General features: G+C 40.2%; 2 protein-coding genes across 9 annotated transcripts; both read left to right on the top strand.

The window, feature by feature from the left end:
- Positions 1-94,850: 94,850 nt before the first annotated feature.
- On the top strand, positions 94,851-522,675 carry LOC121459135 (voltage-dependent calcium channel subunit alpha-2/delta-1). 8 transcript variants are annotated; one of them, XM_041668663.1, is made up of 40 exons: positions 94,851-94,981; positions 169,551-169,632; positions 178,306-178,422; positions 315,485-315,544; positions 347,761-347,802; positions 365,526-365,655; positions 397,469-397,600; positions 414,694-414,763; positions 417,127-417,177; positions 418,600-418,699; positions 442,472-442,630; positions 444,264-444,368; positions 457,718-457,796; positions 458,971-459,020; positions 460,242-460,331; positions 463,043-463,120; positions 464,591-464,665; positions 464,926-465,000; positions 466,637-466,693; positions 469,955-470,026; positions 471,676-471,747; positions 474,720-474,781; positions 481,734-481,810; positions 483,021-483,041; positions 483,696-483,756; positions 493,206-493,303; positions 495,756-495,843; positions 496,930-496,992; positions 497,644-497,747; positions 498,597-498,683; positions 499,683-499,750; positions 500,359-500,397; positions 501,633-501,704; positions 502,439-502,591; positions 502,696-502,748; positions 503,451-503,506; positions 504,138-504,267; positions 506,530-506,639; positions 506,974-507,056; positions 518,746-522,675. In XM_041668663.1, exons 1-40 carry the CDS (start codon positions 94,887-94,889, stop codon positions 518,860-518,862), a joined length of 3,333 nt encoding a protein of 1,110 aa, XP_041524597.1. In that variant the 5' UTR covers positions 94,851-94,886; the 3' UTR covers positions 518,863-522,675. The 8 variants fall into 8 exon arrangements, with proteins under 8 accessions (XP_041524597.1, XP_041524600.1, XP_041524599.1 ...); XM_041668666.1 differs by lacking the exon at positions 466,637-466,693 and having other exon boundaries at positions 469,970-470,026; XM_041668665.1 differs by lacking the exon at positions 466,637-466,693.
- LOC121459137 (translation machinery-associated protein 7) lies at positions 119,602-120,076 on the top strand. The gene has a single exon (XM_041668672.1). It carries the CDS (start codon positions 119,636-119,638, stop codon positions 119,828-119,830), a length of 195 nt encoding a protein of 64 aa, XP_041524606.1. The 5' UTR covers positions 119,602-119,635; the 3' UTR covers positions 119,831-120,076.
- Positions 522,676-576,716: the final 54,041 nt, after the last annotated feature.

Here is a 576,716-nt window from a genome sequence, read left to right as displayed (position 1 = left end):
CATGGGGGCAGTTGGGGAGGGGAAGGGCAGGTACAATTAGCAGCCTAAATTCAGAAAAAGAAACAAAATTAAATTTCTTGAAAGAAATCTGACCCAGTTACTCAGGGGTCTCTGAGAAGGTGGCTTTCCAAACCCTCTTCATTCTCTGAATGGAGGGCTGATGTGCAGCAGCCCCAGGTCCACACTCTGGTTCATTGTAAATAGGACAGCGGGGTAACACCCGACAAGAGAAGCAGGCGTGGGATCCTGTCCTGATAGCTGAGGGGAAAGCAAAGTCTTCCCTCCTCTGGTGCTGACCAGATTCCCAGAATGAACGTGTCCAAGTCCTAGAGGTACAGAGTAGTTTTGGCAACTTCTGGCAAGTGTTTGAGTCAGAACTGGCTCGTTTTTAAATGTGAAAGAAATGAGTCCATAACCACAGTATTTAATCCAGATAATGTCAAACAATCAAATACTTCTTCGACTTGAGGGATTGTTTTGGCACCCACAGTCTGTCCCATCTATAACCCCGCAAAGAATTGATTTTGATTCAGAGGCACTTTAGGCAAATTGTGAGGCTGCGAGACACACTTAATGCTGACGGATGCCAGGATGTGATGCACTAAGAAGGGACAGGGACAGGCTTGGCAGCAAGTAGACCAGGCAGTTGGCCCAGAGTGCTCCGTGCCCAGGACACTGCCCTGTCTCTCTGTCTTTTCTACTCCCTCAATAAAAATAGCAGCCCCCCCCACAAAAGTCATATCAGCCAATTGCATCTTAATCTCAATTTAGACAAAAGTACTTTCCAGACCAGAACTTTTTCTATTTTAAAACTAGGAACAACTACTGTGCCTTCCCTTAAAAAGGACTTTAGAGAGCTGGGAATGAATGAGGCTCATGGTTGTAACGTAAGCAGGAGGTGGAGGTGCGGGGCTCAGGAATCCAAGGCCAGCTTAAGCTGTGGAGTGAGACTCTGTCAAAAAGAAATGATAACAAAAATAAAAAGCATCAACAAAGCTGAATCTGAAAGAGGCATAATACTGATTACTCTCTAATGAGAACGGCATCCACTGTTAGCCTTTCGAATTTCTGTTCCCTCCTCCTTCTGCCCATGATAATGAATCCCTCCCTCTTTTTGCAGTTCATGTAGCCTTTATCCAGCTCTACCTCCCTGGATGAGCATATGAATTTGATCTAATTAGTTTGAGCATCAAATTCTCTTGAACTCTGTGGTGAATTTATTGTTGGACAAACATGGAGGCTGTGACAGCGTGTGTGTATGCATGTGCACGTTTGTACAGGTGTGCTGTCACGTGTATGGAGGTCGGAGAAAGTTTCCGTGAGTCTATTCTCTCTTTCCATCGGGGGACCTGGGGATCAAACCCAGCTCATCAGTCTTATGTGCAAACACTTTATTCTTTCGCACCGAGTCATCTTTGAGGTCCAGACTTAGGAATTTACATAGCCCACACGGGAACTAAGATACTGCTTTCCTTTTACTTCCCAGTGGACTGTATGCCAGGTGGACCACATACAATGAGGAGGCGGGCCCTGGCTGAAGATAAAATCAGGATAGAAAGCGAAAAACAGCGAAGCTCTTTTCCATACTGACAACGCAAACCGCTGGCGTTTACAGTTATCTGCGTCTGAAGTTTGTCTCAGGTTTGAGTCATTTCCAACTAGACAAATAATCAGATGCTGCAATAATATCTATACGATCAATTAGACTTCTTAATCAAACACTCACTAAACCATGAGGATGCTCTATCTGCAGTGAGGTGAGGATGCTCTATCTGCAGTGAGGGGAGGATGCTCTATCTGCAGTGAGGTGAGGATGCTCTATCTGCAGTGTGGTGAGGATGCTCTATCGGCAGTGAGGTGAGGATGCTCCACCTGCAGTGAGACCTCACCTCAGTTAGCTACACAGGCTCTTTTACTGTCAGAGAACTTCTCCTCCCTGTCATGAAGTCTGACTTACTCTTCACAGTTGCTAAATAGACATTTACATGGTTATTTAGCTAACTTAGCAAACCCAGGAAGGGGTACTCTCTCTATCCTTCTGTTGTAGGCCCTAGAACCCTGACCCCTCCCCAGGAAAGATCAAGTCCACTCCAACAGGCTATTTAAACTGCTCCCCCAAAAATAAACATACAGTTTTCCCTCTTTCTCTCCGGTGGTCACGTTGGGGCTTCCGATTTCCCCTTGGAGCTGCCAGGGTGCACAGGTGTCTAATTAAATCTGCATATCTTTTAATTTGGTCTGATTTGGTTTGGGGATTATTTTGCATCAGCGGAGAGGCTCAGTTAGGAAAATATTTCTAACAATGTGTATCTTGTGTTTTGAAGAGCAAGAGCTTTTCTCTAAATAAATAAATAAATGTGTGTAAAATTCTGCTAAGTTCAGCATGACCTAAAAGACACTCAGCCCACCCCATACATTCCCAGGCTTTCTATAAATAATTTGTCTCTTATATATATTCACTTCCATGCATAAAACACCGAGTTATTAAAGCGCTGACCACAGGGAACAGACAGCTTCTCAGCTCCATCGTTTTAAGTTAGAACGAAGATTTTCAGAAACTGACTATCCCTTAATTAAAGAAAGATAATCAGAGAAGGTAAAGCAGCATCCCCCCCCCCATTTAATTGGCGATATGTGAACACAGAATTGATACTTGAGGATTATATCCCTCAGAAAAACGAGAAGGAGCTGCCTTGGTACCCTGGATCTGAGACGAGCAAGCGCTGCAGGTGTTTCTGACCGGTGAAAACAAAGATTTGTCCATTGCGCCTTTGAGTGGATGGAAGACAAAACCTTGCTTACTGGGGGATACTGCAGCATCGCAAGGGACAGGAGCAGCCCACACAGTTCCAGACTCTGAATGACTCCTTTGATGGGTTGTTGAAATGTTTTCTGTGGCTGTGCGATGTGGGAGATGTGAGGAGCTGACTCCTGGTTTCCAGAGATTTCCTGATTCTCACCACTGGGGACCGATCCAACAATTGGATGCCCTCTCTGAGCTAGTTAGCGTCCCTCTTCCTCCACAGCTTCTTGTAGACACTTTCTCTGAGGAAGTAAAGGTACCTAATTCTCCTTTCTCTTTTTGTCCGGAAATTCCTAGCATTTCCACCGGAAGCTCCCCAGAACATCTAGTTCTTCCTGGAACCCTGTTCTCCAGACTTGACACCATCTCTGGCTCATAGACTAGTGCCATATATGTGATTATAAATGCCAAGAATATTGATAATTTGGAAAACATACCAATGCAGTGAGAAATAAATCTGCCTAGGATTTACTTCCTGAGTCAGCCAATCTCAGACTGTTGAACAACAGATGAGAACTGTCATAATTCCACCGGAAGCTGACCTCTTCAGCAGACTCCGGTGAAGTCTTACTGTACACTAAGCTCAGAGTGGCTGGAGTGTGTAGAGACAGATGGTTCGCTTTTTATCATAGTCTGTTCCTCTGTAAGGTTAAAAGTTCTCCTCCAAATAGGATCTCTAACTATGGTGATGCCTGTCTGCCCCAGTCTGCCCCCATTCACTCTGGTTCTGCTGTGGCCACACTCTCTGTTCTATTCTAAAAAAAAAAAAATCGAACTTCATCTATATGTCTATTTCTCTTTTGTCCTTAATGATATCAACCATCATCACAAAGAACAAATAAAAGAGCTGAGCTGGAACGTCAAGGCGTAAGACAACTTACAAAATGCTGTTTAACTAACTTAAGGTTTTACATATTTAAAAGGAAAACAATAAATATCTTCTATCCAAAAATTAAGAGAAAGATAGTATGAAATGCATAATACAATATAGGAACGTATATTTTATTTGAACATAAATTTGAAAAAGAATATGCTTTGCTTCTTAGAAAGCTGTGGTCAGGAGGATGAATCTGATATTTCTGTGTAGGAGACACCTCATAGTCACATACGCTCCGGTTTCACAAACCCAGGGACAGTGGGGCCGTGTCGTCACAGGCCGGTCCATGCAGATTCTTCTGTGGGGTGGCATCAGCCTGCCCCTGTCCTTCAGTGTGCATAGGATGGCAGCCAGGAGCACCAGAACAAAACAAAAAAAACAAAAAAAAAAAAAACAAAAACCGCCACATGCAGATCAACTCGGAAATACCAGAACCTCTTGAGAATATAAATATTGCATTTTCAGATAATGTTAAAGCACGTCTTCTGTTTTGTCAAAAGGAATATAGTAAATAGTCTAATGATTTCGGTTAGCTAACTTTATACCGAAAACCAAGCTAAAGTTGGGATCGTATGTTCATGGCGTGGGATCATTGGATCATCATAAAATAGTAGGGGGTTCCAGGTCATCACAACTTAATCACGCAAATTCCTGTTAGTATGAAGATTCCGTTTCCAGGCCTATATTTTATTTTATTTTTAATTCGTTTTGATAAGCCAGATGGCTCAAGTTTTGAGTTGTATCAAATGTGAGCATGATCCTGCAGGCATTGTATAAAAAATTCGCATCAGAAACTGACGCAGCTACCAGTTGCTGGTAGTAACAGCTATTACATTACACATACATTATCGTATAATATGTTAAACATTTTCTCTTTAGCTTCTATTTGCCACACAGCTTTAAATTTGCATACTAAATTAATCGTAGAACTTTATATTTATAAGTGATTTAAATTCCTTGAAGCCTGGTAACTTGCTTGCTCTAGTAACATTTATCATAGATGTTTATTGAAAGAATTAAATGAAGTGATATATACAGAAGCACCCCCACTTTTTCTTTATGAATTATATATTCATTTCTCTTTTCCTGTTGTGAGGTATAGAAACAATATTTTTGTCTTTTTCTTTCCCAAGCGATTTTGCTAAATGCAACTCCACATGCACCCTAACAGGCTAAAATATTCCAGACCTTCGCTGCTCAAGCTGCCCCCTCCCCGTTTATTAGAAAGCTCCATGAGTTATTATTCACAAATCATTATTTCTAACGCCATTCTCTAAGGTGTGAGCATCTGCTAGCTGCTAACCGAGGGTGCAGCTGTTGTTCTGAGACTATGCTGTGTTGCCAAGCAACCACTGCAAACCCCATCCAGGGGCAGGTTGCTTGCCCAGAACGCACCTGCCTGCCGACCCAGATATTTATTTAATTAAAAATCTGTTCCTGCAGCACAGCTCGGCCGGAAAGGCAACAGCAGCGATCGATCACAACTATATTAAACGACCTACTCACATTGTTTCATTGACTATTCATCGGAAAGCCAAGGTGTCTCCGGCCACTGCCACTCACTCTGAACGACTTTGCAGGAAGTATGTGAGAGAAAACCGTGGATGGGTTCGATTTGCATTCAGAGATGCAGGAAAGCAAACTGTCAACAGCATCACTGCCTATAAAATAATGTGCCCCAAATAAGATATCTCCCCTACAAGACAACTATCTACCAAGATAGCGCTACAATTAATGGGAAGGGGGATATAAGATACATACGTACTGCACTGAGAGTTATATTTCCAATGTCGGAGTTGTTTTGTTTTTCCTGTCAGTTAGGAAATGACTGATCACTTTGGGTGCCTTAGAGTCCACTCTTAGATCACTCTGCTTTCATCCCGCTCCTCCTGTTTTACAAGTTGACAGAGTTGCCTTTAGGTTGACTATATTGTATTATGAATAAAACTGTCACAAATTGATCCCCACCATTGAAAGTTCCTTTTCAAATCAGGCGTTGACAATCCTTACATATCTGTCAATAGCACCCCGTCTTAAATGCCTCCCAAGGCACCCCACCCACCCACCCAGCACACACACATTTGGAGGAGCTACTGCATCCAGTAAAGTTTTAGGGAGTGAAAACAGAATCTTGTTTGCAACTGCATGACAGGTTTATTTTTAACGTTCGAGATACGGACTTTAAGCCTGGACTCCAGAGCTAAAATATCCTTCCCTAGTTTTTATGGCAAATGTTGAAGTCAAGAAGGATGTTTATTAATAATTCAGTGTTTGTAATACCATTAAGAACAGCATAAATTATTACTTAAAAATACTAGAATGAATTATTTTTGCATGTAAGAAAAACTACCTTGCACAGGTCGCTTGGTTTCAGAAAAAAGTATTCAATGAAATATAAATGTTGATAATTTTATGTTAAGGAAGGCTCACATTTAAAGAATAAAACCAATTTTTTATAACAATAGTCATATTTATACCTCTTTATGTCTATTAATCTCAAGTGTTTTGAATCCATCAGTGATAAAATTGGAATTAAGCTAAAAATAATATTAGCATATCAGTATTCTTCCTGGCTTTATGAATTTCCTATCTTTATCCAGGTACAAAACTCAGAAACTTTAGTTTCCTATATTGTTTATACTGTATTTATATCTACATTTTCCTTGTTTCTGAGCTTGATGCTACTCCTATTGCTTCTTTGTGATTTATTTTTTGTTTTTTTATACTACTTTGTATGTAATCAATCGTTTTCTACAAGTGAGAGTCAGACACATAACATATATACATGCAAACACATTATATATATATATATATATATATATATATATATATATATATGCACACACATACGTTCCCCCTTCCCAGATAATTAGCTTAGCAGCTAATGGCAATCCAACTGTTTGTGTCTTAACAATGCTAGATTCCGAGAAGTAATCCATTCACTATTCCATGAACCCATGCCCATGATAGCGAATGGCCTAATTTTTAGGTAAATGCTGTTTTAAGTAGATAAACAACCTCATTTTTGAACTTTAATTTTCTTTCCTAGAAAAATAAAGAAGAGCCTGGAGGTGGTGGCACATGCCTTTATTTTATTTTAATTCCTTTTTTAAAATTGTTTTTATTGAGCTATATATTTTTCTATGTTTCCTTCACTTTCTCTCCCGGCTCCTTCTACCCTCTCCCATGAACCCTGTGCCCCTTCAATTTACTCAGGAGATCTTGTCTTTTTCTACTTCTCATGTAGATTAGATACAAGAATGTCACTCTTAGGATCCTCTTTGTTTTCTAGAATCTCTGGGATTGTGATTTTTTTCCTCTGGACAGGGTTTCTCTGTAGCTTTGGGGTCTATCCTGGAACTAGCTCTTGTAGACCAGGCTGGCCTCAAACTCACAGAGATCTGCCTGTCTCTGCCTCCCAAGTGATTTGTAGGCTGGTCTAAACGCCAGTTATGAGTAAGTACACATTACATTTGTCTTTCTGGGTCTGGGCCACCTCACTCAATATGATGCTTTCTAGATCCATCCATTTGCCAACAAATTTCAAGATGTCATTATTTTTTTCTGTTGTGAAGTACTCCATTGTGTAAATGTACCACATTTTCCTTATCCATTCTTTGGTTGAGGGGCATTTATGTTGTTTCCACGTACTGTTTATGACAATAATGCTGCTATGAACATAGTCGCACATGTCCTTGTGGTATGATTGAGCATCCTTTGTTGCGGGAGGTCCTCCCACTCCTCCAGCCTATCACCGCTGAGGTACCAGCCCACTGGGGCGTGGTTTCTCTCCCTTTAAAAAAGCGGCCACTTCCCTCTCCGCTCTCTCTTCACTTCCTGCTCCGCCTGCGACTAGACTCCTTTCCTGGTTGCGAAGAGGGCTGTTGCCTGGGACAGTGATCTGTAAGTTTTTTCCCCTTTAAATAAATACCACCCTAATAATCATAACCCCGAATTGGTGTGGCATTGTTTGTGACTTACGCCTTCATTTTGGCGCCCAACATTTGGTTTTAGAACCTCTCCTTTCCCCACTCGCAGCCGCGAGTTCGGCTTGGCGGCCCCAAGTTCGGCTTGGCGGCTGCGGGCTTGGCGGGTGCAAGTTCAGCTTGGCGGCCGCGGGCTTGGCGGGCTCTAGTTCGGCTTGGCGGGAGCCCTCCCCTTCCACAGCCGCCAGCGGCCTTGGACTCCCCACGTGGATTTAAACTCCACAGGCCCCCGTAGTCTCTGGCCGCGTGGTTTGCTCTTTTCTGAGTCATTTTTAAATCTCCCTTGCAAGTACAGCTCTTAAGTGGCACGAACCAGAGCACGTGGTTGCTGAAAGCTGCAACCCCTCAGGGTGACTTGTTCCGTCTCAGGAATTGATTTAATTAGATTTATTTTGTTGAGAAACTTGCATTTTCCAGTTTTTAACATCTACTAAGGCACTGAAACAGGACCATGTTTTCACCGCGACTCTGCAACAGCGCCACCTGCTGGATAATAGGTAATATTGCAGTTTTTGTTTCTAACGCAAATTTTACTGCTTTGTTTTCACTAATACAATGGATTAGTAAATTTATATTTACTAATACAATGAATTACATCATACAAGGTTTATATGATTATGGGGATACCTTAATTTGCTTGTTACTAGCCTTCAGTTTTCTTTTCCATATTCTATCATTAAGGAAGAATATGGCACTCCTAAGAATGATAGAATCTTTACGAACTAATAATGAACAACTAATTGACAGGATTAAAATTATTGAAAATCAGAGGTTATCTGAACAAGTGGATACTATGACAGACAAAATTGATTCCATATCCAAGGGTATTAGAAAGTTACCTGAAAGGGTTCAGGCTGTTGAATTTGACGTTCAGACTTTATCACAAAGTTTTGATAAGGTAACAGACAGAATGTACCTCCAAGATGGGAATCTACATGATATACAAGAAAAGTTTAAGGAGGACATGTTATCTTTGAAGGAAAAAATTAAAGCTTTGGAATCACAGGTGCAGAATGGGGACCAAAAAATTGATACCTCAGTGAAATCACTGGAAATATATACAGGTCAGGAGATTCAGGATTTAAGAGAGACAATGATAAAAAGATTTGAAAAGATTGGGGAAATTATTGCAGCTGGTGAACAGAGTAAGGAGGCACAAGGACAGGATACAAGGCCTCCACCAGCTATTAGAACTGGCTTACCCAGGGTTCTAGCGACATACCCTATACTTAATTCTGAAAAAGCATCAACTTCTAAAGGCTCAAAGGGAGTCAGAGAAGCTAGATGGACGCCAATAGCAATGAATGATCTGAAAGAAATTAAGCAAGCTGTTGTTAATTTTGGCTTGCACAATGCATATGTAAAGGAAATGATAAGGACTTGGGCTTCTAATGCTAGAGCTACTCCCCATGATTTCCATCAGTTAGTGTCTGCAGTTTTAGATAATGGACCTTCCTTGATGTTCGGAATTTATTTCAGAGAAGAATCCAAACATATGGAACAGCAAGGAAGAGCAAAAGGTATTGAGGTTTCCCAAGATCAAATTCTTGGTGCAGGAGAATATGCTGATCCACAGGTCCAAGCTCTTTATGACGATGAAGTACTGTGTCTATGTCACCAAGCAGCTTTAAATGCTTGGAATAGGATACAAGATCCAGCAAAAAGGGTTGAATCATATACCAGAATTAGGCAGGGACAGAGAGAACCCTTTATTGACTTTTTGCAAAGATTAATTAAGGCTCTGGACATAGGGGTAACAGACCCAGAAGCTAGACGAATACTTCTTGAATCTCTAGCTTTTGAGAATGCAAACATAGAATGCAAAAAGATAATTGGGCCTTTAAAGTCTAGATCAGCACCTATGGATGAATGGATTCAGCATACGATGAATGTTGAGACGTTTAGCTATAATGATGAATCTTGGGTAGGAGAAGCGATTTCCAAAGCAATGAGGAGACATCAAACTGCCAGGTGTTTTAATTGTGGTAAATTAGGACATTTGCAAAGGAATTGCAGGCAAAGAATTTCTAGGAATAATATCTCTTCTGGGAATGACAAAAATAGGAGACCTCGGCCTTCAGGTATATGTAGGAGATGCGGTAAAGGCAGGCATTGGTCCAACGAATGTAGGTCAACAACAGACAGACGGGGCAATCCGATATCATCGGGAAACTCCTTGGGGGGCCTCTCGCAGGCCCCCAAGCCAACAGTGGCCCAGTCATTCCCAGTCACAGTGGAGAACGTGCCTCACCAAGAAAATTAAAAGCTCCAATTTCTGCTGTAAAAAGTAATACTGGTCTAAATGAAGAATTACGTGTGGAGGATGAGTCAAAAAACCCAATAGGACAGAGTAAACGTATATTTTGGCAGACTTCTATTAATGATCAAAGACCAAAGCTAAGAGTCTGTATAAATGGCACTTTTATTGAAGGCTTATTAGACACAGGTGCGGATGTAAGTATCATTACCCCAGAATCTTGGCATCCGAATTGGCCTCTTCAAGAGGTAGATGTTCAGTTCCTAGGAATTGGAACCCTATCTCGTGTAAAACAAAGCACAAGATGGGTTGAATGCATAGGGCCCGAAGGGCAAATAGGAAGACTAAGGCCATATATAGCCAATATTGCCATAAATTTATGGGGCCGTGACCTGCTACAGCAATGGAATACCCAGATTAACATTCCTGTATTTCCAGGAACTCATAATTCTGGGAAGGATATGATGAGGTATTATGGAAAAAGGTCACCAGCCATTCAGGCTGTACAAGAACATACAGCAAATACCAAACCTTTAGAGGTACCAACAGCCCTACCTTTAAAATGGCTAACTGAGAAGCCAATATGGACCAAACAATGGCCTCTAGCTGAAGATAAACTACAGGCATTGGAACAGCTGGTGCAAGAGCAACTAGATGCTCACCATATTGAAGAATCAACCAGCCCTTGGAATTCTCCTGTGTTTGTTGTAAAAAAGAAATCTGGTAAATGGAGAATGGTGACAGATCTAAGAGCTGTCAACAAAGTAATTCAACCTATGGGCCCACTACAATCTGGAATTCCTTTGCCTTCTCTGTTACCAAAAGGATGGCCTCTTATAGTTATTGATTTGAAAGATTGTTTTTTCACTATACCATTACAAGAAAAGGATAGAGAAAAATTTGCCTTCACAGTGCCTACTTACAATAATTCTCAGCCTAATAGGAGATATCAATGGACTGTCCTCCCACAGGGTATGCTCAATAGTCCTACACTGTGCCAATATTTTGTAAGTAAGCCATTGGAAATAATTCGTAAACAATTCCCCAAGTCCATCATTTATCATTACATGGATGACATCTTATTATCTGATTCAAATAAAGATACTTTAGAAAGGATGTTTGAAGAAGTAAAGAAAGTCTTGCCTAGGTGGGGATTACAAATTGCCCCTGAAAAGATTCAAAGAGGAAATTCTATTAATTACCTAGGTTACAGAATAGGGTTAGAGAAAATTAAAACGCAAAAGGCACAAATTAGGAGAGACCGGTTAAAGACTCTTAATGACTTCCAAAGATTGTTAGGAGACATTTCCAGTCTACGACCAGCTGTTGGGATAACACCTGATCTAATAGTTCATTTAAACAAAACCTTAGATGGTGATAAAGATTTGAATAGTCCAAGAGAACTGACAGCTGAAGCAGAAAAGGAACTGACAATGATTGAGGAAAAATTACAGGAGGCACACGTGGATAGGGTGAACCCAAATCTTAGCTGCATCCTAGTCATATTGCCTTCCAGAATTTCTCCTACAGGGATTCTAATGCAGAGGGAAGATATTATTTTAGAGTGGATATTTATACCTAATAAACCAAGTAAAAAATTAAAAACTTATGTGGAAAAGGTCTCTGAATTAATTATAAAAGGTAAGCTGAGACTTCGTCAACTAGCAGGTATAGACCCAGCAGAAATTATAGTGCCTTTTACTACTGAAGAAATAAAAAAGTTATGGGAAGACAATGAACCGTGGCAAAGAGCTTGTGCTAACTTTTTGGGAGAAATTAATAGCAACTATCCCAAAAGTGATAGACTTAATCTCATAAAAAGAACTTCTTGGATTCTTCCTAGAATAGTACGTGATGCTCCAATAACTGGAGCCCGTACGTTCTATACTGATGCAAATAAATCAGGGAAAGCAGGTTACAAGTCAGATGAATTGAGTAAGGTGGAACAAAGCCCTTATAATTCTGTCCAGAAGGCAGAATTATATGCCATTCTTATGGTGCTAAGGGATTTTAAAGAACCTCTTAATATAGTTACAGATTCACAATATGCAGAAAGAGTTATCTTGCATATTGAAACCGCTGAATTTATACCAGATGACACAGAGTTGACTTCATTGTTTATCCAGGTACAAGACATAATCAGGAACAGGCTTTGTCCGATGTACATAACACACATCCGGTCCCATACAGGTCTGCCTGGTCCTCTAGCCCAAGGCAATGCTGAGATTGATCAATTATTGATTGGAAGTGTGTTGCAGGCCTCGGAATTTCATAAGAAGCATCATGTCAATAGTAAAGGCCTAAAGAAAGAATTTTCCATTACTTGGCAACAAGCTAAGGACATTATAAAGAGATGCCCTACTTGTTCTTTCTATAATCAAACACCGTTGCCTGCAGGGAGTAACCCAAAGGGTACTAAGAGAAATGAAATCTGGCAGATGGATGTGTTCCACTTTATGGAATTTGGTAAATTAAAATATGTACACCACACCATAGACACGTATTCAGGTTTTCAATGGGCTACAGCCCTGAGCTCAGAAAAGGCTGATTCAGTAATCACACATTTATTGGAAGTTATGGCCATCATGGGTATACCTGCGCAAATAAAGACAGATAATGGTCCAGCATATGTATCTAAGAAAATGAAACGCTTTTTTGATTATTATAATATAAAACACATTACAGGTATACCAAATAATCCTACAGGTCAGGCAGTTATAGAAAGATCAAATCGTACTATAAAGGATATGCTGAACAAACAGAAAGGGACTGAAAATACCCCCAGAAATAGATTACATAATGCTTTATTAACCTTGAATTTTCTTAACGCTAATGAGAAAGGAACGACAGCAGCAGAAAGACATTGGATAATGGAAAAGTCTGCTGAACTAAATCAACCGATTTATTTCAAAGATGTGCTGACCTCTCAGTGGAAGCCAGGAGATGTGCTACGTTGGGGAAGGGGTTTTGCTCTTGTTTCCACAGGAGAAGAAAAATTGTGGATACCATCAAAATTAATAAAGTTTCGATTTGAAGAGGAGAAACCTCTTGGAAAGGAGAAATGACAACTCATCCACAATGATGATATTCATACAGGTGGTAAGAAAAACATAGAATGGGGGCAGGGTTCTGTTCTTATCTCCACAGGAAAACACTCATCTTTGAGAAATTCAAGGGACCCTGGATGTTTGGATACTGACAGATGGAAAAATACCTGCCCAATAGGAAATATCAAGACAACTGAATGGATTGTGTAAGTAATATTAAACCATATTTCTAAATTTATAAAGCTGGTTTTGAAGTTGGACTCTGGCTCAGTCCCTCTCCAATTCCAAGCCTGTTAGTAAGAGAAAAACCCAGAGTTTCTGGAGTTTCTGTCTCATGTCAAGAGCCATGATATGGGACAGAAGGGACAGAAAGAAATATGAGTTTAGAAAACATCTTTGCTTTTCTTCATATCTATCATACTTTTCATTGAATATATCTATCATGTCTTTCATTGAATATATATATATATATGTCTATATATGTCTATATGATTAATGTTTAAGTTTTTCATAATGAACAATGAGTTTTTCCTGAAGTGACATTTGAAGTTTCCAGGAAGAAGATGGGGCCCCATAACAACAACTCCACCTGGTTGATATGACGTCATGATACTGATAGCGCTACTACAAGACCTGCTTTTGGTACCAGCTGCACAAGACAGTTCCAACTTGGTTAGCTGAAATGGTGCACATCTTATACAACATTTTGGCCAGACCTGCACAAAATACTCAGAGACTATTGGCAATTTTAAAAGACATTGATCTTGAAATTTAACCATCATTTCACTTTCACAGGATCCCCCAGAAAGAACGTCACCCCCATGACAGCTGGAAGTAATTCTAGAGGACGACGTCCCCTTTCCCAGTAAAACTTGCCCTTGGGTTTAGGGACATCATTTAGGGGTTGATTATAATTAGTATACGATTGAGGGTTGGGGGAGGAATTTTATACGCTCAGGGATCATTTTGAAAAAAAAAAAAAGAGGGATGATGGGATAATAGATTTGTAATTGTGAGTTACTGTTTTTAGACAAATACATTGCTATAGATTCTTGTATATTGATACAAAGTTAAATTATATTGACTATTGTACGCATGCATGTTTCTACCTCTGTTTAAAACATTTTTTTATGTATTGACATATATTGTATTGATATATATATATTGTATATATTTACCATATTGCAGTGTACATTTCTACCTCTGATTAAGATACTTATATAATGATTGTGTATTGATATATATTTGCCTACTGCAATGTATATTTGTACATTGTTTATATTTGGAGGTCATTGTCCTCATTTGTTTCACAGTCGTTTATTGTCTTAGTCTTTAAGTTAGATAGATATTGAGAATTATATAGACTAATAGTCATCTAAGTTTGTCATTTATAATAGACTAATCAGGTTCTTTAGATATATAGAGATTATACTCAGTATAGATAGATAATCTTCAACTTCTTCAAAGAGCTGTAGAAAATGGCCTTTAATCTAACTCAGAGTTTTGTGGTAGTGAGACACAATTGCTCCTGGCAACACCACTCTATTCCCGAGAGAATGTTGAGCACCAAAGACACTCCACCTGGAGCCTTTCTTTTTGGCAGAACTGGCGTTTGGGCAAAGAAATGCCCATACCTCAACAACTGACAAAGATACAGAGCATGCATCAATGGATAAAACAGGACTGTCATATCCTGCCAAGACAGGGTAAGATAGTTTTGAAAAGTTGCTTGCCTTAGAAAATGGTATGTCAGTTATGTTAGGCCTTAGCCAAAGTTGGTTGCTTCAACGCTGCTAATGTGACTTTGGGTGATTGCCCAGGTAGCTAGTTGTCTCTGTAATTTGTTGCATGTTTTGGAAGTTGTTTTACTGAACTTCCTAATTACCCAGGTAACATTTTTTCCCTTCTCAGATCTTCGATGGGGTTGAAGACTATATAAATGTAGTTACTTTCTCTCATGACTTGGCCAAGTTATTTATTATACAAGACCTAAGCTAGTTAGAATAGGATATTTGTACTTATTGTATATAATTTCATAGTAGGTTTAGAACTCTCTTATTTAAACAAAAGGGGGAGGTGTTGCGGGAGGTCCTCCCACTCCTCCAGCCTATCACCGCTGAGGTACCAGCCCACTGGGGCATGGTTTCTCTCCCTTTAAAAAAGCGGCCACTTCCCTCTCCGCTCTCTCTTCACTTCCTGCTCCGCCTGCGACTAGACTCCTTTCCTGGTTGCGAAGAGGGCTGTTGCCTGGGACAGTGATCTGTAAGTTTTTTCCCCTTTAAATAAATACCACCCTAATAATCATAACCCCGAATTGGTGTGGCATTGTTTGTGACTTACGCCTTCAATCCTTTGGGTATATACCCAAAAGTGGTATTGCTGCGTCTTGAGGAAGGTTATTTCCTAATTTTCTGAGAAATTGCCATACTGATATCTAAAGCAGCTTTACCAGTTTGCAGTCCCACCAGCAATGGAGGAGTGTTCTCCTTACCCCATATCCTCTCCAGTGTAAGTTGTCATCAGTATTTCAGATCTTGGCCATTCTTACAAGTATAAGATGGCATCTCAGAGATGTTTTGATTTGCATTTCTCTGGTGCCTAAGAATGTTGAACATTTCCTTAAGTGTCTATCTTCTTTGGAGGAAACAGAGAGCTGCTACTAGGAGCCAACCTGTCTCTTATTGTTATAAAAGGTCTTTTAATAGTTAGATATTTAAATGCCATATTTGAAGATCTCTGAGCAGTTGAGGGCTGTTCACTAGGTATAGATAAGTTATAGAATCTGCCTGGAGAGCTGGGTCCAAGCTTGACTGTCCTGGCTCTCACATTAACAAGCAAGATTTATACTTGTAAAAGACAGAAATAAGAAGGAAACTGTTTCCAATAGAAGGTTAACGGTAGAACTGACAATAGTAGAGAACAACTTAATATAGTTTAAAGCAGGTTGGATTACATATACATTATTTTTTGTAGGAGACTTAAAAGTACATACCAATTTAAAACAAAATACTTATTGTTTTTGTAGTCTGGAATAAAATACAATTATAACATTTAACAGTAAATATATGTGCAATTAAGTTACATGTATGTACATACACACAGCGAACAGGAATCGGGCAAAGTGGATGTATTTGGTGAGCCCTACCAAAGGCATGCCACTGCACAAAACACACATGTAACAGAATCAGCACCAGGGACCAGGCAGGGAATACCTCAGTAAAGATGGCAGGACTTGGTCACTTGACCTGGCCCTCAGTTAAGATGGTGGTGAGGTTACCTGACCTCAATCAAAGTGGTGGTGGTCACGTGTTGTATGAAGAAGCCATGTTTTTTTTGAGATGCAGGTGTTTTAAATATAATAACAAGAGAGACCTAGAGGCATGATCCTCCCTGTCACCAAGCCACCATGCCGCCAGCTAGGGCGTGGAGCAAAGGCTGAAGTTGAAAACAGCCGCCTCACAGATGTGACTAATCTCGTTGGTTTCTGTGGGACCAGCGGTAGTGGTGGCAGGGATAGAATAGAAGGAATGGCAGCAAGAGAAAAAACATTTCCCAGTGGGTGGGAAAGGGGCTGCCTGGCAAAAGATAAAGCAGAGCCAGGATAAGAGCAATCCTTAAAAAAGAAAGATTTAATTGGGGCTGGCTTACAGCTTCTGAGGTTTAGTGTATTATCATCATGGCAAGAAACATGTCGTCAGCATGTAGGCGGACATGACGCTAGAGAAAGGCCTGAGAGTCTGCATCTAGGTTGGCAGACAGCAGGAAGTGAGACTCACACTGGACCTGGCTTGAGCATCTGGAACCTCAAATCACACCTTCAGTGACATACTTTACATCTGGATTCTCAAATCACACCCTCAGTGACTTCCTTTCAGCTGCATTTTTTTTTTTTTTGGTTTGCCAGTCCCCAAATAATGATATTAATTATGGAAACTCAGTCATATATTAGGCTTGTCTCACTAGCTCTTGTAACTTAATTCAACCCATATTTTTATTAATCTACATTCTACTATGTGACTCTTACCTCTCTCCCTTTTTGTGTGTTGGGCTCATTCCACATCTCCGTGGTGTCTTTTGCATGCCTAGATTCATCTCCTACTTCCTCCTCACTCTCCAGAAGTCCCGCCTATGCCTCCTACCTAGCTATTGGTCATTCAGTTCTTTATTAAACCAACCACAGCAACTATGTCCAGTCCATTAGTATGAACAAATTCAAAGAAGATACTCCGTTATCTATCCTTTCTTGGTGAGTCTAGAATTTTGTACCCAATTTACTTTCTATCCTAATTTGTATTACCAACCAAAACTAGGTTTTTAGACCTCAAATCCTTTTCCTAGAAAAACAACTTAAGCTTTTATGTATATCAACCTTACATACTTTATACCTCTTTGTGAATTTCTGTTTTGAATTTGTTAACAGGGAAAACTGTAACTATAATTACCTAGTCTTTAATCCCATCAAAGTCTCAAGAACTGACTGCCCCTGACCAGCCAAGGTCTTTCATAGAGGCCTTGGGTGGTGAGACCCAACCGCCCCTCATGGCCCGTGGCTGCCCCTTGGGGAACTGCAGTGTTTTATCTAAACCATCATATTGGTGTCCTGACTTTGTATTTCTGTTTGTTTGTTTGTTTTTCTTTCAGATTGCTCGTAAATGTCTCCCCCCCCCAACCCATGAGAGACCATTGACCCACAGGGCAGCCTCTAGCCTCTGGTTTCTGAGTCGCCTGGACCAGAGACTGTAAGGCTTCATTAACACCCCACCTGTAGAGAGAAGACATTCTTCTACAGGCCTTGCAGTGTTGCTGTTTTCATGGGTTTCACATTTTCAGCTATGGAAAATAAACCCTCAAACTATGGCACTGGTGTCTCTTCACAGCTGTAGAAGCCTAAGACAGTAGATTTTGCTGGCTCAGAATTCACCTCAAGTTGATAACTGTTATTACGTCTTTTAATCCTTATGAGTAGTCCTTAATAGAATAAAAAGCCGTATTTGGAAATATTATTTTCTTTTAGATTATAGCAGAACACTTAAAGTATATGTAAAAAAATTTTTTTTTATCAAATTCCCCACTTTTGTCTATTTCTGTGTGTCCGTTCAGATTATCTAATTTTTCAAAGTCTGACCAAATCCCCATTCCTTGTCAGCATCATTCTATTGTTGAGTACTACTTCCCTATCGATATGCATTGGTTCCTTGACCTATTGGTTGAAGATTACATTGTACATCCAGCCTTTTAAAAAAGTATAAGTCAGACATTGTACTGAGCACAAATGGCAGATTTCTTCATAATAGCAAAGAGTTTAAAAGCTACAACAGCAATTATTTAATTATAGGAAGGGAATAAAAAGAGAAAAAATTATAAAAAAGTTACGTTCTATGTCTGAAAGTAGTAATATATCACATTAACTACTCTTCCAAAATCTGTATTTACCAAAGAAAAGTAGTCTTGGTAATCTATGAGTACTTTATATTTGTTTCCCAAATCTGAGCTCTACATCTCTACCAAGCACAAACCTGAGCTCTGCGTCTCTATCCAAGCATTTTCCTCTGTGCTTAATTTCAATTTTATCACCTTACTTCCAGATACTTTCTCTAGAATATATGGAATTCATTTTCATATATTTTATAGCATGGACTGACTTTATGAAAAATTAAATGGCCCACAATTATCATTTGCTGTGTATCATTATTATCAGATAATTACAGTTTTTCCTAACAGTCTCTTTCCTATTCTTACAGTTTTTTCACTGAATCTGTATCAACACTAGGATGGACCTTCTTGTCTCATTGCTTGCTCTCTCTCTTTCTCTTCATATATATAGATATAGATATATGTATTGTCCCTGTCTGTCTGTCTGTCTGTCTCTCTCTTTCTCTCCATATATATATGTCTCTCTGTCTCTACCTCTCTATGTGTGTGCGTGTGTTTGCACACACACACACACACACACACACACACATACACACACACGTTGGGGAGTGGTGCAGATACTCACGTTGAGTATCTTCCTCGATTACTCTCTACCTTCATGTTTGAGACAAAGTCTCTTACTGGACCTGGGGCACAATGACTCAATTGTCTAGACTGGTCAGCAGCAAATCCCATCTTTGCCCTTCAAGCAAATTTTTTTAAGTACACACTGTGTGTATCCAGCTTTTTCCTGGGTACTGAGCATCTAACTTGTGTCTTCATGATTACCCAACCAACACTTAAGCTGTCTCCCAAGTCCCAAGACAAAAGAACTCTTTCTTTCTTTTAATTTTTATGCATCATTCATTCATTCATTCATTCATTCATTTACTGGGAGTGAGGTGAGTGCCGTGTTTTAAGTGTACAAGTCAGAGAACAATTGCAGAAATTGACTCTCTCCTTCCACCATTGTAGACTCTGAGGGTGAAAATCAGGTCATCAGGTTTGGCATCAAGCATTTTCCCTACTGAACCATCTCGCCTGCCAAGACACACAGGTAAAGTTACTTGCCTGCCAAAATTTCCTATGGCTTCTGATTGTTTATGAAGTCTAAGCCTTACTACTGAGTGCATGAATTTCAAAGAAAAGTATTCAGGAAAATGCTAATTCAACATTGTTGGGCCAAATTTATCTCAGGGCCTATACCTCGAGGCCTGTAGGACAGAGAAAATGCCTGGAATCGAGTTTGAAGGTGAGTCAAAGCTACCCAATGAGGATGAGACAGCAAAGTCTAGGTAGATGTCCTCCAGCCAAAGGGGGGGCTTGGCTGTCTCTCATTGGCTGGAGGTACCCCCACATCACACCATGTCACTTAACATGTATGAGCTGATGCTCAAAGTAATAAACTGAGTTCCTGCTTTGACTCGACTCCCTATAGTGTCTGATTGCCCTGTGTCATGGGGCTGAGGAGTGGGGGGATAGCGCGCTCAGCTTTCCCTGGGGAATGAGGCTAAGGAGGTCTGGCAAACACTACTTCCCTCTTGAAATTTTGTCAGTTTAACGCCTCACCCTTTTTGTACGCTTCTTGCCTTGCTCTTTCCTCTGACATATCACTGACCGTGTTTTCTTGGTTGTACGAATGCTTCAGAATACTTGTTAACTGACCAAACCATCTTCACCAATCTAAGACTGTGACCAACTTCACCCTCTTGAATCCATTCTTCCCAGCCACCTAGCCTCACGTTGTATCCCAGTTACAAGGAGTTTCCAAGGTGTGAAGTCTTACGATAGAAGATGAAATAGACACATTTCTGTAGAGAACAAGTAAAAAATGGTCCTCACTGCTTAGAATGACTTCATTATCTTCAGAGTATATTGTCTAAACCTATACAATCACCAGAATATTAGAAAGTTATTTTTTAAAAATAAAATAGCATAAGATGGAAATGTTCCCAGTGGTCCTGAAGATGTCTAGCAATCTCTGAGGAGACACACCTGAGAGGAAAAGGATTAATATGTTGTAAAAGTGGAAGGATTATGGTCTTTTCATAAGCTCCTATCCCACATAGTCTAGATCCTGACATGAAATAGTACAAAGGCACCTTGTGGAAATCCTCGGCTATGCATGGATGCTCTTTTCACATAATACATAAAATATGTTTGCAGGAGATTATTTTCCAGTGTGAATGGCAGAATTTTGTTTTAGACGGATGCTGAAGAGCTAGCAATTCAGGAAGTTCCTGTTCCCTCAGACTCCATCGTCAGGAAATAAGTCCCCAGACACCACTTCTTAATCATTTTTCCCAAAGAACAGGATCAAGCAGTGATTTACTGCCAGCGCATGAGGAAGACAGAGTGTTAGGAGATTTATAGGGTAAAAAAGTTTCAGAAGACAAAAGACAGTGAAACCAGCAGAGCATGGAGCTCTCTGCCCTTTACTTCCCTTCTTCCCAACAGGAATCAAGTTGAGATCTTAAAATAATCCACTCTCCAAACTCTAACACACTGTGGAGTTCAGAAGGGTGAATTAAAATCTTTTTGAACTTAAAATTTGAAAACCAAAAGCACAAAAGAAAAGCAAAAAAAAAAACAAAATAAAACAAAACAAAAGCCACCCAAACCCTCTTTTGTTTACATTACTTGGTATTTTACCAGGTGCTTGTGGAGCTAACAATAAGATGTTTGTTTTAGAATACGCCAGCTGTTCCTGTCTGCAAGGGTCAGTGTTTGAGATATAAGCAATGAGGAGTGTATTTGCAAGTATATATGATAATCTCTTTATGCCTTTCACAAAGATACGGAGATGTTAGGCAATGTGGTTCTCGGGAAAACTTGTGATCACGTGGGGATGGAACCCCTTGTTTTTGTCAAGTTAGGTGGTCTTGCAACATGGATAGGCCTATGTTCTAAGCTTATATTACTTCTGCAGAAAAAAAATGTTGCATGAACATTTTTCTGTTATGAAGTTTTTAAGTTTCTCATCTTATGTCCTTAAAATGCTCACAGAGTATTTGGAGTTTACACCAAAATACCACTAAGCAAATGATAGCGGTACTAGCTCAGTTTGATTAAAACTCAGGATATACAGAAATTACTGATGAAACGTGAGTCTATATTTGTACATGACTGTATCAGATGTGGACTTACTCTGTGCTAAAGTAAGCTATTCAATTTTCAAACCATTCTAAACTGTATTTTGCTCTTTCATGTATCTCTGTGGATAAAAATTGATTTGAGTATTTTTCCCTCTACTTCAAAAAAGAAAGAAAGAAAGAAAGAAAGAAAAGAAAAGAAAAGAAAGAATCTCAAAGAAACAGTCTCAAAGAGAAACCTGTTTTTCTTCAAGCTGGTGTAAAGTATATTTATACAAATGACTCAAAGAAAGGTACTTGCAGCAAACGTCTGTACTGTAGAGACCTCAGGGTAGATAAACAAGAATATGCTTTTTGGAACTGCCCTCACCATATGTTACTGTGTATCTAACATAAAACTAGTAAGAAAAGAACCCTTGTAGCTTGAAGACCTTGCCATGACAGACTAGTGATGGAGGTTTTAAAACCAGGGTCACACAGATGTTGATTTCTGATGAGCCATCGTGACACTCTCTCATGTGACATATACTTTACTGTGTGGTTTCGAACTCTGGAACTTCTATTTATCTGAGGACATCCAAAGCATCTGTCTTTTGTTGCTTCTATTTTTGTATTTTGTCTGTTTCTGCCACCCCCACCTCTTAATGAATATCATTACTAACTAATTTAAACAAATTTAGCAAAGTGAATCCTTCCCACCCCCGGAAGTAAGCGTGTGACTTATCACCTATTCAGAGGTTCTGGAAGGGCCCCACTGTATGAAATGAACTTTATTCCCATTATGCCCCATTAGAGGATGCCGAGTCTCAATTTCTTATCTGTACTTGTAAACCGTGAAAGCAGATTTATTGGTAGCTGTAATATCTGATACATCCTAGAACTAGGTGTTTGAATTGCTGGGATTTTATTTTTGACAACCCAGATATGTCCTAACAAAACATGGAGTATAAGTCAACACTATTAAAAAACCAGCAAATGAATCATGTTTGTTTAAAAGGTCTTATTGGTGATAAGTTGTTGAGATTGCTAGAAATGTTGGAATAATCAAAACACTAGACTGGAACCTCTTTGGGCAGCACCACTTGGTAGGTTTATTTTTTTCATTCTGCAATGACACTTACAGAGAAAGCGAACTCTTGCTTAGAAAAAGGCTCTTGATCTTAACAATTCAGTCCAAGCGGAGAGCTCAGAATGTCGCAGTGTAATGGAGGGGACATTCAAGGGTTTTGGCCATTCCCTCCGTGTTCCCCTTCCCTGCTGACTGTGGCCTGGTTTTCCCCTGGGAAAACCCTCCACACTCTTTCCAAGTGTCTCAGAGGAGTAGGTTCTCCTCCCTTTCCTGAACACACCAATTCATTATTTAAGAAGGGAATGGGCCTGAACAGCCTCATCAGAGGAAACCTGGGGTTTACTGAAACAATGGGGAAATAACATCCTTATCCAGAGGACCCAGAACTTTAAAACAGAATGGAAGCACCCAGGACCACCTTGTATCTAAGAACAGAGTTCACTCCAGGAAAGTGGCTCCCAGGGAGGATTCCAGCTATGAACCTGGGCCAAGCAAACATTGCACCATTTCTCCACTGTATAGCCCTTCAAGGGACTGGAGACCACACGCAGGGATGAGCTCTCTGGATGAGCTCAACTCCAAACACAGACATTGCAGGCATTTAAGACAGTCGTGTCCTTGTCTCAAGTCAGTTTGACTTTCTGCCACTTTCAAGGAAACAATATAAAAGCAAAACAAAGGGAAAATTTTTGTCAATATCTCAGTGTTTGTACTTTCACTGTGACAAACTGGAGAATTTCTACAGCTATCTGATTTGTTAGAAATGCTCTTGTCATCTGTGCATTTGCACAAAATAATTTGGGAACTTCTTTATCCATTTTGGAAAAATACACAGTCACCTAAAGAAGTAATTTATTTTTAATTCATTTCACTCCCTTACAAAGTGGCTACAAAAATGGAATAATTACTTTTTTCAAAACCTTCCTCAAATCTGTAAGTAGAGATGAAAAGGCACACACATTACATACAATTGTATGTCTTTATTCATATATTTATTTTATAATTTTAAATACATTCAAAGAAATTTATATTGAAATAAATTAAATAAAAGATGCTGTAGTTTAGACCAGCACCATCTGACACAGAGGTACATATGGTAATGTAAGTTTAAATTAGTTTAAATTGATTAAAATTAAATCAAATATAAAAATATAAAATTAAAAATTGACTTTTCCAGTGTCGCCACATTTCAGAGTATCAAAAGCATATGACGAGGACCAACCATATGGACAGATCATATATAGAACATTTTCATCAAGAAAAGATCTGTGGTCTAGCACTGTCCAAGACAACAGAACTCAGTGAAAACTGAGACAAAATGAGGCACACTCAGTGGGAGATGTGGGAATGGAGTAGACATTAATCATAAGAGGCCATTGTGATGATATTTTTGAAATTAAGCGAAGTTCACAGAGCTGGGGCATATAACCCAATCTGTCAGAGGAAATGATACATCAGATGAGAGACCAGAAAGGACTTTCCAAAAGAAAAATGCACATTGGCTGAGCGCTTATATTTTAGGAATATAAATAAATAAGAATAAAGAGGAAAAGGTAGAAGCAAAATACATTGGTTTGTTGCTTTTCTTTTTTTTTAATTTTGTAAAGGAATATTTGAAAACTAAAAAAAAAATTACATGTGCTATAAACATATCTTGTAGCACAGCTAAAGGACTCAATATTTTCAAGATGCATGATTTCCTATTTTGTTTGTTTGTTTTTAAATCAATTGTTTTACTTGTACAGATTTATGGAGTACAATATGGTAATTTGATGGACGTATAAAATAAGTAATGATTAATTTGGATAGTTAAACTTAATGTTTCTTAAAATATTTCTTAAAATTTGGATTAATGCTTAATAAGTATTCAATGACATGCAGTTGGCATTTCAATATATATATTTCAATATATATATAGGCTAAAAAATAAGGGTAATCTCCATATCATTGTGTTGTGTTTGGAGGTGATATCCATATCACTGTCTTGGGTCTGAGTTCTTCTTTTTCAGTTAATCATGAATTATAAATGAGGTTATTGCAATCTGTAGTCACCTCACTCTTCTGTAGGTTGCTGGAGTAGATCACTTCCAGCAGACTGATTTGGGGTGTCTGCCCTCTAACCCTCCCTATTCTTCATTCCCCCCTCACCTCCCTGCCTCTTGGAGTCACTACTCCCATTTATATAACCATATGACATTTATTTATTACTTTTTCTTAAACATTCACATATGGGGATGTGAACTGTTGTTGATATTTTTGAAAAGGACAGCCTAATTCTAAGCCCTAGTTTCTCCCCTAAAAGATCCTAAGCATTTGAGTTAAAAAATAATAATAATAATAATACATTGATTCAACTAGATGCAACACACTCCTGGAACTGGATGTTTTTTTGATGACAAAAGATATATAGTTGGGCATTGTCTGCTATGTTATTTAGTGACATATATATATATATATATATATATATATATATATATATATATTAGAAACTTCCACAGTAGTTAGTTTCCATATGATGTCACGAATGGTCTCTATGTTAGCTCACTGCTATTGCCTAGTGTTCATGGTACTGGGAGGCACTCTGCATAATACTACAGGAGAAAGGTAACCCCACACCAAGCCACAAACCCTGTAGGCTACAATGGCAACTTAGCGGCACATTATGCTGGTGCAATAGTGGCACACACTGGGGAAGTAACCAACTGCTCTCTGGTGTATTTAAGACCCTATCCACAAGATGGAACCCATGCCTGACCACTCAGAGAGCCAAGAACCTGAGAGTAGATAGGCCATGGGCCTAGGGGAAATCAGAATACTATTGTTCTTCTAAAGGAACATAGCAGTAAAATGGCCCCTAAGAACATCTTGCCATACCCGTATGTCAGTGAGGAAGTACTCAGTCTTCATCAGAGAAGCTTCCTGTTGCAGTAGATAGAAACAAACACAGATACCCAAGACTGGAGAAAGTACAGAGAGTGAGGGACTTTGGAACAGTCAACCCTAAATGGAATGTCTCCCTCAGGAGTTTTAAGAAGAAGGAAAGATTTTGTATTTTTATGCAGTGCATATGTGTGTGGGTGTGTGGGTGTGTGCGCACGCGCGCATGGGCGCGTGCGTGCGTTACTTTCTCTTTGTTTGTCTTTGTTGGCTTGTCCATTCTGACTTGTTTATTTTCTAAAGAGAGAAAGACAGAATAGAGTTTGGTGAGTTGGGAGGTGGGAGGATCTGGGAAGAGTTGAGGAAGGAGAAACTGAGAGTAGAATATATTGCATACAATTTTGATTTTATATTTTAAAAATCCAAGAAATACTTTGTAAATAATTAAAACAAAACAAAGCTAAACAAGACAAAAATGGCTTTGCTTTACATTACAGATATTCTAAATATGGATGAATGTAAAAATGTCTTTATAAAACCTATTCATAACCTATAATTTATTAATTGAAATATGCAAAGACTCATTTATGTTGCCATGTGTATACTTCATTTTTTGTCATCTGTTGAAATAGGAGTGGCGGGCTGCTTCCTGCCACCCGGCTAGCTTTACCCGAAATAACAACACACAAACTGTATTCTTTTAAACACTGCTTGGCCCATTAGCTCTAGCCTCTTACTGGCTAACTCTCACATCTTGATTAACCCATTTCTAATGAGTGTAGCACCACGAGCTGGTGTCTTACCAGGAATATTCTTAACCTGCATCCATCTCAGAGAGGAGAACTATGGTGACTGCCTGACTCAACTTCTTTCTCCCAGCATTCTGTTCTGTCTACTCTGCCTATCTAAGCTGCTGTCCTATCAAAGGCCAAGCAGTTTCTTTATTAATTAACCAATGAAAGCAACAGATAGACAGATGACCCACCTACATCAATCATCACTATGGAAACATTCAACTCCCTTTTCTTCAACATACCTTTGTGTTGTTTTCATGTTTTTGTTATGAACCGTGCTTCTATGACATTCTTATACTCTGTCAATGGTACGCATTTAGGAGAGAAGCTCTTCAGGTATTAGCATTTTCTACAAAAGGAATAAACAATTTGCAGAGTTACTTTACCAGTTTGCCATCCTAGTGATTGATACATGTCCAGGAGTGCTCATCCGTCTAAGAGGCTTCTGAATAGTAAGTTTGTCCCCATTGGCTGGAGCACTCATTAGACACATTTCTGACAGTTTTTGTTTTCTGGCTCAGGGAATGCCTGTTAGTTTCACTGACCCATTTTTAAAAACTAGGTTATTTTTGTTTGTTTCTCATTGTCTGCATACTTATATTTTTATAAGTTTGTATATAGAAAACATATCCCAGATTATGGCATCTCATTCTATTCTGTTTTATATTTACATGTAGGACAATTTTATTAGTAAACAGTTCAGAAGCAATAATTTACACTCATTTTTGAAGTTCCTGTTGTCATTACCACAGCCAAGACACAAACTATTTCATCATCTCCAAAACCTCTCCTGCAGATTTAAAGTCAATCCCATCAGAATTAGCATCAATCAGATAGGGTAGTCAATTCTGGGCCATAGATCATCTTTTTGTTCTTTCTAGGTCATGATATAAGCAATAGTTTGTGTCTGGATTATTTCTGCTAGCACAATGGTGTTCAGGCTATAATGCCCAACAATAACTCGTGTGTTGATACTGCTGAGTCTTGTTGCTGACATGGATGTACCACACTCCATGCACTCGTCTTGAGTGTTTCCTTTCTTCCCAGTGTATGGCATTTGTAGCTAAAGGGGTTAAGAATAGTCATGCACTTATCAACACTTTATTTTCATTTCTTTGAATAACTATGCAGTGTCATTGCTAGGTTGTGAGTACCTTGTAAGAGGAATTACTAGGGGCAACTGTATTGCGAATGAGTGATTTTGCATTCCCACTAAACGGTGTATCAAAGGTGCGTTCCCATCAACCGTGTCTGCATGTTTTGTTTTGTTTTTCATTTTTTAAATACCCTGACCATACCATCACTTGGTATTTCCAGTTTTAAACCTTAGCCAGTTCTGAAAGTTCTGGTTTAGAGTTGTGATTCATTTTCTCTGAGGCCTACTGACCTTTGAACCTTTGAGTTAATTGCCTTCTCAGTGTTGAAATGTATGAGTTCTTCGTATTTCTACTGACCACTTCTTCACTGGGGAGCTAAAACATGAATATTTCCTCCTGGCATGTGCCTTTAAGTTTTTAACAGTAATTTTTAAAGAGGAAACTTTTAGCTGGGGTACCAGTGGTTCACCTGTGGTATTGCTCCTTAGATGGTTGAAGCAGAAGTATATTTTGAGCCAAGATTTCGACACTAGCTTGAAAAATGTCTAGCAAAATCCTTTCTCAAAAATAACGACAAGAAGAAAAGAAAATAGACAGAGAGAGAGAAAGGAAGGAAGGAAGGAAGGGAAGGAAAAACAAGAAATAAAAATAAGTTGATACGGTATCACATTCTTTGATTTTTATCACTTTGGATGATGAGATAAGAGGATTACAATCTCAAGTCCTGCTTGGGTTACATGAGACCCTGTTATAATAAAAGTAAATAAATACTCTTCAAAATTGACACATGGTCTCACGGTCTGACTGGCCGTGAACTCACAGAGAACTCATGTCTCTGCCTTATGTGTACTGGGATTAAAGGTGTTCACCACTATTCCCAGCAGTACCAAAATGTTTAATTCTGGGAAAATCCTATTCATAACACAGTATTACAATTTTGTCACATTTGATTTATCAACATGCTTCTCAAGAATATTCTCATTTTCTTCTCTGGATCCTTCTCTGAGTATCAATCTTTTGAGTCAAAAGCAATCATTTTCTTAATCCAAATAAATATTTATAATATTTTATAGTCCTTTAAAGAAAAAGGACTATAAAAGCATAAAAATTATGTTACACACTGAACATAAATACAAGTTTCTCTTATCTATGCAAATAGATAATAAATAGACATGATGTTTTATACAATTATGAAGCTTAATGACATTATTTCATATCCTCTTAGCCACCTTGTGATGATTTGGTATTACTTCCTGCATTAAAAGTTAAGGAATTCCTCATACCTACACACTGGCGTACAGTAGATGAAGAAGATTACAAAGATAATAAAGGTCAAAAGGCAGAGAATAAATGACCATGGGATGCCCAGCCCCCATCAATGTGTCTACAGTGCAAACCCCCTTTGCTTCAGGTTCAGGCGAATTTGCAGAAAAGATGAGAAGAAATATTGCAAGAACCAGGGACCAGGATATCTGCCCTAGATAGTGTTTTCTGGGCATCACAGGGAAGCTGCACCATCCATTACCTAGCAACAATATGGGTGCCTAAACCAGACCTGAATAATGGCACCTCTAGTTGACATGCCAGTGTGAATGAGGGGTGTTTCACCAGGTCATACCTCCAGCTGAAGAGCTACAGGCAGTCAATACTACTGAGAGAGGGAGAGTTCATTCCTTCACGTGTTATTCAGTTCTAACTGGCTGCCCATAAGCTCATGTACATGAACACATACATATGGTGCACAGTACATGCGCCTGTGCCTGCGTGTGTGTGCACATGGGTGTGTTTAACAATGATAATTAAAAAAAGAGGTCATGAAATTGAGATGGAATCATGAGGAACATAGGAAAAGTTGAAAGGGGAAGGAAAGAGCTTAAATTATGTAAATACAATCAGTATTCATGGATGAAATTCTCAAGAGAATAAATTTTAAAATAAAATGGAAAACATCAAGTTTACAGAAAAATTTGCCAGGACATGTGATAAACTTCATAGCTAAAACCCAGTTTAAAGAGCGTGACTGAGCGCATTGATGCACAGTTTTGAGCCTAGCACTTCAGAAGCAGGGGCAGAAGCATCTCTTTGAGTCTCAGGGCAGCCTGGTCTATGCAAGTTCCTGGGCATCCAGAGCTCCATAGTGAGATCCAGGCTCAAAAAAAGGAACAAGAATTAAACAGTGAAGCCTGGGACTGTAGATTGGATAGAGGACTTCTTGACATATGTAAGACCTTGGGTTCAGTCTCTGACACTACAAAAATGGGTACGGAGTAAAAATAAGCTCGCTCCTCCATATCAAATATATAATACAAGGGTAAATTCTCTTTATTGCTAGGAAGCTTAGACCACAGTCATTATCTAACAGACTTCGCAAAAGTGGTAAATCAATATTAAAAACCCAGTTTTGGTTGGACTGGTCTTTTCTTGATGACAATACTGTTTCTTTAAGATGTTTTTACAAAGACATATCTCAAAGTATTTTTATTAAATTTTTTACTCAATAAGAATTTTTAGTGAGCTAATGATTTAATTTAGTTAGAAAATGTTTTACTTACAAATGAGCAGTGAGAGTCACTATACCCTAATGTATATAATAGAAGTATTAGAATGTAACTAATTATTTTAATATAAAAATATCTTGTCCAACAAGACCTATCTAGCCCTGGTGGTTATTATTCTAATTCACTTTTAATTAATTCCTTAGGGCTCAAGAATATTTTTAATCTGCTGTTTCAAGTGCATAAACATTCTTTAAATATGACAGTATGAAATTCTATTTCCAGAGTCTCTTCGCTATTTTAATTAGCTAGCTTTTGAAGAGAGAAATCTGAGGTCTGTCTGCCCAGAGCAAAATAAAATAAAATGAACAGATTTAAAAAGAGAGAGAGAGAGAGAGAGAGAGAGAGAGAGAGCTTTTTCTCTGAGCAGTTAACCATCTGATTAAAACTTTACATATGAAGTAAATTTATGTTTGGACTTAATGAATATTTATTGCAAAAGTTCAGATAGCATTCAGTAGAAGCAAGAAAAGTCTTGGACCTAGGTTCATCCTGCATTCTAGAAATATAAAATAGCATTGGGTAAAGAATTCATCTAGGTGCGTCTCCTGACCAGAGCAAAGTGTCAGGTTTTTGCTTAATGATATGGAAGCTGCCGGATTCTCTGGAGTCTGTATGTCCTGGTTAGTGGTTATCACCATGAGACACACTACAGTCACCTGAGAACTGGAAATCCCCGTTGAGGAACTGCTCCCTTCAGAATGGGCTATGGGCTTGTCGGTGGGACATTTTCTTCAGTGTTAATTGATGTGTGCTCTGCCCACTGCGGACGGTGCCATTCCTGTGCAGGTGGGTATGGGCTTTATAAGAAAGTAGTTCAGCCAATAGGAGCAAGTCCATGAGCAGCTTTCTTCATGGCTCCCACTACTGCCCCTATACCTGTTAGAGTTCCTGTCCTGACCCCCACAGGATGGACCGTGGTTCACTCAGTAAACCAAACAACCCTTTTTCTTCCCAATCCGCTTTTGCTCATGGTGGCTTCGTACAGCAACAGAAGCCAAAGTAAGACAGTTCCATTTCAGTGAAGTTCATGATGGGAAAAAAACGAGATTGCAGTGTGCTAAAATGTGAATGGACACGAAGAACGGATTTGTGATACACAGAGAGAATGTCTTCAAATTGTGTGCCACGATCAGTTTGAAAGAGATAAAGTTGAAGGAGTAGTGAATGGGAGAATGTTCAAAAGCTAATGTGTTAGTCTGGTTGCTGTTGCTAGAACAAAATACTTTATAAAGAACAGGGTTTTGGCTGGACAAGATGGCAAACGACTCTCACTCCAGATGCATTGTCCCTTAGGCAGGAGGACTCTGAATTTAAAGCTAGACTGAGCTATATATAGTGAAGCCCTGTTCCCAAGGAGCAATGCTAATAACAGTAAAAAGGAAGGGACCACAGTCTTTTAGGAAAACAGAAAATATTGACCATTAAATATATCAGCATCCTGTTAATTTTGCAGCTATGGTAGATGAAATATTATAAGTAGAGCAATTGCTAAGGGTTTCTTTTGAGATATCCCTGGAAAAAGAAATGAGATGCGAGAGCAGAAAAATGTCTTTTGTGTTGATGAGTAGGGAGAGAAGTAATCGTAGTCATTGTCATAGTCATGACATGACTTAGTCATGTAGCCCAAAGAAAACAGAAGTTTTGCTGGGAAAACAGGAGTAGACGAGAGGCAGTGGATGAGTGTGAGGGACAGACAGGGTCGTTCATCTCAAATGATTCTGAAGCTAGAACAAGAGAACAATGATATACATAACCTAGCAAGAGGAAGAAACTGATGGCGTAGGGGAGATCACGCCTACTGGATCCCAGCTTCAGTGGTGACACTGGTTAGCCACAGCGCCAAGGAAGGCTGGTGTCTGGGGAATAGTCAGAGTTACTCAATGACTGATTCTCTTTTGATGAATCAAATACACGACAAGGTGAGAAGATGTAGGCGGTAAAAGGTCACATAGTGACCGAGGAAACTGTCGCTGAAACCCAGAAAATGCTACTCAACATTGTTAGTCTAACCAGCACCAGCCAACACAGTTGCTGTCACAGAAGCAAGGATACTTTGTGGCCTCGGAAGGGAGGAGATCCATACCACGAGGGTAATTTTCCTATTCAGATTTGAATTCCTACTCCCATTTTAGTCTAGCCTGACTCCACAGAATCTGGCCTTTAGACATTTTCAGCGGTAGAGCTTGATTGGTTTTCTTGCAGGAGATGGGATGAAGGAGGGCATTTAGGCTGCCTTTGTAGCTCTGTTTGACGTCTTCAAAACCCTATCAGTTGTGAGACGTCATGACTTCTCTTGCGTGGCGAATACGGCTGGAGATTCCATCTCTCTTTTCTTAAAGGGGCTGTGTGGACGGCACAGTGTCGCTTCGCTAGCAGATCTGAGGCGAGGCGCTGTTCACCGTGGGCTGCACAGAACGGATCATGTGAAATAATGATAGCTTAGCACACCGTCCTGGTGGAAGTGGGAGTTGGAAGGCCAATTAGACAGAACAATTTTTTTTTTTGTAATCTGTCAAAATAATGCAAGTGGTTGTGCTAAATAAACCCCTGCTGGAGCAGTGCTGGGAAAATGGAATGATTAATAGCCTTCAGAATTATTCCTGCCTTGTTTGAGACCCAGTGGACTAATATAGCTCGCCAAAAATACGCATTTCAGTATGCATATTACAAGTCTCCTTTATTTAACTACTTTCTTTGCGTGAGGTAGACCCCCGGGTGACTTTACCTTTTTCTATTTTCAAATTTATCACGAAAGCCCAGGTCCTAAAAGCAGGCTTAGAGTTCAGTATGAAAACCTACAATACTTTCCTCATGTTGAAATGGCAATCCAACGAGCTTGACGTCAGTGATATGCTCACCAACATCCAGACCAACGTCATGCAGACGGAAACACCCGTTTTGCTTTTAACTGCAATGTTTAAGCCATAATCGCTCTCAAATAAAAAGTAACATTAAGAAGGATGGAGTATGAACAAGAGAGATGGCCCAGCAGCTAAAGCACTTGTCACGCAGCCTCCTGGTGAATCCAGCCGTAGGAAGCGGGAATAGAGGATCTCTGGGGAAGCTCAGAGTGAATGGCAAACCCCGTCTCAAAAGAGACCGAATCAGCCTTGCACATCTATACAAATGGGCATACAGGTACACATACATCCCTGTGCCCTGTGAGACCACACACATATACACGTGTGGACGCCACAGACTTGTACACCCGAAAAGAGGAAAAATGACTTTACAAAGGAAGGAAAAGTAAAATTAAAAATTCATTATCAGTATTAAAAAGCATAACACTAAACGGATTGCACGGTTGTGTTTAGGTGTGTGTCTGCACCTGTGTGTGCCTGTGGTCTCATGTGCTGATCCCTTTCTCCCACCACTGAGGGTTCCCTTGATACGGAATTGTGGTAGTTATCTTTCCATCACTGTGACAAAATGCCCGGAAAAAAATGTTTTAAAGGAAGGAAGACTTATTTTCATCATAGTTTTCAGTGTTTTCAGTCTAAGATCAGCTGCATCCATTGCTTCACGCCTGAGGCAGTGGAAACCCGTGACCGATGACTCTGCTCTCCACGACAGCAGAATGTACCAGAGAAAGGAGTGGGCGGCACAGTGCGCTGTTCAAAGGCATTCTTACTGACCCGTCTCCTACAATGAGGCTCCACCTTCTAATAATAACTCAGATATGAAAACATCAGACTAGTAATCCACGCATGAGGTTAACCCCAGTGACTTCTCAATAGCACCCCCGAAATTTAGGGGTGAACACATCAGATCCAAACCATAACAAGAACAGAGTGCCGTCGTGCTATTTTGTGGCTTTGTTTGAATTTGTGATAATTTCTGCAATGTAGTTCAGAGTGGTTTTAAACATACACGATCCTTCTAATTTAGCCTTCAAAGTCATAACATTACAGGTATGGAGCCACACACCCACTTTGATTTTCCCTTATAGTTTGTTAATTTAATAAGCCTAAAGCTTTACAAAATGCTAGATGAAGTGTTTGCTTTAAACTTATGTATTAGTCGGTTACTTTCAGTATCCTGTGAAAACAGGATACCAGCAAACTCAGATTTTGATTTTTGTGAATCTTCATGCTAAGGCTTTAGTGTTCCCTTGAAGCATGTGTGTTGAAATTTCAGTCCTTAGTAGAGCAGTGTTAGAAGATAGATCTTTAGGAAAATAATCAGGCTGAGAGATCTAGCCATTGTGGACGTATTAATGCTTTTGTGGCCGTTCCTTATCTCACGTGTGATTTCTTCACAAAAGACCCACCAGTCTCTCTTCGTCCTTCTGCGTTTCTCTGTACCTCTGTCTCTTTGTTTCTTCTCTTTCTCTCTCACCCTTCCAGCTTCTGCCATGTAACAACTCAACATGACAGCATGTCCTACATGATATTTTCAGGCTCTCAGTTTTCTTTACTTCTCAAAACATAACCCAATTGATTTCTGTTTTTAATACAATTAATTTTTAGTATTTTCCTCCTAAGAAAATCTGCATATAGAATAAGTCAGCATACAGATTAATAGTCTCATTTCAAAGTCATTCCATGGGGAGCTGGACTTTTGACATCCCAAATAAGTATTAAAAGGTAAACTGAGGATAACAAATTGCATTTTGTCTAGCATTTTTTAATGACATAATATAATGGAAATGCTATAATCACTTAGAAATTGGCATTAGTAGCTTTGCATAGTCCCTAAAACCAAGGCATGTTCATACAGAACACTGGTAGGTAGGAGTGCTCTCAGTAGGATACTGACCAAAGATGTGCATCTTCATGGCGCAGTATGTTGAAAAAAAAAATTCTAAACTCTATACCAAAAAAGATGTCCATGAAGAAAAGCAAGCATTTCATGATCTTGTCTCTCTGTCTTTTAAAAATTTTCACATAGACTGAGGAGTTCCATCTGGACGGAACCTTCATCTGGTGATGGATGGAGATAGAGACAGAGACCCACACTGGAGCACTGGACTGAGCTCCCAAGGTCCCAATGAGGAGCGGATGGAGGGAGAAGATGAGCAAGGAAGTCAGGACCACGAGGGGTGCACCCACCCACTGAGACAGTGGGGCTGATCTATTGGGGGCTCACCAAGGCCAGCTGGACTATGACTGAAAAAGCATGGGATAAAACCGGACTCTCTGAACATGGCAAACAATGAGGGCTGATGAGAGGCCAAGGACAATGGCATGGGGTTTTGATCTTACTTCATGTTCTGGCTTTGTGGGAGCCTAGCCAGTTTGGATGCTCACCTTCCTAGACATGGACGGAGGGGGGAAGACCTTGGACTTTTCACAGGGCAGGGAGCCCTGACTGCTCTTTGGACTGGAGAGGGAGGGGGAGAGGAGTGGGGGGAGGAGGAGAAGGGTGGGAGGAGGGTGAGGGAAATGGGAGGCTGGGAGGAGGGGGAAACTTTTTTTTTCCTTTTCTCAATAAAAAATAAAATAAAATAAAATTTCACATAATCTGGATTGTTGCCAAAAGTAAGCATTTTATTCTTGTGAAAATACATTGCAAATAGGGACAAGTTTTGAAATTTTTAAAAGTTTTGGTAGTAAACAAACTGCTGGGTCTATTTACCTTGGTTGAGGTTAGCCCCATTTCCCTTGTGATCTGACAGTGTATTATTGTATCACATGTTGGATCTCACTGTAGCCATTGCAAGGTCAGTGACACAGAATAACAAGATGGTGGCACAGACACCCTTATTAGTGATGCGCTCATTTGGCAGTCAGTCCTTGTAACAACGAATACAAACTTACATTCTTGATTAACATTATTAACTGGCACTGGTAAAAAAATAAACTTATTCTGTTTTTATTATATATTTATTATGTTTTAAATATTTATGCTTTTTCTTATGTTAGCATTAATCTAACTACTCTCAATATTTTTTATGGGAAGCAAAAATAGAGCATTTTTTGAGTAATGACTTTAGAACGTCTTGTTCTCATTGTTACATAATTTATGATCAAATCATTTCTCCCGGTATCTTAAAAGGCACTGTAGGTTTAGAGGTGGAATTAGCTTTCTTGAATAGGGAAGAGTTCACTTCCAAACGATGAAAAGTATCTAAAAGGTAATATTTCTTGAACGGTGGTATACTCAAATTGGGGACAATATTAAGGCCTGATTTCGGTGTTTATTTGCATTTTGGGATGCAGAAGAAGATACTGAATATGTAGTAACCATAGTATAGTAAAGTGAATGTACCATGCGCACTGACTGTAGTAGGTCATGATCTGAAGAGCCAGCTATTATATAAAAGGCTCAGAGCTTGTAGATGTTACGGCAGTGGTAGATACAGTGCAGGACCCATCTAACTCTTGATCTATTAAAGCAACAGTAAAACCACCAAATAACGGATGTTCTAAGGAAATATTAGAGAGCTGCTTGTTTCCATCCCATCAGACCTGAGTTACCAAAGCAACGGCCTGAGCTGCAGAGGCTCTCACAGAGGATGTGGCACCCACAGACACCTCCTCTTCCATGACTAATTATAGATTTTAACATCTATACGAAAGAATTTCTATCTACGTTTTTATTACACAAAACATGATGTGCAAAATTCAGGAGAATTTTCTCAGTGTAGTAAGAACCAGCGGAGATATACACAGGGTTTGGTTTCATTGTCTTCCAACCTTGTTATCAGATGAGCAGATTCACTTATAAGATGAAAGTAGGATCGGTTTATTTTCCTTACGCTTTAATTCTGCTACACTAAGACTGCCAGATTTCTCTTGTTACATAATAAATTATCATAAAATAACAGGTTTAAACGCTTAAAGGGTTCTGGGGGGGGCAATATATGACGGAACTGGGGTCCCTGGGGTGTCTCAGTAGCCAGTGACTTAGCTAGGCCGTACAGGGAGGCTCGACAAAGGAAAAACTATGCTCCTGGCTCACTAGGTTTTGGCAAGGTTTATCTCCATATGACTATCAGGTTGGCTGGTTGACTGATAACACTGTCCTCAGGAGACTCAGGCCTCCATTATTTCCTTACAGCTGCTTGCTTCCCTAGCGTCTACCGGAAGTATCATGTCATGTGATCTCCAGCCTCACAACCTCACAACTTCCTCTAGGATGCAATTTGTCAGTTTAGGGACTTCCCAGTCTTCTTTTTTCCCCTTTGTTTTTAAAGTATTCTCCGGATTAAGGTAGGGCGATTCAATTACGTCCTATTAGGTTAACTTGTAAAGCATGTGCTTTAGAACCCTAACTAATGATGCAAGATTTCTCTACTGTCTACAGCAGTGTCTCTAACCTGTGGGGCACAACCCCCACAGGGGTCTCATATCAGATATCCTGCATATCCCATATTTACATGATGATTCATAAGAGTAGCAAAATTACAGTTATGAAGTAGCAACAAATATTTTTTTTTTGTTCGAGAAGTTCACCGCATAATGAGAAGCTGTGTTAGGAGGTCCCAGTATTAGGAAGGCTGAGAACCATTTCTCTTCAATGTGTCCAAGTTCAGGACCATCCACACTCACGGGTAATGGATATTGGTTGAGACACAAGAAGAAACAATCAGGTGGGTGATGCCAGTGTATACCAAATCATTTCATTTCTTGAAAAATTATAATTTTGAAAGTATGCTTTCCAGTTGTTAGAAAAATACCAAGCTTGCTTACAATGTTAATGAGCAGCTTGGAAAGAAGAGAAGGAGGTTAGCTTAAAACAGAAAGAAAAATACTTCCTAAGAATGCTTTCCCCAGCACTTATGTAAGAAGATTTTCCGTGGATGCTTAGACCCCTCAGCAATAGGATCCTGAAGAATTAAAATCAGAAAATGTCAGGTAAACTTTAGGAACTAGGAATCAGAAGGTATAATGACATGTCTTCAGTGTAAAACTCTATCGGACATTCTTTTCAAGGAATTACCAAACTTATCAAGATCAGAACCGATGAAAGATACACGATCGCGTGCCTTCTGCCTTCTCATGTGTGCCTTGCTAAAGGTGGTCAACTTATTTATAGAGTGAAGTCCCATAAAATGTTGTTTTCGTGGGTGAAAAGTGACCAAATGGCTGATCCTTTTAGATGATCCACCATGATTTGTTATGTGCAGGGGACTGACTTTCTCACACCTGCCCTAAATTCTTAACAAACATTAATTAGAGTAAGGTGGCATAAAGTAACAACTATTTGATATGTAATATTTTTAATTGGATTTTGGAATTTTTAAAATCCTGTTTATGAAAGTTTGAAAATATAGTATGCAATAAGAAACAGCATACCCATGTCAAAGTTGGATTGTAATTGCATAGTGTCTGTGTAAACACTTGTGTGAATGTATAAGCATATATGTGTGTTTGATTGTATGAAGGTATCTGCATCAAACTGCAAATGTGATGCCAATGTTGGGACTGGGTGGCAGTCAGAAACAAGATAATTCCTGGAAAGGTGGTAAGGTTTTGAAAAGGATGTATTACAGGAGATGAAAGGGCCATTCTTGTCATGGGGAGCTCAGTCCTGCACCCCCAGCATGGAAATAGAAATGGGACCTAAAGAGTTTGCCAACCCAAAGGATTTTAAATGGAAGTTGCCTATTTGCTTGATTTGCCTGAATTGTGTCCCTTAAGGTATGTGTGTGCACTGAAGTCCTAACTAAAGGCACAAATGAACCAGACTTCATTCAACAATATAATTAAGATGAACCCTCTGAGGTAGACAGTCATCTGCTGTAACTGGTGTCATAATACAGGGACACTGGACCTTAGAACAGAAGGATATGCCTTGTTTGACTGGTGGCAGAGATTGGAGCGGTCTTCTCAGTTCCGTTCACACATGACGCCCACCACTGACTGCAGTCACGAGCCACACAGTTGGTCTGTACAGAAGACCCCAAGCAGAACCCTCCCAAACTGATCGAGTCGGCCACAGGAGCATGCAAGATCATAGCCGTACCTTGCGCCATCCCATCTTAGATGTACAAATCCCAGCACTAATTACGAGTCCGTGTGTGAATATTTACGTGTGTGCAGGCACACACATGGAAGTGGAAAGACAGCAAATGTGGAGAAATAAGGACAGTTTGTTAATCTGAAAAGAGTGGGCGTCGGTATTATTTTCAGCAGTCTTTCAACACGTCTGTAGGTTTTAATTATTTCAAATTGAAAATGTTTAAGGAGAAAACTCTCCACAAATACAAAAAAAAGAGGAATCGCATCTAATAGAAATGTTTTTAATTAATTTATTTTTAATTTTCCAAGACACAATGTGCCTGTGTTTTTCTGGCTTTCCTGGAATTTACCTTGTAATTCGGCTGGCCTCAGACTCAGGGATCTGCCTACCTCTGCCTCCCAAATGCTGGGATTAAAAGCAAGAGCCATGTCTGGCTGGATTCACTGTTTCATGCAAACCAGAGGCCAGAGCTGTTAGAACAATGGTAGGAAAAGTAGCATCCTGGTGGATGAAGCCTCAGTAACTAGAGGCCTTTTCCTCTAAACTGTAAGAAGAGAGAGGACAGTCTGTAAATAAAAGAATGTAGAAACAGTACCAGAGCTGAATATGGCCAAGCTACTCCTGTATCTGGAAATTATTGTTATTTTCTCCCAGAAAGACTTTCATAATAAAAGGTCTTCTTACAATTTTGTAATTGCAAACTAGAAGTGCCTGTGGCTTTCAAGAAAGTGCAAAGCACTGTACTGACTCATAACCAGGAAGTCTAGGTGGGTACAGCTTCGTGTACACGTGGCCACATTTTTAAAATCTATCAAGTACAAATTTTATAGTTGTTTTCTCAGTCCCAACTTTATCCTAACTTTGATTCCAAGAAGCAGCCGCTGGATATCATAACTACTACATCCTCACTTCTTCATAAAAACCCAAATGTCTTTACGAAGAATCTGAGGTCCATTAAGACCGAATGTCCCACTACATAGGACCCAGGCCATATCTAGGAGCAGAAAAAGGAACATGAGGGCTGTCTTTGCCTTCATGAAGCAGCTTCTCCCACTGGTGGGTGACTGGCGGGTGTGTATCAATGTCTGTGACACCACAAGGAAATCCCTGGCCCACGGGGTTTTTGAGAAGGAAAAACAGAAACGAGACCATGGCAATGCATGTTGTTTTGCCAGGTTTTCCTCTTTCTTTGCAGGAATTGCTTCTTTTTGACTCATGCTCCATATGGACCCATGGAAAACCCTTTGGGATTTTAATATACACTTTTCAGAGAATAACCAGGTTTGTAATACAAATTCCCGGTTCTAGTTTATAGGTACATTTGTAGGAAAGGGATGCTCTTTCTCTGAGTCACATAACCAAAAAACATGGCCATGACATTTAGCCATGTTCTACAAGTGCCACATAGATTCACCAGGTTTGTGGTAAGTAGATCTACCTAAAAATGATGGCTTTTACAGGCGGGTATGTAATCTGCCAAAAGTTGAGTATGCCAAGTTTCACCACAGACTAATAATGTTGTAGCTTCTGCCTTGCTTTGAATTATATATACCAGAAAAGACGGACTTTGTCCATGAGGTCACATAAAACAAGCCCAAAGCAAGGCTCAGACAGAATAGAACTCAGGCCTCCTTCAGCAACTGTTTTTGTTTTGCTAGTCATGATGTTGAACAGCACAGGAAGGAGAAGCATGAGTCTAGAACTTGCCATATAGACCAGGCTGGCCTTGAATTCCGTTGACCTCTGCCCCCAGAATGCAGAGATTAAAGGAAGTGCCCACCATGCCCAGCAATGCTTTAATTTTTTAAGTGTCCTTTTAAGATCAAAATAGACTACCTTTACATTTTTTTTTCTGAGCGGGAATTACTGGTATATCTCTTATATTTAATACTTGGTTAATACTTGCATGAGTGTGTTTCATTGCTTCAGCAAACTCTTTGAAGTGAGTTATTCAAGAAGCTGAAGGCTACAGAAATTGAAGAATTAATCCAAATGCATGCAGCTCTGAAGTGACAGCCCACTAACTCAAGCACTCATGTGTAATTTTATTTCACTGCCCTTGTTTTTAATCATTGGATTTTAAATATATCTATTTCTGCTGATAATTTTAAATGTTCATGATTTACTACATACTTGACTATGGTGATATTTTATCTGATATTATTCCCAGAAATGATTGTTCCCTATGTCATATATACTAAGTTTTGGCATTTGGGTGTCAGAGTGATGATAGCTTCATAAACCAAATTGAAATGTTAGTTCTCTTTGTCTAGATTCTGCACTAGTTTAGAAGGTGAACACCATATATTCTCGTAAGATGAAAGTATAGAATCTTCTTTCAGAATCATTTTGAGGATGTATTTGGGGTATGTATATATGTTTGTATATACACATATGTCACAATATATACATATATGATAAATTAACAGAAGACAAATATTTTCATAAGGGATATAAAACCTAGTTTTTTCAAATAACATCACTTTCAAATACTTAATTGTACAATTTTGTTAAGCAAGAAATTTCTTGTCCCAAAGGGACTCTTATGTTGCTCAGGCTCTCAGTCCCTACACACAATCACTGCTAGAGCCCCTTGGTTTCCCCCTCACTTTGGGTCATGGAGTTGGATTTTCCTGTACACTCCTTCTGGGAAAAGTGAAGACTGTGGTTAAAAAGACAAAAGGAAAGGTGATAATATCTGTTTCAATTCCCTCAATGAATACTTTGTCTAGAATTTATTTAGGAAGCTTATTTAATTTATATTTAGCTCCAGACATCCTAAGTTATACCTAGGTGGTTCCATGACACACATGGTAGACACTGAGTGGGAATAACTATTTATAGGGCTTTGGGTTAGTCTTGTCAGGACTGTCGTCTCGTTTTAGCCAAACTCACAGTCCTCGTCGCTGGTTTTCCCTTTGTAAATAATTGTCTTCAAGGAACATGGGCAAAATGCTTGTAACATGGTACCAAGACACCCTTGGTAAGAATGACAGAACAGAAAAATAGAAAGTCTTGGTCTTTAATGACATAGTTGTTCCATTATTAGGTCAACTAGTTCATGGCTTTTAAATACTCAGTATCAACCGCTGGATGTGGTAGCAAACATCTTTAATCCTAACACTGGGAAGTCGAGGCAGGGGGAATCTCTGTTTCAGTTTCAGGTCAGCCTGGTCTATGTGATGAAGTCTAGCTTAGCTTTATAGTGAGATACTGTCCCCGTAAATAATAATAAAATAACTAGTAGTCTTAGTAGTGTTAATGGTATTCGGATTCTGTGCCAATTGAGCCCAGCGTATAAGTACCGCTGTTGGTAATATGCCCCGTTTGTGAGCTAGCTGAATAGCCTACGACAGTGTCACGGATGTTGCCATAGAGCATCAGGAAATAAAGTATCTTCCTTTCCTATGATGGTTCCTCAAACCCCACTTTGCACACAGGCATAGACTGAGTAGTCCACAGCACAGTACACTGTGCTATAAGTGATGGAAGAGCTATCTTTTAATACATTACAAGCATATGTGCTAAGCCCATCGTAGAGAAGATAATCTAGACAACAAAAACGTTCAATCGCAAGACCCAGTTACAGCCTCCAGTACCTGTTTCATAGCACGCTTGACCTACCATGCCCCCTCTCTGGTGTTTCTTCTTCCCCCTCCCTTTCATGGTCTTTCTATCTCCCTAGCTTCTTTTGATACTTCAGGTTATAGAATCAATCCAAAGATGTGATCGCTAAGATCCGCACATAAGAGAGAACACGTGGTATTTTCTTTCTGAATCTGGATTGCCCCACTTGGCTTAGTCCATCCACCTGAGAATTTCATGATTTCAATTTTCTTCAGCATTTCATTATGAATAGGTGCTTTCAATTTCCATTCATCAGCTGAAGGACATTTCGTTTGCTTCGTTTTCCAGCTATTGTGAACAAAGCAGCATAAACATGTCTCATAAATTATCTCTGGAGTAAAATCGCAAATCCTTTGAGTGTATACAGGGAGTATTAAAACCTGGCCATATATAGACCGACTTTTCCCTTCTGAGACGTCTCCACACTGATATCCTAGTGAAGCCGTCCCACCACCAGTGAGCGAGGGTTTCCTTTCCCCAAGTCCCCAGCAGCGTCTGTTGTCAGATAGTCTCCTGACCTTAGCCACTCTCTGGGGCTAAGAGGAAATCTCAGAGAGGTTTCAATTTGCCTTTCTCTAATTGCGAAGGATGTTGGAACAGATGGAGGCAATTAGAAAGATTAACACCTGGTCAAATGTAGCGACTAGCTAACATTGGGTGCCCAACCCCAGCTGATGCATCTGTAATGTAACCATGACACCAAAGTCTAAGAGAAAAGAGCCAGATGGGGCCAGAAAGATAATAAGAGCCATGAGCCCATGATGTCTGCTCTAGACAGTATCTCCTAAACAGGGCAGAGCAAATGCACCCATGAAATTGCAATAGTTTGGGTGCCTGAACTAGATGGGCATAATATCACCAATAGATAAAACAATATTGATAGGGAAATTCCTTGTGGCCTGACCCCTATATAAAAAGCTATCTGTGGACACTTAGTACAGAGAGAGGGGAATCCGTTTCCTTTGGGGATGAACTGCCACGTACGTTCTTCAATCCCACGTGGTCTGTCCTGGACACAGGTCTATACAAACAATGCTAAGTGGACTCTGTGGTTGTATATATGTATATTTGTGTATGCATATGTATATACACATATATAAAACAATCATAATTAAAGGAAAAAGTCATGCGTTTGGCGAGCAAGGTGGCTGTTGAAGAAAGGAATGAAAGAAGGGAGACTCAGGCGTGATTTAGATACTATGCTCAGGTATGAAGCTCTGGAAAAATAAAATTGGTTTTTAAAAGGCGTATAAAATAATATCTTTTGTTTACAGTTTCTGATACTTAATAACAGTTCATTATTATATAAATGATGAATAAAAACTAGATAAATGAATGAATGCTCAAGTTATTAGCACAGTTTGATTAGTTTTATATGAAGAGCAAGCAAATTCAAACTGTTTAGCTGTTTGCTGGTTTTCGTGTGGTTAGTGGGACTCTTTCATCTGCCGGTCTTTCTTGGGAGGGGCAGGAATCCTAGCAAGCACGCCCTTGCGCAAACAGATCTCCAGAGACAACGGGAGTATTAAGACACAGGATTGTCTTTCCAGTTGGAAAGATGTAAAACAAACAAAAAAACATTTTCTTCTTTCATCCAGAAATCTGAGAATTGGAGGTGAATAATAACCTCGTGATTTGCATTATCTGTTCGGTCAGGCCATATCAAGCTCCTACAACCAGGACTGCTGGTGGCTAGGAATCTGAATGACCCTAGAGCCAGGGGCTCCCCAAGCTTCTAAAACCAGGATGAGAAGTGACTAGTAGCCTAAATGACTTCAATGCTGTCTACAGGACCAAGCCCAGGCCATACCTTTAGGCCCCTAAGCAAGTAAAGGTATCATATCTCCAGAACACATCTTCTTGGAAAAAGCAGCATGTATCATAAGTCTCAACGTAATTACAGTTCCTTATGAACCAGTTGGCGCACTGAGACTTCCTTCTTTTTTTCTCTGGACTCAAATTTAAGTCTTCTCTAGAGCTAATGCTTTAGTAATTCTAGCAAATCCTTCATTCTGCTAGAGCATATCTTCAGTTCTGTCTCTCTAATTACCACAACCTGCTGAACACGTTTTTGCCGTTTGTGTGCATATGATTTCAGACTTGACCACTTTGCCCTTTGTATTGGGTAGCTCGTCAGCGAGCCCATCTCTCTCTCTTATGCAGTCCTGAGTTGTCTGCAGTTCTTCGCCTTGGCTCGACACTCCATGAGATCCTTTCCTTTCCACATTAGCATGCCTCACATCTGTAGGCAGATGTTATTTCAGAAGAGGGCAAGGAAAGACTGTAGGGCGAGAATACCAACATGTTTGCTGTGAAGCGGTCTTTTCCAGAAGTAGAAGCATAAACAAGCTGTAACCAGTGGCTATATCAATGGGTCTTTCTTGAATGATCTACATAAGCCTTCCATTGACATTTGTTTACCCCCCCCCATAAGGCCTTTTTGTTTTGCTTTGATAATCCTCTCTCCCAGTGGACTTTGTATACTTCTATAGCTTGAACTCTATAGTTATTCAAATATCAGGGCTCTTAATTGCTTGTCCCTTAGGGTTTCTGTTGCCTTTTCCTTGCTCAAACATGGACTGTGATTTTATTTACTGTCTTTTCCAAACTTCATATTATATTTGTGTTTTGAAGCTGTACATTTTCTTTCCTAATTAAAAAAAATTTAATTTTTTCCTAATTCCTGTTTTTTTTTCCTAACATAGTGATGTGAGATTTCCCTGTGTATGTTGTAAATGTGTTTTATTACCATTAGTTAATAAAGAAGCTGCTTTGATTTATGGCAGGGTAGCATAGAGCTATGTAGAAAAACCAAACTGAATGCAGGGAGAAAGTAGGCAGAGCCAGGCAGATGCCATGTAATTGCCAAAGGAGAAAGACGCAGACCTTTCTGGTAAGGCAACGCCGCATGGCAATACATAGATTAATAGAATGGGTTAATTTAAGATACAAGAGCTAGGTAGAAATCCACCTAAGCCATCGGTCAAGCAGTGCTGTAATTAATATATTTTTGTGTGATTATTAGGGTTTGAATGGCTGGGATATGTATGAGCAGTCTCCGTTTACAAACTTCAATTATTTTTAAGGCAGAAATATCTTAATGAATATCTAAAGGGAGTATATAATTTACTTTAATGTTATTTTGTTTTCTAGAAATGACCTGGTTTTCCAGGTGGAACAAACTTTTAATTTTTAGAATGACTTCTTATTTTCAACTAGTTTGACTATCAATTAATAAAAACAAGGTGAATAAAACTGTGGCTATTGGTTCATAAGTAAGAGTAAAGAGTTCTTTCTTTCTATGAATAGAAAATTTGACTGACTCTAAGAGTAATGAGTCAGGCACGCAGCTTTTAATTGGAATACATTTTAAATTCCAGAATTAGAAAAGATTTACATTGACGTGCCAGCATCTGAATTATCTGCTTTGTATTTTTCCAAAGACTTCCATTAAGTTATACAGAGCACTCTGCTCAGTTGGAGGTTTCCGTGGGTGCCCTCTCATGGTAGCTGTTCTGTAGGGAGGGGTGGGAGCAGGGGTGTGGAGTGCCTCTCTCTCCATGATACGTGACATTTCCATGTTCAAATATGAACTCTTTCCTGTTCGTTTCTTCTGTCAGCATTGCACCAAGAATACCCTCAGTCTGTCTTACCTGTTGGTACCCTTGGCTCATGTTGCCTACCACATTTGGGAAGCCTTTGTTCTGCCGTTACTCTGCTTATAAACGCAGCAGCTTTAATTTCTAGCAATTCTATTGCTTTTATTTACAGAATCGGGGGAGACGAGCTCATGGCTTTCATCTAGGCTGTTGATCTAGAATGGCTAATGTGTTGCCGCTACATTTTGAAAATGTAACCAAATATTTAACCGAAATATTTTACCCACATTAATAACAAATACACATTGTTAGAAGATCTCAGTATTTCTCTTCTTTCTGATCCTTATGGTAGGTTGTAATCCATGCAGTTCTATGGGCTTCAAGTTTATTGCATTTAAAATAAAGATTTTTGCCTCTAAAATCATGGTTTCAAAAGCATTACAAGTGTTATCAAGGATTGCTTTCTGATTATTTGTTCCGAAAAGAGAAAACAAACACTAGAAAACTTAGCTTATTAAGCAACAGCAAAAACATACAAACTCACCCTATTCAAAAGAAAAGAATATGTGTTTATAGTTGCAGGGACTAACCAGCTGGGATTAACAGTAAGGTTTCTTTACAGGAGAATGACAGCCCAGTTTAAAGAGAAGCCACACCAGACCTTCAGGAGAGAAAATTTTCTCATTTGCGAATGCCCATATTGTTCTCCAAATCTTTTCCCAATTATGGAATGCAGAGAACACACAGTGATCTTTGCTTTGCTCACAGCGCGTTCACAACAGAGACGTAGATCCATGGTCAGAAGATTGAGAGAATGAGATCTTACACCAGAGAGCTTGAAAGGCTGCTTCCTTTTAGCCCTCCCTGGTTTCTTTCTGCCTTCTTTTCTTCCTTCATTTTCAACACTAGGGAAATAAAGGAAAACAAAGGGGTGGCTGCCATATTTTTAAGGACAAAATTAAACCGTTAGTTGAACATTCTCTCTGGCATTAATTCTTACCTTGCAGTGTCTGTGAATTTGACATTATTTGAAAAGCTAACTAAATACATATTAGTTCCCATTTCCCCGTTGGACATGAAGTGCTATTGATGGATGGAGCAATATTTGGAATCCATATTAGCAAACTCTGACACACACATGAAGAATTTTATTCCGTGGGCTTGCAGGAGAATTGTAAAGAGGCGTGAGCGCCTCACAGAACGTAATTGGCTCTGTTATAATTGGGCCCTGGAGAAAAAGCAGCCGGCTGCAGCTTGCAGCTTTTCTTCCAAGTATTTTCCAAGCAAAATTTGGCTCCTTTCTTACTGGTTTTATTCCTGCATGGTTTTAGCATCAACTTAAGTTATATAGTTTATAGTACTAAAATATTTATGGGGGAAAAGTTAAGTACACTTCATGGAAAATAAAAATATCTTTGTAAATTTGATCCTATTTCATGAAGTTGTGTAATTTTCGGTGAGACTTATTGACCAATTACGATTTTTTTTTTTGCAGTAGTTTAAAACCAGCTTTAATTGTTTAGGAATAGAAGTCACATAATTATTTATTCTAAAATCTCAATTACGATTATCTTCAAGAGAGGGTTTTTTGAGCTGCACCTTTTCTGTCTTGAAGTGATGTAGGTTTTCTGTGCAGGGCGAGATGCTTGCTGTGTGACACCTGATGGCCCTACTTTTATGTTTTTACCAATGTCAGGTGTTCAGAAATTGTCTTACATATCTGTTCCCTGAGTTCTAGAGGTCAGATGCTGAAAGATCAGAGAGAGAAAGGAGCACGTCACAGCCAACAATTACGTTGCTAATTCCTCAGCCAAAAAAGGGCTGAGCTCTCTGAGTGGTGGTGGCCATACCTTTAATTCCAACACTAGGGGTGCTGGGGGCAGAGGCAGGCAGATCACTGTGTGTTCAAGGCCAGGTCACCAGCATAGTTTACAAGAAGCTAGATCCAGGAAAAGCTCCAGAGCTACAGCAAAACCCTATTTTAAAAAACAAAAACAAAATAAAATAAAATAAGGCTGAGCTCCTGTCTCCTCCTGCCTTATATTCTTCTCTCCACCCAGCCAGCCATATTACTTCCTGTCTGTCTGTACAGACCACCAGACCTGTATGGTTAGCTAGTGGCTAGCTCTACCTCTGATCATGAAGTAAGCTTTATTTGTTAGAATACACACAAAATATCACCACATATGTCAGTTCTTGTATTCATTATAAGAAGAGTAAATGAGCTTACATGGTTTTCATTGTATTTTTTGATTAATTAGATTTTTTTCTTTAGTTGCCCCTCTTTTCAAAGTCCCAAGTCTCCTTGTTCCTCAACCTAATATGAGATCCATCTTACTAGTCTTCATAATTCTTTCTTCTTATTAAAATTAAATTGTTTTGTAGAATTTCTTGTGTTATTTTTCTTACTTGGTAAGAATTCTAATAATACAACTCATGTTGTATAATTTTTGTATGCATATTGTAGCGTGTGTGTGTGTGTGTGTGTGTGTGTTGTGTGACTGGATGCGTGCAGGCATGCAGAGGAGCAGAGGAAAACCTTGGTGTTGGCTATTCACTTTCTTTGTTCCTTTGAGGCAGCATCTGTTGCTGAACCTGGAGCTTAGAAATATTTTGCTTGTTTAATGTTGTTTGCTTGTTTCTCTGTTTTCTTTCGTTTTATCTAACAAATCTCTTATCTCTGCCATGCTTGGTGGTAAGTTACAGGAAACCACACCAAGCTTTTGTGTGGGTTCTGGGTCCAAGCTCTTGTCTCTTGTTTGTACATCACGTGATCTTCACCACTGAGCCATCCCTCCAGCCCTGTGTTCTGATTCTCCTTGTTCTCCACCTTGTAGACTGGGACTTGTCGAGACTAACACAGCACACAGTTGGATTTATGTTATAGTTATCTAGATGTGAATATTTTAGAACATGATTGCTTTTAAGAGAGGTGGTGAAAAGTAGGAAACAAAATGCATGATGAACTTGCCACAAATAAATAAAATTAGATTTTTACAAATCTAAGCACTAAGAGGAACTAATAATTATAGAAATATATTTTGTGTTTCAGGAGATGATTGAAAAAAAAATGCACTGCTTAGCTCTTTAAACACAAAAACAGTTAAACAGTCTAGGTAAATGTAATAATGTTTGCAAGCTGGATGATTAGGTAGTCCAATAACTGACGATGCCTGAAGTCAGAAAATGGCACCATGTCCTCTTGAAACCTCTTAAATTTTTATTACTTTCATAACACAAATTTATTCTAACTTTCTTAAGATTTGGTTGGGGATACTGTTATACAGAAAGCAATTTCAGAGCCCAAATCAGTTGAAATGAATAATTATGAGATCATGTCTAAAGATTTAGCCATCCCCTCTTCTGAGAGCGGTGAACAATGGCCTGTTCACACTTCTCCCACCCAGCCCCACCTTCCTCTCTCAGTTCATCATCTTTGCTTTCTGTTTGGAGTCTATTCTTGTGCTGCCTGAGCCTCTTCTTTCACCCACTTACATCCTGCTGCTTTGCAGGTAACCATGACAATATTTTACAGCACTAAGGTTATGTGACACCCAAAATGTTGCCATGCTGTCTGAAATGTATTAGCTAGCATACCTTTCTCAAAATATACACAAACACCATATTAAAATCATATGACATTTAGAAAATCTTCAAAGGTCATAATCAGTTGGTGAAATGAGTAGGAAGAGATCATGATTCTTTTGCTAAGAATTAGTTAAAGCATACAAATTCATTATGACACAAAACTGGAACCTTGATCTTGTCTAAATTTATTTTAAATTTTCTTCAGTATCTATCTCCTTAAGATTTATATTAGTGAAAATGTTTGGCAAGTAAGGACAGCAACAAGCATGGAGGCAGATAAGAGTTTCTCATTTGCAACCTAAAAGCAAAATGGTAATAATTATAAATTGCTCAATATTTTAATCAGAAATCCCTGGTACAACATGAAGACGCTAGTTAAAGACTGAGAAATTCAAGATTATGATTTAGTGTGATATTTAAATTAGATTGCATGCAAAAAAGGTCTACATGTTTGTGTGTTTGGGTGACTACCATAAACTCAAGAACATAAAACAATTGTAACAATTGTGTAAGATGATACAACACCATCCAATAACATTTTATTACTAAAGTTAATCTTAGCATTTGAATGAGATTCATTCACTCCTTTGTAAAAGTATTGAGAGATACTAAAAATCCCCGTGAACCAATAGCCTCAGTGATAGCTATTACTCGGTCCTTCTCTTGGATCTTTACAGGATAGACATTATGAGGATGCTGGCTCCTATTTACAGACTCACTCTTCATCTCTTTCTCTACTAGTCTGGCACACCTATGGAGTGCCTCTTCACCGAGTTGTGATAAAACTATCAAACCTATAAAATAAATGTCTCATCCTGTTACCATTAATGGAAGCATTTATACAAACAGAATAAACAAACCAGATCAGAAGCTATCCAAGAACTTCAGGAATGTATAGTCAAATTGATATTACTTATGTCTTACTGAGACTTTTCTTTAAAGGCTTTCTTTTATTCCTAAAGTGGTAAACATTTGGGGGATAAATATAGCTGCACACTCTTCTAGGTGTACCCAATAGATGAATATGGCCCAGGCCTAATTTTCCAGTGTTCATGTAGTGTCCCGCCCATTCTTTTTCCTTCTTCTATATTTTCTTATTTCATGCTTGGTCTTAGTATGGGAGTCAGTACCTTAGTCTCTGATTTTGTTCTCATCACTTTTTGAACTCATGGAAATAATTGTTTCAGCATATCACTGGCCTCTCTACAAAATTTACATATTCCTGATGATGACACACAAAGCAAGAACAGCATAGAGTGAGTAAAATTCCTCAGTTTCTGCTCTGAGCACTTTTTTAAAGCTTTAGAAGATAGAAGCTCAAAAGGAGCAGACGAACTGACTAGAGAAGGCAGTGTAGACTCAACTGAGACCCAGACAGACTAGAGAGGGCACTGTAGATTCAACTGAGAAGAAGTAGCTATGGGCACTGACCAAGGTCTGCAGATGCTGTGCACAAACTGTTTACAACTTCCTTAAATTTAAAAAAAAAATAAATGGGAGCTGAGGGTGTAGCTTTAATTGTAAAACTTTCTGTATCATGCCCAAATCCTTAGGTTTGATCTCAGGACTGTAAATAAACAAGCCCAAGATTTAAATTAGAGAAGAAAAACATCTATGCAAATAACAACTAAAAATGCTAAAGGTAGCAAGGCTCTATATATGTACAGAGCAAAACATTGTCACCAGTTAAGAGTGACATTTCACAATTAAAGCATCAAGTCAGTAAGATGAGATAACAATTCTAGATTTTTATAAACCTGCTAAAATTGTACCAAAATCCATAAAACAAAAGTATTGGAGACTAACACACATATCTCTAACAGAAGAGAGAAAAAATTGTTAAGGGTGGAGAAGATTTGAACACTAATGACAAAATAGATCTGATTGACATATTAATAAACATTGCAACTATACTAGAGAACTCATGCATTCTCAAGCTCACACGAATCATGTAACAAAATTGACCACATGCTCAGGGTGAGCAAGTGTAGACATTCTTTAAAGGAACCTAATACTATTACTCTGATCACAGAGCTGTGGATCTATAAATCAAGGGAAAAAAAAATCTCCGTAGATCTGTGGATTAAGCAATCATTTAAAAAACAAAACGAAGCTATGTATCAAATCAAGAATCATAATTAAAATTTGGAAACAAGTTTAAACTGTGACAGTGAGACACTTCATATCAAATCGTGTGGAGTGTGACTGGTGCCACATTTAATGAGAAATTTATGAAGGGGAAATAAAGGTTGAGCAAGCAATAACCTGGCATTAGCTGAAGAAGCAGGGAACGCGCTTAGCACCCGGAGCTGAGATTCCAGATGTGATTTCTCATTAGAAGAAATCGGAAATCTCTCCCTTTGGGGAGGGCCCAGTTCCTGACTTAGGGCAGGAAAGGTGCAAGGAAAACTTGAGCTCCCCTGCTGAGCCTGACTATAATGTGACTAACGGGGGACCTGGGGTTCCAAAGCACAGCGTTGAAGAGGGTTGTGCCTGATAAACAGTGGATGACAGATTCCCTATGCCACCTTATTGATGAGTCAGAGACAGAAAGGATGGAAGAGATACGTGGGAAATGAAAAAGCTTATATGGCAAGATGAGATGTTGTTTCATAAATGCAGGAAGAAAAATAATCCAGTTTGGAACTCACAACTTAATAACGAATGCAGGAAAGTGTCATTAACAGGTGCCAAGACATATGAAAATTTGTTAGGGAACTAAGTACCTACTAGTCTGTAGATTTTGGTCCGTAGATAACCTGTCGGTTTCAAAGTTATAGCTTTTTATGGTGAAATAATCAGGCTGTCACTATTTTAAACAAGTGGTCAAATTTAGTTTGACCAAAAGCTGGGCAATGTGACATTGTATACCTAAATGTTGTTGGCTATTTTTACTCTTTGCTCTTTGGGGGGCCTGCCACCCAGCTCACAAATAAATCACACAGCAATTTATTCTTCCATATAAATTCCTGGCCTTAATTTAGATTATTTCTAGCCAGCTTTTCTTAAATTATCCTGTCTACCTTTTGCCTCTGGATTTTTATTTTTCTCTATATTTATGTATCTTTTCTTTCCTTCTTATTCTGGTTGTGTGGCTGGGTGACTGGCCCCCGCCATCCTCTTCTCCTCCTGTTCTTGTTCCTCCCTTCTATTTATTCTTTCTGCCTGCAGACTCACCTATCCCTTTCTCCTGACTGACAACTGGCCATTCAGCTCTTTATTAGACCAATCAGGTGTTTTAGACAGGCAAAATAAGACAGCTTCACAGAGCTAAACAAATGCAACATAAAAGAATGCAAGCCAAATTGCAATAGTGACACCAGCACGCGCGCGCGCACACACACACACACACACACACACACACACCGTTTTTCTTGAAAGGAAATGTAAACCATTCTACAGAGTCAAAATATGAAAATTTCCTAACTCTCTAAGCACCTTTGCAGCACATTTATTTTCCCTGACCAAGTCGGAGCTGGCGCACTACTCTTGGCTGTCTGGACTTATTTGTTTTACTTAATCTAGATTGCCTTTGCCTTTTATGATATTGATCGTTTTATTGAAGAGTCCAGGCTAACTGTCCTAACAGAATTTCCCACATTTTGGATTTCTCTATGTGCTTTCCACATGATTAGATTCAAGTTAGATGATTTTATAGCAAGTTCATTTCTCAGGCTGTGTTGTAGACTTCTTTTTCCAAGATTTAGTTGTTGTGGAATATTAGGTTAATATGTATTACATGCGTTTATGCTCTGGAATATTTGTTTAATGATGCAAAGATGTGTTCCTTTCTACTGTGGGACAATGGTCTTGTACCCTATAAAGATTTGTCACTTGTATTGGTTTAATAAAATGCTAACTGGCCAGTATACAGGCAGAAGTATAACCGGGGACGATATTCAACTCATTGCCCCGACAGTCATTGGCACAGGTACTCCGGGGGTGACTTTTGAGGGAAATAAGCCAGGTAGCTCAATAAAGCCGACCTACAGAGAGACCTGGTTCAAATGGGAATTGTTGCCCCACTTGGCTTCTTTTGTTTTTCTGTTTTTGATGGTTTAGTAGCATGTGTCAGTTATACATCATCAGAGGCTTCAAAGTGGCATTTTCATCCATGTGCGTGACATGATCTGATTTGATCCTATTCGCCAAGTGACCACATTGTCCTCTCACTCATGATGGTCCTTTCCTCTTCCCTCCCAGCTGAGTTTCCACTTTCATGTCTTAGTCTTTCTTCTCATGACCCAGAGTTGCATGGAGGAGTTCTGACAGACACCTACATGAGAGATTGCAGACAGGAGCGCAGAGATCTTATCAGTCACTGCACCACCCAAGACAATCTCTCTCCCTCCTTCGCCAGCTGCTGCCTGCTGAAAAATCCTCAGGGAGAGGTGGGGGTCTGGGAACCACGCCCCATGCATGGAGTTGTACAGATTTTTATTTTAAAAGAGGGCAGCCACCTAAATTACTGGAGAATGGAAGCATCCCATAGTGCGATGGAGGCACAGTGACCTTGTTTGCGTCTTTTTAGATAAAATTCTGACATGACCTTGTTTTGTCTTAGTCTGTTAGGGTCTCAGACAGAACTTGTCTGATGCTGTTGGAGGATGCTTCTGTTTATCAGGACGGCCACACAGCCTGGCTGGGAGCTCCAGGCTAGCTCTGGCTACATTGAACTCTCTCTGTAGCTAGAAGGCTAGTCTTCGATGTTGAAGGCTGCCTTTTCCTCTCTTGGTTTTCATTTTAAATCAAGGCTCAAAACGTAATAAGGAGTGAGCTTATTTTACCCTGAGTTACAAATATTACAGCAGAGTGTCATCTTTTTAAAATGGGAGCTGAGACCGGGGTGAACATTTAAATGAAAGTGAATGTTATTCTTCAATGTATTTATTTGACAAATAAATGTATTTTCTAGGAGGCAGTGGGTACTCTGAGTAGCCTGAGTGGAATATAAATGAGAGAGAGAGAAGGCAGCTATCCCAAAGTTTGTACTTTGATCAAGTACTAGATAGATATTTCAAACTTGGACCATTGGGAATAAATACAGAAAGACTCCCAGGGTGCTTATTAGCTAAGTTTTTGTTTAAAGCTGGATTCCAAAGGATCAGATGTGGTAACTTTGAAAGCATTTTCAGAAGAGCTTTGTAGAATTATTTAGCTTGGAGTATATGGATTATGAAATTCAAATATTTATCCCCCACAGACTCTTATTAAGGCTGCTACACACCGAGCTGTCAGGAGAAATAAATACATGGCAGAGTTTAATTAAAGAATTCAGTATTAAATAATATATTAGTGCTGGTTCCCGTACCAATCCCCAGCCATGCAGGCCTTAGCAGGGGTGTGCACTTGAACTGTCGGTGAGCATGAGAAGACAAGAATAGCTCTTGGTAAACTTGGAAGTTGGTGTGCAAGCCATACATTTCCTGGTGGTTTTTGTTATGCAGTGCGTTAGGTCAGAACGAGATCTGCGATCACTGCTGTGGTATACTGTCAGTGATTTTTATGATGATGTTTAATAACCTCTGAAACAAAATCATTCCCAGGGGAAAGCATAGCATGGAAACACACCGTATCAGAAACAAGTGATGTGCGGACAGTCATTAGCATTATGGGCAATGTCTCTTTATTAGTTGCCCCAGAGAGGCATACTTGAGAAACCGTCTCAAGGCTCCCAGCCTCCTGTTTCCTCAGCAGGTGCGATGGTGCTTCCTTGGTCCACAACGACTCTGACTTGGGACAGTGCCGGGCACTTCTGAAGGTTTGCCTTCACTTAGTCCTCATGCCTTCTGTCATTTCCAAATTAGACTTTCTTTTTAATTTTGCTGCTGCTGCTACGCCTTGTTTCCGAGTTGAACGGTAAAAGTTCCTTATGATTTTAGTGACTGATTGTTAGTCATGGAGTTCCGAGTCCTCTCACAGTCTTGTCCCCTCCCCCTACTCTTCTTTGACAGAAATGACTTGCGTGTGAGGACTTTCTTCTCAGGCCTCAGGGTCTGTTAATTTTAAAATCTCTTCCTCCGTGTTGTCTGGAGCTGTAACTCCTGCCCTCGACTGTGCTGTTGAATCTGTCAGGTTTTCGTTTGTTTGGGTTGGGTGTTCTGTTGAATTAAGCAGTCTTCTCAGGTGCCAGTTCTAAAATTTCCACTTAGTCCTTTTTCTTCTGTCTTCTGTTTCCTTGTCTATGTTTTTTTTTTCAACTCTTTACTTCAGTTCATTTTAAGTAATTTTTATAATGTATATTGAGCATTTAAAAAATTTCTACATTGAGATCTTTGTCAACTGTTTGTTTGTTACCTCAGTAAGCCTGGCTTGCTGTCTTGAATTCAAAATTGATGTGATATGTGATCATCTTAAAAGCAAAACTTGGTTCTTTGGGGTGTTGTGTTAAGTTGAACTGGATTTCACAGCACTCGTTTTCAGATACTGCTGGGGTGGGAAAGGAGATAGCCATCTTGTTTCCACCAGATAGGAGAGAACACCAGTCCTCACTCAGCCTCCCCTGGAAGGGAAAGGGGACAGTCCCCTGTTGGACTCCCCGTGGTTGTATTTGCCTTAGCACAGCTTCCCAGTTCCTCCCCGGGGCCATTCGAGAGTGCAGAACTCCCATTAAACCTGGATATCTCTTAATTTGGCTTGTTTTGATTTGGCTTGATTGGGAATTTTGTGTCGGCGGAGAGCTCGCATTAGGAAAATATTCCTAACAAGCCTAGTATATAATTCTAATATAATTTATATATAGGTACATATACATAGTTTTTCACACTTAAGTAGAAAATGCCTCTAAAAAATTCAAACCATCATATAGCCTTCATTTTAATGTTTTCTTTTATTCATAACAAAATTTAAACCTCATATATTACTATGAACATGTTCACCGACCAGGGGAGTGTGTGAATGACTGAAGTAGATCTGTATACTTACATGCTGTTGGTAACTATATTATGCCATGACAGTAATAATCATAGCCATTGTCATTTTTTCTTCATGATTTATTCTTTTTTTTTAAGTGTTGCTGATTTTTTTTTCATTATTTATTCTTAACAAGTATGTTTCAATGTTACCAAACGCTTTGATGAGAGAACAGGGAAAGTCGCGGTATGATTTTCACAGCAGACCCTGGACAGGTTCTGTGTGCTGTGGAAGGGACGGGCCTAGTTTTACTCGGAGACCATTTCCACTTACTGTTAGAAGAAAGAGCTCCTTCGGCCTTTAGCGCTGTGAACACTAACAGGATTTTGGAAAGGAGTGGACCAAGAAAAGAATGAGCTGCTCCTCTGCTCAAAAGAGCAACAAGAATTGTTTAATTGTACCTCAAGGGACTGAGGGGAAGGCTTTGAAACGGAAGGCAACGGGGCTGCCAGCAGAAAGGAGAACAAGCCTCAGGCGCACACCGGGAAAGGCCGCGTGTACAGACACCCCAACCTCGAAGACAAACCACTGTGGGCCTTGGCTAATTATAAATCCAGAAACAACAAAATCTAGCCTTCAAAGTTGACGTGTTCTGTGTGCTCACCCCAATACTAGTTCTAATTGCCAATTACGATCAACAAAATTGAGCGAGTTTATCAGCATCAACAATACTTTAAGCTGTGCTTTGGGAAAACAAAGGTCAGCAGTGATATTCAGCCTGGGGCAAGGGAGACAGAGAAGAAAGGGAGACCCAAGAGGGTGAGGGTCGAGTGTGGGGAAGACCAAGGCTGAGCTATAGTGATAATTCAGTCCCATCCCTCTCAACTCAAATCAGTCTCCTTCTACTGTTCTGGGAATATTTATATTGATACTGTCGAATGAAGGCAGAAAGACTCGGGATTTTGCTGGGTCAGAAGGAAGCAAGATCGCCCCAGGCTAGATGAGAATTCTCCTTACATGGTCATCAGCACTAAAATCAACAATGTCTCAAGAGCAGAGAAAGATGCTAGGTGTGCACTTGTTAGAAGCACACAAACTGTCAGGAGAGCTAGCACGGCACAGGCCCTGGGCGAGGGTACTGCCACAGCGGGCTTGATGCCAACTGCAGCTTCAATCAGAAGGGATTTTTCATGAGCCGAAGTCTACAGTACCCGGATGGTTGTCTGTCTGTCTGTTCTTTAATCATTCAAAGCTGTAACGTTCTTATTATTTTACACTTTTTCAGCAATTTATGTACAGAGATAGGTTGTTCTATCATTGTAATCTACTATTGTCCCAACTGGTTCGATATGGTTTATCTTCACCTACGGCGTCACTGTGTGTAGGCGAAGACATACTATGCTTCAAGCCATAGTGATGGAGTTAGAACCTACCAGGAAGAGGTCGGTGAGTGAGTATAGGTAGGCAATGACTTGCATTGCATGGGAAGACCAATTTCTCTTACGTTAATAAGTGGCGTGGTTAAACACATATATCACATGCAACTTTACAGAATGTGCTATCAGAAATCTTTGCGCATTGGTGTGATGAGGGCACAATAGCTTTGATTTCACTGTCCTACCCACTAGTTTCAATGACTTATATATCATTGTTTTTGAGGTGGATTGTCATCCTCAGAATTTCTTTGTTCAAGTCCCAACCCCTTCGTACCTCTCCATGTAACTAGATTTGCACTTTTAGACAGACAAATAAAAGTAAAAGTCCTTTGGGGTAATTAAGGTGACGTTAGTTCGCCGTGTTCAGGTGCTAATCCAATATCACTGATACCCTTGTTCAGAAAGGATGAGGACACATACAGGAACAGCCTGAGAAACAAAGGCTTAGAGAAGATGCCGCATGAAGCCACAGAGAAGGTAGCCGTGAACAAGTTCACGAGGAAAGGCCCAGGGGTAGCAAACCTGGTAACAGCTTGGTGTTTGTGAGAAAAATGAGTGTTTGCTGTGTAACATGCTCCCCTGTGGTATTTTGTTTTAGCAGCCCTAGCAGCTAATACAGCTTGCAAAAATCAGATCCGTTAGGAGAAAGCATCTGGTTTGAACTAGTAGCATGTGGCATTGACTGCTTGCTTACATGAGGGTACTCCTCTAGCTAACTTTTCTTCCCCAGAGATGTGCAGAGAGAATCGGCAGGAAGGAAAGCAAATGTCTCTTGGACATTGCTGGGCAGGACAGTAAGTATGAAGTTGTGTTTGGAGAGTCTTGTTTAGTTTTGATATTGTGGAGTCTTTTCTATAATGCAAGACATTATATTTCAATGGTTTTGATAACAAATTAAAAGAAATACAATTATATGTAACACTTCTGTGTGGTTGAGAAGACCCTACAATATATCAGTATTTAGAGTTATTAAGTACGGGTAGTGCGATGTGATCCTGGCCATTCGTGTAGGCGTTAGGGCGTCTTAGACTTGCAAAGTCTCCCCCACTTGCTTTTATAGGAGATTACATGAGCACTATGCTTTTCAATAGCTATGTTGTCACTTCCAGAGGCTGCACATTTCCCTGACCTGACAATGCCACAGCTTTGAACAGTTTCATGTGTATATGCCACATCACAAAAAACCAACACTTATATGAAGTGACAGGCTGGACTAGATGTCCAAATAAGCATATACAACCTCAAAGAATCAATAGATGTTAACTATAGATGGGGAATTGTAAGCTTTAAACCTTCAACTGCAAAACTTTTGAAGGCATGGAAACAACATGGATGAACAAACACAAGCAGATAGTGGCAAACAATTATGAAATTTTCAATGTCGTTTCAAAGTCTTCGCTGTGAAAGGTTAGAGTTAGCTAAAAAGAGATCTGACTTAACTTACACAGGCACACACAAATGAAACCAGCTTAAGTGATCTCGCATTGTAAACATGACAAGTAGCAAGCCTTTTATGACATAGGACAACTCCATTACAAGTGGCAGTTACAGTAATTATCAAATATTTTGCCGTATTTTAGTAAAACATATGAAACATAAGGATATTGTGACAATAATTATATCGATGAATTTTGAGCAGAAATGGATCTTTAATAAAGGAATTATATGTTGCTTTTGGATTGTTTCCAAATTCTTTCAAAGATTTACATTAAAATGAGCCAAATGCTTGATAATTGTCAACTCTATATTATGGGAAAATCAGGAGCTTATCCAGAGTTTATTTAATATGAAAGAAGCAAAGGAATGTGTTCTTCCTCAGTACGTTCAGCAGGCATTGAAATCAATGGCATATTTCAAATGCATGCCTTTCAAAATTCGTCATTTTTAAAGTTACTATCACTCTGATTTTCAGGTCCTCGGGGGATACTGAATGACATCAGCGAGAGCCAGACAGCGGTGCACTCAGGCTGAATCTCTGAGCAAATCTGAGCTAACTGACATGACTCAGAAGGTTTGCAGATGGGTCAAACACCCTTACAAAAGATGGGGGAAGTTACTCTGAAATGTCTTTTCAGTGGCAGAAAGCATAGCATCATTTAGGTTTATCCGAACACACTTCTTCTTGCTGCTTCTCACCTGTCCTGGTATTCCATCAGCCAAGGTCAAGGGATACCGCTTTGGCGATGGAAATAGGAGAAATAATTTCTGCCTATTGAGAAACGTTAACATGTTGTGGAAGTAAGTATAAAGCAAATCCATATGAGTTGGGAAGAAACCATAAAAGAAGACATGTCCACCTTTGACCTATGATAGCGAGAAAAGGTGTTTGTCCGCAGCGTGGGTGGAGGTGGCCCTTGAATGACGTGGCAGAGTTGAATGTGACAAGAGGAAAGTTTTGACAAAGACAAACGATCACAGAAGTTCTATGCAAGCTCCTATTTTATGGCTAGATATATTTCTTGGGAATATTTGAATATGTGCGACAGAGTTATCGAAAAGGAGATTGAATTTGCTTGTGGATGATATTAAATACCAGACTGTGACACGTGAGTCTCAAGAATTGCTTCAGGCTTTCGTGTGAGTCGGTGCATCTCCACATCAGATCATAAACTACGATCTGGAACAATTAAAACATGGGGAGTGTGTTTACCCAAGGGCAACGATGTTTCCTACCTGTTTCTTATACCTTGAAGGAGACTTTGCAGAGCATGCTGACATGAGATTGTTAACGGTTTGAAATGATGATAGAAACATCGTCATGAGTCTAAGAAAGGAAACCAAGTCCCAGAAGGACCTTTGCTCCCTGTCCTGAGTTAATGTCTGCTGAAATCTCCTCTGAGATGATGCCTCAGTGTTACCTAACAGTAAGGACACGGTGAGCATCTCGATTTCCCAGACAGGCACCGTTCCCTTCTCATCCAGCTTTGTTTTCCATAATGAATATAAATGGATAGAACTGTCAGCTAAAGCGCCCTGGCCTTTCCTGTCCTTGAGAGAACGTGTGACCCAGGGTCAATCAGATACCCCGTACCTCGGAAGAGTGGCACAATGAAAGAGGAAGTAAAATATCCAAATTGGCTTCTATGGTCCCTGCTCCCCTTGTCTAGTGAGCTGCCTTGTGTATATTCAAAAAATTCAGTTTTTGGCTATATATTTCCAAGCAAAGAATGTTATCTAGTAATGTCAACCCACTATAGTACCTAGGTGATTTTAATATGACATACAACTAGTAATAGATCATACTGAAGAACTAGAAATACCTCCTAGTAAAAATGACAGCATATATTCTTATCTTAAACTAGGGCATTCCCATGGCAAAGTCTGTCTTTGAGAATTAGGTTGTGACAACCAACATAAAATAAAACCAAGTTTTGTTTGGCATTCCTTTTAAGAACTATGAGGAAATGGGCTGGTAACCGAGCAATCCTCTCCCTCTGTGAAGTGGAACCTCACACATCTAGAAGTCCAAGACAGTGATTTGCCGTCTGGGAAATTTATAAGACCTTATCATTAATGTCTTACAGAAATATTGCAAAATTGTGGCTGAAATTATTATTTTAGCCAGACAGTGGCAAACATTTCTTTATACTTGAGCTTATTTGTTCATGTGTTTTACATAATTAATAAAGACAAAAAGAAACACAAACAGAAGTGCTAGTTAATGAATTCTGAAGAGCAGAATCCCCTTAAAATATGTTCTATATAAATGCATCGTTATATCTAATATTATGTTATTTTCTTAAAGAATAGAAAATTTAATGAACTCCTTATGAGCATAAAGTTAACCATGCACCTATATTGTGATGGACTGAGTAAGAATAGTTCCCATAGACTCATCGGTTTGAATGCTTGGTCCCCAGTTGGTGGAACCCTTTGGGAAGGATTAGGAGGTCTTGCCGGAGAAGGGGTGTCACTGAGGGTGACTTTGAGGTTTCAAAAGTCCACAATAGGCCCAGTCTCTTTTCCCCACTCTGCCTCATGGCTGCTCTTTCAACATGTAAGCTCTCAACATGGCTGCAGTGGCAAGCATTGATTCCGGTTGCCATGGCTTCCTCCACAGTGGTCAGGGACTCACCCTTTGGGCGTGTTCGGAAGTCCCTAATTAAACGTTCTCTTGTATAAACTGCTTTTGTCATGGTGTCTCTTCATAGCAATAAAAATTAAGTGAAACGTATATGTATATATGCATATATAGACATATACTAATCAAAACGTTCATATACTAAGAACCCAAATGACACAAATATCATTATGAATAAATCGTGTGATGCTATAGGTTTGCATCTATCAATGACTGCCAAAAATGTAAGAATAGTCTTGTATATAAAGAATGGTTGTCAATGCTCCTTGCTAACTCTTTTCTCATTTCACCTGAGGACTTCCAAGCACACTGCTCTGTGGGCTTGAAGCTTCTTCTCTTCATACAAGCTATCTAGCTCAACGTTGTCTCTTGGATTTTAGCTTAAACTCCCAAAAGGTAATTCAGAGTTTTCTGATGATTTCCTTAACAAGGTCTTGACTATGCACAAAGGTCTAAACCACACACGGCCATTCTGGTCTTCAATTTCCCTTTGCTTGGGTATTTATGATTATAATATAAAATAAACTTTAAGTTTCTTTAAAGCAAAAGTCTTATCTGTTTTTACTCTTATTAGATATTCCTGTAAATTAACAAAATATCCGATGGATTTTCCAAAGCTGCTTCTCTGTTGGATTTATGTCAATGGTACATATGTAAAGATGAAGCAGGTGGAGCTATATGGTTAAAATTGCTTTGAAATGTATGCAGCTTCTAACTGTTAGAATTGTAAGTATCTGTCTAACGTGTAACCAATATTTTGCTTTTCTTCACTTAAAGTAGCAAATAAATGGTATGGAAAAACCAGCTGTAAACAAGCAAAACCTCTGCATAATCATCTGCTAACTAAATTCACGGTAAAGGTTAGCATTATTGGACCAACCAAAAGCTTGCTCTTCAAACCTTATGTGGCCTAAAAGTGTGGCTACCAGGGATGCTACAAGCAAAAATAGGTTTAAATTCTGAATTTGCAAAACTTTATCGATGAAAAGTTATGTTTTTTGTAAAACAAAAAATTTCTATAGGGTCCATGCAATTCTGGTGAGACCATTTTCTATTTTATTGTTTTACACTTTGACAAAAAATGTCATACTATATCAACATAGAGGATTAAGTGTAAGAATAAAAATTTAAGACACAATAATAGTAAACCTTATTCTATTTCTTGGAAGAAAATAAAAGTATATTCAAGTTTTTAGAATATATTAAAACATGTAAGTTGATTCTTCTTTTGTAGAGTATATGGTCTTTTATTGTTGTTTTAATTTTGAAAATTGATTTAGAGATGAGAAGCAAGCAGAGCCTTACGTAAGGTTGTTAGTTCACATTTGGGAGTGTATTCAATCTGATAGTCAGTTGACTACTTTAATAAAAAAGAGTCCAAGGTGGAACATGTGACCACACAGCTTAACTCCGCTCAACGTTTTAAGCAGGACACAGTACCAAGGGAGCAAAGTCGGGAAAGGAAGCTCAGTCTAGACCGCGGGAGGTTCTCATCCCTGTCTAACAATGGTAGTTCTTCTGAGGAAACTGGGATCACAGGAAGATTCACGGTACACCATACAAAATGGGAGGCTTTAGAAAATGAATTGTGTAACTGTGTACAACAGACAGGCGAGAATTGAGAAAAAAATCAATCGCTGCATGATAAGCAATAGATATCAAATGCCTACATGCAGAAAGTTTGAATCAGCTTTGCTTGATCTGCTTCAGTCTTCAGAGGCGATTGAAGCCTCAGGTAGATTTTAATAAAATCATTTTGTTTGTATTTTAGCTTATTGCAAATAATTTAAGCTAAGCTTATAAAGCACGGTGTCTAGTGACAGAGCAACTAAGTGGTGAATTAAACCCTGCGAAAATGTAAACAGGAATGCTGAGACGGCTTCTGCATGCCCTTTCCTGTGAATTAATTTGATCGTTTAATTTTGAAAGAGTACTTACATAAATGTCCATTAGTGGGAAACAATGTTTTCATGAAGTGCTATATACTTACCCACTTAGCAACATTTTAGGAATCTGATTAACAATAATTTAACAGCACAATATGATTAATCCTTATTGACTTAACTTCATTGTAACAATGACTGATAATATCGACCCTATTAAAACAGACACACAAATATAACTAATTAATGGCAATGCTATGGATTTTTTTATTGTTACTATTATGACATAAAATAAGCACGGGCAAATCATAGCAGCTGAGATAGGAGTGGGGTTATAAAAGCTAGAGGAGTGCGTTGAGATTTACTTTAAAGAATAAGATCAACACTAAGGTCATCGCTTGTATTCAGTAGCAGGGGAATGGTACTCAGGGAAAGGGACACCAAGTACAAACTAAGAAAGCTGGAGGTATAGCAAGCCCAAGAAGACAACACGAGCAGCCCTGGACTCCTACTCACAGTGCCCACAGGTGTCAAAAGGGGGCTCGTTCTGTCCCAGCTTTTGAGATAAGAAGATAATGTAGAGCAACTTCATGGAAATTCACTTGAAGCTTGTGACTTCAATAGAAATCGGTTTTGACTTATTTGTCTCTTCGTGAGTAATGCAACTGCATCTAAATTTAGCCGTTCCGTGAAACCGAATCCCACATATTTAATAATAACAGGCATCTATTGACATGCTGGGGAAATCTGGGGGAATACACCCAATCTCTGTTAGAAGCGATATGACAATTTATTCCGCATGTTTGAAGAAGATCAGCTGCTTATGCAAATCAGGATTTCACATACATATTGGTTTCCATAATGAAAAGTTTCTGTTTACCTGCATTGTCTTAACTGCACAAATTCAAGTAGATTTAAAGGGCTTATGATCCTAGCACACACAAGTGGCCGTAGCCAGCGTCAGTTCATTGTAAGGATGCTAATTTAAAGAGAAGCATCTCTGTCTTAGCGGCTGCGGTCTGCTGTGTGCAGACTCTACTTGAAGGGTGTTTTTCATTTGAACATGGGAATGACTGATGTCTGCAAAAATAGTTCTGGTGTTTGGATGGCAGAGGATAAAGATCCCAGCCAAATATGAGGAGCTTGCAATCTACTATTTCTGCTGCTCAACATAGAGGGTAGATTTACATCCTTAAATGAGAGACGGTTTCTTTCCTAACCCGAACCTCACTGGCGTTGACTTACAACAAAGTTCTCAAGTTTGGTGGGAGGCAGGCACAACCGTTGAGGCTAGCTCAGTGGGCTTGTATATAATAGTGTGTGCACAAAGAAAAGCTGATTTGGATTTTTTTTATTGTTTTTAGTAGAGTCAGAAGAGGAAATAAAATGAACTTCAGAACACTAAAGAAAAAAATTATGGATCAGTTTCAAAAGTGGATTTTGCTCTGTGCCTAAATTTTAATTTGCATCTTGCTTGCCATAGGCAAACTACTCTAGTCAAAATGGTTTAATAATTGGTTTTGAAACTTTTTATTCAATTATCTATGGGTTTCAGTGTTTTGTTTACAAGTGTGTGTGTGTGCACCTCATGTGCTCCTGGTGGATCCACACCATAGAAGAGGGCATCAGAGCTCCCGGAACTGGGGTGACAGAGAGTTCTGAGTTATCAAGTAGGTGCTGGGAATGGAAGCTGGAGCTTCTGCAGGAGCGACAAGTGCTTTTAACTGCTGAGGTTTCTCTCTAGCTCTGAGCCAGCATGTGTTTAAAAGCTAGTTTGCTTTTTAGTTGCAGGAAGTTTTTGTTCTGTATCTAAATAATGTCTAATAATATGTTGAAGAAGAAAATAAACAATGTATACAACTTAGGTACATGTAATTTATTTTAAGCACACACGCATATATACTCACACACATATGTGTATATATATATACCCACACACATATACATACACACACACATATATATATATATAAATAAATGAAGCGTCTGTGTTGTCATCTCACATAAGGACAAATAACTCATTTGATGTATTCTCTCAACTGATATCTTAATGAAAATAATTAAAGAGATAAGTGGGCACTGCAGTGTGGTAGCAGTGCCCAGCATCCCTTATCTGTTGGTGACTTGCCTAATGTGTCTGGATTCCTTGTTAATAGGATTATACTTAGAGAATGGCATTAAGAATTTATTGACAATAGCAAAATGTGGTTGACTTGGTGCCTAGGATCTAAACTTGGACATTTCTCCTCTGTGCCTGACACATTATTTCGCTTTCTCACGTACATGATACTCGTCCTTCTCAGTGCTAGAAGATTAGCAGAGAGCAGAGGTAGCAAGTCTATAAAGCACTGGGGAAGGAACCTTGCTTGCTAACCAGAAATCTAAATTCAGTCTTGGTAATAAGACTCTCACCATTTGAATAGGAAATGTCCCTAAAGGCTTCCATGGTAAAAGCTTGGCTGCCACCTCACAGACTTTTGAGAAGTCATTGAATCATTAAGGCTCTGACAGAATCGATGACTTGACTACTGATGGATTTGTCATCTGAGGACATTATTGAGAGACTGAGGGAGCTGGGAAGTAGAGATTGGTTAGAGGAAATAAGTCATTGGCTTTCTGCCTTTGAAGGACATATCCTGTTCCCAGCCCCTTCCTCTGATTATCCCGCATCTCTCCTCACCAGGCCTTTGCCTTTCTCACCTCTCCTCCTCATTTCTCTCTCCTTCCATCCTTCTCTCCCTCTCTCCACCTACATCCCACCTAGATGCCATTAGTTGAGCTACTCTGCTCTACGACATTCTTCATACTAAGATGTCTCTGTCTCGCTATTGGGCAGAAAACCAAGTTGCCATAGATGGAAATCTCTGAAACCATGAACTGACAGGAACCTTTCCTCCCTTAAACTATCATCAGGTGTTGGAGTGAAAAGAAGTCTAACTAACACGAAAATTAACCCAAAGAAGCTACTCTGCATATCTTCCTTTTCCTTCCCACTTACAAAAGTGGGAGTTATATATTACATTATTTCAGGTCTTCTAGTTTTATAACTTATTATTCTAAGTTGTGAGAAACAATTGAGCAAATCGCAGCATTCGTTACAACAAAGAAATACAATTGCTTATTCCTTTAAGACAAATGGCAATAGGGTACCAATGACTGATGTAGGCGTTGCTGACCACACAATCCTGAGGAAATTAGTTTTCACCAGTGGTGGGAAGCATTTCACTTTCTCCCTTCCTGTATTCCCCAGGATACTATTATGTGAAAATGATGCCCAAGAATCCTTTAGTAGTCGGAGCTTATCCAGGCCAACTGGACTGGACAAGATGTTGAGAATGGCAAAAGGAAGAAGGAGGAGGAGGAAGGGGAGAAGGGGGGAGAGGGAAGGGAAAGGAAAATGGGAAAGGGAGAAATATCTGTAAGTAATGAGGTAAACAGGCACTCTCAGCCCCAAAACTTTTCTAGATTTTAACTTCATGTTGTTTGGAATAACAGAGGCTCTTGCGGAACAAAATTCTAGGTTTCTTTTTTTCCCCCTATAGCTTAAGACAGGAAGCCCTTTCTCTCCCATCTTTGGTATGCTATTGTCTTATCTTTCCTCAATGAAGCAAATGATGTCCAGAATGACGTTGGCACTGTTCAAACAGCAGCAAACCAAACTATGACTTGGGCCCCGTGGATACTCACTAGACACTTCCTATTAAATAAGTGAGACAAAATAAATACTCAATGAGCTGATAGTATATTAAAGGACATTATTAAATTTTCACATACATAGAAGCTATCACAGTCCTTTGAAATATGTTAATATGCTTCTCTCTTTCATCTTTTTATTCTCTCATATTCTCTTACAATCAGCTGTCTTCTTTTAAAAAACTTGAGTTCTCATAAAGAAAACAATTAGCAGTCGAGCTTCAAGAACTTCTAAGTTGCACCTTTCACATATTTTTTTTTCAAGACAATTGTCTAAAGTCTCGGTGAATTTTTCAATGAAACAAAAGGCAAATTTCTAAATTCTTCAAACTTGCACTAGTACTGTGATATCTTGGTTCTCTCCTCTTCCTATGCCTGAGTTAAAATACGGAAGCACTGGGCCGGGCGCTGGTGGCGCAGCCTTTAATCCCAGCACTCGGGAGGCAGAGGCAGGTGGATCTCTGTGAGTTTGAGGCCACACTGGTCTATAAGAGCTAGTTCCAGGACAGCTAGGGCTGTTACACAGGACAAACCTTGTATTGGAAACCAAACCAAAACAAACCAAAACAAACAAACGAAACAAAACAATGAACAAATAACAACAACAAGAACAACAAACAGAAGCACTAAGTTTCTTCTCTTGCCTGCAGAGGAACGTGAGATGGGGAGGGGAGGACCCTAGAGTGAAGATAGCAGTAGGGAGTCCTGAGAGACGCGGAGAGGAAAAGCCTCCTGTGTGACTTTCTGGAGGATGAAAGGAAGGCCATGTCTAGATAGGGAGCTTCAGAGCGATAGAAGAGCACCCAGAACTGCTGTGAGATAATCTTTTGGTATATTATGAAGATGTGTGTTTGCCAAGGCAACTTCTGTTCTTTGATGAAGAGTTGAATGGCCAATAGCTAGGCAGGAAGAGGTTAGGAGAGATTTCAAGGCAGAAAGAGAGAGAGAGAGAGAGAGAGAGAGAGAGAGAGAGAGTTAAGGCAATGGGAGAGACATCAGAGGACATGAAGAAGAAACACGAAGTGTAAGATGGACGAGAAGTAAAAAGCATGAGACAAAACATAGATTAATATAAATCGGTTAATTAAGTTATAAGAGCTAGTAGGACAAGCCTTAGCTATACGCCGAACTTTCATAATTACTAAGAAGTCTCCATGTTATTATTTGGGAGCTGGTGGTACAGAGAAGGACTTACTACTCGGAAGATTATATATTTATGAGTCATGAATATAGAATACCTGGAATGAAGAATTGAGAGTGACAGTTGGCTGTCACAAAGGGCCATCTCTCTTCTAAGTAGAAGATTTAAGAGAGGAACTAAAATCCAATGAAATCTGCAAGAATCCAGATAATAGACTCTAAACCTTTTTCAAAAATATCTCCAGCCTAATCTTCAGTTTTGAACTTGAGGAAGCATACACAATGACCTGCTCAATATTTCTACTTGGATGACAAATTTGAAAGTTAAAATGAACATATTTCACAAATAATCATACCAATATAAGACATGTTGATCTCTTGCTTACTTCAAGCCTATTCCTGCTACTTCAGTGCACCCCCACATATATATACATATGTATACACACATACACACATCATATATATGCATATATGTATGTATCAATTTTGAGCTTATAATATAATTGCATCATTTCCCCACTCCAGTGCTGTGGATTCAACCATGGTATCCCTGATGCATGCGAATTAAGTGTTAACTTTGTTCAGTTGTTCATCTCAAAGTCTTTGCTATGAGACTCAACTCTCTCTTAGATTACTACTTAGCTTCAGCATCTTCCCATGTCTTTAAATTCAAGATAAACTCAAAGTCTGGTTGTTATTCATCCATTGCTATCACTACTGCATAAAGTACTCTTATCCTTGCTTCGTTGATTGTACAACCTCATATCTGTCTCCACAATTCTCCACTAAGTACACTTGGCACGTACGTTTGTATTAATAGATTTTGCAGTAAGAATGATATTGTCTTCTTTAGCAGTTTGAAGCCCACGGTGACCTCACAAATGCATTCACAACATTGTCTGAGATGCTTGGTCTCATTTCTAAGTGCCTCTGAGGCATTCACCACTGTACTTTGTTTTGCTCATTCTTTTAAAGTCAAACTAATTATTCCTCTGCCCAGACGAGCATGAGCTGCAAGGCCCACGAACTCCCCCCATGGGTCCCTTTGCATTCTAGGTCTGTCTCCTTAACTTCATCATGGTCTTTAATCCAATAGCTGTCCATCATCAAGCCTTTGTATGACACCTATCTGTATTTATCTTTACTACCCTGCTGCCCAAACTTAGTTGCTTTTTAAAGCAACTTAGCCCCTAAATTCAGGCTACTGTGTGTCAAGTATAGATAGAAAATCCTGGTACAGAAACTGGGGTAAACTTAAAGCAATAAGGCTTATTTGTTTAAATATGTTAATGAACCAAACAGGTTTCAAAGAAATGAAAGGCCATATCTAATGAACAAAATTTAGAAAAGACTTTGTTGGGGAAGTAGCATAAGGCAGACCTTGATGAACGTGTATAGTTTAATTGGAACCTGAAAACCAATCGCATGGAACAATGGATGACAGAAGTGTTGAGAGGGTACTCTGTGTTCCTCCCAAGGCTCTTCTTCATCCAGGACTCCACAGGACGTGGACAATGAGACAAGGCAACGTGACAGTGTTATATAGGAGCACTAGGACAGGTGAGTCAGCAAGTACCACAGCAGCCTCAGATGGATCAAAGAACAAGAATTGTCTTTGTTCTCCTAAGACTCTGATGCCTAAAATTTGACAACTTGGTAAATAAGTTTTAAAACAGAACACTTTAGGTCATGCGTATATGGTGACAAAATAGAAATCAAATATGATTTTCTCTACATCACTGTTACATGGGAACAGGATTGTTTCCCAATCTATAGCTGTCAAGACATCAAGATAGAAGTTGAACATCTTAGTTTGCTTTGTCTGCACTCTGGACTCTATTGTGCTCCTTCCTGGCTAGTGTGTTGAGATCACGTCACTCATAAATGTTACTATATTGTAGATAAGGTTGTGTTCTTTTTAAAAAATATTTATTTATTTATTATGTATACTATATCCTGTAGTCTGCAGGCCAGAAGAGGGCACCAGACCTCATTCCAGATGGTTGTGAGCCACCATGTGGTTGCTGGGAATTGAACTCAGGATCTTTGGAAGAACAGGCAATGCTTTTAACCATTGAGCCATCTCTCCAGCCCAAGGTTGTGTTCTTAAGAGTAGATCCAATAGATAAATCCTCAGGAAAAAACATGGAGAAGACCTGGGACTGTTCATCTTGAAGGACTCAGTGAGAAGATAGTGACCACAGCACAAGAGGAGGATTTGCTTGACCGTAGCTACTAGGATCTATGAAATGAAATCCAGAATGACTCTGGTCTTTGCTCAAAAGGTGGGAAGTTATTGATAAGATAATTTGGGATGGGAAATTATTGGATGGGAAGAATTGATAAAATATGTTCCTCTCAAACATAGCTTCTCACAACAGACCCAGTGATGTTCTCTTGCTTCATTTCCTAGCACTGCCACCGACAACCTAAAAGATGCTCTCTGTCCCACTCCTATAGAGCCTTTCCACAATGTTCTATTCACCCTCTAAACCGTGGGTGATCACTAGAAAAATAGACACATCTCTTAATGGGCACAAGCGATTAGATATGTGCAGGTCATATGGCATTAATCCATCAAAGCGAATTCGAATTCATCACAAATAGTCTCTTTTCAGTGCTCATAAAGTGAAGGAAATCAGAAAAGTTGGGAGATAAGAACCATCCTTTAAATCTTATGATGATAGAGTTCTGGTTTCAACTATATACATGCACATATATGTATATACACATATATATTCTGATTGTTCTTTAATACATTTTTTAATTTTTCATTTAAATCTGTCTTTGGGGGCAAGTCTGAATATGCCTGTCATAGGCAGATGCTTCTGTTCTCTAAGACTAGAGACATAGGAATCAGTAGGTGGTGGTGCAGATGGCAAAGAGAGGGTGGGGTGACATTTCAAACTGTGGGCGGGACTAATGCAAATTTGGCAGTCCAAATGGAATTTCTGTGGGCCTAGCCATTTTTGCAAGGCTTCTTGCTTCTCAAACAGTCTTCACCCACCCACTCCCCTCTTAGATGCATGTATATATGTATATGTACAGTTCTACCCAGAGTGTCTAGATCATATGTAGAAATGTAGATGAACTAGCATGTATATGGGAGGAGAGACAGGGCTGACTTACACCCTCTCCAATGAAATTTTTTATATTGTCTAATGTATACATTGCAATTAAAGACCAAAAGAATCTCAAAATATTGTTCATAGGATCAAACATACATTAAAAAAACAGAAACCGCATTTTTTCCTTTAAAAATGATCTTAGGTCCATTGAAATGTATTTGTATTTCATCATGCATCTAATTATTAGAAAAATATATACATGTAGGGATAATTTTAAAATTTTAAGAGAAAGTACAAACATTTTATTTGTTTGTTTATTTATTTATTTTGAGACAGGGTTTCTCTGTGTAGCCCTGGCTGTCGAAGAAACAAATTTTCAACATGTCATTTTAGCTATAATCTTTAGAATTTCATATTTGGGTGTGGAGAGATGGTTTAGTGGTTAGGAGCATTGGTTGCTTTTGCAAGAGACCTGGTTTCAACTCCTAGCACCCACACGGCTGTGGCCCAGGACCAGCTATGATGTCAGTTCTAGGGTCTGATGTCTACTTCTGGCCTCTGTAGGCACCATGCACAATATGGTATACAGACATGCATCGTTTGCAGGGAGGAGGCCTGCTTGTTTGTCCAGGCCACCCTGCTATCTTAGACCCAAAATAATCACACAGAAACTGTATTAATTAAATCACGGCTTGCCCCATTATCTCTAGCCTCTTCGTGGCTAACTCTCACATATTGATTTAACCCGTTTCTATTAATCTGTATATCACCACGTGGCAGTGGCTTACTGGGATAGATTTGGCATGTCTGTCTCTGGCGACTCCATGTTGTCTCTTTCCTACTCTGCCTTTCTTCCTCCCAGCATTCAGTTCTGTCTTCCCCGCCTTCCCCGCCTACCTAAGTTCTGCCCTATCAACCAGGCCAAGGCAGTTTCTTTGTTCATTAACCAACGAAAGCAACACACAAACAGAAGGACCTCCTACACCAACGCATGTAGGCAAACCACTCAATACATAAAATAAAATGATTTTAAAATTTTCAGAATCGTGTAGCTGTTGCCAGCATGGTGTCACACATCTGTGACCCCAGCACACAGGTGTCGGCAGCAAGACAACTGTGAGTTTGGGTATAGCCTGTACTATAAAGAAAGGCCCTGTCTCGAAAATAAAATTAAAAATAAATAAGAACTTCTATAACCACTGAATGATACTGAAATAAGTCAACTTCCATAGCATGTTCTGTTAGTAAGACTTTATCATATCCAATATATCAAAATATAGGAGTTTAGTTTTTATACCACCGATCCCTAAACTTTCTAGAGAGAATATTCATTATAACCGATTCAATAACAATGACATGTCATCAACTGTACAGCTATCCTAGAGTACTGCACTCTGTGCTATATCCCCCACCTTCCAATCTTTCATGGGTTTGATCAGGGAGGATCAATTACATTACTGAAAGCAAACTATTGCTGAACTTTCAGTACTACCTACCAACGTTTTAACGGTATTGGAAGTTTCAAAATTGAAATTATTGATTTACGTGATCAAACATGTCTTCAGACTCCTTCCTAATACCATAAATTCCAGGACACAAGAAATGCTGATATATTCTGTTTCCTAACAATGGTGATGAGTATAGAAATGTTTGGTTTATAATGTTGTTACAGTTCAGAATATATTATAAATATTATTGGCAAACAAAATTAAAGTTAAAATAATTGAACATAGAATTGTAAAGAAGCCAGAAAGGGAAGAAGGAAGGAAGGGACAAAAGAAGGAGGAGAGAAGGGAGGATGTGTGTCTGCAGAAAATGATGGTCTCTAGGGCAGAAGAAAGGGCTCAGCAGGTAAAAGAGTTGACTGATCTTGCAGAAAATCTTCTTGTGCTGGTCACAATAGCCTGTAATTTCAGCCTGCTATGTAGATCAGGATGCTCTAGAACTCACAAAGAGATCTGCTTGCCTCTGCCTCTTTAGTATTAAAGACATGAGCCACCACACCTGAATCTTTCCAGTTTTCACAGTCCAAACTGAAGCACGTTAAATCCCTGTGAGCATGAAGGGTCACATATTTATTAAATGGTACAGTAGGGATCTGAACCCCATTCCAGACACAAAACATCTGAACAGCATGTTATCTGCTCTGTGCAGGAATCACAGTTTAAAGATACCGAGTGGTAGTTCCAAACACAGCTGGCTGAGCCTTCTGGAGCCTTCTTTAGTTTTGCTGGACTGCAACCGACTCTTAACTGAAAGATCTAAGCAGTGTGAAGCTTAGATGTTTGAACACAGACACAATGACAAGAAAGGAAACTTGAGATGGGTCTCTTCAGTTTTCTAAGGTGTCCCTCTACATCATAGCTCTACTTTTGTTTCTTATATCATCGTGGTGACCTTATTCTGAAGAATCATATGTGCTTATTAATATTTAACCATTCTGGTTAATAGACGTAAGTCGTCACCAAACAAGACTACAGATGACTCACCGAGCTGCAAAAGATGATTGGAATTATCATTGACATTTAGTCACCTTTCTTGTGATGTTCTGCCCTTGGTCCCACGACTTGCTGCTTTTGCGGAGATCCTAGGTGGGGTTCCTAGAACCCTAAAATCATGTCATGAATATATGTAAGTATACACATACACACAAGCTTAGAGACCCAGTTCCAAACCTTAGCAGGAAGGGTTATTAATATGTGGGATTTTCCTACCCTCATGTAGGTAAGGCTGTTTATTTGGAAAGATAAGAGAAAGCAGAGCTTCCCTCTGGCATTGCTGCAAGGGAACCAAGGGCATCTCTGGACTCCTGAGCTGCTGCTCCTATCCCATTCCTATCTCCTGTTTTCATCATTACACCTCTGGAGGGGTAACCATAACTACTCTTGGGGAATTGGTAAGGTGAGTGATGGAACTTCTTAGAGTTGAATCTGGGGTGTTAGATGATATACACCCCCATACACCCTATCTAAAAGATCCCAAAAAATGCTTGAGCAGTTTTAGTTGTAAGGAATAAAGAAAGTATTTGATTAGTGCCTAGAAGCGATGTGAGAGAGAAATAAAGTCAAGAGTTATCAGCATCGCAAACCCTTGATAGAGAACTAAGAAAAGCCAGGGAAGAAGATATTTTTTAAATGTTGAAAACAAAAGCAATTATAATATTTTGATGGGACTCACAAACTATTCATCCACTGGTATCCTACATATTTGGTTTTCATGATTGGATTAAAAACTGATAAGCTTGGAATTTAATTTCAGGTACCACAATAGCAACTGGACCACCTAGAATCAGTATTTTTCCTGGATACTTCTCGAGAGGAAGAAAGAGAAGACACTTAATACTCATTTACTTTTTAGGCTAAAACAGTAATGAGTCCATCTCTCTTAGATGCAGGTAGGAACTGCAGTGTTGAAATAAGGCAAGGTCATGTCATCTGGGCAGCAGTCTCCTCATGAAGAAGAAAACTGTTAAAGAGAAATATTATTCAAACAATGTCTCATATAAATTTAAGTCTAATATCTGGGGAATGTAATTCTTTGACCTCTTTAAGAAACAACAGACATTTCAATTGGGGATCATACTTTCCTATTAGGTGTTTAAGATCATACAAGTAGACAAAATTAACCATTTTTTTCCATTGTCAAGGCTAAAGAACATGCCCTCAGGTCCAAAGTGTCCCCAGGAGATACATGTACTTGGCAGGAGCCTCTGGATTTCTTAACCTTCCTTTCTCCAGTTGTTCAATGTTTCGAGAATCACGTGACTTTCATTGGAAGCATGGAGGACACTTTTCCTTTGTGTTGACCATCTTCTTTGGAGAATAGACACCGCTGAGATACTTGATGCTACTCCGCCAGAGTGTGCATGGCCCACCTATACCACATTTTCTGCATACGTGTCTGTTCGGCCTTCATTTCCTTGCTGCCTTAGACAGGGTTCCAGGATCAAGCCATGCGGTTCATGGCCCCTTAGATTAGTCCAGGTGAGTTTCAGCACCAACTAGATTTTGCACTAGGCATGGGAGTTGACAAAATACAGAAAATATTGCTACCTTAGAATGCTTTCAGACGTAGGATATTGTGGTGATGGTTCACTGTTTCTCTAAACTTTACATAATCATAGGTGTGAGACATTTGGAATCATTGTCAAGAAAAATCAATATGACAGAAATATCCTGTTCTGTTAATATAGTTTTGTTACTTATTAATTTGCTTTGTTGCTTGGTTTTCTCTTACCTGACAAATATTTCCACCTTTTGGCTCACAACCATCTGTAATACAATCTGGTTCCCTCTTCTGGCATGCAGACAGAATACTGTATACATAATAAATAAAAAAAAAGAAACAGTATCTATTTGTAAGCTCATTTATTAAAAATATATTTCCACCTTTTCATCTTCTTTCTCTATATTGCTCTTATTATTATATTATATATGTATATATTATATTTCTCTTATCTATGTTGTTTTGCTCTTATTATTGATGATGATTATTGTATTGTTTTTGCTGCTATCTCCATGTGCTGTTGAGAGGCCTTGCTGGTGGGAAGTTGCACCACGGCCTGACAGCTCTCCCCAAGGCATCATGGAGGACTCCTTCCCAGAGACTGCCTTCTCTCTACCTGCCCTTATTCAGAGAAAGTCTCTAGGCACGGTAGTCTGACCTTATCTCTAAGTTGTCCCTAAGCCTCCACGCCTGATTTATCTCCCAGGGGACCCTGCTGGAGCCCTCCCTCTGTTGCCCGTATGGTAACTAGACATTTCACTAGGAGATTTACCACAGAACTGGGCTTTCACAGATAACAACTGGTACTTGTGTTAGGAAGTTTATGATAGGAGCGTGCTACTGAATGTCAGTTAGGTGAGCTCCCAGTTGCCGTACTGTATATTCCCTATCCTCTGGAACAGAGCCAAGCTGAGCTGCTTCACTGATGCTGTCTCCAAGAGAGATTTCTCCGTAGACTCCCAAGCCATCAGACCCCCGCTCCTGAGCTTCTGCTCCCTCCCGCCTCACAGACCAACAGCAGTTGATCTGGAGGAAGAACTACAATATGGGCCGCTATAAGTCGATTTATTTTAAAACATGCATCGAAGTGTTTCTAACTTCATTTTGTACCTTGGCATATTTATACAATATGAATAAATGGTAGACATTGAGTCCAAAATAAAAGCACACAGAGAATGTAAGTTTCCAAGCTCTAGGGAGATATAATGAGACTGATCTCTTTATAGCATATAGCAACTTTTGGTATGAAGTTTTGGTAATATTTTATCTACTTCTTGATCTCTCCTTTGCTTTGTACTTCTAGGTATATAACTTGATAATGCTTTATGCACAGTGTATGGGAAGTAGATACAGGGAGATAAGGTTATCTTCATTTATACAGTAAGGGGCAACATGGGCTATATGTAAGGATGCCTGTCTTATTAGGATTTCTATTGCCATGATGAAAGACCATGACTAAAAAGGAAGTTGGGAAGGGAAGGGTTGATTCACTTTATGTGACTGCATCACAGTTCATCACTGAAAGAGTCAGGGCAAGAACTCAAGTAGGACAGGAACCTGGAGGAAGGAACCTTATGTGAGGCCATAGAGGAGTGCTGCTTATAGGCTTGCTCACCAAGGCTTGCTCAGCCTGCTTTCTTATAGCTCCTGGGACCACCAGCTCAGCGTTGGTACAATGCACCTTGGGATGGATGCCCCAGTTAATCACTAATTAAAACAATACCATACAGGCTTATGTACAGCCTCATCTTATGGTGGCATTTGCTTAATTGAAGTTCCTTCCTTTCAGATGACTCCAGCTTGGGTCAGGTCAATACAAAACTAACCAACACACTGTCTGTTGCATGAATAGACAGAAAGGGAAAGAGGCAGGCAGAAAGAAAGAAAGAAAGAAACAAAGAAAAAATATAAAAATATAAGTCATTCTATGGAAGGTCCAGCTTTTCAATACTTATTGATTCAACACGATGGAACTATTAAAAATTGTGCATTTCAGACTCAGCACATCACATATAATTCTCTAACGTCTTTTATTAACAAGATCTCCCTCCCTTCCTTCCTCCTTCCTTCCCTTCCTCCCTCCCTCCCTCGCTCCCTCACTCCCTTCCTCCCTCCCTTACTTCTCCCATCCCTCCCTCCTCTGCCTACCTTTCTTTCCCCTTGTATTACACAGTATGTGTTTTTATTTTCCCTATTATAGATTTTGGCCAATGAAATATATGTGTACCTGACATTTAATCTTAGTCACCCATCCCTTTTTGTAACTGACCTAAGTTGTGTTTGTGTGTGTGCGCATGTGTGTGTATGATATCTTTATAGCCTCTTGTACCAAAATTTTGTGCTCACTACTTCACTTCCCAGGGTGTACTCTCTTTAAGGCAGAGACTTCTTATCCTGGCTTACAGCGTAGATCTGAAGATTGAAGGCTTTAGAAGAAAGATTTAAAAGTCCTCTGTGGCCTGTGTGATAAATACGTATTAGTAGCAAAGACAGCTACGTGTCCTACAACATACGTCACCCTTCTTCTACAGAATGTCACCGACTGCGAGAAGTCCATGCACTTAGATAGGACCACAAGGCTTGCTCTCCCAGCAAAATGCAACTAGTAACTTTGTTAGCTGCTTTTGCATGAAATTATTTTGCAAGATGGCATGCCCTCTCTCCATCCCCCTCTGAAGATTATTTTGGAGTTTAGGGAGCTGGAAGACACGAGATGGATGGAATTTGTTTTCCTGAGAACATCTGGATGAGTCCCGAGATAGTTACCGTTGAGAAAGTGAGGAATAAATTCTCACTTTGATGAGCCACTGGAGACATGCAGGAGTAATTATTACAATAATTAACATTGCCAACTAATACAGAACTTGATTCTTTGCTACAAGGACAAAAATCTAAAGTATGTTAGTTCAACAGCCACTACAGCAAAAACAAAAAGAGGATATATTAAACTAAAAAGATAGGAACTTGTGTTAGGTAATATGGCGATGATTAGGTAATATGGCAATTAGTCAAACTGTGGCCAAATGAACTTCATAATCAAATTATATGATGGCCAAACCTATAGGTACCTAAAGAAAGATGAAGGAAAAGATGCCCATGTCATGAAGACGTGCAGTGGGGAGGAGCACTGCCTTCAGAACAGAGCATCCCTGCTGCACATTTGTTCCCACAGAACTTCAGAGTATCAGCATTGTAACTGTGTAAGATGGGTTCTGTTACCATCCTGCAAGGGTTCTGCCCCAGAGCTATAAAGCAGATAACAGTCCCTGGAGAGGAAGGGCTCTCAGGGCCCTACTTCTCCATGATCATTGAAAGGCTCTGGGAAAGGGGAAAATGTTGTCCTCCTCAGTGATGTCGCCCTGATGAGGCGCCTGTTGCCCTGGACACTGAACCACCTAATGAGACCCACTTGGTCAGAAAGAAAGAGAGAGAGGACAAGAAGGAGGGAAGGAGGAGAGAGGAAGGGATGACGGAAGGAAAGGCTCCGCAAGAAGTAGGTGGAAAAAGAATTAACAGGAGGTGAACAGAAGAGATGAGGGTAAATATGAGAAAACCACAATCACATATTGGTGTGCGCACACATGTGCACACGTATGAAAATGTCATAATTAAATTCACCATGGTGTATACACATGCAATATCAGTGACAGTTTTAAAAATATTTAATGAAGACAGTTTGCATTGGTCGTTTATTGAATTAATGCTGTTTTAGCAGAGGAGGGCTTGCAGGAGAACACCATGAAATGTTCAGCTTCATGGCAAATACTGCTTTAAGAATTTCATTTCCAAGAAACCATGATTTCTCAGTGGCCCAAGGTAGAGGGCATTGAGAAGGAAAAGGCTAAAGCCAGTCTGAGTGTATGTCTAGGAAAGAATTTGACTGTGGTGGCTGTAACTTGGTGGAAGCAATTCAACTGGAAGCCACTAAATGTTAGGGGAATTCTGTTACTATGAATCAAACGAACAGAAGCCTGGACTAAAAAGGCAATCGCAGGTGCTGATATCCAAAGTCTCTGCAGTTTCCAGAGACAATGTTTTAGTTCTTTAGTGATACTGTTACTAATTGCCAAAAAAATGTTGTAGGGAAAAAAAAAACCACAGTTGTCAGAATATAATGTTGGTGATCAGACATCCAAAACAGGTCCCAGCACTCGGAAGTCAGATTGTCATCCAGGCCACCCGCCTCCGGAGACTCTGGGAGACAGCGTTTCCTTTCCTTTGCCAGCATCTAGAGAAGACTTTGTCCTTTGCCTGTGACCTCTTTGTGGCTCTTTTTATCTTAGAAGTCGTGAAGGACAGCCCAGTCTTTTTCCCACTGTGTCGTCCCCAAAATGACTTTCTACTTCTTTGGTCACACCCAAGGCTGCTTCTGATTACCTGGGATCTGATCAAGGGAAGGCCAGATATCAACCTCCATTCCATCCTCAATCCCAATTTCACCGTGAAGTGGCTTAGGACATGCGGAGAGGCAGTCTGATCAGGACGCAAACTTTAGGCATGGGGTGCTGTTCCATTGCCCACTGCTCACTGTAGAAGCAATCTTTAAGGGTGACACACAGAGGCACAGCAAAAGCCGTCCAAACATACCAGCCAAGGAAGCTGGCTTCAGAGAGAAACCAGAGACTTTCAGAACAGATCCAGAGTCAGTATTCTTCATTCTGTCTGCTCAGGAAGGCTCTGTGTTTCTTGAGGAAGAATAATGTCTGTGCTCACAGGGCTGTTCTTTTTGCAAGAAAGGACTTTTGCTGGAATCCTCCCATTGTTCAATCTTTATTAAAATGTACTTATTTTATTTTCTGAGATTACAGTTTAACTACATTATTAACCCTTTGCATGGCTCATTTCTTTTTTCTTTTTTTTTAAATTTATTTATTTATTATGTATACAGTGTTCTGTCTGTCTGTTTGCTTGCTGGATATGAAGAGGGCCCCAGACCTCATTACAGATGGTTGTGAGCCACCATGTGGTTTCTGGGAATTGAACTCAGGACCTTTGGAAGAACAGTTAGTGCTCTTAACCTCTGAACCATTTCTCCAGTCCTGGCTCATTTCTTATAGTGGTTTATGGTTGGGAAGGGGAGACCCAGGAAATAAAAAAAATACTCAGGATGCAGATCCCAGACAGGAAATTGGCTAAGGGAAGGGGTGAGAGCTTAGCTGGGAAGGACAACATTCTCAGTGTGAAACAATGAAGCACAGGCACCTAACTGGGGGAAGAGTAGGCAGTCTGTAGCAGAGTCACTAGACTTGCCTTTAAACTGTTTGCGTTAGCTTTTATGGCAATTGTGCAAAGTTACTGGCAAGCCAAGGACCTCACTGGTCAAATGAGAACAATTACATACTCCAATTGAATACATAATTGAGGGTGAATGAGGGTAGATAGGATGTTTCAGGTCTTTAAGAAGTGCAGGCAGAAGTGGTAGCTCACAGTTGTAATACTAGTAATAAAGAGAATTTTAGGGATTGGAGGGCAAGCTGGTCTCCTTGGGGTAATTGGAGGCCATCATGGGCAACATATTAGCCATGCCTCAAAAACAAGAATTGGGGGACAATGACACTTTCCTGCTTCCCTATCTTCTTCTTTCTTTGTCTTTGAAAGCAACAGACTCTGGAACCCAAAGAAATATAGGAGCCAAAAGGAAGAACAAGTGGGTTCCTTGAATGTGTCTGTAGGCAACTAATCAGTAAGCTAAATCTGTTTTCTTGTTTGGTGAGCTAAATATGGAAGGGTTTTCTTCCTGTCACGAAAATCAAAATCAGTGCAAACCTAATATAAATTTATCTATATCTTCAAAAGAAATTTAAAGTCTTATAAAAATTTTGTATGTCTGCGTGCTTTTATGTGTGGGATGTACACATATGTACAGGTGTGTATATGTGTGTGTGTGTGTGTGTGTGTGTGTCTATGTCTGTGTATGTGTTTGTAGGCTTGAGGTCAAGCTCCAGTCTAATTTGTCAGGCCTCGTCTACCTTGTTTTTGAGACAAAGCCTCAGTTGCTAGGCTGGCAGGATCCTTCTGTCTCTGCCTCCCCAGAGATCCATGAAGAGCTTGGATCACGATGCCTGACTTTTTTCTTGGTTTCCAGGGATAAAACTTGGGTTCTCATATTTACAGGGCAAGCACCTTACTGATCAAATGTCTCCCCAGCCCAGTCTTAGAACGTATTTAAAAACCTTTTGGAGTATTTTATGCTTCCCACACTAAAATACTTAAGGCAGGAAAGCCATAGTATGGGCACAAAGAAGTACTTCTGAGATCAAGATCTGTAGGTATTTAGGGACATAAATGACTCTTTTGTTGGTTGTTGAATATTCCTTTAAAAGTAAAATCTACAAAAATCGTGTTGTTTTAGAAATTTAGCCTGCTCTCCCATCAGTAATGATATTCTAGAAAGTTGGTTCTATTGTGGTTCATATGTATATAATCAGGTCAAGTGAGCGAGAAGGCTGGACTTCATTCTGAAAAGAAAAGTGCATATGTAAACCACTCATTGCAAGGATTATTTTATGTAAAATTGAAATGAATAGAAGCAAAATCTGTGTATGGTTGAGATCTCATGACCAGACTAATGTGTTTAGTTTCCTAAATTATGCTAGAACAGATATATAGTTTCAAGGACTCAATTTCCTTAATAATAAGATAGTTTAATAATGTCTCATATGTTTCAAACCCAGTGATTGGTTTCCAGCTCAATACAATCTGAATTATCTCTTGTTTTTTGTGAGAGTATACTGCTGTCTGCCCTCCTTGTGTGTTTAAGTGTGTGTGTGCGTGTTTGTTTATATGTATGTATGTGTATGAGAGAGTGTATGTGACTGTGTTTGTGTGTGTATGTGTGCGTGTGTGTTTCTGACTTCGGAATGATTTGCAAAAGCCACTGTGTTTGCAGGTTATTGTACCAGGACCCCATCGCTGCATTTGGCCCAGCGTGAGTCTCAGTGTCCCCCTGGTGCCCCGTCATGGATGTTCCCATTGGCTGGTACAATAGACACAACGTAGGTGCCTCTACCTAGAGATGCTGAGATTTCCTGAGAAAATCTGAGAAATGTGCCTAACAAGAAGGCTGAACTACAATTCTTTACGAAATTTCTTTCCTTCCATGGCCACATTTTCTCCGGTGTGCTTACATTACCTTCTGCTGAGGCACTAAGACTGATTCCTACTTTCAACCAGAAGAAAGAATTTTTGTTTATTTTTTTGTTCTCCCCTTTGGAGAAGGTTTTATTGCCAGTGTGAATCGAGGTCCTACCAGGGACCAGGAGAATGAATAAAATTTGTGTTTCATGTCACAGACAGTGACTTGGGAGTCGTCTTAGGCTTGCTAGAGGTAGGCTCATGAACATTGCTTACTAGTGGCTGTTCCTCTTGGTTTCTGGTGGATTCAGGAACAAGTCTGAGTTTTTCCATTTCATACAGAACCATTCGCAGTGAGTCAAATTCATGTTGATTTTCCCACGAACGCCACAACAGCTCTTCAGAGGGCCTGGAGCTCTCTCCTTCTGTAGTGTCTGCAAGCTCACCTGATAACTCACTGTTTGGAAGCAGAAAACTGATATTTGCTGTGGGAGAGCTGCCTCGGTATAGAGCCCTTTGCTTAGAATGGACTTTACCTTAGAGGAACAACATTGATAGTAGAATTTGAAGGCAAAAGGAGAAGGACGGCCTGGAGGGACAGGGAGCTGACGTTATAGGAAGCACTCTGTCTTCCTCCACATCCCCAACACGGAGGAAAAGACTTCCAACTTGGATTCATGTTTCTGGAGCTATTTTGACCTTGACACTTGACAGGGAACAGTAAATTTACCAGGCTAAAATTGCAGCAGAGAACAAGACCCGTTCACGGTAGCCCCCATTTTCTCCACGTACCACAATATTCTTCTTTGTTTTAAATTACTTTCTGCCTGGTAAACGAATATTCAGTATGTATTTACATTTTATATTTTCCCCTTTCCAGTCTCCTTCTCTATGAATATCATACAGACACAAGTTGTCATTAAAATCATTCTCACCTATAAGTATATTGGGCATGCACATTCTTGGTCCTTCCGAACCTACTGAATCAGAGACTCAAGGCTTGGAGGCCAGGGGCTGCACCTTGGCAGGCCTTCTGGGTGCATATGGTACAGGTCAAAGTTGAGAGTCCCTAACTCACATGGATGGCGCTGCTGCTCACAGAGACAACAGTCGCCTTCCACCAACTACAGCCAGTCCTGGATCTCACTTCTTAGTGGTGACTACATCCTGGTAAACTTCGTAGAAGAAGGCAAGCCCTCAGGTCCAGATTGCCCCTCTTGGGAATCCATCTTGGCACTTGGGAGAAGAAGTACAACACTTGGTAAATGGTAAACTGATCCAAGACCAAGCTCTCCTTATCCTGTCTTTCATGTACTGCTCGTAAAATATTTATAGATATTTACCTATCTATGCTTGTTCCTTCATAGTAAACTTACTGAAGCTTTAATATAACCCACACACTTGACTAAAGGTAACGTTTTGTAAGGATCTTGGTTTAATATTTGCAACAGGTATTTGAAGTGAGGAGTAAAATGGTCCTTAGTAGATTTGCAGTTGTGTGCAACTATAACAGTAATCTCTTTTAGAGCACATCCCGGCCCTCACCAGTTAGTTCTGACAGCTCATTGCTCTAACACTTGACGCTAACCCCTATAACAACAGCTTAGGCAAGCACTAAGTTTGCTTCCATCCCCATGGATTTGCCTGCATGGGCACTGCAGGTAAACAGAATTATATAGCATTCTGATGAGTAGTTTCTTGCATTTGGCATGTTTTCTGAGGTTCACCAATTGAAATATGCATTATTTCATCCATTCATTTTTTAAACTTTTATTTTATTTATTCTTTCGCATCACGCATCTCCACCTTGTTCATTGCACTTGCACCCCCCCCCACAAAATAAAACAAAATAAAATTTAAGAGAAAAAAAAGAAAAAGAAAGGTAAAATCAGTCTTGTCATGGAAGGTGCATGTTCCATAGTAAGTCCCACAGTAAACCCTTTTGTCCATGTATTTTTACTTGTGAGTGTTCATTGCAAAGAATCACTGGCCTGGATCGAGGCCTCTGGTTTCTGCTATACTGCCGATGCTGGGCCCTCACGGGGACTCCTCTTGGGCATCCTGTTTCGTCATCGTGGAGATCCTGCACAAAGGGGCTGCAGGACCAGACTCTTCACGTGTTCCATCCACATGGGTGGATGTTGGGGGGAGCAATTAATAACTCTGGTTCTGAACCTGGTAGTTGAAGGGTCGGTCAACGCACCAGCAATCCGCTGTCCTTACCCTCAGCATCGTCCTGGCTAGTTCATCCGTTACAGTGATGGGCAATGGACAGGGCCAATTTGTGGGCGTGTGTGGGGGGGGCATCTCAGAACTCTTGTTCTGAACCTGGGTAGTTGAAGGGTTGGTCAGTGCATCAGCAATCCCTTATCCTTAATGAGCAATGCGCAGGGCCAATTCTGCTTTCATGCCCTTAGGGTTGGCTCTTTCCATCAGGGCCACCTCTATTGTGTTGCCCAGGTGAGGTGCAGGGGCCACTCTCTAGAGTGCTGCAGCTGATGAGGGGCAGGGACATCTATCCCAGGCTTGCCTATGATCTCACGGCCAGCTCTCCCACCTGCCATAGGCGGTTGGGAGTGGGGATGGGGCGGGGGCGGGGCGAGAGCATCTTTCCCCAGCCCATACCACCATGCAGCAGAGGCATGGCCAGATTCTCGGGGCCAGTTTACCAGCACCACGGTCAGTAGGGTCAGCTCTGCTATGCTGCCCAGGTGAGGTGCAGGACCTCCACGTGGTCAGAGCCAGCAGGACAGGGCATCTTTCCCTTGCCCTCGCCACCACATGCTTGACTCATTTTTGCTGCCAAATAATATTGTATTGAACAGACAGACCACATCGTGTTTATACATTCTTCGGTTGTTAGATAATTTGCCTTGTTTCTGTTATTATGAATATTGTTTCTATGAACATTTCATGGACTCTTTTTGTTGTTTGTTTGACAAAGTTTCTCTAAGTAGACCAGAAAGTTTCAAAGTTTCCATTTTTTTCTTTTTTTCTTTATTCTCTCAGAAACTGGGACTGAGTTTGGCATAATCTTGCCAGATAATATTTTAAATTTAAACTCTCTTAAGAGAAAACAGTAAAGTCAGCTAGTTGTATTAATACTTCATTGAGAAGTGGAGTAACATGTCCTTTACATATTTGTTCATTTGGGGGTCTGCTAAAAAAACAGACATAAAATGAATTTACAGATTTTACTTGTCTGATTTTTTTCAGTACTCATATTCAGTTTTTAAAAATTTCCCTTAAAAAAGGAGAGATTGGTTCATTTCTATAAAGTGAACTCTCACTCTCTCATCTTCACTGAAAGGGGAAGAGAGCACCATGAGAGCATCCTACTGAGGTATAGCTCTTTATGGAAGACTAGTCCATGGAGTAATGAATATTCAATTCCTAGTCAATGACGAACTGGAAGAGCAGAGCTGATGTATCAAATGAACACAGATGCCATTTGCAGCCGCACCTACTCCTGAATCATAAATCCCACCCTCGACACACGAGTAAGAAGACAGTAGAGAGGAAACCCCTCACACACACACACACATAGGGGAAACAGATAAATCCCAACCTGAGCTATAATCTTATTGTTCTCATAGAAGTCTATAATAGAGAAACCAAATGATTGTTACTTCTTTTGCAAACTTTAAGTAGAAGTTTTTTTTTTTAAACAATGATTAATTGCTTAAAGTGGACCATGTGGTAGAGAAGGAACAAGGTTCTATATATGGAAATATCCTTGTCATTAGGAATTAGCATGACTTAAATGTCAAAGTCATTAAATACTCATCAAATATCAAATACTATTCTAGCTTAAATATGTTACGGTTGCCTTTGAAAGATCTAGGCTTACACTGTGTCAATTGCACTGGCTTTGAACTTCTAATTTTCCTGATGTACCTACCACTGTAGCTGGTGATGTTGTGATACAAGAATATTTCAAATAATTTTTGTATTTTCTAAAACTATTTGGAAGACATATTTTAAATGGGTAGATCATATTTTCATATAACATACATTAATAAAACCAAATAATGAGGAAAACTACCATCTTCCCAATATTTTTTTTCACCTCAAATTTCCTACATAAATTTAACGAGAAAATACTTTATTAATTCCTAGATAACATTTTCTTTATGATATAACATTTTATACAGTAATCATTTCCACCACTGTTGATAAATGGTCTTTTATTATATTTGTATTTCAAGATGTATACAAAGTAAACATTTAAAATGATTGAGAAAAATCATGGTGCCTTTCTAGAAACTATACGAACCTTAAGATTACTCACATACATATATACATATACATATAGAGCAAGTTCATGTAACAGTAAGGGGCAGCCTTACTCTCAACACAGAGAAACCCTGTCCAGTACTTATGTCCCAACTCCAGCTCTGTTCTTTGATAAATGCCAGAGCTAATGAGTGTAGACACCAATGCACTCTTTCTGATCTCAGTACTTGGGAAGTAGAGGCAGGGGATCACATCTGAATATCAAGGCCAGCGTGGACTCTGTAGTGAATTTCATGTCAAGTCACCCTGGACTTCAGAGACAAATCTTGTCTTAAAAAAAAGTCCCTTTGGGCAGGATTACTCTTTGTAGCACTGGTTATCCTGAAACTCAATCTGTAGGCAGGACTGGCCTCCAACTCAGAGATCTGCCTGCCTCTGCCTCCCAAGTTCTGGGATTTAAGGTGTGCCTTAAAACCACTACATGGCTACCATATTGTATGTAATTGGACAGATCTGCGCCATTTCTAATGTACTTGTTGGTGAGCCTGCTTTTCTGTAGCTAGGGAGGTGCTTCCAATGATTGCATGGATCAACTATTTGAATACTCCAGAAAAGAGAAGTTTGAACGAACTCAAGTTCTCTCTTGACAAACAAATTAGTGTAAGCCATGGGAGGGTCCATGAGACAGAGGACATGCTACGTGAGAGTTGGGCACACTCTTCCAGGTGGGAAGAGCTGTGGAAGCTGCTCAACTCCTGCTGGCCTCTCCTCCTAACCCCATGTACACCTTCCCATCGTTCTGAGTGTTCCTGGATCACGCTTTCCTATGTAAAGTGTGATTCAGGAGACTGCAGATCAAAAGAAGGTAGGTTAATGAAGGTTCATGAGTGACACAGTATAAAAATCCTTGTGCACAACATCCTATTTAAAATAGCTTATGTTTTACCTATGTCATGTGTTGAAAGAATAGATTTGTGGGTAATCAAATGCATAGAGAATTTATACCTATATTAGAGTACTTGCATTTAAAGATTTGGATGTGATTTATTTTTGGTTTAAAAACAACTTAAAAGTTAACATCACATATTTTTAAAATCCTTAGAAAGTCTTTATATTTTCTCTTATTGTATAATAACATTAATTATGTATTTGTTCAGAAATAAAAAAAATTATTTGATTAAATACTTACTTAGAAAAATTAAGTTGTTCTGCTTTTCTTCATCCATTTCTGGTTCATTTAAAATGCAGTACACCAATTTTCATAGTGACTTTACATTACAAACTTAAAAACTAGATATGCCCCACCTGTTCCTTAGCTGGGAAATAATCAGCTTGCACATTTGTATCATGAATTATCACTTAGCTACAAAAAAGTGCCAAGCTATTGAGACAATGAACAGGGTGAAAGGATCTCAGAAGCGTTTGACAAGAGAAGAAAACAGTGTCCCTGGTTCCATACCATTTAAGAACCTGTTTGAACAGCATTCTAAAACACCAAATCATAGTGGCAAACAACACTCCCACCTCATGCTCCGAGTGTATCTAGACAGTTGTGGCCTCCACATTTGTGGCTGTCTCTTTGACCCCGTCTTCTTGGCATTATGTTTTCTTCATTGTGTGAACAAGCTTTCTTTTATGTTGTTCCTCCTTAGTGTTTTCAGTTTTCTCTTCTCTAGAAAATGTATCCTTGCCTTCCCTCCTAATGTGTGTGTGTGTGTGTGTGTGTGTGTGTGTGTGTGTGTGTATTGCTAATGTGTTAAATTCAAGATTGACTGTTGGGAATAAAACCTATCAAAAGAGGGGGTGGAGAAGGGGCGGGGTGGACTGCCTGGTTAACTTGGGGGATGAAAAGGCGAATTGACAGCAGTGGTCTCTCTTCCTGAACAATGATGAGCCGTGTGTATTGTTATAGCTGAACCGAGAGGAACAGTGTTGTAGCTAGGTTTCTGGTGGCCCTTCAACAAGCACTTCGCGGCAATTGTTAGAAGGGAAATATTTGATATATTTTGATGAATAAAAATCAAATGAGAAGCTTAACAGAAACATATATTCAACAAAGACTACAAGAAACACCAAAGTACACCGATGTTCTTTTCAGAAGAATCAGGCCTGAAAGAAAAGCAGTTTTCAGATACCAACAGAGAAAGACAAACCAGTGATTAAATATATACACAGCTCTTCCAACCAAAATATCTTTGCTCTTTTTGAAAACAGGGACTGCGAATCCTATGTGGATTGATACAGTTACAATTGCTACCAGTTACAGCTAAATTAGGAAATGCTATTAGAGTTTGATAATAAACACAAAAATCTTCTTTCGGAGTTATTTATTAAATTCTCCGTTAGGTATCTGCATGTTTTTAACTAAAAATTAATTTGCAAGTATCCTAACATCATAAAGCATTGTCTGTAAAACAAATAATGTCTTGCCAGAAGGTATGCTAATCTCTATAGCAGGAAGGGTCACGCAACTTCCAAGTGGTGAATAGACTCCCTCGAAACCGTCACTGCTCTATTGTGGACCAGCTTCACCCTGGTGGACACATTCATGGAATCAACTCTTTTACTTAGCTTCAGACACTCTAAGAGTTACATCCTTCAAGAATAGCCCACCCAAGTGGAAAACTCAACACTTGTGTACAGAGAAAATCAATGTCTGTAAATTCCAACTGTGTACCACAAAGCTACTTACAACAGAATTTTTCAAATCCCTATCTAGTTTTAAACATATGTGATATTTAAAGTAACAGTAATTTGGTCCAGGAAAAAGAAAACATCAGATAGCATAAAACAATATCCTTTACTTGCTCAGACATCACGGTATTTTATTGCCAAATTACCCGTAATCTTGGGGGTTACTCTTGATCACTGTGTATCTTCAGTAAGATACTGTGGTTGGACAATAATTAGTCCATTGGCTTTCATTCGTATCCATGTATAACTACAAAAGCTTACTTCTCCTGTGATAAACCATAGTAACACAACTTTTCTTTGTCAGCTATCAATGGAATACACAACTTTAAAAGTAGAGCTCTTTAAATATATTCAGAGAGTTGTGTGTATGTGCTAACAATCTTAGGTGTTTAAACGTCTAAAACGAGCACACATGGGAACAACAGTAAAATGGGCTCACACGCTGTCTCTCCAATGCTCATTACTGCAGTGCAAACTCCTGACCACCTTAATTGACCACGCCTCTGCAAATCCCGATCCAGCAGATCAACTATAATAAGGAACAGTTGATTTTGTCCCCTTACACAACCTTTGTTGTGCATAGACATGCTGGACTGTAGTGGTCTCTGTTGACAGACTACGGAAACAAAGCCTTAGAAGATGAAGACCCATAGATGGTATCTCTGGAAACAAAGCCTTAGAAGATGAAGACCCATATAGATGGTACCTGCTCTCTTCGTCTTTGCCCGAAAGCTGCATCAGTATGATCTAGGAAACTGGAAACATTGCTTGCAGTCAGTATCGTTGGCCATTTCAACATCCACATCTGTCTCCTCTTGACTACTTCCCATGCATTGCTGTTGCAGGTGAATGTCTGGATAAATAATTGAACCACTTCCCTTGGCCTAGGCAGGCCTGAGGATATGCGTTCTATGTACTGTGCTCTAATGTACAGTCCAATAGAACCAAACAAAATAGAGTTCCTGCTCTGTGGATAAACTTTTGACTCTTTCTATAATTGTAGATTTTAGAGAAACGTAGGGTTTCTTTTACTTTTTAAGTAGAGAGTCACTGCTGTGGGCCATTATTTCCTGCAGGTTCTGAAATGTGATTATGATGAACAGAAATGAAGGTCAAGGAATAGGGAGAACAGGAATAAAAATGTGAATGTGAAATTCTATGACTAGCAGGGTTTTGAAGCCAAATAGCATAAGTGCTATTGCTATACTGGGGTGCAGTGATGCATGACTTTAATCCCAGGACTCAAGAGGCAGGCAAGTGGATCTCTGAGTTCAAGGTCAGCCTGGACTTGCCTGCTCTTTATATGTAGTGAGTTACAGGACAGCAGAACTATGTAGAGAGACCCTGGGGAGAAATCAATCCGTCAAGAAAGAAAGAAAGAAAGAAAGAAAGAAAGAGGAAAGAAAATGCTATTGCTTTCTTACAGATATGGTGATGTATTCTAGAAGTCAGCATAAATTTACCAATGAAAGTGGGTAAACTAATAAGACATAGCACTAAATGTGTTTAACACTACTTGTTGTCTTCTTAAGAAAGTATTCCTTTTATTAAAAGTAGAATGCCCTATCTATCTATCTATCTATCTATCTATCTATCTATCTATCTATCTATCTTCTCTATCATCTATCTATCATCTATCTATCTATCTATCTATCTTCTCTATCATCTATCTATCATCTATCTATCTATCTATCTTATTTATCTACCAACCATTTATCTTACTTGGGCCAAAGAAAGTTTATTCTAAGTGGTTTGTTTATAGGAAACATTTGACCACATTTCTTAATTTAGAATAGTTTCTTTTTCCAGTTTTTAAAATAAAGGCTCTTTGGTGCCATTTTATTTTTAAAACACAGAAAAAGAGGTCTGTCTCCAGCTTGAAGCTCACTGCCCAGCCCTCCCTCCTCCAGCTTGAAGCTCACTGCCCAGCCCTCCCTCCTCCAGCTTGAAGCTCACTGCCCAGCCCTCCCTCCTCCAGCTTGAAGCTCACTGCCCAGCTCTCCTTCCTCCAGGTACTTGCTTTCTTTCCCACTGCTCTCCTGCAATGATTCTCCATGGAGGTAAAGCAGTCAAACCTTTCAACTCTTTTGTCTTTCGTTGACATGGAGTAACTACTTAGAGTTATCAAGAAATTATGCATCTTGTATTTGTTGTAAGTATACATTAATATTTTCCATGCATCAAATCCCCTTCAAATTCTCTTGAAGAACTGATGAGATACAAAATATTCACCAATGTTTCGCTAATTTACTTTCCATTTAAAATGGCTTTACTTACATGAATAGTAGACATTGAGTTTTGGCTTCTTGCTTAGATTTTAGGCCATAACGCAGCCATTTTTATCATCAGTCTTTTTGATTTGTAAACATTTTATACTGGATGATAGATTCTGATGATTTAAAGAAGTTTTATTAAAATTAATGGATTATAATATGGGCTTTATGGAACTTCCCCAAAACAATGATGTTGAGATGAGAAAACACTATGAAAGGATATGGTTAATCCGGTAGAAGCATAACGCATGTTGTGCAGGTGGCTTTAAGATATTTTATATACATACATATATATAGTCATTTTGAATATTTTCACTTAAAAGTTTTGTGTTGATGAAAACAACAGCTAAACTCCACTGCGGAGAATCAAACGGTTTGTAGTTTGTAGTTGAAAACCACCTACCCTTCAAAATAAGAGTTGCAGAAGCAACATCTTTCTCCCATAGCTTCAGATACTGAAGAGCATGGTGCTTTATCAGAGAGAGCCAAAGACCAACCAGGTTACTAATAAAACCTGACTTACCTTCTCAAGAACTTTATTACATTCTTTCGCTCTATAAGCCTTATGTCATATATATATATATATATATATATATATATATATATATATTTGGAAATTATGTACCAAGGTAGGAAGTCTGGAGTATTAATGAAATAACTGACAGAATATATCATAACGATATTTTAATATAGCGAGCCCATTATTATACCAACACATTCGGTAAACAATAACGAGCATCTAATTCTCTTGTTCTAATCCTCGTGCCGGAGAAGAAGATCAGTCTATGAGTCATTAAAAATTGAAAAGAATGATGGAGTTGACTATCTGGGTGTCTCATTTTGGAAAGCTGCAATTGTAAAATACCCGTCCGAGCTGTAGCTCTCAATCCCATTACATCCCACTTCACTCCTTTTTCCTGCAAGCCTGGTGCCAAGCTCTGTCATTGCCTAGCACAAAACAAACTAAGTTAAGTCGCTCTGGGGCGCCTTTGTGAGGCCACTCAGAGTAGGAAAGAGGAAACAAAGGGCCAGATAGAGAGGCAGAGGACCTGAAGAAAACAAATAAGGCTGGAAAAGGAAGAGGAGGGGGAAAGGGAAAGCTAAACCACTGGGCCAAACACGGGAAAATCACGGACACACTTGTGCTCTGGCCAGCAATCACTCTTACCCACCATCATTTCTTTGTTTGGGGAGGTTGCCTTTAGAAAATCAATTCCAAATGAGTAGCGCGGTCTATCCTTCCACAAACCCCTGGGCCCTGAGGGAGGAGGGAGGGCTGACTAACAATCTTACAGCCACGCAGATCATCAGAGTCTTCGCCTTAGAGGGAGTGTCTTTATTTTTTTTTTTTCCTCATCACGAACTGTATTCTCTGACTTCATGTCAAAAGTGTTTTCATATCCTTCGGGAAGCAGCTGAGGAATTTGTGCTGCTCCAAGAAGAAAGCTAGCAGCAGTCCATCAAATCTTATCTTTGAAGGTGGTCGGAACCGCGGGGGAGGGGTATAAGTGAAGACCTGTTTGTTTTATTCTGTTTCTAGAAGAACCCACGCACGCCCGGCCACCGCGTCTCCCCAGGATGGAGGGGAAAGCAGCCCTTCATCCATGTTTCAGATGTATTTTGAAGAATGCCACCTGTTTCTGTTGTTCACACCAACAAAGTGAATTCACCCAGCAACAACCTTGTCCAGCAAAGCCGAGCAGTGGTCAGGGCGGGGAGTTTTTTCAAACCGGTTGGAAGGTTGCTGGCTAAGACGTTACCAAAGCCCCTTGGCACAGTAGCCGCCCTCGAAGGTGTATCCCTCCCTCCACCTTTCATTCCTACCGCACAGTAGGAAAGAGATCTTACAGTTTCAGCTTCTTCTTCCATCTATTCCCGGCCCTCCCGCGAGGCGCCGTCCCTGCCAGGTAAAGCGAGTCTAGTTGTATCTGGGCATAGGGCCGCTGGCACCATTAGCACCCAACCCTGTCGAAGGCTCTAACCTCTGGCACACCATGAAAAAACAGTGCCACCTGGCAGAGTCGACAGTGGCGCTTTCAAACGCACCACACAAACCCCTCCTACATTTGTTGTCAAATCACTTCACGGTTTCGAGCCAGGCAGGAGGTGCTACGCCTGGGAGAAGGGCTTGGGGGCCCGTGCCAGATTGTGCAAAAAATAAAATAAAATAAAATAATAAAATAACCCCGGAGGAGGCGAGCCAAGTGCTCGGTAGGAGCCTGCGCGCCCGTGGATGCCCGCGGGCGGCGGGTGGTCCCCTGGGGAGCCTCTTCGGGCCGGCTGGGCTCGGCCTCCGCTCGCCCCGCGGCGGGAGCAGGCGACGCCGACTTTGGGAGTTCCTCCCTGCCTTGTATGGAGGGCTGCGCCCGGCCCGTCCCCGCCCGGCTCTGACGCCCGGCCCTCGCGCTGCTGCCCACCCACAGCCGCCTCCCCGCGACCCGCCCGCCCGGGGAAAGCAGCCCGGGCCCGGCTCCGGCCACCCCCATCCCCGCAGCCGCCGCGTCCCCGCGCCGCCCCCTCCGCCCCCGCCCCGCCCCCGCCCTCGCCTCAGAGACCGCGGATAAATCAGGGAGGCGAGCGCGGGGAGGCAGAGAGCGCGCGGGCGCCGGCAGCAGGCTGGCCGAGCTCCGTTTCCACGGTCGCGCTTGATGGCGGCGCAGGCGAGGCAGCCTAGGCACGGAGCGGCCACCACGCGCTAGAGAGTCCGCCCGCCCGCCGGGCCCCGCCCGTGCCCTGCCCGCCTCTCCCCGCGCGCCCTCCCGCAGACGTCGGCGCCCCGGCTCGGTCCCCGGCCGCCGCGTGCAGCCCCGCCGCCGCCTCCTCCAGGCCGGCCAGGAGGGCGCTGATCTTCGATAGCGAAGATGGCTGCAAGCTGCCTGCTGGCCTTGACTCTGACACTTTTCCTGTCTTGCCTGATCGGCCCCTCCAGCCAGGAGCCCTTCCCTTCGGCCGTCACGTAAGTCGGCAGCGGGTCCGGGCAGGGGCTGGAGGCCAGGGTCCCGACTCGGCGCCAGGCTGCCGTGGGGGGCGGGGAGCGCGGCTGGGAGCCGCCGAGGCCGGCAGGGTGGGCGGGCGAGCCTTGCGCTGCTGGCCGCTGGAATGAGCTCGGAACCGGCGTGCGAGCCTCGGCCCGCCGCGCCCGCCTTCCCGGGGAACGTCCGCCAGCCGTCGGCGGCGTCTCAGCCAGGTCTCCGAGGATGCTGCACGCTGAAGACTGTAGTCGGACTTGGGGAAAAACTTTGCCGGCATACCCAGCTCCCACCAAGCCAGGCCAGATGAAAAGTTGTGTTTCCGTTAGGTATTTCACAGAGTTAATTTCAGGCTGGCCCGGGTAGCTCGCACTTCTCCTGTACTTGGCCCCTAGGATGCTAATTGCTGTGCTGTCCAAACTCATTTAGAGCCCAAATTACTAGGAGCGCCTGACAGCTTCCTTGGTTTCCAGCCAGTTCACTCCCGGCAGCTGAGCGTGCTGTCCACCCCAGAGCTCACAGGTACCAGGGCCACCAAAGCCAACCTATCCAACCCTTTATTTGAAACATCTAAGAGCCGACAAACACGGCGTTCCTGTTCTTAGAATGAATAGAACCCCTATTCTTTGAGGGAGGAACTATTTCCACAGTCTCCTGCAATTTTCTCTTATTTTTAACATTTCTAAAATAACTTTCAAAAAAAAAAGCCGTTGCTATTCTGGAAATAGAGTGTTGAAAGGTAGCTATAGTCACAGGGCGGAAGGGAAGGCAATGCAACCGTTCTCCGCTCTCTCAGGCTGCAAGAAGCAATCAGAGTCAGTGGCACATATAAATATATACATATTTTTTAAAAGCGCTGAATAGCTTATCTGGCATCCTGGGAAAGCATTTATTTTGGTTCTTGAAGGTACTTTAAAGCTTCTCGGAGTAGGTAGTCTTAAGTGGGTGAGTCACTTAAATGCATTTTACATAACAAAAACAAAGCCCAAGGTAGCCTTCCTGGCTTTTATGCTGCGGGGAATCACTTGCTGTCCTTTGTTGGCAGAAAGCTGGATCCTGGAGTTTTGGGGGATACACTAGAAGTGCACCCTTACTCGCTGGAACCCGACAGCTATTATTTTAGATTTGGCCTAGAATATTTATCACCTTAGGCGTCAGTGCAAGCATCTAGAGATGCATATTCCAGCCCTGAGAAAGGGGGTGTCTAATATTTCTGTCATTGATTTACAGTAACGTTCTCTTTAGGTAATATTCCATAAAAATGATTGCACATCATTTTTGTTATGAAGCAGAAGGGTGAATGCCATCTGTAGAGCTTCGTTTAATTGGCAGAATGTTCCAAATGTTTAATTTTAAGCATGAAAAGTCTAAGAATTTCCAAGATGCTACAAAACCATTCAGTCTTATTAAGAAATCACACTTTTGCTTATTTATATTTTTAGTACTTCTGAAGCTTGGCCTATTACATAAGAACTCGGGTGACGCTCTTGCATTTTGTGTCAAAGAAGTTGCAGCTCTTAGGAAGGCGTATTCTTAACGTGCTCGGATCACACCTTTTTAGTGTTGTTTTATAATCATTTGCCAATATTGCTATCATTTAGGGAGGGTGCTTCCTCATATTAAGGAAAACAAAATGCAAAAAAAAACCCCCATTCATTCTGAGCATCTCATAGTAAAATATTGTTGTAAAGATTCTTGTTAGAAGAACATCTGTAATAAAATGCTTTCCCCAATTTAAGTAACTTCATTTCCTGCTCAGGTATGTGCTAAAGATTTGAACATTATCAAATAGGCACTTAAGATAGGGATTGCGATTCCTTTTCTTTGAAAGGATTTGAGTTGTTTTCCAACAATGGGAGTATGACAATGTTTTCTGACTATGTGAAACATTATCAGGGACTCAGAGCAGGCTTTGTGGCTCCAAGTCAGTGGACTGAGGGTAGTACTCACAATGCTTTTGGAAGCCTTCCCGCTTCTGCAGTTCTTTATCTGTGAAGGTAGTGATTCTATCTTCAGAGGAAGGATAGTTGACATCCCTACTTGGTGTTAGATTTTTGAATAAAATCTGTGAGAACACATGTGGCATCAATCTCATCAAGAAACAGTGCCATTTGCTTTGCTTGCATGACAAAGAAATTAAATGCAGTGGTCAAGCTCAGATCCTCTGGGGGGGAAAAAATCAGGATTATAAGAAGGGAATCCAAAGATTGTTACTAACGGCAAATTAGGATGCTTCTGTTTATAAGTTTTCTTATGTTGGCAGTTTTATTTTTCAGCAAAAATATAAAATGAGAATTTTTCATTTTCAGAGGAGGAAGACCATGCCATTAACACGCTGTAACATTAATTAGGCACTAATTGGAGTTGGTGCTGAATTATAATCATAATGAACATATTTTTTAGCAATGCTTGTAGGAAAGACTTTAGTTTTATTATAATAAGCATATTACTCTACATACTGAATTTTCTGCCCTGTTTTAACATTTTAACATAGTATATCCTTCTGTAATAAATAGTAAACATATCCTAACAATTAGCATTCAAACAATGAATTTATTTTCAGGAAAAGGAATTTTGATACAGTTTTTATTTTTATTTTTTCTGGGCTAGATGTTTCTTTCCAAAGCAAGGTGTGAAACAAAAAGCCTGATGTGCTACCGAGCATGCAGGCTTCTTAGCTTCTGCTGTGCTGGAAGACACATTAGCTTCATGTCATTCTGTGCACAGGTTACATTGGGGTTTCAGAGTGTTTTCTCAAAAAGGACAGCCTTCTTTCTGGAAAGAATTTCTTGGCACTTATGCTAAAACATATCTATTTTAAAATTCAGGAACACATGCACCCTGATCAGTATAGTAATGTTAATTTAAAATCTGTTCTTAATTTAAGACCCTGTTTATATATATAATGCTTTTAATGGATTATAATTAAAATTAAGCTTTTATCTCAGTCATATCAAAGTGCAACCAAGTGAACAACAGTTGAATGAAAGCCAATTACTATTTTGAGTTTGATTATAGCTTTATAAAGATCTAAATATTTAACCAAGAATTTAGTTACTTTAAGAAATAAACATAAAATATCATAAAATTAGTAGTTTGAGTACTGAATTATTTTGATACATATAATCATATTCTGTATTATGCAGACATATTGCTGTATGTCATGATGTTGGGATGATGGGTATCAGCTAGTCTACGCTTTAGGACTGGGGGAGCTGGTTATGCTCACTTGACTTTTCTGTTTGTGTTCTGCATGACATGAGGACGTCCATCTTATTAAAGAATATAAAATAAAATAGGATATATATGGAATCTAAAATGAATGAGTGTTAAAGACCCCTTTCTCAATTTCCAATTGGTTCTCATGAGCCTAAAAACAAAAGAGCATTTATTACTCCACAGGTGTTTGGGTGGAATATGAAACAGCAGGTGTATTTCTCTGTGTAAATATTAGCATAATGTTTAATTTGTTATTGTTATATGTATGTATTTAAGTGGCTATTTGGATTGACATTTTAGTGAGCATTAGGCCAACTGAAATAAAATCTAAAACATTATTTTAGAAAAATGTATACAGTAATATAAGCTTAGGGGTTATAAAAAGAATCTAAATGAGGATGTATCTTTCCTTTTTCCAGTGAGTTTTATTAATTATAATAACACCTGGATACCTTTCTATTGTTTCTCTGATATGAAAATAACAATACAGTATGCTTCTGTGCTTTTCCGTGAAGATGCATGCAAGTATTGTCTTTAAGTTTATTATTTGCTTTTAGAGTGTAAATTCATAGCAAGGTATGTAGAATTTTGAAAATGATTCAATATTTGTGCTCACAACTGTTATTTAATCCATATGTTCTCTGTAACATCGTTATATAAAATACCTATGCATTCTTTTTCCTATTTTCAATCCATATATGAATTTCCAAGACAGTATTATTTTCTTCTTAATCTTGAATGAAGTTTTAGCTTAAAGCTGGGGATTTAAGTGGGTGAGATGAACTATTTTTTTGTGCAATTATGCAATTTTAAATCTCCTTCCATAGTGACCCAGAAAGTTGTGACATAAGCAGGTAGGATGCTATGAAGAAATCAGAATTGGCTTTAATGTTTCTAAAATGTAACATTTTATGGTTGAAAAGTAACAGCCTTCCATCAGCTGTGTTAAAAGAGAGGTCTGAGGTAGGGTGTCAAAGAGTGTGGAAGCTGCTTCCGTGGGGAAGGCTGTTTTGCCGTTTCGAGGGCCTGCTGCGCACACTGTGTGCTGTGTCTCGAGGTGTGGCAGACTACCCTTCTTCTCCTGGATAGCCTATAAGTGGCACTATAACTTTTCCAGCCTTTCATGCAGTTGCTTTCCTGTCCACTTGAGCTGAGCGGTGATCGCCGGCCGTGGAGCCTGCACATGATTTACCTCGGCTTTTATGTGCAATAAGACATGAAAATGGGGGCATGGTTTTCTTTGTCGTGTTGGAAGACAATGTCAGTTGAACGCAGGATAACAACTTGTACTGAAATGCTGGGAAGCCTCACACATTTGTCTCTTAGTACAAGGATCTAAAGATTTAGTCTATAATTAGATAAGTTGTCAAGTGTGTACGGTTATAGTATTCTTTAATTCCTAGATAATATTTTGTGTGTTAAAATATACATGCATGAGTATATATTTGTATACATACATACATACATACACACAAACACACATACTGGATGGTTTGCTAGATTGAAAAACCTTTGCCGTGTGAGGTCATTCCCAGGGTCCATGCTGTAAGATGTCTGTTAATCACTTCCTGTCTTCAAGGTTAAATCTCATTTCACGTATTAGCGTTGCTTGTTAAGAGGAGTGAGTGTGACGTCATAGATAAGAGTAACTTACAAATGAAACCACTGCACTTTAAACCTTGGCCACCCCTGAGGAAGTCCACCTGTAACAGGCAGTTTTACCTTGCATTTATATAGAGTATGCACCAATGTTTGTAAGAGTTAAATGTACTTGGTAGTATATTTTAGAAATGAAGGCATCATGTGAAGGTTTGAGATTATATAAAATATGAACTTTCATGCATTTTTTGTTTAAAGGCTTCCTTTTGTAGTGATTTAGCACATAGAAACCAATACTATTAGCATTTAAAACAATGAATCAAGTCAGTGGCCATTTCTTTCTTTACTTTTGAAATTTGTTTGCACAGATTCTAATAATGTTACAAACAAGAAAGCCATTGGCCTGTGGCCCAAGCAAACAGGTGCACATTTGTTTTTAATATATGTTTATTTTAATTTCATATATATATAATCTCATCCTGATTCTGAATTATCAAAATTAATATATATGATATATGACATATATCCCATATAAATTACATCAGTATTGAAGTTCTCTTTGAATATGAATGCGGAACATTTCAGGCTAAATGTTATTTTAACATATGCTTCTGATTTTTTTTTTAAAAACCATATGCTCAGTGAATTAAAAAATTAGGATACATTTAAAATTCAGTATCATGAATGCAAGAACAAGTTAAAGTAGAAATGATGGCATAGAAAATGATGGTCTTGTCCGCTTTGAACAGGTCACTTGGAGGCTAAGCTCCCTGTCCGCGTTCTTTTCCACGGGCAATGAGATTTTACTATGGTTCTCTCCTGGTGCTCAAGGGAAAATAATGCTTACAGTCTTATTTTCAGTGCTGTGTGCCATTTCTTTTTCTTTCTGCCCAGGAGTGTACAATGAATACTAATCATAATTAACTGTGATTGAGCATGGGCAGCAAACCAAAGAGGGGCATTTTTATCTCCCCCTCCCTGGGTGTCCATAGCCAGCTCTTAAGTTCAGGTCTTTCTTGCTTGACTCTCTGCTCAGGGTTTGCTGACACTTCTTCCTCCCCTCCGAGGGAAATTTGTGAGGATGGTGGCACACAGATGAATCTGTCCACATAACTGACACACTTCCGTCAGAGCCATCAGACAGTCTAGACTATTGTTTCCTTTGACATTTGCCCACACACTGTGGGTAATGAGAGGGACAAATGGGGAAGAGCTGGGGAAAGTATCCCTCTCTAAGGTGCCCTGGCTGGCCATAGAAAGGGCTGGCCAGACGAGCGAGCCTTATCCGCAGAGTTGAAAGAGGAATAGCTCAATAATATAAATGAGGTCAGACACACTGGGAAAATTGCTTGTTTGTAAATGGTGATCAACACGCCTTGTGATAACACTGCCGAGGAGTGATGCCAAAAGGTGGGGTAGAGAAAGGAGCCCTCAGATTTACGAGTTACAGACCTGCAGAGGCTGGAGGTAGCGGGCTGCGATTTTCACAGTATTGCCACCCCTGGTGCTTTTCTAGGGTGTAGCTATTTTCACTGTGTTGTGATCATCCCTGGCTCTTTTCTAGCGTGATCTTTCTTGGACTTGAAATACTGCTCACTAAGCGTGACATTCATTTTAGAGACCTAAATATTCAGTTTAAGGACTACAGACATTAAACTAGTCTAGACCTCAAAAACATAAAAGTCCTTACAAATTCATATGTTTTTATGAACCCCTAGGGAAGTGGTTCATTATATAAGAAATATTAGCATAATATTTTATTAAAGGCTTTAAGTGTTAATTATCAAGCATGAGGCTCCGTAACAAAATTTCTTCCATGAGATTATAAGAAACAAAATAACCCATAGATGAGCAGGCTTCTAGGAGAGCGCTCAAAACAATTAGGACCAATAGTGTATTTGATTTTTTGGAAATAGTTTTAACTTATACTTTATCTTTAAATATTTTCTGCTCCAAATATTTCAATGTAAAATATACTTGAATCCAACAATTAATGCAATCATTATTCAGCGCAAATCATGTGCTTCACCCAGGTCCATCCTAGGAATACAAATTGAGGAAGGGCGCCCCCGTGAATGGCAATCACAGTTCCAAGTTAGGTGTCAAACAGTAGTGTGCAAGGCCAAGCAAAAGGCAGGAGACCTTTGGAAAAGCAGGGTCTACTGAAACATGACTTGTTGTGTGGGAGGCATGGCTAGGCGGGAAGACTTGCTGGAGGGATGGCTGCTGTTTAGTCTGGCTAGAGTTCATTACGTTGTAACCCGATGGAGAATCATAGTGAACACAGCCCAGGAACAGTTACAGTAACTCTGCTATGTAAACTGTGTGTCTTCATCCTTTGTTGTTCGGAATTGTAAAGGGAAGAAAAAGTGGCAGCAGATTTTGAGCCACAGGATGTACCAAATGACTAAAAAGGGGCCATGTTGGTGACAGAGGTGAGGAGAGAAGGTATTAGGCTAACTCAACATCGTTTGAGGATCAAGTGTCCTTTGAGATCCTCAAAATAGGGGCTACGAGAAAGTGAAGGAGGTGGAGGACGTACTGTGGAGAAGACATTTCGGGTCTTGATGATGAGAGGATTTGGGAAATCAGAAAGGGGGAAAGCTGGAGATGAAGCTCAGTCCTCCAGCAGGTAGATTGTGTGTTCCTTAAACTTCATTCCCTGAGGAGGAATGCAGGCAAGGGTTGAAGGTGGAGAGAGATAGGTACCTTTGCTGTAGTTTGTACTGTTCTGCACGCCTTTAGAACTCTATCTGTGGGTGTTTGGTGGTCATTTCAGAATAGCTGTTTGAAGCCAGGAAGAAGAGTTCAGGAAGAATATTTGGTATCCATAATGGAGACTTTCCAAAGAGGTTGGAGGCACTTTTCCTTTGCAGAGAGGCCCGGCAGGACGGTCACATTGAGGATGTCATCGGGCTGGTGGCACAGAAGAGAAGTTTCCATAGTGTTGGTGACAGAAGTGGCTCCTGCTCTCGGAGGGCATGCAGGAAGCTGGGGATGTGGAGACAGCAAGCGCAGACTGCTCTTTCCAGGAATTTGGCAATGGGAGGAAAGCGAGAAATCTAGAACGAATTCAGAATGAGAAGGGTGAAAGGATTTGGAATTCTTCAGTCTTGAGAACAGGAGTTATATTAGGGCATTTGACTTGGTTATTTCCCATACTCCTTTCTTGGAGAGAGATTATCTTCTCGACTGTAGCTTTCAGTGACTGAATCTAACGTGTTTGTGTTTGTCTGGTTGTTTGAATAAGAATGGTCACCATAGGCTCATGTATTTGAATTCTTGGTCATCAGGAAGTGCCATTATTTAAAAGGATTAGAAGAGTCAGGAGTGTGGCCTTGCTGGAGGAAGGGTGTCAATGGGGATGGCTTTGAGGTTTTAGAAGCCCAAGTCAGGGCCAGTCTGTCTTCTTCCTGCTGCCGATGGACCAGGGTGTAACTCTGAGCTTCTGCTCCAGAAACTAAGCAAGCCTTTATTAAATACTTTCTCTTGCAAGGGTTGCTATGGTCATGGTTTCTCTTCACAGCAATAGGGCAGTGGAAGACATGCTTGTGATTTAAAGTTGTAATATCATGGATCAGATTCCAAAGGTATTTCTTGGCAATTCTACATTTTTATTGATTTTCAGTTAACTGTTAGTGGTTTACTCCCTTGTATTCTTTATAACCGTCCTCCCGTGTCAATATCGAATCAAGAAAACAAGATGATAAATTAGATAAAATGACAAATCACCGCAGATCAAATATTCTGGCCAGGTGTGTCCTGGGTCAACCCTCTTGGAGACATCTCAGGTGTCCCAGAGGTCTTAAAATTACTGGCAGCTGCCTTACAGGTTGCATGAATGGATGAATGGTTAGGATTACGGCTGCCAACAGTTCCAAGCATTAATCTTGATCACATTGGTCCCATTACAGTTTGGAAAAGCCACCCTTGTGGTTTGTGGGAAGAGATGGAAAGAATGAAGGGCTATTATCGCCCTTCTGTGACTTCACTTTTTTTCTTTTCAAAATTCCCTTCCCATGGGTATTCATGGTTTGAGCTATTCACTTTTTCCTTTTTCTCCTTGCCTTTCTTACTTCCTTCTGTATCTATCTATCTATCTATCTATCTATCTATCTATCTATCTATCTATCTATCTATCTATCATCTATCGGCAAGGTGTTACCACAAAGCTCATGTTGGTCTTGAAATCATCATTGTCTTGTTTAAGCCCCCAGAACTCTGGGATTATAACTGTGTGCCATCATCCCAGCCTTATCTGAGCTAGTTTGGATTCTCCACCAGCAGTGAGCACTACTGATGCCTGTACTATATTACTTTCACTCCGGGTAGCTTTCCTATCACTTTGGTATCTGAGCACCTTCTCAAGTGCCAGGCACTGTGAAGTCATTAACAATATCCATGTTTTCAAATCCATCTCACCTTCAAAATAGTCCTTTAAGGTAAGTCTTACCATCGCGTCTGTCTCATGGATGAGAAATTGTAATTATTCAGCCAAAAATAAGGCTGCACTTCCGGGTTCTAGAGCCATGCATATGCAGATAGGCCCTTAGGCAATTGCCTGAATGTTAAAAGGGCCCCTGCGTGACCCACGTGCGCGCATGCGTGGTTTTATCCACGTATGATTCAGCTAAACCCTGTGCACATGCATGATCCCGTCATCTGTGCAATCTGCACGTGAAGTAGTCACACCAACCCGCTGTGCGCATGCGCTAGGCAGCTTTTAAAAAACTGGATGCGCCATCTTCCTCTCTCTCTGTACGATTCCCCGGGCCTGTACACACCCCCTCTAATAAACTCCTAAGCGGGTTTGTTGGGTGTTCCGTGTTTCCTTCTCGCTCACACCAGGTAATTTCAGAAATGCCTTTGGATTTTGTTCTGAGTGAAAATTAAATACTGAACGGATAGATTCTAGGCTCTCCCAGTCCCCTGTTCTGTGGCTGCGCATGGGCAGGTTGAGGGGTGAGCATTAATTATCTGATTGACTCACAGGGATGAGACAGAGATAAACAGAGCCCACAGAGAGGAGAACAGAACTAAGCATCAGCTTCTGTCTGTAGAACAACTATAGTATAGTTCCTGCATCACAGCGCCATAGTAGGGATCAGTTGAGGGAGTTGGGGAACCTCAGAGAACTTTTTAATGACCAGAGTTTACTATTCACACTTTGCCTGGCTTCTCTGTCTTTAAAAGACCTATGGTTCAACGAGCTGGATTGTTGTGCACTTGGGCCATGAGAAAAAACAAACAAACAAACAAACAAAAAAACCAAATGAATGGAAAAACAAAAACAAGTGCATGCTTCAAAAAGCCTTAAAGGTGTGTCTGGATAAAACCATACAAAGGAGATGAAGGCTAAGATGCAGTGGAATGAGAGAGAGGGGAGAGTAGGAGAAGTGATGTGTCCCTAGGTTAAGGACGAAAGTGGGGTAAGAACGGAAGTGGGGTGCTCGAAGGGACCAGGAAGAAAGCAGAGCCACGGAGCTGTGGCGTCCTGACATTGCGGCTATCACCTGGTATATGATCAGAGAGCTCCAGGAGATTGCGTCTATCTTTAAAGTCACAATTTCGCCATTGCTAACCTCTCTTTGTCGAAGATGAGAGCTTTTAGCTGCGGAGCTGCACATTTGAGATTTAAGCTAGCAGTCCATTCATGATGTTTATTGAATTGATCTTAGACAGCCCTGCACACAGAATGAGGCTTCAGTCACCATCAGCGGAGTCAGCAAGGACCTGCCTACGAGACACCAAAAGGCCTCTGTTCATCAGCTTACCTAGCCAAAGATTCTTTCCACTCAGAAACCCCACCCCGTCACGCATGGCCTTTCACAAATACTATACTAGCTGGAAAAGAAACACTTAGAATTTCTGTTGTAAATTTTGATTGGCTCAATTACCAAGAGATGTTTTAATTAAGCCATGCATTCATGCGTGACCCATGAGCACTCCTCCATGATAACATAGAAGCAGCAAGTTTTCAAATGCCACGGAACCTGCCTTTAGTGTGGCAATCACTTTGACATTTGCCACAGCGTGTCAGATTCTTAGGGCGCTTGTCACTTTAAGAATACCAACCCTCCTTTGCCGTGACATCATATTAGAACTGACTTAAATTTGCATCTGTAAAAATGTTAGGAGACTTGAACAAATGGGCCATGTGTAGCCTCTGGGGGATGGGTCCTAATGAAGGGTGGCCAGGCTGCTGTCAATCCAACATCGTGCACGCTTGGCTCTTTCGCCAAACACCTGATTTTCCTGTTAGAATAAATGTAGGAACTGGAATTAATTTTCATGAGGCAAAATTGCATTGTGTGAGTATGTAGCTTGCTTCCCAAGAGGTTAATACATGGGTATGAAGGTCTACCGGTGAGTAATTGTTTAAAATTTATAGTAATTCTCAATGGTAATAAATAAACATGGGGGAATGGTAACTCATCACAGAGTAAACCACGCGTGATAATTAGATGAGGTCACTCATTCTTTAAATGATCAAGTGAGACACAACCTGTCTGTGTGATGTCTCAAAGCCGGCTGAGTCCATGGTTGTAAATGTCTGTGACAGAGGGGGGCATCTTAGGGTTCAAAGCCTAGAATGATACCCTATTTTTCGTACTTTTCCACAAGTGAAGTAGATTGTTCCCTGTACTCTGATTTTATACTGCACAGAGCGATTGAACCCTGGCTTAAACAGGCTGTGTAGGGGCCATGTTATCTTCTCCCAGTGTTTACTTTGTATCCCTAGATGAAGCCACAGATATAGATCTGTCAACATATATGTGTGTGTTGCCTATATAAACTTTATGTGTACACTTTTATGTAACTGAAATTTATGGCAAATTATGAACGTGGATTCTGATAATGAATAAATATTTAGAAGATAGTATAAAAATCTAAAAATGCTTTCTGCCAGACAGATTAAGGATCCAGAAATTTCACTAGAAGTATAGAAAGTATCCAAGTGTGTATATGTGTCACGTGCAGTTGCTGGTTGTCGTTTCTGTTTGTACCTGCTCTCAGCCCTGTGCCAATGAGTCTTCTCTTTGACGGTGCTCAAAAAACATAGTGATTCCCTATTGAAACACTTGCTGGAGTGATAGGTTGGTTGGTATCCATATTCATAACCACCGAGCCATGCTGGTCTATCTCAGTGCGAAGCTGCAGGTAGACAGTCTGAGCTGTGCTGATCTATCTCAGTGTGAAGACATAGTTAGACAGTCTGACCTGTGCTGGTCTATCTCAGTGTGAAGACATAGTTAGACAGTCTGACCTGTGCTGGTCTATCTCAGTGTGAAGATGCAGGTAGATAGTCTGAGCCATGCTGGTATATATATAATTTTGAGACAGGGTTTCGCTGTATAACAGCCTTGACTCTCCTGAAACTAGCTCTGTAGACCAGGCTTATTTATTATCACAGAGATCCGCCTGCCTCTCTCTCCCCAGTGCTGGAATTAAAGGTGTGCGCCACCATGTCCCACCCTCCTTACTGTTTCTAATCTTCCTGTCCTGGCTTTTGTATGAAGCTGGACCCTACATCTTAGGAGGCCTTGTGAGCCACCTGCAATAGCTGTGTGGTCTCCACAACCTCTCCCTGTGCTCATCAATCAAGTCAGAGGAGATGCCTGAGAAGGCTGCAGGTCTCCCGGGCTGTGGGCCGCCCTGAGTAACTGCAGAGTCGGCTCCTTGCATCTGTGTTGCCTTCCCAAGTGCTCACTTCCGGTCCTGAGAGTGAGCACATGGGGTGTGGTCCTGCACCCTCTCTAGTCCAAGTGCTCACTTCCGGTCCTGGGTCCTGAGAGCGAGCACATGGGGTGTGGTCCTGCACCCTCTCTAGTCCAAGTGCTCACTTCCGGTCCTGAGAGCGAGCGCATGGGGTGTGGTCCTGCGCCCTCTCTAGTTAGGTTTTCTTGTCAGAACCATGGAGCACGTAGGATTTACATCACTATTGGTTGATTTTTTTTGTTCTTTTTTTTATCTTTTCTCCTTCAGAGTGTGCCATGTAGAGGTATTGAGAAACTGATTCCTTCAGAAAGCATCTTCTGGAAAAGAAGGGCTTTGGAAAACTGATTATCTGCATGTAGAAAACAAAACAAGACCCTTACCTCACACCATATATAAAATTTAATTCAAGATGCATTGAAGTTTTAAATGTAAGATCTCAAATGTTAAAATTTTGAAAACTTTTTACTGCCTGTAAGGTTAATGACACGAATATATTTAGTAAATGAAATGTTGTGTATATATCACTGCCAATTCTATAAATATATTGAAGCCTGGAAACAGAAGCGTTTGAACATCTGGAATTAATCTTGTCATAGAATTTGTCTAATTTGGTAACCTGCATAGGTTCAAAATTCAGCTCTCCAATTTGTTACCTGGGTAATGTTGAGTTTATTCTCCCACCGTTGAGTCTCCCTCTGGTTCCCCAGCACAGACATGTTGACTTATGTGCTTTGAGAGCACTGAAGAGGTATAATCTGGTTAGATGCCGAGGGTTTCCTAGAGTCAGGGACTTGGGGTCCTCTTGAAAGGAAGGATGCCCGGCTTTAGTTCCTCTTGACTCCAGATCACTCACGCCTGTGGTGTACCATTTCCACTCTTTGTTTGCTGTCAGCTGCAGGTCTCGGTGTCTGAACAGCCCAAAGCCTCTGAGAATGCTCAGTGGAGAAGTGACATCGCTCTGTCCTCCCTTTTTATAATCTCCTGAAAGTTCAGTTTTTTTTTTATTTTTTTTTATCTTTTTTTTTATTGCGAAAAGAAGAAAAAAAAACATAAACAAAAAACAAGTTTCCACCTCCTCCCAGCCTCCCATTTCCCTTCCCCTCTTCCCACAATTCTCCCCCTCCTCCCACCCTTCTCCCCCTCCTCCCACCCTTCTCCCCCTCCCCCCACTCCTCTCCTCCTCCCTCTCCAGTCCACAGAGCAGTCCTGGTTCCCTGCCCTGTGGTAAGTCCTAGGTCCTCCCCCCTCCGTCCATATCTAGGAAGGTGAACATCCAAACTGGCTAGGCTCCCACAAAGCCAGCACATTAAGTAGGATCAAAACCCCCTGCCATTGTCCTTGGTGTCTCATCAGCCCTCATTGTTCGCCATGTTCAGAGAGTCCGGTTTTATCCCATGTTTTTTCGGTCACAGTCCAGCTGGCCTTGGTGAGCTCCCCGTAGATCAGCTCAGTTTTTAAGGACTAAGAAAACCCTTTGCTTTAGAAAAAAGGTCTGCTCCTTCTTTTAGGGACTATCAGCGGACCACGAGGGCCTTCCTTTAGATGAACCCATAACCAGGTGGATTGACAGCTTAATTGCATTTACAGAATCCCCTCCTCACTGCTGTCTCCCTGATGTTGGGAGGGACATACACCCCTTTATAGTCACATTTCTAACTTTATAACCCTTATTTCATATAGGTTACCGAACTCTGTCAACGGTCAAAGCCAGCTTGGGATTCTAGTACCACAGCTATTATGATTAGATATTTATCAGAGATCCACCAAAAAGAGAGCAGGTAGAAAATGGGGGAATCTGTTCATTTCTCACCAGAGGTGTTCGCAAGCTTGGGGCATCCTCTGAAGGATCAGACGGCCTGTCGCTCTTCTGCCTTATCATGATGGACCACATCTTCCTATAGGAGAGTGAGTTCTAGCAGCTCATTAGCTCCTCATTACGGTTGCTGTCATAATTACTTTGCTGAGCATCCCCGCTTCTCCCAAGCAGAATTGTCTATGCATTGACTTGAGCCCCTTTACAAAATCACTGTCAGTAAACCTGAAAGGCTAGGGCCACGTGGAAGGTTCCTGAGCGGGACTTCCACAAACGCTGTGCAGTATAATGCCCCTGTGAGTGAGGCGCAGTCTAAAAGAGTAATTAGCCTTCCTTCTTTATGGATTCTTATGGAATCTTCTCTAACACCCTGCTTATAAAGTATTAATGAGTCTCCTCAACGAATGGAAATAGATGAGTAACAATGGTAGGAATTCTAAAGAAAAAAAGGGTAAAATGGCTTTTATGCAAAAAAACAGGCTTCTGTAGGCTTCGAATGGGGGGGGGGGGCTCCCTTCCTCTGTTCGGTGCAGACTTGTCACTGTGTTCTGGTAGGATCCCTGCCTGACAGATTTGTTCAGGACTGTCTTTTTATACCTTCAGCACTAATTCATTTTCCAGCTCCCGGGACTCAGGCCAGAGTGATGAGTTTCATTAACTCATGTTAACTGTGCTAAAGAACAGGTTTATTTATTTACTAGCTCAATTTACTAACCACTGCACGTGTGTATTTTCTGTGACTTACAATGAAAAAGCAATTAGTGGATAAAAAGGAAGTTATTATCATCATCATTATGTTGTTTTTAAGGAAGAGTCTCTAGGTAGTCCTGGGCTATCCTTGAGCTTTTCCTGTTGGCTAGGATGGCCTTGAACCCACAGCAGAGATCCTTCTGCCTCTGCCTCTTTAGTACTGGGATTACAGTTGTAAGCTGCCATGCACTGCCTACATAGACATCTAAAACAGATATATAAAATAGTGTGTCTTTTTGAAAATGGCATTCAATAGGCATAAGTTTACTTTTGAAACTATTGTCCAAGTATCCAAAATCTCTCTGTCCTTATGAACTTTGGTATAAGCAGTGCAGGGTCTTCAGCATCAAGTCAAGAGTAGATCTGATCTACTGATCGCTGTTTTCAGTTTGATTTTGCCTTGATACTTGAGGTCTTGTTTAGCTGTTGGCTAGCATGCTTTCTCTTGTTTCCTTTCCTCTCTCCCTCACTTCATCCACTCCAGGGTCACCTGTGTCTTTTAGGCGAATGTTCCGCCTGTACCCCAGCCCATTTATTTATTTAATGTATGGGTGCTTTGTCTGCGTGTATCCTGTGCTCTGTCGGCCCCCGGTAGAAGGAGGACAGAGGAAAATGTCAGATCCCCTGGAACTGGAGCTTTAGAGAGATTTTAGCTGCCATGTGGACGCCGGGAACTGAACCAACTGAGTCTTACTTAAGAGCAATTAACTGCAGAACCACCTGTCCCACATTGCCCTTTTTATTCTTTGTTTTGAGAAATAGGCTGAGTAAGTTGCGTAGGTTAGCCTCGAACTCTCCACGTGCCTGCTCCAGCATTCTGACTGCTGGGATCACAAGCATATACCACTGTGCCAGTGGCTCTTTTCCTAGAGGTAATTATAGTCATTTGGTTTGAAGCCTCCTATTCAGTTTTTACATGTAATTCTTAAGCAGAATTTGATGTTACTTACAAACAAAATCTAGCTTTAAATATATTCTCCTTAGAATATTGTAATGCTCTGAATACAAATATTGCTGTCAGCAGAACAATTATTTAGATACTGTAATAAGGTGACTGCTTCAGTAAGTAAGCTGATATGAAAGTCTATACTAGACTGTACTATATACTAGAATATACTATACTCGCATATAAAATATACTAGTCTATATTATAACAGCTATATTCAAAAACTTATCCTAAATCAATTTATGTCTATGAATCAAGATGAGACTGTGTTAGAACATATCCAGGGCAAGTTGAATTTCCTCTATATCTGGCTTATGGGTGCAGGTAACACCCATAAGTCTCTCCATTGATGCCACACATCCCAGAATGTTTCCCAGAATAGGAACAAAAACATTAGTTGTATTGAAGCATGGCAGAATCAAATACTTTGTTGTCAAAGCTGGCTGGCTTGATGGATGCCTTTCTTGTAGCACTAGGAGGCCGACACAGGCAAATCTCTTTACTTCCAGGCCAACTTGCACTACTCAGTGAGTTCCAGGCTAGCCAGGGCCACATATGAGACCCTGCCTAAAATCAAAACCAAAACAAAACAGAGGTCCTATGAATGGAATACATTGTTATCCTGGTTCAGATATTCACTTAGCAACTTCGGACAATTGTTGTAATTTCCAGTTTGTGGGCTTCTCTCTTCCCAGGCATCTGTGCACGTCAGAACTGAAATATCTTCAAAGACTTTTTTTTTTTGACAAAACTATATTCTGTTTAAATTCTATTTCTTCCACTAACAATTTTTCTGACAGCCTGTTCCTGAAGACATTTTTATATTGTAATGTAGGATTTTTACATAAGGACATGTTATATAGTTGTACATGATTATCCTATTTTTGAAGAATATCTTTTTGTGATATCTTTTCTAAGTTATATCTGCCAGGATATGCTTACTTCTGAACAACTCTGTCAAGGACTTTTGCTTAGTTTTCAGACTGTTGAGAGAAACTAGTTTCATAGAACATCAGAGTCAGATGTTTTGAGACTCTCTTGAAGGACCCTTGTTCTGTTCTTTAGCGGATCCCTTAAACCTAATTGAATTTAATTACATCTTTTCAAAGAGGTGTTGCACCTCCCAGAAGATAGGATGTCAAGTCAAGATGTCCACAAATATTACCAGTGCTGGCTGGACTTGCACTAAACTGCTCAGAGTGGCTGTTCTGGTCTGCATGATTTCAGGAAAGGCCCTCAGAAAAGTTTTATTATTGATAAATTCCCTTTAATTCATAGCTATTTCAATGAGGCGTGAAAACCTCCAAGAAAGAGAATATGTATTTTAGAATATTGTAGAGACCAGGAGTCAAAGAGAGATCTGAAGTGTCACAGCAGAAATCGTACACCTCAGTAAACATTATAATTTGTATTCTAGTTTTTGTTATAGTAAAATATGATGAGTATTACATTATGTAGCCCTCACTAAAACATTTTGCCAAAATTACCTTTGCATATGAGAATTTGGTGATACTTAGTACAACATGTACCATCTTATAGACCTCAAGTATAAACATTGAGCATTATCTTGTGACCAGCTTTGGTTAGGACATGATGAGATCTTTCTTTTACATGGAGCACCAGGAAGGGAGCTTGTGATTAAAGAATATTTATGGGCCAGCACACCAAACCCTTTATTCGCTGAGGAAGGTTTATGAGGGCAGGGTTGTTCTTTCTTTGTTATGCATATGATCATCATATAGTCTGTATGTGGTCTTCAAGATCAGTTCTTAATGTTATTTTTTTGGACCTAACTCCGTAACTACTTGAATTAACACACACACACACACACACACACACACACACACACACGAACTGATCCCAGTTCCGAGTTAGTTCTGAGCTATCCTTATACTGAGGTGACACCCTTGGTAATATATGGATGAGCTATCCTTAAACTGAGATGACACCCTTGGTGATATATGGATGAGCTATCCTTATACTGAGGTGAGCACCCTTGGTGATATAAGGACATTATCTTCTCTTACGGCAAAACATAGTCTTCCACTGTGCTAAGTGGCTTTGTGTCCGTCTGCTCTTCCTTGCTCTTCTACGATATTTACTCCTTTTCCAGGGCATCAGGTGTCTACAGAGCTTTTGTATTTGATCAAGTCCCTATTTCTATGTTCTCCTTATAATCTGAGCCCCAATCCAGAGTACCTTTTCTTTTAGAAACCACTGCAAAGCAAACTTCATAGAAATACTTTTTCAAAGGGCGTTCAGGTTTCTGAAGTGTAGCCCATTTGTACACTAGCCGTGTTCGAAGACTTTTTCTGTAGGTCGGTTCTGACATGTGAGTATAGCTGCCAGGCCCCATCTCTAGCAGAACTTCTGGGATGGAAGTGTTGGAAAGCAGGCCCACTAGTCCCTTGGCATCTGCTCATGGACCAGGCTTTCAAAGAGTGGTGGCTTAGGGTTTCCTCCTTTTAACATTAGACACTGTCTCTGTAAAACACTGGACTCTTCTTAGGAGACAGTTTTAGGTGGATATCTGTGACACGTAATAAAGTGATATAAAAACCTGAGCCTGGCTGGAAAAGGACTACTCTGCTTGTGTGTGTTTTTATCATAATGAAGCAGAAAGGGGGGGGGGATTCTCATAAAATCGCAGATAGTAGAATGCCACCTTGCCGGATTTAGAGGGACTGGCTGTTGAAGGAAGGACCTGCACATGAAGAGAGCCAGAAGTGTGGTTGATGATGTGATTTAGCAAGAGTAATAACAGCCGATAGCAGAGGAAAACTGCCCCCTGTTTTTACTTGCTATGAGTTTTCCATTTTGTACCGTTTTGAATTGAAGATCAAAAATTTACTTCACATAAGATACTACAATTCATCAAAAGCAAGCAGTCCGCGAAAGGATCGCTGCTCTTTATAAATGAGATAAAGAACCTCCGAGCACTGACAGAAATTATTTCTGCAGACGCATCACAGGAGCTGCGGTACTGGGTCATCCTCAAGGGATGGACTTGGCTTCCCATCGAACACCCAGCTGGGTGCCATCTGAGCACTTCAGTCTGATAGTGAGGGCAACTCCCTGACCTCTGCTACATGCTGGGTTGAAAGTGAAGGGAGGTATAAATATAAAGGAATTATATTTCTGTGTCACATAAGCGATGAAATATAAACATTGTCAGTCGGGAAAAGACTGCAAATCAAGAGCGTTTGGAATCCTCCATTTCATAGCTAGCCACGGCAGACCATAGGAGGGACTGGCATTCATGCTCTGACCAGTTGGCGCCCTTCAGTTTCTAGCGTATTGATTGCTGGACTGTTGTAAGCCTTATGCATTTAATTATAACTCCATAGCAATCCTATAGTACTGGGTTACAGTTGGCGGTTGTAACTCCAGCAAGCTTGAAAGTCATACCAGAGGAATTGGACTAGAATCAAGTAAGGTCTACTAGCATGCACCTGTGAGAGAGGATTACCACATGGGATTTACACAAAGAATCTCATCTTTACACAGTGTAGGCAGACCTGTGTTGATGCTGTGGTTCAGACAGTCTTTTAGAAGAAGAGTCTCTCTTCATTCATAGCAAAAAGATTTTTTTTTTAATTTTTTTTTTTTTTTGGCTTTTTGAGACAGGGTTTCTCTGTAGCTTTGGAGCCTGTCCTGGAACTGGCTCTGTAGACCATGCTGGCCTTGAACTCACAGAGATCCACCTGCCTCTGGTTCCCAAGTGCTGGGATTAAAGGTGTGCACCACTACTACCCAGCTAATAGTAAAAATATTAGGTGTTAATTGCGGCCTCTACTCAGTCAGTGCCTATGGTCTCTTTGCTCAAGTCAGGACCATCAAACACGTCTCTAGAACTTGTCAGTTCCCCAGCTGACAAAATTATCCCAGTTGAAACTCCCTGTAGGATTTTCTTGACTATACATGTCTGCTTGACTTTTCACACTTACTGGGATTGTTAGATGCATCCCTGTAGCCAGTGGTGTCTGTTTCTGGCCCACAATCCTGATACTGTGTTTCTATTCTGTCCTGGAGAATTTTATGTCAACTGGTCACAAGAGCTATCTGAAAGGGGGAAATCTCAGTTGAGACAATTCCCCAGTAAGATGCAGCTGTGCGGCATTTTCTTAATTAGTGATTAATGGGAGGAGGGTCCAGCCCACTGTCGGTGGCACCATCCCTGGGCTGGTCCTGGGTTCTATAAGAAAGCAGGCTGAGACAACCATGTGGAGCAAGCCAGTAAGGGGCACCCTTCCGTGGCTCGTGTCTCTGAGATCCTGCCATGTTTGAGTCCTGTCCTGATTTGCTTCAATGATATGGTATAATGTGGACGTGGAAGCCAAATGAACCCTTTTCTCTTTAACTTTCTTTTTGGTTGTGGTGTTTGCTTCTTCACAGCAATGGAAATCCTACCTAAGACAGGTTCCTTGGCAGGTCATTGAGTTTGTTATTAATTCCTTTTAATAAATATGCTGTTATAACAGGTAGCAGCCTACCTGTTAGCTCAACATGTTTTCCACATTACACAGTTAATTTTGGTGCTTGGTGATGCAGGAAAAGCTGTCTGTCACACAATGTCCAGGGTACAAAGGTCAAAGTCGCCTGTTCCTGGAGATTGCGGATTTCCTGGAGGGGAGTTTTGCAGCGAAACATGGCATTAGCAGAAGGGTGCTGGTGTCTGTTCTTCCCCCTTGGGTTTGAAACAAATGATACCATCCATCTACTTTGTCCTGTGCGCCGTGCATCAAACGCTTTGTAGATTCCAGGAGGTTGGACAGTGGCCAGGGTGGCCTGTGGGCAAATTGTAATTAACATGGACACACACTCTGGTTAAGGGTGTTTGTTTCCCTGGGGAAAATGGCAGAACAGACCAATGAAGACTTCCTCGGCTGAAATGGCCCCATTGTTTCTGAAGGGAACGATTACGAGATACTCGCAATGTAAGAGTTCTATAGGGGCAGACTAGGCTTCTCATGGAGGTTGGTGTGTCGCGGTACGATGTTGTCATATATGTGGCCTTTGACACTGTGCAAGGCTGGCCTGAATGGATGAACCAAAACACTTGGTGAGGACAGGAGTGCCAGGTGCTTCTGCTCGTATGTATTTTCTATAAAAGGAGAACCCGCGTTCTCTTTGCAGACAGCGAGACACAAACAGCTGCAGCACAGAGAGGCAAGAGTGGTAGTGGAGGTCCTCAGCGCACACTGCCCGTGTTGGCGAGCAGAGAATGCGGCGGCTGCCTGAGGGGCGGTGGGAACCCAGAGTCTCCTTTACACTGCTTTATTGAGATCCGGTCTATTAAGATTGATCCATAGCAAGGCTAGGAAGAGCCTCCCTTTAGTGTGTTCCTTTCTTTTGTAATTCTCAACATTCACATCTGAACAGAGTGATCGCTGCATCTTCGTTCCCTACTACGCCTAGACACGATAAAGTCTGTTTGCACCGACTCCATTTATTTCTGTTCACTCTCGCCCTGGTTTGCCCCATATTAGGCATGACTAATAGACTCTTGGCTTCTGGCCCGTTGTTGAACCTAATTGCTAGTAATGCCAGTTCCCCTGCAGAAGTGTGCAGGATAGCGCAAGTTAAAGACGTCAATGCGGGAACCATCTCCTCAGCGTGGGTGGTTTTCTGGTTTATCACATTACCGTATACCATGTGCTGACACACCGTGTCAGTCCACCGTATAGACCATCAGTGTGTGCGCGGCACGGTTGTGAAGCACTCTTCAGTATGTCTGCAGTGCTGATAGGTTAACGCTAACAAACCACACCGATGGAGAATCACTTCTTTTTATTTCTGATAGGCTTTCTTTTACATATGGTAAGAAAGGAAATGTAGAAGTTAACTCAATTTGGGAGATAACCAGGCTATCTAAAAGATAAAATGATTATATTTTTATTTATTGTAAGAGGAAAACTCATGAAACAGGAACGAGAAGTCCAAGCTCAGCTGTGCTGCGAGGGAACCACAGAGAGAGAGTGCACACCTTGGTCGCATGCCATTTTTCCCTGGGTCCCAGAAAACCACACCCTAACGTGGTCCCACCTCTTTTAAGATAACTGGTTAACAAGGCTTCCCCATCAAGGAAATAATTAGTATATTTCATATTATTCCACTAGGAGTTTAAGAACTTTAAACAGCCATAAATTTCACAAACAAGACATCAGGCTAACGTCAAGAACGACCCTAATGTGGTATTCCTTCTGGGACCAAGAGCTAGTCCATTCTGATGACCTGACTAGTTGACCTGGTTCCTCTAAGATTTTTGTGATACCATCATTCCTCTTGTGTGAACAGGGTTTGTAGCTAGTTTACACCCGATATAATTACATGGAAACTGTATACATTTAAATACTCCCTGGCCCATTATATCTCACCTCTTCTTGGCTAACTCTTACATGTTTGTTTAACCCATCCCCATTAATGTGTATCACCACTTGACTGTGGCTAACCAGCATCTGTCTTGGAGAGGAGAGCCATGGCGTCTGCCACACTGCCTTCATCCTCTCAGAATTCTGTTCTGTCTACCACGCCCATCTGAGGGCTGCCCTATCAAAAGGCCTAGGCAGTTTCTTCATTCAACCAATGAAAGCAACACATAGAAAGAAGACCCTCCTACACCAATGGTTTTATTTGGGAAAGGAGTTTTCTTTGGAAATGTAATTAGTCAGGATCATGCCATACTACAGTACAGTGGTTCCTATTCCCAGGAGACGCGTGGTGTTCTAGGAGGGGCTATTTTGGGGTACGCACACAGAGATAGCGCATGGGAACACTGAGTCACAACACCGCAGGCCAAGTCGTGAGTAGAAGTTAAGGGACCAGGAGTTGCACGAGGAAGCATGGCGTGCTGACAATTCAGACTTCAAGCTCCCGGGCCTCAGAGACAAAGCGGTGCTATTGCTTCAAGCCTCCCATTTCCAGCAAACTTCAGGCCGGGCCGACTACCCCAGATGCTACCCTTCTCTCAGCTTCTCTCTGGCCGCAGTCATGGCTTCGTTCTCAGAATCCTGCTGGGTCCTATCTTCATATAATACAATTTTATAACAATGTAGTTTAAATGATATATTAAAAATAATGTCTCACAGTATTTAGTCTTAAATGCTTATGCTGAAGTTCTTAGATGTAATTCTAATATGTATTGTAATACATATGTACACATGAATTACTATTCATGTGTATATTGACATACATGAAAACAGTGTTGCTTTTTCCCCCCTCAGAGTTAAAAATCTATGTTTAACTAATGAGCAGTATTTTTTAATGATAAGTTATAGTAAATTTGTTAGAAATGTAATTCAAAATCTTAGGTAACTTAGTGCCAAGCAACAAATGAGCTGAACAAGTAGTTTTCCTGCTTAGGATTTTGATACACACACTGTTACTTTGTCTTATAGCGTAAATTCCCAGTAGTAGGCTGTGTGCAGACTCTGTGTCTAGGTAGTTTCTCCAGTGTTTGTATACTAAGCTAAGCCAGTCGCTTGTGTTTCTTCTTGTACTCCTTTCTGGCATAATCCCCGCGGGTCTCTTCCAGGCCTGGAAAACCTGTGATGGATGAATGGCACGATTTTTGCCAGGTACACTTACCAGTTAATAGAGGACCTATGAGGCTTTTAAAGATTAGTGAAAAAGGAGACTACTTTAAGAACTATTTCCTCTATTCTTTTAAAAGAAAATGATAGAATTATAAAGAATGAAAATATGAATATCTGTGCATTTTTGAGATGATGACGCCGTTGACTGTAGATTGACGTAGGTCACTATGAGTGTGTGAAAGCCCCGGTTTCACAGAGACTCACACCACCCTGGTCATGTAGAATCAGGTCAGGAACGCCGGGGCTGTTAGCATTATTAGCGCTTAATGGGCAACTGCTCGGGGAAGGCGTTTTTACTGTAAACATTCGGGACACATATGTCTCCCAGGGTGACTCAGAGGCTCTAATAGGTGGAATCAATGTGTCTCTCCTTTCAGTACTCGACACTGTGTTCACTCTGGCTCCAGGAGAGAATGCCTGGCGCGTGCTTTTAACACTGATTGCTGCTTTTGCTTCCCACAAATTAATACTTGATATTTTGCTGTCCACAGTTATAGGTTGGAGATGTTTCCCCCCATTTATTCGTTTGATACTGGTTTCTTCCAGTATCAGCTCTTTTATATGTGTGTCGGGTCAGATGCGACTTAGCCTTTGTGGTGGTCATGGATCCTTGAGCATGCCAGTAAATGAGTCTCTATTTCCTCATTAATAAAATGTATTCAGATTCACTCTCTTACCTAACTCCAAGAGTTTTCCTAACAATCAGTGGAAGCAGTGTATGTGGGGGCAAGTGGCGGACTGGAGGGGACACTGAGTGTAACGCATGTGGCCTTAGGCTGCTCATCTTCAGTAAGCCAGATATTGTGTGTGTGTGTGTGTGTGTGTGTGTGTGTGTATGTGTAGCACACGAGCGACTTTAAGACTGGCAGATGGTTTCTGTGTTAGGACTTTGCTTTACGGAAACTCATTTGGTGGAAGTAGTGCAGTTTGCGTACCGTTTACTTTAAATACAAGTCTGGTTTAGGATCAGGGTCTGGAGAAGGGGGTGTCTGGAGGAGCCATGTCGGGCCGGGAAGGTGGCAAAAAGAAGCCCCTGAAACAGCCCAAGAAGCAGGCCAAGGAAATGGACGAGGAAGATAAGGCTTTCAAGCAGAAACAAAAAGAGGAGCAGAAGAAACTCGAGGAGCTAAAAGCCAAGGCCGCGGGGAAGGGACCCCTGGCCACAGGTGGAATTAAGAAATCTGGCAAAAAGTAAGCTGTTCCTCATATCTGAGATGATGGTGACCCTCTTCCATTCCTATTTAAACATCTGGATTCCCTGCCATAACATCTTTGCCATCTACAGCTAGAATGAAGTGTTATCCTGGAACCTGTTAAACATCTGGATCCCCTACTATAACATCATTGCCACCTATAGTTAAAATGAAGTGTTATCCTGGAGCCTGTTGTACATTGTAGTAAACTTTTGTAAAAAAAATAATAATAATAATAATAAAATAAATAATAAAAAAAAAAAAAAAAAAAAAATACAAGTCTGTCACAGGCTGTGATTTTGCTTCGTTAATTGCTCCTTGGGTCAATTTTTGTCATTCCATCCATTATTGTTTTTAATGGTATCATTAATACATTTCAGTTCATTGTTCTATGAGTTCATTGATTATGGTTTTGGCAGATATAAAATTATTTTATAATGTTCATGGTGTTGTACCTTCCTTAAAAAAATGATGCATATACCTTCATTTTATATATACACAATACTGTATATATAAACTATATATTTTATACATAAAATTATATATAATTATTATATTAATATATAATTATATACATATAATTACAAATATATTTTATATATAAAATATATAAAAAACATACTGTGGGGAGTGCTACCTTTGGGCAGGTATACCACACACACGCATGCATGTATATACATACATACATATGCACATACATACATACGTACGTACATACATACATACATAAAGAGCATCAATGTTAAAAGCATGCATTAGGCATTTTGCCCAGGAGCCAGGTTGAAAACAGTCAGGTGTTGAAGATAAAAACGCCATATATGTGTGGCTTGTATAAAACTTATAGCCGTGTGCATGTTAGAGAAGTTAAATAAGTAGGTAACTTTGAACAAACCCACAGTTTCACAGGTCAGGAACGCTGGAGCTGTTAGTGTGATTAGCTTAATATCCCACACATTAAGCTATAAGCCAACACTGCATTTATTCTCACTAGGAAATAGTGAATGGATACATATATACTTTTCATTAATAAATTTAATTAGCATTAATTAGCATTTCTAATTTTGATCCTAGCAGTATATTATTCCTTGAACAAATAAAGCCAGCACAACAAGGTGGTGCCTAATTGAATTACAGGATAGCTTTAACAATGATTTATAATTTCTGAGTATTTTATCCTCAATCTTAATTGAGTTAATACATATATTTATACATATTTTGGGTTATAAATTATATATAATTAAGTTTGTATTTTACAAACTGTCCCTCTTAGAAACGGTGGTAACACTTTCCTATGAGTTTTCAGAAAACAAGAAGCGTCATGGAAGCAGCTGTATTCAATTCAGAAGGAATTCAAGGCTTGAGAGCGAACTGTTGTGCCAGCAACAGTCCTAGGAAAGTGGGGTTGGAGCTGGGCAGGAGGGGAACCTCAGCCCATCCTTGAAAATGTAGAGGAATCAGGGCAGGGATACAAATAAATTTTCTGGTGACCTATTTCCTCTCTGGCAAATGTTAGAGAAACGAACAAAGTAACATCCAGTTCCTTAAGTGCAGGGAGAGAAATGGGTCCTCCTCAGTCAGAATGTGAGGGGGGAAGCGATTGGCTAATAATGTCCTGTTAAGAAGGGGCTCTAAATTAAGATAAAGCAAATGCAGTCTGCCAAACACATATGAGAGAGAAATAGAGAGAGAGAGAGGGAGGGAGAGGGAGAGAACAGATAATGGAAGGTATTTGGCTACTTTAAATGCTATTATTTTAGCAGTTTTCCAGTTATAGCTCAGCAAGCCGGCCCCCTCACTTTGTGGCAGACTGATATCTAATGCTATTTCAATGGTGTGTAAGCATTTTAATTAAAGCTTTTTCCCCTCATCATTTCCTGTCTTTGAGACAGTTTGGGAAATGTGTCTGGTAATTCTGAATTTTCCACAGTTTTCTGACAACCTCAACTGAGATGTATGTTGTTAAGTCTAAATAGACTTTAATAGTTCCAAGGATATTTAACACAAATTTCTTCATTTAGCCCAAGAATCGATGATATCTGTTATAAAAAGAAAGGTGAGAAGCAATTCAGTAGATATATGTATATATATATACATATTTGAAATATACCTATATATGTGTATATTTGTATATATTAAATTCAACCAACAAATTTTATGATCCTTGAGAACCAAATCAGAGAAAATGGTTAAGCCATGCCAAACTGTGACCTGTTGGCTCTATGCAGGTAAGGAGAGTTATCAACGTCGCCCAACACAAAACCATAAGCATATTTAAAACATTGTGTACTGGACAGTCTTTCGTCAGCTTGAGATGAGCTAGAGTCATCTTGGAAGACGGTCCCTCCGTTGAAGAAATGCCTTCATTAGTTTGGCCAGTAGGCAAGTCTGGAGGGGGTATTTTCTCAATGATTTCTGCTGGAGGGCCCAACATACTGTGGGGAGCGCCCCCTTGGGCAGGTGGTATTGGGTGGTATAGGGAGCTGAAAATGAACCTGGCAGTTGGCAGTATGTAGCCTTCCTGTGTGGCCTGTGCTTCAGTTCTTGCCTCTGAGTTTTCCTGCCTTGACTTCCTATTTTGGATTGCTTCAGTGATGGACTATGAATACTGAAGTGCATATAAAACAAACCCTCTTCTTTCTGCCTGGCTTTTGGGTCATAGAACGCAAATTAGAACATGCTATGAGACTTCTGCGTTGTGATTTTTGTAACAGAATTGCACCATTCTCTAGTGTGAAATTTGTTGATCGGTGATTTTGTGTGGCAGTATCAAAAGGCTGGATACGTCTGGTAGACACCTAGAGCTGCAAACACAAATACGGACCGGAAAGTGAAATTGTGAACAGACAGACTCTGGTACCACTCGCGAGCTGGTGTTTTAGATCGACGTCTTAGCTGTGACCTCTCGGAAGCTGGTGTCTCCTTTCCCTTGTTGTCTCCTGTTGAGTGACTCCTACCCTTGCTGTCTCCTGTTGAGTGAGTCCCTTCCCTTGCTGTCTCCTGTTGAGTGAGTCCCTTCCCTTGTTGTCTCCTGTTGAGTGACTCCTACCCTTGTTGTCTCCTGATGAGTGACTCCTTCCCTTGTTGTCTCCTGTTGAGTGACTCCTACCCTTGTCTCCTGTTGAGTGACCCCTTCCCCTGTTGTCTCCTGTTGAGTGACCCCTTCCCCTGTTGTCTCCTGTTGAGTGACTCCTACCCTTGCTGTCTCCTGTTGAGTGAGCCCCTTCCCTTGTTGTCTCCTGTTGAGTGAGTCCCTTCCCTTGTTGTCTCCTGTTGAGTGAGTCCCTTCCCTTGTTGTCTCCTGTTGAGTGACTCCTACCCTTGCTGTCTCCTGTTGAGTGAGTCCCTTCCCTTGTTGTCTCCTGTTGAGTGAGTCCCTTCCCTTGTTGTCTCCTGTTGAGTGACTCCTACCCTTGCTGTCTCCTGTTGAGTGAGTCCCTTCCCTTGTTGTCTCCTGTTGAGTGAGTCCCTTCCCTTGTTGTCTCCTGTTGAGTGAGTCCCTTCCCTTGTTGTCTCCTGTTGAGTGACTCCTACCCTTGCTGTCTCCTGTTGAGTGAGTCCCTTCCCTTGTTGTCTCCTGTTGAGTGAGTCCCTTCCCTTGTTGTCTCCTGTTGAGTGACCCCTTCCCTTGTTGTCTCCTGTTGAGTGAGTCCCTTCCCTTGTTGTCTCCTGTTGAGTGAGTCCCTTCCCTTGTTGTCTCCTGTTGAGTGACCCCTTCCCTTGTTGTCTCCTGTTGAGTGACTCCTTCCCTTGTTGTCTCCTGTTGAGTGACCCCTTCCCTTGTTGTCTCCTGTTGAGTGACCCCTTCCCTTGTTGTCTCCTGTTGAGTGCCTCCTTCCCTTGTTGTCTCCTGTTGAGTGACTCCTTCCCTTGTTGTCTCCTGTTGAGTGCCTCCTTCCCTTGTTGTCTCCTGTTGAGTGACTCCTTCCCTTGTCTCCTGTTGAGTGACTCCTTCCCTTGTTGTCTCCTGTTGAGTGACCCATTCCCCTGTTGTCTCCTGTTGAGTGACCCCTTCCCCTGTTGTCTCCTGTTGAGTGACTCCTTCCCTTGTTGTCTCCTGTTGAGTGACCCCTTCCCCTGTTGTCTCCTGTTGAGTGACTCCTTCCCTTGTTGTCTTCTGTTGAGTGACTCCTTCCCTTGTTGTCTCCTGTTGAGTGCCTCCTTCCCTTGTTGTCTCCTGTTGAGTGACTCTTACCCTTGTCTCCTGTTGAGTGACCCCTTCCCCTGTTGTCTCCTGTTGAGTGACTCCTTCCCTTGTCTCCTGTTGAGTGACCCCTTCCCTTGTTGTCTCCTGTTGAGTGACTCCTTCCCTTGTTGTCTCCTGTTGAGTGACGCCTTCCCTTGTTGTCTCCTGTTGAGTGCCTCCTTCCCTTGTCTCCTGTTGAGTAACTCCTTCCCTTGTTATCTCCTGTTGAGTGACTCCTTCCCTTGTCTCCTGTTGAGTGACTCCTTCCCTTGTTGTCTCCTGCTGAGTGACCCCTTCCCTTGTTGTCTCCTGTTGAGTGCCTCCTTCCCTTGTCTCCTGTTGAGTAACTCCTTCCCTTGTTATCTCCTGTTGAGTGACTCCTTCCCTTGTCTCCTGTTGAGTGACTCCTTCCCTTGTTGTCTCCTGCTGAGTGACCCCTTCCCTTGTTGTCTCCTGTTGAGTGCCTGCTTCCCTTGTCTCCTGTTGAGTGACTCCTTCCCTTGTTGTCTCCTGTTGAGTGACTCCCTTCCCTTGTTGAGATTTAGCCAACTGGTCACCAATGAACGTGAAGCAGCTGCTGTAGAGTCCACTGTCCAGGCAGTGGATGGGCTGCTGTGTTCCTATGTGAGAGGCAGTGCAAGATTGAGAGATTCATTTTTATTTCAGTTTGGCCTTTGGGAAAGAGGCTAAAATGTCCAGGCTAAATGTCTCTTTTTCCAATGAGATTACTTTTTCTATTCCAAGTTAGACTTGTCTGTGTCTGCCCGATATGAGAATCGCACAAAAATGTTGAAGTTCCTTCAATCAGGCCTAATGAACAAATCGGCCCCAAAATATTTTCTACTGAAAAAAAATCATGCCCCAATTTTTTCTACTACTCTTGTTGTATTGTTACATACACCCGGAAAGGGAGGAGACCCCAAGTGCCCCCGTGAACCTACGATTAAAAGTTCCTGAGGTTTTGTACTTGTGGAATCACTGTATATTCACGTAAAATATCATATTTTAAATACTGTTTCTTGACTCTTTGAATCATGCTGTGCTTACTTGAAGAATAACCTGTTGGCGTGTGTTGAGTTCTAGGTATCACACAGTATGCTGTGTTTTATATAGCCTTTTATTTAATGCTGATCTTAGCTCCATGACACAGGGGAAGTTATTCTTGTTTTACAAATGTAGAAACTGAGGTGTTGAATAGGGCACGGACAGCAGAGATGTGTTATGGTTTGGTGACCAGGTTGTGACTGTCACCTTTTGCCACCAGATTCGCTCTTCCTTACATTCCCAGCTCTCATGGAGCTGTTTTGGTATTAGAGGATTGGAATTAGCATTAAAACTGCCATGACCTTGCTTGGGAGAAAATTAAAGTTGGCAATAATAATAATAAGCCTTTGCTTAGACCTGTGATTTAGGGGTTAGAGATTTAGGCCACCTTCACTTAACTGAGGGAATGGTTGTACACTCTTCCAAAGGAGAGCGGATTTCATCTCCAGGTACATAAGTGTTAATGGAATATTTTTTTTCTCCAGAATAATAAGTTTGAAAAAAATTTTCAAAGTAAAACAGGAAAGTGAGTATTGAGCAGCTTCTTTTAGAACACCGTCCTGTAGGGGACAGAGCGGCCTTTAAGAAGAAAACTGGTGTTCTCTGTAGTTATGAATTAGGGACACCTGGAATGGATTCAGCCATGAGGAGCTGCGAGGGAGGGATATAAAAAGTTGAAAGGCTCATTGCTCGGTACTGAGGTCACCTGCCTCATCCTGGACTAAAATAGCGCAGCGCAAGTGTTGAGAATTCGTCCTGCCCTCCCTGGCTTTGTGCTTTTATTTTTAGTGCCTCTACCAGCAGCTGGGAGTAGCTTGTCCTATGTTCCTGCTTGGTTCTGTTTGTCTTTTCTCTGCTAGGCTCTTCCTCCCCTGACAGGTGGGACGACCTTCCTACCACACAAGCCTGCTTCTGGACGTCAGCTGGGTCCGCAGTGGCTTGCATTCCAGCCGCCAGAGATCAGCAGCTTTCCCTAAAGCCAAGCTAATAAGAGAGAGAGTGTCACATAGCAGCTGATGGAGGGATGATCACAGTGTTTAATAAAGAATGGATTAAATAACTGCTCTCCTAGATTTGTTCATAAGTGAACAATGAAAGGGTGTTGATTTCAGGGACTCCATGAAACAACTTAAACTGTGGTGTCACAGAAAGTCCCAACCTGGAAAATCCAGAACACTTTCTTTGTGATAAAAACAATCACAATCAAATTTTTTTTCATATTAAAATTGTCCTATTTGCATATTTTTTTAAGGAAATTGGGGGAGTACTGCTTTGAGATTTAGGTGTACAGTATTCAGTTTCTTCAAAGTGTAAGTACAGTCATTCAAAAGGTGAAGAATCTGTTGACTGTGCTGGTAGATTTACACCCCAGGTACCTGGAGCACGCTGGAGACCTTAGAGCATGCTTTTCCCAGGGACTGTCAGCAGTCTGCTTCTCTAGGTGAGGGGATGGGCTGTGCTAATATCCTGCACTGCACGCTTGTGTTCCCAGGTGTGTTTTCAAAATCAGCAGTGCCTGGGCTTTGTCGTACTTAGTGACGATGCTGGTTAGCGTGACAATCCTATAAAATCCTCCTGGGTTACAGTGCTCGGTAGCCGTGGTTTGAGAGCCTCTAAGGTAGACACAGCAAAAGTAACTGTTACCTTCTAGTACCTGTAGCCTCTCTCAGTTTTCATTTCCTCTACTAAGAGACCCGTAGAAGAAACAGCTTTGCTCGGAACTCAGGACCACGAGGGGTGCACCCACACACTAAGACAATGGGGATGTGCTATTGGGATCTCACCAAGGCCAGCTGGCCTAGGTCTGAAAAAGCATGGGATAAATCCGGACTAGCTGAACATAGCGGACAATGAGGAATACTGAGAATTCAAGAACAATTGCAGTGGGTTTTTGATCCTACTGCACGTACTGGCTTTGTGGGAGCCTAGGCAGTTTGAATGCTCACCTTACGAGACCTGGATATTGGTGGGCAGTCCTTGGGCTTCCCACAGGTCAGGGAACCCTGATTGCTCTTCGAGCAGATGAGGGGGGGGGACTTGATCGGGGGAGGGGGAGGGAAATGGGAAGCGGTTGTGGGGACGAGGCAGAAATCCTTAATAAATAAATAAATTTAAAAAAAAAAAGAAGAAACAGCTTTTTTAGAAAATATTTACATGTGTATAGGGTTATCTACCTCCAATTAGATTTGACTTCCAAAACCTTTAGAAAGTAACACTTAAAATGCTCTAGCATTTAAAAAAAACAAGCAACAAGGTTTTTATTAGCTAATAATCTAGTGTTTTTGAGTCTTGTTTGTACCTATCCATTCTTCTCTCTGAAAGTAAATGTTTTTCACTGAATCGCATTGTCTTGGGACTGCTTTTAATCAGCGAATCACCTTGTGTTTGTAACTGTTTGGTATTTCAGTATGATGTGTAGCTCAAACAAGGTAGTTTTGGATGTGGCTTTGATGTAATTCAGTAATGAATTTTAGGCAAACAGACTTTGGAAATTTCTAGTTTGAGCTCAGAAGTAGGAGAACATTAAGCAAGTAGAGACTGCACAGTGTGATTGAGAGCTGGAAGTTATCACATGAAGAGGGTTCAGACCTCATCTAGTATGCGCTGTACCTGCTGAGTAAAGTTTTTCTCCTCCTGATGCTCACCACTTCCCTTAGGTATTAATTACCTTTATTTCATGGAAGGCAAGGTTCAAAGAGCTTCCCAGATTGTGCTGTACCAAGTGATGAAGCCAGGAGTTAATTACAGCACAGCAGTCCCTGAGAAGCAGGGCTCGTTTGCTTCTCCTGCGCTGTCCTGTGTGAAAGAACAGAGATGAAAAAAGGGAAAAACACGAAGAGGCCTGGATGGTTGTGTGTTGGCATTAACCACGAACTTCCCGGTAGGATCAGGAGCCAAGGAAAGTTTCCAGGTGGCGGCGGGCACGAAGGGTGGGAGTGGGGTTGTACTTTTCCGAAGGTAGACTGCCTCAGGTGTTGGGGAATATTCTTCTGGCAGGCCTGTAGAGACAATAACTCGATAAAAATGCCCATTCATTTGGAAAGTATGGGCCATGTCCTGTGCTCTACCCAGGGTCCAGTCCCCAGAATTTGAGTACACATCACTGAAGACTTAACCATAATAGAACACTATCCTCGTGTCATGTACTACAGTGGCAAACATTGGGGATAGAGATAAATATGATACAACATTTTCTCTTTGCCTATCTTCTCGTGGGTCACTGCTGGTTGACTGGGTTCTGCTTTAACTGTTTGCATAGCCAATGGCGGTGGTGGATTCCACAGGTAGAGAAATCTCTGATGGGTCATCGGGCCTTTCAGAGTGCTCTAGGTGTCAGGGCAGGCTCCTGAAGGAGTAGAAGTCTGTAGAAAGAAACAATATTGAAGTTATATGGTTGATATAAGACATGTAGAAGCGGTCAGAGGTGGTGCCAAAGGTACTGGTCTGGGTGAATGTTCTGTTTGCCATTTATTCATATAACACTGCCTACGCGGAGAGGGAACGATTGTTCAGAATGCTTCCTGGTTATCTAATTTTGTTTTAGTTCCTTTACCTTTATATTTTGCTTCATACACATGGCTTAGAATGTGTCTGGTTACCCTGTGCTAGGAGGCACACTTCCCTGGTCTACTGTTTCAATCCCTGTAACTTACTTGGTGTGAAGACAAGTTTACCCCTTAGTTACCACATCTGTAAAATTTGGTGTGTAGTCTTATGAGAGATGCCGTCTTTGACGTGTTTCTGTATGTCTAGTGAAGTTGCTGACATTTTGAGACATTGAAAGAGGAATTATATAAACAAGAAAGCAATCTGTTATGTATGAGACTATATGATACTACTCTTTTTTTTTTTTTTGTGGTAGGAACATTCCACTAGATTTGATGTCTTTCTTGGTGACTGTCTCCTTGAAATAGAATGGCCAATTGTTATTGGCATAGTGATCCAAAGAGAACAGAGCACAGGCATCGAGCCCTCTTCCTTGTTTCATCATGATGATTCAATTGTTAGCATACTCTGATGCTTTGAATGAGCAGGAGAGGAGACTGGGAAGTTGTTTTCAAGGAATTCCTAAATCAGTGTGGGTAGCAAATCCCGTCTATGCACTAGAGACGTAGTGGGCTTTGTAGACTAATTATGTCTGTCTGTCTTTCCTCTGCACCTCACTGCTTTTATTACTAGTAAGTGCATTTCAAAATTATGAATTTAAAATAAAATTTGCGTTCATGTAAGCCACTTCATTTAAAAATTGTAAAGATCAAGTGTTGTGTCTTTAAAGGTCACTGTTGTTTTAGACAAAGAAAAACTTATCTCTGAAAGGCAATTTTCATGAAGATTAGCAAGTATTACTCTTATTATTCCTTCTTGTAGTCAGTGTACACGTTTTCAAGGAATTCAGCTCATGGGTGGTGAGTAGCAGTGTTCCTCCAGTGTTTGGCAGATGCAGGAAGTTAAATTTCACAGAGACCTGATGCATCTAGTGCATTCATATCTGGCTTGTCTAGAGGCCTGATGCATCTAGTGCATTCATATCTGGCTTGTCTAGAGGCCTGATGCATCTAGTGCATTCATATTTAGCTTATGTAAATATGAGACAGCCTCATGGATCCAAGGCAGCTGTGGTGGCCAGGTCTGCGCCCCGTTGTTTCTTTGAATTTCAAATGCATTTTATGGCTTTGGCCAAGTGAGCTCATGCTTACTACTAGTGTGCTCTCTTGTGGGATAACTGTGAGGGTAGCAAACAGGTCTCACTCAGTGAACACAGCTGCCAGGAGGTCATTAATTTAGGCTGTGCCGGGGCTTTGTGGCTACGCAAGTCAGAGTCTCTAGTTGGCAGAACATTTTCTGTCACATCCACCTTGTCAGCCCCATAATTATATAGAACAGTCAATTGTTGTGATAAACTCAGACATAGTTTTCTATAGGTTTTGTTATACTATTCCATTGATGTAATTTTAGCTTAATTCAGTTATCGTTTTTATATTCTTAGCACTATATTTTTTTTAGATAATTCTGCCAGATCGTTAATAATGCTTTTTTCTTGCCTAGACACATCTTTTCTCTTTTGCCTAGAAAACATTTTTGTCCTTCAATAAGAAGAGTAACTTCTGTATGACCAGACAAATAATTCAGAATTATGAAAGACAATATATATCACTGTTTCTTGCTATCTTCAACAAAAATTTACCTCAACAAAGTTCACTTAAATACCAATAGAATTTTATTTGTTCCATTTAGAAAGCTCTTGCTAGTGGAATGGCAGAGACTCACAATCAGCTAAGTTAGGAAAGGGCCCTGCATGCCCTGGATGCCTCTCTGTAAGCCTCCGCTTGCTGCCTCTGGTAAATATAGTTCAGCAGCTGAGTGACAGCAACAGCTACTGAAACCGAATCCCAAATCTCAGTGGGCAGATATCACTGATGTCTCTGGCCTCAGTGACCCCTGCTGACCGCAGTGACAGGGGGTGGACTGGCCGCAGTGGCAGCGTTTTCTTCTCTTCAGTTGAAAACTTGCAATACTGACTTATCCAGTTACTCTCAAAGCCAGTCCAAGTGTTGAATTCTTTTTTAGATAAAAAAAAAACCCTTTTATATATACAAAAGCAAGCAAGTAAGCAGCAAAATGAAATGGAATACTAATTGAGTGCTGTTAAGTCTTGAGCTCTCACGGAGAGTGAGAAAAGATCAGAGGCGGCAGGAATTGCCTGACCGCTGCAAGAATTCTTCTGCAGCCGCATTTGCACTCCGTCTGAGCTTGTGTCGAGCCCTGGATGAGTGCTAGCATTTCTAGGCTATGAAAAGAAAGGTCTAGTTAGCAGTCTGAAGTGAAACGAATCTGTTCCGATATCTTTTCCTACTGCTGATCCGCAGTTATCCAAGTTCCTATCATACCTCTTGGCCGCACATGCTACTCTGTGTCCTTCTCACGGCAACCCCGAGGTTCCTTCAGGTCACTAGCCTCCGATGTCCACTTGTGTGTCTCTCCTTGGCTCCAGCTGCAAGCATATGTTTAGACTCCATAGTAGAACTTCCCTGAGTTGCAAACACTGTATGTGAAGTTTCCAGCAAACCCCTCTACGCTCCAGTTACTAATGATAAATAGAGACAGTTGTTACATCTACGAACATCGTTTTTCTTTTAATTACATTTGCTGTCTTACGAGATCAGTTCAGTTGTTAGGAAGCTTCCGAAAACCCACAGTAGAGATGAAAAGGATGGGGCAGAAACCAGAACACCAGGCAGTACCATTTGTGATTTTGAAGAGGCTCAAGACCGCCCCCACAGTCCAACTGGGGTAACACTGTAAGATGTTTCCCAGAGGCTCCTGACCCCAGAGAGGTAGCAGCTTACCTCTGCTAGCGTTACAATACCTTCCCCTCATCAGTACAACAGAAACAAGAGGAAAGATCCAGAAAACGGCAGGGAGGGTGTCAGGGAAAGGACAGAACAGTGTGCTACTTAGTGTTATTAACTTGACAGAAACAGAGTTGTTTGGAAAGAGGGAGCATCAATGAAGCCAATGAAGATGGCTTCATCAGACTGTCTTGGGAGCAGTGTTGTGGGGGGAATTTTAGTGATAAATGGTTGATGTGGTAGGGCCCAGTGCCCGTGGTCTGGGCTGAATAAAAGGGAACGCTGCGGGAGCCATGGAGAATCTCCTTGGCATTTTCTCTTGGCGTCTTCTCCAGTTCCAGACTCTGGTTTTCTGGCTTGAGTTCCTGCCTGACTTCTTTCCCGGATAGGCTGTGATCTGTAAGCGGGTATCAACCCGTTCTTCCCAGGTTGCTTTGGCCATGGAATGGCTCACAGCAGCAGAAAGCAAACCAGGACACTAGGATAAAAGTGGGGAGAGGAAAGGAAGGAGATGGCGGGGCTGGGGTAAGAGCTCCGTCAGAATTCACATAAAAATCCCACATATCTGGGGCCCAAGCACCGGGGCTTACTGGCCAGACAGCTTTGTCTCCTCACGAAGATCTAGCCCAGTAAGAGACTCCGTGTAAAAAAGAAAGATGGCCTCTACCTGCGGAAACACACTAGCCACCGTCCTTTTGCCTTCGCACATGAGTGTGTGCCGCCATGTGTTCACGTGTGTGCACCTTCTCTCTCCCTCCTCTTTCCCTCTCTCCCAGGAAAGTGGAAAAGTCAAAAGAAGAGCTCCAGAGATCGACGGTATCCAGAAAGAAATGCATCCGCGACATGTTTATATTTGTGCACCTCCTCTATATCCCTATCACTTTATTTCTTTGAATTGTTTTAGATCCTCTATTTACACACACACACACACACACACACACACACACACACACATTTATTTAGCCTATCATGAGAATTAAGAAACATAAATTCATGCTTTGTCTTACTGAAAACCCTCTCGTTCAGATCGGCTTTGTGAATGGACTGATGTTTGTCCTCTCTGTGGCAAAGGCAGAGAAATTATAGGAGTGGTAAATTGGCTAATTTGCTGAAATAAAAAGCATGAAAAGCGAACACCCCTCCTTGCCCAGCTGTGTTTCCTCCCTCCCTTGATTTTTACAGTTTCCCTCTGCCGAAGATTGTGCTCTGAGCTGGGGAACTCGTTCCTGCCCACCAACAGTCAAGGCCTGTATGGCCTAAGTGTTTAAGGAATGGCTTCATCCCTGGGACTTTAGGTGAAGCTTAACTGGACACGGCCTCCCTGCTGGCTTTGTCGTTGGCCACTTTCTACCCTGGCTCCTCTCTCCTGTGTGTCTCTCACCAGGCCCTTAATATTCTCAATGCTTTTGCTGTTGATCCTTTGCAGCTCTGCTGTCTGAGCAGTCTGTCTCCTTTCTATCACGTAATACAGTTATTTTCTTTCATGACACAGGTTTAAAGCCTTCTTTTTCTAACGACTGTAAGTTTAGGTTCTTTACAATGTTATCTTGTTAGTTTTGTTTAAGTCTCCAAGTCTCACTTTTAAGCGCCCGATATTAAGCTTGCTTTTGATTAGATGAGGTCACATGTCCTTACTGCATTCACTGACATGGAATATGTACTCTACACACCTTCTGTACGCCTCATGACCTTGCCAGTGCCTCATCATAACTTCCATTGCTTGTACTGAAACCACTATCTCACTTTGTGTTCTTCTGCCTGTCTGTTCTCATCTTTTCCAAATACTGTACTTAAGGGCCCACATTGTAAAATACAAATATTTACATACACACACATATAAAGTGATTAAATAAAATAAGGAAGCAATATACAAGAATAACAAATAGAATTATGTTAGAGTATATTTGCTCAGATTACTGTAGGATTGCAGTCAGTTGGCGGAATAATCTTACCTGGTTTTACCCTGGGACCCATGACCTAACCATAGACCTTTTGTTCCAGTTAACAGTATCAAATATGAGTTCCATCTCATGGACCAGGGTTTAAACCCAGTCACAAAGTGGACCCCATATTTGTGCCGCTGTTGCCCCAGTGGGCATATCTTGCCAGGCCAGTTAGTGTTGTAGCCTGCAGGGCTCACACCTGTGGGAGACTGGCATAGGCTTTTCTCTTCAGGTGGCATGCATACAACCTCCCAGCACTGTAAAAGCTAGCCGTTAGGAATATATATTCCAGGTTGATACCTGCTTGACTTCTCCATGTCCTACGATCGAGGTATGTGGTGTCCCTATCAATAAGGTCTTACCGTCCAGATGGAGAGTGACCACGAGCAATGTCTGTAGTCTGTAATGTTTGAGGGTGTCTGTGGCACCCCACTGACCAACAACTTAAAAAGAGGTTACCCATACCTGGTGCTGGGCTTCTTATTTGATAGTTCTATCTGGGGATGGTGCGTCTCTGTTATTGTACTGTTACCCTGTAACTCAGCAATAAATAAAAACTGCCCATTAAGTTCTCATCTTTATACCCACAGACTAGCACAGCTCTCAGGCCTCCTCAGAGAAGCTTCTTTTTTTCCCCCCCGGTAGATGGTGAATAACACAGAGACTGACACCCAGCCAACATTCATACAATATGATACGTAGAGTGCTCAGCTAGAAATGGGACATCTAGATCATATGCCCTTCCTCCATGGCTCAGGGATCATCACAGAAGAGAGGGTGCAAAGATTGCCAGAGCCCAAGGGAGTTGATGGCTCTAACGACAAAGTATCTACCAGCCATGACAACAGAGCTGTAGATGGGAAGTCAGATTGGCATGCACCAGACTTACACAAGATCAAGTCAACCATAGTTCCAGCATGGGTGTGGGAGTGGTTTCTGAAGTTCCACCTTCTCTGTAGCTATTGGCAGCTGATGGTTACTAGGTTAGGGAGATCAAGTTTCAGGAATGTAGTCATTATACTTGCCTTGAATCTATATATTTTTACAGTTCTTTTTTTCTCTTCTATGTCATATAGATGGATGCAAGTCTTTCAGTATGAATATAACAATTCTCTTGTAGCTATATTCAAGAGAGCACAGTCATTGCCAGAGAAAAGTATTCTGGAAATATTTTAAAATATTAATGTTTCATTATATTAAGATAATTGTAAGAATATACTAAACCTTTTATATGTCTACTATTACCCTAAAATAAATAGTGGCAAACTTGTTTTGTTTTGAACCCCTATTTTAGGAGGCCGCTTGTTCGTTTCCCAGTCGCCCAGATGTCTGATATAACCACACAGAAACTGTATTAATTAAATCACTGCTTGGCCAATTACTTAAGTGTATTGCTAGCTAGCTCTTACATCTAGAATTAACTCATCTCCATTATTTTATATTTTACCACAAGGCTCTTGGCCTACCAGCAAGGTTTCAACATGTCTATCTCTGGCTGCTCCATGGCTTCTCCTCTGATTCAACCTCCTTTCTCCCAGCATTCAGTTTAGTTTCCCCATCTACCTAAGTTCTGCCCTATCAACAGGCCAAGGCAGTTTCTTTAATCACCAATGGTATTCACAGCATACAGAGGAGAATTCTACATTAAACCCCCTTTCTAGTTGGGTATATATTGTATTAGCTTGAATTTTGATCTATTTGTATTTTTCAACCATGGACACAGTACTGATATTGGAGTAACTAGATAACTTGCACACATTTCTGCCATGTTCAGCATGACTTGCATGCTTATTTTATTCAGAAAGTAGTGCTGTTCTTTCTATGGGAGGTCAGCACTTTCCTAAAACAAGATGGTCTTCATTCCTATCAGTTCATTAAAACCCTAAGGGTCTGTTTATAAGGAACAGTTCTGCATGCAAAACCTCTTGTTTCAGGGTCATTCACATATCCTCGTCTCCATTCTTTCCCCTCCCCCTCTCCTAGGAATAGCCTAAATTATTATACCTATACTTTTATGTTTGCAAGCTTGACAGAAACTATTGATAATTCAATTGGTACAACTTTTAAAATGTTAACTAAGTAGAAATAATTTTATTTTTCATGGTTGGTGGCAAAGGGACAGTTTCAAGCGGTTCTGTTTCCTTATGGCGTAACACAGGGCACCGGAACACTTCAACACAATAGGAAACATTTCTAATTTTGCTCAGCCTACTGATACAAAAAAAGAGCTGATATTTTCTTTTCTCAATGATATCTAATGGTCAGTTACTTTTGTTGTTTTCTCTCAATCACACTAAATCATTTCCTTCTAAGTTCCTAGTGATCCAACATGTCTCCCACACAGGCATGCTTCCAAAACAAAGGATATTTAATGAAGAAGTGGACTTCATGGAAAACTACAAATGACTAATTAAAGATGGGAAGGCTATTAGTCTATCAAGTTTCATCGACCTTCTTTAAATCCGATTGTGTGGGGCCCCCAGTTCACCCATGGAAACATGGCTTTCCTCTGTGTAAAGAATACTTAACAGAAGCCAGAAAAAGACTTATTACTTTATGTTTACCTCTTGGGTTTAAGATATTTAAAAGCCATATATAATAGTTTTATGCTATGTCCTGTCTTGGCCCGTGCCTTTAATAGCATAAAAGATTAAGTCATTGTTTGGAGCGTGAGTTGCAGTCCTTGGGTCCTCTGAAGCTGTAAAATGAGTGTGTCTGAGAGAGAGAGAGAGAGAGAGAGAGAGAGAGAGAGAGAGAGAGAGAGGCTCAGGCTCTCTGCGTCATTTGGTGGTCTGTGTTTTTAAGATCTTATATGGTCATCCAGACTGCTAGTGTTGTTCTTTATTCATGAATACAGGAGAAAGCAGATGTTAGGACATTGATGGAGACATTTGTTAGTAGGATTGCTGCCTTACTTAGATGGTCAGCTTCTTAGAGAATGCCTCTCTCCCCCCATTTATTGGCTTGTCCATTCTGTGCTCCAAAGGAGGAAAGAAATCAGTGCCCTTTCCTTCATATTTCTTCATGGGAAGTAATGGAATAGACAGGATAGAGTTAACTCTGTGGACCATTTTTGTAATGAGGGAATAACAGAAGCAATCAGTTCCTTTAAGATAATATAATTCCTAAGATGCTTAATTCAAAGGCATTTCATTAGGTAACTCTGTCAATTGTCTCAGTAATCAGCATTTCAACATTTTCTATAGTGGATTTATTATAGCTTTGTACATATTTATATGTATGTGAGCTTAAGAATTTGATTTCTCAAGGAAGAAAGATGGCCTGTAAGCCCCTTTACGTAGGATAGATATGGCTGCTGGGTTTTCTTGAACCAGTGGAACCATGAGCAATCACAGTATTTACTAATAAACTGCTTTTTAAAAAAATAGAAATAGCGCTTTGCATCTTTGCTGTTCGCTTCATCTTAGGTTCCTTGCTAATGCGATTTCTTGTCAACGCTCTAGTCTTTATTCTTTACTTTTCAAGGGACTCTCTGGAGAATCTATCCCATTTCAACCCTGTGTCATCTGAGTGTGGTTAGTTAGCTGAGAGCAGGCAGAGTATTCAAGGTTCCCAAGAGGCCGTCTTTTACTCCAAGAGACCACAAAGCTTTACATGCCGCTGTTGGTATTCCTCTTTGTGTTAGAGAAAGATTAGACCTCCGAGGGGCGTTGCTTTGTTCTGTCCTGTTCTTGCAGGTACTCTTGCGCACTTGAGGTGGTTCAGAGCGTTTTGCAGTGTGTGATTCTAATATCCATGTGGGCTTTGCCCTTTCTATGAACCTTCTCAGATTTCTGCAGTGCTGTCTCATCTTCTACTGCTTGCTCTGTCTTATTCCCTGAAGACCCCAGAGCAAGTCACACTCACTCCAATTGTCTTTTCTCCTGAGCATTCTTGTACATTTTAAAAAGCCAGTAGAGCAACTCAGAGCAGCACGTGAAGGATCCATTGTATTATCAACAAGTTATCACATGTAGAAGATTTGCAAAGAAATACATGAAAATTTAAACTTCAAAATTATTTCCGTTGTTTATGTGTATCATGCATAAGGTCATCTATTAATCATTTTTGCATATACGAGTTTACACAAAACCCTCATAACCTAGTAACCTAGGTATGACTACTTGTGGTGTGGAACAATTGTCTATTTCTTTCAATTATGCTTTAAATAAACGCTGATTGGCCAGTAGCCAGGCAGGAAGTATAGGCAGGACAGCCAGACAGGAAGTAGAGGAGAATCAATGGGAACAGGAGAACTCTGGGAAGGAGGAAGCCCATTCCTCTGCAGTCCTGCCCAGATACAGAAGAAGGAAGTTGTGACCTCCCCACTGGAAAAGGTACTGAGCCATGTGGCTAACATATACTAGAATAATGGGCTAATATAAGTTATAAGAGTTAATAAGAAGCCTGAGCTAATGGGCCAATCAGTTTATAACTAATGTACACTCTCTGTGTCATTTTCTTTGGGGCTAAATGGCTGTGGGACCTGGTGGGAGGACAGCAACCAAGCAGAACAGAAACCCAACAACATACTTATGCTTAGAAGATGGGAAGATGGAGAAACTAGGATGTCTGTGGGCGCCAGTAAAGCAAGAATGGAGCATCCAACACTTGTCTTTGGAAAGTGGTCCAGCACCATATTTAGGAAGCTACTGGGACAGGCTGCCTGTGAGATGAGCGTGGTAGAGATGGTGTTTTAGATACCATTTTTTTTGGCTGTTGTACACTAAATTTTGCTTTTTTCTTTGAACAGGATGTATCTAACAGAAGAGATTTAGTAGAAACAACCCAAAAGGTTCTTTGAAAAGGCTAATCATGTATAATATATAATGAGCAATAAAACTAAGCTGTTGCTAGGTGGTGTTGGCTCATGCCTTTAATCCTACCCTGGTCTACTGACTGAGTTCTGGTACAGTCAGGTCTACACAGAGTAACTATGTCTTGAAAAACCAAACAAACAAACAAACAAACAAAACCAAAACCAACCAAACAAACAAAAACCAAGGAAACGACAACCCCTAAGCTGTCAACAATGGCCAAGTTTCAAATCCAGTGTCTGTTGGTTTCTCGTGTGCATTAATGCATGTGTGATGGAAGAAAGTAATGACAATTCTGATTTTTTGTAATGAAAAATTGTTTCTTCAGGAATTCTAAGAAATAAGAGACTTAGGAAATCCTGTCTTTCCTCTTTTATGCTGTGTTACCTTAAGTTTTTAAATTGTAGTTTCTTTTGTTTGTTCGGAGAGAGGGTAGAGCTTAAAGGCCAAGTCTTGTAGTGTGTGGATATTTTCACTCAAGACCTTTTAATTTATTTTCTTGATTGACATGTCTGAGCATTTGCAGGAGGTAAAGCGTGTGCTTTGGTTCTTGTGCTTGTTAGAGAAGGCTCAAACCAGCGTTAGCCGCACATCTGAAACATTATCATTTCTTGATGGTGAGTGCGTTGAGAATCCTCTTTCTGCTTGGAGAGACACAGAGCAAATATTTGGAATTGTCCTACTGGGCACAGAGCAGCAGTACTTTATTTGCGAGTTAAGTTTTGAGGGAATGTAAACATAGTACTTGAGGAGAAAATTCACATGTTCTCAGCTCAGTATGCAAAAAAAAAAAAATCAAACAGGGCCTCATAGGGATGTGAACTGAGCCCACCTCGTTGTCACATGCCCCATACCCTGCACTGAAAACTGCCCTGGAAAAGGGTTGCCGCAGTTAGGAGGTGTTTGCTTGCTGCTGACTCCCTTCTCTCACTCCCTAGAATGACTGAGCAGAGATACCTTGACTCTCATGAATCTTAGGGAGAATGGCAAATGCCATGGGAAACCAGTCACCGATGGAATTTATGTTAGTTGTATCGATTTCCTCTCTTCAAAGAAGACTAGTGGCTAAAGCATCTGGGGTTCATTTCCTAACTGATGCACTTTTTAGTTTGAAACATTTACATGAAGCCACCAATTAAAAAAAAAATCCAAACACAAATAAACCAGAGCCACCTTTCATAGTGATGCACAATGAGATTTCTATAGAATATTTCTAGAGAAAAGCGGAGTTGTTAGTAGAAACCCTAAACTTATTTCTATTTTCATATGAAGGAGCACTCTGCCTGTGGAGAGATGCAGAGACAGAGAGATGAGCTCAGGTTTACGTTTGAATTGGGGAAACTGTCTCAGGAAACTCCATCTGTGCATTTTAGGCATCTTCATTTCGGTGACTGTTTTGAAAAAATGGAAGAAAGGGTCGCTGCCATTATCTGGGGTATTTTGAAATGGAGATTAATTGAAATAATATCAAAGCTAACTCTGGCCGATGCTATTCAGTTTGATCACCCAAGCGTCTCAGATTAAACCTTCCTTTGGAGTTCTGAAATCCAGCATCTCCCTTGCCCCTTTCATTTCTGTGTTGTCCGTCTTTCCAGGACTTCATGAGCTCCTAAGTGGAGGGGGCCAGCCTTGCTGCTGTCCAGCATGATGAAACATTTGGGATTTAAGGAAACCTTACCAGACTTGACAGTGAAGTCTGAGCTGATCGTGTTGTTTAAACAGCATGTTAAAATGATCATATATACCTGCCTATTGTGCATATTGTTTCCTGCTAACAGGGTATTGATCGTTAAGAAAATGCTTGACCACACCTATTTCCAAGAGATGGAGTGCAAATACAGATGACCTTTCAGTTTCACTTACCAAGGGTTTCTATTTTATATTTTTTTATTAATTCCTAAGGAAGGACTAATGCCATAAATGACTTCACTAGCCACTCAGGAAAGGCATGTATGGCCACTGGAAGTTGGTAAGATGTTTTTTACCCTCAAAGAACTATCTTAAGTGCAATAATTAATAATTAAGACGTCACCTTTATTCTTAACCACATCATGCACAGTGTCTTAAATTTGCTGTCACTTTCTGCTGTGTACATTAAAAGAGTGTGTTTAATTCAGATGTTGCTATAATTCTTAGATATGATTGTTTTTCCTTGGTTGTTAAAAATCCTCGTAGCATACTTACGCGAGTGAAGAGAAATGACCTTGGCACATGTACGTGTCCAGCCTTTAGACGGCATACAACTGTCTTGTGTCTGCTCCAGGCTCGTCTGGTATGCTGCTGTCAAGCTGGTTTTTCTCTAACATCCCTTGGCTTCGGAAGGTTATTATTAATGTGTTCCAATGGAATCTGATACAAGAGTTAATTTCTTCGCTCCATGGCATGTGTAAATGCACCTCACAAATGTGTGTTTTTCGCTTGCTGATGACAGGCGACACAAAGTCCCCCCCAGGAGAGTGGAACAGGCAATAAGGACCGAGAATCCCCCAGAAGGGAAGAGGGGCTGGCAGTGCCATGTCATATTTTGTCTCCCTTAGCCTTCTGTTGTCTGCTCTGATGCAGTGTTTGCCGCGCTCCAAACAGGCCAAGGCCCTGCTTGCATAGCGCAAGGCTGCAGAAGGCCGAAGTGTTCATAGCCATTTCTTTCACCGTGAACATTTCTTAGTTGCTGGAAAAGCTTTGCTTTCTGCTATTCTGAGTGTGTTTCTAACGTCTAAGCCTAAATATTGATTGCAAGACTTAGGTACTATTCATAGATAAACAACAGCCTTACATGCAGGATTGAAAAATATTCTTTAGGTTTATAGGTATTTTCTTGTATATTTGTAAAGGAATTCTTTTGGAAATAAACAATACGGCTTGCATGGAAAACGGGAGTTCCCAGGATGGAGGGTAGAGCCTACTGTCCCCGCACCGTAACAGAGGGACAGGCACAGCAGAGCTCTCTCCTCTGTCACGCATGTATTCATCCTGAGCATCAGGAAGAAACCCTTGTTGGAAGGACAGGGTCAGGGTGGAGTGTGGAAGTGGTGGCTAGCTTTTCTTTTGGAAGGGACCAGCGGCCGCACCTTCTCGGTTAGAATGGCAGCCGACCTGGCTTTCCACTTGTCTGTTGAAGAAAAGCACTCGGCGTGAATGGATGATGAGGCATTTGTCTGACCCAGGCTGTGGCGTGAGTGGCAGAAATCTAAATATTGCTGGAAGCTCATTTACAACCTTGGCTGACTTTTAGACTCCTGGGTGAAAGGTCACTGTGAGCTTTTTTAGCGAACTGAAGATACTGGAGAAATTACGTTGTCATTTTGACAGAAGTAATAGAATGGCCAAATCTCGAATGTCAGGCACTAAGAGAATTAGTCCGTTTCCAGGTCCCGTGCTACCATGCAAGATTTTTGTGTTGGAATGTCTTTAGGGACACTTGTCCTCCCTTTTATTTTTTGCAGCAGCATAAGTATGTAAGGGCATCAAGCCTATCATGGACTTTACACCCTTTCTGGATAGGCAAACATGTCACTTAGTTAGTTTTAGCCCCCACTAATTCATCTAATCTTTTCAGAACCCCATTGCAGGCGTGTTAACATTTATGGCCCCACAAAGAGTATTATGGAGGAGGTGGGCCCCTCACACTTACTTAGACAAGGGATGACAAACACAAGGTCATTTTCTGATTTAAGGGGTCACTTTCCTTTCTTGTCTGGAGGGCCACCAGCCCGCCCACTGCCCCTCCCCTAGCAACGCTCTGAATGGTGTCTGTGAATGGTGCCACCATGCCTCGGTGTAGGCTCAGCCCTGCCGGCACATGCCTGAATAGAGCAGGTGCAGGGCAGAAGTGAATGGGACAGCCCAGGATTGCTGCTGGGAAGCACACTCAAGTAGGGCATAAACTCCTCCGGGGGTGACCTCGGAGGGAGAGGGACAAAAGGGGCACTTCAGAGTCCCAGCGCCATCAGACAGAGGGTGCGTGCGTGAGAGGCCAGGGGGCTCGGTGGAGTCTGGCTGTCTGCACTTTAGTTCTAGAGAATTTCACAAGCGCAGGGCAAGCGTCAGCAGCGCAGGGGACTCGGCTAAACTTCACTGAGAGTCATATGCTGTAACCCATGCACCGGCCTTCGCCCCAGCTCCGTTTTGATGAGTCCCGGCTTCAACCTGAACTTTACTTCTGCTATTTTCTGTTCACTGTATCCTTTCTGAAGATGGCTTTTTCAAGTTAGGAAATTTGATTTTTCTCATTTTGGTGGGATTTTCTCATTATAGGATACAGGTAATATAAGTCCATTTGGATGTAGGATGTTTTGGGGGATCCTTATATGAAAATAAAAATAGTAAAGAAAATATTCAGGTTTAAAGAGATGGGAAAAGCAGGTGTAAACAAGAGGCAGGGTAGTTGGCTTGCAAATACAGTTATGTCACTATGAACTACAGTGTGGAAAGTCAGATGTAACTGTGTTAATCATATGGTTACTATAAATTGACCTGCAAATTTAGTTTACTAGAAGCAAAACAGGAAGGGAAATGAATTAAGATCGTAACTTCTGTCTGGATGTAATGTAATGATTGCCTGGCTGGATGTGATGCCTTCCTGGTGGCTAGACTTGAACGAAGGTCTTCCTCCGAGTTTTCAGCTCAGGGCTTCTTGAAAGGATACCAGCTGCCAGACTGGAGTTTGTAAGCCTTCTCTGACAGCTAGCAATAAAATAACTTCAGATGCAGTAAAAGTATTTCTTCTGGGTGTAAAGCTGTTTCAGTCAAGAATATGACTTTGAGACATGCAACAGTCGAGACTCGGAAGGACTGTCTTCCGCACAATCCGGCTTCTCTTCTCCAGACTGAGGCTGAAGGCAGGCGTAGTTACCGTGAGAATAAAACTGCACAGGCCCAAGCACCCAGGTGTTTCTCGTGAGCATCTACAGAAGATGGGTCTTTAGAACTCTCTGGAAGCATGAGCTGGGGTCATGGCAGGCGCTTCTGAGTGTTCCCTTTCTCATCAGTTGGTGGACTCATTTACTATTCTATTTTATTCTCTTTTGGAGTTGAGAGAGTTACGGCTTTGAAACGTACCATGCTTTAATGCCAAATAGCACCATTCTGCTCTATTTTTATGTGATGAGAGCTGATTGGCTGGGGAACGGAATCCAAAAGCAGTAGGCAGTGATGCTTCAATGGCGATGTCTCAGTGGGAGAAGCTTCATCAGGGGTGAAGCCATGTGGCAAGGGATTAACCTTTTCTCCCTTTTCATAGTCGACGAAGCAATGTCTAACACCTAAGGCCTAAGGTGCCAATGGATTCTTTAGATTTTTAATTTTTAAAATTTATTTTCATTACTTTTAATTTTTTGTGTGTGTGTTCATGTGGGTGTGTGCATGTATGTATGTGTTTGTAGGCTGTGCACATGAGTGCAGGTCCTCCGAATCCAGGTACATTGGATTGTGGTTTAGCTGAGTTACAGGCCTTAGTGAGGAGCTTGGCATAGTGCTAGGAACTGATTTCAGGTCTTTTGCAGAAGCCAAGTGCATTCACAACAACTGAGCCTCACTCAGGCCCCAAGATTGTACTTGTTAATATAAAATAAAGAGAAGGCACAAATGAAACATTGTTACTAGCAAGACTTCAAGAAGGAGAAAAGAGGAATGGATACATTGTGGAAAGATAAAATAGAACATGCCACTTAATCCTAGATATTTGACAGATTGAGTAAGTACTCTTTGGGGGTAGCCCAAAGAGCCAGTAACAGCATGGATGGATAGCCTACATAAAATTCATAAGAGAAGCTGGTAAAGACCATCATACCATGGAGCAGAAGCAGGCATTGAATTAGAGAAAACTTATTGTTTTGTTTATTTTTGTTTGAGTAGTTTATGTAGTTTGTTTATGTAGTTCATGGAGATGTCAGATCCATGGTCCTTCTAAGTCCCTCCTGAGCGTTGGCATTCTCTACCTCTCACCACACCCAGCTTGTTTCTGATTGTCAGAACTTTACATGCCTTGCGTTCCATTAATTTTGCAAAATTAGTAAGTAGTTCAGCCAGTATATTAAATTTTAAAATTCAGACAATTATCTGAGTAGTTAGCAATATTTGAACCCGTTCTATAACTGTAAAAGTGCATACCAATTTTTTAAAGAATGTGATTTTCTGAAAAAGTTTAAATAAATGTTAACAAATTTGATAAGCATGATGGATTTTATGAAATCAACTTATAAAATTATTTAAGACTAATAATGAAGATTTTGTTGAAAAGGTGTTTTCTAGATGTTTAAAGAAATGAAATATTCTTTGTGTCTTTATTACTTATCAGTACGGTTGCAGAAGAGCTGTTCTAAGGAGGAAGTAAAGTTTAATAACCTATGGACACAGATCTATTAGGAATTGTGTCCAGAGATCCTCATGCTCTTCCTGTGAAATTTATTAGTCAAAGACAAGGTGATACACTGTCCAAACTGTAACGGCACGCATACACACACACACACACACACACATTTGTATACTGAAACAGGATCTCAGATTGTAACATGCACAACCACACCCACACATTTGTATGTTGAAACAGGGTCTCACTGTGCAGCTCAGACTGGTTTCGAAATCAACATCTTCCTCCCTTCTCTTCCTTCAGCTGATTGCTGTTGGTGTTTGCCACTATATCCAACTGTTTATTATTTATTGTGATGCTAGGCATGACTCTCAGGAACTTACACACTTTTCCGCAAATACTCCTCTATATCTAACGCATAAGAAACTGTGGCTCAAAACCGTGAATCTGCATGCATTCCTCTGTTTCCCTGAGACTTTCCCTCGCTTCTTTCTTCTCAGACACCACTGCTGATTAAAGTGAGCTGACCCGAGCAACCCTGCTTTGTTTGTTTAGGAAAATGTCTTCGGCGATGGAGGAGAGGAGAGGGAAACTGATGTGATTTTAGCCCAAATGTTGAGCAGCGAATGGAGGGTGGTCAATCCTCAGCCACTCACAAACTGTTTCCACCCTCCAGCAGGCTGCATTAATGGCAGACACACAACCCTATTTTATATATGCTGCTTGCCTACTTCAAACCTATGCTCCGATGCGAATATTGATTGAGCCTCCTTGTGCGCCATGTTGAAAGTCACACACACACACACACACACACACACACAAAACAAACCCTAATTTCCACTGAAGCTAATCCATCACTCAAATTTTGCCAAACAAATTCTAGATAGGTTTAAAAAAAATTCCAAGGTGCTTTCCTAATAAAAATTTACTCTTTCCCTTTGAGGGCATAAACATTTAGTCAGGTGTTAAAATCTAACGTGTATTCTTTTGCAAAATATAAAAAAGTAACATTGTAGTCATGAATCCTTCAGAGTTGCCTTTTTATTTATACAAAAATAGTTCAATTGAGTCAATATATTTGCAACATCTTATTAGCTTGTGCTAGAACCTATTTTATCTTTGGAGACTGTATGTCATTGTGGTTTAGAAGTTGTCACTAAGATGAGCATAAATATTCAATGGATCTTAAAAGAGAAGTATTATTTTTTTCTTTTTCTCCATAACTTAAATGTTTCTTTTCAGAGCCAAAGCTGACTCCTCCACCAGACACTACCTATGGAGGAAGTGATGGTCCGTTTCGTTCACACTTGAAATATTGATGGACCCCAGAACTAGTAATCAGAGTCACCAGGGCTGAAAGAGAAGGACCCTGTACTTTCTGCCTTTGCCCCATGATGGCAATGGGTCTCCGGATCATGCACCCATGTTCTTCTCTTTCCAGTCCTGAGGGTTTAGAAGGAAAAGACGACAGAGGCTTTGGTTTGGTTTGGTTTAGTTTGGTTTAGTTTGGAGGCAACCTTAACTTCTGTGTCTTGCCTTTGTTCTCAGCTTCACAAACACTTACGTATTCTAGACTCCCAATTTTGATTCCGTGAGAGGCCTTTCAGGAAGTCTGCCATGGGGCATCGTCTTGGGCTCTTTGTTACTTGTGGACTCTGAAACGAAAGCTTTGTTCCCTGCTCTGTGTTCCCGCAAAGATAATACTTCTAAACCCCCCAAAGAAGAACAGGGATTTGGGGTTTGTTTGTTGGTTTTTGTGACCCTTCTGAATTAATAAGATGGTGGCTATTTTGGATTCTTTACTTACTGTGAAAAAAGATTACAGTTCATATACAGAGGTTGTATTTGTTGCTTTGGTTGAACACAACATTCCTTTGTTCTTGGGAAGTAAAGCAAGGAGAGAATGCATGGAAAATGGCAGGGGCTCCAGGGTCCCTGTCAGAATCCAGGTTGTTCTGTGTTTATGATAGCAGTGCATAAGAGTGGTGCTGTGTGCATCAGAGCCTGCTGCGTGGCCACTGTGAGTGGCAGGCAGTGATTGAGCTGTTTCAGACCTATAGAAAGGTAGAAACAGGGCCATGAAAAGGCTGCAATACTTTAGATATATATTTGATGGGGTTTAAAACTATACTTGGTAGTATGGGATCTAACGACATTTCCTACCAACTTCTAAACCCAATAGACCATGAAAAGTCAGTCTGTTTTTGGAAGAAACATGGATTTTTCATGTCTCTCATGAGGTAGCGTGGCAGAGGCCCCGAGAGCGCCGTTGTGACATTTATTTTCTATACTCCTAGCTCTCACCGACAGAGAACACAGTGATGGGCGCCTCATTCCCTCCATGGGCAGCCAGTGTGTTGTCAGCCATTAAGATTCTTAATGGAGCCAGGCAAGCCTGAGGCAATCACCAGAAAACTGATTTTTACCCCTGAGACCTCACGGACATGCTGTGTAGAGCTGTAGGCAATTAAGACAACTTACCACGACATAAATAATGTTCAGGGGGCACAGAGTGTGAGGGTAAGTACAGAAAGACATAGCACAGGCTATGCCCACAGAAATTATTTGCATCTTATAGAGAACAAACCAAAAGCTCACTAACTGTGATGCCAACGCTTTAAAAATACAAAATTTGCAGAGCAGCGAAAGCAGTGGATGGGTAGGTGGTCCAGTCCGTGCTGTGCAGTGGACGGGTAGGTGGTCCAGTCTGTGATGTACAGTGGACGGGTAGGTGGTCCAGTCCATGATGTGCAGTGGACAGGTAGGTAGTCCAGTCCGTGATGTGCAGTGGACGGGTAGGTGGTCCAGTCTATGATGTGCAGTGGACGGGTAGGTGGTCCAGTCCGTGCTGTGCAGTGGATGGGTAGGTGGTCCAGTCCATGCTGTGGCTGCTGCGTTATGGAGAGGGGGCACTGCACAGGGTAGGCAACCTATTAGTTCATCTTACCCTGGAGAGTTGGGGAGGCACGTGGCCTCCCACTTCCCTTCTCTGCGCAGATGTGGTTGGGCACCTGCAGCTCTAATACAGATGTGTCGATAGGGCTTGAGACATTCTTGAGGAACAATCCCAGACATTACTCTCCTAAGAACCTGACAGGTAGGCAGCCACCGTTGCATCAAAGATCTTCAGGGGTCTGAAATAGGACTTGTGGCCATGCCCTGCATTTCTCTAGCCCAGTTCTCTTGTATGGCGGAGTAGATGAGGCATGGACTCAATTCTCTCTCTCTCTCTCTCTCTCTCTCTCTCTCTCTCTCTCTCTCAGTTTTAATGGTGAATTTCTGTATGTGTTCTGATCCGTGTTTTTCTCTATCTTTGATTCCAGTTGAGAATGACAGTTTTTCACCTACATTAGCTACAGATATCAAAACCCAACTTAATATCCTTTAGAATAAATCTCATATTCATTACTTTAATTCTTATTCAATTTCTATCCATCCGTCCATCTGTGTTATGTGGTGAGGGATACCTGTGTATCCTGGTGTGAATGTGAGATTCGTGCACAACTTGTAAGTTGGTTTTCCACTTCCACCCTATGGGCCTTGGGGATTGAGCCCCACCTCCAGGCTTTAACTGCCAAGTGCCATAACTCGCTGAGCCCCTGAGCCCTGCATGCTGAATTCTAAATCTAGTAGCTACCTACTTAACCTTTTGCAAACATCTTGCATTTCCTGCTTGTCCAGTGACTTTGTGGAGGCGTCCATGAGAGTTACTCCAAGTCATTGCCTTCAGCAGATGCTGTATTCAGGGCTAAGGTGGGTTCTGATCAGAGGGACAGTTAGATATGAAACTCGTTCGGCTTTTCAAGAGGAGAGTTGGTTGGGCCTTTTCAGGATTCTGAGCTTCCTCGAATCATGCAAGGCTCATCTACTTGACAAGAGTGCAGTGCACTGCAGTGATTATGAATCTGAGCGAATTGCCAGAAGTTATCAATCCCGACTGTGTAGTAGGAGCTGCGGGTTGCATCCCTGACGCCCTGCTCCTAGCTGCCTGGCTAGCTTATACCCCGAAACATACAACACACAAACTGTATTCATTTAAACACTGCTTGGCCCATTAGCTCTAGCCCTTACTGGCTAATTCTTATATCCCGATCAACCCATCTCTAATAATCTGTGTAGCACCAGTCTTACCGGGAAAGATTCAGCATGTCTGACCTGGCGGCTTGCTCCATCGCATCTGCCCCAGAGAGCAGAGCTAAGGCGTTTGAGCTCACTTCCTTTTCCTCCCAGCATTCTGTTCTGTTTACTCCACCCACCTAAAAGTTGGCCTATCAAATGGGCCAAGGCAGTTTCTTTATTAGCCAATGACCTTCCTCCATCACTACTGCTTTCTTTTTATATGGCTTTTTTAAAAAGAGAATTTTTGTTTATTGTATTATATTTTTTAATTAATCTAAATAACTATATTATGGAATGCACTTCCATGTAGAAACATTTTATTGAGGCGTTCCTGGGTGTGAATCCTACTTTTGTATACCTATTTATATTTAGTTTTCGTCTAATCATTTGATCTTGTAGAAGTTATAGGTGACCCCTGTAAGCTTTCATTTAGAAAGATGGATGCACCAACGGTGAAAGCGTGGAGCCCAGGAGAGGAGGGCTGCCAGTCTATGGGTGTGTGTGCAAATGTGAACTGCCTTGGTCCATTTGTATATTTCTCCAGGGAAGTCCCAGGCAATTAAGTCAACCTATTACAAACAGAGCCCTGTCTGTATACTCTGATTCCGTAGGAGAATGGGTAATTCCTGCTAATGGCTAGTACATCTGTTCAATTACATTGTTTCGTATTGATGATTAATTGGGTGTCAAGTTGGAGGAGGGGAGGCTGTGGAAGCAGGGTTCCCTGTTAAATGTCAAAGACTTCCCCTAAATTACCTGTCTTTTTAACCTCCACAAGACACTTGGACAGGTATTGTGCTCTTCTGCCCTGAAAACATTTGCAGTGTCTTGGAGAAGTGTAATGTCCTCCTGGGAAGTGAACTATATTGGAGCTGGTTTGCTTGAATGTCACTTGTGTCTGCTTTCCTGTGGGATGACCCTTGTCAACCTTTAGATCCAACAAAAGGGGAGACTCCCATGGGTAATACCCCTGCCCATTTGATGCTGTTAAATTGTTTTCTTTCCTGTGGGAGGCTTTCCACTAGAAAATGGTGCCCTGACTCAAGTTAAGACTATTTAAAAACAAAACAAAACATACCGTGTAACTTACTTTTCCTGCATGTGTGCACACTGAAGCCTAATGGAGCAGCAAACACATTTTGAAACAATACTGATACTGAACGTAACTGTAGGCCATGTGTATCTACCTCTGTGTGTGTGCGCTCTCTCTCTCTCTCTCTCTCTCTCTCTCTCTCTCTCTCATGGACTAGCAGTGTTCATCATTCCATCCTGTGAAAAGAGAACCGGAAAGATTTGTAACAGGGCACTCTCTCCATTTTAAGGAGATGTGCTCTTTACAGTAGGGAGTCACACAGTTCAAAAGCCTGTAGGCATTATTTTGTTAATCGATGTCAATGGTGGGGTGAGGTCACAGATTATTGCATCTTACTTGACGGCTCATGTACATGGCTATAGCATGTGCTTTAATAAATTTATGCATAATGTATGAGATCCTGTAACAATTAAAAAAGGAGTTGATAGCTTAGAAAATGAAGTTTGTAAAAATGAATCATATGGCCAGGACTTGCACAATCATCTGATCTATAAGTATATGGTATTTGGGGGAGCATGTATCTTTTGCTATCAAAGGCTCTGAAGGATATTAATACAATACAGAACAGTGATTTGTTGATTGTAGCAACTTCAATGAGAACCTTCTTTCTTACAAAACAAAGAAGCTGAAAGGTGGGTTTGTAAAATATCTAGTGATTCTAGAATGTACTCAGATCCCAATTTTACATTTCACTTGTTTTTAGTGTCATAAAAACCTTACACTTAAAGATAGCAAAATGTATGCAGTTTCAAAAAATAGTACAAACCATTCTAAAATAGACATGTTAATTCTTAACCACTTGCTGGTCGACAATTGTTTACAATTTATGGGAAAAGGTTGTTATTAGATATGTAAAACTTTATAAATAATAACCAAGATTCATCTTTATAAATCATGTTTTAAATTTGAGTAAAATCATTCTATTTTAGGTATTATAAAATAAAAAACTCCTTAGTTTTACTCAGATTTTTATTGCATTGAATTTATTTATATTTTCTTTAAATTAACCAGTATTGTAAATTATTTTTTTACAGCATGGATTTGGAGATAATTTGAATTCAGTGAGGAAGATCACAATATTTTCAGACGTCGGGCAGGTTTTTAGAGGAATAATTATACTAGATTTATTACAATAAAGTTGTACGTGTTGTATGTGTTCGAGTTTGTTTTAAATTAATATTTGTTTGCTAATTATTTCTCTTGGAGAATTTGGATGTAGGAAAGAAATTGTTTGCAGCTTATTTACTACTGTAGCAGCGTAAATATTTTTATTATATAAATGTATCCTGAAGATCACACAAGTAACGTTTGCCTTTGGAGATTCCTGTGAATTTACTTCGTACAGGAAATGGGAGACTAGATGGCTCCCTTTGCTTTAAGAAGGAGAATGATTATTCAGGGTGGGGAAAATACTGTTTGAAATGTAATGAACGTAAAAAACTGATAATTCTTTAACATTCCTGGCCTCCAATCTTAGAATAAAATTATACATAGTTGAGTGAGGAATGCGTTAAGGTCAGGGAGCAAGGTCAAGCAGCCCAATTATCATTGGCTGACGTGTCTTTCTTACTAGGCCTGGTTGACGACCAGAGGTGATGATTAATTTCTTGTACCTATTTCTGCCCTCAGTGCCCTGATATAAGAAAATATTGACGAGTGGGTATGTACCCTAAAGATTTAAAGTAGAGCTGACTGTTTTTCATGCATAAAAATCTAGGTTTGTGGTTCCTTTAAGATTCCTTATAAGTTTACCTTTCAAGATAGGAGATGAAGTGATAGGCCATTTCTTTGTAATTGCAAAATCCAGCCCACCAGAAAAAGAAAGAATTCCTTCCTTCCTTCCTTCCTTCCTTCCTTCCTTCCACTCAGTTAATCTATAACAAGTTGCTTGGGTATGAATGTATGTGGGTTCTTGAGATAATTTTTTTCACCTGTAATATGTAAAATATTTATTCATGTTAAGGGTTATGGAAGATAGGCTTTTTTTTTTACTTGTATTCATTGTAATCATTCACTTGAAAGACAGAATGTCTTTGTAATTTGTAATTTTTATATTGCCTGAAAGATTTTGCTGGACTGTATAAACTGTAGGACAAAGAATAAAGATATAAAGAATAAAGATAGAGTTAAAATGGCCTAGAAGACTCAAGAACATATCAAGAATGAGAACGTTAGATGGAATTAGAAAATATCAAGAATAAAGACAAAGTTAGAAAGAAAACATCAAAAATGAGAGAGAAAGAAATCACCAAGAAAATAAAGAATACAGAATGCAAAAAAAAAGAAAGAAAATGTCTAAAAGAAAAAAAAATGACATTCCCTTAGCTTCTACTAAAAATTCAAGGCCAGGTTAGAGCGTATGTAAATTATGACAAGTAACACAATCTTGGTCTGAAGTCAATAAAATAGTTTTGTTTCAAGCCTAATGGAATGATACTGTTTGATCCTTTCTAAATTTAAAGTTCTGCTTATAGTTTTGATAAGAAATCAGCCCTGCATCATAGAACTCTATGGATTTTAAAATTACTTTTGTTAACATAATGCTGAGTAGCATCCTCAGTGTATACACCCATGGCTGTGTTTTTCTGAGGGATCTTCACATTTGTCTTCCTCTGCTAACTTTTCAGAAAAATAAATGTACAGTATCATGGGTTCAAGTTTCTGTAAGTGTCAAGAAGCATTCTCAAAGCCAAAGTGGATGCTGGCAGTTAAGGCTGTAGGCAGCCAAGCCGACTGGAAGTGATTTGGCAGCTTCAGCTAGCATGTGGCTGGATCAAAGCTGGCCAGAGGCGAGCAGAGCCCAGCGATCTTCACACTTGGGTTACACCGCAGTTACTAGTGCACCTTCCTCTCTGCCGGGTTTGCTAGGTGTCCTCGTCTGGAAACTGGCCTCCCTGGGTCGCTTTCATAGACCTGAAATAATTTATGACTGTTCTGTATGAAAATTCAGACTTTTGAAGTAGGAATATCTTTCTCCATGTAACTCTGAGAGAAGCTGACAGTCTCTGTATCATAGGCTGTTTTTACACATCTACCCTCATTCCTCTTGTCAAGAAAATTAATTAAATTCCTAGAATTGAGACCGTGCTCCTCCGGGTGAAACTCTGCTCACATCTCTTGCTCACACGTCACTGTGAGCACTCTCTTTGCTGCCCTCACAGAACCACGTATTTATGTATTTGGTGAATATTTTTGGTGCAGTTACTTCAGCCTTGTGTGAAACCTGAGTGTGTTTCATTTAGGGGAAATTCTTTTCTTCACCATGCTTACATGCTTCTGAAGGAAAGAGACTGAAAACAAATAAACAAACTATCTCAGCAATGTTGAGGTTTTGGAGAAATGGTTTGAGTCTGATGTGGGGACTACAAAGGCTAAGTCAAATTGCTTGCTTTTGTGGTCACGGTCATTTCCCTGAGGTGTTGACAGCTGAGTTAAGGAAAAAGGGAAGGGATGATACATAGCATCCTGAAGGAAGGCATGACTGACGGAAGAAAGCGGACGCGATCAAGAAGATAATTTCCCAATGATTGTGCCAAAATTTACACACATCCAAGACCTGTATCTCCGCTCCAGAGCGTGGTCTACGCAGGCAGTCCTCAGTCCTGTGATGCTCAGCCAAATCCCACCAGGAGGACTATGAGCTCTGGAGTTACATGTCCCTTGGTTCCCCCCTCCCACCCCGAGAATCTCAGTGCGTAGTTCCCCTAATTCAGTGGCTGGGAGGCTAGCAAGTAAAGGAACCCTATATAGTGTCATTCCATCTGCTTTCTGGCAGCCAAAGCCCCTTCCCGATGGCAGCTTGAGTACTGGATTCTGGACAGCCATTCTGTTAGAGAGAAAAGTAACTGGTCTGGTTATGCAGATACCCACGTAGACTCTCAGTACTATCTAAGCCTCCCCTTGTTAGGTCCACAAGAAAGGTAGCCAGCCTGTGGGTTGGGACTAGCCATGCTGCCTGCTTCGGTGAGTGAGGACATTAATCCAGTCATCAAAATATATTTTGTGGACCTGCTCAAATATAGTCAAAGCTAAGATGAGGAGATATACAAACAATAACATCCGTGGCTCTGCAGAGACCAACCTGCAGACAAACAGCCACCATCACAGATCTTTCTTTGTTCAGTGAAAGCCAATGTTGTTCGAATCTCTTCTCCACACTGAACTATGTGTTCGTGGGTAAAATGATCCAGTGACATTTTTTTCCCTACCAATAAGTGGATCATGAACAAAAGTACTTTTGTTATAAATAAAAAAGGTCTTCTAGAAGAATTTCCTTCGCAAGTTCAAATAGATAAACCAAAATACCAGGGAGCTTGTTTTAATGGTAGCACTCTGGCCTAGCACCCCTTGGGATGCAACAAAGACAAATACAGAGCACCCTTCTGTAGCTATGTGTTCAGTCATGTTTTAATCTCTCATATGGTTACCCGCAGACCTTTGAGGTAGAAATCAGTAGTTAAATGAAGTAGTGATACATTCATTACAATTTCTTTTTTTGTAATTTTTTTTTTTTAATGTTCAAGAGGAAATTGAAATACTTAGTTTGCCATTCGCCTGCCTCAGTGTCTCATTGTTTGGATCCAGGCCTGAGCCACCACCTTTGGTAATATTTCCATTTTTACCACAAATGCTGTATTCACTTTTCAAACTCTCCGCTCAGTTTGTATCTGTTTTTTCTTTTCTCCTCTTTCCTCCTTGCTCCTCCTGACCTCTGCACCTGCCTTCCTCGTACCCTCGCTTGGTTCCTTACCTTCCTTTGGACCCTCTGAATCTCTCTCAATTCTCTGTTCCATTCTGTTTTTTCCCCATAGTCTGCCAGGCCCTGTGTTACAAGTCAGGCAGAGCTGGTTAATCCAGAGCTCGTTATTTCCCTGGGTTCCTAGCTCTGTGCTGTTTCCTCAGAATTAAGTGTCTGGGATGGGAGCCGTGAAGTGTCCTGCATGTCAAGCTGTTGTCTGCCCATTCATTCCGCACACTCAGGTACGTGTGTCATTTCAGTGGAGGGAACTCACAGATCATGGCCAGTTGAGACGGCAGGGCGAGGTCCTCAACTAAGACCAGAGAGGGCAAATGCACTCTGCTTTAGAAATTTCCAAAATTAAATTTGTAAAAAAAAAAAAAATTAGGAAGAATGAAACAGAGAGAGTAAGACAAAGGCTCTAATGTGAGTAATTATGAGAGCACAATGGGAGGGGTAGTATTTATTTAAATTATTTTAAAGATGGACACAGTACCACATGTCTGCAATACCAGCAAATGAGAAGCAGCACCAAGAACATTGAGAGTCTGAGACCTTTTCTTAAATACATTGCAAGATTGTGGTCGGTCTGAACCAGATAGCCTTTCCCCCTGGGGGAAAAAAAGAAATAAAAAAACCAATATGCAAGCAAAACAAACAAACAAACAAACAAAGATCTCTTATGTTAAAGAAAAAAGAAGATCAATTAATTTTTCACCCATGGCTTACAGTCAGCACATTGAATCACAGGCAAAGAAATGAAGTAGGAGGAGGTTTTAATACAGAAGATTTAATTCAAGGTCTCAGGATAGCTCAGGAGGTGATGGTGCTGTCAGTGTGGACGGCTTGGGTCCCTAAAACCTATGCGGTGGGAAAAATGGATTTCTGTAAGTCCTCCTATTGCTTTGATATATGTGTATCCATCACACACACACACACACACACACACACACCCTCCACACACACACACCCACCCACCCACACACACCCTCCACACACCCTTCACACACACGCTCACACACCCTTCACGAGACAGAGAGACAGAGAGAATATATTAATGTAATAAAGAAATCCCACCCCAACAACTTTTGAAATCTTTATCCCAGTGAAAGGTTTGACGGCTTCCCATGTAACCAGAGGAAGAGTCCAGTTTGGTGATTGCTTTAAAGGTCTTTAATGGGGCTGGTGAGATGCTTGGGGACTAAGGTTCTTGCTTTGCCGGTCTAATGGTCTGAGTTTCAAACCCAAAAGGCATGAAGGGGGCAGGAGAGAACTAACAATAAAATACCCCACCCAGACCCTTACACATCACACCCAATACACATGCGTAACCACAGATGCGTGTGCACACTCCCGCTCCCCCCCCATATATCTCAAAGACCTGAAGTCTGTCTATACACACAAACTCACATATGTAAGATACACACATGAACATATACCTCTCTACACTCCTGATGCAATACAAGCATGCACACCACATTCACATACCTTACACACATACACTAAAAAAATTAAAATCCCTAATCATTTTGAATTTGGTCTGGTTTTTGATCACGAGTTTGAATTTGTTTACTCTGTTTACAGTGCTTGCTACATTCTTGCCTTCATCTCTGCCTCCACCGTGATTCCATTCCATACTATGTGTCCTTCCTGTGCAGTCTCTCTGAGCTGGGGACTCATTGTTTCCTGGGAACTACATGTTTAGTTTCTGACTTCTGCTTGGCTCTAGGACACTAGCCATTGGTCCTCAGATTCATATTCTGGAGACTCTGGCAAGCATGTTATCCTCGGGGCATTCGAAAGCCAAGGGCAGCCTTGGGATAGCACAGGCATATTAGTACCTTGCTGGATCTGCTCAGACACACCTCCAGAGCACTCTGAGCAGTTCCTGGTCAAAGCTTTTGCCATTGGCTGTTGATTGTTTTTCAATAACAGGATGAAAATGTAAAGTTTCTCTTTGCCCTATATACAGCTCTAATTCGTTCAATTTATTCTGGCTAATTGAAGGAAAAAGTCAAAAATTGTAGTAGCAGCTGCGTACATTATAAGATATGTAACATATTATGTGTGCTTTTTGGTGCCATGACTAGCTTTAATTTTTAACTAGAATCACCTGGGAAGAGTCTTAAGGAGGGACTGTCTACATTGTATTGGTCCATAGGCATTTGCATGAATGCATGCGTGTGTGTGTGTGTGTGTGTGTGTGTGTGTGTGTGTGTGTGTGTGATTATCCTAAGTTAATTGATGCAGGGAGACCCAGCCCACTATGAGTGATGCCTTGCGCAGGTAGTGAGTTTTGAATTTTAAACAAGTAGAGAGATGAAGCTGAGCGCAGGTAAACAAGCAGGTGAGCACGCACACGCATGCGTTACGTTCTCTTGATCTTGCCTGTGACTGTGATATGACTAGGGCTTTGAGGTTTCTGCATTGATGTCTCCATAGTGATGATTGCTACCTGAAATTGTAATCTGAAACAAATCATTGCTCCCTTAAGTTGCTTTTTCTGTTGAGGTATTTTTTATCTCGGCAATGAAACTAGGACAGTGGGCATTAGCAATTGGGTATGTGAGCACACTTTTGATTATTTTTCTTGATTTTTGTAATTTTGCTTGAAAATTTCAATGTGATATAACAATAAAATGAGGATACCTATATATCTATATATAATCACATGCATATGTGTATAGCTTTTGATAACACACCAGTTCATATGATAAATATGCCATTATTTCTTTTGCACCAGCAGATTGTTTTCAGAATTTTGTCTCCAAAATGAAACATTAGCAAATAAATGAATGCCTGAGGAGAATTAATGTGGCAACATTCACACATAGTATATAAGAGAGGACTACATTAAATAGCAACATTCATATATAGTGTATAAGAGAGGACCACATTAAATAGTAACATTCCTATATAGTCTATAAGAGAGGACTACATTAAATAGCAACATTCATATATAGTGTATAAGAGAGGACCACATTAAATAGCAACATTCATATATAGTATATAAGAGAGGACCACATTAAGTAGCAACATTCATATATAGTATATAAGAGAAGACCATATTAAGTAGCAACATTCATATATAGTATATAAGAGAGGACCACATTAAGTAGCAACATTCATATATAGTATATAAGAGAAGACCACATTAAGTAGCAACATTCATATATAGTATATAAGAGAGGACCACATTAAGTAGCAACATTCATATATAGTATATAAGAGAGGACCACATTAAGTAGCAACATTCATATATAGTATATAAGAGAAGACTACATTAAGTAGCAACATTCATATATAGTATATAAGAGAGGACCACATTAAGTAGCAACATTCATATATAGTATATAAGAGAGGACCACATTAAGTAGCAACATTCATATATAGTATATAAGAGAGGACCACATTAAGTAGCAACATTCATATATAGTATATGAGAGGACCACATTAAGTAGCAACATTCATATATAGTATATAAGAGAGGACCACATTAAATAGCAACATTCATACATAGTATATGAGAGGACTACATTAAATAGCAACTAGAGTAGAAAGCAGTAACAAAATAGTGTTTACTTTTGGCATTGACTGCAGAAGTAACTTTGGGCAAAGAACCCTTTCTGACCTGTTAGATGTTGAGTAAAGAACACGAAGCTAAGCTACCATCTTCCTGCTGTGATCTAGAATCGTGAGAGAAAAACAGAACCTTGCTCAATGGCCATGGCTAGGAGAAAAGAATTCTTCAGGCTGTGGGAGCTTGGGTGGAGTGGTTTCTTTCCTCCTCTGGTGTAACTTCAGGCTCTAGGGCACCCTCAGCCAATTCTATTCACAGGTGCCTTGGCGGTTTGCAGGTGGGGCTGAGGAGTCCTTTGGGTCTCTCGACAGAGGAATAGTTGGAGAGAGGATATGGGGACTGCAGGGCTTGTGGGAGGCTGCTGAGTCACGTGTGATTCACAGACGTGGCTTTGGACATCTCTAGCTCTAAGATTACACAGCTTGATGGCCTGTTGAAGTCTGTCCTGGACTGTGCTCAGAGTGGAACATTAGGAACAATCACAGAATGACTAAAAGTGAGAAAGAGGTCAGGAGACTGCCAGCCTGCATGTGGACCGCTGGTGTGCTGGCTGCTCCAGGACTCCCTACAGGAAGAAGAGCTAAGGGACCTTACAGCAGGGTCTCATACCAAACTCCACGCTGTCTTCTTATCGCAGGGACCTGTGCCCTGTGTCCTGTCTTTAGGAATCCAATGTGATCCGTGAACTGAGTCTTCTCAAATGGGAAGATAAACAGTGATAAATGAGGCCTTTGCTGAAAAGGCCAGGGTTTTAGTAAATCTTGTCATTTCCTTCTGATGAGGAGACTATGTCTGGGGGTGGATTCTCTGTATTGTGAGACAGTTATCAAATATTGAAGGCTTAAATTAAACATTTCGGTTTGGATTGGCATGGCCTGCCCAGCAACTGCACATACGTGAATTGTGCCTCATAGCGTATTTTAAATTAGCCTAGCATGTGACATAGAAAAATCCATTTAGATACAGTTACGTAAGATGCTTTTTCTCCCAGGTATACATTGAAAGGCTTACGCTTTGACCTACTTTTTAGTGTTATAAAAGGTCAACATTATGTAATATTGACATTTAAACATTTGCAAAGGTTATATAATTTGAGAAATTAATAAACTATAAACATTAAAATTATTTTCCTGTCCTAATATTTATAAATTATTTCCCATCCTTAATACTCATGTATTATTTCCCTACCATTAATGTTTATTATAGGAATCTTTCAGAAAGATTCACTTTGAAAAATCTGGTTTATCAGCATTAAAATGTTTCGCTTTTTTGCCACTTCACAAGGAGAAAGGGATCTTTAAGATCAGCCTTGTTCCATAGTTTGTGTGTTATGTGATGCTGTAAGGTACCGATAGCAACCAGCATCCTGGTTCCCACAGTTAGAGAGATGTCCATTTCTCAGAATTAGGTTTTGTGTGTGACAAGAGCTACTGCATAGAACAAAGTCTTGAACGATGACATCTTTCGATCTTATCCACAGGTTGCACATGATATCTCTAAGTATGTGCACCAGTTTCCCGCCATAGCAGCCAGTGTTCGGTCCCAACCTTTGCTCACTTGAACTTAAACATTTAATTAATTCGGAGAAAAAAAATATTTTTTTTAAAACGTTTTGGTGTGAGTGCATAAATATAGCTTGATATGAAAGCAAGTTCTAGGTGCCGTTTTCGCCGGGCAGATCAGGAAGGAGGTACTCTCTCCATGGGGCCGTCCATCTGCTGTGCAGGCAGAGAGGGTCAGGGAGCCACGTTCGGGGGAGGGGCGGGTACAAAGGTCGGAAGCAATACATTTCAGTTATTGTTTTTCCGAGCTGGCCGTGTATTTGCCGTTTCACGTTTGAGGGTTCCTTCCTAGTTCTCTAGAACACCGTCTTCCAGGATCAAAGACTGTGAATCCTGGCGCCGCACTAAACCTGCAATATTCTTTGTTTTTCGCCCTCAAGAACTGAGCCACTGTCTTCCTTATTTGCAAGTTAATATATTTGCTTTGACAGCTTTTGATTGTTGAGGAAGCGCTGCCCTGCAACAGCTGTGATCTAATTATCCTGCGGGCTGTACTTTAGGAGAAGCTCCAGCAGTCAGGGTGGACCCTGGGTTCGCTATTCACGCATTTGTTTGTGTCTGTGAAACTGCATCCTGAAGACATTGGAAGGCTGGATGGGGTCGTGTTGGTCCATTCCTATCGAAACCCCTACTGTTGCTCTTAGAGTGTCTCCTGCCCAGACATACATCAGAACTGATTCCACATTGAAACTGCTACCCCATGTCAACTGTGTGTGTCTTCTGTGAATAATGTAAGAGCCTCTTCCTGTGGGCCAACAGTGTTGTGTTATGCCAATGAAAGCAGCAAAATTTGTTTGTAAATAACATAAATGGTGCTTGTTTAATTTTTTGTTAATTCAGAAGAAGTCTTACAAATTTAATATGAGGAACATTATCACATGTAAGTAAGCACATGCATGTTTATACAGTCTGTGAAGGAAGACTACATTGGGTTTTGTAGTTGTTGTTAAGAATGAAAACACACTTTTCTCTTTCCATGTAAAGATAAAGACTTCTGTAAGTTTCATTTTGCCTTTCTCTGCATAGGAAACAGACTTTGAGCTCATGGCTATCATGATTAATAAAACAGAAGATATGGCAAGAGACTTGATTAGTAGAGAGACGTTTCAGATCATAGAACTTGAAAGAAGTAAGAACTGTATCCCATTGCTTTCTAAGGACAAACCATTCTGCTTCCTTCAGTTATTTTAGGCAACCGAAGGTGATCAACTCATTTTCTTATCCGTAAACTCAGCATTAGAGCCTGTCTCAGTAGGTTTTTATAATAATTGAAGACTTTAGGCATGGAGGCTTTTCAGAATAGTTCCTGGAATAAACATGATCTAGAGACCCATTAGCTGCGAACTGAGTCTGCACTACACTTTCATAACTGTGCCGCTCAATGTCACCATACAGAACCACACACCCATCTGTTTAAGGAAACTAAATGTTGTGTTGGACACAGTGCTGACCCAGGACACCATACCACTGTATGCTATTTTGTAGGGCAGGCCGGGTATAGAATCGAGGAAGAAAGATTTGTGAGATTCTGAGGATCTGGCTTGAATGGGAGCGGAACCTGAAGCAGCCTGGAGAGGTGGTTGGGAATGGGAGCTGGAGCTGACAAACTTAAGAAAGATGATTTCAAAGAAAGCATGATTATGGAAAGGGACAAAAGTGACATGTTATCACGTGAAGCTTGTAAGTCCGCTGGCTGCAGACAGAACGCGTACTGGGGGAGAGGAATTTTCTTTTTCTTTTCTTTTTTTTTTTTTTTTGGTTTTTCGAGACAGGGTTTCTCTGTGGCTTTGGAGCCTATCCTGGAACTAGCTCTGTAGACCAGGCTGGTCTCGAACTCACAGAGATCCGCCTGCCTCTGCCTCCCGAGTGCTGGGATTAAAGGCGTGCGCCACCACCGCCCGGTTTAGGAATTTTCATTTAGATTGGTGTCCCTGTATTAATAAGCGTTTGAGGATTTTGCAGTACTAGAAATATTTGATGGCTCACATAATCACTGAGAGAACGGGACATGGGGAAACTTTTGTCCTGACATTAAGTAATGCTTGCATGCTTGAACTAGGCTAAACTAAGTTTTGTGAGCTCATTTTCAACGGCCCGTGGAAACTATAAATGAAAAACCCAAAGGCGAGGTCTCCAATAAAATGAATGGAGAGTTTGTAATGAGCAGTTAGGAATTCAGCTCATTCGGTTCATGGAAACACCAGCAACAGATTGTGTGGCCATGTGGGACATCCCAGTTGGCGCCAGGCTGTGCAGGGATGGCGCTGGAGGTTGTCACAGCCTGCGATGCTGAAAGATAAAAGGCATAGAGGGCTCAGTGCTTGGGGAGCAAACCCCACGTGTGCCTCCGCCCCGCCCCCTGGCTAGCTGATGGCCATGCGAGCTTAACGTCAACCCTGAAAGCATTTGGGTTATTTTCTGGAACCCTGAAACGAATTGCAGCAGTTTAGGCAGAAACTGTTAGCTAACTAATTTAGAACGTGCAGATAAAACAAAAAAATGAATCCAAGATGGCAAAGTCAGTGTCAGGGAGACTCTTTGCCCTTTGGAAGCTGAGAATATGCTTAGCTGCAAAGTGGATACCAAGGCCAATGGAACAGAGACACATGGACAGCGGAGGATGAGCTTGCTTTCTTGATACAGCGTTGTCTCCCGTCTCCAGCCCTTTGCCTTTCTACTCCGATTAGTGTGATCACATCATTATCTGGTTTCCCAGGATTCCGCTGGATAAAAATGAAATTGAATCCACAAGCATCTCACAAGTTGCAACAGCCTCTTTCTGAGAGAGCAGCAGAGTTACTGGAAACGCTTGAATCGCCAGTAATTTCAGGACTGAGCGAGCTCTCCCGGAGCATCTCACCCATCTCACGATGGTCCTGTGGTACAAACTGGATGCCAAGTGACTTGATTCCACTCAGACACACGCATCTGTGTACTGACACCATGTTTTCAGAAACGCATATTTAGTTTGTTGGTATGCCTTGGTTATCTAGATCCTTAGCTTGCTTACTGCTATTTTTATCCAATTAGAGAGGCACTGTGGGTGGTTTATTATGTAACAAAAACAGGAGCAGTTCAGCATTGGTAAAGTATTTATAGCCAGTAGAACACTTTACTTTTGAAATACCTTATTGCTTAGATTTATGAACATGTTATTTGTATATTAGCACAGTCGAAATGGTCATTTTGCTATGTATGTAGACATTTTAATTATTTCCCACCTCCTTAAGACATCATTGTGTCTTTCATTCACTTTGGTTAAGTAAAAAAAATATTGCTTAAAAAGAGTGGCAAAGGCCTGAAGTGGTGCCTGGATCTTTCAGGCTCGCTCCCCTCCTACGGCTCCTCACTGTGGTATGCTCTCTTCCCTTTCCTCTGCGCTGTATGCCACCTTCTTTTTCTGTCTCCATGGTAATTGCTAGTGGAGTGAATGGAGAAAGGTGTAGGAGAAACGCGTCTGTGTTTTCGACACTTCGCCTATTTTTCCACAGGGTTTACCCACGTCAGCAGAGACAGCAGGGCAAGCATTGTTGGGGTCTTGTTATTACGACAGTTCTTAGCTCTCACCGGGAGTCCACGGTTTCAACCAAGCCAATTCTCTCCTCGGCTTAGCTTTTAGAACATTTCAATCGATAGATCGACACTGTCTACTCAACTTTGCACTTTACAATAGATTAAATGGGGTGTAATCTGGCTTTTCTGCATTTGGTGTTCCTCAAGTACGTACAAAATGATACGGATTAGCTTTTTTCTTGCTTTTTGAGAACAGGATTATGTGAAGGTTGCTGTGCCAGCCACGAATTCAGCCTCAAACGGAGCATTAATGGTAGCCTTGTCTTTCAAACTCAAGGAAAATGTAAACATTTTATATGCTGTCCCTTTCAAATTTTGGCCATTTGTGTGCCATAAAATGAAATAGACATAAATGATGTTTTGCTTATTCAAGAAGATATTCGCCTCATCTTTGCAGGTATCTTGGTGGATGCTTCCTGTGACATGGACTCTGTAGAAAACAGTAGACACTTGGAACTTTGCTAGTAACTGTGAACTGTGTTCTAGCGACCCAGTAAAAGTCAGCACCCAATTTCTCACCATGACACTCAATAAACATTCTAATTTTTGTTAGACAGGTGAAAGTCCTAGTTGAAGCGTGAGACTGGAATCTTAAGCAATAAGACAAGATTCTATTTAACTTTGTTCGTAAAGGATTCTATTTAACTTTGGGAGGATGAAGAGGAATCACAAGACATTAACATAGAAGAAGAGACCCAGGAATGGGGTTAGGGGAGCTGTAGGCAGAGCATGTCCAGGGTCGCTGGAGCAGTGTGGGCCCTGAGGTTGGGGAGGGGTAAGAATCCATGGCATTGTGTACATTCCTGGGCCGTACCTCAGGCTTGGAGTTGATTTTGCCAGCGTGCTCATTTCGCTCAGTCTGCCACCCTGTGTATTCTTAGTGTGACAGTGTCACCTCCTGTCACCTGAGGAATGAAGCCAGCCTTCGTTCTTGAAGAACGAGGTATTTTCTCATACGAATTGGTACATGGGTGTGATAGGTGTATGTGCACATACATACGGAGGCTTCCTCGGTCACTCTCCATGTTTCTTTGGCTCGTCTGGCTGGTTAGTGGGCTCAGAAGTCTCCCTGCCTCACCAGTACTCACTGGGGTCACAGGCATGCACCACTGCCCCAGGTGTGTGCATGAGTGCTGGGGCCACAGGCATGCATCATTCCCCCCGTCCCAGGTGTTTGCATGAGTTTGGCAGCACCACAGGCATGCCACTGCTCCCAGGTGTTTACACCTGGGGATCTGGTTTTGTTTTGTTTCTCTTTTTGAGACAGGGTCTCACTATGTAGTTCTGGCCGTCCTGGAAGTCACTATGTAGACCAGGCTGGCCTTGAATTCACAGAGGCCTGTCTCCCTCTGCCTCCCGACTGGTGGGATTAAAGACATGCCTGTGCCGTCAAGCACGCGTATCTGAACTTATATGGCAAGCACTTTAGTAACTGAGCTGTCCCACAATCTGAGAAGATTCTCTCCCTGAGCTCTAGTTCCAGCTCAGGTCTTTGCTCTTGGACAGCATGTATTTATTGTCTAAAGTGACTAAAAATGAAATATGTGTCTTCAGTCCTCTTACAACATTTACTGTGAACAGCAAGATCTTTTTATAAAGCTGCTAGGATGAAAAACTAAAAAGCATGAAGAAAAGTCTGGAATTTGCTAATCTACAGTATTTCACTGCAATATTATTACAGGGTGTTTGATTCTGTAGGAAAAAGATTTAGTGAATAAGTACTTTCTGGATATAGTATTAACGTTTTATTGGTTATTTTAGCCGTCTTTGCTGTTTGGACTCAGCTGAGCTCTGAGTTGTTAGAACCTTCCCTTCCCTTTCCTTGCCTTCTTTTGCGCCTGCTGGTGTCTGACCCACACTCAGGGAGTGACTTTTCCAGCGATCCTGGAACCTGCAGCCCATGCTGGTGTGATGCTTACATAGCCATGCTGCTTAGCACCTGTGAACATGGGATCTTCCAGTGTCTTTTGAAGCCTTCAGTCCTCTTCAGCCATCTTTCCAACCTCCAGGGTCCTTTCTGGCCCACTGTTGATAAACAGATAATGCCTGCTTCGTTACACAGGAAATCGGGAGAATTAAGTGGAGCTAGTGATCTCAACCTTTTCCTCCAGTTCTTCCAATAGTTTCCGCTGGCCTCACAACTCCTAACGTTTTCCTTCCCGTTTGCATGGAAGAAGTAGCTTCTCTTCGCGCCATGCATCATGCTCCCCCATTCCCCATTTTTGTGTTTTTATTTTTTGCTATTTCTGAATTTTTATTCCACATTTTTATCTTCTCTTGTTTATGATACAACCTATATGTTGGATGCTAGAATTTTTTTCTTAAGTATTGTGACAGTCATGTCTAAGATTCTGTGGTTGTTTCTCTTAGTGGCCATCTTGAAAGAATAGAGAGGTACCTAGGAGATGGGCCTCTGGCTATGCCCGTGGGGTATTTTCTTGATTACTTTAATTGAAACCAGAAGACCTGCTCACTGTGGGTGGGATCATTCCCTAGGCAGGGGATCCTAGATGGTGTAGTCAAGATCAAAGAGCTGAGAAGCAGCATGCATTCATCTCTTTGTTTCCTGACTGTGGATGTTGCAGGACCAGCTGCTTCAAGCTCCTGCCTCCTCCACATCCTCACCATGATAGACTGGACCTTGAGCTCAGCTTTTTACAATGAGTCTTTCTTGGTTGAGTTTCCTTTATCAGGGTGTTTTATCAAGCAACTGGAAAATGAACCTTAAACAAGCCTATTTAAAACACATGCATTGTCAGGCAGTGGTGGCACACACCCTTAATCTCAGCACTGGGGGGCTGAGACAGGCAGATCAATGTGAGTTCGAGGCCGGCCAGGGCTACACAGAGAAACCCTGTGTCGAAATACAGCAACAACAACAACAACAACAAAAATCTCAAAACAAAACAAAAATAAACTAGTAAAAGAACAACACACAAATGAATTGAAAATAAACATAAGAATCATGTTGATTGGAGCTTTGTGCTGGGCCTTTCTTTCTCCTGCAGTTCTTCCGGCCTCTGCACCTTAGTGTTTAGGCATTGAATGCCTCTCTCCAGGCACCAAAAACACACCAACATATCCCACACACCATATTCTTCTTATTCTTTTTCTCCTTTCCCCAGACCTAGTTTTAATTTCAACTTGAATCTCTCTGTGTCTTTTAGTATTCTTTTTAGCATGTACTGGTGCCTATTGGATAGAATATATCTAAAGAAATAGAAAAATATGAAATTGTTTTTAGTGGTATGTGTTATAACTTATTTCATATAAATGCTATATTCTCCGATTTTCTTCCAGCTTCTATAATATTTTAAGAAAAACCAGGTGCTAGTTAAAAAAACAGTATCTATCAAAAAGGAAGCTCGCCCTTCTAAAGCATTTCTGACAGCTTGTCAGTTGGGGCAGAGAAGACTGGATGGGATCTGAATAACTTCTCAGCCTAAATATGCATGGTTCACCTCTGCGGACATCCCTGTGACAGTGCGCTCAGGTGGCCGGCTGCACACAGATGGATCAGTTTGCCATAGATCAGTGTTCAGGAGCTGACTATATTCACGTACACGCACACGTGTGTTCACCTTCTCTTTCTCCTTTTTTATCCCCTGTCCCCCCCAGCTAAGGTATGCCTAACCTTTATTACAACTTGTCAGTGTGAGGAATCCTATTTGAAAGATGATTCATCCTGTCTGGAGTCTAGGACTGACTTAGTAACTGGGTATAGCACCGAAAGTCTGATATGAATTACAAATCACTGTCTGGATGAAGGTTCTATGGCTCCCTCAATCAAAATATCCCTTTCCCTTCTCTCATCTCTGTTCTTCATCTCGAGTATCCTGTTTCCTCAAGTTCTCTTCCCTCCTCCTCCCCTCTGCCCTCCCTTCCCCTCACCCCCATGCTCCCCCCCCCTTTTTTTTTCAGGAGAACTTGTCTATTTCCCATTCGGAGGTGGGTGTATATATGTTTCTCTTAGGGTTCGTCTTGTTACTTAGCTTCTCGAGGGTCGTGGACTGTAGGCTTGTTATTCTTTGTTTTACAGCTAGCACTGTAAAACATAGTTCTTATGAGTGAGTACATGCCAGGTTCATCTTTCAGGGTATGGGTTACCTCACTCAGGATGGTATTTTCTAATTTCATTCATTTGCATGCAAATTTCAAGATGTCCTTGTTTATTTTTTTTTTTCCTCTGAGTAGTACCCTGATGTGTAAATGTGCCACACTTTCTTTATCCATTCTTCAATTGAGGGCCATCTAGGTTTTTTTTTTTTTTTTTTAGGTTCTGGCTATTACAAATAATGCTACTGTGAACATAGTTGAATAAATGTCTTTGTAGTATGATTGAGAGTCCTTTGGGTATATGCCCAACAGTGGTATTGCTGGGTACTGAGATAGACTGACTCCTAATTTTCTGAGAAATCACCATAGTGATTTGCAGAGCGGTTGTACAAGTTTGCATTCCCATCTGCATTGGAGCACTGGGCGAAGCTCCCAAATTCCAGTTGAAGAGTGGGAGGAGCAAGAGGTCAAGACCATGATGGGGACACCCACTGGAACAGATTACCTGAGTTGGGAGCTCACCAACTCAGATCAGACAGGGAAGGAACTAGCATAGGACCAAGCTAGACCCTCTGAATACAGGTGACAGTTGTATGGTTGGGGCATACTGAGGGGCCACTGGCAGTGACACCAGGATTTGTCCCTGCTGCTTGTATTGGCTTTTTTAAACCCATTCTCTTGAATGGATACCTTTCTCAGTCTGGATATAGTGGGGAGGGCCATGGTCCTTCCTCAGAACAATGTGCCTTGCCCTTTCTGGGGAGTAGATGGAGGGGGTGAGGGGGGTAAGTGGAAGGAATGGGAGGAGGGAAGGGAGTCGGAACTGGAATTGTTATGTAAAATGAAAAAAGATAGTTTGTTTTCTTTTTTAAAGAAATAAAATTAAAAAGTGAGGGAAAAAATCACTGTGTATAGTCTTTGCTCCTGCCTATAGACGAATGTATGTTTTCCTTCTAGTTATAAAAGCAGGCACAGTTGTGTTTATGTAATAACAATAGAATAATATAGATTGAGTTGGTGTTTATACTGCTTTCAGATATGTATACCCACTCATAAATAGGATGCATTGTAATGTTAGGATGACATTACTTACAACATTTATTTTGATGGTCCTGTCAATTTTATTTCATGCTCTTTTTGATAACTTACCTTTTTCTCTCCAATTCATACAGAATAGCTGAACAAATATTTATATTGATTTTATCTGTGTGAAGCTGTTCTTGGTTTTGCTGTGTTTTCTTTACTAAGCAGTTCGTTGTCCCTGTGAATCAGGATGTAATCATCCTTTGATCGGCTTTTTTTTCCTTCTTTCAACTCCTTTTCTGTGTTCCCCTAGACAGTATTTCAATCTCTTTTTTCACGTGGTGCTTTATTTTCTTTATCTGTTTCTGAAATGAAGATGAGGATTTGATGAACTGTCGGAATTCATGTCAAAGAAAGAGAAGACACACATACTTCACTCTCCCTGATTCAGATTCAAACATAAATCATCTCCGAAGCCTTCCTACTGGGGTATCCATAGTTCCGATGTGTTCCCGGAGAAGCAGGCTACATGGGGGCAACCTGCAGCCTGCTATGCATCCTCACAGGGATGAAGTGGACATTCAGCTGTGGTCATTAGAATGCTGGCGAGTGGGTGCTTCCAGGATTTACATAGTTCTAAAGTGTAGTGATGTTAATAGTTCATGTTTCAAGATATTGACTGCATTACTTACAAGAATGTGTCTGAAAATACTTGTGCTTGCATTCCGAAGAAACAGTTTTCATGTAAAACATTGCTTTGAAAACTACGGTAGCTGCTGAGTCTGTCAGAACCTCAGTGCCACTGGGGAAATAAAGGCCCTTAGCCTTTGTATACTGAGATATTTGTAACCTTGTGATTTCCCATGGTTAAAACCGATGGCATTATTCTACATCCTCACGTTATGATTAGAAAATGAAGTTTATGTGTATTTTTGAATACTGTTCTTAGTAACTATTTCCATGAAATTTTAATGGGTGAGCAAATATTTCCCCTCTGGATTCCCAAGGTGCCCCTGTCGTTCTTCTCATTTTGATTCGGAGGCCTTTGAGCATTCAGAAAGGGGATGCTTGTATGCAAATGAAAGAAGCAAATGGGAACACACAAATCCAACAAACATAAACTTTGAAAATAAAATCCCCATTGTAATAAAGGTTCGACATGCTTGCTTTGGTTGACTGTTGTGCTCCGTTTGAAGGTGGAATGGGAAGACGATCTCCATGGGAACCGGGAGGGCGAATAAATGTTTAACTATGTGAAGTATGTTTGTAAAACATGACCGAGTTAGCATGATGGCTAGAATTCTGACAGAGCCTTCTTTCTTCTGGTTCCACAGCATCAAGTCATGGGTGGATAAGATGCAAGAAGACCTGGTCACACTGGCAAAGACAGCGAGCGGCGTGACTCAGCTGGCTGATGTGAGTGTCCCCGCTTTGTTTATGTTCTGCTTAGTGAGAGTGCACTTGTGCCTTCGAGGAAACCATAGCTCTGGGTTACAGAGAGCATGATTCCCGTGCACTTACCACAGTGCGGTTTGCGGTAGCCGCGGCATGGCGCTGGTTAGTGGACGCCAGAGTGGTATGGCTAGCAGTGAAATGGTGAAGTACCCCTTCTCCACCCAGCTTCAGATTTAGATGTCACACTTTTCAGGACTCTGTTTCTAGGGGCTGCAGAGATGGCTTAGTGGTTAAGAGCATTGACTGCTCTTCCAGAGGTTCTGAGTTCAATTCCCAGTGCCGCAGGGTGGCTCACAACCATCTATGATGAGATCTTATGCCCTCTTCTGGAGTGGAGGCATAAGTAATAAATAGATAAATAATAAGAAATAAATCAAAACAAAACAAGTGAAAACTCCACTTCCAGTCTTCAGAATGTATTTTAGAATTCCCACTAGTGGTGACTAAGTATAGTTTGAATGTCTTAAGTGTGAACACTTCTTCAATCTTTGAGGATAGATTTTACTTCAAAAATATTTGAAGAGTGTTTATAGCCATATCGCTGTACTATTGCGATTTGCATAAATGTTTTGATGCACAAAATCAGGACACCTATTCTGTAAGATTACTACAAATTAATGCCATTTTAAAGCTCTCACTGCTTATTGAGAAAGTAATATAAAAATTTGGAAATATTTCCATCCTGTGTTCTCAGTTAAACCTACATGCCTTTATATTCTTACTTTTTGATTTCTTACTTAGATGAAATTGCATAAAAAAGTTTCATGGATGGGGATATGAATTGAAACTAGGAGTTTGATTTAGTTTTCATGTACATGAAAATGAAGTTAGAACCCACTTGTAAACATTTTTTAATGACTCACACAGAAATATACATGAACATAATTTATATATCATTTTTACTTCACCCGTGTTTTACCTGTAATCGATCATATGAGGTCAGATAGGGAATTTTACTTTGACAATCATGACAAACGGTCAAAAAGAGTTGTTTTTTTTTTTTTTTTTTATATTGTGAATTGTGTTTCCCAGTTAAGGAATGTTCCACGTGCATAGTAATGTTCTTACTGGGGAGAAACTGGAATATATAGTTAATTTATGTATTAGAAACCCCCAAAGAAAACCTATAAATGCTTCAAAAATAGTCTTAGAATGTCTTTATAATACAGTTGCATATTAAACCAAAAGTGTGCTGAATATCCCTTCTTTACATTGTATAGCTCTAATTTGAAAATCTAAACTCTAAATACTCTCAAATCTAAAACTTCTGCAGTGTGGGGATGATGCCCAAGCAGGATGGATTGCAGTTCTAAAGTATATGCTCACCACTCTTGTTTGCTATCTCTTTATGGGTGGGAGATACTCATCATTGTAAGTGGATTTCTGTTTACCCTTCTGTCCCATGCCCCAGATATCTCACTACACACACACACACACACACACACACACACACACACACACACGGGAATCTGAGGAGAGGGAAAAATCTGAAGCACTATTGGTCCCATGTTTCTGAGGAGGCATACTCACCCGGTATCTACAAGATACTAGGGGATGAAATGTGTCTCTTGTGCATACTGATGGTTGCCAGTGCTTGGACACACAGATACAGGGAGGGTGCATGCTCCACTCTGATCAGAAATGATGAACTTTAGAAATACGTGAGCATGTGCCATTGTGTTGGATATGTGTGAATCTGAATTTAAGGAATAGAATTTATAGGGCCAAATGTTATAAGCTAATTTTTATTTTTATAGATTTAAGTTGACTATGGGGAAAGCTTTCATTCAACCAGAGTTACAATTGACAGATTCTCCTGTTAAGTTTTCTGACTTTTGTTGGAAAGTTGGGATTAAAAGTCAGCAGTTGCTGGGGGCCCCCCTTCCTCTACTCCTTACAGTGTCTCACGTGCTGATGCCCTTGTTAATCCTGCTGTTCAAGTTCTTGATGAACTTGCTTTCTCTTTTCCCTCCAGAAAGTCTCATGCAAGAACGTCTCATATGCTTTCTGCTATGCTTTTCTGTATGGTAGAGATTAATTACTTGGAACATTAGAAACACTTAGGATGGGGTGAATGACTTTCAGTGAGTAGAACAACGTAGAATGAAGAAGATAAAGTCCAGATAATTTGTTTATGAGACACATGCTACAATATAGTGACAGAAGAATTGTGTGGTATTATATGGTGAATAATATGATGAGTGGATGGGAAAGAGGGAGGAGGGAAGAAGGAGGAGGAGGAGGGACCCCAGAAGTTGAGCACATGATGATGGAACTGATTGGGTCCCTCGATCGAAAGTCACCATTGTAGAAATAGGCTTCTTCCTGAGTTAATATAATTATTTTAACTCGCTTCCTAGCTACAGCTGTTATCCAAAGTGAAGGCAAGAACCTCTGTCATTAGCAATATTATTAATGTAACGATCTTTGGAATTTTATGAAAAATGCTTTATGGGATCATAAGATATGAGCCAAGGGAAAATAGTAAATACTGTTGATGAGTTCTATACTTTCAATTTTCCTACATGAGTGAATTACGTGTGTTAAAGGACAAGGTTAGGTGCTGGGTATGTGGCTCGTGGGTACCATGCTTGCCTCACAAACGTGGTCACCATAGTGCAGATCCCCTACACTCACAGAAATGCCAGGCGACCATGGTAGCCTGCCTGTAATTCAATCTCAGGAACAAAGATGGCATTCCTGCAGCAAACTGAGGAGCCGGACTAGACAAATTCTCCCACATGTTACCATCGCCCAGCCTTCGTTAATGTAGGGATTCTCAGCTGTGGGTCACAACCCTTGGGAGGGTCACATATCAGATATCTTGCATATCAGTTATTTGCGTTACGATTCATCACAGTAGCAAATCACTGTTATGAAGTCGCAAGGATAATAAGTTTATGGTTGGGGTCACTATGACATGAGGTTGCATTGTTAGGAAGGGATATCGAAGGGTTGCAGTGTTAGGAAGTCTGAGAACCACTGGTTTAATGGGAGGATGGGAGGAAGCTGACCATCATTTAGTCATAGCACATTTGGCACACTGCAATAGGCAAAGATAGTTGTATTGTTCCACGCAATTAGGAAAGTCAGGAGTGGGATCTTTATCCAGAATTCTCACCCAAAATGTCACCAGTGGAAGAGGTCAGAGCAAATAGCATGTAATAAATAGCTCCACCTAAAAGATGTATTTACGACTTGATAACACACAACTGAAGCTGTGATGATAATAACATTTACAAATTCTTGTCTATGAAACGAGATAAAAATCCTAAGATTTACAAACAGCCAGCAATTTCTTTCCTGGAGATTGAGGCCAGGGTCTTGTGCGTGCTAGGCAAGCACTCAGCTCCACTGCGGGAAACATGTGCCCTTTTATTCAATCTAAATTCCAGATCATGGCAAACATTCTGCCATGTCTGAATATGCGCACACACACATTCCGCCAAGGAGGAGAGAGTGACTGAGATGATGAACGGAGAGTGTGATGTTTCATCACGAACAGATAATGTTTTCAAGTACAAGTGTTCGTGATATTCTTGAAATCAACATCTATGAGTTCACAGCACAGTCACAAGCAACCGCTTCTTTCCTCAATCTACTGAAAAGTATTTTATCTTGATAATATTCTGAACGTTTGGCCCATATCCAAATTAGGAGACACCTTGAATGAATGGGCTCTGTAGTAATGGGGATTTGCTTCATGCAAATGTTTTCTAAAAATAAGCTGACGAGTGAACGCTATTGTTTGTCTCTCCTATGCAGTTCATTTCTGAATCTGCAAGTGTGGTATGAGCAGGGGCCAGAATCCCTCCAGTCCATCAGGATACCTCCTCCTTATGTTTGATTTCTTCCTTCTTCGCCCCAGGGAAAGCAAGCCATGGAAGGAGACACAGCCACCTGGGAGGTCGGCTGTGTCTCTTGTGAACACATGCCTTTACATCTCGTTTTTTCTCTTCGGGGCTTTCTACTAACCCCCTCTTTACCGGGAAAGGGTTGCTATTTACGTTGGCTCAGAATTTAGGGGAACCTCTCAAGGCCTTGGTTTCAGCAGGAACTGGGGGCTTTTGCAAGGGAAGTCCTGAGCAGGAAGGCAGCTCTGCAGGTTCATTGTGTTTGGCACTCAGTTGGTAGCTGACAGCTCTCACTGCATGAAAGTTTTATTGCAAGGGCTTGAAAATAACTCACTTAGGGAAGAGCCTGCTGTGCATGCATGGAGACCTGAGTTCAGGTGCCCTGCACCCACATGGCAAGCCAGGCACAGCAGCAGGTGATCGTCCAGCTGGGGTACTTCAAGCCCTGCTTTGTCATTCCCTGGAGGCAGACTGAAGTTGTCTCCTGGCCAATGTGCTGATACTTAGCTCTTGGGTTCTTGTCACTTACCTCCAGGGACTTTCCTATTCCTTCCATGGCCAACGGTACTGTGTGGCATAGAGCTGCTTTGGGACTGATGCACTTTGCCTAATCATGTCTGGTTACCTCTTTTCTTCTTCTGCTCTGGGAGCAAGGCTTGTTCTCTGTAATGAAATGAAGCTCAAATTCCCTCCACTCTGACATCCCAGAACCTTAACAAATCGACAGTTATGGCAGGTTCAATGTAATTTTACCTTTTTCTAAAGTGGAAAATTAATGTTATATGTGAAACATCCAAATATATCATACATTGCTTACGAAACTAACTGCTGAGAATACTCTTCTGGGGGATAGCCATAGGATTTCATGGCATACTGTTAAGTATTGCAATTTCCAAAATGTTTAAGTGGTGCACTTTGTATAAAGTATATTTGCGATATTTTAAGAAGTGTTATTTTCAAGATTATGTTGGAAATAGAGTCAGCTTAAGAAGTTTTTAATGAAAAAGAGTTTAAAACTATAACCTATATTATTATCACCACAAAGCTTGGTTTTAAAGGTAACGATGGCTTCTCAGCCTTTTGGCTAAGATCAAGTGTAAGGCTATCAGTGAAAGCCATTCAATGCAGTTAAGATTCTGAGCAAGGAAGAATGCTCAGGTGATCAGTCGGCTTCCTGCCAAGGCCATGTCACGTGTGGCTTCGGAGGATTTGCTCTATGAAATACCGAGGCATTTTAGCGTGTCATGATAGAGATGCATCTCTTGCCTTGAGTTCTCTTTATGCTCTACATGCATTGTGGTAGAAAAACAGAAGCCAATGTCACATAACACGTGAGGTGTTGGCGCGACTCTCCTTCAGCTCCGCCTAGCTCCAAAAACCTGAACTGCTCACAATTCATGCTCTCCTCCTTCCAAAGAGAAAGCTGGATCAACAACATGGAAGACAGTCATGTAAAGTTTCAGGCAAGGGAACAAATTAAGAGGCAAAGATCCTTAGACCATGTCTTAAATAGTGGCAAGTTAACATGTTAAGATGATAGAAATCTAGATTATGTTAGTGATAGGAGACTAAAGATGCTTACATTGTGAGAAGATATCCTGCCATAGTAAAACTCAGTTTGAAATCGAATCTGAAAACTGTTCCTTCATCTATATTGGGAAACTTTCGTAAGATTGCCCAATAGCGCCGGCAGTGGTAGCCGTTAATTGGAACACTGAGGAAGCAGAGGCAGGCAGATCTCTTTGAGTTCGAGGTCATTGTGGTCTACAGAATGAGTTCTAGGACAACTAGGACTGTTACACAGAGAAACCCTATCTTGTAAAACAAAACCAAAAAAAAAAGAGGAAAAAAGGATTCCCTGGTATTTGTGATGATTACTATCATGTTTTTTAAAACTGTAAAGCTGAAGATGGATCTTTTAGTGGTTTTTTTTTTATATATAAAATCAATTCACTCTTATTGACTACCACAGTATTTCAATTTTCATTTTCTCTATGAAATAGTATACTCAGGTATTTACACTGGCTTTATATACTTAAGCTTCCTTAACTTGTTATATTTGTTTTGGAGATTTTAGTTTCATTTATTGTGTTAGCCAGCTTTCAATACTATATGAAATATTTGAAGCAATTAACTGGAAAGGTATGTTCTGACTCAGTGGAGGCAAGTGGCCTGGTGCCGTGGCTCTGGTCCCTGAGCAAGTGGCCTGATGCCATAGCTCTGGTCCATGACAGGCAAGCGCATCACGGTTGCAGAGTGCCGCAGAGCAAAAGCGCTAACTCTACAGTTCGAACGCAAAAGAAAAAAGTAGAGAGGATGCTGTGGCTCCCACTTCCCTTCAAGAGCATTTTCCCCCAAATCTAAAAAGCTTCCAATAGGTCCCACCCCCTAAAAGTTCCAATACCTCCAAATTGTATCACTTTAAACACATGAGCAAATGGGGGACAGCCAATATTCAAACTATAGTATTTCTTAAGTCTTTAATAATAATGCCAGAATGAAAATTTACTGATATATATATTTGTCATAACATATACATATTTGAAAGAAATTAATTTGCAATCCATTCGTTTTTCAGGACACCTAGTGACGTGTCTGGCACATGCTGTGACTTAGTAAATGTACACCCGAGTCCATCACAGCAATTGTGGGACATAATTTACACTCCCTACACCACAGGAAGGATATGCTTTGTAGGGAAACGCACATGACATTAACGATACAAGCGTCAGTACACTTCCCATCAATTAGCCCTATTGTCCTTCCTGCGGAACGAACTGTCCTGGATCAATTAAAATGATGTCGGGGTTTATCTATCTGTAACTTGAATCAATTAATCAATGCAAGTACTGATTTTCTAAAACCTCATTTTAGTCCAAAATAAAAGAGGTTCATGTTGGGTGGAAATCTTCAAGGAGAGCTGGGGTGTGTAAGACAGGATGTGATAATCCCTGCAATGAAAGGGTAAGCCATCTGGTGATAGCCAGGAGACTTGGGGGGAACCAATCAGGAGCTGTTTCTTTTAAATCACAAAACTAAAGCTCCTATAATAGTTTGAATGAAAATCTGCAAGGTCAGTATTCAAAAGTCTTCAGAGTCCACAGAAATTGGTTATTTAAAGAGCACACGGTGATTTAAATCCTTAAAAACAGCAGTTAGCCAGTAATGTCCTAAAATATGTAGACATAGGGACATAGGGATGTGTTTTAATGGCTGAGGGCTCTCTTAACATGGTATTTCCCTGAGATGGAACGTTAGCACTTTTCATGCCCCAAAGTGTATATATGTGTGATGGATGTGTGTGTGTGTGTGTGTGTGTGTGTGTGTGTGCGGGCGCGCGCATGTATGGATATCCTCCTAAGATAGAACTTTAGCACTTTTTATGCTCCAAAGTGTATAATAATAAATGTATGTGTGTGCGTGTGTGCGGACATGAGTATTCCCTAAGATCAATCTTTAGCACTTTCCACACCCCAGTGTATATATAATAAATGTATGTATATATATATATGTATATATATGTGTGTGTGTGTGTGTGTGTATAGGTGTATGTGTGTCCCCTCATTGAGAACTAACATCGTCTTTGATAGATGCACGTCTGAATTTGTATCCAGTTGAAGCGACCATTAGTCACTTGGCTTCTGTGCTCAGCTGGGGCCAGGCTTTAGAACCTGTAAAGCCGTACCGATGCCAGAACAAAAAGCAAGTGGGACTGGTTCTGGTATATGCCTGGATTCACTTTTACAAGGCAATAAAAAGCTGCCAGGCCCCGGCTTTAAAGATAGTTTAGTCATGCATGTGAGCCCCATCTGCTCAGTGCCTAGGGGATTTCCTTCTCAGAGCAGACCTCCAGCCAAACACAGCCACTGCCCACCGCTCCCCCGCACCCCAGCCCCTCCCAGTTTCTCCTCTCCTGCTGGGAGTGGACAGGTTTTGTGAGCCAGATGCTTGCTGCCTTTGCCACTGGAGGGAAATCCTTCTGCACACACCAGGATGACCTAGAAATGAGCTTGGGTCTCAATTCTATGTACTACATCAACTTTGGCGTGGATTATTCTGTGATTTGAATAACAAAATACTCAAATAGAAAAATGCCCGTATTTAATATGATAAGCAGAAAACCACCGCAAAGCTATCCTCAACTTTAACATAGACTCCAATGCTTTCAACTTCTCAACCTTCTCCTGATGTGAACTGTCTCGGGGGCCTCTGTTCACTTCCATGAACCGCTACTGCCTTCTCTTATTACTGCTCTCCTATCTCCGTAAGCATAAGAAGTAAACGTATCCTCCCTAGCCACAGAAGGGGAGAACGTCAGGAAGACCCCATAATCAATCCATCTGGTCTTGTTCATACACATTTGCCATGTTTAACCCTTGGTGTATGGCTTTCTCTTTATTTCCCACGGCGCCTCCCTTTCTTAACGTAAGGGTGACAATTAATATCCAGTTTTGAAGTTGGGCTGTCAGCAAAGCTACAACCCCTGCCCCCCCCAGTATACATGTGGACTGTTGTGACTCATGTTTTATAATTAGTTGCCTGACCTATTATTATTGCAAGCTAGTACTCTTACAGAAAATTTACATTTATTTCCATATATTTCCATATTTTTTTTCTGGGATATGTACGAACTCTAAATGAGTCATGATGAAAAAACGGGGAAGGTCTTTCTAATTATTTTTTATTTTGATTTTAAACATATTATAATGGGAATTTGCAAACCAAAAATAAAAAAAAAACCAACCAGCCCTTGCTCCTGTCTTCTTTTCATTTGACACAGATTTATGAAAAATACCAGGAGATGTATACTGTGGAGCCAAATAATGCACGCCAGCTGGTGGAAATCGCGGCCAGAGACATTGAGAAACTCCTGAGCAACCGATCGAAAGCCCTGGTGGTGAGTTCAGCTTGTGCTTTCTCTCTCAGTCATTCCCGTTGACTGTGTGTTATTTAAGGTTCTTGCTGGGTTGGAGCATTTTATTTGGTTTCTTTTTTTCTCCTCATAGCCATCTTCAACTGATGAGTTCATGGAATCAATGCGAATCCCAAGCAAACAGATAATTTTCTTCTACACGATACTTCATTTTTATTAGATTACCATTTTCTTTCATCAGAGATGTATATTTCACTGATGCATGCAAATTTATACCTATGTGAGTCATGCATTATAATCTATTGAACATGTTTTAATCTATACTAAAACATAACCAACCTCATTATTATTGCCAGTACCTAAACTATAGTGCTCTCCAAGTCCGTAATCCCACATTCCTACCAAAGCGTCCCCTCTGCCAGATAAATGTTTAACCATTTCTGACTTCATAAAAAGTTCTTCCTCTTCCCCCTGCGTTGCTATGCAATTTTTAAGATTTTGCTGATTTTCAATTGTAGCCTTCAGAGGCTTGCTTTTCTTCACCCACACTGTGTTTGCATGGTTCACTGACTTGCACTTAGCTTTAATTTATAAATAATTCCAGTTCCGCATCTCCAAATACCACTTAGTGGTCTATGTTGAACCATAGACCAGTGTCTATGCGTGTCCATGGGAGATTAGGTTGAATCTGCCTGAGTAGGCAGAGTCACAGTTCTCTGTGTGTAAAGTGATAGAATATTGCCATGTAACCTACATGCATCTTTCTAAATTCTTGAAATCATCTCTGAGTTAATAACAGCACCCTAAGACAATGCAAACGATGCCCGTGTGTTCTCCACACTCTGCTGTTTCCCAAACAATGACAGGGAAAAGATACTGTCCATGATCTGTACCAATCCATCGATAACAGTTACGTTCTATCTCTGATAGGTCAATGCAGACTTCATTGATCTCATTATACTGTATTTTCCCCAGTGATCAAGTCTTAGTCATAAACTGGCATATAAGATTAAGAACAATTATGACTAATAAAATTATAGCAAACTAATAAAAGTTGGCTCCAAACATCTCGCTTTACTGTGTTCACCTGTCTTGTGATGAGTTAAAATGATGCACGGCTTGGTGGTAAGATGAGGTGAATGCGCCGTTGCAGCCTGTAAGCACGGCGAGACCGTGTGATCACGCAATAACTGCAGTGGCTATTATACTAAATGCCTACGTGAAAGATTGCTTATATAGTGTGGAAATCTCCACCTCCACAGGCTGACTCCTGTTCTGGGCAGTGTGGAGTGAGGTTTCGGCGTGGAGTTCAGGATGGCACGAACGTTAAAATGTGTGGATCGCTCATTTGTGGAGTTTTACTGTTACTGTTTTCAGGCTGTGTGTGAACATAGGTCATGGACACCATGGAGAATAAAACCAAGATAAGAAAGGATGTTATATTCACAGTTTGATACTATCTAGGCGCATCATGAATTGCCAGACAAAGGTGAATTCACAAAAGCACTTCATATAACTATGATAGCTGTTTCCCCCAAACATTTTGTCTGCTCAGTTCTCTACTTGGGACATCTAAGGTCTTATTAGTTCATTCTCTGAACAGGCGCAACAGTGTCAGAGTTCCTAATTATCTGGAAATAAATGGCTGTAAGATGAGATGTACCGCTGCTAATTTCTAGAGGGAAATCCTTTCAGTCTGGAGAGATGTGTGCTCGGTCACTATCCTGTGGTCTCCTGTGAGAAGTCTGGAGAGGTGTGTGCTCGGTCACTATCCTCTGATCTCCTGGGAGAAGTCTGGAGAGGTGTGTGCTCCGTCACTATCCTGTGGTCTCCTGTGAGAAATCTGGAGAGGTGTGTGCTCGGTCACTATCCTCTGATCTCCTGGGAGAAGTCTGGAGAGGTGTGTGCTCGGTCACTATCCTGTGGTCTCCTGTGAGAAGTCTGGAGAGGTGTGCGCTCGGTCACTATCCTCTGGTCTCCTGTGAGAAGTCTGGAGAGGTGTGTGCTCCGTCACTATCCTCTGGTCTCCTGTGAGAAGTCTCTAAACAGCCATTGCACATTTGTCTTCTTTTCATTGACTTATAAGCATTCAGTTCTTGCTGTTATGTAAACTTGGTGTTCCATTAAGTTTCGTTTATAGCTTTTTAATTGTCTTTGTTGACTATTTTGATAAATTCTTCACTTTAATGTTATCAAAGTCAACTTCCTATCACTGGTTTTCCTGAGTGTTCTGTTTTGAGAAGACTTCCATTACTATTAAATCATATACACAAGCATAAAATATGATTAATCCTAAAGGTTCCTAAGTTGTTGTCCATATCCAACTGTTTAATTCATCTGCAGCAGATTTGGTATATGATTTCAGGCTTCAACTGAAATTAACTTTTTTCCAGCCAATTTTCCCATGACCATTTATTGTGCAATTTCCCTTTCTCTGTTAACCTCTGCCCACTGTGCTAAGTAGCCTCTGTCTTCACCATATGTATTTTTAAAGAAGTACATTCAGGCTACTGTAAAACTTATTTGTTTTAATTTAAATAATATAGGTTCAGTATATAATTAATCTGTGAAATCTACACTGGGATTTTGTTTTTGTTATTATTATTGATTTAGAAAACTTGGGGAAATACTTTATATCTCCAAACTGTTATCTTGGCCTTCAATTTTTTTTTTCCTTTTTTTTTTTTTTTTTTTTTTTTTGGTTTTTTCGAGACAGGGTTTCTCTGTAGCTTTGGAGCCTGTCCTGGAACTAGATCTTGTAGACCAGGCTGGCCTCGAACTCACAGAGATCCGCCTGCCTCTGCCTCCCGAGTGCTGGGATTAAAGGCGTGCGCCACCACCGCCAGGCGGCCTTCAAATTTTTATGTGCACATTCTTAGATACTGATAAGTCTTTTGATTATGGCTCTTAAGGCATCTACAGTCTGATCTTGATGTAATGTAGTAGGAATATCTACTGTTGTATCTGGTTTATCAAATTATTAGTTCAATATTTATTATAATTTAAAATATATAGCAAGTCTATCCATGGTAAGATAAACTTGTTAAAAGTCTTGTTATCTTCAAATTCTTGAGATTAACATTATCTAGAAACGCTGAGAGATGTAAATGTTTGTGACCTAAACTGTAATAGCATTGAGGCACTTCCTACTTAAGTGTTTAGGATCCTGATATCTGTAGGCTACTGTTGAATGGAGTCGGATGCATCATGTCTTAATCAGACTGACCTCTGGGGATTTTGAGAATTTTTCTTATTTCTCATTTCTGGCTGAAGTTAAAGCCACCTGTTGTGTGGTTTGAATAATAAGTGATATTACCTGCATGATAACAGAGTCCCTGAGTCACGGCGACTAATTAGATAGAATTAGTTACGTCTGGGAGACAGGCTCGTGTGTTTTCATGCTAATTCTTCATTTAACTTATTTGACTCAATAAAAATAGGAAAGAAGCCGGGTGGTGGTGGCGCACGCCTTTAATCCCAGCACTCGGGAGGCAGAGGCAGGCGGATCTCCGTGAGTTCGAGACCAGCCTGGTCTACAAGAGCTAGTTCCGGGACAGGCTCCAAAACCACAGAGAAACCCTGTCTCGAAAAAAACCAAAAAAAAAAAAATAGGAAAGATAATGTCATAGGGAAATATTTTGAAGTTTGCGGAAACACAGGTGCTGTGCTACGTTGTGAATGAATGCATGATGGCCATCTTTAATTTCCTTCTGTTTTTGCCGTAGGCTATGCGGAAGGAGGCGTCTAGATTCAGGCAGCTTTATTTACCCCCATGTTGTACTTACAGACTTTGATACAAAACATAGTAGAACATCATGCACGAGCAAGTAAGAGGTAGATGATAGAATGTACTATCAGTTTGGCTTGATCGAATGCTGTTGACTAACTAGAGTGGGCAGTGGCTCCTCAGAGTAGCGCTGTGGTGTGGATGCTGTTACTAGACTCACTTTTTAACGTAGAAGCTGGATCTTTCAGAGCTCTGGACACTGGCCCAGGGAGGTACATCCAACAAGTACTGTATGCAGTGCTTTTGGACTTTAATATGCACACACCTCACGGATGAGTAGACTGAGCTGGGGATACAGGTCTAAGAAGCTTCCAGGTGGTGCTGCTATGCCCTTTACGAAGCCAATTGAGCTGTCAGAAGAGGAGAGAAGGCAAATCCAGGTGTTTCTGACATCAGACACGGCTTTACGCACTGAACAACTCTATCCTTCATCTGAGGAAGTGCAGAACAGAGAAGGGGAGGAAAACTAAGTACAATTTTTGAACTTGTAGTTGCGTTATTTACTTGGAAGAAGGGATTTGAGAGCTCTATAGCTGCTGTTCATTTATATTAGATCCTATGTATGTCCTGTCCCTACAGGTGCCCTCTTTTAACCTTCTATGCCCTCACTGAAAGATTCAGTCATCTTATTTCTAAGATTTATATGTGTTATGGCTATTTTTTTTTTGTAAAAATTTCTTCAGAAATGTCTTGGAAGCTGCATCAGTAGGATTGTCCTGATAATTGGATTACTTCTAACACAACCTTGGATCTAATGATGTTCAGGGGTAAAAGTGAACTAATCATTTAGTGTTGCTGTTAGCATGAACTCGCTTAAATCTCTGCAGGTGGTAATGAGAATTCAACGGAGAAAGCTTTTGGACAGAACAGTTCACCCCTGAGAGGTGGATGTACATGAAATCATTGGTCTCTTTGTCCTACAGCTGGCCGAGTCAAGGGATCTGCTTGAAAAAGAAAGGTCTCTAGGTATTTTGTTAAGAGAAGATAGGACCAAAGTTATAATAAACAAATTTTTTCACATTTGACACTTAAAACAATTATATCTCATACTTTCTCCCTCTTCCTGTTCCAGTAACTGTAATTTAAATGATTCCAGTTTATTATGATGCTTTAAATACTGTAATTTGCTCTACTTCTAAATTTAACCGTGATATTCAGCTTAAGAGTTGAAGATGAAAATGATAAATATTTTTAACTCACTATGAGATTGTCTTGTTGGCCTGCTTCTGCAAGGCCTAGATTATCATCTAACTGAATAGTTTGGCTATGTTTTTTTAAGCTAATACTTTTACATTTCTTACATGTTGTTGTATTGCTTATGCAGTGGAGAGGCAAATGAACGATATTCCACTCCATCTAGGGCATCAGCAACAGTCTGTTTCAGGTCTTTCTTTGGACCACCAGCTCCCAAATACTAACAGAGAGACTTATTATTAATTTTGAAAGCTTGACCTTAGCTTAAGCTTGTTTCCAACTAGCTCTTAGAACTTAAATTAACCTGTTTATATTAATCTATATTCTGCCATATGGCTTGTTACTTAACTCAGTATAGTATGTTGAACTTCCTCCAAATCTGGCTGGTGAATGCCCTACCAATCAGATTCTTCCTGTGACTTGATCTTGTTCCTTGGATGTCCTACAAATCCTCTCCTGCTTAGCTGTTGGCCATTCAGCTCTTTATTAAACCAATCAGAAGGTGCCTTAGGCAGGTGAGGTGAAACAGAAACATCTTCACTCAGTGTAATACTAGAGCAAGGGTCAGATGAAAGGATTCCATCCAAGTCTAGCCTGCTGCATGGACATTTTGTGTTACTCAGCGAGCCTGGGTGACTCAGCATACTGCGTCACTGAACAGCTCTTCCCAAAATGGGTGATGAGTCATGACAGGTTCATCAGTAGAATTCTCTTGCTTGTTCTTCATTAAAGAAGTTCCACTGAAGAGTATTATTTGCCCCAGCAATTGTTCATTGCTTATATAATCTCATAGAGGGACCCGATGTACCTTTTAACATTCGTGTGGATTCTTATAACTTTAACTTCATTTCTCGGCCTCCCCCCCCCCCCCCCCCCCCCGCTTCATGATGGGATGTTACAATCTGGAAGAAAATAGTGACACCAGGCTCCACCCCTTCATCTGACTCTTCCGTTGTCTTTCCTTTGCTCTCCACCGTGTTATGTACAATATGGATGCGTAATTATTCTCTCCCATATATGGCTGGATACTTTCCTACAATGTCACAGTAACAGTTACTTATTCTCAGGAGTTTGACTAACAAGACGGTAGTGCTTCTCTACAGTAAGCACTGTCTACTGCCAAAACAATTTCCTTTAGGACCAGTGATGATGGCAGTATTAATCTGTGGTTGGAAACAGAAATATTTAAAAAACACTGATAGGCACTTCACATTCTTTTTTTGTAAGAAGACAATGAAAGTTCTCTCCACATTGTACCAAATTTAGCATCCTAGGTCCTAAATCCAATCAGAAAGCAGTTGTTTACACATAAGTGGTGTGCCACTATTGTACAAGTCGGTATCTCTTGCCTAACTGAGCAAACCTTGTGGTAACAGTTCTCTCCCAGCCCCCTGCATAGCAGCCGTGATGCTTCCAATCCAGCAAGCGGGCAGTGAGCTTTCATCTGTGTTACAGCATAAGTTTTACATATTCTGCAGACAAAGTTTGCAGTGTATTCAGAAGTAGGGTCTCACTGTCTGGATTTGGCATGAAAGCAACAGTATTATGTGGGGTACCTGAAATGCATTTCTGGTCAACAAGCCAGCTTTGTTAAAAAAACCGTCCTAACAAGTTCAAATACAGCAGGACATATTTTATAACTTGAGTCAGTTCCGTGAAGTGTTGTGGATGAGAGCTATTGCCATATATAGCTCTGCGTGAGTGTGTATGTAGTTATATGTATATGTATGTATAACATATTTTCGTAGGTTGTTGTCCACCCCATGAAAGGCGTCATCTTTTTCACCTACACTACTGTGCCATTTTTTACTTCTTTTACTCATTTTATAAACAGTTCTCAGGCTTTATTTAATGACTTTCTTATGCTCAAAAGCAATCAAGGTGACTGTTAGCATTTTCTTTAAAAACTGTCTCACAGAAATTGCCACACTTTATTTGAGTGACTTTCTTTCAAGCCCTGCTGATTTGATAAATTCACATGCTACTCTGTCATTTAGCATGGCCAGGACCTTGCTTACCTCGTGAGGACTTCATTTTGTTGTGGGGTTTGTCAAAGGCAATAAAGCCCCATACCACTACCAAGGGCTCCTGTGGTTTAATTTCTTTATAAGATCGAATGTGACCCAGTTTTAACCATCCTAGCCTACTGGACATCAAACACTATTTTTATCACACCACATTTTCTCAGTAATACATGTTCTTCATATTCTCTTCCAGCCACTGATATTCATGGGGACCCTTACCTGGCAATAGCGTAGTGCTCCCAATGGCTCCCAATATGAGCATGTCCATCAGGGGCTTATTTTCCTGGGGTGGCTTCGCTTTACAATGTCTTTGTTTCAAGGGAGGTTAAATAGTAATACAGCTGAATTGTTCTACCATCCATCTCTATTGCACAGCTTCATGAGCGAAGCTGTGAAGACTTTAGCTTCTTGGTGAATGTCTTCCAGAGCTGGTGAGATGGCTCAGTAGAGAAAGAACTGTAACATGAAGGGGCCTGCTTGTTGGGGTCTTTGTCCCACCCAATACTCCACAGCCGACAAGCCCCAAAGAAAATCGCACAGAGATCTCCATAAGTTATAAAACTAATTGGCCCATTAGCTCTTGTAGCTTATATTAACCCATTATTCTTATTTATGTTAGCCACATGGCTCGGTACCTTTCTCAGCGGGGTAGCTCACATCTTGCTTCTTCGGTGGTCTGGGCAGAATTGCCAAGGGAGCTTCCTGCTTCCCAGAATACACCTGTTCTCATCACCCGCCTCTACTTCCTGTCTAGTTGACCCACCTATACTTCCTGCCTTGCCGATCAGCTTTTATTTAAAACATGATTGATAGAATACAGGCAATTCTCCTGTACCAAAGAACTTTTCATGCATCTGACCCCAAGAACTCCTATGAAGGTAAAGGTTAGAATCAGCTTCACAAAGTTGTCCTCTGTCTTTATATGCCTGCAACGTCACATGAGCCCTTCCCCCAATAATAATAGTACTATCACTAGTAATCATTAACTTAGTCTTTCCCAATCTAGATATAAAGTATTATTTCAATATGTTTTTCTCTACTGAGCCATTATTAAAGCCCGTATCTATGAGCTGAATCATCCATTTTCTTATTCTACATTAGTGGTCAGGTTTGAGGGGTCTTTTCTGTCACTTGTAGAACTTTCTTCCTGCTCATTTCCCAAGTCCTGGGAGACTCAAGTTGTTGAATACCAGTAAGGACTTGTTAGGAAAAAAAAAATCTAATTCTCCCTCTTTTTACTAAGTGCTCTGTCAGCTCTAAGAAAATGGCAAGAAAACCCCTCCCTCCTGTAGTATAGTTAAAGGAAGTCCATGAGAGGGTGTAATAAAGGATAATCAGTGTTTTTTGGTGAATACTTACAATAAGAAAGCCTCTGTGTGCCTCTGCTCTGTGGGTGCTGGGAGCTGCAAACCAATCTCCTACTACCAACCAAGTGAAAGGAAAAAAATGGCTGATCACACTTCCTGTTTGTGTCAAGTACTTCAGACCACACCCTAGTGTTTTTGTATCTGAAAGGTTATTGGCGGAATGAATTCCTACAACACCATCTCATCTCTGTTGTTTCCTACTTTTCCTGGTAGATCAGAAGATTCCGAGTACAGCATCCGTATGTCTTTTTCCCATTGTCATTACCTCCTTACAAGGGGAGAAAATTTCTGAGCGGATTGTTTGACATCAGTTCCTGTACAGATTGAGTAGGCCATGCAACTATTATTATAATCAGCTCATAAAGCATTCCATGCTTCTTTCAGAGGCTGCAGTCTATACTCTACCTGCCATTTGGGGATGTCTCTAGACTTCCTTGGTAGGTCTCAATCAACAAATTAGCATTATACCCCAGATTGCATAGAGGAAAATGACCACCCTTGGATTCTCCCCACAGATAATGCGGCTTCACATGTTTCTACATGCCTTATCACGTGTAGTAGGGACAACTAAGCAGGCACACTGTCCCATACTACCTGCACAGAAGCAGCCATATGTACATCGCCATTGTTGATGTCCCACCCACAGGAGGTCACCCTCAGGTCCATGTTGTATCACCTTGTAGCTGGGGCCATGCAACTCTTCCTTTAAACTCATCTTAGGTTCTTTAGATCCCTCCTCAGGTGCTAACCGTGGTAAGACCTTTCCCCTGAGAGCCTTGAACACACGTCTTTTCACTCAGAAAAGAGCAGTCCAGAGATGCGATTGCGCCTCAGTCTGTGCTTCTTACAAGAACGTGGGTGAAGAGTTATTACTGGGAATATGGGCGGTTCAGGTAGCTGGAGCATAGAAAAGTAGATTTACAGATGCTGAGGACTGGGATAAAAGATTCAGAGTATAAAGTCAAAATGAAGGTGCAAGGCGTCTGCCAGTTGTAATTTAAATGACTAATAAAAATACTGCTGTATTTTACTAACATTGTAAAAGAGCAAAGAGAAACATAAGTGTTTCAGAGGAGCCCCAAAATTCTATTTGTACATATATACATATATGTATTATGTATGTACACACACACACACATATGCATGCATGTGTATTTTAGATCTTGGTTCAAAATCTTTCCTTAGTGTTTAAATCTATCCACGTTCAAGAGAACAAGAGAAAGATTCCTCTGGGAAAAAATGTGAAATATGGCTTTATTTCTTTATTCTGGGGGTGGAGGAAAATGCATTTCTTTTTTTTAAAATCATATCTTGAATGTCTTTGAGAAAATTACTCAGAAAGCTAGTATGTCCCAAGTTCGTCTGACGATGGATGGAGATAGAGACAGAGACCCACATTGGAACACCGGACTGAGCTCCCAAGGTCCAAATGAGGAGCAGAAGGAGGGAGAACATGAGCAAGGAAGTCAGGACCATGAGGGGTGCACCCACCCACTGAGACAGTGGGGCTGATCTATTGGGAGCTCCCCAAGGCCAGCTGGACTGGGACTGAAAAAGCATGGGATAAAACCAGACTCTGAACATGGCGGACAATGAGGGCTGATGAGAAGCCAAGGACAATGGCACTAGGTTTTGATCCTACTTCATGTTCTGGCTTTGTGGGAGCCTAGTCTGTTTGGATGCTCACCTTTTTAGACCTGGATGGAGGGGGGAGGACTTTGGACTTCCCACAGGGCAGGGAACCCTGACTGCTCTTGGGACTGGAGAAGGAGGGGGAGAGGAGTGGGGGGAGGGTGAGGGAAATGGGAGGCGGGGAGGAGGCGGAAATTTTTAATAAAAAAAAATAAACGAAAAAACAAAGCAAGCAAACTACTTTTACATATTTTGATTCAATGCACATGCCTATCAAAGCTAAAAGTGAAGCTCCAGGTTAGGATTCCTGCTAATTGACAGATAGCTGAGGGTAGACTCCACTAAGTAATGCTTCCTCACAGCTGAGGGTCCAGTTCACGGAGTGCATGCTTCCTCACAGCTCAGAAGAGAGTCCACTGAAGGCCCCCTCACAGCTGAGGGGAGGGGGGGTCCACTCGGTTCCTCCCCACAGCTGAGGGAGAGGGGTCCACCCGGTGCAGGCCTTCCCACAGCTGAGGGAGAGGGGTCCACCCGGTGCGAGCTTCCCCACAGTTGAGGGAGAGGGGTCCACCCTGTGCAGGCTTCCCCACAGCTGAGGGAGAGGGGTCCACCCGGTTCAGGCTTCCCCACAGCTGAGGGAGAGGGGTCCACCCGGTGCAGGCTTCCCCACAGCCAAGGGAGAGGGGTCCACCCGGTGCGGGCTTCCCCACAGTTGAGGGGAGAGTCGTCCACCAGGTGCGGGCTTCCCCATAGCTGAGGGGAGTGGGGTGCACCCAGTACGGGCTTCCCTTCAACTGAGGGGAGTGGGGTGCACCCAGTGCGGGCTTCCCTCACAGCTGAGGGAAGGCCCATGGAGTGCAGGCTTCCTCACAATGAGGGGAGGGTCCAGGATGTGCAGGCTTCCTCACAATGAGTGGAGATCCATGGAGTTCCAGGCTTTCTCACAATGTGGGGAGAGTCCCCTGAGTGCAGACTTCCATGCACACCTGTGCAGAAGTGATGCTCATGACTAGATATGTTCTGGAACTCCATCTAACAATGTTTCGATGCCAGGACAAAACAGGTTCAGCTAAGTGAAGGTGAAAGTCTCATGTCAGCTAGGAACTGAGGAACGAGGGTGTGAAGCCATGTTGTCCAGGTGATGTCTGAACTCCTAGGCTTGAGTCATCTTTCAGCGTCAATTTCCGTAGTAGCTGGGACTTCAAGCCTACACCCCTCTGCCCCACTCCAGTGAATTTTACATCAGCGTAGGCTTCTGAGTCTCAACCAGGATTGCGCATTGTAATTGAGTGAATGCGACGTTTTAGGAACGAAACATTTGTATATAATGGTGAATGTACGCGGTGAAACCTCTGTTCAAATGTTAATCAAAAGGCTGAGTGTAGAATGGAGCTGTGGGCAGGCCTGCTTTTCATCCCGCCCGGCTCCTGCATGGCTAGCTTTACACCTGAAATAACAACACACAAATCGTATTCTTTTAAACACTGCTTGGCCCATTAGCTCTATCCTCTTACTGGCTAACTCTCACATCTTGATTAACCCATTTCTAATAATCCGTGTAGCACCACGAGGTGGTGGCTTACTGGGAAAGATTCAACATGTCTGACCTGGCGGCTGACTCCATGGTGGCTGACAAACTATGCTTTCTTTCTCCCAGCATTCTGTTCTGTCTACTCCACCTATCTAAATCCTGCCCTATCAAAAAGCCAAGGCAGTTTCTTCATTAACCAATGAGAGTAACACATAGATAGATGACCCTCCTCCATCAGCTGAGTGAAAGGTAATTTAGACAGATTGTAGATCTATTTCCCTCATGCAAGAAGAGATGTCCAGAAGTTACTCTTCCTCCCGTGTTCTGTTACTTGTATCTGACTCGCTAGGAGCTCTCTCTCTCTCTCTCTCTCTCTCTCTCTCTCTCTCTCTCTTCTGTATGTATGTGTGGTTTTTATGTGTTTTATGCAGGTATTGTAATGTTTATTGGGACCAGTGCCTCTTTGGAGTACTCTTAATGAAATATACAGCTTGGGGCTATGTTAATTAAGATTTTCTGCAGGTTCAATGTGAATTTCAGGGAAGAAATTCTAGAGGAAATAAATTTTAGCGAATTGAAGGGGAACTAATATTTAGCACTTGCTGAGCCGCACTGTGGTCCACAGCCATCCCTAGGCTCCTTTGTAGTGCTAACATGGTTTCTCTTCTGTACCCAGTTCCCTTTCCCCACCTTATAGACAAGACAGGGCAATTTCAAAGAAACCTATAATTCTCCTGTCATTATTGAGTTATAAAACATTTCAAAACCATCTGTGTATCTTCATTGAGGTCTTGGTGTTTCTTTATGTGCCCCTTTAGGAGTTTGAGGACTTGTGAGATCAACTCATTTGATTTTCACAGTGCATTGTGTAACCAAGCCAGATTGCATGACGTCATGAAACCATTTATACACTGAGAAGTCAAGCTATGGCTTCTTAGATGTGGTTTGCCTCGCTATTAGCCATGTGCGCTACCTCAATTCTGCTAGACTAAACTTAGGTGTCCTGTCAAATCAAAGTGTTCTGTCCAGGTGGTGTGTAACTATGGTGACCAAGAAAGCCTCCTTTGGGCCCCATGGGACCGTTGTGTTTATGTTCTGTGAAGTCAGCTTTTCCATCTATTCTGTTGCCCCAAGTACAGCACTGCCCAGAACAGAGTCTAGCCGGTTTCTTTGACAAATCAGATATAGACTTACTCTACAAATATTTTCAGGTAATAGTTTTTGAGGAAAAAAAAATGCTTCCTTATTTTTAAATTTGAGACAATACATTTATTTTATAGATGATAAAGAGTGATGTATTTTGTTTCTCTTGTTAATGCTAGTGATGAATATTATCCCCTGCAGGTTCGGGTGCATGGTATTTGAGCAGCATTGCTTATATTCTAAATATAGTTATTGTTGTGATTAGAGTTCAAGACTATCTCCTGAAGACGTCAGTCTTGAAGACTTGAATGCCAGCTGCCTGACTTTTGAGCCTAGTTTAGGTGCCAAGGGCTTGCTCTGTTTAGTAAGGAGTGAACCCAGGCCAAATACAGTAGTAAGGGCCTGGGGTTGTAACAAGTGTATTATTGGGGCAAGGGTGGGGATGATTTTGAAAGACATATCTTATCTCAGGATACTTCCTCTCACTCTGTACCTCCAGGCCTTCCTGAGTTGAGGTGAGCCTCCAGGCCTTCCTGAGTTGAGGTGAGCCTCCAGGCCTTCCTGAGTTGAGGTGAGCCTCCAGGCCTTCCTGAGTTGAGGTGAGCCTCCAGGCCTTCCTGAGTTGAGGTGAGCCTCCAGGCCTTCCTGAGTTGAGGTGAGCCTCCAGGCCTTCCTGAGTTGAGGTGAGCCTCCAGGCTTTCCTGAGGTGAACAGTTTCACTAAACCACGCGTTACCTTCTGTGTTGTTTTCCTTCACCACGGTTTAGAAGCAATAGGTTCAGTCCACGTGACTGAAACCTTGAAATATGAACGAAAATAAGTCTTCCATTAAGCTGTTATCACTAACATTTGTTTTAATAGTGTTTATTAAGAAGTTCTTGGAATAACCAAAGAGATGGCCATGTGTCCTTCAGTCACTGGAAGACTAAGTAGGTCTTAGAGAGCTGCTTGCTCACGGTCATATTCACTGTTTGAGGGTAGAGTGATGTTCATTACCCTTTATACCCTATTTTTATTTGTATTACTTCTTCAGGTTTATTATACTTCCTTATTATATTTTGGTTTAGTAAAGTGTATATTTTTACTTTTTAGCTTACATTTTAATAACTAGTTGACAGTTTGGATGGATACAAATTCAACAGGCAATGTTTTTGGCCATTGAAAATGAAAAAAAAAAATTCTATCAGAATTTTTATGCCAAGCATTGGATTTTTCTGAAGCAGATTCTGGTTTAAATTGGAAACACTTGTGGTGTTGGCTACCATTTTTTATTATGTTAAATAGAAAACTCCAGGCACAAACCCCATTTCCTCTCTGAAGTTAAAACTTTGGTTGTATCTTCATGGATTTTTTTTTTTTATTTAAAGTAAATATAATGGCAGGAATTTGGGATCAAAGAGAGGGCTGTTGAAATGTTAGGTGCCGAGCATGGCCCTCCCTTCCAATTACAGTGAGAGAGACATAGATTCCTATACCGGTTAGTGTGCACAGGGATATCTCTGTTAGAGTTTCAATTCTCACTACACTTTCTCCTGATTAACGTATTGTTTAAAGGTTAGTGCTGAAGGATTTTAAAGAACACTTTCACTTGTAAATTGCTCGGTGGTGGAGGGGGCGTCTCCTTCCACCATCCTCAGAAGTGGTGTCAGCCCTAAGTGGCCATTGAACCAAGGCACCATTGAAGAGAGTAACTGTCTAAATCTTCCTTCAAGAGGGAAAATACATGAGAGAGTGCATCCAGGTCTTTTAACAGAAGGCTCAGACAAGGAAAGACGGCTAGTCTAAGTCTCTTTTGGAAGTAGCCTCATGGTTTGGAGTTGGCTTTATGATCAGAAAGCAATACTTAAAATATCAAGACAATTTATTGACACTTTGACAGAGATAATACAGGGTCTGGCAGCACAGCGTTGCCAAAAGTTACAAGAAGGGGCTGGCTGATTACACCGAGGAGAATGGGAAGGGGGTGAAGGTCTTGGCCGTAGTCCACTAGTAAGGTACTGTCAGAACCTTTATTAAAGTACTATTAGCATCTGTAGTCAGGTGTGTTGGAACATTGCAAGCATGAGGACCCGAGTTTGACCTTATGAAACCCATAATAAAGAGCTGGTGTGATGGAGCATGCTTGCAATCCCAGGAATGGGGACACAGAGACAGGTAGATCCCTACGGTTTGTGCAGCCACCCTGCCTGAGCAGAGAGTTTCAGATAAGTACAGAACCAGTCTCAAAAATCAACCAGCCAACCAACCAAACAAACAAAGGCAGAAGGTGTTTGGGGAATACACCCAACGTTGTCTTCCAGACTTCGCATGCACATGTGTAACTCTGAACATGTGAACATGAAGACACAGCTACACATTTGTATAAATATATACATACACGATAGGAGTGAGAATTGGGCTCATACCGTGAAGAGCTGTGTGTGGCCATTCAGGAGGCCTTGAATTATGCTAAGGAAAACAAAATAATAATGGCAGGGAATTGAAACAAACTCAGGAAGCAAGGCTCGAGATGTGGAGTCACCCGCCCGGCCCTCGTCAGTGGTTAGCAGAACTGGGGCTGGGGTTTGGAGCTGGTAAGCACTGAGGCAGGCAGTTCTGAGAAGGCAAGATGGCGTGCGAGATGTTTGCTGATGCTTAAAGGTAATACCGAATAGAGGTGAAAAAAACAAAACAAAACAAAACAAGGTAGCAAGAGACAAACCCTGTGTCAATCTATTCGCAACATTACAGAGTAGCAGCCTCTCTCCAAGGAGAAGGCCCACTCCAAACCGGTTTGTCAGTACTGCTTTTTTTTTTTTTTTTTTTTTGGTTTTTCGAGACAGGGTTTCTCTGTGGCTTTGGAGCCTGTCCTGGAACTAGCTCTCTAGACCAGGCTGGTCTCGAACTCACAGAGATCCGCCTACCTCTGCCTCCCGAGTGCTGGGATTAAAGGCGTGCACCACCATCGCCCGGCAGTACTGCTTTGTTTCAGGGGTGGCTGGGAATATGTACAGAAACAGAGCTAAACCAACGCTGCTCCCTGAGATTCTCACAATGAAAAACTTAAGTAGAGTTCCACAGCATCCCCCAGCACCATGAAAGCTACGGAGCTCCAGCTAAGTGATATCGCTAGCATTAAACATCTTTCATTCCCTGGAACTAGTGCTCTGATTCTTAAATGCTGACTTTTTCTCTTTACATGGCAATGTTCTTGTTTGGTCCCTTCCCCGTTCACCTCTACTCTCTTCCTGCAACATCCCACAAAGTGACCCGCCCCTCATTTTCGGAGAAAAGTACTGATAGAAACCCTTCATGGGGAGCTTGATGCTGCCTTGACACTTTCTCCATAGAAGTTAGAAAAAAAGGTGTTTCATCTGTTTCCCTAAAATCCCCGGACACGAGTTTCCCGTTAGCATGATGGAAAGCTTTGATAATTTAATTAAGGGGTGTTAGAATCATAAATCTTGCACGGAGGTGGGAGTTCTGGGCCTTCTCCTCTTAAGTAAAACCAAGGTGAGGCTTGCTGTTCCCTTGCGAAGCAGTATTGGTGGCTAAGCCCTCACGGGTTGCTCCTCACGTCTTTTACGCCCATTTTGTTCTCTGTCCCCTGTATGCTGACCCTGGTAGCCCACTGCTGGATGACAATGACACTTTGTCATGTGTGAGGGCTGTTGAACATGGCAGGAGGTGTCATTGGCTTGTCAGGGCTTAGTGTTTTAGCCATGCAGTGTGGGCTCTGAGCTGCTGAGCGATCATTATTGACAGACCTGTGTTAAACACTTTGTACACATTATTACATTTATGCCCAGACAGAACCTTATGGAAGAGATGTGTGTGTTTCCTGAAGATCAATCCCGATCTTCTTACCATCGGTGTAGTCTCTGGCCACACAGCACAGTGCCGAGCAGTGGATGTGCTTCCCTGTGCGCAGTGTGAGGGAATTCTGGAAACTTCCTTTGGTGCTGTCTTCTGAAAGTCTTCATGTATTTAGTCTTCAGTTTCCTGAAGCCCAGACGCCTATTGTTCTACTTTTCAGCATTGTGACGACACAAAGAATATTTTCAAATTATCCACCTTCATTTGCTGAGGATCTCGTCACAGAGAACCAACTCAGTCTTTAAACGTTGTGTGTTAGAGGAGTCTGGTGTCCTTAGTGCTTGTGTATGTAGCTAGGTAAGTATATTCTTATGGCAAATTCTTTTTCCTAACACAATATAGCAGGAGGGGCTGGAGAGGTAGGCTGGTGGGAGAAAGGTTTTCTAGCATTCAATGCAGAAAAGGAGTGTAGGAAAGGTTTGATAAGAATGAGAAGCTACCATTGCAGAGAAACATGATTTCATGTTTACTGAGTTCCCTTTAGAATCGTGTGTGGGTGTCTGTGTGTGTGCTGTTTGTGTGTGTTTTGCGTGAGCTGCTTACCACTGCAATTTTTACATAACCATATTTGGATCTTTTAATAAACAATTTTTTTATTACTTATGAGGTTTATTTATTACAATTTTTATTTATTACAATTTATTTTTATTTATTACAATTTTTATTTATTATAATTTTTTATTACTTATTATGAGGTTTCCTACTGCGATTTAGAATGCTTATTTTTAAATTGATTCTACTCAATTTTAAATTGTTCATTGTCCATTGTTTTTATGTATGAATGTATGTATGTGTTTCTATATGTAGACATATATACATACATACACATAGATACATATCTATGTGTGTGTGTGTTATACACATATATCTGTTGGTATTTTGTGAAAATTACATATCCTAAGTCAAATCGTTGAATCAGAAGGTAGACAAAGTATTCTGTAGAAGGAAATGAAACTTTTTAATCCTATTTATTTTTCTTTTTCCTCGTTTGCTTTAACACAGGAATTTTGGTTGGTTTGGGTAGGAATGGCCTAGTTACATTTGTCCCAGGACAATAAGTAAAAATGGGTTCTATAACGAAAACCTAACTTTAAATGATAGATACATTCGTAGTTGTCATAATAATGCCAACAAGCCATCCTCATTTCTGAAGATTAATGCTGGTGTTGTTGAAAAGATGAGCAGTTCAAAACGAACAGAGCAGCTATGCCAAACATCTGTCCCCAAATGTGTTTACCCATCATTTGTCCTCAGAGTCACAGACTGATGACAGATGCAGCCCCTGTGATTTCTTCTGCACGTGCTATCTCAGGACAGGCAGAATGCAGTCCTGGGCCCTGCAGCTGTGTAACCCTCCCGTCCTCAGTGCTAGGTGCAGCAGCTGTGATTTCTTCTGCACGTGCTATCTCAGGACAGGCAGCAATGCAGTCCTGGGCCCTGCAGCTCTCCTCAGTGCTAGGTGCAGCAGCTGTGATTTCTTCTGCACATGCTATCTCAGGACAGGCAGCAATGCAGTCCAGGGTCCTGCAGCCATGTGACCCTCGGTCCTCAGGGCTTGTATTCTGGAGCAGGTGACATCATCAACACCCAACTGAGAGCAGAAGTCTAGTTCTGTCTTGAAAGCTGAGGCATTAGTCAGAGAAGACTCGACTCTTTCCCTGCTTAATTTTCGCACTGAGTCCTTGGAGTCCTCATTCCCCAATTACAGCTCTTCCTGTAAATGCTGGCCTGTTAGGAGAGTCACCCCTGACTGTGGATGCTGAGAAATTCTAAGTCTGCTGATGTCAAGAACCAGTAATAAATAGTAATGACTCATTTGCTAACAAGAACATTTAGAGAGAATTTATTGCCCTATATATTCTGGCCTAGGCCATTTTTATCCCAAGTGCAGTGACATAATGTGGCCTCTTGAGCGGGAAAATAAATAAATAATCGGTTCTGATATGCATGCACTGGAACATTTCTTTAGGATGTGGACATTCAAGTGGCGCTTTTGCTGGTCGTTCACCCTACAAGTTTTTCTCGAAGAAGAAATTGTTCATTATCATTAAATTCCATTGCCCGTAATATGTGCCACATCTCAAATGGGCATTTCCCCCAACAGATCAAAACAGCTCACTTAAATGTATTATTGGGGATGTCTTTGCTGGTTACTATATTTTGACTCACCAATCACATCAATTGAAATGAATCCTCACAGTTTCTCACAGAGCGACAACATTTTCGGTTTAAATGGTAAAATGTCTAAACACATCTTGTACAAGACCTCACGGTGAAAGGATAATTAAAATAAGAGTAATTCAGTGAGTGTTACCGTGTACCAGACACCGTGCAAAGGATTGTGTTTCTGTTTGGTTCTTTGATGCTTTAACCCACTTCCAGACCTGACGCTTAACCTGTCTCTCTTTGATGGTGATCTGGAACTTGGGAGTATTATCTTAGCTCTCCTTAGGATAGGGACTGACCTCTCAGGCCCCCCGACAAGTGCTTTGTGTACGTGATTCTATTTGACCCCTTATTTCTAGTCTTGCTCCTTTTCCCTCTTCTGCTTACCGCACTTCTTCTTTGACGTCCTTTCCTTCGTACAAGGTTCTCATGGAAAGATGGGGCAGTAGGAATAGAACTGGAACTTTAAATCCTGTCACCAAAGCTTATTCAATTCTATGTTTTTCCTCGTTTTAGAATAAAATGATAATTTTGCTTGATATATATGGTATGCAGTAAATATAGCTTGTTCTAGGTTAAATGCAATCTATGTAAAGGAAGGAAAACATCAGAAGAGAACGAGGAATAAGGACCAATGCAAAGTCGGCGGAGACCTTTTTCCCAGTGGTAAACATTCACTGTGAAATACATGTTGGGATGTTTCTGATAATGGACACAAGCACCACAGTTTTCACTAAGCTAGGTGCAATAATTTCAACCTATATATAAATATGAAAAGCTTAAGGGTACCTACAAGACCCAGCTATTCCGAAGCTGGTACCGTTGACGGATATTTTGAGAAACTCTGCTGTAGATAGTTAAGCTTGTGCGATCAGCAGAAAGCTTTGATCTTGAACTTGAGCCACACAGATGGTATTTGCTCTTTAAAAAGCATTGTGTGTGTGTGTGTGTGTGTGTGTGTGTGTGTGTGTCTGTGTGTGTGTCTGGTCAAGGCATGCCTCTGGAGACAAGAGTGCTACCTGTTGAGACACTGTGATGGCCCAGCTGTTCATTCTTACAGTGGCTGAGATCAGTAACTCTTTTGGTAGATGCTCTTAATTAGACAATTTAAAATTATAAACAAGGAGGACTCAGAACAGAATGTTGTGTGTGTGTGTGTGTGTATATATATATATATATATATATATATATAGAGAGAGAGAGAGAGAGAGAGAGAGAGAGAGAGAGAGAGGAGTGACTTGTGGGTACCAGACACGTGGAGCCTAGAGGCAACTGGAATGATTCATCCACAGAGGAGGAAGAGTGAGGGAAAAACTCTAGGATTTTCAATTTTTGTTAAATTGATAGATATTTAGTATATTATGGATATTATGGTCTTTGGCCTCAGATACTTGTTCTCCAGAGCGTCATAACTCCGTGCCTGTTGGGAATTGCTCTTTTAAAAATGTCTATGATGCCGAGTATCTGTCAGCCCCAAGGGCCAGGAAAACCAGGGCTGCTGCTGTTGCTTGGCCTCTACCATCAACTCTCTCTTCTAATTGGCTGGTCCTCTAGCCCTTAGCCGACACTGCACAGCCCTTGCCCCATCGCTGTTGGAAGCTAACACAGCGTGCTCAGAAGACACAGCGAGTTGCCTCATGCCTGCCCAGAGCAAGGCTCCCTCATGCTGTTGGGAGCACACTCTCAGCTGCTCCCCTTAGGATGTTGGATGTGCCCACTGACTTGAACCAACGTTTCTCAGCTGCGCAGAAAGCACACCGAGTAAATATTGGAAGGAGGACAGTTTAAAGACTTAAAAGCAGTTCCTGTCAAGGCAGACCATACTTTTCCTCTCAGCTGAGGACTCTCAGGGGGATTTATCCCAATAATCTGCCTGGTTTTACGACCACATAAGTAGGCGTCTGTTACAGAGTCAGCCAGAAGTGTACATTTGTGCTTGTTTGTGTGACGACAGTAATTTCCCCCCTTCTCTGTCTAGTGACAGCAAGTACAAAGGAAAAGAATGCTCTCACATTAGGAAGCAGTGAGTCTCAGTGACTTCTGGGTGATCCTGTAGCTTATGTAAACACAGAATGGCAGCGACCGTGCCAGCCAGGCTTCAGAAGCTGGGTAAGATTCAGCTAGCATTAACCAATAAAAGCCTGGGGTTAGCAGGTGTGTTCATAATGATACCCGTATGTGTTATTTTCTGGCTTACTTTGTATGGGTAAGCATTCACAAGTTTTAAGATCAAATATTTTAATTTCTATATCAGTAGACATAATTGCTTTAATTTTTCTTCTCTATGAAAATACTGTCTTTCTATTACATTTGGTTTTTATTATCAGAAAGGGAAAAAAAAACCCTGACAAATATGTTTCTTCCTGAGAACCTGACTGTTCTCTTTGTAAGAAGTTGGGACTGACAGAGAGGGAACTGAAGTAAGATCAGAATATGGGATAGCATTTTCCAGTTCTAATCAGAGAAAAAGTTTTATTAATGTTTATGATGTAATTAGTAATTAATCGAACTATTTGGGCTATTGGACAGATACGTAGAATTGAGTCAAATGTGTTGCTGAAGAATTAGCCAGCTTCCTGAGTGAAAAGAGTGTTACACACTCATGTGTTATAATAATGCACTCATTTTCAGTTCTTAAATTGAGCAACTTTTATATAACATAATTTAAGGCAATTTAAATATTACGTATTTCCTTTAGTAATTCGTTGATTCTATTTAAAATTTTAAGTAACAGATTTAAAAACATGCATCTCCATCATTTCTTAGGTGTAGTATATAGTTGAGTTTTTGTTTTGTGTTAGGTTTTTATTTACCTTTTTATACCTGGCTTCACCATGTAACAAAAACGAATCTGTAAAATAACACTGTACAGCTAGTTTTATGTTATCCTGACAAAAGCTAGAGTCGTTTGGGAAGAGAGACCCTCATTGAGAAAATGCCTGGAGGCAAGCATGTGGTGCATTTTCTGTATTGATTATTGATGCCGATGCCGGAAGGTCCAGCTTGCTGTGGGTGTTGCCCCAGCTTGGATGGTAGTCTTGGGTGCTTTACAAAACCAGGCTGAGCAATACAGTAAGTTGCATTCCTCCATGGCCTCTGCGTCAGTTCCGGCCTCATGATTGCCATCTGGAGTTCCTTTCCTGGATGCTAGGTCACAAGCGGTGAGACGAAATCAATCCTTTCCCACCCAGGATGCCTCTGGTCCAGAGTAAATGATAAAGAGATTTATTTGGGTCTTGATTTTGTTAGCTAAACCTTCTCAACTGCATGGTAGTGGCATGCCGGCAAGGGCCTTCTGCCTATAAAGAACATGGCAAAGTAACATAAAACCTATATTTTATAATGGACTGCTCCCTTTAAGCCTAATGTAGTCACCGGGACCTGAACCACTCAGTAAGAGCCTTCATTTATTCATGAGGGTGAAGCCACACGATGTAATTACCTTCTCTACTTGATACCACTTCTCCAAGGTGTCACTGCACCCCTGCAGCCAGGGTCACAGGCTTCCAGTGCACAGTCCTCTGAGGGAGGAGCCAGACCTCAACCTTAGTGCTTGCTCTTCCTGAGATGTCCACTCTCCTTTGCCTGCTGGATTTCTACAGCGCTTCCAGGAAATTCTGTGTTCTTTGGGGGAAATGGCTCCCAGCAAGCTCTCTGCCCTTGGATCTTGTTACAAGCTGATTGTGTCTCTAAGTTTACAGCATTGGGTTTCTCTCAAGATGTAATGATGTTTGGGAGAGCGTCTTTAAAGAGGCCATTAAATTCTAATAGGGCTTTAGAGTAAGTCTTCTTCAATAAGACTGTTTTCCTTAGCACAAGGCTATGGACACAATGGGGAAGTGTGTGTCATACGGGGCCAAATCTAAAACAGAGCTCTTAAGAAAAAACGAACTCTGATGATACTCGGTTCTAAGTTCCAGAATATTGAGAAAATAGAATCTGTATTATTTGAACCACCTTTCTCCAGCGGTCAGTGAAATCAGGTGGCCATGGTTTTAGTAGACAATTGGTTTAATGGAAGCAAGTGACTTGACCGACTCTTTGATTGACAGTTTGATAGGAGGAGGCAAAGAGGTATAAGAAGAACCCAAAGAAGGCGCAGTGTTCTCAGAACCCTCTCCCAACAAATGAAATTACTCATAAAAGAGTAGAGATGGATGTGTGTTGTTATTCATCCGAACCTTGTAAAGTAGTTGGCATAGAAATAGGTTCTCAGAGAAAACTAGAAATCTCTCTTGTTTTTCAATTAAAAAAGCACATGCACATTATAGTTTTAAGTTATCAAACATCCAGCCACGTCATCGACAAATATAGGGAAAATGAGCCTATCTTTATTAGTTTTAATTTCTATGACAAAATTTTCTGTATGAAGACGTAACGAGAATCATGTTTATTTGTATAATTGTCTCAGAACTGGTTACCACTACTGTGTACACTGCAGAAGTGCTGTGCTTCAAACATGAGGCAGAAGAGACAGGCAGGGGTTTCCCATCACGATGGAAAATGATCGAAGATGACCAAGCCCAGGTGCTGAGCTCTTCTGAGCAGGAGTTTCATGGGCTGTGTGGGAAGATATCCTTGCTGTTTAATGAGGGATGGTGTTCTCCTATTCATTTCCACACCACATTCAGATGTGTTTACAACCCATAAGAGTACCAGTAAGAGCCAAGATATAAGAGATGTTGCTTAAATTTAAATTAAGATTGCAGCATAGTTACTTTATTATCAAAATAGGAAGATGATTGAAGTTCAAATAAATATCGTGTCTTTTTTTTTCCCTCCTGAGACGTGGTTTCTCAGTGGTTTCTTGGCTGCCCTGGAACTTGTTCTGTAGACCAGGCTAACCTCAAACTCATAGACATCCCTCTGCTTCTGCCTCCTGGGATTAAAGCTGTATTCTTCCATATGCCCGGTGAAGTTCAAATATTTCTAAAAGAAAAACTTTTACACAAAGTTTAGGCAAAATATTACTCTGAGAGTTGTGAGGTTGTTTGTGCGGAGTTGCACACCCAAATTGGTTTTGCTATTGAATATTGTTCATGTTCACCATGTTTTTTTGATGCACCGACTACAGCAGTAACTGAGAAAATGTTTTTGCCTGACGTCTTGCTATCTCAGTGTTCAGAAGAATTGCATAAGAACAGACTCTTCCTTGGCATTTTCAGATTCTGTAGTGACCACCACACCCAGCTAGCTGGAAGAATAAATGCTGTTAGCGTTTAGAACACAAGAATAGTTCTTTTAGTGTCTGTAAAATATTAATGAAGACAAATATAACTTTTTTCCTTCAATTTTCAACTGAGCAAGTGTAGGAAGTACAGTAAAAATTGCTTGATGCCAGGCATCCCTAATCCTTTGAGATCCAGATACAAAAGCAAGTAAGCATCATTAAGATGGAAAAAGTAAATGAATTAAACATTGCTTATTCATTTTGATATTTTAGAATGGTATATTTTCTAGAGAATCAATGGCTATAAACAAAAGTACATAAAATAATGAATATGTCTGGTTATATATATGTGTGTGTATATACAACAGTAGAAATCATTGCTAAAACCCACCGTATTTTATCTTTTTTTAATTGAGCTAAGTTTGAAGTCATATTTTGAAGTTAGAACATAAACTTGAAATGTGGAAATAAAAATTTTACACTATACTACCCTGACATAAGTATGATTTAGGTTTTCAATGTAGATCATACCACTATTTATGAACAAATATTTGCCCTACAATTAAGATTATGACAAGATTTTGCTTGTGTATACATGCGTGTCCCATACAAAAATATATTTTAAATCTCATAGTTCTTTTTTTTAATTTTTTAATTTATTTATTTATTAAAGATTTCTGTCTCTTCCCCGCCACCGCCTCCCATTTCCCTCCCCCTCCCCCAATTAAGTCCCCCCCCCCAGCCCGAAAAGCAATCAGGGTTCCCTGTCCTGTGGGAAGTCCAAGGAACCCCCACCTCCATCCAGGTCTAGTAAGTTGAGCATCCAATCTGCCTAGGCTCCCACAAAGCCTTTTAAAGAGCATTCCCTGAGACTTAGGCAGAGAAAATTCCAAAGACTGCTAAAACCTGACTATGGGCAGTCGGAATGATTCTAACCAGGTGATCGTGTCTGTGGCTATGAAAACCACGTGATGACTTCTCCTGGCTGATGTGCCTCGTCCAGTTCCCCACATCTTAATTATTCCTTTATGTCATGCTGTGGCTCACGGGTGGATAATAGTTCAATATAAATCCTGCGCTCTCGTGTGTGTGTGTGTGTGTGTGTGTGTGTGTGTAGGTCAGGGGACACATTTAGGGCTCTATTCTCAGGGACTCTCCACTTTGTGCTTTGAGTTATTGGACTGAAGCTCCCCAGCAGGGCATGTTTGCTGACCAGTGTTCCCTGAGCTGCGCCTGTCTGGATGAGACTTTTTATATGAATTTTTCAGTGCTCATGACCACTTTATTCCTTATTTGTTACATGTGTATGTGCATATATATATATACATATATATGTATATATATATGAAATTTCAGTATAGTGTTGAATGGGGTAATTCTTGAATGAGATTTCTGTGTGTGTGTGTGGGGGGGTGTTCATGCATTTGTGTGTGCCTGTGTGCGTGCATATGCGCATATGTGCACGCGAAAGCCAGCAGACAACTCGAGAAATCTTCCTTAGGAGGAGATTCATCATCATCATTTTTTTTTTTGTTTGGATAAAATCTCTCACTGGATGAGGACGTGCTGAGGTAGGCTGAAAGGCCAGCCAGCCCTGGGGGTATCTTCACCCCTCAAGCCCCGAGATTGTAAGCCACACACTGCCCCCCCCCCCACTCACTTCTAAAGTCGGTTCTAAGGATCAAACTGAGGTCCTCATGCATGCAAGGCAGGCCCTACAAGGACTGAGCCATGTGCTCGCCTTCCTACATGTGCTTAAAAAAAAAAAATGAACAATTTTTCTTGTTTGAACTATATTTTTTTTAAAAAAAATCTTTGAAACTTTGTATATACTTTTCAACCACATGCATAAACCATTTTTAAAATCAAGTTTCACATATTGGAATATTAGATACTAGATGTTGAATACAAGCCAGATAGATACATGTTAGAGAAAGAAGAATTCATATTCATATGTATGTTTATGTTCTTTAGTAGGATGCTAGCGAATGAGGAACTATAAAACCTTAGATGGTACAGTGGTAATACACTGCAGGCAGTGACTAGCTGCTGACTTGGATGGTAGACAGGCAGGCTTGAACATTGCTGTAGCCATGTTGGCTACGCATTGAACTCAACAGTAGCTTGACAAAGATTCACGGTTATAGACATACAATGTGCAAGGAAGTTTCTTAACTCTTAATTTCTAATTCTCACTCAAACCCTCCTCACTTCAAGAAGCTTTCTAACTGTGTGTCTGCCTGCTATTTAATGGTGGTCCTTTGCAGCCTGCCTTATTTGAAACAGTTGTTGCTGTGTCAGGCCGCGGGAGTTTGACTTGACACATCGCTCTAACGGGTTCCAGTGTCGGAAATGCTCCGAGCCGTTAACCCCATTAGATAGGGTCACTTATCCTGACAGCCGTTCCTGCTCGGTATCTGCATGTTCATCTTGGATGCTGTAGTTTTTCCTAGCCTTTCTGCCACTTGCTGTCATGACGCGGTCCTGTGCTATACCACAACAGTGACTCACTGGTGTTTGCGCATGGGGAATCACTGGGCCATCTGTCCTGCTACATTCTGAAACTCTCTCTCCCACAGTAAAAGGTCTGAGTCACTGTACAGTTAGGGCTTGTTCGCTTTTCCTGGGCATGATTAATGACAGGTGGCCTGGGTGTTCTTTTGGAAATTTTTGCTATATATTTTTTTATTATTATTATTACAAATTTTCACCTCCTCACCTCCTCCCATTTCCCTCCTCTTCTCTCTTCCCCCTCCCTCTCCAGTCCAAAGAGCAGTCATGGTTCCCTGCCCTGTGGGAAGTCCAAGGGCCTCCCCCCTCCATCCAGGTTTAGGAAGGTGAGCATCCAAACAGACTGGGTTCCCACAAAGCCAGTACATGGAATAGAACCAAAAGCCAGGGCCATTGTCCTTGGCTTCTCAGTCAGCTCTTGTTGGCCACCAGGTTCATTTATTTTCCAATTGTGGGTTTTTATTTGATAAAGTTGTATATATTTATGGTATATAACATGATTCTGTGAATATGGATGTATTCGGAAATGGCCAATCCATGATAGTTAAAATGCATATTACCCCTTGTATCTACCATGTGTTTATAGTAAGTAAATTAAAACCTATACTCAACATTCCTCAGAAGTATAATACATTGTTATTAGGTGTAACACCATGCTTTAAATACGGTGTTTTTGACCAGCTTCCCACGTTCAACAGCTCATTCTTTAATCCTCTGGTATTTGTTATTGTATGACAACAATATAATGTTACATTAAATTTGGCTCCTAAGACTCTTTTACCTGGGGCCAGAAAGATGGCTTAGTTGTTAAGAGTACTTCATACTCATTTAGAAGATCTGAGTTTGGTACCCAGGACCCTCACTGGGCAGCTCACAGCCACTTGTCACTTCCGCTCCCTTGGTTCTATTTGCCCTCTTCTGACCTCTTAGGACCCTAGCACTGATATTTACACAACCCCCATACAAATGCAAAATTACAATATAAGTCTTTAAGGTTCTCTTTCTGGTAGAGTGACTTATGATATAGACAAAAAGAGTCTATAAACATGTTTTTTTTCTAAAACAATGTATCACCTTTCATTATTTTCCTCATTTTGTCCAATTCATAGTTGACTTGGAGGGCTTCTCATTCCATGTAAAAATATTAACAAATAATGCCTATACATCCTAGTCATCTGTTGTTTAAATCATTAAAATTTTTATTTTTCAAAATTAAAATATAAATACACAATCATCTCTATTTCTTATTATTTTATGTGTGCAGGTGTTTTGCTTACATATGTGTATGTATACTGCACGCATGCCTGGTGCCCTCGGGGCTGAGGTCATTAGATTCCCTGAACTGGAGTTACAGATGATTGTTGCTACTATGTTGGTGCTGGGAATCGAGCCTAGAAAAGCAGCCAGTGCTCTATTCTAGGATGCAGGGAGCCATCCTTTCAGCCACGCTTTTGCATCTTATAGAACGAATGTCTCGTCTTGTGAGGACAAATCTGAACTGGTTTAGTCACAGGAAGTGCAGGTCTAAAATGTTAAGAACATCAACCTCAGCTCACAAGTGGGCTTAAAACCATCGTGCAATTTTCTCTACTGTTTTAAGTTTATTCCTCTCTCATACAGTACATCCCAGCCACAGCCTCCCCTCCCCCACTCCTCCTGTCCCCCCACATCTCCCCTCTCCTCCACTGCTCCTCCCTTTCCCTTCAGGAAGGAGCAGGCCTTCCAGGGACATCTGCCTAACAGGGCATAACAAGATAGAGTAAGACTGTAAGAAGGAGGATATCTCCTCCTCCTGTCAAGGCTGGGCAGGGCAACCCAGTAGGAGGAAAAGGGTCTAAAAGCAGGCAAAACAGTTAGAGACACCCCACTCCCACTATTAGAAATCCCCCCAAGCCACAAGCTACTCAGCCATAACATATACACAGAGGCCCTAGCGCAGACCCTAGCAGGCCAGGTCCTTGCTCTTCAGTCTCTGTGAGCCCCTTTGACCTCTGCTTTATTGATGTCCTTGGGTTCTGTTCTCTTCTGTTTTCTACCTCTCTGCTCCCATAATCCTTCCTCTCTTCACCAGGATTCTCCAAGCTCTGCCTAATGTTTCACAGTGGGGGGAGGGTCTCTGCATGTATTTCCATCAGTTGTTGGAGAAGGAATAGATCATTTCATTTAGTCTTCCTTCCTTCCCTCCTTCCTTTCTTCCTTCCTTCCTTCCTTCCTTCCTTCCTTCCTTCCTTCCTTTCTCTTTCTTTATTTGTTCATTCATTCATTTATTCAGTCAGCCAGTCAGACTTCTGTTTGGTTCCTGGCCATCCAGGCCATGTTGGACTTGAACTCCCTTTCATGTTGTGGACTTCAAGTTTAACCAGTCATTGGTTGGCCACGCCCATAAGCCCTTAGCCACCATTGCCCCAGCACATCTTACAGTCAAGACATGTATTGCTGTGTGACAATGAACTTGTACCCTGCCACTTGTATTGTTTTAATAAAATGATGATTGGCCACAGTAGCCAGGCAGGAAGTATAGGCAGGGAGACTAAAACAGGAGAATTCTGGAAAGAGAAAGGACTCAGTTTACAGTCATTACCCAGACGCAGAGGAAGCAAGATGAGAATGCTTGGCTGATAACACGTACCAAGTCATGTGGCTAACACAGACAAGAGTTATGGGTTAGTGTCGGATGTAAGAGTTAATAAGAAGCCTGAGCTAATAGGCCAACCAGTTTATGATTAATGTAGACCTCTGTGTGTTTCTTTCAAACTGAACAGCTGCAGAACTGGACAGAAACCTCTGTCAGCAATGTATGGATTAAAGGTTTTGTGGTTAGGTTGGTGTCCCAGTGCCCCTCCTGGGAACCTTGCCAGCTTACTGAAGGTGACGTTCATGGTTCATATTCTCCATCGCTAGGAGTCCTCACGAGGGTCACCCACATAGGTTCCAGGAAGTTTTCACTGCACTAGGTTTCCACATTGCCCCCTAAGAGCCCTCTTATTCCAGTCGTCTCTCCCTCCACCACCTGATCTCTCCTTCCCATTCTCATCTGCTTCCAGCCAACCTGCAATAGAGACAGATCTATTCTGTCTCTCTGGGAAGGAGGCATCACCATGCACTTTCAAAGTGAGAAGATTGTTCTGTCGTTTGCAGACATTTATTTAAACCTTCATTCTACATGGCTGGTCTTCACCCCAGGTCCTGATAATTGTCTGTGCTGTTAGAGAGTCTGTGGCAGGTAATTCATCAACCTAGGTTCTCTGACTCATGAAAGTATGGTTTTAGAACTCGGAGGTTTGAAATGTTATGGTTTATTAGTCATTCTGCTTCTAACATTTAAATATATTTCTCTCTCAAGCATAAAATATCTCATCCTAGAGTACAAAAACTCATATTTATGTTGCATTAGAAAATCTATTTATCATAAAAATAAATGATGAGTCATGTTACTGTATGGAAATTTCAAGTACTAATATCTGAATTCCTAGATTAAAAAGATGTGTGAGCTCCTAGCACAGGGAGGCAGAGACAGGTGAATCTCTGTGAACTTGAGGGCAGCTTGGTCTACAGAGGGAGTTCCATGCTGCATAGTGGGAACTGTAGGGTGGGAGTGGCAGAGAGAAGGGGTACGGAGGGTAAAGTGGGGGAGAAGACTAAAATGATGATATATGAAAATGGATTCCTATGTCACATTTTTCTCCTTTTACAGCTGACTTTTATACTAAAAATGCTTTTGATTTTAGTCAGTAAAACTGCTTTCGCTGTCAGCATTTATGTACTTTCCAGTGTTAAGTTATGAATTTACAAGGTGTTTAGCCATATCACAACATAATTCTCTAATCTGTGTTACTATTAACTAACTTAGCGAGAGTTTGAACATTTCTTTCTGCTATCTCTTCAGTCCCCCTGTACAATAACACAGGCAGATTTTGAAATCTGCAGACAAAAGTTCCTAGTGTAAAAGACAAAGTCCGATAAGAGACACTTATAAAACATGTGTATAGCTGAAACTCTGTCAGTGACATGTAAGGGCATGGATGGTGTCAGAGTCATGCTTGTGTTGGGATGATTAAAACAGAGAAAACTCTGCCATTGAAACCGTCTCTTATCCCCACAGTGAGGAGTTTCAGAATAGTTGAACCACAAGGTATCTTTCAAGATCAGTTGCAGAGTAAAACCAAGGAATTAAAGATTAGTTGGGAATATTCAAAATAAGTTCTATTCTCAAGCTCTTCACCGAGCTCAGCGTGAGTTGAACCCAAGGGCCTCTGGACCTGCAGATCCAGGAGGATCGGGGCAAGTGAGTCAGCTTTCTCAAAGAAGAAGTTTTAAATGAATAGTCTGCTTTTAGCTGTGAGATTTCCACTTCTTTTTCTCTTCAGTCACAGAACTACAGAGACATTTGGAGATATAATTTCTGAAGCAATTAGCACAGAGCCTGAAACTCTGGAATCCTATAGCCAGACTGCTGGGTGTTGTCCACAGCTCTCTGTGTGTGGTGCAGTTCCGAAATAATTTGACCTCTCTGCACCCAGAATATCTTGTTAGGATAGTGTCTTATTCTGAAACTTGAATAGATTGAGATCGAAGCGATTGCAGAATGATTTCAACCTAATGAAACATTGACAAATCCAAGCCACAGTCAGGAGGAGACAGAAGAACTCTTCAAAACAAACAAACAAAACCCAAAAAGCACTATCAAAAGAAAGTATACACATGAAACAAACCAACCAACCAAAGGAGTAAAGGACAGAAAGAAGTCTGTTTTTGTGGTACTGCCTTGTCATACCCATGGCTGGAGAAGCTGAGATAGGAGGGCTGTAAACTCAAAGTCTGCTTATGCTACATGAGTTCGAAGCCAAAGGGGTCAACTTAGCAATCCACGGTCTCAGAATAATAAAAATAATTAAAAATAGAAGGAATTAAAGATAAAAATAAGTGAAAACAAGCTAAGTAAGTTGGGTGCTGGAGAGCTGGGTCAGGCGTCAAGAGCACAGCTACTGCCCTTCCTAAGAACCGTGATTCAATTCTCAGCATCTATATGGCAGTTCACAGCGGTCTGGAATTCTAGTCTCAGGGGATCTGACAGCTTCTTCTGACCTCCTCTGTCACCAGATACACCATTTGTGCACAGAAAGACTTGTAGGAAAAATATCCCTAAAATTTTTAAGAACAAGTAAATTATAAAAATTAAAACAATGGTTGTGTTCAATGATAGACTACTTGATTTGTCTAGTATGCGTTGGGCTCAATCCTGGACATGGGGACAAAAGCAAGACCAGAGCAATTGTTAAGTTTTAGCAGAGTATCAGACGAGGGTTACATCACCCTGAATAGGGCAAGATGATTGAGATATCCAGAAGTGATGTCTCCAAGGAAAACATGAAACAGATGGATTTTCCAATGTGCTAGACCCAACTGAAGTGATCGACTTCTCCTTAGCAGGCCCGAGACTCTGTTCCTCAAGGGAATTCAGAAATTATCAAGGAAAGAACATGTGATTACAGTACATCGCCTTGCTTAGCTATGAATAACATGCCTGTTATCATAATTATGTCAGCACTGAATACTGAAACCCCTAAAAGTCGTGGTTACTTATCATGGAAAGACTAATGTAGAAAGAAAAGCAATGCATGAGGGTGTGTGTGTGTGTGTGTGTGTGGTAGCAAAAATGAGTTAATTTAAGAATGTTAAGTCTGCTCCCAGGGACAGATTTTATGGCTGTTTATCTACACTTTAAAAATAACTTATTTTTTTCCTTCCTAATTTTTTAAATGAAGGTTTATAGCAAAATCAAGTTGATACTATTTCAAAGGTTTTGTTGGGAGTAAGGCGGCAGCAGTGTGGGTGGTGTGACTGAGCTGTCAATGTCATCATTATACTTTTCCCTCTGAGACTAGACGTATCAGGCTGGCCTGGATCTCACAGAGATCTGCCTGTCTCTGCCTCATGCTACCCACTGACTTTTTAGAAACATCTACATTTATGGGAAAAAAAAATAAAATTTAATTGAAATCGAAGCAAGTCTATTGTGTACAGTTTGTAACTGGAAATGCTTATTCTAGATTTTTTTTATTTAAATTTATTTATTTATTAAGGATTTCTGCCTCGTCCCCACAACCGCTTCCCATTTCCCTCCCCCTCCCCCGATCAAGTCCCCCTCCCTCATCTGCTCGAAGAGCAATCAGGGTTCCCTGACCTGTGGGAAGCCCAAGGACTGCCCACCTCTATCCAGGTCTCGTAAGGTGAGCATCCAAACTGCCTAGGCTCCCACAAAGCCAGTACGTGCAGTAGGATCAAAAACCCACTGCAATTGTTCTTGAATTCTCAGTATTCCTCGTTGTCCGCTATGTTCAGCTTATTCTAGATTTCTATTACTTTTATAAAACAAATAATTTACCACCACCCCCATATTAGGTTAAATTCTTGCATTTCCTCTCAGTTTGTGTTGATTCTAATGTAGGATAATGCTGCTGAGAGTTGTCTCTGTTTTCTGCTCAAGTTGTCTATCTCTTCAGCTCCCTAAACTTGAGCAACAATGGCCACACCCTCCTCTATTGCGCACCATGTCAAGCTGTGAGCCCCTTGTACACACTTCCTGCTTGAAGCTTCCCTCTGCTTCCCTTCCTTGCCATAGAGCTTCAGTAACTCTAACAGACAATACAGCCATGCCTTCTCAAATGGTATTCCAACTTCTTTCTCTGTTTTGTCATTTTTCCAATTTAAACTTTAGAAATCACAATAGATATAGATTTCCAAAGCCAAGTTTCCTTCCTTTAGAACCCATTAGTTAAGAGGCTCCATGTATTAGAGCGTTCACAGTGTGGACACAGTTGGATACAGCTGACCATGAATTTGTTGCTAAAGGGTCACAATAAGTGAGGTCTGTATCAACTGTATTTGACTGAATGCTTTTCTTTTTGCTTTTTGCATTGACTCAGGGAGACTAATTTCCACCCAGAGACATTTCATAAATGTTTGAAATTGTGTATTTAGTTACATTCTTTGTATTATATGTCCTTTTATTTCTGTGTCCATTTCTAGACCTGTTTTTACCTACCTTTTTATTCTGAGCCCTTGCAAACTTCTGTCAACAAACAAAACCAACTTCAAAATGAATAATTCATCTAGTTCATTGTATCCTGAATTGGCACATCTGAGAAAAAATAGAAATCCTATGTGTTCTTGCGGGAAGCCTTTTGTTCTCTTGAAAAAGAAGAAAAAGAACTATGAGGTGTCAAAGATGTTTGTACTAAATTATGTATATGTTGGCTCTCGATTCCCAGTCAACTAGGGGATATATTTAGATGTGGGTTATAACTAGGTTTCAGTGTACATTTTTCTTTTGCATGTGATAAATTCAGATAGCACTATTTGGACTTTCAAGTCATCCTAAACAAATAGCGTTCGTCCTCTCTGTTAGGAAGGATGACTAGCTAACTACTTCAGCTGGCTCCCACAGAGACAGACAACGGTGTGGAACCAAGTATTTGCACTGTGTGGTCATGGTGACTTTCTGATCGGTAGTGGCTGTTGCAGGCAGGCTACATGCCTGTGATCTATTATTTAACTATGGGCTCTGCTCATTACAGCAGGGAAGCTCTCCTGCCGCAGCTCCTTTGAGATCTACAACTGTCATAATACTTCGCACAGTGGTTTGGACATCATTCCCAGTTGCAGGTTTGCTCTGAACTCCTCCAAAAGGGTTCATTTTCATAACCTCCGCGGAGCACGCCGAGAATCCATGCCTACGCGTATTGACTCTGTGATTCCTAGTGTGTTCAGTGCGGGGAACTGCAGGCGGCTGTTCTGGGCCTCGGGTGTCAGGTGGGAAATTACAGAGAGCTTCCCGAAGCTCTAAATAATTAAAATTAATACTGGAAGAAAATTTATGCAATTAGCATCCGATTCCTTGCAGATACGGAATATTAAACTGGTATCTTTGAGAGACAAGTGTGTATTTGTGAGACACAAATATTTAAGTAGGGATAATGCTTAATCTGCCTAGACTGCTCAATAAAATATATCAATTCAATAACTTAATAAAGAAGCTAAACATTTAGCTGTTTGTATGTGTGTGTGCGCACACACACACCTGTGTGCTTATTTGTGCGAGTTTATGTGTGTTGGTACTTGTGTATATTTGTGAATATGTGTGTATATATATATATATAGTCAGCTTGTAATGTGCACGTTCTTTATATCTCCCCCCCCCCCCCCTCAGGCCCCTTGGCTTCCCACACAGTGCCTGCATCTTGAAATAGTTTCAGATAATGACTTCAGGAGGATAAGGATAACTTCATCTTTTTAGTAAAGATGGGGATACCATGGTCAAGCTTTAGTGCTGAAGATAAAGAACCTTGAGAGTGTTGACTATATCGCTTGCAGGCTTATTATGAAGTACTTGGGGAAATGGGCCACGTACATTCTTGACCTTCTATACTGTAGTCAGCTGAGCACGTGATGCCCACTGTTACTCCTTTTTCTCAGGATGCTGAGGAAGTCCGCGACGAACAACTGTTGTCAGTCTTTTGAAGCTTTCTCCTTTTAGATGTCTCTTTAGATAGCCAGGGGTTTGCTTTTCACGTTATTTTAGTAGCGTGTATGATTTTTAAAAGGCCCGTCAAAGGTGGCTGGCCAATGTTTATGACAGTTGAGTCATTAAGGAATCACGTGACGATTTCATAGCTCTGAGAGTAGAATGCATTTTAATACCATCGTTTGAGAATTTGGGTCAGCTCTCCTGGGAGCTTGGAATTTGATATTCATTTTCTTTTGGCTACATTTTCCTTCTTGAGAAGACAGGGCAGTGAAGCATATAGAACAGATGTTGTAAGAAGGAGAAGCAAAAACAGTATACAGTGGGGTAATTAGGAGAAAAGGGAATGGAATTCAAATGGTTAGTTTTTAGAATACGTTAGTCAAGGAGACCAGCGACCTTGCCACTATACTTACCTGGCGAAATAGAATGGAAGATAGGCTCAAATCAGGTTTTGTAAATAAACAAGGGACTTTGTCGTGTGCAACAAGAGGAGCAGAGAACCCAGGCAAGATTTACTGCATACAGACTGATCTGTATGTCAGGGGCTAGGCCATCAATCTCAAAGAGATTTTCTAGAAAACTATGAAAAAGAAAAATAAACTGTGTTGGTACTAATTGTCACCACCCAGGTTGCAGGCAGATGTTATTATAAAATGTGTGCAGAAGTCAGTACTGATAAATAGAAAATGAGCTGTAAATTAGATCGGCTGATAATTAAGAAGTTAGTGTTTAATCTGTGTGTGCTCGCTGACAGGTGCGGTGTGCCCAGAGTTCATGCTTGTCTTTTATGTGCTTACAACCTACTGTGCTTTGACATGGTGAGATATCCCTCCTATGAAGGGCCAGTGCACCCCTCCAACACCTTTTGATAAGCAAGAGAGGAAACTAATCTGATGAAATAAAAATATTGTTTTTTGGGATAAAGCATTTTCTGTTTTGTTTCCTTATCTTTCTTCTTCTTGTTCTTCTTGTTGCTGTTGTTGTTCTCCTCCTCCTCTTCCTCCTCCTCCTCCTCCTCCTCTTCCTCCTCCTCCTCCTCCTCTTTCTCCTTCGTCTTTTTTTTTTTTGATGTATTGTCAGACGAACTAAAGCAGTGGTTCTCAGCCTTCCTAATGCTGCCACCTTTAACACAGTTCCTCGTGTTGTGGTGACCCCAACCATCAAATTACTCCATTGCTACTTCATAACTATCATTTTGCGACCATTATGAATCGTAATGTAAACATATGATATTCAGAATATCTGGCATGTGACTCGCAAAGGGGTGACTCACAGTTTGAGAACCAGAGGACTAAAGGATTTTCAGGGCAGATGAGATCTAGACATGATCTAATCTGCTGTCTCCAACAGGACAAACTCATCAGTACTGAAAGTCTCTGGCTCAAGTGACTCAGGGTATGAACGTGGAGAAAATGAGAAAACTGAGGATTTTCATAATAGCCCTTGGAAGGTTTCTGAAATGTTCATTCTTTATAAAAAGAAAATAATATGCATGGGATTTTTTTTTAAAAAAAAACCTCTATTCAACTTTATGTGCACACTGGCAAATTAATTGTTAAATATACTAAGATACCTTGTGAGTACTTACAAAACAACTTCCCTTCAAAAGTCTGAGAAAAAGACAAAAATGATGAAGCTAAAGCAAGAGAGGACCACCCCAAACAGGCAAAGAGAAAACAAGAATAATCCTGGTTTCCAAACATGCCGGTTACCCTGCTGTCCACAGGGATATTTCTCAGTCTCAAGACTCTTTATTCCCCAGATACCATGTGTTTCTCTGTGGGATAATGGGAGCTGCTGAGAAGCCCTTGACAGACATAGAAATCCTAGGTCCATAGATGTGGCACAGGGGTGGTAACGGGGAGAAAGTTGGGGTGATATGAAGGGCATGGAGAAAGAGTCACAACCTGAGACTATGCCAACATCCAGGAAAGGGAGCCCCCTCCCTGGCAGCACAAAGCCCAGACAGGGGTCTCATACATCCTGTTTGCATTCAACTGTTCTGAGAGAGAGAGAGATCTGTGTGTTAGCAAGGGCCCTGTCTTTGCCAGCTCAGGGAATGAGTATTCCCTATCGCCCATGGGGTAGGCTGGGACTGGCACGTGGCGTTTTAAGAGACCCATGAAGACCCACCAGGCCCTGGGTGGGTAAATACTTTAAAAGGGTGAGTGTATATATATTTTTTAAATAAGTAGATGTGTACTTATTTAGGTTTGCTTCATTTAAAACTTGAAACCTTCTGGCTGTATGTATGTTGCCAAGAAAACGCAAGTTGCCCTTGTTGTAGTTCAGACATCCCTGTTTCTCTACAATTTCCTTGTTGAATTTAGCTTTCAGCAAAAAGGTAAGGCCTCTGCGAGGTCATGATGTCATGTACGCCCTGCACTGTCCTGAACAGAGCAGCACAAAACGTGGGGGTACATACATCTCTCTGGCAGGTGTGGGGGTTCCCTGGGTATATGCTGAGGTGTGAGATGGCTGGATCATATGGTAGGTCTATTTTTTTTTTTTGCACAGTCTCCAAACTGATTTATAGAATGGTTGATTAATTTGACCCCCCCTCCCCCAGCAGCAGTAAATAAGGATTCCTTTCTTTGCATGCCTTCTCCAAAGTATGTTTCTCTTCTTTCTAAGAGACATTCTGATTGGGATGAGGTGGTCCCTCAAAGGAGTTGTAACCTGTGTTTCCTTGGTGTTTAGGGACACTGAAACTTTACAAATTAGTTATTGGCCATTGTTTCTCTGTTTTTTTAAATTGTCTATTCAGTCCATTTGCTCATTTGTTTTTTTGGCACTTTAATTCCCTTGATATTTAATTTCTGTAATTCTTTGTGAATTCTGGCTACTAGCTTCTTGTTTGAAGTGTAACTGGAGAAGTTTCTTCCAGTTCTCTGCTTGGCTCTAAAGAAAATTTTTATTTTCATATAGTCCCATCTGTTGTTACTTGGGCTGACTCCTATGCTATTTTCAAAGTTCTTGCCTACCTCAGTATCCTGAAGAGTATTCCCCATGGGTACTTCTAAAACTTACAGTGCTTCAGCTTTTAAAGTTAACTCTCTTTGAACCATTTGTTTGTTTGGTTTTTGGTACAAGGTGAAAGATAAGAATCTTATTTCTTTCTTCTACTGGTAAGAAATTCAATTTTATGAACACCATTTGTTGAATAGACTATCTTTTTTCTAATGTATGTTTTGGCTTCCTTTGGTCAAACATTAAGTGGGCATAAGGCTGGGTGACTAACTCAAGGCTTTCTGCTTTGCCAGGGCTGGTGCCAAAGCAACCCCATTGAGGCAAAGTCGGCACCTCCTCTTGGGAGTCAGTACTTGAGGGTTAAGGAAGTAGCACCTTCCTGGTTGGCAAGTCCATGGTCCATGTGTCCTTGATTCTTTGAGACGGTGCTGAGACAGTCAGACGAGGCTGGCTGTTGCCTTTCTACTGTTTCATAATCGACTGAATTCCTCACGGGTTAGATTGGCTTGACTTGAACTCTTAGTTATTTGAAATGGAAAGAAACGTAGCTGATATAACTGCACCCATGGAAATACACAAAACCGGACTTGGAATTTGCCCAAGTTCCTGTTTTAGCTTTTGACTTGAAGCAAACTATTAATAAAAGGGTGGGATGAGATGATATAAAATCTAGTTCTAAAACCATTCTAACATCCTATGATCACATACCAACTTACGAATTTAAGATTGGGAAAAACCCAGAGTATCTGAATTTCCGATAACAAAGGAGGTCATTAGCCTCTTCCCTCAGAGCTGGACTGGTCTTCTCCCTGCTTTCCAGGAAGTTTTGAAGCAACAGAACAGACCTGACTTTGGGGCAAGTGGGTATTTGATGCAGTCTTTGGATGTGCTAACATTGCGCATATCAAAGGCCCATTTGGAAGATATTAACCGGAGCAACAGTAAGGCCACAAACTCCTGTATTTGTTTCTTGAGCTGTGGTTCATTTTTCAAAGCTGTTTTGTTCCTGGGATTGGAGACTTGTAACTTTCTCCTCTTTTGTCACTTTCCCTTATCAATCATGTAAGTGCATATGTGCCCAAGCATGCGTGGCCACGCCCCCTTTACACATTTGATTGGTGGCTTGAAGTTGAAGCTCTCACCCTGGAAACAGCTTATTCGGGCAGTGCTTTCCAAATACACACAAAGCCCAGCATTGTATGGAGCAGTTTGGTTCTGTAGACTCAGAATCATTGCTCTTGGGAAGTGGAGGCAGAAGCAAGAGTTCGAGGCTATGTAGCCAGAGTTATTCCACCTGGACACACGTGAGACCCTGTCTCAAAAACGAAGAAGGAAGGAAGGTAAAAGGAAATTAAAGCTGACCTGCACACAACAGTTGTTAATGGAAGAAGTATTTTTTTCACTTGTGAATGATAATAAAATATTGCTAATGTTTTAATTGCTATCTTTTTTAAAAATAAGGTTTGTTTTCATTTAAGTAAGTGAAAAAATCAGGTTTTGTTATGTTTTCTGTTAAGCCACTAATGGCTTTTTTTTCATGTTGTTTAAAAGTGAACACATGGAAAATGGCATGACTATTATAAGATTTTGTGTTTTTACAGATAGCCAATTCCAATTTAATTTGATCATTTATTCAGTGGCCAGAGACCAGATCACATGAAAATTATGAGGGCTCATTTCTCTTGTCATGAAATACAATCTAATTTCTCTTTGCTCAGATCCGAGCTGGCAGCCGTCCAGAAGTGGGCTCTTGCGCTGGCAGCGTGTGGTTGCTAATCTTGTGTGCACTGCAGTCCTGAGTGACAGAAGTGCAGATGGCGTTCGTTTGTTTTCTCAGAGCATGTTTAGTGTAGCTGCGCGTCCTTCTTTGCAAATGCAGGTACTTCTCAGAGTTGGTAGACTTCAAGATCAGAAGCGAAATAAATTCTTTAATACTAATAGCTGTTGGCCCTCTAAATACTGATCATACACTTAGCCTTCAAATCACAATAAAGTTTTCATACAGAAGGGAAGAAAATCTTGAGCCCAATTCTCCTCTTTAGCTTCCCTAGAAGAACAGGGGCTGGGGAAAGGCAGGAGGGCTTGGGCTGCAGACTTTCAAGATGAGTCAAGTTGTTTTGCTTAGGTTCTCCGATCCTCTGAAGCAGTGGAGAACCTGTTGATGGGGTGTGAAGACCGGAATGGGTGTGCTGAGCAAAGGACCTTTAGCCTTCTCTAAGCTCTCAGATTTCATCCCCTGGACCTGCTGGTAGCAAGATCAAATTTAATTTTAGTGTGCATGCTCAGTGCAAGTAATAAATCTCTTAATTTTAGGAGTTAATTACTATCTTCAAGGTTAACGTTAATATTTTTGTGAATTGTTACACTGATGGAGGAAGGTCATTGGCTAATAAAGGAACTGCCCTGGCCCATTTTATTGGTTAGAAGATAGGTGGGAGGAGTAATCAGAACAGAACGCTGGGAGGAACAGGAAGTGAGGTCAGAGACTCCACAGCTCTGCTCTCCGGAGCAGATGCCTCAGCAGAGACGCCATGCCCCGCTCCCGGCATGAAGCTCCGACCCAGGATGGACTAGGCTAGAATCTTCCCGGTAAGACCGGTTCTCACAGATTATTAGAGATGGGTTGATCGGGATGTGAGAATTGGCCTGTAAGTGCTAGAGCTAAAGGGCCAAGCAGTGCTTAAAAGAATACAGTGTCCGTGTAATTATTTCGGGGCATAAGCTAGCCATGTGGGCAGCCGAGCAGGCGGCTGGGGTGCTGGGAACGCAGCCCCGCCACCCCCATTACTACATTACACCACTTGTTCTAAAGAAATAAGGAGAAATAGTGATTCTGTGAGCAATTTGATAACAACATTTTGAACTTACTTAGTGTCTTAGTTATATTTCAACTATGCCGAAACATCTGACCCAAACAAGTAATGAAAGAAAGCGTTTAATTTGGGTTCATGGTTCCAGAGGGTCAGAGTCTCTGAGTGAGGAGAACAGTAGCAGCGAGCAGGCTTGGTGCTACAGCCATGGGTGAACGTTTACTGCCGATCCACAATCGTGACTAAGAGAGAAACCCGGCAGAGCTACCTGGGAATGGTGTGTGCTTCTGCAATCTCAAGGTCCACCCCCAGGGACACACCTTCCACAGCAGGACCATGCCTCCTAATCCTTCCCCAAAAGTTCTCACAACTGGGCACCATTTTTTAAAAAAATATCTGAGCGTATGTGGGCATTTCATTCAAACCACCCTACTTGGTCTCAGCTCAAAGATGGGACTTCCTTTCTGTCTAAAAGATATCCAAGTTCGAGTGTCGCTTCGATCTATTAGGTAATCAGTAACGTTGTAAGACATTTATATATTGCTCTGCCATCTGTTGTACAAGAGGTATTAATATGATTAAGATTTTGACATGTAGAGTAATCTCCTGTTTTTATATTACATTATTAAAGTTGAGTGTGTGAAAGTTACCATAAATATTAATAAGAGCTACACATTTTTTCAGTTTTGAGTTTTTATGATATATTTTGATTGTACGGCCTCAAATTTTTCACCGTCACAATTCTAGTAATGTAATCACCTTTAATGCTTAAGAGTGAAGCTAGGGAGAGAGACATCCCGTCCACCTCCCTCAAGAGAACAATTTGGTGAATGCAGCTACTCTCAGCTTTGCATACCTGGCCTTGCAGCTGCTGACCCTAAAGCCAGATGTTACTGCTGAGGCCAGATGCACTTGCCCATTGCCTCTCCTTTGATGGGCTGTTAAAACTCAAGGACAAAGGAAAGACAGAAAAGGAAAGATAATTAGTTTTGAGACCAGCCTGGGCTATATGGGAAGACTCAGCCTCAAAACAAACAAACAAACAAATTAATTAATTAAAAATCAGTAAGTGAGCAAGTGAATCTCCTAGCCAAGTCCAATCGATAGGCTGGACCAAGGTGACAGTTCATTTCTTAGTGAGAAGGAGCCAGCTAAAAGAAGTTTTTAATTTCTAGACTTGGGTATGAGTAGGATCTCTTAGTATCACACCAGCCTTGGAAACATTTAAGGTAGCTCACAGAAACTCAGGGACTTCTTGATGACGTGCTTTCTATTGAAGTACTCTTCTTACAAAACCTAACTAACCAACTGAAGTAAATAGATTCAATTTAGTTAAAGATAATGAGAAGCAAAACAGTGCTTTGATTGATTTCTCTGTCAAGAAATAATTAGACAATTATGTAATTGGTGTTAATGCAAAGAAGAAAATTGGAGTAGAGACTACTGCATGATATATCCTTTTATGAGGAATATTTTGAATTAACGGCCAAATATAGTTATATATTCTCAGTTTTATGTTTTTTAAAAATATTTTTATGGTCTCTTTAACTTTATTTTATGTGCGTTGGTGTGAAGGTGTCAGATCCCCTGCAACTGGATCCTCAGACAGTTGTGAGCTGCCATGTGGGTGCTGGGAATTGAACCGAGGTCCTCTGGAAGAGCAGTCAGTGATCTTAACCACTGAGCCATCTCTCCAGCCCTGCCTATTATGTTTTGTAGTAAAATCATCCAATATATTATCAGTTATTGCAAATATAATACCTAAAAACAAGTATTTAGTGCTGACTGTATACACATCACTGCCGGTTGATCACAAAATAAATAAATTTTTGCTCTCTGAGAACGGCGGCTTTGTACTTTCTAGTGTGTATTGCCTCGAATCAGTGCAGCAGCCTGAAGTGTTGCTTGTGGAAAATAATTATAGGTTTTCCGGGGAAATGATAGTGTAGTGGCAGCTCGATGATATTTGTCCCACTGGAGAGAGTGTGAGCAGCAAGTATACACACACCCTGGGTCTTCTGCAGAGGACCCCTTCCAGAGATAATGAATGATCCACTGCTTTCTAGGACTCACAGAGACAGAGACAGCCTGCTAGCGGCTCCACCTCCTCTCGGGTGGGCTGCTGTGCTGTCTGTTCAAGAGCAGAGGAGTTAAAAGTCAGTGTTAAGAGATGCTAAACATGCTGCCTCCTGCTCAGAGATGGCTTGAGTCTAGAGAAGTACTTAGAAGGAAAGAAAGGACTCTGGAATTTGGGTTCCTCAGGCGAAACTTTCATTATGGCCTTGCTTCCAGCTTTTTTCAGAAGTAAGAGGATGGGCCAAGGATATTGCTGTAGCTTCTCAGTAAATTTTGATGTTTAATTGAAGCAATAAATTTATGCTGTGCCTTAATTGGCAGCACTGCAGATCTGTCTGCTTGCTGGGAAGGCTGTGCTGTGTGCATCTGGGGATATATTTCATATAAAATTTGCTTAATGCTTGCTGGCGAGATTGGTTCATGAGCAAGTGATTTTTATTCCGTGTGCTTTTATTGCTGAATACTTTAGGTCACAGTGTGTGTCCTTGTACAGAAATCCATCAGGTTGGTGTTTTCCTCCTTCATGACAGCTTCATGAGTGCAAAGAACAAAGTGTATTGACTTGATCATTCATAAATGCATGTATTCAACAATTAGTTGTGCACCGATTGTCTAATTTATGTCAGTGACTGATCTGGAGTCTAGGATCAACAGAGAACAGATAATTGTCTGCCTTTTGATGTCTGCATTCTAGAACTCTGTATGAGGGAGTTTATTGCGTTAGTACGAACCCCTCCTCACTGTTCAATTGTATATGGTGTTCCATATACAATCTATATAAAGTGTATAAAGTGTTCCCCCTTTGCCCGATTCCTTGTTATACTCACGTTGACAGTGGCATGCACTAGCAAACGAGGGAAGCTACTGAGCAGATGAGAGAAGAATACAAACTATTTTACCTGTAAAGAGGGGAGAAGGTGTAAAAAAGACGAAATGATGCGCACCGGCCTGGATTCTACCATCCACTGGCGCGTCCATTCTTTCCTGAACAGTTCCTGAGGTCTTGCAGATGGAGCAGCATGTTTGTGGGGACTAGCAGCACAGCAGTTATGGTAGGTGTGTTTTGCAGTACAGTTTTGTATTTTATTAATTAAATGAGATACCTGGTAAATTAACAATAAATGGAATACAGCTGTTTTCCCAGCACAAAGTACCCCGAAGTTTAGAAATGTGAGCGTCGTCTCTCTCTCTCTTTTTTATTGCTGATGCAGACTTGAATGGCGTTGTTTACAGAAGTCCTCTCAGCTCTCCTGAGGGGAGATGCTATAAAGGTAGCATCTACAGATGCTAAGATTCCATCCGTGGTAGAGGGGGTGGACATCTACAGATGCTAAAATGTCACCGCTTGGTTGACAGAGTGGGTAGTGCAAAGCTTAGGCCTGGGGAGCATTTTGTAGTCTAGGTCGGGGGAGCCACTATGGCTGGAGTTAAGAAGCTAGAGTGTGAGAGAATCTTTAGCAGCACTCTAAGGCCTCACTGGGACTCATACAGTCTTGCAGAAGAGCATGCAAAATGTCCACTAACCATGTGATTATTTCTTTACTGGAAATATTGACTTTTTTGGTATTAAATTGATACTGTAGCTAAGCAGAAAGGGCATAAAACACTCTTACTCATCACAGAGATAAGATATCATAACATTGTGGTTCTTTTAATTACTTTCCTCTTTTTTTTTTTGCTTTTTAAAAATCTGTGTGCTCATGCATGCGGAGGCAAATACATGTGTACACGTTCTGCACAGATGGGGAACTTTTTAATTCGTTTGGGATTCTGCTTTCCACATGTTTCAAGCCAGTTTAGCTGGTTTTACTGTGTTGAAAAATGCATGAGAGAATCTCTGGTAGCTTGCCAAGCGCTTGTCAGGGGTCAGATGGCATTTCATCTCACAGAAGGCCAGGCACAATGCTGATTAATAATTTGATTCCTGTCATTAAATATAAAAGTGAGCTGGGCGGTGGTGGCGCACGCCTTTAATCCCAGCACTTGGGAGGCAGAGGCAGGCTGATCTCTGTGAGTTCAAGACCAGCCTGGTCCACAAGAGCTAGTTCCAGGACAGGCTCCAAAGCTACAGAGAAACCCTGTCCTGAAAAAAAAAACCAAAATAAATAAATAAATATAAAAGTGAAATAAATATAAGTATTATATACTAAATATAATATACAGTAAATAAAATTATGGAGTAAAGTTTTAATGGTTCATAATACCATAGAAATATTCATTTATAAAGGTGAATTAAGAAAAGTTTCAAGATTTTTCTTTAAATATAATTATTTATTTAATTTTTGCAATTCTGTTTTTTCCTCTCCTTCATCTTCCCACAGTACCTTCCTCATCTTCCCTTTGCATGCCCCCTCCATCCAATCCTCCCCTATTTCTATTCAGAGGAGGTCAGGCTTCCCATGAATACCAAAAAAACATGGCATATCAAGTTGAAGATTGGACAAGGCAACCAGTATGAGGAGAAGGGTCCCAGAAGCTGGCAGAAGAATCAGACACAGCCTCTACTCCCACTGTTAAGAGTCCCGCAAGAAGACCAAGCTCCACAGCTATAAAGTCTATGCAGAAGGTCTAAGACAGTCCCATGCAGCTTCTCTGGTTGTCAGTCCCTATGAGGTTTCCTTGTGGTGTCCTTGACCCCTCTGGCTCCTACAGTCATTCAGTTCTGCAGAATTCCCTGAGCTGGGCCTGATGTTTGGCTGTGGGTCTCTGCATCTGTTTCCATCAGCTTCTCGAGGAAGCCTCTCTGATCACAACTTGGCTAGGCATCTCTATGAGCATCGCAAAATATCATTAGGAATCATTTTGTTTATTTGTTTATGTCATGTATGTTTGGTTCTGTCCTAAGGTCTCTGGGGTGTCCAGCTTCTGGGTCCTGGTGCTCCATGCAGTGTCAGGGATGGGCTACATCTCATGGCATGCGTCTCAAGCTGGACCCGTCATGGGTTGGCCACTCCCACAATTTCTGTGCCCCAGAAATATTTTTATACCTCAGCACATCTTGCAGGCAAGGCAGGTTGTAGGTCGAAGATTATGTAGCTGGGTTGGTGTCCCAGTTCCTGTACTGGAAGTCTTGCCAGTTCAGGCTCCATTACTCCCATTGCTATATGTCTTAACTAGGGCCAGCTTGCTGGGAGTTTCCATTGACCTGGGTTTTTAGCTAATTCGTGAGATGCCCCCAAATTCCAGTTGTCTTTCTCAGTACTATCTCCCTCCATTCTCTTCCCACCTGATCCCTTATATTTTCATCCACCCCACAAACCCTCCTCTACCCACGATGTTTATTCTATTTCGCCCTTTCCAGGCGGATTCCTGCACCCCATCCCACTTGACACCTCCTTGTTTCTTAGTTTCTCTAAGTCTGTGGATTGTAGTATGATTATTCTTTACTTTCCGGGTTTCAAGATTTTAGAATGCCAAATATCAATCCCATAAGCATTTTCTTATGTGACTATAATTAAAGAGCTCTTACTTGCTTAGCATAAACTCCCAGAGTGAGCTGTCTCCCAAGGTGTGTTGCTATTATTATAAAACTATGGCACAGCTTGGTAGATTGGCCAGCAGTCATCTCTTATTGTTAAAATGCTTCTTTTCTAATGGTTCTTGTTAATGCAACAAGGTGTTAATGTTTTACAGATTATCTGTCTTTGAGAAATTACGTTCTGGAAAAAATGTAATCAACTCTATCTGTATTAATTATTGAAGATTTTTTTTAAGACAAGTTTTTGGTTCTACAAGATTACTTCTAGTTTTTAGTTCTACAAATTTATTTCCAGATGCATATCATTTGGGTCAGCAATTCATCATGATTGTATATAGTTTCAATGTCCTCCTTTGTAGAAGTTAAAAAAGAATAAGGGAAGAATAAGCATTCTCTAGAGCTTTTCACTATAAGCAACTATTTTCTTCACTTTGATCTCCAATAACTTTTTAAATTCTGGGCTCTAATCAATAGTTGTCTGTCTGGAACTCTTGTTCTTCCATCTTCCAAACAGCGATAATAAATGAACATGCGATTTCTCATGTTTCAGACAGAGACTGTGTATGCTCATGGCCCTGCTTGTGAGTGGGAGAAAGTGGCCATAGCCTGAGGACCAGAACAAACACACTGGGAACAGGCAATGAGAGAGATGATCAATTAGAGCAGGTGAATTTGGGGATGGTGGCAAAATGTATAATTATAATTACAAAATCTTATTTTTAAAAGATTTGCTTTTCAAAATTTCTTTTGGATAGGGTCTCATGTAGCTCAGGCTGGCCTTGAATACCTGGTCCTCCTGCATCCACTCCCAAATGTTTGGATCAGAGTTGTGAGCCAGCACGCAAGGCTGAACTGATAAATTTCAATCTGCTGTAATAAGCGCATTTGATGAGCTAAGGGTTTTAAAGCTTTATACATAATCAGGAGAATTGTATTTTTACCACAGATATGAGGACTAAGCATGCTAACGAATGATCAGCACAGGCACTGCCTGAGCCGTGTTAGAGGTGTCCTGGGCTTACTTGCTGTATGCACCAGCTTGTGACATCGGAGGATCAATGCTTCTGAGATAGGATGCTGGTAACTGCGTAGCTTCATTGAGGTGACAGCTTACATGAAAAGCGATGGTGGCAAACAGGATCTGTGGATAAACACTGTATTTATAGGACTGGAGGGAAAAGTAGAAACAGATTCAAGGAACCTGTGTGCACAGGCCCTGTGGAAACTGAACCGGTTGTCAGCTGCTGGGAGGGAACCAAGGCTTAAGAGGGTTTCAACTCCTGCAAAATAAGAAGTTCAGATACATGGAGAGAATGGAGAGACAGGAGAATGGAGAGGTCTAAAGCGGTTAGTAGAGAAAGTCTCAGGGAGCACATACCTGAGATGCCTCTCTGCTTCAGTGGGGACATCTGGGCTTCAAGTCTACGTCTGTCTATCAGCTGTGGTCAGGATGAGCTATTTTTCAGTGATATGAACACAAAAGACAAACGCTAGTTGCTCTTGTTGTCTCGATGGGAAAGCTATTAAAAGGATGAAAGAAATGGGAGAAGACACCTATGAACTGGGGATGCAGAAGTTCAGAGAAAGCAAGCAGCCTCTTATTAGTTACACATAGGCGGAAAGGAGAGAGGCAGATGAGGTCAGAGTCTTTGGGAGTTCTGAGGGAGCCTATACTGTGTCTGTTAGGTGTGGATAACTGAGGGTCTACCCTTTCATGACAAGAAAGAGTCTAGATGGAGACATCTGATTGAAGCTGTTCACATGTCCTGGCAGTTGTTCATGCCCCTGTGTCTGACACTCCATCCCTGTCAGCTACTATAAGTGGAGATTGCGCATTCCTTTCCTGGCTGCCCAGACCCAAATAATCACACAGAAACTATATTAATTACAACACAGTTTGGTCTACTAGCTCAGGCTTCTTTTTTTTTTTTTTTTTTTTTTTTGGTTTTTCGAGACAGGGTTTCTCTGTGGCTTTGGAGCCTGTCCTGGCACTAGCTCTGTAGACCAGGCTGGTCTTGAACTCACAGAGATCCACCTGCCTCTGCCTCCTGAGTGCTGGGATTAAAGGCGTGCACCACCATCACCCGGCTTTAGCTCAGGCTTCTTATGAACTAACTTTTATATCTTAAATTAACCCATTTCTATTCATCTGTGTATCACCATGAGGTTGTGGCCTATAGGTTATGTTCCGTTGTGTCCTTCCACAGCTACATGGCTTCTCCTTGACTCTCTCTCTCTCTCTCTCTCTCTCTCTCTCTCTCTCTCTCTGTTCTGATTTCCCGCCCAGCTTTACTCTGCCGAGCCATTGGCTGAAATAGCTTTAATCATCAAACACTAGAAGCAACACATACAAAGCAGGACATCCCACATCAAGGAACTGTTTTCTGTTTCCATTCGCTGGCCTCGCTCAGGACTTATGCTCTGGGCAAAGCTCCGTGGTCCGCATTTCTTCATCTTCTCTGTGTTTTGAGAGCAGTGGCAGGATCTTGAGATTTCCTGTCTTGGGATGGCCCCCAGCAGAAGTTCCTTTGTCACTGTGCCCTCTTTCCCCTTACTGCTGTCCATGGTATTTTCTACGTTCCTTTCTCACTTCTATTTTATGTAAAGGACATTATTTTCCTGTCTTTAATCCTGCAAAATATCAGCCTCCTGTGGCAAATTAAGGTATTTTGTTTGTTCCCAACCCCTTTTATTTATCCATTTTGTCCAATCATGGTCCATAACACCCCTCTAATTAACTGTTATTTGGCGTTGTTTCAGTGTGGGTTGAGTGAAAGGAAACTGAGATGGAGAAAAAGTGAATAACTTAATTATGCTAATAAAGTATTTTAAATAAATATACTGTAGGAGCCAGCCATGACAAGCTAAATATGAACAGATCACCCAAAGGAAGTTCTTTACTTCTAACCGTTATCATCTGCTAGTGTAGGGCTCAGCCACAATAAGTTTTAATGGAGGCCTGAGTCTCAGTAGTTTACCCTGAAGCAATACCTGGTTGCAGGAAGGGCCACAAACTGAGATTACCAGAGCATCACCCAAGAACAGACCATCCAAAGGAAATGCCTAATGTTCCAACTGCTGTAGATAGGATCACCTGCCAGCACACACTCACCAGGACACCCCTAGATAAAGGTCAGCCAATCAGGGGTCCTGAACCTCAGAAACCCCTCACCCCCACCTTTACTACTATAAAAACTCAACTCAAACTGATTTCGGGGATCTCCAATTATTCCAATACGTTGGACATGTGGAGAGACCGAGTTCGCAAACTTGCATAAAATAAAGACTCTTTACTTTTACATACGGTACTCAGTCTCCTTGTTGGCTTTTGGGGAACTTTGCGGATTTAGGCATAACATATACAATAGCATATCTCTGGCTCACTCAATATTGTTAACTGTTTTATCAATTAATGTAAAATAACCCCTAGAAATTCCAATCATACATATGCTGTTTTATGAGCTTTTAGTTAAAGTACTTACTGCATATTTATAAAGATGATAACTAAAATATTAAATCCGTGGAAAAATTATGATACTTCCTTGTGTCCATTTTATTTTTTGCAAACTAAATTTATGATCATTAAAACTGTTACACACACTATATATATGTAAATAATCTTTCAAAACTTCTGTCAAAATACATTTAAATGTCTTAATTAACCAGAAGTCTGTCTTATTAATGTGTTGAGTTTATTTTACTCTACAAAGGCAGCTCGCAGTATTCCTAGCTTTAAAGGGCGGCTCTAAGAGTCTTCGTGTCTTCACTTGGCAGGACAAAGACTGATGTGCGGGCTACACAGCAGCATCACTCTTTAAGATGCCCGCAATCCAAGAAGTTATTGCATGACAAGAGGACCATAAATGTTCCCCATCACACCACAGAATAATGTTATTTGGGTGTTCAGTTGGTCTCACTGAACATCTGAAGACCAATTCTTAAGCCACAAGTTATTTCAAGGTGGTGTTCCTGATATGTCTTTAATTCTATCTGCTGCAAGAATGCCACTGTGTTACTGAAATTAAAAGAGTCCAGAGAGCAGAGAGAAGGCCAAGCGGAATTATTTTACACGGAAGTGTACACAAAACACGCCTGTGCGTCTACACAGGTGCTTAGACTAGCATTGGAGACCGCCGGAGTGAGCGCCGAGACACGGGGACAGAGCACACCGGAAAGAGTTTATGTTTGCTCATGTTTTATTTACACTTCAAGGACTCACTTCACAGCAGTGCAGAAGCAAGAGTGCAAAACATGGCAGAAGAAAGAGAGGGAGAAGTGGAAAGGAAAATGGCGAGGAACAGAAAAGATAGGCAAAGAAAAGAGAGAAGTGGAGAAGTGCGAAGGAGAAGGGGAGAGAAGAGGAAGGAGAGGAAAAGGAGAAATGGGAAGATGGGAGGAGAGGAGGGATGCCGAGGTAGGGGGTGGGTCTCTGTGTATTCCCTAAGGACTCCCCTTCAGTAGGTCTCACCTGAGTTTCCATCACCTCTCATTAGCCCAGTATATTATGAACCACCTTGGATTAATCCACGCCATAAAGTCATGATCTCAATTAATTAGTCACTGTCCCAAAGCCTTAGCATCGCTGTCGACTGAGCCCAGTTTTCAGCATGACTCTTCCTAGAGCTTTCCAGACCCAAATGAACAGCCAAGCCAGCTTTCCATCTTAGGAGACACTAATGGGAACATGGTAGGCCCCACAACTTTCTTTCTTCACTGAAAAATAAATGCTGTTCTTTTGGCTTTTTTGTTTGTTTGTTTTCGAGACAAGGTTTCTCTGTGTTGCTTTGGAGCCTGTCCTGGAACTAGCGCTTGTAGACCAGGCTGGCCTCGAACTCACAAGAGATCTGCCTGCTTCTGCCTCCCAAGTGCTGGGATTAAAGGCCACCACCGCCCGGCTAAATGCTGTGTTTTAATTAGAGAATTTAGGGAGATTTTGATATTTGTCTTAAATCCATCAAGGCTAAAGTCTGTTTGCTTCTGTTGGAATACATTAGCTGATGATCATGAAGAACGTGTCGCACACACAGCTTCTCCTGTGACTGATACATACATGCAGCAGATCAAATCCTTTCTCTTATTCTGTTTTCTTTAGAGCAAAAGAGAGCTTTTAGCACAAATGTGCATGAAAATGCTCAGGCACACACTTGCTAAAAATTAGTTGAGGGTTCTTTCTGCATATTAGATGTATGATATGAAGCTGAAAATTAGAACTGGAATATGTAGCTTCTCATGAAATATTTTATATGGGCTAGCAACTGTCCATGATGTATCCAAAAATGACAATAAATTCCAATCATTCTTAAAGTGTTATAAATTACAGAATATATGGAAAAACATTTTTGTTTAAATTGGTAGGTACACAGGTGTATTTTTATAAAGTGGCAACCTATACAGTTGTCTGTGCACTGAGAATCAGTGGTGTTCTGCATTTGTAACCTTCAAATTAAAACCTAGGTTTTTCAATGGACAAAAGAGATGGACCTTATTATTATCTAAGAGGCAGGCGCTTTCTCCTTGATTAGCTAGATTGGTTTACTTTACTGAGAAATCCTTTTGAAGCTTTTTTCAGAGAAACTGGGTGGTTCCTGTAAGACCGTCTCAAGATCATTTTGTAAGAAATGGTGTGTTAGATACACACACAGAGGTTAAATATGCTGGCCTATAGATTAAATAGATAATTTAGTGAGAATGGATATGTTTTTATCTATGTTATCATCATTTACATGTGGAAGGCCACTAACGTATGTCACTGGATCGCAGGGCCACAAGACCCCTGCATTGCTTCTCTCTTTATGGAATCAGCTCTTGGATAAAGGATTGAACGCAAAGTTTAGCTGAAGAATAAGAGTTTATACCAAATGAGACAATCTATATTACAGTTTTGTATGGAGCCCAATAAATTCTTCAGATCTTTCCTAAATATTTTCAATTAAACAATAACAAATAAGAAAAGCAGAAGAGAACCCCAGAGGTTCTGGTTCTATGTAACTCCCCCCCCCTCCCCCCAGTAAACCAAAAGACCTATTGTAGTGGGATTTAGTACTGTCTTGAATAAAATCTAAACACAGGCTTTGTTAGAGGCTTGAAAGCTGCCCAGATACCAAACAATGGGCAAGGATACATTTTAGTATGCAGGGGCCAGGTTTGGCCTCAGGGATCTTGCATCAAATATGACTGCGTTTCCATCACATTAGCAAAATTTAACGTGGTGTTTAGTTAGAACTTATACAGCGAGACTTCCCATTTCAATTTGAAAGCTAGTGCTTTGGCTGTAAGGAGCAGATGCTCAACTGTGGATTGAGAGTCCTGACGCAATTAGATGTTTTTAGGTGGGAGGAGATCGTTCAGCCATGTATCGCCCGTCAGATCCACCTTGGCTGGCTTTCTGTGTAACAGATGCAGGTAGATTTCCCTAAGATTGTTCAGCCAGCCATTAACTTGGCGTTGGCCCCTCCAACGATAACTTAGAGTTTGGGAGGGGATTTCTAGGCCCTTTTTTTAATATAGCTGAAATGTGATGTGCATGGCAGTGTGCGACTGTGCCTGATATTAGGATAAGCCCCGTGGCTTTTCCGGAGGATGGCACAGCCTGGAGCTGAAAACAGTGGTACCTAGGGGACTCGGATACAAATTAAACCCATATTTTAATCTTAATATATCTCTTAGATAAGCAGATATGGAGACACAAAGCTCTTTAAAGAAGGGCAGACTGTCTCCTTTCAGAGTAAACAGTTCATTATCGGTGATGAAGCCCCGGTGACACTAATTTGATTCCATATTTTCCTCAGACAGCGAAGAGGAAGCAGGTGTGTCTTCATGAGGAACGTGGAGCTGTGAGACCTCCAGTCATTTACTGGAGGCACAATTTGATTCTGCTGATAGGCGCTCCCTGGTCCATTCTTTTTCCTTTTCTTCATTTCTCTTCAGGTCAAAGGCTGGCAACATAATTAAAATTTGAATTATTTATGAGGAGCCATTAAAGTGGGTGGCTTACGGATTAGTCAAAGACAGCCAAGCTGATACTCGGCGCCATTTCTTTCCCTTGCACAATAAAGGAGAGATACCTCCATTCCAGGCTTTTAAAAGCAGCATACGGAGCTCCAGCCTTAAGAGAAAATCATATAAAACACTGCAGCCTTTATTGTTGAAGCAAATGTGTGTATCTCTAATCATGATCCAGTTCGAAGTGAGATCTTCTTTGTCAATAATTCATAAATATTGAATAGTAATATAATTACCAAGGGGTAAATTTTTTTTGTAGATTTATGAAGATGTGGCTATCAGCACACACCCATGGGTATCATTAAGTGTGCATTTTCTATTTGGACAGGGACACTGAAACCATTCAGAAACATCTGTCACCACCACGAGATGTTGGGAAGCAAAGGAAATGGAAATGGGCTCTGTTTTGAGAGGAGCACCGGAGTCTGTCAACAAGCACACCATCTCTTTCTCAGTCTGCCAACTAGAGTGAGCTGATGATGGGTCTAATGCGATTTTTGAAAACAATCTAATAATATCTTCCACACTTACAGAAACAAACAAACAAACAAACAAACAAAAAAGACATTATCCCTTTCCTGGGAGAAGTGGCACACTGTGGTAGCTTTGAATAAAGATCAGGTAAGGCTTTTGCCATACCCATGGAGATTGCCCTACACTCCCACCTGAAAGGGGCATTATCTCACACCACCTCCTTTCCTAGGAAAGCTGAAGCTGTTTGCAATGCCAACGTCTTTGAAAACACAGATATTAGGTTTGCCAATACAAAAATAAATAAATAAGCAAATAAAAATTAAAAAACAAATTGATGCCAAGCTTTCCATTTACAATATGATTTTAAATCTGATTTTTATATTTCTTCTTCTTCCTCTCGAGGTGATTATGCTCCATGTAACATAATGGATGGCTTGCGTTTGATTTGAAGTCAATCAATTGGATACTGTGTTTTTACAGAAGTAGTGGCTCCTTATGATGTGATTTCAGGAGTGATTGAAAAACCAGTGTTCTTAATCAATACTTGTCTTTGATGAGTACCTGAAAGAAGGTGGAAGGAAGGGTGTTAATTGGGAGAAACCATGGCAACAGCTTATACTTCAGATTGGCCTTAGTTATACTTGACTTTGTAAAAAGATTTTCCTTTTGAAGGATAAGACCATAGAACGAGAGGCTGTGTCTAAGAGTCTTAGAGACATATACACTTTGCCAAGGGCAGTGGAGTTCATGAAGCAGTTCTCTTCCAACGTATCTGTGTTCTGTGATATGCTACCAGTAAAATAGTCCAATAAATATTGTACACTATATCAGCTTTATAAACCCAATGAATGTTGGCCACATGAAAGATATGATTATGTTCTATATTTATAAACTCATTGACCCAGTGTCTCTACGAGCATTGTCATTTAGAAGAAGTTTTCTTTGGACATTCTTTGGGAAATCCTGCTGTAGTCATTCAAAAGCAGATGTGACAATGGTAGCCACCATTGTGTTTCTATCAAATGAGCAACCCCAGGCAAATTCTGTGACATTTTTGAAACCAAAGTTTTTGTCTGTAAACAATTGTCCATGTTAAGAAGGATGCGTAACACATGTGAAACTCTTAGAGAAGTTTGATCACGTGGCCACCTGTTAATAAACTTAAGATATTCATCTCTTTAAATATGTGATTCTGTCTTCTTAGGATTAACTTCCTGTAATTTGAAACTTGCTTTAATTGTTTTCTTAATACCTTATGGGATTTGTTAGCTCCCGATAACAATTATCTCTTATGTCTGGCATTAAGGATTCTGTCCACATCTTAAAGGAAAAGCCTTATGTCCTCTATGGTCCTCATGAGATTATTAATAATAATGTAGGCAGTATTGACGACGATATTGTTAATAATCACCCTACATGGCACTGGTTGAGCATCACAAACTCCTTTTAACTGACTGTACTGTAGTCAGATGAGGCTTACATCAGGACCATGTTCTAATGCATCAATCACTCGCTTCACTGTGGGACTGGAAAGAAGCAGCTTTATTTTAGCTTGCAGTGTAAGGAGATAGAGTTCATCACAATGGAGGAGGCTTGGCAGCAGATGGCCCCATGGGGAGGGTGAGAACAGGTGAGACCCTTATCTTCCTTATATCTTGTTGACCCAGAAGCAGAGCGAAGCCAGGACAGAAGGCTGGCCTACAGAATTCAGGGCCTGCCTTCAAGGACCTGTTTCCTCTAACTAGCTCCCACCTCGGCATTGTTTTACAACCTCTCAAGACAGCGCCGCCAGGTGGGGATGAAGAGGACAGAGACAGAGTTTTGTGAAACATTTTACCTACAAACTAGAGTGATGGCCGTGTTGTAACCATTTTGATTTTGGAGAAAGACATAATCTCCAAAGCGAACTGAGAAAGATTAAGTACCTCACAACTGGTCATGACGTAGGAAATGGGTGGGTCAGAAGTCAAGGCAAACCTGAGGGAAGGCTGACTTCACTGTAGTTTGTGTAGTTAAGATCGTTTGAGAAGGTCCATGCCTCTCCACCTGCCTAAGCTTCTACCCCCCAGGCCGTTTGTCTCAAGTTTTAATCATCCCAACCTCCACATTTGGGGCTGTGATTGTGGCGCTCTGCTGACATTGTTCCTCTATTCCAACCTCCACGGATGGGGCTGTGGTTGGGGCTCTCTACTTAGGTTGTTCCTGTGTTCCAGCCTCCATGGATGGGGCTGTGGTTGTGGCTCTCTACTTAGGTTGTTCCTGTGTTCCAGCCTCCACAGATGGGGCTGTGGTTGTGGCTCTCTACTTAGGTTGTTCCTGTGTTCCAGCCTCCATGGATGGGGCTGTGATTGTGGCTCTCTACTTAGGTTGTTCCTGTGTTCCAGCCTCCATGAGTGGGGCTGTTGTTGAGGCTCTCTACATGTGCTGTTCTGGTGTTAATTAGGAAAGAGAGTGGTGAGTCCTTAACAAGTCTGATCAAAGCAGTCCTATAGTCATTTCATCCTTCCCACCAGCCAGCCAGGTGTGATGCCCTGAGGGCAGGCATTGCCTTTGAAGCAACTTTATTGGCTGGATGGTTCTTATAATTCTGGTACTGGTCCTGATGTTTTCCAATAACTCTTTATGGAAAGGAGCCACTAGTATTTTCTTTTTTGCTGTTGTACTTGCAAAATAATAAAAATGTCATAAATCTCTTGGCACAATTGGTTACTGTGTCCCTTTGCGCTCCAGATTTGCTGCTTCCATCCCCACCGTTCTTGTTCATTGGCACCAATGGCAGCCAACTCTGAAGTCTGAAAACTACAATGTGTGTTACAGAAGACGCCTTGAGTTAGACTTGCCAGCTGAATGATACACACTCACCTTAGGATTGTGGTTTTACTGATCACTCAATTGTGTACTGTAGCTTTATCACAGAGATAAGGGTCGCTAGTAAAACTCCAACCTTAGCTGTGATTTCAATATGCATACACAGCTATAACATTAAAGTGTAAACAAGTTAAAATTTGAAAATGAAACATCAATTTCTTACCACCGAAATGGGTTAGGTTAAAGTCCTTTCTTAGACTGAGAATGATGCTCAGGATATGGGGAGAATTGTTCAAAGTAAGTCTTATACATGCATTAAAAAGACCTAAGGTAACCCCGTATAATAATAACTTTTAAAAATTCATTTAAAAATCAATGAATAAATGGAAGTCTTAAGAGGAGCTATCTTATGTCTGTCTTTTTATCTACTTGTCAAATCTATCAACTGTCTTTTATATATCATTTATTGCCAATCAATCACTATGTAGTCTGTTTATTGGGAAACACGTATAACTTAATTTTCTTTAGAAATTATAAATAGAAAGATAATTCTAATAAATAAAAATCATATTTTTTAGCATTGGATTCTGTCAGGTCGGTTGATTAGGGTGTAAACACTGGGTGTAAAGGAGGCGGTCAGTTTGGGAGGAAGGGGCCTTATTCACACTAAGGGAGCTTGAGAGAGGACTGTCTTGTTGTTGTAGATTGCTGTCATTTGTAACCATTTAGTGTGACACTATGCACTTCAAGCTAGCAGTGTATCGTCAGAGCATTGGTAGTTATGAGAGGGGAGCTTTAGTTCCATAAACTCACCGACCCTGCAAAGTTAGTGAGAACTGGGGAAGGCTTTGGTGGGCAGGCCCACCAGGAAGGGTCAAGTGGGGAACCTCTTAAAAACAACATAAAGCTGGACCGTGGTGGCACACGCCTTTAATCCCAGCACTCAGAGGCAGAGGCAGGTGGATCTCAGTGAGTTCGAGGCCAGCCTGGTCTACAAGAACTAGTTCCAGGACAGGCTCCAAAGCAACAGAGACACCACGTCTTGAAAAACAAAACAAAACAAACAAACAAACAAACAAACAAAAAGCGACATATAAAATTGACCAAGGAACCAGAAAGTCTTCCTTTTCTTCTTTTTACGTTGGCCAGAGATTCTTTCTTTCCCTATCACATCAATTTTCTTCCCTCTCCCTGGGTCGAAGGAGTGAAAAGCGCTGCCATGTAAAGGAAATGGAGAGAGGATGGCCGGAGGTGTGAGAGGGTGTGAGGGGGTGTGAGGGGGTGTCGTACGCTCCTCAAAATGAAGCCATTGCATTGGCCTTTAGCTCCAGTTTATCCACATGCACTTGCTGCATTTTCTATTCAATCTCAAAGAAAAACGAAAAGGAAAAGTGGGGGAGTCATTCCTCTGGCAGGAAGGTTCAGGGCTTTGCCTGCTATCCAAGGCGCCCCTGTGGTCCCTTTCAGCACTTGGGGTTCCCTTCCCAGCCCTTGCTGTTATCCCTTACTTTTCCTCTTCCTTTTCGCAGACCCTTACTTGCTGCTCGTGAGCTTTCAAGTGCTCTAATCTTTACCATCCTTTAAAAAAAAAATACATACAAGTAAATATTCTTAAATTCAACATTCTACTTTAGCTAGCATGTTATCCCTTGTTTTTAAATACTTCATAGTTCCTTGTATGTCAGATCCCACACTGTCCCAGGCCGGCATAGTTCTGTAAAACTCTATGCCAGCCCGGGTCACTAGCAGTGATCCTGTCCCACCGTAATACCAAAAGAGAGGGGCGCATTTATGATTTCTGTTGCCTTAACATTCTGCTGCAGAGTCTGCACTGTTGTGAAGTTCTTCCTGACGCCTCCCTTTTTCTTTCTCCTGCTGTGGTCTCATTGTCTACAATGGGTGTGCCCGCGTTCACACTGCGGGCATCCCCGCACTGGCTTGGCAAGTAGTGCGATTTAATTCAGTGGATTGAATTGCCAGCTGTAAATGGAAATCTAGATGCATATGCATTTGCTCTATAAATAGGTGACTGGCACCGAGTGTGTATTTTCAGTGTCAAGACACGGGTAATGTATATGATTGGTGGTGAAAATATATACTACTGTGGGCTTGGGGCCAGGAGCCTGTGGAGGCCTTGCCAATTCCTTTCGAGGAGCGGAGCCCTGTTTAGCTGGCTTGCTCAGCTGCAATGCCTTGTGGAAGCCACCTTCCTGGAGTTTCCCAGGGGTGAGAAATGGACCTGACTGCTTCTTTGCTTGCTTGAGACTCACTGGCTCTGTCCTCCTTTATACTATGAAGTATCACCCTGTATAACACATACAGAGCTGGGGTGGCAGTTTAATATGTTCTGACAATACTGGGATTAAATAAAGTTCTCTCACATTCTAATAATTCAAGGTAGGTTGATTGCATGACTTTATTATTGACTAATCACTAATGAAATATCAACAGTACTCTGGATAAAATATCTATGTCTAGCCAAACGTGGTGGCACATGCCTGTAATCCCAGTACTCGAGAGGCAGAGGTAGGCAGATTTCTGAATTTGAGGTCAGCCTTGTCTATAGAGCAAGACCCAAGACAGTCTACACAGAAAAACCTTGGTCTTGAAAAATCAAATCAAAACAAACTAAAAGCAAAACAAAAAAACCAAAAGCAAAAACAAAAAAGATATTTATATTTAAAATTTGTGATAGTATACATCATTCTGAGAGATGCTAATACAACCACTTACTAAATGACTTATTCTTTCACATAATATGTTTTACTTAAGAATTTTTACTTCTTATTTTTAACTATTTCTTCTCCACTTTTGTCAAATAGTATTGTTGTAGGATCTACTAATGAGTGTATGATTAAGGTTTTTCCAGTCTTAAGCTTTAGTATATAATGTAAGGCTTTCTAATAAGGTTGATAAGCTAATCATGAAATATCCCCTCAGAGTGTGATGCATATGTATGAAGATGCCACGATGAAAGCCTCTGCTTTCTATGTTCAACTTAAAGTGATAAAATATATAAAGACAGTGCACATGTATTCCCTGTCTCTGCTCCTTCCTTGATGAGTGCACTGTGTGTCAGAATGTTGTAATAGGAGCAGCGGGCTGCTTCCCGCCACCCTGCTAGCTTTATACCCGAAATAATCACACGGAACCTGTATTCTTCTGAACACTACCTGGCCCATTAGTTCCAGCCTCTTATTGGCTAGCTCTTACATATTGATCTAACCCATTTCTAATATTCTGTGTAGCAGCACGAGGTGGCTTACCAGGAAAGATCTTAACCTGCGGCTGTGTCGGGTGGGAGAATCATGGCGACTCTCTGATTCAACTTCTTTCTCCCAGCATTCTGTTCTGTTTTCTCCGCCTACCTAAGGGTTGGCCTATCAAATGGTCCTAGGCAGTTTCTTTATTAATAAGAAATCACTCCCACATCATCAGAATGTCAGTTTATTTATTCTGGGCACATGTGCATGTGGGTGCACACACACGCATGCATGTACACACACACACACACACACACACACACACACACACACACACACACACCCCTACCCCAAGTTGTTCTCTGCCCTCCACAATGAATATGCATAGGACAGAGAACAACTTGGTAGTAAGTTTTCTCCTAGTGTGTAGATCCTGGGTACTTGGTCATCAGACTTGACAGTAGGCATCTTTCATCTTCTTGATGTCCATTTTTCTATATTGACCTATATATGACCTGTATATTGAGCTTTACTTTACTGTTAAGCCTACTGTCTTCTTTTGTAAAGTCTGTTAGATTCTACTCATAGTTAATTGCATGAGGCAAGACTAAATCCCTGCATCCATAGACATCTTGTCAGTAACGATCAGCTAAAATTGATACGATGACTTGCAAAACGCCAATCCTTCCATTCATATTTTAATTGAGGCTCACAAGGATATATGGTGGAAGGCTGTGGTACTAATGCAAGCCCTTCAGTCTCTTAGAGCATGTGAGAGTGCCGAGCTGAAGGGCTGGTTGCTCAGCAATGCCTTAAGTGCATCTGAGAGAGAGAGGGGGGGGGGGCTCTCTGAGCCTATGCTCTAGGGAAGGGATTTGCCTTTGGTTTTGGTGTCAAGTACCTTGATGAACCTTCCTTGCCATGGTCTTATCAACTTGTTTGTATCAACTTTTTAGTCCTTCTAAAGCTCTTGTTCTGAATATATATGTAGAAACAATTTCTAAAATTATTTTTACAAAGTTTTATTTTTTTAATGTGTCATTTTAAGGCATTCTGGATATAGGGAAACTGTTTACAGGTGATGCCATCTGTAGGAATCGAGAAAATGAATTTTCTCACAAAAATAATTGGTGGTTTTTGTAAAGCAGAATCTTGGGAACCTGTTAGTTTTGTCCTGACATGAACTCCTTGAGCGTCTCTGATTTGTTAGTCTAGCTGGTGAGTTTGCCTGGGAGCCTCTGACTGTGTCTCTGGAGTTCGGGCCGCAGGCCATCCGCCACACTGTCTGTCTTTGCCCTGCTCACTCCCACTCTATTCTTCAAGCGATCTCTGGAGCATCTCTTGAGCCTGAGAGGAGATGTTTTCCAAAGAGGAAGGTTGTGGGATTAGAGGGGACTGAAGAGCCAGTGAGCTGACAGGCTGAGCAGATCTTGCAGCCCAGCGAGCTTGGCTTTTTTAAAAATGTAAACAAATGTGGAGATATTTGTCTTTGAACCTGAGAGATGAATTGCCTCTAAAGATACTGCTGAAAGCCGAGCTTAGAGCTGGAAGCCTGGCTCTGGAATGAAGGAAATTGAACACAATCTGACTCATCGACTAGGAGATGTTTCCAGCCAATTTTTCCTCACAGTTTGACCCTTTATACCTTCTCCACCGATGCTAGGACAGAGACGGACGGACCATGCCATAATCACTCTAAATTTATATGCATATGTGGTATGTATGTATGTATCATGCATGCATACACAGTGTTCTACAGGATGTTATGTTTCAGGTCATTATTGCCTCAGAGCACATGGCCAGCTTTATAATGCAAACTTTGAAAGTGATGCATTTATTGAGACAGAATAAACATAGGAGCCACAGGACGTACTTGCATTTAAATGAAAGCACTTAAACATCGCCCCCTCCCCCAATGAGGAACTTCTCCCAAGAAGACACATAAGACTAACACCTAAGATCTATTAGTAGTAGGCCCTGCTTGGTGACTTATGCCTGATGTCCTGTCACTTGGGAGACTGGAGCCAGAGAGTATGCTCAGTCTTATCTGGGTCACAGTTTCAGCCCGTGTTTCAGAAAAATAGATTAAATGAGGTAAACAAGTCTTGTGCTAAGAGTGGATGGCAATGAATGGGATAGTCCTGTTTGATTGTGTAGTCACAATGCGGTGTACAGGCATACTCAATCACGCGACATATTATTAAAGATATGTAATTTCTATTCATCTCTTAGTTCTCAGTAAAGCCGGAAGGGACAGAAATAATATGGCAAAATGCATAAAAATCCAAAGAAGCAAAGCAGACCAATAGAAGATATGGAAAGATGAGCATGCTTTTATGGATTCCCCTCCACACACACACACACACACACACACACACACACACACACAATTGCAAATGTAGGATACTATCTTTTCCTTGTTATTAAGCGCATTTCTAGAAAAAACAGAATTTTATATGTTGTTTGTTGGCTTTACATATAGTCTTCTAAGGACATGATAATAATAACAAACCAAGTGAAATTACATAGTTAAAATATTGTATTAGTAGGGGAAAAATATGGTCTTTTTAAGGCCGAAACAGATAGAATTCACTTTTTAGTGTTTCCCTATGTAAGAAGTCCTAAAGGAAAAATTCAGGACTTAGCTCTTTGCTAACAAAGTAGAATGAGGTTAGATTTCTTGTCCATTGAAAGAATCCACTTTTAAATATTATTTTGTTTTAAAGTCAGAGGAGAAATTCTCCTGAAGCACAGAGAAAGGAGTGGGTGGAACTACTCATAGAACCAGTTGTTGTGGGAAAACGAGCTTCTTTCCAAAACTAAAAATTCTACCGCATAAAAATATTTTGACCTTGTGTTTTTTACCCATATGGGCATAAACTGGAGTGAAGACTCAATTTCTGTGGGGAATGTGCCCTGAAACCTTGCAGGAATCTGGATAGCAAAATGCCAGAGATATTTTATTTTTACTAAATAATGTGATGTGAGTATATTATAGGAGAGCACAAACCCTGTCAGCCTAAGACATGTGGCATCATCAGTGACACTAAAGACATGTGTTTCATGTGATGGCATATTTATGTCTTTCAGGTCCTTTTTGTCTTCTTAGTTTTAGGTACTGAAATCATCTGAAATTGTCTTCCAGAGCCAAAAGTGTTTATCACGATGTCTTTGGCCAAAGTTCCCAAACATCAGGTTGTTCGGGAAACAAGCCTGTGCCCTCCTTGTTTCTCGCTCAGGAGGATTCCCGGCTAGGCAAGTAGGAGGCTCTCGCTCTGGTGGTCCTTCCGGCCCCGTCTGATGCCTCTGGCTTGTCTCACCTATTCTCCCTGCCATCTTCTTGCCTTCCCTTCTCACTGTCCTTTGGTTGAGTTCATTTTCCACACAATTTCCTGTCATCTTTCCTCATCGGAAAAATAATTCAGCTCTGCCCCCCAGTCTGCACACATTTCTGTTCCCTTTCTTGTGATAAACAAATTATCTTTGAAAGTTGAAGGCGGCCTTCGCGCTTGAGTATTCCGCAGCCATTCCCCTTCTTTCCCGGGATGCCCACGTTCTGCTGGGCCTTTCAACACCTTCACTCCCCAGCCAGTCAATTCCCCATCTTCAGAGCTGATCTTTCTCCCTAAACATCTTCATCGAATTGATTCTCCCTTGTCTGCCTTCCTTTCTACATCTCCTGGTGTTATAGTTTGTATCTGGGCTAAACATTTGTTCTTTTTGCTTAAATAACTTATTTCTTATAATACTGCAGTGGCATTTCCTCATGTTGTGATGGGCACTATTTTGAGACTGTCTCTGTGGGTGAGTATAGTGGACACAGTTAAATCCATACTTAATGGATGAGTATGAACTGTATATGGGTGGATAAGGCCAAGCAGCCATATTAATTTTAAAATCTTGATTTCAGTGTTTCGTAGCTATTACCGACAGCAACGAACTTGTCTCCTCTCTCCTTGACTCCCCTGAATGGAAAAATGGGTCCTACTAAAGCAACCATATCACACAGTGCTTGGGAGGACTCCAGAAAGCAGTTTTTAATATGCTTGACATAGCGTCTGTGCTCAGATTAATTTTATTTGTATTGCAAAGGGGAAGGCTTATCAAAATTCTTATTCAATTTCCCTTTTCCAAAGAACACCTACCTTCTCATTTAGGACAAATAAGCACGGAATCAAATGTACCTGGAGAACGGTCATTGCTGATAACTAAAACGGAAGGACACTCCAATTCAGGCCGTGGAAAGTGGGTGAATCACAAAGAGACAGAGTGCTGAATGTACGGGCATTTTATCTCCCATATCCTTTGTAGCTCTACAAATAACTGTCTCTTTGACAAAAGAATCTGAAAGGCCGCGCTTGGGGATCTGGGGACAGACATCGTACAGTCAGAGGTTTACATCCTCCCTCCATCCCCTCTGAGTTGTAGAACCGCTCATGACTGCGCTGTCAGATTGGGAGTTGTCATGGATCTTAATGTGTGGTGTATAAGAAGCAGAAAATGTTTTCAGTATACGCCTCTGAGAGCAGAAGCAACAGAAGACATAGCAGTGAAAAATTACTTACATAGTTCAGAAAAGCAATGGAATAAAAGGCCCACAACACTGTCCCATCCTAGCAGTCTTGTGGGGTAATGGGATGACTGTTTTACCTATGGATCTAGTTATAGCAGTGTTTTGATTTTACATTGTATTTTCTTCTTAGTTACTTTTCTACTTCAGTGATTAAGACACCATGATCAAGTCATCTTATAAAGTACTTAATGTTGGGCTCAGGCTCCCTGAGGATTAGAGCCATCACAATCATGGTGGGATGGAGAGGGACATGGCAGCAGGCAGGCTGCCATGGCACTGGAGTGGTAGCTGAGGGTTTACATCTTGATCTAGAGAGTGATGACTGGGAATGGCTTAGGATTTTCAAACCTCAACATCTGCTTCCAGTGACACACCTCCTATAAGACCATACCTCCTAATCCTTTCCAAACAGTTCCATGACCTGTAGAGCAAGTATTCAAATATGTGGTGTATGAGCCTCTGGAAGGTATCTCATCTAAACCACCATATCTTCTAATTGTTCTAAGTCTATAGCTCTTTCATTTGATGTATAATGCAATAAGATGTACAGATCTACAGTTTGAAATTCAGTGAGCTTTGATAGATACCTACAAAATCCTACCTAGATTATTTCTAATGCTGCCTCCCAAATCAACGTTGATAGCCTTTGAAATATAATGATAGAAAAGTGTTTGGCATTAATAGTAACACAAATTTTTTAAACTCATTAAATAAAAAGATACACAAAAGAACCATTATTTTAATTTCCTTGAAAAATGATATACCCTAAAAGCAGAATACTAAATAAAAAATTAATATAAGCTGTCTTATTGTACAATTGTCAGTAGAAAGTATTTGTTAACGTTGCAGAGTTGTAGCATCATAGATTTGCTTATTTAGTAACAGTTGATACTTAGATTATCTGTGGAATAGTGGCTACCCTCAGAGTATAGTTAATGCCTTTGCCCATGGATTCCAAGGTTGTCTTGTGTAGACCAATGTAACGGCGTAAATGAATGCAGACAGAGTGTAAAAATATATATATATAGCTTTAATGTAGAAATAGACTTACAGAACCACCGTTCCCGCGGAGACCAGGAAAGCAGAAGCGAGCGCTCGGAGCTTGCTCGCCAAATTTATAGGCAGACATTAGCCCGAGGCGAACACGCCCCTTAAGGGGCGGGACTTATCCCTACATCTCCCCTTTTTGTCTAAATAAGACAGAACTAAACCAAATACAACTACATACAATAACAACAAATAATAAATACAACAAACAATATTGAGAACAAAAGCTTTGCTAAACATTCTATCTCAAGAAGTCCAAATAATGTAAAGAGTAACTACAATTATATAATCTTCAACTCAGTCAAAGATCTGAGAAGGGAATAAACACTACTCAACAAACGAGATATATCCAAAATGTGCAACAATTGACAGAGACAACTGACTACCTGGGCAATCACCCAAAGTCTCGTTTGCAATGTTGAGTCAACCAATTTTGGCTAAGGCCTAACATAACTGACATACCATTATTAAAGGCAAGGAACTTTTCAAAACTATCTTACCCTGTCTTGGCAGGATATGACAGTCCTGTTTTATCCATTGATGCACGCTCTGTATCTGTGTCAGTGGTTGAGGTATGGGCATTTCTTTGCCCAAAGGCCAGTTCTGCCAAATAGAAAGGCTCCAGGTGTAGTGTTTTTGGTGCTCAACATTCTCTCGGGAATAGAGCGGTGTTGCCAGGAGCAATTGTGTCTCACTATCACGAAACTCTGAGTTAGATTAAAGGCCATTTTCTACAGCTCTTTGAAGAGGTTGAAGATTATCTATCTATACTGAGTATAATCTCTATATATCTAAAGAACCTGATTAGTCTAATTATAAATGACAAACTTAGATGACAATTAGTCTATATAATTCTCAATATCTATCTAACTTAAAGACTAAGACAATAAACGACTGTGAAACAAATGAGGACAATGACCTCCAAATATAAACAATGTACAAATATACATTGCAGTAGGTAAATATATATCAATACACAAATATTATATAAGTATCTTAATTAGAGGTAGAAATGTACACTGCAATATGGTAAATATATACAATATATATATATCAATACAATATATGTCAATACATAAAAATGTTTTAAACAGAGGTAGAAACATGCGTACAATAGTCAATCTATACCAATATATTTGTCTATTATCCCATCATCCCTCTTTTTTTTTTTTTTTTCAAAATGATCCCTGAGCTTATAAAATTCCTCTCCCAACCCTCAATCATATACTAATTATAATCAACCCCTAAATGATGTCCCTAAACCCAAGGGCAAACTTTACTGGGAGAGGGGACGTCGTTCTCTAGAATTACTTCCTGCTGTCATAGGGGCGACGTTCTTTCTGGGGGATCCTGTGAAAGTAAAATGATGGTTAAATTTCAAGATAATGTCTTTTAAAATTGCAAATAGTCTCTGAGTATTTTCGTGCAGGTCTGGCCAAAATGTTGTATAAGATGTGCACCATTTCAGCTAACCAAGTTGGAACTGTCTTGTGCAGCTGGTATCAAAAGCAGGTCTTGTAGTAGCGCTATCAGTATCATGACGTCATATCAACCAGGTGGAGTTGTTGTTATGGGGCCCCATCTTCTTCCTGGAAACTTCAAATGTCACTTCAGGAAAAACTCATTGTTCATTATAAAAAACTTAAACATTAATCATATAGACATATATATATATATATATATATTCAATGAAAGACATGATAGATATATTCAATGAAAAGTATGATAGATATGAAGAAATGCAAAGATGTTTTCTAAACTCATATTTCTTTCTGTCCCATATCATGGCTCTTGACATGAGACAGAAATTCCAGAAACTCTGGGTTTTTCTCTTACCAACAGGCTTGGAATTGGAGAGGGACTGAGCCAGAGTCCAACTTCAAAACCAGCTTTATAAATTTAGAAATATGGTTTAATATTACTTACACAACCCATTCTGTTGTCTTGATATTTCCTATTGGGCAGGTATTTTTCCATCTGTCAGTATCCAAACATCCAGGGTCCCTTGAATTTCTCAAAGATGAGTGTTTTCCTGTGGAGATAAGGAACAGAACCCTGCCCCCATTTTATATGTTTTTCTTACCACCTATATGAATATCATCGTTGTGGATGAGTTGTCATTTCTCCTTTCCAAGAGGTTTCTCCTCTTCAAATCGAAACTTTATTAATTTTGATGGTATCCACAATTTTTCTTCTCCTGTGGAAACAAGAGCAAAACCCCTTCCCCAACGTAGCACATCTCCTGGCTTCCACTGAGAGGTCAGCACATCTTTGAAATAAATCGGTTGATTTAGTTCAGCAGACTTTTCCATTATCCAATGTCTTTCTGCTGCTGTCGTTCCTTTCTCATTAGCGTTAAGAAAATTCAAGGTTAATAAAGCATTATGTAATCTATTTCTGGGGGTATTTTCGGTCCCTTTCTGTTTGTTCAGCATATCCTTTATAGTACGATTTGATCTTTCTATAACTGCCTGACCTGTAGGATTATTTGGTATACCTGTAATGTGTTTTATATTATAATATTCAAAAAAGCATTTCATTTTCTTAGATACATATGCTGGACCATTATCTGTCTTTATTTGCGCAGGTATACCCATGATGGCCATAACTTCCAATAAATGTGTGATTACTGAATCAGCCTTTTCTGAGCTCAGGGCAGTAGCCCATTGAAAACCTGAATACGTGTCTATGGTGTGGTGTACATATTTTAATTTGCCAAATTCTGCAAAGTGGAACACATCCATCTGCCAGATTTCATTCCTTTGGGTGCCCTTTGGATTAGCCCCTGCAGGCAGTGGCGTTTGGTTATAGAAAGAGCAAGTAGGGCATTTCTTTACAATCTCCTTAGCTTGTTGCCATGTAATTGAAAACTCTTTCTTCAAACCTTTGCTATTAACATGATGTTTTTTATGAAATTCAGAGGCTTGTAGCACACTACCAATCAATAATTGATCAATTTCTGCATTACCTTGTGCTAGAGGACCTGGCAGACCCGTATGGGATCGGATGTGTGTTATGTACATAGGGCAAAGCCTGTTCCTGATCAAATCTTGAACCTGGAGGAACAATGAGGTTAGTTCAGTATCATCAGGTATAAATTCAGCAGTTTCAATATGTAAAATAACTCTTTCTGCGTATTGTGAATCTGTAACTATATTAATAGGTTCTTTAAAATCCCTTAGCACCATAAGAATGGCATATAATTCCGCCTTCTGGACAGAAGTATACGGACTTTGTTCCACCTTATCCAAGTCTTCTGATTTGTAACCTGCCTTCCCTGATTTATTGGCATCAGTATAGAATGTACGGGCTCCAGTTATTGGAGCATCACGGACGATTCGAGGAAGAATCCAAGAAGTTCTCTTTATGAAGTTAAGCCGCTTGCTTTTTGGATAGTTGTTATTAATGTCTCCCAAAAAATTAGCACAAGCTCTTTGCCATGGTTCATTATCTTCCCATAATTTCTTTAGTTCATCAGCAGTGAAAGGCACTATAATTTCTGCTGGGTCTATGCCTGCTAGTTGACGAAGTCTCAGCTTGCCTTTTATAATTAACTCAGAGACTTTTTCAACATAAGTTTTCAGTTTCTTACTTGGTTTATGTGGTAAAAAGATCCATTCCAAAATAATATCATCTCTCTGCATTAAAATTCCTGTAGGAGAAATTTTTGATGGTAGTATGACGAGAATACAATCGAGCTCTGGATTCACCCTGTCCACATGTGCCTGTTGTAATTTTTCCTCAATCATTGTCAGTTCCTTTTCTGCTTCAGCTGTTAATTCTCTGGGACTGTTTAAATCTTTATCACCATCCAAGGTTTTGTTCAAATGAATTATTAAATCAGGTGTTATTCCAATAGCTGGTCGTAGACTGGAAATGTCTCCTAACAGTCTTTGAAAGTCATTAAGAGTCCGTAGGCGATCTCTCCTAATTTGTGCTTTTTGTGTCTTAATTTTTTGCAAACCTATTTTATAACCTAAATAATTAACAGAATCTCCCTTCTGAATCTTTTCAGGAGCTAATTGCAATCCCCATTTAGGTAAAAGTATCTTTATTTCTTCAAACAGTCTGTTCAAGGTATCCATGTTTGAATCGGATAACAAGATGTCGTCCATGTAATGGTATACTATAGATTTGGGAAATTTCTTGCGTATTATTTGCAATGGTTGGTTCACAAAATATTGGCACAGGGAGGGGCTATTTAACATACCCTGGGGGAGAACGGTCCAGTGGTACCTCCTCGAAGGTTGAGAATTGTTGTAAGTAGGCACTGTGAATGCAAATTTTTCTCTATCTTCTTTTTGCAAAGGTATAGTGAAAAAACAATCCTTTAAATCAATAACTATGAGAGGCCATCCTTTTGGTAATAAAGAGGGCAAAGGAATTCCAGATTGCAGAGGGCCCATAGGTTGAATAACCTTGTTGATGGCCCTGAGATCTGTCACCATTCTCCATTTACCTGATTTTTTCTTAACCACAAATACAGGAGAATTCCAAGGGCTGGTAGACTCTTCTATATGTCCAGCATCTAATTGTTCTTGTACCAGCTGTTCTAAAGCCTGTAACTTTTCCTCAGCTAAAGGCCATTGCTTTGTCCATATTGGTTTCTCAGTCAACCATTTTAGAGGCAAGGCTGTTGGTATCTCTGAAGGGACATCAATTGCTTGTTCTTGTACAGCCCGAATGGCCGGTTTTCTCCGTTTGTAATATCTTTTAATATTATTCTCAGAAATATAGGCTCTAGATTTAGCAGGAATGTTAATTTCAGTATTCCATTGTTGTAATAGGTCACGACCCCATAAATTCATTGCGATATTGGCTACATATGGCTTTAATTTTCCTATTTGTCCCTCTGGCCCTATACATTCAACCCATCTCGTGCTCTGCCTTACTCGAGATAGGGTTCCAATTCCCAGGAGCTGAACATTTACATTCTGAAGAGGCCAATACGGATGCCAAGATTCTGGGGTAATGATACTTACATCAGCACCTGTGTCCAGCAGGCCAGTGATAAAAATGCCATTTACACACACTCTCAGTTTAGGTCTTTGATCATTTATAGAAGTTTGCCAAAACACACGTAACTTATCTTTCTGATCATTATTGCTTGTAACAGTAGGCATGGGGCTTCCTAATTGTCCTGATGAGGCACGTTCTCTGCAGAAACTGGATATGACTGAACCATGTTTGCCATGGGGGCCTGTGAGGCCCCCCCTCTCACGTTTCCCGGCTGTATCAGGTTGCCTTGTCTATCTCTTGTAGACCTGCATTCATTCGTCCAATGTCTGCCCTTTCCACATCTTCTACATAAACCTGAAGGCTGAGTCCTCCTATTTCTGTTATTTCTAGAAGATGCATTATTATTATTATTTCTGAAAGATGCATTATTATTATTATTATTATTATTATTATTATTATTATTTCTGAAAATCCGTTGTCTACAATTCCTTTTAATATGACCCATTTTTCCACAATTAAAACATTTGGTATTCTGGTGTCTCCTTTTACCATTGGAAATTGCTTCTTCTACCCATGCTTCAGTGCCATAATCAAATGTATCAACATTGAGTGTATGCAAGACCCATTCTTCCAACGGCGCTGATCTGAGCTTTAAAGGACCCAAAATCCTTTTGCATTCCACATTTGCATTTTCATAAGCCAAAGACTCAATCATTATACGTCTTGCTTCTGGGTCAGATATTCCTATTTGTACAGCCTTAGTTAATCTTTGTAAAAAGTCACTAAAGGGTTCTCTTTGACCCTGTTTAACTCTGACAAATGATTCCATTCTCTGTCCTGGGTCTTGTACCCTGTCCCAAGCCCTTAAGGCTGCTGTAGTACACATGGAGAGTGTGTTTTCATCCAAATTAGCTTGTTCCTGAGGATCAGAAAAGGGCCCTTCACCTAGAATTTGATCTAGGGAAATGTCAATTCCCTTCGCTTTTTCCTGCTGTTCTAAGAGTCTAGCCTCTTGCCTGAATAAGCATTTCCATTTCAATTGCGGTCCACTCTCGAGTACTGCAGAGCTCAGCTGGAGCCAGTCTGAGGGGGTTGCTCTGCTTGTCGTGGCCCAAGATCTTAGCATCTCTTTAACAAAAGAGGCTTGCATCCCAAAAGTCATGACAGCCTGTTTTATTTCCTTGAGATCATTCATACGCACAGGTTCCCATGTATCCTCCTTGATGACCCTAGGGTTTTTGGAACCAATCACCTTCTCTGTTGTTATTACTGGAAAGGCAGGTAGAGCTGTAGGTAGAGCTTTGTGGAAATTGTCCCGGAGAGACTTACCCACAGATGTAGTTAAAATTTTCCTTTCTACCCTTTGCTCTTCCTCATCAGAATTTAGAAATTCCTCAATCTTTTCAATTCTATTCACCATTGCCTTCTGCAATGTCTGAATCTCCTGTCCAGAATTATGTTCCAAAGCCTTCATTGAGGATTCTAAAATATGAAGTTTGTCCGTTAGAGATAACATCTCATCTTTGGACATAATTTTTATGGCATAAACCGTGCCTTCTTGTATTGACAATCTTTCCGTCAATCTGTCATAAGCTTTAGACAAAATCCGATTGTCACATTCAGCAGTTTTGATTCTCTCAGTTAATGTTTCATTTCCTACAGAAAGGGACTGAATCTTATGGTCCAGATCAGCTGTTCCCTCTTCCATAGTAATGAATTTCTCCTTAACATCAGCCTGAAGAACTTCAACCTGATTCTTGAGAAGATTGTTATCAGCCTGGAGAACTTCAAACTGATTCTCAAAAAGATTGTTATCAGTCTGGAGAACTTCAACCTGATTCTTGAGAAGATTGTTATCAGCCTGGAGAACTTCAAACTGATTCTTGAGAAGATTGTTATCAGCCTGGAGAACTTCAAACTGATTCTTGAGAAGATTGTTCTCATTCTCAATTGTTTTTAAGCGTTCAATCTCTACCTTAAGAATCCTGGATTCGTCTCGTAAAGACTTTATCATATTTCTATTATCAAACCATTTGGTGCCAATGAAAACTACGAATCCCAGAAGGATCCATATATGTGGGGTGATAGACACCTCTTGTAAAATCTCCCACATGGTACAATTAAAAATATCATTAAATTCTTGAACAGTAATGTGTTCAGACATTTTATTTATAAAAGAAAATTTTTTTACCTGCAAAGATCGGTTCCTGCCAGTGGTGGTCTCTGTGTTTTTGGAGCCTGTCCTAGAACTAGCTCTTGTAGACCAGGCTGGCCTTGAACTCACAGAGATCCGCCTGTCTCTGCCTCCTAAGTGCTGGGATTAAAGGCGTGCACTACCAAGGCCTGGCAGGCCTCAAACTCACAGAGATCTGCCTGCCTCTGCTTCCCAAGTGCTGGGATTAAAGGTGTGCTCTACCACTGCCTGGCCGGCCTCAAACTTGTGATCCTCCTGCCTCTGCCTCCTTCAGCAAATCCTACCGGCGTGGGCCACCACAACCGGCCAAGTCACTTTGTAACAGACCAAATCTGACGCTGTGGCAGCTTTTGTTGCAAAACCGCAAGTACTTGAGCTTCTGCTAATTCAGGCAGTGGGGTTCCGCTGCAAAACTTAGCCAAGGCAGGCAGAATGGGCCTGTGTCGCCGAGTGTGTCTCGGACTCGGCACTGGGGCCGGAGTCACGAACTGAAAAACAGCACCGGGGAGGGTGCTGTGTTAGCTAGCGGGCTACCCGCTTGAGTCGGGGGCAAAATAGCCCGACGTTGGACGCCAAAATGTAACGGCGTAAATGAATGCAGACAGAGTGTAAAAATATATATATATAGCTTTAATGTAGAAATAGACTTACAGAACCACCGTTCCCGCGGAGACCAGGAAAGCAGAAGCGAGCGCTCGGAGCTTGCTCGCCAAATTTATAGGCAGACATTAGCCCGAGGCGAACACGCCCCTTAAGGGGCGGGACTTATCCCTACAGACCAAGTGATATAATAACGTTAAAAGAATAGTCTCCAGGATTTATCAGTAGGAAATTGTATATATCTTTTCATAGTGTTTAATAAACAAAATAGTTTAAACAGGGTCCACTCTGCCCCCTGTTTCTCTTTGTCTAAACGCTTATTGTAAATCTGCCAAGGAATTGAGAAATTACAGCTTTGAGACCAATTTTGTTGGACATTTTGTCATTAATCTCCCAACTTTGCCAGCCCCAAAGGCTCATATTGAAAGAATTATGAGATTTATGGAGGCTTACGAACAGCAATCTAGATCCAACTCAAGGATGAATTTTGACTTTTCTAAGTCAGCCAGAACCAGGAGTAGAGAGGAAGTTGTGTAAATCCATCAGCAGAAGACATAGTCCTAACTGTAGAGACTGTGCCAGGTATGTCTGACATTGAACTCAGAAATTCAGGAACAGTCATGACCACGAGACTGTGACCCGTGACCTACCATCCGATGGTTAACAAGGGCATCGCTGTTGTGTTTCCAGCTGCTTTATAAATTTATGAGGTCAGCAAAGATTAAAATAAGGTGTTAAAGATAATGACAAACACAGAGGTGCTCCAAGAAAATGTCCTTTCCATCTTCGGCAAAGCAGTGTGCCCTGCTAGCAGGCTTCTGCCCAGCCTTCCACCCTGGACACCCGCCTGCCCTTGGCCTTGTGAAGAATCCCATGACCATTTTGTTCTATCATTTATAGCATATATCTTGACTATATAACTGCCATTTATGCATGACAATTTAACTTTAGAATTTCTTCCTGCTCCCTCCTCCCACCACCTCCCTATTCCTCACTTTGCATTTTCTTCTCTCCCCCAGCTCCTTTTCCTCTTCTTCTCTTTTGGTACTAAGAATGAAACATGGTGACTTGTGGTGCTAAACAAGAGCCCCATCACTGAGATGCACCCCTAGCTTTGGTGACCTGTCTTCCTTAGTATCTTATACTCTTTGACATGAGTCTCTTCTTTCCATGGCACTTTGGGAAAGTCTGTATACTGAATTTTACTCTCTCTCTCTCTCTCTCTCTCTCTCTCTCTCTCTCTCTCTCTCTCTCTCTCTCTCTCTCTCTCTCTCTCTCTCTGCACCACCTTTCACAAAAGCATCTTCAGGACATATATTCGTCCCTTACTTTGTCCAAAGAACCACCTGATAGTACTGTATCAATGATCAATGTATTGACCTATGACCTGTATGAGCATTTTATTAAGAGCTACAGTTGCTTCTTGATGCTGGACCTAGATTAGAAAACTGAAAAAATACTTCAGATGGTCCAGGAGCAAGAAAAATATTTAACTTGGTGTCTCAATGCTACCTTCAATTATTTTTAAAATAAACCACAGTGTTTGATGCAAAAAATTTTCTAACATTATACTTTTGCAATCACCAAGGTCCTATTTTAAATGATTGTGTGAGAGAAAACTTGTGAAATTAAAGGGCCTGGCTCTAATAAAGTCACCCTGGATTTGGCTGGTGTGTGACCAAGCGCACATCTCTGCTCAGTGAGGTCCTGGTTTTCATCAGTTGAAGAAGAGACTTAACAACTTTCTCTTGAAAGAGAATTTTACAAAACTAATTCAAATTTTCTAAACTTTTCGTGCTTATGTGTACTGGAAATATTTTGAAATATTGAATACTTAAGAATGCTTATATTTCCTCAAAATTTTAGGTGTCATTTGGATTCATAAAGTCATCCTTCTCATTGGTTTGACAATATATAGCACTCGGGTATTTTATTACTAGAATTTTCTTATGTCTGTAGAAACACCGAACTGAAATGTTCTGTCCCCTTGGAAGTCATTAAAGATGAATTTTCAATGTGTCCCAGACTTCTGTGAGAGTAGAGAATTATCCAGGGGTTTGTGTAAGACAAAAACAAATTATGCATAGTCCGTGGTGAAGCAGGCTCTACATCTCTGGGGAATTCTGAGAATGTTGCCTTTCCCGTGAAGATGGGAGTGGTCTCAGAGATTTGCACAAGTCAGTAATCATTGGCGCCGTGAAGCGCTAGTGTTGCAAGGCTTGGGAAAGCGAGCAGTGCACTCCTGTGCAGGCAACATGTTGTGTTTCTTACTTAGAGTTTGTTTAGGAGCATTGTTTTTGGTGTGCATGTTGAAGAATACTTTATGCCTTCTGAGAAAATGAGTTCCACTGGAACCAAGGGATTTGAATGAACAAATTAAGGGACATTTGTTCCTTATATTACAGATGACTTTTTAAAATGATTTATTTATTTATTATTGTACAGTGTTCTGCCTACTTGTTTGCCTGTGGCCAGAAGAGGGCACCAGAACTCAATAGAGATGGTTGTGAGCCATCACATAGCTGTGGGAAACCCAACTCAGGACCTCTGGAAGAGCAACCAATGCTCTTAACCTTTGAGCCATGTCCCCAGATCTACAAACGACTTTTAGAGTTAGCATGCTGGTTAAGTGTCGGGAGAATAGAATTCTAGAGTTCATGGCAGAGGTACTTAGAGCAGGTGAGCTTGGTAGCTGGACTGGGCCTGCAGAGTAGGGGATCAATGACAGACAAAATCCAGCACCATACATGTTTTTGTATCAGTGGATTTGAAACTGAATTTTAGAATTTTGACATTCTGCTTTTCTTCTTTTTGTTGTTTTTGTTTTCCTTATACAGGGTTTCTTTGTGCAGCCTTGGCTGTACTGGAACTCACTGTAGACCAGGCTGGCCTTCAACTCTCAGAAATCCTCCTGCCTCTGCCTCCTGAGTGCTAGGATTAAAAGCATGTGGCTCCGCCACCAGGTTTACACTTTTACTCTAACAAAGCATACTTTTAAAGGACGGAATGATGTTAGCTGTGTGTCCGCTGCTTCATTCCTGGTGGGACAACTGTCTAGCTATTTTCAGTGCCTCTAAGCTGAGGCCATTTTCTCTGCTAAAGAGAAAAGGGTGAAAAAAGCTCTAGAGAGTAGGATTTGCTTCTTGTCTTGCTGTTGAGCACACATGCAGCTGCAGCAGCTGTAGAGGTGGAGGGAAGGGGAATTCGGTGAGCATTTCAATCTTGAACTCAGCCAAGGTTGTTGAGTGAGCGTTCTGTCCCACCTGGTCCCACAGTTGTTCAGTCCCAATGAAACACACAGAGGTCTACAATAATCATAAACTGATTGGCCTACTAGCTCAGGCTTCTTAATAACTCTTTCTTACATCTTATATCAGCCCATTACTCTCGTCTGTGTTAGCCACATGACTTGGTATCTTTCATCAGCGAGGCATTCTCATCTTGCTTCCTGTGTGGGTTACAACTGCAGACTGGCCTTTCCCCTTCCCAGAATTCTTCTGTTCTTGTTGCCCCGCCTATATTTCCTGTCTGGGTACTGGCCAATCAGCATTTTATTAAAACTAATACAAGTGACAGGATAAAAAACCATTGTCCCACAGCATAAGGCCCCTTCCTAGGAAAGGAAGAACGGAATGGCCATGGGACTTAGCTGAGGCTTGACGGAATCAAGTGGGAATAATAGTTTATATAAAGCATATCACTTTAGGTCCCATTAATCCTCAATAATAGTCACAGATATAAAATGAAGGTTGTTTGAGTGTAAAAGCTAAGAAAAATCATGTTGTGTTCACTTATATTCTTGGAGAAAGAGGGATAAAGCAGGAAACACAGTAAGAAATTAGAATTGGTTTTCTTACTACATTTCCTATTGTATCCCTCTTTCCCCAAAGCATTTTGTCAACATACCTAAGTTATGGATTTCTTAACTTTTAGGAATATTCGTCTCTATGTGTCCATGTTTTTATCTTTATTTATATTTAAGACATATTTGTAAGTTAATATTCTTTAAATTTGCATTATAGTTTCGTTATTCATACTTTTATATTTCTGAATATTTAAGTTTCTCTGGGACCTTCTCTTTAACTGTTTGTTATTGTCTCCAGTTTCTCTAAAAGATTTGTTTCCCTGATGCATAAAGATTAAACACAGGAGAAAACTCCAGAAAGTCTTATGGAAGTGTGTCTGTGACAATAATTAGACCTTGGTATTAGCATAATTATATACACATTTCTTATACCCAGTGCTCTTCAAAAGTATCAAATTAAGAAGTGTACCACCGATTTACCACTGGCTCCATGTCTGCAATCCACTTGCGTATATGGTGCTGCAGAAAAGAGAATGACTCTAATGTGGCCCAGTCATAGCACACAGAAGTCACAGTACCCTGTGTTTAATCATTCAAAGATGTCATAGTCATTTAAAAAAGTTATCACCATTAATGGAAGAGGAGGGCATTTCATCAACATCCCTAAGTTATTCGTTTATTGATTCTTAAGAGTATTCTTGTCTATGTGTCCACGTTTTTCCTGCCATCATAAGCATTCTGTTGTTTTTATTTCTTGTTTGATTTCGTTTGGCTATTCCTTTAGCTTATGGTAAGCTATTAGATCCTGGTGTTTCAGTGCTCATGGAGTCTGTAAGTGGATCTACCTCTCAGAATTTATTACCTGATTTGATTGAAACATAGATTTGATTGAAACATAGATTTGGTTCCCTGGAAAACCTATCCACTTAGCTTACAACAAAGTATCTGCAAAGAAAGTTTTCAAATGTGATTTTCATTAATAGTGTTGAATTTTTTTGTTCATCAAGCTCAAGCTCACATCTTTCTCTGTTGTACACACACACACACACACACACACACACACCTTTTTAATGAATACAAAGATTAGTGGGTAATTTTGGACACTGTGTCTTACAGGTCATAAAGGATTTGAGCTTAAAGCTGACTAAAATCCTAATAAGTGAATATAAACAGAAGTGCCATTTATCCATTGAGATGGAAGTGGCAATTTTAATGAAAAGAACCCAGTGTTATTCTGTGAAGTGTTTTCCCCTGAGAAGGCAGTACCTCTGGAAACGTAATAAAGCTCCACGGATGAGCTCGTTAATGCGCACATTAATTAGTGAATTAAATCTCTTCCCCTCTCATTCAAAGATGGAAACCAGAGTGAAGTCTGAGAGAATGTCTACCTCTGAATTAGTGTATTAGCATAGCAATGTTTGTGTCCTGAAAATTTTTTCCAGAGTCTGTGGTCGCTCTTCCCTGTTTGTAGCCTTTATAAGATCTCATTGCCTTTGAAAATGGAAATTTTAACCTTTGAATATGTGAATCTCCAACCATTTTCTTAAAACCCAAAGTCAAAGCTAGGCATAAATGGTTTTGTTATGTCACTCTTGGGAGCTGTCTGGGATGAAGGTGGGTTTATGGGCTTGTTACACTGTGGGCCTTCTGCTGGCTTGCAGTGAGGGTGAGACACTTCCTCTCCTCCTAGCTTTCCTGCTCCTTAAGAGAGAACCCAGACCCTTCTTATTGTTCTGCTTTGCAGAGATTCAAAGAGAGAATCTTTTGAAAGCTTATAACAGCATTGTGACTTGCAAGGCAAGTTTTCATGTACAGGATTTAAATACTGGAAGGTATTGTTCCACGGCTGGTGGGTCATTATACCAAAACTGTACGATTGACACAGCCATCCTTGCACTATGAATTGAAATTAATTCCCTTTATGATTGGGCCCAGCACTCACCCTTGTGACCCCCACCAGACTCATCCCCCATCTTCAGCTAACACTCTGGAATGATTAGATTAGTCTTGGAAAGCTGGGGTTGTGAGGCTGTGGACAGATCTCATGGGACCGTCTTTGTCATGAATCTCCATAGTGACCCCATGCACAGGAAATGAGCATTCCCCAAAGGTTTAAAATATCTTTGTGAGGTTTGGCTATTTTTTCATCAGGCTGACCTTAAGCAAATCTGAAAAGCCATTCCCGGGAGCTGTAGAAGTCTGTGACTTCATGAAAAATAAAGTCTAGATTGCATTCCCTGAGTAACAGCTCTCTGTGAAGCTATCAGAATGGTGCAGGAAGATTAATATGATGCAGAAATTATTAGAGTGGAACTATGACCATATGGTTTTATTCTTAATAAGCATTCACCTATTCCTCTAAAGTTATAATCAATTGAATGAAGCCTTTCATTTACGACCAGGCTAATTAGTACTGAGAATACCTGAATGAATATATTCAATATATTGCATCCCTTCTCAGGCACTCTTGGTGGGACTGTTCACTCTGAGAGTGAGAACACCTTTCGAGATGTTTCAAAGAGTAGTGTAGATCACTCATTTGGTAAACTCTCTCCACTGAGGCCCTACAATTTCCATGAACACCTGTAAAGTAAAACCCTTCCACATTCCCTTCGAGTAAAATCTGATTGCAGAGAGTTTTAACAGCTTCATAGAACAGAGTAACCAACGAGCAATTAACAGAAGGCAATACCAAATCAAAGCGATACTTTGGTGTCTCTACTTCCAGCTGAGCAGTCAAAGTGGACTTGCTGGAAAACTTTGCAGTTTTAAAACTCATTGTAATTTCCACAAACTACTTCTCATGAGAGGTTAATTAGTTTGGAAAGGCAAAGACTGACCTATGTCCAAAATCTTTGACATACTTGATTTATATCAAAGATGAAACGCAAGTGTTTCTGATGCTTGTTGACATTACATTAGAATATATAGGGCGAAGACTGATGACGCCATCTCTGTACCAGAGTCTGTAGAGAGAACAGAGTGGAGGGGAGAGGGGCTGAAATAGCGTAAATTTGTAAAGAAACTCTAACCTACTCTTACTGTGACGGCAGTCATTGTCTCTGCGTGTGTGTGTGTGTGTGTGTGTGTGTGTGTGCGCGCGCGCGCGCGTGTGTGCATTAACAAACAAAGGCAGGTTACAGTGCAATCTTCAGCCAACCAAAGAAAGGGTTTGTCTTCAGACAAAATGTAGAAATCACAGCATCAAGGAAAGCATGTTTAGGGTGTTGGCCAGCATTCAAAGAAGAGACAGAAAAAGCAAAACTAATTACCTCCAGGGTGGCCTTTTCATCTTTTACAAAGCAGTTTACTAGAAAAGAAATATAAGTGGTTTCTTATATATTATAATGAAGAACGATACACCTAAATGTACCTGGTAGTTTGGGCTTGTGCTTATTTCTATGGAAACCTGTACTGAATTCAAAGGTATGGGGTTTGCTCTTTTATGATGCCTTTTGGGAGTATTAGTCTTCCTCTACTTAATGTAATTTGTGGCTACAAAAGTATTCCGTAAAGGAAATAATAAATTTGCTCTAATAAAAACACCAGATTACACAATTATTTCTAGCTTGTACTGCCATTATTACTGGGAAGGAGAAAAATGGAGGAGATAAGGAGGCATTAGTGTTTTTATTTTGTTTATTTGATTTTTTAGGAGATAGGGAGATACTACTGTAGGCAGAGGCTGCTTGTTTGTTCTCAACTACCTGACCCAAAACAATCACACAGAAACTATATTAATTACAGCACCGCTTGACCAATGACTCTAGCATATTCGTAGCTAGCTCTTACATCTTAAATTAACCCATTTCTATTATTCTGTCTATCGCCACAAGGTTGTGGCTTGTGGCTTACCGGTACAGTTCCAGTGACCATCTCCTTTGGCAGCTACATGGTGTCTCTCTTACTCTGCCTTCTTTTCTCCTCTATCTCTGGTTGGAATTCTCTCCTTGCTTTATTCTGCACTGTCATAGGCACAAGGAACTTCTTTACTCATTAACCAATAAAAGCAACACATATACAGAAGGTCCCATACCACATTACTATAGCAGTGAGATTTTTGTTAGTGGGAGCATTGACTATTAAGAAAATATTTGTTGATTATGGGAATCTGAAATTGAAATGTTTCAATAATATTTGCATATGGCCATGTATAATTTGTAGATCCACAGTCTAAATATAACATAAACTTAGACAGTAGTATGCATTGATCATATTTGACCAAGATAAGGTTTCATGCCACGAAGTTATTATTGCTTACAGACAGTAATTTGTCCTTCCTTCCTAGAGCATATTATTAATATTCTTATTTTCTTGTCAATGCAGTAGTCTTCAGTAACGTATCTTTTCTCTTAAGCAGTTAGACACTGGAAATAGAGATGAAGTGAACTAAATCAGTACTGTAAAGTGAAAGTCCAGCCATACAGTCCGCATGGTGTTTCCATTTTCTTGGTATTAGTTCCATTCATTAGTAGGCTTTTGCTTAACTTCGGTGTCCACACACTTGTATACTACTGATTACTTGATTAGGCAAAGGATTTTCCTCTCCTTTCATAGGATTTGTTGTACAACTCTCATGTGTCAGATTGAAGCGATGTGTTTTGAGAATAGAAATAAGAAGCATAGCTATGTTTTGCTCCCAAACAGCATGTCATCTGGTCACACAGCTGTAGGCTACTTTGTGTGTAGCATCATGCCAAAGAATGTTCACATTCAACAAACATCAGTGTCTGTTGCATAAAAAGGCCAGAGATGACGCTGAAAATAAACAGCAGGGAAGTGAAGCTCCCCCTTCTCAAAGGACGCAAAAGTGCCCGAACCTAACACAAGTGCAGTTACTACCGAATGTGAGAGCAGCACTCAAAATCCCCAGAGATGCCTTGATGGAGCATGGTGTTAGATTTGGTTTCTCAGCTCAACTGTATTGAGAGGTATACGGAAAACTCAACAGAGACCTCGTCTAGGTCTGCAACAGAAAGTCAGGCTAGAGAACAAGTCTGACTTGATGCTTTTAGATAAACTTATAGTGTGAATCGGGAGCTTGGAGAAGTGGTTAGCAAAGATTTTCAACACACAGTGTGGCCAGAAAAGAGCTGATGTAAATACCTGGCCAAGAGCTTGAGGTTATTACTGCCCATAAAAGTGCAGTTTTCACTGGAATGCAGCTTGTAGGCACTTCAAGAATGATCAGTGTTATGTCACCCGCCTCTGAAATGGAGAATGCACCTTTCTTTCATACATAGTACAGAGCAAAATCCTTTCTCTAATAAAGAGAGTTGGGGAGATTCACGCACCAAAATTGAATCGCAGTGAATTTCCTTATGATCCCCCACAGGATTTGATGCACACACTCATTCAGGCACGCCTGGGACAGTTCTTGCACCAGGAGCAGCCCTGGTGTCCTGCACTTAGGGCTGCTTTAAAGACAGATGACAGAGTTGTGGGGTCATAGGGGCTTTTCTTTCCTTCCTTCCTTTTCTTTTCTTTTCTTTTCTTTTCTTTTCTTTTCTTTTCTTTGCTTTTCTTTTCTTCACGTTATTTAATAGGGAATCCAGGAAAGCTAGACAGTAGGCTCTAGGTTGAAATCTATATACAATTCCTGACAGGACAGGCACACAGTGCAGCCATGATTGTGTGGTAGAACTGTACTGGGGACCCTAAGGGTACAGTCATCAGCAATAAACAGGGATTCCTGTTTAACATTGGCAATGTGCAAAGGCCATTGGGGTTGGTGTGTGGGCTGAGATCAGCAAACCCATATAAACAGAGTTGCCCCAGTCCTTGGAAGCCCACATTTTTCCACAGTGTGTCCTAGGTATTGGACATGGGGACTTAGGATACAATGTTTGCGCTGCTCTCTGATCCTGGTTTCAATGTCCACTCTCTCCTCAGAAGTGGTTGGGAATGAAAGACCCTGCCTATGTCCCCATGCTATCTTGGAAGAACGTAAAGTGTTGCATTTTGTTTTTAGACTAGAGCTTGAGTGGCAGAGGAGTCTTACTATTAGAGCTTTTGAGCAAAACGTAAAACATTACACTGTTGGAGACGCTTGAGGACAGAGTGGATGGATGTGCATTTAAAGTCATCCTATACACGTGTAGGTCAAGGGTGGAATGCTATAGTGTGGATCAGAAACACCCCCCAGGTTACCTGCTTCTGAGATGGGGTCCCTATTAGGCACTTTGGAAAGTCGTGGAACTTGAAGTTATCTTTCTTTTGAAAATAAAAGAATATACAAATTTTCTGGCATTTGTTTAATGTGTATGTATATGTATGATGTGTGTGTGTGCATGTGTATGCAGACTTGTAGTCACGTGGCAGTTAGAAGATGATTTTCTGGGCTTGGCCTCCCTGTCTACTGCGTGAGTCCTTGAGATCAAGCTTAGGTCTTCAGGCTTGGCAGCAACACCCTTCACACTGGCCCCGCAGCCATTAGAAATGTGGCCAAGGAAGGGCTGTGACACCTCAGGGCTTTCCCCTTTCTCTTTCTTGGTTGTTGTTCTTGGTCCTGAGGCAAGTGGCCTTGCTTCACTGCTGATTGCCACCTTAAAAGAGGCCAGAAACAATAGGCTGTTTGCCCATCAGCTGTACTTCCTGACCTGTAAGATGGAAATAGGCCTCTACATAAACCTACATAAATTGATCTTGTCAGCTAATTTTGGTAGAGATGGAAACCTAACCGGCACATACCGGTTACTTTTTTTAAAAAAAAATTAGGAGTTATGTACTGCTACGAACTGAAATAGAGAATTTGGGAGGTGGTTGTGGAAATAAAAAGCAACAAATTTGGTGGCCTCAAGGAGAAACTCCATAGCAGGGAGAAATGATATATTCTCCTGTACATTTTTTAGCAGTATGTATAGAATGCCATGGTAAAGAATCTTGGACTTACCTGAAAATGACAGATTGCTACCGAGGGCATTTAAATTGGTTACACTGAGTTTACAGAAGTATTTACTCTGGGAACAGAAACAGTCATGGGCTACGGTCAAAAGAAAGGAGAATGCTTAGTCAGCATAATGCTCACCAGAAACCAGGTTTGTATTCAGTGAGCTTTTAATGCGGTTAGTGTTGGGTCCAGCGGGTCGTGCGAAGATGGGGACAGACCACCAAAGTCTAGTAAACTAGAAGCAAACGTTATTCCTGAAACCAGAATCCAGGGAAAAATAATAAAATAAAAAATCTCCATGAAGCACAAAAAGCTTATCAGCTAGCCGAGGTCATAGCCAGAGATGGATTTTGTGAGGTTGTGGCAGAGGCCGGTTTCTGAACCCACCTGTTTATAGTAGGGGCACCAGCATTAGGTCTGAACAAAGGAATTTTAACAATCTCAAGGTAAAAATACAGATTGCCTTACTTTACAATCTCCATTAACAGAGTTTTTTAGTTAAATTAGCATTTGCATTTAATCTATTGTCTTCCTTGGTACTTCCAGGCAGTGTTTACTGAAGCCCTGTGCTCTCTTCTTTGATCCTGCCAGTTTCACGTAGCAGGGATAACCCAGAGGTCATATATCTATCTCCTAAAAGTTGACTCAGCGGATATGCGTAGGCTACCTCTCAGTTTGCGGAGAGATGCTTAACGCCTGTGGGTTGTAAAGTGGAGTAACCCACTCTTAATAGTTAATCCTCAAGCTGCTGAGAAAGCCGCTGACAGTCTCTTCTCATTCTCCTAGGCTTACAACTTTATATTTCTTTATTTCTACATTCCTATTTCTGGAATCTACCTTTTTATTTGCTTATTTTTGGACTCTTGAGTTAGCATAGAGGAGGCACACACTGCTCATGCCTGGCTCCGGGTTCCATGTTCGGAGAATGGTAGCTACTGTTGCCAGGCCTTGACTGTAGCCCATGTTTGTGCAGAAACCCTGGGGGACTTTAGACATTTTCAACCGCAGTAACCTCATTTGTAAAGTTTTCTTTTGCACCGAGTCTGCGTAGAACCATCCCTAATGTGACAGTTTTATGGGGTCCACTGTTGTCGTTGAAGATGCTGTGTGTTGTGATGCTGTGTGTTGTGATGCAAGTTTATCTTACACTGGCAGTGATTGGTTCATTTCAAAATAGAGCTTAAAATACGAAGTTTCAGAAAACAGGAACAATGCAAAGGTGACCATAAGCCGTGCTGCCAGTGACAACCTGAGGATGTGTGCCTCTGTCACCCTACCTAGCTGGGTACCAGTCTAGAACACACACAACTGGAACCCTCTCAACATGAAACCCTTTGTACGACATGTGTGGAACAAAGTGTTCTGTACTTCTAACTTAGTTTCCTTATTATTAAAAGAAGATAATGTGCACTCCATCTGACATGCACCATGGTAGAGGGGATCGTATCAGATTATATTTGAGATAACATGTGAAAAATACTGTCATATAACTATAAAAATCATAACTGTAACCATTGCTTCTGGCCACATAACTTCTTCCTAGGTCCATTGCTGGCTGTAAGCCTATAACTAACGGTCGCCACTGTGCTGTATGTCTTGCTAACTCAGTGCCTGATTTCTGTTAACATATGAAGAAGCACCTAGAACAGGGGGTCAGCAGAGTACTGGGAACTACTGACTGAAAACTGAGGTAAATCCCGGCAGTGATTTCACAGCGGAGTTAGGACCCGTCGCCCCATTTGCCAGTCCTCACCAGTGCCTTACAGTTAGTGCTTACCTCAGCTCACAGCCCCAGCTCTGAATTCATAAAATAATGTCATTAGGAGATCAAAATACTGCCATGAAGGTCTAAATTGTTCAACATTTAAATTTGAAATAAAAGTGTGTTTAAATATGTCAAATTTGAAGCAACCTAGTCCCACCTGCTAACCCAACAGGATAAAGTCCCAGAAGATGAGGAGAAGAGCAAGACCAATCCGAGAGAAAAGATAGAAATACACGGCCATGTCCTGGGAGGAAGTTCCCTTCCCCTGCCTTTCGCGGGTGGATTTTACTGTAAACATGAAACTCTGCTGTCTTATGATCAGCAAAATTTCCTGAGCTAACTGTAGAAGTGTTCAGGGTATGTTTGTGTTTGCTTTTTATCCCAACCCTGATAGGAAAATCTTCAGTGGGGAGTTGTCACCAGCATTCCTAGTGTTTTTAAAGAGTAGGCAGTAGATAAGCATAGGTTTAGATTATATGACATATTTTTCCTAGTTCTACATTTAATACAATTTCTCTATGTCGAATAAAATGCTTCGCTATTAGAAAAAGAGACTTTAAAATGTGCTCATTATAAGCAAAATTTTTTGAGTTAACACAACACACACATACTCACACACACATTATTTTGTTTTCTTTGACTTGTCAGGAATAGTGTGGAATTTCGGAGGAGACCACTTTTATTCATAATTGAATCAGAAGACTCAGCTATGGAAATGGATTCAACTACTGCTAAGGAAACAGATTTTCTTGAACAAGTTTTATTCTAATTTGTTATTTATTTTCTTTTCAACATAAAAATGTAAAATTTAGAAGACTGTAATGTTATTAGATGGCATATTATCATGTATTAGGTTGCTTAAGTTTCTGATTATAATTTAATCAGTGAAGAAAATCCTTACTCTCAATCATTTTTTTTTTCTGACATGCAGTTGGTTAGGGAAGAGGTTAAAGGATGAATATCACATTTAATTAAACTGGAGGGGCAAAAAGCATTATCTCACCGAGTGTGTTCTTTGTGAATGCCAAGTGCAACTTGTTGAAGGGGTTTGGGAAAACAAGTAGGCAAGAGGCCACAAGCCACCTTATGCATGCCCAGTGCATCCAGCCGGCGAGTACAGATTCCACAGTGGCCCATTGGTTTCCACTGCTTGGGAGGCTGCTGGCTGCTGGGAGAGCTCTCTGTTTACTGTTGGAGAGCAGTGAGCCCGCACTGCAGTGAAATACGATGGATCCAATGCTGTGCAGAACATAACATTTTGCCTGGGCAACTGCATTTGGGCTACACATTGACTATTGGTTGGTACCTCCTTAGGACTTCTAGAGAGATGGATGACTTCTTGCCTCTCTCTCGTCTCCTCCTGCTCCCTATCTCTCCCTCTCACTCCCTCTTCCCAAGTAACCGAGGCTGGCCTTGAATTTGTTACATAGCTGCAGGAAACTTAGAGCCCCCGAACTCATTTTCTCGATTCCCCTAATCATTTTCCTTTTGCTGTGTGACTTAAGATCGTCATCAAATGTACATCTCTTTGTTTCTGTTCACTTCCTAGCCTTCCACAGAGAGCCATGCAGAGGGAGAACAGATTCTGTTCCATTGCGCTGATACAGTACAGGTGCTGAGTGGGGTCCGTTGGGCAGACGAGAGACTTGAGTTGTAAATCACAGGTTTCGCAGTACGGAGTCTTCCCGGGTCTAATGTCAGGTTTGCCCTCAGGAATTCATCGAGGCCGTCCACTCTCCTTGTGTCGTGATTGTCCTAATGCTCACCCTTAAGTCCTGAGAATCCACACGGCAGAACTGTCAGCGTGGCGGTGTCTGAAATTTGAAGCAAGACCTGGGGAGAAAAATAAGGAAACCTGTGGTTATTGTCGAATCAGGAGAATAAATATAAAACATGTTCCACGAAGGTTTTAAATAAGAAGTTGCCAGTAGACCTTTTAACGTAAAATATTGGATGTGTATGTGTGTCTGTATGTGTGCATGCCACACGTGTGAGTATCCTGCAGAAGTCAGAAGAGGGTAAACCACGTGACGTGGGGGCCGAATTCCAGGCCTACGCAAGAGCCGTGTACAGTTTTCTCCACAGAGCCATTTCTCCAGCCCCTCATTGGAACTTTTGCCAATATTTTGGTGACCTCAGGTTTTATTAGTGCTGTAGCTGGCACTCTTCTTTGGTGCCCTTGGGACGCACCATAGAATGACCAGAGGTAAGACAGCTGAGCTTGGGAGGAGCCGTGCATCCCCAGTGAGAGCCCGTTGGTTTGTGGGGGGGGTGTGCTCAATGGCATTGAAGAAAGCACTGAATTCACGGGAAAGTGGGCTTAGACCCACCTCACGCCTGCTGTGGGTTACCTCCTTCAGGGGACGTGTATTACCAAGTTTTGTATCTGCAGAGAGAAGAGTTGATTTTGCCAACTGCACCGTAGAGAATATTTGTGCAAAATGCTTCATTCTTTATATAGCTCCCCATCCCATCTGTTTTGTAATTTTAATTAAAAAAAAGAAGGAACAAGATTTAAGCATCCCCTTGTTAGACATTGTTTTTCATCTCTTAGGCGTCTGTTTAGCCTTGGGAGTGTGTTTTGTAATTTCTCTCGTTCTCAGCTTCCCCTCCGGTCACTGGGTCAGTTGAACTGAGACTGAGATGGTTTCATTGCTGGCGAAAGGATAGACATTGTAGATAACAGTGACCTTAATAATAATTCAATATAGTCATAATTTTAAATACTAATTTCCTGAAAGTAAAAGTTTGTAAGACATCCAGAAGCCACACAGATATGTATACTTTAAGAAACATAAACAGGAAAAAGCATTTCCCCCACCAAATGTGTAATGTATGGGGCGAACCAGTGTCCTTGACAATCATTTTGCTTTCAGAAGGCAATAGTATATGTTCCTGAATGTAACCTTTGTCAGCCACTTAATTTTCAAGGATTAATTAACACGTTTCTGTTGTCTGTTACCTGGTTCGCGTAAAAAGAAAAATATAGCCACGCATGGCCCCCTTGTGGTCAAACTCTATAAATTTCTCACCTTTGATGGTCTGATTTTCTAAATAATCTTCCTGAAAATTCTAAAGCTGTGACCTAACTTTTCTAAAATATTCTAATAGTTACAGAATGCCAGTTCATTAAATACTTAATTAGCAAATGTTCCAACACCCAATATTTTATGTAAATTTGTCATTGTTAAGGCTTTGTGAATTCCTGGATAATTACATTTGGAACCCAGCCCTGCAACATTTCATGACAGGATATGGATAAAGAAACATAGAAGCATATTTTATGATGCTGCATCTTATTTACATATAATGCCTAAAACTTACTTAGATATGTAGATTGAAGCAGCTAAATATCATAGATATATATGACTTTGCCTTTAAATCAATGTATTTGTTAAAAATTAGCATTTATTTCCATGCACACGCATTTTATTCTCCATCAGAGAAGCATTCACAACCATGTTGTAGAAGTACGATTGAAAATAAAATTACCATTTTTCAGTGCATGTGTTATGTTTTCCAAAACCACAAAGAAGTGACTATCAGGAGGTATACCTTTGAATATATAATCAATTAATAATTCATTACAAGAAGGATGGTTATAGCTAGGTCAATCAATAATACGTCGTAGGTTATAGCTGACTAGGAATAAGAAACTCTTGTGGGAATCTGCAGAGAGGGGTGGCTGCAGGTAACAAGACTATATAATTTATAAACATGAGATACAGGGACTTGAATATTTCCACTGTGAATGTGACAACTATTTGAGGAGAGAAATTATCTAGCTTTATTCAAACATTACATGTATACAGTTGTATTGAAGTATCACATGGAACCTTTTAAGTTTGTGTACTTTTTGTTTTTGCATATCTGTTAAAATAAATTGAATTTAAAAATGAAATAATAATTTTATTATGTGTCAACTGGAAATCTTTACTCGTTTGTCAGTTATGTGAAGGTTTTAAGTCATATTTGTGGACAAAAGTGCTAAACTTAAAGGATTTTATCTTATTTTAACTGAACAACCTTATTCAGTCTGGAAATGCAGTCAGCATTTGGGTTAATTGCTCTTTAAAGTAACATGTGAAAAGTTACATAATATTGTTTTATGTATAAACCTTTCTCCTTAAAATATAAAACAGATGGTAGCAGGCTAAACAGGAATAAATCCTGCATGCAAATAGGACAGCTCTGGGAGCTGCTGCAGCTCTTGTTCTGATGTGGCTGGAGGACTGGAGACAGCACCTTGTCCTGATGACTGTGTCACGGATGGGTCCCTTGCAGTCTGCACCTGTTCCGATGACTGTGTCACGGATGGGTCCCTTGCAGTCTGCACCTTGTCCCGATGACTATGTCACGGATGGGTCCCTTGCAGTCTGCACCTTGTCCCGATGACTATGTCACGGATGGGTCCCTTGCAGTCTGCACTTTGTCTAGATGACTGTGTCACGGATGGGTCCCTTGCAGTCTGCACTTTGTCCTGATGACTGTGTCACGGATGGGTCCCTTGCAGTCTGCACCTTGTCTCGATGACTGTGTCACGGATGGGTCCCTTGCAGTCTGCACTTTGTCTCGATGACTGTGTCACGGATGGGTCCCTTGCAGTCTGCACCTTGTCCCGATGACTGTGTCACGGATGGGTCCCTTGCAGTCTGCACTTTGTCCAGATGACTGTGTCACGGATGGGTCCCTTGCAGTCTGCACTTTGTCTCGATGACTGTGTCACGGATGGGTCCCTTGCCGTCTTACCTCTGATGTGGCGGGAGCACTGGAGACAGGAACCTTGTCCTGATGGCTGCCTCACTGATGGGTCCCTGAGACTCTTTGGGGCATTTCTCTTTTCAGGATCAAGAAAGGGGAAAGGCGAGAAAGGAGTGCCCACAGAATTTAAATGAAGACTCCAATAAAGGTCACAAGGGATGCATCCCCACTTGGCAAGATTCAAACATTTCTGTACTAAATCTCTCATATTGGAATCAAAGCACAAGGGATGTTCTTGGAATGTTGACAACTTTCTTTTTCTTTTCTTTTTATTTGAGTGCATCTGGCAAATACATTTACCTTGATAAGATTTTTTCGAGACTTAGTTTCTTCATGTAGCCCTGGCTGTCCTGGAAATTGCTTTATAGACCAGGCTGCCCGGAAGCTCACAGAGATTAACTTCCCTCTGCCTGTTGAGTGCTGGGATTAAAGGTGTCAGCCAGCAAATAATTGTTACTATTTTTGAACAGCTGTAGAACATGCCTCATGTTGTGAAACTATTTGTGTATGAAGAATGAAACGGTGGTCTCTAAAATGCAGTTTTATGTGGAAATCACTTTGGGATATTTTACATATAATAAAATGTACTTAAAAACTTAAGTTTGTGAAGTATTTCTTCTCTGTAATTGCCTTAAGTGCGAAAGAAAGAAATTACTTCTAAATGGCCTATTAATTGCTTCCATGTTGTGAGGAGTCAGGAATTAGCTGCCTGCTTTAAAGTATTTAGGTAGGCACTTTTAAAATACCTGTGCAATCTGTGTATAGAGAGCATGTATGTGTGTGCATATATATCTACCTCTGTGTATGTGTGTGCATATATATCTACCTCTGTGTATGTGTGTGCATATATATCTACCTCTGTGTATGTATGTACATATATATCTACCTCTGTGTATGTGTGTGTGCATATATATCTACCTCTGTGTATGTGTGTGTTGTATGTGAATGTATATGTAAGTGTGTGTATGTGTGTGCATATATATCATCTACCTCTGTGTTTGTATGTGCATATATATCATCTACCTCTGTGTATGTGTGTGCATATATATCATCTACCTCTGTGTATGTGTGTGCATATATATCATCTACCTCTGTGTATGTGTGTGCATATGTATCATCTACCTCTGTGTATGTTTGTGCATATATATCTACCTCTGTGTATGTGTGTGTTGTGTGTGACTGTCTATGTAAGTGTGCGTGTGCAGTTGTGTATGTATGTAAGTCTGCATGCATGTGCGGGTGTTTATTGGAGTGTTAAGTGAAGACAATAAGGTTCTTAGCCAAGTCTCAATCTTAGCTTCTTCCCTGAGAACTGGACACCATTACTAAGCTCTATGTATAGCATTACTTTAAATGACCCGTGAGAAAGAACAGAGCGCAAGATCTGACTCATGGTATATTTCCAATAAAAATTAGTATTTATCATTTTTCCAAAGATGAATTTCTCTCAATCAGTATGCTATTGCAAAGAGATAGATTTTTTTCTGAGCAGCTGGCAATGTGATCGTGAATATTTATTACTTCGGAATCTGAACAGTTTTACAGACACAGCCAGATGGAGCCCCTCTAGGTAGGTTTTATCAATGAGCTATGATCATGGGTACAGGGTGTGAGGAGCGCAATTTGAGGGGCTGTCCCTGTTTGATGTCACGTTGTGCCTGTTAAAATACTTTGTAAACTTATCTGTGTTATATAAAATATGTGCATATTATTTGGCCCTATTCCTTTATTATTGAATCAATGTCTTTAGAAAACAAAAGTGGAGAAAAAGCTAAGAGCTGGAAGCATGGACTAGTGAAATGCTATCCAGCTGAAGGGTTACACAGTTATAGAATAGTTAGAATTGCAATTTACTTAGCAGTAGAGTATTATTAAATAATATAATATATAATAGAATATAATTAATTATAATTAGATAAATTATTTTGAAGGTTTGTTCAAGTCAGACAGTGTTTCGTGGTGAAGAGTAGCTATGAAATGTCTGTCTGTATCATTCCTAACATTATTTAATCTATACCTCCAAACAAAGATTAACATGTAAATATTCGGTGTGAAGGTGGTCTCATTTGGGGTGGTAGTTTCCTTTATGTTATTTTTCCTTTGTACTGAGGAAGAGAGCTACATAATAAAGGTTCCATGCAGCAGTTACTTAGGGCATAGACCCGGGACGTTCTTCCTCCCAGCCTGGCTTGAACCTCGGCGCGGAGTGTGCGTGGTGTTATTGGTGGCACACGGTTTCACAGTTTGCAAAACTTGCGGTGCGTTGCTGTGCGATTCTATGTTTAGTTCCCTCCCAAAGAAATCTGTTCTGCTTCCTTCTTGCTGGTCCCGTGTGTTAGAAGACGGCTCAAGCTGGCCTCAACCCTGCGTTATCCTTCTTCCTCGGGCACCTGAGTGCCAGGATTAGAGGCCTTCTTTACCGTTCTCAGTTTCTAAACATAGCTTGGAAACTTGACTTAAACATCTGCTGCTCTTGAAAGTGGAACATGAACTAATTAATACACGCAGTCTGCGACGGCGGCATAAATGTGCCAGGGCCTCTGGAAGCTTCCAGTTCGCTTGTCTTACCTCGGTCTCACATTCTTGCTTCCTGTGGCCCAGTTAAGCTTAGAACGCTGAAGAGAATTTCCTCCCCATTACAGTTTGCAGTTGCAGGGCCCTCGTTCAATACCTAGATGAGCAATCTGTGTTTCTGGGCAAATATCTGCATTTGCTTTATTTCCTCTCTTGGTTCATGTACTTCTAGCCTCCCTTGGAGGAACAGGACCTGTGGACAGGTTCCCAGTGTGAGTTCTAAAGTCAGGATTGGAAAAATGCAAACGAGGGGATGGGGGTGATTTAATGACTTTTAGCTGGAGCCCTGTTGAATCCGTAAACTAAGTAAGAGAGAGTTTTTAGAGCTGTTTTTGCTGACAGGGCTTTTCAGGGAATCATTTATTCCATGAACACATAAGCAGAGCAGTCTGTGTTACAGAGGCAGAGATGGGATGAAATATAGCTATGTGTGGCCTGGCCCAGTATCATGCAGCTTATATAAAGGAGGAGCATGTTCGGATTCCTTGAAACCCTCCTAAAATGACAGCATTTCTCTCTTCTTTTTACAGGGTGTAAAAGGAAAGTCCAGCAAGCTTTTGTTATACTAGTATTCTCAGCTTCATGCCTATGTATTTCTAAACTGTGAGCTAAATTTCACATGGCCTTTGCACGCCTAGACGGGCTGAAGCGAACACAGGGTGTGCAGGGTTCACTTGCACACGAAAATGTTGCTGCCGTCCTCAAATGGCGTGATTGTGAGTGAGAGGACAATATGCGGGTGTGCCTACTTGGGCAATAAATGTGCCCTCGAGTTTTAATTAGTAATCAGTATATGATACCATCTTTAAAATTCCAAGAATATTTTTTTTTTTTTGGCCTTTAAAATCCAGTGTATGTAACTGTTATTCCTAGGGGCATTTCTAGAAGAAACATGAATGGGAAAAGGTTGTGCAACTAACTTATTTGCAGCAACAGTGTGGCCAATAACCTCAAATGAAAGCATGCGTGAACGTGGCGTCCAGACTGCATGCTTCAGAGAGTTTTGGTCATGTCCAGTAGCTTCCTCTGCAGTGCCCTCCTCTGTGGGACCCAAGATTTGCTCTGCCCGTCTAGTTTGTGAAGTCCTTCAAGGTTAATTAGACTTTGACGCACTACCTACTAAATGAATCTAAGCCTATACGTACTTAATAAACTAAGGGAGATCTACTCTAGAGTGATTAAGTTATACATCTCACCTGGTGGACAGTCTCTCAGAATGATGATGGATTGTTCAGAAATGACCCCCAGTGTTACTGTCCTCTGCAGGCAAACCCAGGGGAGTCTGATGTTGCTTTAGAAATAGTGGTTCTCAATTTGAACCAATCATGTTGGAGACATTGGGAGCTTCTGCTGTGTCGCTGTGAACTCTGGGGCTTGTGTATGCTGGTGCTTTGCTCCCTAGCTCCAATCCCATAATAGTTGTTATTTCTAATGATTTTAAGACTTTTTTTCCATCCACGGATATGTCCTAATAACTATTACGGTAGATGATTCAATGACCTTCCTCTGCCATGCTCGGGAAGCCTCCTCTGATGGCTTTGTGGCTTGATTGCTTTTTAACCAATTCCTCAAAAGCCAGTATGCTCACAGAGTGACAGAATGCTCAGAGCCTGATAGCTACCTGAGAAGTGAAATCAGGTCCTCCCTCAGAGTCTGATAGCTACCTGAGAAGTGAAATCAGGTCCTCCCTCAGAGTCTGATAGCTACCTGAGAAGTGAAATCTGGTCCTTGCTCAGAGCCTGATAGCTACCAGAGAAGTCCAATTTTTAACCAATTCCTCAAAAGCCAGGTCCTTCCTCAGAGCCTGATAGCTACCTGAGAAGGGAAATCAGGTCCTCCCTCAGAGTCTGATAGCTACCTGAGTAGTGAAATCAGGTCTTCCCTCAGAGCCTGATAGCTACCAGTGAAGTGAAATCATGTCCTCCCTTCCCGGAGAAGGATAGAAATAGAGAGAACCTCCACCTCAGGAGGAAGTCTAGGTAGTCGTTGCTTACCCCACCTAAAATGTAATTTTGGATGGTTGCTATGACGACAAATGGAAACCATGTGTGAAGCTTCTAGCTGAAAGGAAGACAGACAGCCCTGGGAAGCTAAGTGAGGCCCTCTGCTCAGCATAGGTGGCCAGGGTCCTGGCGGGAGCGGTCTTTCAATCATTAGTACTTTTGTAAAGTACAGTTTAAAGAAATAACCGTTCCGCCAGTAGACTTGTTATAATCGGCTTTTTTCTTGATATGATAAAGCATGGGCAAAAATCAATTTTTAGAAGAAAGAGTGTGTTAGGCTTATGGTTCACGGGCAATGGATGCCAAGCAGGAGCTTAAGACAAGACCTTGAAATAGAAGTCCCAGGGAGTGCTGCTTACTGGATTGCTCTTTCTGCCTTGCTTAGAGCTTCTTTTCTTATACAGCGCAGGCTGCCTGCTGAGGGATAGAACCACCCAACAGTGGACTCTGCCTCCTACGTCAGTGAGAAATTCAGGAAATGTCTTCAGACATGCTAATAGTCCAATATGGCCACAGCAGTTCCTCAGCTGAGGTGCCTTCTATCCCTGCTCTGGGTTAGTGTCAAGTGTGCATCTGAGGCCACCTATGGTAGCTGTGCTCTGTGAAATCTGCCTTGACGAGGCAGACAGCCCATAAACCACCCAAACTATTATCTCATGATTACCTAATGAGTGATCTCTCATGAAATTATTTAATGATTAAAGAAAATATTTGATGAAAAGTTGAAAATATAATATTTTTTTTAAAAAAATCACTGATTTTGAAAAATAGCTTTGAAGTAGAATTAGGTGCGGTATCCTAATACGGACCCTACATGTTTGGAATTGATTCATTCTGAGTAATAGATAAACTGTTACAATCACTGTAGCCTTTAGTTCCTCTTTGCTTTGTTTTGTCATAATTAAATTGGCACTGAAAATTAGTATCATCCTGTAGTAATACTCAATTGAATGATCTACGGAAACTTTTAAAAGTTATTTTGAAAGTTTGCCGTCAGAAGTGATGCTTCCCATCAAAATATTTTCCAAGCCAACATTTTTCAGGACTGTTGAGAAGCGTACATAGATGTGGCTTTAGAGAAGTAGATAATTGAATCAGGTAATCACAGTTTGGTGTTAGATTTAAAAAAAAACAACTTGTTATAAGTGTGTGTTGTGTTTTGTGTGTGAGAGAGAAATAGAGAAGAATAGCACATATAATTGTATTTAATAGGATTTTGCAAATCTGTTTTGATAAAGGATTGTCCTGAAAGATAAGGCATTTTTTTTTCATTATAATTAACTTCCTATACAAATTTGATGCGGTTTCTGGAAATTTATGAACACCTTAATCGTATTCACATAGGGCATTAAATCTTCGTCTTAATACCACAATTCGGTGAGGCAGAGTGGGAGGGAGTTATGTGGCCAAATGAGCTTTGGATGAGTCTGCTGAGATATGGTGGCGTTCCTGAGGCCAGTCACACTGGGTTTTAGATGAAACCCTGCTTTAGCTCCTGATGCTCTTGCTGTATGCAAAGTAACTTAATGTTTCCATTAGCCAGTGCCCGTGGTCTTCATTAGATAAATGTCTGCTCATGACTCTTCCTGCCGCTTGTATTTTTCCTTGCATTTCTGGGATTTTAGTTTATAGTCTACGTTTGCCCCTTCTTATCAACAACATAGTGATGTCTCTGGTGTAGTGATTAGTATATATTTGAGAAAAAATTAACAGAGCCAGAGATTGACTGCCGCATAATAATCCTAAGAATTGTTACTTTTATGTCATGAGCATTAAGTAGGTAGCAGCTGAACAAGTTAATAAAGTATAAATTTAGGTCTTATTAGTGATCCAAGTTTGTTTTCCAACCATGCAACATCCCAACTTTGGGTCTGAGCTCCCCATACATATAGGAGGGGAAGTTTCTCTGTCACTGCAGGCTGAGATTTGCTGAGGGAAGACTGGGGTGCCATGTGGAGAGAGATGTGTCCTGGGGATGAATAAACCGTCACGGCATGATTGATGAACAAGAGCAGCTCGAAGTCTCTGCCGGAGCAGTGCCGTGAATCCTCAGACCCGTGTGAACTATCAAGTGTGGGTTGACTCAGAAACAGCTTCTGTCGGATTTCTTCCTCGTCCTAACTTGACAGGAAAAAAATGCCGTGTGAGTTGTAACAAATCATTTGACACATTGTAACAGTAGATCAGGCGGCTCGGTGAACCTCCAAGAGAACACGGTGAGGAGATCAGAGTCCTTGAGGCCTGCTGTTTCTCAGAAGGGAGTGCCTTGATCCTGTAGACTTCTGCAGCAGGACCTCTGAATCAGTACATTGATCGTGGTCAGTGTGACCCCGGGTTAGTTACTGGACTTTGCAGAATCCCAGCTCTTTGGAATGCCAGATGGGCAGAAGCAGCATATATGTATTAGAAGTTTACAGGCACATTGGGCTAGTGTCTCAGGACACATCATGCGAACACTTGGGAAATACTAGCTCTTCTTGTTTTATAATTTGGAGTTAATCTGTGATTGTACAATTTTTAGCGATTATTATCAGTGGTGCATTTATTTCATTGCTTATTAACTATTGTTGTGGCTGTGCTATAATCGGGGATTATCCCAGAACCTTGCCAAGTACCAGTGGGTTAAACAGTGTCAGGGCTGGACCGAGAGAGATGCTGGGTAGGCACATTGGCAGTGCTTGAGGGATGGATTGGAGTAAAGTGAAACTGGAGGGGAACTTTCATCTCTAGAAGCAGGAAGGATCAAGGACTGGAGTCTTTTGGCATGTTCAAGGAACCACACGGAGGGCAGTGAGGTGATAGCAGAAATGTTATGTCACATGGTAGAATTAGGGTCACAACAGGGACTACTTACTTATCAGCCCCAACGTTCAGAGAGCGGCAAGCCGTCATTTCACTGAGGAGATCAGAAGAGTCTTGTATCTGATTTACAATCTGAGAAGCATTGTAATAGCTACAGTGGTTGGGATGATAAGAACGGAGGCCAGAGGCTGGAGTTAGAACTGACGCTGTCCTGGTAGCCAGAGGGGTTATGGTGCTTAAAAAGAAAGGCCTGGAAAAGCATATATGTGAGACCATGTACTAGATACTTGACGTGAGTCTTTGATAATTCCTGTAGCAGGTTTCAAAGTATCAGTATGCATTTTGTCAAGTTCATGCACCTAACTAAAGTGAGCCTGTGACTGTGATTCCTATGTTCCTTACTAGCCCTAACCAAAAGTAAAAGAGAAACATTATGCGTATATTAATCATGTCGGTCAAATAAGTGGATTTCTTTTTTTTTTTAGCACCATTGTTTCAACTCATTAGTATACAGAAGTTGAAGGGCAGCAGGCTGATGAGAATCAAGAGGGAAGACAGCACCTGCGACGGTTTTATGTTTTGTAATTCAGCCATCTGAAACTACATACGTTCTTGTGTGAAAAACACATAGCCATCATTGCATTGAACACTTTAACATAGTGTACCCGAGGAAAGCCCATTCAGCCGTGAAGCAGTTACCAAAATTACCCAGTCCCTAGTATGAGGACAGAACTGTACTAGTTCCTAGGGCTAAAAGATTGAGGAACGTATGGTCTCTGATTTCAAGGGTTGAGCTTGGTAAGAAATGATTTTAATAACAGCAAAGGAAGAGATAAAGGTCCCCAGCAGGCAGTAGGCATCAGCAAGATGAAATGTATTGTCAGGGTGACAGGGATACCCTCAGAAAGGAAGATACATTTCTGATAGCTCATCTCTTCAGTTACAGTTTGAAAATTCACTTGGGAATGAACCAGCTTCTATTTCCCAACACTTTGTGTTTTGTTTTTTTGTTTGTTTATTTATTTATTCATTTATTTATTTTTGAGGCAGGGTCTCACATGCTTTTTGTTAGCCTGGAACTCACTATTAGACCAGGCTTGCCTTGAACTTGTAGAGAACTGCCTGCCTCTGCCTCTTACTGGCAGGAAAGACGTGTACCACCATGCCTGACTTCTGCTGCCACTCTTGGAGGTAATACCTTCTTGTAGTGTAAGCAGAAAATGCTGCTTTATCCGCACGGCGTGGAGATAAGTGTATAACAGCCCTAGTGACGGGGACAGCCTGCTGCACTGAGTTAGTTTTCTTCAGCCATCAGGCCTCAGCTACATTAAAATGAATTGCCTCTTCTTCTGCTAATAGCTCTCTCAGCAGTTTCTGCTTGATAGTCCCATCAGTGGCTGGTGTGTTTTCTACATCTCTGTCGGCCCCTCCCATTTTCCCACCTTCTGTTTGAGGTGTGCAGTCAGGGTGATATTTTGTAGCAGAATTCTCCTGTCTCTAAGTTGCCATTGAGTCCTCATTTGCTCATTGCGCTCTCTCTCTCTCTCTCTCTCTCTCTCTCTCTCTCTCTCTCTCTCCGTATGTGTGTGTTCATATCTGTGTATATGGGGGTGGTGCGCACATTTGTTCAAGGACATGAAGGTTTCAAAGGACCTCACGTGTGCTTCCTCAGGAGCCACCCATCCCTTGCGAGTGCTTACCGCTATGCCTGGGTAGTTTTGCTTGGTACTTGGGTAAAATTCAAGTCCTCTCTCTTGTAGGGCAGCATTTTACTGGCCGAGCTCTCGTCCCTGCTCTGCTCTTTCCTTCAAAGCGGTGTTGTGCTGGCATTCAACCGAATCCTCCCTACTTTTCAGTAAGGACACAGCTCCTCGTCGGCTGGTAAAACGCTCTAGCTATGGAAACACACTACCGCGAACATCTTATTTCCATCTTCATTATAGCTCACACGTCTTTAAAAATACTGCGACGTTGCTCGAGTTTGGAATTGGAAACCCGAGGTCCTGTCAGGACTCAAGAATATTTTGTAGAAAAGAAAGTAAGTTGGGGGCTGGAGAGATGGTCCAGTTTTCAGGAGAACTTGTTAAACTCATAGAGGACCCGGCTATGTTTCCCAGCACCCACAAAGAGGCTTACAAACATTCGTACATTCAGTTCCAGGGGATCCGATTCCTTCTGATCTCCGTAGGCACCAAACATATTCACGGGATATAATATAATCAAACCCACTGTTCTGTCTTGCACTAGGAGTCTTGGGCTGAAACTCATGGCTTTTATCTTGAAGAGCCTATGAGAACTGGAGATCCCCAGATGTCCCGTTACCACACTTCAGGAACCACTAACCTTCAGGAGGCTCATTTCTAAAAACTGGTTGCACTGTGCTGTGTTTGCGTATGCATGTGCATGCACACGCACGTGCGAACTTATCTTTTTCGTTTTATTAAAGATTAAATTGATTTATTTTATTTTAATGTCATTACCTAGGTTCTTAATTACAAAATCCCCATCTAGCAGATTAAAAACAGTGACCACTCTCGTCCCGTCGATTCTTCTCAGACCTGCACAATGACGATCTCAGAAGCATTTCAGCCTCGGGCCTTTCTCTGTTTTCGTCTATTGATCTACACCAGGCCTGGAGTGTTTCCAGGTGTTAGGGGATATCGATGGGCGAATCGTGGGCGGTGTGCCTCCTCTGGTGCGATACACTCTTGCTCTAACGCAAGAGCTTCACTATCCGCTGAGATTTCCGCCATTCTCAAAAAGCTGTGCTTTCTGTTCTTAGAGCGGGAAACAGTGAACACACTTATCATAACCATTATTTGATGTAACGCGAAATGTGGAATCCCAGAAAGATCTGTGTGTGGACTTCCGCCTACAGCCCATAGACTTTGCCTGCTCTTCAGGCATTTTGCATTAGCAGGTTAGTCTCTGCTACGTACCAATAACCACTGACATTTAAATGCTCTTCCCCACAGAGTAGGATGAAATTAATTCAGAAGTCACAGATGAGAAAATAGCTTGGGCACGCGTAATTAAAATGCTGGAATGTAAGGATCAAGATTGTAAGTTTTAGTCAGTTTATTAAAGTTACATTGTTCTCTCTGGCAGTTTCTTCACTTATGAAAAATTTAAATAAGGAACTAAAAATAGATCTCTTTTTTAAAACCAATGAATATACTGCCCTTAAAATGGCTCTCCATGATTAATATAACTTAAATATAGGGATAATTATTTCTTGGAAATAAGTATATTAACAGGTAGTATTTTAACTATATTATACTAAAGATTATACACCAACAGAAGATGTATTTGAAAGCTTAAAGTATATGGTTCACTATTAATATTGGTATTGAAGAATTACACAGTTGAAAAGGATCATGATACAAAGAGTGAAAGATTTATATAGAATCAATTAAGCTGATTGCAATGTTTAAAAATATAGAAAAATAATAATTCTATAGGCTATGCTACTATGTGTGTGTGTGTTAGTGGGAATTAAACTCCTTGCTATTATCAGGGAAGTGCTCCACCAACTTAAATTCACCCCTGATCCCACCCTATTCTACTTTTGTTCTTATGGATGGAGACTGTTTAGGTCCCTTAACTCTCAATCCCGTACCAGTTTTTATCGGTTCTAGACAAGTATTTATGCTCTGAATACCACAGACACGGTCCTCAGTTCACTACCTTGGCATTTCACAAGGGAACAACTTACAACAGTGTCTTGCAGACAAATGTTCTTAATTTCCAATTCCTATTTCCGTTAGAAAACAGAGGAAAGAATTCAACGCGAAATGGAAGAATCCAAGAGGAGCATCGAGGCAAACCTGTGTGTACATGTTCTTTTCTCCCAACAAAGACACTCCAATCCTTTTAGATTCTTCCTTCTGTCTCTTTTTTCTTCTTGTTTTTTTCTTTTTCTTTCTGGGTACCCTGATGATCTTGCCCCTGAACATTATTGCAAGCTTTCTTTTATTGAGCTTCCTCTCCAGATGCTGCAGCCCATCTTTTTTCATGGTATAGATTTTATTTAAAAGAGCAATTAATGATAAATGTATTGCCTAAGAATTCTATTCACTCATAATAAAAACTTTCTAGAGGGCCTAATACGTCTTAAGAAAATGCATCACATTTTTACAGAAGGCAGAATGCATACAGATGGCTTTATACTGTGAATAAATTTGTATTTATGTGTTTGCATATATATTTATGTGTTTACATGCATATGAGATGAATATTTTGTAATTACTTCTTCTCTGTAACAAAAGAAAATTTGCCTCAGTAAAAAATGTCAGATCATTCTTTCGGGGCTTGTTTTTCTTTTCTGACAATTAATAAATTCATAACTAAATAATCTGTAAATTGTATTAAGTGACGTTATCTAGACTCAGAAAGACATACATTGCGTGTGTTTTTCTCACATGTGGAATTTAGATTTATAACAAAAGAGACAGCAAGGTCAAAGGCACTGAGCAGGGAGATCAGGAAGGTCAGGAGTGGGTAGGAGAGCTAATGTGACCGAAGTGTCGACATAGGCACGCATCACTCATGGACATCACCCTGTGGTTACGGCAGCGGGCATTGGTGTGCATCAGTCACGTGCACTACCATGGGGTCATGGCAGTGGGCATTGGCGTGCATCAGTCACTTACACTACCACGGGGTCCTGGCAGTGAGCATTGGCATGTGTCACTCACGTACAGTACCACGGGATCACGGCAGTGGGCATTGGCGTGTGTCACTCACGTACAGTACCACGGGGTCCCGGCAGTGGGCATTGGCGTGTGTCACACACGTACAGTACCATGGGGTCACGACAGTGGGCATTGGCGTGTGTCACTCACGTACAGTACCATGGGGTCACGGCAGTGGGCATTGGCGTGTGTCACTCACGTACAGTACCACAGGGTCCCGGCAGTGGGCATTGGCGTGTGTCACTCTCTTACACTACCACGGGGTCCCGGCAGTGGGCATTGGCATGCATCACTCTCTTACACTACCACGGGGTCCCAGCAGTGCTGCCTTTGAAACTTCACCAGCAGCCACAGAAGTCACTGTGCTCAGACACCGTGAGAACAGCAGCAGTAAAGCCCCTGGAATTCTCACTCTGCCTGAAATTAGAGTGAGTGAGGGATGTCTTTTCCCTCGTTTTAAAGACAAAATTTCCAATGGTAGCAAATGACAATAAAATACAGCCCAGATTCTTCTTGTCCATATTTGCTTCCTGTTTCTGCTTCAAGACAGGATTCCCTTACACCTGTCACTTACAGATAACTGAAAAACAAAACAAACAAACAAAAAATAAATTCAACCAACTAACCAACCAACCAACTAACCAACCAACCAACCAACCAACCAACCAAAAAACACACAAAATAAGGGTAATTGGGATGAACAGGTTAAAAAAAAATGCACGCACAAGTAGGTCAGTAACACAGATGATGTAGTAATGACACCCTGTGTTTCTGTTGCTATAGAAATAGACCAAGATCTAGAGGAAGGAAAAGACTTTATAAACTTGATGACTAGAGGATAGTGGTTGGCTGGCTCAGCAGACATACAGTATTGTATGAATAGTATCATCAACATCATCTTTTAAAAAGTACACTAGTTGAGGCATCATGGTATTTTGTTTTGAGACATGCACTTACTGCAGAGCCCTGGCTGGTCTGTACCCCTCTGTTGGCTGGGACCCATAAAGATTGTCCTACCTTTGCTTACTGACATTAAAGGTGTGCTTCAGGACATCTGGATGTTTTTCTGCTTTTGATGATACTAACTTATGCGTTATGCTGATTTGAAAATCAAAAGGGTGAAGGTTTAAAGCTAGGCTGTTGCTCAGTGGTAGAGCATTGCCTTAGCACAGACAGAGTTAGGGGTTTGCCTAATGCTGACAAAACTGACTTAATACAATAGCATAAAGAATTAATGAAGGTTTATAGCTATTTCTGAGTAAATGTATTTACTAGTTTTTAGGCTACTTATCGAGGTTCCTGACTCATCCAGGGCATATCTTCCTTTTGTCCGTTTCGCTTTGGGAATCATTGTGAGGGACTCCTTGATTTGGACAGGAGTCTGCTATTTGAGAAGGTGAAATTCTTGACAAAATGAGGCTGCTGCTGGAGTAAACTGTCTGATTACTGTGAGGCTGTAAGCCTCAGAATATTTCACAGAAGGAAGAATACATCACCAATTTGGCTTTTATTTGGAGTGTTTGCAGGGAAATATCTCATGAATATGTAGCAAGCCAAATTGATCTTGATAAACTGTTTTATATTCTATCTTTATTACTCTGTCTTGAGAGATTAGCATTGTTTGAGAGAAAGTTAAACAATGTAAGGAATATTGGGGAACAAAAGAAACAGTGCATGTCAGAAAAGCGGAAGACAGGGAGCTGCCTGCTTATCTAAGGGTGGGCAACAGAGATTCTTTGACGATGATTGGCGACAACAAACTTTGGTCAAGACCAAAAAAAGTTTTCCTCCCTCCCTTCCTTCCTTCCTCCCTCCCTCCCTCCCTCCCTTCCTTCCTTCCTCCCTTCCTTCCTTCCTTTTTTTCTTCATTGCAGTCCTTGGTACTGGATTGTTTTGGACTTTGGAAATTATCTTTCTCTTAAAATGTATTGTGTAACGCCATTCATTTATGAAAGATTCTTTTTTACCACACAGTTCATTTGGGATGCCATAACAATATGCTTTACCATTTCGAGGCTTTCTATAAGATATGATTAAATATTCAATGCTATACATTTGTATATGATAAAGACTTAAATGTATTTGCAGGCCACAGTGGAACTTCTCTTCATGTTACTGATAGCACACAACAAAGAAAAATCTTTTTGAGTTGAGCAGCTGAGCAGCAGTGGCGCACGTCTTTAATCCCAGCACTCAGGAGGCAGAGGCAGGTGGATCTCTGAGTTCAAGGCCAACCTGGTCTACAAGAACTAGTTCCAGCTAGTTTTAGGATAGCTCGAGCTACACAGAGAAATTCTGTCTCAAAAAGCAAACAAACAAAAACCAAAAGAAAAAAAAATGAGGAAAAGAAAAAGAAGAAAGAAAGAAAGAAAGAAAGAAAGGACAAAAAAGAAAAGGCTCCTCTTCATTTTGGGAATAGCATGTAAAAAAAGAAAAGCTGTGTGTAGTGCAGACTAGGAGATGTAGTCCAGAGGATGAGGGCTCAAGGCAACATAGCAAGTTGGGGACAGCCTGAGATATATATACATACATACATACACACACATGAAACCTTTTCTCACAAAGCAATAAAAAACTAAATAGATAAACAAACAAACCAGAAAGTAGCAACAGAAAAAACTTGAAGAAAGTTTAATATATATAGAAGAATCACAGTTTGTTGATGGAGGTTTTTGGCCTGCCTGGTTTCCACAGTCATTATGGCCCAAGGAAAATCACACAGAGATCTCCATAAGTTATAAACTGATTGGCCCATTAGCTCAGGCTTCTTATTAACTCTAATAACTTATATTAACCCATTATTCTTATCTATGTTAGCCACATGGCTCAGTACCTTTTTCAGCGGGACAGGTCACATCCTGCTTTTTCAGTGTCTGGATAGATCTGGGAAGGAATAGACTTTCCTCCTTCCCAGAATTCTCCTGTTCTCTTTGCCCCGCATTTACTTCCTGTCTGGTTGTCCCACCTATACTTCCTGCCTGGCTACTGGCCGGTCAGCATTTATTTAAAACATAATTGACAGGGAGGCAGAGGCAGGCGGATCTCTGTGAGTTCGAGACCAGCCTGGTCTACAGAGCTAGTTCCAGGACAGGCTCCAAAGCCACAGAGAAACCCTGTCTCGAAAAAAAAAAAAAAAAAAAAAAAACAAAAAAAAAAAAACCAAAACATAATTGACAGAATACAGAATTATCCCACACCAACAGTTTCTAAGTTTAATCATTTCATGATTTGGCCAAGGAACCTTTCATAACTAAAGAATGTGGACCCACATTAAATTTGTACATTTTGAAAATAGGCAATGTTCTTCATAACCTTGCAACATATTTTAGTATGCAATAATATGGTCTAATATGAAAATAAGTAATAAACAGTTATCTAAAATAAACTTAATTTAAGAAAAAATAGTTTTTGAGAAGTTAAGTTGCTCTCTGTGTCACAATTAAGGTTCATTATATATCCATTTTCCTTTATTTTCTGAATGTGGTGTACAGAGTGTTTGTTTTGAATAACTTTCTACCCTATATAAGAGTGAATGCATACAGCTTTTAAAAAAAGATGCAAGACTTTTACTAGCTTATTAGAAAAACAGTCTGTAATAGGTGAAACATATTTTGAATATTATGTTTGAAAAAATAATTACTATGAAGGATATTTGTTATAAAAAGTGTGATTTATTTTAGATAACTGTTTATTACTTATTTTCATATTAGACCATATTATTGCATACTAAAATATGTTGCAAGGTTATGAAGAACATTGCCTATTTTCAAAATGTACAAATTTAATGTGGGTCCACTTCCTGATGCATTTGGAATGGAATGCTAGGGTTTCTTGCTCTCAATTGCTCTGATTGGTAAATAGCTACTTTTGTCCAAACTCTTTAACTTGTTTGTGCTTTGCTGCATATACTTAATGATGCATCTTTCTGTCAAAGCTTCCTGGAAAGGAACAGGCTATCAATAAAGCTGAAATGATAAATCTGCTGTTTAGAATACTTAAATAACATTTAAGCCACTTGGAGGCTTATAGATGCTCTGAGGGAACAAGGTGCTGGAAAATTAAAGAGTTAATTGATTCTTTTATATTTAGCACTGCAAGGGCTTTGGGTATATTATGATATCGCGTTTGTTTATAAGAATCTGTTAGATTTATACTGCTATTCATTTTTAAATTTTCACTATTATCAGTTATAGAATATTTTGTGTGTTTTATGGTTATGTAGTTATTTCTAGACTCCTTTAACTTCCAGAAAGGGCACTGCATGCTTGATTGGCCCCTCAGCCCACCCCTGTAGGAACTAAGCTGCCCTTCCTTATAGGAACTCTTATGGGAACTTAGGGCTGGGGTTTTGACAGTTGATAGCTCTGAGCAAAGAAACCAGTTCCTTCCCTGAAGAAAGCATGTATCTTGTGACTTGTACTTAGGGGACTATGACATAGCAATACATAGACATTTGGTGCATGGAATCCTATCAGAAGCAGAATGCCAAGATGCAAGTGATCGTTAGGACAAGCACCTGCCTAAGAAGACATAGGAGAGTTGGCTTAGTGGATAGGACTTATTGCTGCATTACAGTGGGCGGGATGCTTATGTACAGCTCAGTTTGGGAAGATGCTAGGGCTTTGGTATAGAATTCACACCATTCTAGTTAGTTCTCCTATAAAATAGAGTGAGGAGATGGTCCCTGCTGCCCTGTGAGGAAACATGGGAAAGCACCATTGTTAGCAGACAATGGATGCTCACCAGACATTGACTTCATTGACACTGCTCTTCCTTTTCCCAACCTGGAGCCTAAGAAGACATAGGAGAGTTAATAAGAAGTAAATTTCTTATTATTTCATAACTAATTAGTGAATTTTTTAAAAAAATGATTTGAAAAGTTTAGGAATAGTAGAGTAGTGGTAAGCAAAACATTCTAGGAATGTTAACTAGCAAAGAATATTTTAAATGTTTACCCACCAAGGAGCCAAGGAGTCAAATGCATAGATAATATGTATAACCATCGGAATTCCAGCATGGCACGCCACTAAGCATAGGTAGAAATGACAGAAGGCAAGAGCAAGTGCAAATTTCTACATAAGCATCCTTAGCATGAAAAAAGAAAATGACATTATCAAGCAAGCATTTCAAATACATGTCGGTAATATACCTGAACGCGGATTTACTTTAAAACAACTTGTTTTGTTTTGCGGATTTTTTTTCTTTTTTTAGTGAGTTTGTATTTCAAATGCAGGAGGTGATTTAGAGCAAGGAAAGTTGTTTCATAAAAGTACAGAGAATTTAAGGAAGGCACCCAGAGATGCTTCTTTATTATTTAGAGGTGCACTCAAACTAGTATTGCCTTAGGAATAAGTGTCTTCTATGTATACCTAAGAGACCCTCTCCACTGCCAGCTACAAGGTATTGGATCATCAAGAGGTTGTCTCTCCATTATTTTTCATGTATAAATATTTTCTCAAAAACTATACAGTTTATTATGTCATGGGTACATCTTGTTAAGCAGTCTAGAGTTTTTTTTTAATGACAACAATATTATATCCAGGAATTCCTAATTGCAAACTCAAATCTACCACATACTTGCGCTGAGATTTTATGCATTGATATTATCTTATTAGATCTATATATCTCTGTTCCAGGTGACATAAATAAGAATCATGCTCTCATATTTTGGACAAATGACTTTGCATCATGCCAATTAAAATAATCTAAAGAACAAACAACTAAGCGTGATGAGTTCCAGGAGGTTAAAGAATTCACTGGTGTCTGTGCTCCTTGGTGACTGTCCTCTGTGAAGTCACTGGAGTCTGTGCTCCTTGGTGATTGTTCTCTGTGAAGTCACTGGAGTCTGTGCTCCTTGGTGACTGTGCACTGTGAAGTCACTGGAGTCTGTGCTCCTTGATGACTGTTCACTGTGAAGTCACTGGAGTCTGTGCTCCTTGATGACTGTGCACTGTGAAGTCACTGGAGTCTGTGCTCCTTGGTGACTGACTGATGTGAAGTCACTGGAGTCTGTGCTCCTTGGTGACTGTCCGCTGTGAAGTCACTGGAGTCTGTGCTCCTTGGTGACTGTCCGCTGTGAAGTCACTGGAGTCTGTGCTCCTTGGTGACTGTCCTCTGTGAAGTCACTGGTGTCTGTGCTCCTTGGTGACTGTCCTCTGTGAAGTCACTGGTGTCTGTGCTCCTTGGTGACTGTCCTCTGTGAAGTCACTGGTGTCTGTGCTCCTTGGTGACTGTCTGCTGTGAAGTCACTGGTGTCTGTGCTCCTTGATGACTGTCCGCTGTGAAGTCACTGGAGTCTGTGCTCCTTGATGACTGTCCTCTGTGAAGTCACTGGAGTCTGTGCTCCTTGGTGACTGTCCTCTGTGAAGTCACTGGTGTCTGTGCTCCTTGGTGACTGTCCGCTGTGAAGTCACTGGTGTCTGTGTTCCTTGGTGAATGCCCACCATAAATCTCTAATACTTTAGAGGAATAATGTTCAGAAGTCTGAAGTATATATCTCCAGACACAACAGCATGATTTTAAACTTGTATTTGTTTTCATTTTGCTGAATGGGTTTTTTCCCCACAGCATGTATGTATGTGAACCACATATGTGTCTAGTGAATGGGGAGGCCAGAAGAGGTGCCGAGTTCCCCGGACTCTGTCACTTATTTCCATTTTGCTAAGTCTATTAGAAACAGTTATGAGAATCTGTGTGGGTGCTGGGAACCAAACACGGGTCTTCGGGGAGGGCCGCAGGTGCTGGTAACTGCTGAGCTGTCTCTTCAGCCGTATTTGTGTCATTTTAAGGAGCTGTTTTTTAAGTACCCTTAATAAACAAAGAGTAGATCATTATTACATAGATTCTCAATCCATGTATCCAGAAAATACATTTATAACCATGCTATTTGACAGACACTCTTCTTGGGAACGATATTTTCATTTATACTGCCATCAGTGCGAAAACAATGTTTTATATTTAAGGTCAGAAATCTTGGCTAACTCAGCGACTGCTCATTTCCATGAATAATTGTGCATCCTGATGCTATGTACTTATTTCTAGCAGTTCGGGTTTGTTTTTTTAATGTTGTTTCTCATTAGGTTTAACATGATGAATTGGAATTACAGCAAGGGCTTTTTTTTTTTAGGTTGTATTGTAAATGTTGGGCTGAAGTACAGAAATATACTTCATTTACTAATTTTCAGAAATAAAGAGGCAAGATGATTCGATCCCCACAGTGTGAACATTCGGCACTAGCAACACAGAGAGCGATTTGGCAACGCCAAAACATTTCACAGTCCCTGTTATTTTGGAAATAATGCCCTTTTCCATTTCTTGACTATAGGAAAGAATTAGAGCTGGGACTCGCTTGGCATATACACGTCACTGGCGTACATACAGCAACAAGCTCATTAGTGTTGGAATCCATCATCTTATAACTATTGGGAACAGGGAGAGAAAAACCAATCTGTTTGTTCCCTATTTCATATTCATGAGATTTCTTATAAAGCGGTTTGATTGACACCTTTGGTATATGGTGTCTGCTTTCCTTAGATCAAGCTGGGGTTTGGGTTCGCCTATCTGTCACCCCCACTCACGACCACAGCCTATTGTGGCTTGCTATCTCTCTCCAAGTTGTATGGTGATGAATTGCACACTTGGGGATTTTTAGGACATCTTAATCCCAGTTTGACAGAAATCTCTCTGATAAATAATCTAGCAGCCCCTATGCCCAATGCAAGTGGATCGGTGGACAGAGATTTATGATAGCTCCCGAGGAATGAAACATGGCAGGCAGGCTTCACGGGTGCGCCTGAGTCAAAGCACCGGCGCTGTTGCCTGCTTTCATTTTCCCCAGTATATTTGGTTGAGATGCATTTGTAGGTTTTCTTTAATGCTGTGTGTGTGTGTGTGTGTGTATGTGTGTGTGTGTGTGTGAGAGAGAGAGAGAGAGAGAGAGAGATGCATGTGTGTACACATATATAAATGTGAAATCATATATGAATTCTGTGAAATGACTTTTGTTGATTATTTTATATTACAAAATTACATCTTGCAAATCACTCTTAGAATCTTGTTTGGTATAAACTGTTTTTTTCTTAAAATTAATTTCAGTATCAAACAAAAGTTGTCTGTTTACACATGCATATTGTCTAAAGCTATACGTATGCCATATAATGACAAAAAATTAAGCTAATTAATCAAGCATAACCTCTCATGTTATTTTGTGGAGTGAGATCATTCAGAATATACTTCCAGAAAAACAAGAAGTAAGATGCTGGTTTTAACTATGGTCACTGGAGTTTGCAATGGATCAAGTGAACTCATCACTTGTATCTGAGTTTTAGGTTTTTTTGATGTTCTGATAAAATTGCATCTTCTCTCCCTTCTTTTCCCTCCCTCTGAGCCCTCCCATATATCCCTCACACACACTTTTTCAAATTTTGGGCTCATTTTATTAGTAATTTTTGTTACATGCATATATGTGTCCACAACTGATTTTTTTTAAATGAGCATTCTCTCAATAGACATAGATCAGTGAACGTCTGTAGTGACGGTGGATGGTGATCGTGCTGATGGAGGCAAGTGGCTGTGAGCTCATTTAATGCTGACAATTGCAGACAGCACTTGGGAGGCAGATGTGACAAACAGACTCAGAATATGAACAGGATTTGATCACTTGGATGATTGAAATGGTTTTTTTTTTAAAAATTTTTATTTATTTATTTATTTATTTATTTATTATGTATCCAATATTCTGTCTGTGTGTATGCCTGCAGGCCAGGAGAGGGCACCAGACCTCATTACGGATGGTTGTGAACCACCATGTGGTTGCTGGGAATTGAACTCAGGACCTTTGGAAGAGCAGGCAATGCTCTTAACCTCTGAGCCATCTCTCCAGCCCTTGAAATGGTTTTTTAAAAACTAAAAACACTTGTGAAGGTCCCTGATAGATGTTAATCTAGTTATAGTTTCACATTCTCCTCCGAACTGTGAGGGTATCACTTGTGCGACCACAAATTAGGAAAATATATCTCGAAAATAGTATACACTATGGTATGCTCTGTAACATTATTATAAATCAGGATATAAAATGAGAGCTCATCTCAAAAGAGGATCTAAATACTACCTTTCATGGACATTACCTGAATTCATATGTTTATACTTATATATGCATATGTAGTATATATTTATTTATTAAGCTTTCAAACAGTGAAAACAGCGTTAAGGCTGCGATGTAAAACAGTCTTTTGAGTGGTGCTCCGTTGTTGCACACAGCCAGTGACTTAGCAAAGGCTCCACAGCCGTTGTTTGTATACCTGGCAACCATCTTTTCCTGCCCTTAAGGTATGTGGCCCAGGTTCACAGCAAGCAAGGCTGCAAAACATTGCTGTTTGCTGTTAAAACTCAGGCAGTTTTAGATGCCTCTTAGTTAGACAACAGATGACCTTTCAAACTCAGTAAAGAAGAAGGAAGAAGGCAAGGACACCATTCATTTGTGTGTGAGCATAGAGGCACAGAAAGCAGTCTACAGAAGGGATAGCGTTCTGATTTCCCAAGTGTGAGCAGAAAATTGAAACGCCGTTGCAATATTGTCACTGAAGAAGACTGGAGTTTTCTGGGAAAGCCTTAAGTAGGTTATTAAATTTCTGCTCAGCATCAATGTTTTCCTCTCCCTCAGCAGCTACCAGCAGGCGACTCTGTGGCCTCATTAAGACTGGAGCACAGGGTCAAAGATCAGAACTGCCCCTGCCCTGGTAATTAAAAAGACATAGAGCCTCCAAATTAGTGTACCCATGTCCGAATTATTATATTATATAATTACCACATTATAACAATCAGATAGACTGGTCTTTAAAGCCTCAAATATTCTCTACCCACCAACAGTACAATGCCAGACGGTTATTGATTGATGAATGCTTTTATTGGCAGTGGTATTTGAATCTTTACAAAGTATATTCATTGTCTGTGGACTTTTGATTCATACAGAGGGCTGGGAGGATTGAGAGCAACCACTGTCAAGCACACATTGCTGGAGAGCAAACTGTGGGATGGAGAAACAGAATTTTGCCTAAGATGCCAGCCTGCTAGATCAGGCTCAGGCATACTCAACTTCTCCTGAGTCCTCTGACCATGGTCTCAAGCTGGCCTAAGATGACTTAACTCTTTCTTTCTCTCTCAGCCCTCCCGTCCTTTGGGTTACCTACTGCAAACCTTTTGTTTTTAATTTAATTTATTGTTTTAAGCTTTTGCTTGTTTTCTGCATAGGTGTGCTTTGCCTTTAAGTATGTCTGTTTACCATGTGTGTGCCTGCTGCCTAAGAAACCAGTAAAGAACAGTGGATCCCTGGAAGTGGAGTTACAGAGAGATGTGTGTGCCGCGTGGGGCTGTGAATCAAAGGGGTCCTCTGCAAGAGCAGCCAGTGCTCCTAACCACTGAGCCACATCTTCAACCCCATTAGTTAGAATAGCCGTTCCCAAGCTGTGGGTTCATGGTGAATTTTACACTTTCACTATCAGTTATATTCATATGCATTAACCCACGACACACAACCCCACACACCCCAACACCCACCCACACCCACTCCCCACCCCACAACATACCAATGGCAGAATTAAAACTAGAAAACCGTTAGCTTTCTGTCCTCTCTCATGGTTCACTACATCAACTTCAAACTTCCTCATTGCCTAGCTTTCCTGATTCTCCTTTCTACCTATCTTTGCTGACCCTACATGTTCATCTGTCTACAAATATGCATGTATACCCTATGGGCTAGGATCCACAGATGAGGAAGGGAGAGGGGTTATTTCTTTTTTTAATTTTTGAGATTTATGATCCTGCCTACTATTCTAAGTTCATTTATTTCACTGCTCATATTGTGGCATTAGTTTTCTTTAGAGATGAATAGTATTTCATCTCGTTGCCCATTCCCCCCGCTTATGAGCAACTGACTTGGTTCTGTGACTTGCTGAAGTGAATAGCGTAGCGGTGAACATGGAGGAGCAAACTTTTCTGTGGCGGGATATGGGTTTCTCTGGGGGATGGCTAGAAAGGAAGTAGCTAGGTGACACGGTGGTCCCATAGTGAATGACCTGAGGCATCACCACGTGGGTTTCCACAGTGGCTGTTTTAGGGGCACCTCTGCAGCTGTGAGTGGGGCTCCTCACTCTCTCATGCTTGTTATCAGATCTCTTGGTTACAGCTGTTCTGACTTGGGCCAGGAGCTCTCTCAAAGTATCTTTAATTTGCATTTTCCCTGACGATTAGGGATGTTGAGCACTACTTCAAACAATTATTAGCCAAATGTGTCTATTTTTTTTAACAGTCTATTTAATTATTAGCTTATTTATTGGCTGACGGTTTTACTTCCTTGGCATTTAGCTACTACGTTTCATTGTAAATTCTGGATATGAGCTTCTTGTTGGAAGTGTAACCTGTAAAGATTTTCTCCCATTCTGTGGCTGTTGGTTCTGCTCTTTTCTGGCTGTACAGAAGCTTTTTATTTTCATGTAGTCCCATCTGTTGATATTGGGGGGCATTTCCCGTGCTAATGATGTTTTGTTCTGTAAGTTATTGTCTACCTCAGTGTCTTAAAGGGTACTCCCTATGTTTTCTTTTAGAAGTGACAGCATTTCAGGTTTTAAATTGAGGGTTTTAATTCATTTTGAATTGATTTTTGCACAAGGTGAAAGACATGAATCTAATTTTATTCTTCTCCTGGTAAAAATACAGTTTGCCAGTGCCATTTGTTGAATCCATTTCTCTCTTTCTCTCTCTCTCTCTCTCTCTCTCTCTCTCTCTCTCTCTCTCTGTGTGTGTGTGTGTGTGTGTGTGTGTGTGTAATTGCATTACTTTTTGGCAAGGCTATGTATCTGTTTATCTAAAGATTGGATTTTGTACCATAAGACAGCGAAATGTGTAAATTTATAAGAAATTACCAAAAAGGAAAACTTAGTATGAATATGTTTGGGGTTAAAAAAAAAGTGAAAAATCATTTCCAAATTTCTGCCCACTAGTGTAAAATGTTTAAAAATAGAGGTTTCCCTGTGATCAGCATATATTGTATGAAAATTATTTTCAATAAAAATATATACAATAAATAATATAAAGTAGAGGTTTCAAAAGTGATTAAAACCTTGTTCTGATTCCCAATAGGTTTGTTGTAAAGTTCTCCCAAAGAGAAACTCAATACTTTAATGAGTATTAAAGGTGAATTACTTAAAAAATATCTATGTTCCATAGTCCCCAAACTCATACTCATTTATGACAGAATAAACCAAATTACTTTAATACTTACTGTTTATTATCAAAATATAGCCTAACAAGACATTTTCTTTTTATTATTTTTCTAAATTGTGTATTTTTTGCCATTATCATGGGCCATTGTAACATATTGCATGCATGTAAAAAAAAGCATGCACAAAGTGGTAAATATTTATGTATTTGATCCTATAATGCAAATGGATAATTACAGGCCATTAAAGAAAAGTAAACTGTAAAAGTAATAAGAATATATATATATATATATATGTATGTATATATATAATATATCATTGTTTGAATGAGTTGAGTGGCTGGGGAGATGACTCAGTGGTTAAGAGCTATACCGCTCTTCTGAGGACCTGAGTTCAGTTCCCAGCACTCGTGTCAGGTGACTGACAGTTGCCTGTAACTCCAGCTCCAGAAGACCCATCACCTTTGGTGTCCACCCCCACTGCACTTCTAAGCATGAACGCATGTGCCAATATCAACACGGACACACATAATTAAGATAAAGCAAACCAGGTCTTAAACCTTGTGCTTGAGCAGGTTGCTAACACAGGGAGTGTGGCGCCAGGGACTACGGAATAGTCTGAGTAGGAGCGTGTCTGCATTCTCCTGTGAAGACAGGCAAGAGAATCCAAACCCTTTGTTTTTAATGCTGTAACTGTGATGACAAGTGAAGAAACCATCTTCATTGCAGACTGGGAATTCAGTGGGTTCTTTACAAACCAAGCTTTCATAGTGAATAAAATACATGCGCAGATTATATGCAAGATATATATGCATGTATGTATTTATGTGTACCTGTATGTATGTATATGTGTGTGTGAGAGAGAGAGAGAGAGAGAGAGAGAGAGAGAGAGAGTGGGAGGGAGAGAGGGAGGAGAGAGAGAGAGAGAGAGAGAGAGAGAGAGAATTCACACCTACAAAGCCTGACTTGCTCATCATGAATGAAGAGGAAGGCTGCAGACTGCTTGGCTGCTGTAGGATCATATCAATGAAGTAAAGTATTAGGATCTTCCTAGGTTTCCTCACAGTAATAGATTTGCTGTCCCTGATGATTATCCAGAGAGCAAGGTATGCATGTTTTAATGTGTTTGTGGCATGCTTGAATGTAAAGAGAAGAGACTCTTTACAATACCACAGTAGATTGCAGTTCAGGTTCATTAAAAGTCTCACATGGAGAGTGGAGCCTGGCTCTTCCCTGTTGATTCCTACCTTTTACAAAGGGATTTGGAAGCTAACCCACTCTCGCTAATGAACTCAGGGACTGGGGTCACTGCCCTAGAGCTTTGCAGAACTCTCTCTGGCTTACAGAGTCCCGCATGTCCGTTTGCAGGTCATGTTCTTGTTCAGATGTGGGAAGCATGGGCACAGCATTTGTGTCTGAGTCAGGATGGCAGTTGGGATTCTTCTCCTGGGCACTCCCTGCCCTTCTACTGCTTCCTTAGATTTTTAACCTTTGTGCCTGAGTTTTCTCCTCTTTAAAGTGTGGCCTCAGGCTCAGCTCCTGGTTGGGTGATTCTGAAGTCAGGTGAGGTCATTTCTGTGAGATGTGTACTGCAGTTACGCCCATTTGGAGTACAGAGATTCACGAGATGCTCAAAGAACCATGAGCTCACCGAGGACAAGATCTGGGGTTTCTCTCACTGGACTGCAACTCAGCACAAACTCAAAATTTAATACAAATATTTTTGGGGTGTGGGATAATAGTGCTGTATACATTTGTTCTCTCTACTTTGTCCAAACAATGTGCACACATACACATATATATGTGTATAGTTTTAAAGAGACATTTGGAAAGACTACAGCTTAATGTTCCTACTAGGAATCTTATTTTCATGCATATTAAATTGTAGGGAATTTTAGTTGAATACTTAATTCTTCTGAAAAATGATTTCGACTTGTCTGTGTTATGCCTATGGGCACATCCCACCTAAGAGAATTTGTAAAATATGATCAGGCTTAACCTTTAGAATTTTTTTTTTAGCATGCCAGCAACCATGGAAAGTAATTTCTACCAACAGTGAAAGAAAATCTTTAATTCATGACTCTGCCTCATGGATTAGAAATACATATGCCCCTCAGTTTAGCCTATGAAGTTGTAGTGTCTTCCGTTTATGCTATGATTCAAAAGTTAGAAAGTTGTAGCACATACGTAAGTTTAAACATTTCTAAATCCTGAATAAAATATAAACTTACTTTAGAAATAAAACATCAGGATATAATACTCAGAGAACCTTTGATGAGATGAGATATAGAATATCCTAATACTATTTACCTCATATATTGCACTTAGGCCTTAGAGGTGTACTGAAGTTATCCAAATAGTTTAGCCTGAATTGGATTAAGTACTATATTATGCAGTGGATTAAATACATCTTAATGGGTGCTGTTGCTTTAATCTGGAAATTCACCATTTCTCCCTAATGCCATAGAGACACTTACAGGAATCCCAGCCTTTGCTATGCCCATGTTTTCCACGCTCTTTTATGGAAATCCTTCCTGGCGGTGTGTCGCAAAGTACCAAGCGCTTAGGACAGTTTCTAGACTACACATGTAGGAGCCGCTACACGGTCCCAGGATGTAGCCCTAGATTTATCCTCTGCTGTGAGACCGTCTAATAAAAAGAATACACTTGGTGGGAGGTAAATTACCCTCCTGAAATCCAGGTCATAGGACTTTGGGCTGTAGAATGTCCATGTAATGGAGAGAGCCTCTAGCTACTAGAGAAGGAATTGATCTTTTAGAGGGCTGCCCTGGCGATCCCCAGCAGGAGAATTTCCACAGAGCCGCTGCGTGCTGCATGAGAGAGCATGTCCGCTCCTTCCTTGGCCACCCTTTCAAATTCCCCGTCCTTCGCTGACTGGGAATCTCTGCAGAGTTACTTCACTTTCCTCTCTTGGGCCAGTCATTCATGGTTGCAGTCAACATGGGCTGACCATTGCAAGGGCAAGCATAAAAATCATGGCAGCTACCTTCCACGTTTTCTTGAGCAAGGCCAAGTTGGGAAGGGATCAAACTGCCCCATGTTCACTAGGCCAGAGTGGTTCTTCAGTGCCAGGGAGTGAATAGAAACATCCAGACTCTTGAGGAAAAACATTTGGGGCTAGGGAGAAAAGCAGTTTCATGAACATACAACACCCTTTAGCGCTATTATCAGATCCCATGTCTAACGCAGAGTAAGATCCTTCAATATTGGTGTTCTGTCGGTCTCGTCTCTTCTTTCATCGCCAGCCCTTCATCCTTAAGTCTGTTTTGTTTCAAAACCCTTTGTTACCCTTGATCAAACATCAACTTTCTTTCTTTATCTTATTTAATCTTATGGTGCAGCTCAGAAACTCCCCTTTCCTCTCCGAGGTCACACCCACCTGTTTTATATGAGGCATCCTATTATCTGTTCTTAGGGCATACCGACCCTAATGTCAGTTCACACTTCCACCCTAAAAGTCACTTCCTGTCTCCCTTAGAAGACTGTGCTAATATATTATAATACAATATATATTATATAACACACACACACACACACACACATATATATATATAAAACATCTATTTTTCTATTGTTGTGTGGGCCACTGTTTGACAGTTAAAATATTTAGGCATTCCTTGCTTCTGTTTGCCTGATTTCCTGTTTTGAAGTATGAGGCTTTGCTGTCTTAAATACATTTGTTTCTCTGTCTTTCCTTAGCTATAGAACTTAAGCACTGCCTTGAAGGAGTTTCTATACATTTAACACAGAGGATGTTATTGCTGGAGTGATTGTGAACTCATTTTATATTTTAAGTGATTAAATGTCATGTCTCCCTTTTATTCTTCTTTAGGAAGTCAATGATTGTTCGATATATATATATATATTTTGAAGCTGCCTTTTTTTACTTAAGAATTTTAGGCATGCGTATAATACATTTTGATCAAATTTGTCCCTAATTCCCTCCTCTTTAATTCCCCCTAATCTCTTAGCACTCTTCCCTCCCAGCTTCCTGTGTTCTGTTTGAAACTCACTGAGTCCACTTAAAGTTGCCAGGATATGCGCACATGCGCACAAACTCCTGGAGCTTGGGTAGCCTCCAGGGGAACATAATCTCCTCTCTCCTAGCCACCAGCAGCTGCCAGTACACCTAGCTAGAGGTGAGATTTCGTGACCCCCTCCCCTCTGAGAGCTGGGGTTTTGCCTGGCCTGACCTTGTACAAGTTTTTTCTTGCAGTCCCCGTCTCTGTGAGTTCACGCGCGCAACTGATCCCATCATGCCATGCGAATCCTGTTCCATTGCAGGTATCCACTCCATGTGGCTCCTCTCTTTTCCCGCCTGCTTTCCTGATGTTCCTGGGCCCGGGTTGGAGAAGGGTGCTATAGAAGCCTCAGTTAGAAGGGAACACTTCAGTCTCTTATTCTCTGCACACTGACTGTTTGTGGGGCTTTGAATTATTCAGCATCTACCATGCAAAACAGATTTCCTCTGATGAGGCCTGAGAAATGCCCGGCTCTGTGTGTATAAAGACAAGAACTTGGGCGAGTGTGTTATCAAGTCCACTTAGCAGAGTGAGAAGACTAGTTTCTCCCTAGGGCCTATGACTAGGCAGCCACAGGTTTTTTTTTGTTTTGTTTTGTTTTGTTTTTGGTGTGGTGAACAGTATCAAAAATTAGTTCTGCCTTTGGAGATGTGCTAGAATCTAATCTGAACATAGTCTTGCACCTGTAGATATGTCTTGCTAGGTCAATAGCTTTTAAAGAGCACAGTCTTCCTTCACAGGTGGGCAAGATTGAGTGTTACTTATCTTCTCTGGTAACATGCATACAGCACTATGGAAGCTAGTCTATAAGAATGAAGCTTCCTTAGCTGAAGAAATTAATGGCTCAGAGGTTGAGAGCACTTGCTGCTCTTCCAGAGGTCTTGAGTTCAATTCCCAGTAACCACATGGTGACTCGCAACCATTTGTGATGAAATCTGGTGCCCGCTTCTGGCCTGCAGGCATGCATAGAGGTAGATAGATAGAGAGATCTTTAAAAAAAAAAAAAAATTAAGCTTCCAAGTCAGGAAGCTTTTGATTTCTCTATGCGCTAAAAAAATCAGCTTCCGGAAGTGTTTGATTTCTCCATGCCCTAATACTCAAGTATGTATTATTTCAGCAATAGGTCTTATTAGCAAGTTCTGGAGGGGAACCAAGCCAATTGCCGATGTGTTATTTGGAGAGAGATTGAGATCTATGGGGCTCAAACTTGGTAGTGCTCTGATTTTTATGGGTACTCCATTGGAAGCATTTATCTAAACATCCAAAGGCAGCATCTGCAAAGGAGAGAAACCACGCATGCAGCATTTGGTTTCCAAGGTCTGGGTTTGCTTAGTCACAGTTACTGCTCATACTTCATCCCTTTCCCTGTGAATCTCACAACCTCATTTTGCTTTACAGAAATAAATTTCATAGTGAATATGTAACTCATTCTCATTATCCATTTATCAGTTGTTGGACATCTATGCTGTTTCTGTTTACTGGTTATTATGAATAGAACAGCCATGCACATGCAGAAGCAAGTATCTCTGCAGTATATGGATTCCTTTGAAAACACACCCAGGTTAATTTTCATTAGATATCATCCTGTTTAATTCTTTCGTATATAGTTTACAACATGGAATTGTAAAATTATTAAGGGCAGGAAGGATGTGTTGGTACCTAAATTTGCCTATCTTCTACCTCAAAGTGGCGAGGGCTATAGAAAAGTCAAATATATTTTTGAAATACACAAATTCTTAGAAATATGACTGCAAGAACGTCATTGTACTGTCTGATTCGTTTTATCGGAGGGGTGGGGTGTTTGTGGTCACAGTAGATAACATTAAGCATTTCTTTTACTCCTATGATGAAGTGTGAGTCTAAATTGAGACGAACACACACCTGATTAAGCATGTACTCTGTATCTTTGGAAAGCGTTTGTTAATACGTAATTTGTTTTTCAATCTTTTTCACTGTCCTTAGGTTTTTTTTTTTTTTAATCTTTGCTGTTAAACATCCGTCTATTTGCTGTTGAAACACAAAATACATACATACACCTGTGTACACAAGCAAGCACACGCACACACACACTTACGTGCACACACATACACACACCTGAACCTCATTAACAAGAGAAGCAACACATTGCTGCACGCGCGCATGCACACACGCACACACACACTTACGTGCACACACATACACACACCTGAACCTCATTAACAAGAGAAGCAACACATTGCGGATGGTATTCTTGTTGTGGCTTTTTTTTTTTTTAAGTCTTCCACAAAAAAAAAAATGCCACACTGTTAGAGTCAAAGATTTCCCTACTAGAAGATGAAACTGAATGTAAAAAGAAAACCAGAGGATTGCAGGGGATACGTTTCAAAGGAACTGGCTATGTTCTTTGAGTTAGAAGGTGGTGATTAGTTTCGCAGACTCAGAGAGGTAGGTGTGAGACAACCTAATTAAACACCTTTTTGCTGAAAAGCGGCTTGATAAATCGAGATTGCCTTGGGAAGCTCTCAAAGCTTTTATGAGGAAGCTATTATGACAAAAGTCTTTTCAACGAATAACTTATGAAAAATTATTTTCCAGTCTTGAGGGAAATTAATGCTGTTTAAGAAAATATGCCAGTGAGCATGCTTACATTGGGCAGATACAGAAATGTATATTTCGGTATGTTAAGTACACAGTCACCGAAAGTGAACTACGCTCCTGTTTTCCAATGAGCGTAGAGGAGATGATTATAGAGAAGCAGATGATATGTATCTTGGGGTGAGGAAAGAAATGCAACTCTCTAAATACCTTAGACTTTAAAAAAAAAAATTAGAGCTATACATAAGCCTTTATCATTTTTCTGAGTTTATTTACTATTGATCCAGTTTAGGATGTATTCATAAAATGTCATTTTGACCTATAAATATGCTGGAATGTACCTTGTGGGTTATGTGCCATGATTTGATTATATGCTTTGTTTTCTAAGAAAAACATTTTCTGTCTCCTTTTGCCATCCACCTGCCTAGCCAGGTGCTTTATGTAACCTCGTTTGAGGTCTGTAGAGAGATGAGACCTGGTGATCTCCGAGAGCGCTGCCAATCTCTAAACACAGGTTTCTGCGAATCGATTTTCTCCCTATAATGCCAAAAGGAGATGGTGATAGATTTAAGGGTATTACAAAAATTCCTTTGTTTTGTTGAAAATGGCCCAAAGCGCTATAAAGGAATATTTGATGTGACAGTATTCCAGCATGGAGAGAATATGAGATTGCACTCAGATCATGGAGGGGTGCCGGAAACAAGTCCGCACAGTGCGGCGCTGATCTGATTTAACTTTATGGGAACTGAGGACATTGTGGTGTTCTATTACAAATCAGATTTAAGGAAAGTTAACGAAGCTGAGCCCTCATTAGATGGACTTGTTTTTCTGCGTGTTTGATTGATAACAGAGGGCCAGTATTGTCTTTCGGTAATTAATTTCCTGTGAGCCCACAGAACAGAATCTTCTCTACAACAATTTATTCAGAGCTAATACAGTTACGGATATGAAACGATTAAGAGTTGGTTTATATTCATGATAAGGGGGAACTAATTGATAAGCTGCATCTTTTATGCAGAGAACAAGAACATGCGATATTGCCTTGGAGACACAATTTTCTGTGGAGGTGGAAAGCAGTGCCATTTAACCCCTTAGATTGTTTAAAATTTGCCTTTGTTTTCTAAAACTTAAGTCTAAATATCCTAAAGGCACCACTTTTTCATGGTTGTAAACCATACCTTTATATTACAACTATATAGTGGGAATTTTTCATTATAAATTAAGAATAGATGATTATCTGAAATGATAAGCTCATTCTAAATATTTTCCTTTAAAATATGTCTGTAATAAAGTTTATGTATCATATTATTCCATGTATTTATTACAGTCCTTAAATAAAGACTGTTGTTGAGTTTAAAATTCCCATCTACTTCTTATTATCAATTATTTTATCTATTTTTTATGGCTCTTGCCACATCTATTTATTTGACAGTGAGTCAAAATAGTAAAATAGATCTTCAATATGAAAAATATTTCAAATGTTTGAAATCTTTTAAATATGACAACTATTTTGCTTAAAGTATATTACATAATATTTTCTCATATCTAAAATTTTTCTTAGCACACTTTTAACCTATTTTATTGTTTTCTTTTTGATACTTTCTTCTATTATTACATTCTACAGACTAAGTACATAAAGCCTTCAGAATTCACCTGTGTAAGCCTAGTCTCCAATGTAATGGTATTAGCTGTGGATTTTGACTAGAGTTCTGCATTAATGTGGCTAATGCTAGATTATTTACTTTTCTCTTGCTGGGAAGAGACGCCATGATCAAGGAAAGTTACAAAACAAAATCGTTTAATTTGAGCCTCTTGGTGACAGAGAGTAGCAGAGTCCATGGATACAAAGGTGGGAAACAAGGTGGCAGGCAGGTATAGCACTAGGGCCAGGGCAGTTCCTGAGTGGTTACATTTCACGAAAACAACCGAGGGTGTGGGGACGAGACTCCCTGGGAATGGCATGGGCTTTTAAAGCCTCAAAGCCTACCCCCAGTAGCAAAACTCCTCTGATAAGCCACACCTCTCAATCCTTCCCAAATAGTCCACGACTGCAGAATTCAGGTTCAGATATATGATCTTATTGGGGCCATTGTCATTCAGACCACCATAGTCTCCATCTGTAAGACTCTTGGAGGACTCTCTTCCTTCTCTCCCATGTGAGATCATAAGGAAAAGAAAGTCATCTGTGAGGCATCCAGTGTGGCCTCCACACTAGAGGATAAATTTGCCAGTACCTTACTCTTGACTTCCCAGCATCCCAACGTTCTGAGATAAACACAACCCAGTCAATACTGTTTTGATGTAGCAGCTGTTTGAGTTTCTTTTCCTGTTATATAATGAAATATCCTGGAAAAAAAATGACTCCTGAGAAGAAGAATTTATATTGAATCCCAGCTCTAGGGGAAAGGCAGCCTTCTGTGGTAGGGAACTCAAGATAGCAAGAGCTTGCTTGAAGCAGCTGGTCATGCAACATCTACTACCAGGAAGCAGAGAGAAATGACTGTGTTCTTCCTACAGCAGAACTCAGTTTCTTCATTTTTTTACAATCCAGGAAATGGTCACACCCACAATTAAGACAGGTCTTCCCGTATTAATTAATGTCACCAAGGTAATACCTCATGTGCATTCCAATAATGATATCCCAGGTGATTCTGTTATATCAGATTGATAACTAACACTATCACAACATCTAATGGAGCTCTAACATATTACAATCTATAGATGTTACACTTAGATATCACAGTATCCTACAGAGCTTCTAAAATAAAGTTCTACATGTAGAAATTACTAGATCAGAAAGATGTACTAATTGATTTAACTGATCAAACCAATTGTATTCTGTTCATGCATCTCTGCTGTTTCTTTAGAAATGCTGACAGTTTTCAGCGTTGCTCTTGTTTATATATGAACACATTTTGTTCTTTTGTCATATAATAATTGAAGATATTAACACATGATTATCATCAGGAGATGGGAAGAATGTACTATTCTCATTTCTATTGCTTATGTCAGATGAACGTAGACCTGTTTACCTTTTCCATGTTTATGGATAGACTAAATTCTTTGTAGCATATATCATAATAGCATTGGCTTTAATTTCAAACCTTTAAAAAGATTTGATGAAGTAATTGTTAATATTTTTTTTTTCAGAGTCCTGAACTCTTTGAGGCATTTGGCCATAGAACACTGATGCCCAGTAGGCAGATTCTTCTGTTCTGTGGTATAGTGTTTGGATATGCCTTATATGTACAACTTCTGTGTACTTCACACCATCACCAGGTTACTTGTAATTCTCAATGCAATGCCTTTTAAGTATTATATTCTGGGCTGGAGAGATGGCTTAGAGGTTAAGAACACTGACTGTTCTTCCAGAGGTCCTGAGTTCAATTCCCAGCAACCCCATGGTGGCTCACAGCCATCTGTAATGAGATCTGGTGCCCTCCTCTGGCATGCAGGCATGCATGCAGACAGAACACTATATACGTAATAAATAAATGATCTTTTAAAGAAGTATTTATATTCATTAAGAAATAACCAAAATTAGAAATTGGATATTTGTTCAATACAGACAGTTTTTATTAATGATATTTTACTTTTGAAGTTGATCAAATGTCTGTAAAATCCCTAGGTAGAAAATTCCAGCTGAGATTTTTTTGATGTGGTATTTTAGAAGATAAAGACAAAATTGAATAAAGACTAAAGAAGACTCAAGCTTTTTACTTGTTGTTTGATAAACACCGAGAGGTCTTTTGTGCTGTGTGTTGAATGAGCATAAATTATTTCTGTTTATTATTCTGTGCTTCAGTGGTGTTGTGGACAAGCTATACTGTTTTCTCATGGTCGAGGCAAGTGGTGTATGGTGAGTCGCTGCTAGCAAATCACAACACCTCAGCCACTTTCTATTGTCTACTACTCTTTGTAGGAGAATTTATTGTCTTTTACTGTCTTTATAATTTGCATAAAGATAGCATATGTAAAGAACGTAGTAAAAGCTTAACACTTGGACATTCTCAACCCTAGTTTTTATTTTAGTCTTATTATGATACACACCTCAGGTTATCTATGTGGAAGACATTTCCTAGATCATAGGAAGAAAGGAGTGTGTTTTAACCATTAGTATTATTAAGACATTAGATGTATTGTTTCATACCAGTTTTATTTAAAAGACATAAAGGAGGGATTTTGAATTGTGAACTTAAGAGCCAAGAGCTTCAAAATTTCTCACTGCTGAGAAGTGCCACATTTAAGAGGTGTGAGCAGAAAATTATAGAATAGTCATAGATAAGAGGATTCATAATTTACTGGAAGCCTTTATTGTAACTGCTAAATTTTTGTTGAGAAGAAGAGGAATAATAATAGTCTTGCTCAAGTTAAAAAAAAAAGCTAGAGATACTAAAATTTTCAGCATTTGAAAAGATATATTCTCAGAAAGGAGAAAAATAAGAATGACATTTTTTTTTCAGTTACTAGTGAATAATGTTTCTGATACTTAAACCAAAAAAAAAAAAAATGGTGAACTCCATGTTGACGAGTCTGATGTTGATGGACATCTGATGTTGTGATCTTCTGACCCCCAAGAATCGTCTGTGCTTAGAGCACACACTGTATCCTCCATAGGACATGATTCAATTACCCCCTCCCCAGATTGATGGGGGAGGGGTGTTTCCATAACAACAGGAGCCAAGCAGAAAACCTGCCTACTGTCTTCAGGTCATTTCTTTTCTCTATACCTGCTACTGAATTAGCAGCCCGTGTGGGAACTAAGCTCTTAGGCAAATGTTGTTAACGTATAAAGAAGCAGAGGTAACAGGGTAGGAATGATTAGTTCGCCAGCCAGAGTAGCCTTTAATGGCACTGATTTGCCAGCAGCCATTGTGTGAGGATGAAGTAGAAAGAACCAAAGTGATGACAAACCCTCGTTTAAAATGTGAACCAACTGTGAGAGGGACCTGAAGCCAATCCGAGCTATAGGAGCATGCTCAACGACTTAGACACGTCTCTCTTTGGGGGAACCTTTGGAAATTAAACCCCTTTTCTCCTCTTATGACCATTTTTATTAAACATAGTGAGGGTGGCCTTCTCACTGGCCAAGCTCCACACAAAACTGGAACTAAAGATGAAAGCCAATTTGAGAATTGTGTTCAGACTAGCTGAAGGTGTACTTTCTGATAATTTTGCCCCTTTCTGCGTCTTTATCTTTATATGCTGTTGCTGACCATCTCAAATACCTATCAAAAAGCAATCGACGTTCAGTTAAAGATTGTAAAGTCGTCTTGCCATTGGAGCTGATAGCTATTAATTGAGACTGTGTTAGAAGCTTTACTACAGAAGAAATATGATGGCCAACACTGTGTGGATAATAAAGTATTGAAAGAAAAATTATATCAAAATAAATAGTCCTTAATGGTCCTGTCATCGTAGATATAAAAATAAAGTTGATGGCTCTTTTAACCTACCATCTCTGTTTACCACTTTTTCTTCATTTATCTTCAGTTTCACACTTACATTTGTAAATTTACACATAAACATTTGTGAAGAGAATCTACTTGTGATAATGCAGGGTTTGAAATGTCAATGGTTATTTGTTGAGCACCGGAGCTTCACTAAAACATCCACAAATCCTTGTGTATACTGGTTATGACAATCCCTGTGCACACTGGTTGTGACAATCCCCGTGTACATTTGTTTGTGACAATCCCCGTGGACAGGTGGTTGTGACAATCCCCATGTACACTGTTTGTGACAATTCCCGTATATACTGGTTGTGACAATCCCCGCGTACCCTTGGTTGTGACGTGCTGTGATAATGTTCTGTGTGTCTCGCGTCTGTAGCAGGCATCATTTTCCTTATTGCTTCACTATGTTCTAAGTGAAGATAATTGTTTCACAGGCAAGGTTCATGCAGCTCCAGTCAAAGCCAGAGTCTAAGACATGGCTGCATTTCTCAACCAGGGACTTTTGCCTCACGTACTCATTGGCAATGTGCTTTATTTTCAAAATATATGTTTTCAGAATAACAGCTTTAGAACAAATAGTTTGTTCCTATGCTTTATTTATTTTCTACAGCTGTGAGAATCGGCAGTTAAGATAACACATTTTCTTCTTGTAGTACACTGGTCACATTGTCTGTGGAGGGGCGTCATTCACTTTTATTTCTTTAAATTTTATTTAAGTAACATATTTTCATTGATTCTACACACCAACCACTGTTTCCCCTTACTGCTCCCCATCCCCTCCCTCTGACTCCTCTTCTGTCTCCATTCAGAAAGTGGCAGACCGCCCATGGGATTGAAAGAAGCATGGGACATCACGGTGAGGTAGGACAGGACAAGCGCCTCACGCTATATCAGGCTGGGCAAGGTAATCCATCGTAGGGAACAGGGTCCCAAAAGCCAGGTAAGCGCCAGGGACAGATCCTGATCTCATTGCTAGGAGCTTTACAAGAGACCCAGCTACACAACTGCCCCCCACGTGCTGAAGGCCTAGGTCAGTGCCCTGCAGGCTCCCTGGGCAGGGTTCTTTCTTTCTGACCTCACATCCAGTGTGTTTCATAGCTTTATTTCAGTAAATATTTAAGATGACTGTTTTCTCTACAAAATGTGTGGTTTTTCTTAAAACGTTTGAGGACTTCATTAACATTTAGTTTGCCCACGATTTTCGTTTTTGTTTTACAGTATAGACAGTTATGGTAGATGCTATCCAGTTAACTTCTCATTGGTCGTCTACCTGTTAAACTGTAGAGGTATTTTCATTGTTTTAAAAGTTACTTACAATGTAGGTCAGTCCAGCACAGGGAAAGGAGATGTTGCCAGCAATCCACTCACAGCATCTGAACGCCTCTGTCAGCACGCTGTTTATAAGGAGAAGTCAGAAGGCCTTTGGGATGAACACTGCAGGTTTAGTTCTTGGCTAGAGTTGCTGTTGCCTCCTCTGGCTGCGCTGTCTCCTAGGATAAATAATTTGACATTATGCCTGAACTGTGTTGAGCTTAGAGCCATTACCAGCAGGACGGAGGACTAGACTCGCCGAGGAAGAGCCCTCACGTCGATATCTGCTCTAGCCCCGTGAAATCCCACGCTTTTTAAACATTCATGTGGCGTTGAGTTAACGTAGCATTTTAAAGAATTAAATAATGATATAGTTATTGGGAAATGTGCTTGTCATGTAGAAAGATAAGTTTTGAGGCCATAAGGCCACAGTAATGCCTGCCATTTCAAAGTTTCGAAGTGACTGATGGCATCTCTGTGAAGTTAGTTATCAATCTTGATGAAGCCTTGAAGTCATTATCTCTGCACGTCCACACACACAGTGACTGTGAGTTTGCTCTCTGCCATACACGGCATAAGACATGGAAGGTGTACAGACACAGGAAAACTGTGTTTGTTTGTTTGCTTGCTTGCTTTTTGATTTTTGTTTTTTTTTTTTTTGTTTGTTTGTTTTGGTAGGGACTTCAGTTGGTTTCCGCTCAACTGTCTTCTGCTCAGCCTTTCTGGAAGAGTGGCTTTTAGTAAATGCCTATGTTCTCTAGACAGGTTGCCCGAGAGGTGCGCTTTCAAGGCTCGAGCTGAAGAAAGGATGAGCCACACTGACCTTGATTGACAGATTTGACCCACAAGTGCTTCAGAGTCTTTGGTCAGGGGCCCAGGGTGATTTACAAACGTTCAGTGAGTGATTCCTGCAGATGATGGGGAACCTTCGTTTGGTTTATCAGGGTTGTGTTTTCTTGCTGTGTGCTGTGGAGCGGAAGGAAGGTGGTGGGTGTCGATCGCTGGTTGCGTAGCCGTTGCTTTCTTGCTGCTGCTAAAAGGGGTTTTTGCTTTTCTCACCAGATGAAACCTCCTTTACCCTGGCTTCTGTTTTCTAAGAGTCTGCCAATTGTTCAGAGCTAATTACATCTCTGAGATTAGACTTGAAGCTTTGTGATTAATTTCAAAAGCGCTTACTGAACATGACAAATCTAGGCTGAAATCTCTACAACAGGATCCAGAAGCCCTGTTCCAGAGTTTTGTTTTTCTCATGGCCGCAAATAGAGAAGTTATGGTGACGAGCATGATTTCAGCAGGTTTCATCTACACGTTTTGCACATGATGGCTTCTGAGCTGGTACACCATAGAAGAAAAATACTGTAGTTATTGTGGGATCTTTGTTTCGTATAACATGATATTTTAAAAATAGGAAATTATTAAATGATTTCTTATGCATCCTTACATTTCACCTGTACAGATGCCTTTGTGGTTTGGCTTAAACCAGTCAATACTAACATTTTATTATGTTGATAACTGTTTCTGCATTCCCTTTAAGTAGTTACAGATATACTAAGATATTTGAATTTACACAGATAGCTAAACTGTACATGTTTTTTTTATCTCTATTTAGTCCATCTCTTACAAATTTTAATTTTCAAAGAAGCTCTCTAATGAGTTTTATAGTCTGTTCTTTCTCTGGAACATTTGAGCAAATAGACTGCTGCTTTCCAGAGGCCAGGAGAATTTCTTAATATTGGAGATTACTTTCCTAAACTTATGTTGGATTGCATCAACATGCCTTTTAGGTCTTGGGATTTTCCTGATTTAAAAAAAAAATTGGGAAATTTAAAAATAAGGATTCTTTCTTTATGTTTTATGCCATTAAACAAAATCGAAAAGTCTAAAAAGTTTATTTTAACTTGGTGCAAATAAAGCATAGAAATGTGCCAAAGACATCCTCGGTGGCTCTATCCTGCTGTGCCTTCTCAACCCAAACCTTACAGCCACCGAGGAAGTCTTTGGTCAAGTGGCAGTTTGAGATCATTCAGCTTGCACAATGTCTGTGCAGATAAAAAGATGATTTCTTAAGGGATTGCATCGTCTGCATTTGCAAATGAGATTCCTCCTGCATTCTGATGGTGAAGATGTAATGAACAGTTAGGTCCGGGCACTGAACTGTGTCCAAGCTGGCTGCAGCTTGGCTGTCTGATGTGACATCGGCAGCCCCAGGCAACTGCAGCAAAGCAGATCTCACGTACATGGCCTTAGTGACTTGCTTTGTTCCATCTAAACTCCATTGGAAGGATGATGGCTTCCTCCTGGGAGAAACCATTCCCTGGGGGAAACTGATGGGATTCCTCCTTGGCATTCAACCGGTGTAAAGCCCACAGGGAGAAAACAATCGGGAGGATCAAGGATCAGAGTAGACTGACATCTTTTCAAACACATAAAACCAAACAGTGTGAGCTACAGATGCAGGTCACTGCCTTGTGAAGGTTCAGTCTTTGCCCAGCTCAGAGGAGAGGCTCTAGGGGAATGTCAGGTGATCTGGAATATATTATCTCTCTCTTAAAGTACCCAAGGAGAGACAGGAATGATGAACTCTTTATAGTAAGTTTCAGAATATTGGTTTCTATGTGGTTGGATATTTGTAGTCTGGCCCACAGCCAAACGTGTGTGTGTGTGTGTGTGTGTGTGTGTGTGTGTGTGTGTGTGTGTGTAAGAATGCCTGTGATTTAGTTTGCTGTGTTTAGCACGCTTATTCTGCCAAAACCCATTCTTAATTTCAAGTGAGGAATCCAAATTTGTGGTAAAGTTGTGGTTTACATGGGAATTTAACTGAAAAACGTAGATAAGACATGAATAGTGTAAACATTTAGAAAGCGTCTGTCAGATAGTGACCCCAAGGTGTGTGTTTGCTATATATGTCATAGTACATAAATAGAATGTATGTTTCTACTGGAAGAGATTGTGTTTGAATGTACATATTATATATTGTGTGTTATGGACATTAACTACACAAAAATATGCTCACTGTTTCTAAAATCAAGCACACACGCATAAAATAATTTTTAAATTTTATTTTTGTAATTATTATGAATAAGGATCTCTGTATAATGTTCAGGCTAAACTCCAGGTCATAGCCTTCTCCTAAGATCCCCCACACGGACTTGTGGAAGTACACATTATTCTGTGCTCAGATTGTTACTTGGGATACTTTTCCTTCCAATCAGGATATGGACACATTCACCTGGTTGTCGCAGCTTCCTTGTCAAATGGTGAAATATACTAATAGGAATGAATTTGGTTACTCGGATCACATTTTATAACTCTGTAACGTCTTCTCTGTGATTCTGAGTACATTTTAAACAATAGGTAAATCCCCTTCTACCGGATGATCTCTTCTGCTGTTGGAGAACCCGGGTCTTCCAGATAACCAGGCCCTAAGCAGGTGCTATGAGCAGCCCACTCTATCCACCCCACCTTTCTGCCAGAGCCTGCTATGGTCACTTTGCTTGGTCCACAAATTAGCCAATCCCCACATCCCTACCCTGAGGAGGAGTGATCCCTGTTGTATAGCCTAAGCTTTGCTCCCTTACCCCAGTCAGGGAACATGGGTCACATATTGATTTGCCCTCATTCCACGGAGGGGAGACTATTTCGGACCTCCACAGTGTTGATAAAAGCCTTTTGTCAGGATAAAATGCCTTTCTTGGTGCACCTGTTCACCGCCCCCAACACTGACACTTCTCCAGCCGAAGGCCTGAGGTGCTCTGTTCTTCTGAACTCCAAGGTGACTTCACCGTTAGGACAATGCCCTATTAGGGTACAAGGTAGCTGCCGAGTAGGACAATGCCTTATTGGACTCCAAGGTGGTTACAGCATCAGGACAATGCCCTATTGTGCATGCAGAGATGCCAGGCTTCCATTGGTCTTTTGATTACTCAAATAAGGAATTGGTGCTTTGTAATTCAAATAGCTACTAAAATTCTACTTCAATCTGTTTCTGTAGATGTGAGCTTTTCTGCAGGAAGAAATGAGAAATTTCGTGCCGCTGAGGACTTTGCTTCACTTTATTTATATTTATACGTTTAACTGGCCTTCAGTGATTATAGTTCTAACATAATCTGTTTGACGGAGTTGTGTTGGTGATGTTAAAATGGAAACAGACCTATAGATGTCTACACAGGTCCACACACATCTATACACATACATAAATAGAAATATATACAAAATACATAAGCATCTGAGATGCTGAAGACTGTTAAATTCATGAGGGGTACACCCACACACTGAGACAATGGGATGTTCTATCGGGAACTCACCAAGGCCAGCTGGCCTGGGTCTGAAAAAGCCTGGGATAAAACCGGACTCGCTGAACATAGCGGACAATGAGGACTACTGAGAACTCAAGAACAATGGCAATGGGTTTTTGATCCTACTGCACGCACTGGCTTTGTGGGAGCCTAGGCAGTTTGGATGCTCACCTTACTAAACCTAGATGGAGGTGGATGGTCCTTGGACTTCCCACAGGGCAGGGAACCCTGATTGCTCTTTGGGCTGACAAGGGAGAAGGACTTGATTGGGGGGGGGGGGAATGGGAGGCAGTGGTGGGGAGGAGGCAGAAATCTTTAATTAATAAATAAATAAACAAAAAAAAGAAATTAAAAAAAATTCATGACTAAATTGTGCAACAATCAGAGAAGCCACACCCCTCCACCTTCCTCAGAAGCCTGTGCTCTTTTCTTTAGAATGTGGAAGCGTGCATTCGCCTTCATTTGCTATTTTCAAAAGGTGTTGTTGGCTCGTTCAAATGTGTATCTCGGTCCCCTAAGAACCTTTTAATGAAAATTAGTAAAACTCATTACAGTGATAATTAGATTGTCAATACAGGTACAGTACAGCAATTGCCATTCCTTATTGGGTATTAACTGTTTGGACATTAATCTCAGTCATCGAAAATGCATATTTTGCTTGAATTAGTTGGTTGTTTATATCCATTGTCCTTTATTGGAGGAAAAAAACCTGATCTAGATTGTCTGAAAACATGGTTTTAGAATTTGTTTGAGTGCACTCTCTAAGACAGTGCTTCGTATTTAAATCTGAATGTCGGCGGCTTTGGAGTCTTGATGGAATAAAATAGCCCTGTGGTGCCTCCGAGTTTGCTTTCAAAGCTCTTAAAAATCTGGATGATTGTTTGATTGTTCTCAAAACTTAAAAGTAAAAAAATGAGCCTAAAATTAATTCATAGCCTAGGAAGCAGAAAACTTAGATGTTTAGAAAATACTGTGTTTGTAAGAGGAGATAAATCTAAATATCGTTGATGAGAATGATAAGAATGACCCTTTTCAATACCATCCGCTTTCCTATTTGACTTTCACGTCATCTGTCAGAATTCAATGCCAGCGTTAGAGGAGCAGACAGGGCGCAGTGAGAAGGTCAAGGTTGAATAGACCTCCTAGGGAGCTGGCCTTTCTCTCATCTGATAAACTCTTTCCTGTCTGTCTGGTTTGATTTTGTTCTAGTCCCTGCAGACCATGCCATATCAAAAGCTTTTTACTGATAGGAGCAATCCATCTGCCTTTGAAGGGATGCCTTGTGTAAAGACAGTGCCCAAACTTGTTTTATGAATTTGTATTTTATTTTGGTTTCCATTTAACCCCAAAGCATACCTTTCTGTCATTGTTTTAGAATTGATTCTACAGTGTCTTCATATATACCATATATACCGTGATGGCTAATGATATAAATGGGCATTATAAAAACTGGCATTAGTTTAAGCTTCAGAGACTGAAGCTTCAGTGGCCAGTCTGCTGTGTTAAAACTGAGTCTGTAAAAGTCATCTTTAAGGTGTTCTTATGACTATTATTTTAAAGATGCAATCTAAAATTCCAATGGACATAGGGATATGTGAATTTTAAATACATCTCTCAAGATTTTCACATGCATTTTTAAAAATGAAGTCATTTAAAAGTCTGGACTTTGTCATAAGCAGAACTGAGCTTCACTTCTCTTCACAGGTGTTGGAATTGGAAACTTTAGAGCCAAACAACAGACTCAGGCAGCCCCAACAGAGGAGGTTCAGCATCCCATATCCAGCTTGCCAGTTAAAGAGGTGCTAATGGTTGGTAGTGAAAGCAGACAGGGGAGAGTAATTTGTTCAGTATGGCTCCATTGGGGAGAAGGCAGGGAAAGGGGTCCAGTGGCTCCACTTTCATTTCCAGGAACTGACGTGCACTTTGGGTTTAAGTAAAGAAAGAATTGGTCAAACAGAGGTCCAGTTTTCCTTTACCTGCCTCACTTCTGTGTCCACAAGGTCATCCCCAGGAAAGGAGCATCCTTGCTGAAGAGAGCAAGCTGACGCTTAGAAAGATGTCGCTGCTGCTCTAGCAAGTGGCCTGGACTTCCCATTATAACCAACCCCATTTGGATGAAGTCTGTTCTGCATCCCCACTGTCTGGACATTGTTTGAATCTATGTCACAGAGATGTTTATCAGTCAGTCGGCTCTGGGCTTGGGGGAATTCAGCTCAATTTAGGAGAAGTTAAGGAGGCAGAGCTAACGATGAGACGCTGGAGTCAAGGAGACTGATGGCCAGTGGCGCTTTCCTCCTTCAGTTGCTCGTACCGGCCAGATGCGTTTTAGTGTTCAACATGTGCTTCATGTCTGCTTGCTTCCCCTCCACTCCAGTCCTTGTGGTCTCCATCAAAACAAAAACAACCCACGCAGTACTCAGGGCATAGAGTAGTAGGTCGATACATCATTACTATAGTGGCACACTCTCGGGCTGAGGTGGCTAAGAGAGGCCACTATGTCAGCCCACACCTTAGGCAGGCTTTACATTGTCTCTGGATTTTTTTTTCTTTTGAGACAGGATCTCCCTATATAGTCCGTCATGGCGCTCTTGCAGCAATCCTCCTGCCTCAGCCTTTCAGAGTTCTCTTTTATACTGTTTCCTGTCCCAGTGATTATCAGGCCCTTTGGATAGACTGTAGTGGGAAGTGATAATGGTGTGTCCTGGCTCTTTACTAGAAAGCCTTTGGGTAGATAGCAATTATAAGGTAACCATAATGGATAAGGTCTATCCATCCTTCTGCAAAATCATCAAGTTACTTAAAATATTAGGAAACTTTATTTTGCAAGTTATTTTTCTTTTCTGGAGCTGAATTGGGTGGTTCTTGCACATAAATATTGTAGATTATCACATGGCATCACAATATTAAAAGGTTGGGCAAGCCTGGGACCTTCTAGCTAGTTCTGAATGTCATGTCTCCACTCAAAGCCAGAGATAAGATTCTGTTCCCTTTCTCCTGGCCTGTAATTGGAGTTCCTGTTTACACAAGCTGCTTATTATGAAGGAGGGGTTCCTCCCCAGCTCCCTTCAAGCCTGTTCCTGCCTAAGCAGCCACACGATAGCCTATACTACCCATTCCATAATTGCATTTGCTTTCTCTGGAAACTAGCTGTGGATATAGGGCATATATATATATATATATATATATATAATATATTTACACACACACACACACACACACACACACACACACCTGTATAGTTGGAGACTGGCTGACAAAAACATTCACACTTTATTAGATAGGGATTTTATTACTCTTAGTGCAATTTCCCTATGGCATTCAGTGGTAGATTATTGGCTTTAAAATGTCACTTGACTGGAATGGAAGTTAATTAGAGGCTCGCAGTGTCTAGAAGGCACGTCGATTTCTTTAAGTAATGACCTTCAGGTCTTTCGTCACCGGGAAAAGCAGTTAGCGGGTGTGCTAGCTCTAAACTAGACTATCTCCAAAGTCGGGACTTGGAACTTTTATGAAATTTGATTAAAGTTTCATTTATTTCTTTACGAATAAAGACGTAAGAACAGTATATTTTTCATGAGTTCCTAATGTTACATTTCAGGCAGAGAAACTAAAATTTAGCAACTTTTGTATTCAACTCTTGAAAGTACGTGCCATTTTTATACATTTGCCTTGCTATCTTTAGGCTTCTAGAAATTTTTAGGCTCTCACAACAAATGTTCTTTACTTTATTAAAATCTATATCTAGTGTGTGTGTTTGTGTGTGTGTGTGTTTAGTGTATGTGTGCGTATGCAGGCAACTACATTCTAGATGCATATGAGGAAATCAAAGATCAAAGGAGCTGAGTTGATCCTATATTTATTATATTATTATACATTTATTAGTAATACCTATGTAATGGCTTAGAAAATAGACAGATTATAGTATTTAATTTAAAGGACAGATACTAACATGTTAATGTCAAAAACGGCCCAAGAAATCCTTCCATTAGTTCATGTAGACTTGACTCATTGGGAGAGCAACCACCAGAGAATATTTCTTGGAGACTGACAAAATCAATGGATGGCTTGTATTCGCCTAAATTCTAACCTGCTATTTGTCTCTTAAGAAGTGAATTTAATACATTTGTGTTTATTGTGTTTGCTGTTAACTTTGTGCTATTTCTGCCCCGATATTTCAACTTAAAAGTACCCAAGGGAAATAAAGCAGCCTTACACTCCCCCACAGTTTATCATTCTACAGGGCCGCAAAATGAAGGTCTTTCCATATGTGTGCATTCTGAGTTTACAGTCTTTCAAATAATGTTTGAAACATCTATGCATACTCTTAGCAAATAGGAAATTCCAAACATGTTCTTATCAGTGTGCCTATTTGGTTACTATATAGTCATCCATGTCTCAACATCATTCTCTTCCTACTGAATGAAATATTTGGTAGTGTTTTAAAAACAGGATTATACTCCAATCATTATAATGTCTTTATTTCATTAAAACTTTTTTTTCTTTTTACAAAAAATTGGAATATAAGTCCTTGATGGAACCCACCCCTGATGAAAACAAGAGAGATAGGTCAATTCAGTGGTATTCAAGAAGAGTAGACGGTTCGTTGCTGTGGCATCAGCTTCAGTAGGTTAGATTGCTAACTGGTTTAGGACTTATGGATCATAAGTAAGTACTCTTTGTTGCTTTTTATGCCCGTAATTAATTATACCATCAAAGCTCATGGATAATGTATTATGTTGTAATTTCCTGTTCCTGTGGTCATGGTCACGTGTGTCTAAGATTTACAATTTCTTTTTCAGCGCCTGGCTATGGAAGCTGAGAAGGTCCAAGCTGCCCACCAGTGGAGGGAGGATTTTGCAGTAAGAACATTTTTTTTTTAATATAATCAATTCATTTAAGTTGATCATTTATTTTTTGTTGATCAGTACTTTTGTTTCCATAGTTTTAGTCACATTTAAATATGGTCAGCGATGGAATTTTACAGTGTTATAGGAATTTGATCCCAAACTCCCAAAGTCTATTCTTTTTTGAGTGACGTGGACCAGTTAAATTAGTGAGAATGTTCATGGTTATCTTTATGTATGAGAAAAGAAAGAAAAAAATACAAAAAAGGTTCTCACATTCTTCAAGGCATTTGAAAATATATTAAAGCAGCATTGAATCATACACTGAGTAATCTTCACCATTGTTTTGAAAACAAAGTTGCATTGAACTGGTTTTTTTTTTTTTAAAGAAATACATGCATTTTGAATTGTCTTTCTGGGTGAAATAACTGAAGAAATAAGCGAAGCATGCTCACCGTTTGATTGGTTTGAGTGTTGCTGGACCCTTTCCCAATTTACTGTGAACTACTTTTGGACATGCCAGCTGGCATTAGCTTTCATGTTTTCCTTATTATTTGATAAGCTTGTTTTTGTTCCCTGGGATGCTAGGTTAATTGCATAACATTGCAGATGCCTTCCCTGTAATGAAGAACTTACTACCCATTCACTGTGGTAGCCAACGGAAGTGGCCAATCCCGAAATGTCATTTGAAGTTCTTCTGTAACATAGTTGATGCCTTTATTTATAATGGAGATGTTCTCCGTCTCTGATGACTGATAAACTCCAGACAACTCCTTTTTGGCACACAGTCTTTCCCTAACCCATCGATGCTATTTCAAAATGGTCACAAGTGTGAGTGCTAATGACAGTGTCTGAGATTTTATTCTAAACTGTGTCAGATCTAAAGTTCAAGAACTTGTACAGCAATAGGTGTGGGAAGTAGCGTGGCTACTTTGTGTTTGTTATTTTGCTTGCATACATACATATATACAAACATACATACAGAGGGGCAACTAGTTTAAATAACATGATGAATTTTTTTTTTATGAACTTCCTTGCTTGATACTTGTGATCCTTCTTCTTTGTCTACTAATTGGTCTCAGACAATCTATTCAGTAGTGATTCTCGTTGACTGTCATCTTAATTTGATTTTCTCAGTGAATTGATCATATTGACTGAGTAGTTCTATCTTATTAGATATTGGATTTACCCACAGCTGTTTGTCATGGTTAGGCTACTAAAGGTCAGTTTGTCGCCCGCCTGTAATATATGAAGAGAAATTGTCGAATGAGTAAAAATCATAAGCACCTATAGCACTGAGGAACATGAGCTTTTGGAATGAGGGGGTTGGAAGCCAGTTACTACCTTTTAGATGAGGGAAATGACCTTAAAATTGTGTTTCTTGAATATAGCTTAGAGACAGGCAACCCCCCCCCCCCCAAAAAAAAACCAGCTTTGGTGATTTATGTGGATGACAAGTCTTCTTCCTGGCCCCCCATTTAAAGGTGGCATATGACATATTATGAACGTAAACTAGGCCCAGTTGGTGTGGTATTATTATAGTGCAGTTGCTGTTGGTTGAGTTTGAATCTTCAGTAATTAACAGAACACCAAGGAATATCAGCATCTCACAGTGTCCCTTTGTAATATAGAAATCACTTTTCCTCTTTGAAAAAAAAATCAGTTTCAATAAATCATTTGGTAGTTTTCGCCATTGTTAAAAAATAACAAGTTGACATAGACTTAAACTAATTTTTTTCTTTACCATTGTCAATGTATTTAAGTAGTAGTTGTGTCTTTCTAGACAGCAGATCTTTTCCCCAGATACTTTGTAAATTGTTGAATACTAAGTCATCATTTTCCTGATAGGTGATAGGTGACCTGAAAGACAGCACTCAGAGTGTTAGCGTTTGCAAATTTAGTGCATCGATAGTGTCATCAGCTGGAAGGCACACTAGCGTTTTGCTTATTTTACTCATTTCCAACAAAACACTGGTTCAACGATGAGTTGCTGACAATTTCATACCGTGCTCCTATTTGGGTCTTGTCAAGTTTTTCTTTATATGTAAAATAGTGCTTCTATTATGTGCCATTAATACCCATGTCTATGAGGCAGCACTGTTAGAAATTTCATTCAGGATAACAAATGTGTCCACAATGATGCAAAAGCCATTACTAATGTTTATATGGATAGAAGTGAGTCATTTACCTTAGTATTAAATGTTCCTATCGAATAGTATTCACTGTGCGGGAGCCAACTCTGTTCTTAAGTTCCCATTAAACTACAGTGTGCTCAGGACCTGTTAACATACCGTATTACCCTTAAAAGAGACTCTTGAAGGAAAGCAGCTCAGAGCTTTGTCCACTGTTTTTCCTGCACACACGTCGTGCCCGCTGCTCACGGGGCACCCATCTGTCGGCCTTTGTGTGCTTGAGAGTTGGTGTCCTCCATGGCTTCCATGTTAGCAAGTGTCCCTGGCCACTCTCCTCCTTGGGAGGCCATGGTGTGCTAGAATGGTTGAAATTGTGAGAAGTTTCATGCCTGCAGAATAGAACCGGATTAGACTTACTAAATCTTTAGATTCAAATGATCAGGAAGTAGTAAAATAGAAACCTTTCTTCCATCTTTTTCTGACAAAGTAGACAGTGCTAAAATCTATTAATTCACAGATACATCGAGCTAAATTAATCCTCTAGATCCGGAATAAGAAATCAGTGATTGATAATTAAACATAACCAACATTAGACCTTTGTTTTGATAAAGCACCCAAAACAGTTGCCATTTTTTAAGCAAACATTTGAAAATGTTTAATTTGAAATTAAACACCTCATTCTGAAAGGCCCTCCCTCTACACCTTGGAATCCTTTCCTCAGTCCAGGTATTTGGCTGTTTCCACCAGTGCGATAGCTCTTTAATAATTTAGCACTCAGGTAATTTCGAAGGCAGGAAGAGTTTCCTAAAAGCTGCATTAACATTTCAAAAAGAAATATAATATTCTGCTTCTTCCCTCAAGTATACGTTGGCATGTTTCATTAATATTGCTCAGGCAAAAGTTGATTAGTGTTCCCCGCTGTGTAAAATAGAAAAATCACATAAACAGCGAGAACAAAAGGCGAAGCCCTAACTGCTGGCAGCAAGAAGGGGCTCGTGTAATTCACACTCTCCCTCGGCTCCACTTGGTTCCCACAGGAGCATACAAGCAAGGGAACAACGGGCCAAAAGCTCCGCGGGGTGACACGTGGTGCTAATAACATGGGAGGGGACAAAGGACTTACACGCTAAATAGATTAAAATTGATGTGGCCATGCATTGACAAGTTCAAACCAATATTTGTAAGTAAGTCACATCTACCAGCTGCTGTTCAGGTCTCCGTGAAGTATGGGTGCTAACGGAAGCATGCCATGTCAGTCACTTAAGACGGACAGATGATTTGATTAAGGGCAGGTGGGCGGAGGGGGACTAGAGCTTGGTAAACTAATTGTTCCGCATGATAGAGTTTCTATTATTTCCACCAAACCAATCTTCTCCAATTGCATCCAAAATCTCATTTGATTGCCTTTGAAATGGCTGGTTAGCTAAAGCAATTTTGTTTCCAACTAAGCCTGCGATATTAATTGTACTTACACATGTATAAACAGAAGGGGTGCCTAATTTGTATTTTAATAACTGGGATCTTTACGTGTGCCGTATTAGTGCCGGCTGGTTGCTGGGTAGGCTGAGTGGAGATGCCCACAAATTGGTCAGTAAATAAAACATTTGCAGGAGCCCTTTAGCTCCTGCTGCATGGGGAAAATAAATTAGCAGAGGAAGATCATTGTGGCGGAAGTTGAATGTGACTGAGTCGGTCAGGCTGATTTAGTTCTTCAGGGTAACTTTTGTTCTGTAATTGTCAAAATCATTTTGCCATGCCATATATTAGAATGTTCTTTTAACATAATGGCATTCAAAATTTTGTATTTGTCTGAGTAAAATTCGTAGGCACGGGGATTCTGTATTATTTCATCTATCCCTATTCATTTCATGGAGGAGCATCGTCTTTGTTAACCAAAGCACAAATGTTTTTTGTGATGAGAAAACAAACTGTGCTTATTTTGATTTTAATGCATAAAGACAAACAGCGTTCTGTGTGACAATTTGGTGTACACATTGGGTAGGAAAGGACTTATTTTTGTGAGTGAAAAGTGGAGGATGGCTTGCTGTCTTCATAAGTGAATAAACAAAATTGATGGATCATCAAATTCATTTCAACCTGTGATTGAATTTTGTCTTTCTTAGTTTCTGCCTTGGTTCACTTGTGTATGTTAATTTCTGTAGCATTACTGATAGATACAAAAATTATTAAAATTTCCATTATTTTGATGCTCCTGAAGAATTTTCCCGCATCATAAAAATATATTTAAAAGAGTCACAGTGCAAAATTAATTTTCCCTAATATTGGGAAAGGAAACTCTTCAGTTAAGAAGACTTGAACTAACTTTTGATGCTTTCATCTACTCATATGTGCTCATGACGAATATGGAGCATGCCAAACTAGTTTGTAACAACTGTGGATTTTTACATTGCTGCTTAATCTGGGTAATAGCTCAAATCCTGATTTTTATATTGAAAAGGGAAAGCAGTAGGCTTAACACTTGTTATTTGGCCTAACAAATATTGCTTTCACTCTTAATAACATTTTTTGGTGTCCGCTCTGACCTCACATTTTTTTTTATTTCAATTAAAGCCTGTGAGAACATTGCATGTTGACTAGCCCGTGGCCCTCAGTAAGACACTATCACAGCGTGTGTGAAAATAATAAAAATGCTGATATCCTAGAGGCTGTGCACAATGCTTCCCTTCCCTGGCTGTTGTCTCCACAAGGGAGGGAGAAGTCGGAGAGCTGTTCCACACTGGGGGATGAGACCAGATTGGTCTGGCTGTTACTCACAGTCATTCTGCTGCCTCAGTGTTGTTCACAGACTGAGATTCAGGGAGTGTAGTCAGTTACTGAAATTTCTGAAATTGCTGCCAGTGTCTAAAAATTCCAGCCACAGGTAGTGCCCAGAATCACCCTTATTGACGTTTAAGGAGTCAGTTACTTCAACCAGCTAGTGCCAAATTATAACTGTCAAAAAAGATTCATTATGACAGATGTTTAAGTTCTGCAGTGTAAAACATTTTCTTATTTTATATAGACTACTTGTTCGTATTAAATTGAGGATTTACTATATTAATTTAGGACTAAAGAGAAAAAGATGAGGAACTTGTATGAACATTATAAGTGACTACAAATTACAAATTGTTTCAAAGCCTTCAGCAAGAGGTTAGAGATATGACTCAATGATACACTCTTTGCCATGCAAACATGACAACCTGCATGCAGATTTACACAATCGGGAAATGCCAGGCAGGTGCAGCAGCTCTTTGTCTTCCCAGACTTCAGAAGGCTGAAGCGAAGAGTCCTCAGGACAAAGGGGAGCTAGACTACAAGCAGGGACTGAGTTTGCCTGAGATGCCTTGCCTCAGTGAATAAGGACATCCAATAATTAAGTAATACTCTCGATTGTAGCTTTGGACATCACAGGCATGGCCACACGAGTAACAGTGTTAGTGCACATGCAAACACGCAGGCATGCACACACACACATGCACGCACACACCTGCACATACACACACACATATGCAAACACGCAGGCATGCACACACACACACATGCACGCACACACCTGCACATGCACACACACACATGCAAACACGCAGGCATGCACACACACACATGCACGCACACACCTGCACATGCATAGTTGCAAACATACACACATGCACATACACACAGACTCATGAACAAAAATCCATCAATACTTATAATTACGGTGTACTTTGTGATCTGGCCTACAGAAGACTTTCCAAATTTGCTACTTTAGTGTCTGCCTAATGGCTACGACCATTGACATGAACGTCTGAGTAATCATTAATGCTCTTCGAAAGGATATGAACTCATTCACTCTTGGACCTTTGCTCATCTATGCCATTTCCTTATGGCTTTTCTTGACCAAGATTAGATTTGCTGTTTTTTGATGTTTTCTAATGCCTGCATATGTTTCAATACATACTCTTTCTCCATTTTTTTTTTATCACTATGGTGCAAACTCCCTGGGATGAGAAGATTGGCTAATGTAATACGAAGATAGTCTAGTGTGATGCATGACATAGCCTGCATGTATTTTTATGAAAAAACAATAGCTTGTTTAGGACACCTGTTTTTACTTGTGAACCTCACTGTCCCTATTACCGAAGAGATGATGAAAGTTTGTTTGAACTGCATCTTTATATGCTGGCATAGACTTACTCACAGCTGTGGCTTAGGTATAAAGCACTGGGCTTAGCATTATGCAGATCTACTTAAAATTTTGGGCCTGACACTAACTTGCCCTGCAGTCTTGAAAAACCAATATTCTCTTGAAATATCTATTCCCTTAAGATATCACCTCTGCTCGTCAATACAACTGTGTCCTTGTGAGATGTTCAGTCATTTCCCTCTGTTTCTATGGCCACCATTTGTCTCCCATAAAGAATATTTCTCCTAACTCCAGGATGCTCTCAAGCAGGTTGGCACTGTTCCTGAGAATTCACCCTTCTGTTGAGTACCTGCCAGCTTTCACTCCTGTTGTTGCCGCTTGGCTCGTTGACGTTTCTTTAAGGTGGAGACAGTGTGGACACTATGCAGACATGAATTGAATAGCACTGTTCCCAAGCCTAACAACTCAGTGGACAGGGCTTGCAGGCCTGTACTTAATGTCTGTGTCACAAAGGGCCTAAGGAAGATGACTCCTTTGTTATCAATTTAAACCTTCTTTCCGTGAGAAGACAAGGTTTGGCAAGTCACCTTTATTTCTCACTCCGTTCTCATCCTTCCCTTGTCCTTTGGGATCCTGGGGATATACTTCATTCCCTTAGGAAACGATCATGTGAATTTTAATAAGTGAATGCATCCGAAAGATTGCCGATAGTTTGTCAGCTCTTACCCTGCATTGTCATGTTTAGCTAGCCATTGAGGGCCTTCTTGCTTTATTATCTGCAGCTTCCAAATTTTGTTATAAATTAGGTTATGTACATGTACTTAGTACTTTGGGAGACTTGGATGATGGCAATACAGGAGCATCATCTCCATCATGGTCCAGAATATCAGCGAGCACACGCTTCTTTTTCCTGGAGCTCTTTACGGCCCAAGTTCTGGAACACTAACTCTATTCCCAGAGATAATCTTGTATTGAGAATAAATAACATTAGATGCTGGAATGGATTCAATTTAATGGAATTAGAGATATGTTAATGGCCTTGCTAAGACTGCTCTGGGAACAGAGGCTGGTCCAGGAGTTAAATACATGGCCTGAAACCTTTTCTCCCTGGAGGGTTTAAGGTACCAGAAATTTGGAGCTTTGAAGGAAAGGAGCCAAGCATGGTGTTCAGGTTGGTGCAGACTCTCGGATGTGGTTCCAGTTGGATTCTTGGACGTCGAATTCTGCCCAAGAGAGTGATTGCTCATGGCTGAGGACTTAGTGAATTGTTTTCGGTGGAAGCAGACTGTCCAGAACACTGAAGAGCTGAGAGAAATAATCCAATCACTGAGTAGTAGAGCAGCCAAAAATTAACCCCAAAAGATATTTCTGAGCAGAGACATTTTAGAGATGTCATGCTTAATTTAAGAAGTTGAGAAATAACTGTGTAATAGTCAATAGAGTACTCACCTACACTTTCTTGAAAATGTGCACGTAATACTGGAGTTGATGACATATGGTAATGATGGCAGAACTCTAGGGTGGTGACTTACTGTCCACGGCAGAAATGGACCATTTTAAAGTTCATTCATGAACTTTATATAGTTTATATAGACCATCTTATATAGTCTGATGAATGGATGCTTTCCTGCCTCTCAAGTAAGTACTGTAGCTGTTTTTAGTTTCTTTCTTTCTTTCTTTTTCTTTCTTTTTCTTTTTTCTTTTTTTTTTGTTCTTCAAGACAGGTTCTCTTTACATAGCTCTGTCTGTCCTGGAGCTCACTATGTAGACCAATCCGTCTGGCCTTGAACTCAAAGAGATCCATTTGCCTCTGTCTCCAGCATGCTAGGATTAAAGATGTGCAACATCGCATGCAGCTTGCAATTTATTTCTTTTTTAATACTATCTATCTATCTATCTATCTATCTATCTATCTATCTAGTGAACATTGGTGTTTTGCCTGCATGTATTTCTGTGTGAAGATGTCAGATCGTGAAGTTCAGACAGTTTTAGCTGCCACATGGATGCTGGGAATTGAACCTGGATCCTCTGGAAGAGCAGTCAGTGCTCTTAACTGCTGAGCTCTCTCTCTCTCCATCCCGTCACCTTATTTGTTTTCCATTGCTTTCAACATAAAAACTGAGAATCTTTTAACATTAGAAAACAAAGTAACCAACAAAACTAGACAAAAACCTATTGCAGACCATTCTGCTTTATGGCTTTTCCTCTCTTCCTGTCCCTGGCAGCAGACTTCAATGAGGTATGAGGCCTCCCCTCTTTCCTGCCTTTTCTCTACATATAGGGCAGCCTATGTAACCAAACCTCATATGTCTCCTTTGTAGCTCACTTCCCGAAACCAAATCAGCATTTTCTTTTTAATTTTCTACTTGGTCTTTGTAGAAACTTAAAACTTCTCTTTCTTTAGATGCCTTTTCTTCGTGTCATGAAGCTGCTTTCAGTTTTTCTGTCTTCACTACCCAGTTCCCTGTCAATCTTCCTGCAACCTCTCTCTTCACAGCGTAGTCAGGGCTTAGGAGACAGGACTTCCTCTCTCTTCTTGAGAGCCTATGCTTTCTCCCTAAACAGCTCTGCTGACTTCACATGCAACCCCGCTGAGCTCTGCTGGGCTCTAGGCTTATTCACCGCTTAAGTGCTGGGTGTGTCCGGTGTAATGTCTTCTTGCCTGTAGACACTGCAGATGGTCCATTCCTTCTATTATCTCTTTCCCCTACAGTCTTTAAGTGCCAACTGATATTTATTTCCTAACTCTCTCAGTTAATATAGTTGCAATGAAAGAGTCATCTGAGTGGGGGAGAGACACTGGGGCTCAGAAGTGAAGTGATTGCAAACTCAATTCAATATAGACCAACCTGGTCTGTATTGTGTAGACAGTCAGGGTTAGATAAAGGAAACCCTCTCAAACAAAACAGAATGCAACCTAAAGTTGAGGTGTACTTGGACTTTGTAGAACAGTTCTTCAATTCCAGAGCTCACAGGATAGAAACAGGAGGGTTAGAAATTCAGGAGCTCCTCTGGTGTACCATGAGTCTAGGACTAACCTGGGGTAAAGATAAGTTCTAAAACAAGCAACAAGATAAAATTAAAAATAAGTAAGTTTAAGTGATATAATTAACTAGAAAAAGTAACTTGAAATCTCCCTAAATGTTTGTAGCTGGATAATGTCTCTCTCATATATGTCTTATGGGATACACACACACAAATATAGGTTCCTAGTACTACTTAGTGAATAGAACACAGAAATTGTGAAGACAGCTTATTTGTTTTTGATAAACCTGAATATCTGCATTTTCCCCATTCTTTATATGTCTCAGATCTTACTAGGTTACTATGTTATTTCTTTGTTGCTAAAATTTTCCTTGTTGTCTGTAACCATATCACCACGTTGTTTCGTTCAGGATCTTAATTTAGTTGATGGCTCCTCCAGTTTTACCTAGAAAGCATTAAGAGATAGTTGGTTTTTAGGTCGTATATTAGTAACCATGGCCTGGGAAGATGGATTTGCTTGTCATGAATAGCATGTTCTGCCTGGAAACATATTAAAGTAGATTTCATTAGTTACAGAACACGGGAGCCATAAGTGAAGGCAGTCTCTGCAAACATGTCCATAGAAAAGCAGGTAAGCAGGTTACAGGAGAGCAGAGAAAATTTCTTTGTGGGTTGCCCAGCCTCTCTGACATATTCTGAGCTTTGGAGTTGGTGGAAGCCAGTGATATTCTAAGTTAGTAAATTCTAAGGTTTTTCTGAACGTTCAAAAGTTGTTAGGTCAGACATGACAGTGAACAATGGATCACTATCGAGTACCAGACAGTCCAGTGTCGGTGATCCACTGAGACCATAAGCCACCTGCTAATGACACGGGGACATTATTAGTTATGAAAGATCAACCGATAGCTTAGGTTTGTTTCTAATTGGCTCATAACGGACACTAACATATTTGTATTAATTTTCATGGCTCCATGTGGCTCATGGCTTGTTACCTCATCTCCTACATATCATGCTTCCTGTGGCTCCGCCCTTCTTCTCAGCATCCTCTTTGTCTGTAAATCCTGCCTCGCTATTGGTCATTCAGCTTTTTATTAAACCCATCAGAGTGACATTGTTACAGTATACAAAAATACCATTCCACAACAATCCAAGATAATTTAGCCCTGAAACTGCCATATGCCAACTCTTTGGCCACCAAATTTTTACTAGTCACCAATCTTTCAATCTTTAACACAAGTATCACTTTGTTTTTCTGGAAATCTATATAATTTTGAAAGACCAAATGCTTTAAAAATTGCTGTTATAATAGTGCCTTTATTGTTGACTTATTATTACATTAATTTCATTCTTCACATTAATAGTTCCTGTGGATTTTTCTCATGACGTATATTGATCAGGACGATTGATTAAAGTTCTACCAAGAGTGTCCAGTTTTATAATATCGTGGCGTGACATTGCATAAAAAATATGCAATTTGTGTCAGACCACATTCACAGCTACCCTAAGACATGTGCACCATTAAGGCCACAGGCTGAACATGCCTGTAAGTCTCTCCTCAGTTCTTATATGATTGAGATGGGCTGGACATTTTGTTTTAGCTTTTAAAAAGTTTTGTATTTTCTTCTTTGATGAAGTTTCTGGGATGTTTTCAAAGTTTTCTAAGATAATAACACATGAAACACCAACTGACAAAGCAAGAAAAGCAGTAAATAATCAGACTCTTTGTCCTTTCCCCAACTAACTTTGGGATTGTAGGCCTTTGTTGCTGTGCCCAAATTTTGTGTGCGTGATGGAGATCATGTCTTACATCCTCATGCTTAAACTGCAAATACCAAGGTACCAGCTCTTCCAAACTACCCATGCTCTCCGAGAGGCCACGTGCAGTTAGATATAGAGAGTCAGTGCAGCCCCTCTGAATGCGTGAAATATCCTAGAAGAATCCAACAAATTTTACTATTTTCATGAGCTTGGAGTTCCATTTCCTAATAGCTCACAACCAGTAAAGTCTAATAAATCTTATGTTGCCACACTTGGGTTTGAAATTTTGCGGTTTATGTTCTGAAGGGATTTGGTTCTTGATCTGAAGGAATAATGTTCTTGAAATAAAGAATATTAGTTACTACTCCCTGGAGACAATAGATTACAGAATCTAAGTTGCAATAAATCAAAATGTTGTTTGACGGTTTTACTGCTACATTATTTTCATAATCTTTGGGGTGAGTGGAAACAGCCAAATTGTGTATTTGAGATGACATGAAGCTATTTCCTTAGCCAAAAAGGAAATGAAATATCCTGACAAAAATATCAATATTTCTCTTTCTTTCTTATCAGAGATGTTGATCCCGAGGCTTTCCAGAAGTTTTTTTACTTTAGAGTTTTGCCTGGAATTCATAATGTAATTTCACTAATGCAACAGCCTTGATAATATCCACATTGCCTCCATCTATGAGTTCTTTTGTTTTCTGTGGCAGTGAGTGGCTGGGGAAGAAGACAGAGATTATTTGAATCCGCAATATAAAGAATGTCAGTCACAGTTTTGTTTCTGTATCTGATGGCACACAAAGAAATGTTTATAAATTTGCATCGCCAGATTTCCTGGCGTGGAGGCTTGTGGGCTTCTCGCTTGTGGTTCTTTTCTTGGTACTCAGAATGTCAAGGCTATTTCATTGATGAAAATGAATCATCTGAGTCAGAGAACAAAGTCCTACGATAAAAGCCAAGGTCTAGATTTAAAATCATTCTTGCTCGCTTTGGAAAGCTCTGTGTACAGAGGATGAAGAGCAGCGGTTGTCCTCTGACCCAGCGCCGAGGCTGAGCACGCCAAGGACTCCCATCTTCCCCTTGCTTTGAAATTCTTCTGCCATGACAAAAATTCAAGGCTAACATTGCCCAACTTTAATTCATCACAATATTTTGATTTCACAAGCATCAAAAGCCTATTGTATGCATCGATGAAAAGTGCTTTATTACCCAGTGCTATTCACTAAGGAGTGTAGAAACTATAAAATTCTAGCAACTTCCATGGTACATTATAATGTGTTCATTTATTCATTGGCTGATTAGATAGTCTCTAATTCTGTACCATAGTCATATTGAATATTAACCCTTGAGATAGCCAGACTGGCCTGTAATTCAAGGTCATCCTGTTTTATTTGCTCAATGTTGAGATTATGGGCACATGCCACCAAGGCCTTGGTATACTACATTTAAACAGACTTTTGAGGAAAAGCCCAACTTATTTTTATTAATGGAAGAAAAAATGCATTGAACTTTTGTTTTAATCCCACTTTCCCTCGTATCTCACAGAAAAGAATAAGCCTAATGTTATGGTTCATAGACTGTTATTTGAGTATGAATATTAATCACCCCCTCTAAAAAGTTTACTCGGTAATATAAAAATGGTAGTTCTTCAGATTTGCATGCTTTTTAAGAGATACACTTAGTGCTTGATCCCTGCCTCTGCTTCCATCAGTTACTGGATGGAGGTTCTATGATGACAATTAGGGTAGTCATCAATCTGATTACAGGGTAAGACCAGTTCAGATACCCTCTCCACTATTGCTAGGAGTCTTAGCTGGGGTCATCCTTGTGGATTTCCCGGAGCCTTCCCAGCATCAGGTTTCTCCCTATCCCTATAATAACTCCCTCTATCAAGATATATTTTTTATTGCTCTCCATCCCTCCCCCAACTCAGTCATCTCGATCCCTCATGTTCCTTCCCTTTTACCCCCAGGATATATTAACTATTTTACCTTTCTGGAGCCCTACATACATGTCCCTCTCAGGGTCCTTTTTACCTTGCTTCTCTGGGGTCGTGTACTGTAGGTTGGTTATCCTTTGCTTTATATCTAGTATCCACTTTGGAGTGAGTACATACCATGTTTGTCTTTCTGGGTCTGGGTTACCTCACTCAAGATAATTTTTTTCTGGTTCCATTCATTTGCCTACAAAATTCATGATTTTTTTTAAACCACTGAGTAATACTCCATTGTGGAGATGTGTCAAATTTTCTTTATCCATTTTGCAGTTGAGGGGTGTCTCGGTTGTTTCCAGGTTCTGGCTGTTATGAATAATGCTGCTATAAAGATAGTTGAGTTGAGCTCCTGAAGTCCACTTGAAAAGAGGGAGAAGGAATCATATGAGCAAGGAGGGGGGGTCAAGAGCATCATGGGCCAAAACCACAGAGACAGCTGACCTAAGCCAGTGGGAGCTCACAGACTCTGGACTGACACCATGGGAACCTGCATAGGACCGAAATAGGCCCACTGAATGTGTAGGTGTAGAAGGAACAGCAGGCTGCGTTCCTGCTGTCTGGCTTTTGGCTGCCTGGCTAGCTTAAGCCCCAAAATAACAACACACAAACTGTATTCATTTAAACACTGCCTAGCCTGTTAGTTCTAGCCTCTTATTGGCTAACTCTCACATCTTGATTAACCCATTTCTAATAATCTGTGTAGCACCACGAGGTGGTGGCTTACCAGGAAAGATTCTAGCCTACATCCGTCTTGTGTCAAAGAATCATGGCGTCTGACTCACTTCCCTTTTTCCCAGCATTCTGTTCTGTCTACTCCGCCTATCTAAGCTGCTGTCCTATCAAAGGCCAAAGCAGTCTCTTTATTTGACCAATGAAAGTAACACATAGATAGAAGACCCACCTATATCAGTGGGGCTTGATCTTTTTGTGGGGCCCCAAGCAGTGGGACCAGAATCTATCCCTGGTGCATGAGCTGGCTTTTTGGAGCCCATTGCCTGTGATGGGGCACCTTGCTCAGCCTTGATGTGGAACAGAGAGGGTAGGGTTGGAGGTCTGGTCCTGCCTCAACTCGTTAAGCCAGACTTTGTTGAGTCCCTAAGGGAGACCTTACCCCTCTGGAGGAGTGGATGGGAGAAGCCATGGGAGAAGGAAAGGGAGTAGGGACAGGGGTTGGTCTATAAAATTTAAAAACAATAACTTTAAAAAAAGAGATACATTTAGACCATATTGGGAATCCCTCTATAAAAGAAAGAATGCTAACTGGAAATGTACCATGAAAGCAGATTACACTTAATTTTAGAAGGCACTGGTTACTGAGTTGCTTAAAGATTGGGTTACCGTTGTGTCCCTTGGAAAGGAGGGATCTAGAGCAAATACTTCATTTTAATGCTGTCATACTCTCCTGGGGCTTTATTTGTGAGTTAGCAGTTTGGCAACAAAGGGCTCCCTGCTAGGAAGCCCAAGAAGTCAAGCAAATAGGCACCAAGAGTAGAAGAAAGTCAACAAAATGAGCAATGAAGTAGGCAGGAATAGCACTGCCTAGGCACAAATTTATTTGCAAGGGTTCTTGAGTCAGAGCGAAACCACGGAGAATAAAGTTGGTTAGAGTGGACCAAAGCATTGTATTTTAAATATATTTTAGAATCATGTCACCATATATTATGCTGTTACAGTCTGGCATGCAATTAATGCTTTTGAGCTTGTATGCTGGCAGCAAGTCTGTAACGATAGACAAATTCCTGTGTTGTTCCAAACCTAGTTAATAATTTTTTCCTAACAATCTCCAAAGTGCCAATGACTCTGTGGGTAAATCCTTAGCTGCACAAGGGTGAGGGCCTGAGGTCATATCCTCAGCACTCACAGAACAGCCTGTGTGAGGTGAATTCCTGTTACCCCAGCAGCAGGAAAAAGGAGCTGGCAGAACTGGCGAATCCCAGCAGGTCACTGGCCATATAGTCTTGCCAACTGGTTCAGTGAGAGACCCTCAAAAAATAAGGTGTGTGGATCTAAGGCTCAGTGAGTATTAGGCAGATGCTCTATTGTTAACTCATATAGCCTCTAAGAAGGCAGCATTGTCTCACAGAATCTCAAAAATGGGGAACTCAGGAGTTAATACTCTTAACCTAAGGATGCATGCTTTATTTATCAGGAAATTTATACCTCAAATTTTAAAATACAACAATACTACCATTATATTGGTAAGTTAAAATGAAAATTAATTTGGTCCAAGAAATAATGTGAACTTTGAAAATAGGTGGACTGGGGGCTCAGGTTGCTTCTTTTGTTATTTACTATCTGAGCCATCGTCTTACCGTTTTCATATCGTACAGCTCTCTTTTTCTGACCACATGAGTCTTTAATTTGATAAACGACGTGACGAGGATTAAAGCCATGACTAGGATTAAAGCCATGGTTTTGTTGGCTATATCCTCTCCACTCGTTGGCTTCCTGAGAGTCTAGCTTCTTGAGGAGGCACTGGCAGGAACCATGATTTTTTATTTTTCCCATGACTCTTTGGAGTGTCTGGGTCCATGCCCCCACCTGAAGCATGCCATGTCTGCTCATGAACACCATTTAAGTGTTCAGTGGCAGGACCTCTTAAAAGAACTGCATTTGCTGCTAAGGCTGAGTCAGACAGCCTCTCTTAAAGGACATGCACCTCTGCTTACCTCTAGCAGACAGAACTCACCAGAGACAATGCTGCTGCCAACAGCTGTGCTTGACTCTGTTCTTTGTTTAGAATTTCTCTTTTTAAAGCATTTCCAGGCTTCATGTGGAAATTTTTGTCACTTGTTGACACCATTTGTAAGAGAAAGTTTCTGCCCTACCTCGGCCACAGCGGTTTAGTCTCAGAGAAACACACAGAGGCTTATATTAACCATAAACTGGTTGGCCTATTAGTTCAGCCTTATTATTAACTAGTTCTTATCACTGAAATTAACTCATAATTCTCATCTAGCATTAGCCACATGGCTTAGTATCTTACTCAGTGAGGCGTTCTTGCCTTGCTTCCTCTGTGTCTGACTGGTGACTGCCTCTGCCTTTCCTCTTCCCAGAATTCTTAAAAGTCTGATTGCCCTGCCAATACTTCCTGCCTGGCTACTGACCAATCAGCATTTTATTAAACCAATATGAGTGACAAATCTTTACAGTGTACAAGAGCATTTCTTACAGCAAAAGGGTGGGATTTAGAGTGAGCGAAATGGGCCTTTCACAGGGATAAGCTGGAAGTTCCAGCCAAACACTGTCTGTGACTTGTTTGATACTCATCACGTTATGTCTCCACAAGGCTGATTTTGTATGATGACGCATGGAGTTAAGAGAAGCAGGTGTTGTTTTCAGAATCTCCTCGTAGTTGCTGAGAAAACACCTTTCATTTCATTGTATTCTTCAATGTGGGTCAGGCTTTGAGTATATGAAGAAACACATTGCTCAAGAAAAATCTCACACATACTTTCATCACACACACAAAAAATAATGTTGCTCAAGGAAAATCTCACACATCCTTTTCAACACACACACACACACACACACACACACACACACACACACTGTCGCAATTTTCTTCCATTCTGTCAAGAAGCTTAAGGCTAAATTTAATGCTTAAAAATTATAGACCTTGTAACAAGTATCTTTTTATTTTTCTAAGACATTTTAATTAGATTATTATTGCTGAAATATTTAATTGCCCTTTTTAATAGTGTCTTTGTAGTTTTCTCCAAGAACAGAAGTATATATCTTAGAACAATGATACTTCACAGGCTTATTAGTGACCATTCTATTGCTATGATAAAACATCGTGACAAAGACAACTTACAATACTGTCAAGGCCCAGCCTCAACAAAAACACCCTTGCCAGGGTAGGGCATGGGGATTTAGAAATATATGTAAAGAATATGAAGACACCTGAAAAATAATAAAACAGAAGGCAGTGAATACTGAAATCATTTGTATTTATTTTTCCATATGCTTTTATACCCAATACAAAAGGAAGAAGAAAACAACAAGACTCCTTTGACATGATACAAAGGATAAATCAGTTAATTGCTTTAGCTTTCTGCTGTTTAGGGAGTGAAGCCACTCTAGACCAAGTACCCTGAAGGCAGCCATTTCCCAGGTAACCTCAGATTACCAAAGAAGGAGCAAAAGTATTCTTGCATATCCTGACCATCTGTCAGGATGGAATGGATCTCCTTGGCAAGCATCTTAATGTCAAAAGAGCCAAGTAACCACATCCTGAGTCAGGCTGTGTAAGCTATACTTGTTAAAAATTGAACCATCTAAAACTCATCTACGGAAAATATGGAAATAGGCTCACATTTTTGGGGCCTACACGTAAGACAAAGTGTTCAATTGAGATTACATCTCCAAAGGTTAGAGTAATGAGGGAAGAGAAAAGACATGGATGCAGGCACATCTGAGAGCCCACATCTCAAACTGCAAGCAGGAGGCAGAGAGCACACTGGGAATGACAAATGGCTTTTGAAACCTGAGAACAAGCCTCCTGTGACATATCTTCTCCAAGAAGGCCACACCTCATAATCCTTCCCAAAGGGAAAACTTGGTCCTCTATTGGTGGAATCCTTCCCCTCTACTGTGTGGGAAGGATTAGAAGGTGTGGCCTTGTTGGAATGCCTGCATCTCCAGGTGTGCTGGGCTTTGAGATTGTTAAAAGACTGTCATTTGCATTATTCCTTTTTGCTTCCTGATGTGGTTTGCCATGTGAGCTCTTGGCTGCTAGTCCAGCTGCCTGCTTCCGGCTAACTCTCCTCTGCCATAGAGAATTCTAATCTTCTGAAACATAGGCCATCATAAACTCCCCCTATGATTTGCCTTGGTGTGGTGTTTTGGCACAACAATAGAGCAATAACTTGTACAACAGGCTTAGTGACCAGAGAGAGAAATGTAGGAAAACATGTCCAAAACAGCTTTTCAAATTCAAGTCTCTTGATGTCTATGTACAAGATACAGTCATAACCCAGTAGCTGGCTAGATATCAAGGGGTGGTCCTGGGAAGCCCATAACAGCTATAGTTTAAGAGGCAAGGGCAGGAGAATTTGTGTAAATAATGTCACCAATTTATGTTTATCATGTAACAACTATATGGCTGTTTATACTGCTCTATAAATATATCAGTTTTATTCCCCTTTATATCCAAGAGTTATGTCAATAAAGTTTCTATGGAACATATAATGATCAAATTTCCATTATACAGTTGAAGAAATTATCTTCTGCAACTGTGTGTGTCCATATAAATTAAACCACCATGTTGTAAATTCTGTTCAGAATGCAAAGTCATATTGATTTTATTAATCATGTATAATGTATCACACGGTTCTCTCAGACTTCTTTGTTGTCTTTAAAAACATCTAATTTGCCTTTAGCTTACAAATGATAAGTATTCCAGATTTGATCTTGGACAGTGCTGATGGCCTTCATGAGTCCCTGAGGAATCCTGGTTTCTTGTTATCTCATCAAAACAACCGGGAGCAACAAAACTTCAAAAGGAAGAACATTTCCAAGGAGCTGGAGCCCTGAGTTGGGAGGCTCTGCCACCATCTCACCCATTCATCTGCCCTCAGGAATGGCTCAACCTGGGAATGTATTCCTGTTTCCCAGTATGTGAAGCCAGCAGGCTCATAAACTGGAACATACACTTGAAACCACGTGGCCTCTCACACCAAGGAAATTGCCACAGTTACCAGTGAGATGATGAACAGGATAGTCAAGCTCCATTTCAATTTTCTGAAATCATCAGCAATTGGCATACTGCTATTAAGATACCAATGTGGCTATTTCAAAGTTGCTTTAACATGTTTGAAAGAGAGAATTAAATGAAAGATGCCCGGTAGTTCTCTATCCAAAAAACTCCCACTGAGACATAAAATAAGTTTATACAGTTATTGCAGCTGTGCAAAAATGGGGCATGTTGACCTTTCTGGATGGTTAAATTTGCTAAGGCTTGGCTGCATTTGTAATGGGCATGTTGCTCTTTTGAGATCACTCAATTTGAAGGGGATTGTTAAGTGATAAAACATCCTCTCCTCCACCATAAAAGCTTAACAATTGTCACAAATAACTATGTACGCACATGATAGTATTGCATAAAGTAGAATTATAATCTTCAGTGCATAAAATACTACATGCTCATTGACATTTGGATTCAGATAAACAACTCCTTTAGTATAAACTAACTATAATAAATGAAATTCATTGTCTTCATTATCAACTCAATTATCAACTTCATTATCAACTTCGTTATCAAAAACTCAAATTTAATTGAAAGTTTTCTGGCATGCCTTCATTATGAATGCTAACTTTGCTAGATCTTTTCTCCTTGTATAATGCTGAGGTTGATCATTTTTTACCACAAACTATGGAAGTGTATGCTAATTCGGTTAATTTAGTCATGCTACAGCGTATTTTGTTAACAAAATATATAGTTCACACCTCAAAGGAAATAAAAGACTCTTTATTCTTTAGCTGAGTGTGAGCTGTTTGTCCAAGAAATACAGATTTAGATTGCCCTAAATACCATATTTCAATGTGGAAACAGTTTCATGAGGTTTTTATACTCACAGAACAAAAGAAATCATACGCCAACATATTTTTAAAAATATGTTGGCAGGAACATCAGGCAGCAGGGGTAGATCAGAGTCTCAGAGTCCATGTGATGGCATCCTTGGCTTTTGGGTGGGTGAAAACTAGTGATGGGTTAAGTTATTGTATTGGACAAGAATTTGGTTCTGTTTGCAGAGGTGTGAGGTCAGACACATAGTCGGACGGTGAATGGTTACTGATGGGCTAAGGACAGCGCCCCAAATGTCTATACAGCTGCTACATTCAACTCTCCATTATCTCCACTTTCTACTCATTAAATCAGTCTCGTAACACAACAAAACAGGCTGGGTTTCACAGACAACATGTTACAGCATGCACATGTAAAATCTGCAAAACAGGTGCACTCACCACAGGTAACACGTTTGTAGCACATACTCCTGACCTTCATATAGTGACAGCATATTGAAATATTGAAATCATCTACATGAACAATGTTTTCTTTTATAAAAAGAAAACTCTTAAAGTTTTTCCTAACCTTCTTATTTACTAAAGTTTGATAGAACTTTTGTGCGATTCCCTAAGCAATTTCTAAGACACATCAAAGAGTTGCCCGCTTTTATTGTCCATTACTTGACATTGAAAACACAGGAACAATAAGTGGTAATATTTATAAATTTTGATTAATCTCTTGTACGTTTATCTTGTATCACCGTTTCATTATGTCATGGCGATATAATTCAAAGTTAGATTAAAAATGTAAAGTTTAAACTCTCATTTCCTTTGATCTGCTGTCAGTTCCCTTATCTTCTTGAGTGTTTCCAGAGCTGTTATGTCTTCATTTGACAAGTTACCATGAAAGTAGCCAAAATCATCAACATAAGGGAAGGAAGCCAGCCTCCTGGTTTTGTGGGAAGAAATAGTGTCTGTGAAGGTTAATTGGGTGATAATGTGTTCTCTTCACTCTTCACACCTGGGTATTGACTTTGAAATTGTTTGATCTTTTAAATGTAAAATATTTTTCATACTGAGTTTCTTATGTAGTAAAATAGAAAATATGATCAAACTGAATACATTGATGTGTTCCTTTGTTTTAAACATGTGTGGAATGATATTTTAAAATGTAGACGACTCTAATTAGCCCTATAATCCTTGCAATATTTTGCATATTATTGAAATTGCTTCAACTTAGGTAAACATACTTTTGACACGTTCTTAAGCTCAGGATTCATTCTTCTTTTTAAAATCTCACTTTTATTGTTTAAAAACTACATTTCATAATTCATATTAAACAAAAATAATTGCCTTTTAATGTTAGGAAATCTTTATTTGGTGTTTCAACCTTTTTATTTTATTTGTATATTGCTTAAATAAATATAGCTTGAATAATTTAATAGAAGGCCTTCATTATACTTTTATAAAACATCAAAATAATTTAAATTCTGGATAATAATAAATCTATATTTCCCCTTAAATTTTGAAAAGCCTTTTCAGATAAATTGTGACATTAAGTTATTGCATTCCTTTGATGTTGGAGTTCTTTACCCAATTCATGAAAGAGAAAACAGCTTTGAACAGATAAATCGGTGATTTCCTGGCACCGGTGAAGAATTGGTCCCAGAGTGGAAGGCGCAGTGACTTACTTGTCTCTCAGCACAGTTGTGTGGCTCCGTTTTATTTTTCCCTTCCTTAGCATGGGCCGTCTGATTCCATTATGTCATTCCCAACTAAACAAAAACAAGCATTTTCTAACAATGTTATTATAAAAATCCAAGTGACTAGTCTACCAGCCTCTACCGTACACACTGTGTGACAAGGGGAAGCTCATGGCTCGACACTCCTACTGAACCTGGCTGGTGCTGAAGAGCATCTGTTGATTTGTCGTCGTCCCCCGCCCCTACCCCAGTGGCTAGCAGCAGATACAGCTGTTTTGCTACCCACATCCCAGCAGCAAATAACAAGGCCCCTTAGCCCAGGTTCTTCTAGCAACTTCTTCCTGTACCTGCTGCCCTTTCATCTGATGGCCCACTGATCTGGCTGTGGTGTGTAGGAATGGACATGTTAAAAATGCTGCTGACTAGCATAGAGGGCATCCTCACTCAGTCCTCCTTAGTGAATTCAGTTCATAAAAGGACCCCAGGGAATGGATTTCCAGTCGTTCTTTAACACACACATGTCTTAAATATCTTCATTCTTCTTCTGCTCTACCATGTTCTCCTGCGGTGTTTCCTGTGGTGTCACTGACCTGGGAGAGAAGAGGAGAGAGAGAGAGAGAGAGAGAGAGAGAGAGAGAGAGAGGAGAGCGCTTGTGGAAAGCCTAGTAAAATCTACCACCTTGGCAAAGTGGAATGCTGGAGGAGCCCTGATCTAGCCAGCTACAGCAAAGAGTACCTCGGGCTCAGAAGCAGAGGTCCTCTAATGTCAGAAGGTGGCTTTGTCTGTTTATAAAACGCATCAACAGATTGCAGATGCTGAGACACCTAACCCCCGAAGTCCTATGTATGTAGAGTTAAGTGTATTTTAGTGTGCGTGAAAAGGTCTATGCTGTCTAAATGAGCCAACGAGCCTAATACCGCTCAGTGGGTTCTTTTGAGCCATTAATATTTCTTCCTTTGCCCTACTCCCATTCCTTGTGTAAGTGTGCTGTCTCTTTACAAACAGTGTGCTTCCGTTACAACTCTGCCTCCACTTCCACTCGGGTCTTCATTCATAGGAACTTCTCTGGAGGTGCTGTGCAAACCCCACTGTCAGATGGGATTATCATCTCCTAAGTAGATGACCTCGGGTCAAGTTCTAATCTTAGTGGCTGGTTCCAAATGTATAGCAGGTGAAAAATCAGTCCACCAAGGCCTCCTGTGGAGGGTAAAGCTTGTCAGATGTTTCACTGAGCTTGTAGGGGGAGCAGTCTCATGTGCTGTTGTCTGCTTGCTTGTGAGGCTCTCCAGCCAAGCACTGGCCTGGGTGCTGAAGGCTTCCCTGTCTCTGCCTCCTTGGTCACACAACAGAGCACAGTGTACTATGAGACGGCTACAGGCTTAGGATCTCCGTGCGGTTGGCCTCTGAAGCAGGCCTTCACCCATCATTCCATAATAACCAGAGAGCGACTCCTTATGTTGTCCCTGACACAGTGTTGGTGAACAGCAGACGGCGCCATTGGAAGTATTAGGAGGTGGTATTAGAAGGAAAGCTGAGGGAGGTCATCATGAAGGAAAGCTCCCCCAGGCACACAAGTCTTGAGAGTCCTGCAGGCCTCTCGGTTCTGGTATTCAGCGCGCACCTCACCTGCCCTTTGCTATTCGCTTCCTCTGTGGCTTCACTCTGTTCCTTCTCTTTTGACTTCCTCTTCCAGGCAAACTTAGTTCTCAGCAGCCCTGTTCCTAAAGAGGAGCACCGTGCTCCGTGTTCGTGTTCCTGATGCTGTATTCTGAGCACTAGGTGACAACAGTCTACTGTTCAGACTGCCTAGATTATTCTCTTGCATATGACACAATCCACCTTTAAGTATGATCCCATTCTGCTTTCAGAAGGCTGGATTTTATGACTTTCGCCTTAAATGAACTAAGGTATAGCCTGCTTTTCAAATGAAACAAAAACGTTTGTTTTAGTGCTGTTTGCTACCTTCTCCCTATTTATCTAGAGTGTGGAAACCCATTGTTTCGGTGGGGAAGGAGGAATAAAAGGAATGGGGAATTCAAGGAGCAATATACTAAAATGTTAATTAAAATTTTAGCATACTATCTTTGGCGATTGGACTCTTCTGTATCTAAAAGATGTTGCCAGCTTTAAGCAATTTAATGCAAATCCCAGCGTGCCCTAGGCACAGTGCGCCCCTGTCTGTGTCTCCGGATGCATTGCTCCTCCTAGTGGCCAGTAGGCTGTGAGATGAATTGGCATAGCAGTGATACCTTTAACATTCTTCAGATCTTGATGTTTGACAGACTCTTTTACACTCAGTAATTAATTCAGTACCATAAAGTGGGCCTTTATATTTCGTTTCAGAGTGGTGATTTTCTAAGATTGAAAATGGTAGATCTGGAGATGCGCTGCTAATTATGGGATGGGACAAATTAACGTGATTTTACCACTAGGACCTCGTGTCATGTGGTCAAGAGCTCTTAGGGTTAATCAGAAGTCAAGAAGAGCTTTGTGTTGTCTAGGTCAGTAGGAAGGACATGCTAAATACGATTTTCGTGGATTAACTATGAGTGATTTTAATGAATCTCACCAAGCTTCCTTGGAACTACAGACTACAGCAGAACAGAACCCGTCCTCCAGCGTGAGGATTGCGCTTGCTTAGTTATGAACTGGAATTCCTTGGGGATTTGGGGCCTGCAGAAAATAACATATTTATCTTCTCATATTCTACTTTTGCCTTTTCTCAGTGTCTCAGGTCTTCTCTTTATTAAATTCATCTGGAACACTGGAATAGCTCAGAGACAGATTGCTATTAAAGTCTATAAGATGAAGAAATAAATTGGTACTGCTCTTGACGCTTAAAGAAATTGGTCCTTGTTGAGAGCCACGATCCAAAGAACTGTGAAATAAATTTCCACTTAGATCTTCTTGTTGGTTTTCTCTAAGCATACTCTATACTATATTTTATTTGAATTGTGTGTGTTGTATGTTTATGTGGTGTGTGCACACATTTGTTCTATTTGAAACTTTCTTTAAAAGCCGCATATATTTTTTCCATTTTACTGTCTTAATGTGGAATTTCTAATAATTTTCTATAGCTTTTGACAGCCATTACCAGGCAGTCCAGTTTAAAACATATTCAAAACACTCTGTGCCTTTGTAAAGCACTGTCAACGATTCTATTGGAAACACCATAATCTCTCCATTAAAAGTGTCTTTCTTTTTTATAGACATAATTCACATTTCCTATTGGGAGCAGTACAGTTATTTCTTTCAGTAAGGATGGGGTTTCCAATTGTGTCAGTGGTTTCAGTGTAGATATTAAGGATGGAATCCCTCTGGGTAGCTATGCATAATAAAGGCCAGTGGGTCTATTGTTGTTTACTCTTGTCACTTTCCCTAAGAGGCTTTGACTTAATTATCGGTTAATGTATGCTGAGCTATCTAATAATATGTTACTTCACAGGCACTATAATGGAGCTTAACCCGATGATGTTATAAATATGAAAATTACCCTAGGACTAAATGTTAAATAACATGTTTCGTAAGTATCAAAAATAAGCTTACAGCAGGAATACATTGTTTTCCTGTCTTATTCTTTCATTAAGCTAATTACATCAGTATAAAAATTGAATCTGTATTTTAAGATGAACTATAAAACAACATAGGATGAATGACTGTTTTTCAAAGACTAAACACTATTAGGTGAGTTGATTTAGCATCAGACTGTCCTGACTGTCTTTAGGAACTAGTAACCCTGCAGTCATAAAGGCAGGAAGCTCAGGAGGAGACTGGGAAACACAAGTACTTAATTTCGGATGCGAAGACAGGTACCACTGTCAGTTTAGCATCAGTTACCATGACTCTTCCACAAACACAGCTAAGACCCCTGTTATATAACATGTGGAACCCTTCACCAATTAGGTTTTTAAAACAATAGTAACATCGTGTGTTTAGAAATCACAGGTTTGGCATGAATAAAATTTACTAGACATTTATTCTTAAATGTTAAAGCTTTATACTTGGATTTGATCTTAGTTCTGAGACCTCAGACTTTAACATAAGTATTCCTCAGAGAACAAGTTTTATAGTACCTGGCATGCAGAAGCTGTCACTCATAATATACATTTCTAAGACGGAGTAGCCTATTTTGCCCAGATTTGATTTTGATTCCCAATAGATACCTAGAGACTAAAGTAATTTATCTCTCAACTAGGGAGCATTTTAAACTTCACCAAGCGGCATTATTATATGAGAATGGTCCATATAAGTGCATTTATTTCAAGCAGATAATGCGCGTCTAACTTGCGGGCTTAAAATCAGGAGCAAAATGATTTGTTTTTGTCATCTAAGATGACTTAATTTTGAAAAATAGCTCTCTGTAGGTTTTGCCAGTCTAAGATCTAGTTGTAGCTGTTGCTGGCTTTATCCCATAATGTTTTGCCTTGCTGTGAGAACCATCGGAAGCAATTGCTTCTATCTGGACTCTTTTCTTAGGTGATGATGTTCAAAACCTTTAGTTCTAGTTAAGAAACACGATAAACTTATTCTATCACCAATACCTATGGCTTTTAGTTTATACGCTATAGTTTAATTAAACCTGCAAATAAACCTAGTCTGGCTACTTCCTCAAAGGAAGGACTCAGGGAACTTTTAGTGAGGCTAGGTAAGTAATTAACAATCTCTTCTCCCCCGCCCCTCTTTCTCATTAATAAGGAGGAAATATAGTTAATTCTTTGAGATGTCTAATTATCTGCCACCTCCAAATATCAAGAGAGATTAGTTGTAGCACATTTAGGTATTACTGGCCCTCACCTGAGACTTCTTGCCACTTAGGAGCTGAAATGGGCTCCTGTGCTCCCTCAGGAGGAACGTAGCTATCAGTCATCCTGTTCTCCAGCCCATAGCCCTAAGTAGGTAGTCGGAATAATTGCCGACGGTCATGGTTAGGACTAGGCAAGTATACTCATTTGCCGTTATTGTTTCTGCTTCGTAAACTACATACTATGGTATGTGGAGAAAGTAACCTAATCCGAGTGCAACAAATCCATTCAAGTCATGGAGCTAGTTACACTGAAGTAATTGTCGAGGGTTTGGGATCGGACTGCTATGCTATCTAGAAATCTTTCTAAACAAAATTTCTAGTGGACTGGAGGCAGAGGATGCTGTCAGGGGAGAAGGAATCGGCCTGAGATGTTGGCCTCTTCTTGAAGCGGTGGTCCTAAGGCCACATCACATTCACTGGTGGTGGTCCTAAACCACATCTCATTCACTGGCGGTGGTCCTAAGGCCACGTCACATTCACTGGTGGTGGTCCTAAGCCACATCTCATCCATTGGCAGAGAAGATGTACAGTGATAAGGTGTGTCTCTCTAGGTGTTGCTCATTCCGCTAAGGTCTGTCACCTTCCCAAATCAAGAACAGGGGTTTGATTTGGTGGCTCATCATTGTCTTAACTTCTCCAAAAACACATTTGTCTTAAATATAAATATATTTAGACCATGTAAAAAAAACTATGTTAAGAATTAACTCTTTTAAAATAGAAAATTTTACAGATTAGGCTCCAAAAAGGGATGAAGATATTTAGTTTACATTATAATTTTATGACTAATTCAGTGTAACATAACTGTATGTGCATATATATAAATAGTTTGTATATTGCACATATATTTAAATTTAAATTATACACACATATGCAGCATTTGAATTTTCAGTTAATTTTAACATATCAAGTATAATGAATGATGTCATCTCAAATCCAGAAAACCTGGTATAATTGCATAAAATTTAAATAAATTTCAGATTATCATTTTCCAAAACAGGTTTAGGAAAAATGAACAATTTCTAAAAGTATAGTTGAATAACAGGATTTATATAAATTGCAGTACAGTAAAAATAAGAATATATTAGAAATGCTCAAACTTGTAGTAATAGGGGCGGCAGGGCTGCGTTCTCAGCACCCCCGGCCGCCTGCCCGGCTAGCTTATGCCCAAAATAATTACACAGACACTGTATTCTTTTAATCACTGCTTGGCCCTTTAGCCCTAGCCCTTACTGGCTAATCCTGTTATCCTGATCAACCCATCTCTAATAATCTGTAAGAACCGGTCTTACCGGGAAGATTCTAGCCTAGTCCATCCTGGGTCGGAGCTTCATAGCGTGCATCTGCCCAGGAGCCAGGAGCATGGCATCTCTCCCAGGCGTCTACAGTCTCTGAGCTCACTTCCTCTTCCTCCCAGTGTTCTGTTCTGTTTACTCCTCCCACCTATCCTCTAACCAATAAAATGGGCCAGGGCAGTTCCTTTATTAGCCAATGACCTTCCTCCATCACAAACTTGAATTTTTAAGAGTTTTATTTTGCTTGATTGAGTTTACATTTCACATAAAATTTATCTCAGCATAATCAAAATGTTTGGTTTGAATTACTAGCGTGCCCATCATACTTGATTGTCTCCTGACAACCTGCAGGACCCTCCTGCATGGGAGGCTTAAACTCATTGCGTGATCACACAGAGGACACAATTTGAAAAATCAGTTGCGTCCCTTGACTTTGGGACTGTCTACCAAATGTGATCCTACACTTGTAGGGTGTCCTGCCTAATTGAACTGTTTCCAGCAAGAAAAGGGGGTTTGGATGCATTTCCTGATGTCCTGACATGGCCCAATGATGCATACATAAGTCTCTGTTGACAAGACTGTTGTGAAAGGAATTTAACACGGCTTCACTCGGTCCTCTACCTACTCTGATTCTGTAAATGCAAGAAGCACATGCTCCAAGATGAAGTCTGCAATGCAGAGTAACTTCCTCTACGTTTCAGTTGTCGGGATCCGCACTCCAGAACTGAAAATTGTCTCTGAAACCTAAAGGACTGCTTGGCAAGTGGAATCAATAAAGCAGTGATTAGGTGTGGGTCTCGGGGGGACTTGGGAGTGTGTCCTGCTTTGTATCTAATTCGCTCACAAAGGATGCTGTAACAAGTTCCAGGAATTGGAAATTCTGTGCTCATTAAAGTTCACTACCCAGTCACTTCAAAAATCAATATTTTTTTTTTTAAAGTTCAGTCAATCCTTTTTGAAACAAATTGCAGTTTATGGGTTTTAATCCAGGAGATGAAGCATATGTTCCAATATTTACAGTTTGGGGTTCTTCAGTCTTCACAGAGACTCGCATAGTCTTCTCAGTCTCTGAGATAAGACTTTTGAAAAGATAGGCTTTTCAAATCAGAAACAACAGGTAGATACTGAGCTCTGAAACTTGGGAAGCAAAACTTCGTGGAGATGCATACATTCAGACACACGCTGAGACCTGTGAACATGTGAAGAAGGTGACAGCTTTTCAGAAGATTTATAAGTGTGCGTGTGCGCGTGTGTGAGTGAAAATGTCCAGAGACCTTAAGAGGACTTGGGGTTTTCTGGAGCTTAGAGAGACATAAGCCAGCCTGTGTTCCCATAAAAGAGCAGAACACACGGTTAACTGTAGAGCTGTTTGTCCAGACTTCCAAAGTGACAATTAACTACTTTTTTCTAAATGTCACGACTTTCACGTATTTTTTCTATGAAGAAGCTATAATAACATAGTATGTAGTCTATTTATTTATTTATTTATTTATTTAGTCTGTTTTTGCATTACAGACAGAGTCCCCTCCCTCTTCTCCTGCCAGAGCCCCATCCAGTCCTCCCTTCCCAACCCATCTACCTCTCCTTTGCTCTTAAGAAAAGGGCAGGCCTCCCATGAATATCAACCAGCCATGGTCTATCAAGTTGCAGTTTGAGACTAGGAGCCTCCTTTGCTATTAAGATTGGGCAAGGCAACCTGGTAGGAGGAAAGGGTCCCAAAGACAGACAACAGAGCAGAAGACAGCCACTGCCCACATTGTTAGGAGTCCTACCAAAAGATCAAGCTACAGAACTGTAATATATGTACAGAGGGCCTGTGTACCAAGTCTCTGAGTCTCTGAGTCTCTGTGAACCAAGGTTAGTTGATTCTGTGGGTTTTCTTGCGTCCTTGACCCCTCTGGCTCCTTCAACCCATCCTCTTCTTCTTCCTCGGGATTTCCCTAAGCTCTGCCTAATGTTTGGCAACGGGTCTCTGCCTCTAATTGCATCAGTTGCTGGGTGAAGCCTCTCTGATGACCCTTTGGCTAAGCTCCGATCTATGGGTATAGCAGAATATCATTAGGGATCATTTCATTGACCATTTTTTGTTTTGTTTTGTGTTGGGCAGTTGTATTTGGTTCTAGCCTAAGGTGCCTGGGTTGTTCCACCTCTGGGTCCTAGCCCTTCAACCAACGTCAGGGATGAGTTTCCTCTCATGGCATGGGTTTCAAGATGGATCAATCTTTCCATCTTCTGCTATCTTCCCCAATTTCTGTTTTTCAAATATCTGAAGTTCTTGTCATACAGGTCTTTCACTTGCTTGGTGCAGGTTATAAGGTATTTTATACTCTTTCTTGCTCTTGGGAAGGGTGTTGTTTCTCTGATTTCGTTCACAGCCCTTTATCATTTGTATAGAGGTGGCTACTGACTTTTTTGAGTTAAGTTTTGATCCGACAATTTCTCTAAAGGTATTTATGAACTATAGAAGTTCCCTGGTAGAATTTTGGGGTTTCTTATATGTCTATCATATGATATCATCTGCAAATAGCAATATTTTGACTTCTTCCTTTCCAATTTGTATCCCCTTGATTTACTTTAGTTATCTAATTGTTCTAGCTAAAACTTCAAGTACTGTATGGAATAGGTATGGAGAGGGTGAGTACTCTTGTCTAGTCCCCGGTTTTAGTGGAATTGCTTTAATTTCCCTCAGTTTGTGTTTTCTTTTTCAATTTTCAATTTTAATTTTCAAGTCTTGAATAATTTTCCTCACTTTGTTTTTTCTTTGTATTCCTTAATGGGTTTATTGATTTCCTCATAATTTCTTCCACTTCTTCAAGTTAGTTTTTAATTTCCTCTTTAAGGTCCTCTATCATCTTCACAAAGTTTCTTTTAAGGTTGTTTTCCTGTGTTCCTGCTGCATTAGCATATTCAGGTCTTTCTGGCAGGATAGTTGGGCTCTGCTTGGGCCATGTTGCCTGGGCTCTTGCTTACTGTATTTTTACACTGGTGTTTAGGCATCCAGATTTGGGATCATTAGGTTTAATTCCCAATTTCTGAATTTGTTTTCTGTGTGTGTGTGTGTGTGTGTGTGTGTGTGTGTGTGTGTATGTGTGTGTGTGTGTGTTTCTTTTCCCTGTTTTCTGTTACTTCTTTGGCCTTGTAGTCTTTTCTGACCTGGATTTTTGATGACTAGTGTGACCTCTGATCTTTTAGGTTATCTGTCCAGGTTGGGAACTGGCGTTCAGGAAGCTTGCTTGGCATTTCTTTCAGTAAGGGGACCTCTTTTCTTCTGACTGGTGTGGTCTGAACTTAGCAGTGACAGTCAGCCAGGGTGGGGGGAAGACCCAGCAGGGGTGGGGCTGTTGAGGAAGGAGGTATTGTGGAATGGGTCTTAGAGAGCAGTATTTTGGGAGCGTGTCAGTTTTACTGGCAAGGGGGAGAATCCTCTACACATTTAGTGACTGGTGCGGCCTGCAACTATGGAATAGGAGTCACAGGAGGTGAGGGCAGGGCTCAGCAGTGGTGGGGGTGAGGAGGGAGGAAAGCAAGAGCTGTGGGATGGATCTTGGGGAACTGAACCTATGGAACGGGCCAGCTCGGCTGGCTGGTGGGACACTCATCTCTTTTACTGAGGCCTGTACCTCAACTTACTGTCTTTAAAAATAGAGCCCAAGTAAATTTCCTCTAAAAAATAGTGGATTATTGATTTCTATTATTGCAATTTTGGAATTATCCATGCTGGCAAATGTTCACGACACAGAAAAAAAAATGCATCTTTATATAGTGTCCAATTTGCCGCGACAGATATGCAGAACTAATCTCCCAATGCAAGAAAAGGATTGAAATCCCTGACAGTCAGTTTTGTTCTTTTATAATGTCCTTCTGGCGAATAGTTTAGAGTTCCGTTTAATATTTTCAGTATTTTGGAGGCCAGAGAGATGGACCAACAATTTAGAGACTTGGTTATACTTGCAGAATATCTGAGTTCAGTTTCCAGAGCCTCCATGACAGCTCATGAGTGCCAGGGGATCCAGCAGCCTCCTCTGCCCCCCACGAGCACTAGGCATGCACATGCTACACACATGTGCACGAGAATAAACAGTCTCGCACATAAGATAAACCACATCTGGAAGTACTCACTTTCAGTATATTTCAGCAACCGTGTTCTGTGGACCTGTCTGTTGTTTATTCTTGGGAAGTGTGCACACTCATTTACTACTTCACAAGAATTGAAATAATTTGCTGTGATTTTTTTCGAGGCAGGGTTTGTGTAGCACTGGATATCTTGGAACTCATTCTGTAGATCAAGCTGGCCTCAAACTCACAGAGATCCACCTGCCTCTGCTTCCCAAATACTGGAATTAAAGGCATGCACCACCAATACCCAGCGAGAAATAATATTCTAATCTAATTTGATAGTTATATAATCTGACAGTTATATGATTTGGTACCCTTTACTATCTGAATTCAGATACTTAAATCTGATGAACAATTTCTGAGATTGCATAATATGTCTTCAGATATTGATGCTGTAGAAAATTATATATGAAGATTAAAAATTTTTAACACTAATATAAAAATTGTTTTACCTAATTTTAGTAAGGTTCCTTATTTATTATATTTATGTCTATATCTGGGTATACCAAGTGAGCACTCACCATGAAGTCCTTATGTTCTTTAGGACGAAATTTCTCAGTCCTGTACTGGATCGTTTCTTCGTTGCAGGATGTGTTGCCCTGGTTGCCCTAGTGGACTGACTGCCTCAGGGTTTCTATGAACGTTAGAGGGTCTATGGCTTTCGTAGGATAGAATTTAAAAGCAATTCTGCTCATTACTTAAAATAGTCAATGAGTTTGTTCCTTAAAATAGTCAAAAGTGTGTTGTTAGGTCCAGTATTTCTTGTTTATACTCTCTAATCAATGCAACATTCTTCTTTTCTTTTTAGAGCAATGAAGTTGTCTACTACAATGCTAAAGATGATCTTGATGTGAGTATTGATTTCTTATATTAAATTATTACTTAACTGTGATTGGATTTGATATGTTTAAAGAGAATGATAGATGGCAAAAGCAAAACAATAGTTAGATGTATCGAGGTGATGATGGGTGTTATACTTATCTGAAATGTACTGACTGCATGCAGGCCTTTCTGTATTGGAAATAGCTTTCTAGGTGTTTGTTTCTGAATCAGAACGCCCTGTATGGGCCTTAGCGTGTGCTGGAGTGACTTAGATATGTGTATTACCTTTGCAAGGCTGAGCACAGAATATTGTGTAGGGAGAATGAAAAAATGTAAAATAAGTAGAGTTGACCTTTCAAATAATTTACATATGTGTTATCATATCTGTATATCATATATACACACTGATACATTACTACTCCCAGAATATGCAACTTTACTAATATCTTCAAATACGAGATTTAACTGAGTACTAAAATTTCTGGTATCCTATTAACCATCTTATACAAATTATCTTAATTTGTACGATAACACTGTGAAAAACACATTTTCCCCTACCATAGGTAAAATCCTAGGTATTTTATTGTATTTATTTATTTTTAAATTTTGTGTGTAAGAGTGTTTTACCTGTATTTTTGTATGCACGTATGTGTGCGATCCATATGTGTGCACTTCCTAGTTTCGCGAAGGACCTGGGTTCTGTTCCCAGCATCCACATGAGCGCTCACAACCATTTGTAACACCAGTTCCGGGGATCTGATTCCATATTCAGACTTCTGCTGGAACCGCTGTCAGAAAGAGAGTTAGAATAAAAATTAGGATTTGTTATTTGAAGCTAATTTGGCTGCGGATTTGAAGGTGAGCTAGGTAGGTATAGTTCATGGGAGGCTTTGGAGGGGAAAGCGAAGGAGAGGGTGCTATGAATATAATCTCAGAAACAACAAAATGCAAACTCATCCCTAATTTTCTTGCTAGTAAATTAACTATCTTTTAGTAAACATTTAATTCATGAAAATATGGACCCTGATATCCCATGTCCTCTATAGTGTTACTTTATGATAATGACACTTAAATATAGCAAATAACTGTTTTGTTCTAGTACTCTTACAAGCAGTTCCATTTCCTGCCAAGCAGAGCGGCTCTGCTTAGTTAGATCTACCTGTAAGTCGCCAGTTCGCTTTTATTTCACACTCAGAAGAGCAACGCTGACTTTTAGTTAAGTAACAACCCCGTTTGCCCTCATCGTGGTTCCCGGCTAGAATGTTCACTGATCATGACTAGCGTAGCGTGCATGCGTTTTGTATCTGGAATCCTGTAAGCACATCTAACGTTTTCTTCACAGTTTACATGCAGAGATGGCCTCTCAAATATTGAAAAAAAAAACCCACACGTTTGTTGTTCTTTATTTCTGCTATTTCAGTATTTTTAAAAAGCCACTCTGTAATAGAGAAAGGAATCTGTGGGAGTGGAGCTATGGACTGAGCTGTATTTTCTGCTGCTTCGTCCTAACCAAAATAAGTTCATTATACTGTTGGGTGTTAGTTATGCTTATAAAATAATGCATTTTTAGACAGATTTCAATAAATTTAATCAAAAGTTTATAGATATCAAAAATCAACATCTATGTTTAAATGCAAAAACTATTATTAAGTATTTGGAGGAATATTATTTATTTATGTACACACTGATAGACAATGGACAGAGACTCTTATATAGTACATAGAAAATAATAGAATTCAGAAACCAAGGCATGCTCAGACGAGTCCTGACATTCTCGTTACCCAGAGGTTATCAAGTGCTATTAAAGTTCTAAAGGTTTGGCTGGGGAGCTGATTCGTGGTTACAGTGCTTGCTCCCCAAGCTTGAGGACCCGAGGTCTGGCTCTCAGCCCTCACTTCAGGAGCTGACGCTGCTGCTGGCATCTGTCCACCTATCACAAACCTCGCAGGATTGTTGCTCAGCCAGTGTAGCCAATCGATGGGATGGATCCTTCATAAAGAACCCGGAGAGTGATTGAGGACACTGAACATTGACTTCCACCCTGCACAGGCACATAGCACACACACATAAAGCCCCATCCAAGTTAACAGTTGACATGAGCTGTTATGAGTTCGTTCTACTCCTATCTTGGATTCTGATGAGAGTATTTATTTTATGGAGGATATACTTGACATATGTAAAGACTCTGGGCATATTATAAAATTTAGTACTTAAAAGGAAGGAGATAAGACATCTAAAAATTTCTTACACAGTTATAAATATCTTATTTTTATCTTACTTTAAATTTTTTCCTATTAACTTGTTTAATTTGCTTTTGTCACTGTCTTCTGTGTAGGTTTTGTGAGACAGCGTCTTGCTATGTAAGGGTGGCAGGTATTGCAGACATGTGCAACCGTGATCAGCCTCACAAGCATCCACGTGCCTGGCCTAGAAAGTAGTAAAATTATTTACTATGCTGTTAAATAGATGTTAGATAATAATTTGAGTTGATGTGATACCATGAAATGAACTCTTATGGTGAGGAAGGAAAATGTCCCTTCTTGAACATTCAAATGCAGAGCAATATAATACATATATATGTGTATTATTATTTTAAATAAAATTTTGATTTTGCATATCATTTACAGAATAATTAGACCAAATTCCACTGCTCTTTTCAGTTTATAAACTAATCATTTCCTGCAGCACTGTGTGGCATTGTATGAAAAGAACACTCAGCACATTAAAGTTGCTTTTTCGTTGTCTTGATCAGTTTCATCTACCAGTATTCACCTTCTGTCCTACACATGGGTAAAGCATGTTGTTCAAAATTCTTAGACCTCGTTGAAATATTCTGAGATTCAATTATCGGAAATATATGGATATGAATATGTATTTTCGAATATTGGCGAAATTAAATTTTTTCACGCCCATTTGAGTAACAGTTGCCTGACATATGTAAATTTTATTACTTTGTGACGATATTAGCGTATCAGTATAAAGTTTTTATAGTAAGTTAGAATATATTTTGTTTGCAGTTAAAAATTTTAAGAGTATTGTATTAATTTTTAATGTACTTACCAACATGTCTATATAAGGAATTTGTGCAGATTTCCTTTTAAATACAAATTTAAATATTTAAGACAGCTTAAAAGCCAAGAGCAGAAGCCGGAGAGATGGCGGTAGCTGTAAAAGAGCTTGTTGCTCTTGCGGAGGACCTGAGTTTTGTCAGGAGATCTACATTGGGGCTCTCACAGCGGCATGTGACCCTAGCTCCAGCAGATCAGATGCCCTCTTCTGACCTCCACTGGTACCTAAACTCATGTCCCCTTCCCCTCTCCACAGACACAGATACATGTAATTCAAAATAAAATGAACAAAGCTAACTAGTGGGTGGAACACTTTACTAAGTATTTGAGAAAATGCTTTCGTTGCACCTAAATGATTACATAATCAAAATGAATGCTGTACAAATAATTCCTGCTCAAAACAGTAATATAATTAGTGAAAATTGTAATTCGGAGGAATTGCTGCAAAGACATTAAGTTACTTACAGAAGGCTTTTGAGAAATAATATGGCTGATAGATACTATTTTATGCTAAGTTTTAACTTGAATTGAACCAGATGAAGAACCTTCTATATAATCCAGTATAGTGATTTGCAATATTTTATGTCTTTTCTGAAAATTTATGAGGAATTATGGCAATATAATTAAATTACCTGAAAAATATTTTGATTACTCTCTTATGTAATTTTCTGGGTACCAGGGAAAGTGTGGGAACTCATAGTTGCTCTTTAGACTGTCCAGGATCGTATTTGGCTGTTAGCCAGTTTTTCACAGTCTCTCTCTCAGTCTCCCCCCCCCCCCTTATTCCACACAAAGGAGTTGGGTGACATTCGAGGAAATCACTCTGCGTTCCAGAGCCTGTTATGAAGACGGTTGCCCTCACCACTTCCTTTCACACCCATGTTTGCAGCCCATAATGAACTCTGCAATTCATAGCAAGGAGACACAGAATTCAGATTTTCCCCCTTAGGTCAATAGATCTCAAGAAAATATTGAAGCTGACTATTTAAACAAAAAAAAAAATAGAGAGAGAGTAGTAATTAGGGAGATAGTGTTTCTCGACATGTTTCCAACTGCTTTCCTCAGTGTATGAGAGCTAGTGGCAATTTTCCTCCCGCTCATCATTTAAATGTACTTTTATATGGAATATTTAGAGATGGGTCTCAAATACATGTCTGAATTATCTAAATGATATCAACTCTTTTGCTTCTAAGTTTTAAATAGACTTTGAATCATGCAACACATTATGAGTACATAAATGTTCCTAAACATCACGTCCATAAATCCTTCCCATTGTTAAGGTCATTGAATATATATTATTGACTTTGGTGTTTAAGAACTTGCATAGTCTTCCTAGAATCTGCTAAGCAGACAATGTTTGGTATTGAAATGGCTTTCCTCTTGGAGGTGCCACCAAGTTTGATTCCTTTGGGTTCCAGCTCAGAGTATTATTTCCAAGACGGCAGCTTCGTGTGCTTAAAGCTGCTGGTGTGGCTCTGAGAAATTCAAGCACAATGTGGTCACCTGTGAAAGGGTCTTCTTCCTCTAGCAAGTCATTGACTCTAAGCGCAAATCTCATTTTACATAGCTATGAAATGACTTAAGAACTAATAATATCTTGGGGCTGGAGAGATGGCTCAGCAGTTAAGAGCATTATCTGCTCTTCCAAAAGTCCTGAGTTCAATTCCCAGCAACCACATGGTGGCTCACAACCATCTGAAATAAGGTCTGGTGCCCTCTTCTGGCCTGCAGGCATACACACAGACAGAATATTGTATACATAATAAATATTTTTTTTAAAAGAACTAATATCTTAGCTGCATTCTAAGCATTTTTCTTTCTGTTCTCCATGCTTTGTTTCATTCTCAAAGAGCCCAGTTTTTACTATCCACACCTCACCCTAGATATGCAGTAGTTACGATGATAAAGGATAAAAATTTAAATAGACACATTGAAAAAAAATGACCTTTGTGAATCTCTCTTTATCAAAAACTACAAATATTTTATGTTATTCTGTTTCCTGTAGTTATCAATATGATATCCTTGCTCAGGGATGTCTCTAGTAGAAAGTTAAGTATTTAGTTTCATTGCTTGGGAGAATGACTTAGAATAGAGTTTTATGTTTAGCTTACAAATCAAATTTGAAAATGAGTGGCTGAAATGTCCTAACAAGTGTGAAACTACATGTATATGACAGTGCAGAGTTCAACAGAATAATTTGATGTGCTCCAACAGTGTTAAAACAAAGTTAGTGTGACTACCTTTCCACATGACGTGTCCTTCAGCACGTCACAGTCCCCCTACCTAGGTCCTGTTATCTTAGCCTCAAGATACTTCCCAAATCTAAACATTGCAAATCAATGGAAAGACATAAATACAGAATAGAAATCCCATAGCACCAGATTCTAATGGACCAAGGAGGATATGGATTTGGGGTGACAATAGGTGACAAGTGGCTGGAAATGTAGAAGTAGCTTTCATAACAGAACTAAATCAGAGAAAGGCCATGAGTTCAGCCCTCGTTGGGATCATGACTAAATTTAGACTCTTCAGTTTCTGTGTCTTTCAACATGTGGCATGCTGACATGTCTCCACGCTCATATCTGTCATAAAGATTGATATGTTCAAGTACTGGTCATTGCTGTGTTCATGAAGATGCTTCATGACCTCCCTCAAAGATAAACAAGTATGTAAAGGCGATCAGCTGTTTCTTTAGAATGAACCCTGTCTTGCACCTCTCTGAAGGAGCCGGTTTGTGTGGAACCATCTGGAAGGTCTCCAAGGATTCTGTCTTCAGATAATTGCCCAATGACGTTTTGTAGCATCTCTGCTCCTCTGTTTCAGCCAACGATATTTAGCTGGTGTTTATAAAATCAACACCTACTGACAGCCAGGCTTCCAGGAAACAGTGTCCAAAATAGGGTTAGAGTTGACGTCCAGCAGGGATTGTAGAATATGGCTTGAAACAGTAATGAAAGTATAACTTGACTTAATCATTGGACAAATTATAATTCTCATAGATATGTAAGGTGCATAGCCCTACTGAAAATAGACCCAACATAGCCGTACCTAAAATAGAACCATCTGACCACATATAGTTAAACTGTTCCTGTGTATGTTGACATACTCTGGTCACAGAGTGCTATAATGTTTCTAATCAAATACTATGTATTTTTTTTTAAGTAGGTTTACTTAACAAATCCATTTTCCAGATAGCAAGTGATCCTCCTTCCTCCAGATGTTCTTGGAACTTGTAACTGATTGTTGGCTTTGTGGAAAACGCCTTGTCTTAAGAGAAACACTTAAGACGTCACTTTCACAAATACGGAGCAGCTGTTGAAGTGATGCCTATTGGACGTGCTTGTTTCTTGTGGCCTTGTTTCCAGAGTGTTTGTGAAGGCACAGCCGTTTTAAAGAGGTGCTGCTTTTGTCAAGTCAAAGGGGAAATACTCACAACCTTGAGGTCAAAGAACATGTGGGATTTATTCACCTGGGGCAAGCAAAACCGAGAGAAGAGAAGCTTTTCCTGTGTTTGTTTTCTGTTTTTTCTGTTTTGAAGCATACAGGGCTCAGGATTTTTTACTTCAAGTCTAGATTGATATGCTAAGCATCCATAATTCTTTGTGAATGAGATACGTACTCAGGATTGTTACAATTCCCCACCGAAACCACATTCTGCCTGTTTATGAAAATAGTCAGAATAAATAGTAGTTGGATTTTACTACCAAAGAGGCTATGTTAATAAGATGAGTGTTATTTCAGTGCAAATAATACCCATAGAACTTTTGTTAGGAAAATATATTAAATATTCAGAAATGAGAATAGATTAGTGAATCTCTGAAACATTCTGTTTATCCTAAAAATTTGAAAATAAGTATATGATTTCTATTCCTACGATTTTGGAACATAGCTCTGCTTCTTTAAACAGCAAGGCTATGCAGGTGCAGTTGCTGCGTACACTGCGATAATGAGGAAGGTTTTTCGGGGTGCCACTACCCAGGTGTCAATGACTGCCCTGTCCTTTCCTAGCTGACTGGCACCGTCAAAGCCAAATATTTCTTCTTTCCAGTCATTTGCTCTGTAAAGTGTGTGTGACAGTGATACAATACAGGTGATGAAAAACACTTTAGAACACTCTGGACTTACACTGTGCAGTTCACAAATACTGATAAATGTAATTTTAAAATAGTATGAATAATATTACAATAAACTTTATAGACTGATGAAGTGATTTTTACCACCAAAAGGAGGGGGGGGGGAGAGAGAGAGAGAGAGAGAGAGAGAATAATTCTAATCACAATAAAGGGGAATTAGCCTGAAATGTTAATCCTTGCATTTATGTCACTTAAGACAATTCATATTCTAAATAAAATTCACAGGTAAATCATTTAAAAATTTTGAGAAAAAAAATGTGACCACAAATCAGATGTTCATTTTGATGTTTTAGGTTCTAAATACTAAAACTTAAAAGAAAACGAAAACACCGTCAAGGAAATAATTATCTACATACAGTTTTCTACTGTTTCACGTTCTCTGTAAAGCCTCCGTTTACTCTGTCTCCTGACTTGATTTTCAGAGACATCTGTCCCAGTCAGTCTTCAAATTCCCCGAAGAGCAGCGGAACAGAATACCCAGTGGCTTCAGTTGCCCTGTCAGCTTGCGCTGTTTTCTGAATTTCCCTATTGATCAGAAATAAAAAATCGGAGCCTTCCAAACTCGCTAACCTCTTCAGAGCTCTGTCTCTAGCTACAATCTAATGAAATTAGCGCACAGCCTAGATAGCTCATCCCATTCAATTGAATTGATTTATTTGCCTCATTTTGTATTATTGATCGTTTGAAATTTTGACCTGTCTGGGACATGTGGCCCTGGGCAGAGCTCCCTTGCAGACTCATTCATATTCCTCTTGGTAGTCTTGTCTGCTCTAAGACTAATTCTAGCGTGGTATTTTATATCGTGTCTCTTTAGAAGCCTAATATTTCATGATTTAATTTTATAGAAACAGATCTGATTCTAGAATGAAGTGGTAGGGATATAGGCTTCATACAGTAATAGAATGTGTTATAATTATTCTTAAAATATAGCAAAACTCTGGGCTTATTTTCTTTTTATATTAGTATCTTATAGCATGAAGTCCTTATTTGGCAAATACAGAATCCCCCTTTAGAACATATAGGAAAAAAATGAGTTGCTCCTATGTAACAAATGAATTATCCCTTCTCCTGGAAGTTTTTGTTATTGTTAATCAACTGAGTTAAGTTACCTCACTATACTGGCTGCGGTTTTTTGAATGGATTGTAATAGTACATGGGGTATGCATTATGGGCCGTGAATCATCTGGGCGTCAAAGCAATACTAGATAGAACAAATTGCTGCTATTCTAATGTTTCCTGCTAGAGAAAACAGCATTGTTCAGCTTTAAGGCCTCACCCAGTGTCATGCCTCTGTGACAGCTGTCAATCACACGTCCTGCCATCCCATGGTTCTGTCCTTGGAGGAGAGCTATGGTGGCACCCGGGAAGCAAAGACTCTTATGAAGGAGCTCCTCCATGTCAGGGTTTTTACCGCTTGACTTTCTGCAGTGAAGCAAACTTTATTTCCGGAAATTTAACACCCAATTCAATGACAACATCTTGAAAGGGACTTTCCATTCTGTGAAACTGAGTTATAGAATTAAGACAATGTCTGCCACAGGTGATTTCTAACCTGATGTGAGAGTTACCGAGACCCAGGCATGATCCCTGCTTATCAAGAAGTAAAGATTTTGTTTCCTTTAGAAATTCTTGCTTAACTAACATAGAAAGCATTTTAATATACATACTGAATGGATACCGTCTACTGTTTCAATACCTGTGTATATTGTGTTTTAGTTTAACAAGGGTGAAATGACCTCATTGAACTTTCTTTATCGTCAAGACCTTAAATATCTTTGTCCCACCACTTAACAACACACAGTCATTTATCATCAAGGGTGGCCTCCCTCTAGTGTAGGAGCACGCCAGAGCTAACTGTATGTTGGGTGCACACTAATCAGGCTCTACCAGAACCACCTACGTTTAAGTTCTGGGCAGCCGCCACTCTGTTCTTGATGTCTTCAGAATCAGTTCTTTTAGGATCGATGCACATAAGAATAAAATCACGTGTTTGCCTGGTATACTTGCCTTTTTTCACTTAATATTATGCTCTTCTGTTCTCCTCATGTTGTAAGTAACAAGATTTTATTAAGTTAAAATTATGAAGACTATGCCCAGGAGATGGCTCACTGGGTAACATGCTCAATGCCAAACTTAACTGTGATTGAGTATCAGGTCCAACACTGTGAAAACAGGGAACCAATTCCTCTAAGTTGTTCTGACTTCCACATATGCGTTGTTCCATAAATATCACACACACACACAATATACACACATAACACACACACACTAACACACATCACACATATTCACGCCTATCCTCAACATAACACACATAAACAAGTACACATGCATACATACACACAAATACTCTGCGCATACATATGTACACACACGCACAAACATACACAGAGCACACATACACACACCATGCACATATATACACAACCACACATACATATTGAATAATAAATAAATAAATAAATAAATAAATAAATGTAATACAATTTTTAAAAACTCTGAAGACATTTGGGGAATGCCTTTAATCCCAGCACTCAGAGGCAGAGGCAGAAGGATCTCTATGAACTCAAGGCCAGCCTGGTCTACAGAACAAGTTCGAGGACAGCCAGGACTACACATATCCTGTAAATCAGAATATTTGCACATATTTGAACCTTGCTTAATTCTTTAATTCTAAAATGTTTTATCAAGGTAATTTTACTGTTGACAATTTTTACATAATCTTTCAGTAAGCGAAACACTGACTAATTCAAAGCCCATTCCATTTTGCATGTGTTTCTGCTGTCTGATCATTTTTACCCCCAGTGTGGCTTTGTCCATGGCTACTTCCTATTTAGGCATGTGAACTGTGTAAGTTAGCCACTTGAGAAGTTACTGGGGTCAAAGTAAGTCTAAGAAACTTTCCTTTTCTTCAGTTTCACAGTTTTTCCAGGAGCTACATATTTTTATTTTAGAATCATTTATAAACACATTTTTGTTTTATTTTTAATGTATTCTATAAAAAATATATTGATTTTTGATTGACAGAAGGCCCTGCTGGGTTTGAGGCTGTAGCCTCCAACAGCCTTGCATAAGCTATGAACACGGACTATGGCGGAGCTGCACACTTAGCCTATCAGAACGGTCATTGTTAGTTCTGTTTCTGAGAAGGAAAGTGTCCTCATTTGAATATACTTTCTTAATGTTTGCAGGTACTTAGCACTCTGCTCTCCCAGAGTGCTCTCTTGAACTCCAAGGGGCTCTGCAATCACAGGCTTCTTCCGCAGGATAAATGATACATTTAGTATCAACACGGAGAAACTTGCACTTTAGTGAGGGTGCATCCCTGCCCCACGTTGGCCATTTCAGAATTGCGAACACGTGGAACATAGATAGGCCCAGCCCTTCCTCTCCACCATCTTCACCTGTGTCAGGTCTCTTGAGCATCTGCTGACACCGTGCTATGTCATTGGCTTTCATCCTCCCTGCAAACAAAAGGGGCAGCGTTTTCATGTCAACACTATTCTAGAATTCTGTTAGGATTATTATTTTCATGTAGTGTCATTATACTTAGCATATTGGAACTATGCATTGTCCCTTAAAAATGTCAATTAATTCCAATATCACTAAAATATGATGCTATTTCAATTAAACAATTTCCAGTCATCATATAGGTAAAATTGGAGTTTTGGTGTTATAAGGAACAATAATTTCAATATCTTAAATGTAATAAAATGAACACTCTTATACTGGTGAAATTATTGTTTTATATGAGTGAAAAGAAGAAGCATGGAAAGCAATGGTATTTTCTATTGCTGCACTTTTAGCACTTCTGCATTAACAAAGTTTGAAACATCCATGCAGAAAATTATACGAATTTTTTTGTTTTTTTTTATTGTATAAAGTCATTTATTTTCTTTAATTTCAAGAAAAAACATACAAAGTCTGCTTAGGAGGTTCCCAGTATTGTCAAAAAGGTTTGGAATATACCTTTCATGGTAGTGAAAGACCTGCAAAATTATAAGGTTAAAGACAATGAAGAAAGAACTTGCAGATGATAGAAGATGGACAAGCTCCCCCATGCTCATGATTGGCAGTTTGTCTTAACCTCCCTTTATGATGTCATTTAGGAGTACAAAAATCTCTATAAAATGCATTTAAATATACTAATTTTTAACTCCCAGGAAATTAGCAGAAATTTATTTCTCACAAAATAAATATGTAATACTTCAATATTTTTTTGTTTTTGTTTTTTGTTTTTTGTTTTTTTTTGATTTTCGAGACAGGGTTTCTCCGTAGCTTGGTTCCTGTCCTGGAACTAGCTCTTCTAGACCAGGCTGGCCTCGAACTCACAGAGATCCGCCTGCCTCTGCCTCCTGAGTGCTGGGATTAAAGGCGTGCGCCACCACTGCCCAGCCTTACTTCAATATTTTTATAGAAAACATTTTGATAACAAATATAACATGTCCTTGTGGATGGAAATTTCTGTCCTGCCTGTTACCACAGCCATTCAGTCCTAAATAAACACAGAGGCTTATTAAATATAAATTATATAATAATAAAACTGGCCTATTGCTTAGGCTTAAAAATATAATTAGTTCTTTTTTTAAACTTTTTATTGATTTCACTGAGCTCTACATTTTTCTCTGCTCCCCTCTCTGCCTCTCCCATGGTTCCATGCTCCTAATTTACTCAGGAGATCTTGTCTTTATCTACTTTCCATGTAGATTAGATCTATGTATGTCTCTCTTAGGGTCCTCATTGTTGTCTTTTTAAAGCCAACTGGGCTTGTCCATTAGCAGATGTTTCTGATTTTATTGTTTATTCTTTTTTTCCCCAAGACTGGGTTTCTCTGTAGCTTTGGATCCTGTCCTAGAACCGACTCTTGTAGACCAGGCTGGCCTTGAACTCAAAGAGATCCATCTGCCCCTGCCTCCGAAGTGCTGGGATTAAAGGCATGCACCAGCACTGCTTAACTAGCTCTTATAACTTTGATTAACTCATATTTTTTTCCTATGTTTAGCCACATGACTTGGTACCTTTTCTCAGTAAGGCATTCTCATCTTGCTTCCTCTGTGTCTGTCTTGCAACCACGTCTCTGCCTTTCCTCTTCCCAGAATTCTCCGTGTCTGGTAGACCCACCTATACTTCCTGCCTACTGGCCAATCAGTGTTTCATTAAACCAATATGAGTGACCAATCTTTAGTGTGTGAGAGCATCATCCCACAGCAATGCTTATTGAATGTTGGAGAACGCTAGAGAACAAATAACTCCTAGTGACAAAACCACAGTGTTGCTGCCACTTGACAAGACTATGCCCATTCGTTACTGCCTCTTATCTACTGTTTTCCTCCCCAAACAAATGGGATTTTTACATCCATTTTCTTTTTTTCTAATATAAGCATAAAGACTTAGTATCGTAAGACAAATTCAGAGGTCATGTCCATTTCCCATAGGATTATTTTTATATTTGATTGTTTAATGATATCTTACATAATTACTGTGACCATTATATCATTTTTGAAAATTCAGTAAGTTCCCATATAGATACTGAATGACATTTATATAGATAGTGATGTATCATGCTCATTTCAAGTCTCCAGTGTGTTCTCTCTGTGTGAATGAATGAATGAAATATTTGATCTTGTCTACATACTGCTAGCTTAAGCTCATGTATCCAGTTGTCTGTCTGTTATCTAGTCCTCTACATTTTTGATAGCTGAAATTTGCTGGGCATAAATGTGTATTTGATTTGGTAGAAAGACTGGTTTAAAGTGACCCTATAAAACTGTAAAGAAAGACTACATATTTTAGTTTTTATTTCAGCATTCAAATAACATGTGTCTTTTGTTTGGGGGGTTAATTTAGAGTGGAAGCCCATTTTAGAATGAGCTGGAAATGTTTTCACAACACTCCCTCCCCTTTGAGAGATGCCGCCTATTTTGAGGACAAGGTTTCTTGGCTGTCTGATACTCCCCACAGTAGAAAGATCATTACGTAATAGTATCGTTTACCTCACAAATCAGTCACTGAAACCCAGACAACACTGGCTGGGCCAGGACAAGGCTGTTACTAATCCAGCAGAGTTGAGGTGATTTCCTCTTACCTGTCTTTCTCACTGCACCCTTTGCAGTGTGTTCTATGTATGCTCCTTTCATGGAATTTTCTGGAGCAGAACAGCTCCAGGACTTTGTGGAGAAGACCAAATCTGTAAAGTGCTTCCATGCAAGCGTGAGGGCCTGAGTTTGATCCTTAAAACAAACAGAAAACCAGCCTTGGCAGTCATGTTGGGTCTATAATCTCAAAAAAAGCTGGGTTTTTTTGTTTGTTTGTTTGTTTATAACCCAAATGGTAAAAGCTTGTTATCCTGGGCTAGGAAGGGAGATGCGTGGGGCTGGCTAGCCCGTGAACGTAGCTAGGTCCCAGTGAGAAACCATGAGGAATCAAACCTACGGTTCCCATTAGCATACACACACACACACACACACACACACACACACACACACTTAACTAAAAATCTAAAATGTTTCTAATGTAGCCTAAGCTGGGAAAATGGGGATTAATCATCTTACTTAGTACACAACTTCCCAGAGCGTTTTACTTAGTAATAGTAGTAGCCTTTCTTTTTTCCTTTTATTTATTGAAATAGATCTTTTTCTCACATGCTATAACCTGATTATAGTTTTTCTTTCCTCCATTTCTCCCCCCTCCCCTCCCAATCCACTCCCTTTCTGTTTCTTATTAAAAAATAAATTTCTTATTATCAAGGAGTAATAATATAATATAATATAATATAATAAGATAAAACAAAAGCTAGCGCATTGGAATTAGGCAAAACCAACCAAAGGACTGGAGCTTGAGAGAAGGCGTGTGAAACAAGCTCTCATTTGCACAGTCAAGAATCCCACCAAAACACTCAACTGGAAGCCATTCCATGACATTTCATACGTGTAGAGGACCTGGTGCTGACCTGTGCAGGCCCTGTGCCTACTGTCTCAGTCTCTGAGTTCATGTGAGCTTTGCTCATGATGATTTAGAGGGCCTTCTTTTGTTCATGATGATTTAGAAAATAAAGCCTTCTAAATCAGCACGAGCAAGGTTGATACACACTTAGATCTACAATGTTCTCCTGCCTTCAGGATATGATAGTGCGATGTTGGTACAAAGCTTATGGGAGTAACCAACCAATCTGTTTTGACTTAAGGCCCATGCACCCCATGAGACGGAACCCATGCCCAACCAAGAACCTGGACTACAAAACCAAGGACCTGTGGTAAAACCAAATATTAGTCTAAACAAAGCAAAGCAACAAAAACAAAACCTGGTACTGAAAACTTCATTTGGTGACAAGACATAGATATTTGGGGTTCTGTTTCCCCATTTTTGGTGATTTCATTTATCTTGCTTTCATATATATGTATATTTTATGAAACGTCTACTGTATTTGCTTCCCATATTACTCCTTATATGACCCTTACTTTTAGCTGTAATTTCCTGTTATCCCTTGTCTCATCTCCCCCTCCTCACCTCCCCACTTGATCCTCCAGTTACATCCTCACCCCAACCCAGCATCATTCATCCAAAACTAACTGTTCTAGTTCACTTTTCTTACTACATCTGTCCTTCTATTCCCTCATTCTATACTAACAGACATTATAGCATATACTACCAAACAGTGCAGAATATACGAATAGACAGTATGAGCTATACTAACAGATAGTATAGTATATTAACGTGTATATATACATATATATATAGTACAGTGTATTAACAGATTTATAAGTTATTCCCATTTTCTGCTTATTATGAATAAAGCAGCAAGAACATGCCTGAACAATGTCTCTCTGAGAGGATGAGGCATCCTTTAGGTGTATGCCCAAGAGTGGTATATGCCCAGTAGCTGGATCTTGAGGTAAATCGATTCCGATCCTCCTGAGGAGCAGCTAGACTGATTTCCACGGTATCTGCACAAGTTTGTCTGGCCCCAGCAATGGAATAAATGTTCCCCTTACCTTACATGCTCACCAGCATGAGCTGTCATTTGTTTGATTTAACTTAGCTGTTCTGGCGGCTATAAGATAAAATCTTAATTTTAGTTTGTTATTCTCAGGTGGCTAAGGATTTCGAACATTAAGTGTTTCTCAGCCGCTTGGGTTTCCTCTTTGGAGAATTCTCTGTTTACATCTGTATCACATTTTTATTGGGTTATTTGCTTTCTTGATATCTAGAATTTTATATATTTTTAATATTAGCTGTCTATCAGACGTATAGTTGGTATTCACCATTTTCCCAGCGCATTTCGGGGAGAGATAAACCCTGCACTAGCTCCAAAGAATGCTGCCTTTTGAAACACATTTGACAAATGTTACCATTTTCATTAATCTGCTATTTAGAAATAATAAAATATATTATAAATGAACGCTAACAAAATTTGGGTATCTGTTATTATGTTTGTTGTGCTTATCCTAAGATTTTATGAGTAGACTAGTGAACAGTCCCATATACCTAGTTTAATTGGTGGTAACTTACAGAAGTACATTTCAACTTATTCTTCCTCCTAGACTTGTTACCATCCTGGGCACCTCTTGTGTTCTCTATGGTGGCTAGGTCAGAGTTGGAACCTGAGCGTCTGTGTTCTAAAACACTGAATGGTGCTGCTGGCGCTTTGCCACTGATGCCCTTACTACTTTAAAATAAGTATAGTGCTTCAATGTGTTGGCACACTCATTGGTGAGATACCTTGTGATATCCTTCAGTGGTGCTACTAACACTGGCTTACTATTTTCTTAATAGCCTTCTCTCATTCAACCTATAGTATACAAGGATAGATCATGGAGAGTGATTTTTTAATTGTGTTTAAGTTACATATTATAAACTCAGAAAAAATCCTCCATTCATGGTTACATTTTTTCTTTCCCCAATCAAGGCAAATGTGTTACATTTCTTAGTCAAAGCACTACTTTGCTTTGTGGTTTCTTATTGGTCATTCCCGTTGCTATATTCGTCTCATCTCTGTATGATCAGTAATTTTCCCATACAGATAGTTTCAATTTGGGTATGACTCTTGTTAATACATAAATTCTTTTTGTTAATAAATGAAATCCACATGACCATAGCTTTTCCTGAATGGAAAAACAGTGTTCTGTTTACAAACAATTTTACCAAACACCAATTTTGCAGTTAGTACCCTAAATAGACCCATTTGTGTGCAGTGTGGTGATACCACTGTACAGAGTGATGGTTCATTGTGCACAGATAATGCGATCATGGCTTCCTCAACTGACTTTACTACAGAGTGGAGGACTGTGCAGAAGTTCTCTTTTGCTGTGCAGATCTACACTGCTAATAGTTCTGTGTAAATGGTCTTTCTAGTGTTACAAATAGCAAGATATGTTTGTCTCAGTATTTGAAGATACTGCTGTGTTACTTGGTGGGTTACATCTATAAGAACAACAAAATAACAAATAATAAGATGATATAAGCACAACATAGCAAAACAATAAATAAACTATTTTCTCTTTGCAAACTTGTTGGGTATTTGACCTGACAACATTCTACCAGTTGCTTTATGGCATTTTGTAGTTATTCATGATAATTTTTCTCTATTGTTCATCAGGTTTATCACTTCCATGAGCTGACGAATGCTAGGACTTTTCTGATCACTGTATTTAGATATGATTCTTATTCCTAGTTGTTAAGAGTTTAGAATATACACAACATTTTTCACAATAAAGAAACTGAAAATATGTGTGAACTTAGTATTGAAATTAGCTAGGGAAAAACTTATAAGGCTATATTTCAATTGAAAAACATGTTTAATATGCAAGGCAAAAAAGTTACAGAAGCATTGTGGATAGGTTCCTGCCCAAGGGATAATAAGGTAACACAGTACGGCAGGCACAAGTAGAGAGGAAAAACGAAAGACAAAATTAACCTTTGACTTTAGCTCTTAGGCCATTGGTTTGCACCATTATTAATGGGATCTTGATGGCTATTTCAAAAACCTCCGAACTTATGTTTGATTGTATTTAGAGTTGTAACGTTTCTGTTCTTCTTTCATATACTTTCTCTTTAAAACAAAGATGAAACCCTACAGAACAGTTGCAAAAGTCAAGACTATGGCATAAAATAATGATTTTTCCTTTCTGTTTTATTTTCATGTGTGCTATTATTTGTTACATTATTGTCTGTGTGCCAATGTAAACTTAATAACACAAATCCTGAAACTTATTTCAAGTGAGTAATCTCAATTGGGTTGTTCTGTGACATATATTCTGTGCTTTAAATCTACATCTTCATGTGTATCTTAAGAGACAGTGCCAGATGTGTTTGGGATGCTTCCAACTTATAGAAATCGGGAAGCCAGTTAGTTTTAATTGGCTGATCTGAGCATCTGTGTGGCTGCTAATAACCTGTGTGGAAACTCGCATAAGCAGTGCCTTCTGGGCACTACATGTAAAATGTAGTTCCATCTTTTGAAGAACACATCCCGAGCGGACAAGAAAGCAAATGTGAAAATGTCTGTTAGCAGATTTTATAAAGTTGTTTATTTTCTTTCTCTTCTTACATAGCCTGAAAGAAATGAGAGTGAGCCAGGCAGCCAACGAATTAAGCCTGTTTTTATTGAAGATGCGAATTTCGGACGCCAGATATCCTATCAGCATGCAGCGGTTCATATTCCCACGGACATCTATGAGGGCTGTAAGTAAAAAGAATATGAGGAACTATGGGGCAGGGGAGCGCATCTTCCGCGTGCTGTCTAGAGGACACAATAAAAGCAAGTGGGAAACTGTCTCAGTTACAACTGACACAAGAGTCTGCGTGAGTTAGGATTACAGACCTCAAAAGCCATTTGATGGTAAAATAACGATATAATTTAAGTTCTCTAAACAATAGCAAACTCAGGGTAAGCTTAAGGCAGCATTTGCTAGCATTAACTTCATCCTAAATTTATTTAGATGAGGAATTATGTAAAGATCCTTGTAAAGTGTATTTTATGGGTAGATGTATTCTGAGGCCATTTTATTAAGGAAATACAAGGTGCATGTATATGCCTTTGTATAACATAAATTTCATTTCTCATTAACTTAGATTTCAGACACACACACACACACACACAGAGAGAGAGAGAGAGAGAGAGAGAGAGAGAGAGAGAGAGAGAGAGACAGAGATCCTTGGGGGTGGATAGTACACGTCTGGTGAACGCCTTAATGGAGAAAACTCGTTAAGAAAGGAATTAAATCATCAGGGAATTCTAGAGAGGAAGGTTAGTGTGCTACACTGCATTTTTGGGTGGTAGATAAAATGAGCTAAAATGTTTATTTTCAGTAAAATTATGAATAGGGCATGGATTGTTTAAATCAGCTGCCACTTCTTTTCTCCCAGTATGCATAGAGGATATCAGGTAACCAGGCAACCTACATAAACAGTCAGGGAGAAGCTGTTCTGATTGTGAATGTTGTGCGGTGAAACCAGAACAGCCGCTTGGGCAGGTAGCAATTCTATGTCCTTGGAGATCTGTGACTATCTTAAGTGGGATGCTCTATGCCTGGACCTGGAGCATTGACCAAATGCCTACTGATAAAGATAATTGCAGGACGGCAGATCTCTGTGCTTACCTAGGAGAGAAGAACAAGGCCTGGTAATGGGAATCAGTTCTGAACTAGGGAATGAATTCCCAAATACATACCAGAAAGGGAGTTGGCTATAGTGAAAATCTACAGCAGAGGAGAATCACTTTATTCACAAAGCAACAATGCTAAAAAGCCTTGCCATTCGGTTTAGCCTTCACCAGATCCCTTGGTTCTGATAAGTCACTTGTGAAAAGATGGCTGAGCAATTACTGTGTAATTTTGTGACTTGTTGCAAGTTCTTTCAGAATTTGAATTATTTGATTGTCTTCACTCTTACTGAGAAAAGAGTGAGTGTATCAAGCTTATTAAAACATGGCAATTAAAATAACATCTTCCTTACCGAATTCACAATGTTAGTTCCAAAGACTTTTACTTAGAACATTTTGTTATTTTTGAACCACAATATCAATTATTGGATTACTTTTACAAGATCCTTGGGCCCGAAGAGATGGCTCTGTAGTTAAGAGCACCTGCTGCCCTTTCAGAGGACCCAGGTTTGGTTCCCAGCACCCACTGATACTCTCTACTTACCTCCATGAACACCAGGCATACGCATGGTGCACAGGTATACATGCAATCAAACACTTGTGCACATAAGGTAAAAATAAAATGATTTAATGCTTCACAAAACTAGATTCAGTAAATGCTAATGGCTTACTTTTTAGAAACTCACTTTATATAGTTTCAATTTTCCTATCATTAGTTGACGTGTCAAATGTCAGCAAAGTAATGATTTTGTGTCTGTCTTTGCATTTACAATGAAGAAAATAATCGCCTGGCAGTATATAAAATTGTGAGTCCAGCTGTTTTGTTCTGTGTCCCAGCATTATCTGTGAGTCTCATGACACTGTTCCAACTTGCATGACTGTTAGAAGAACCGAGTGCTACCTTGAGTATTTTCACCTTGCTCGAAACTTTATATAATTTTGTTTGCTGTATTGTCTGGCATTCGTAGATTTCCCCATTCCTCAGAATGGGAAATTTATAAATGCCAAGAAGTTACCCTTAGCCAGTGACTTTTCCCCCCCACTAAACAGCTATGTTCTGTGACTTATTTTCTTTAGCATATGTATGTATTTATTTATTTATTTAATTAATTAATTAATTTATTTTTTTTGGTTTTTCGAGACAGGGTTTCTCTGTGGCTTTGGAGCCTGTCCTGGAACTAGATCTGTAGACCAGGCTGGTCTCGAACTCACAGAGATTCACCTGCCTCTGCTTCCCGAGTGCTGGGATTAAAGGCGTGCGCCACCATCGCCCAGCTTAGCATATGGATTCTTGTGATGCTTTTTGTTGTGAAATAAAACAAAAATTGTAGGATACATGTCTGGCATTTGTTGTCAACAGAGTGTTTATATAGGTTCATAGATTAACATTTGATGATTTCAGAACCAAAATTGTCCACAAGAAATAAGACACTATACAGGAACATCCTCATTTTCTCTTTCTGTAGATTTGTTTTATTATCTGTAATTCTGTGTATGTGCATGTGCACATGAGCGATTGTGGCCACAGAGGTCTTAAGAAGACACCACACTGAGAATTCAAGAACAATTGCAGTGGGTTTTTGACCCTACTGCACGTACTGGCTTTGTGGGAGCCTAGGCAGTTTGAATGCACACCTTACGAGACCTGGGTAGAGGTGGGCAGTCCTTGGGCTTCCCACAGGTCAGGGAACCCTGATTGCTCTTCGAGCAGATGAGGGGGAGGGGGACTTGATCGGGGGAGGGGGAGGGAAATGGGAAGCGGTTGTGGGGACGAGGCAGAAATCCTTAATAAATAAATAAATTAAAAAAAAAAAAAGAAGACACCACATCCCCTAGAGCTGGAGCGATAGGCTATGCAGCTTGGGTGCTGCAAACAAACAAGGGTCTTCAGAAAGACCTCTTTTCTTTCTCCTGTCTTTACTCCTGCACGCGTGCGAGTGTGCATGCGTGCATGACCCTGTTAAGGCCAGGGAACGTCTTGGGTATTCTTGGCTATTATCCACAGGAAGATTATCTAACTTCTCCGAGACACGTTCTTTTTATTGGATGCCTGGTGCTCGCAGATTAGATTAGAACAGACCATGGCTGAGCACCAAGGATCCATCTGTATCCTCTGTCATTCTCCCAAACCCCCATCTTCTTACTCTTGTGTGGTGACTCTGTGTGTCTCTCTGTGCACAGAGGCCAGAGGCTGAGGCTATTTATCTCCCGCAGTCTCTCGCTGTATATTTTGAGACAGGGTCTCTCCCTGGTTTGGAGCTCATTAACTCAGCTAGGCGGATTATCCAGTGGGCTCCATCTGTACTATCCTCACAGGCACTCCCGTCCGTGCAGACTTACTAGCTACCTACGTGTCTTTTCATGTGTAATAAGACCCAAACTGAGGTCCCTATGCGTGGACCTTACAGTTGAAGCCATCTTCCCACTCCTGTGTTTCTTTATTCTTATGTCCTATTTCCAAAATAGTATTCATATCTAAAATTGTAATATATTTTAATCCAGAACAGGTGTGAAAACTGATAGATAAAAGCATACATCTTAAAGACAATTACGTTTTTACATACCACACACTGTATTTTAAAACTTACAAAATTTTGAAGGTATCGATGCTTTTTTTTCTAATTTAGAATAAATTATTTCAAGGTCATGAAGAATATTATTAGCTTGAAAATCAATAAGGTACATGCTTATGTTTTTAAGCATTGCAGGGTATTATTTGGAGTAGGCCTTACTTTGAAAAAAGAAAAGTTGAGAATGTGTTTCGCCTCCTTTTTCCTCCATACTGCCTTCTCGTTTGCCAGTATCGCATCAGCGCAGCGCTAACCTCCTGTGGCCTGTCCGCCCTTAACATTCGCGTTGAGCGTTCGCGCTGTGTGAACAAATGACAGGAGTCAAATCAGAAATGCCAACAAGATCTGGAAAATTCCATAATCCCCAGTAGCCGGCCGGCAGTTGGGTCCTCAGAACGAGCTGCTTTGGAGGACTGCTCTCAGTTCCCGAGTTTAATGGCTATGGGGGCGCTTTAATTGAAGGCTTAACGCGAGGCACACCCTCTCCTTTCCCTCGAAGTCATTTGTGGAGCTGCATCTCAGAAAGCAATCTCCTGTTCAAATTTCCCCAAGGAAATTACTGTTGAAAGTCCTCTGGATTGAAATGTTATTATTTTCAGTCAATTATATATTTAAATTTTCAAAACTGTAGCTTTAATTAGAGCACCATCTAAAGTTTTCGTGCTTGGGAATTTCATTGCTTGCCACATTTCGGTTTGCACCCAAACCACTTAACGTTCAGATCTCATTTCGAATGTAAACAACAACCAGCTCTGAATGTTGCTAAGTAATTAGTTTCCCCTTCTATTGTTTGTTTGTTTCTTCATGTGTTCACTGACAGGGGTCAAGCTCACACTAGGCAGGTGCTCGACCCCTGAGCTGCATCCCAGTGTCCCACATTGTACAGAACTTTTCAGAATCAAGTTTAGGGACTACCTTAGGCTATTCTACAGGTGCCTGTTCGTTTTAATAAAATATATGACTTTTGTTTATAGAAACATAGCTTGTAAAAGTATATGGTGTTTTTCTTGTAAGCATGTGTGTTAACTGTATACCCGCCCAGTGCCTTTTGAGACCAGAAGATGTCACAGATCCTTTGAAACAGGACTCACACAAATGGTTGTGAGCCATCACTTGGGTCAGGGGAAACTGTACCATGGTCCCCTGTTGGAGGTGTAAATGCTAGAAACAACTTGCCATCTCTCCAGCCCCATACAACTTTCTTCAATAAGAACAACAAAAAAGTTAGGTATTTTAGAGTCAGGCAGGTGGATACCAGTGAGTTAGTGGTCTATATAGTGAGCTCCACATCAACAGTTAAACAAACGAGAAGAAAATATTTCCCTTGTCTTCAGGTTAAATAATGCATTTAAGAATCATGGAATTTGTCCTACATGTGCCCAAGAATTTATGTAAGGCAATCATTATTTTTAATTTTAGTAAAGGGAAAAAATTGAACATAATTTTATTACAAAGATGTTAGTTTTGATAAGATAAAATTTTCAGAAATCGTATTGACTTTTGAAGTTTAAATTACTAGTAATTACTGATACTTTCAAAATAATCCATATTATCAAAATGAATCCATATTTATTATGAGTTAGAGGTTAAAGCTACTTATTTGGAGCTGCCGTGTACTGATTACACAGCATAAAAAATGAATGCTTTCCTGTCTTCCACACAAAATGCACCTGCTCTTCTGTAAGTTCTAGCAATTGCTTTGCCCCAAAAGTATGGACATCGTTGAGTAGGAGCTGAGACACTGGTGTGTGCATGTGCTTCCAGCCACCAGGGAATCTCAGGTAGGAAACCCACTTGAGATTTTCAGTCCAAGACCAGCCTGGAAAATCCAGTAAATTCCTATTTCAGAATACATACTAGATCTCTCTCTCTCTCTCTCTCTCTCTCACACACACACACACACACACACACACACACACACACACGTATGGTTAGACAGGTAACTTTACTAACTGCTAATTTATATATACTTGTCATGAGCAACTTGTTGGTTATCCCAGCAAGTAAACTCTATAATACATTTTATAAGATTAAAATATCAACATTCAAATTCATTGAAAACTTCAGATAAACAGGTTGTAAGGGTCTCTGGAATGTAAATATAGAGGAAAATAAGAAATTTGATGTTCCTGGGAACATTGTAAAGTTCTAAATAACAAAATGAATTACAGCATACGTTAGCATTAAATTTACAAATACTTAAAACACAGGAGAATTTATAAGATCATCAGAGGAGAATTATGTTACTAGGAAAACACAGAAGTCTAAATATTATAGAGAGTAAAGTGACAAAATAATATCTGCAAGTTTACAGAGTATTATAAATACAAAAATAGAAAGTTTATCATAAAACTCATGAATGTTGGTGCAATGGGAGGTCTAAAATCATAATATACTTCGGAAAATTTTCATTTGGCTGAAAATGCTTCACGTTGATTAATTTCTATAAAGCTTTCTGAGAAACACAAACTTACAGTTTCAAAAAATTCTATCATAATGCAGAGAAAACATGAAAACAATTCAGTTTATATCAGTTTCAAGAAAATGAAATTCAGTTCTGAATTACATGAAAGGAAAAAATAATGGCAGGTGAAATTCACTTAAAAGACTAAGGCAAGGTCGTCCATTGGTCTGGCTAGAATACGGGTCATTGTGAAGGTGATACACGATCAAGGAAGGTTGTCATGTAGTTAGGTTTCTAAGACTGGAACATGAGTCAGACTGTGTCTGAAAGTTCAAGTAGTTCTGGTGGTTAGTAAGCATATTGTGTGTAAGTCTGATATCCATATATTTGTCTATTTTATATGTATTAGAAATAATTAATTATAGAATATAAAGTAGAGAAAAACTTGGTGCACAGTACAGACGGTATTTAATGTTAGATTGTTTCTGGAATCTGAGCAAAGCACAGATTTATTTATGAGGGATTTCTATTTTTTTTAATTTATTTATTTTTTATTGAAAATTTCCACCACCTTCCCTCCTCCCACTTCCATCCCCTGCCCCCACACCCCCTCCCCATCCCTCTCCAGTCCAAGGAGCAGTCAGGGTTCCCTACCCTATAGGAAGTCCAAGGTCCTCCCTGTTTCCCCCAGGTCCAGGAAGGTGAGCGTCCAAACAGACTAGGCTCCCACAAAACCCATTCTTGCAGTATAATCAAAACCCAGCGCCATTGTCCTTGGCTTCTCTGTCAGCCTCCACTGTCAGCCACATTCAGAGAGTCTGGTTTGATCACTTGCTCCATTAGTTCCAGTCCAACTTGCCTTGGTGATCTCCCATTGGTTCAGTTCCACGTCTAAGTGCGTGGATGCACCCCTCATAGTCCTGACTTCCTTGCTAATGTTCTCCCTCCGTCTGCTCCTCATTTGGACCTTGGGAGCTTAGTCCGGTGCTCCAATGTGGGTTTCTGTCTCTATCTCCATCCATCGCCAGATGAAGTTGATATGCAAGATATTCATCAGTGTGGCTATAGGATAAGGCCAGTTCAGGCACCCTCTCCTCTGCTGCCCAAGGAACAAGCTGGGAACATCTCCATGGACACCTGGGAACCCCTCCAGAGTCAAGTCTCTTACCAACATTAAAATGGCTCCCTTAATAAGATATCTACTTCCTATGAGGGATTTCTAAAGCAGTGCGTATCTCTGTTAATTTTCCATGATTTATCTGTTCTAAGTTCACAGTTTCTCCAATAATTTATATAGGAAATTAGACCTTAAAACTGATTTATCATTTGCAGAATATTTATCCTAATCTAAAATCCAAGTATACAGAAAAACAGTTCAAACCCACAAAGTGCTGGCATTCTCTGTGTCATGTAGAATTCTGTAATAGGATTAAATAATCCTTTACTATATCAATTTTAAATTATGCATGGCCAAAACCAAAGTTTGGAAGAATCAGGTACAAATTGTTGTTCAGTTTCTCCATTGCAGAGGAAGCAATGTGCTCTCTGGGTTGTGGTGGAGTTTCCAGTGGTAACAGAAGAAGGGATCTGTGAGACAGGAGCTCGTTTCTGTCCTCTACCTGGGACATTTCCAAATACAAAAAAAAAAAAAAAAAGATGCACAAAAGACTTTTTTCAATAATTCAAAATGCTAGCATGTTACTCTAAACTATACCAAATTTGTTTTCTGATAAATAATTCTAAGAAAATATGATTAGCTATTGACCATATGAGAAATCAAATCAATTTTCAAAGATTTGGTATAGGTTTTGCTATATGACAACTTTCTCTCGCTTAAATTTCTTATAAGTGTAATCACCTGACTTACAATAGCTGCTTTCGGAGCACCCCAGAGAAATGTCCCACAAAGATCAGATTTCCTACTGCAGCACCCCGATGGAAAAAGCCACACCACCTCCATCCTGCTGCATTTTTCAAAGCATTAATTTTCTAAGCTAGTATTTATCATAAACATGAATTTGAATAATAATAGTGGTTTCATTAATAGGTCATCTTGACTGATTTTGGCAGAGGGCTCGCCTGTCAGTTAGTGTCAGTGATAAGTGGCGGATCATGCTCTGATATAGTTCCATGCCCGCTGACTAGAAGATGTCTGTTGTTTGAGAACTGTCAGCGAGATATTTCCACGGCTCTAATAGTAGCACGGGGGCTTCACTTTCATCTTTTCAAAACGCAATTTAAATTAGAAAGGCTTGATTCGGAATCGTACAACCAGGAATCTGATTAAGTGCTACGAAAGGGCACTCTTGAAAGAACAGTTCATCCTGTGGCAAAGTGATCATCTATTGTGATAAAGGGATTAGCCAAATAATTAGTATTGCTCCTCATTAGCGGCAGAACAGTGCGATTGTAGCGACATCATAAGAAGACATGGAGGACAAGCCTGAGGTTCAAACATACATTTTAGGCTGTGATAATTTGACCATATTTCATAACTGACACAAAGAGAAGCAATTCTACTTCTGAGATAAAGCTGGTACTTGCTTTTATTCTCTTTCCCTATTGATGTTTTTGTAATGTATGCGAGCTCATATATAACACCATCGTGTTCATTTTCTGATAGGCAAATGCCTACCGCACAGCATCATCCCAACCACAATGAGTCCAGCCTTGTAATTTATTTTGGGTTACCCAATAATAGGCCAGTTCATATTAACAGTTTGACTATAGATTTTGCAAATCATGCTAGGTTAAACTTTGTCTCCACCAAACTCTAGGTGCCACCAAACCTGTGTGTGAGGGAAGAGTTTACAAGGCCATTTGGGGAAAAGATGTCATAAGGGTTTACCCCCCACACAGGTTTGGTGCCTTTTTAAGAAGGGGTGAGAGTCAGTACCTGTCCATTTCTCTGTTTTTCTTCTCTTCCTACCTCCTTCCTTCTTTTCTTCCCTTGCCCCTCCTTAACTCTACATACACGAACAGATCTGTGTACTATCTTGGGAAGGTGCCCATCACTAAACTAAGAAGGTTACCCCCCCACACCACTCACCTGAAATGCTATAGGAAATCATTGCGAGCTTGCACTCGATAGTCCTCTGAACTGTGAGAAAACACATCTGCGTGCGTAATCCATCAAGTTATGATATTCGGTATGGCATCCCAAACAGAATAAAGGCAATTTTCTTAAACAAAACAGTTGCTAGAGCCTGAAAATATTACAACTCAAAGAAAAAAAAAAGGTCATTTTGGTAGTTCTGTTCAATCCCTGCAGGTTGTGCTTAGACCTATTTTTATACCATTCTTATGGTATATGGTTAGAGCTATCTGTCCACCATCCCTGTGCCATATGGTTAGAACTATCTGTACGCCTTTCCTCTAGTATGTGTTCAGAGCTGTTTTTCTTCAATCTTTATGGTATATGATTTAAAATATATAAATTTTCTTCACTCTTCCTGTCTTATATGTTTTGGACTTGTATGTACACCACCCCTGTGCATATGTTTTTAAATATCTGCTCTCCGTTTTGTGGAATTTGAGTTAGAACTACTTGGCTGCTCAGTAGAGACGTGCTACATCCTCTTTCACCTTTAATTCAGGATTAAATTTTATATTACTTGTTGACTGAGGTTTCTGTCCTGCCAGGTTGCCACAGTTGTTAAGTCCCAGAGAAATCACACAGAGGTCTACATTAATTATAAACTGATAGGCCTAGTATCTCGGGCTTCTTATTAACTCTTATAACTTACATTCATTGTACATTAACCTATTATTCTTGTCTGTGTTAGCCATGTGGCTTGGTACCTTTTTAGGCGAGGCAGTCACATCTTGCTTGCTCTGTGTCTGGCTTCCTCTATGTCTGGGTGAGGACTACAGACAAAAACGTCACTCTTCCCAGAATTCTCCCTGCCCTGCCTCTTCTTCCTGCCTAGCTACTGGCCAATCAGTATTTATTTAAAATACAAGTGACGCGGTACAGACCATTGTCCCACAGCAATTGTTGTTGTTGCTTTTGTTTGAGATAAAAATCCGGCATTGTTGTCTAGTCTGGCATGAAACTTCTGGATTCAGGTGACCCTTTGTGCCAGCTACCCATGTGGCTGAGAGTAGCATGGACTACTTCACTGAACTTAATTCAGAATCTCAGTCTCAAAATTTCACCTTGAAGTGATGGAATTCATGAAATGAATTTATGATCACAAACAATAAACAAAATCCCCTCATATTTCTAATAGGAAAGGCAACTTTAAATGGGAACATACACGTTATTAATAAATTGATGTATTTTATAGGGGAATCTACATTACTTAATGGGTATATACACAAGATCAATTTTTTTCAGTTACCATTTTTTTTAAAGAAAAGAGAAAATAATATGGACTGTCCTTCTCTTCTGAGCACAGCAGTTTTTGTTCAGGAGTCAGTCTGATATACTGCTCTTTCAATAGTCTGTACAGAAAATACTATCCTGTCCATGTTCAACAGACTGTGCTTTAGAATAACCTTGGATGTTTGGATTTGTAAAGCAAGCAAACCACTTAGCTGAAACATGAGAAGCATTTTAAAGGTCTTTGTTTGTTCTTTAAAGTTGTGTTGTTTTTTTATGTTAATTTCCGAGTGCTTTGCTTGAATGCATGTATGTTCAACACATGTGTGTAGATGCCTTTGTAGCCTGGAAAATGTTCTTAGTTCCCCAGAAACCAGAGTTACATGCAGTTGTGAGCCACTGTGTGGATGCTAAAAATGGAACCCCTTAGTTCTCTCTCTGGATCAGTAGATATTATTTTGAAGAATTCATTTCATTTTCTGTTGTTATCCTCTTTTTTGGGGGGGGAGGGGTTCAAGATAGGGTTTCTCTGTGTCTGTATGGCTGTCCTGGAACTCACTCTGTAGACTAGGCTGGCCTCAAACTCAAGATCTACCTGCTTCTGCCTCCATGAGTGCTGGAAGGGCATGGAACACAACCACCCAGCGATTGTTATCTTTTTATACAAAAGCTAAAGGTGTCTCATTATGAAAGTCTAACTTAATTTGTTAACTTCCTAAAGGGTTTTTAGTGTCTATCCCTGAATAAAGAGGGGTGTGTGTGTGTGTGTGTGACTTTGAAATAATAAAATGCGTAAATACAATCATTTAATCAACATCAAAAACTACTTAGAACTCAGAATACTATCATGCAATATTCCCGTATTTGCATAAGCATTGCTTTGCTTCCCTTTGCTAGATAAGAGTTGCCAGAAGGCTGCAATGCTGCCAGAAGGCTGCAATGGCGAAGGGGCCAGGGGTGGGAGTATAAAGGAATGGAAGTAGCAGAAGGATGAAGTTACATACCTGGGTCTTAAGTGACCGTGTGGTGTTGGATCTCGTAGATATGTAAGCCCATTATCCCTCATGGAGAGAGATCTTAAGGTTATTCACTGAGCGGCAGGGTCTCGTTTTCTGCGCTTTCATTGCATAAAAAAAGCCCCAACTTCTCTACGTATGAACTTAAGACAGGTGCTCCCATCACTCTGACAGTGTTCAGATCTGACCCTCAGAATAACCTTGGGAACTTTATGAAAACAGGGTAGTTCTTTGTTCTCCTTGCCAACCTTCGCAGATGCACCCACAGCAGATCAAATTGGAACATGACTGGGTTCGTGTTTCATTATGTCCCTTTGGTATTCCATTCTGAGCTTATTGGCCGATAGAAGACTCTTTCAGTGGAAGTCCTTCTTAAGGGAGTGCACTTGGTATTCAGCATATCAAGCTGAGGCCTAGCCCGGCGACTTGTGATTGTCACTTCTGCCCAGGTCCTGCGCTTAATAATCAACACTGAAAAGAGCAATGGAAGAAGGAATACTTAGGAGAACTCAGGAGTCTGCGTCAGGACATGTAACTCTTTGGGGTATTAAACCACTTTCCCATTTGAGGTTAGCAACACCTGTGCATACCGCCCAGGGGCCAGCACTTTCTACCTTACACACGTCACAGAAGAGGACTCCAGCTGGCCTTTCAAAAGCACCTCTCAGAACCAATGCGTCCAGTAGCCCTGTATGCTGGAACTTAAACATTGCACAATCTGTATTTTCTCCATTTGTATTGTTTTCAGTTTATAAAGCTTGGTGTTATAGAAAAGTGATTTATAAAATTTTAAATTAATATTCAAGGACTTGTAAGATGTCTGGTTATTGTTGTAATTTTCTTACTGTCTGGCAGAGAATCCAAATGAAATTTTTTTGTTTCTTTGTTTCTAAAAAGAGACCAGAGAAGGAGGAAAGGAAAAGTATATTGTGCAATTCAATGTCTCAATAAATTGAAGGCTGGAATCAGATGTATCATCGACTAGCTTTGACGATGGGTATAACAAGTGACAGGCCATTCAAAGGTCGGAGAAGAGAGATAATGAAATCTTAAATTAAAATAGCTCCCACAACTGATTGACAGTACCGTTCACAGCAAATTAAAAAAGGATTGACAATTGGAGAGAAAATAGCGGCTGGAACCTGAGATGGGGACTTTTTAATCATCTGGCATTTTGCTCCATGGATAAAAATCTTACCGAATTCTCACCAGAGATAAAAACACGTTTAAAATATTCCTAAAATTATACTAAAAAGAAAACGATGTGCAAGTGGGGTATAACGCTGAGGATTGCTTTGTCTTAAGATAAAACGACCACATTTCAACAGCGTGGAAGTCGAAGCTTTGCAAAGGGCCAGAGTGGGTTTCAGCAGCGTCGCCCTTCACTCAATACCAGTCCTCAGCAACTGCCCCCTTACTGAGTCTTAGTCCGTGATTCCTGTAGCATCCTTCTGAAGTTACGGACTCGTTAAGCTGATGCCAGAGTGCTTTGTAATTTTGTTTAAATTTTATTTAAAATGTACAAAACAATTCTTTTGACGAGTATCTGGAATGTTCCCTGATATGTGAGTATCACTTGTTTTTTTCCATTTTTTTTTTGTCATTAATAACATGAATTCACAGCCAGGCATGGTAGCGCACACCTTTAATCCCAGCACTCTGGAGGCAAAGCCAGGTGGATCTCTGAGTTTGAAGGCAGCCTGATCTACACAGTGAGTTCCAGGACAGGCAGAACTGTTACACAGACAAACCCTGTGTCCGAAGGAGGGTGGTATCACGAAAATCCACTGGTGATGGCTAGGCCAGAAGTGCCCAACAGTGTTGATGGGAGGCTCTGGGTTTTAAAGGGTTGGCTCCTTCACGAAGATGCTGTGCCTGCTATGTAGAACCGACTCACCATTAATCTCCACCGTTTATAAGTCACCCGTCCTTATTGCACTGCAGGAGAATATTTTCACCCCGTAATAATTAAGTTTTTCATCCCCATATCATTAGCTCCTTGTAAAGCTGAAAACCAAATGAAAGAAAGCAGCCCACAAGAGGACATAAATGATCAGAAAACTGGTTTCACGGTAAATGCTCAATATTCTTTTTAATAAATAAATAAAATGGATAATTTCACAGTTTACTGTTATTCAGTATTTAATATTTAATTAAATATAGAAATATTTAATATTTTATCGCCTAATTAAGTTTTTATATGAATCGTTTTCTTCCGGGTTCTATGTGTGAATACATTTACCCAATAATTTTTGCCTCTCTTCCATTTTCTAGTCTTTTAAAACCTTACAATTTCTTAATGCACTTGGGATACACACACACACACACACACACACACACACACACATACACACACACATACACACACAAACACACATACACACATCATACACACACATACACACACATACACACACACAAACATATGCACATACACACACATACACACACACATACACACACACATACACACACATGCATATAACAGCAATATATGAAAACAGAGCATGGGATTATATAAAAGGGCTTTAAGAGAGGGAAGAGGAATGATACAATTTTAATCTCATGTAATAAAAGATATAATTTAATAAAACAGAATTACTTCTAATACCCAAAATCTTTTCTCAGAAAAAGGGCATATCATATAGACTATTATCATAGCATTCACTTATTTGTGACTGAAACAAAGTTATTTGAAAAATTAATTCTTGAAAAGGTTGAATTCTTTATTAAAATTTGAAACATAATTCCACATAAAGTTTTCTGAAAATTTTTTTGAGAAATCTAAGCATCTTTTAAGTATCCGTATGATAAAACTGGATCCTAAACTTTAAAGCTTTGAAACAGTGTTATGTAATAATTTAAATAGGATGCCGTTTATATAATTTAATCTGGTGTCTGTTTGATATTTATTGATGTATATAATACACTTCTACTACAACTTTTGTAAGTCTCACATTCATATATTCTAAGAAAGACTATGGAGATATAATATGACAGATGATAAATAAATAGATGATAGATAAAATACTAATTGGTATAGCTGTAAGTATCTGTTGAGCTTTCGCAAGAATGGGAAAATCAATATAAAGGTAAACTCTATTGACAGTACAAAAGATGAGCTGACTTTAGGGATTTTATATATTTAAAACATATATGTAAATATATCAACACTCAAAATAAAATATATTCTGCTGTATCTGTCTTGAAGCATCACCATTAATCCACTCATTGTATTATCTTGCATCCTACTCTTCATAAAATTTATAAGTAGTTATTTTAATCTGAATTTCTTTGCTTTCCAGGATTTCTCCATAAATATTTAAAGTGAAAAATTCCAGAAGCAGACAGGGTGGCTCATATCTGTTTTGCCTGCATTTGGAAGATGAGAGCAGGGAGTAAGAACAGGTCAAGGCCAAGCCTTTCAATTGTGTAGGAAGTCCAAGAGCAGCTGTGGCTACATGAAACCATGCCCAAAATAAAATGTAACAGAAAGAAACAAAAGGAAATAGAAATTCAGAATTGTATTATAGATGCATTGTTTCCAAAGTAAATTTTAAGGCAAACTTTCTAAATCTTAAAGTCATTGTGAAGATTTCCTGAGAGCTACAAAATAAATATGACTGCTTCCCTTACTTTCAATATTCTTTCTTTCTCTTTAATCTGGACTTTCAGAAAGTGGCAGTTTAGGAAAAACAAGCCCCAAGGCTCATTTCAGGGGAGGTTAAATTGTCGCTAATTAAATTTAGACACCAACCGCTTTAAGTTTATGCTTTTCCTCATTTCTAAGTCTACAGTCAGATGAAAATATTATATAATTATATAAATCTTACATGTTTAAGTAATATATCTAGTTTATTAGCTCATTTTCTAAAACTCTAAATAATTTATGACCCCCAAGTCTGTGGTGTTAATGGCTCGTCCTGCTGACTAAATTACAGGGCTGTTAATTTATGGCCAGATTTAATGGGACTAACATGTGCTCGAAACACACTAGGGCAGAGGCCAAGTCCAAATGAAGACATTTGAATTCAGCTTGCATTAGTAGGCTGGGGAAAAAGAAATCTATTCAACTCTCCATACACATAGACATTGCTGTAGTGGGAGAACTATGCATCATGTTATATTCTCTCTATGTTAATCTTTGCATTGCCATAGTTACCTTAAGCATTTCTCATTGTTCTAGTACTAAAGAATGAGTGCTTAATGGAAATTTTTAAAATGCAGTTTATTTCTGCAACAAATCGAACTATTCTATGAGTCCCTGATTTTCAACTTAGCGATACAATGTATGTTTTTAATTGGTTGGAAGTTTTATAAAGTGGGCACTTTTATTTCTGTATTTAGCGTTTGAACATCGTCTGCTAAATTCATTTTCTTGGTGATGGTTTGTTAATTTCTGGGTGAATCTTGGAGAAGATTCATGCCAGTCCGTCACCTGTGTCCTTCCCTACCACCTGTCCCTGACATTTTGGAGGTCTTCTTCTAGCACTGGTTCTCATGGTTTTGATGTAGAGAAGGCAGGAAATCTGTTCTAAGTCATGCTTGGGAAAGACTTTGACTTCTACTAGTAACATAGTTGACATTTGTACAAATTTTCTCTTTTCCACCAGTCTTTTGTATAGAAGAACTACCCAGAGAAAGAATTTTGACAGAAATGTTATCTTGACACTATTCCCGTGTTTGTACACCACTTTGTATTTGGTATAAATAATGAATTCAGAATAAGATATTTTATAAGATATTCAGCATACGATATATAGAATTCAGCATGAGGTAGTATCAAATAGTTCTGCTTCTTATAAAACTGTTTGGACACAAACCATGATTTCACCATCATTTATGAATTTCAAAACTTATAGTCTCTGCTTAGAAAATCATATTAAAAGAGTTATCAGAAGAAACCCATAAGATCAAAGAAATCAATTGATGAAAAATTATCAGAGGGCTGAAAATATGCTTTCATCGAAGGGTTCGCTGGATCTTCTCTGTAACTTCCATCAAGGCACGTGTCTGCACATTATAGGTATGGGTTTTTATGTAAAACTCATTCCAGGTTAAATAAAACAATTCACTCAAATCTATTATTCAAAATTCATCTAGACCAAAATTACACTGTAGTCATTTTTATGCTTTTTTATTTAATTTCCAAATTTTCCTTGAGTGTGTCATACATAAATATGGCTTTTATATCATTTACGTCCCTCTCTCCAATGGTTTTTCTGGTGTTAATAATATTTTAACTTATTCTGAACTATGGGAAATACAGAAATTGTTTAGAAACATGTAGGAAACTATGTCTATTGTTTTTAAGCAGTATTCACGTTATCGACTTTATCAAAATGCTCCAAAATTCCTGATAGTACAAAGAGAAGGTTTATCACTTCTGATAAGAGATCAATTCTAAACAGAAATTTTTGATTGGAGGTTTGGTTTAATTGTAGAACTTCTTATTAAGTGGCTAACAAGATGAGATTCCATTGTAAGATGGTGCTGCCCTTGCTCTGGAGACTGATGAACTCAGGGGAATCTTTGTTCCCATCATTGCAAAAACAGTGTCCTTACCTTCTTTTGAATGTTTTGAAAGAATAAAGCAGTCTTTGTTTCTGTCCACATACAGGACACAAGTCTGGCAGTGTACAGGTGGCTAGCATAACCATGTGCTCTGTGTGATTCTGAACATAATAGGGACATATACATTTCAACAGCAACCAAACAAAATGGTGTCTGCTTCCCTATTTAAAAGCACATAGTTTTAAAAATAAGAAAAAACAGTATATTAAACTATGAGAAAATTACTCAGGCTTTTGATTTTACCAAAGATGTCGTTACAGGTCTTACATTTGGAAATGGCAAATGGAGCAGGCAGGAGAAATGCAAGGTCTCTACTTAAGTGGGTGACTGTAAAGAATTCCAGCTGACCCAGACAAAGATATGCAAAAGATTTACTTTTATTTACTTGGAAAAGCCAAAGAAACGGACACACAGTAGGAAAGACTCAGGCTTCCATCGCTTTAAGACTGAACCCAAACTGACAAGGACATAAGGTTCCTATTAAAAACATGAATCAGATTAATATGAAGGCATATGTATATTTGGGAGGCAGAGTAAAATTAATTTCAATATGTCATCAAGGTTTATATCAAAGGATGACTATTTGCTTAAAATTAAATTGGTTTTTTTTTTAAACATGAGCTTAGATTTCTATTTTATGAAATATACTCTCAGGTATTAAATTTTAAAGTCATGTGTAGTTTCCTTGCTTGGAATGAAAATCAGATATATTTCTAATTAAATCCCATCGCCCCTGTCATGTCAGGGATGACAGTGAGTGGCATCTGTGCAGGCAGAGCTCCAGGGAGAGATTCTAGCCGTTTCTGAGAGTCAAATGCCAAGGGATTTCAGAAGACAACCACACAGTGGTGTAGCAGGAGGAAGTATATAGGGGGACATGGGGGTGAGGGCAGGGAACAGGAGGGGAGACAGGTAGTGGGGGGTGCAGGGAGCAGGGGTTGCTGATAGGTTTTAGCAATGCAGACTTGACTTCTTTATGGCCTCCCACACAGTGTGAACATTGAGCCTCAGTCTCTGGAGATATTCTTTAGGTTCAGAAGAATAATGGGCTGTCTCATCCTGCACACGCTGCACAGGCAGAGACGGCATTAGCCTACTCCCTTTGTAAGACCAGCTGGCACCGCATCCCTGGATACTGGTTTAAGGCAATGGCTCTGTGGAAAAGGCAAACATTTTTAGGCATACTAAAAGACAATGAAGTTTCATTGGTTTCAGTATCTTATTTATACTATCTCCATTTGATAGGCCAGGTTTTGCAAGAATCCATAGTCAGGGTGTTTATTTTGCTGGAAATGAAAGACTCCTATCTAGAAGCTGTGTCTGTTGTTTCTGTTAAATGCAAACAGTAAATGCCCAAGTGTCTTGCCTGCGAATTCTTTACTCTGAAGAATTAGATCTGAATCCACATTGATTCCTTTTAGCAACTCCCCTTTAAAAGGCAGCTGAATTCTTGATTGCTTGCATATCTGCAGGCTCACTGATGTGGGGTTCCTGTTTGCCAGTTCCAAAGAGAGCTTCTGCTACCCGACACAACAGATCATGTGTTCTCTCCCTCACATGCTGACTTCATGGCCAAACTTCCTTTCCATTGCTCTCATTTCCTTTGGGGCAATGCTTTAAGGGATCTCACAGTCACCTCCTCTTGTATTCAAACCCGGGTTTATTGTTATTGACCCTAAACACACTGTTCTAATCCTTTTGCTATTAGAGCTGCAGCCATGCCAGAATGCAAGCTCCCTTCTTTTCCTAGTTCCCGCCCTTTGGGGTGGAGTCCTGCTGGTCATTTCTCCTAGGCATGCCCAGTAGTGCCTCCGGAGCACACACTGATGTCATACAACACCATGAGCTCCCTTTGCTTTTCCCGATTCATAACCTGTTGGTCTGTAGGCCACCTTCAATCTTATTCCACGCTGACTTCTGAATGAAGTCTGAAGAGAAGATACGATTATTTTCTGCTTTGGTGTGTCTAACTCTAATTCCCAGAATTAAATTTTCTGTATTCAGCATATCTGAGTTATTCAAAAGCATATCATTTCTGTCATTGAAACCAATCCACAATCTCTTTCCACTCAGCCCAGGAGATCAGCCACCCAGCCAGACCTCCCATCCCCCCGCCTTGCAGAATGTCTTGCAGGATGGTCCTTTGTGAGCCCCACTTGCCCCACAATGCATCTATTTAGCTTCTGATACTAATGTGTTGTCAATTGGGGCAGTCAAATTTGATTGAGGTGACCGGCTTATGTTGCTTCTTTTCTATTAATCCGAGTAATTGAAAACAAATGGTCACGATTCATTTTAAATTGAATATTGAGACTTTCACTGATGATTATTAAAATGTCTTAAAGGACAAAAAATTTTTATTTTAAATAATATACCGCCTGTGTTTATTCATGTACTATAGTATTTTAATTAAAATCTAAGGTTTAATACATAATAAAATCAGGGCAGTGTGCAACTCTATGTCCTCAAGCATAAGCATTTCAATGTGTAGGGACTTCTCCTGTAGTCACCTTGGGACATATAACTAATTATTGTGGATGTACGCACATTGGACTATATATTAGATTGAATCGTATTATTAATAAATACATATGCATGAATATTATTCATGTGTAAGATGACAAAAGCATGTAATATATGACAAGACAGTTGGAAGCAGAGGCGATCAGAGTGAATAAAGTTAAGTATAGAAAAGAAAATTTGAGGATACAGAGGAACTTAAAGATACATTGCAGACTATTAGAGGGAGGTCTAGAAAAGAGAAGGAGAATAGTGGGATTTTATTTTCCAAATCACCAAATGTTATAGTGAGGCTATTAAACCTGTTACAGTAAAAGTACCCAAATCACACAAAAATCGATTCCAAAATGATTTGGCCAGTGCTTCTAATTGGTTTTCCGGTAGAAGCGTGTGATTAGGTCTGTGTCTTTTGGAGAGCAGTTTAAAGGAGGGCGCGTGTGGTCAGATAGTTCCTGTCCATTGCATGTGTAAATAGTCTCTCCCTTTGAACAGGAGCCTGCTGTCCTGATGGGCTCTGTAGAGCGGGAGGAATCTGTGCGCTCCTCCAGTGTCTGTGCTTGTCAACAGAGTATCGGTGGGACTGCCACTCCCACCTGCTTGCCTGATGCCTGTGGCTGCAAAGTGAGTCCTTCTGACAGATACTGTACCCACAGATGGAGACTATTTCCTCATTTGCTGGTAATTCGAGAGCTTAGAGGGGTCCCAGACATGAGATGGGTGTTCAGGAAATCTTTCTTGAGCCAATATATGTTTTGGATGAGAAACAGATGCCTGGGAAATAAGAACACAGATTGGAAAATAATCGGCAGAAAGCTTCTTAGATGTGGAGAGACTGGGCATCCTTTCCTGAGGGCTGGCTCTTCCAAGCACCGACATTAACAGAGCATCCCTAGGCCCTGTAGCATGCAGGGAAATGAAGAATCCGAATTAAATGAATAAACCTTTTTAGCTCAGTTGCTACTCACGGCTCATTGCTTGATTGAGAAAAAAATAAAACAAAGTTATGTACCATTTCCACCTTCGCAGGTGGCACAGTGAAGGATGAAAAAGGAGCAAAACTGATTCAGGCTTTATAGAAAATTACCTCATTTAAAAGTATGACTCAGCGTATACGTTAAATTTCCTCTATCCTGAACCCTTCTGCTCACTAATTCCATGCACTGAGTGCCTAGACACGTTACCTTTGCTGTCTACTGAATCTCTCCTGTGCACGAACCACAGGGATTCATTTCAGTTTTCATGACAGCTCTAGGCAGCATAATGTTCCTCATCCAATTCCTGAACATCTGGAAAGATCTCTGCTTGTGTATAACCGAACTAAATGAGTTCTGTCACATTTTGCTGCATCTTCTACTTTAATTGTAGGCAATGGGCAAAATTAACACGTAGGCTATATTAGTATATTAATTATTGATTATATATTACATTAATTAATTTATTAATGCATATTAATGAAATGGTACAACAGTAGGACTGGAAATAAGCCAGGGCTGTGCTCTGTGGAAAGCGTCCTAATGCAAGTGTAAACGCTATAGGCGAGAGAGAGCACTGAGTGGACACTCTGCTGTGTGCAGAATAGAAGAATGGGTTAAATGGAAGGACTCCCGAAAGAGGCCGACTGTCAACTGAGATGTGATGGAGAGAGGCCGTCCAGACAAGCCAGTGGTATGGGAGGGAGAGCCAGCCCTCCATCTGCAGGGAATGGCAACAGTCTTTGCTATGGCTCAAGCTCGCTCTGCAGGAAAGAGGTGGGACAGCCTGCTGGGAGGAGGGACAGAAGCCAATTATAAACACCTGCTCTCCAGGAGAACCACTGGAGACCTGGAATCAGGGAGGTCACTGCCCGAGTAGCATACCCTGGCAGCTACAGGAAGAATGGATGGAAACAAGCAGAAACTGGAGGCTGGCAGGCTACTTAAAGACACAGCCACGACAGTCACGGAGGACGAAAAGAGAATGTGTACTCTGCAGCTAGAAATGCCATGACCCGCTTGTTCATTGTCCTCTGTTTTTCAGATAGAATACGTTTAAGGCACTTAAAATGTGCGGGGTCCTTATTCTGATCATGTGTTGAATCATTTATCTCTTTTAAACCTGTGTCCACTGATTGAGATTTTCTTTTCAATTTTACTAACAAGTTTAAAGTTTTATAGAGTCATTATTTCGGATTGAAAAGTAAAATGTGATTTATTAGAGTTGAAAAATTAGACAGCATATTTATTTGCTGTGTCCCTTACTAATGAATATGTTGAAGTCAGAACAAGCCATGCTCCCTGTGGCTTGCATTCTGAAAGGTAATACTTTTGTATTTCTTTACAGATGTTCATACCTTCATGTGCATGAAAAAAATATGAACATTTTTAATGCCTGTATCCATGGATGTGTGGACTCTCTTCTATACCTGTACAACTGATGGTATCTCAAGCATATCTACTTCATGTTGTTTTAAAAATGCTATTTCATTCACTTCATACCCGAATGTGATAGGACTCTATATGTAATAATCTGTGGTTTAAGCCCGAGTTTTTCCCTGTCTCTCATTTGAACAATGCATGGTGCTGAAACCAAAAGCACTGTCTGCGGCTGCAGCAGACTTATGTACAGTGCGTGTCGGGGCATCTTATCCTCCCATCTTGAAGTCACCAGGCAATTCATGGTTCCAAAACTGGTTGGCGGAGCCCAATAAGCATCAAGCAGCGTGTGGTGCATTGGCAATGCTGCCTGTGTCCCAGGAGCCTTGTTATTCTCCTCCTTCAACCGTGCCTCGTTAGTCAGCCCCAATACTTTGGATCCTTCTTTGAATTCAGCAATCCAGATTTATATGGAAACACTAAATTCCTTATGCTCTTGGGCAGCCACAGACCAAAGGAAGAGACTTTCCATTTCTAATTTGGCTTGTGTTTCTCAGCTAGGATTTCTTTTGGGTTTTAATAGCATCTTGTATGTAGATAGTTGTGTATATATGGATGTGTGTGTGTGTTGTCCCTAGGATGCATATGAAAACTGGCATCTTCCATTTGCCTTACTCGAATATAGCATGCCAATGCTGTAATTAAGGAGGAATCTATCCATGTGATTTGAAGATCCCTGGGAACATCTCATTTCTGTTAAAATGATCTCCTCCGCAAATACAGTAAACGGCTCCTTAAATAGACACACACACTCACTCTAGCACAGTGCTAGCCATGGAAATGGCATAGTAAGACTGCTACCTGTGTCCTTCCTGAGATGCACGAGCAGGAACTTAAGTATTGTTGGACATGAACTGAGATCTAGAGCAAGAAGAGCAGAGGGCCATTCCCTGTGCAGCTGCTGAGGGACCAGGCAGAGACAGGCACAAGCTCCGTCACCTCTGCTCTGTGTGGCTGGCTGTAAAGGTCCCCTCAGTGCTGGTGGAGGAAGCCTGGCTTTCAGAGTGCAGGTTGCCCCGGGCCCAACGGCTGCTTTCACAGAAGATGCACATTCTGTACGTGGGTGGCCAGTGTGTGAGAATAGTGCTTTGTTGCACTACATACACCAGCATGCTCATTTTAAAAGTCTCGCGGATTCCAAAAGAAAGACATCCCTAATGAGAAATTTGAACACATGCATGAAAAAAATTATCCTCCACTTGCAGTCCTTTAAATTTGGTCTCAGATGCATATTCATTTCTACTTGGCTTCCAACTTCATTTGTATTCACTTATAATTTATGCATTTTTTTTAACTCACAGATTTTTTTAAATTTTATTTTTAAGGTCTAAATTAAACAATCTATAGATCATGTTTAGCTATTTTAATGTGTTCAGCACTTAGCAAGCAATCTAGAATATTGCTCTAATTTATAGCAATTGAGGTCCTCCGAGTTTATTTCATTTTCCTTTACCAGTGTTCAGAATTTTAACGCGCATGCTTGTGCGGAGCAGCGCTTCTGAGAGGAAATATTCTTCTCGTATTTGAAGTGAAAGTGTCCTTCCTGTCCGAGTCCACGGAGTTTTATAAGAATACCTGAAGTAGGAGGCGTGGAAGGAACGAGATTTCAGACAGAGTAGCGTTGTCTTCAGATGCCTGTAAAGCAAAGAGGTGTGGTTTCTTAAAGGGAAATTAAAACTCACCACAGAAGCATAATGATGCTGACCTATCTTAGAAGACGTGGTCTGTGAGAGACCTTCGAAAAAAATGTGTTTAGTTCAGCTGGGTCAGAACTGTGAAGAAAAGGAATGATGAATTCCATCCGCAAGCCTCTTGGACTTCCTCGCCAGTGGAGTCGCCATCCGGGTTCCTTAGACCAGGTGTGCGTTAGATGAACAGAACAGAGGTTAAATGACTTGTTTTAAGAGGGCAAATGATTGAGCATTTTCAATAAGGTTACTAATAATGTATTTGATATTCATACGAGGAACAGAAAAACTCAACATTTTGAAGGAATTAAAAAAAATAGCAACCTATTTTTACCTTATCTACTTTTCTTACGTTTGTTATACAAAATTCATACAGCCTGCCTACAAACCTTTCAATTTTTGTTTTATTTAAAGAACTATGAAATCCTTCAATTACGAGACATGGTATTAGATCCTAATGTCTTCTATTTCCCTTCCCTTTTCTTATTCTCTCAGATTAGAAAGTGGATTTTCCCTGAGCCCTTTCCGTCTGCTCCCCAATTTGCAGATTTCATTAAAGTGGAACAGCTGTGCTCTGGCCCGTGGCCAGGTGCACAATCCCTGGCTAAGGAAAGAGATGGCGAGCAAAGGCAGAAGCCTCAGTAACCCGAGCGGTAGAGAACTGACAGGGACAAGGGCCTTTTAATATCTGTACCAAATTAACTGGAGGAATAGGGCTTATCTCCTCATTGGGGTCCCCTGTGCCTGGGAGGTTGCTGTCCTCCTGTCCTTAGAAGGAGGGGGATCCCGTGCCCGATACGTGATTGCAGAGATTACATTTGTTCCACCCCTCTCCCTCAGCCTTATTAATCTTTCATTTACATTGGGATTAGATGAGATTCCATTAAGCGAATCCACTGAATAGATTCGTTTCTTTTAATATTTATGCACACTCTCTGGTCCTTAAAGTGGATTCTTTTTTCCCCCTGCCCTTAATTAGATCAGTGAGTTTTTTCTTATTAAAATTTTCTTCTTTCTACAGATTAGGGTGGATGAATAAAATTAGAGGCATCTGGCTCAGCTCATCTGTTAAAGGGAACCCAAGTGACTACTGTATTTCCTATGCTATGCAATGGACGTTTGATATCAAGACAAAGGCTAGCAATTCAGGCTAGCAATTCACTTATGGTGAGAGCCTAATACAACATTACTGGCAACAATAACCCCCCGAGAATCTCCACTATTCTGAATCTGCTCAGAATTAAGAGCTGTAGAAGGGATGACATTTCATGGCACCGGTCTCCCTTTGAAAACCGAGCTGGCTGATTTCTCTAGAGACTAAAAACTATCTCAGAAGATCTGGAACTGAAATAAAAGTTTTTCTTAACCAAAAGATACCAAACTGCAGCCTGAAATACTGACATACTTTAACATAACGAAATAGGATTTTAAAATGTATCAAGTTGCATTTTGAATCGTTTTACTAAGGCATTTTATTGACATTAATCGTTGACAATGCAGCTTTTTTAAATTGTATTACATGCATTTGAGCGAGACTTCTCAACTTGGGCACTGCTGACACCATGCTGGACAATGCTTTGTGGCTGCTCCACCCTGTGCAGTGCAGGCTGTTTCCTGCACCCCTTTGCACTGGTCGTGACAGAAGCATGTGTCAGTTTCCTGGGGAAGGAACCTACCTCTTAGTTGATAACCATTGCGTTGCAAGAAATAGGCAATTCTTCTATTCAAGGTTTATATAATACATATGCATATATATACTTATATATAGTATATGCTCTTTATATACAATATACCCAATCTCGTATCTCTGGTTATTAATTAGATTAATTATAATTAATATAATTATATTAATTATATAATTAGTTATTGTGTAATTAGCTTGACCATGATGATAATTTTGTAGTATATAAAGATATCAAAGATACATTTCACTACATATACACACACACATGCTTTTCAAGTACTGATGTGCTGTGAAAATAATAAACTATAATTGGCTGTATTTATAATGTTCATGCTTTCTAAAGGACTTTAATGCATGGTGAGACCTTGAGTTCTGAATAAATCAACAGAACACATTGAAATTTAATGAAACCTTGATTAAACTTAAAAAGAAACAATAATTCATCCTTTTATTGCTTGAGGTTTTCAAAAGAAAACAAAATTTCGAGCTTGTCAATGGCTGTGCGTTCTGTCTTGACAGGGTGTAGCTTAGAGGAGTCCCATATGCTGGCAGAATCAGCAGCCCTGGAAGAGGCTGCTTTTGTGCTACCACAAATTGGATTTTTCTTTCTTCCCTTGAGAAGCCACACTGAACAATAGGATACTCGTAACAAGAGGTTGCCGAAGACCAAGGCCATACTTTTAAAAACCCAAGTGCGTGAAGAATAGGGATGGAAGGATGCTCGGCACTGGGAATCAATTATCAGTGAAATCCTGTCATGCCGTACAGAAGAGGCCCCGAAGTCAAGGCTGTTCTCCACATAGTCACTCTGAGTTGGCTTTGCACATCTATAAAAACTTAATTTGTATAAAGTATGATTTTCTAGCAGCTAAATATACCATTTGTGGAAAAATAACAGACTATCAGAGCCAACTTTACATTTATTCTCAACATAAGCAAAAGACCAGAAATTTGTATGAATGTAAAATTGTATTATTTTTCAGATTCAGAGAAAAGGTAGGGCCGATTTGAATGTGATATATAGTACATGTGCTCTCTGACTGATAATGTGGATCACAGCGTAACTAAACATAGTGCCAAGCAAATCAGAGAGAGCCTGGTAGAAACATAATCCATGTTTTAAAAATGTATCTGGCCAAATAGACAAGTTATGATTTTGGTCTAGAAAGATTCGACACTCTTGAGCTGGAGAAATGGCTCCATGGTAAGAGCATGCACTGCTCCTGCAGAGAAAGTGGCGTCAGTTCCCAGCGCCCATATGTCATGGCTAACAACACCCTGCAGCTTCTGTTCAGGGAATCTGATGTCTTCTGGCTCCTAGAACACCTAGACAGACATAAACACACACAATTTTTGAAAAAATAGATTTAAATATTTGAACTTATTTTGAAACTATAATTTGCTTGGTAATTTATGAATAGTATTTACCATACAATTACTTCATTTAAAGAACTTTTAATTTTGATAAAATACTGTGACATGTACTTTCAATCGCATTTTGAAGACTTTATAATAAATAATTCTAAGCAAAATATTTTTTCAATAAGTTCGAGTTCTATAAATAGTTTTTATTATAATATCATTATCTAAATGAATAATCTCTTTGGCCATTTGTAGAAATAATTCCTGAAGATGAATAGGTTTCTGGAGAATGCGGGTTTGGTTTTTCTACCATGAAAAAGAGATGATTTATATCTTTTAAAACTTATGTTGTCAGGAGAATAGAAACGAGCAGTAGCCACCAAGACAAGAGGAAGGACACGGCCACCAAGGGCATTCAGCAGAAAAAGCATTTCCACATAGAAACTTTTAACTTTTCTGATGTGCTGTCTTGTAACCAGTTGTAACCACAAGTGCTACCTTCCTCCCTGAACTCTTTACAAATGGGCAGAGGGGAAAACTTGTAGGTGAAGACAGTTGATGGTGTGTAAATGTCCTGGAGGTAGAGGATCTGCAAATGGAAGCTGAGCTGCTCTTGAGGCTCAGGCTATGCTTTAGCTCTGTGATCCCCACTAAGGAGCTGATGTGGGAGTCCCCTCTGTATGCTGTGAATACCATCGATTAATCAAGACCCGCTTTGAGCCTATAGCAGAGCAGGGCAAACCTAAAGCTAGGTGGGAAAACTAAACTGAATGCTGGGAGAAGGAAGGTGGAGTCAGGAGAGAAGCCATGAAACTTCTGCCGGAGACAGACACACTAAAACTTTGCTGGTAGGCCATGACCTCATGGTGATGCACAGATGAATGGAGATGGGTTAAATTAAGATGTAAGAGTTAGCAAATAAGAAATTAGAGATAATGGGCCAAGCAGTGATTTAAATAATATAGTTCCTGTGTGATTATTTCGTGAGTCTGGGCGGCCGAAAAAACGAACAAGCGGCTTCCTACAGCAATGAGCCACTAGTTGTCTCAGATAGAATGGCAACTGTGGTGCACATTAGTAATCCTGGATGGGCTAGTCTTTATTCATTGGAAAAGGAAAATATATCAATATCATGTCATTCACTATGTACTAACGAAAGATAGTGTATAATCTGTATTAGAGAAAAGGTAGCTGAGTGGCCAAGGGTCTGAAGCCACACAACACACTTGTTTTCTTGCTTGCTTTGGTGTTTTATATATATGTTTAATATTCCTTACATTTTAGGTATTTTCAGTAGAATTTGAGTAAAAAACTTGCACTGTGGATAGTTTATCTTACTTTCTCAGGATTTTGTTTCATAAGGAATTTGGAGGGTGCATCTGAAGAAATGATAAAATTCGAATGTAGGCCAGCTCTCTCTCTCTCTCTCTCTCTCTCTCTCTCTCTCTCTCTATCTCTGGCCATGGAACTAAACGGAAAGACTGTGTGCACTGTGATTCTGCTGTCACCCAAGAGGTGTATTGTTTGATCTGGACACCTGTGGCTGACCTTTGTGCTTTGACTTTTGGCATTAGACATTCATGTCTAATTATTCTGTAACAGCCAGAATGATGACTCTGTTCAGAAGTCCTTATATCCAGTGTGTGTATCCTGATACCCTGGTACACACCGAGTACCAAACTTACATCCTGCTAAAGTGAGGGGTATCATTTCCTTCCTTGAGTGAACTTTAAAAGCATTTCAGGGGCCTCAGGGGCCCTTGTACTTTATATACATTGCTCATTTGTAGGTGCAGTCATTTTGATGAAAACACTTAGAAGTCTATCTATAATGTCGCATCAAAAATTTATTCAAATGTGTCGACTGAGATTTTAAGACATATTGCCATAAGAATAGCAATATTTCAGAGCATAGCTGTTTTCCTCAGCGCATAATTGTAAACTGTAGGATGTGCTCATCTTGACTATATCATAGTTGTGAAGATACCTAATAAAAATAAGAAAAAATGGGGGCTGGAGAAATGGCTCAGTGGTTAAGAGCATTGCCTGCTCTTCCAAAGGTCCTGAGTTCAATTCCCAGCAACCACATGATGGCTCACAACCATCTGTAATGGGGTCTGGTGCCCTCTTCTGGCCTACAGGTATACACACAGACAGAATATTGTATACATAATAAATAAATAAATATTCTTTTTTTAACTTTTTTTTATTGAGAAAAGAGAAAAAAAAGACAAATTTCCTCCTCCTCCCAGCCTCCCATTTCCCTCCCCCTCCTCCCACCCTTCTCCCCCTCCCCCCACTCCTCTCCCCCTCCCTCTCCAGTCCAAAGAGCAGTCAGATTTCCCTGCCCTGTGGTAAGTCCTAGGTCCTCCCCCCTCCGTGCATTTCTAGGAAGGTGAACATCCAAACTGGCTAGGCTCCCACAAAGCCAGCACATTACGTAGGTTCAAAACCCCATGCCATTGTCCTTGGGTTCTCATCAGCCCTCATTGTTGGCCATGCTCAGAGAGTCCAGTTTTATCCCATGCTTTTTCAGTCACAGTCCAGCTGGCCTTGGTGAGCTCCCAATAGATCAGCTCCACTGTCTCAGTGGGTGGGTGCTCCCCTCGTGGTCCCGACTTCTTTGCTCATGTTCTCCCTCCTTCTGCTCCTCATCGGGACCTTGGGAGCTCAGTCCAGTGCTCCAGTGTGGGTCTCTGTCTCTGTCTCCATCCATCACCAGATGAAGGTTCTATGATGATATGCAAGATATTCGTCAGTATTGCTCTAGGATAGGGTCATTTCTGGTTCCCCATCCTCAGCTGCCCAAGGAACTAACTGGGGACCTCGGCTTGGGTATCTGGGAGCCACTCTAGGTTCAAGTCTCTTGCCAACCCTAAGGTGGCTCCCTTAACTAAGAACCATGCTTCCGTGCTCCCCCATCCAACCTTCCTTCATCCCAATCCTCCCCCTTTCCCAAGCTCCCCCCCATAAATATTCTTAAAAAAAAATAAGAAAAAATGGCAGCCTAGAAAACACGTAAAACTTTAATAATAAAGTAGTTGCCTGTTTTCTGTTGCTTGATGTGAAATAGAGTCAAGGAAATTGAAAAGACAGAATCATTTGGATAGTAATGAAGTGTTTAGGAATCTTAAGTAAACATTATGATTTGTTCTGTGCAGTGTTACTATACAATGTCCCTCTCTGTGGTGATTTGTATAATACCTTAAATATTCATGAATAGTATCAGCTCAGGTTATCTACATGAATGTAGATTTTCATATAACTGGCCCCTAGGTGTTCATGGGATTAAGACTATGAATTCTTCATTATCCCAGATGGACCATGGATCTGACCCAGCTCATGAATATTTACACACACACACACACACACACACACACACACACACACACAGCACGATCTTTCTGAAAGTAATCACATACATCAAGATTGAAATCTCATTAGTTTCCCATAATGAGAGCTCCATCAGGATGCTGGTCCCGGGGTGGCTTTATAATTCCTTCATGCTTGTTATTTTCTTTAAAATAAAACAAACAAAAACGGAACATTCACAGATAAACAAACATGCTATGCAACTTTCTTTTTACAGGTTGATGTCCCTTCTTTATTGGGGGAATTCTTTTAATGAAAATCTATGTATTTTTCCATATAATATATTCTAATTATGGTTTCCCTCCCCTACTCTTAGTTCCCTCCCTGCCTCCACTCCCATTTGGAGCTACCCCTATTCTCTCTCTCCTTAGAAAACAAACAGACATCTAGGATAATAATAAAATATAATAAAATTTAAAAAAACAAATCAGAATAAAAACAAAAAACGGAAAAAAAAGCCCAAGAAAAGGCAAAGTTTTATTTTTCATTTTAGCTTCATAAACCCTGTACATTATTTAATTGTTGTTTCCTGTGGTCAGAAAAGAACAGAGAACAGTTACAGAAATGAGAAAATACTTTGTTGTAAATGAATTAATGGCACAGAATGTTAAAGCTGTTGGAGCACAGCTAGCTCAGTGATTAAAGGATGCTTCCTTGCTATAAATGTGCATGCTCCTAAGAGGAAGGGCTCACATCATCTGGAGAAGACGTGGAATTAAAACAATGTCTTCCAGTTGAGGCTTAGGTAGCCTTTCTCATATGTGTGTTGACCCCCACATCTGATCTGTTGAGAGTGTGGCGTATCTTTTACATACAAGGACAGGAAACACATGAACTGTCTGGACCTCGTTTTGTACAAGGGAAAATTATATCCCTTCCATTTTTTAATTTTTTTTTTTAAGATAGGGCTTATATCTCCCAAGCTGGCTTCCAGGGATGACCTTAAACTCAAGAACTTTTTACATCCTCTACCCAAATGCCGGCACTGTAGGTGTGCTCTGACACACAAAGTTTCTTCCATTTCTGAGAATCAAGACAAGGACCTTGAATTTGGCAGGCAGGCACTGCACACAGCCACTACCCAAGACTCCTCAGGAAACTTTAACCATGCTCTGGTTATGTTACAATCTGGAATTCTCTTTTGGGATATTCTACCAAACCACTGAATGACATGTTTGTGGAGAACATCCCCAGATCTGTAAGTAGTTATAGTTCAGCATCTAAGTTAATCACATAAGCCTTATTACCAACATGTTCTAGTTTTATTAACCAAATGAAGAGGAAAAATAAAAATTATTGCTTTGAATGGTGTTGGTGAAGCATTGACTGACTAGTCTCCAGTTTCTAACATTGGTATTATCAAATTTCCTAATGACTTTTTCCTCTACCAAACTGTATACATGTTTTTAGTATTCTGTGAACACAGATGATAAAGGTACTCTATGATAATCATGTTTTTGTTGTTTTTTTTTTACTTTGTTACCCAAGTAATTTGCATGAATATACAACAGAGATTCAGTAGAACTTGAGGGTTGCACAGTTTAAATTCTATTATAGACCCGTCTCTGAGAAACCCAAGAGATATAAACCAACTTCATTTTCTTTGTGTCTAAAGAGCTCTTGGTACTTTGTACCTGGGAGTCATTTTATACCAAAAAAAAAAAAAAGTGTTTAGGAAAGTCTGAAGTCATGACTTCGTCACAGCTGGGAAGGGGTGTGGCGCTATTACCTAATAGCGTAGGCGCGAGATGCTGGTGAACATTCTGCCATGCGCGGGCTTTCGGCCAGTCACCCATTCTAACGGTCAATCAGATTATTGTCAACGCATTGTTGAAAACCTAGTTCTGTGCTTAAAGCCTTTCAAGTTCCAGTAACTAACAGGATTTTATAGCAGACAATAGGAACATGCAGCATAGTTTATGAAATAATGTACATTTGAATAAATGTGTTATTTTTCTTGTCTTTGCTAGCAACCATAGTGTTAAATGAACTCAACTGGACAAGTGCCTTAGATGAAGTTTTCAAGAGGAACCGCGATGAGGACCCCACCTTGCTGTGGCAGGTGTTTGGGAGCGCCACTGGCCTGGCGCGGTACTATCCAGGTACGTGTTCCGAGATTCAGCAAATATGGAGAGAAATTGTGAATACTAGCGTCAGAGACGCCTGTTAAATGCCCTTTTGTAAAATACTTTTACTAGTGGCATAGCCACAGATAGAGTCCCCAGTGGATGGCATGTACCTCTGTGTACATATGGGCTGCATTATTCAACCTAACGGATTAATAATAACTAAGTAAGTAAATAATAAAGAAGAGGAAATAAAATTGGGAAAGGGATTGATGATGGTTTCTGTCAGGAGACATGGTGAGGACATGGTCAAATACCTTTTATACATGTTTGAAAATGCCAGAATCCATAAAATTATTATTATGAAAAAGCATGTAACATTGCACTAACTTGATCATAATTACTTCAAAGTGGAATACCCATAAAGTCTTTAGGAACGATGCTGCTGCCTGGTCGGACTACAGTGTGAGACTGAGCAGAGGTGCATAGGCATGAATCTGAGAAGGAAGACACAGAGGAAGCTGGGAAAGAAGACTCCCGGGTTCAGGTCCAGCCGCACAGCTCCGTACAGCAATAGCTGGACTTTTAGAACTGTGTTGAACGCTTTCTCTCCAAGAGTCGGCCCTACGGCGGAAGCTTATATTTCAAAAGCATTAGTGTTTTCCTTTTAGCCAATGGATCTGCATTTGTTAAAATGAAAGGGCCAGAAAATAAGACAGAAAAACACAGCTCTCTTTGTCTGTATCATGTTGCAACCGGTTCTTAGGTCATCTCAGTGATCGTGCATATTCAGTGTGCATGGGTATATCTTATAAACTGAAAGAAGTGCTGTTGTAATGTTTTTCTGCCTATAAAAAACTATAAGGAACGGTAAGGAGAGATTAAACACTACCTGATAACACAAAAGCAAAAAGTAATCAGGGGTTCCCTCTGAGCGCCTGTGGGAAAACTTAAGGAAAATGTCTGTTCACGGTTGAAGGCTTGGCACAGTTAGCTTCAGCACGTTCTTACAAGTCCAGCATGCATTCTTTCTCTCCAAGGCCTGACCTGGGACACTGTTTTCAGTGGACACAATAAGACTTCAGGATTTTCTAGTTGTTGTTCGTGGTGTTTTGCTTTGTTTTACTATTTAGTTTTGCTAAATGTGCTGACAACTGAATTTTTCTTCGTGAAACGCTAGAAGAAAATTAATAGAATAAAATTTCATTTTTTCTTGCATTGTAAAGTAATAGAAATAAATGAAATGTTTGGGTAACATAAACAGGTGTGGTATTCCTAACCTCTAGGTGATTGCAAATGGCAGATGGGGGAATATTGCTAATTTCTTTTTTCAGAGTTCTGATACACTAGCAAAAGCCATGTTTAAATTAGAAAGCAATCACAGTAATATCTTAGATTACAATAATGGTGGAATTTCTCCTCGTGGAACCCTTTATAAAATATAATAGAGCACGTGTGAAACTCTTGCTATGTGTTAAATATTAAATATTATTTATATGGGGCATGAAATAGAAAGGAAGAACAGCAACACTGTGTGCATAATAAACCCGATATGGTACATAATAAACCTGTATGTGTACATAATGAACCCGATATGGTAATCTTTAACTTACATCAGACCTTGTCCTAACATCCCCTCCAGTAGTGTGCGAGTAAATTTATCATTAACTAATAGCATCATATCCATTTTGAATCTTCTAAAAATTTTTACCTCATTTGAATTTTCATAAACATTGGTTTGAGAGAAAGGAAAAAAGCAGTGATTGAAAATTAGGATATTCTTGAGAAAACAAAGGACCAAGACCAGAGAGAAAGGAGAGACAGGTATAAAGACAAAGTGGGGCCATAGACGAATAGGATTAGAAGAGAAAGTGCATGCACACGGAGACAACACAGGAAGAAAGATGCTAAAGAAGACTATGATACCCAAGTGCTTTCGACAGGCACTTGTTATTAAATATAACATGGAATTCTTACCTGTATTAATTGCGTTCTATGAGTCTTTTAAAATGAATTGCTAATTAAAGTGTTGGGTCTTTTTTATTTTTAATACTAACCAGAAATTTTCAGATGTCTTGACATTCGGTCCTAATACCTTGGAATGATCTTTACGTCTTTAATCTAGCCAAATCCTAGTGATGCTCTCAGAAGGCTAGCCGTGGAAGCCAGGCCAGGCCCAACCACAAAACCTCATTTTTTAAAATAGGCTTTGACAGGCAAACTGACTCAGCAGAAGACTGCCCTGCTGAATTCAGTTACCTGTTGGAAGGATTGTTAAAATGGTCCCTCTGGAGTACCTACCCTTCGTGCAATTCCTTCTCCAGTGAGTTCAGGGCTGCTTTGGTCTTTATGAGAGTAGTGATGTAATCACACCAGATTTCTTATCCAAGGGGTAAGATAGGGTCATCAACATGAATTAACTTTTTGCCAATGCCTCAATAGACTATATTCTCTCTAATAATTCTGTCTAACAGACACAGACAGGCTTACCTCTGCCTTTACATCCCATTTACTAATGAAGAGAGACAGGAAGTCGCGAGCGGTGCTTCTTTGTGGAACATATAGGTGTAGCATAGGCACATGCGTGCAGATCCATTCCCCTGTGTGGGCTTGAAGCCAACGTTGGATATCTCCCTTCGTAACTTTCCACCTTTCCTTTTGAGGCAGATCCTGGCACTGAACTTGCAGCCTCCTCTTTAAGCTAGATTGGCTAGCCAGTAAGCCTGTCTCTCTCTGCTGCCTCTCCTTCTCTTGCCTGCAGACGTGGGTCTGGCCTTGATGTGAGTCCTGGGGATCCAGCACCACACCCTGGTGCTTGAACAGCAGGCATTGTACCCACTCAACCTTTTATGGGCCATAAAACATCTTAACTAGGTTCTTGTAGTGAAGTTAATCCTCCTGCAGGAGCTCCAGGGCCTGGGGAGTCTTTTGAGCTTGGTGAGACCTGATTCACACACACAAAGTACAGAAATGCTAATTATTGCTAAGGTTAGCCCTAGAGGTTAAGGTGGGTCCCTGAGGTAAACCACAACTCAAAGTACTTCAAAGTACAAAAGATTATAGACCAGAGAGAAGGATCATTGGTCAAGAGTACTGGCTGTTCTTACAGAGGACCTCATTCTGATTTCTAGTAGCCATATCCAGTGCCTCTTCTGACATCCCTGAGTACCAGGTATGCAGGGAAGTACCCCTAATACCTTAAAAAGAAAACTGTAAGGACAAAAGGCCAGGCATGTCTACAGTAGCGTGGCTCTACTGTGCCTGATCAACATGCCCTTGATCTAAGACGTTCAAGAGAATAATCGAGTTCACAGTTGCTTAACAAAGAAGCAAAATTAAAATGGGGAAGGAAATGTAAGCATGGCTGAGTCATAACGCCAGAGAGGCGCACCGCATTGGGGGCTTCCTTGTGACTATTTCTTCATTTCTCTCGAAGGCTGGCAGGAAAAACCAACTTCCAGTTAAACTGCCCGAGCTTCCAGGCTCCCGGTGTCTCCGTTTGTAGCATCAGGAAGCCCCCACAACCACTGCTTTATAGGATCTTTGAGCAGCAAACAAAACCGATTTTATGTATTTATCCAAATGTAGACTTTTCCTCTCGCCCCTTAAGCTGAGCTACCAATATTTTCTTTTCTCAAGGGAATGCTTGTCATGGAGTTTAAAAGTATATCGCCTTTCAGAAATTTTATTTTCTGAATCAGAAAAAAATTTGTTAAAATGCTTGGTTTCATTGTTTGAATGCTACCTAAAACAGGTCCACCTGGTATGGTGTATAGTAACTACTATGTTCTACAGCCAGGTTGCAAATAAACACACCTCACTGCAGACAATGAATGATGTAATGGCTCTCAAACTGTTGTTGACCCCAGCCCTCAAACCAAGAGAACAATGGCAGTTACATTCAGAGACCGAGATACACTAATATTCTTAGCATCTTGCCCAGTGTTAGGGAAATAGGATGTTTAGGCACCCTGTGAGGACTCTGAAAGAGTAGTTTGTTTTGTAATTTGTTCTTTGAACTTCAGTATCTGCTCTGAGTTTAACATCAGCAGGCTTGCTCATCCACCAGATTTGCCTAAAAAGAGACTGAAAACCAATCCTTTCTGTTTCCTTTCCCTCATCATCCTTTCCTTTACCCCTCTCCTTCTTCTTTTAATTTGAAGATAGGTAGATTTTTATGCTAAGATAGAAGAAAAATTATCCTGGAAGGAGTTTTAGTTGCTACGATAATCATCCTATCTTTTGACTATGTCATGCTATAATTTTGCCTATTTTCTTATGACCAATTATTATACAAGATGATCTCCAAAGTCTTCCCCAGCACTCTTTTTCTAGCTGTCAGCCTTTGCTCTGCCCAGAGTTTTGTTTTACAAGGTATGTGTAGCCAGTTTCCTGGTTTACCATCAATCCATGACACAGGGAAGTTGGCACGAAGGTGACCTCAGAGTAGCACAGGATACAGTCCTGGTTCCCAATCTTGGGAGAATAGAGAGGCTGGGCAACAGTTTCAAAACTACATCTAAGGAGTAGTAGTAACTTCTGCCATTTTGTAATGTAGCTGAGTACTTATGCCAGACAGTTATTGCAGGATGAGTTTTAATAAATGGAGAGAATCCTTAATATTACCAAAAAGAAAATAATAAAGTTTTAGGTGTTGGATATGGTAACACTAATATACAATCTTAATATAATGTGTACATGTAACAAAATATTCTTAATAACCATAAAGGCAATTATGGTGCTCAAATAAAAAATAAAATTAAAAGTCTAAAACAAAACAAAACTGGTTGGAGCTCATGGATTCTCGTTGAATCCATGCTCATTAGAAAATGTTTCATTTCTGAATCTTTTCCTTGCCCCTCCTAATCTATGTAAATGAAGTTTAAACTGTCAAGACTAATAGCTAAAATTATGAATTCTTGAACTTTTTAAAAAATAATTGTTGGTACAAACCATTTGTTTCACCTAGTAAAGCCTCCTGAAATTGAGGCAATTGCAGTATTAAATTGAGTTTATGGCTAGGAATCAGTGCCTCGTTGAAATGCTATAGAAAGTACTTGTCATTATTAGATAATTACTTTCTGTTACAAAGGGGGAGAAACAGAAAAAAGTCAAACTCTGTTTTACATGACATTTACCATCTGTCTTACTAAATACTTGATCTACCCTTCCTGTTTGCTCATTTTGAAGATAAGAGATTGAAAAAAAAAAGCCTGATGTATCCAGCATAAATGTTAAATTCCTCAACACTGTCCTTGTTGTGAGGCTGAAATTTTGCTGGAATAAACCATAGTAGAATCTGTGTATAAGTATGTAAAGTATGTAGCCTGATACTCTTTTTCCCCATATGGATAGTCAATTTTCATACATTACATATGATATTTTGAAAAATAACTTGAGAGTATTTTCAACCTCAAATCGCATACGGCAACATTTGAAGACTGTTTCCTCTTGTTTAGTTGCTGAGGGGCCATTTGATGGTTTTCTAGAAACTGGGTCCTCCCGGAGCCTCAGCTTGTCTGGGCTTTCGAAAAGCGGTGCTACCAATGGTACGTTATCTTCAACGGTGCCTGATTTCTTTTTCTCTTTTCTTTTCTTCTTTCCTCTTTTCCTTAGAGATTTGTAAATGAACACACGGTTTACTTATGAATATATTAACATCTAGTCATCACTGTATAAGCTAGTTTTAAATAAGATCTATCTTTTCACAATAGTTATTAAATACACTCTGTGTCCGTTGATACGATTTGTCCTGCCAATCACAAAAACAAATCCGAATTTTTATTTTAACATTATCGAAGTTTGTTCCTGCCTCAAATCAAAATATTAATTCATGGTGAGGGCTGGTCAGTAGTGAGAGCACAGGACACTCCCCTGCATCATCACATCTGTGTTGTGAGTGGACCACCTCTACTGGGCAGCCCGTGCTAAACTGTGCTCATTGAGTAGGCAAAGCCCTATACCTTCCTTTCTCAGATAACTTCTCAGAAACAGCACAAAGCATTTCTTCTTGAATGACTCTGAACTTAATTTAGTGTCCCCATGGTCGCAGTCCCCTTTCCATGCCCATGTGCTTAGCTGAGATGGTCTGAGCTGTCCTAAGGAAGGATACAGAAGCACTGTAGGTGCAAGAGCATCCGGCCACACGCTGCGCATGTTTCTGCCTTCCTGAGAGTGAATCTCAGCAAAACATCAGAAGCCGCCTGAGATGGCTTCACATGTAGATCGCAGCGAGATCGTTCAGTGATTAAAACAGCAAGTAAATTAGGCCGGCGGCAGTAATAGATTCCCTATGTAAGACGAGAAAAGTAATTAGGACGAATACCATCAGAGAGGCTTATGAACTGTAGATTAAAACTCAAGTAAATGCAAAAAATAAATAAATAAAAGTAGGCAAAGTCTTTCTGGAGAGAGACAAGGAGATGAACAAATCCTCAGGTGTATTGGCGATCTGGTGGTCTGATTGCTACAGGAAGGAGTTGTATTGAGTCAACGCTAGTGGCAGACCTTGACTGTCACAGTGACTGTGTCTAGATAGAGCACTGCAGCTATTCTGGGTGTTTGATTGCTGTGCGCGTCTCCTAGGAGGAGGAAGTTATAAGGGAGCATCCTCAGAATGCGTTGCTGGGACGTTGCAAATGTGAACATGTAAAGAACTGAACAAAGGAGGGCCGAGTAAAAATTATAAAGGAGACTTCTTGACTACAAAAGATAGGGACATCAGAGAACTAATAAAAAAAAAATCTATATTTTTAAGATGACCATACATTCTAACTTGAATGGAACATGCAATGTTGTGATTATTTGGTGAAAGTTGTATTGGTGGTATTTTCATCTGGGAGCAAAGCGATGCGTTCAGTGCTGAACAGCAATGTTGCAGTGTGGCTGTTGAGAAGACGGAGAGAGCTCGGCGCACAGCTGAGCACAGGCTTTCATGTTCGTCATCCTGTGCCTGGCTCGCTGTGCGCTGTGCGCTGTGTGCTGTGCGCTGTGCGCTGTGTGCTGTGCGCTGTGCGCTGTGTGCTGTGGAATATGCAGCAGACACACGTGTGAAATTAGGCAGTACTGTCTGTAAGACTTGAGGTTGTCCTGTGTTCCCCGGCATCATAACCATTGTCTCATACCCGCCTCTTACCTGAGCCTGGTCACAGTCACTCCCTGTGGCTCACGGGGCTGCCCAGCTCCATTGCCTCATTCCCCGTCTCTTACCTGAGCCTGGTCACAGTTACTCCAGTTACTCCCTGTCCCTCACTAGGCTGCTCAGGATGGCTGTTCACCTAAAGTTCTGGTCACAGTTGAACTAAGTGATGTGTTTCTCTCCTTGCTCATGGGGTGGAGCAGCTAAGTACATGCTAATTTAAAAAGTGAGACTTGTTTGTAATTCAACCGGCAGAAAGAATGTATAATGTATGTCACTGAGCATTGCTAAACCCTTCAGCTGTTTTTACTCAGAAAATATCTCTCATCCTGTTCTCTTTTCCTTTACATAGCACGAACCCCCCCTCCCCCCCGCCATGTCATTCGTTTTTACACGCATGCAACCATCTTTGATGTGTTGCTCATTTTATGTTTGGTGTCGTTGATTAAAGAAGTCAGCAACATTTTGTCTAAGATGCAGAGATCCTACACACCTCTGAGGTCAGGAATGAAGTTTCACGGAACTCTCCCACCATCCACACCACTCCTGAGGCATGGCACTTGTTCTTGAGAGTTGCGATTTTCTTGCACTTAAAGCTTTATCATGTCTTACTACACTGGGGGCATCTCATGGTCAGAATTTTCCCTCAGGTGGAACATAGCTAACTTTCTTTCCAGTAACTCTTCCCCTCTTGTACTTCATAAAACCCCTGTGCCCTTGCCCTTCCTGAGCTACTTAAAGGATTAAATATGTATAAGCATCCTTTCTGTTGAGTATTCACTTAAACAACCAACTTGCCACTTAGCCGCTGCTTCTGCTGACAGCAAAGTTTCCCTATTCTGTATGGAGATGTTTCACGCGGGTCCAATTATAACTGGACTTTTAAAGCTAGTGGGGATCTGTCCTTAGCCACAGGGCTGTCTCTGCATTTGAGTTTATATTAACTGAGGGAAAAGAGGGAACGCAGTGGAGACAACGCATCCTTCTCCTGGTGATCCAGCGTCGTTATTGCTCAGAAACAAAAAGTAAAGTTAAAGACATTTGGATTGGACAGAGAAGGTGGCTCAGCAGGTAAAGAGGCTTGCTATGCAATTTGAAACCTAGAACACACATAAAAATGAAAGTAAAGCACCTACTCCACAAAATTGTCTCTGGACCTCCACCCGAGTGTTGTGGAGTCTGTGCCCACACATGTGTGCATGTGCGCATACGCATGCACACACACATTAATAATAGTATTGCTACAGAACAATTACTGTGTTGTTTATTATTATATACTTGTTATAAAAATGATTATCATGTTAAATAATAATATAATTACAATTATTATTACATATCATTAATAATAACAATAGTTATTATAGTTTACAATTTTAAAAATTGTAGGTTACTATTCAAAGGCTAGTCAGGGGAATTAAATCTGATAATATAAAAACCCTGTTCATGAAGGAAGAATCCTCCTAAGTGGAAACCATCAGTCATTCGGCCAGCAATTAGAAGAGAAGGAAAACTTACATGCATTTTAAGAAAGACAAAGCTAAGAGGTCTAATGAAATGACTGAGAAGTGATTGGCAAAATCAGGTGCTAAGGTCCCTGTGAAAGGCTAGCATTGTTCACCCAGTGGTGTTTTCCTTACGTGCCCTGCAGACATCCAAGGACAACCACAACCTGCAACCCCAGTTTTCCCTTCTCAGCAGCTCAGCCTTTATTGTGTAACTATAGGTAGGGTTTTCCTTCTTTAACTTAGCCTTTACTCTACTGTCTTTTAATCTTCCTTGCTTTCCATAGCTCTGTGTGTTTGTTTATAAAGCCTGCCTGGTCACATGCCTCTTCTCTACCCCTGAAGATCAAAGTCAAGTCCTACCTTCCATCTACAATCTTAAATCCCACCTCCCATCTACCAGCTTTTCTTCTTCATCCCCTTGGGAAACTTCAGTTCATCAGTATTGGAACAGCTATCCAATTTTATAATCTTTCAGAAATTATTTGGAATACACTTTTAGCCTAACCACTGAAGTCTATGTAACCATGCCTGGAGCTAGTTCATGATGTGTCTCTATGGTCAATAGTGCCCAGCACAGCATCTTCCATGCCATGGAGAGTCGTAGGTGTTCATTAGGTTAAACTTGATGATTTCAGTCCCAGTGAAAAGAATTCATAGGAGAATTTTAGACGTGGTATAATATCTTTAGTATGTCAGTCATCTTTTCAGGGCTTTCTTCTCATACTAAAATCCATTCATCCCCTTTCTCATAGACAATGCAACATGCCATTAACACATACATGACGTTGACAATCAGGGCTGTCTGGACCATATGCAACTATCTCCCTCGTGGAATAAGACATTTCCTTATTTCACTGGTCCCCATGTGGCAGAATTCCAGTTATGTTCTCGTCCTTAATCGTTGGAGTCCAGTGCATACACAGCGACTGCCTCTGTAAAGAACCATGCTAAGACTCCAGTGTGGAGAAGCAAAATGAGCAATATGGGCCTACCACTCACCCACAGTTTTTACTCATTCCATCAGTAGAGAAATCCAAATACCTCCTAACTTGAACAAAGCAAGTTTGCTAATTAGCCTGTCTCAGCCGTGATATTCTGTGAGACCCCACGTTTGTCTCAAACAGTGGCATACCTGAAGGAGAGAAACTGGGACCCAGCAGCTTTCATAGCTTGTCTTTCCTGGTGCAAGTCTTGAACCCAGAGTGGTGCTCGGATATGAATAGCATGTCTATAGATTATACCTAGATGTTTTGTAGTACTATGAACAACATTGGCAATGCCTAGTAGCTGGATTCCAGTTCTTTTATTCCAATGAATTCATCTTTTAATTTAAATTTGTTTATGGTAGAGTTTACTATACAACCATTACAGGCCTGTGAAGTCCAAAGGTACCACGTGCTGAGATGTAAGGCCTATGCCACTCTGCTCAGACTGATGAATTTCTTAGGCAAGCAATCCGAATTCTAAAATTTCATCTGGAATTAATTCTGATTGCTAACATCTTCTCTATAATTCGTAGGTTCCAAATATAAGTTTTCATTTCAATCTTTTCCTCGTGGGTAGCTTACCTTTTTGAAGCCATTACTGACTATTGAAAATTTGTTGTTATAATAGTTTGCAGGCAACCATACACACACACACACACACACACACACACACACACACAGAGAGAGAGAGAGAGAGAGAGAGAGAGAGAGAGAGAGAGAGAGAGGATGAGCTTCAGCAAGAGAAGGAAATGGGAAGCTAGAGGAATAGGAGAATGGGAAGTTAAAAGGATCAAAATTTATTATACACATGTATCAAACTGTCAAAGAATAAATGGGAAAAAGCAGAGTTTACTGCTCTTCCAGTCCTGGGTCTACACCTGTGGCAGAGCTTGCCAGCTGCTCACAGGACTTTGTCATCTGGATCCGTGTATCGTTTGGGAGTGACGACCTGATTCACGACCTCATTTTTTAGAGCTTCTCTGTGTGTGTGGTGTCAGAGCCAGTTCATGCCAGGTCTCACAAGTATAAACAATGAAGGAAGTCTGTCACCCATGCCTCAGGCTATATTGACGTGATCTGCACTTTTCCCACAACCCTTCCTTGCCTTTGTGGCTCTATGTCCATTGTTTGGGGAGGCTTTGGAAGTGAAACACTGACAGAAACAGTAACTCTGATTGTCCTAGATCTTTGCAGAATTTCTTAGAGCGGTATTTTATTTGGGTTTTCGTTGTTGTTGTTTGTTTTGAGACAGGTCTCACTGTGGGCCTAGCCTATACCTCACTATGCAAACCAGGCTAGCCTCCAACTCACAGCAGTTGACCTGCTTCTGCTTCCCGAATGCTGAGGTCCAGCACCGTCACACTCTGCACGGAGGGGAACTTAGTGCACACGTGACGAGCACGTGACAAGTAGTTCCGAAGTTAGAGTTGCTAACAAACTGTTGCTATGGGAAGACATGGGGTATTTGATACTATACTTTAAGACAATTTCTGTCCTAACACTAAGATAGACTCATCTTTCTATCTTTTGAATGTTTCCAATATCAATCAAAGTCTAAAGAGGTTAGCCATTTTTTTCTTTCTACATCTTCTTGACACTTCAGTCTGAGTGTACTATCTGGATTCAGAGTTTTTTTGTTTTTTTCGAGTCAGGGTTTCACCATAGCTTTGGAGCCTGTCCTGGAACTAGCTCTTGTAGACCATGCTGGCCTCGAACTCACAGAGATCCACCTGCTCTTGCCTCCCGAGTGCTGGGATTAAAGGCGTGCGCCACCACCTCCATGAGTATCCTATCTGAACTCACTTAGGAGGAACACTCTTTCCTCCACCCATTCTAGGGCTGTGGCTCAAGGCAGAAGCTATAGAGAATCCATTTTGGAAAGATGGAAGCTGTAAATCTGTCGGGTAGATAAGACAAGTTGATTCAATTAAGTTTCTTCCTTAAAAAAAGAGTCATAGTTGATTTTGTCGTAACTCAGCACGTGCCTGATATTCTGTGGGACATGAGACAAGCCTCACATTGCTGGCTCTCAGCTGCACCGAGATACAAGATCTGCCTGACTGTCCTGTCATTTTTTGAGTGTATAAAATGTATTGCCTTTTTAAATTTTTGTGAAGTCTCCAGTTACCAAAATATGTTTGAACTTACCAATGGGTGTACAATGATCTGTCATTTGTTGTCGTGTTTCTACCACGAGGTATAGTCCTCAATGTATCATTAACCGTTTTTTTTATTCACCAATAAGTGAAATAAAAAAAAATGAATACTTTGGTTGTTAGGCAATTGATGATAAAAAGGGTGCCAAAATAATACTACAGCTGGTTTAGCAGAAGACACAGCTCATGTGGGTGGGGGTCATGGAAAATGTCCTTGTAAGTGATCATTATCACCTTCAGTGAAATGATTCATTCAGAAATGCATGCAGAAATTCTGTGTGTTTCTAACACTCTCTCCAGCCATCCCCAAGTCCTGGTGGAATGCTGAAGAGATATGGAAGGTGAAAACTTCCCCCCCCACACACTTTCCAGGGACCTGAGAAGCCTGGTTTCCTCTCCTGAACTGGGTTCCACAGTGAATGGTTATAAAACATAATTTGAGAGAACTGCAGAACACAGACATTTTCTCTTTGCTGTGTGATCATCCATAATTTTGAGCTTGGATAAATAACATTCCACTTAATATCACGGTGGGATTTTACATACTAATTAGTAATATCACAGAAGAATTTATAGTCTTTAATTTTACCACAATATAAATACTCTAATTTGGTATAACTTTGTCTTGCTAAGTAAATATATAAGAGAATTTATATTAGATTATAAATATTTTAAAATATATGCCACCTAAGATTAGCGATGTTAATAAAGTTTAATGTTCTTGCCCTTAATGTAAATTATAGCCTTTTAATTTTCTCGTGATGTGGGATTCCCCTCTGTATGCTGTGAATATGTTTTATTACCATTGGTTAATAAATAAAGCTGCTTAGGCCTGTAGTGGGGCAGAATAGAGTAAGGCAGGAATTCCAAGCAGATAGAGGAGGAAAGAAGGTGAAGTCAGGGAGATGTCATGTAGCTGCTGAAGGAGACAGAGGCCCCAAAACCTTACCCATAAACCACAAGCCTATATAAAACTAGAAATGGGTTAATTTAAGATGTAAGAGCTAGTTAGAAATACACTTAAACTCTCAACCAAACTATTGCAAGAACATAGTTTCTGTGTGATTATTTTGGGTCTGGGCAGCCGGGAACAAACAAGCATCCTCCCACCCACATTCCTGTGTCTTTAAAGAAATATATGAATTTGATGGAGCATAATAATATTCCTATCAACAGATTTCAATGTTAGTGAAGGCAGAAGTCTCTCCTTGATGTTCTCTATAAAGAATTAAGAGACCTGAGGCTAAGACATGGTTTAGGAGTTAAAATATGGGGACTGACCAGGGTCCAGATTCCTAGAACTCACGGAAATGCATCCTAGGCGTGGTGGCCCTTCTGTAATTAGGAAATTAGAGACTGGACTCCCCAGAAGAAGCTGGAGAGCAACACTAGCCATGTCACTGAGCACTGGGTTTGGTTGTGATTTGCTGCCTTAATGAATCACGTTGGGGAGCCATGGAGTGTGATTCCAAAGATCAATCTAGGGCCCTGCGTGTACCAAATGTGTGCATCCAAACACGTGCAAATAAACCTCACAACAATGGAGAAAAGAGAGAGAGAAATATAATTTTGTATTAACTTTGAAATTCCCATCTTATGTGATCAGTTACCAAAGTCATCGGTGAGATTGTTCAGTTCCTGGCTTCTTTTTGGACAATGCTGTGGGAAGTCAGCACAGTCTCTTCAGCTCTGTGCATCGCTACCTGATCACTCAGGAGAGGTGAAGAGAGTCAGAGCATTAGACCCAGAAAATTTTACTGTAGGCAAATCATTAGTAACGTGATAGATGATTCAGCCAGTAGGAATGCTTGCTGCACAAGTGCAGGGATGGAGTTTAAATCCCCAACATAAAACCCTAGGTGTGGGCAACTGTTTCACAACAGGATTGATAAGAGGCATGCTGGGGCTTGCTGGCTGAATATAGGTGTTCCAAAGCAGACCCAGTGTCCTCCTCTGGCCCACAGGAGCCTGGTCGTGGATAGGTGTACCTACACACAACTGAGCTGCCGCCACAATACATGGCACAACAATTACAAACCTGCACACATCAATTTGAAAGACTTCTTGACTGTAACAGAGATTGAGATGAGAAGGTCTTTTAGACATAGGAATTCTATAAAGAATATACAGGTGACAGATATGTTATAAAATAATCTAATCTATAGCTACCACTAACTAAGATTGAAATAAAGTCCTCATGGCCTAGTTCCCTGACCTGAGATTCTAGTGCTCCGGATCCACAGGTATGTTCCCGAAAGGCAGATGAATCATACCGATGGAATTTGCTGGAAAATTATCCTCTGGGATGCCTAATGTTGACAAGAAGCTCTGTCCAAAAAGAAAGAAAAGAAAGAGAGAAAGAGAGAGAGAAAGAAAGAGAGAAAGAAAGAAAGGAAGGAAAGAGAAAGAAAGAAAGAAAGGAAGGAAGGAAGGAAGGAAGGAAGGAAAGATTTTGGGGCATTTGGAGATTATAACTAACCCAGTTTCAGTAGGCTATTTCTGAAATTTGGGAGCTTAGTGAAGCTTCAGAAATTACAAAAACATGGAGGAACAGGGAAAGTGTGAAACAATGGGATCTGAGTCTGGGAAACACAGAGGCACTGCAGCAGACAGACCCCAGACAAACCGCTCGTGGGCAGGAGGTCATGAGCTAGCAAATCACACAGAGCAGGAAACCCTCCTTTCTCATCCAGTGTCTTCCTCATTTGTACAAAATACAAGGGCCTGTGCTAATTAGGAAAAGAATAGCATTTATAAAGCTGAAATCATTTTAATCAAGCAAACCAAAGGAATGCATTCCAGCGGAGAGGAAATGAATGTATAAACACAGAGATGGCACAGAAACTTGTGCACAATTTCTTTAAATTCTTTTATTGTTATTGAGATATTAACTGATACTTTACACTAATAGTGGAATGGGAACTAATATATCTATCCACATATTTCTTGCTTAATTCTAAGACTACCACAAGGAAAAGTGTGCTATTTATAGCCTTGATACTTTAGCTTGTAAGGATGAGAACTGAACAGATTTTAAAGAAATAAATTTAATGGATGTTATATTAACTATGCTAGTAATTGGTTCTTTGGGGAGTGCTATATTTAAACTTACAGTTTATGTAAATGTGATTAGTCATTTAAAACGAATAAGTCATTTCATAATTTAGCTACTCACGAAATTCCGCAGTCAAGAAGGGCTTCTTGAGTTGTGTGTATATTTTGACATACTCTAATTAGCCAAATTATCTTAGTTGGATAATAAGCCTGGTTCTCACCACGAGTTTCTGTAATTTCCATGATTTCTTAGTGAAGAAAATGGAGAACTGTATCGTTTTGCATATGGCATTTGAGTTAGGAGTTTTCTTGAGTCCCATGTCCAGACAGTTTCAGTGTGTGGGACTACTGGGGCGTAAAACTGCCTTGCAGTCCGTGAGCTAAGTCCTTGCCTTCTTTGGGCCCAGGCTGTGGGGGAAATAAAGAGTTTGAGAGAACTTTGATCAGAGTAAATGTAGTTTAATTGGAATAAGTATGAATCATTTACATTTCAAAATAAGTATAAAAAGCCAAGAAGTTTTAGTTTTAGTTTCTAATTTCAGAAGTAAAAGTTTTGAAACTCATAGGTCACTGATTTTCTGCCTAAATTATTTCACAGAATAAAGTTTTAAACCCAAACTTTATCTTTTAAACAATATTTATTTATTACATGTGAAGTGTGTATTTCGATCACACCACCCTCCTATTGGCCCCTCTGTGCCCTCCTCTCCACTTCGCTCTTTTCTCATACACCCCACTGAGTCCAATTAGAGACTTCCATATGTGTGTGGGTGTCGATTCATCCACCTGGACACGGGCCAGCTACTCTGTCTCTGAAGGAAAGCAGCTCAATGCGTCTTGTCCCGGTAGCCCTCCCCTAGCCCCGCAAGCCTCCCGTGGCCCCAGCTAGACTGCTGACTGACAGGATCATGGTCAGGGCTCACAACTCGAGATTTTCAGAGTTCCTGAGGGCACCAGCCTTGTCGGTGTGGAAGATGCTGCCTGGCAACAATCCTCCCCATCCTCCGCCTCTGACAATCTTGGTGTGGCCTCCTGAGTGTTGCTCCTCAAGCAATAGCGGGAGGTGATTTGATAGACATTGAATTTGGTGCCTGGAACTTCCCCATTACTTGTTCTCCACACTCTGGCCAGTGGTGGGTCTCTGTATCAATGTCTGTCCACCATGAAAGGAGCCTCTCTGATGAGGGATGAGAGCTGTGCCGAGCTACAAAGGAACTGTGTTTACACAGCAACTTGACAACAAGAACATGTATGTGTGTGTATTACATATATATATCACATTGTATACATGTGTATATATACATATATTATACTCATTATAATACAGATATTACACAATATATGCATATATGTATATATACACACATGATGTATAGTATATGTACATATACATACACACATACACATGGAGAGAATTATCTTTAATTGTACTTTAACCTCTCATTTATAATTTTAACCTGGAACTAAAACTTAAAGTTGTCCATTTGAAACAGAAATTGATAAATTATGTCAACAATATTCATCATTTATTAAACATATGACTATGAAGGCAATGATAATGCTACTTTAGAATTAAGGGTCCAAGAAAAACAGTATTTATATGAGAGAAGATACCGCTTTTTCTCCCCAGCTAACCTACCCGGAAGTCCCTGTAGACCATACTGGCTTCAAACTCATAGAGCCCCTACCTTCTAAGGGCTGGGATCAAAGGCGTGTGCCGCTGCACCTGGTGAAAATGTCTGTGTTCAGTCCCAGTTTGCACCGAGTGAAAGCAGGATGAGCAACTAATCGAAGGCGCCGCTTTCCTCAGTATAAGAACATATTCTGTCGAGCAAAAGCTTCGAAGTTAACCCCGCCCACACTCTTTGTCTAAGCTTGTTTCCACAGCGCTGTGAGGAGAGGGTTGGCCATGGCTTCCTTTCGTACTGTGTGCTGCTATCCAGCTTTGAGAAGGGACACCCTGATGACATAGGATGGCATTTTGTATTTGAACACTCAGATAGATAGGTAGGATTCGGTTTATTCTGTATTTTGTGATTTTTCAGTCTCATATTAATTTTGTAGATTGTACTTAATTACCCCTGTGCGTGTTTGTGGGGAGCAGTGGCATTCTCACACTGGAAGACAGAGACTAGCGTTCAGTTCTTTCCATCTCCACCAGGTGTGTCCGAGAGATGGAATCCAGATTTTGTCAGTCTTGGGATGAACACCTAAACCCTGTAAGACAACCTGTCAGCCCAGCCATGCTTAGTACTTTGACTTGGTTTCTCTGATATATTTTGTTTTTCAGCTTCTCCCTGGGTGGATAATAGTAGAACTCCAAACAAGATTGACCTGTATGATGTGCGCAGAAGACCATGGTATGAAGTTCTGACTATCTCTAAAGACAAGTCCAATGACAGAGGGTTCTGTCATTTGTTAGCCTGTTGAGGGCAAACTTTCTCTCACTGGCATGAGCGCCGTCTCCTTATATACAAAGCTATGCTGTTTGCAGAATATAGATATGACTAACCATAAGTGAAATGAGGAGCTTGGGTAGGGAATGACGGTGAACACTGTTGGAAAGATTTTTGAAACTTTTTCCAGATGGATTACTTTAAGCCGTCTGCTGATTTCCAGCTTGGGGCCTCTTGTAGCTGGTAGGCATTTCTGTCGGGCTCTTACTTTGCTTGAGGTAGAGCCCTAACGGAGAGAGGACACGGAGGCAGAGACCGCTTGCTTCTGGCACTGAACTAATGAGAACTGGCCCACAGCTAAGAGTGCCTCCTGAGCAGCCCCATAGAGTTTAGATTGGATTCCCCCCCCCCCAAAGGAGTTTTGTCTGTCTGACACTACTAAAATAATTCATCATCCTACAAAACACAGGAAAATGTCTGCAATATGTTTGGGCTTACTGAAAAACAACTCTGAATCTTCATGCCTTTTAGCTATTGATTGTATTTTCAGTGTTTACATTTTACATTTAAATTATAAATCTACAGTTCAATTGTTAATTAAAATATACTATTTTTAATAAGTTCACGTATACATCATGGTGCCTTCTACTCTTTTCATATTAATTTTAAGTACATACTGATGAAAAGAAATACTTAACATCATTTTAATGAAGGCTATCTGCTCACTCAATTAAGAAAATCCCCGTTATTGGGTTGCATTGTTTCTAACCTCCTCCTGTGTTCACACAAATACTATGCAACACGGTGGTTAACTGAAAGAACATGTATTAATGGGTTTTAGGTGTCCTGTTCAGTATCAAATAGTTTACATGAGCATAATCTTGAGCGATGGTTACTAATATTGCTATTATTAATAATATCTCCACAGTTTGTTCTTTGATACAAATACAACTCTATAACCTAGTTTGTATTTAAGGAATGGTCATTTCCTGATAAATGTAGGAGCAAAGTGCCAATCATCCAGAGCAGACACTGCCCTAATGTTTTCATCTTCCCACTGAGAAGCACACCGGGACCAAAGCCCACCAGGACAGGATTAAGACGCTAAACATGAGCAAGACTGTCTCCCGTGGGAAGACAGAGGAACTCTGCCTGTTGATTTGCAGAGTGAAGCAGATTGCAGACAACACTCCCCTGCTCCCTCCACAAATAATCACAAACTGGTAGCGGCTGTTCTCTGGGCTGCTGAGCGTGAAAGATGAGTCTTGATGTCGAGGAAGGCAGACACCTGATCCCCTTCAAACCCAAACAGTCACACAAAAACTCTAGTGATTACAACACTGTTTGACCAAAGGCTAAGACTTATTTCTAGCTGTCTCTTACATCTTAAATTAACCCATTCCTATTATTTTATATTTTACCAGAAGGCTCATGCTGTGTTGCCTCAAATCTTGCTTCTTGGATAGCTACATAGCGTCTGCCTGTTTCTGCCTTCTTTCTCCCTGCATTCAGTTTAGTTTTTACACCTAGCTGTATTCTGTCCTGCCCAAGGCAACGCAACTTCTTTATTAACCAATGATAATAGAACATATTCATAGCATACAGAGGGGAATCCCACGTCACTAGACAAGTAGTCTATCTGTCTCTCTCTCTTCCCTCCCTCTAGTAAACAGCTGCTCTCAAATTTATTTCTCCACCATCAGTCAACATCCTATCTAAATCTTCCCTACAGTGTCTTTCAAATGCAGACAGTCTTGTTCTGTAAGATGTAGTTAGATTTTGGAATTAGCATTTGAACCACTTCCCTGGGTTATTCTTGGACACGGTAAAGTTTTGAGAGTTTCTGCTTTGAATTCTTAGTAATAATTCTTAATACTAATATTAGCTAGTGCATGAGTTCCGTTATTTAACAGAACTGTTGTGTTTTCTTTTGTTTAAGTTGCTTTTACTTAAAGTTTATGCACACCTACCTCTTTGTATTTGTTTATTTATTCATATTTTAAAATGTCGCAGTTTCTTATCCACTAGAGTGAAAAGGTCATAATTGCAATTTAGTATTTTCCTCTCTAAATTTCTTCTCTATCTTTTCTTATAAATACCTGGAACGTATGTTTTAAAAGTCATACCTTCAGCGTCTCTATGGTGATCTTAAATACTTTTTTTCAAGCTAACATTTTAGAATTTCAGTGAGACACCACCATTTACTATAATATAATAGGTCGGGTCTTTGCTTTAACCATGTCCTGCTTCAGAGATCTAGGAATGAAAATGAGCGAATCTTAGTGACGGATACAGAGGAAAGGAAACACTCTGTGGTTCTGTTTCAGGTACATCCAGGGAGCCGCCTCCCCCAAGGACATGCTCATTCTGGTGGATGTGTGAGTAGTTGACTCGTACCTATTTATATCCAGAGTGCATGAGACATTTGTAGGAGTTAGCAATGTATGATAGATGGGGAAAAATCAATGCGGTGATTGTATATGCAGACAAAGAAGCCTTCCTAAGATATTAACAAGGGACTGGGGAGTTGGCTCAGTCAATAAAGTGCTTGTTGCACAAGATGAAGATCTCAGTTCATAACTCTGGCATCTACGTGGAAACAATTGAATAATGACGGGATGGTGGTTTGTGCCTGTAATGACAACTGTGAACGGGGGAGATAGATCCCTGCTTGGGATGACTAGACAAGCCAATGGATCAGAACATGGCTGAGAGTGGTAGAGGAAGATACCTGATATCAACCTCTGACCTTCACATGTGTGTGTGTGAATGCACGCAATGTGCACACACAGGCACATATATGCACGTTGCACACATAGGCATACAGACACACATACACACAGATACCACACACATGCACGCATACATCGCACACACAAACATGCACATATACACACAAATATACCCACATCACACACATACATACTTCATACAGAGAAACATACAGACACATACAAGCACACATGCACACGCATACACAGTGCATACAGACATATACACACATACAGACACACACAGAGATGCATGCACACACCACATAGACAAACATACAGGCACACTCATGCACACATACACATGCTTGCACACATACACACACATGCACACACATACATACATGCATTACGTACAGACATACATGCACATCACACACAGACATACAGACACACAAAACATGCACACATCACACACACTTCTGTATACACACAAACATACAAACACAAACAAGCATATACACACACATACACACATCACACAAACATTCTAGCACCATGTGAGAATTTCTGTGTACCTGTGATGTAGAAGCAGAAGTTAGTTGCCTAGAGATGAGTCCCACCTTAGGGGAAGTAGAGAAGAGAGAAACGAAGGAATCCTGGAGGAATTGTTCTTTGGTCTTTGGAGTGAGGCGTTTGACCACAAACCCTTTCACAGCTGTGCAGCTCGGTTATTTTCCTCTATTCATTTTTTTGACTTTTATTCTTAATTATTTTAATTAGAATGTAATTATACAATTCCTCCCTCCTTTCATCTCTCTTAGACTATACCACTTGAATGGCCTCTACTTCTTTAATTGTAAAGGTGTGTGTGTGTGTGTGTGTGTGTGTGTTCCTAATATATAAATAATATATAAATCCAATCTTCTCAGTCTCTATGTTAATTATATGTATATGATTTCAGGGCTGATGACTTTCTAAAGACAGAATTATATTTTTATTTTCATATAAATGGTCCAGAGGCCACTGAGATCATTTTCTTTGTTAAATGACTGGTTAGTAACATGTGGACGATTTGTCTGTTCACAGGAGCGGAAGTGTGAGCGGACTGACTCTGAAGCTCATCCGCACCTCTGTCTCCGAAATGTTAGAAACCCTCTCGGATGATGACTTCGTGAATGTAGCTTCAGTGAGTATGGATGCTTCCCCTTTCTGAATTCCACCTCCCGTCTCCTCATGATTTAGATTCTGGCGTGTCCTGGGGCATTGTAGGAATGTTACAGGTGTCTTACAGAGCTGTTCTGCACCATCCTATCTGAAGTCCTTAGCATTTCCCACTGTTGAAATAATGAATACTGAGCAAAAAGCATTTCTCCCCTTCACTCACAGGAGCCCATATAGCTGATGTGACCCCCTGCACGTCAGAACACCTGACGAAGTGGCATCTGGCACCATGACTGAACAGTTGATTGCTTATTGCTGGTTATGCTTACTTTTGCCTGTACAACTGACCATTGTGTTTCTCCTAACAGAAGAAAAAAGGAGGCAATTGAATGAGTCTGGAAGCATCTTAGGCCTTCTTATAGCTAGAAAGTACTGGACTTGATGCAAATGGAACAAGATGTATGTCTCATTTTAATCATGTAATTTAGGCAATGAATTTCATGGTGCATGAAATCTCATACTTGAAGTGGTTTTATTTACAGAGATTTGGCTGGAGGCGAAGTGTATTTTGGTGACTTTGTTTTGTATTGAACCTATGAGAATGATCTACCTCTAAAATCCCTGGGGAGGATGAGACTAAAGTCTACATGTGACTGTCTCCTTTTCCTGGGATTAGGGAACCCAGGAGATCACTGCAATCCTACAGCTAATGAAGCTTCAGGTAGCTTTAGTGATGTTACAGTGGAGATGACTTAATCCTAAAATGAAATTATTAAGATATTCCTGGATGATCATATGGATGGAATGTAGAACCCACAGTTGATAACGCCAAATTCCCTGGAAAATGTCTCCTGGTGTATAATTCCTATTCAGAAAAAAATGGAGCTATTCCATAGTTTAAATAAATTTACAAGGAACCCTGTCTAACTCTTGTTGAGATACCATGGCATGAGGCCCTTCTCAACTAAGATGATAGGAAGGTATTACTCAGCTTCATTTGTATAGAAATGACAAAAACGTTGGAATGGCTTAAAATGTTATCTTTGGCATAATGAGAGAATTTGTCATATATAATGACATTGATTTGAAGTCAAAAAATATTCAGTGTGGTTAATCAATCCTAGGTTGAAGTGTAAATGGAGAATGCTTATTCGTTTCCCGGCTGCCCAGGCCTGAATAATCACACATAAACTGTAGTATTTATAACACTGTTTAGCTAGTAGCTTAGGAGTATTACTAGCTAGCTCTTACATCTTAAATTAACCCATTTCTATTAGTCTATGTATTGCCTCGCGGCCTTGGCGTTACCTCATTTTCTATATGTCTCGTTTTCTTGGCAGCTGGTTTACATCTGCTTGACTCTGCCTACTCTCTCTGTATATCTCTGTTCAGATTTCCTGCCTTGCTATATTCTGCCCTGCCATAGGCCAAAGTAGCTCCCTTATTAACCAATGGTAGTAAAACATATTCACAGCATACAGAGGGGCAGCCCACATCATATTCACCACATTGCGTAGTTAAAGAGTGAGGAGCAAGTCAGGGAAAGGAGAATCTAATTAGGTAATGGAATTTAATTTAAGAGAACCAGTTTCACTGAAAAGTCCTAGAAGCCATCTGGAATAGTCTTTTTAAAGTTGTCAATCTGCAAACCCTGAAGAACTGGCATGCTAGGTACCAGACTCCTCCATGTATAAGCAAACATGATGGTCACATGCAGGGTGTTCTAAAATATGAAAATTATAGATTCTGGTTGGGAGCTGGTCAGTGCCTACCCTGGCCAATGAATGAATTATAATATGAAGATTTACCTCATTAAAATTAATAGCAGTATTAGCTGTAAAACAGAACATGGTACAAGAGGGTGGCAAGCTTCTGAAGTCAGTGCTGAAGTCATTTTCCATGGTCTATTCGTCTTTTCTGTCCTCTATTGCCCATCCCAATTTCCCTATACTCTTGTTCAACCCTACATCAGCATCAGTAGCTTGGTTGGTGGAGTGCCATAAACACTTTTTCCAGAGGCCATTGAATCCATGGTTTTTATGCCCATTCAAACAGTGGGTCTCTGATTATCTCTTCATGGGCATTTTAAAAGTTAAAATTGTCAAATAAATCCCCTAATTCAATGCACAGTCCTACCTGTCCTTATGATATTGCGGCAACTTTAGTGACAACATGTTTAAAAAATATTGATTCTATAGAATTAGGACCCAAAATATCCTGACAGTAAATGTAGATATCGGTGTAGTAAACCTCTTAGTGACCCTGGTAAGAACATCCTGTTTCCATCACTTGCACGTGAAAAGAGAACATACCTGTACACGCCACAGAGTCAGCATAAACAGTGCCTGGGGAGGCTCTCTTAATTACAATGAGATAGGCTTCCCATCTGGAAGCTTCTACCATTTACGCATTCTCTTTCTCGAATGCAGAGACAAGAGGTAGTGTGAATCTTTGATGTGTAGCCTTTGTTGTTTTTCATCACGCACACAAGCCATGGCAAACCATTTCAAACCACTAGCACAAGGTCAACTGGCCCTGAAAGTGCCTGAAATTTGGAGGACTGTTTTTCAGGAGCTGGTGCACTCCTGACATGTGCACAGGACAGCATCCCTAAGCGGACTGTCATCTTCATGCTGGAGCCTTAGCTGCGTAGTTAAAGGTGAATAGTGTCAGGGATGGAACGTAAGTCAGGCCCTGTGAATTCTCTGGCCATGTGCCTCTTGTTGAACTTCCGTAAATACACTGGTTTACTTCACTGAGTAAGTAGACTCCCATGGTAAGCCGAGCAGTATGTGAACTCCGAAGGTTAATAATACTTAAGGAGGCACTGTGGTGGAGAACCTGAAGCTAAATTCATGTCAATAATAAGGGAAGCAAAATTTAACCCCTTTCCTAAAGAGACAACACATAATCACTTCTTAACCCGAGCCGCAGCTGATTGCCTTGAGAGGTATGATGACGTTAGGGCCTTGGCCAGGGCTGGGCCAGTGAACTGGTCATTTACCAGTGCAACAGCTGTATCAAAACAGGTCCAGAAAGCCCTGCACCCTCCATTCTGGGTACAGCCACTTTCCCCTGTCGTGTGTTGACTAGCTCATGGGCCCATTTTATAACCATTGTCATTACCATAGACAGAGCTGATAGCGTCCAGTGGAAATAATTTCATCTGTGCACTATCTAGTAAGTCATCTGCAGATGAACTGTCTCTAGCAAATGTGGAGGGAAACCTGGTTGTGCAAAATGAATTCATTCTCCCTTAGCGTATCCTCTGCTTCTTCTTCCACTCTGTCAGGGAGAGTCTTCCAGTATTTCTCCTTTCAGGGCCAACCACCTCATCTGCTTACTCTTCTACAGAAAGATATGTATTTTCTTATCCCAGGAGATATCTGTTTCTCTCTATCACAACACAATGAAATGAGGTGCATTTTGCCCCAAGGTCTCTCAGAATTTATTCCCTGTGTGTCCCCGGCTTCTGCTGCTTCTCATTCAACAGAGCCGCAAGTCCTCTGTTGGATATTCTCCTTTGTTGTTGTTTTCCTGGCACAGACTGGACTCTTGCAGGTGGCGTATATTGAGACTTGACATTTCTGTTGCCTAGAGCGAGGAGAGGGATGGGATTAGATGACAAAGAGAGCAAATGTCATCTTCTGTTGCCTCGAGGACCAGAGAAGCCACTGCACTCTAATTGAAGGGAATAGTTTATTGCTGTAAAAACAGAGACGAGCAAACCAGAGCACAGTGTCTTCAAGGGCATCCCACACCCACCTCCTTGTCTATCCAACCCTGATGTGTGGAATCACACTCTAGCCCTGATTCTCAAAACTAAAACCCTTATTCCTAGGACCTGTTGACCACAGTAGCAAAGGAGAATTGGTCAAGAAAAAGTTTCTGGTTTTCTTACCTTGGACTTAGTCTGCAGCTGGCTGGTCTAAGGGTACCATTTTCTTCCGTGTAGTTTAAAGACATTTCAGCGCTTAGCTTTACAATTCTTTTTGTCCTCATATTTTTCAAAGGCCAAATGTGCCCATCCCCTCTCCGTTCTGCTGAGATGACCATAGCTTCGTCTGTAGCATCGTGATGCTGAGTGTCTGGGCAGTCTCCTTGGCTCTATACACATTCACTAAGAGCTCTCTTTTTTTTTATTGCCATGAGTCTAGTAAATTAGTCCCCTCAAGAATCTTATCTTGAGTATCTGTTTACCAAGACTGATGTCAAATAAGATTAGTTTCCCTGGAAACAGTCACTGCCACACAGATTTAAGTTCAAATGGGTTTTTTGGAAAATAATTCCAGAAATGTTGTTACTATAATGGCGAAATTAAAACAAAAAGAAAGGAACTACTGAAAAATGCATTATTAAGTAGCATCTCCCCCCGCCCCCATGAGTGGAGCTCACTCCTCTGCCTTTCCGGGAACAGCATAGAGCCCATGCGTGGTAATATACAATGGCTCAGATTTCCAAAGGGGAAATGTGCTCCTCTGTGTGACATCAGTTCCCTGGAATTCCTGGTTTGCCATTTGCCGTGCAGACGCTGGGGTGTAGTCTTGGGCAGGTGCAGGTTACGTTGGCATGTATGGAAATACGGATGGACACCAATGGCTTCTGCCCTGGTAAGACAATGACCATTACTAACTATCGCTAAATTCCAAAAGAAATTTCTGACGAAGTCATATTTGAATGGATATTATACATTCAACGTTTGGCCAACAAGTAACAGGTGTTTTCCTACGGGAAGAACACAGTTGGAGCCAACACAGACATCCATAGTGCCTACTAAGGACTTTAAAGAGTCATGTTCTCCTAAAGCCATTATGATCTTAGATATATATGTCCTTTGATTGTTGCTGTTTTTGAGAGAGAGTCTTCACATATAGTTAGTCCATGGAGGTCGAGAACTTGCTATGTAGCTCATGCTAGCCTTAAACTCATGATTTACCTGCCCCTGCCTCCTAAGGACTGTATTCATATACCATACCATACCTGGCTTTGACTATATATTTTTTCTGGAAAGAGATCATTTGTAGCCAAGCTAGTCTACATAGTACAACTTTAACTTGAACGTATTAACTACAGCAACAAATATCTAAAGTGTCATTCATTTTTCTTATTTTTACTTTTAACATCAATTTATACACAGGTGACTGATAATAATAGGTGTTTATATGCACATAGGACCAATAAATGACAGATATATATATATAGAGAGAGAGATGATACATAGATGATTGATAGAAATAGATAGGTAATATGGAAGTAATCATGTGTCAGAAAATAATCTGTCTCTTTAATTATAACTATTTTCATCTTTGCAGCTTCGCATAGTAGATAAGAATTCTAAACTTAGTTTTAGAGATGACTGAGGAAAAGGTAGAAAGAATTCTAAAAACTTTTCCTAAGGAGAAAGACAGAAATGAAACACAGCCATTTTCATTTAATAATCTGGGACTATAAAGAAAGGTGTGAGGTCAATCTTCATGAAAAAATATAGTCTTCTGACTTTACTGGTACACTAAAATAAATTACAAAATAAGATACAGACCCTTATGTTAAAAAGAAAACATGTAATTGTGTATGTGCGTGTGCACACGTGTGCCAAGGTGTGTGGAGTTCCGAGGACCTCTATTGTCATCTCTTGGGTTCTGGTTTCCTTCTTGACGACATGATCTTTTACTGGCGTAGAACTTCCCAGGTAGGTCGGACTAGTGGTTAGGCAGCCCCACAATCAATCTGTCGATCAGTCTCCCCTGTGATGAGGGTACAAAGGCGTTCTCACATTTTTAGAAAGAATGTTTTATTAATTCCTTAGGAATCATGCAGTGCTCTTTCATTCTCCTGTCTCCTCCCCTCACAACCCCACCCAACCCCATATGGGCTCCTTTTCCCCTTTTGGTAAAACCCACAGAAAGCAACCTGCCCTTGGGCTAGTGAAGCAATCAGTTCAAGGACTGAGACATCCATCTCATAGTCCCAAGAAATTCTTTTTAAAAGTATAAATCCATTCCTCTTTAAGAAAGACGCTTTCTGTGTGTTTATAGAGGAATTACATAAGGAAATATGCTACATTGGGGTCCTGAAATATGTGTGTGAACTGAATTATTATTTTATTTGCAGACAGATATCCATCTAAGCTGTGTGTTTTTCCTTGGGGCCATGTGTTGTTGCATGTATTTCTTACTTCTTTCCCCTTTATCTTTGGGTCCTGTCACACGTCACAACTTTACTTATGACTGTATACTATTGTCAGCCACACAAGTTCACAATCAACAGAAACTATTTTCTCAGCTACTGTGTTTTATGTAAAAACTCTCTGAAATGGATACATTAGGAGTTCTTTCTTCTGCAATATTTTGCTAAAGTTATACTGTTATTTTTAGAAGTTGATCTCTTATTAAATAGAATTTAGCAATTTAATAGCATGGAGAGTCTCAGGGAAGTATGCTTTATATTGTATCATGTGGTGTGTGTGCTGTCTCTGTGTGTGTATGTCTGTATGTGGTGTGTGTGTGTCTGTGTTTCTGTCTGTGTCTGTGTTTCCATCTGTGTGTGCCTGTGTATACTGTGTAATATGTGTCTGAGTGTACATTTGTCTGTACCTGGTATGTGTATGTGTGTATATGTATGTGATGTATGAGTTTGTGTGTATCTGTGTATATATCAGTGTGGTGCATCTGTGTAATGTGTGTCTGTCTGTAGCATCTTTGTGTGATGTATGTGTATGTTATGTATGTGTTTGTTTGTATCTGTATATATATCTGTGTGGTACATCTGTGTAATGTGTGTCTGTGTGTAGTGTCTGTGTGTGATGTGTGTGTGTCTGTGGTGTGTGTCTGCATGTGTTTGTGTGTATGCCTATGCATGTCTATGTGGTATGTGTATATCTCTGTATGTATGTGTGTTCATGTACATGTGTCTGTGTGTGCACATATTTGCCTAATATTTTTCTTTCTGAAATTATTTGAAAATCAATAATATGACTTACAGTTCATGTAGTTGCACTAAGAAACCATGATAGCAAGGCACTGAGGAGCCCTGGAAGAGGCTCTCCAGGCGTTCTTCATGAGCGCTTTTCCCCCAAAGCCTTCAGGTATCCAGAGATACATGTTCCTAAGAACGTTCTCATTCACTCAAAGAAACTCACACACACTCCATTAGCATTTTCCCAGGATTACCTGGGATCACTTGTCAGAAGGCTCAAGCTACCTCTCAGTTTTAGTCTATGCCTGAGTCTCTTTTCTGGGTTTGTTTAAGGTAATTTTTATGCCCAAGTCATGTGTGTGGTGTAAGAACTGTGTGGTGTACAGTGTGTTCTGCTGTCTGCAGGCTGCCCTTTGTTGTGAAGAGGAAGCCTGCCGCTAGGCAGAGTATGAACGCAGCACAATGCAGCTGCTTTCCTGCTAATCTAGTTGCCTGCTTTGATAGGAGTAGCGCTAGATGATAGCAACAGCAATTCAATCCCAGCGTGCACTGATTTGCAGGCAGAACTTGCAGGGCTGACACAGGGAACTGGATTTGTTTATGAATGGGAGGGAGTTTGATGCTTTAGCATCAAATGCTGCTTAACCTGTGAAGGATGAAAGGAAACTGTGTGTGGACTGTGGGTGACGTGTTCACAGATAGCAGCCGAAGATGTCACGGCTTCTATGCTGCCGACTGCGTGCTTCCGGATGTACGGGTTAGATCAGAATGTGAAGACTGGGTTGGGTACCTTGAACTATTTTTCTTCCCAGAAGCTTTGTAATTCATGGTCTTTATGAAATTCTGCCTTTGATTTTTCACCGTGAAGAAACATGAAACATACAGGCTGTACGAGGTGGCTCAGAGGTTGGGAGTGGTGGCTTCTCATGCAAAGGGCTGGAGTCCAGCTCCCGGCACCCATATAACAGCTGGGAGTCTTCTGTAACCAAAGTTGCAGACAGCTGACATCACTTTCTGGTCTCAGGGGGATCCACAAACACTCACAGAGACACACACATCAATAAAAGTAATAAAATGCATATTTTAAAAATAATCAATAGTTGTATCCTTGTCAGAGAGGTATTGTTCTCTTCTTCTTTTAGAAAAACAAGTTCTACCCCTTGCCCGCGTTGTAGTCAATAAACATTTCTGCAGTAACGGCCTTATATATAAATGATGGTGCAGCTTAGGAGTGATTAGCACCCAGCCCCATTGAGACAAGAGGGAAAGCCCTGTGCTAGTCGGAAGAGTTCCCTTGTATTTGATTTGCAAAAGAAACCTCGTTTCCCAGTGTAGAGACCTCTACATGAGACGGGTCTGTGCTTGCCTTTCTGAATCAATCCTAGCCATGGACAAATGCACCATTCTGGTGATTGCAACAGTCTGTGTTCCCCATTGTTGGAGAATCAAGGAGCCAGAACTTGTTGGTCATTGTTGAAGGAGGAGCAACAGGATGTAAGGATCCTGTGCACATCACAGTAGCATTAACATGTAGCAGGGCTCACTGCTGGGTTAGTGGCTTTCTGCTCCTTCCTGTCAGATAGTTCTTGCTCGTAGTGGGACTGCTGAAATGTTAAGGAGACAAGTTAGAGCCCAGGTAACTCACATGCACAAGTTGTCCAAGGTTTACATGGGGCAGTTTCCTTTCTCTTAAAGTGGGCATGTTCACATTTAACTTCCTCAGCATTGTGAGTGTAAAAAAAAATACCGCACATAAAGTGTTTATATGCTGTAGTCATTATTATAGTTATTATTCCAGTTGTAATTATTGTCTTTTGAATACTCCTCTGCTTCTCTACCAATTGCAGGTAGGTGATTGTTATGCTTGATGTTGGTATGTTTCTTCAAGTCTACGCCTTCAAAGCAGTTTTCTTGAAAATGTGCCTATTTCTGGGTAGTGAAGCAAGAGGTTCCTCTTTGCTAGTAGCTTACAGGGCAAAGTAATTAAGATACTGCCTGGGGGAGGGGATTGGCAGGTGATTGGCAGCTCTGACGTGACAGGGCAGTGGCTTGTCTTCCTGGAGCTTCTGCCCTAAAGCAGATCTCACTGCCGGTGCAGTGACCCCTGGTCCTCCTGCTGTCACCCTGGAGTGATTGCTGTTTGACTGTCCTCCCAAAGATGTCACTCTGGCTCCTGCTACTGCTGTGACTGTGGAACTGACTTGGTCTCTGACCCAGAGGACGATTTTTGCCTGTTATCTAGGAAACTGCAGGAAGCTAATTGTAACTTTACAAGTTGGGTACACCATCAGTCCCTTCAGATTCCAAGACCACAACTTGACCATTTGTGATTAACTGACATCTTGGGCAGGGCATGAGATGTGCTGTCCAGGCAAGCTCCGCTTCTGTAATCTTTGCATTCTCGTTTTCCTCCTGAAATATTTCTTGTGTGTTCCAAGCAAGGTTATGATCTTCTTGTCTTATTGTTTTTAGATTCTATTTGGCACAGGGTAATTTGTACTTTTTTAAATATAATTTGAAGTTAAGTGACATCTCCTTGCCAAATTCAAAACACCTTTCTGAACACTCCTTGAGCTTGCCGCTCAATAAAATAAAAGCTGCATTGCGGCGGACTTCTCAACCGGCGAGAAAGAACAACCACCACACCAGGATTCTACTCAGATCACGCTTTACTGGAGTGCCCTTCATTGATGGGGAGCAGGAAGCGAGAGGGGCAGGAAATGAGGGGCAGGAAGGGAAGGGCAGGAAGCGAGGGGCAGGAAAGGAGAGAGGGAGAAAGCGAGAGGGGCCCGAGAGCCCTAAGGCAGCTGCTTATATCTGGAAATGGCACACAGGTCGCCCTGTGATTGGCTGCCACCAACAGCTGACACCAGACTGCATCGGGATAGGCCCAGGGACCCTTATCCACCGCGCATGCGGGAAGCGGGGGACACGCCGCTCTCAAAGGCTTAGCCAAATATGGAGTTGTTTATTTCCAACAAGACAGGATGTCGGCGCCATCTTGTAATGGTGATCCTGTCCGGCTCACTACACTGCATGGCCTGCCAAGAGAGGTTTGTGAGCCGCGGACGCTCAGCGGGTGATTTCATTTCATATCTGATAAAGTACCCATCCATCTAGAGCCAGCAAAAGTTTGTCTTGCCCCATAGCTTGTTTATGTCAATGAGCAGGCGGATTGTTTTTTATACCCCTGCTTCTTTCTTAATTGGAGCCCATGGCCGAGCAGCGTGAGTCTGGCCCGGCAGCTCTGTTAGGCATGGTTAGAGATGTTAGGGAGGGTTAGCGCATGTTAGGGATGGTTAGCGCATGTTAGGTATGGTTAGGAATGTTAGGGATGGTTAGCACATGTTAGGCATGGTTAGAGATGTTAGGGATGGTTAGCGCATGTTAGGGATGGTTAGCACATGTTAGGGATGTTAGGGATGGTTAGCACATGTTAGGCATGGTTAGGGATGTTAGGGATGGTTAGGGATGTTAGGGATGGTTAGCACATGTTAGGCATGGTTAGGGATGTTAGGGATGGTTAGCGCATGTTAGGGATGCAGATTCTTTTTTTTTTTTGTTTTTGTTTTTGTTTTTCGAGACAGGGTTTCTCTGTGGCTTTGGAGCCTGTCCTGGAGTTAGCTCTGTAGACCAGGCTGGTCTCGAACTCACAGAGATTCGCCTGCCTCTGCCTCCCGAGTGCTGGGATTAAAGGCGTGCGCCACCATCGCCTGGCAGGGATGCAGATTCTTAAGCTCCATCTCAGATTCACGTCTAGCAAGTCCTCCAAGCAACCCCCACATAATGGTTGTGATGGCGTCTCTGGTAATTGTTTGTGCGAGAAGACGACGCCAGTCCATTGTGGAAGGGCATGTCCGGACACCCATGCTTATTAAGGAGAGGATTTAGCATCTAGCTGAGGCTTTTAAATCATGTTGTAAGCCAGGACGGTCACTGTCTTAGACTTTAATATCTTGGTTACTCATACTTAAAATTTGGTTACTTTTACGCCATAGCCATTTTGGCTTAGTATGTGAAGCTATTTTCTCTTGTCTCGATCAAATACCTGACAAGAATCAATGTCAAGAGGGAGTCATTTTTCAAGCTTACAGAGGAGGGAGGGAGTCCATCATGGCCAGAAGTTCTGACAGTGGAGCTGCTTCTTAGTCTTTGGCAACAGGAACTGAGGTGTCTTGGTCTCATCCTTGTAGACCCTGAAGCAGAGAGAAAGACCCGAGCCAGGTCAGTCACCAGCAGTCCAGTTCCTCTGGCAAAGCCCCACTCTCCAGAGATTCCAGAGCCTCCTGAAACAGCGCCACCGGCTGGACACTAAGTGTTTAATCACGAGTGGGGGGTACTTCATGTCCAGTTTAAAAGCAGCGGTATGTTAAATAGGGTGTGTTAAATAGAGGAAGAATTAAGGTCGCTAAAAGAAACAAAGTTCTTCCCCTTCCCCTTGTATTTTTGATGTAAAGACAGGCTTTTTTTTAAAGTGACCTTTTTTTTTAAAGACCATAAAGAAAGGATACATTGTTATAGTAGGCTTATTGTTTGTTTCCCAGCCAACCAGACTCCCGAAATAATCACACAGAAACCATATTATTTACAATACTATTTTGCCATTAGCTTAAGCATATTTCTGGATAACTCTCATATCTTAAATTAACCCATCTCCATTAATCTGTTTGTCTTCACATGGCTGTGGCTTACCGGGTAAAGCTCCGTCCTGAGCGTCTATCTCCTGACACTGCCTTCTTTCTCCCAGCATTCAGTTTAGCTTTCCCTGCCTAGCTCTGTTCTGCCCTGCTATAGGTCTAAAGCAGTTTCTTTATTCATTAACCAATAAAAGAAGCACATATGCAGATGGACTTCCCACATCACACTGTGAAGAAAATACTTTGAAAAAAGGACATATTTGGCATAGTCGAACAAGTCGAATTGATGAAGGTTATCTAATCTTAAAGGATGAGAGAGTGTAGCATAATTACTTTATAAATTTATTAAGAGGTGTTGACAAGCCATATAAAGGCTTTCCATAAATGATGCAAGGTCCCAAGCTTTTGGAACTTGGAGATTCGTTGCTTGTGTGGTTTTTACAGAGCCATGTGGTTGATGAAGGTGAGGTGGTCACAAATAGGACTATTATGGACTCATTTGGAGCCTTGGCAAACTAGGAAAAGACTCCGTGGTATTTCAATACTTATTTGTTAAGCTCTTTCAAATGATGTTTATTCCTTTAATTTTGAATGTAAGAAAAAAATGACTAGGACTGGCTTGTGCGATAGATTGGCAAACTTATTTGCTTGTTTGAATTAGTATGTTTGTTCTTAATTATTTAGTGGAATAAAATTCAAATGAATTCAAAATATAAATGGCTACCTCAGGTTTTTATTAATAGAACCTACAGACTTTTTTTTTTACTATTAAATAGAAAATAATCCTATTTCATCAAATTCCTAAAGGAATAAAAATCGTTTTGAAATTTTTGATGAATATAACACAACTGAAAAGTCAAGGACTTGGGTGTGGAATTTTTTTTTCTTTTTACAGTTTTAAAATACAAGCTCCTCATCATGAGATGACATTTTGCGGCAGTTTTCGTATTCATTTCAGAGGGAAGGACTGCCATTTACCTTTCCCTCACTGTTTAATCATCCTGATGCTCAGTTTATTAACCCATACTACAGCATCCTTCTATGCATATTTCAAAATGTACTTTTTCATGAATTTCCCCAGCCCTAACTCTGTGCTTTATGGATATTTATTTTTTACAGCAGTTTTTGTTAACTTATACATAAACATGCTGCTTGTTTTTCAAACTTGTGTGTGACCTCGGTGGAACTGAATTCAGTCCAATATAGTCCCCTCAGGCCTCGTTCCAAATCTCATCCACTAGTCTTTTTGGTCCCAGAGGCTGGTCTTTTTGGTTCCAGATGCTGGTCTTTTTGGTCCAAGATGCTCTTTCCTACTTAAAAGAATCCTTTGGAGACATTAATAACATTGCTTAGAAAGTCTTTCTACTTGCTCTATAGCAATCTCTGACTGATTCATTGTGCACCTCAATGCTCCCAGTCTTACTTGCTTCTCTCCCAAGACGTTCCACGCCTTGTGCTTGGATTCCTCGGCCCCCTCCTGGTCTAGTGCAGCCTGCAGACACTTTCTATGTAGTTATTCTGTCTTGTTATTCTATCCCTCCACCTCCTTCCCTTTTCTTTATGGCATTTCTCTCCCACTGGGGTGTTATAAATATTCATTCTTTGCTTATTTTCTATATGCTATTTCATCTACCACAATCTATGCTTCTTGAACTTCAAGATGGCTCAATTGGTAATACATTTTTTTCAAGCCTTAGTTCAGGCTCCAGAACCCATGTAAAGGTGGATGGAGAGAACCAAGTCATGGTTTTTCATTGACCTCCACAGCTGCACGGTGGCATGCATGGACGTGCACGCATACATTCACTCACATTCATATACACACACACCACATACACACACATGCATGCACAAACACACACACAAACACAATCTCACACACACCACATACGCACACGCTTGCATACACAAACACACACACAACAACCCAGTCTCTCTCTCACACACACACACATACACAAGCACATTAAGACAATATTCTCTGCAGCCATTTCAAAGCCTGTAATGGCCACTGTGATCAGACACTAGTTATTGTTGACTGTAAGAACCCTGAAAAAGTGGCTCAAGAAGTCTGGATTTAATAACATTTCTGTCACTTACTGTAGTAATATGAGCAGCGGGCTGCGTCCCCAGCACCCGGCCGCCCGCACGGCTAGCTTTACCCGAAATAATTACACGGAAACTGTGTTCTTTTAAACACTGCTTGGCCCATTTCTATCTAGCCTCTTCTAGGCTAACTCTCGCACCTGGACTAGCCCATTTCTAATAATCTACTGTAGCCCACGAGGTGGCTTACCACGGAGATTCTAGCCTACGTCCATCCTGGGTCGGAGCTTCATCGTGTGTGCCTCAGAAAGCAGAGCTCTCACGTCCGCCCGGGAGCATGCCGTCTCTCTGAGGCGTCCGCTCCCGAGAGGAGAGCTGTCGAGTCTGAGCTCACTTCCTCTTCCTCCCAGCATTCTGTTCTGTTTACTCCACCCACCTATGTTTTAACCTATGAGGGCCAGCCAAGCAGTTTCTTTATTTTTTTAACCAATGACCTTCCTCCATCAACTTACTAGTTGAATGTGTTTCTTTGTGTGGCCACAGCTCTCCTCATCCATATTATCAGCATTGCTGTGTCTCTGCATCGTGACATGTGCTCATCACTACATATGTTGTTCAAGCCAAGTCAGCCATGACTACAGCGTGAATACCATTTCCTTCTTCGCTACTGAGGAGTCAGCTTCAGGATTTATGAAAATACTCAGCACACCAGGCTCGCGCCGCTGTGCTGCTGGGAAGGGGCAGATCAAAAATAGTGTGTCCTTTGGTGATCGTCTCAGATTTTGTCTTCAGAAGTAAGAGTAAAATATCCAGAAGACTAGGGGGAACACATCTGCCATAGAAATAACACCAAGTTATGTTCCAGAATGCTGGTGTGCAGAAGAGCCTGTCCATGCTTCTGGTTAGGCAGGTGCTATGCCGTAGTGATATCTTGACCTATGATGACAGCAGGAAACACACACAAACAGCCAGCAGGAGTGAGCGAGGATGCTCAGTGGAAATCGCTCCTACCTGAGGAAAATGGCATGTTTTCAACCTCTTCAACGTCTTCTGAGTGAAGACAGTCACAGAATTCCAAGTTTCTCTTGTCGCCATCTGCATAGGAATTTGCAGTGGTTGTGATAGCATTCATGGATGCAGTGCATGCCCAAGCCACACAAAATCCCAGCCCAGAGGGAGAAGGTGGCTTGCATGTCCTGCTCCTCACTATCGGAAATTGATAGCTGCTAGGGTCACTTTTCTTTAGGGATGCAGGTCAACCACAGTCCACTGGATGACCACGTACCTGATGGTATGTGGCTGCACAAATTCTACTTGATGAGTTTTGTTGTTGTTGTTGTTGTTTGATTAATAAAACAGAAAGTTTGATGGATAGGAATACAGATGGATGGACAGATTGGCCCCCAGAGGAGTTGGGAGAGGGCAGAAAAAAATTAAAATACATGAAAGTGTCGAAGAACTCATCAAAATAAAATTATGGAAATTTAGGATACTGAATCATTTTAGTGGAATTTGTGACAATAAAATGACTGTGCCATCAACCTACAAAATGTTTTTCTTATTAAAATATAAATACAATATAGCACAAATCCTGGAACATTCTTAGCAATGTAGTCAACATTTCAACCAGGGTGAAGAGACTGAGTATAAGTCATGATTTAAGTATTTATTTTTAAATGAAAATAGTTATTAAAATATTAATAAATAAGAACTGGAGTGGCTTTCAGTATGACCTAGTATAGCCCTTTGATTCAGAAAGACACGATTAAAGCTTACAGGAGCTAATGGAGTCAGGTGGGCCTGCCATGATCATTAGAGATTGGGCCTGGGAGAAACCTGACTTTTCTAGATTGAATTAAATAGTAGAAAATCCTTTATTCATGTGATTCTGTTTCATTCAATGGACCAGGGAAACATGGAGCCAGCAGACCCTGTTGGGACAGTAGTGTCAGCTGAGGACCTTGAGCAATGAAGAGCAGGAACTATTGGGAGTGAAGATGTTTTTGGCATCTCCTCATCACTGGGACCCACACAAGCGTAATCAGCTCAGAACCTGAGCTAAAGCTACAAAACCAAAGACTGAGTAACTCTTTCTACTTGGAATAAAAATAGATTCAAGTGGAAGTCTTAATTTTTTATAAAAAATTTTATTGAATACTGTATATTCCAATCATGGTTCCTCCACCTACATACTCCCCTGCCCCTCCCTCACCAATGCAGCTCCAAGCCTTCCTCCCTTCTCCTTAGAAAACACACAATCCTAACTGCCAGGTTAGCTACTAGATTTAGGCAGTGTTCACCTGGAGGACAGATGTGGAACAAAGGCATTGTGACGGTGTGGTTGTTTCTTGTTTTCCTATTAAAACACACCAGTTCAGACTTGAAGACATGTCAAGTCGTGTGGACCTGAAGTGACTGTGGGTGACTGTGTGACTTTGAGCCCTCTCTACCTCACGTAAGCTCAGTCTCCATAGCTGTCTAAGAAGAAGCCAACTAAAGCTCCTGGCAGCTTGCTGATGGTTCTGAGACATGCTGTGTGTTCAGCGTGGCACACATAATTCTCAATATATGTAGAATAAGCATCTTATTATTAATGTAAAAAAGTAGTAAATTTATGGTATAGTAAGAGTGAGAAGATAATGTTATAAGAATATAGTTAAAATAAAATTTTTAAAAGAAAACTGTGATCATCAAATAAGAAGTATTTAATAAAAGGAGAAACTTTCTATTCAAAAGACAATTTGGTACCACTTGGTATGGAGACATATAAATTGCACGATTGGTAAATACTAAGAAAATAAAGAAAAACAAACTCCATGAAACATCCGTAGAGATTATAAATGAGTATGCTATGGATGTATATATCATCTCTTTAAAATACTCTGATAAAATGCTAAATTGATAATTTTATACTTTCAAATTTAAAAGTAACTTACAAGGATGGGGTGTGGCTCGCTGGTCAGTGGCAGAGCAATTGCCCAAGTGCAGACAAAACCGCTACTTAGACTTTTGCCAGGTTAGTTAAAAAAGATGGCGCATTTGCCTTTGCCTAGGTCTACTTTCCATCCCAATGGACAGTTCCTCTGAATATATCCCAGGCATGCCTATAATTGGTCTGCTTTTAGCGTAAATGCTGCGCGTGTTATGGGAAGTACCGGAAGGTAGCTCACAGTTGTGCCCATGTTTGCAACAGGGTTAGCAGTTCTTCGCTGTCCCTCTTTTGTGCCTGTGTCTGCACTGAGACAGTACCGGCCAGCTCTTCATGGTTCTAAACTGAGACGGTACCGGCTAGCTCTTCATGGTTCTAAAACAATTTTGTTTTGACATAAATTTTTAAATTTCTTATGAAATAATGTAGCAGTTAAAGTGGAATTTAAAGTTGTTTTCTACAGTAATCAGATGAGTACATAAAGCTGTTAGGACCAAGATTTTGAAGGCAGGCTCTGTGCCCTTTCCTTTTATTTTCCTACATTGCCATCTGGTGGTCGAGGTCTGAATAGCAACACTTTTACTATAACTTCTTTTTATGAAGATGGTTATTTAGGTTGTGGGTTTGAACTAAATAACTGGTATAAATCCGTTACCTATTATTTATTGTAGTTCTCTTACATGAATAAATTAAATTTTTTAAAAAATATTTTCTATATCTCAAACAAAGTGGCCTGCTTTTGAGTTATTCAGCTAGAGTTCCAGACATTTATGCCTATTATAAGCAATAATTTCGCTACTGAAGAATTATTCAAAATCCAAGGGTTACCCATCTGGCCTGTTACAAAGTGATGAATGAATTACCTGTGTATAAAGCCCGCTCCAGCTTTGAGTCCGTAGAGGAGAATCTCTTCCATGGAAGGAAGAGGTCAAAACCAAGTTTTGTGAGTTTCCAAGATGAGGCCAGCATCTTTCTGATGTCTTTGGCTTAAATCTTAGAATTTGAGGTTCTTGTGTCTGAGGAAGGCATGTGTTCCATGGAGTGATGGTACTACAACTGACAAAAGTAGCTCTGAAGGCAGTTTCTGGAAGCTTTGGATGCAGCTCCGACCCCAACTTGATGCTGTGCTGACATTCTTCCGATGCGGCTCCGATGTGATGCAGTTCTGACTTTCTTTGGATGCGGCTCCAGCATGATGCTGTGCTGACTTTCTTCGGATGCCGTGATGCTTGTGCTGACTTTCTTCAGATGCGGCTCCGATGTGATGCAGTTCTGACTTTCTTCAGATGCCGTGATGCTGTGCTGACATTCCTTGGATGCGGCTCCGATGTGATGCTGTGCTGAAGAGTAACAGCATCTCATTGTATCAGAAGGACAGGATGGCCAAGGATGCCAAGACAAAAGCAACTACTGCCTTTGAAAGAACAAACGAGAAAGCCAAAGCAAAGCCAAACAAACCCAACAACAAGCTTGCCTTAACAGATCTGAGATACTACATATATGTACTGGAGCATGATCCTGTCTAGGAAGGGGTTTTAGAGCACTGATATGAACAAATCATGCTCCTCTCGCAAACGGCTTCAGACTAATGCCACACTTAGACACGCGTGTCGTCTCACTCATGAGCTGTGCCTAAATCTAACACTGAGGATGTTTTGCCTGAATGGTCGCTACTTAGGAATATAGTCTGGCTCCACTATGGACCACAGTATTATGTTTTGCTAATAATCTTTAAATGATGTTGTTACAGATAACTTAGCATCTAAGTTGTGCCCGACTCCGAGCAGAAGGCTTGCTTGTTCTCATTCAAACGTTTTCCCAGAGTGTTTTTATATTCGCTGGTGTAGACATGCAGGGAAGACTGCAGAGCCAGCATGCTATTCCCTCCTTTCAAGTCCTGGGCTCAATTACTTGTGAATATTCCACACCAACCTCTCATTTCCTTAGCCCCACATGCAAAGCATGAAGGGGATTGACGGCTCCATTCAGTGAGTTTTTCATTGCCCAGAACTAGAGAGGCAGAGGTGGTAAAGGCGCATTTTCTTCGGCCCTGTCGAAGGTCTATAAAGCCATTCTCAGTGTGGGGGAGAGGGAGCTTCTAACAAAACATGGTCTTGAGGAAAGAATTCTACTAAGAGCAACTGAGAGAAGAAGGGAGAAGTGTTGGGGACTGGCTGGGGACAGCTGTGGGAAGGGGAACAGGGTCTCGGAGGAAGGAGTCGAAGCCATGGGGCACTTTCTAATGCTCATGCTTCAGTTCACCCGCGGGCTTCCTGGCTCAGCAGGCTCCACAAGCTTCCATTGCTTCTCATCAAAGACCTGCACTGTTTAACTTCCTGGGACAGGGAAGAAATTCATGAGTTATGGCTTTGGATTTCTGACTACGCAGTGTTCAAATATTCTCTTAATAGAGAAAAATCAGGGGCCTTAAATGTATCTTCTCAGTCACCATGAACAGTTACAAACTTTATAAAGCTATTCTCATAGCTTTGCTCTAATGTTTTAATATTCAGCCTTGAATTAATACCTGGGTATGTCTTACTGAGAACTTGGTGTGGGAAGTCCTTCTGTACATGTGTGGCTTTTATTGGTTAATGAATAAAGGTGCTTTGGCCAATGACAGGGCAGAATAGAGAAAGGGGGAAATTCCAAACAGATAGAGGAGGAAAGAAGGTGGGAGCCGCCATGTAGCTGTCGAAGGAGAAAGATGCCCTGGAACTTTACCAGTAAACTACAAGCCTCGTGGTAAAATACAAAATAACAGAAATGGGTTAATTTAAGATGTAAGAGCTAGCTAGGAATATGCTAGAATCATTGCCCAAGCAGTGTTGCAAGTAATATAGTTTCTGTGTGATTATTTCGGGTCTGGGCGGCCTGGAATGAACAAGTAGCCTCCACCTATAAGAACTGCTGTTTAAGGTTTTTTTTGATGTGTGTATGTGTATGTATGCACATTATATATATGCATGTATACATGTGTGTGCATATATATAAATATACATACACACAGATATATATATAGTAAAAGCAAATAAGTATAGGATGTCTGAAATATAATCCTATCCAATTTAGACTCCGTAAAATTTATCATCACTTTCCTGAAAGAATAAGATTAGCTATAGGGAATTATGTATTGCAAGTAATTCCTTTGTCTGCATTATTTATGAGTTTTATTATGAGTGCAATTGTAAGATTTCTGTATACACCACTAAACTTGCACTTAATGAATTGAATTTACATTCACTTGTTTTGTATTAAACTTAATGAGATGCTTCACTTTTTTGCCTTAGAAGCGGGTCAAGGGCAAAGGAAGACATCAGGCCATGCATCATCCTGCACTCATTGTCTGCAGAATAATTCCTGGAACTAGTTCTGTTTTTCTAAACTCAGATATTGGCTATTGATGCATCAGCAAACTGTTTGTATCCTGGTCACTATTGCAAGTCTTCTCATATTCTTTCATTTGCATAATGGAAATCCTGGGCTAAAGCTTGCATCATATCACAGAGGAATATCCTTAGGTGATGGACAGTGGTGTGGGGTTGGTCCTATAGACTGTAGGCTTGGTTGTCAACATTTGAGTCTATAGAAAATTGTAAACAAATACATAGGAAGTTTATTATCCATCCGCCATGCCTGCCTGAAAACACTCTTCAAAGTACAAATGAGAACCCACTTGGATGATTTCCCTGTTGGGACATTTGGCTTCCTGTTTCATCTCTGTTTTCCCCAGACCTTCCTTGTGTTCCTGAAAGATGTTAGACATCCAGGTAGCAACAACTACCTCTGCAGACCTGAACCGCTTCAGCTTGTTCCTGTGCCTGCACCATTCTGCTTCCTGGAAGGAAAAAGGGGGATAGGGGTCTCTCCAGCTCACTTTCCTCCCCGTTCTATGTGGCCGTATTTCCCGTCTTCCTCCAGGTTTTGTGTTCTGTCTGCCATCTCTTCTTCTCTCTGTCTTCACCCCAGTGTCCGCGTGCCACCATGGCACTTGGCTTTAAAGAATTATTCCTAGGTCAACCAAGTCCACTCTGTGAGTGCCATGCCACCAGGCTACAGTGAGGATTTGCCCTGAACACACTGCCGATTTTTTTACTGAAAGTGCCTCTGCACAGGCTAACCTCAGTGGGCTGTTCCCAGGCCTCCATGGCCTTCCTCCTCACAACTTCCCTTCAGCCTTCCTCCCTTCCTTTCCCTGTCTCCCTCCTCCCCTGCTCCCCTCCAATCATGTACCCGCCTCCTCTGTTTCTATGGGAACTCAGTCTTAGGATTTTTGGGAATTCCTGCTCTACTTCGCCTGGCTGTAGGCCAAATGTCTGTGGTAAAACTTTTTTCTCCTTTTTTAATCTTTAGCCAGGACCACTTTCATGCCTCCAGCTTCAGATGTTATCGGTTCTTGGCACCCCCACTCCTGTGTCTCACACTGGCTGAAGTCTCACCTTGAGGTGAACCTTGTTTTTCTCCCCATGTTCCCGTCGTGTCCTCCAGCAGACGTCCTGCAGACTGTTCAGAGGCATGTCAGAAACCTGGCGGCCACTCGAGATGCATATCTGGACTCCTCCCCGCGCGAAATCCATCTGTTGACCCTTTCTCCCAAACAGACGCTCGCTCAGCCCTTCCCCTTCTAACCAGTCCCCTGAATAGCATAAGGCCTGTCAACTGGATGACTTCGGGAGCCTCTGCGTGTGCACTTTGGAGTTCTATTAAGAGGGGGCCAGCCTGACCTCCTAACTATTCCAAAAATTATTCTGCATTTGGCATAAAACCTTGCAGCCACTTAACATTTGACATAGTGAATTCCTGCTTCCTCTTCGTCTCTCTAAGATGCCATGGTGTCTAACGCCAGCTGCCTTCTCTGACCTGGTGTCATTGGTCCTCATGTACGACAAATAAATTGTTCTTCAAACCCTTGAGCAGCTCCCCACACCCTGAATCAAGGACACCACACATGTTCTGTTCGCCTGGAATGTTCTTTCTTCACGCTCTTCTCTTTAACATGTCTCTGAAATATATGCCCCTCGGAAGTGCTGTTTCTTGAGAGAATTTCTCCCACTGTTTACTTTCCAAGTTGGAAACTCTTCCCCAAGTGCCTTCCAGAGTGCCATCCTGGGTGCTTCCTAGAACTAAGCATAGTTTATCCCAGTGTATACACTGAGAGGCAGGGTAAGCTGCTGAAGGCCCGGCAAGGTGGCATCCTGATTCTCACCATTTATTAGTTGTGTCTCTAGAAACAGATTATTTTAAAACAGAATTTTTCATACAATGGATTTGGATTACAATCCTCCCAACTCCTCCTAATTCCCCCCCAAATCCCCTCCCCCATCCAGAACCACACTCTTTCGGTTTCTCGTTAAAAAACAGACCAGCATCTAATGAATAATAAAAGAATAAAATAATTAGAATAGAAACAAGCAAATCAAACAAGGACAAAAAGAACAAGAGAAGAAGACAAAGAAAAAGCACAAGAAACAGACACATTAACACACACGTTTGCACACGCAGGGATCTCATACAAACACAAAACCAGAAGCCATATTATATGCTCCAAGGTCCTGTTAGGTAAATAAACAAACAAATAAATAAATAAATAAATGAAAGAAATAAGTAAGAAATTCCCTGATGCAGCATTAAGAGACTAAGAGTTTCCCAAAGATGCCACTGAGTTCGTTTGGTTCTGGAGATCCATTTCTAGGCATGTGGCGTGGCCTACCCTTAGTTTGTTTCCACCGTGAGACTCACTTGCACAGAACTTCAGTTGGAGACGGTATCTGGGTTAGAAATGGCAGCCTGTGTCCACCTCTCCTCTCAGCTCTAGGACCCCCTCTCATGCAGACTCACGCAGGCTGTATGCACACTGCCACAGTCTCTGGGAGATCCTATGTGTGGTGGTCGTTCTGTGTTTCGAAGGCCTTGCTTTCTTCATGTCCTGCAAGCCCTCTGGCTCCTACATTCTTTCTGCCTCCTCTTCTTGCAGGGTTCCCTGAGCCCTAAGGGGAGGGATTTGATGGAGACATCCCAGCTAGGGCTGAGTGTTCCAAGGTCTCTCACACTACACATTTCTGGATGAGTTATTTAGCATTTGTGTGTGATTTTCCTCAAGGATCACATGAGGACAATGTCAATGCCTGTCTTGTAGGAAATTTGCAAAGAGGAAGTGACTACTATTTTAGCTGATAGTAAACACCTCATAAGCGTTTGCTTACAAATATGTGGTATAAGTATATTTTTGTATGTGTGAAATTTGCTTTATGTCTGAATGCATGGTTATGTGTTGTGATTCTGGATTGCTACTACACGTTTACTTGGCAGATGAATATTGTACCGCATCTTATAATCTTATATTTATGTCTAGAAAAGGAAGAATACCATACTATATTTATGTAATATGTAATCATTTGTGATGCGTGCATTAACTTATTGAATTGTGTTTTTATCTGCAAATATCCTTTTTCAATTTATCTGTCTAGCCCCCTTTCTTCTCTCAAGATTATTCATTCTTTTCATTTTGTACATCTCTGCACCCCATGGAAATCCTGCTCAGATTAAAGATTTAGTGAACAATGGGACCGTTCTTCTCATTTTTCACATCCTGGATCTCATTGCGCTCCTCTCTGCATTTTCATCTTTTGGAAACACCAAGTGAGCTAGAGAAGTTACCCGGATGATAACGTCATCGCTCAGTTCTAGGCGAGCATCACTGGCTTTGGTGTTTCTCCTCCCATCGCCCACCTGTACTTATAATGGTCTGTTTGTCCAACGCACCGCCTTGGTGGTTCTCCGGCATTCTTAGCATGTGATCACCAAGGAGCAATTTTCCTAAAAGGCCTCCATTGTCCTCGGCTTTCTTAGAATTCTTTTTGTGTTTCGTTCCCCAGGAAAGACTTTCAAAATAGCATCTGCTCATCTCATTCCTTACATCCTTTTTCTAAGAAATTCTTTCTGATGAGTTACAGTTAAAAATACCCACTTTCTCTTTCCGTCCCGAGCAAGCACATCACTTCTGGATTCTTAATATGTGAGAATTGAAAAGTTCCTCATAGAAATCAACCCCAAATTTAGAAACAGGTGAAACTTTTGCAGGGTTTATGAAGGTGAATACTCCGAGTGATAGTAAGTGAAGACTGCTGCTTTGTCCCATTTGTTACTTCTGCCTTTTTTTTTCTTTAAGAAAAGCGCACAAAGAGCTTGAGGTGTACGAAGCTGAGATTTGATGAAAATGGTATGACTGATTTCAATGTTCACTTATACATTCTCTTTTTATTCTTTGCAGTTTAACAGCAATGCTCAGGATGTCAGCTGCTTCCAGCACCTGGTTCAGGCGAACGTGAGAAACAAGAAGGTGTTGAAAGACGCCGTGAACAACATCACCGCCAAAGGGATAACGGATTATAAGAAGGGTTTCAGCTTTGCGTTTGAGCAGCTGTTTAACGTAAGTGTCGATAAGAAGCCATTGTATTTTGTCTGTTTTCAGACGTTCCGATAAAAGTCACCGATCATTGTTAAATTCGCAGACAGATTATGTCCAAAGGTAAGAGCCATGGTTGAAGGTGACAGATTGTTAGTCAATACTTGGGTTCCCAGCTCTTCATTAGAAGCTTTTCCTGTCAGTGTCCATATGGGCTGGTTGATGTGCCGAAGTAATGCGAAGGAGGATCTTGTCGCCAACATAGGCAAATGCCTTCATTAATGTTTGTACCAAAGATTGGCTTTATCGTCCTTGGAAAACAAGAGTGTGGGCCTTCCGTAGGCTACAGCAGTACATAGGGAGTAAGGCTGATGATCTCAATTACAGGAGGTTCTCAAGGACTTCGGAAGATTGCCTACTTGAATTGCATCAAATTCTACAGTGACATTAGAAGACATGGCTAGAAGAACATGGTGTATATTTTCTCACTCACTTTTATAATGATTTCATATCGAAATGCTAGTACTTTGAGTGAGTGACGGATTTGATTGGAATCCGGGACTAGAATTAACTTATTGTGCTGCTTTAGGAGGCCTTTAGAAGTTTTTAAATTATGCACCAGGTTCCCATTATACTTCTCTTAAATTACATGGAAGGCTCACATTAGACTTCTTTTAGTTAGAAGCAAGCTAGAAGGTTGACATTTTCAAAGAAGCTGAGCATTCAGAAGGTAGTGCGATCCATTTTTCTCATCATTTAGGCAAACACATTCCATAATGGTCGAAAAGCTCAGAGTCTAATTTGATGCCTCCGAGAAGTCCGGCTTGCTAAATTAAATTGTTCGTTTTAATGGCCCTCTGAAGCTAATTCATTATTCTGTGCTCAGTTCTTCGAAAGGCCTTAAAGGTTAAGAGGATTTATTGCCGGAATCGAGTCTTGCAGGATTAGAATCTATGTGACAGGTCAGGAGAGGACAGGGGCAGGGAAGGATGCTCGGGGGGGGGGGGGGGGGTAGCACTTAAGGAGGAGCCCTGGGGAGCACCGGATGAGAGACTCCTCACCAGCCTGTCATCCCAACATATAAGGCAACAGAAATAAGGCAACCAGGGAGGGGAGAACAGGAAGGCTATTTGAAAACGAAATGGAAAAGGTTAATGTGAAAAGCGTTAATCAGGTCACATGCATGTTGTTTGTTTGCTTCTGGTATAAAATGATAAAGGTTTGTAGAAAAACCCTTTATTCATGCAAACCCCAAACACTCCCCAGCGCCCGGGGAAGTATTGTGTACCAGGTGCTGTCTAAATATCACATTGTCTTACTTTTGCGGGGCTTGTATGCCTTTAGGAAAAACTAACACTAGACAAACAAATGCTGGTTGCATACAAATGAAAGTCAAGTAATATGGAGAAAATATAACCTGGAGTGTATTATAGTTTAAAACACAATGGCCTGGGGAGGTGTCTCTGACAGTAACATTTGGTGGCAGGTTTGGCTATCTTAGAGCCAACGCTGGCCTGATGCACAGCCTGATTTTAGAACACACTACTGAGCTGGCATTTTGTTTGTAGGGTGTAATATGAGCATGCTTTTTTCATATTGGTTTTCTTTTTCCTAATTTTCATTGTGGATAATTTGCATATATATGTATTTTTAACAGTATAATGTTTCCAGAGCCAATTGCAACAAGATCATCATGTTATTCACAGATGGAGGAGAAGAGAGAGCCCAGGAGATATTTGCCAAATACAATAAAGACAAAAAAGTGAGTGTTGTTTGCTAGTGTTTTAATTTTACATGTAGATGATTTTCATACAGATATTCTATAATGGTGGTGAAGCGAATTTTTTTTTCTCCAAAATGTTAGTTGTAGTTATAACATTAACACATTGATGGTGAAATGAAGCGTTTGTCGGGTAGCCAAGTACCAAGTCACAAATGCATTAGCCGGATAGTGTAGATTTATCGGTCCCATTGGATTCTCATATCACAAAAAAATAAACAAGAAGAGTATGGGGGAAATAAAACAGTTTCAGCCTTTCCTGGATGAAGCTTCATGTCTCATAATCATTAGAATTGGAGGAAGACTCGATATTCTAAAATCACCAAGACATTTCTGCCGTGTTATTTTAAATAGATGTGAAAACCGTTCACAACAGCAGTCAGACACAGCCTGCTTGCGAAGAGGAGGCTGAAGATGAACTCCTTGGTTGGCATAATAGTTTAAAGAATGCTATCCCAAAAGCCACAGACAACACAAAGATTGGCGTTTCACGATTGTAATATTCCATTTCCATGTTTGTGGTCCTCCAGGAGACACGCAGTGTAGTTATGAGGTTATACTGTGCAGAGAGTATTATTATATTACTAACCCTGTAAAGACTAGAACTGCTTCTTCTTACCGAGAGTTTACATGTACTTTCTTACTGACACTCCATATTTATAACAGACACCGATTTTCAATCGATTTTCCTAAAATGCTAAAGGATCATCTTAAAAGTCATGGGGGAAGATATAATGTCTTTCTTGTGCTTAACAAATTATACATTGACCCTAATGAAGACTACATCTATCTTCAGCCTCCAGGTGGCGGCGGCTACAGGTGTGATTTACTGGCTTTTGATTTCTCATTGGTGGACAGTTTTACTCTTTGGGAAGATTTGGCTCCATAGTAGCTCCAGTCGAGTGTTCTATAGCTATTTAATGCATGTATGTGGGTTTTTTGGGTTTTTTTTTCGTTTTGCATCTGTTAGAGAGAACTACAGGCTTGTAGAGAGAGAATCAGTCTTCTCCAGGTGTGAGTCCTTGTGAGGTTAGGCAATCTCAAAGGCCAACCCTAAACACATATGAGCAAGATTAAATTGTTTTCCCTGGCTGTATTTATAAACATAGATGTGTGTGTGTGTGTGTGTGTGTAATTATAAATAAAGAATGAGAAAACATGAACTTTAGAAGAAATGGGAGCAACCCAAGAAGAATGGAAGGGAGGAGGTGTGATGAGGAAATCCATACACACACACACAAAAAAAAAAAACTAAAGAAGCTATTTCTTTGTTGATTGCATTTTTTAATTCAAAGCATAGGCTATAATGACAAGCCAGCCTCTGGCAAACAGATAAGGAAACCATGCAACATTCTAGGAAGTGCTTGTTAGCCTCAACCAAAGGGAAGTCTGTAGTATATAACATTGGTTAACTTTGACATCATGTTTAGTGAGCTAAGCTCTTCACAGACACACATGCAAATAAGTGGATATTATATGTTTGCACATACATGAGAAATCTGCAGGAGTCATGAAGTTGCAGGGACTGGAGAAAGGGGTGGATACCGATCTCATTTCCACTGTGTGGGCACCCAGTTAAAGTTTTACAAACTGACTCCATGGAGGTGCATTGCAACACTATAACTGTAAGAAAATATATTTCGTTTTTGAGTTAGATATGTTTTTATTACTCCTTTGAGTTTTGGAGATTATAATATAATTGCATCCTTTTTGCCCTTCTGTTTCCTAAGGGAGGATTGTGAAAGAGGGGCTGGAAAGATGGTAAAATCCAGAAGCTGAGGGAACTTGCTTAGTAATGGCAGATGCTGCACTTATAATGTTTCCACACGGCCGCTCAAACATGAGCTGGAAGTATGTCTGCCTAAAAGGGAGCTGAGGGTGTGTCTCGTGCAGGGTGCTTTTACCACAATCACACAAAATTAAATATATAAATACTATAAGGTCTTCAAGTTTTGTAATATTTAAAAAAGAACCCCAAGAACTACCATCTTAATTGTACTTTTCCTCTGGGCCTCTTGTGGCATTAATATGGCCAGTGAATGCTTCATTTAAATTCCTTTCCCATCATGATGACTCAGAAGTCATTCACGGCAGCCCAGGTAGGTGTGATGGAATTGTCTGGACCACTGATGGATGTGTCTCTGGGTGCACAGCACAGCTGAATGAAGCCAAAAGCTTTGAGAATTAGAACAAAATGTTTGGGTTCTTTTTAAGGAATGTCCTACTCTTGGGAATCAATCTACCTGATTAGAGATAGGCAGAGATTTAAAACCAAATCCATGTTAATCTCCAGGAGCAGCTGTTCCAAATTAAAACACAATTACTTTCTAATCTTTACCTGCAGAAGTGACATTCCTTGGGGCTCACCCATGTGTGTGAGACCTCCTTAAAAATGGTGCCAAAACTAGAATGAGCTCCACCGACGAGAACAAACAAATGAGCAGGGAGAGGAAAGCCAGACGCACAGTTGAAAGATAATTTCCAGGACTAGGGAAAAAAAATCAAACATATTTGCTTTTCTTTGGAATGGCAACGATGGCTTGATTGGCGATGCACCCTTCAGACTGCCTCTCCAGGTAGAAAAGAATTCTCTCATGGTTTACTGAGTTTTCAGAATTTAATCTTATAAAGAAGGCAATCAAAATTAATATAGCAAACATTTTTGAAGTATCTAAAAATATTAAAACATGCACGTGAAATCATTTTTAAAGTAAGGAATGTTCAGCTAATATCAGAATATCCATTGTTGCAATTTTTCAGCAGTTCGCTTGTAAATGTGAGGAGAGCTCTTTCCTGCATTGCTACTGCATCTAAACAGAAAGTTGCTTTCTGCCATCTGTAAAAGTCTACACCAAGTCCCAAGTGTCTCAATATGCATTGAGGTTTTAGAGTTTTTAAAAAAATAATCTTTTTTAACTGACAGAAAAAATGCACAAAAAATAATTCACTTCATTCCCGACTTTCTTCGCTCCTTCCTTCTCTATCAGGCAAAATTATAGCCTCTGTAAGGAATTGTTCTGATATAAGTAATGAAGGCTGTTTAGCTCATAAAATATTGAATGTCATTTACCAGTTACATTGCTTCTAAAATCTTTTTAGATATTTTTGCACTTTCAACCAGTTCTAAGCGTTAAGCTTTGGAATAAAAACATATACCTTTGTTTATAGATCGCAGTGTGGTTTACGCCAGAGTCAGGTTACAGTTGAAACGATGACATACTAGCCTGCCCTATGGAGGAGTTATCAATTTCAATGGGATGTTATGTGCAGGGTGTGTGTGTTTGGGTATGTGTGTATATTTTTGTGTCTGAAATCATTTGTTTCTCATTTATTTCTCTCAAAATAAAATTAGTATTGGCCATTTATTCTCTACTCTAATAAAATACCTGGCTACATTTGGTTCAAATTTGAGGAATATCACTTTTGCAAGTTTTAGATTTTAATTTAATGTATAAATAAATCTTATACCAAATAAAATTCTTACTGGGGTACCAAATATATAATATAACACAAAAACTTTAGATATATAAAGTGCACTTGAACTATGTTTTAAGCTTAATTATATCCTGTCATCCAAGAATCTTTCATAGTTAAAACGTTGCTATGAGTGGTATTGGTCTTGCTGTTTCCATGGCTGCCAAGTGCTTTGACGAAAGCTCGGTTTCATATATTGTCCTCAGAGCGACCTCTGCCAGCTTCTCTCAAATGGTCTGGTCACCTCAGTGTCCTTTGCTGTGTGTTCAAGGCACCTTCTTTCTGTTTCACTTCCATGACCCCCAGTGACCACTTGCATTATATCCTGATGTTGCCTGAGCCTTTATTTATCCTAGAAGCTGTGTGAAGTAAGGTGATATAAATTCATAAGTCTACTAAGGATTTCATAGCCAATCACAGAGTGTTTGACTCAGAGTAGTCTCTCAGTTTTTAAGAGTATGGCGTGTATGTGCATACTGAATATACTTCTAGAATAGGATATCATCACAGATAGCAGAAAACGTTCAGTAGACTTCTAACTCATGAAGTGGATGCCGTTCAATGTTCCCTTGTGATCGGAGCTTTTAGTAAAAATACTGTTTGCACTCCTCCATGTCTCTTCTTCTGAAGGCAGGGAAGGCTGTGTTGTTTGTGCTGATGGTGTTTTTAACTCTCATCTGTCCAGTACACAGGTTCCTTTAACAGCGCATCATCAGCACTGGTAAAGTACTTTTTATTATTCAGGAAGAATTTATTATATCCAAAACCAAGAAGGTCTGAGTCACTCTCTTGCTTTCTGACGTCAGCTAGTGATAGTCTTAATAGGACAACAGATGTTTTGGAAATCCATTGTTGCTATAGCTTAGTCCTACATTATAAGGGACAGTAAGTGTATTCAGAGAAATTCAGATGTGAACCCCAGTACTGCATTTGCATTAATTAAGTAGAACCAGCTTTGGGTCAAAAGGTAGAGCCAGCAACTACTGGACAAAAAGTAATCAGAGAGTCAGAGGGAGTGAGTCTGGAAGATGGATAGAGAGATGCACAGGAAGTAGTAGGGAGGGACTTTGAGTGTGGCAGTCGCTTTTAGATTGGCGGAGTGGAAAGACGCGCTCTTTCTGAGATGCCTTGACCTCTATGAGCCTAGTAGGTTTTCACCCCAGCCTCTGATTCCAAGTCTCATAGATAAGTAGGATGATAGAGATTTAGTTAAAGACTACATTTGGGGGCAGAGGTAGGAGTTGGATCTGGCCATGCCTGAGAAGCCGAAGCCGGCTGGTAACTGCAGAGCCACAATTACCACAGCAAAAGAGGGACTGAGAAGTCTTCCTTCTAATTCAATAATACGAGGTGAATCATCACACCAGGCAGCAGGGCTCCAGTCTAATCCCAACACATGGGCCTGTGCTGTGCATGCATCTGCAGGGTACATGAGGGAAACATCAGCCTGTTTGAGATGGTAGCTGTCGACCCTCTATGACAACTGCATGCTGTTTTCCTGTTGAAACACTTGTTATGTTATTGACTTGGTCATATTCAACAGGCATTAATCAAATGTTTCTGTCAGACCTTCGGAACCGAAATGGGTTTAACATAGGCATACATTGTGCCATATACATGGCATTGGCTGCGTAGCATTGGAGTTTGCGGCTATGTAGAATAATGCTCCTTTTAGCCCTTTTGAGTTCTTGACGTAGGAAAGGCGTGCAACCTGCTTTGGAGAGTGAACTATGGAAGTTAGACTCTCTGCAGCCTTCTAGACAATAGTGTAGTCATGGCCGTCTCATCCCTACAGCTGAGGCTCCACAGCTCATGAGTTCGTAAAGACTTCACACGCAGTACTTTCTTTCCAATTGGAGTACTCACGTGACGAAAGCATCGCCACCATCGTCTTCATCGCCACACTGTTGAGATAGGACAGCCAAAATAAGAGACATCAAACAGGTTTTTTTTGAAAATCAGATAAGTGTGAGAGTCAAGAACTGAAATTATCTGTCGTCTAACTCGGACAGCCTCATATAGAATCTTCCTTGCTTGACGTCCATCAGTACCTCTCCTCTGGCCAGCCAAGGATAGTCATTCGCCCACCCGGGAGCCTTGCTCCTGCCCATACAGCCTGGCAGTATCGTCAGCAGGGATGCTCCTGGCCTCTGTAGGCGGGCTGCCGTCAGGATGGATTGTCGAATCTATGCAGGCTACACGTACCTTTCAGATCCTTGTGTTTTAGGAAATCAATTCATATGACCATGAATTCAGACTTTATTTATTGCCTAATGTTATAGAAGTAGAAATGCGGGCTCTTCAAGGGCCCTGTGTTTAAACATGTGTGTGGATTGTGGAACACACTGTAGCAGTTTCCTAAAGGTTTTCAGTCCAGTCCGGTATTTTGCTAGGCTAAATACCAAAAGTTTGAGTTCCCAGAGTGGGTTAATAAAATCCATCTCAGATACCGCCTTTTCTCACATGTTTCGATAGCTAAAGTTTTTGTTTTAGTTTTACTGGCTCCCCTTCTTCATAGATTCATCTACATTATTCTTTGGAGACTTGCCTATTGTAAATTAAACTTGAACTCTGGGTAACTGATAATTGTTGGGGTAACAGTTTCCAGTAACTGGATTCTGCTGGGAAGAAAATTTCTTTTTTTTTTTTTTTTTTATTTTATTTTTTTTTTTTAATTTATTTATTTATTAAGGATTTCTGCCTCGTCCCCACAACCGCTTCCCATTTCCCTCCCCCTCCCCCGATCAATTCCCCCTCCCTCATCTGCTCGAAGAGCAATCAGGGTTCCCTGACCTGTGGGAAGCCCAAGGACTGCCCACCTCTATCCAGGTCTCGTAAGGTGAGCATCCAAACTGCCTAGGCTCCCACAAAGCCAGTACGTGCAGTAGGATCAAAAACCCACTGAAATTGTTCTTGAATTCTCAGTATTCCTCATTGTCCGCTATGTTCAGCTAGTCCGGATTTATCCCATGTTTTTTCAGACCTAGGCCAGCTGGCCTTGGTGAGATCCCAATAGAACATCCCCATTGTCTTAGTGTGTGGGTGCACCCCTCGTGGTCCTGAGTTCCTTGCTCGTGCTCCGTCTCCTTCTGCTCCTGATTTGGACCTTGAGATTTCTGTCCGGTGCTCCCGTGTGGGTCTCTGTCTCTGTCTCCTTTCATCGCCTGATGAAGGTTAATATTCCTGAGGATGCCTATGTGTTTGTCTTTGGATTCACCTTCTTATTTAGCTTCTCTAGGAACATGAATTATAAGCTCAATGTCCTTTATTTATGGCTAGAAACCAAATATGAGTGAGTACATCCCATGTTCCTCTTTTTGGGTCTGGCTTACCTCACTCAGGATAGTGTTTTCTATTTCCATCCATTTGTATGCAAAATTCAAGAAGTCCTTGTTTTTTACTGCTGAGTAATACTCTAATATGTATATATTCCATACTTTCTTCATCCATTCTTCCGTTGAAGGGCATCTAGGTTGTTTCCAGGTTCTGGCTATTACAAACAATGCTGCCATGAACATAGTTGAGCATATACAAATCTATCAATGTAATCCACCATATAAATAAACTGAAAGAAAAAAACCATATGATCATTTCACTAGATGCTGAAAAAGCATTCGACAAAATTCAACACCCCTTTATGATAAAGGTCTTGGAGAGAATAGGGATACAAGGGTCCTACCTAAATATAATAAAAGCTATTTACAGCAAGCCAACAGCTAACATTAAATTAAACGGAGAAAAACTCAAAGCCATCCCACTTAAATCAGGAACACGACAAGGATGTCCACTCTCGCCATACCTCTTCAATATAGTGCTTGAAATTCTAGCAATAGCAATAAGACAACATAAGGAGATCAAGGGGATTCGTATTGGAAAGGAAGAAGTTAAGCTTTCGTTATTTGCAGATGATATGATAGTGTACATAAGCGACCCCAAAAATTCTACCAAAGAACTCCTACAGCTGATAAACAGCTTTAGTAATGTGGCAGGATACAAGATCAACTCCAAAAAATCAGTTGCCTTCCTATACACTAAGGATAAGGAAGCAGAGAGGGAAATCAGAGAAGCATCACCTTTCACGATAGCCACAAATAGCATAAAATACCTTGGGGTAACCCTGACCAAGGAAGTGAAAGATCTACTTGACAAGAACTATAAATCTTTGAAGAAAGAAATTGAAGAAGACACCAGAAAATGGAAAGACCTCCCTTGCTCTTGGATTGGGAGGATCAACATAGTAGAAATGGCAATTCTACCAAAAGCAATCTATAGATTCAATGCAATCCCCATCAAAATCCCATCAAAATTCTTCACAGATCTGGAGAAGACAATAATCAACTTTATATGGAAAAACAAAAAACCCAGGATAGCCAAAACAATCTTATACAATAAAGGATTGTCTGGAGGCATTACCATCCCTGACTTCAAACTCTATTACAGAGCTACAGTATTGAAAACAGCTTGGTATTGGCATAAAAACAGAGAAGTCGACCAATGGAATCGAATAGAAGACCCTGACATTAACCCACAAACCTATGAACACCTGATCTTCGATAAAGGAGCTAAAAGTATACAATGGAAAAAAGAGAGCATCTTTAACAAATGGTGCTGGCAAAACTGGATGTCAATCTGTAGAAGAATGAAAATAGATCCATATCTATCACCATGCACAAAACTCAAATCCAAATGGATTAAAGACCTCAATATCAGTCCGAACACACTGAACCTGATAGAAGAGAAAGTGGGAAGTACTCTACAGCACATGGGCACAGGAGACCACTTCCTATGTATAACCCCAGCAGCACAGACACTAAGGGCATCATTGAATAAATGGGACTCCCTGAGGCTGAGAAGCTTCTGTAAAGCAAAGGACACTGTCACTAAGACAAAAAGACAACCCACTGACTGGGAGAAGATCTTCACCAACCCTGCTACTGACAAAGGTTTGATCTCCAAAATATATAAAGAACTCAAGAAACTAGACCGTAAAAGGCTAATCAACCCAATTATAAAGTGGGGCACTGATCTGAACAGAGAATTCTCAACAGAAGAACTTCAAATGGCCAAAAGACACTTAAGGTCATGCTCAACTTCCTTAGCGATCAGGGAAATGCAAATCAAGACAACTTTGAGATACCACCTTACACCTGTCAGAATGGCGAAAATAAAAAACACCAATGATAGCCTTTGCTGGAGAGGTTGTGGAGAAAGGGGTACACTCACCCATTGCTGGTGGGAATGCAAACTTGTGCAACCACTCTGGAAAGCAGTGTTTCGGTTTCTCAGGAAATTCGGGATCAACCTACCCCTGGATCCAGCAATACCACTCTTGGGAATATACCCAAGAGAGGCCCTATCATACAACAAAAGGAAGAAAATTTCTTAATGGCCTTAAACAGCTAATCCTGTGGGTTTGGAAAGCTCTTAATTGAAGAAAAGTATTTCAGATTTCAACAAACAAGACAGAAGATTTTACAAAATGCTTTAGCAGAAGTGAGAATTGTAGGATAAAATTATAAATCAGGAGTATATATTTTATTATATATTTATCTATTTTTCACGGTACTCATGATTGACCCCAATGTCTCACGCAGCCAGGCAAACGCTGTACTGTTGGGTCATTGTTATATTTTAAAACACAAAATTTGGTGTTTTTTTAAAGCCAATAGTTTAGGTTTTTAATTACTTTGGAGCTATTGGAATTATAATATTTTGTTCAGAGAGATATCAGTGTTTTAAATTGTATTTATTTTTGACTTTATATATACATGTGTGACGGGCAGAGGTGAGAGTCACAACATTAGGCATACGTGTGGAAGGAGGGCGGAGGACATGTTTGTGGCGTCATTTCTCCTCTTCTGTCTTTCCATGAGTCTCAGCAGTTCCGTTCCTCAGCATGGTTGCTTCGGATTGCAAACCCCTCCACCTGCTAACCTATCCCACCTGCCCAAAGAAGCAGATCCCTAAACAACTGAGGGTAAAATACGCAAATTTACAAACCATAAAGCCCCATTTGAATTTGTTTAATTTTGTTACAAATGCTCTTCCCGTTGATACTTCTCTGCTTATCACGTATGGCCGAGTCAAGAACGAGGCAAATAAGTTACATATTATGTTTACTTGACATTTTTATTCAACTAGAGAAAATATGTCTGTGCAATGCAAAAATAACAACGACATAAATTTGCCATGATAAAAACAACCTAAATTACAAAGTACACAGTGCATACCAGGGTCCCCTGGCTCCATTCTTCCCACGTTACCCTCGACTGACTTCTATGAGAGCTGACAGCAGAGTTGTTCTCGCGTCCCTCCGGAGAGCCGAGAGCGCACACTTGACCCTTCATTCTTTCCTGATTTAACCGTCATCAGACGCACACAATACACTGCCGTAGAGGTCAAGTAGTACAAGCTTGGAACGGTTGAAGCTGGACTTTATTCTACGCCATTTTCTCACATCATTCTTGGACTCCGATTTTTGGGCAATCTCTGTGAAGTCGTGTATGATTGTGTATGTTTCAAATGTGTCCTGATGGGGAAGATTTCCATAACACTGGTTGAGGAAAACTTAACCGATTTGTCTAAGCACGGTTCACTTTGAAAATTGACACTGTGCATCTGTTGATGCCTGAACCGACCATATGATTAGAAATAGTCTCCTGGCCCGAGTCACAGAATTCACTTTCCTCAAAAGCGGAGATGGCACAATATGGACACAGCATCGTGTGAAGAATTTGCCTGCATGTTCAGATGAAGCATTTAGCTCCTCTGACTACATCTTTAAAATTGAGTTTTTTATATGTAGCTGTATGCATACATATGTATCTGTACATATACATATGTATCTGGATGTATACATAGTTTTATGTAATATACACTAACAATATATTATTTCCAGTTATTATTATTATTATTATTTCAGAGCAATTTGCTCTGAAATTCACATTGTACAGCTTTCAGGTAATCACTCCATTTCTCAAAAATCTTAAATTTAAAGATGTGATGAGACTGAAAACATTCAGACACTATGCTGGTTGAACAGGATACACACACACACACACATATACATATATATGAATATATTATACATATATAAATATATGGTGTAGTAACAGTCAATGAATTGAAGACGTCATGAATTTGAAGGATAGCAGAGGGGGCATGTGAGGTAGTTTGGAAGGATGAAAAGAATGGGCAAAGTGTAATTCTTAAAATCACAAAAATATGTGGAGTTTGGCCGGCTCTGCATTTTGGAGTTAGTTCCTAGAAGCTCCACTGGGTGGCAGCAATACAGTATAGAAAGGGAAGCATGGAGCCAGGAAGTCCAACAGAAGCCAGAGCACAGAGCTCACCCTTGTTACCCTTATGAGCTACAACATGTGGATACTAAGGTTCACAAAATCAGAATTCCCCATACATAGTTAGGTAGGAATATGTTGAAGACAAACAAATACAGCAATGATATTTTATTCGAACAGTCTCTTAGGGAAAATAGTTTTACCTTTTTACAACTTTTATATCCGTTTTTCATCGTAATGTAAGGAATGTGTATGATGCTCAGTTTTGAGGACAAAGTTCTTCTCTAGTATACAGTTTCAAACTTTATAAGATGACTTTTGATATGCAGATATGGAGATAGTGTGCTATCTCCATAAAACTAAGTACAAAATAAGCACCTTGGATATGATAAATTTTATAAATCTGTGATAAGTCAGAATTATATATTCTTCTACATTTTACAAAGTTGGAATTTGTAATTCTCAACATTTTAGTAACTGCTGGAAGGAAATATTCTGGACCAAATAGCGCTGTCATGCATGTCTGCAGCAAGGCAAAAATAGTGCAGAAACTTAACATTTATATAACAGGCAAATGGCCGAACTATTGGAAATAAATCTGCAAGCACCAGGTAAAATGAAGAATGGTGAGGGAAAGAGAAGCATAGACCATTTCAAAATGATCAACTGTCACAGAACGTGCCCCTTTCCTTCATTCTGAGCCGTGGGCGCCACCTGAGCAGCCAGGAAAGTCAGGTAAAGTCACCCCGGCCAAACAAATAAGGCCCTAGTCATTCTGCTGCTTTCCTTCTTCAAAGTGAAATGTTTATTTGCATTGCTTGAAGGATAACATCAGTCGAAATAATCACACAGCGTGGGTCTAAGTGTGGGCCCCGTGTTATTAGAAATATAATTCACTCGGCCTAATTCCTCCACTTCTTCACGCTGAACAGGATCCTGTGGAAAGTATTTTGCCTTAATAGTGTGGTAACAGGAGGAACTGGATATAGCTGTGCATTAATTGAATCTGTGAGGTATGCCCACGTGCAGATTCCTCAGGGCACCCCAGATAAACCGCATTACTACTCGGGGTGGTCAACCTTTGAAAAATATTTCTGTTAGGGTTAGCTCAGCTCTGTGAGTGGTAAAACGTGGAAGTAGACAGACTCCCAACTGACTCAGCTGAAACGAAGCACTGGTTCTTGCGAAGGGAGTGAGAGTAGGCAGGAGCGAGAGGGTACGAGCTTCTCCTAGGTTTCATCTTTGTTCGTATAATTTGTAAGTGACTAAAATTCAAGTGTGAGCCAAGTATCAATAGAAGACTTGTAACCTGAGGCAGGACCAAGGCAAGTATGAGGCCAGATGGAGTTACATAGCATGAGCCTTTCTCCAAATGCACACAGCAAACCGATGTGACCACACATGACCTCATATACTATACTAACTGAGGCAAACCTGGGTGACTTAAAGTGTGGCCTAGATAAAACCTTGCAAGGGAACTAGCACCGTCCTAAGCATGCCTTTGACAGCAGGGATTGTCATAGTATTTGTAGCCCAGACCAACAGAAGAAAGAAATGTGAATTTTATTTATTCATTTATTTATTTATTTGAGATTTGTGCTCAAAATCCAGGTGCCAAACAGAACAAAGAAATTGTCTGTCATAGGAGCTGGGGTTTAGGTTTGAGCTGGGCTTAGGTTTGAGAAGTCTCAAGCTCATATATGGGGGTCTGAATTCAGAACCCTACTACCTACTTAAAAAGCAGGGCACGGCGGAACACGTGTGTAATCCCAGCAATGGGGAGGCCGGAATGAAAGGAGTTCTCGGGGCCTTGATGTACAAGTCAGTCTAGCCAGTGGGCTTCAGGTTCAGGGAGAACCCCGTTCCCTAAACTAAGATAGAGAACTGGAGGAGATGCTTGATGCCAATCTCTGGCTACCACACGCATGCTCACACAGGTGCTTGGGACATCGTGCCCCCAGGCACCCACAATGGCCCCTTCGATTGAATTAATGAAGGAACAAGTGAACAGACAACAACAAAGCAGCTAGCAGCTTAAATATGTAGCAAAGCCAGCCATGTTTTCCAGTGAATGAGTGCTATTAAACCACAATCTTAAATATTGCCACAGTCTGAAAGTAGAAAAGCCAGCGCTAAATGTCCTTTTCCCCAGTCACAACAGAAGCCATGAGCTCCTGTATCTATTTGCATAGCTAATTGCCTATGCGATAGGGAAGAGGCATTGCTGTGGTTGAATAGGTAGGTGCGACCTTTATTCAGGCAGAAAGGGGGAACTGAGTTGCTCCCGCAGGAAGCACTTCTTATAAAGGACACCACAGTCACTGTCCGGGCACTGAGCTTGGAGATTTGGTGCAGGATGCCATAGTGCTGATCCCACTGTGGCATTCAGGGTAGGCTCCATGGTCTCCCTTTAGTGCTTGCTCACCACCTCTACAGGCTTTATGTTAGACTGACTTTATTAACTTCCCTGCCTGAATGTGCTTTTATTAGTTTCTGCTTCAGCAATTTTGTTTTGCTGTTCAGTTGAATTTTACTCCACCGATTTTTCAATTTCCTTAGGTCCGTGTGTTTACGTTTTCTGTCGGGCAACATAACTATGACAGAGGACCTATTCAGTGGATGGCTTGTGAGAATAAAGGTAATAGATCTATTTTTCTTGAGCATGTTTTATTAGAATATAAAATACTTCGATAATTATTGTTAGAACAAAGAAATTGTCTGTCGTAGGAGCTGGGGTTTAGTAAAGTGTAGTCGTCCCAACCACCCCGCTCGGCGAGTTTACACCCAAAATAATCACACGGAAATTGTATTCACTTAAACACTGCCTGGCCTCTTATTTTTAGCCTCTTATTGGCTAACTCTCACATCTTGATTAACCCATCTCCATTAATGTGTATCTCCACTTGATTATGGCCTACCGACATGAGTCTAACCAGCGACTGTCTCCAGCAGGAGAACCATGGCGTCTGCCTGTCTGTCCTCCTTCCCAGCATCCTGTTCGGTCTACTCCACCTATCTAAATTCTGCCCTATCAAAAGGCCAAAGCAGTCTCTTTATTCAACCAATGAAAGCAACACACAAGCAGAAGCACCTCTTACACCATTCAAGTATAACTAAACTGTATGGAATAAGAATTAGATTCTGAACTTGCTTTCTAGAAAAAAAAAATACAACAAACTCTGAGATTAGCACTGCATTAAAACATATTCAAACATCTGATCCTAATATTGTGAATTGATGAAAGCATGCAAGATATTTAAAGATGTATAGCATATTCCTTCTCTAAATGACTGGATTACTGTTTTTGAAAACAATCTCATACTTTTCCTCAATATTCAAATTTCATGCAGTGAACTATTTTTTTTTGTACTCAGAAAAAAAAAAGTCTTTTGAAGAATAAACTGTTATATTAACAGAAAAGAGAACCTGAACACATCCCAAAACTTATGTTAAGGAAAGCATGTGCATATGCTAATTATGTGTCTGTACCTTTAATAGTTTATCTAGTGAAAGGGAGTTTGACAGCTCCTGTTTCCTTACTGGTTTGTAGAAGTTAAAGTTATTTTATACTACCTAAGAAATAAAGTAAAATTAATCATAAATCCCCTAAAGTTGTTGACAGTATTCACTAATCAATATTTTTCAGAATTTAACATTTGTATTTATATTTTAATGTAAATCTTTATATTATTTCATTACGCACATTAGAAGGAAAATAACCTTTTCCTCCTATGAAAAAAACATAAATCTATTTTATTGATATTTATTGTAAGTGTGATATTTACAAATTATAATTTGTATGTGAATTTTAGGTTATTATTATGAAATTCCCTCCATTGGTGCAATAAGAATCAACACTCAGGTATGGTTATCTAAAAATACTTATACTCTTTTTTCAACGTTTAGGATTACTTTCCTGGAAATAAAAAGAGATTGTCCTGGTTTTATTAGTTCAGTCCGATGAGAATAATTGTGGAAAAAAAGATTTACATAATTTATATTTTCACCCAGTACTGGCTAATGTGGTATTTATTGATTTTATATCCTTAAATATCTAAAGCCTAGGCAAACATATAGTATATATATATATACTATATATATATACTATATATATAATTGTAGTTTGTTATTCTTAGGTATTAAAAAGTCATAGAAAATGGATAATATGAAATTTATTAATAATCTCATGTAATTTTTATTCAATTGTAAGTCACATATAACTTTCTCAGCCATATAGAACACTAATAGTAATTATTCTGGGCAAGTGATCTAAACCCTGCATAGGACTGAGATTTTTCCCACAATTCCTCCAGGTCTATATACCTATTTATTTACATAAAACTGCAGTAAGATGACTTTATAACACTGTTGATTTGAGAGAAAAAGCATACTGTTTACACAACATTTTGTAGAATTCTGCAATTTTATTTAAATATTTTCATTTTGAAATATTCATAAATTACAATTTAGAGATCATGGCCCAATTTGAAGCACCAGCAATAATGCCCAAAATAGCTGTTAAAACTGAGCATAAATAGCTTGGCCTCCTGGAAGTACGCGCTGACCCCCCGAGGGTTGAGATGAAGCAGCAGGGAATGTAAGCCTGGTGTCTGGATTTGGCACATACCACAGTTATTTTTTTGATATGTTTAAATGCAGTTTTGAATTCCATCCAAACAATCTGTTATGTGAAAGCAAGTATGTGGCTGCTTTATCATTTCAAATTTGTGCCATTTCGCACATAAATCACAGAGCCTTAGATAGTTTAGATCAACATGGAGCGATTCATAATGAATATATTTCACTTATCATTGGCTGTACTTTGAGGAACAATGTTCTGATTGGTACTAGAAAAAACCTGGAGGAGATATATACTATAAATAGGTACTATTGATCCAATGTATACAAACAAACCATTTAAGGATAATCCTAGATGAAAATTATAGAATGCCCCAACTAGGACAGATATACTCTCAATAATTTGGTTCCATATTCATTTTCAATTTTTCTCTTTGAAGGTTACTTTGAAGTAACATTTGTTTGTTCTGTTGATGGTTTACAACCTTTTTTTTTGTATAAATAGGAATATTTGGATGTCCTGGGAAGACCCATGGTTTTAGCAGGAGACAAAGCGAAGCAGGTGCAATGGACCAATGTGTATCTGGACGCGCTGGTAAGAGGCTGGGCTTCTCCGCCGGAAGCTGTCATGGGAAGAGCACATGGCTGACTTTTCCTCTCTCTGGGTGGCGTTTCCCTTTTCCTTTTCCCTGATCCTTTCTTTCTAAAATCTACTCTTTTGCAAGCTTCTCAGCTAGGTTTACATTAGTATGAAATCATACATGTAAAATTGTAGATTATTCTTGTTCTACTGAAAATACTGGTTTTCCAACTTAGAATGCTGACTATATGGGGATTGCAATCACTTGTTGACATTTTAATATAAGAAAATAATGCTGAACATCATGCGAGTAGTAACTAAGAATTCCATATTTTGAACAAACACATTGAAACACCTATTTTTGAAGTGGGTGTCTGAGTAACTATATGTACAACACGGTCCACCATTGCACCTGGACTTGTGCAAACTCTAACGTACATTCAGTTCGATCTACAGACTCTGGCAATGCATTTAAATCAGCATGGGCATAATTGCATCTTCGTATAGACTCTCTGGCTTTAAGTGCAGATTTAGACATTCTTATGGCAATATCACATTGAGGTGACCCAGCCTGCTGAGAGATAATGTATGCATATCAGTTTCTCATAACGCATCTGCCCTATTAACACAAGCATGCTATCACGTTTTAAGGAGTAATTTCCAGCTGGGAGTTATTTCCCTATTTTTGTCACTTGAACTTGTATGAAAACATCTTTTGTCAAGCACACAGTGATGCAGAGCGCTCCCGCTGGCATATAACAACTGGTACCCTGGATTGGTGTTAGGTATCCTAGAATAAACATCAGTCAGCCCCGTTCCCCACAGAGCACAAAATTATCTAGCCCAAATTGTCAATATAAGTTGAGAAATCATGTTTTAATTTATTCTTACTTTATGACACAAGTTCTTAAAACTTGACAATACTTCAGGTTTTTTTTTTTTTTCATATGCCAAATCTGAATTTAAGGACTATTTAGCCATTTACCAAAGTAGTATACTCTACGGAAAGTGAATGCTGAATCGGTGGTGCCCTTTCCCCTACTTGGAGTGCAGTTTAATGCCTTTGCTACTCTCTCAGGGCAGTGATGAACAGGAGGGCAAAATGCAACCCGTTAGAATGACTTATCACTCAGTACTCACAAAATAAACACATACAGGAAGTCAGCGGGAAAGTCGGGACTATGAGCAGCCATCTCGCATGCTAAGAGAGATAAAGGGAAGCTTGCTTACCTCAAGCCACCAAAAATGACTGTCGAGTGTCCCTTCTTGACGTTACTTATTTACTTAAGGTCACATGGTCATCTCCAGCCACGACCAAGATGTTTCGGTTTTTTTCAAACCCATCACCGGATTGCACACGATAGGAGTCGGTAGTTAGGCCTCGCTGCGTTTCCTATGACCAGAAGTTCATTACCCAGAGTGTCTGTCCGCATTGCTGGCAAGGTTCTCGCTGATAACACAAATAACATTTGGCGGAAATGCTGATTGTCAATGTTCCACTTTCCAAGCCGAAACGAGATGTTTAAAAAAACAAACGAAGTGGGAGACGTAAGTTGGTGGCCAGAGGACACAGCATTCTTTGTACTGGTTTAAAAATAGGAGCCCCATTACTTAGAATCACTGCGGGGGCGCGCGGGGGGGGGGGGGGGGGGGGGAGGCGGGGCGGGGATCTGAATGTGCGTCAATCAAATCAGCAGTTTATTAGGAAGGGGACATACGGTATTTCAAGAACAAACTTGATAAGGACTGCGACATGGAGAATTCTAAGAGCTGTGGCACTTTAAAAGAAAGATGCTGTCTAATTGGGGCTGGAATGGGGAGTGGTTAAAAAGACATTTCAGCTGAGCATATGTGCGAGTCATGTTTCTGTAATTCATGGGGAGGATGAAACCACATAAAGCTGCACATGGGCCAATTTAGGAGCACTGGGTCCATTCAAGTAATAATACCAACTCGGGATCACCTTTAGAGACCCTGGATATATGAGAGGAATAGGACGTAGTGCAATGTGTCATTTGGAAGATGACGGGACGCTCTCTATGTAAAGGGAAATAGGAAGAGTTGCTATGTTTAAGATAAGTGTCACATTCCAGGAGGCGGGACACTTAGGTTTTCATTGTATTCTGTGGCACAGTGCCTGGGGCAAAGAGCACGCTCTGGAGTCTAGATGTTTAAAGTAATATTCATTAGGGGACTGTTTAAAAGTTATATTTAGACATCACAGTCCTCACCTAGAATATTCTGCAAGTACATTGTCGATATCATCTTTCTTCTGTGTAACACAACATTGAGCTAGACATTTGTCATGTGGCCTGACACCTTTGACTTGGGGCTTAAAAATTGTAATTGAAGCTATAGAGCTAGCTCTCAGCCAATCTAAAGTACTACTCAATGAGAGTCCCCTGTGGAGGCTCCTGGCCGTACAGGAATGGTGAGGGTGGAAGAACAGATGAGGGCAGTCATGGATGTCACAGTTAAAATTGCTTTATTTTATTCCAATACTTCTTTGATGGTGCAAAACTGCTTAATGGGTATTTATTTTATCTAAGAAGTTTTCATTGAGCGTTTTGAAAAATTCTCTTTAAAGATAGTCAAAATTCGTTATTAAATTTTTGTGACTCTTTTCAAGATCTTTTCAAGTGAAGTTTCCAATTTCAAAGGCTGATCCAGTAGTACGAAGTTCAAAATGTTGCTTTCATTGGCCTTTTCTCTCCATCTATTTTTAGGAGCTGGGACTTGTCATTACTGGAACTCTGCCGGTCTTCAATGTCACTGGGCAATCTGAAAATAAGACAAACTTGAAGGTTAAAAGTTAATTGATAAAATTAATAACAATAAGCGATAAACTATGACGTTGAAGCCGCATGTGGATAAGATATTTCTATAAGGAAATATATAAGATGTGATTGTCTTGCGAGGCTGGATCATTGGCAACAGCTGTCTGCGTGATAACCACCTGGGAAAAAGGGAAGTGAAGGTCACCTCCTCGTGGCCCTAGAGTCAGGATTCAGCTTCGCTTGGTCTAACTGTGACCTGACGAGAAACGCAGAAAGTCAGAGCACAAGGAGTGACATGGAAAGTGGACAATAGTATCATAAGCCCACTTTTTTTTTCCTTTTTATGAGACAAGGTTTCTCTGTGTAACAGTTCTAGCTATCCTGGAACTAGCTCTTGCAGACCAGGCTGGCCTCGAACTCACAGACATCTGCCTGCCTCTAATTCCTGCATGCTGGGATTAAAGGCGTGTGCCACCACGACTCACTTTTTAAAATGTGCTTGAGATATTCATGGAATTCAGAGGGGAAACAGAAAAACCAAAACCATGGTTCTCTTTAAATCAGGTTTAGACACATGTTTGTTGAATTCTTACTTAGAATTCCCAAGTAATAGCTTTCTTTTCTAATTGGTCTCTTGTTTCCTACTTTTTAAAATTCAATAAAATAATAGTTTCATAAAAATTTCTTTATCTCTGGTAATATAAGTACAAGAAGGAGCTATCTACTTGGAAGTTGTAACTGATTATTGAATATGGTTTATACTTATTATGTTTATTATCTATTAAATGCTTTGACTTTAAAATAGAATTGCACAGTTAAGAATGAATGTAAGACTATAAAAATTATTTTTAATACTAATGGCTTATAATCCAGGTGATACTGGTAGCTTAAAGGAATGTTAATTTCTGGTTTGTAGCTCAATGAGGTTTATTGCACTAAAGCATTGTTTGCTTAATTTTTTTATAAATTTCAGTGAAGGGCTTCATTTTAGCAATGAGTTCTACAAAGTTTTGATTCTCGCTTTGAGGCCCATTGACATATTGAATGTTTATAAGATTTAAATATTTAAATTCATAATGGTGTAATTTTCTATGTTCTTCCTTGTCATGTTTTAAAGTTCTTAACATTGCCTATCCATCAGATTGTTTTTTATTTACCGGCTTTATTCAGTCTAGGAAAGGTTCATAGAAACAGACCATAACTATTGACCCAACTATTTCCTCTAGTAAAATATTCATGCCTTTTATGATTTAGGTTTAGTCATTAATATTTCATCTAAGTTAAATAATTTGGGGTGATGATGTTGTGGAAAACAGCCAAAACTGAGAGTCTTTGTAAATTGACACCAAATGTACCCCGTGTGTTTGTTTGTGTGTGTGTGTGTGTGTGTTTGCATCAATGTGGAAATCATTCCATACCATAATAAAAGGATGAATATATAATTGTGTAGAAAGCTTTTCTGGTATAAAATGCACTACCTTCACCGTCTTCTTTTAGAACCAGTTGATTCTTGGTGTGATGGGCGTTGACGTGTCTCTGGAAGATATAAAGAGATTGACACCACGTTTTACAGTAAGATGTAATTTATTCTTTGACTACACGTCCTATTTCCAAACTATGTACCAATATATTTTTTCCACAATAGCACTGGAGAGTGAGATACACGTGGCTAGTCTAGCAAAAGAGTTTAATGTTAAGGCATTTTTAAAATATGAAGACACTGTTTTGTTTCTTCTGTGTTACAAAACTTGTACTGAATAACTTTTTAAAATGATGAATGTGGATTTCTAATCATGACTTAGGAATCTCTGAGCTCTTTTACTGTTTTCCAGCTGTGTCCCAATGGCTACTATTTTGCAATCGATCCTAATGGTTATGTCTTATTGCATCCAAATCTTCAGCCAAAGGTATGTATATAATTTGTTTATTATAGTTACTAGGGTTTGGTACAATTACTGACTAACTCTAATGGGATTGTGACTTGCAATTCTCTTGGTAACATTCCAGACCCTGTGCCCCCCTTAAGAGAGGGCAAGGCCACTGGTGACAACACATGAAAATCTGAAAGCATCCCTCATTTTCTTTTACCGAGTTTGTCTGACTGCTGTCCTTCTCTCGGACAGCCATTGTCCCCTTTGGAATCCCACTGTCATGCATCTTACAGGCTCTAGGAGGGCCTTGCTGCAGAGAAGATAGGGCAAGTCTAGAGGACCAGTGTAGGGACGGAGGTCTGGAACTGTCCAAGTTCACCTTCACTTTCCTCAACAGCCCGTCAGTGGATCTGAAAGAAAGGAGGTGCTGTCGCCAGGCCCATCATTATTGAAGAATGTGAAATGATGATACAAGCAGGTGTTACTAGGTCAGGGTCACGTGATCTCTTCCTGGCACTGTAGTTTATTACAACATACTTCAGTATCATTTTGTAATTTATAGACAGCTCCACAGTATCAGTAAACCAGTCGCAAATATTTTGTGCATTTTTTTGCTATGGAATTGTCACGTTTGTCCAAAATATGTCACTCTGTGACCACACTTTAACAAATAGTGAAGTGACTGTCCTGAGTTTTCTACTATAGACTTTTATTTCTCACATTAAAAGAACCAGATTAAGTTTTTAGATTTGCTATTTTGATAAATTCTGAAAAAGGCTAATTATATAGAAAATTGTATATAATTGATGACATAGAGATCAATATTCCAGATGAATCTAGTGCTGTGGTTGAGTTCTCCTTTAGCTTATTAATAAACGCCACTGCCCTCATTCTTTCAGATAACAAAGGATCAAATTCACGATTCCATAATATCCAATCATATTTATTCCAGTCTGTTCAGAATGCTATGGCATTTTTTTTTTAAGAGCAAAGCCTGATATGTTTGTAAACAATGAAGCTGACTTCACACAGTTTTTACTGTGGTCAGGAGTGAGGACGCAGGCGTGAGTGACCAGTGTATGTTCCTCCTTGGCAGCCAGCTTCACCCTCGAACTGCGCGAGAGGGGCCAAGCAGGCAAAGGGCTTACGTGAGTCCTAATCCCATTGTAAGCTACTGCCTTCCAGCCTAGTAACCTCTAAAAGACCCAACCTTCTTTTACAACCCTATAACCAAGGCAGGACTGCCGTGGAAGAATCTGCGGGGCCATTTCCAGTGTTTATTCTATGTAGTTAAGTCATGTCCATTCCAACAGTTTTTATTTTCTAATCTTTGTTTTGTTTCAGCCAAGGAAATTCATCTAGGACAAATTCTTTCTTTCCACTCTCCAATTTTTATATTCTTAAGGAAAATCCAGGACAAAGATAAACAGTTTCTTTAAAAAAAAAAAATGAAAGAAAAAATGATTCTTACTACCATTACCAGTTTGGGGTTTTGTTGGTGTCTTGTTTTGTTTTGTTGTCATGGACTCAACGATACAAGTATTCTGAGTTGGGACTACATCATTTGTTCTGCTTCTTGTCAAGGAAATGGCTGACTAACACTGACTACAGGGTAGAATTCTTACTGTGATGATCTGTAGGATAATGGGCTATCGTTTCTCTGTTGCTCCAGCCTATTGGTGTAGGCATACCGACCATTAATTTAAGAAAAAGGCGACCCAACGTTCAGGTAACTGTAAATGAGGTAGACAGCCGTGCTTCTGAATTTGCTAAATCAGGTTGAGATCAAGCTTCTGTTCTCAAGGCTTGTCAGCCCAGCCTTTCCTGACGCCAGGCTTACAGAGCATGCGCTTCCCTTCTCAGTGAGCTGGAGCAGCGTGCTAACAAAGGTAGAGGGTGCGCCCTGGCTGGAAGGTGGCTAAGGAAACTGATCTAATAATAACATTAATCAGAATAATCAGAATGAAATGGCTCCTATAAAATTGTTGTTAAGTTTGGTGAAATTAATGTCATATCCATGTTTTCCTAACAGTTCGCTTGTGAATTTGATTTCTAAGTGCAAATAAAGTCATGATTCTAATGTTGTGATTTTTTTTTTAAATTAGAATTTTTAGCCAGGTGTTTGGTTTTGTTTTTTACTTTCTAAAAATGGAACTTGGGGTGCTGGAGAGATGGCACGGTGGTGGAGAGCACTGGCTGCTCTTCCTGAGGACGGGGCTGTGATTCTCAGCACCACATGGTGGCTCGCATCCATCAGTAACTCAAGTACACTGGACCCAAAGACCCCTTCTGGTTTCTGTGGGCAGTGTCCTCACACACACACATTGGTTACAGATATGTGTAGACTGAAGACATTCGTCTTAAGAGGATATTTCTTTAAACTATTCAGAGAGATCCAAAATGGTAGAGAAAATTTAACATCATTGTAAATGTCAGTGTAAGCCTATTATTTCCTTTAAAAGACATGGTAGTGTTTTACTGGAGAGGCAGCGTGGTGTTAGTGGTCCCTAAGTACGGACTAAGTGGGACTGAGTTATAATCTGGTCCTGTTGGTGGCCAGCACTTGACCTTGGAGCAATGAGCCACTGTTTTCATCTGTCCAGCAGGGAGTTATACCAATTCCACCTGCACTCCACGTGGGAAATTAATCATACGTGTTGATACCCTGTCCCACCCTTGAACGTTCTCATTGAATTCCAGCTCCAAAGAGTCTGTCGGCTTCCCCATCTGTCAAAACTGTAATGACTGGGAGGAGTGAAGCTGTAGTTGTCAAGGTAGAGCTCTGGGGTAACCTGCTCTTGTGTACAGAGCTAGAACCCTGCGCTGCTCTGAGCCTTGTGTTCCTGCACCTGTAAGGCTCAGGAGCCTTCTTGGTCCCTGTAGAGGTTACAATGGCCTGTATGCCTTTCTCAGCTAGGAAATGATTTTGTTTTTCTGTTTGCATGTGACTTTGGTAGTACCTTAAGTTACAGTTTTTTCCATCAGCTGCGTTTCGGTGATTTTATTTGTACCACAACTCCAAATATTGCATGCAAAGATTATTAAATAAATTAAAAAAATAAGCAACCTTAATAATGATTTTTTTTAATTCTATGCAAACTCTAAATGGCAAACTAGCAACCACATAAAACTTCTTCATTGGGGGAGTATTTTAAACTCTGAGGTATTATATTATTAAATTAATACTTACTCATAATTGTTACAAATTTTAAATTTTGTTAGCATCATATACTACCCTTAATAATTATGCTAACTGAATGAATTATTCCCATACTGATGAGAAATATTAGATACTAAATTTTTCTTCATGAGGGTTTTCAGAAGCCATGAGACTAAATAGATTTCTTCAGCCCGTGTTGCTATTTTCTTATTAGCAGATTGTTTTTTTTCTTTAATTTTCTAGTTCTTACAGAAGGGATGGCTCTTTCTCAAACAGTGATCTGCTGGGTTGCCATTTACAAATACAAGCGATGCGTTGACATTTCTTTTATGATTTCGTTTTCTTCTCTGTCTTTATATGTTGGATTGGGACATGATCTGCATATTGCCACTTCCTCCTGATAATGGCTGCTCCCTGCATGCTGTTTGGGGCCTGTCATGCTATGCGTTATCCGTTGCATGTAAGAGAAACCTTCCGTTTTCATTTTACCATTTGATTGTCTTGGGTTTGTTTTGCATTGGTATTTTTTTATCTTAATTTGAATGTTCATACAATAGTGTTTGTGCAACATCCGTTGTGTGTTTTTGTTAGGGAGGTTGCAAGTTTCGTGGACTTAATAAAAATTCCCCATGTTGACATTTATTTCCATGTTGCATGTATATTGCAAAGGAATATTTGCTCCTGCAACAAAAGTTGTCCATCCAAACAGTAGTGAATTGTGCTGGAAAACCCAATACTTAATTTCCATAGTATAAAAACTCTGATTTTGCAGAGTTCTTAAGCAGTGAGTGTTTTCTTTATTATCAAAGGCACTGGTTGGTTCGGGGTCTCTGGTGCAGTGTGTGCTGAGCAAACGTGAGGTCCTGGACTCAGTCCCCTGCTCCCCCACCCCTACCAAAGACACGGGGAGAGCAATTTAAAAATCGTTACTCGAAGAATTCTCATTAATCAAGTACCATGGAGATCTGAAATTGTGACTTTTCAAAAATATGAATATTCCCTGAAATAAGGCATTTTGCATGATTATCGATAAATACATCCCATGTGTGCTATACCATTCATTTGTCATCTAAACAAATTATGCTAATTGGGCAGATTTTTTTTCTGCTGCTAGTATGTTAGTAAGCATATCCCCTTAGCATGCCTGGTGTTTGAGACGGTTGCAATACAGATGTCATTGGCAAGCTCATTGTCAAATATCTGTCACACCTGCAAGGAACCAAACACAGACTGCGGTAATTAGTAGCATCTAATTCTGGCCAGATTTGGAGGATACTTTTTAATAAATATTTTAAGGTCTACCTTCTATTGTTTTCAACTATTTTGAAATCTTTTATTTACGTCGAATCTTTTATTCTACTAAAAGCTGGAACTTATAACATGTGACATGTTATATGATGTAGCAAGAATTATCAGGAAACAGGTACATTTTGTATATCCACTAGTCTTAACGGCCGTGAATGTTTGAAAAATTAGAATCATGCCAAATGAGGTGAATTTAGCAGGCCAGTAACATCAACTGAGATATAAGTAAATACTCTGCCGTGTTCCACAGTGAGCTAGCTTCCTTACAGGCCACAAGAAAAGGCAGCAATGTTAAAGTGGAGAATAGTGTCAGTGAGGCCACAGGTTTGATTTCTAGCCTCTTGCTGCCTTCAGTTGATAACTGGTGATAATTGTCTGTTGCACTCAAACTCAATGACAAGCTTGTAACAGAAGGTGAGTAATGTACAGAGAGTGAATTCATGCTGAATGATCTTCAAACTGTCCTGGGTGCAGCGCTGTCTTCTGATAACGTAAGTCCTTCATTATTTACTGTCTTCTGTGTAGAACCCCAAATCTCAGGAGCCCGTCACACTGGACTTCCTCGATGCGGAGTTAGAGAATGACATTAAAGTGGAGGTGAGTGTGTGCTCCAGGACTAAGCCCAGCAGACATGTGGCGTGGACCTGGGTTCCCATCCTGCAAATAGTATCTGAGCGATGGTTTCGGTCGGGATGTCTCCTAACTTACACTGATATGTCCTTTGTCATCAAAATAGCATAAACTCTGGGCTGTCCTCTTCCAATAACTCATACCAGAAAAGAATAGATATTTCAGATTAGGTATGGCCTTTCTTGTTTTTTTCATTACTTTACTCCCTCCAAAGGAAGAGTTATTTTAAACATACAAAAATAACAATAATTTTAATGAAATTTATAGACAGACATGTTATGAAGTTGAGAGAGAAGTTGAAAGCATTCTAACCAGCCAACCGCATGAAGAGCCATGTCAAGGAAAGCAGCCACCATGTTTGTCTGAAGACCCTTGATATGTTTCTATTTTCCTTCAACAACAAAGCCATAGCGCACTTCCACCAGGGTGCTTTCTAATTGTAAAGGCAGCTATCTAATAGAAAAAGAGGAAGGGATCAAGTTCAGAGTTACTCTGGAGGGTGGCATAGTGACTTCTGGAACATTTTTGGTCACTTCTTTAAAGAGCTTGGTATCCCAGTTTTTCGGAGATGATGGCAGTGAGGTTGAGTCAGATCCCACTGACTCGAAATAGCGCCCCCATTAGTCTCTCAACATCTGCTTCCCCTCAGTGTAGCGGCTGAGTGTCAGGCTGTGCGAAGAAAGGCTGAGCGAGAGAAGGGGTACATGGTAAAGCTTGCTTATTTTTTCAATCGCTTCTTACTGTCCACCTTCAAACTGAAAATATCTTCAGTGAGTTCGATTCATCTTCTAGTTTTCAGATTTGTCTGTCTTGTTACACCAAGTTTGCTCAGTCACTAATGGTTAACTAAAGCCCAGATGTGACGTGCTGGGAATAAATAAAATGAAAATCAAGTTGAAAGGAATTCTGGGAGTTTCCAGTAGACTGGTGTGGCCTGGCTTTGCTTTTATGGAGTAACGAAGCTGTAAGGGGCTTCACTGTGTGGTATGAAATCCTAATAGGACTGCTCCATACGACAAAGAAAAAGTAAAATTTCAAAGGGCAAGCCCCATGTGAGGGTCCTGTAATCCCAGGACTCGGGAGTCAGAGCATAAGGATCCTGCAAGTTTGGGTTCAGCCTGGTCTGGGAAGTGAGTCTTGGGGTTGCAGGGAGACCTGTTCTGCAAATCGAACAAACACACAACAACAACAACCCATAATGGGCCATCCTGAGCCCTTCCTCCCCAGAGTCAATTATTTGTAGGGGAAGAATTTGAAATTGTCCACGTCCCATGTCAATTCTGTGAATACCCATACATTCTTACTTCACAGTATCTACTCCCCCCCCCCCCCCACGCCAATGCAGAAGCTTGACAGAAACTGACTCCATTACTATTATGTTTCAAAATTCCCGGACCCATTAACAAAAAAATCCAATAAGCATGTTTTCCTTATGTAAAATGGTTGCAAGGTGGCCGCATAAAAATTCCAAATAACGTCATCGAGTAGCACAACCCCTTTGCCATTCTCATTTAGTTTCCTTGAAATAAGGTAAAACCTTTAAAATGAGTGTTTTTATAAAAATTATTAGGTCAGTCTGTTTCCTGGAATGCAGCAATTGTTTCATTTTCCCTTAGATTCGAAATAAAATGATCGATGGGGAGAGTGGAGAGAAAACGTTCAGAACGCTGGTCAAATCTCAGGATGAGGTAAGAGTTAATGGAGCCTTGATCGTGAGGGAAAGTCTGTCTTAAGAATAGCGATACTGGTAACTCGGCAGTCCTTCCAGGGTTTATTTCTGGAACAGAGATAACTCTACTGAACAGTTTTTTTCTTTGTTCTTCTTACAAAAAAACCTTTATTCTTTCACTAGAGAAAGGCTCAGCAATTTAAGAGTACTTGCTGTTTCATTCTGAGATAGGGAGTTCAGATCCCAGCCACCTTGTTGGCAGGCTCTGTGGTGCCTGTCACTTCAGTTAGAAAATCTCTGGCGCCCTCTTCTGAACTCTGCAGGCACCTGCACACTCATGGGCACATGCAGTCACACAGAGACACACACGCACACAAATAAATAAACAAGTAAATAAATAAATCAACCAAAATTTGTAAGAAACTGTATTCTCAAAATTACCCTTTGTTTCTGAATGATTTAATTTAAGAAATAGATCTCTTTGGACCAGGGATGTGGTAATATTTAAAGTAAGGTAATATTAAATACCAAATTTTATTATTTGTATACATAGATGTTGTAGAGTCTGTGTTCTGTGTGTTTTATCTAGTTTTACCATTTAAACCCTCTCTATCAGTGGTTCTCAACCTTCCTAATGCTGCAACTTTTAAATACACTTTCTCATGTTGTGGTGACTCCCAACCATAACATTATTTTATTGCTGTTTCATAACTGCCATTTTTCTACAATTAATTATGATCTGTATTATAAATATCTGAAATGTAGATTATCTGATATGTAACCCTGTCGGGGGGTCAAGACCCACAGGCTGAGAACCACTGCTCTGTACCCTTTATGATTTTCCTACCTCTAAGTCTGAAGACAGGTCATGTGGTAGCAGAGCTATCATCATTATTCTCTGGTGTATATATATAATAAGTCGATACTGCTTCAGGTCTGCAGATAAGAGGCTTTTGTATGTGGGGATGCTCTTCTCTATCCGCCGTCAGTCACTTGTGGAATAAAAACAGACATTCGCATGTTTGAATATTCAGAATTACCTAGGATTAGGACGTTTCCTGCCTGTGACTTTAATTGCAGCTTTCACTTGCCACTTGTGTTTTTACTCCAAATCCTGTATGTTTTAGGAACGTGTTTTCTCCCTAACTGCTTGGCAGCTCTTCCCCTAGAAGGGACAGATAATTTAAATACTTTTATAGCAAACATCATTACTTATTTTGATGTAATCCTGAGTGGCTATTACCAGAACAGAAGAAGGAGGTACTAAATTTTCATTTTTAGTGAACTATCGACTCCAGTGCTTCACTGTAGCTGTGGCTTTGACTCCTTGCTCCTACGGCAGGGATGTAAAGTAGTCACAGTTCTGCCAACTCCTGCAAGTCAAGTCTTTCCAAGAGCTTTGACCTTCACATTCTTTATGCAGCTCATTTTGTGTTGCTAATTTCCCTCTCAATTTGCTGTCCATTCAGTCTCTGAGCAGTATTCACCCTTGAAGGCAGACTTATTGTCTGTCTTAGAAATGTTTGTTTTTCTCTTAAGTGTACTTTTGTAGACATACATTTGCCAACCATCTACTCCAACAATATTACTCTCTTCCCATCTGTGTTTACCCTTCAAGAAACCTTATTATTTACTTTGAATCAACATAACTTTTTGATATTGTCAGGTTTATAAAATTATCTAAACAATTATAACATATGCATTATTCTGAACTTTTCTTTATCTTATTTTCCTTTTATTGAAAATATTTTTTTTCTTACGTAATATATCCTGATTATGGTTCTCCTCCCTCTACTCTTCCCAGAACCCCACACCTCCCATCCCATTTGGATCTACCACTTTTCTTTCTTCCATTAAAAGATAAACATGTTTATGTATTTATAATATAATACAATAAGGTCAAACAAAAACTGACTTTCAGATGATATCATTGAGAGCATTAGATCTGTGTTTACTTTGTGTGGATTTTGGCAGGAATAATGAAGTTATGATAATAGCTTCTATATTAAAATGTTTTAGTTTAATTTTTCTTCACGTATCATAGCTCCACAGATAGAAGTCAGATGATGGTAAAGCCTATTATTTCTTGTCAGAAATCATTGACCTTTCCTCTGCTCCATTTCACACCTGTGAGATAGGAGAGTTGACTATTAACACGTTTCAGCACCGGTGGCAGGTCATCTTATTTCCAAGTGTGTGCACATTTCCCACAGAGCATCTCTTCACACGGGATTTACTGAGTACTTTTCAGACGACCTTCTCCAAATTGGCTTGTAGAGATTTTTTTTCAGAGTCCTCTCCATCAGGAATAGAGTTGTTCTTTAATGAGGCAAATGTTCAGAGTAAGTAAGAAATTAAAACTACATGTATGCAAATAATATACTTAGTAGAGGAAAGAATGAGTTGTATGTACTGCAGTTCTTGACACAGGAGGTTTGTGCATCCATGAACTGTTTATTTGACTCTGCACTTTGCCCAGTGAAAATCGCTGTTTTTCTAACCTTCATTGATGGAGTAATTATCTACTAATAACGACATGATGGCCCCATAAAAAGGATTGGCAAGATGGTAGATATACTTACAGATGTAGACATGCTAATGTATTTTCCTCCTCATACCAGCTATCATTTTTACACATGTTCTATTATGGTTGATATTTGAGCCTTGTCTAATATTCCCTAGTCCCATTTCATCATTAAATTTGGTTTTAATTAAATCTTTCAGAGTTTTGAAGAAAGTACTATGTTATCAAACACTAAGGTTCTATGATTATAAATCTATAACTCATTTGAGTATTTAGCTCTGTTCCAAACTTTTATTTGACAAGCACACACATCAAAATATTAAAGATGTATGATAGAAGCATGTCATTAGGAAAAAAGGATGTTGGATGATCACAGAATTTCCAGGTGGACATTCTATTTTTACCCTTTCTGTAAATTCATATATACGGATGGGGGTTGTAATGACCATGTTTAACTTTCTTTCTAGAGATACATTGACAAAGGAAATAGAACCTACACATGGACACCCGTCAATGGCACAGATTACAGGTACTAAACTACATGTATAGCTGTCTTGTATAAAGGACCGTTCATTTTCTAATATTTGGTAGCCAGTTTTCAATAGACTAGTATGAAATCCTAATTTTAATTAAAAATTATTCCCTCCAACATAAAAATGATTTGAAGCCTGGTTTTCAGAATGCAAATGGTGGAAAGTAGCTAATGTAATATTTAGAAATGATAACTTTCCTTAATGACAATAGTAGTAGAGATTGATGTAATAACCATAATAATTTAGTTATGACTTCTATTGGCTCTATTTTATTTCTATTTAATCTAGTTATTTTCATTATTGTTGTGGCTTAGCTTAAAAATAATAGTGTGTTATATGTGACATAAAATAATCTTACTCCACTGAACAGTTCAATGATGTCTGGATCCCTCTCTTCTTCTATATATTGGAACCTTGATGGAGGAGGGTCATCTTTCTATGTGTTACTTTCATTGGTTAATAAAGAAACTGCCTTGGCCCTTTGATAGGACAGAAAATTAGGTGGGTGGAGTAGACAGAACAAAATGCTGGGAAGAAGGCAATGAGTCAGACGCCTCAGGCAGACGCTGTAGCTCTCCTCTCCAAGATGGATGCAGGTTAAGATCCTTCCTGGTAAGCCACTACCTCGTGGTGCAACACAGATTATTAGAAATGGGTTCATCAAGATGTGAGAATTAGCCAGTAAGAGGCTAGAGCTAATGGGCCAGGCAGTGTTTAAAAGAATATAGTTTCCATGTAATTATTTTGGGTAAAGCTAGCTTGTGGCCGGGAGCTGGGAGGCGGGAAGTGGCCCGCCGCTCCCACAACAGAACCTAAAAAAAAACCCAATACTCAATAATCCATGGAATGATCCCTTCTTTCTTCAAACTCAGTGACAACTATTCTCATTCTCTCTCTCTCTCTCTCTCTCTCTCTCTCTCTCTCTCTCTCTCTCTCTCTTTACTTTGTCAAGACAGGGTTTCTCTGTGTAGCTCTGGCTGTCCTGGAACTCACTTAAACAGATCAACGTGACCTCACACTCAGACGTCTGCCTGCCTCTGCCTCCTGAATGTTACGATTAACTGCATGCACCATCACACCCAGGCATTCTGTTCTGTTGCCTTAAATCTTCTCAGAGCTTCCTGGCTTTCTCTTTGTTCCTGTGTCCCACACCCTTGGAATAGTAAAATGTTTCTTCTTGCTACTCATTATCTCCTCTTCCTGGAAATTCCACCTTTTGAATTTCATCAACCCACACCTACCCTCCAACTTCCTTCACTTTAATAGCCTCTCCTCATTCTTCCAAGACAAAGTTAGTTTCACTCTCCTGCATTCACAGAGATCCACATTCTGTGTCCTTTATTTAAGATAGATCTATATGGGTAAAGTCAAACAGGATGTATTTGCTAAGATAAATCGTAAAAAACAACCAAAAACAACAGGTCAGTTTTATATCATTATATTACATGAACTTAGAGTTAGTCTGTCAAGTCATATTTGCTAAAAACTTAGCCTCAGTTTCCATCCATACACACACACACACACACACACACACACACACACACACACACATTCATGGACTAATAGTAGGCAGTTGGCAAACAGCCCAGGTCTATAGTCCACACTTCTGCAGTACTGAGAAAGATGAGTCTCCTTTTCTCTGTCTCCCCTTCTCTGATCAGCTCATCACTTCCCACTCAGTCACCAATTACAAAGTCATCTTTTGCCGCTTGTACAATTGCCAGCCAAAGCTTTATATTCTCCAAGTCATTTCCAACACTACACTTCAGCAGACACGACCGCTGCGAAGTATCGATAGCTTAGCATGTCAGCTAACCTCAGGCAGCCTTTATGAGAGTCTTTTCATGGCTTCTTTTTTTCTCCTCAAGCCCGTAAGTTCCCTGTGCATTTTCTCTTGGGTGTGATTTTATTCTGTTCAGTTCTGTTGAAAAACGCTGTGGTCAGAGGAAACTCTCACCAAAGTACACAACGGCTTAAATGTGTAATTCGATTCTTTTCTCTTTAGCTTTAACCTCAATACAGAAAAAGATCATTTTTGAGTTCAGTTAGTCAATACAACTCCACTCAAATCTCCTAATAATTTGGAATCTCATTCAATAAAACAAAGTCTATCATGGAATCAGTTCTCTAACCCTTCAGTTCTCCTTCAACACTAACCTTCTGAATCTGCTGCTCAAATATACAATTGAACACCCTCTGGTTAAGCCTTACTTCTCCTCAAAGATACTACCAGCACTCTGCTTCATGGCCTTTGTTCTGGTCACTTTGAATTAAGATTACTTCCCAAGACCGAGCCTTCTGTTTATTCTGCATCCACTTTATGCCTTTCCTTACTCTGAAGAGGACACTTTTATATCTATTTTAAATCCAGTGTTACTACCTTTGAGCTCAACAAAAACTCCATGTGGGTTTACACACCAACTTATATATACATGAGGCTTATAGAAAGATATTTAACTCTATTGGTAACCATTTCCTTAAGTTCTAAGAGACCAGAGAGGTGATGCTTCACTCATCTCTGGATCCCATGCCCATAGTGGCACATTGTAAATACTTTCGGAATGAATATAAGGTTGACGAGTCTCAATGTGAAGAAATAGCTTTTAACTTGTACAAACTTGAAATCTATTTCATCTTGTCAAATCCAGAAAGTTCTACCCCACCTTCTCTGTCATAGTTTTCTCATGGGGCCTTTGACTATGCGCTTATCACCAATAAAGAGGAATCCTAATTAATTTGCTCTGACAGAGTCATGCCCAGCTATATATTTTCATTATTGCTGTTGTTGTCGTCTTCTCTTACTACGCCTCAGTTCATAAACATCACACACAATCTCTTAGGGGAGCCGTGAGTGCCAGAGATGTCTTAAAGCTGCAATGTTGTTGCTTTCCTAGGAACCTGTCTCCTCTTGTTCTTGGGATGACAAACAGAATGTAGAAGAAGAAAACACAATGCTAATGTCTTGAGATATTGCATCCAAGTCCTTCTCTGTCTATCTTAGTTACATTTTAGGACACTGAAAAATACCAGAATTACGATTCTTCTTATTTTACTCATTTCTATATACTGAGTAGATTGTAATATCTAGCTTTCTTCCAGGCATCTCTTTACAGTTCTATAATGCTCATGAACAATTTCAAGTAATGACTTTCCTCATTTATTTCGATTATTACCATCTTTTGGTTTTTGAATAACCTTATAATAGTTCACGAAGATACAGAACACTGAGAAACTCTGTCTCTTAAAAATAGCATCATTGTAAAACTAAGTATTGCTAGGTAGTGGTGGCGCACACCTTTAATCCAAGCACTCAGAAGGCAGAGGCAGGCAATTCTCTGTCAGGAGTGAATGGATAGTGAGAGGGGAAGGGTAGACAGGAAGTCGGAGGGAATGAGAAAAGTGCAGGGAGGGGAAACTGGTTGGTATGTAAACTAAGTAAAAAAAATACGTTATTCAAATAAAGAAGTTACATTAAAGACAAGATGTAATATAGATGTCCCATTTACAGCTGAGCATTCTGGTGTCTGATTTTCTCCATCTCAGCCAGTTGTGGGTCTCTGTGTTAGTCATTCTCTAATGAAATAGAGGCTTCTCTGGTTAGGATTGAGAGATGTGTTAATTTACAGGTATAATGACCAATCACAGTAGCTGCTTTAATGTTTTGTGTTAACAGAACAACAGTAGTTGGCTCTTCCCTGGGCCTCTGATCTGTTTCTTCATAGGTTCTTGGCCCCAGTGGTGCCGGATATGGATTCCATCTTGTGGCATTAGCCTTATACCCAATTAGAAAGTAGTTCCGGGTTATTAATACCACCACCACACAAATGAGCCTGTCTTGCTAGGGTGTAGTAATTAGGGGCGGCGGGGCTGCGTCCCCAGCACCCCGGCTGCCTGCTCGGCTAGCTTATGCCCCGAAATAACAACACACAAACTGTATTCATTTAAATACTTCTTGGCCCATTCTCTTCTAGGCTAATTCTCACATATTAATTTAGCCCATTTCTAATCATCTGTGTGTAGCACCCCAAGGTGCGCTTACCGGGAAGATTCTAGCCTAGTCCATCCTGGGTGGGAGCTTCATCCCGGGAGCTGGGCATGGTGTCTCTCTGAGGCGTCTGCTCCAGAGAGCAGAGCTGTCGAGACTGAGCTCACTTCCTCTTCCTCCCAGCGTCCTGTTCTGTTTACTCCTCCCACCTATCCTCTAACCAATAAAATGGGCCAAGGCAGTTCCTTTATTAGCCAATGACCTTCCTCCATCACTAGGGCAATCATTGCTGTAGCTTGCAGTGCTCACAAGGAGATATGAGTTTGTAATTGTCTCGCAAATGCCCTCTTCACTCAGACTCTTTACCCCCCAGGAGCATTGCAAGTGTGAGTAATGTCCCTCCTCGAGCTCAGTGTCAGCCTTCGCTCACAACATAGAACTGTTAAGGATGATAGCGATGTCACCCGTTTCTACTACAGCCTACCTGCTGCTGTTTCACTGCCTCCATCACCACACTGGGCCCTGAGGCAGCCCTGGCTGCTTGACGTTGCTTGCTTTCCAAACAGCCCATTCCCATAGTCTCTGCCTTGGGCCTCAGTTACATGCATGTCTTAATGTCCGGACAGTTAAGTTCACAAATAACTAACAAGTGTCCTATTCTGCCTAAAAATGCATGATTTGATTAAATGAGTGAAATACCAATTTCAGACACAGGTGGTTTCTGTTTTCTTAAACCTCCATCCAGCTTAGGTAACACATTTTCAAAATGTAAGTGATGACATCTTTTACTGGAACTATTTCCTAAAGTTATCAACTTTGATGGGGATAAAGGATTTGAGTTGAAAACTGTGTTAGTAGCCCATTTAATTCAATTTATTAGGTTTATGTGAATATCAAAATCTCTGTGAGGAAAACAAGAAGCCTTGTTGTATTGGGTTCATATTATGAGATCCAGCAGTCCGTGCTTAGGAAAGAGTCATGGCTTTGGCATGCTGGTAAGATCTTTTCTGCAGTATGTGGAGGAAACAAGTGTTGGATTGACTTGGAAACAGATAGAACTATTTTCCTACAGGGTGATTTGTGACTTAAGTGACAATATCATGGTTTTGAAGGCCGGCAGCACATCGTATATTTAGCGTGCCAATTCCAAAGCTGTCGTTGGGAGTCCCGTGGGTTGCTGCACTACTTTTGGTGATGCATAACATGAGACTCAAGCTGACAGAGAAATACTGTGGTCGTTGTATGATATCATCGGTTATCATCAGTTTTAACTAGAAGGTTCTGATGATGATAAATGCTGGTGGAGCAATAAAAACGTCCTAATTCCCCTTGAGAAATTTGTAGGAGGCCATTTTCAAATACTCAGTAATTCTGGCCTTTAGTAATGGCAAGTGAATCACAAAAGATCATCTTGCTTTCAGAATGATTGTGTTGCTTATTTTAATTTTAATCCCTGCCTCCTCTGAAGTTACCTATAAAATGGATGTAGAAATGTTCATTAACTCTACATAATACTCTATTTCCCTGACTTTTGCCCATAAGCAAAGTCTGTGATTTTACTTAGCAGTGGTGGAAGTTTGGCAAATGAGGGTGACAAGCACTCACTAGCTTTGCCATCTTTATTGCCAAATTAAATTTTAGAAAGTAAACCCTCACACTTGAGCATTCGTACTGGGGAATTTTAACATTTATATTCATAATAAATGAAATTTTTATTTTGTTTTGTTATATCTTGTCTATCAATAATGTGCAATGGGATTATAGTTTGTGTTTCTATCCCAATATCTGGGGATATGGGGTAGAAGGAGGTTAAGATGATTTAAAGGGTCTATGGGTGCTTAATAACATTCAAATTCCTGGAAAGGAACACATTTTCTGGTGTTTTACTGATATTTGGGGTAACCAAGAATTACTCTTTGTGTAGGGTTTCATAGACCACCTTCGAAACATACCCATTTCTTGCACCCAGGACTCACTGGCTTCCCTTTACATTCAAGGCATAGCAAAGATCATTGGCAAAGGTGGATAAGCAATCATTTCTACGTCTAACATGTGTGTCTTAGCTGAAAGAAGAAAAGAAGGTTACTTCTGACCACTACCTAAGCTGAATGAAAAGCTCTAATATGTTCATCAGGTGGTCTGTGAATTAGAAAACTCTAAAAATGTAAGGTTGCCTCTCTGGTAGCTTCTTGTGAGCCATCATTCAAACAAGGTGGGTGGCAGGCTTACTTAACACTCTTGGTGACAAAAACATTCTGAAGTTGGCCTAAGATGACAGAGGAACTGCCCTTTGGTTGGGACATCTGCCGTGAGACTACGCGAGCCTCAAGACTTTGAAAAACTACTTCCTCTTTACCAGCACTGTCCTCATTGCCACATGTCACAGTAAATGGGTACAAATGAATCAGATTATGTCTCTAATGGGCCGGAGTTGTCCACATGCAGACACTAGGGGTCTCGCCGTAGGACCACAGCTTTCAGAAAGCAGGATTTGTTTCTGATATCCTTGTGTGTTGTACAGTGGTAGCAATGGTTATTCTTTCAGTTTTAATCCTTGATTCAGTTTGGTGTAAAGCATTGAACGTTATGTATAATAAAGAGGGTGTGTCCAATTGGTATGATATCTACTTTGTTTAAATTTAAACCCGATTTTCCTTCTTTTATTTTCAATCTGGAGTATATTCTTTCTCATCTATTTTATGACTATGTTAGGCAGCTCGTCCTGTCCTTGCCTCTTAATTCCCTGCCCTGTAGAGAATCTGGTAACACTGTTTAGGAAGGGGGAGATGAAGGATTCTATTTGCCGAACGCATTTTCTTGTCAAAGAAACATGTCCTCTGCTTTGGCATGAGGAAGATCTTCGAACTTTCCCATGAACTTAATGTCTTTTTTGTTTTTGTTTTTTTATTTTAAGTTACATTTCATTTTTGTTTGTGTTTATGCTTCTCTTGTTTCTATTGCAGTTTGGCCTTGGTGTTGCCATCCTACAGTTTTTACTATATCAAAGCCAAGCTAGCAGAGACAATAACTCAGGCCAGATGTAAGTACCATGGGGCAACTGCAGGATCCACTCGCTGTCTCCTAATGTCAGATGCGTGTGCCTAGATTTGGGGATGCCCAAAGCTTAGACATCTTAGTGGGTAGTATTATCCGGTCTCCAGCAATGATTCTAACCCATCCCAAACATGCAAGGAACAAGAAATATTCTACGTGGATAGAATATGAGCAGGTACTCCAGTCTCACTGGCAGTCCCCCCATCCCCCGCCCCTGCCTTGCTATGTGCCGAGAATCATTGCGGTGCCATGTCCTCTGTGCCTGTCGTTTTAAGGGTCTGTGAGCTGGTGTGCACCGTCTCACACGCTAATGCCAACATGGTCTCCGCTAGTGGCACTGTGCTGGCAAAAGCTTTTCCTTTGCTTATCTCTCCTTTTCTTTCTTTCTTTTTTCTTTTCTTTTCTTTTTTTTTTTTTGCCTTTGGCCAGAATAATGTTGTGCTTGGCAGTTAGCTTGCTTTTTATAATCCAAATTAATGTCTCAGTAACTCAGATAAATTCACTTTTAAGCATCCTTTGGAATGTGGAGTAAATAGCATCAGTAACCATTTCAAGTCTTTTTTAAGTTTTATTTTGTTCTTGATGGCTAGACTTAGTTAATCAAAATGACCATCATATCCTTGGTTCACCACTCCATAGTTACTAGCAATCTAAAGTTTTTTTTCTGTTAGGCTTCACGAAAAAAAAACATACATATATCTTATACGAGTTTCCATCTTTTCCATGCCTGTCCCTTTGCTCTTTGCAGTGGTAGGCACTTCTGTGTTGTGGTAGATTAAAGGATACATTTGTACTGTCACTCAATAGGTATGATGGTCTTTTAACAGCCAGCAGTTCTGCATGAGCTAGCTTTTTATGTGATAGAGGAGGGGATAGCTAGTGAGTCCTTGCTCATTCGTAAGTGCTTCTGTCCGGAGCTGGCATCATCGGGACTGCGTCTGCATCAACCACTCGGCAAAAACAGACCCTTGAAATAGCCACAGGACGGAGAGGGGGGAAGAGTAAAGTTGACAGAACAGAGCTTCCAGCCTTCCAAATTATGTGTTTTTTCCAAACTACAACTGTACATAAATGGACCTTTGATCTGTGCACAATATTTTTATTCACAGTCATTGAATAAAATATTGCTTTTGACCCCTTTACTTTACCCTCTTTTTTTTTTGTTTCCCTGCTTTCTCTTTCTGATGGATTTACAGCAAAAAAGGGGAAAATGAAGGGCAAGTATTTTCTTGTTGCTCAATTTCTTTATGTTTACTACACAACATTTTTACTACTGTTTTCATTCCTGCTGGATCTTATCCTCTGTGCTTCCCATTCGCTAGAATTTTCTCCATGACTACCCGAAAGTTGGCAGCAGGACAGGGCGGGTGTACCTGTGTGTGCTCATGTAACCTCTCACACTTAAGTTGGTTTTAATTTCTTTAGACGTAATATCGTGTTTCCTTTTACATCTTTCCACCTGCCAATTCATACCTAATATAAGATTCTTATTACCTCACCAAATGCATGAATGAGTTCATTCAAAGCATTTTATCCTGTTATTAAACTACTTCACTGTTGTTTTAAAAGAGACATTTGTTATAAAACCTACTTACTGTCTTAAGATATTTAAGTATATTAGAAGAAGAGTATAGACAGCATTTCCTAGGTGAATACTGCCATAACTGTCTAGTGAAGCTCACCCATGTTATAATCTTACTACACTGGGAAACACTGAGAATCTTCACAATTGATTTGTTTCAAGTTTAAGATATAAATAGTCTCTTGAAACTTTTCTTACTATGTACTTCATACAATGCCTCATGTTGTCTCATACCCTGAAAGCATGTGTTCTGTATTGTTTATCTAATCTTATATCATTAAATTTTCAGATTCAGAAACCCTGAAGCCAGACAATTTTGAAGAATCTGGCTACACCTTCATAGCACCAAGGTTGGTTTTGTTGTTCTGATTTCCTTTTATTGTTGGCTAAGTCCTTCCCAAACGGCCTTAATTGGGGTCAAGATTACTCAGAGTTCATTCTGTGTTATGTTGTGGAGCCAAGGGGACAATGACTTTTAAGCTTCCAATATCCTTTTATTCATTCAGATAACAGCTACTAGGGGAGCAATCGCTATAGACGGAGTACTGTGCGAATTCAGATGAATAATGGCAGATTGGAGCGAGGGGCTTTGGTCTTCTGGAATAAACAGTACATCCAGTAAAGGAGGATTGTCTCCTGGAGGTTGTATAGCATATACATATAAGTACAAAGGTACTCCACATATACATGTAATTATTGTGGGAGCATACACACACACACACATACATATATGCCCACACACTTAAATATGGAATGCTTTTAGCTCACTGCTGTATTTATATATACTCAACACAGAATTCTGGATGGTAGATTTTCATTGAAGAGTATTTTTATTATATTTATACACTCAGCAGTATGCATGTAACATGCCACCTAGTTGGGCTGTAAGTTTTTGTCCTTTGCCTTTTCAAGGTTGACAATGTCACCCATTGATTTTGGATCCAGGGACATTACCTCCCCAGACTGTGTGTACGTCATTGTTGCTGGTCCTGATTGCTTGCACTGGTTTAACCACAGCACCCTTGTCTTCTGAGTTCACCTGTGTGAGGCAATGGTGCTGCCTGTCTTCCTGTGGACCAGCCACCCCAGCCTGTCCTTGAGGATGCAGTAGGGGACCCTTTTCTTGCAACACAGCAGGCAGGAAAACCACCAGCTTTATGGGGTTCATATAATGTGTAACCAATGCCAACTGGACTTGTTTGTTCTCCAAAAAGTTGTGGCAATATTGACTACTCATTAAAGAACAGGTGGTCTCTGCAGGAGCATCCCCTTTTCCAGAAGCTTTCTTCTCAGTGGGAATCTCCAGTCTCCATTAAAGCTGCCATTTTGTCTCTGGCCCATGCTTGTGGGAAACCATAAGCAGCTGGGAAGGTGATGGTCAAGGGCCTTGGTGAAATTCAGGGGATTAAACCGCTTATAGAGGATAGGCCTTTGGGATTTTGACAAAGTAGGTCAGGTCTCTTTGGCACTGGATGTCCAATGCCTTTTCTTGAACAAAGAATACACCACCATTTTGTCCTCTTTACTTCCTCTTGGTTTGTTTCATTTTCATGTACTGTCCAGCTGGAAGGGAGAAAAATGCATTGCCTCCACGTGTGTGTGTGTGTGTGTGTGTGTGTGTGACAGTGACAGAGAGAGATAGTAACATAATCTTATATAATTTGTGGGTCATGTATGCATGTGTTTGCATGTGAGTGTGTAAGTATATGCACCCATGAAGCTGAAAATCTTTTTTCACTATTGCCTTCCACCTTGTTCCCTAGAAACAGGATCTCTCATTGATTCTGAAACTTTCAAATTCAGCTAGAATGACTAACTAAGAAGCTCCTAAATCTGCCTGTCACCTCTTTCCAACTCTGAGATCCCAAGTATGCTTAGTGATGTCCAACCTTATCCCATATGTTTATATGAACATCTTAGCAGGCAATTTGATTTCTCTCATGTAATCACTATCCACGCACATATTTTCATCCCTACTTGAAGCTTTTCAAGTCTTTAGTTTTACTCCTTTTTCTTATTTTGGGGCTCTGACTTTAGTAGATAGTATACAGTATCAAAATCCTACTAGCGTAGCCTAAATTGTCTAAGAAAAATAGAGACAGAAGTTTCTGTTATTTTAAGATGCACTTTATCCAGGAAAATTTTGAAGAACTAAAAAAAGGGTTCCTGTAGTTGTTCAGAGTTATCCTTTATTTTTGCACGTGAAAATCACTCAATTCTGCCTCTATTTGAGAAGTGGTAGTATTTGCAACATCTTGGAAAACCACAGTTGGCAAAGCTGATTCTTGACTTCGAGAGAGTCCTTCATTGTGCTGAGCATGGAGTCGATCATGTCCTCGGTACTCCTTGTATCTCTCCCTTGATGAGCCAGTGTCCCAATTTTCTTAGCCCTCGCTGGTAGCAGATGCAGGATTCTCCCATGAGCTTCATTTATTCCCACACAGAGAAGTTGTTGAGAACTGTGCCTACCTGGGCTCTCTCCTTCACGAGCTATTTCCCACCTACGAGTTGGGATGATGTCTCCCAAATCTAATATGACAGACAGTTCTAACTGCTAGGACCAAGAGATGCAAGTGGCCTGCTGACGTGGCGGCAGAGACTCAAACAGATTCCTTCCAGGCTTTGTCCAGGATTTCCACATCGAAATTCATGTGTCCTGACAGCCTAGCAGGGATGCTTCTCCAATGTGCTTTCAATTCAGTGTTGTGTAAACATTTGTCCCACTTGTTGGAAAGCTCTTCTGGTGTTGTTTTCATGAAGAAAATACTACTCTTCCAATGCACAATCTTGAGACATGGCTGCTGTCCTGATCTGCTCCCATTTGCTGATGTCTTACACTACTTGATCCCTGAGTCTTGCCAGGTCTATCTTAGGACCTCTGTATAATTCTGTCACTCTTGCTCTTTTTCCCTAGTGCAGGCCAAGACCTTTTGGTGCTTATAGCGGGATCTGAGTGGATCTCACATGTCCCCCCTTTGCTCCTGCTTTCCAATCCTGTTTCTGTTCGGTGACTAGAGAGAGTTTTTAAACGTTGAAGTCATCTTTTTCAATTGCTGCTTCCTAACCTGTTACGGGATAATCTGGGTCGTTTCCTGCAGCTTTCAAGTGCTCTGTCACCAGGGTGCAGAGTTCTGTTGTGTTTCCCTTTAAGAGAAACTGGGAGACTGCAAACTGGCTGCCTGTTCACTGAAGTAGAGAGAGTCTCATTTTCTCATGAACCGTTTCTGGTGGCTATAATGTCTATTCTAGTTTGATTTCTGTTGCTGTCATAAAGCAGTCTGCCCAAGAGCAATTTAGGAGAGGAATGGGTTTATTTACATTTCATTCCAAGTTAAAGTCTTCTATGGAGAGAAGAATGGTCAGGAATTCAGGCTGGAACTTGACAGAGAAACCACACAAGGACACTGCTTGATGACCAGCTCACAAGGGCTTGCATTTCTCCCTCTTTTATATAGCACACGGCCCCTTTCCTGGGGTGGGATGAACCTTCCTGCAGCAGTTAAAAGTCAACACAGAAATCCACAGACAAACCCACAGGTCACACTGGTCTATGCAATCCCTCAACTGAGATTCCCTTCTTAAGTGACTCTAGTCTGTGTCAAATTGAAAGTTAGTGCTCGTAGGACACAGTCTAAGGGCTACTACAGCAGTAGATTTAACTAGTTCTAGCACAGACATCGTGGACTTCGGAGTCTGAGTCACTTGCTGTTTTGCTCTATTTTGAAAGGTTTCCTCGTGCCTAGTCTTTCTTCTACTTTCGTTATGTATGCACAAACCCCACTAAATCCTAACCCTCGGCATCAGCTTGGGAGATGCCAGCCATCCCACTAGTATGTATCCTGCTGATGATGTCATGCAATTCTTCACTTCCCTTACCAAAGATTTAGTCACTTTTCACGTACTCAGTTTACTTCACAGAACCACTCTGTGACCATTTCAGTTACTCTTTGACATTCAGTATTGAATCTCTTGTCCTGGTCACTGGAGATCTGAGTAAATATTTAGTAACTAGAGAATCAAAGAATATATATCACTTTAAAATCTGTATGATTATCTTTAATAATTGTGCTCATATGTGTGTGTGAATATGCATACATGCAGAGACTGGAATCATCCTTAGAGAATGTTGCTCCTTGAAAGTCATCCACCTTGTCTTTCTAAGGCAGAGACTCACATTGGTTTGGAACTTAGCCAACTAAGCCAGGCTTGTAGGCCAGTAAGCCCCAGGGTCCACCATCTCTTCTCTGTGTTGTTCATTACTCTGAATTAGCTCTGGAAGGCTAATTCAGATCTTGACACCTGCATTATTTATTATCCTAATTTGTTTTCTGTTGTTTTCATAAAACACCTTGCCCAAAAGCAACGTAGAGCAAGAAGGGAGTTATATTCCACAGCATAGTCCATCAATGAAAGAAGTCAGAACAAGAGCTCAAGAAGAACTCCAAAGGCAGGAACTGAAACAGATGGTTGCACCTTCATTGGCAGCCTTTCCTTGAATCTGCATCACATGTTGTCAAGGCTCAGGTTTTTTCCATGATCCTCCAAATTTACAGTAAACTTCAAATGAGGATCTACCTTCACCAATGACTTCTCCTGGTCTTTGTTCTGGGAGACTCTAACTCTGATTCATAGTGCCAAGCATCAACTCCTCTCCATGACCCCTTTGTGCCTGCTAAACCATTACTGTGTGGGAAACTCATTTCAATTGCCACATTTGTTTACCAACTTGAGATGTAGCCTTGCCCCTGCTGGACTACAGCTTCTGTATACTGCCCCTAAGGACATAATTATTGGGAAAATTTGCTTCAGGGATGCTAGTCTCTTAATAACAACAGATAATTCTCTAGTCTTAGCATCAACTGTCCCAATAAACCAAAGGTTTCTATTCCAGGGACTTTTGTTCTAAGACATTTTCATTTATGTAAATGGGTGTTTTATCTGCATGTAGTCATATGCACACTGTACATGCCTGGGTCTAAATAGCAAGAAGAGGGTGCTGGATCCCCTGGAACTAGAGTTACAGATGGTTTTAATCTGTTATGTCGGTGCTGGTAGTTGAATCCCCATCCTCTGTAAGAACAGTAACTGTTCTGTCTTAGTTACTTCTATTGTTATGACACATGAGCAACAAAGTCAACTATTATGAAAGAAAACATTTAATTGAGGATTTTTTAAAACCATTTCAGGGGTTTAGTCCAATATCAACATGGCAGGGAGCAGGGTGACATGCATGGCCTAGAGCAGTAACTGAGAGCTACATTTTTATCTATACACAGTTTGAGAATTTCCCTTGAGATAGATAAAGATGGCATAGACATCCTAGATCTATTGTCAAAACCTCTGAGCCTACTCCCAGTGACATACTTCCCCCAACGAAGCCACACCTACTTCAACAAGGACACACCTCCTAATCCTTCTCAAACAGTGCCATTCTCTAGTAACTAGAATTTCAAATATATAAGCCTATTGGAGTCATTCTTATTTAAACCACCACAATAGCTCAAGTAGTGAGTGATCTCTCTGGGCCCCTTCCATAAATTTCTTGTGTGTGTGTCTATGTGTATGTGTGTGTGTGTTGTTTGATTGTTTTAGAACTGTTCTCTCTGTGTAGCCCTGGAGTTATCCTGAAATTCACTATGTTAACTGAGCAGGCCTGGAACTCACCTCTGATCACACCCACTCATCCCTCTTCATCCCTCACCCTCCCCACCCTACATACGCTCCCACCCCTGCTACATGCTGGGGTTAAAGTCCTGTGCCACCTCATGACTTGTTATGCCTTGCTCGGTTGTTATCCCTGGGAGACCTCTTCTTTTCTGAATGAGAACAGAAGAGGAGTGGATCTATGGAAGGGGAGGAGTAGGGAGGGGGACTGGGAGTAGCAGAAGAAGGGGAAAACTGCAGTCAGGATGTAATGCAGGAGAAAAGAATAAATGTAAATAAAAAAGCCCGGCACCACCATGCTTGCTCTAATTTTTTCATAATATTTTTATTGATTATTTGTGAATTTCACATCTTGAATACCAGCACATTCATTTCCATGTCCTCCTAAATCCATTTTTCCACCCTTGATATCCTCCTCCCCCCCAAAAAAAGAAAGAGGAGGAGGAGGAGGAGAAAAAGACAAGTATAATTTGTGTTGCTCATATACTCACTGAAACATGGTCAAAACAACTCCCCATGGCCAGCCTCTTAAAGAAGACTGAGTTCTCCATCCCCACCCCCACCAGAAGCCATCAGATCTTAATCTTTAGACTCAGGTCCTGGCAAGCCACACACTCATGGCGTGTTCGTTTCTGGCACAGTATGCTGTGTGGTTTTCAGTTGTCACCCGTATGCTCTTATTATCTGACAACTGACTCCACCAACAAAGACTTCATTCAGCGTTCCTCGGGAATGTATTGTTTAAATTATCTCCACCACTGTTGCTAGACTCAGTCAGTGTTCACACTATCACACAATATCTTTTGTTGTTATCATACAGCAAAAGAGTACATAACAACTTAATAAGTGAGCTATGCCTAGGGAGGGCAGGGTCTAATTGATTGGTCTGAACAATAGAACCTTTCTGTTTGCTGATACAAGTCAAAATTGCTCTCAATTTAGAGTTCGGTGACAGTAAGAGGTGACAGGCAGGGTGTTCACCTAGAGAAAGGGTGAATTAAGGAGAAACCAGAGTTCTCTGGCATTCCTGGCCAATAGCCACAACAGAACAAAAGACATTTCCAACTACTGGCCAAAGAGAAGAATGAGAACTCTTTGCTTTTAGAGCCTCGGCTCCAGAATCTCTCTGGTCCTTTGCTGTCCAATGTCAGAAAGGACACAAATTGTCTGAAGACACACTGTCTCGGGGTTAGCCCTTCGCCAGTCAGATGCCCCTGGGGAACTCCTGTGGCTTCTCTGAATGTCAGTTTTCTACCCTTTACCATTTTAAATGCCTTTGTTTAAAGCATTCTTCAATTAGAAGGATAAAATCAAGGCAGACATGTTTTTAAATAATAAAATGGTAGTCCAGATATGGTTTGAATAATAATTCGGAGGTTTTTTTAATCTATTCCTTCTAAAATCTTGCTTTAAGCTTCTAGCTTGTGAGATAATAATTCAAATTTAATATAGATGTTTTAGACTTCAGGGCTACTCTTACTTCTGAAACAGCAAAGCCTTTTGGGCAAGTCAGATTTAGCTTTCTTGACAACCCAATACATTTACGTTATGAAAACTTTCTAAACTTTGCCTCTAAACTGAGTTTTTCATAGCAAGATTATTGTATCTAAAATATTAAGTATAATTTTAAAAATGTGTTAAGTTGGTCTCAACCAAAATTATTATAGATTGCCGTGCACCGCGCCCCCATGTCTGCGCTCAGTTCGTGAGCTTTGGGAAAGGGGGCTGGAGGTTGAGAATACAGACGCAGAGACAGACTGACACATGCAGACCTCTTAACACTGATACCAAAAGCCCCAAGAATGCTCCCTTTATTGTGTTCAGGGGCAGATTATATAGAGATAGCCACGCCCCAGCCAAACCCACCAGAAACCACTCTCCTGCCATCAGGAACTCCTGAAGTTCTCGTGCTCAGAGCAGCTGTAGGTACTCAGATCAGGGGAAAACAAGTTGTTTACAAGAAATTCAGGATCTGGGGTCTCACTGCTACCAACAATAGATTTTTTATTTTTCAACTAAAATTTGTTATAAACCAAACTTTTTAATTTTGGTTTTGAAGCTCTGACTCTGTCCAGCTCCGTTGTTATGGGCTCTGCATTTAGGTGTTTGCTTTTCTTCTTGAGACACTTAACACTTCTCCCTTATCTTGAATGCTAGCTGTTTCTATTAGCTGGATGAGCTTTCTTGATTGAATAGTGAGCTTCATGTAGTTTCGTTGTCTTTATGTGTCCTATATTTCTAAATCAGGACTGTAAGATTTGCAGAACGTGTTAGTTCCACAGTCCTGTTCGTAGTATCTGCAGAGTCCAGCTGTATTCTTAGTGGGAAATAAATGCTGTTGGCCCCTTTGGCTCTTTGCAGAAACAATGCAAGCTGATGGTCTGTAGAGAAGCAACGGTTGCTATTGTAAGGTTCTTACAGGAGGGCAAGAGACAGTTTCTCTAGAAGGCTTTCTTGAACCTCCAGCCCCCAAATCATGGACACAGAGACTTAATATTAGTTTTGAATGTATGGCCTTAGTTAGGCTTTTCCCACCAGCTCTTAGCACTGATTTCAGGCTGTTTCTCTTCATCTACGTTTTGGTAGTTACCTTTCTTTCATTCTTGCCTGCTTTCTCTGCGTCTAGCTGGCTGATGGCTGTCTGGCTGAGTGGCCCGTGGCATCTCCCTCTCTTTCTCCCTTGTTCTCTCTTTTCAATGGAGATTACTCCTCTGCCTAGCTATTGGTCAGTTATGTTTTTATTAGACCAATCAGGTTTCTCGAGACAGACAGAGTAAAACAAATGCAGCACTTCTTTACGTAGTTGAACAAATGCAGCCTAAACAAATGTAACACGCCTTTACATAGTGAAAGTAGCGTCCCGCAACCTAAGCAAATGTCATACATCTTTACATAAAGTAATATTCCACAACAAATTCGCTTTAAATTATCCATGACTGAAGCAATAAACTAACTTTGCTACCTTTCTCAGTGCTCATCTTGAAAAGGGGAGATAGAGTCTTCCACGATGAAAAATCAGTTCTACCACATTCTAGAGTAACCCAGCTCATCCAAGGAAAGCACTGTGCAGGCCATCTTCTCTTTTGCTTTAAAAACAATGCTATTTCATGGGAGAGATGACAGATAAACCACACCCATTCATGGTAAGACACTCAGCAGACAATTTTCAGTAATGGGTCGAATGAGCCCTTTACCCGAAACCTCTGTGGCACAGTATATAAGCTAGGAAGCAAAGGTCAGATTTGGAGGAACTTATATCACTTCTGTGAGTGTGGCAACATCCTGGTACAGATTTGCGTTATCTTGTGAGTTCTATAATGATACGAATGATTTGGGTTTGATTAATGATCATGCCTAAATTATTTGATTATGCCTAAAAATTATCACACTTTTCTAAGTAATCAATTCGTGATATTATAAATTTATCCAAAGTACAAGGTAAACATTGGCTTTTAATAGAATATACAAATTTATTGACATTTTAAATTCACTTACTTCAAATCTAAAAATTGCTAATAAGTTTTGGTTATTGAAAAATAAAATGTACATGATTGGAAAAGACTATTACAATAATTCTATTTTACACAGTGTGGTAGTGGTGTAGGCCTGTAATCCCAAGATGTGGGAAGACAGAAGTGAGGATTACTCAAAATTGGAGGCCAGGCCGGGTGGTAGTGGCGCATGCCTTTAATCCCAGCACTCGGGAGGCAGAGGCAGGCGGATCTCTGGGAGTTCAAGGCCAGCCTGGTCTACAAGAGCTAGTTCCGGGACAGGCACCAAAGCTACAGAGAAACCCTGTCTCGAAAATCCAAAAAAAAAAAAAAAAAAAATTAGAGGCCAGCCTCCACTACATAGCAAATTTCAGGGCCACATAGTAAGACCCCATCTCAAGAACACCAAAAATTAAACAAACAAGCCAAGATCCCTTTTTTCCTAACTGTCTATTTTGGAGGACATATTTTCTTAATGTCTCACCACTCACTAACAGGGACTTATTTCATTTTAGAGATAAGAAAATGGGGGTAAGAAGCTCAATTGCTTATAAAGCTATCCGACCAATAGATATTGTTTCTGCAAGCTGTAAATTGTAAAGTTTTGATTTTAATATCTTAAATATTCAAATCTTGTTTTTCAGAGAGTACTGCAATGACCTTAAACTTTCCGATAATAATACTGAATTTCTTTTAAATTTCAATGAATTTATTGATAGAAAAACTCCAAATAACCCTTCCTGTAAGTATATATGATTTGTAATATGTGCCTCAGTGATTGTGTCCGAAATAGTCAGTTTGGTTTATGTGATCAAATCTCAGGATAATCATGACAGCTTATCGGTGGACTGTTTTATTTACTACATTCATTTTAGTGGTGACAGCAATTTATTCCTTAACTTTTTATATGAAAGCAATATCATTTCATTATTAAGTGAAATCAAGTTTTCAGAGCAAGGTAGTCAGTACTGGAAAGCAGTTAAGTAGTATGCTCACCCTAGTTCCTCTTATATTCTGAAAGTTTGTTGTGAGTCATCTTGTGAAGATTTTCGTTACAGTGCACTTGCTATGTAGAGAAAATCAGGGTATGCTCTCTGAATACGTTATGTCTTCAAATGTGTGTTTTCATATGGATAGAGTACATCGAACAATCACAAAGTCGTTTTCTTTCCTTATGACTTAGTTTGATCATAAGCCACTTTGTCTAAAACTAGACTTCTGTGGTTGCATACCTCCGAAGACAAATCTGGTGGAAAGAGACGGAGACTTTGTAATATTTAATTTTAGCTATCATAGTTGTCTCTTTGGTAAATCTACATCATTAACCCTTGAGAATTTTGCTCAGATGCATAGTTTCTAAGCTTTAAACATCTAATAATCCAAAGGTCTTCACCATAAAAAATGACTTAGAAGGCTTCTACCTGGAACAATTCGAGTGAGGGAAAGCAAAGCTACATCAAAATTTACCCCAAGAAATAGAATTTTAAAAACGGAACAAATGGCTGAAGCATCCACTCCCTCTTTTTATTTCTCTTCTTTTTCCTTTTAAAAAGTAATTATTTCCGCATTTCTATTATTAAAGCACTTCTCTCAGTTATCCAAAGTCAGAAAGCATCCTTCTCAAAGCTGCCTCTCCAACCTGAATCGTTATTTTGGAAAACTGAGTTGTCCAGCTTTCCCCTGCTTACATAAACAGCTATCAGTGAAGATTATACATATCTTACTTGAATCAGATGAGATTTTTGTCAGGAATGTGAGAAGAAAGTGCCTGTAGATTTTTTTCAAAGTTTCATGCCCTGAGAGCAGACAGGCCACAAGAGGCAAAGGGAATAAGCTATGCTCTTTGATCTTGGGCCTCATTTTCTCTTCTTTCTATTACCTTTGAACCTGGGCAGGCATGCTCCTCGGTTATTACAGAAATGACAGCTGACAGCCTGTGCTCTTGAACTGATATTGCTACATTAAAAAAAATTCCAGTTTTGGAATAGTGCTAGTATAGGATAATTCTAACCCTTTCCCCTACACCAAAACAAACACAAAAATGGACATTTATAGGACTTTCAAGAAGTCAAATTCATGGTCTAATACTATGTTTCACTGTGGAATATGGAACAGTTGATGTACCCTTTCCTTATTTAAAAAAAGGTGAAGTAGCATGACATTTCTTGAATTTTCATCTACCATTTATTTTTATTTAAGCTTTTTCTTGAGAGTTACATACAAGAGTGTTGTATTCAAATCCTTTCCTCCCTTGCCTTACCTCCTTCCAATGCCTCCCACTGCTACTCCCTCTCAAGTTCATGACCTCTTCTTCTTCAATCACTACTGTCATATATGTATGAATGCAGATATATGTTAAGTATATATTCATATATATAAGTATGCATATATGCATATCTGTGTATATAAATACTTAAGATATATTCAATATGTGAATCTTTATACATATGTACATATAATATATATGCAATACAAGTCACACATACAACCTCTTGTGTCCAGTTAGTGTGTTGCTCCTATGTATATATGTTTAGGACTGACCACTAGGAACAGGAGATTCTATCAGGGGCTTGTCCCTGGAGAAGTCCCTATAGAAGCGGCCTATAGTTCTTCATCAGTGAGGCCTCATAAAGCTTCCCCTATGCATGTTGGCATAGCAACTATCCCTGTCTTTGCACAGTCCCCGGTTGGGCCACATTGTTGTTTAGTTTCCATACATGTCGTTTCCTTGTCGTGCCTAGAAGCAGATGTCTTTCGATAAAGCACTTTCTCTCATTAGCAACTGGCTTTCTTTTTTTTTATTATTATTATTTTTTTTAATTTATTTATTTATTAAGGATTTCTGCCTCGTCCCCACAACCGCTTCCCATTTCCCTCCCCCTCCCCCGATCAAGTCCCCCCCCCCATCTGCTCGAAGAGCAATCAGGGTTCCCTGACCTGTGGGAAGCCCAAAGACTGCCCACCTCTATCCAGGTCTCGTAAGGTGAGCATTCAAACTGGCTTTCAAAATACTAATTCATTCATGGCCCCAGTGTGGCGGGTAAGATTAATGGTGCAGAAAATGCACAACTTATATGGACTATTCCTGCATAGCTACTCAACTGGTTTGGAAAGTAGTAAATATATTTGTTTCATTGTTATTTGACTTGAAAAACTATGTGAGTTTAATCAAAGATACCATTTTTCTGTGTTAGGTAATGCAGATTTGATTAATAGAATCTTGCTGGATGCTGGTTTTACAAATGAACTTGTCCAAAATTACTGGAGTAAGCAGAAAAATATGTAAGTATAGAAATATATCTATATATATACACATATATACATATACATATTGTATTTCAGTTACACACATCTCTGGGAAATTCTTAGATAATACACCTCATAAATTCAGTTAGTTATATAGCTTTAGAAGTGATTTCTCAGGAAATCATTTTACAATGATTCATCATTGTGTTTTCAGTTGTGAGTGGCATTCAGTGGTAATATTGGCCATTTGTGAGCATTACATGTTAATATGACTCAAACACATTAAATGGGCGTGGTTGTTTATGTGTGTTTGTGTAACTAGTGTTTCTAGTGAATGCTTAGTTGACTCGCCCCTGACACACGCTGCTCTCTTCCTCAGTAATTAAGACATTGCAGCGTGGATCTCTCATCTCTGTTCGTTTCCAGTCCATCACCGCGCTTCCCTCATCTTCGTAATCAAGATCCTAAAATATCATTTTCCAGCAATTACATCAGCCAAGACTTGTGCCTTTAGTGATTTCCTTCCCGGTTCCCAGTTTCAAGTCTGTTTCCCTACACGGGTTTGCTGCTGTAGTCCTGTTTCTAAAGCGCTTTAGTGTAAAGATAAAGATGGAGCAAAAAGGCAGGCATGCTGGTCCATGCCGAGAATTTCAGCACTTAGAAACTGAGGCCCAGCCAGCACAGGTGTAAGCTCAGCCTTGGCATAGACCAAATTCTGTCTCAGAGAGCTGGGGAGGGGCAGCTCTTAAGCATGAATTTCCAGACCACTCATAGGCGGTCCCTTTAAGGAAACTCATCCTGGAGAATCGACTTCCTGTCCCTGTATCTTACAACACTCTCACAAACACCAGGCTCCTTCCTAGCTTCCCCTTTTCTCTATACACGGATGTCCTCTGTATTCCCTGCCCGTCAGTCGTCAAAGGACAACTCCATCCTTCTTTCCACTATGGTGACTCTTAAGTATACTAACCCTGAGCGTTTAATGTCACAGATCATTATCCTGCCATTCCGTGTGTGTTGATAGGTGTAACGTGCTCTCCTTGATTTCCCTTTGTACTGTGAGCACCCAGCTTGGTGTCTTAGCACGTTCTTTCACGTGCCTCCTTTTATCTTCTATTTTAGCAAAGGAGTGAAAGCCCGCTTCGTGGTGACTGATGGTGGGATTACAAGAGTTTATCCCAAAGAGTAAGTTCAAATAACCTCTGTAAAAACGAGTTCATCGCCACAGCCCGTGCCAAGGGTCTGCTGGTTGCCATGTAAGGAAGCTATTCTCTGGGAAAACTGATCATCGTTAGTAGATTAAATTGCACTATTGTTTAAATTGTTTATGTTAATAAAATATTCCATTTCCCTGGACAATATTATTATAGGGTGTTGCAATGGCAGTTGCTAGTCATATTTGTATATATTCACTACAAAATTTAGGAGAGGTTGAAAGCGATGTTCCTTTATGTAGATACAGTCCAAATGGGCTTTATGACCATACTGGGACCGAGAACAGAATTAGCTTAGCACAATCCTTACTTACATTGGTTTTTCATGCCTCGTGTCCCTTTTTATCTTAAGAACAGTTCCTGCAGTGGGCTGAATAGATACCAGGCTTATTAATACTAATTAACGGACTTAACTTTAATTTCTCAACTGAGAGTCAGCTTTTCCTCATTCTGATTATGCTGATATATTGCTTAGTAATGAGTATCAGTTATGCTATCCGTACTTGACTTTCTTAGGCATACCTGAATAGCAGATATGTCTTTAGAAATATATTTCCAAGAAGGGAACTCAGATTATCATGTGCTTAAGGAATATAAATGAGGAGAGCCATTTCCTCCCTAGGGCTGGAGAGAACTGGCAGGAAAACCCAGAGACGTATGAGGACAGCTTCTACAAGCGAAGCCTGGATAATGATAACTATGTCTTCACCGCGCCGTACTTCAACAGTGAGTAGGCTTTGGAATCCGGATTTTTCAGTTCCTTTTCTATCTTAAAGCAAATATTTTTTTTGGTCCCTCTCCCTTCAAATCAATATATTTTGTTAACCTGCCCAGAATAGTCATTATTTAACCTATAATATATACAAGCGATTGGGGAAATAGAAAAGAAGCATGCATTTGGATGAAGAAATAGAATGCATACACATGAAGAAGCCATCCAGCAGTGCAGGGCTGGAATCTGTGCAGGCATGCACAGTAAGTAAGAACATATGGAGCTAATCCCATGTATTTCAGCTACTACATTCAGACATGGCTAATGACATAGGTTGGTGTATAGAGATGAATTGTATCTTATCTGTGGTAATGGTATAATTTGCTATCTATAATAAGTAGTAATCCATCTTTTAATATAATTTATATGATTCTTTGCTGCCCTGCCACAAAACCCTCTTGAGTTCATCCCTTCAGTCTCTGTGTACATAGCTACTTTATTCCTCTCATTTCAAAAATGAGGATTTCAGAGTTGTATACACAGACATACATCTTGCATAAGGCAAAGCCTGCTTTTGACTCTGAGATCATTCTTTCCATTTCCCTCCAAAAGCTTCGCCAACATTTTAAAATATTCCATGGCTGTGATTGGACCGTGCATCCATTATATTATGGAAGCAGATGAAATCAAGTTGGATAATTCATGACAATAAATGAATAAATAAAAATCAGCTTTGGATTCTTCAAACTTCTTTGGTATTTGCAGAAAGAAAAAGAATACCAAAACCATTTTATTTGTAGAAAGATCATTCAAAGGCTCAGAACTGTGATTCATCTAGATTAGTCTGTTTGCTTTTCTTTTAGAAAGTGGACCCGGCGCATATGAATCTGGCATTATGGTAAGCAAAGCTGTCGAACTGTATATCCAAGGAAAACTTCTTAAGCCTGCAGGTAAGCATGCATTGTGTGTACAGGTGACCAAAGTTAAATAAGATATTACATTTCATCATAAATGGGAAACACTTATTTGGGAGATCAAAATTTTAAATCTGGGATAGATCTTGCAATGCTACTCTGTCAGTATCTCCTGTTTTCAAACGCACAAAAGACTGGTGCCAAGGTCGTACATAATTGTAATCATTTAAACATGGAATTACGTTTACATACCTGTATACTAGACTACTATGTAGCTGCTGAAAACAGGGCTGGGTCTGTCTAAAACTGTTCATCTATTTGGAAAAACATTAAGTCAACCAGGCAATCCAAGTAGACTATTGCAAATGAGAACTAGAAGTGGGCTGGAGTCAGTGCATACAATAAAATAAGATCCAGTGGAATTTGTCGTTAGATGGCCCAATATTGCTTGCAGTTATAGTCAGAGAGACTAGATGGAAAGGGGAAGGGGAGCAGCAGTTTCTGCTCCTGGGAACTGTGTTACCCTATCTACAGTTCTACTCCTAGCCTTCACTCCATTATTGACTCCCTCCTTCGCCGTTCGCTCAATTGCTAATTTACTTCCTACTTATCGCTTAGTCTCTCAGCTACTCACTGTTGCCCACCGTTCCCAATAGCTCATGTGCTCCTCTGACAACAAATGTTTCTTATGAATCTAATGCTTGAACTGGCAGGGTTAGAGACACCTTTTATATATACTGCACTAATGATCATATATTTTAAATATCAACACTCACCTTTTTAGGTTGGACTATTAATAAGAGCCAATTGAGGCTATTTTTTTTTTAAAAAATTGCTTGAAATGTAAAATATACTTTATGGAATAGTTTAAGACTATAAAAACTATATCTTAATGATTCCAGAAACTTTACTTCTATAAAAATTCTTATTGACTATCAAGTTTATTAGTTAGTTTATAAATTGTCTAAGTTGTTACATTGCGAAGATGGTATTAAAACAATCATGACTTCAAATTAATTTATATTATTTTTTCAGTTGTGGGGATTAAAATTGATGTAAATTCCTGGATAGAAAATTTTACCAAAACTTCAATCAGGGACCCGGTAAGATTTTTTTTAATTATTCAACTATGATTAATAGTTTTAAAGTTCACCTACTGAAAATGATCCTTATATAGTGGCAAAGTAAACTTCCAGGGTCGCTCCCTTCAATAGAAAGAGAAATTCCCATTTTCAAAGCCTGTGTTTTCCTAGGCCATACAATGAAAACTGTCTCAGGCTGACAAATGGAAATGCTCATACAGATTCATATTGATTGATATTTTCTGGCTTTAAAGATAAAACTAGGGGGCTGGAGAGATGGCTCAGTGGTTAAGAGCATTGCCTGCTCTTCCAAAGGTCATGAGTTCAATTCCCGGCAACCACATGGTGGCTCACAACCATCTGTAATGAGGTCTGGTGCCCTCTTCTGGCCTGCAGGCATGCACACAGACCGAATATTGTATACATAATAAATAAATATTTTTTTTAAAAAAACAGATAAAACTAGTATCTTTTTCCTTATAAGCTCTAATTGTTTGCTCTCATTTAGATTAGATAAAAGAATTCCAGGCTCTCTTATTATAAGGAGGTAGTTATTAAATTAAACTGATTTAAAACTGTGACAAGGTGATTTTAATTCTTTTTTTTCCCTTTTTCTTTTTTTATTCTAGTGTGCTGGTCCTGTTTGCGACTGCAAAAGAAACAGTGATGTAAGCAGATTCTCGAAAATCAATTTGACTGGACTGTGTCTGTTTCTCTTACTTACCAAATAGTAAATCATGTCCATGATTGAAAAGATCCAGGAATTTTTTTCATCTACTGCTAACAAATTCTATAGATGACTGATTCATGCAGGCATTTTAAATGCTTCTTCAGGAAATATTTAACCTTAAGGGAAGGGGCAGGGGAAGAGTCATGTCCTCATGGACCATGTCTTGTTCAGTACTGGTGAAGGTGGGGTCTTTGGACTGCCTGCAACTTCATTTTTCAAGAAGTTTCTAAGCAGAGCACTGTTTTCAAATGGAGTCTGCCCTCAAAGAATGAAAGCCACCCTAGTCCAGGTCCTGACGGTGCTCTAAGCAGCATGCTGGGAAAACTGGTCCAGGAGCTGGGGGAGGATGACACTGGTGACAGCCTGTCTCTTTGTGTCTGTCTGAGACCGCCACCGGAAGAGCAGGCTTCCATCTTTCTGATGACTCCTACTTCTGGGAACCCATAAGCCACACCTTTTATTACTTTAGAGTTTATTTACTTTATTTACTTTCCCATCGGCCCTGGTAAATAGTCGCTTTAGAGCAAACTGTTTTCAAATTGGGAACATTGCTTATTGTGTTTCCCACTTGGAAGACAATTCTTTAATCATGATTTTGTTTAACATAAGCTATTAAATTTTCACACATTTAAACCAGGTAGAAAGTTCTCTTCTATGAGCATGTTCTCTTTTGCCTTCTTGTGTAAACCTCCCGTTATCCAACTAAATATTTTTAATAAGGTAATGTAAAATAGTTTTTCATATTTACTCCTTGACTTTTCCCGAGTCTATGAAATATAGTAAATAAAAAATATAAATGGCTTCTTGCTAGTATTATGTTTAAAATAGTAAAATTTTATGTGTTACTACATATGCTGGTGTGTCTAGCATCTCAGACACTTAGAGAACCTTGCAGTTCTAAAAAGACTTGGCCGAGTCTCTTTTCAGATTTGTTCAGACAGTTGTCACTGGGAGGTAGATAGCTGGTGATAGATTATTAAACCTAGAGGCTTGATATGTACACCAGTGTGCCCTACACGTATGAGGTTAGTGTCTCCGGAATACATTTCATCTGGAGAAGATGGAGTCATCTAAATTTCTCTTACACCTCTTGCTCGACTTCTCTGTATCCTCTGCAACAATGGGGGAGCAGCGTGCTAGCCTTCCTGAACACCTGTTGATTTCTGCTCCTAGGTGATGGACTGCGTGATTCTGGATGATGGTGGGTTTCTTCTGATGGCCAACCATGATGAGTACACTAATCAGGTATGAGCCTAGAGTAAGACAGAAGTCCAGTTTCTAAAGTGTTTTCTATGATTAATCCGAGAACCCCTTTAGGATTTTAGAAACCGATGAATTGTTTAATTTTTGTCCCAAAATAGATCTTTCAAAGATTACTATAATGTAGACCAGTGCACTCTAAATAGTAAACCTAGCTCTCCTTTTGTAATTGATTTTCTTTTAGGTAATAGTAGTCCCCATTAATGCAGGCAGTAAGGATTTTAAAAACGTTATGAACGTGCCTTTAGTCTTTAAACAGTCAGAAAATTGCTACAATCAGTTGGTAATGTCCAACTCCAGTCAAGCTAGTTAAAGTGTCTGTCATCTCAATTGCCTTCTCTTGTGTGGTCAGAGAACCAAAATTTGCCCTTTGTTGGTTTCCGGTATGCGGTTAAACATTATTAACTCTGGTCTCTCTTGGAATCTTAACCCAAAAGCCATTCTTCTTATCAGGGACACCTAATAGTGACCTTATTATGCTTAGAAGTGGCTTGGATGTTCATTCCTCCTACAAATATAAGGTCACAGAGAACCCCTGAATAATAAGAATTCCTAATTTCATTTTGGTTCTTCCACATTGCCAGAGTCAGGTTCTCATTTATTCAAATTTACAAACTGGTTTTCTAGTTCAGTTCCTTAGAAAGAATTTTTTTTCTCTATATTAAATCTGATGTTGATCCTTTGAATTTGAAATGACCAAATATCTCTTTGTTTTCCAGATTGGACGTTTCTTTGGAGAGATTGACCCAAGCTTGATGAGACACCTGATTAACATATCAGTTTATGCATTCAATAAATCATATGACTATCAGTCCGTGTGTGATCCAGGTGCTGCACCAAAGCAAGGGGCAGGACATCGTTCAGCATACGTGGTCAGTAAAACCTGTGCTTGAGCTAGCTAGTTCCTCTCATGGGGACAGTCATGCCAGTGCAGACCAATGTAATGAATTCTGGATATTTATTTTCTATTTTATAGCCTTCAATTGCAGACATATTGCAGATTGGCTGGTGGGCCACGGCTGCTGCTTGGTAAGTCAAGTGTTGGGTTTTATTATAAATGAAAGAGAAATGTCATTAAAATACAGATTTGTGACAAGGCAGCTGTATTATAGGTATTATTCTTTCCTATGAACAGGTTAGAAATATTAGTAGTTATTTTTCAGTGATCATAGGAAAGATACTTTTCAATTTTCTATATGAAAATAATGATAGATTCAAAACATTCTCCCTCTTCAGAGTTTTTTAAGCAATATTTGTTCTTGGTGATCTCTTATATGTATATAATGCACTTGATTCCCCCCTCTTTTATCTCCCTCCCACTTATCCGGTCCTCCCCTACACACCCCTTAAGTATCTTATCATCTTTTTGTTTTGTGGTCCACAGAGCTCACAAAGGCCAGCAGAATGGTTATGAGCACGGCACTATCGAGTAGAGCCCGATGGGTTCACCAGGGGGCATACAATCCATAAGATAGTTAAGGGATTTGAGAATAACGACACCCCTTCCCCCATAATCCATCAGTAACCAATAGCTTAGTATGGAAGGGTGGGACCCGAAGCTCTCTCCCTTAGCCAGGCTAGCTCCTTGTGGTCCAGTCTTGTGCAGGCCCTCAGGAGGGTCCTTCACTCAGTAGTCTTGTAGCAGGCCTTCACTCACACGCTAGTTTTCATGTAAAACCTTGGAAAGGACAACTTCTAGATGTTTCTCAGTTATCCATTTTAAAACTCCAGGTCTATTCTCCAGCAGTTGCTCTTGAGTTTGACGTTTCCACGGCTCCTTGAGGCAGGTATGTCAATGCGCTGATGTGCTCACCAACACAGAAGTCCATTTTTCCTTTGTACTGTGACATCAGTCCAGTAAATTCATAGAGAGAAGTCGCATGTGTGTATGTGTGCATATGTATATGTGTGTATACACGTGTGTGTGCATGTGTGTATGTATGTGTGTTTGTGTGTGTGTATGTGTATGTATGTATGTGGATACTTGTGTATATCTGTGCATGTGTGTGTATGTGTATAGGTACATGTATGTGTGCGTGTGTGTAGACACATTTGTATATGTGTATGTATGCATGTGTGCATATATGTGTATCTGTGTGTGTACACATGTATGTATGTGTGTGTACATGCATGTGTGTGAGCAAAAGAAAGAGATCATCAAACTGATACTTTTGATATATCAAAACTTACTTTCCAATGTTTTATAAACTGTTATAGTCCGCATTGGTTTGCATTTGTAGCTTAGGTATTAATTTATTATTTAGAAACTTACCAAGCACCTTTTAATGACTGTCAGGCCATTACTCAACAGTAAACCAACCGATCAGACACTTGTCATTAATTGTTAACTGTCTCTGCGAGTAGTGATTGTAAGAAATGCTGCTTCTCCGGTGGTGATGATCTCTCTGCCTCCCACAGTTGAGATGGAGGAGGATGACTTCACCGCCTCCCTGTCAAAGCAGAGCTGCATCACGGAACAAACTCAGTACTTCTTTGATAACGATAGTAAATCATTCGGCGGTGTCCTGGACTGCGGAAACTGCTCCAGGTACTCTGCTCCTTTGTGTGGTGCAGTCCTTGTTTACCAAGGGCAGCATTCAGACCTGTCGTAGTCACGGAGAATAACAGAAATTCTCAGTGATCTTTGAGATGAATAGTTGTTTTAAGCTGAAAATGTCCGAAATACTTGGTTTTGTTATCGGTCTCATAAAGTCTTGATAACTTATAATTGTTTTAGCTACAATTGCATGATAAAGATAACTGCTTCTGATTTTAGGCAGAATGGAGAAAATCGAATGCACTTTCATAAGCAAAGTCAATATTAAACTTTGTAACAAAGTTTAGTTATGGTAATTTCAATCAAATACCAGTCCATCTCATCTATAATAAATAAGAAGGGTTGTAAAATGTTGGGGTGTTCTTTGTCTACTTCTACCCTTCTCTGACATGAAAAATCATATAACAACTTTGATGTGCAATTGAAGGCTCTGAGAAAAATATCTCCTAAGATCGTTGTGAATCTTACCATTCAAAAAACATCTTTTAAATACAGAGAAAATACACTTCACTGTAGACAGAAGTTTCTATCCTGGCTAGCCCTGCTGCCATTCAGTTCCAAAGAAACATACATAGGCTTATATTGATTATAAACTGTTTGGCCTATTATCTTAGTCTTATTAATTCGCTCTTACAACTTAATTAGCCCCTAATTCTTATCTGTGTTTAGCCACGTGGCTTGGTATCATTGCTCAGTTTAGCATTCTCATCTTGCTTCCTCTGCATCTGACTGGAGACTGCATCTGGCCTCTCCTCTTCCTAGAATTCTTTTAGTCTGGTTGCCCCACCTACACTTCCTGCCTGGCTACTGGCCAATCAGTGCTTTATTAAAGCACTACGAGTGGCAAATTCATTATTGTGTACAAAAGCATTGTCCCATGGCACTTGACTGTAATAGAATAGAGGAGGAAGACAAGATGGGAAAGGAAAGTGATAATCCATGCTATGGGGTCACTGAGCCACAGGGTATAAAGTGTGGAGGGGCTTTCTAAAAAGAGATGGAGGGCAAGTTTTCCAGAATAACATGAACAGCAGAAAGGAAGGGGACGAGGTAAGGTAACCTAGGAAAGCATTGGAATGGTTGCTGGGGGCGGACAAAGTTAGTCTACAACATAATAATAACTGTTCACTCCAAGGAGTAACCAACAGGCATAGTTAATATTTTTTACGACTTGATTTTGTAAGCTACTTCTTCCAGGAGGTATAGTTTATGAGGAGGAAGGTAAAGGGAGAAGTCAGATATGAACTCTGGGTAAAGATCACTTTATTTAAAAGTGAATGGACAGAACTTTCAAGTTTAGAAACTGGAGGAGCAGCCTGGAGTGGCTGCAGTTGGGGTGTGTGCACTAACTGTGGTCCTCTAGCAGCAATGCGTACGTGAAGAACTGAGAGGGGAGAGACTGGTCTAACTCATCGCTTGAAAGCACTCTCACTTAAGGTGGTCTATGTTTTCTCCCCAGTTCAAAAGGATAAGCTAGTAAAATTCATTTGAGAAAACTTAAAGAAATTAGATCTTGCTCACATATTGGTTACAAAGGAAAACTAAGCAACTGACACTGGGCATGGAGCGTAGAGCCTGATTCTGTCTCTGAGTTCTGCAATGGAACGGTTTCCAACTACAGACACCTATGTGTATTACCATTAAAGTTAAATGCAATAATGAAAAATTTTATGTCACATTGCAAGAGCTTTGCTTCCCGTATTGGATAGAAAACATTTGTGCCCTTGCAGAAAGCCTATGAGGAGCCTTACTCCGCACTCTCTCCTGACCTCAGTTTGACAATATGCTTAGCTGCTTTTTGTTTCCTGCTTTGCCTGCCTTCAAAATAAAGTATTGCTGGTTTATTGCCAATTATAAATTCTGCCATTTCCTGTATGTTTAAAAAGGAAGCATTTTTAGGATTTTGGACATTAACTGAATAGTACTTATTTTGTAATTAGGACCAACAACTTTAAAGATTTCAATCAAAGATGGTTTTAACATGACCTTAAAGATTTTCTATTTTGGAGAGAGGGAATGTGTTCATGTTAGTAAGTAAAAACATAGTGATCTTGAAGTCATACTCATTTGTGTGTGTGTGTGTGTGTGTGTGTGTGTGTGTGTGTTATCCCAGATAGTGATGCTTTGTTTTGGTTTTTTAATACATTGTTTTATCTTTCTTTTCATTAAGAAAGGATCTTGGAATGATTTCCATTCTTCTTTTTCCAAAAGCTGGTTTTCATTTAGTGAACTTTTCTACAATGTATTTTGCAGAATCTTCCATGTAGAGAAGCTGATGAACACCAACTTAGTATTCATCATGGTGGAGAGCAAAGGAACGTGTCCCTGTGACACACGGCTGCTCATGCAAGCAGAGCAGACTTGTATCCTTTGCTGCAGGAGATGTCTGGAGGAGATCATCTTAAAGCAATGAATATTTCAGTTTGTCACCCTGTTTATTATCCTATAGAGGAAAAATACTGCAGTACCAAACTTTGCATGGAAGGTCAGAACTGATGACAATACTCAGGACCTGTGAGAACAATTCACTGAACATACAGTTTCTCACCATTCGGAATACTTGAATTGGTTCTCTTGGCTGAGAACACTGGCATAAGTTGGTCGTAATTGATTTTGGAAATTCATGTATCTCATTGCCGCTTTTGACCATGTGGGGAAGAAGTTCCATCCACCCTGTTCCTTGACAAGCCTCTCTAGCTGACGGTCCAGATCCTTGTGACATGGTGAAGCAACCCAGATACCGAAAAGGGCCTGATGTCTGCTTTGACAACAATGTCCTGGTAAGGGTTTCCATGAGTTACAGTAATAGAAAATAATAGTCACTTTCCACAGGAGTTAAAGAGATGTGTTATTTTTAACTCATCATTATGTCTTTACCATAGGTTTTCTCTTGAATGTGATGTACTTCCTAGTAAACTAAAATTTCATTTCATTAGCTTTTTATGGTTAGCATAGGGTTAGGAGTTCTTCTGCATTTTCCACTATCTTACTTTCAATCAAAACTTCAATAAACTTTTTAATAGTCTATGCAGTTATGTTAAAGACATAATAATAAATAATAATAACTTGTATAAAATGTTAATCACAGGAAATATGTCGCCTAACTTAATTTATATTCCAATCCTGCAGGTGTTATTTTCATTTTAATTAGGATGTGTTTAGTCATCATCCAATTAAAAACTTGTTTGGATAGTTATTATCTAAGTATTTTGTTATATTTTCTCCTATATCAGTTTTTTTAAGAAAATTATTTTGTGTATATGGATGTTTTGTCTGCATATATAATCTGTGCACGACCTTTGTGCCTCATGCCCAAGGTGGCCTGAAGAGGCCATCACAGCCTCTGGGACTAGAGTTATAGCTTGTTGTCAGCCATCACATGAGGACTGGGAATCAAACATAGATGCTCTGAAAGATCAGCCTTAACCACTATGACAATTCTCCATTCACTCAAACTATATCTTTTATATGAATATAGCTTATGAATTACTTAGTAATTGTTAAGTAAAGCATTTAGGGAAAAATGACTGAGAGTCATTTCAAAAACAATTGGTTAGGCTTTTTCTTTCAGAGAATCTATAATATATTACAGCCCTACCGTATTACCAGGGCTGCCTTTGAGACATCCAAAGACCACAGAAGAACATGGATGCTGGCAGACCAAAGTCATACTAACCATGAGGATGGTGTACTGGCTGTCCAAAAGCCTGAGTATACAATGCTAGTAGGGCACACACTAGCAAGAGCTGTTATTTGATGGCCTAGTGTTGACAGAGTGCTACAGACTTGAAGCACACGCTCCTTTTCCTTTCATTTGAAATAGGTTTTATGGTACAATATATTCTGATTATTATCCCTTTTCTATCGCAGCTACTCCCAGGTCCTCCTCCCCTCCCCTCCCTACCTTCCCATCTAGATCCATGGCCTTTCTGACTCTAATTAGAAAACACTGAATCTAAGAAATAACAATAAAAGGAAACAAACTAGAGTAGGATAAAACAACAGACAAGAAAAAGAACCGCAAAAAGCACAAAAATCGCATGTAGACATACTTTTACACACACAGGAATCCTATAAAAACACAAAACCAGAAGCTGTTGGCGGAAACCGCTTGCCCAAAACTGAAATAATCACACAGAAACTATATTATTTCCAATACTGTTTGGCCAGTAACTTAGGCATATTTCTGGCTAACCCTTGTATCTTAAATTAACCCATTTCTATTATTCTGTGTATTGCCACGTGACTATGGCTTACCGGAAAGGTTCTGATGCATCTTTCTCCAGCAGCACCTACATGGCTTCTCCCTGATTTTGCCTACTCTCTCTCTCTATATATATATATATATATATCTCTTCCAGCCTGGCTTGACTCTGTTAAGCCATTGGCTGAAAACAGCTTCTTTATTAACCAATGGTAATCACAGCATACAGAGGGGAATCCTGCATCACCTCCCCTTTTCTGCCTAAATAAAAAGGTTTTAACCTTAAGATAGCAAGATTACATATAACAAAACAGGTATCTTGTAAGACTTACAGTTTCAACATTTATATCTACTTTATCTTTTTTCATAGGTAAGGAAAACTATAACTATCTATTTTTCAACTCTATCAAAGATCCCAGAAGGATATAATGTTACCTAAGTTAACGGAAAAAAATATTGTAAGCAACTTCCAAAACTCTAGAATTGACAGAAACACCTCACTGCCTGGACAGCCACCCAGAGTTCTTCTGTAATGTGGGGGCATCCAGTCTTTAGCCTACAGGCCCATAGTATCTAGAAGACTTTTCCATGAAGCAGAAAAATCCAAAGATCTGTTTCATAAAGCAGGAACCCCGAAGGACTGTCTCACCTTTAGGCAAGTTCAGCAGTCATTTTTCTATGGGTTCTCCATGTCCAGTTCATACAGCCTAATATCAAGAAGTCCATGTAAGAGCAGTTTGTTGCCCAAATGACTGAAAAAAAAAACTTAAAAAGCCTTTTCGATGCCCATTATCCTCTAGAAGTAGACTGGTACTGCCAGGAGCATATATGTCTCATTGCCATGAAAAGTCCTATGTTCTTAAACATTTAAATGCCATATTCTGAAGGTCTTTGAAAGATGTGAAGAATCCCTATCTTTCTGAAATATATCTCTGTACATCTAGAAAACCTAACATGACTACAAACTTGACTATTATAGATGAATATCTATTAACATGTATTTCTTAATTATACATTACATTTTTAAATGAGCTGCAAAAACACAATATTTTAATCAAGAGCAGAAATATATATACATATATATAACAAAATTGATATTAAATTTGTGTAAATAAACCAAGATCCATACCCATGCAAATATTTATAGCATATCCCCCTTTAAATATAAACAATCATTTATAAACAATATTTGGGTGTAGTTCTTTCCAAACTGCTTTTTGCTTTTTGTTGGGCAAAGTAATTTTTGGGAGTGTTCATAGCGACATTTGAGAGGTCTTGATTCATCAAACCACATTATTTTGGAAGAAATCTTTAGGGTCTCATCTTCTGTGGAAACAAAAGAAGAACCTCTTTTCCAAAGCAACATATCCTTAGACCCAAATTTTGAAGTCAAGAAACTTTCAAAACATATATATGTGTGTGTGTGTGTGTGTGTGTGTGTGTGTGTGTGTGTGTGTATATATATATATATATATATATATATATATATATATCTTTAGCTTAGCGGTCTATACAATGAAATATCTCTCTGTACTTAGCTTCTTCACAGTCAAAAAATTCAATGAAAACACAATAATGTATATAATCCAGACTTTCTATGTATATTCTCTCTTTAAGTGACTTATTTTTCTTAATCTATTACTTTTTCTACAAGTTTACTCTGTCTCCTTAAAGACTTTATTTTTATTTTATTTTATTATTTTTTTTTTTTTGGATTTTTCGAGACAGTGTTTCTCTGTAGCTTTTGGTTCCTGTCCTGGAACTAGCTCTTGTAGACCAGGCTGGCCTCGAACTCACAGAGATCCGCCTGCCTCTGCCTCCCGAGTGCTGGGATTAAAGGCGTGCACCACCACCGCCCGGCCAAAGATTTTATTTTAAAAAAAAAAAAAAAAACATTTACTTCTTTTTATAACTCTCCATACTCTTTCTTCTCCCTCCCAAGCCTACATACATTTATCTAACACTGTGACACATTCAGAGGTGTTTTTTTTTTCCTGAATCTTTCTGTATTGCTTATCTATAATCCTTTTCTGACCAGGAGAGCTTCTTAAAGTGCAAAGCAGCATGGCTAGGACTAAGGCTGCTTTGCCTTTTGGCTCTGCCCAATCCAACATGGCGAAGGTCCATTCACTGCCTCTGAGACTGCTAGGTGGGAGCCCATGCTTACCACTTCAACTCTGGTAACTAGTTGTCCCATGCTGCCACCAAGTGACTTTCAGCATGCTGCCCACAAACCACATTCAATTGCTGGGCCTCCTGAAAGAGTTTGTGCTGGGAGCATGGCCCAGGAAGCAGCCATTTTTATTTTTATTTTTCTACGCTAAATCAGGAAGACCTCTCTTAAATGATTCATGCCTCTGCTTGCTTTAGCAAATAGAGCCCACCCAAGAAAATGCTGCTACCAAAAGGCCATGTTTAATTCTGTTCTTGTGTTTGTCTAGAACTCCTTTTTAAGTTTTCTCAGGATTTATGTGGATATCGTTGACCACGTTGGCATGCCAATTTGTAGTGGGGCTGCTTATTTGTTTCCCAGCCACCCAGACACCTGAAATGATCACACAGTAACTATATTATTTGCAATACTATTTGGCTAATAGCTTAAGAGTGTTTCTGGCTGTTATATCTTAAATTAACCCATTTCTATTAATCTGTGTATTGCCACATGTCTGTTGTTTACTGTCAAGGTTCCACCATGTCTTTCTCTGATGGTGGCTACATGGCTTCTCTCTGACTCCTCCTACTCTCTCTATATATATCTCTTCCATCCTGGCTTTACTCTGTTAAGTCACAGGCCAAAAGCATCTTCTTTATTAACCAATGATACTCACAGCATACAGAGGGGGAATTCCACATCAAGAAGTCATAATACATACACAAAAGACTTATACGGTTTTAAAAATAAAAACAAAACCAAACATAAAGCAAAAACTCTGACACAACTTTATGAGACAAAGAACCTCCAAAGATTCCTTAAGTTCATTTTATGTTGGTCATCTAGAGCTGGGCATGGGGCTTGACCTTAAGGGTGGTTTGTTTGCTTCCCCAGTGAAACTCCCTTGGAGAAAACTAGGTTTTCATTTGCAAGTGACTCTTAATTGGAGATAGCTTCTGGGTTAGGGATGGGGGCCTGTGTCTTCTTGATCTTTAGCCCTAGGACCCATCATGTACAGACGTATACAGGTCTTGTACATGTTGCCACAGTCTCTTTGTGTTATTATTTATTTTCTCCTCCTTTCCACTATATCATTTTAAATTCTATTACTCCCTCAATTGCATTAATTTATTTTCCTTTTATCTTAGACAAAATAGAGGGTTAAGCTCACAAAATATTATAACTCATACCTAATATATATTGTTTAATGATGAGTACAACTTTTCCTAAAATTTAGTGCTTTCTACTTCCTACTTCTTTGACATCCTATTATAGTCAGTTAATACACATATATTCAGCTAGATCAAATGTTTGTTTATTAATTTATATATGCATATATTCTTATATATATTCAATGTCTTTGCTTCTAAAATTAGCCATCTTTGTTCACAAAAATGACTGTAATAGATCACTTCTATATCCTTTTACTACTATCAATGTAATATTACCCAGGTCTCTAATTTTTTTGTTTTATTTTTGTTCACTGGCTTACATACCCCAAAGAGTATTCAAACAGAACAGAGCACTGTCTTCTTGTGAATTGGTTTTTTAAAGACTTGTAGAGACATCTGGGAATCAATGTGTATTTTTACAGGTGTTTTTCCTAAAACACAGCAATATCAGCCTCAGAAATAGTAACTCGTTTTCACAGGAATATGTTACACAAATTGATATGTTAATTTAAAACAAGCAGAGTAGCTGAGTTTTAATTCTCTGAATCCACATAAAAAGCCCAATATGACTGCCAGTGATTGGAACCCCAACATTAGGAAATGAATATAGACAGATCGCAGACGTACTGGGCATCTACCCTTGCCAACGTGATGAGCTTTCACCTCATTGGCAGTCACTGTCTCGAGGCAATAAGATGGGCAGAGGATGTTCTTTTCTGACCTCCTTGTCACATGCATGGCACATTCTCATAGTAAGTTAAACAAATCAAATTGTTGGTGGGAACAGATCTAAAATATAAGATGTGGCAGCCAGATCTATTTAAGAAGAACTGATATATTGTCATGAAAAGGGATTCAAAATTAAAATTACTTTTTCCGAATTTAGCATGGAAGGCTTTTGGAGCACACAGATATAAAAACTCCTGCCATTATTTCTACCATACCTTCCATCTGCCATGTTTTCTAGTGGCCTGCTCATGTTAGCCATTTCTCAAAGAGCTGCTCAGGGGCCCCAGAGAAATGTCAGTCATTACAGAAACGTCATTCATCAGCTACCCGTCATCAGCCTCAGTAGTACAAGCACAGATTAAAGTCCCAGAGAAGACTTTACAAGATGATGTAAAAACCCCACCTCAAATATTCTCATCAATAGACACTGTACCTTTTTATCAAGACACTGATGATATTTGACACCTTCCAGCAGTCTGGATGTGTCGGCTGTTTTGACCAGTGCTAACCATGTGTCTTCAGCAGTAGAGTACTTTCTCACTGCTTACTTGCAATGGCACTGTGCCACTACACTGGGTGGAGGCTCACCTAACAGCTAACTGCCCGTAGACAGCAGGAAATCTTTTCCTGCTTGTCTTCTTTGCTGGGCTTTCTTTCCCTTCCCTGTACTTGCTACTCCGCCCGTTGTTAATAGGATCAAGTTGTTTGTACAAGGAGTCCTGCCAGCTCCACGATGCTAGCTAGATCCTAGCCTCATTTTCCTTCTAGTTTGAATGGGCTGTGGATGGCCAGTCACTTCCTCTAATGTTTTTTTTTTCTTTTGGTTTTGACTTAGAATTTTAGAAAAGAACCCATATACTTAAGTCCATGATAAAACATATTCTGAAACAAGATTATTACAATTCCAGTACTAATATTATTTTGTAGGTACTCTTTTTCAAATGTTGCACCTGTTTCTCATGCTAAGCCCAGCGGATCAGATTTAAAGATCATTATGTTTATTATAAGGTGTTGGTATAATCATTACACCAATATAGATAAAAATTGAAAAACTTTCAGGAAATTTTACTTTCAATACATAATTATTAGTACTTATGACCTTGATTTAATTTTTAAAATGTTTAAGTATAATTAATGTACCATTTCAAATGTAATAGGTAGTTTAAGAATATCTGAGCCAGTCATTTAGATGTTTTTCTTATTCTTTTTCTTTTTCCCCCCTTTTTTTCCCAGCAAATCTAACTTAAGTAACATGTTAGGACTTATTCCCAAAATATGTGTATGCTTATTTTAATATTTTAATATAAAGAGTTCTAAGTTTTGAACTCATTTTAAGCACTAGTATTTGAACCTGGGCCAAAATGGCTATTAATCTTTAATCTTTGGGGAGGTTTCTGTAGCAAGAAAGCAGGCTGCTGCGGGTGCCTCTGTGGCTCGTGTTCCGTGTATCGTTTACCCTGTTTCATTTCTGATGCTCTAGAATTATTGTCACGGTAATGTTGCAGTGGCATTTGTCCGGCTCTGCCATTGTTGGTCCTCAAGTAGTCATTGATTAGGAATTCCTCAGATCGGGTGGATGTTAGTAAGAGCAGAGTGGACTCGTGGAAGATTGGGAGAGCAGAGGAAAGCACAGGAAACAGCCACGTTTGTTCTGAGATGACAAAACAATGGTTTTCATGGTAAAATAGTTCAAAGAATATTCCTTTGTAAAATACATACATATGTTCTAAAACCAATATACACAGTGTGATCTGGAATATACATTTATCAGTCCATTAAAAGTATATAATTAATCACTTTAAATGTAATAGGTTGCTTCTATAGATGTCCTTATTTTTAATGGTAATAAAGATGAACAAAATGGAACCAAAGGGTATCAACTTATACGATATGACATATATGAAATGGTATAAAAATACATTAATTTTTATGTTTCATTATGCAATTTACTCTTACAATTATAAAAATTTTAGATAGATATGAATTATACCTTATCACTTAGATGTAAAATAATAACTACTGAGCTTTTTAAGCTACCACTACTTAATGAAACTATTCCATGAAACAAATATTAAAGAAAATTGCAGGTAAATGTTCTAAAGAGGACCTGAAATTTTATTAATAAAATAGACAAGAACATCAGGAAAACCATGAAGGACACTTACGGAAATATGAGCATGTGTATATGGCCATTGAAATATGAGAATTTTCCATGCTTTAGTGCAGAAACAATATTGCACCGTAATGCCTAAGGTTGTTCATCCTTCATCACTGGCTACTGCAATGATAGCTTTTCTTTGTTTAACAACTTTTCTACACAAATAGAAGTCAATTTTCAATGTAAGCGTTATTTGCAGAGAAGGCTTTAAAGACTGTGATCTCTTTGCGCAAATCCAGTGTCTACCACACAAATATCTGAGCGCAGATTGTTCTCACAAGATACTTGCTTTCCAAGGCAGAGTGCTTTCCCACAGTTCTGCAGCCCAAGGCATGAACCAGCATTAAGTAAACACTTGCCATCTGGGCACATCACCTGTGACCCTCCTGAGCATCTACTGCAAGAGCCTCGGCACACGGTTGTAGTATGGCTATACAATTACAAAGCTCCACACCACAAGGACTTCCTAAAATAAAAGCATCCAAAGTAGACCTTTCAACGGGGTTTTTATTGCAGACTAACAAGGTAAAGAGCAAAAGAAAGACAAGCAAAATTGCTGAAGGTCATTAAAGTTAAAGCATGCCCATTGGGAGAACTGTATCACTTTAAGCAAACCCAGATTATAAACGTAAGTCACTGAGTACATAAAGTGAATATGTGCTTTATATGTATATGATTCTTAGGCTTTCTACATGTAAAATCTTGACCTAGTGCTCTCACTAGCTTGTGATGTTCATGGCATTATGTGACCTTTCCTGCTGTGTCTCTGCATTCACTTCAGATAGGGAAGGCAGCAACAGATACAAGTAAGGATTTCTCCCAAGTTAATTGACAGGAGTCTACGCAGCATGTGGCCAGCTACACCTCCCCCAAATCTCTCCTTCTTAGCAATTGTTGCAGCTCACAACTTCTTGTGAGCTGTACCTCCTTGTCCTCCCTTCTTTATCTACAGGGGGAAGTCAATGGGCCCATATGTAAGGGTCTTGGGGGATGACCATGGATGCGCTGAGTCAATGCTTAACATGGATGAAAAAAATCACTCAACTCATGGGTTAATGAAGTTAAGGTTAATGAAAATATTTCTTTAAAAATGAAAGGAAACACAGCATGTGTTGGGGGTATATTTAAAGGGTAATTCTGAAGATTCTATCTGCCCACAGATTTCCCTAAAATTAAAAGTGATCCATGTAGTAATAGAAGCTGCAGGGCTGCGTCCCTGGCACCCGGCCGCCTGCACGGCTAGCTTTACCCGAAATAATTACACGGAAACTGTATTCTTTTAAACACCGCTTGGCCCATTTCTATCTAGCCTCTTCTAGGCTAGCTCTCGCACCTGGACTAGCCCATTTCTAATAATCTGCTATAGCCCACGAGCTGGCTTACCAGGAATGATCTTAACCTGCATCTGCCTGGAGTGGGAGAATCATGGCGACTCACTGACTCAGCTTCTTTCTCCCAGCATTCTGTTCTGTTTACTCCTCCCACCTATGTTTTAACCTATGAGGCCAAGCAGTTTCTTTATTGCTTAACCAATGAAATCAACAGATTGATATATGACACTCCCCCATCAGATCCATTATTGTTGGATATATTCAGCTGTTTTACGTCATTGGAAATAAGTGACATAGTTATAATTCAGAACACAAAGCAAAATATAATATCCCCTTAATCAAAGTATTTCATTTTGAAAAAAAATTTCTAAAATATCCAAGTTTTCTTTAAATTAAGTGTAACTGAACTCTTTGGGGGTTACCCTCCTTGGAGAGAAAAGCGGCTGAAGAAAGCGAAGAAGAAGTGAAAACGCCCTGAGCTAGAGGGTGCATTGTAGAGGGCGGCAGCAGAGTCAGGGAAGGGGAAAGATGGGATGTGGGAATGTGTCATGACGAAGGCCTGTCATCCTTAGGACAGATGTGGATTGTCTTTAGAGCGTGCTTCACATCTCACATACGAGGTTGAAGGATTTGACCTCTGGTTCACGAGGACAGTTGTTTGGAGAAGAGCAGAAGCAATGAGAAAAGTGAGGCCCCTCATAGTGAGGTGATGGCGATGGACCTAAGATAGAGAACAGGAAATTTGGAGGCGAATTTTGAAGCCACAGTTAAGAGGACTTGCTGGCGGATTTGACTTGAGAAAGAAAGGAATGTCAAATTACCTGGGAGTCTTTGTCCTGATATATGCTAGAAGTACCACTTAGGGACACTGGGAAGAATCAGCAAGCTTGGTAGTTAAGCTTTAAACCTCACAGTATAGATGAGAGGAGATTTGGTGACATAGGAGTCAGAGGAGAGATGGGCGGGGGCTGTAACAGAGAGTAATTTCCAAGTCCAATGGGTGAATTTTATAGGCTGGTAACTTAAATAAACCCAACATGAAGAGAAAAAAGAGGACAGAAAGCTAAACTCTGGAAAAGCTCACCAGTTAGAGATCCTGACGGAGTGAGGCCAGCCCAAGGAGAGCAAGGAATCCCAGACAAATTTCTAGACTACCCAGAGTGTTAGCCAAGAACACCTGAGAACAGGGTGTGGGAAAGGAATATTACACAGCACTGAGTTCTCCCAAGCTGTCAAAAAGGTGAGAACTGATGATCTACTCCGTTAGCTAGTCAGGTTAGAACCATCTAACTCTTTATATCTGTCTTAGTTAAGGTTTCTATTGCTGTGAAGAGACACCATGACCTCTCCTATAAGGAAAGCATTTAATGATGATAGCTTGCTTACGGGTTTTGAGGTTCAGTCCCTTATCATCATGACGGGGAGCATGGCTGTGCACAGGAAGATGTGGCGCTGAAGCTGAGAGTACTGCATCTTACAGAGAACAGGAAGTTGACTGAGACACTGGGGTATCTTGAGACTAGGAAACCTCAAAGCCCCTCCCCCTCAGAGGGACTCACTTCCTCCAACAAAGCCACACTTCCTAATAGTGCCACTCCCTATGAGCTTATGAGGACCAAATACATTCAAGCTGCCACAGAATTGACGAGGCAGCATTTCAAATTTAAAAATTTTCCCTTGGTGTATTATTTTCTCAGCATTTTCTTGAATAGAAAACAGCTATGCTACCTCCAAACACAAATCAAAGAAGAAATCATTCATTTACTCAGCTTCGAGTAGTGCTTTAATCTCTGGCAGGGAAGTAAATCGGAAGCTCCCAGTCTTTGAGAGTTTAGACTCTGTAAAATTACTCTACAGAAAACCCTTGCTCACATTTATCTGTAACCTATCTCGATCCGTGGAAGATGAGCCTTGGGTGAACAAATTTTTAAAAGTATCTTTATGAGAATGAGTGGACATGACTTTCGCTTAATGAAATTCACCACAGTGTGGGGAATTTTAAACTGTGCAAAATGTTGCAAAGTATGAAACCATGGAACGAAAGGTCAAGAAGAGCTGTGCTCTTGGGCATCTGCCTGAGCCTCTGCTGGGTCTGTGAAGAGCGCCAGTGGGTGTGGCCACCGCACATGCTGCTTCAGTGGATAAGCCTGGCTCCTCTTTCTACCTTAGTTCTTTATTTGGACTGTGTTTTCAGGATGCTTCAGGTCCAAATATGTTATTTCTCACATTACTGTAATTCCTAACGTCAGGGTGCCTGTAGCCTAGAAGTTCATCTTGGACATCAGAAATATGGGGAATGGATCTTTATTTCTACAACTTATCAATTTCTGCTTATGGATAACAGATTTAACATCATAATTGTTGGTAATTATTAAAATATTATTACATTTTATGTTTATATCTTAGATATGTAAATATAAAGGATTGTTCATCATTGCAGTCGAGTTTTTAATTAGTAATTCCTATATCCAAACAAGAATTTATTATTAGCTTCCATTCATCACTGTCAGAATTTCAAACATTTGACAAATACCACCATGGAGATCACTTTAGCACAATTTCTGTACAGTAAAATCTAGATCAATATTACCCAGTTCACTTCCAGGTAAAACAATTTTACCAGGTAAGTTCACAAGTGGAGTAAATATGAGTTAACCTACAAGTTGCTTTTTACATGTTTCTTCAAGATGGTAATGTTCTTTATTTGTACGTATTTCCAACAGGAGGATTATACCGACTGTGGTGGTGTCTCTGGATTAAACCCTTCCTTGTGGTCTATCATTGGACTCCAGTTTCTCCTCCTGTGGCTCGTATCTGGCAGAAGACACTACCTATGGTGACCTTCCGACCCCATCTCTGCAACTACAATCCAGACCCTGCCAACACACGAGCCCTCAGTTACATTATTAGAGTCAGTTGAAGAAGCTCCCCAGAACATTAGCCGGGCCTCTACCATGGCACCAATCTAAGGCTCAGATTCTTGATCCCCCGCTGGCTGCATGTCGGGGTGTCAGAACCTGGAGCTTGTGTGAATGCTGCGTCATCTGTGTCCACCATCAATGCAAAACTCTGTCTGTGCTCTGTGGGAATTTGGGGGTTCCCTGTCGCGCCACTGGTGATTACATGTAGGAGGCTCCCCCGGGCAGGCATTGCGAAAAGAAGCAGCGTCTTGACTGAGCTACAGTTTCAACCTGCTGCAGTTTCACCAAGAAGAAGAAGAAAAGAAAAGAGAGAAAGCCCTAGGGCGGGGGGCAATGACATTTTTGCCTTCACTTATTTTCTGTTAAAGAGTAATTCCTGCTGTGAGTGGTTATTAAATATAGAGAGAGGGGGGGAGAAAATCCATTGGTCTAAACTGTTGAAATACAAACTAATGGCTAATTTTCTACCAAAAGAAAAAATTTGCCATGAATCAAATGCCTTATAAAAGAATGATTTCTCTGCCAAAAACATAATGCAACTGTGACCAGTTGATTTCGGGGTAGGTGCGAAGCATTGGTTTGAAAATGAGGAAGGGGTGACGAGGTTGCAGGTGCTTGCGGGTGAAATTGGAACTCATGACACATTTCCTCATACACGGAAGCCCTTTAACGCGTGACGTCATGTCCCTTCTGTTCAAAGTACAGTCATGTAGTGCTAGTCAGATATTTAGCTCACTCTAAGAGACGCTTGTGGGGGGAGGGGAAGTGTTTTCCTGTGGGTGATGAACGTGGGTTGCCAAGGGTATTTTGCATGATGCTGCTGCTACTTTAACTTTCCGGTTTGTTTTTCCTTCTTCCTGTAGAGTATAGTCCACTGAAGAGTGCAGTGGGTGACATGGTTTTCATGTAAGAATCTGAACCTTGCAGTGCAAATGCACTTACGTCATCTTTTAACATGTTGTTGAACTACTCTGAATATACTGTGTGACGGACGTGCTGAATGACCGGGGTTAGGCAAACGGGGGACATGAGAATTCATGGATTTTATACAGATTCATGCTTCTGCCTGAAAAACCTATGTACAGATATTTTAAGTACATAAATCAGATTTAACACATTTATTTTTTGAAAAGTACATATATGTTCTCAATGGAGATTCAGCCTAGGTTTCCTCTTTGTTCGTTTCAATACTAGCATGTACAATCCAGAAACTGCTGCTCTCGCTGCTTCTGTCTCTCCATTTTGGTATGATCATATGATCAAAATTCCCATGCCACTTCCTGAGAGGTTTTACATTAATCTGAACAAACAGGAAACCTTGAATCTATCTGTATGCACATGAACACTTGATTGTGAATAATGAAATTTGATTTTATACAGCTTCCTTGGTGAAAAGCATTAGTGTAGTAGGTCAGAAATATCATTATAGATTAATATGGTAGCTAAACTTTATTCTGCTTTGAGAAATTATTTTCAGGAGTAAACAGTATTTGAAGAAAGGGTAAAAACAATGAATGTGTCTAAGGAGAGTAATTTTACTGTAAGCTGAAAGTATGCATATATTTTTATGATAAATGAAGATTTTTTTTCTTTTTAGTTACACATGCCAAGCATTGGTGTGTACATATGCTGGAAATTTTCATATACATCATTTTACAATCAGAATTATTTGCAATCTCCAGCATACTTTAGTATGCTCCACATATCAAAGTTGTAGCCAACTCTTTAACATGGTTTATTGTTTTGTTTATAGCTTTGCCTAGATTATTATTCGTTCCTACCACCATGCTACCCTGAGTACCATTTGTATACATTTTATAAGTTAAAATTTTGTTTCAGTTCAAAAGGGGGAGGGGCAATTGAAATTACTTCGCCAACTGATGACTTTTGAAGTGACATCGGTCACCACTTCTGATACATTGTCATTTTTAGTCTGTTCATAACTGCTGTTGACCGTAGAAAACAGAAAGGTGATGTAAAGGGAGGGAAACTATGTTTAAGTCGTGCTGTGTGTCAGTTATTTCAAACTTATTATTACCTTTTGCTGGACTACTTTAAATCCTGAACATGTTGGGAAAGGGAACTGCGACTCCATCCATAAGAGTGATGCACATTGAAACCATTGAATTGCTTCTGGCAAACAACAACCGACCTTAAATTATGTTTCAATTGTATTGATTATACTTTCATGGCTAATGTCACTCACAAAGCGTATGACCGTCAGTGACATTATTGTTGTCTTAGCCGCCACTGAGCTTGGCACCTCTTTTGCAAGACCTCTTTTGGTTCGAGTTCTATGTCACCACAACCACAAATATGGTAAGAAATTGGGCAAAAACATGTCCGCGAACTAAAACTGCTTTTCATGACTTACACTAACGTTTATGTTTTTGTAAACACTTCTAAGTGACACTAACACCCATCCCACCAAAATTACAATATTACATTTAACATTTTTTTCTGCAAATTCTCTTAGCAAGAATAAGTATAGTGTGTTATTTACAGAAACAGAACTAAATAAGCGATCATTTTAAAAAGCATTTAAACTGTTCTTATTAGTTAATTGCTGCTATACCCACATAGCTCAGTGTCCTTTTTCACATAAACAAAGTCAAAACAAGTCTTGCATTGGTGTTGAGTGGCAGGAAAGAATTTCTGCATAAATGGTTTCATCTTTTCTTCATTTGAACAACCAGCATTACTGCCAAATGCCAATCGTGGTCCACATTTGTAACAGGTTTTTAACATGACATAGTTAGCAAGTTTGACTGAAGAGATTTTTAGGTCCTGGCCCTCTGTTTTCATGTTTCTAAAGCTTGAAGCGTTATTGCTTACCTTGGGAAACACAGTGTTGCTACCATTTGTAAGTTTTCTTATATATAATATTCCTTTTACTACTTGTAAAGCTGGCCTTATGGGGTTCAAATAGGCAGTATCCCCTTTAAGTGACCTTTGCAACCCAAGTGTTACTTGCTTATTTGATGCTCTCTTGTACGTTAAATCTCATTTAAATGCCTGTCTTCAAGTCACCAAAGCTGTAATTCGACGTCTTAATTTAAAACTCCTGAGTCTAAAGGCATAGAGTCTAACCTAGCAAGACACAATGGATTTTGTGATTCTTTTTTTCCCACTTGCCCCAATCTCCAAATATTTTATCATTAGCTGGAACTTGCATCATTTTCCATAGCAGAATGTTCATATTGTTAATATTCACTGTACATTTCTGTAAAGAACAAATCACTACAACAGAACTACCAAGTGCTGAACACTTCCAGAATTTTTGCAGAATTCGATAGCCCTTACCAATGGTTCCATCTACCTTGTTTCTAGTTCACATAACAGAACCATGGAAATTCCACTGAGACTCTTGGGATACTGTCTTGCGAAGATGCCAACTGAGTTTCCAATGTGACCTGGCAAAGCTGTCCTTTCCTTGTGCGGTATGACTGTGGGATCATGCTTTTGGGGTTCCCTTCATGAAGTACTCATTGTGCATCATGCTTCAGGCCAAGTGGCTTTTGTGAACAACAGATCTTCCCTTCCCTTATTATGTCCTCTTGACACTTTTGTGGAAATTAACTAGCAGGATGAAAACATTTTGTAAAAATTTGTATAATACTGTTATAAAAATATTTATAATCCCAGAAAACGTTGTGTTAAATCTTGTGCAAAAACAGTATATTCAGAATAAAAGTTTATCATTGAAAGTCACCATACAGTTAGGGTTTTTGCCTTTTTTTTAAAGATCTAGTTGAAAAAGACAATAGTCCATCTTAAATATGTTTGTTAAAAAAAAAAAAAACAGGCCTCTGGATGGAGAAGATTCTAAATTGCAGGAAAAAAAAATGGTTTTAAGCATGTGCTTTTCCAGTTACAGATCTCAATGCACGAGTGAATACATAGGAGGAATCTTCATGTAACTCTGACCGTCCTTATCTGTGAATTCTCCACCAAGACCTTGAGGAGTTTAATGCAGTAAATAAGAAAATTTCCTAGTGGGGAAATGGTGCTTCTGGGTTTCTTTAAAGACCTTGGAAGAAAAAAACACACCTCACATGTGCATATATTTGATATACCTTAAATATAAATAAATATAAATATTTCTCCAAGGTGTTGGCAGTAAATGGCAGATAAGGATTAAAATACCACGTAAGGTATAAGGCCAATGGACAGTTGCCTCACGCCTGCTCACCTCCTGAAGCAAAGGCCCGATGGTATATAGCAGCCACTGCTGAACATGTTTTCTTTATTTCCTACTTCTCAGCACTGAAGTATTTCATTAAAAAGCAAAATATATACTACGTGAAAGTCTGCCATATATGGGAAGGATTCCTGGAAAATCTCTCCACCATGTCTGATCAAGGCATATTAACCGGAAAACAAGCCTACTTAGAAGTATTAAAGTAGATAACATTTGGTTTTTGAGCATCTGGCTTCATTCAACGCCAATTTATCTCCTCAGTCAATCCTTGTTTTCCCCAGAGATCCTCATTTCCTTCGTCAGTCATCTTGGTCCCTTTCCATCTTTTCAAGTGGGAAATGGGCTCCAAAGATTCTCTTTTACAAAGCTCTTCCAATTTCTTTTCTCTACAGCCTTTATGTCCGCTCTGCCTGCAACTGTGCTCAGACGAGCTCTCAAACACACACAGCAGCTTCACCGCTGCGCATCACCCCACCACTGTCTATCACTCGGCATTCCTCCCTTTAGCTCCTTGTTTTGCGCTGTTTTTAATTGCGTCCTGGAATCTTACACCTGTAAGACAATTTATCTTTGGACACACTTTTCTATAACTGCTGGAAATCTAAGACTGTCGGTGTGAGTACCTAGTAAAGGCGAGGTCTTGAGTGATTTTGAATTGGAAAGTTTTGCTTTTTGCAGTACTAACCACTCCCCACGCAGTGTCTACACAGTCCTACAAACTAGTGTACAACTCAGCGATGATTCTTCAGGATTGTGGGAGTTGATCTAATGCTTCCCATAATTACTTAAGGAGGAGATGTAATATTACTATCATAATTAGTCTGTTTCCTTAAAGTAGGTTCCTAGTAATTCCGGTGAAGCGGATAAAAGCGAAAGACAGTTTTCAACAGTTACACATGTGAAACACTTCCACAATGCACTTACTGAAAAAAGGCCTCATCTATCATGCCAATCATGAATTTTCCGAATATTAATCTTCACTCAGACATCTGCTTATAAATTAAGTGAATATGATATGTACTTTTAAACATTCTGAAGGTTTGATTTGCCGCACGTGTGTAACTTTGATCCAAAATATTTTGTCAAATCTTAACAGCTGTGCTATCTGTGGCTCAACTTTCCACTGATGCTTATCTTCTATACTATGAGCAGTTGTAAGTCTTTGTTTGAACCATCATCCACTTCACAAAGAAATTTCTCTAATTATGAATGCGATCTATGTTTGATGGAGGAAGGTCGTTGGTTAAATAAAAAGAAACTGCTTGGCCCTCATTGGTTAGAAGATAGATGGGAGGAGTAAACAAAACAGAACGCTGGGAGGAAGAGGAAGTGAGCTCAGACTCCACAGCTCTCCTCTCGGGAGCAGACGCCTCAGAGAGACGTCATGCTCCCAGCTCCCAGGCAGACGCACGCGATGAAGCTCCGACCCAGGATGGACATAGGCTAGAATCTTCCCGGTAAGCACACCGAGGGGCGCTACACAGATGATTAGAAATGGGCTAAATTAATATGTGAGAATTAGCCTAGAAGAGGCTAGATAGAAATGGGCCAAGCAGTGATTAAATGAATACAGTTTGTGTGTTGTTATTTCGGGAATAAGCTAGCCAGGCAGCCGGGGTGCTGGGGACGCAGCCCCGCCGCTTCTTATTACTACATATGTTAACCTATGGGCATGGAGATATGAATTTAGAGTGTAGTTTGATACTATGTCTATAGTCCCTTTACCAAAATAATAGTAGTAGGTTTATTGATAAGGACCATTTCTTTGAAATCATTGGCACTAGGCCAGAGTTGCAACACCAGGGCATGCTAGCCGGATTTGCCGCACCAGGCATGCCATTTCCTCTTGAAGAGTGATCAATAAATTCAAACCAAATCAATTGGTTACCCCCATGACATTCATGCCACTATGGCACCCATAGACATATCTTGCAATGCTCATTGCTGTAATTCACATTGTTGTACAAAGCTGAGTAAGATTGCTAATGACTTCCCCCAACAGCTTTTCAATACTATGAAAGGTAGCTAATGGTGAAGAAGCTTCCTGTTCAGAATCAACTTGGTTTCTTCATGACCCTACTGTACACTATCTCCACCAATAGAGCCTTACTGTTGAGTTCAGGTAGGCAAGCAAGAACAATGGCAATACATTTGGGAGAGTTTCAGGGACACCCCTTACTAACAAGTCAAGGAAAGTTGTCTCATACCTGGTACTAGGATGTTATTTGGCAACCTCTGGCTTCTGAGAGGAGCATTGTCTTTTGTGCATAGCAACTCCTATCTCCTATTGAAATATATATATATATATATATATATATATATATATATTCATATATACATGTAGGATATGAAATATTTTCCTTTGTTTTTGAAATATCCTTAGTGGTAATTAGTGTTAAACAGTATCTTCTGGACGTGACAGAACAGCTCTACTCATGATGAACCCAAAGCTGCTTTGGTTGCCTACATAAAACCTGCACAAGATCAAACCAATCAGCATTCTAGCATGGAGGGAGGAGAGACTCAAGCCTCCACATCTGACAGGGAAACTCCTGGAATTTGATGGTTTTCAGTTAAAGGAGAGTCAGTTTTCTTTAAGGGTATTGCCTCTTGTAGATCAACTGCACTCCAGTAGATGGTTCCATACTCTCGAGTATATGGGAGAACAAATTGGACTGTGTAGGTTATTAAAAAAGAAAAAAGAAAACACGAGAGAGGAAATTGGGAGGGGTTAAGGAATTTAGGGGGAGCGGAGCAGTGAAGACAAATAAGATGAAAATGCATTATATGACATTTCTCAAAGAATTAATAAAAACATTGTATTAAAAAGGTCATAATAGCATTTGGCTCACTTGAAACATTGTTTAATATCTTTAAAAATACATCAGAGAACAAGTTCACAACATCATGTGGTAAGGGAAATGACTTAAAAGAACCTTTGTATTATGTTGTATAGTAAACTTTCCAGGACAAAAAAACTCAAGCCTCCTTACACCAGAAAGAAAATCAAAAAGTGGAATCTAAGACCCAGACCACAACAGTGAAACGATCTTTCATTATGTGTAGCTTCTATGAGGAAACCTTCCTTATTCTCCAGTATTCTTAACTCCTCTTTATTTTACCTGAAATAGGTGCTTTTATGGTTATACTGATAACATCATCACAACTCGTTGACATAAAACTGTAAAGGAGGGACTAAGTTGGGCCCAGGTTCTCATCCCAGTTTCTTATCATTTAAGGGACTTTACAAGATAATCTTCCTCCTGTTTAGTTTAAGAAAAAATAAGACATGCTTTTGTTAAGCTATGAGGTAATTGGTGCTAACTTTTCAGTCAGCAAAATAAAGTGCTAGCAAATGTATGCGTTGTTACTATCTTACTCCTCCACCTTCTTATATCTATGATTAAGTTGGTACATGAAGTTCTTAAGCCAGTAACTGCTCATGGTTGATGCTATCTAGCCAAATGGTCAGTGAAAGTCATGATGTATTTTGCAATCCTGGCTTCACCGCTTACCAGTTACATTGCATGGTCAAGTTTCATAAAGTCTCTAAACCTCAACTTTCTCGACCTCAAAACAGACATGATCGTGGTAAAAACATTACAGACTTGTCATGGTGATTGAGTGATTATAATTAATATAAAGTTGTTAGTATAGGGCCCAGCCCTAGGTAAGCAAACAAGGCTATCCATTAAACTTATGGATGTTTATCATCACAGTCATCCTCCTGATTTCATAATCATTTTGTGCTGTAGCTCATCTTCCCGATATCACAATCATTTGGGGCTGTAGTTCTAATGATCCTATCCATTTCCACAATTGATTTTTTCACTTAAAACATTCATGGAGTCTAACTGAAATGTTAGAAGTTGAGGCACAAGATGAAAGTAATACCTATGTTTATGGAGCTGTCATTGGGAATATTAAAAAGTTAGTAAGAACTTACAGTAGAGTGAGGTAAGTATAGTGACCTAGGAAATAAATAGGACCTAACTGAAGGGTAACCCATCCAGACTAAACTTCCCAGAGAAGATTTCCATGGTTTTAACTTGAGAGAGATATTGTCACAAACAGAAGAGTCTTTGAAAGTCAAGAAACACACAGAAAGCACCAAAGTAGCTGACCGTGAACCAGTGTGACTGGGGGGAAGAAGTCAAAGATGAGACAGGGTTTTGTTCTGGATTATACGTGTTGCTTGTGCATTTGGAAACCACTGAATATATTTAGGCAGAGAACAGCAAGATTGGATTTGCATTTCAAGACATTACTGTGAAATATGGGTTGCTAAAGGAACACCTACATAAAAATGGAAACCAGTTAGGAGATTGCCATATACGGAGAACGATGTTTTCTGGCATAAGGAGGGTAAGAAACACACAAACCTCAAAGCACAACAACATCAGAAGGAGAAGAGGAAAAGAGAAAAAACTACTCACAAGTTTTCTTATTGAAGAGAAAAAACACTTTCTAGAGTCTGAGGTTTGCTACCAGGTTATTGCACAATTCACCAAGTTAGCAAATACAGGAGGTGACTGGGGTAGGGTGTCACGCTTGGGGGTCACATTCAAATGAAAAAAAAAAGGTTGCACATCAGAATGACTGTGAACGATACTTGATATGGTGTGAAGATACAAAGATGAGAAAAACATGTGACTTTGCTTCCCACGAACACACAAGTCTGGTAGAGAGAATGTCAGCTCAGCACGCACTGGGTATGGGAAGCCCCACTAAAGATGCTCTTCATTTATTGTTTTAGATACTGGTGTCTAGGTTCCATCAAAATTCAGACTCTTAGGTCTCTCATACAGTCAGGGACCCATTACCTGGAAGTGTACTCTATAACAATCCAGGTGTAAGTTGTTTCTGTTTTTCCTTTATGAAACCCTATATGGATGCTGGCTGTTGGTTCAGTTTTAAAAAAGCATCTTTTAAATACATGTTCAACAAATGATAAAAATTGCAATCCCCTTGAGTGCTGTACCTTATTGTTTCATTGTTTTCTCTTTATATGAATTATAAAACTACACACGGCTGATAATCACGAAACCTCTCAGTTATTGTGGGTAACAATCAGGACCACAGTGGAGACAATCGCTTTCATAGGACATTCTGTTCCCATTTAAAGTCAAATAATATCAAATACCTCAGGCAGTTGAACCACAGATTTCTATAAATAAGCTTGCCAGCAAGATTAACTCTTATGATAAATGATAGTGAACATTGGAATAAAGTCAGAAAGTGATATTACTTGAAAATCTCGTTCCTTTATAGATTGTATTGAATTAAGTAATGCCTGTGTCTTAATAAAAGGGAAAACTGATCAAAATCCCTAAAGACTCACTCAAAAGTAAGCAGTTTAGACTGACTTCCCATCTCAATCCATAGGGCCTCAAGAAAATCTGATGATAGCAAGAGAAACCATATACTAAGTAGTAAGTCCAGGCTTTGGTCTCAGAGTGCAGGAAACACATCCTAAATTCCCAATAAGAACATGCTGTTATGCCTGCCTCATCTTTGTGTGGTTATTCTATTCACTCAGGATCGGCATATGAAAAATGATGCTAACAGGCCCTAGAAGTTGCTCAGGTCTTCCTTCTGACCTCAGAACACCACTTTACTGCTGCCGATTTCAGGAGTACTTGAAGAAACTGGCATCAAGAACATTCCTAAAGATTGTAGGAGTCAGAGGGGTTGAGGGCACCACAAGACCACGACCCACAGAAGCAACTAAGCAGGCCTCATAGAGGCTCACAGAGACGGAAGCGACAAACACGGAGCCTACGTGGATCTGAGTCATTAAATTACAATTTTTCCACATTAGATTGCCACAGCTTTAAGCATGTCCCTGGCCCTCACTCTAATACCGAGGAGTATCTTCATACTCTGCTCAGGGGATGTGGAGATTGCAACCATATTCAATACCTTGTGAGAAAACTAAAACCCGCAATGAGCACTTTAATCTCTTATGATGCTCACAAATGTTTTAATTCTGTAACACTTGAATGGTTACAACACTACATGTAGGCAAGAAAATTTCAGGTGCTACCCTAGTCCCTGTCTGTTATGTCATTGATGGAAATGTTGGGACAGGGTCTCCATAGTGAATTTTTCATCGATGCTTTGAATCCTATCATGTCTTCTCCCCTGTGGGAGTTTTGTCTGTTTTAAAAATTTCAATAACACAAATATGTAATGATTATCTAAATTATTCTACTATTTAAAAAAAACTGTAGAGTCAGATAATAAGGCATGAACTTGGTAAATTCAAATAGCAATGGAGAAAATCCCAGCTGCCCCTCTTGTTTGCTTTTTCAGGATCCCAAAAAGCTCTCTTTCCTTCCTGTGTCCCTCTCTCCGCATAGGAGCTTGCCAAAATACTCTAAGGTTTATTCTGGTCAGCTGAGCATGGACTGACTCCATCCTCTGAATCAATGTTCAGTTATTGAAAGCTTCAGGTGACATAGTGAACAAATACATCTCCCTCAACATTTCCCTCTTTTTGTCTAAATACCGAGGAAAAGATTAGCAAGAACATAATAAAACTATAAACAATAAGAACGATTTTTAGGCATTATCTAAATAAAAGGGAAAGGTATTAACTTCAGCTAAGTAAAACTGAATATAATAAGAACAAATTTCAAGTAAGAATCATATTCACAATGTCTAGTCCATTTGTATTTGGCAACCTAGAGAAAATCCTCGATTATCTATCCTTTCTTGCTGAGTCCAACGTTTTATACTTAAATTACTTTCTATCATAACTGAGGAAGACTGTAACTACAATTATCTAGTCTTCAACCCCATCAGAGACTCAAGAAGGATAAAATATGATCTAAGTAAACAGAAAGTATAGAGCAAACAACTTCAAAACTATAGAAATGACATAGACATCTGGTTGCTTGGACATTTATCCCAAGATTTCTCTGCAATGTTGGGGCATCCATCTTTAGTCTACAGGCCTATAATATCTACAGACCATTTTTTTTTTACTGATTTATTTATTTATTTCGCCTCCTCCCAGCCTCCCATTTCCCTCCCCCTCCTCCCACCCTTCTCCCCCTCCTCCCACCCTTCTCCCCCTCCTCCCACCCTTCTCCCCCTCCCCCCACTCCTCTCCCCCTCCCTCTCCAGTCCAAAGAGCAGTCAGGGTTCCCTGCCCTGTGGTAAGTCCTAGGTCCTCCCCCCTCCGTCCATGTCTAGGAAGGTGAACATCCAAACTGGCTAGGCTCCCACAAAGCCAGCACATTAAGTAGGATCAAAACCCCGTGCCACTGTCCTCGGCTTCTCATCAGCCCTCACTGTTCGCCATGTTCAGAGAGTCCGGTTTTATCCCATGCTTTTTCAGTCACAGTCCAGCTGGCCTTGGTGAGCTCCCCGTAGATCAGCTCCACTGTCTCAGTGGGTGGGTGCACCCCTCGTGGTCCCGACTTCTTTGCTCATGTTCTCCCTCCTTCTGCTCCTCATTGGGACCTTGGGAGCTCAGTCCAGTGCTCCAGTGTGGGTCTCTGACTCTATCTCCATCCATTCTATGGTGCTATGCAAGATATTCGTCAGTATTGCTATACGATAGGGTCATTTTAGGTTCCCTATCCTCAGCTGCCCAAGGAACTAACTGGGGACATCACCTTGGGCTCCTGGGAGCCACTCTAGATTCAAGTCTCTTGCCAACCCTAAGGTGGCTCCCTTAACTAAGAATTGTGCTTCCGTCCTCCCCTATCTAACCTTCCTTTATCCCAATCATCCTTTTTCCCCAAGTTACCCCCATCTTCCCCTTCTCCCTTTTCTCTCCCCATCTCCCCTTACCCCCATCCCACCCCACCCCCAAGATCCCAATTTTCTCCCCGGCAATTTTGTCTACTTCCCATAGCCAAGAGGATAACTATATGTTTTTCCTTGGGTTCACCTTCTTACTTAGCTTCTTTAGGTTCACCAATTGTAGACTCCGTGACCCTTACTTATGGCTAGAAACCAATTATGAGTGAGTACATCCCATGTTCATCTTTTTGGGTCTGGGTTACCTCACTCAGTATAGTGTTTTCTATTTCCATCCATTTGGATGCAAAATTTGAGAAGTCATTGTTTTTTACCGCTGAGTAGTACTCTAAAGTGTATATATTCCACACTTTCTTCATCCATTCTTCCACTGAAGGGCATCTAGGTTGTTTCCAGGTTCTGGCTATTACAAATAATACTGCTGTGAACACAGTTGAACAAATGCTCTTGTCATATGATAGAGCATCTCTTGGGTATATTCCCAAGAGTGGTATTGCTGGGTCCAGGGGTAGGTTGATCCCGAATTTCCAGAGAAACTGAAACACTGATTTCCAAAGTGGTTGCACAAGATTGCATTCCCACCAGCAATGGATGAGTGTACCTCTTCCTCCACAGCCTCTCCAGCAAAGGCTATCATTGGAGTTTTTTATTTTAGCCATTTTGACAGGTACATAAGCGACCCCCAAAACTCCACCAAAGAACTTTTACAGCTGATAAACACCTTTAGTAATGTGGCAGGATACAAGATCAACTCCAAAAAATCAGTCGCCCTCTTATACACAAAGGATATGGAAGCAGAGAGAGAAATCAGAGAAGCTTCACCTTTCACGATAGCCACAAACAACATAAAATATCTTGGGGTAACTCTAACCAAGGAAGTGAAAGATCTATTTGACAAGAACTTTAAGGCATTGAAGAAAGAAATTGAGGAGGATACCAGAAAATGGAAGGACCTCCCTTGCTCTTGGATTGGGAGTATCAACATAGTAAAAATGGCAATTCTACCAAAGGCAATTTATAGATTCAATGCAATCCCCATCAAGGTCCCATCAAAATTCTTCACAGATCTTGAGAGGACAATAATCAACTTTATATGGAAAAATAAAAAACCCAGGATAGCCAAAACAATCCTATACAATAAAGGATCGTCTGGAGGCATTACCATCCCTGACTTCAAACTCTATTACAGAGCTACAGTGATGAAAACAGTGTGGTACTGGCATAAAAACAGAGAAGTAGACCAATGGAATCGTATAGAAGACCCGAATTTTAACCCACAAACCTATGAACACCTCATTTTTGATAAAGGAGCCAAAAGTATACAATGGAAGAAAGAAAGCATCTTCAACAAATGGTGCTGGCATAACTGGATGTCAACCTGTAGAAGAATGAAAATAGACCCATATCTATCACCATGCACAAAACTCAAGTCCAAATGGATTAAAGACCTCAATATCAGTCAGAACACATTGAACCTGATAGAAGAGAAAGTGGGAAGTACCCTACAACAGATGGGCACAGGAGATCGCTTCCTATGTGTAACCCCAGTAGCACAGACATTAAGAGCAACATTGAATAAATGGGACGTACTAAAACTGAGAAGCTTCTGTAAAGCAAAGGACATTGTCACTAAGACAAAAAGGCAACCTACTGACTGGGAGAAGATCTTCACCAACCCTGCAACAGACAAAGGTCTGATCTCCAAAATATATAGAGAACTCAGGAGACTAGACTTTAAAATGTTAATTAACCCAATTAAAAAATGGGGTACTGAACTGAACAGAGAATTCTCAACAGAAGAAGTTCAAATGGCCAAAAGACACTTAAGGTCATGCTCAACCTCCTTAGCGATCAGGGAAATGCAAATCAAAACAACTTTGAGATATCATCTTACCCCTGTCAGAATGGCTACACACCTTTTTGTAAAGCAGGAAATTTTGAAAAACTGTCTTAACTTGTCCTGAAAAAGTTTGACAGTCGTGTTTTTTTTTTTTTCTTTTTGTCCTGCTTATCAAATTTGGACAGTATGCTGTCAGAAGTTGAGGCAAGGACAGTTTCTCTCTTTAGTGGTTAGCTTGGCCACCAATGAAAGCAAGCCCCAAATGGAGGTTCTTAGATCTCCATCATCCTTTTTTGAAGTAAATTGGTGCTGCCAGGAGCAGATGTATTCACTATCAAGAAACAGCCTTATGTTATGAAAACATCTTACATGCCATATTGTTTGTAGACCATCTATCTTTCTGCAAATATATCTTTGACTTTGAAAATGTGTCTCACATGGCTACAAATCTGATTGTTAGATGACTAACTACCAACCTGTACTTCTTAATATTCTATATAAATGTAATAAAAGCTTTCTAGGACTAGAAATTTTTATTAATTTGTTAAATGAGCTGCATAGGTATAATACCTTAAAGAAGAATGAAACATATATACAATATAACAAAAACAAAGTTGTTTCAATATACAAATCCTATACTAATGTGTTATATAATATTCTTTTTCATTAAATTCAGTAGTTGCCTCTTTAAAAACTGCTGTCCTGATCAACAATTGCAACTATATAGCTACCAGTAACAGTTTGGCCACAGTGGTCATAGCCAAGTAGAAATTCTGTTCCCTTAGGCTCTGGCTTTATCAAGGCCACTAAAAGAAAATTTTTCTAGATCTCTATCCCTCTACAGAACTCAAGATTCAGAGGGACTGAATAGCAAATGTTAATCTCCTCTCCTAGCTTGCATCTCTACCAAAACAAAGCACCTTTGTGCTTAACCCCCCACTTAAGATCCTTAACTACACTTAGTTCCTCCCTACCACTTCCTGTCAGCTAGTTGCTGACTCAGCCTCCAAACCCCAGCTTAATTTTATTTAATCAAGCAAATGTAGCATGTCTTTGCTTCATTAAACAAATATTCCACAGCATAAATGAATGTAACACATCTTAAAATATTATTTCACAACACCAATGTGAAATATTTGAGATTAGTATTTGCTTTTTAATTTAAAAGTAGATTCAATAATATACCCTTTTATCAATCTTATACCCCCTTTTCCTTTTCAGAATAAAATCCTTAAATATAATCTTTTTTGCTTGATTTCCTTCCGGACCATGACCAATAACAACTTTTAACCAACATCCCTAAACAATGATAAACATCTATAACTCACAGACCAGCCAAAAACTAGTCATCCCACGTCTTTGGAATAGGGGTGCTGTGTTCTTAAAGTTACTTCCTGTTGTCTGGGGAAACGGAATCTTTAGGGGACTCTGAGAAAATGAAGATCATTATCAGTTCCTGGGATGACTAATTGTTGTCCAACCTCGGTGTGATGCAATAATGCAGGGTTATCTTAGATACTGGCTAGAGGAGTCTATGAGGCTGGACCATCTTAGATAACCACCTTTACATGGTCCTGAGCAGTTTGTAGTGCAAAGCTGGCCTTTGGGTGGTATTTGGCAGTGTAGTGCCATTACCACAATCCCAGTGGAATCATCACTGTGGAGACCTATCATCCCTTTAGAGACTTCAAAAACTGCTGTTAGGGGTGGCCAACATTTCATTGAGGGAAACTTAAACATTTTAAATGTCATATGCAACAGATCTCAAAAAGTTTAAAGGATCACAGTCTATTGAATACACCTGGGATACATAAGCTTAATTCCTAATTACTGCTTCAGACTCAATCCTGAAATCACATACAGGAAGCTAGATGGAGCCAAGATCTAGAATTAGTTAGTTATGACCTTTGATACCATAACAGAAAGTTTAAATATACATATATACACTAATCTTATAAATTTTAAGATAATATCTATATCTTAAGAAAAATTTTGAAGAGTCAAGATAAATCCAATGGATTATGATGTTAGTAACAATAGAGTGGTCCCTAATTTTGATTTTCTTCTGTCCCATATCAGGTGGCTCTTTTGACATGAGACAGAGACTTTGAATTTTCCTTTAACAAGCATGCTGGGGAATAGAGAAGGAGAAAGCCATGCTCCAACTCCAAAACCAGCTTTAATTTTCAATTCAATGGGGACTACAAAATGACCATTTACCATATATTTCTGTAGAAAACAGCAGAAACAAACATTTGGAAAGGTTTGTGAAATGTTATCCTGTTGAAGTGTGCTATACCCTGAGGCCAGTTTACTCTTTTTCCTGGGACATTTTCTCAAGATGATTCTCCCTTCTTCTTCAGATGTCTCCTTTGTCCAATGATCTTCAGATTCCTTAGATGGATGCTTGGATTCTCCTGGAAAGACAAAAGTAAAACTATACTCCAACCCTAACTTTAAGGAGTTCTTTTTTATGGAAGGTTATATCCTTGTTAAAATAAACTGTTTTTGGCAACAGAAAAAGTATGTAACACATATCCTGGTTTCTATTCTGAGGTCAACACATCTTTAAGATATATATGATGATTTAATTCAGTAGTGATTTACTATTAGTCAATGTCTCTCCACAGCTGTTGCTCTTCTTTCATTAGCATTTCAAAAACTGAAAATTAAGAAAGCATGTGTAATCTATTTCTGGGAGTCTTTATTACCTCTTTTTGCTTATTAAGCATATTTTTAATATGTGATTAGATCTTTGTTGAAAGGAGGTTGCTTGTTTGTCCCAGCTACCCTGAACTGAAATAATCACACAGAAAACTGTATTAATTAAATCACTGCTTGGCCCATTAGCTCTAGCTTCTTATTTACTAACTCTTACATCTTAATTTAACCCATCTCCATTAATCTATGCATCACCACAAGGTCATGGCCTACCAGAAAAGTTTCAGCATTTCTGTCTCCACCACAAGGTCATGGCCTACCAGAAAAGTTTCAGCATTTCTGTCTCCACCACAAGGTCATGGCCTACCTGCAAAGTTTCAGCATTTCTGTCTCCAGCACAAGGTCATGGCCTACCTGCAAAGTTTCAGCATTTCTGTCTCCAGCACCAGCTCCATAGCTTCTCCCTTGACTCCACCTTTTTTTCTCCCAACATTCAGCTTAGTTTTCTCCACCCACCTCCATTCCCTGTGCGGGCCCAAGACAGTTTCCTTTATTAACCAATAGTATTGACAGCATACAAAGGGGAATCCCACATCAGATCTTTCTACAATTGTTTGTCCTGTATGATTGTGTGGTATACCTATATGTTTTGTTGTAATATACAAAGGGCTCTTTCATTTAACAGAGACATATGCTGAAGCACTGTCAAACTTAATTTGTAAAGGTATTCTCATAATGTTCATGACTTCTAATAACTGTGTAATTACAGAATCAGCACTTAAAGGAGAACTTAAATCAGCTGCCTATTGACATCTGAATATGTATCTATGGTATGGTGTACCTATTTTAATTTTTCAAACTCTGCAAAGTGAAACACACCCACTTACCAGATTTCATTTATTTGAATACCTATTGGATTGCTCCCTACAAAGAATGGAGTTTGATTGTACAAAGAACAACTAGGACATTTCCTTGTGATTTCTTTGGTTTGTTTCCAAGTGATAGAACCACCTTTCTTCAAACATTTGCTTTTAACATGCACTTCTTAGGAAATTCTGAGACTCCTGGCACATTTCCTACCAATAGTTGATCAATTTCATTATTACCTTGTGCTAGAGGACCTGGTAGATCCATATAGGATCTGAAATGTATTATATCCATGGGATTATTTCTATTTCTGATTACTTGTAGTTGTTGCATAAATAAAAAAGATAATTCTGAGTCTTATGAAATTTCAGCCATTTAAATATGTAAAATAGCTCTTTATGCATATTGAGAGTAAGTAGCTATATTAAGAAGTTCTAGAAAATTTAATAATACCATGAGATAACGTATAATTCTGACTTTTGAACTGAATCATAACAGCTTTGGGCCACTTTGTTTAATATTCCTGACTTATAACCTGCCTTCCCTGATATGTTCCCACCAGTATAGAATGTAGGGGCTGCACAAATTGGTATTCATTATTATGAGAGAGAATCAGATTAGTTCTTTTTATAAACTGAAGTCTCTTGCTTTGGGATATTTGTTGTTAGTCTTTCCCAAAAAATTACTGTAAGATCTTTGCCAATGTTAATTTTCTTCCCATAATGAGGCAATTTCATTATTAGCAAAAAGCACCATAGTTTCTGCTGAATTGATTCCTCATAATTGATGAGGCTTCAATATTCCTTTCAGAATCAATTCAGAAAACTTTGGATGAATCACCTTATTTATGACTCTTAAATCTGTTAACATTCTCCATTTTCCAGATTTCTTTTTAATGACAAGTATAGAAGAATTCCAAGGACTGGTCAATTCTTCAGTATGTTCACCATTTAGCCACTCCTGCACCGATTGTTCTAGTACCTGTAATTTTTTCCTGATATCAAAGGCCATTTTTTTACCCATACAGATTTAAAAAGTTAACCATTTTAAAAGAAGGACTGTTAGTATCCCCGTAACAACCAGCTGTTGTGTCCTGCTTATATACAACCTGGACAGTCTGTGACTATTCCTGATAATACTTTGTAATATTTTTCTCAGAGGAATTGATTATATCATGGTTTGTTTATGAGATTGGAGGATTGTTAATCTGTGTTTTCCACTGCTGCAACAAATCACATTCCCATAAATTAATTGCTATGTTAGCCACATTTACACTCAACCCATCTTGTACGTTATTTTGCCTGAGATAAAGTTCCTGTCCCAACATTTACCTCCTGAAGAGGAATTCCTGATGCCAAGATTTTGGTGAAATTACTGTTTCATCTGCCCCTGTGTCTAACAAATCCTCAATTTCAAAGTCATTTATATGTATTTTTACCTTTTGTCTCTGGTCATTTAAAGTAGTTTGCCAAAATACTTGTTTTCTGTTTTATCCTAAACTTTTTGCTGTATCTATAGAAGTTATTCTGTCTTTGGTCATATCCACAGCAGTGTGGATTTTAACAATAAGTTAAAATCTTATTGATCTGTGGAGGAGTTTCCTCAATGCTGATAGGGGATGATTGAACCAAATTTAACACGGGGGTCTGCAAGAGGCCTCCTAAGGTGTTTCTCTCTGAAGGTTTGCCTTGCCTATCCTTTGTTGGTTTACAAAGTAAACCAAAGTAGTCTAATGCTGCCCCTTGTCACACCTTCTGCACACTCCAAAGGCTGAGGTCTTCTGTTTCGATCATCTCTAGGAAAAAAAAAATATTGTTTGTAGGAAAATCTTGCCTTCAATTCTCTTTCAAATGACCTTGTTTACCACAATGAAAACCTCTGACATTTTGATATTATTAAAATTTCTAGAAGTTATTTCTCACATCAAAGCATAAGTGTGAGAGCTAATATCAGCTGCATTTTATCCTTCTATTGATTCCAGTTTTTCCTTTAAAGGCCTAATCATTCTTTTGCATTCTGAATTAGCTTTTTCAAAAGCTAAAAATTCATTTAATATTAGTCTAACTTCTGGATCTGATATCATTCTATTGACAGCGGAAGTCAGTCTTTGTAAAAAGAATTAGTAAAAGTCTCAGTAGGACCTTGTGTAATTTTAGTAAATGACTCGGTCATCCTTCCTAATTCTTCAACCCTGTCCCAAGCTTTCAAAGCTGCTGTATGGCATAGTGTCAAGGTGTGATCATCAAATCTAAACTGTCGATGCAAATTAGCGTATTTGACCTTATCAAGAAGCTGGAGTTGGGAAATTTTATGACCTCTAACCCTATTTCCCTGCTCTATGGCTCTAGCTTCCTCTCTCCGTCATGGTTTTCATTGTAACTGAGGACCATTTTCCAGTATTGCTGTAGCTAAATCTTCCTAGTCTTGTGGAATAATTCTGTTCCAAATTGCCCATGAGTTTAACATTTGCTTCCCAAAGAGTAAATACATAGCAAGGAAAGAACTGCTTCCTTAAATCTCTCCAAATCTAATATTTCTACAGGATCCCGGCTAACTACTCCATAGCCTTGGCCATTCTTGTATAGTAACTGGATAAATTACAGTTGTTTTCTAAATTATCATAATGGCACAGTTCTCAAACCACTTTATTAAGGATAACATGTGATTTACCAAACTGATAATTAGGATCAATGTTACATCAGTACCAGCCAAACTGTTAATCACTTCATTTAATTTTTCCATTTGTAAGTCATCCGTAGCAGCACTAAACAGAGTCCTAACTTCCTGTATTGTGATGCTTCTGATTCTTAACACAGAAAGGGTTCCTCTTTTAAAAACAAAAACAGAAACAAACAAACAAAAATCCTAATTCTCCCTTTAAAAATCCCCAGGTATCTCACCAGAGCTGTAGACAATGGAGAAAAGGTGTGTGTGAGGATAACCAACTGTTTCAGAAGTGCTTGGCTGGGGGTAGGGATGTGGCTACCTGTTGCTGATCAGCAGGTTGAGCAGGGGACATGGGTGGTATGGCTGGTATCAGCAGATTGCATCAGTGTCAGAACCAGTAAAAACCTGATTGATAAGGGGGTCTCAAGGAGCCTAGCTGGTCTGGGTTGGCAGTCTGGCAATGGGTGTCCAGGGAAGGCACACATGGTAGGAAGTGAGGGCATGGGCTGCTGGTGGGGTGGCTAACCCCAGCAGTGTTTGTGGCTGGGGTGGGCAGATGAGGCTGTTGTAGAAAGACTGAACACACACACACAAAAAGAAAAGAAAAGAACAAAAGGCTGAACAAGAAAACACCAGCCATGAAAAAACATATGTGAAGGGCCTGTGAGAAGCGAAACAGACAGCCACAGAGGTGGTGGTGGAGGCTAAGTGGGAGGTTCATCACCTTGACATTGGGCACCAGATATAAAGACTACCTAAATTATCCTATTCTTAATGAAAACTCAGGAGTCAGATGGTATCATATGAACCTGGGATATTCAAAAAGTGATGAAAAAAAAGTCCAGCTCATCCTTCTGTCTGCTTTTCCAAGATCCCCAAATACCCATGAACCTACTAACCCCCTCCTCCTTCCTTGTGTCCCTCTCTCCCCATTCAAGTCCACCAAAAAAAAACTCTATGGTTCGTCCTGGTCAGCTGAGTGTGAACTCTGTCCTCTGAATCAAGACTCAGTTTATGGACAGTTTCTGGAGAAAGAGTGAACAAATCTCCCACAACACAAATAGATTTACTCTGTGTATTTTTGTGCTAAGATATTCCTAAATATGTTTGTTTATTAGAAGTCATTATATGTGGTATCATCCACCTAGAAAACACAAAATATAAAAGTAATTATTAAAAAGTCTTCACTCATGATTGACTCTTCATTTTTTACTAAGTAAAATAGAGTTAGACTTTCACGGAGATTTGGATACATACAAGTACCAACCACAAAACTTGTTCTTATAATTAACACTGGTTTGTCTTTTAGGCATAAAATGTTGATTACATGTGATGTTGGTTGCCTAAGTCTGACATGAATTATGACAAGATGGATAGCTTATAAATAGTAGAAAATTATCCTCTCTTAGATTGGGGGATCAAAATTGCAAAATGATGATGTTAGTAGAGCCACACTCACAATACAGCATCTAAAAGGGAATCATTTCTAAATTATTCCAACTTCTTGTTCTTTAGGTCTCCTTAGGCTTATAACAGCATAAGTTCATTTTTTCCCACTTTCTCTCTACTTTCTTCTCTGTCTCTCATGAGAATACCTATTATGTGGTTGAGGCCCACCTTAAGTCTGGGATGATGTCACCTTCCTTAATGTATACCACAAGAGGACTTTTAATCCAATTAAGGTCACCTTCACATGGTTCCAGAATCAAGACATGTTTATATTTGGGAGAACAGTGTCACTTTATCCCATTACACATATTATCCTGGCATTGAGATACATATCAGCATGGTATTGGAGTATACAAAGTAAGGAATGCTGATAAGTTTGTACATTGTAGCTACACTCTTGGTTTTTTTCTATTACATATACATTATTATATCTGATTTTATGTATTAGGTGACCAATTTCAATTCTCCATCTGGGCATAGAGGTACTTGTTCCCCTATCTTCAAAGGGAATTGGCTATTTGTGATTAATATCTAAGACTTTTCCCAGAGAGAGTCTTTGGATGAAGAAAATTATTTTGCTTTCATATCAAATTCCACATCAAAGAGAATAAATGGGAGAATACATGTAATTGGATACATGTCTCAGTTCATTCTGTCTCTCAAAGGATATCCCACCACAGACTTTCTCAAGAGATTGGTAAACATCTCTATTGCAAACGTGATGTATAACTATCTTTCAGTTCCTTTTTTCATTTCTCCTTTCTTTCCTTCCTTTTTTTGTTTCTATGCAGGTATTTTTCCAACAAGCATTGTGAATTAAATATTTTATATTAATTTCATTGTAGATTTATTCTTACAGAATCCAAACTTAGGAAAGAGCCATTTTCATTTTAGTGTATCTCGAGAAAGCTTACTGAGCTATATCTGCTGGTATTTCTCATTCCTTCCCATTGACCTCCTATAGCTTAGTAAATTACATATTATCCATACCTCTCAGGCTAATCCTAGGATTCATCATTACCCAAATCCATGACTCTTGTGAATAATCTACCTTGAACATATCCAGGTGATATATTATTTATTTCATTGCTGCAGAAATACATTGCTGCAGAAAAACTCTTCTACCTAAACCAGATAAAGACCCAGTAAAAAATGAAACTATAGACCAATATCCCTGATGGAAATCACAGCTGAGCAAAATGCAGAGAACACTGATTATGGAGTTTCCAGTTCCAATAGATAAATTTACAACACAACTCCTACACCTAAGGCTTAGGGAACATTATGGAAGATGGGGAAGAAAGATCATAAGACCCAGAGAACCAGGAAATCTGTGAGAATGTGGGTTATAGAAATGCCAGGGAACTCCACTCAGATGCCAACAATACAGCTGCCTATCCAGAAACTAAATAAGAACAGTACTAGTTGACATGTTAGCTTGGAAGGAATAATGAGGCCCCACATCTAAGCATAGTACTATAGGCAACTAAGGAATGCTGGGAACTGGAGAATTAACATTAGCCAAGGATAAGGCCTTTCATTGGTTATTCAACACCAAGTAGCCAGTCCTAAAAACATACACATACAAACAACAGTAAACTGATTCATCAGATTGTGCTTAAATATTTATACAGATATATAACCATAGCAAAGAAAAAGAGACAACTAATATAAGGAACTTGAGAAGAATTGGTGAAAGGCAAAGAAAGGGGGATAGGCTACAACTGGAAGTCATTTGAAAAATATAAAAAATAACATAAAGAATTTAAGGAAGGTTTATTAGGGCTCAAAACTTGACAGGAAATCATACTAGCAGAAGACTGAAAAATTTGGTCACATTGTACCCACATTAAGGAAGAGGGGAAAAAGAGTGCTTCTGATCAACTTGAATGATTCCATCCACATGGAGGTGGACCCTTGCATTCCAGTTAGACTAATCTAGATTATTCCTCCCAATAATGCCCAGGAATTCATTTCCATGTTCATTCAAACCCTATCAAATTGTAATAATGATTAATAATTAACCAGACCAAACAATTGCATTTCCAAATTACATTGAGTATCTTCCTACTTCTCTTCATTAAATTACAACTTTTCTAGTAGGATTGTAAAGTAGTACAATTCTCTGAGGTCAAAAATGTCAGACGGGAGAATGAGAATCAAGTAATCCCACACTAGCTCTGAATAGGGCATACTAAGGTTTTTCTTTATTAAAAGGGAAAGTCATGGATCACAACAAGGAAACAGGGACAGGGTCCAACATTGTCCAACATTCAGGTGTGGCACATGGAAAGAAATGGAGTGGCACTCCTGTGGGCCTTTTCACACCCCAAAGCCACGCCCTACCTGGTCCAGCCTCTCAAAGGTCATTGGCTGAAGGAGGTTCCCCATCACCTCTCGCTTTTGTCTACTGGACTTTCACTGTGGTTATAGGCAATTTGGTTAATGTTTCTTTGTTTCACAAAATGAAGAATAGCAATACCAGCATAGTAGTAGTATTAATCCTAAAACTGCAAGACAAAAACAAAACAAAACAAAACCTTGCCATAATTTTGAGTTAAATTTAAGGAAAGCTTTAATTAAATACTGACCAGAAAAATGGACTCTGGTCAGGACCACCCCGGGTTTTGCCGGAAGTGGTGACAAGACACATATTGTTGCCACTTTTTAAGAATAAAACCAAAAGGCCACCGTATTTCTCATATGGCTTTGATAGTTTCCAAGAACTACAACTCCCAGTATTTCAGGAAATTACCTGGTCCTTGGTTGGGTGGGGCCTGCAGGTTAACTTTGGCTCTTTATAATAGTAGCAAAACTACAGATTTAAACATGGACTACTAAGAGGGCCAGCTGGCTTCCAGACCACACATGGCACAGAGAACCATCTCTGTGATGTTGTCCTCTGACCTCTACAGTGATGTAGTAGCACAGATTCGCATGCACACACACAATAAACAAATTTAATACAGTTAGAAGGGATAATGAATGTAAAAGACTTAGAATAATACTTGACATATAGTATTTAGATGTATTTCAATATAAGGTAAAAGTAGTTTTGTTTCACAATTTAAAACTGGTGAGTGACTCGTGTAATTAGCCACTATTCTTTGTGAGATGTCACATGCTGTTGTGCATACAGCACATCCTACGCAGTGTGTAAATTTAATGTGGCACCATAATCATAAAAATGTGTTCTTTACAGAAGTGTAAGCCCCTGCACTTACTGTTGTAGTTTCCTTTATATTTAAGTATATTGTTCTGAAAATTTGAAGCAGAGTCTGAACATGTAGAATTGGGCAGCCTGAAACTCACTCTGTAGACCAGGATGTCCTTGAACACAGAGAAGGGCTTGTCTCTGCCTTCTCAGTTCTTATGTTAAAAGCACATGCCCTACATACAGAGAAGCAGAGTAAAGACACAGGTTATATGAGGCTTATCAGCAGACACTGCTTTAAGCCGCTCTTTAGCTATTTTCCTAATGCATGAAAAATAATTAGTAATGTGTATTTAGCTTAATTGGGGGACACTGATTTTAAAGAAATAACTACTTTGCTCTTAATAATCAAATCATTAATTTCTCCTCATCTGATAATGTCTTCATATATCAAGAAAGACCAAAGAGTGGCATGAAATATGACAGTTGCTATCTGCTACATTCTTAAAGTTTAGCTTCCAAAAACTTTCGCTCAGCTTCTGTACTGCTGTGACTTGAATTGAGTGGCCCTCATAGGCTTGTATACGTGAATGCTAAGTCAACAGGGAGTGGCACTATTTGGATGAATTAGAAGAATTAGAAGGTGTGACCTTATTGGAGGCAGTGTGTTACTGGGGGTGGACTCTGAGATTTCAAAAGCCCATGCTGTCTAGCGTGTGTGTGTGTGTGTGTGTGTGTGTGTGTGTGTGTGTGTGTCTGACCACTAACCAGGATGCAGGGCTCACTCCTACGCCAGAGTCTACCTAAATGCTGCCACATTTCCTGCCTGATGATAATGCATTAAGCCTGTGCAGTGTAAGAAATCCCACAATTAAATGTTTTCTCTTATAATAGTTGCCTTGGTTATGGTGTCTCTTCACAGCAATAGAACGGTGACTAAAACATGCACCATGTGTTATATGAATTAGGCTCAATGTGATTGAGTTCAGATGTGAGTTTCTACGTGGAATAATGAATCACAATCTTTTCAGCCTTGTCTAAAATGAGATATATGTACAAAGGGAGAAAAATTCAAAAATAAATAAGTACTCAGCCATCTATATTTGAGCACGCTAGACCCAGTGTGGGGAAGGAGAGAATCCAGATCTTACCTAAAGAGGTAATGAACTGAGCTAAAGACACTTGGACAAAATGTGAACAACAGATGTCTAGAAGCCAGTGCACCTGGCTTCTTGCTCTCTCTTTGTCACTTGTCACAAGTAAGCCACTAAAATGTAAGTTATGATTTCTCCTTATAGCCAAGATTAAGAAGAATTAAAAGAGAGCAATTCACTAAATTTGAATGGGCTGGAAGCTAAGTGAGGGAAATAACAGAATAACCACCAGGTAGGGAAAGGAAACGGATGAGCCTGAGCTAATTGTGGTTACATGTACCAAGGGTCCATGTTGTAGTAGGTTCCATGATGCTTTTATGTTACATGGGTTCTGCATGACTGTGTATGGGCTTTAGACTAAAGAAACCAGACATTAGTCTCAAAGCAAGTCTTGTAATTTTTATAGCTCAAGAGTTTTAATATGTTGTCAGAGATGGAGTCCCACGACAATGAGACCAACTGAAAATTTTGCCTGTGAGTCGGCAAATCACAGTGTATTGACTTAGAACCCATTCCCAACAGGAAAGCTGGGCTTCAGTACTAAGAGTGAGTCACCCGGGACAGAGAAAAGTAACATCCCCTGCCGTGCACCGCGCCCCTGTGTCTGTTCTCAGTGCGCTGTCACCCAGTTCGCGAGCCTCGGGCAAGGGGGCTGGAGGTTAAAATACACAAACACACACAGACAGAGAGACAGCGACATGGGTCATTCTTGAACTCCCCAAGAATGTCCCCTTTATTGTGTTCAGGGGCAGATTATATAGAGATAACCACGCCCCAGCCATACCCACCAGAAACCACTCTCCTGCCATCAGGAACTCCTGAAGGTCTCCTGCTCAGAGCAGCTGTAGGCACTCAGATCAGGGGATTACAAGAAATTCATAGTCTGGGGTCTCACTGCACCCAACAATCCCCCAAATAATATTAGTGACCAGTAAGAGCAAGTGAGCAGTGGGTCCCAAGTCTACTTGATAGTATGGTTGAGAATGTGAACATGGCTGACCATAGTACTAGGGTTTGGTGATGAACAAAACAGTTAAACATGACATATACTAAGGGAGGAGAAGAGAAAGACAATAAACCAAATAATATTTGGTTACCCAAGAGAGAAAAAAAACTGATTCTGAGGCTGGTGATGGTGGTACCTGCCTTTAGTTCCAGCCCTTGGGAGGCAGAGTCTAGAGTTCAAGATCAGCCTGATGTATAGAGCTAGTTCCAGCACAGTCAGAGAAAAAAAGAGAAATCTTGTCATACACACACACGCGCACACACACACACACACACACACACACACACACACACACAAGCACACATGCACACGCGAAGGAAGGAGAGAAGGAAGAGAAAATTGTTTACCATAGGTCTGTTTTCCCCCTCTGCTTGTCAGTGCTTCCAAGAATTCTGAAGCATGCCCCTCTTCCGTAGACACTCCAAAGTAATCTAGCAAAGTTACTGTGATACCTGGCATTGAACTGACATTGAAGGGTGTGGCTAGTATAATAAGAGGTGAGCTGCAAACATTTGACAAGAGCAGGTAAAATTGTTCGCCGATGCTGTAGTGCCAGCTAAAGACTGGGTCTTCTTATGAGCATTAAGCTGTGTGAAAAGTAATAGGTGTGAAGTTATCATTCAATACTAGCAGAATTTTTATACGCAAACATTTCTAATAGGAAGAACAATAAATGCCTAAATTAAAACTGATATACAATGTAGAAAAATAAACATTTAACATGGTAATAATAAGCTTTAGAAATAAGTTTAAAAGTATTTATTTGTTTGCTGAGTCATACAAATCTACAAGAAAAATGATAGTTACAAAAGTTAACAATTATTAAACAAAGTTAGAAACTATTCTGGTTTGGGGAAGTGCCAATAGTAGGTTCTCAGTTCTCAGCAAAGAAGCTGCTTTTTACACCAAATGAAGATCATTGTAAAAGTCTGTAACTGTTTGAAATGCAGAGCACACGGATGATGGAGTGCCCAACTCCATTTGATACATCTACAAAGCAAGCTCTGTGCCTAAGGCTCAGGAACATCATAACAGAGAAGGACAAGAATATCTGTTGTAAGGTATCATCCCTTATATATGACAAAGACACTACATCCATGACATCTCAAAAATATAGCTACATTTATAAGATTTATACCATGAAAACACTTGCTAACAGGCCAGGGGTGATGTGGTAAATCTCATTAATTTAAGAACTAGAGACAGCTGATCACTGCTGGTGGGAGAATCAGTCTTCTTCAGGGACAAGCCCTTTGGTAGTTCATAAACCCTAAACTACACACACGGGCTCAGTAGGAAATAACTGTAGTGTTTTTGTGTGTGTGCGTATGTGTGTGAGAGAGAGAGACAGAGAGACAGAGACAGAGAGATGGAGAGGCACAGAGAGACAGAGAGAGTTTTAAGAAGCAGTCATGAATTTGGGAAGGAGTGGACAGGATGTGAGTTGAGCTGGAGAGGGGGGGAGTAGAATAGTGCTCATGTATATAGTCTCAAAATATTTTTTTAAAAAGTTTAAAAAACAGAAAGCTACTGTAAAACTAAACAGATTAACCTTAAAGTTTGTAAGAGAAACTTAAAATTTGCATAAGTAAAGAAATAAAAATAATTTCAGCAATAATATTTTTGGTATAGAGAACACTACGAGTACCGAGATTTTTTTGAAGAATACAGGACTTCCGCCCGTACAGGAGTTTCTTTTCTGGATGAAAATTCCCAATAGTAGTGATCTCATCACAGAGATTCTAGATAGATCACTTATCTGTGTTATGTGGATCTGAGCTGTTTTTCACTTCCTTTCCAGCAATCTGCATATAAAAGAAAAAGACCTATAGGAGTCATAAACAGTTAACAATTACGCACGTTAGCTTTGAGACCTTATTCAACACTAGTAGACTTTCTAAACGCAAACATTTAAAATAGGAAGAACAACAGCTACTCAGATTAAAAGCTGATAGGCAACTGAATGTGTAATGTGTTTTCATTCCTACGATGATCAATAATGATATAATAAATCTAAAATAAAAAGAGCCCTTTGTGAGGGATGGGTTGTACTTTGCCTCTCTTAAGATAAATTCAACTTTCAAGGTGCATTTTGTCACAATAAAACAAAACTTAAATTAAAATATAGTACCAAGTCTCCTTAGTCTTTAAATACTTACTTATGCCTCAGCCATATGGATGTTCAGGCTGGAACAGCTTTACATTTTCTTATAATATGACTTGAGGCATTCATGTTTCCATAACTTGGCCCCCATGGTCTATTTGCCTTCTTTTGCCACCCAGAGGCCTGTCTACCTTGATCTCATTTCTACCATTTACTAATTCCTTTTCAAAAAATACAATTTCTTCCTGTAGATGACTAAATTATCTTAGATCTCCAATGACTTTATTAGATCGCACTGGAACTGGGATGACCAGATTATGTTTATTTATTGGTGGAATACATAATCTGTCTTCTGCCCATACCTATTGATCGTCCACAAACCCAGAGGACTCATATTTTCGTAAATCATAAGTTCCCTACATACACATCATGGCATGGCGTGTTTCACTGGAAAATAATCCATTTTCATATTTTCAAAGCACGTTAGCAAATAAAGAGTTAACAGTGCACAGCATGCTATGTGGATTTATTCTAAGTTTGAAATCCATTATTGTCTTATTTAGACACTGAATCATTTCCTAATTCGGGGATGCTGATTTAGATGTATGACATATCCGTAGAGCTTTGGAGCGAACAAAAACCATAGAGCAGTAATATTTTAAGCCAATAAGTGAAAATACATTTTTCTCCTGCTAAAAGCATATATCTAGTTGACATTATTTTTTCGATGTTCATCCATATGGCTGAGGCATAAGTAAGTATTTAAAGACTAATGTGACTTGGTACTATATTTTAGCTTACGTTTTGCTTTATTGTGACTGGAAGTTGCATTTATCTTAGGAGAGGCAAAGCACAACCAATCCTTCACAAAGGGCTCTTTTCTCATTTTATATTTATGATATCATTATTGATCGTCATAGGAAGGAAAACACATCACACATTCTGTTGTCCCCATAAAGGGCTATTCCATACTGGACATTTAGAATGGATAGAGTTTTGTTCACCTGGAGCATAGAATTTGGCTCTAGGTCACTGAAACAGCTTGAAAAATTGCCTCCAAAATGTCTAAATTAACAAAGTAACTGCATTGTGTGTATCAGAAGTGATTCATTTTATACCCTTGGAGGAATATGGTCCATTTATCCTTGAAGTTCATCTTATGACAAGTCCAATATTTTAAGAAATAAACTTTTCAAATGAAATTTATAAAAGGGCATTCAAGGCACATGAAAAGATTATTTTATTTTTTAAACATTCTAGAACATTTTTTAGACAGTTGTCCCAAGAAATCACATGATTGTTTTGAGTCTTTTATAACAAGCTTCTTTCTGCCTGTTACCAGTGGTCCATGAGGAAGGAGAGGATCTAAGGAGAGAGGATGGGAAAGGGAGGAAGAACAGGAGGATGAGGAAGGAGAGAGAAGGAAGGGGGGAATGAAACAGACTAATTGGGTTATTGACATGAGAAGTTAAAACAAAATAAACAGAAAACAGAAGCCATTAACCTGAGGGACTGCAAATGCCACCAAGTTCTGAACAGAGAACCCTGGGAGAAGATCTCACAGAACCAGAAAGGAGGCATTGAAGGCCTGTTATATTGTTGGCAGAGGCAATGTGTTTTTCAGTGACTAACAGCAGAAAGATGAAGTTAAAAGGAAAAACCGGGCCCAAGTTTTGTTGCCTGAAACAAAAATGCATTTTGACACACTTGACAAATTCACATACAAAATGAAAATGACAAATTGGCAAGATTAAAATTCCCTGCCACGAAAGTCCAAGGGAAACTAAATGAGGCAATCATTACCGGTAATGTGTGTGTAAAATGCATCATACACAAATTCTTGGTTTTCTAGTTCATAGATTAGCTTCTTACCTAGTCTTGAAAGCTTTGAATGGAAATATAAGTCCCTAAGTTATTGGCTAAACCACTCATTACTCAAGCCCCCTGTTCCACAGAGATTTTCCTGAGACAACTGTAGACATTTTACTTGATATTTTTGTGTTCATTCACAGCAAGCCACTAATTCAACCAGAAAGAAATGCATTTGAATGGAAATTCACCTGAAATATTAAAGCAAGAAAATAGTGTGCTATCCCTTGTATTGTGACATAAAAATCTAGGAAGGTCGAAAAATGATATCTGCCATTCAGTACAAAAATCAAATGTATAGAAGGTGGCTTTTTGATTGCAGAAATCAGCATAAAAGAAGTTAAAGATTTGTTTTACTATTTTATTCATGTGTACTTTTTACACGACTCTCTGTTAGCACACTGTGCTTGCATGCCCTCAAGGCATAAGAGGGCATCAGGTCCCGTGGAGCTGGAGTTACAGAGAGTTGTTTGGCACCTATCTGTGCCAGGAACTGAACTTGGGTCCTCTGCAAGTGTGGAGTAAGCTCTCCTGAGCACTGAGCAGCCTCCAGTCTCTGAAGAATTTAACAGTATGCAAAACTCCACATTGTCAATGGGATTAAGTGCTACATCTTAAGAAATAGTTTGAATTGAAATTACCATAAGTTGTTAAAAAGATAATGTAATTTTGTTAATTATTAACTATAATTATTATTAAAAGTACACACACATTGAAAGATATATAGAATATATAAAATATTCTCACTTCTTCCTGCAGCTTCCAGACTAAATTTTTTTCCTGATCTATTGAGAGCTCACCAAGACCAGCTGGACTGTGACTGAAAAAGCATGGGATAAAACTGGACTCTCTGAACATGGCGAACTATGAGGGCTGATGAGACGCAAAGGACAATGGCACGGGGGTTTGATCCTATGTAATGTGATGGCTTTGTGGGAGCACAGCCAGTTTGGATGTTCACCTTCCTAGATATGGACGGAGGTGGGAGGTCCTAGGTCTTACCACAGGGCAGAAAACCCTGACTGCTCTTTGGACTGGAGAGGGAGGGGGAAAGGAGTGGGGGGAAGGGGAGAAGGGTGGGAGGAGGGGGCGTAGGGGGGGAGGAGGGGGAGGGAAATGGGAGGCTGGGAAGAGGTGGAAACTTGTTTTTTTTTTCTCCTTTTCTCAATAAAAAAAAAAGATAACAAAAGGAATGGTCAAAATAGCATGAAATGTGGACTATATTCATAAGTTTGCACAAGTTATGTACATGAATGGAATGAAATGAAAATAAATCTATCGAAGAACCAAAAAAAAATTATTCAAGAGGCTAGTGGCTTTCTGAAATATATATGCATATTTATAAAACATTCTGTAAGGTGCTTCAAGAAATACTTGTGTTAACAAGCCAAGGAAAATATATTAATCTTCTTTTAAGTAAAAATAAAAATATTGAATTATGTCATTTTCTGTTAGCACTATTTTCATGGGATGGATACCATGAATTTGTGCATAATTTTTAAGAAAGTGATGACATTTAAAAGGAAAAATTAATATCACAGTAGTCTTAATTTCATCTTATTTTAATGCACATTGCATTATTTCTGATAAACAAAGAGTTCCACTTTTATGATTGCTTATGCTATATTTTCCATCAGTTCATATTTTAATTTGTTCAATTTAATTATGAAATGTTGCCCATTGGAATACTAATAATTTGGAAAGTATTCTCTGTGAATTAATATAACTTTAGTTTTGTGACTGTTTCATAAAACTTTGGAAGATGTGTAATGTGCAAAGCTAAATGTGAGATAATTAGATTCTTCTTTTTATCATTATTTTGTTCTTCATGCATCCATTTATGTGTCCATTATGTATTTAGAAAAATACAGAGTAACAGCTCTATTCCTGGGATGCTATTTCCCTTTCTCCTTAGAGATTAAAAACTGTGATTCTTTAATAGTTAAACCTACACTCTACATACTAGGATATCAAATCAAGAGGAAAGAAAGAAAGAAAGAAAGAAAGAAAGCTACAATATACAAACACTAGGAATACAATGAAGAATCCAGTCCCAAGCCATCACAATGGTAAGAAAGTATTACTCAAAATAAATTCAGCAGCTTAGATGAAAGACAACAATTCCTTGAGGACTGGTAGTACAGAAAACTTCAACTCACACGCAAAAAAGAGTGAACTAAAATGTTTTATGCTATTTAATATTTGTATCATATTAAAACTAAAAAAGTGAAGTCCACTATAAAATTAGTTTAGTGATAAACTTACCAAACCCTTGAAAACACATAATACATGTTATCTGTAGTCATTTCCAGAAAGTAGATTCATGTGCCACACATTTAAAAAATTCTATCACTCTATATTACCAAAACCAAAAATGTTATAAGAGAATTTCAAGCCAACACCTTTCATGAGTATAGAAATGTCACTAAAGTTGGTAAATATAATGATTTAGTTAATAAAGCCAACAATAAGTACACAACATAGAACAACATAGCCTGTAAACATTTTTCAACACTGGGAAATCAATCAGAGAATTTGATCATATTAACAGGCTAGAAAAACTAGACAGTTATCCCATAGACACAGAAAAGGCAAAAAGTTGCTTCTTTTTATGTTTGAAGTTTAGAACTGTGGTAGGAAATGAAATATTCAACTTACTAGAGTACCCCAATGAGCCTACCATAATTTATGATAATATAATTTAAGCAATGGAGAGACAGAATAAGTTCTTCTTAAGATCTATAATAGGACAAAGATATCCTCCTTTGTCTACTTCTGCTCAATGACATGCTTGAAGAATACAGAAAGGCAAGAAAAATAAGTAAAAATATGTATGCTAGAAAGGAAGAGACAAGATTTCCCTATGCAGAAAATTCCAGTAAATCCAGACCCCACAGATGTCAGCATGCCTACTCTTGAGACTAAGAGATACAAACTTAACTTTCAAATGTCTGTTAAATTTTAATGAACTTCATCTACATAAATCAATCTGCTCAAATTCAGAATATGTATGTAAAAACTAAAAAAATAATAGAGTGACTAAAATTAGTAAATCTAGAGAAAACCCAAGTTGACAAAAAATTCAAACCGGGAAAATAATCAAAAGTCAAAGAACAATGAATTAACAATGTGGTAAAATAAAAAAGGTTTTTTAGCTTCCAGTGCTAAGAGATTGGACTATTGCCTTACACTGTACAAAACCAACTTCAAATGCCTGGCATGTAAAGATTTCAAACTAAAATTTGAAGAAAAAAGTTCATGATATTGGTCTTGACAATAAGTTTAGTGTAAAATATTCCTTTACACTGTGTGAATATACGTCACTGTGATTGGTTCAATAAAAACGCTAAATGACCAGTAGCTAGGCAGGATTTTCAGGGCAGAGAGAATGCTCAGAAGAAGGGCGGGGTCTCAGCAGCCACTACGCAAATGCAGAAGAAAGCATCACGGACAGTACATGGATGAGGTAAATGGGCAGCTTATAGATGAATAGAAATGGGTTCATTTAAGCTACAAAAGCTAGCGAAAGCAAGCCTAAGCTATCAAAGGAGCTTTCATAATTAATATGAAGTCTCTATGTGGTTAGTTAGGAGCCAGCAGTCTAGACAAAAACTAAATAAGTAAATAAAAATAAATAAAATAAAAAAAACTTTGCCTACAGTTTGGTGCAAAAGTAGAACCAATAAAACAAAAATATGTGAGATTCCATTAAACTACAAAGCTTCTACTGAGCAACAATAACCACTAACACAATTGGAGATTGCATTTAGAACCACAGGTTTGATCAAAGATTGACATAAAAACATGTGGTGTGAGGAACATATGCAACTCAATAGTAAATAAAGACAGAGTCCCATCCAAGGGTACAAATGAACTAAAGGATATCTCTTGAACAATGTAAAAGTGAGAAACAAGTATATGTAATAATTACTCAGCATCATATGGTGCCTGAGAAAATCAGTTCAAACCACAGCAGCAGCATCTCACAACTCATGTGGTGACTGTTGTATCTATGCATATACACACGTAAGTTAAGTGTTGCTGAGTATAGAGAAAAGAGAACTCCACAGAATGTTGGTAGGAAGGAGGCCTTATCCAGACATCTTGGCAAACCGTAAGAGAGCATTAAAAACAAACAATTGTATTAAGAGTTACTAATTCCTCTTCTGCATGTGTGTCAAAAGGAAATGAAATCCCCATCTTTCATCCCTGCTCAGCGTTAAGATTAAGAGAAGTGAAATCACTAACTCACAGAAGTGTCTGTAACCTCTTGTTCATTGCAGCTTCTCTGTTCTTTTTGTTTTGTTTATTGTTTGTTTGTTAATTGGCAATAGCCAAGATGTGAATAACAACTCAGGTGTTCACAGTAACAACCTAGTGGAGTCTCTAAACAGAACTGTGGTATACAGAGAGAGTGAAATAATACTCAACCCTAAAAGAGGGAAAGCCTGTCATTTGTGTCATGGGATAAACCTGAAGGACATTAGACCAAGGGAAATCAGCAGGTGGTGGTGATTTACACCATTAATCCCAGCACAGGAGAGGCAGAGGCAAGCAGATCTCTGTGGGTTCAAGGTCAGCCGGCTCTACAAAGCAAGTTCCAGGATAGCCTGGGCTGTTACACAGAGAAACTGTGTCTTGAAAAACCAAAGGGAGAGAGAGAGGGAGAGAGAGAGAGAGAGAGAGAGAGAGAAATAGAGAGAGAGAAATAGAGAGAGAGAGAAATAGAGAGAGAGAGAGAAATAGAGAGAGAGAGAAATAGAGAGAGAGAGAGAGAGAGAGAGAGAGAGAGAGAGAGAAATCAGAAGTGAGAGTCTCTAACTGATTAAACAGAATGGCTTAGATTGGATGATGAGTAACGCTGAAGCAATCTGAAATCTGGGAACACAGCTGAGCTGTGGACTTGAGCAGTTACTCAAGTAACTGTGTGAGTAACTGTGTGAGGCCCGGGATCACCTCTAGGACCAAAACCAAACCAAACAAAAATAACTGTGTCAGGTCCGAAAGAACCGTGATACCTCTTAGCGTACCAAGGCACATTTTGGCCTCCAGTCTCCCTCAATATCACAACTTCTTCTGGCTCTTCTCAGCTCTTCTTTCTGCCCCTGCCCTAATTCCTCCAGCTCATGGGATTCTCTTCTCCGAGCTTCTCCTTATATGACCCTGCCATTGCAACCGTGTGGCCATGAGTCTCCTGGTCCTCTTGTGTTCTTCTCTTGCTTCCCCCACCCTCTCTCCTTCATAACCATGCTCCTTCTGCTACTTTGTCTTCCTTCTCTCTACTCTTCCAGCTGCCTCTGGCTGTGCTCTCTCTCAGAGCTACAGTAAAAACCCTTCCCCTCAACCATACTTGGGAGGGTCCTGTGCTCATGTTACCCAAATCCTAAGCCCTATCTTAATGCAGTAAGATATTAAAAATATGCTGTAATTTTTGTAACTTAACAATCAAAACAAATATGAATAAGAGGAGTTTGACTACTTAAGACTTTTTAAATGATTTTAGAGAAACTATAGTGTTGGTGACAGAGTAGCAATTCTTGTTTGACTAAATAGCAAATATTCAATACTGAAGGGGTGTGCCCACGAGCTGTGGGGGTGTATAGAAGTCAGTGAGCAGAGGTGTTGGCAGTCTGATGGAGAGCCCTTCCAACAGCTGCTAGATAAGGACTCTGGAGAGATATGGATTATTATTTAGTCAACAAGAATGAAATCCTGTCATTTTCAAGAAGATGGATAGAACTAAAGGACATTTTTTTTTAAACTTCCTCCTTGAATCTTTGGGGGGAATCTTTCACATCATGCCCCCTATTTTTGTTCACTTCTTGACATTGCCCCTGAACACCAACAAGGCCACAGGATTCAGCCCAGACCCCAGGCTTGATGTGACTGACGTGGGATTCCCCTCTGTATGTTATGAATAGGTTTTATTATCATTGGTTAATTATCATTGGTTGCTTTGGCCTAAGCCAAGGCAGAATAAAGTCAGGCAGAAAATATGAACAGGGATAGAGAGAGAGAGTAGGCAGAGTCAAGGACATGCCATATAGAAGGAGAAAGACACTGGAAACTTACCAGTAGGCCAAAGTGATACAAAGTGATTAATAGAAATGGGTTAATTTAAGATGTAAGAGTTAGCTAGGAATATGTGTAAGCTATTGGCCAAACAATGTTGTAACTAATATAGTTTCCGTGTGAATATTCCGGTGTGGGCGGCTGGGAAACCAATGGCTCAGTCTACATGAGCCCTTTGGTGGCACCATGGGAACATGGATATCAATATAGATCCCAGCTGCAGTAGGATCACGGGAACAGACATGATCCACAGGAACAACATGATCCTCGGCAACAACGTAAGCCTGGATGTCACTATGGCCCCAGGTGACAGCAAAAGCCACTGACAGGTACTGCTCCAGTGTCTTATAAACACGATCTCAGCCCCAGGAGACAGCCCAGCCCACGGGAGTCAGCAAGGCCCTCGAAGGCAGCAAGAGCCATGGATATAAACACAGACTCTGGCTGCTGTAGGACCACAGACTCATATGGCTCTTGGTAACAGCCTGATCAGGATAACACGATGGTCCCGGGTTGGGGGAGGGTAAGCGGACCTCCCTCCCCAGTCTCCTCCTGCCACAGTCACCATGGACACAGCTGGGAAGCTGGCCTCCAACATTTGCCCAATCCTCTCCATCTATCTTTCTTCCCTTTTGTGTCTTTCCTTTTGTGTATTAACCATTCTACTTCTCTAACTGTCCCAATTCTCCACCCCTTATTTACTTATAATGGGAGGCGGGCACACTCCCTGTTCCAGCAGCTGGTCCCTGGCTGTCTTTTCACAAGCCCAAGCAGAGGGATCCAGGCTGGTGCTGGAGGACATTGCGTAAAGTGAAATAGGTCAAATCGAGAGCGTGAGTTTCAGGCAGGATGCTGAGAAAAGCCATCTATTGGAGTGGCCCTGAGGAGAGGCCATGATGAGCGGATGTGGGATGAGAGGAGGAAGAAAGAATCATTCACTAGGGCCACCCCATGCTGTGCGTTTGGAGATGCTACATGAAACCTCATCCATATATGTGTACAAATTCACTGTGTTAATGCATTAAAAATAATATGTATATAATTCTTATTTGAAGTTAAAGGAATTGGGCTGGTGTGATGCCTCGGAAGCTGAGGGTATGTGCCATCAAGTCTGAGCTGACTTTGATCCCTGAAACTCACAGGCTTGAAGAACAGTACTCCATAAAGATTTATACTAGTGCAACACAGGACACAGGTGCTGACTCCATTGTATAAACTAAACTGCAGTTTCTGGAAATTGCTGGCTGCTTAAAGAATTCAAAACTGGAAGTCGGACAGTAGTTGTGCACACCTTTCATCCCAGCACTCGGGAGGCAGAGGCAGGTGGATCTCTGTGAGTTCAAGGCCAGCCTGGTCTACAAGAGCTAGTTCCAGGACAGGTTCCAAAGCTACAGAGAAACCTTGTCTCAAACAAACAAACAAACAAACAACAAACAGAATTCAAAACTGGGCCCCAAATATTCAAATGTTAAAAAATACTTCCTTTGCAAAACACAAAATCCTAAAATAGTTTTGCAAAAAAAAAATAGTGTCTCTCATTAATATTTTACTTTTTTATTATTAAATTTATTCGTTCATTTTACATCCTGACCCAAACCACAGAAAAATATTACTAAGAAGAATTACAGACCAATCTCACAAATGAACATTGATGCAAAAATACTAAATAAAATACTGGCAAATCGAATCCAAGAACACATCAGAACCATCATCCACCATGATCAAGTCGGCTTCATCCCAGAGATGCAGGAATGGTTCAACACACGAAAATCTGTCAACATAATCCACCATATAAACAAACTGAAAAATAAAAACCACATGATCATCTCATTAGATGCAGAAAAAGTTTTCTACAAAATACAATATCCCTTCATGATAAAGGTCTTGGAGAGAGCAGGGATACAAGGAACATACCTAAACATTATAAAGGCATTTTACATCCTGACCACAGTTTCCCCTCCATCCCCTCTTTCAGTTTTCCTGACCCCCCGCAACGCACTCCTTGTTTCTGGTCAGAAAGGTGCAGGTCTCTCATGGGTGTCCACAAAACATGACATAACATGTTGAGGTAGGACTGAGCCCCTGCCCTTATGTTAAGTCTGGGCAAGACAACCCAGTATGAGGAAGAGGTTCCTGGAATTCAGCGAAAGCGTGAGGGACAGGCCCTGCTTTCATTACTAAGATTCCCACAAGCAGACCAAGCTGCTGTCACACATGTTACCATTTGGGTCCGATACCGGCTCCCTGGCTGTCAGTCCAGAGTCTGTGAGCTACTAGGAGCCCAGGTTAGTTGTATCCGAGTGATGTCCGTGTCCGAAAAGGCTCTATGATGACAATTAGGGTAGTCACCAATCTGATTACAGGAGAAAGTCGGTTCAGCCTACCTAACCACTGTGGCTAGGAATCTTAGCTGGGTCACCTTTGTAGATTTGTGGAGTTTTCCTTGGACCAGACAGGTTTCTACCTGACCCCAAAATGCAGTCCCTTCCCACACCCCATTAAGATGTCTCTTTCAGTACTCTTCTTCCCGTCCTCCCTGCATCCCCAGGGTCTCAAGTAACTCAGGCTACACTCTAATTTGATGAGGTTAGCCTCTAATTTTTATTTTTATTTTTTAAGATTTATTTATTTATTATGTATACAACTTTCTGCCTCCATGTATGTCCGAATGCCAGAGGAGGGCGCCAGATCTCATTACAGATGGTTGTGAGCCACCATGTGATTGCTGGGAATTGAACTCAGGACCTCTGGAAGAGCAGCCCGTGCTCTTAACCACTGAGCCATCTCTCCAGTCCCGGCCTCTAATTTTTAATCCTCCTCCCTCTACCCCAAGAGTGCCAGAATTACAACCCCGTCCAACAGTCTTTTGTGTGGTTCTGAGATCTAAGCTAAGCCTTTATGCACAGTGGGCAAGCACTCTACTGACTGAGCTACGTGCCTAACAAGGGTTTTTAAGATTTTTTTTTAAAAATTTGTTTCGCTTAAAAAATAGAGTGATGTTAAAGGTGTCCAAAGGGATGTTTAATCTGCCCTGAGTGATTCTGTGTGATGACTGCCGCTTGTTTCATTTAAGTGACAACACCGTGTCACCACGGACAAGTCACTGACTTTGACCGTCTTCTGTTTGAGAACAGATTTCAGAAAGTCTAGGTCCATAGGGAATGTGCTAGCAAACAGGCAGCCCCATGGTGCTCTCTCCAGATAGATGAAAAGCTTACTTAGAGGAATCCCAGAGTTCTCCAGACATTTCTTTGAAATCAAGTCAAAGTGTTTCTTTTGTCTTCAAGGCTGACATCATCTTTGGCAAGGTGAACTGGGCTGGTGTTTTCTATATATGGTCGACAAGAGGTGAATAAGAAACCCATGCTTTGTTTCTTAGATTGTCTCGGAAGAAACCATCGTCACTAGCGGGTTTCTGGGTTCCTGGGTGCTTTGGGTTCCTGCTTGGGATGCCTTGAGTTCAGTCCTGGGGACCCACATAATAGAAGAAAGAACCCACTCCTGAGAGTTGGCCTCTAACCTCCACATGCGCTTTTAATGGTGTGTGTGTAGTAAAAAAGATTTTTTTTTAAGAACCAAGTATATTCACAACTGAGAGAAAATGAAAGGACAATTGGACAAATTCATAAACTCGTTGCTTTCCAAATTAACTGAAGCAAGCTGTCAATTATGAAATTATGACAATGAAAAGAATAGAAAGAAATAAGTCTGAAGCCTCCTTCTTAAGGCTGTAATAGTTAGTGTACCTCCATTGGTGATAACTGTCAAGCTTCATACTACAAAATCGAAGATGAGAACCTGAGTAGATATTAAATATGGGGATTCTGTTCTCTAGTACTATAAAAGGTAGAAAAAGAAACCCAAAACTCGAAGGCAAATATGTTGTACTGACATTTAAAACCGTTATGATCAATTTTTATTTATTGTGCTTTTTAAAAACAAAGAACTGGAAATGGACGTTCCATTTTGCAAGGTGAAATATATTCTCTCCATGACTATAAAATGCAAAAATAAGGTATTTTATGCAGTGAAATCCCAATGAATTTGAAATTTGCAAATGATCTCTTTCAGAGGACCTCAGGACAATACCCTGGAATCCTCCGGTGACCATATAATGACTCAGACCCACAAAGTGCTTGAGAATTGTTAGACGCCGACGGTTAGTAACACATGCTGAAATAGTCCATATTGCGATGACCTCGGGTGAGTTGGACTGGGACTGAAAAGACCTTGCTGCCAGGAATCGTGTTAAGTGAGTGTGAGCCAGCAGGAGACAGGTGTTTCCTGTTCCCAACCACATGGCATAACCATGTAGATTAGTCATGAGGAATCCAAGTTAGAGGACTGCTCATATGGAAATTATGTTAGGCTTAAATTATATTCAAGATAGTTAAAATCACAGAATTCATATGTAATTTGGTCTTCTTTATATACCAGTGGATACAGTATCTCCGAATCCTAAATAAAATCCATGAAGGCTTTTGAGTTATTTCAGCTTTTTACTGGTTACTACTACTCTAGAAGGTGGGCCCACAACCTTAGATTCTGTGCCTCCATGGAAGGAGGGTGTGTTGGAGGCATTAGGATTCCTGAGATGCACAAATCTATTTTTATACACTTCTGAAGCTGTTTACTGGAGGTTTAAAGAAGAATTAAAATATTAAGTGCCACATGAAAAGAATGTGGAAATATTATATTGCTCATGTATGATGCCAATTTGAATCCCCTACAAGGTTACAATCATACTCCTTGTTCATTTTCTGTTATGGCTAGCATAACACTGACTAGGAGGAGATGTTTCCTCAGAGAAGGAAAGCAATGACATGCAGTGATTAAGTGTCATCTGTATGTCTGCAGGTCTGGTCCCAGGGAAGGTGGTCTGCCAAGGTGCTCTAGAAAGTCAGGCACAGCAGGGCACTTAAAAAAGAAAACTTTCAGATTCTACACCATTGCCCCACCACAGGCTGTAGTAAATCATTTGATTAGGTGTAGGACAGTGTCAGGGCATGAGTGAGCTTAGTCACACATAATCCATTTGGGATGTAAAGCACACAGCCTGTTCGGCCACAGAGGAAAGGATGGGCAAGCAGGGAGCCCCTCATAATCTTCTTTGGCTGGAGCTAACAGCTGTACAGAAGCAATGCACCCTCAGAATAACAGCTTTTAGGGTTTAAACATGCTTGTTGCGTGTATGAGTCCACGGCAACAACTGGTGGGTGCAACCAGCAGCTCAAATTTCTGAACCAAACTCAGAAGCACATGAGTCCGCAGCTCAGCCACTACAGAAACCCTGGCAATTGTATGAATTTATTGAATTGTTCACAGCCTTAATTTCTCCATCTCTAAAGAGGAAATAATAATCTCTACCAAACAGCATTGAGGTAACGACATGAAGAGTAAACTTGAGTGTAGAATTTTCTCTGGCTGACTCTCATAGCATTTCCTTCCATTGTGAAGTATTTCTAGATATTCTGGGGGGTGTTTTACAGTCTTTGTTGGGTGAAGGTTTTGAGCTGTTTTTCTTTTTTCTCCTCTGTGTCAATCAGCCAAGGAGCTTCAGGAAGAGTGAGTGTTTGGAGAAAGGAAAGAGATATTCTTTTTCTTGTCTTTTTTGTTTGCTCAGTCCCCAGTGGTGGAGCCAAAAGCCATGAGTGACAGAGCGACCTACACAGGTTTCGTGTCCTGGGCTGCACTTAGTGTCTCCGACTGCCTTGGCTCTGCACACATGTAAGCAGGTTTTGGTGGAAAGAAGAAACTAAAGGGGGCAGGGAGGAGAGAGCTGTCTTGGAACAATTCTTCTCTGGTGTTTTTCAAAAGGCAAGGACCAAAAAGAATACACCTCTAGGTTAAAAAGCAAAACTAAACCACAGTTATGTAATTTTGAATGATTCCTAAATCATCAGAACTGGCATTATTTTTTAAAACATTAGACTTCAAAGAAACAACCAAAGAATTTTTTCTGACCTCATACTACATATATTCCATTAAGAATGCAATTTCTAAAGCATATTTCAAATGGTTGCTCTCAGGAGAGTACGCCCCGGGAAAGACCAGACACACGGACTGCTTCAACTGTGTGTGGTTCTTCACCCCTCCCCCAGCTTCTCACATGCAAGACATCCAGATGAACAAAGATACAGTGTGTATGATTGCAGAGCAAAATTATCTCTGGACTGTGATCAAGCATGAGAAATTTCCACCCCGAGGAAAAGTATGCGAAGGTCATAATATGAATTCAAGTTCATGAGTAACACCACTTTCATAGAAACATACTGCAATCCATGTATGATTTCTATGGAAATATGTAGGAATCCCTCTATTGTATATTCTCTGGGAACATGAAGTTAGTGATCATAAAATGCTGGGTGGTAAAGGTGGCAGTTTTCTAGTCTGCTGTTCCTATTCTGTAGCTATATAAACAAAGGTGTATTGGCGTCTGGGGGAAGACATAATATATTTGGGGATTGAACATAATTTTGTATGAATGTCAGTTATAGCCTTGTGATCGACTGTGTTGCAATTTCCTTGTAGAATGGAGATACTAGGTTCAGACTGGGCAGAGTTAGGTGCTATGAGCAGGCTAGAGATACAGCCTGATGTTTGAACACCCACCTAGTGTGTAAAAGATCTTGGGCTCAGTCTCCAACACAGCAAAAGTCAAACAAAAACAGGTGCTGCGAGTACCCAGCACATGCAACAAGCACACATCCAGATATGAAAACAAACCAAAGTCCACTCTACTTGTTGAAAGGAGTTACCCAGCAGGAAGAGCTGAGTCCTTGTGGGACCAAGAAAGACAAAGACTGTGGAACAACTTCTCTTTATTTTTTGACTAATTTGAATCTCTGTTCTTAACAAGGTATGCATTTTTATTTCTGATGAGAAAAAATTATCAACCCATGAGAAACTTCCCCTACAATACCAGATTTACCTTGCAGAAGCAACAAGGCCCTGCTTTCTATTGGTTAGCTGCCTCCCCAGCATGGCTCTAGTAAGTAGTCTATGCCTCTGAGGTCAAGAAGGGCACTTAATGTAATCTGTAAAATGATTAGAAGGTGAACAATGTTGAAAAAGTAAATAGAAAGAAAACCCAAACAATTCCTTTGTACATGGCTTAAGCATCCCAGGGAGTCATGGTTTCGAGTACCTGATCCTTAGCCGTGGGACTTCTGAGAGAATGGGGAGGCTTTGGGACATGGTGTCTAGCTGGCATAAGTGGATGGCTTTCCTGGTTGTGTTTACTCTTCTTTCACACCAGGTGCTACAAGCCCCGACTAGAACGTTTATCCAATCCATGCTACAAGCTCCTGCCTTCTCCACTATGATGATGACTTCTAGAAACCATGAGCCCAAACCAACCCCTTGTCTCTTAAGTTGCTTTTCTCTGTATTCTCTTACAGAGATGAGAAAAAGAGCTAAGAAAATCTGCAAGCATATTTAAGCTCAGCTTTGAACTGCATGAGATATGAACAAAGGGAAAACAAGGAAAGTCTGTAGATGTAATCTTTCATGTGCGAAATTCAGAAGCCAGCACAACAAAGATTTCCCTTAGAGCAAGCGGGAAAAGCATGGCCCAGCTATTCTCAGCAGAGCCCCAAGGGTGGGGTGTGTTTTCTGTAAGACTAACAAGGTGTGTGTGTGGGGTCTCTGAATAAGCAAACCTATAGGTAAACCATCACCTAGACATTGAACAGAGCAGCAAGGGCTCCACTGACGACAGGTTTGACCGCATGCCACCGAACACTTCAATCACACTGAAATGCTTCTTTCTATCACTCTACCTGTAAAGTGGAGACTTTGCACTAGAGTTTTCCGATGATATTGACCTGACACACACACAAATCTTTTGAAGAGCTAGAGGAAAGTCCTTCATATATCCTGCTGTGGCTAGAATGACCGCTCTTTTGGTGGGTGCCTCGGTTATACTAATATAATAAAATGGAGGATTTCCGGTAATGGAAATGGTTTTAGTGATCAATCATGCCTCATGGTTTCCATTTTTAGACGGTAGCGCTGGGCCTCGATTGTAAAAATAAATAAATAAATTTAAAAGCAGCTGTGTGTGTGTGTTATGAAGATGAAGAATTCACAAAATAGCCAGAAGCAAAGGAAATATCTGAGGTTGAGATAGAAGAGTAAAAATTTCCTCTCAACCTGAGGAGAAAGTGGAATAAGGACAGGCCATCATAATGTTACAAGAGCTACAAGACCTATAAATTCCACAGCAAAGACAATTCTGAGAGCTGCTGAGAACATTTAAAACATCACTGCCTATTTTAAACACACTTGTTTAAAATACATTTTTTTCTTCACATTCAACTTGGCAGGTGAAACTGATATTATTATGTGTCACACGGGACTTTCTATTCTAGACCATATAAATATTTAAAATGAATAAGAATAATAACCAATGTGAATCACCTGTGGTACTGGGCCCTGATCATTTCTCTTTACTGGTCTTGACATCAGGAATGAAGTCTTTGTGACGCGTGAGAAGGTGACACTTAATGGGGAGTCACAGCGCAGCGCGGCGCCAGAAGACTGGCAGTGGTGACGCCTGTACCCTCTGCCCACGCGTTTGCGCAAACTTCTCAAAACCAGGTGAAACCTGTTCATATTCTTCCGCTCTAGGGGTCCGCATTCTCTCCATTTCCTCCCTAGCTCTGATTCTAATCCACGGTCTCCTCTTTTCCGTTTGATAGCCGTCCCCTTAAATAATTCATTCTCGTTTGAGAAAGAAACCCAAATGTTTTCATGGTAGCGTCTCCATGAACTCATGGATTAAGAGAAATTTGATTATTTCAAGAACTCGTGGATACATTTTGAGTATGTGAAGTACACACACATGTGCAAGCAAGCCTTCTCCTGTTTTTATCTCAGGATATACTGTTAAACCTGTCTCCCGACTCCTATTCAGCAGATCCTGCATGTTAGTGTGTGCTGTTGAAAAGATGGCACTGGCCTTCCTTTTGGAAACAGTTTAAACATAGCATCGGTATAGTATACTGACAAATGGCCAATTAAGAATCGCTTCCTATGGTGTGAGTGGAGGACCTGGTTACTGTGTACATAATTGGCTCAAGGACATTTCTGGCCATGGGAGGTTGTTTCAAACAGGTTCTAATTTTGGATACTGTTCTCACAGTTTGGTACTGCCAACCGCTATCACATTAGCCTGCCTCCAAGGAGAAGAACAAGCACCGTGCCATCCCCGAGGTGACTGAATGCTCTTGGGGTGGATGATATAGGAGTTCTTGTGCTATTTCCATCGCGGGGAGACCGCCCTGCCTGAGGTCCTCATCTGTCCTTTGAAATATTGGAAGACTATTTTATACACTACCATCAACAGAAGTCTCAGATTACATTTTTTTTTGTTTTTTGTTTTTGGAAAACAATCAGAAGTGAGATTCAAAAAAAAAATATCTGATAACTAGTTCTGTTTCTTCAGTGATGCTATGATGCCCATGTACCTACCATCAAACAATCCATACTGCTCACTCAATGGACGACTTATAAATATTCTGAGCCACTCTATCAACATTTGTTTTGTCATAGATAAAGCTAATATGTGCCGAAAGAGAAGGAAAAAATAAAGCTCCCTTTCCATATGTTAAAGTGAGACTTAAGGTCACATTTGGTTAAATACGTCTTTTGACTTGAATAGGAAAGATGGTGCCATTAAAATACATTAAAAAATAATAGTCATTCAAGGGTGCCGACTCCAAGATACTAATTGTTAATAATATTCCTTGCTTCCCTTGTTCTTGTGGCAACAGCCACTCAAGGAGAGAGTAGTTAAGCTTGGTTCATAGTAGAAGTTCATTCTTGTTGGGAAGGCAAGGCTGGGAGACAGGAGGTCAGCCTGAGTCCACAGTCGGGAAGCAGGGAGAAGGGAGGCTTCATTCAGCTCACCTATGTCCATTTTAGAACATGGCTTTTTAGTCTTGTGGCTCCAGATAACTCCATCATAGGCTTCATTGCTGAGAATTTCAGATTTATTTATGCTGATTATTACTGCAATCATAATAAATTCCTTGCATTGCTTCTAGAACTATACTGCACTTTAGAAGCCCCAGTAACCTATATTCCTAAAGCAACTCTGATAATAATGTTACCTCTTTTTTCTATTTGGCATAAACTAATTAATTGTTCATATAAAAATTTCTAAAAGGAAGCCTGGCAGTAGTGGGGCATGCCTTTAATCTAAGCACTTCAGAGACAGAAGCAGAGAGATCTCTATAAGTTTGAGGCCAATTTGGTCTACAAAGTGAATTTCAGAACAATCAGAGATATTATACCGAGAACCCCTGCTAGTGTAGTAATACAAGCGGCAGGGCTGCATCCCCAGAACCCCGGCTGCCTGCATGGCTAGCTTATGCCCCGAAATAACAACACACAAACTGTATTCATTTAAACACTGCTTGGCCCATTCTCTTCTAGGCTAATTCTCACATATTAATTTAGCCCATTTCTAATCATCTGTGTGTAGCACCCCAAGGTGCGCTTACCGGGAAGATTCTAGCCTACGTCCATCCTGGGTTGGAGCTTCATCGCGTGTGTCTGCCCAGGAGAAGAGAGGATGGCGTCTCTGAGCTCACTTCCTCTTCCTCCCAGCATTCTGTTCTGTTTACTCCACCCACCTATGTTCTAAGCTATGAGCCCAAGCAGTTTGTAGATTACTTAGCCAATGAAATCAACAGATTGATATGACACTCCCACATCATGCTAGAAAAACAAAGAAAGGAAAAACAAAAAATTCTGAAATAGATTTGCCCCAATTCTATTGCTATTGATCACTGGGACTTTGCTTAACAGTTCCCCTTGTAAGTCTCTGAACTAAATTCTCATAAGTTGTGGGGGCTCACAGAAGTGGATCCACTCCACCTTAGCTGACGGTCAGAGAGATTAAGCCTGTTCTTGCTCTTCCAACGTTATTGACCAGAGGTCTGACATAAGGAGTGGCTGCAAGATATCCTGAAGTCAGGTATGTTACTTGGTGTTTTGGGTATTAAAATGGCCCATACAGGTGGATCTGCCTCACTTTGACCAAAGGTTGGAAAATTCAAACCTTTCCCTGCTCCTTCAAGGTTAATATAGGAGGTTTGACCCATAGAGTAGCTGTCTACAGTAGCTGTGGTTATTACATGTCCTGCCTAAACAACAGAATATTTAACCATAGGATATAGTTGCTTGATATTTCAAGTACTGCAGCAAGTAATTGTTCTGTTTGTTCTTTGTGCCGTGTTGAAGTAGTATTTTGCCTCCTTCCTCTCGTTTTTGGATTGGGATATATAAGCATATGGAAAATAAATGTATTCAGCATTCACTGGATAGCCCTCCCGGTTCTATCCTGTGTCTCTGTATTTCTTTCGTATCTCTGTTGCTCCTACCTAATTTTCCAAATCCACATGTCCCTACCCCTCTACCCTGAATGTGAAAATTCCATCATGGCTGGGCCCCAACAGATGTCACCCCAACATGTAGTTACGACAATAAATTAAGGCTAATGATCGTGGTGAGGTACTGAGGAACCACCATGTACAAAATCTGTCACTATTCAACTTCACAAAACTATATGTTCCATACATTATTAAGGCACATCATTTAAGAAATACCTAGCAAATAATTTGCCCTAAGTCCTAAAACTTGTAGAAAAAAAGCTATCATCGCAACCCAGACCAGAATGACTTGGGAATCTTGTTCACTGGAACAGTGACATTGCTTGGTGCAAGGAAATTCCGGCAATGTGTAATAGGCAACTAGGTTAAGTAATACTTACATAACGTCTTGCTCCTCATAGACTTGCTAGGTCTGCTTTCTTAGAGAAGCCTAAATGTGTTGGATATTTTATGTCAACTTGACACAGCAAAAGTTATCTGAATGGAGGGAACCTAAATTGAGAAAATGCCTTCATAATCATAATAATAAGATCTGGAATAGTGGGGGAGGGCCCAGTCCATTGTGGGTGGTGCCATCCCTGGGCAAGTGATATCCTATAAGAAAGCAGACTATGAGCAACCTATGAGAAGCAAGTCTGTAAGCAATAGCCCTCTATGTTCTCTGCTTCAGCTCCTGTCTCCAGGGTCCTGCCCTGTTTTGAGTTACTGTCCTGACTTTTGATGATGAACAATGATAAGGAAGTATAAACCAAATAAACCCCTTTCTCTATGACTTGATTTGGTCATTGTGTTTCATTGCAGCAATAGAAATTCAGAGACATTATGTAAAGTTAATTTATGGCCAGAGTCAACATTAAACCTAATGTCTCATACAAATCTTCTATACATGGCAGTTATGATGAAACCCAATTTGTGCCCAACCAAAACATGTTGCTACACAAGGTAATTCGTGTGTCACCCCAATTTTGTTTCCTTTCTCCACAAGGTAATTCGTGTGTCACCCCAATTTTGTTTCCTTTCTCATTTACAAAGTTCTTTTCCTTTACTTTTGACAATCAACCTTCTATGTCATGCAACTCATTCTTATAGGCTGAGGGATATTTAGAATAACTGAAAAGCTCGTGACTCAGAGTTAAAAATGTATCTTGACTCTTTGCAGTTATCTTTTATGTAGAAACTTAGAGCAACCTAGAAAGAGTCAACATGAAGTAGCCATTATAGTCGCTGTTTGGAGATAATTCAGCTAAACCATGCAGTCATAATTTCCTAGGTCTTGGTATTCTCAATGTGCTTTTGACTCCCTTGCTTTAAAATAATAATAAAAGATTATTCTCTTTAATCTTTAATTAGTTCTGTATTTCTTGTCGGATTATAAAATACAACACCAGGTATAGTGCTGCATAGTTGTAAGACAAGCACTCCAAAGGCAGAAGGTTGTGAGTTCGAGGCCAGCCTGGGCTACAAAGTAATTTCAAGTCTAGACAGAACAACACCGTACCGCCTTACCTCAAAAACATCCCAGGCCTATGGATGTAGCTCAGTGTAGAACGCTTCTCTCAGGTGTACAATCCTCAGCACCACAAAAGAAACAAACAGCAAATAATAAAATATTATCCCAAACTACCAAAAATCGTTATATACTGCGTGACTTATTCAGTTCAATTTTTCCCTGATATTTTCATGCTCTATCCCTAAAATTACCTCATGATTTCTTCTATTTTTAAATATATCTGTTTTTTTTATGTATTGAAGCACAGTAAAATATTATAGGGTTTGTGTACACGTTTTTTAAAAAAAGTCAATCTATCATGAAGATTTTTTTTTTTTATCTGGGTCAAAACATTTTTCATTGCAGACAGAAATCCATCTTGCAGTAGACATTGTGATAGTGCGCAAGGCCGAAGAACATAGCGTCCAAAGCTCAGACAGGGCAGGCCCTATGTCAGGTCACACAGCCATTGCCTGTCGGACACTGTCTATCACAAATTCTATTCTGCTCTTGGAGTCACGTTTATCATCTTTGACCACAGATGGGCTTCCCCACATGGTGAGAGAAGTAGCCATCTGTAATTCTGTGCTCAACTCCCACCCACGAAGCGAAAGAAAAATGAATTGTCACTCCTGTTTAAAAGTCTTTCCAGAACCTTCTGCCTGAGCCACATTCGGGCATTGGAGCCACCAAGAGAACAGAGTAAATAAAATGTCATTATTTACCCAGCTGGGTCCCTGCGTTGTCCCCCAGCCCTTGCAATGGTCAATTCACAACAAATATTTATGTAATAAATATCTCAAAGACAACTTGGTTAAAACATAAACACTGGGAGGAACTATCTAAAAACCTTAATAAACATCCTGTGTCTGTAATCTGTGACCATTATTCTAATTTTACAGAAGAAAAATTTTAGTGTATTAACAATATATTAAAATAAAACTCCAGAGCCAGAGAGTTGATGAAGCAGGGTCAGGTGCTTATGACCAAGCCTGAAGACCTGAGTTCAATCCTCAGGTTCCACATGGCAGAATGGGATTACCAGCGGACGTAATTACATAGCTGTCCTCTGGCCTTTACACATACATACAAATAAATAAATGAACAAATAAATGTAATAAAATATAATCCAACAAGGTGATTTATGTGGTACCACCACCTCTGCATTTAATCCATCTGAGAGAACAGATTGATTAAAAAAAAAACACAATGGTCTATCAAATTCTACTGAGTTTGTTGCAACAAAAGTGGGTTAATCAATTGATTTAAAACACGGAATAAACTGTTTTTTAAATTGTTTTCACTCAGTATTTCTCCCTTTTTAGAAATATTTATTGAATATTATTTTGGAACCTGAATGTGTTCCTAAGGGTCCCTTGACTTCAATTCTAATGAGGATTTGCAAATACACACATTTGCAAATGCATTGTGGGTGAAAATTGTTAGATCATGGATGCTTACATAGTAGGTTCACCCCTTCCTTACATCTTCTCTAGTGCCTTCTCCAACTGCTGAGCCCATAGTATGGAACACCCTCAAGGCAGGGAGGATGGGGCAACAGTTTCATTTCCGGAGTTAGAACTTTTCATCAGATCTGGTACTTTCACTAAACTGCTAAACTCAGAGCCCTTGACTCCCCTCCCCACAAGTTCAGACACCATTCCCCACTAAGCTCAGAACCCTCTTCCCTCTAAAGGATATAAGTGTAATGAATTTCTTTTTCCTTCAGGTTGCTGTTAGCTCTCCTAACCTAGCTTCGTCCACCGAGAGTGGCCAGTGTTATTAAAAAGGTCTTAATTACACTGAAAGTTCAGCGCCTGTCTATGATAAGCCAGTCTCTCTCCAGGTGTTCCGTCTCTAGCAAAGCACTGTATGAAAAATGCGGGGCCAGGAGTATAGCTCAGTCACGGAGCACTGTCTAGCTGTACCAGTAGTGCCAGGAAGTGACTTTGTTTCCCAGCAACACGAAAGGAATACCACCATCCAAGAGATATAATGGAGCATCGACTTATAAAGTGAGCCTGCTACTGCTGGGTGTGGTGGCACATGCCTTTAATTCCAGCACTTGTGGGGGGCAAGTGAGCTGTGAACTCTGTGAGTTCGAAGCCAGCCTGGCCTACAGAGCGAGGTCCAGAACAGTCAGGGCTGTTACACAGAGAAACCATGTCTCAAAAAACCAAACAAAGAAAGAAAGAAAAATAGCTGCTATTTCAGGCAGAGTGTTCAGACAACTAATCTCCATGAGTATTGTTTAACAAGACCCAAATAGGTTATAGGTTACAGAGTTACAAAAATAATTAAGAACCAAAATAAATGTAAAAAAAGGATCCAAAACACAAAAACTGAGATATTTGGGAAATCCTGAGGTCACGTGACTAAAGACGGTAGGGAAGTTGAATCATAGGAGAGGTAAAATGGCTGGTTAAAAAAAAATAACCTCTGTGGTTTTTGAATTAGGATTATTGTATTAATACAGTATAGATCTGCAGAATACAGTCTGCAATTAGTATTTGAGTGTTACACATTTTCTATTGTTCTAGTCAAAATACTTGTGACTTCAAAGAAAGTAAATGTTCCATAAAAGATTTTGTTGGGTTAAATCTTTTATTCAATTCAATTTCTATGGGGGCAACGGCAAAATTTAAGGAAGGCATTATAAAGGACATTGATAATTTTAATTAGTTTGGGGAAAACAAATAAAAGTAGCAAGAAATGCCTTGGAGTTCTGTGGTGTGTTAGGGGAATATAAAAAAAGGCAGAGGGTTGAGAGCAGAGGATGAAGGATGCATCTTAGAAATTAAAATTGGATGGAGAATATGCAAGGATTCGAGGCAAACTAGTTAAAATGTCATTTCTTCAGAAAATGTTCAGGGAAACACGGGGCAGAAGATGAGGAGCAAATCAGAATTAAAATGCCTTCATCTATGAAGGATCTACTAAGGCCATTGGTCTTGGAGCAACTTGTAGCCCCAGGGAGTTTAGACAAGAACACAGATGAGATTTGTATTTCGGAAATACTCACTCAGTGCAACTCAGCCTTGACTGTAAAAAGGAGATACTGATGGCTATTGAAATACAAATTGTAATAAACATAAAAACAGAGAGCATATGTTAAAGAGAGATCTAGAAGGTAGAAAGAAGATTGCAGGCGTAAGGGTGGTTTTAAAATTGAAAACAAGAATTTTTTAAATTATTAATTTGGATGCTGTCATGTCCAGAGGAAACTCCACTGATTACTATGTTAAAACTCTGAACTATTGAAGTCTTAACATCATGGATCATCTTAAATCTCATTTTTCACATAACTTAAAGGTACGGTCAAGGTAGGTAGGTTTCCCAATGCAAATTAACACACTGGGCAAAATGAATGAGGAAAGTTTGAGAAGGGCGAGTCCAACTTGTGTGTTAAAACCTTTGTCTTAAAGAAGCCAATATGTCGTTTTTAAAATGTTGCTAACTAAGACAAATTACATTGATGTGGTAATTCATTCACTCATATCTATTTGTATGTACTTTTTGTAGTAGTGTGTGTGTGTGTGTGTGTGTGTGCGCGCGCGCGCGCGCGCGTGCAGTACAGTACACTTGTGGAAGTCACAAGACATGCTGGGCTTGCTATAGGAGTCTTTGCCTGCTTCAACTCTGTGAAGCCCTGTGATAGGACTCAGATTGTCAGATTTTGGGACACTCCTCCTTCTGATGAGTTATTACTTCCATATGTGAAATAGGAAGACTTATTAGGAGACATTGGTTTTTCAACTATCTGCCATTAAATCTTTCTCTAAATCAATAGTATTCACAGAGAAATTAAAACAGCAAAACATTCGTGAGGAGGTATTAAACTCAAAATTATCTTCATGATTTTGCCTTAATGGCTCAGTGTGTGGAGATCACGGATTTTAAACTTACAAAAATTGGCTCTGCATAAATATTTAATGTAATTGCCTTTATAAGTTCCATTAAGTTTTAAAAATGGAACCTTAAGTGATGTCTTCATAATTCTTTGGTAGCTTTCATTTTTATGTTATGCAAGTTGTAGGATCATTTACAGCCACATTTTCAGATTTGTTAGCAACATCAGATTCTAATTATTGTAATCTGACACACTTCTAAGAAAACAATTTGTTTGAATTTTGAAATATTTGAAAACTTGCATCTGTTCTCGTGAGACACATCAAGTCTTTGACGTCAGTGACCTAACCACACATAGTATTTTTTTCCTGAAACTAAAAAAGAAAGTATCCCTGATGGATGTTCGGTCTTCAGAGTCGTCGCCCGTCCTAGGAAATGCTTCTACTATTTTCTGTGGATGAATGATTCTGAAGACACTGTTGTCAGAACCAAACGTTCATTTTTGGTTTACACATCTTCTTGCACTGTGTGATGAAAATAACGTGCAAAACCTTTTTGTACCTTCAAAGTGACTGGAACAGGAAACAGCAAACATTTTTGCTATTTGATTTCCATGAATTCACTTCAATCTTCATAATTTTCATCATCGTAAAACACAATGTCATACACATAAGCACTTTACAAGAAGTAGAGGGTAGATGAAATCCCTCTAACTCCACAACTAAGGTGTGTATGAGAAGCAGTGTATTTACCTTGAGAATAACTCAGATGCGATCTCCGCTGTAAAGCCACTCTTCCATGGCTCAAACTACAGCAGTCATCACTCTAGATTTTCACCAGTTTCACACATTCTGCCCATCCCTCAGGTAACTGTTATTGGTGCGGCTTCTCACCTCTTCAATAACCGTTTTGGTCCAAGCCACAATCTCTGTCTTGAATCAATGCAATATAACTGCCACTGATATTTTCCATTTGCCTGTAGGGTCTACTTCAGCTCAGTAGTCACTCGTGTGAAATATTTCACCACCAAATTTTAGCTTTCCGATACTCTCGTATATCCTAACTTGTACAACAAAAGTCTAGCAATGACTTGTAGATTACTGTCAATAAAGTTGACTCTCCTCTTCCTAGCTTATTCACAACATTCCCGTTCAGCCAAGCTTATCTGTTTAGTGTCACTTAAACAGGTGAGTATCCTTTTGTCTCTGATCATAGCAAGTGGGCTAAACTGTACAGAACACACTTTCCAAAAATATCTATAAATTCATATTCTTTGTTGACCGTGTCCACCCACCAATATTATCTTCTTTCTTCTCCATAAAACCTCTGTAAGGTTTTCAAGGTGGTTCAAAAGCCAGTTTCTGTTCTAGGGGACCACAGTGCAGATTCTAGTGCCCCTCTGAGAGAGCTTGCACATGGCTATAATTCCGTCTCCAGGAGATCTGACACCCTGTTCTGGCTTTAATGGGTACCCACATACATGTGGCATCCAGACAGAAAGACATACATATCTACAAATAAATAGCAAAAAGAAATCTTTAAAGAAGTAGTCAGACTGTCTGTATTTGCTAGCATCTTGGTAGAAGATAATTGATAGCCCACAGGAAAAAAATTAAATGCATGTGTGTGTATGTGTGTGTGTGTGTGTGTGTGTGTGTGTGTGTGTGTGAGAGAGAGAGAGAGAGAGAGAGAGAGAGAGAGAGAGAACTCAGGTCTGCAGTCCATGTTGTACCTGCAGAGGTCAGAGGAATCTATCATCTATCTATCTATCTATCTATCTATCTATCTATCTATCTATCTATCTTGACACAGTGTTTCTCTATTTTGAGATCAGACTGTCTGTCTTGGAACTTGCTGTGTGGTTCAGACTGGCCTTGAACTCACAAAGATCCAACTGCTTTGATGGATTGAAGTCATGTGCCACCATGCCAGAAAGAGATGAAAACTCTTGAGACTTAGCTCTCTCCTTCTACAGTGGGTGATAAGGATTGAATTCAGGTCATCAAGCTTGTTTATTGAGCACTTTTATCCATTGTATCATCTCAATGGCCACAGAGTCCTATTTTAATACCAACAAAGAGATTCTCTTCATACAAACCAAGTAAGGAAGCAACTACTCCAAACCCAACTTAGAGGGCATCCTCCTTAGCAACAAATGTGACAGAATTGAAACCATGATTGGTTTCGGAGAGATCTCAGTTGAGTGCATACTGCTTTTCCAGATGACCCAATCTGGTTCCCACCTCTCATGTCAGTTGTCATACAGCTACCGGTAATTCCAGTTACAGAGGACTCTGATACCTTCTTCGGGCCTCAACAGGCATAACACTCACTCCTAATCTCCTGCTGTTAATTTTTTTACTAACTTAAACAGAAAGGATAAGAAAGCCTGATTGAAGAAGGACATTTATGATAGTCCAAGTCACAGAGCAGATAAACAATGAGACCCTAGTAAATAATAAAGTATAGTGGAATTGAAAAATGCACTGTCCTTTCTCATAATATAGCTTATTTAGTCCTCCTTGCTCATTTTTCTCTGTAGCACATATCATTTTTAGTGCACTGTGAAATTACTCTTGTTTAGAATTTGTTGCTGCTATTTGTATTTTCTGATAGACTGAGAACATTGTAAAACAAGGATTTTTCTTTGATGAATAAATCTTTGTTGTCTGAAAAGCTCCAAAAATATTTGTTAATCACTCCGTATTTAAGGCATAAATAAAATTATTCATATTTTAGTACTCTACGGTTGTCCAAAGGATTAAGAAAGCCATATCACATATATATGCTGTAATTATAATGATCATTTTCGATGTAATATTACATTGCTATCATGTATTAAAAGACTTCATAACAATTTTAGGCCTTCAGTTTTAACCTTCTGTGTTTTAAGATTCATTAAAACTATTACTAATTTAAGGTTTTTAATTAGCTGACTACCATACAAAACAATATAAGTCATTAGTTTATATAGTTGAAAGATATAAATATACTGCCTCCTTACTTCTGTATCTATTGCTATATAGCTGTTGAATAATCTTAGAAAGCACATATATGCATATATGGGTATTGCTTATTCATTTAATATATTTAATACATGCAAATTTATGTAAAAATAAAAGACACTTCCTTAGTTTCTCACCTATTATGACTGATAAATTTTTGATATATACTTTGGTTACTCTCTACATGAAAACAGGGTCGTCATTGTTAAAATATATGTCTCATTTTATTGTGACATTTAAACTTTTTCTTAACGTTTTTGACATATACAGTGTATTATCATCATCTATAATTAGTTTATTGTGGGCTAATGAGTCAGACCTCTTATTCCTGTGTTTTGTGACACATCCCCTTTGACCAACATCCTCTTTGTCCTCACTCCTTAGCTTCTGGCAATCACCTATGGCTGTTTGAATGGGCCCCAAAGGCCTCCATATATTTGAATGTTTGGTCTTCAGGGAATGGCACTACTTGAGAGGAATTAGGAGGTGTGGTCTTGTTTGAGTAGGTGTGGCCTTATGGGAAGAAGCACGTCACTGGGGGTGGGCTTTGAGGTTTCAAAGGCCCAAGTGTTTTTTCCTTCCTGCTGCCTATGGATCCAGATGTAGGACTCTCAGCTACCCCTCCAGCACTGCATGCCACCATGCTTCCTGCCATGATGACAATGGACTGAATCTCTGAACTTGTAAACCAGTCCTAATTAAATGTTTTCCTTTATAAGAATTGCCATGGTCATGGTGTCTCTTCACAGAAGTAGAACATTGACTAATACACAACCATTTTCCCCTCAATTTCTATGATAACACCTTCTTAATATTCCACATGTGGGTGAGATAATATAGTATTTACCTTTCTCTGATGGGCTTATTTCATTTATATTGATGATCTCTAATTATATCCATTTAGCTGCAAAGGTTATGACTTCAACACATTTTATTTGTGGTGTGTGTGTGTGTGTGTGTGTGTGTGTGTGTGTGTGTGTGACTGAGTTTGGTTGTGTGTGCACACGTGTATCCAATGCAACTACAGGTATCACCCTCATGAACAATGCTCATCCCCTTTGAGACAGGGTCTCTCACTGAACCTTGAGCTCGTCAACTAGGTGAGTCTGTCTGGAAGCAAGCCTCTGGGATCCTCTTATCTCTGCCTCCCCAATGAAGGGCTTACAAGTGTTACCCTCCATACCTGTCATTTTGACATGGGAATTGAGAATTGA

Source organism: Microtus oregoni, unplaced genomic scaffold (genome assembly GCF_018167655.1).
Source record: "Microtus oregoni isolate MIOR12 unplaced genomic scaffold, Mior012 000018F_ref0000195, whole genome shotgun sequence".
Classification (NCBI taxonomy): Eukaryota; Metazoa; Chordata; class Mammalia; order Rodentia; family Cricetidae; genus Microtus; species Microtus oregoni.
The sequence above is the reverse complement of the archived record's forward strand: the minus strand, read 5'-3'. Positions and strand labels throughout refer to the sequence as shown.

What these genes read in the sequence shown, in the direction of transcription:
- LOC121459137 (XM_041668672.1), top strand. Translation starts at nt 119,636, where the DNA reads ATGTCGGGCCGGGAAGGTGGCAAAAAGAAGCCCCTGAAACAGCCCAAG.
- LOC121459135 (XM_041668663.1), top strand. Translation starts at nt 94,887, where the DNA reads ATGGCTGCAAGCTGCCTGCTGGCCTTGACTCTGACACTTTTCCTGTCT. An exon ending in CAATAAGAATCAACACTCAG is followed by an intron (nt 459,021 to 460,241) that starts GTATGGTTATCT and finishes TTGTATAAATAG; the next exon opens with GAATATTTGGATGTCCTGGG. An exon ending in TCCACGGCTCCTTGAGGCAG is followed by an intron (nt 503,507 to 504,137) that starts GTATGTCAATGC and finishes TGCCTCCCACAG; the next exon opens with TTGAGATGGAGGAGGATGAC.